The following is a 576,716-nucleotide window of genomic DNA, read 5'->3' as shown; positions in this document are numbered from 1 at the left end:
GATATGTCACGGACTGACCCTAGGACCTTCTGCATGTGAAGCTTTAGAATATCAGGAACAGTTATGATTTACTGAGAAAGGGAGTCAGATTTATTAAGCACCATTGATGCAACTAAAAAAAAAAAGAACAGGAAGATATATGCCAGTATCCACAAAAGTTTAGGCATATATTAAGGGAAAGGATATTGGTTTTATACTGTGAGGTAAGTGGGGGGTGAGAGAGCTCCAAGAGAGAACAGCTTTGAGAGCACTTTGACTGACGCAAGGTCACCCAGCAGCTGCATGCGGAGAAGTGAGGAATCAAACCCGGTTCTCCAGATTATAGAGTCTATCACTCTTAGCCGCTATACCAAACTGGCTCTAGGAAAGGCTTTGACTAGGAATTCTCCCACCAGTCACACTGAAGCAGAAGAAGAAGAGGAGGAAGTGGAGGAGGAGATTGGAACAGAAAGAACAGGAAGATATATGCCAGTATCCACAGCAGTTTAGGCATATATTAAGGAGAAGGAGCAGGATATTTTACCCTACTATTCAGAGTGGCTTACTATCTCCTTTCCCTTCCCCTCCCCACAACAGACACCCTGTGGAGTAGATGGGACTGAGAGAACTCTCCAAGAACTGCTCTTTAACAGAACAGCTCTGAGTTATGACTGACCCAAGGTCACTCCAGCAGCTGCATGTGGAGGATGCAGTTCTCCCAGATGAGTCCATGCACTTAATCATTACACCAAACTAGTTAACCCCTTCCCACAGAGGTACATTCTCCCTCCACAATTTTGTTCCCTTCTTTCTTCTTTCTCTTTAAAAGACTATGTCTTCCACCCTGCCATAGAGATATAATTTGGCTTTTGGTCCAGCCCTGGAACCTGAGGGAAGAATCAGGAAAACCTCTTGGGTTAAAGTGCCCTTCAAATGGCAGCTGAGACAATGTCTTTTATTTAAAAGACAGGGGAAGGTCAGATGTATTCAGGAGTTGTTAACTTCAAGCAGGGGTCATTTTGTAGGAAAAGAAGTGCAGGAGCTCATTAGCATAACTCATTTGCATATGCCACACACCCCTGAAGTGCATCAGAAGGCAGTGCAGTGACTCATGAAAGCTCATACCCTGCTACATATTCTGTTAGTCTTACTGGGCTCATGATCTTTTCTACCGCTACAGACAAACACATCTGCCTATCTTGATTTAAGGCTCTAAAAAAAGGGTGTTCTTGCTCTGTGAATGTGCAGAACTTTAATGCAATTGGCAGCATTAACACATTGAACGTTTTTACACAATTGGATAGTAATCCTAGTCTCCTCCCAGACTTGTCATCATTTGAATAAAGAATGAGCAAATCAGCCAGCCAGTCATTATAAACACTTACTTTTAAAGTTTTGCTATTTGATTGCCATCTATGTCTGCCTTATTTAACAGCCTTATGGGAGAGTTCATTCAACTCCAGCATTTAATTAATTGACCTCAGCATCCATTATTCCGGCACAGAATCACCTCCACTGCCAGAACTACTGTGCAGTCACAAAGTTATTTGGCAGATGTTCATGTTAGATGACAGCAAGGTGATCCAAAATAAAGCTCATAAATCTGAAGCTGTTGAAAGTGTGATGCTTGCATACCGAACATGTTTGGCACAAAGGTCACAGCACTTCTAGTTAGATGTTTGGCATACATTGGGGAGATCCACTTCAAATCCCCACTCAGCCACGCAGCTTATCGGGTGACCTCAGGCTAGTCAGTCTCACTCAACCCAACCTTAATTCATAGAACTATTGTGAGGATAAAATGGAGAATGGAAGAATCCTCAGCTCCTTGGAGAAAGAGTGGGGGGAAATGTGACAGACATTCTGCTTTCTTCATGGGAGTATTCCGCATGGTATCCCCTTAGGCCACCGACTCCTCACCGCTGCTGGTCTTTTTTGCTGTTTTTTTTAAAATCAGTAGCGGAAATGTGAGCCCGCCTAGGTGAGGAGGGCGGGATACAAATGGAATAAAATAAATAAATAAATACAATTTTAAAAAAAACTGGTAAAAGGACCCCCCAGTAGTCAAGGCCAGACACAAGGAAATGGCACTGGATGTGAGTAGAGATATGTGGAAAACTGCATCTTCCTGTCTACACTTTCTCCATATCTGCTTTAGGCAGAATCAGGAAAGAGAGTCAGGAGAACCATGTTTGGCGGGAGCCTCAAAAAGAACCACAGCAATAGGGGGAAGGGGATGTGCAGCAAGTCCTCCACATGAAAAATCATAATGAATTGCTTTGTAGTTGTTTCTCCAAACTACTAGACCTCATGTTACCCCGCGGCCACAATACAATGTGAGTAGTATAGTAAAATTTGTCTGAAAAAGCCTAAAATACCTTCGATGAAACCAGCACCTTGCCACCTAAAAATGTTCTTGTGAGAGTGAATCATACAATCATGAAGTACATAGCCACAGAATACCTCTTCCCAGGTCACTTGAAGCAGTTTGGTGGTCCCAGCCAGCTGGCATTCTCTTGCACACTCAGGAGGGGCAGGGCCGGCCCTATCACTAGTCATGTGTGAATAGTTTATTGTACATGGTCATTGGCCCTTACAATATAAAAGCACATTACGAAAAATACAATATAGAATTTACATTCAGAATGTCAAGCTTAAAAACCAAGTCTTCAGGTTAAAACTGTATGGCGTTTCTAAAATTTCAAGAGTACATTTAAAATAGTTAAATAATATTAACTATGCTGAACTATAGAGCTCTATAGAAGTTACTTCTAAAGTAAAATATTTAGGTGTGGAAATCACAACAAAAATATTGATTTGAACAAAAATAATTATGAGAAGCTTTGGCATAAGATCAATGGAGATTTGATAAAATGGAACAAGTTGAATCTGTCTTTACTGGGCAGAATTTCCGCAATTAAAATGAATGTCTTACCAAGAATAATGTTCCTGTTTCAAACAATTCCAATAGTGAAGGATAATAAACAATTTAGCAGATGGCAAAAGAAAATCTCAGAGTTTGTATGCGCTGGGAAAAAACCAAGAATAAAATGAAAATTTTGATTGATGCAAAAGAAAGGGGAGGTTTCCAGCTTCCTGATTTAAGGCTGTATCATGATGCAGTATGCCTGGTATGGATTAAGGAATGGAAAGAGCAGCACCTTCTGAAATCAACAAGTTCTTTAACAATATCCAGTCTCTTGCCCACAACAGTGTGCAAGCCTTATAGTATGTCTGCCAATCCGGCAGTGCAAATCCACCCCGCTGTTTAGCATCCTGCAATATCTTCAATTTAATTCTGGGTCTCTTATTTTGCCATATAAATTTAGATATCAAACTATTAAATTGATGGGAAAATGTCTGTGGTAGGGTAATAGGAATTATTTGAAATAAAAACAACATTCTCAGTAGGACATTCATTTTTACTGTCGCAGCTCTACCCAATAGTGAAAGTTGAATGTCTTGCCATTTCTCTAGATCAATTTTTATTTCTTTTATCAATTTCTCATAATTATCAGTTTTCAATGTTTTTACCCGTTGTTATATAAATTCCCAAATATGTCACTCTTTTTTCATATCCAAAACCCAATTTATCTTCCAGTTCACTAATTTGGTTTTTTTTTTGTCATTTTTTGTCAGAAATTTAGTTTTTTTATAACTTACTTAAAGATCCGCTACCATACCAAATTGCTTCAAGCTTTCTTTTAATTTATCGATTGATGTTAGTGGATCCTCTAATATAAACACCAGCAAATGCTCGCACTTTGAATGATTCCCCTCTAATTTTTGTTCCTTTTATTTCTTGATCCTCTCGTATTGGATCCTCTTTCATTGGATCAATCAAATATTCAATATTAAAATAAATAGCAGCAGTGAAAGTGGGCATCCCTATCTTGTACCTTGTTCAATCTGTATCGGATCTGTTAGTTCTCCATTAATGTTAATTCTGTTCGGCATAAATAGCTTGAACCAACTGCTTAAAGTATTCCCCACAACCAATATCTTCTAGACATTTCAGGATAAATTCCCAATTAACATTATCAAATGCTTTTTCAGAAAGATGCATGCCATTTTTTTATTTGGGTGTTTTTGGTAAAACTCCAGTATATTCAATACTGTTCTTACATTCTGTCTCATCTGTCTTTTTGGTAGAAAACCAGTTTGGTCTTCACTTATTACACTTGGTAACGAGTCTTTGTGCCAGAAGAGCAGTGAATATCTTATAGTTAGCAGAGATATAGGTCTATAATTCGTGATATATGTAGGGTCAGTTCCTTCTTTGTGTATCAGAGATATCAATGCTTCATTCCATGAAGCAGGTACTTTTGCCGATCGTACTATACCTTCTGTGACTCGTTTGTATGGGAGTAACAGAACCTCTTCAAAGCTTTTTAAGAATTCTGCCAGTAATCTATCCGGCCCAGGTGTCTTATTATTTTTCTGGGTTATTATCATGTCTACAATTTCTTGAATCATTATTGGGCTGTCCAGACTCTTTTGCTGTCCATTAGAGAGTTTCTTCATCTTAACCTGCTTAATATATTCTTCTTGTCGCTTCTCCAATCTTTCTTGTTTCTTGTACAAATTTTGGTAAAAGTTTCTAACAATCTCTTCAATTTGGTTTCTCTTTTGTACATCTTCATTATTTTTATTTTTCAAATCTTTTAGCATCTTTTTTCCCTTTCTTTCTTTAACCTAAAAGCCAACCACCTACTCATTTTGTTGGCATTTAAAAAAATGTTTGGCACATTTTAATTTTTTCTTTAATTCTTCAGTTAGCAATAAATGTTTATTAGGTTTCAAGGGTATTAGGGAATGGGCTGGGGAGAGGGATATAAGGGGAAAAGCTGTTACTCGTTTACATATAAAGCATAGAAAGATCTTACATGCATAAAAGAGAGAAACAAAAAAAATACTAACTGTAAGTTACAAATTGCTTTCTAATTGTCTAACATTAATGTCAATATTTGACAATAATTTCTATGAATTGAGTGACATATAAATCATAAGTTCAAACCAGTGTATCAAGCCATATATAAAAAGGTTTCCAAAGGTTTTTTTGAATCTTTCATAGATCTGCCTTTCAATAAAAGAGATAGTGAGTCCAGTTCTGAAATCTCAAATAGTTTCTCAATTAAGTCTTGTCTTTTTGGCACCTCTTGATGTTTCCAACGTTGCGATATTGAAATCCTTGCTGCTGTGGTGATATGAGCAATCAAGTGCTTTGTTTCCTTTGAATATTCACCTGGAAGGCTATTCAGTAAGAACAGTTCTGGTACAAATTGTATTTGAATTTTCAACACTTTCTGCAATAGTTCATGTACCATTTCCCAGTATTTCTTAACTATATCACACGACCAACACATATGATAAAATGTTCCCACTTGAGAAGTAGATTCCCAACACTTATTAGAGACATTAAGATATATCTTAGATAGTTTTTCTGGATTGATATACCATCTATAAAACATTTTATATACATCTTCTTTAAAAGTAACCGCTCTAGTCAATCTTATTGTAGATTTCCACAATGTTTCTCAAGTTGCCATATCAACGTTATTTTGTGCCCATTTTATCATACAATTTTTTACAATTTATTTTGCATTTTCATCTGCAATAACAGAGAATTTATATTTTTGATCAATTTTTGGTGAGGCCCCAACATTATCTTATCAAACCCATATTGGTCTGTAGCAAAACCCACAAATGTCAGTGAAGCATCTCCTGTTATTCTAATAAATGCATCTATTTGAAATAACAAAGGTTCCTATTATTGGAATCTCAGGGCTTGACAGGGACTTAGAACATTTGTTGCTAGTGCTCAGAGAAAAGTTATAATTAAGCCAATTTAAACCACCAAGAGCCCGTTTACTGATCTCACTGATAACTATTGCTGTTAACTTTTTGTACAGCAATGTTGTTAACCTAGTTGTAGGAAACAGGATAAACAAGAATTTCCTGTTCATATCAACAATGTTCAGGAATTTTCAGCTGAAGGCTAAGAAGGAGAAAATAAGTGAGGGTACAGATGAAAGCTGAAGGCTAAGTAATAGATTCTTTCTTCACCAAAGCACTTTGATTTTACTGCTGAAAGTCATGAAAGATAGGCTATAAGTCTTGAACACCTGCCAACTTGCATAACCTGTTCTATTGTTATAAAAACCCTGGAGCAGAGAGGTGCAACATGTGGCGTATATGTGGCTCCTTTGATATGGCTCATTGGCAGGGCTCTTTTTCTAGCAGGAACTCCTCTGCATATTAGGCCGCGCCCCCTGATGTAGGCAATCCTCCTAGAGCTTACAGTAGGCCCTGGACTAAGAGCCCTCTAAGCTCTTGGGGGATTGGCTACATCAGGGTGCATGGCCTAATATGCAGAGGAGCTCCTGCTAGAAAAAGAGCCTTGCTCATTGGCTACCCAAAGTATGAAAGTCCTTTGTTTTCCCTCACTTCCCTTAGCTACCACTATGTGGCTTACAAAACTGGTATGCTCATCACATGAGCCAAGCCACAGAAAACTAATCTCATTAAAGTATTGCATTAGTCTTTATTTACTGTATATTTATGATTATGCAACACATCTTCTCAAAGCCACATATGGGATGGATAATAATTTGTATTTCAAAGATTTCAGGTTATATTTCAAAGATTTCAGATCTCAATGCACAGCAGCCAAGAAGGTCTGAGCACCTGCTCCAGCTGCAACGCCACTGAGGATGTTCTCCGCAGCTGAGAACGAAACGTCTGGAAGGAAAACTTTCTCCAGTAGAACACGGCACTTGATCCCGAAAGACTCTACAAACCCTAATTTGCATTTCCCTGTTTAAGAACCCCTTTGACCTTAGCATTAAATATAAACCTATGACTCACTTCCATGTGCTTTGTTTGTCTGAAACAGACCCATATACTTATTTGGAGATCTAGCTACATAGCCTCGCAGCATGGCCACGGGTAACAGTTAATGAAGTAAAAAACTATTAAATCAGTTGAGCTCTGGCACGGATCCTCATAATGATATGATATCTCAAGATGATAAAACGCAACATTGACTGCTGGGCCCAAATACTTGCTGCACTCTTTGCTCACATTATTCTGTCGGCCCATATCCCCCCAATTTGGTGAGACTCAGTTGATGTAGTGCCAGTTTGGTGTAGCGGTAAAGAGCGGCAGTCTCTAATCTGGATAACTGGGTTTGATTCCTCACTCCTCCACATGTAGCTGCTGGGTGACCTTGGGTCAGTCACAGTTCTCTCAGAGCTGTCCTCTCAAGAGAAGTTCTCTCAAAGCTCTCTCAGTCCTGCCTATCTCACAGGGTGCCTATTGTGGGGAGAGGAAGGGAAGGAGATTGTAAGCCACTCTGAGACTGAGAGTGAAATGTGGGGTATAAATCCAACTCTCCTCCTCCTCTTCAGATTGGGGCCTTTCAATTAATGTTCCAAGAAAGGAGAAAAATCGAATCCCACCAACTACTGACAAATTAGTCTCCTAAGCATTGTTAGGTCACAAATGTTGCCAGATTAGCATTTTTCCAGCTATGTCAGGTCAGGCAACTGGCTGTCTACCTGTCTTGCTCTAATCTAGCCACAGTAATCTGTATAATGGTCACCTCCAGATTAGACTACTATAATTCGCTCTATATAGGGCCACCCTTGAGACTGACTCAGCAACTCCAACTGGTACAGAATGAGGTGGCATGGGTCTTTACAGGGACCTCATGAACAATACATATTCAGTCTGTGTTGTTGAACTGCAATGGCTTCCAGTAGAGTACTGGATCAGGTTCAAGGTCTTTTTAAGGCCGTTAATGGTCTGAGATCCACATATCTTTGAGACCACCTCACCTGATATATTCCCAGAAGAGCATTGTGCTCAGCAGATAAGACCTTATTAGTGGTCCCTGGCCTAAGACATCCTGCTGTCCTCAACCAGAGCCAAGGTGTTTTCCACTATGGCTCCAACCTGGTGGAACTCTCTGCTGAACAACATCCATGCCTTTGGGATCTTATGCAATTTTACAGGGCCTGTAAGGCAGAAATTTTCCACCAGGTGTCTGGTTAGGGTTGCCAAGTCCAATTCAAGAAATATCTGGGGACTTTGGGGGCAGAGCCAGGAGACTTTGGGGGTGGAGCCAGGAACAAGGGTGTGACAAGCATAATTGAACTCCAAGGGAGTTCTGGCCATCACATTTAAAGGGACAGCACACCTTTTTAAATGCCTTTCTTCCATAGGAAATAATGAAGGATAGGGGCACCATCTTTTGGGTCTCATAGCATTGGACCCCCTGGTCCAATCATTTTGAAACTTGGAGGGTATTTTGGGGAGAGGCACTAGATGCTATACTAAAAATTTGGTGCCTCTACCTCAAAACATAGCCCCCCAGAACCCCCAATACCCGCAGATCAATTCCCCATTATTTCCTATGGGAATTGTTCTCCATAGGGAATAATAGAGTGCCCAGTAGACATTTCCTCCCCCCCCATGCTTTCTAAAGTGGGGAGAGGGCCTCCAAACCAGGGAATCCCCTGCCCCCTCCCTCTCTCTCACACACAAATATTTACCAGGTCTTGTTCCTGCAGAACTTTACTTGATCTGAAAACAAAAGCAAAACAAAGGGAGGGGCCGTTCTCTGAAGCCCTTCCTGTTTCCTGCTTCTTGCTCAGCCTTAAAGGCACATATTTTAAAAACAAACCTGCAGGAGCTCTAAAACTACATGGCTTTAAGATTCCACTTCACAAAAGGAGCCTCCTTTATCCCTGCAGCAATCAAGGTCTTCCAAGGAATGGCTATATCTCAGCTCTTCTATGGTTCTCAGCTCTATATTTTCAAAAAAAGGTGCTCACAGAAAGCAGTACAATCCAAGTTCCTATGAAACATCCTTAGTCCCATGATGTATCCCGAATGCCCTTCTTAGTCTAGAGTCTAGGCTGATTCCCTCAGAGACTCACATTCATCTAGTGGTTAAAACTCATCTTCAGTCTAGTGAGTCTAGTGCCCTTGATCCTTGCTGATAGACACCATTCAACCTGGCAAAGAGAAATTGAGGGGAAACTCCAGGAGCATGGCTCACTGCATCTTGGGTACCGAAAAGCAAAAAACCCCAACAACAATGGGATCATGTCCTCCAATAAGATAGGGCACAGGAATATACAGGAATACCCAGTCATTCTACTGTATGCCAAATGGTTTCAATCAGCAGATTATTTTAGATCCCTTGTGATCTCCAAATATCAGAGAATCTTTACATTTTACATAGCAATTTCCTTTATTGGCATTATAAAACTGTTAGTATAGAAAAGGGTAGGATAAAAGAAAATGCAGAAACAAAACATACACATGTATAAAAGCATATTCCATCTTTCAGTTCCATTCTTAAAAAGTTATGAATTAAATCATTATAAAATAGCTTAGTTTACCATAGTACTACGTATAAGTAGAGCTGCCTGGAGGAACTCTGCCACAGTTTCAGAGAATCTTTACCCTTGCACACTTCAATGATCTTCCTTCAGTCCTCCTGGAAGGCAGATACCATTATGTCCCACTTCCTCAATGACTCTGTCCATGCCATACAGGGCAAGTAGAGTCTATTAAACATGTTCTGTTGCACTGCTCATTCTATAATGACATCTGATCTCTGTATATAGTTCCAATCTTGTCAACTTCACCAGGAAGATCAGGACAATTTTAGAGGGAATTTTTGAATTATATTTTATTATGACATTGATTCTGAATTACAATTTATTACAACTTGACTATAATTTTAACAGCGCATTTACCAAGGACGTTGAAAACTATTAACCTACTTTAACTGGAAATACTATTGGGAATTCTGTCTCCTTTGTCTTTGGTGACACTAAGCCTTTTGTTGTGGGATTACTAATTGTAAGGTTTATAATGGCTACTCGGAAAAAATCATCAGACCCATCTTCAGAAAAGATGGTTACACCTGAACTCCTTCAAAAATTGTTTGACCAAATGTCTGATAAATTTGAAGGGCTTGAAAAGAGAGTCAAGGAGAAATTTGATGAGAAATTTGTAATTATGGATGAAAAGTTTGAAAAAAAGTAAGAGAGTAAAAAAGAGATTAAAAGAGATTTAAAAATTGCTACGGAGAGAGGAGGATCAGTCCCCTCCCTCTCTATCTCTGAGGTCCTCCCTGGGATCTTCAATTGGGGTGCATTCTGGGTAATACCAAAGAGCTAGGCCACCAACCATCAAAGGTAAGAGCAAAGTTAGAGTCCATTGTCACCTTTAAGATAAACAAAGTTTTATTTAATATTCAGCCATAATGCATAGGGTGTGGGGCAAGGGTTGGTTGGCTGTCAGGAAGAGTCAAAATGCACAAGAGCTGGGTGATCAATGAGTATAACTGAGATTGGGGAAAGTCTGGCAATATGAGAGCATGCAAATATACACAATTCAAAATGTAGATGTGAGAGAATGACAGTGCTGGATGGCAGAAGCGAGACCACAGCTCCTTAACATTAAATGGAAATTATTTCCTTGGACATCACATGTGAGTGTGTGCCTTGGTTGCCACTGGCCAGGGAGCACAAAGGCAATCTAGACACCAAAGTAAAAGAGTGGTGAATGCAGGTAAAAGTGGATTAAAATGTTAGACAAGACTGAAAAAGCTGCAAATTTGCATTCAGCACAGGTAATGAAAGGGTTAATGAAATGCCTGAGAACTAAGTTTGAGACCAGTGGCACTTTAAAAACCAATAGAGTCTGATTTCTGGAAAAAATTAAGTACTGAGTAAGTTATTATGCCCACTGAGATAGGAAGATGATATCTCTGTTAAGTCCCGGGGGATCCTGTGTCATGTTTATTTTTGAGGTGACTGATCTCTTGGCTTTGTCAAGAAAGAATGCTTCGTTCTTCAGGTGTGTGCTATGCCAGAACCAAACAAAGAACTAGAATAAGTAGGGTGCAATGGCAGGTTCCAAAGTTACTTGCTTTTAGAAGATGAGTAGAGGTGATGCCACTTATTGCCATGTAAGTTAAAGTTCCCCTTGAGCAGCCTTAACTTCTCAGAAACTTCTTTTAAAGCCCAAGTGCCCTAGTTTCCAAAATGTTCTTCCCAAAGTACAACATCACAGGATTCCCCAAAGATATTTCTTCTGTAGCGCTGTGGCTCAGTATGCAATTCCTTTGCATGTGGGAAGTCCATGTCCCAGGCCTGTAGCTATGGGGGTCCCAGGGGGGCCCAGGACGCTCTATTTAACCCCCCCATCCCTTTGTAGGGCCCCTCTGTTGGACCCAAGGAAAAGGGAGGGGGAGAGAGCGTAAGAGAGAGAACACGCACTAGAGAGAAACAGCAAGAGAGCAGCAGCTAGAAAGAGCAACAGAGAGAGAGAGAGTGACAGCAAGGGGGACAGAAACAGTGAGCGAGTGTGACGGAAAGCAATGGGTTAACCATAAACTGAAGACGCACAGGGCTGCGTCAAGTGACCTGAGGGTGGGGGCAAAGTGATGGGAGCTCTCAGGGAGGGAAAGGGGTAGTTGAGAAAGAGAAACTGCTGAGGCAGTCAGTCAAGTTGATGTCTGACAGAGTGGAGGCCTGTCAGAGAAATCTGTCAGTGGGGACCTGACAGAGACTGAGAGGGTCAGTTCGAGCCTGCCAGAGAGGCTGAGAGGGCAGCTGATCCTGTGAAGGAGCTTGAGGCGGAGACGGGGAAGTCTTCCAGAGACTGCAAGCTCGACAAAACCAGCCAAGAGGGCTGTGTGTGTGTGTGAGTCAGTTAAGACCTGAACGGTCACAAACACCTAGAGACAACTCTGAAGATCTAGTGAGGTGGTTGAGGGAGTGGATGTGGGTCTGAGACACCAAGAGGGCTGAGAGGAGAGACTCCAGTCGAGGTGTGAGACTAGACACATCAATCCCAAGAGGCCAGACTTTGGCTAGAGGTGGAGAGTGAGTTAAAGGGAAACTGTGAACTGTGTAACTGTGAGAGACTCAAGAAAAGATAAAGTGAATGTAAAGCCTGCAACAACTGAACAATGTATTAGCCTGTGTAAATATCTCCCATATCCCCAAGTTAAGAACTTTGTGTTACAATAAATCTGTGGTTTAAGTTAAAGTTCTCAAGAGCCTATATTTTGTGGGAAGAACAAACAAAGCTGCTGTGGTCCCATCAAATAAACAAGTAAAATACCCCGAAGAGACTGAAATAAAGAGGTCCAGTGAGGCCATGAGGCGGGCGCTGCTATAGCGAGCAACAGCAAGAGAAAGCAACAGAGCACACGAGACAGAAATGACAGTAAAGGGGAGAGCGAGAGAGAGTGATGCAGAGAGAGAGAGAGAGAGAGCAACAGCAAGGAGGAGAGAAACAGCGAGAGAGTGGCAGCGAGAGAGAGCGGCAGAGCACGCATGAGAAAAGCAACAGTAAGGGGAAGAGCAAGACAGCGGTAGAGAGAGAGCAAGCAGGCGCGACAGCAAGAGAGGGGGAGAGAGAGAGCAACTGCAAGAGAGGAACAACAAGAGAGAGTGTGTGAGAGAGAAAGCCTGGGGCTAGATCAGAAATGCACAGTCCTCAGGGGAGAAGATACACTGTAAAATAACCCCCTGCCCCACCCCCTCATTCCATGCTTTATTTATTAAGGTGTCAAGCACACAACAGGAAATGTCCCCCTCCTTCCCCCTCTCATTCTAACTCCTCCTTCCTATTGCTGGCAACTCTGATCATCTCCTTCCTTATACATTTACAGAGATCTCGGTCTGAACTGAACCCACTTTCTTTTTAAACTATCAACCAAAGTGTTTTACTACGGCTGGGCGAGAGAGAGATGGGGCCGGGAGGGCTGGCTGCTGGAGGGAAGAAGCAACCAAGCCCCGTGTCCCCCCCAACAAATTTTTTATCTCCTGGGTCCCTCCACCCAATTTTTTCTGGCTATAGGGCTGCCATGCCCCCATCTCTGCTGCTTGGTACTCGTGCGTTCAGTGTGTTGGTTTTGTGCTGCAGTCCCTACAGAAAGCCTCATCCCAATTTTTGAATCCAAAAGATTTTCTAATTTGAACTAATTTGAACATTAGAAGTTGTTTGAACAACTGCCACAATAGCAGTTGTTTTGCTGTTCTCAGCACAGTTGACTTGACTGCTGAGCTTCTCTAGGAGAATCTGACTGCTACCTGGGATAGGTTTTCCCATCATAGATGGTGCCCCTAGAATCGAGCCCCTAGTTCCAATCCTGTTGAAACTTTGGGGTTCTGTGGGAGAGAGGCATCTGAAGGAGCCCTGCAAATTTGGTGCCTCTCCCTCAGACCCCCTCCCCACAGAGTCACTTTCCCCATTCTAATGACAGTGGGAACAGTGACCGATTGCTTCTTTCCCACCATAGGGGGAAAGGGTCAATTTTTGGGTGCCCCTAGAATTGGACCCCCTGGTCCACTCTTTTTAAAACTTGGCGGTTCTGTGGGGAAGAGGCTCCTGCAGCTGCCCTGGAAATTTGGAGCCTCTACTTCAACCCCCCCCTCCAACTGTGATTCATTATACCCTATTTTATCATTGACCAATGGCCCATAGGCAATAATGGAGCCGTATATCCAGGAATAGTCAAATATTTCCCAATTCTGCTATTTGGGGATATTCAGTCCCCAAATATTTTGTCTCTGAATACCCCTGAATCTGAATTTTACCAGATTTTTTTTTTAACACATCCTGAGTCAAAAGTCCCAAGTTACTTAACAGCTGCTCCTTCCCACATGCATCCAATACAAGTTTAAATTTGGCTAAAGAGGGAGGACAGTTGACAAGCCATGAAATAAATGGATAGAAGACATGAGGGGGAGAGTGCCACACACTCTTACTAGCAAAGGCTACTCTTGGCAGGCTTCATTTTAGTATGACTCTTCAGGTTCTGATGTGAGTTTCCCTCAACATTTTGAATCAAAAGAGTCCACTGGGATCTAATTCAAGCATGCCTGAAAAAATGTAGGTACACTGTGTTAATCTGGCATGCTAAATCTCTTTTTTTCTTTATCAATAGCTAAAAAGCAGTTGAACCGAGCTATTAATAAGGGGAAATGCAGTAAATGCAATGTGATTTAAGTGTTCTATTCAAGCATTCCAAGTTTTACTTTGGAATGTTTTACTGGAACATTTGCCCAGAGTGTTTACAAACTTTCCCTTCAGAGGTTTATTTATAGTTAAATCGCCCACGCATTCCTCACTTTTAGATTATGGTCATCTCAAAATAGCAGATTAAAAAAGAATTGAGATGCTCATCTGAGTGTTGTTGAGCTTTGGCTGCGGAAGTTTTAGTTTTCATCTGACTTGCAGGTAGTTTGGTGAATGCACTCCAGTTTTTGGTTTCTAATTGTATTTATTAAGACTCAACTCTTCATCATCCCGCACCACATGCCCTAATACTCATCCACTTGTGCCTTTTTCACAAATAACAAGATCCAGGATTTAGGAGGTTGCTAAAAAAAACTCCAAAGCTGCATAATTTGACTAGCAACAATATACAAATTTTATGAAAACACATTTTTAGGGGTGGAAATTTTTCAGCTGAAAGGATGAGGAAATGTTTATTTTATCCCTGTTTAGATTGCAAGACTGTCTTGTTGAACTCTTGAACTCTACTAAGAACTGAATCTATTAGGAACCGCGTGTGAGCTTCCAAGTCACATTAACGTTTACATAATGTTTTTGCAGTAATGAGTCACATATAGTTTCTCAGTTTAGGGCTAAAGTCTGGGACTCCAATCCTGAGAACTTCCGGTTAAAGGTACCCTGTTTAGGTGCAGCAGCCTGTCAAAAACTGTGAACCCAAGGAGAAAAAAATCGAGACGATCAGGCTGGGGTGCCAGGATCTGAGAGCTTAAAGCTGCCCCATTCAAACCTAGGCTGGCTTCTCTTTGCAGCTCAGTTTAAACCAAGCTGCAAAGAGGAGCCAGCCCCAGCTGAGGGTTTTCCCTGCAGGCTCTGTTGGGAAGACTTGTTTAAACTGGACTGCCCAACAGAGCTGCCTCGTCCTCCATTGTTTCTAATTAGGGGGGGGGGGAGGCATTTTAAGGGATCTGTTGCTCTAAACTCTGGGATTCCAATCCTGAGTTCATCTTAAAGCTGTTTTGCTTGTCAAGAACTGCGCTCTGTAAAATAGTTTCCACAGTCGTTCTCAGCCTCCATCTCTTTAGACCAGGGGTGTCAAATACCCAGCCTGTGGGCCAGATCCGGCCCACCCAAGGCTTTGATCAGGCTCATGGGGCTCTTTTCTCCCCCCTCCTCCCCCTCCTGTCCTTACCCTTTGAAGCTCCCAGGCTCTTACAGCTCCCAGGCTCTTCGAAGCTTCCAGGCTGAGACTCTTTCAGTTTCAGCCTGGGAGCTTCAAAGGCTCTTTGAAGCACCCTTTAAAGCACCCTTTGAAGCTTGCAGACTGAGCCCCAGGTTCTTCCTGCCTTTCTTTGCTGGCTGCTGCAAGAAAAACGTGGGGTGGATTTTAAGATCCATTCCACATTTTCCTTACAGCTTTGTCTGCACTCTGCAATGGTTTCAAATGGAGTGGAGATGGTTACATTTCCAGTTTTCCTATAGCTAGCTGAAACTCATGCTTCCTGGAGTTGTGTCCTTGCAAACAAGGGTTGATGCTTTCAGCCAGCTTATCTCTCCTGAATGGACCTAACCTAGTGAGTACTCTAATGTGGGAACCCACAGCCAAAGGGGGATATTATACTGGAAAGGCTTTGCCAATCTGAGTAGACTGGTGGGGAGAAGTTTACAATGCCATTTCATTGTTTCCACAGAGTCAGAGCCTTGTGCTTTTTCTTGATGTTTTATTTTAAAATAGGGTTGCCAATCCCCAGGTGGGGGCAGGGGATCCCCCGGTTTGGGGCCCTCCCCCGCTTCAGGGTCGTCAGAAAGCGGGGGGGGGGATGTCTGCTGGGAACTGTATTATTCCCTATGGGGATTTATTTCCATAGAAAATCATGGAGAATTGAGCTGCGGGTCTCTGGGTTTCTGGGGGGGGGGCTGTTTTGGGGAGTAGAGGCACCAAATTTTCAGTAAAGTATCTAGTGCCTCTCCCCAAAATACCCCCCAAGTTTCAAAAAAACCCCTTGGTCCAATTCTATGAGCCCCAAAAGAAGGTGCCCCTATCCTTCATTATTTCCTATGGAAGGAAGGCATTGAAAAGGTGTGCCGTCCCTTTAAATGTGATGGCCAGAACTCCCTTTGGAGTTCAATTATGCTTGTCACAGCCTTGATCTTGGCTCCACCCCTAATGTCTCCTGGCTCCACCCCCAAAGTCCCCAGATATTTCTTGAATTGGACTTGGCAACCCTATTTTAAAAATTGCATTGCCAAATCCCACTAGTCCCCACCTTTCCAACTTAAACCATTGGAAGGGTTTTAAGCATGTTTGTATTTTAAGTTTTAAAAAAATCTTTAATTGGGTTTCTCTGTGTCCATTATAAAGTTTATATCTCCTGACATATTTTATGACACTCTTGGCCCAGCCCCACAAAGTCCCATTTGTGTCAGAGCTGGCCCTCCTAACAAATGAGTTTGACACCCCTGCTTTAGACCTTGTGTTAGAAGTCCTGTGTACATATTCAACAGATGCTCAATGTGTACGACACAGACTTTTTAGAGTACGCAGCTAGAATCTTTTTATAGAGATGTTCCTTCATCCTCTCTAAAGCTGGATTCCAAAGCATAGCATCTCTTTTCAGATGACTGGCTTTTTTTGTACAGCTAGCTTCCTTATGTAACTTATTAAGGCCAAGAATTCCCGGAATGCTATCACAGCACTCCTTTTCATCAGAAGACAGGAAAAGACCATTTCATATACTTCCATCCCTCCCGTGGAATCGAAGATAGGCCATATTATACACACACACACACAAACATGTATATATATACACATACATACATACATATACACACACACACAAATATAAGAAGAAGAAGAAGATATTGGATTTATATCCCGCCCTCCACTCCGAAGAGTCTCAGAGCGGCTCACAATCTCCTTTCCCTTCCTCCCCCACAACAGACACCCTGTGAGGTAGATAAAGATATTGGATTTATATCCCGCCCTCCACTCCGAAGAGTCACAGAGCGGCTCACAATCTCCTTTCCCTTCCTCCCCCACAACAGACATCTTGTGAGGTAGATGAAGATATTGGATTTATATCCCACCCTCTACTCCGGAGAGTCTCAGAGCGGCTCACGATCTCCTTTACCTTCCTCCCCCACAACAGACACCCTGTGAGGTGGGTGGGGCTGGAGAGGGCTCTCACAGCAGCTGCCCTTTCAAGGACAACCTCTGCCAGAGCTATGGCTGACCCAAGGCCATTCCAGCAGCTGCAAGTGGAGGAGTGGGGAATCAAACCCGGTTCTCCCAGATAAGAATCCACACACTTAACCACTACACCAAACTGGCTCTCTGAATATATATATACCACTCTGAATATATATACCACTCTGAATGCAATACATTCCACCAAAGGGAAGTGTGTAAATAGCATCTGTTTTATGAATGAGCTATGAGTGTCCCCTGTGTACTATTTGTAGAATTTCCTAAATTCAATAAAACAAATCTGCTTCAGCTGCTGATCTTGCCTTTTAATTTTTTTCTTTGTTCCAGAGACTGATGGAATTCCTGGCTAAGGGCCCAGTCTTGCAGGCACCATGCTTCCTCCCCACCTCCAATCAGACAGCTGGAAAGATTTGCAAGACTCATTCCTCTAAATAGACTGTCCTTTCTGCCAGGGACCCAGTTGGGGCAGTGTGGCTGTAGGAAAGGGCTTGCTTGCCCCCTTGTGGTAAGTTCATAAAATACACACAATAGTAACTCAATAGTGTGCCGCATTTTTTCTAATAACTCATGTGCACCATTACTGGACAAAGACAATCCTGTAAATAGACAAGAGAGAGGAGAATATGACCAATTAAATGCACCATCATTCTCTTTAGTGGTGGTAGACAATTAAGCTTCCCAGCAAATGAAATATATAGTACATTTGGTGAATTTTTGAGCCTCCCTTTCTTTGTCTCACTGTTATATATACATAGTTATTTGAGAGTGGTGACATCTCCTACAGTGAAAGGCACAATGCTGAAGACAGCCCCGTAGCTAGCACCTTTTTGCTCAGGGGGCCCAAGGGGGGGGGCCTGCTATTATATGACTGTGTGGAGCTGTCACACCATGCTAATGCTTATAAATAACCAAAAAAAAAAAAAAAGAAATAATAAATACAAGTGCTATATTGTATAAAAATGATTCAGGGTTGTTATTGTTACAAATAAAAGTGGTTTATTGCACAATAATATTTCAGATTTGTTATAATTTATTACAGTAATAGTCAACTCCAAAGTAAGGTCTGGGTCACCATATATCACAGGGGTGGCCAAAGGGTGGCTCAGGAGCCACATATGGCTCTTTCACACGTATTGTGTGGCTCTCAAAGCCCACAATGCCCCCTTGGCCAACTTGCAGAAGGCATTTCTCTCTTTAAAACACTTCCCCACGTCAACAAAGTTGGCTTTCTTTTTAAAGTTGCTTTCTTTCCACTCCTCTCCCCCAATCTATTTGCCTTACCTTACTCCCTTCTCTCCCTAGCTCCCTGCGGCTCTCAAATATCTGACATTCATGTCTTGTGGCTCTCAAACATATGATGTTTATTGCATGTGGCTCTTATGTTGGCCATCCCTGATATATCATATGCCCCCACATTCTAGGGATTCTCTCCTTCTAGGGGACGTGTGCTGGGTCCTTGTTGAAAGAGCAGTTCTCATGCCTGTTGCTCAAAAACCAAGTGTCCCCAGGACAATCACACAGGCAGAAACCGAACATCACTATGCTCTGGCACCTTTAAGACCAACAAAGTATTATTCAAAGTAGAAACTTTTGTATGCAAACACACTTCCTCAGATACAAACAATCAAATAAAATATCCTCAAGTCTTGCTTGTAAGGAGAAGAGAGGCGGGGGGCAGCTGTTACAGAAAGGCCATACAGAGCCAAGATGCATTGAGCTGAAATAAGCCTGTAAAATCAATGAATGGCAGCAAATTAGCACATAAATGCAACAGGTAACAGGGATGTGAGAATGAAACCGGAGTCATTCCTGCAGAACCCCCAAGCCAAACGAAAGTCATCCCAGGGTACATGTGATAACAGACTCTCAGCATGTACACACTTCTTCACATACTTTGAAACAGATTTCCTAAAATATTACATTTTAATGCTAAATGAGGATTAACACATTTCAGAAACGCTTCAGTTCCTTATACCAAACTGAGTTTCCAGAATGTGAATTAATTCACAAGCACACTGAAAGCACATTGCAACTTTGCATTCTGACTTCTTTCTTTTAAATCGATGATGTCAATGCCACTTATAACCCTGACAATAATTCCAGGGCTCGCCCCAAGGTCTCATTTCTGTCCGATTTGACCCTCATAACAAATGAGTTGGACATCCCTGTTTTAAGTAGTCCTTGTATCCTTTTGTATGTATATAACAAAGTTTTCCATTCAGATTCTGTCTGAACAGACGAGCTTTGACAGTTAAAACCTCAGATTTCCACAACCAAGAAAAATCAATCACTGGACATACCAAGACATGCTTGCTCACCTGTAATTTTTCAGCATTGCATATGCTGTTAAATGCCAACAATTCCTGTCTGATTCAGTAGTAGTAGAAGAAGATATTGCATATCCTGCCCTATACCCTTAATCTCAGAGTCTCAGGGCAGCTCACAATCCCCTTTATTTGACTCCCCCACAACAGAGAACAAAAGAAGCAATTGATCTGGCAAATGTTTACTGTTATGGCTCTGAAGGTGTGAACATGAGCTACTGCTGGAATTGGGAATTGCCAGAGTTCAAACAACGCCTGACATTAGTTTTCACTGAAAACACACACTGTTGCTAATTTCTCAGAGTCCATCCCAAAATTGGGATGAACCAATGGAAGGTTGCCAAGTCATGTGGTGTGTTACCTGTTTATCCAATAATGTATGTTTTGTATAATTTGCTTATCACTAAAAGTTGTCAATCTTGTATTCCTTGGAGAACTATGGGATTTCCTAAGGTCTTGGTGCCTCATGGGCTCATTCTCCCTAGATATATTGGTACTAATAAATCTATTAGTTTTTCCTAGTTGCAGGACTCCACATGTGTTCCTTGACTGGGCCTAGGGACACATCTGACCATGGGTTTGCTAGGGGCAATCTTTGAGAATGCTTCAGTCATAAAGCAGAATAGGTTGTAAACATCCTTCTGTTTTGTCTTGAGCTTTCCCCAAGATTTGCAAACCCCCTAAATACCTGTGTGTTCATCAAGTGTCAGGTTCACTCTCACTGGGCTGCTGTTACCTCTGACAGAATTGATCTTTATTTGGGGGAAATTAGCATCAAAAGGCAGAGCATATAAAGAGCTCCTTGTCTATGGAGGTCCAAGTAGCAAAAGTCCGCCTTTTTCCATCTGGGTGGATACGACAGTTGGCCCCTTTTCTGGAGCACTGCGATGGTTATCCATGGTACAGTCACCTCGAGAATAGACTACTGTAATGCCCTCTACATGGGGCTGCCCTTGACTCTGACTCGGAGACTACAGCTAGTGCAGAATGCTGCAGCACGGTTGTTAATGGGTCTCCTGAGATGGGACCACATTCAACCAGTGCTGAAAGAGCTGCACTGGCTGCCAATTGTGTTCCAAGTTTGTTTCAAAGTGCTGGTATTAACCTTTAAAGCCCTATATGGCTGAGGACCTGTCTATCTAAGGGATCACCTTTCCCCATATGTTCCCCAGAGAGCACTGCGTTCAGGAACTAAAAATCTATTGTCCATCCCCGGAGGCCAGACTGGGCGTTACACGGGCCAGGGCCTTCTCAGTGGCAGCACCAATGCTATGGAATGCACTCCCTGAGGCTATAAGAGCTCTGCGGGATCTCTCCCAATTCCACAGCGCTTGTAAAAGTGGCAGCCTTCTCCCCTAGTCATTATAGGCCTGTTTAAAAAGTTCATTTAAACAGGCCTTTTATGCTACTGGGCAACTTCACCAGAAGGACCACCAACAGATAAACTGTATACTCTGTATAGCACCAATACTTTGTTTTAAATTGTTTTAAATTATAATTGACCGTCTTATTGTTTTATATTTGAAATTGAGATGTTGGTTTTTATATGATTATTAGCCACCCTGAGTCCGTTTGGAATGGGCGGGATATAAATGGAAAGTAAATAAATAAATAAAAGGTGGGGCAAAGCAGGACGTATTATCTGTGTTTACTTAGTCCCAAATAGATCCTCTTATTAGAGCCAATGACCAGGCCAAGTAGTAAAATAAAATGGCTTAAAAGAAAATAATAAAATTCAAACATACAGACACAAATGCAGTGGCTTTCACACAAGATATAGAAACACAGAGAGGAATGGGTGCAGAAGGGAAAGCAGAGATGGGGTAATATTATAACAGATCTTGGAGAATGGTTCAGTCTGAAGATGGATGAAAAGAAGGGAACATGTGGAATCACCAGTGCTTTACATGGGGAGACCTGATATGGACCAAGATTGCTGCTTTGTGAGAGGTCAGCAGAACACAGATCATGGCAAAAATGGGATATATTTATACCAAAACATGTATCCTGAAGGTATGTTAATGTGGAGGGACGAATATGACAAAAAAAGAGGTTGTTTTTCAAGAGATCCTGACAAAAACAAGCTCTACGTTCTCCCAGGTGATAGACAAAAAGAAGGATGTATCTTAATAGGTGTGATGGCAAATTCTATCAGATGCAGCTGGATGGAGCCGCCTAGGTAACAGTTCCTTGATAGCCTGGCCTGAAGAGGAGAATGAAGATCTGGAAGATTTAAAGTGATTACTTGGAGGAGGAATGCACTAGAAATTCAATTGTATGGCAGAAAGGAAATTGGTTATGTTAATGTAGACAAACATTAGAATAGAAGTGCCACACTCAAGGTGATAGCTAGAGGGAGAAAATGTCATTATAGTAACAGAACATGATTCAATCATACCATTGTGCTAGAGGCAAGGTCTTTTTTCTGTGTACCTTGTCCTGACAATAGGTAGCCTCTTAGCCCATTAGAAACTGAGATCTTTGGACTATGGCAATTGCCCATCCTTTGTTTCCCAGAGGAGAGAGAAGAATGGAGGGGGAAGCACAGAGGAATGTTGCAACCAGCTTGTCGCTGTGAACCTGTTTCTCTCTCCGGCATAGAAATGGTTCCTAGCAGACCCATCATTAATGCCAAGCCTGGCATTCCTGAGGGCACTGCTGTGGAGGCTATGGGTCTCTTTTCTGGGTATTGGGGTGTCTCTACCTCATGGGGAAACACCACCCTAGGCTGGAGGGCAGGTGCCCAGGCAATACCACCTGGGTCTGTTCTGCTGAGTTTTGTTTCTGTAGCAAAGCAACTAGTTTCTGGCCTATTAGGCAGTTCTAAAGCCTGATTTTGAGGCCACCATATTAACCCACTTGGCTTGTTTAATCTTGCTTTATTTTGCCCACTTAAATCTTTCTATGTATCTTATGTTATGCCATCAGAGGTCTGAAATTGAAATTGAACCAACTTGCCTTGTGGGCCCAGGTAGTTCTTTCTTTTACAAACTGAGGAATTATTGATATGTCTTGTCCCTGTGTCCCTCTAGCCCAGTGTTTCCCCAACCTTCTTGACGTAGCAGTACCCTTGATCTTGCTCTTCATATCTCACGGTACCCCTTGAGGAAAACACCTAGTTTAAAAAAAAAATTGACTTACTTTCTGTTGGAACTCAGTCCTAAAATGGCTGTCTGACTCCATCTTAGTAATAGTAAATGTTGCTTCTGCAATGTCATGCTGAGTCATGCTGCATCATGGCCCAGCTGTTACCTGTTACTGAGGTAAGGTGGAATGACCTCACCTGAAATTAGGCTTTGTGCTGACTCACAGAGCTGATGCAACCTCTGGTGAGCTTGCATGATTGGTACGTGTACTTAGGGAAGCTCAGTGAGCTTGCTCTGTCTGCCTGTAAGGATTGTGGGTACTGTGAGACTCATTGTCCGGGTGGCAGCAAAAACTGCTGGTGTTGATCCTATGCTACTGTGCTTGGATTGTGCTGTGTATACTTACTGGTGTATACTGTTATCTACTGAAGTGTGTACTGATTACTGTGTATGACCTTGGCCTGGCAACGACTCTGAATATTGGATACTGTCCTGGTAAATATATTCTACCATTGCATACAGTTCTCTCTCTTGTCTATTAATCCTGTGTTTGCCTGTCCCTCTCCTTCAGTGTCTTCTGCTGCGTGCAAAATCTCTAACACTTTCTAGTTACGGGAGAGAGAGATAGTTTATTGCAGTTAGGTTTCTGTTTATTCGTTAATTAATGATGTGAAAATGAATGTAACTTAAACTAATTGAATTAAGACAGAATAGTGTGATATTTTAAAATTCTTCAAAGCACACAACAGATGCAAGTTCCAACAGTAATGTTAAGAAACTGTTCTGAATTAGATTTATAAATGTCCACCAAACATCCCCAAACTGCAGCAGAAAATGTTTCACTGTCAGAACTGACGCTAGCTTGGAATGTGCAACTTGCGAATGTAAGCTTTTGTATGCTAAAAGTACACTTCGTCAGACAACGGTATGGGTTCATTCAAATATGACTGGCAGCAGAAGAAAGCCCATTTTTAACTGAATGCTTCTTCTAGCCAGTGTCGTCTTTACATTCAAAGTTTCAACGTAGTTCTTAAAATCAATAGGAGTAGCAGGTAGGAAAAACAGGTTGACAGTGCAATCCTAAATGGAGTTTCATCCTTCTAAATTCATCGATGCCAGTGGGTTTAGGGTTGTGACTCTGCTTAACACAGTATGGTTAGCCTTTGATTGGGTGCGCTACAACTTTGCAGCCATTCATCCAGGAGTGGCTACTCCAAAATGAGCCTAATTAGAAAACATGTCTGAATACTCTGTGCTATTCTTTCAGATAATTAGAAGTAAACAGGAGCTGAGGAGGTGACCTGCCTGGGAGAGTTGTGCTGCAACTCGTGGGAGGATCTCTTGTCAAGTCTGCTTCAACTCTGGTCAAGCCTGTATGTCATCTTTGGTTCAGGGGAAAGCATTCTGGGTAAAGCCATACCGTATGCCAATGCTGCTAGCTATACTCTTCCCCCCCCTCCTCCCTTCCTGTCTTTTGTTATGTAGTTTTGCTCTGTAATGGGAGTATGTGAAAGAGATAATAGTGCCTTCTCAGACTGGGCAATGGGGGAGAGGCGCCTTGCCCAAGGCCAGCCGGCCTGAGAACGATTTGTAACATCAATGTGTGAATGTGCCCTGCATAGTACCCCCTCCCTAAAGAATTTCTTTGAAGAAACACCTTATATGATTATCCTTACTGTATGTTCCCCAGTCTCTCAATCTCCTAGCTGTTGGGATACAATGATTTCAATAAACTAGAAACTTTTTATCAAATGGTCTCGTTATTGAGTCAGCCGACTTGACATCTCTTCCCACACCTGTGAGGGAGGGGGCCCATTTTACACCAGTTCGGCACTCACCATTTTAAGTGCCCTAGAGAAGAGGGGCAGAGCTCTTACCATCGCCGGTGAGGCCACCCACTTGGTGCCCGCTCTCTGCCTCACCTCCCTGTCCCCTTGACCCACTTATCTCCCAGTAGTCCTGGCTGTGTGCACTTGCCTTGCTCGCTGCCTCCCTCTCTCTCTGTGCAGGTGGGATCGCACCGCACACAGCAGCCTCAAGAGCCTCTGCCCCCAAGGCCTGCCCAGCCAACTTTCCCCTGCATGCCCTTCTCATGGCACAGCATGTTGCTGAACTTGCTGCCATCAACTCAATACTAGGGCTGGCTGCAGCACCCAGCCGTCAGTCCCAGGGACAGAGAAGGAGGAGGAGGAAAGCAGCTGGGTGATCTGCCTGGTGGCTTGGCGAAAAAGAGGCGGAGGCGTCAGGCATCGGCAGCAGTAGCGGCAGGCGACATTTGCTGCTCTGCTCACTGCCTGCCGCTGCTCAGCACAGTGTGTGCAAAAAGGAGGGCACCAAGGAGGTGGGGCCAGGCAGAGCTCCTTGCACGGGCATACAGCAGCCCGTCTCAATCCTGGCTTTTTCTTTCACCTTCTATTTTAGCCAATTCAGTTTTGATTCTCATAATCTCTACCTCTTGTTTAAGACTTCCCCAGCTGTAGTTTCTTTCTCTTCCCCTCGTGCTTCTTTAGGGCGATGCAATTTCTGAAAGGAATTCTGAGGTAATTCCTCCCCCTAAAACTAGTTGTGGGTTTTATTTTCAGGTCCCACACTAGGTCAAATTATGATGATTTTGCCCTCCCTTACAAAATCTTGATTTTCGTTTTTGTATTTCTCTAGCCGTCCCATTTATTTGTATGTATACTGTTAGATCCTCCTAACCCAACCTAGAAATCTTAGGCGAAACTTAAGAGTTTCCATTGCATTGTACCTAGGCAATTTAGGAATATCAACTCAAAAGGTATTTGTCCAGAATTCAGCTGCCAGTAGATGTCAGCAAAGATTAATCTTTACTGGCAAGAAGGCACTTATTTTCTTTGTCTGGTCTTTATTGTAGAAAACAGAAGTAAAAATACAATATAAGTAATACAGAACAAAAATTTCTCCTAGATTTGAAAGGGCAACCTTCTTATTTGTTTTTGAATGGCATCCCTTAAATTTACTTTTAAGAATCTATATCCTTCCTATATTATAAGCAGTGTCTCACACAGAGACACGCACTAGTCAAAACCGCTTAGATCCCCTTGAAAATTACAGCTTCCAATAGAAGTTCATTATGATAACATGAGAGATAAATGACTTTTAACATATGGCATGATGATAAACAGTCAGGGAACAATGAAGTCCTGGTAAGATATTAAGATGAAGGTATAAGCATTCAATGGTTGATATACTGTCAAAGTCTCTAGACTAAAGGAAATCATGAATATTGAATATGGAGTTCTAAGAGATACAACGGAATTTGAGCAGCTAATTATAAAACAATGGATATACGATTTTTTTCAGCTAGAAGCAAGATGAATAAGTGAAAAAATGTATGATGCAGAACCTTAAAGAACAGTTATCTATACAATAATAGGAATCGCTATGGCAACAGGATACCAAATTTACAGTTATAGAATCATAGAGATGGAAGGGATCTTCAGGGTCATCTAGTCCAACCCCCGGCACAATGCAGGAAATTCACAAGTGACCCCTGTTCCATGCCCAGAAGATGGCAAAAAAAAAAAAACCTCCAAGATCCCTGGCAAAACTGGCCTCGAGAAAAATTGCTAACTGACCACAAAATGGAGATCACCGTTTCCCTGAGTGTGTAAGAGAGGACCACAAGAACTGAGCACTGATGCAACCCTTCCTGCCCTCCTCCTGATCTGCTTATGTTCACGGAATCAGCATTACTGTTAGATGGCCATCTAGCCTCTGTTTAAAAACCTCCAAAGGAGGAGAGCCGACCACCTCTCGAGGAAACCTGTTCCCCTGAGGAACTGCTCTGTCAGGAAGTTCTTCCTAATGTTTAGCCAAAAACTCTTTTGATTTAATTTCAACCCGTTGGTTCTGGTCTGCCCTTCTGGGCCACAGAAAACACTCTGCACCACCCTCTGTATGACAGCCCTTCAAGTACTTGATGTTGGTGATCATATCACCTCTCAATAATCTTAATTAATTAGCTCATAGGTCCTGAGAAGTACAGGAAGACTCATGAGTTGGCTCATTACATTCTGTGTGCAGGGCATCAGGGAATCAACCAGACTAGGCCAACACTTCTGTTGAATTCTTACGGACCCAAGTTAGCACAGGATGTGCAAGACTGTTGGAAGCAGGCCCATAGACACAGGGGGGCTCCCAGGGCCCTGCCCCTGACTCATGAGCAAGCCCCCCTGATTTCCTTGCCATACCTTGCCCCCGACTTGCCACTCGGTTTTTTTTGCCACCGCTGCTGCAGCCGTCCCTCACGCCACCTCACTGTGTGCTGCCAGTGGCGACTGCCCTTTAAGTTTGCCACCCTGAGCCAGGTCCTCTCACTTGGTTGCTGCTTCGATGTGCTTCCAGCTGCCCTCTCTCACCCACACCCTGGCCTGAGTGCCCCTTGCACTTGCCCATGCACTCACATGGCCAGCAGCCACACTCTCCCACCCCCACTGAGCCCTCTCTACCACCCCAACTGAGGCTCGCATGCATCCACAGCTGCCGCTGTCGCCAAACCTGCCTTGAGCTGCCAGCCATCTTGTTCCACCCTCACTGAGCCCTCTCCCACTCACCTGTGGCAAGCAGCAAGTAAAGAAAATCTCCCATGTGTCAAGACAGCAGTGCCCCTAGAGGGCCTGGCTGCAAGCCTGAGTGCCAGCAGCGGTGGTGGAAGAGGAGCTAATCCAGTCACACTTGTAGGGCCCCACCCACCGGCTGAAGAATCTCATCTTGTGGTGCAGCAGCCGCTGGAAGCACTTGGCAGACAGCAGAACAGCATGCTGGACAGAAAGAGCCCACCTGGAGGAGCGCAGCGTTGCCTGGGGAAGGGTTAGCAAACTTCCCCATCTGTCCCACACGTGTCTCCAAAGGAGCCATTTTGCACCAGTCTGGGAAGGTGCCACGATCCCACTGCTGCAGGAAGAGCTCTATACTTTACAAGAGACCCTTCCTTTCCTCCTGGGATCTCTTTCCTTTGGTTCCCTGTCAAGCATGAATACTGGACAAAGTCAAAGAGCATGCCAGGTTAGTCCAACAGGGTGAAGCTCTGCACTTCTCTGCTCTGCACTACTCTGTTCGGGTAAGACCTCACCTGGAGTATTGTGTTCAGTTTGGGGCACCACATTTTAAGAAGGATATAGACAAGCTGGAAGGGGTCCAGAGGAGGGTGACGAAGATGGTGTGGGGTCTGGAGACCAAGTCCTATGAGGAAAGGTTGAAAGAGCTGGGCATGTTTAGCCTGGAGAGGAGGTGGCTGAGTTGGAAGGGACCTCTAGGGTCATCTAGTCCAGCCCCCTGCACAAGTTGAAAGTTCTCTATTCTGAAAATGTGGTACTTGCTCTCCTTCTCTGTCTTAATGATCAATTTCTACAAAGAACCAAGGCTGCCTGAAAGCCTCCTTTTGCTCTTGAAAAGCTCATTGCAGCTCTGGAAGAGGGACTAGAGACGTCTAGCACCTTCATTGGACTGCATGTTCCACGACAGGTAAACTGATATGAAAAGCCAAGTTAACTTTATAATAGAGTGGGGGGGGGGATTTCCCTTAGTGCCACACGTCCTGAACAAAAACAGTTCCTGGATGAGAGAAAATGTTAGCCTGATCTAAGTTTGGGTTGGGGCTGTATAAAAAAAAACACATTTCTTATCCCTAAGCTATACTAACCAGCTCATAAAATGAAATTCTGTTTTGAGGCTTTGTGAATACAAGTTTTTTTTCCTAGCCATTGAATCCTGGTCTTTGATGCTGTACAGCAGGGGTCCTCAACCCCCTGGCCGTGGACCGGTACTGGTCTGCGGTCTGTCAGTAACCAGGCCGCCCAGCCTCACCACCCTCCGTGGTCCCGCACAGCCTTGCCACCCTCTGCCTGCGATCTCTCCCCCCCCCCCCCGTGGCGCCTCCTCCTCCTCCCTCTGTTTTTACTATGTTAAGGCTGGGGAAGGAGCCGTGAAGTGTCTTCCAGGCTCTGTAAAGGCTGACTCCCCCCCCCACCCCGATCAGCTGATTGGCAGGGAAACCATGCAAAACCATGGCAGCAGTGGCCAGTGGCCCGCTGAAAAAGCCCTGCTGCCCTTGCCTCCTTCCCACTTCCTTCCCCTGCCCAGAAAGGAAGTGGGAAGGAGGCAAGGGCAGTGTGGCTTTTTCAGCGGGCAGCTGGCTGCTGCTGCCGTGGTTTCATGCGGTTTCGCCACCGATCAACTGATTGGGGGGGGGCGGCCTTACAGAGCCCGGAAGGCACTTCACGGCCCTTCCCCATCCTTAACACTGTAAAAATGAAGGGAGGAAGAGGCACCGTGGGGGGGCAGGGCAACGAGGCTTTGTGGTGTGTGGGGGTGGGCGGTGAGGTCAAATTTGGTGATCCCTGGGGCCAAAAGGTTTGGGGACCACTGCTGTACAGGAAGCATCAGGGTAACCCCTCCCCCACTTAATTAGCAGCCATGTAGTCCAGCAAATAATACAACCCCCAGTATACATCTCACTTACTGTAGAAGGCTGCAGGCGGGGAGGGAATCCAGACACAAATACATTGAATTATTCACCTTGCCTACAAAGCGTAATTGCTTCATCTGTGTTCTAAACTTCAGCCACAGAGTGTGCTGCGTGGGTCTTCAAATCAGTTGGTCCTCTCTTCATTTCAATAAAAAACCCCAGAAGACAGGGGTATGCAGGAAAAAACTGGTCTTGACAGACAATACAGACCCATTTTTGAAGCAGAAACAAACATCACCTCCATGCCCTCGCATGAAGCTACACAAATAGAAGAGGGAAGATCAGAATAATCAAATGAAATCCATTTCTGCAAAGAAACATTTAACCGGACAGGTTTTGTTTTAAATCTAAATGCTCTACTGGGGATTCATTGCCCAAACCCATTCATTTCCCATTTCTCTTTAATGGGAAGGTAGATGAGTTCTGAATAATTAAAAGTGAATCTTTTTCTGTCTGGCAATGTGCCAGCAAAGGAATCAGGATATCGAAGCTTAGCTGAACTCCTGCCTCACCTGCAGCAGGATTTTGAGAGAACCTGGAAATGAGGATGCTGTACTAGCCAGTGAAGGTCTATCAAGGGGAGAGCAACTCTTCCATGCAATTGTGTATTGTAGATTGGAAAGAGGCAATTAAATCAAGAGTATCTAGGACTGTTATCTGGTTCAAGATTTTTGCAGCCCCATTCTACATTCAGAAGTAAGTCCAGATCAATAGGATTTACTCTTAAGTAGCTGTGCCTTATTCAATTAAGTAGCTGACTTTTAAATGAATAAATACAAAAAAAAATTTAGTGTTCACATTATTTTAAAAGGACTTTTTAAAGCAGAAGATAATCTTCTATTTAGAAAACAAAAATGACTACACATTTCTAGAAGAACATGTTTATCAAATTTGACAGAGTGTAATTCACATTCTTTTTCTTAGGAAAGGAAAAGTCCCCTGTGCAAGCGCCAGTCATTTCCGACTCTGGGGTGACGTTGTTTTCACAACATTTTCACGGCAGACTTTTTACGGGGTGGTTTGCCATTGCCTTCCTCAGTCTTTTACACTTTCCCCCCAGCAAGCTGGGTACTCATTTTACTGACCTCGGAAGGATGGAAGGTTGAGTCAACCTTGGGCTGGCTACCTGAATCCAGCTTCCACTGGAATCGAACTCAGGTCGTGAGCAGAGAGTTCAGACCACAGTACTGCTAGTACTGCTGCTTTACCACTCTGCACCATGGGCCCGCTTATTCTTATTCTATGTATTAATAGCCATGTTGGTCAAATCTTTGGAAACTTAAATCTGGTGACTGGAGCAAGACAGATCTTTCTACAAACTTGAAAAGGGCCCTAGGCTTGTAGGAAAATGTGAAATCTTTTTTAAAAAAATGTTTGAAAATGCCAAAAATGGTGAAAGGAGCACCTGTAACAGGCAACCACAGTATTCCAGGCTGGAGTTCTGAGGGGAAAGAGGCAGGGGAAGAGAGCAATGTCCTTTCCAGGCCTAGTTTGGCCTTTGAGGAAGGATTCACTGGGGCCAACCTGATTAGGCTGCCAGCACCAGGTTGGGAAATTGCTGGAGACTTTGTGGTGGAGTCTGAGGAGGACAGGGTTTGGAAGGGGAAGAGGCCTTAACTGTATATAATGCCATTGTCAGAACTGGAAGAACTTCAAGCGAGGCCCAAGACTTTGTTGCAAAAGCATAGGCGTTTATTGAGAACTATAGTGCTGAAGGTACAGGATAACACTGATAACGAAGCTAGCATTGGTTACATTTTATGTGGTTGTAGCAGCAACAATAAAACGATCTTTCACACGGTCAGAGACAACTGTCTGTTTCTCAGGGTCTGTTATCAGCTAGGGAGGATGGAGCCCTGCTGAGTTGTCCTGAGCGGCTGGCTTCAAAGGCCACCTGCAGATGTTGACCAGAGGCTATCTGCCATCCTCCAGTGATCACAGGCTGCTTGGAATGTAGACTATTTTAGTTAGTGGCCTGGCATAAGGCACACTGGGTTAGTATTTGGTTCCAACATGGAGTTAGTTAGGCTAACAGCATACAAGAAAGTTACAAGTTCTGACAGCCATAAGAGTCCAGCTTCCAAAGCAGTCATTTTCTCCAGAGGTAATTCTGGGAGATCTCCAGGTAGGGATGCTAATCCCTGGGTGGGGGCAAGGAATCTCATGGTTTTTTGGGGCATCTGGCTGCCAAGGAGCCCCTACCCCCAAGCCCCACCCTCAAAAGTGACCACTGGGTGGCCACCCCTCTCCTGCCCCTCCTGTGAGATTTAAAGGGCCCATGAATCAGCTGGAGGGCTCTTTAAATAATACAGGAGAGGGAGAGAGGTGATTACTAGCTGCACGCCTGAACTCCAAGTGACAAATAGATTGCCGGATTTCAGGTATGGGCAGCCGTTGCTTTTTGCAAGCAGTATTTAAAGGGCACCTTTAAATGCTGTTTGCAAGAAGGGGTGTGCGCACTTGAACTCCACTGGCAAATTTGCTGCTTAGAGTTCAGGAGTGTGGGGCTGCCAGTCCCCAATGTGATGACATCACTTCTCTGTGATGTCATCACATTGGGGATGTCCCCACCCCCTCCAGGAATGCCTCCCCATGTCCCCACTGGGGAAGAGGCAGGACCTGGCAATTCTGTCTCTAGGTCCTACCTGAATGTTGGTAACCCTGGGCCTGGAAGCAACCTCTGGATAACTTTGTACCTCCCAATTTTGCATTACTCAACTAGGCCTGGCTGCTTGTTACTGATCAACAGCAGCCAATCTATGAAAGCTAGTGTAATATAGCCATTAGAGCTTCAGAATAGAGTCTGGAAGACCCAAGTTCATATCCCCAACTTGTTGTGAAAGGTCACTAGGATATTTTGGATCAGGCCCATACTTTCAGTCAAATTTCACAGGTAGGATTGTCTGTCTCGACTTGGGAAATACCTGGGGACTTTGGAATGGAGCCTGGAGACTTTCCCATCATCTAAAATGCATACATACATACAGCAGTGCAGTTCCCTTGAGTACAGTCTTTATTTCCTCATCCTCTTTTTTGCCTTCAAAGGGTTCCCCAGCAGCTCCACTTCTACTAAATGAAAGTGTATTTTGTCGGGAGCTCAAGTGAGAAGAAGCTGGAGGCTAAATACTCAAATTCTAAAAGATAAAAACTTTCTCCAAGAAGTGAAGATGGAAATGGAATCTTTTTAAAAACAGAACACAACCCAAGATGTGAAGATGCAAGTGGTATGGGACACAGCCAAAGCATATTTAGGGGGCTGGCAATCAGATTTAATGCAAGAAAGAGCCGAAAACTTCACAAAAGTAATGACACAAGCAGAAAAAGCAGAAAACTTTCTTCCTCTTCCTGTGACATGAGAACACCCACTCTTCAGTTCCTTTCCTGCCTTAATAGGGAGAGCAGCTTTGGTTTAGGGCTAAACCTTCACCTCATAATTTTTTTTCTTCCATCTGTCTAAATTCTTTCATGTCTTTCTCTTTGTATGCATATTCAGGCCTCGGATTCAGTGGGAGCTCATAGGAGCACAGCTCCTGAACCTTTTAATTGAATAGTATCTGCAGCTGCATAACAATCCCTGGATGAGCTCCACCACCTATTTTTCTAAAAAATGACCCCTACTGATATTTCCTATTTTTTTCTCATAACTTATACTCTTAAAGTCTCTTATGTTAATTTCTGTTGTCCTCCATCCTTCTTCACTTTCCCTCTCCTTTCCTTAGTGGTTCTCAAAGGATCAGCTTTGCGGTGGCTACTGCCTTAAAAAGTCTAGCTGCGGACCAATGACATGGACCCCCGGGATGACTTTATGGAAGATGACACCTCGCAACTTCACCGGTCATTGGGCCCCAGTGATGACTTTGGCCAGTCCAGGCTCTTTCAACATGGAGGTTTAGGCACTAGTCACATAGAGGGCTCTGAGTTGGGGCAGGTCATGCCCGATGACTCTGAACCAGGGGGAGCAGAAGATGAGGAATTTTTGCCCAGTGAGGAGATTGAGGATGTGAGCGTCCCAGAGCCTTCAGTACATAAGAACATAAGAGAAGCCATGTTGGATCAGACCAGTGACCCATCCCAGTCCAACACTCTGTGTCACACAGTAGCAAAAAAAAAAAAAGTGCCATCAAGAGGTCCACCAGTGGGGCTAGAAGCCCTTCCACTGTGCCCCCCCCCCCAAGCACCAGAATTTAGAGCATCACTGCCCCAGAGAGTTCCAACAATAAGCTTTAGCTAATAGCTCCATATGCTTATCCATTCCCCTCTTGAAGTTGTCTATACTTGTAGCCACCACTACTTCCTCTGGCAGTGAATTCCACATGCTAATCACCCTTTGGGTGAAGAAGTCCTTCCTTTTATCCATTCTAAACCAACTGCTCAGCAATTTCATTGAATGTCCATGAGTTCTCGTATTGTGAGAAAGGAAGAAAAGTACTGTACTTTTTTCTCTACCTTCTCTATCCTATGCATAATCTTGTAAACCTCTATCATGTCACCTGCAGTTGACGTTTCTCCAAGCTAAAGAGCCCCAAGCGTTTTAACCTTTCTTCATAGGGAAAATGTTCCAACCCTTTAATCATTCTAGTTCCCCATTTCCTGCACTTTTTCCAATGCTATAATATCTTTTTTGAGGTGCAGTGACCAGAATTGGACACAGTACTCCAAATGAGGCTGTACCACTGATTTATACAAGGGCATTATGATACTGGCAGATTTGTTTTCAATTCCATTCCTAATAATTCCCAACATGGCGTTGGCCTTTTTTATTGCAATCACACACTGTCTTGACATTTTCAATGAGTTATCTACCATGATCTACCACGTCCCCAAGATCACTCTCTTGGTCAGTCTCTGCCAGTTCACACCCCATCAACTTGTATTTATAGCTAGGATTTTTGGCCCCAATGTGCATTACTTTGCTTCTTCAAGGTGCATTATACTTCTTCAGAGCAGACGATCTCCAATACTTGCTATCTAGAGCCCTAAGCAGCACTGAGCATCCAGGAGACATCAGCTGACATTGAGTCCTCCAGCTCTGATATCAACCCCAGAAACAAAACAGTGGGTGATAGGGAATATTTGCCCCAATGCAGTGTTTTCTCGAAGGTTTTTTCATTCTCTCAGTTTTTGAGCACCAACTAAAAGCTGAGTGGGCCAAGCCTAATGCCAATAATCAGTTTCCTAGTTTTGTTTAAAAACTGTATGATTTATCTGAGTTTGCTAATGAGATGTTGCAGGCCCCACTGGCGGATGCCCCAATTGCCGCCCTGCAGTCCTTTGAACTCCTGTCTGAGGATGACCAGGACCGGATCTACATGTTTTTGAGGGGGGGCAAAATCAAAAAATGGTACCCCCTTATGGGCCATTCTATCTTATGGTCCCATAGAATACAATGGACACCATACTCAATTTGGCGCCCCCCCCTCCGTCGGCGCCTGGGACAAGCACCCCCCCCAGATCTGTCCCTGAGGATGGCTATGGTTCTGTTCATAATAATTGGGACAGAAAGATTGACATGGCTCTTAAGAGAGCACATGAAGCCACAGCCATGGCTATCAAGTCTTGAGCTGCAACTTCACTACTCCAGAGCAACCATAGCTTGGGTCACATGCCTTATTCAGCTGTTACCTCACTCCAACAAGAAATTTCTAGAAGGAACCAATAGGATTCTCAAGGCAGCTGAGTTTTTGGCAGACACCTCCTTGGACATGTTTAGCTTTTGTTCCAGAGCAATATCAACAGCTGCCGTGGCCAGATGAGGGATTTGGCTTCATGTCTGGCAAGCGGATCTACACTCCAAGCATCTTACCCATTCCAAGGTGGAAAGTTATCTCGCAACGCCCTGGATAAGATCCTTGTGGAAACAAAAGATAAGAAAAAAGCCATGTCAAAGACTCTTTGTGGAGTGAATGAGCGGACCTTTCATACCCAGCCATTTTGTTCGTCCAACACACTGGCTAGAAACAGATAAGATTCCAGAAGATCTACCTGTGGTCAGTCTAGACAGTTCTTCTGAAGGAACTTCAACAATTCCAAGTTCTCCAGACAGCCATCTGACAGGTCAGAAAAGTCCGAACATGATGGTAAACCCAACAAGGCATGACTGCAACTCTTCTCCGGTAGGAGGCCGGCTCCTCCTGTTCTATCCAGTGCAGGTAGAATCACAAGCAGAATCCTGGACTTTAGGAATCGTCTGCAAAGGTTATGCATTGGAATTCGAGACACCTCCAGAAAGATTCATTATGTCTCTGATTTTTAAAAAGTTTTATTGGTTTAAACTACTACAAGACAGAAGCATTGCAGAGTATACATAAAAGAAAGGGGAAAGAAAGAAAAAGGGACATACAGAATGGGAAAAACAGAAACCAGAAACCAGTACAAATGTATCAGTTATAATTCCACCTCTCAATATAATACTCTAATCTTTTTACCTACAAGTATAAAAATCTCCATTGAATGCTACCTTCCTTTCTTCTTTTACCAGGACAGGGGAAAAAAGAATAATTCTTTTAGTAAACTAGTAAAGCATTGTACAACTAAACAATTCTTCTTACACACAAATCAGACTGTCTCATCCTCAAATTTTACTAAATTAACTTACAGCTATAACAAGCACAAATTAGATTATTAATTTAGCCAAATCCCTATCATAGAAAGTACACGTATTTTCTTTATTCATAGCAGATTGCATAAAGTACCTCAAATGAAGTCAATTACTTTATCAGTCTCTATCTAAAACATTTCTCCTACAAGCATGTTAAAGCAAATCTACCAAATTACCAAGTTGTTCAAATTCTCCAGCCATTATGCTACCTAGCTTTCCACCATTAATCCCATTTTCTCCCCATTAGCAACAATCTCTCTAAATAGGCAGACTATCAATATTTATCTATTCACCGGGGAGAAAAGAAAGAGAAAGAGAACAAAACATAAAAAAGACCCAAATTCCAAAGTCCTTCTTCCCCAGAGTTAAAAACATTAAAGTTCCTTTAGTTTCTACGTCCAAGTTATATCCAAGGTGGCCCATTTGTCCATAACTTGTTTTCTAGTGTCATCTTATATTCTTTAGTAAGAGTTCCTTGTTCACCAAAGCAGAAAAAAAGATCAAAAATCCAGATTTGACTGTTGAAGAGCAATTTTCCTCTTCTCGACATGGCCCGCCTCCTCAACCACCAAAGAAAGAATTCTTCGCCCTTACCCCTTCTCCAGTTGATCTTTTTAATGGTCTGCATCCAGTGAAGAATTAAAAATGCATCAGACGGGGCCATTTTATTTTCCCTTTGTTTCGCATAATCACAGTTTCCCCTTCTGTTTTCACTGCCACCGATTCACTCTTTTTAATGCAGGGCTCCTGTAGATTTGCCCTTTCATTAGCTGTTAAATCCTCTTCACTCAAATAGTTAGCTGTAAACATGAAGTAATCTTTAAGAAGCTGTGTGAGTGAAATAAAATCCTCCTTTAGATATCTGAAATCTGCACTGATCATTTTTCCATGTGCCATTTCATTAAATGAGGCCATTTTAAAACTCAAATTGTGCATGAACTCAGTCTCTTAAATCAGATTATTTTTCGCTTCTCTCTTGTTTATTCTCTATTTATATAAAACCCTGCCAACTCTTCATACTCCTGTATTTTATGAAACAGCAATGGTGTCACATATAAGGGTTTTTCATTGATAAACATTACATCATCAGCAAACGCTCTGTATTTATAAGAAAAACCTTTCAATTTCAACCCCTCTATTTCTTTATCGTCTTGTATTTGCCTAAGCAAAATCTCTAATGTCATTATAAATATCAATGAAGATAGAGGGCAGCCTTGCCTTGTTCCTTTACCAATTATCATTTTCTCCATCAAATCTGCATTTATACAGAGTCTTGCTTGTTGCTCAGTATATATCTCCTTAACCATTCTTATAAAATCTTCTCCTAATCCCAATTTCTCCATCACTGGAAACATAAAATCCCAATTCAGATTGTCAAAGGCCTTCTCTGCATCTGCAAAAAATAGTGCCACTTCTTTTTCAGGATGCTTCTCATATAATATTCAACAATATCTATAACAGTTCTGATATTATCTTTAATTTGTCTCCTGGGAAGAAATCCTGCTTGTTCCTCTTTGATAAAATTATTCAAATGCTGTTTGAGTTGTTCTGCTAGTATCCTAGCATATATTTTGTAGTCATTGTTAAGTAATGAAATTGGTCTGTAATTTTTTACATTTGTTGTATCTCTATCTTCTTTCAAAGAAATTGTTGCTTCCTTCCATGTATTTGGTATTATCCCGTCAATCCTTATAATATTCATAAACTTCTGAAGTTTCGGTACTAACATCTCTACGAGGACTTTGTTGAATTTTGCTGTAAAACCATCTGGACCTGGTGCCTTTTCCATTTTCATTTAATTTATAGCTGCTTCAACTTCAGTTTTTTCAATTGGTTCATTTAATACCTTTTCCATATTTTCTGTTAAGAGATTTACTTGGATTTTCTGTAAATATGCATCTATTTTTCTTTTCTCCACTTTTTGAGCTTGAAATAACTTAGCATAATATTTATAAAATTCCCTTTTAATTCCTGCTTGGTCAACAATTTCTTTACCTCCCGATACAATTTTGTTCACAAATTTATTTTCCCTTTTTTTCCCATTTGCCAAGCCAGGTATTTTCCAGGCTTATTTGCTCCTTCAAAAGATTTCTGTTGCAGTCTCTTAAGGTTCCATTCTACCTCTTTATTTAACAAATGTCTCAATTGATTCTGCAATATTGTAATTTCCCTTATTATTTTCTTTTTTCCCAGTCTTTTTTAAAGTTCCTTTTCTTTTTTTCCCAATCTCTTTCTGAATGTCCAACATTTGTTTCTCTTTGACTCTCTTATCTTTATTATTCATTGTAATTAAAATACCTCTCATTACTGCTTTGTATGCGTCCCACACAGTTTGGAATTGAATGTCTTCCTTTTCAGTTATTTGGAAAAAAGCTTTAGTTTCCTTTTCTAGAGACACCACTATCTCAGTTTTCTGTAGCAAATCTTCATTTATTCTCCATCTCCTAGTCTTTTTCACACTCTTTCCCGACCACATAATTGGATTGTGATCAGCCCCAACTTTAGGAAGAATCTCTATTTTTTTTGTCATAAATCCAAGATCTTTTGTAGTCCATAACATATCAGTTCTTGAGAAAGAGTTATGCCTAGCTGAAAAAAATGTGTAATCACGCACTTTAGGATTAAATTTCCTCCATATATCTTCCAAGCTTTATTGTTTCACTAAGTCAAAAAATGACTTTGGTAACTTCCCCTCCTTATTTCTTTTCCCTGATCTGTCCAAATCATTAATAAATATTCCATTAAAGTCCTCCATTACCATTATTTGTTCATAAGTCACTTGGTCTAATTGTTTTACAATGTCTTTAAAGAAGGCATACAATCCCAACAACAATGTCCTTTTATCATTCATCATCACTTCCACAGCTAGATATCTTCCTTCATTGTCCTTAAAAATCAATTTTGGATCCAGTTCCTGTTTAACATAAAAAATCACTCCCCTTTTTTCTCCTTAGCCAAGGAAAAAAATTCCTTACCCAATTGTTTGTTCCATAAAAATTTATAATCCAATTGTTTAATATGTACTTCTTGTAAACAGATTATATTACATTTTTGTTTCTTGATCCAGTGAAATGTAGCCTTTCTTTTTTGCAGTGCATTCAGTCCATTTATGTTCCAATATATTAATTTGTAATCCATAATGATTCTTCCTTTATTCTGTATCCCCAAATCCCACATTTTCTTCAAAAAAATCTCCTCAATTCCTGTACATTTGTAATTGTAATCCTCTTTCCTCCATGTTCAAAACTTAGACCTTCAGGCAGTATCCATCTGTATCTCACTTCATTCTCCCGCAGCTTGTCAGTTAATTTTTTGTACAATCTTCTGTCATTTATAACCTTTCTTGGAAGCTCTTTCATGCTTCTTACTCTGCTTCCATCAATTTCCAATGTTTTTTTCAAATTGTTTTCTTAAGATCTTTCCCACCATGTCTCTTGAAATAAATTTTATTACCACATCTCTTGGTAGTTTGTTTTTCTTGGCAAACGATGAATTGACCCTGTATATGTAATCATAAAGATAGCTAGATTCATCAGGTTCTATCTCCAAAAACTCAGCAATAGTTCTTATTCTTTAAATCTTTAAGTCAGCTCCTTCATTCTCAGGTACTCCTCTCAGACGTATCTGATTTTCCATTAAATTACAGTCTTGCAGAACTACTTTCTCCTGCAATTTGTTAATCATGGAATCTTGATCCTTCACCTTATTTTCAACCACATGTACTTTATTTAATGTTGCTTGCGAATCCTTTCTGAGATCCTCAATTTCTTTTTTAATTTCTGTCTTCACCACTTCTGCACTTGTTTCAATATCTTTTTTTAGTTCTTTAATTAATTGCTTCTTATTGTCCATTATTAGATCTTTCATAACTTTGCCTCCATAGCATTCAGTTGGTCTTGTATTTTAGGCATTATGCCTTCCTCAAGTGAACCAGTCCTTGCACTTGTCTGTTTTGGTGCTGGCTTATGATCAGACATTGCTGTTTTCCCACTACCAAAATAGGCTGTTAAGTTGATCTCACCAAATTCAAATTAAGCCATAGGATCATATAGATTAGGAAATGCCCTTTTCAATAACCCCAAAATCGCCGTTCTCAGGGCTTCTTAACTCGAAATATTATTTTTTAAAGTTTTAAAAATGCACAAAATGGCGTGCGTGATTTTTCAGACCCTTCTCTCTTGTTTATTCTTGTTCCACAGCAACTTTAACAAAAGTTATTAAGAGACATTCTTTCAGCTACTGACAGATAAAGGAGACAGAACTTTCTGTATTTCCCTTTTGCATTCAGATCATATTGCAAATTCTTGATAATCTTTGTAATATATGTCCAATTAAAGTCCGGGTCAATTTTATTGTTTATATTCAAGTCAGTTTGAATAATTAAGACTGCTCTTTACGTTCCAAGGCCTTTTGAAGTAATCCTTGAGCTAGTCTATTGATGGTATGTTAAGTCACGCATCGGGGGGTAGGGTTAGACAAAAAAAACACCTACTTGTTAGGCAGAGTTGTCGCTTTAGATGTGGAAAAATATTGCTTTAAAGGATGTACTGGAGAAAAAGAAAGCTGAAGCAATCGGGAGTTCTTCTTTCATTGCTGACTTCAGTGTTCATAGCCACGGAGCTTCAGGAGGCACGATGGGTCTCGGGGACCGTTGCCTTTGGCCCTTTCCTACCCCCCCCCCCCCGTGGAATTCCCATGACAAAGAGAAGGCTCTACAAGCCCCCCCTTTGGGGGTATCACTTCGGTGATACCCCTCCAATGACCAGATTCAGAATTGCTGCAGAGAGCATCTGCAGACAACTCTGAAGCCAAGATGACGGATCCCGGAAGTCCATTATGTCTCTGATATGTTGGAACTCTCTCAGAAGGGACATTATGTCCAAAGCAATCAAACATCTCTTGGACATCCATGCCATCAAACCAGTCCCTCCAGACCAGATAGGCCAGGGGCTCTACTCAATTATTTTCACTTTACCAAAAAAGAATGGACACTGGAGAGCAATTTTAGACCTGAAGTTTCTGAACAAATTTATCCTTCTCAGGCATTTCTGGATGAAAACACTCAAGTCAATCACAGAGGCCATTCAACTGCAAGAGTTTCTGATATCACTGGATCTCACAGAGGCATACCTTCATATTCTGATTCTTCAATCACATATTCTGATTCTTCAATAACATCGCAGGTTTCTTCGTTTCTGTGTGGGTTAATCCCATATTCAGTTCAGGGCCCTACCATTTGGACTATCGACTGCCCCAAGGGTTTTTTTTACCAAGGTGCTCGTAAATGTTGTGGCTCACCTTCGCAAGCAAGGCATTCATCTCCACCCATATCTAAACGACACCCTTATTCAATCTGCATCCAAGGAGAAGGCTCTCTCAGACTCCAGCAAACCATCTTGTGTCTCCAGAATCATGTATTCTTGATCAACATAGACAAAAGCTTGCTTGTCCCATTCCAGAGACTAGAGCAGGGGTGGCCAACGGTAGCTCTCCTGATGTTTTTTGCCTACAACTCCCAGCAGTCCCAGTCATTGGCCATGCTGGCTGGGGCTGATGGGAGTTGTAGGCAAAAAACATCTGGAGAGCTACCGTTGGCCACCCCTGGACTAGAGCATCTAGGGATGATACCAAGAAGAATGCCCTGTTCCGTCCGGAGGACAAGATTCAGAAAACCAAAAACATGGCTCAAGTGATCATCAGGAGTCCATCCACCTCTCATCTTTCACTTGCCAAGATGAAGGGGGTGCTCATTCCCAATCTGGGTGCGGTGCAGTGGGGTCAGCTTCACATGAGTACAATTTTTCCTTCACCCTTATCGGACACGAATCATGGAAAAACAGGACATGCCAATCAAAGTACCTCTCTCAGTTCATGACAACCTCAGTTGGTGGATCAAGGACTGCAATTTCTGCCAGGGAAAATCCTATTTCCACCCTGAAATAGTCCAACTTTTCACAGATGCAAGCCTCTTGGGTTGGGGAGCAACTCTAAATAACCAACCAACCCAAGGTCTATGGTCTCATCCCAAATCCCAACTACCAATCAATGTCTTGGAGTTGAGAGCCATTCGATTGGCCCTTGTCCATTATGCAGATCAGGTGAAGGGGCTGCATGTTCTCCTCTGCACAGATAATGTTACGGCAAAGACCTACCTAAACAATCAAGGTGGGTCCAAATCCTCAGCTCTTTGGAGGGAAGTGGACAGACTGTTTCTTTGGATGGAACCTCACCTGACATCCATCAGGACTGAACACATAAAAGACTCAGACAACGTGCGGGCAGATTGGCTCAGTCGCCAAATCATCTAATCAGGGGAATGGTCTCTGCATAAGAGATTTTTTCTTTAGATAGCGGATCAATTCAGTTTATCATCGATAGATCTGTTCGCAACTCACCTGAATCATCAACTACCCAGATGTCACAAGGTAATTCCATCCTCAGGCAGAAGCTGTGGATGCTCTGACGTGCGAGTGGCCTCCTGGCTTGACAGAGCCAGTTTGGTGTAGTGGTTAAGTGTGCAGACTTTTATCTGGGAGAACCGGGTTTGATTCCCCACTCCTCCACCTTCAGCTGCTAGAATGGCCTTGGGTCAGCCATAGCTCTGGCAGAGGTTGTCCTTGAAAGAGCAGCTGCTGTGAGAGCCCTCTCAGCCCCACCCACCTCACAGGGTGTCTATTGTGGGGGGAGAAGATATAGGATATTGTAAGCTGCTCTGAGTCTCTGATTCAGAGAGAAGGGCGGGGTATAAATCTGCAATTCTTCTTCTTGATGTACGCCTTTCCTCCAATTCCAATTCTTCCAAAGCTGCCACGTCAGATCAAACTGCTGAAGGCCCATGTCATCCTGGTGGCCCCATGGTGGCCTTGACAACCTTGATACAATGCATGGCAGTATCCAATTCACTACATCTTTGGAGAGTCCCCGACATGCTCCTTCAGGGAGCCAGTTTGATGTAGTGGTTAAGTGTGTGAACTGTTATCTGGGAGAACCAGGTTTGATTCCCCAATCCTCCACTTGCAGCTGCTAGAATGGCCTTGGGTCAGTCATAGCTCTCGCAGAGGTCCTTAAAAGGGCAGCTGCTGTAAGAGCCCTCTCCAGCCCCTAGCCCCACCCACCTCACAGGGTGTCTGTTGTGCAGGAGGAAGATAAAGGAGATCGTAAGCCACTCTGAGACTCTGTGATTCGGAGTGGAGGGAGGGATATAAATCCAATATCTTCTTCTTCCCATGTGACATCCTCATCCAGAATAGCTGAAGCTGACTGCATGGCTCTTGAACTGCAGTCGTTCCAGAATATCAGTTACCTCAGAGCTAACTGAAATTAGGGTTTGTAGAATCTCTGATGGACCGAGGGTCTGATTTAGTATAAGGCAGCTTCGTAATGTTCATAATGTAATGTTCATATGTTCATTCTAAATCAGGATTAAATCATTGTTTAGAGTTCCCATTTCTGGACAAGAAATAAACCCCAGTTTATTAAAATTTTTGTCACAACAAACTGTGATTAGAGTAAAAATTCCCAAAATGGGAGATCTTCAGTTGTGGCTCTGCATGCAAGAAGGAGAAGAGAGGGAAGGGACATATAAGGCCAAGGATTGCATTGCTGGACACCTGAAAATGCTTTGGCCAAGTAACCCATCTTGCAAGATTGTTACAAAGATAGACTGCTCTTCTAAGCACTGATCTCTTGATCCCAGCTGTGATCATGACCATGTCAGCATTTGCCACTATCATCCGGTCACAAGAGTGGATTTAATTGGGGCAGCAATTCTGTGACTATACATGGCCTCCTTTAAGATGTGGTTTCCCATCCTGTTTTATAATATTCTTTGTTTCTTTCTAAGGCAAAGCTATTACAAACATGTCAAATAATGAGATTAACCCTCCTCCCCTCCACCTTTGTGTATGTTGCCATATTTATGCTACCTGCAGAGATCCTCTGACAAGTGGAAAGTATTTCTTCATTAATATTTTCCAGTACCCCCTAAGGCTCATCTTTTTGAAGATTTCTACACGAGAGGTTCTTAAGTGTCTTCAATTGAAAAGGAGGAGAAATCCAGCTATTCAGCAACACCAGTTTCCCCAGAGAAGCCGCTAGTATTATTTATCATTTCTTCTAGCTATGATGCAATTAATCCTTTGTGCTCCTGTCTTGGCATTCACTTTGCAAATTATTTCTGTCTTTTTGAATACAAGAAGGCTTGACAATGGGCTCTCAAAGACATTGTCAGAGAGATCATCTGCACATTCCTTTTGTAAGGATTTCTGTAGCCTTCAATACAACCAGTCGATTAAATTGCCAACAGCTCTGTACTGCTATCTACCAAGGGGACTATCAGGGGTCAAGGAGCTGCTAATCCATGCCTGGCAAGAAAAGGAAACAGGATGGGCTAGGCTTCAGCCAGTTTGGTGTGAGAGCCAGTTTGGTGTAGTGGTTAAGTGTGAGGACTCTTATCTGGGAGAACCGGGTTTGATTCCCCACTCCTCCACTTGCACTTGCTGGAATGGCCTTGGGTCAGCCATAGCTCTGGCAGAGGTTGTCCTTGAAAGGGCAGCTGCTGTGAGAGCCCTCTCCAGCCCCACCCACCTCACAGGGTGTCTGTTGTGAGGGGAGAAGACATAGGAGATTGTAAGCCGCTCTGAGTCTCTGATTCAGGGAGAAGGGCGGGATATAAATCTGCAATTCTTCTTCTTCTTCTTCTTCATGTGGCCAACTGCCATTATCAAGCCTGTTTCTAGGAGGCTGAAATCTTTAATGATCATTTAGGAATCTTTTCCCACTTCAGTCAATGCAGATAATTGCCGTTTATAAGTTTTGTTTTTGCTGCTTTAAGTGTCACCACCGTGCTCCTTCCAGCTAGTGTGAGTGATGATGATTCCAACTTGCCTGAACAACAGACCATTCTGTCCCAGCAACAGTCTGGGATGAAAGGCTATTATGAAATGCCGAAGTCAGGGAGTCCAGAAGTCAAGAGCCGAAGTCAGGGAGTCCAAAAGCCAAAGTCAAAGCCGGAGTGGATGCTAGAACATCAGGTAGATGACTAGTTGCTTCCACAAAGCCTCCTCCCAAAGCCCACAGCTATATAGCCCTCTGCTGGCTGTTGCCCATTTGGGCTAATTGCTGGCTCAGAGAGGCAGCCAGGATCCTGCTACAACTCAAGCATCCTTGCCCTTAGAAGGGCCAGAATCCTTTCAAAACTCAGGGCTCAGGGAGCGTCTTGCTTGTGAGCGTGCCGCCCTCCTCCGATCCCTGAGGTCCTGACGAAGGCGGTCACGCACACCCACCCGAGAGGGTGAGGCAGGGGGGCTGGGATCTTCTCCAGCAGGAGGCAGGGGCGCTGGTGCAGGTGGCAGGGGCACAGTTTCCTCTGCAGGCTCCGCTCCTTCTGCAGAGTCCCCAGCACCCATGACAACTTCATTACTGGGAATATCGGGGCTTGACACTTTTCTTCACCTTACACATCTGATCTGAGGCTGAGCTTGAGTGCAGACAGGTATACAAATAGCATGAGGTAACTCTTAGGCTGTGTCAATGAACTTCTGATGATAAAAAAAAACCAGACAAGATTGGTAGGAAGTCTTGCCAGTTATTTTTTTTTAAGCCCCCTTCTGGATTCTGGTGAGATATGTATATTTTTTAAGTCTTTCTGCATGACTGGAAACTCTGCTTTTCAAGGTTTCCAACTGTGTAAAGAGAGCAGCATACTAACTCTTCTGGTCCAATCGTTTTGAAACTTGGGGGGTATTTTGGGGAGAGGCACTAGATGCTATACTAAAAATTTGGTGCCTCTACCTCAAAACCCAGAGCCCCCAATACCCAAGGATCAATTCCCTATTATTCCCTATGGGAATTGTTCTCCATAGGGAATAATAGAGTGCCCAGTAGACATTTCCCTCCCCCCCACGCTTTCTAAAGGGGGGGGCTCCAAACCAGGGAATCCCCTGCCCCCTCCCTCTCTCTCACACACAAATACTTACTAGATCTTCTTCCTGCAGAACTCTACTTGCTTCGAAAACAAAAGCAAAAGAAAGGGAGGGGCCGTTCTCCATGGAAACTATTACTGACCCTTTCCAATGAAGCCCTTCTTGTTTCCTGCGCAGCCTTAAAGGCACACATTTTAAAAACCGTTTGCAGGTTTCTAAACCTGCAGGAGCTCTACAACTACATGATGCCTACATGCATGTTCTCCCCCCCCCCCCCCGCTTCTGGTTTTTTGGAGAGCGGGGGAGGAGGCTGCAAATTTGGGGGTCCCCCACCACGGCAGGGGGGTTGGGAAGCCTAGGCCCAGTTCTTTTAAGGACCTAGCCTAACCCAGTCCTCCCCCTCCAAATTGGAAAGTATATGCCCCTGCCTGCTTGTTATATCTAATTTTGAACTTAGCTGCAAATCCTTAAATTCAGAGACTCAGGTCTTGCACAGACAACGTTTTTTCCTACAAACCTGGGGAAACTGCCATGTTTGCAGAAAAATTTTTAAAAGGGGGATTTAAATCTCCCCCAAACTGGAATATTGTCTGCACTTGCACAGACAACGACTTCACTTGCACTTGCACAGACAACCACTGTTGGGAGGGAGAGATAGATAAGCTATGATCCCTGTGCCACTTCACCCAGCCAAGAGATGGGCAGGATGGGGGAAATCTGAGCTGGAGTCGACTAAATTTGAAATATCTCTCTGAATTTATGAGCCTCCATTCTCTGAAAATCCAAGTAGGCAACTGAAGCTTATAAATGTCCATAAAGCTGAGACAGCGGGATCAGTGGGACCCAAACCCTATGTGATTATAACCTTTGCAATATTGTCACAAATGGATTGGTCATCTGGATTTGAGCCACTAATGATATCTTTGTGCTGCAAAACATTTCTTGCAGATTTCCCCCCAAACACCAGCACTACATCCAAACTTGTTATTGGCCCCATCCAGTGCAGTTTAGGCTTCCCAATCCCCAGGTCCCAGCGGGGGATCACCTGGTTTTACAAGTTTCCCCCGCCCCCCAGCCAGCTAGCTGGCGGGGGAAGCCCCACCCCCACAGCTCTAGATCTCCAGCAGTTTTAGGGAATAATGGGGAATTGATCCGTGGATATCAGGGGCTCTAGGAGGGGCTGTGTTTTGAGGTAGAGGCACCAAATTTTCAGTATAGCATCTAGTGCCTCTTCTCAAAATACCCCCCAAGTTTCAAAAAGATTGGACCAGGGAGTCCAATTCTATGAGCCCCCAAAGAAGGTGCCCCTATCCTTCATTATTTCCTATGGAAGGAAGGCATCTAAAAAGGTGTGCTGTCCCTTTCAATGTGATGGCCAGAACACCCTTGGAGTTCAATGATGCTTGTCACACCCTTGCTCCTGGCTCTGCCCCCAATGTCTTCTGGCTCCACCCCCAAAGTCTCCTGGCTCCATCCCCAAAGTCCCCAGATATTTCTAGAATTGGACTTGGCAACCCTAGTGCAGTTCCGTATTGTAAGGTGTGTCTCACTGATGTCGTTAGAACTAAAGCTGGGCTGGATTGTTGGCACTGCATTTGTAAACCTTGTATGCCCTTCTGTCAATGCAGTATTTTGCAATTGCTCAGTAAGACTCAAAATGAAAGCAAAACAGCTCAAAGAGAAACAAGCATAATTTTTACTCATTCTGAAGACCAAGAGTTCCAAAACAGGCAGGGAACAGACAATGTTATGGGATTACATTTGATTATAGCTGCAAAAGTATCTGTCATTACTGCCATAAAAGTGAGCTCTCTCCTTGGTTGCCATAGCAGCCAGCACCAACTTTCCATGATACAGTAACTAATTTTGTTTAATTGCATTTCTACACACTCCATTTAGACAAATGAGCACAAGTCGCAATTATCCAGATAAGGAGCCTGGATTTGTTAGTGTGAGTAATGACTGTGAATGCCACAAATTTGGGAATGAGGTGCTTGGCTTGAGATGGCCCTATGTGCAAAGAATCCCAAAAAGCAGACCTCTTCAAACTACGTCATGCTTAGATACACAAGATGCCTGTTTATTATAGGCTCTGTTGTTTCATAGATATGTTTTTTTTTTTAAGTTAAAAAAAGATAAAGCAAATGGGAAAAGGAGAAGAAGTGAGAAGTACTACAGATTTAAAATGCTGAAATTTGAAGCAACTCTTGGTTTAGGGACTCCTTGGCTGAATCCAGACCGGAAGTTTAAGCCAGCACAGGGACAGGACCCAGGATCAAAAAAGGACATCCAAACATGCACATCTGCCTGCCACCGCACTCCTGCACTCACCCTGTCCGTAGGCGTCCTAGTCGCACCTCAAAAAGCTACCCCTTCGGAAGCGGTAGCAAATCGGAGGAGTGCCTCCAAGGTGCCTTCCCAGCTGTCTGAACGTCCAGGGAGCACCAGAAACATGGTGATTCAAGTGCCTGAGCACTGTGGATACTCCTCCGAGGTGCTCCAAGGTTGGTACACTGCCACCCCAAGCTGGTGGTCTGGAGTCGGACCCTGCCACTATTGTCTATTTTGACTGGCAGCAGCTCTCTGGGTTCTCACAGGCGAAGGAGGTCTTTCTCAGCATTCACTACTCCTTCAGAGGTAATGGCATGGAACAAATGGGGAGGGGGTCTGCATTGCAAAGTATATCTCTACCAACAGACCACAGTCTTTCTCCTACTGTACAGCATGATAACACAACAGTTCAGTTGTTTCAAGTAGACGAGAGATCTGCCTTTCATTTCTTAGGTAATTGTTAGCAATTGTCCAATAGGCTTTGCTGTCTTTATGCTATTCATCCTCACAACCATCATGTGAAACAAGGTTTTAATGCTGTAATTTTATAGCTGGTGGACCATTTCTTTCTTTCTTTCTTTCTTTCTTTCTTTCTTTCTTTCTTTCTTTCTTTCTTTCTTTCTTTCTTTCTTTCTTTCTTTCTTTCTTTCTTTCTTTCTTTCTTTCTATTTTGAACAAAAATAGGAGGGGGGGGGAGGAAGGGAAGGGGAAAAATGAAAGAAAGGAATATGCTGTTATATTTTTGCATAGTTCATATGCAAGCATTACAAAACCCATATATCGAACAGAAGAAAAACTAGTAACTAAGTCATAGAACAGTTCCTTTTGTGATCTATAAGTAACATCTTAAATCAAATATTGCTCGCTCAAAGTAACTAGCTTCCTTCTACTAATATATATTACAAACAGGATTATATCTGTGCATCAGACCATACATAAAAAGGTTTCCAAAGATTTTTCATCTCTTGTATACTAGTATTTTTCAATAAAGATTAAAGTGTCCAATTCAGCTGTTTCTAGTATTTTTTCAATCAGTTCTGAGTGTTTCCAGTTCTTTGCAATTAAAATCCTTGCTGCAGTGATAATATGTGCCATCAAGTATCTTATTTCCTTTGAATAATATTTTGGAAATATGTTCAATAAAAATACTTTAGGTTTAAATTGAACTTGTGTTCTCAATATTTTTTGCAGTATTTCATGGACCATTTCGCAATATTTGTTTTACAACAGCACAGGACCACCATACATGGTAAAACATTCTCTTTTGGCAATTACATTTCCAACACTTGTTAGATACATTAGAATACATCTTAGACAATTTTTCAGGAGTCATGTACCATCTATAAAGCATTTTATACAAGTTTTCTTTAAAGTTAACAGATCTCATCATTTTTATATTAAACTTCCATAATGCTTCCCAAGCATCCATATCAATATTATGTCCTATATTCTGAGCCCATTTAGTCATACAGTCATACAGTCTGACAATTTCATCTTACATCTTCATTTGCAACAATAAGGAACATATTTTCTTAATCAGTTTCTCGCTTGGCCCAAGTATTATTTTATAAAACCCACTTTGTTCACTAGAAAAACCCACAATATTGTCTTTAGCATATCTAGACTAGAAATATCTAGACTACAATCAATTTGTAGTCTCTCAACCACCAATCCAAACGCTTCCACTGGTGAGACCCATTTTGGAATCTTTTGACACATTTGCGGTTTCAGCCATGACCATGTTGTATAGAGTGATTTTCTTAATAAGCGTCTCCATCTAGTCAGCTTTTGGAAACTGACCAGAAGCATAGGGGACTGGGGAATCATGCCAGACTGTCTGGAAAAATTGAATAAAAAATGAACCAAATTACATGCCTTGAAAAAAAGGCTGATCCGTTTTCATGTTTGGGTGCAGCGGAATTAGATGAACCAGTCCAGAATGAACCACGAATTGGCCATTTTTAGACTAATTGCAATTTGTGAATCGATTCATGCCCATCCTTAGTCTTGAACAAGTGACAGGGAGCTATTAGACATAGTATTCTGTGCTCTGATTCACAACCATGCATTCACATCCCTCAGTCTACATATGCAGAGTGCCGATCCCAATGCCAATAATTGATGACTGTTATTAGTCCAAAGTTCTGAGAACCCTTTCAACATAATTTGACTGCCAATGAAACCCTGAATGTATGCAGCATGGATCTTCAAAAAAGAGCAGCTCATGTCTCAGTAAATCATGACGGCACTGATGCATGGGCTGGAGACCAGTGTCCTATAGTCCATTCAAGTAAGGCACTGGTGAAGGCTGAATCCTGACAAATGATAACATTAACTATTTGGACTAAATGTTTTTAAAGAAAATAATTCCAAAAGGCAAAAATAGGAATAAAAGATGATTTACCAAGGACGGATACTAGAAAACAGATAAATAGGCCATGTACATGCCAACTGGAAAACATTCTTAACTCCTCTTTTCAGTCCCCTTTTCAGTCACATATGTAGTTGCCAACTTCCAGGTGGTAGCTGGAGATCTCCGGGGATTACAATTGATCTCTCAATTAAAGAGATCAGTTCACCTTGAGAAAATGGTCACTTTGGAAGGTAGATGCTACAGCATTATACCCCACTGAAGTCCCTTTCTTCTCCAACCTCCACCCTTCTCAGGCTCCACTCTGCAAATCTTCAGGTATTTTGCAACCCTGAGCTGGCAACCTTAGACAAATACCATATTACCCAAACTGGACCCAAAGAAGGGGAAATTAGCTATTCAAGGTGTTCCAGAAAGGAATACCAGCGTGGATCCTGGTAGTGGTTAGAAAGAAAATGAGAGACTGATTGCAAACACAGATATTTTAATTGTATACAAAATAAAGTAAAAGAAGTAAAAATATAAAGAATTTGCACTAAGCACCTGAGAACTAGTTCTCTAAGTAATCCCACACACACACACACACACACACACACAACACCAGCAAGAGGGTGCACTTAAAACAGCACTAAAATAATTTATTTTTAAATTATGGGTTGATGTTTTTGTTGTTGTTGTTAGTAATAATAATAATAATTATTACCTCTCTTTCCTCTTTGAATTGGTATTAGTGAGCCTAATACAGAAGGTAGCAGAAGGTTTACCTTTTTGGATATTGACTGCTAGAGTGTTAATTCACATGATATGCATTATTCTCAACAAGCTCTATAAGTATTGCTGTATTTTTATCAGTGATTTTTCCCTCCCCCCAGCCACATGCACACTGTGAAGAAAGACTGTCCTTTTCCTAAGAGGCTACAGGGTTGCCAGCTCCAGGTCAGGAAATTCTACATGGCAGAGATCAGCTCCCCTTGAGGTGGGAAGGGGGAGTGAATGCCTTCACTTGGGTGGGTGGGAAGACAGCCAGGTGGGGGGGCACTTGCCCAGAGGCCTTTAGTGGTACTTTTCCAGGTTGCTGGGAAATTCCTAAGGGATCACTACAGGCCTCTGAGGGAAAGGCCTTTCCTCCTGGGGAACCACTGTTGCCAATCTCCAGGTGAGGGCTTGAGATCACTCAGAATTACAACTGCTCTCCAGATACATGGTAGAGATCAGCTCCCCTTGAGGTGGGGGAGGGGTAGTGAACACCTTCACTTGGGTGGGTGGGAAGACAGCCAGGTGGGGGAGGGCACTTGCCCAGAGGCCTTTCGTGGTACCTTCCCAAGTTGGTGGGAAATTCCTGGAGATTCTGTGGTGGAACTTGAGGAGGACATACAAGTTAGGGCTTTAGAGATCTGCCAGACCCAGGTTCTTGCTTTAGAAGCTGACTGGGTGAGTTTGGACCAGGCATAGACTTCCAGCCTAACCTGCCTTTCAGGGTTGTTGTTCAGATCACATGGGGGGAGAGGAGAATGATGCAAACTTTGGCCCCTCCGCTTTAGAAGCTGCAGGGAGGGGGAAGGCAATGGAAAGCTGAAGTCAGAGAGGCAGATAAAGGAAAGGAGATAGAGTTGCCGACTCCAGGTTAGGGGTGGGGCTTGGAAAGGGTGAGGTTTGAGAAGGGATAGGACCTCAGACAGGTACAATGCCATTTCCTTCTGAGGAGGCACTGGAGATCACTCTGATTTACAACTGTTCTCTAGATGGCAGACATTAGCTCCCCTTGAGGTGTGTGTGTGGGGGGGGTAGGGATGGGGCCTAGAGAGGGAGAGGTTTAAGAAGGATAGGACCTCACACAAGTACAATGCCATTTCTTTCTGGGGAGGTATTGGAGATCACTCAGATTTACAACTGTTCTCTAGATGGCAGATATTAGCTCCCCTTGAAGGGGGGGGGAGTCAATGCCTTCACTTGGGTGAATGGGAAGACAGCAAGGGTGGCAGGCACTCACCCAGAGCCTCCTTCTAGAGCCCGTTGTATTTTTCTTCACAGCGGGGCATATTCCTAGTTGGAAATAATGAAGGATAGGGGCACCTTCTTTAGAGGCTCAGAGAATTGGACCCCCTGGTCCAATCCTTTTGAAACTTGGAGGCTATTTTGGGGAGAGGCATCAATGCTATGCTGAAAATTTGGTGCCTCTATCTCAGAAAAACAGCCCCCCCCCGAGCCCCAGACACCCGCAGATCAATTCTCCATTATACCCTGTGGGAATCGGTCTCCATAGGGAATAATGGAGTGCCTGGCATACATTTCCCTTCCTCCCTTGCTTTCTGTGGACCTTGAAGTGGGGGAGGGCCTCCAAACCAGGGAATCCCCTGCCCCCACCTGGGGATTCACAACCCTACTCTGGGGACTGTCATTCCAGTCCCAGAATAATTTATCTGGGCCCAGAGACTTTAATGGAAGATCCTTTCCACATTTTCTTTGCAACTGTCTGTGCTGCAATGTATTTCAGTGTAGTGGAGCTCAAGTAGTTTCACTTCTCAGTGTTTGTATGCTAGCTGAAGCTATTGTTTGCTGGAGTTGTCTCCTTGCAAATAAATGGTTGATGTTTTGAGCCAGCTTGTCTGCTGAATGGATCTGAGCAGGGCTTTTTTTGTAGCAGGAACTCCTTTGCATATTAGGCCACACACCCCTGATGTAGCTGATCCTCCAAGAACTTACAGGGCCCTTAGTACAGGGTCTACTGTAAGTTCCAGGAGGATTGCCTACATCAGGCATGTGTGGCCTAATATGCAAAGGAGTTCCTGCTACAACAAAAGCCCTAGATCTGAGAATGGGTGCCTAAGTGAGTACTCTAACCTGGAAACCCACAGGCAAAGGGGGACATTGCACTGGAGAGCCACCATCACTCTGAGTAGACCTGGGGTGGGGGGAGAGGCTTGCAATGTCCTGCCATTTCTATTTGGATTGCCAAATTCCATTATTCCCCCACCTTTCCATTTTAGGCAGGCATTTTCTAATGGCTAGGGTTGCCAAGTCCAATTTAAGAAATATCTGGGGACTTTGGGGGTGGAGCCAGGAGACTTTGGGGGTGGAGCCAGGAGACATTAGGGGTGGAGCCAAGATCAAGGCTATGACAAGCATAATTGAACTCCAAAGGGAGTTCTGGCCATCACATTTAAAGGGATGGCACACCTTTTCAATGCCTTCCTTCCATAGGAAATAATGAAGGATAGGGGCACCTTCTTTTGGGGCTTATAGAATTGGACCCCCTGGTCCAATCTTTTTGAAACTTGGGGGGTATTTTGGGGAGAGGCACTAAATGCTATACTGAAAATTTGGTGCCTCTAACTTAAAAAACAGCCCCCCCAGAGCCCCAGATACCCGCAGATCAATTGTCCATTATTTTCTATGGGAATAAATCTCCCTAGGGAATAAAAGAGTTCCCAGCAGACATTTCCCTCCCCTCCCCCTGCTTTTTGATGACCCTGAAGCGGGGGGAGGGCCTCCAAACCAGGAGATCCCTCGCCCCCACCTGGGGATTGGCAACCCTACTAATGGCAGGGGGGAAGGTTTGGGAGATGTCAGTTATCAAAGACTTAGGGCGTTTTCGCACTGACCTTAATTGGCAGCGACGCCCCTCTTCACCGCGCAGGATCTGCGCGGATTTCGTACCAATTGCCGCGGAGCACCCGGAAGAGCCGCAAAGTCCCGCTGCTTTTGCGGCACAAACGGAAACTGGTTTTTGGCGGTTTCCATTTGCGCCGCAAAAGCCGCGGGACTTTGCGGCTCTTCCGGGTGCTCCGCGGCAATTGGTGCGAAATCCGCGCAGATTCTGCGCGGTGAAGAGGGGCGTCGCTGCCGATTAAGGTCAGTGCGAAAACGCCCTTAAATAAACCAAATATCACAAGGATTTTAAGCATGTCTATATTTTAATTAATTAAATTAAAATGTATTTCAGTTTTAGAAATATCTTTAATTGTGTTTGTCTGTGTCCTTTATAAAGTTTGCATCTGTGCTACCTGAGATTATATTTTATGGCGCACCTGCCCCAGCCCAACAAAGTCCTATGGATGTCAGATCTGGCCCTCATAACAAATGCATTTGACACCCCTGGAATAACATTTTAAATCTAACTCTTGGTTTTTAGCTGTTCCCTGTAAATGTGTTGATTTACTTTTGCCAGTCCTTCATAGCCTTCTCTTGTATATTAATTGTAGCAATTAGGTAGTTTATTTTTGGCAGTATATTCATCTTTATTGTAGAAATTCTTCCCAGCCATGACAAATTTAACAGACCATCTTTCCAAGTCCTGTTATATATTCCTCCAAACTACACAGGGGTCGTTTCATAGAAAAATAGGTGGTGGAGCTCATCAAGGGATTGTTATGCAGCTGCACCTACTATTCAATGGACAAAGTAGATAGGTGGGGAAGAGGAGGGGGAACCCTCAGGAAGGTTCAGAAGCTGTGTTCCTGTGAGCTTCTGCTGAATTCAAGGCCTGATTGTAGTTATCTTTAAATAATGTGTCATTTTGCCTGGTCAGATTTATTCCCAGATATTTAACCCTGTTTAGCTTCTGAAAACTGACAAGATTGGGCTTGCCTAGGCTATCCAGGCCAGTGCATCTTTCTATTAATTTTGAAGCCCAAGAAGGAATCAAATCTTTTAATTTGTTCTATAACATACTGCAGTGTCTTGTGTAGGTTTAAAATTGTCAGGGTGACATCACTGCCATAGTTTTTCAGCTGAAATTCTTGTCCATCTACTCTCAAGCCTTCAATTTTTTAATCTTGTCTTATTTTGGAGGCAAAAACTTCTATTGCAAGAATAAATAGAAGTGGAGACAGTGGATATCCATGTTCTGTCCCTTTCTCAATTTGAGAAATCCATCTTTTAAAACTCCATTAATTAAATGTTTGTGTTTTGTTTCACATAAATTCCTTGTATTCAGTTTGCAAATCTAAACCCACAGTTTAACTATTGTAACGCTTTTTGTAAAAAAAAAAAAGTCAAAGAAAGATTGTTGAATATTTTTTCAGCATCTAGAAATGTAAATGCTGCTCCCCCCTATTTTTCACAAGCTCCACTGCGTCAATTACAAATCAAACGTTTTCTTTCATATATCTCTTTGGATCAAAGCCTGTCAGATCAGGATGAATTATTATTTTTATTATACATTCTCTTAACCTGTCTGCCACAAAGGAAGCAAAACATTTATAGTCAGCATTCAACAACGAAATAGGTCTGTAAGATTGCTGCAAAGTTGGATCTTTGTCTTCTTTGTGTATTGATGTTATATGTGCCTCCTTCCATAATGGAGGTGATATTTTCTCCTCACATATTGTATTCATCATTTTTTGTAATGGTAGTATTCTCTTCTAAACATGTATAATACATAGCTGTTTACTTGTCTGGGTCTGGTGCTTTATCTTTTTTCAGTTTTTTTAATAGCTTGAGAAATCTCTTGTGTTATGATATTTTGATTCAAAATGTCTCTATTCTTAGCTGTAAACTTTTGAGTGAATATATTTTTAATATACTCCTCTAATCCTTCTTCTGTTAATTTTTCTTTCATGAATACCTGTGAAAAAATAAAATAAATTGCTCATGTATTTTCTCTTCATCTGTCTTTTTAGTTTATCATTCTTCTTTCAGTTTCTTTTCTTAGGCAGTTAGCCAGGTATCACCTACGTGCATACACATTTTCAAAATATTTGTTTTATAAAGCTTAACTTCTGCATTTCTTCAGTTTGAAGCATGTTTAATGGTTTAAATTGTTTTATTTCTTTTAGCATTGTCTTTTAGAATTATTTTTATGCTGTCCTTCCAATATTTGACTTCATTCTGTTATTTACATAATTTGTTATGATCTTTCTTAGGAATGATGGCTGTAAGATTTTCTTTTATGTAGGTTTTGCTCGCCCCCACCCCTACATTGTTGCAATAGGGACATCTTATGTGTTATTCAGTTTGAAAAACTCTTCTTGATCTTTTTTACATATCTTAACTATATCTAATGTCAATAGAAAGTTGTCATTTAATCTCTATTTTTTCTTTTAATTCCATCTCCTTGCCAGTTATTTTTTTTTTAAAAAAAATGTTTTACTCTGTGTATCTTTTGTGTATTCTCCTGAATCCTTTTTTGAATTTCTGTTAGTCCTGTTGTTAAATCTTGTTTTAGGGTCCAATTCTAATTCTTTATTTCCTTCTTAATTCTATCATAAACATTGTCTTCATCTTGTTTAATCTTCTCCTGGATTCTTTCTTCTATTTATGTTATTCTGATTTGGGTTTGGTTCTCAGACTGTTTAATATTAATAACTGTTTGTATTTGTTCAACAAGCATTTTGAAATCTGTTCATAAAATCTGAAAAATCTGGTTCATCTTCCCCCTCACCCTCCTCCTCCTTTGCACATGTTGACATTCTATGTTTCCTCTTGAATCTTCTTTCCTTAAATATTTTGTACAAATCTAATCTATTTATTACATAATTAATATTTTACCATCTAACACACTGTTAATAAGCAGTGATCCAATGCATTAAATTCATAACATTTATAACTATTTTTTTTAAAAAAAAACTTGAATAGGAATATTATAAACTTTTGAGTAGTGATTCAATATGATAATTTGTTATAGTTTCCTTCTTTCTTATTTACCAAAACTTATGTTTTTGAAAAGAGGAGAATACAATATTAAAAAGCATATATGGAAGGTTAGGCTGCATAAAGAATAGTACTGGAAAGGTTAACAGGCAAGCATAATAAGAAAAGTGTTCATGTTAGTCTATTAATATAATTAGTTTTTCAACAACTTAAAATAAGGGGATTAATTTTTTTTAAAGAAGAGGCTTTGTTTTCATCTTCTAAATAGTCTAATTCTTGAATTAATCATTTTCTCGTAATTCTTAATTTTCAACACTGGGTGGTACCAGAGAGCCAGATCCTATTTAACTCAGTAAAATTAAGAAAATGTATTTTCTCAGTTGCAGTTCTTGTTATCATCATTGGGTGGCACCAGAGAACATTAAATGCAAGTGTCATCATTTTAAATCTTTGAAAATCAAAAGTTCTCAAGCCTTTCAGAAGGAGAAAGTTCAATAAGCAATATAAAAACAGAATTTAAAAGAAAACTTTCAAGACATAATCTAAATCCAGTAATCCAGGTGTCCAGCCAGACAAGACTTCATGTAAAGGACATGACTAAACTGTAGTCAGAGGGAAATAAAGCAAGCTGTGTAGATCCTCTTTCACTAAGAAGAGGAAGAGGTCAGTCCATGAATTTTGTATATTGAAAACTGTTTGATCTTTTAAGTTAGCAAAGTTAATTCCTTAATGAGTTTTATTGTTATTTCAATTACAGGAAAATCAACCAGGCCTATAAAATAATATATTCTTTCAATTATTCAATAACTTCACTGATACTTTGATGCCAGTTTTCCCCTCTCAAGACTAGCTGGTTAGCTGTCTGTTTACGGCTTCTACAGTTCATCATTGCTGAGGAGGGGAAAAGAAGAAGAAAAGAGGGAGGAACAGTTCTTTCTTGGTCTAATTTGCTTATAATATTTTGTTTATCGTGTTCTTATAATTAAAAAAATAATAGGAAAATGAAGAAAGTTCTTGAATTGGGACAGCGAAGATTGGAAGGGGAGGTAAAAGCAGCCATCTTTTGGCCTCCCCTGCCCATCTGCTCAGCCTTGTGCTAGCAGCTTCATATCCACAACACTGCTCAGAAGGTTCCTATTTGTGTGTTATTATTGCTGGTAACTTGTGCTCTGTTTTTTTAGCGTGGAATTGAATTTTAAATATCTGGATGTTTAGTTTTTATCTCTAGTTCTCGTCACAATTATGTGACCTATAATCCTCCCTGAGCCTGCCTCACAGGGAGGGCAGGATACAAATAAAATATAATAAAATAAATGATATATGAATGAATGAAAATAAATTTTTAAAAAGGTCTGCTCTGCCTGGCAATTTTGCCTATCATATCCCAAAGTCTTGTTGTCAGAACTGACCTGCACAAGGTTTGGATGAGTCCACCCGTCAAATAGCCTCCTCCTGGAGAGGGGTGGAGTTTAATTATCTTCCTTCTTTGGCATATTACACTGAAACAGCTGCAGTGAGGTAGATACAAAGCACAAAGTACTATCAGCAAGTAGCCATATTCCCAGAAGTTGTCATTTTGAAGTACAGACGTACACTGAATCAAGACTTACCCATGTGAAATGCCAGTGATTTTTAGCTGGTTAACTATTCCACATGCTCTGCTTGGAACCGCTGAAGGAGCTCTTTGTGTAACTTTAATTGTCCTCTGAGAGATTACAAAGCAAATAGCAATTATGTTTTTAAAAGATCTACGCTTCCCCCTCCACCCCCTTGCCTTGCCTGTTGCCAGAGCTTGCAAAATAGCTTGAGCGATACATACTAAAACACAGGAGGACTGAAAGCACACAGTGTGGGTTGAAAAATAATTGTGCCATAGTCAAGATTTGGGCAGCAGTAAGGAAGGACATGACATGCTCTCTAGAGCTTATAGTGTGCCACTGTGCTCTTTCCCCTTTCAAAATAGCCTTCATATTGGAAAGACAGGTCAGGACACAGGTCAGCAGAATGGTACAATATCTTTGAAACGCAGTTCAGTAGCACCAATATTCCCCTTGTGCTTCCCTAGAGATTTTCTCTGGAAAACATGTAGCGGTTGAAGTGGCATGGTTTCATTTCAAATTAGAATGCGTTTCAGTTTTCATCCATTAATTATCCCTAAATACATAGCTGCATAAATTAGACGCTATAAAGCATAAATTAGTTATTCACACTTTGAAATTATTAGTCAGTTATCAATCATTAACAAGAACAATTACTATGATGTTGTGGAATATTTCTGTCTTTGCCTTACTGGGTTACGTCTTCTCTTGCTGCCACTTTCTCCCCATTAGATTTTATTGTTTTTAGCATACCAATTGTAATGCCACACACCATCTCATAAGAGTCCGATCACCACATTTCATTTGGTTGAACTGCGGTGTCTCTATCAGCATGTCCGCTGCTTTTCATATAGTTCTGTTTTTAACTCTTCTGGTTTGTTCAACAATCCCACCCATCATCTGTACTTGCCCCCAACATAGGTACAACATACCGTCATGTTGAAGGTGCAACAGACCTTCAAAAAAGTGTCCACATATTTTTGTTGCAAATCATATAAACATATTATTATCCTACACTAAAACCATCTAATTGAAACCATCAAATTAGTTTGCTGCTAAAATCTCGGTGTTGTTCATCTTACAGTGGTTCCGTGGCGACGGTATTTCTTCTACAATAAATTCCATATTAAGCAAAAGCCAGCTGGAAGAGGGTAGTCTTGCAGGCCTTGCGGAACTGGGTAAGGCTCCGCAAGGCCTACACCTCCTCCGGCAGTTGGTTCCTCCTCCGACAGCTGTAAACGAGAAGGCCCTTTCTCTGGTGACTTTCAGTATGGCCTCCTTTGGCCCGGGGACTGCCAAAAGATTTTGAGAGCCAGATCGCGGTACCCTCTGGGGAATGTATGGGGAGAGACGGTCCCTAAGGTAGGCAGGTCTTTGGCCATATAGGGCTTTAAAGGTGATAACCAGCACCTTGTAACGAATCCGGTACACTATTGGCAGCCAGTGCAGTTCCCGCAGCCTCGGCTGTATGTGCTCCCACCCAGGAACCCCCAACAGCAGCCTGGCTGCCGCTAGCTGCAGTTTCCGAGTTCGGCACAGGGGCACGGGGCAGCCCCAGTCTTGTGAAAACTCACAAATAGAGCCACATGTAATTACTCACACAATTACATGCCTTTCTTACTGCAAGAGAAGAAGAAACCCATCTCCCCATTCTACGTTATCAAGGCCAGAGATGGAGCTGAGAGAAAACTTTCTCTTCCTTCAGCAACTGAATTTCTCCAAAACTGACACTCCACATGTCTGCTTGTCTCTCTCAGGGTTTTCTCCAGATAGGATGTTTATCACTTCAAAAACAAGAGGGTTACACTTCCCCTATTCAGCTGCCCGCAAAGTAGTAAGAAAACTGACCATGGAGAGTTCTTAGGCATGCAAGAGTGGGCTGATCTTAAGAGTAGCACACCCCCTAAGTGTGGCAAGAACACAAAAACTGAAGGCCTGGCTGGTGCTCCTTACTCTTTTCTCAAACATTTGGACAGCAAAGGCAAATGCAGGAAATTAGAGGCATGTGGTATGCTTCCGTTCAATGCTCAAAATGAGATGAGATTCTGTCCCACTGCTTTGCTGTTCTGCCTAAAATGATCCCATGTCTTTCTTTTTTAAAATAGATGGAAGCTATTCCAAGATGAAGCAGGGGATCACCAGTCTTGTGAAAACTCACAACTGGAGCACAAAACTCACAAATTATATGGAGTGCCTTCCAACCATCCATATGTATGGCTGACAGTGGCATCTACAACGACTTTTTATTTAAAAAGTGGGGGAGGGGGATGGCACATAGCTTACATGTAGTTTGGTATTTTGTTTTTCTTTCCTATAGAACAGGGATGGCCAAACCTGCTTAATGTAAGAGCCACATAGAATAATTGTCAGAAGTTTGGGAGCCACAAGACATGAATGTCAGATATTTGAGAGAAGGAAGGAAGGAAGGCAAATAGATGGGAGGGAGGGAGCAGTGGAAAGAAAGCAACTTTAATTTTAAATGCATTCTCCAAGCCACCAGATGACTTGGCTTGGAGAAGGGATTTAACAAGACTTCTCCAAGCTGGCTGGACAGGGTGGTGGGGGCTTCAAGAGCCACACAATATATATGAAAGAGCCACAGTTTGGCCACGCCTGCTATAGAAACTCACAATGAAAGCATCTGTATATCCCTGCGGAATAGAATAGGTTCCTGCTATGTTCCTTATAGCTTGACATTGTTGGGCAAAATGTGGTACAGAGACCTGTTTTCCAAGGACAGCACATGGTGAATGAGACCACACTCGGATGAACGGATGGATATGAACAAGCCTAACTTGATAGAGGTTTACAAGATAATGCATGGGATGGAGAAAGTAGAGAAAGAAGTACTTTTCTCCCTTTCTCACAATACAAGAACTCGTGGGCTTTCAATGAAATTGCTGAGCAGACAGGTTAAAATGGATAAAAGGAAGTACTTCTTCACCCAAAGGGTGGTTAACATGTGGAATTCACTGCCACAGGAGGTGGTGGCGGCCTCAAGCATGGCCACCTTCAAGAGGGGTTTAGATAAAAATATGGAGCAGAGATCCATCAGTGGCTATTAGCCATAAAAAAAAAATTGCCACTGTGTGACACAAAGGTCGTTTTCGCACTCACCTTCCGCCGGCGCGACCCCCCTCTTCACCGCGCAGGATCTGCGTGGATTTCGCACTAAACGCTGCGGAGCAGCCAGAAAAGCCGGAAGCTCCCGTCGCAAAAGCCGCGCAAACGCCAAACTGCTTTTTGGCGGTTTCAGTTTGAGCGGCTTTTGCGCCAGGAGCTTCCGGCTTTTCTGGCTGCTGCGCAGCGTTTAGTGCGAAATCCATGCAGATCCTGCGCGGTGAAGAGGGGGGTCGCGCCGGCGGAAGGTGAGTGCGAAAACGACCAGAGTGTTGGACTGGATGGGGCATTGGCCTGATCTAACATGGCTTCTCTTATGTTCTTATGTTCTTATACAGAGTCAGAAGACCTTTGGTCTAGCAAGGCCAGTATATCTACTCAAATTGACATTGGCTGTCCAGGGTTGCAGATCTTTCATATTACCTACTGCCTGATCATTTTAACTGGAGAGACTAGGGACGGAACCCGAGACCTTCAGCAAGGTAAACAGATGCTCGGTCCCTTAGCCATCTGCAGTTCTCACCAACAGCAGCTTTCGAAGGCCGACAGCTAACACTGTATTTTTTCACACGGTTGCGAGACAGACAAGATCTATTCTATTAGTGGCAGGAGAAGAGGAAGAAATAACATGGGAGAAAAGCATTCCAGAGAAGCTTTGTGCAAAGAAGCACAAAGCAACAGCACAGTCTGATTTGAGAAGAGAAAACTAAGGCGACTTGCAGAAGCTGCTGCAATTGGTTCGAAGAATGGAGAGGATTGAATTTTGGTGTGCAGACAGATGGCAAATCCACAGTTTTCTCATTTCACATTCTTTCTGTTGTTGATAGCAAAATCATGCAAACAGGCACATCAGAAAGTCAATTAAAACATTAGACACATCACCTCATAATATTGTTGTACCATCGGAGCCTTATCCTCTTAGCTACAGACTCAAAAAAACATTTCTTATGCTTTGCAAATGAAGATAAAGCAGCTATTTGGGATGCACGCCATATTCAGGGAGTTCTGGTCAGTATCTGCACACGTACATGTTTTAGTGCAGAGTGTCGTTGATAACCTGCCTTCCAATATTGTGCCAAGGTAGGGTGAGGGGCACGTCAGTTTTCATTAAACGTCATGCGCAAAGATGCCCTAAGAAAACAGAAGAATGCACAGATATCCACTGGTTATCCAACCCTCTTGCTGAACTCTGGAATCATTCAGTTATCCTTCAGTATGAACTTCAAGTGACTGAATTTATGTATTCAAACACCATAAGCCTTTTTAATATGTGTAGCCAGGAAGGCACCCCCAAAGGGACTGGAGATTAGCTGAAGATTCACTATCCCTGGCTCTGTTCTCCTATTTATAACTGCATAGTGTGCCATGTGGGTCACAGAGGAGGCTGGGATAGGAGGCTGGGATAGCAGGTACGCTTGTGGTACTCTCATGAGGGGAACCTATCTGGTGATATGAGAAAATATCAGAGGAACTGACAGACAGCCTTCTAGTACATTGCGTTGGGAGATAATATCTTGAAGTTTGATGTGAGCAATCATAGTTTACGTAATGTAAACCAACAAGAAATGGAATCTCATACTTAACAAAATAGAAAAATCTACTCTTGACACTTAATTTGTTATCTGATTGGGTGAGTCCCTCTCTCTCTCTCACGTCCTTTAGTTTTTGTGCTTTCTGAAGTTATGATTGGTTTATCTTTGTCTTTTAAAGCATTGGTAATTTCTTTCTATGTGTTTTTGTTATAACGAAAATATAAAAACATCTAAACCCACTTTTCATTAAATGTCAAATAAACTGTTGAAAGCATAAAAACAAACCGACAAGGCTTTTGGTCCAAATGAGGGCAGGAGAGGACGATATAAATACTAAAGGCCTACCCAAATGTTTGGAAGAAGGTCAGGGTAAAAATGCACTACACAGAAAGGTGTCAGCATCAGCTATGTCTGTGCATGCAATGGCAGAGTCTACTATTATCATCGGGAGTTGCCAGTACTGTCCAGACTCTGGCACCCAAACGGATTTTGGACCATACTTTGAAATTCAGCTGAATACAAATGAAAAATTTGGTCCTACTGAAGATTTTCCAATGTGGAGTGAAGAGACTCACCTGAACCCAAATGAAAAATTTGCCAGGACAGAGTAAAAAAAAATTGAGGTCCAGGTCACAGCAGTTGCCAAATCAGCCTTTTAAAAATCTTCGGCAGGTCGGCCACTCATGACTTGGCTACAGTGATCCACAGAATGGTCACTTCCAGATTGGACTATTGTAACTCACTCTATGCAGGCCTATCCTTGCGCCTGATCTGGAAGCTGCAGCTAGTGCAAATGCAGCAGCGTGCCTGCTGTCTCTGACACCTTCACAGGAACATATTCAGCTAGTGCTGTATAAGTTGCACTGGCTACTGAGAGAGTTCTGGATCCATTGCAAGGTGTTGGTTTTAACCTTTAAGGCTCTGAGGGGCCAGGGGTCAACATACCTATGGGACTTCCTCTCCCCATATCTGCTGGTAACCCCCAGCCAAAATACATCTGTCTAGCTTCAACTAGGGCCAGGGCTTTTTGACCCTGGCCTCTCCCCATATGAGCCCCAGAGAGCGCTGAGGTCAGCTGGAAAGAACCAGCTGAATATCCCTGGGCCAAGGGAGGCCAGATTGAAGGCCACCCGGGATCGGGCCTTCTCCATTGCAGCTCCACTGCTGTGGAATCAACCCCCAGAAGAGGTGCGGGCCCTACGATGTTTAGATCAATTCCATAGGGCCTGTAAGACCTACCTCTTCAAAATAGCCTTCAACCAATGACAAGCTAAGGAAGTGCCGCTGGATATGTTTTTAGCTACTGAACCTTACTGAAGATTTAATGTTTATAGCACCATAATGTTAATTTTAATATAACTTGTAAATTGTTTTAATGATGACTTTATAAGTATAACTATTGATGTATATTGTATTTTTATGTTGTAAGCCGCCCTGAGCCTGCCCTGGCGGGGAGGGCGGGATATAAATAAAAAGTATTATTATTATTATTATTATTATTATTATTATTATTATTATTATTATTATTATTATTATTATTATTATTATTATTATTATTATTATTATTATTATTATTATTATCTTGGTGGAATGAGCTCCACAGAGAGCTCAGGGCCCCGTGGGATCTTTTACAATTCTGCAGGGCCTGTAAAAGAAGCTATTCCACCAGGCTTTTTGTTGAGGCAGCAGGCGTCCAATACTCTATTGCTCCTCCTTGCTCAGATATGCTGCCAAGCTGTCAGACTGTTTTCCAATTGCCCTTTCATCACACCCCCTCCAGACTAGAAATAGCAGCTCTCCAGCAGCCCTGACCCCACTCAATGCACAGCAGCCAAGAAGGTCTGAGCGCCTGCTCCGGCTGCAACGCCACTGAGGATGTTCTCCGCAGCTGAGAACAAAACGTCTGGAAGGAAAACTTTCTCCAGTAGAACATGGCACTTGAGCCCGAAAGATTCTACAAACAGTTTTCCAACAGTTGCTGGTGGGGAGTTAGTTAACTTGGGAACCCTTGGATCTGGCTATATGACTATCCACAATCCTGACGCAGAATTGGGACAGTATGACTCTCACATTGCCACCTTCATTGTTTTTGCGATTGTAATTGCTGTTTTTAAAGTTTTAATGTGATTATTGTTCTAATTTTGTGCTGTAACCCACTCTGAGCCCATTCGTAGGGAGGGTGAGATAGCAATTAAACAAACAAATAAATAAAGAGTTAAATTCCTGTAGGCAGTGGTTATAATGTGCTTATATCTATAATAGACTCCAGCAGTCACTAGCCCCTGACCTAACTTGCTCAGCTGTTTCCAGCCACTGCCTAACTAAACAGGATTGGGAGCCATTTAAAAAGAACAGTGAAACAAGCAGCAGGTCTGGTCTGCAATAACAGATGCCCTTGGTCACTGATGACTCCCTAAAAAGTCTAAAGGGGCCCTGCACACTCAGGTCCCTCTGATAAACAGGGCACCAAGGCTAAGCAAGGACCCAGGTTCTGCCATAACATGTAAATTGGCGCCTATTAGTGCCATAAGAAACAACAGCAACTTATTTGACATAATGAGGTGATTAAATCAGTGTGAGGAATTCTGCTTGACAAAGCCAGGAGAATGTTGATATGTAAATTATATCTCAAGCAACAGCAAAATTAACAAGCAAAGGAAATGGTGGGGGAGCAGGAGAAGTTCTGAGACATGCATCTAATTTCTAGGAGTCAGTGCACACTCTGCTTGGGAAACTGCAACAAACAAGACAACTATCCTGAGCCTTTCTGCCATATGACTATTTTAACTATAGGTCATCAAATGAGTGTCAAAGAAAGATTACAAAACTACTGGATGGCAAGTGACATTTCTGCGGGACTGTATGGCAGCTCTGCTCCCTAGACCAGGCCTTGCTTAAGGAACTAACATCTACAGCAGAACAGCTTTTCTGAATATGTCAGCAAGGTCTCCTCACTATTATTTCAGAAACACAACAAGGTAGAATTCCTTAGAAATAGCAGTGGGCATGAACGAGCTCATGAACTAAAGTTCATTACAAATTTTGGCTGGTTTGTGGTTTGTGGAGTGATTTCTTTCATGAACTTTGGTGCTAGTTGTGGGGGGCGTCATGGTGACTGAGCTTCTGGCCGGTTGCATCCCTCCTATGCTCCTGCTATTCCTGCGGAAGATTAACAACTATTCCCAGATAACACAGCCAAGTTTGGAAAGAACATCAAAGTCATCAGAAGGACCAGAGCAAAGAAAGGTACTAAAAACCCTCCCTATAGACCTCCTAGAAAGGGTAAAACTGACTTAGAAGAATCTGAAGATTCTGACTTGGCGGCGTCTCTGTTAGAGGAAATGGCAGCGGGAGGGAGTATCCCTCCCCTAAGTGAACAGACTGAGATGCTGCATGCCCTGACAGAGATAAAGAATGAAATTAAGAAAGATATAAGGCCTCTTAGTGGAGAGGTTGGACAATTAAAAAAAGAACTTGGACTTATCAAACAGTGAGTTGAACCAATTAACAAGAAAGTGGATGAACTCACTGCAGCGTTGAAAACAACTGATAAGAAAGTTGAAGCTGCATATCAGATGGCAAAAAAGACAGCAGAGGATTTGAAAGACTTTAAAAATTTTGAGTCCTGGGCCAAAAATAAGATCATACTCCAGGAGTTAAAACTGAGAGAAAGAAAGGCCAAGCTTCGTGGGATATCTTTAAATTTTGGAGAGACAGAAAAGCTTATTACGGCTTTAAATAGATGGCTGAGTCAGATTCTTGTCACAGAAGGAGTAGCAGAGTCTTTCCAAGAGATTGTTACCTCTGCCTTCCGATTAAACATTTCCAAAAAGGCATTTCCAACGTTTCCCCGGACATTGTTGTTGAATTTAAACAACTGCAGATGAAGAACAAACTTTTTAAAATCACCAGGGAAAAATAGGGAAGGTGCCTTGAAGGCACAGTAGTTTTTTATTTCCTGATATCGCAGCTGAAGTAATGAATGAGAGAAACAACAAAGATTCTATGTGATAAAGGAATTCAGTATAGGTGGTTACCACTAGGCCATCTAGTGGTCAATATGGAAAAATCAAACGTTTACTGCATATAATGAGGCATCTGGGAAGGAACTAATTGACAGTGTAATTAAACAAAACTCTAGAAGAGTCTGAATCAGGAAATTATGTTTTCTTAAGGAGAAGTTGAGAGCAATTAATAGGAGAACATGTATATAGTTAGAAGTTAGCTAAAGATATGATAAATGGTAATGGAAAATGGATATTGAATTGTTAAAGCCAATGGATTAGCAAGGAGGTGGTGGGTGTGCCCCCCCCCCCCCCGCAAGACCTCCGACTGTAGAGATTTTTCTGCAGCACCCAGCTTTGGAGGTAACCCTATCCAGCTTTCTTTTGTAGGCACGAGAGAAGATACTTAAAGTTTTTAAAATTAAGTGTGTAAAGATGTAAGTACGTGAAAGAAGAAGTTTTGGAAACAAAAAGAATATAATGAGTAGAACAAGAACAAGGAAAAGTGGTATGGGGATTGGGTGAAAAAGGGTAAAGAAAGGAAATAAGATAAAGAGGAAGGAGTTTATTTGTTGTTAGTATTTAGTTTGATTTGTAAAAGATAATAAGCAAAAAAAACAAAATGTATTTATATGAGGTGTATAAACATGTTGATATATGTACACTTAATAAAATATTAATTTTTAAAAAAAAAAAAAACCTTTGGTGCTAGTTGTGGCCATTTGTGAATGATTACATTTTTCAGACAGACTGTCTCCACTCAGTTAAACTGCTTAAAAAATTAGAGGAGATGGAACAGAGGGGATGGAATTCTCCAGCCTTGGAAACACCAATAGGAGCCCCCCAAAGTTTGCTGGCTGCCTATAACAGAGTTCCCATTCTGCTCTATGGGATCAGATATAGATGGATGGATGGATGGATGGATGGATGGATGGATGGATGGATGGATGGATGGATAGGGGGGGTTCTGGTGACTGCCCCCCTTGCTATATTCCCAGCCACTCACCCAAGTGGAGGCATTCACTCCCCACACCCTTGGTGTCTTCCCACCCACCCAAGGCCGTCATTTTCTGTAGGGGAACTGATCTGACTTCAGCTTCCATCTCCTCCCCATCTCTGCAACCTCTACATAGGAAAAGTACATTCTTTCTCCACAGTGTGGACCAAAGAAGCTTACATTAGTCCCCTTTTGATCTGCACAACAACCCTGTGAGGTAGGTTATGCTGAAAGTCTGTGGCTGAAATCACAATGTTGACCAAAGCAGGAGGGAAGTGACCTCATTAGGGTATAATGACACAGAGTCCAGCCTGCAAAGCAGCCATTTTCTTCAAGAGCCGAAATATACAGACTTTGGTATAAAAATGACTGAAGAAGTAAACACTGAAGAAACAATGCAAATGCAATATCAATTATATGTTTTAAATTTCCATACACACATATAGCCCAATATACTCTTACTACTTATATAATTTTTACATTAACCATCATATACCACCAAGTGCTACATTTCATAATAGCCACAGTCCCAGATTCCAAAGCAGATACTGTCTCTTCAAATCACCATGCAAACTGCTGCGGAGAGGTTTGGTAAATGACACTATCCTTCCTCGATAAATTATATTCACTTCCCATACAGTCAGTGCTTGTGTCGGAGCAATCTGAGGTCAAGGCTTGACTTTAGCAACCGAAGGAACCGATGGAAACTGGAAAACAGGATCTACAGAAGAGAGAGAGGACTCGCCTTTCTCAGAACTAATGGGCGGTTTTGAATGTCTTTCTCAGCTCTTTCAACAAAACCCTCTTTCAACAAAACCCTTCTTCGTGGAGCTATAGTAAAATTAATCCTCCATCAATGCCCAACAACGGTAACAATGTAACACTATTGTAACTAGACATTTCCTTTAAGAGTAACTCACCCACAGAGAATTGTCTGTTAGTTTGGATCAACATGCAGACTTCTTGCTTCTGCACCCAGCTCTTGCCACATGCTAACCTCTTTCCCATTATATGCTAGTCTGGAGAAAGCGCTTAAAGACACATCCACCTTTTATGTTTCTATTTAAAAATCCAGTAACCAAACATGGTTAATCTACCCTATTTGCATGAGGAAAATAAAAATACAATATCATCTTCTATATTCCATTTACAGAGCTAGCGACAAAACATGTTAGAGACCTCTGTCGGATAGCAACCACCAGACAGCAAGACAGGTGGCTAGGTTCTGTTCCCAGGTTTATAAGGAATGCAAAAAGTGAGGCAAACAGGCCAAACTTTTACCTTTTAACAAATTCTAAAGTGACTTTTTAAATGGTTTAAAGCAGGGGTGGTCAACCTTTTGGCTTTCCTGGGCCACATTGAAGGAAGAAAAATTGTTCTGAGCCACACATAAAACACACAAACACTAACAATAGCTGATGATGAGCTAAAAAAGGTCCATGTGTAATTTTCATGATATCCGGCACCACATATAAGCAGAAAAGCTCTTGTGTAATGATCCTAATTATGCACTGCCCCATTTGGAGGGTTTTTGAAAATTACAGAGGACACAGGCCGACACAATTAAATATATTATTTTTTAAACTTAAAATACAAACATGCTTAATACTCTTGCAATATTTTTTTAAAAACAGAAAGGGGGGATAGCGGGGGACTGTAGGAGTTTGCAATGCAATTTTAAAAATAAAACATCAAGAAAAGCACAAGGATCACAGCAGAAACTTTAAAAAAAATGCTCTCTGCCTAGGAAAACATGAAATGGCAAGGCATTGCTTCTCCCTCCTCCTCCCCTGAGTCTACTCAGTTTAACAATGGCTCTCCAGTGAGGTATCCCTCTTTGGCTGTGGGTTCCCGGGTTACAATATTCACTAGGCACTAGTTCTCACTCCATTGAGAACAGACAAAGCTGGCTCAAAGCATCAACGTTTGGTTTGCAATGACACAACTCCAGGAAGCTTCAGCTGGCTATAGGAACGCTGGGAAGTTCCTTTCCATTGAAGCACATAGACAAAGTTGCAAAGAAAACGTGGAGTGGATTTTCTGTTCACCTTTGCTCTGCCCAGAAGCCTGAAAAGAAAATCCATTCCGCATTTTCTTTGCAGCTTTGCTTTTAGATTTAGCCTCTGCAAAGAGAAGGCAGAAGGAGCTGGGAATGTCGTAGGCAGCCTTGGAGCTTCACAGGGTGAGAACAGCAGGGGGGAGAAGAGAGCCCCGCAGGCCTGATTGAAGCCCTGGGCGGGCCATTTTGGCCCACAGGCCATGCATTTGACACCCCTGGCTTAAATGGTAATTTTATTTATTTTATCTTGCAGTCATGACCCTTAAGCTATCGATTATATTATGGGCTCCTACTTGGGTCCTACAATGTAGGTTCTCATTGGGACTTTCTACAATGTATTTCAAGGTTGTTTTAATTGATTGTACTGGTTAATGACTGTAATAAGCATGAACTTGAGTGAGGCTAAGCCCCCAGCAGTGGCCAATCAGGAAGGGAAGGAGGGAAGAGAGGCAGCATCTTGCTATGGAAGGGGCAGGGTCCTTGTTGGTTTCCCTGTCCGGCAGCTGTGCTCCTAATGGCCCACTGGTAGTGGGTCCTTGGGGTTGCCCAGCACAGGGCTGCAGCAGGGCCTTCTGGGCATGGGGTGCTGGCAGTGGCAGCTGCTCCTATGGCAGGGGGCCACGTGCTAGGATAAGCACATTGGGGCTTGTTGGAGGTCCAGGACGAAGAGGAGTGAGGAAGGAGTGGGGTCCTTGTCAGTTTCCCCACCAGGCAGCTGTGCTCCTAGTGGATTCTCGGGGTCCCAATCCTGGAAGGTAATGAGGGGAGCAAGCTTGGGATCCTCCTTCTTCAGCTCCCAGAGACTAGCAGGGCAGGGCCACCCCTTTGCGGTGGAGGGCAAGCCAAGTCCTTGACAAAGGGAATGTGTTCAGAGCAGAGGAAAATTGGGCGAACTGTGATATGGCTCAGAAAGGCGGTCGCAGCAGGGCTAGAAAAATTGCCTCCCCCCAGACAACCAAGATGGGTGGGGGGAGGAAAGGCGGGATAGTGCAGAAAAAGATGGCTAAAGAGGGATTGGATCAAGCCTTGTAAAACTAAGAGGAGTGGAGACAGTGAAGGAAGGGAGGGAGGGAGAGAAGGAAATGCTTGTCCTTCTCTTATAATCCTATAACTTGGCGATGCGGGGGGAGGGGAGGGGAGGGGGGGAGACAGTAAATGAAATTGTGGGCCCAGAAAGTTTCCAAGCAGAAAGAGCTCCTCCACATGATGAGACCCAGTTATTCGCCTGTAGACCCTTCCAGATGTGGAAGGGGCTTTTGGGTGCACAGCTTTGGCTTGGCATAAGGCAGGTATCCCAGATATGTCATTGGTTTGTTTTTTGCTGCAGGGAGGAGGTTGTTGGCAGCCCCCTCATCCCCCAAACAAAAAATTGTGGCCATGTGCCCCACCAAACTTAAAATCCTGGCTATTGACCTGAGCACTAACACACACCCTTCTTATTTTTTACTAGAATCTGTTAGGAGGGGAGAGGGAATCAGTTTGGAGGTAATCTACAGGTCTGATTTTCCTTTTAATTATAGAAGATGATAATTTAAAGGAGTACAAAAGCCAGCTTCCCTCTTACAAACACCAGAAAGGTATTTGTGCTCCACATATTTCTACATTTATGCTTTTCAATTGGTATTTTAGCCTCATATTCTTAACATGAGCTGAAATCTCTCTAGTCTTGTCCTCCACAGCAAACCTTAGAGATCTAATCACCTTGGAATCATCGACTTAGAAAGATAATGTTTGAGACCGGGCCTCCCCTAGGGAGAACTGCTGCAGCCAGCTTCATATTCATAGCAGCTTTGTTCTTCGGGGACTGTTCATCATTTCAGTTTATTTTGCAGTATTTCTCTGGCTCACCTGAACCCTAAAGCAAGGAGGATTGCTTCACCTATTCATTTATTTTTTTGTTCTTCTGTTCCCCATTCCTTCTCCTCATGACACTCCTTTTATTATTTTTCCCTCTCCTATTTCAGCCCAATTCCCTGTGTTTATTATCACTATAGAATAGTGCCTGCTCTATTATATGACCAACACATTCCCCTTGTGTGATGCATTAAAGTCTTTTGCCTGTTTCCATGGCAACAGAGAAGAAAGGATGCACTTTGGCTGGCTAGCATTAGGATCCCTGGGGCAGACAAGTTTTTTTTAGATGAGTTTCCTTTCTCTGATGGGAGAGACTATGCTTCCGCTTCTAAGCACAGGTACTTGGAAATAGACAGATGTAAGCCCCATCGATTTAGGGCAGTTTGTGGGCTGGTACCAATTCAAAGTGCAGGACTGCACATGGAGGAAAGCATGTCTCTATATGTCCCCGTGCTGGACACTTGCGACATTTTGGGACATTAACATATTTGGTAGAAGGAGTTTAGCCATCACCCTGATATGGTAATTTTCTATTCGGGCCTAAATCACCCAAAGCCGATTAGTCTGTAAAACTGTTTCTGGAGTGTTCCATTTGAGATCCACCTTCTTCCCTCTCTACCTCTATGTGAGACAGATGATTAAATTTAAAAATTCCCTGCAAATTGTAGTATGATGACTAGACTACAATAATTCCAGACATCTGATTTTTTTACATACTGCATAGGTTTTTCATTCTGAAACACATTTTTATATATTGAATCAATGTCCCAGCAGCTATCGAAAGTGCTAAGGTACCGGTCCCGTGGCCTGTCAGCAACCCGGCTGCCAGCCTCCCTGCCCTCCCCGCGGTGCCCCACAGCATCCTTCCCCCCCCCCCCCCCCCCGTAGCACCTCCTCCTCCCTCCGTTTGGTAGTTATAGAGCATTTGCACAGGTAAATTCTGGCGCTTTTCCTTCCCACCTTCAAGAAGTTCAAACTTATTCCCATTGATTAGTGTCTTCTCAGTCCAGTCCAAGGTTGTGACAGTTAGGAAGTTATCCGTTTGAGGGCCTAGAAGCCAGTTGCCTTGGTAATGTGATAACATGGCAAGCATGGGTTACACAGGCTACACAGAACCTAAGTTAGCTGCAAAAGCAAAACATTCCCACCCCCCAACAGCACCCCTCTATAACAGACACCAGAAATATAATGCATGTTAAGACAGCATGGCAACTGCATCCATTTAAATGCCTGTTTTCTCCGCTGGAAACAATGGAGGATGAGGCACGTTCTACTGGAACCTATAGGATTGGACCCCCTAGTTCAAACTTTTTGAAATTTTTGGGGGGATTGAGGTGAGGCACCAACAGCTATGCTGCAAATTTGCTGCCGCTATCTCAAAAAACAGCCTCCAGAGCCCCAGATACCCCTGAATCAATTCTCCATTATACCCTCCGGGGACTATTGGCCATAATGGTCCCTAGAGGGTATAATAGAGCTGGATGATGTACTGGCTTCCAGGTTCCAAGTATCAAGTGCCAGAAGTCAAGCAGGCCAGTGTCGTCCAGTTCAAGGTCAGGAGTCCATGAGTCAGGCAAAGCAGAGTCATTCAGTCCAAAGTCAGAAGTCATTCAGTCCAAAGTCAGAAGTCAGACTCAGTTGCTTAGTGTTTATTGTACACATTGCATCCATGCTTAACAGCCTTTTTTGTCTGGTTTTATAGCCTCATGCCTAAGGGTAATGCTTGTCACCAGTTGATCAGAAGCAATTCTGCAACTACTCATCTTTGTTATCAACAAGCAGTTGGTGTTGGGCCAGGAAGCATGCACTTTGTCATTTTGTCTATAGTTCTGTTCTCAGCCTCTGTCTGCAGTGCTCTAAAGATGTAGTTGATACTGGTGTACTGGGAATGGCCAACTGAAATTCACCTGCTGAATTGGGGCTGGAGAATGTTGGTGGCTCTGTATCAGCTGTTGGCTGTGAATCTTGACAAGCTTGAAGCTCATTTGCCATATCCCAGGAGATTTCTTTCCATCCTGTTACTCAAGAGAGAGGAAATTAATTTTGATTTCTTTGCCCTCTATAACCTATAGGTTTGTTCCTCCCTAAGTAATAGGAACTCTAGAATATTAAAGCATGATATTCAAATAAATACTGGCTGCTTTTTAAAAAATCTGCTGGAAAAGCTAGCAAGTCTGTAATCTATTCTGTTTCTTGCCAAAGTCAAGCACTGACTGATAGCAAGGAGTAGCATAGCAATAACACTTCTGGCTTCCCCTCATGTTAAGCCCCTTCACTGCCTGCTTCAGAACTGTGCAGTTGTCATTGCACACAGGTGGCATGCCATGGCTCCGATTCCTCCTCACCTTTATGAGACTGCAATACAGGTTGCAGCTGATTTTTTGTTTTCTTCATCACTGTTGCTGTGACACCACAAGCTAGGCAGCTAGCAGGATTAAATGCCAGTGCATCTTCATTCTCAGGGGGCTTTTTAAAATAATACAGTGGAAATTGTGCACGTATGATCCTTCTTGACAGTGCCTTACAACCAAGTGTTTCAAAAGAATGAATAAATAAGTCATGTAAAAATACAGTGATTCCCCCAAATGTATAGATTTAGGACCATTCTACTAACGCTAGCAAAATAATGACCTTCCATTGAATCTATTTTTGTTCTTTTCAAGATGAACAATACTAGCTGAATCTTTAAAAGTTCTGTTTTTTCTGTTGCAGTTTACTTAATTACTAATGGTACAGATCAGTTTCCGGCTATTACAGTGCTGTTGGATTTGTTTCACTACTGCACACTTGGCTATTACTGTTGCACTGGGCTGTATCATCGTAGCTAATCTGAGTAATGCAGAAATGCAAAATCGCTTCCTCCCCCTCCCCTCAGGAAACCATGCAACAGTCTCAGGAATATGCGACGTGGAAAGGAGAAGCCAGGGGCGGGGGTGTAGGCAGAAATTTCCCGTTAGAAAGTCATCCTAAATCATTGCTTAATTATGTCCAATTGGTCTGGCTTATACTGATTCCATAAAACCATTGGTGTTCCTTCTTCAGCATTAGGTCTTTTGTGCTTTAAGTAGAAGCTGTTCATGAGGAAGACCAGGCCTTTCTTAGGTATAATTCACAGTTTTGCAAAGGGATTGGTAAACTGCAAATGACTAAATTAGCTCTCACATGAACAATTATTAAATATATAAGAGCACTTATGTTGAAAGGTTCATGATTCCAAGCATATAAAAAGGGAGAAGTAAAGGGAGTCCCCTGTGCAAGCACCAGTCATTTCCAACTCTGGGGTGACGTCGCACCACGATGGTTTCACGGCAGACTTTTTACAGGGTGATTTGTGCCATTGCCTTCCCCAGTCATCTACACTTCCCCCCCAGCAAGCTGGGTACTCATTTTACCAACCTCAGAAGGATGGAAGGCTCAGTCAACCTTGAGCTGGCTACCTGAACCCAGCTTCCTCCGGGATCTAAAAGGGAGAAGATCAATCCAATATAACCAGCCCCAACTCAATACAAATAGTCCCATCTGGTTTTTCTGGAATGATACTCGATGCTTTCTTTTTTGCTAGTGCTTAGTATAATCATCATGTACAGAGCTAGTCTATGGACTGTGTGCAACTCTGAGCATGTATTTACCACACTACACATTGATTTAATACTCATTCTATCACCCCAGGAAACTCTGGAAATGTAATTCTTCAAGTAAGGATCTCCAACAGAGAATTCTCAGCAAGTACACCAAACTGAACTTTCCCCAGGCTGTTTGGGGAAAGCTGCAACAAACTCTCATAAAGTTGGTATATACTTGTTTCGTCATGCCCCTGGAGTTTTTTGTGAATGTTCATTCTTACTGGATATGTCTACCTTGAGCTATCTGTATGTGTCAGCGGTGGGCTACAGAGTGAACTACAAGTCATTTATTCTAAAAGCTAACGAAGCTGAGCAAGCACACCACCTATAGAAAAAGTAATCCAGATGTAACTGAAACATTACTATGGGAGGGAAATTATGCCGTCAAATCCATAACAAGATAATATGAATTTGGCACAGAAAGATCAGAGTTGGAAAAAAACTGAATAGCACGGTGTAAATTTCCTGTATGCCATAGACTCAAAACATCCTTTTTCTCTGTTGCCATAGTTGAAATATGGGGACTTTGATAGTGTAGTGTTTGGGTTCTAATTGAGATAATTTCCTCAAGGTGGAAGGATTAAAAATACAGCTAGAGCCCAGGGGCTGGCATGTTTCCACCTGAAAGAAGTAATTAAGAAGTTGGGAATACAAAGTGCTTGACGTGGCTGTCCCTCCAAGCGAGCTAAAAATGGAACTTGATGACTTCTTAAATAATTTAGTGGCGAATAAGTAGCTCATTTCTCCCTGTGGCGGTGATGGCTGGAGGAAAAGCTGGACCATGGGAAGCACTAGCCGCGGGGCCTTAAAATAGCTCTCCTTCACCCAGGAACAATGCTGAAGTCTGAGGAGGTATTTTATTGTATGACACGGGCGTAATTATATCCACATTTGTTGCAAGCATGTGCTGTGAAGCCTGTGTCTCCAGTGAAGGTCTACATGCCCTTGAGGTGCTGGGAAATGGTGGCAGGCTGGGATGCATTATAGTTATGGCTTTAACAGTCTGTAGGACAATGGAAGGATGTTCCTCTCCTAGGGTTAAGAAGGCCAGGATCTATTAGGAAACTCAATTTTTCCCTGTCCAACAGCAAAGACTCCTGTCGAAGAGGGCAGAGGTGGTCTGCCTGTTTTGTCAGCTCCCAGAAAACTAGCATGTTGTTCTGTTTATAGTCATGTTCAGGCATGCCTAGGGACTTTCTACAGATGTTTGGATATATGCATGTACATCTGGGGATGGAGTCAGAAGGTATGATCTTGCTGTCCAAATTGGATGTACTGTACATATAGTATGAATACCTGAGCACAGAGTACAGATGCCGACATTATCACACACTCAAAATGTGTGTATAAAGCTCTTCCCATAGGAAGAAAATAATGGATATTCCATTTTTTGGTATAATACTTGTGTGGGAGGGAAGGAGACAGTGTCTAGCCTGATCTTGTCTGAAGGAGCAGGGAGGGCTGGGCAAGGGGCGGGCCAAGCGTTCTTGCTCGGCCCACCCCTCGCCCAGCCCTCCCATCCCCTTCAAAAGGAGCTGCGGCTTGCATGCTTTTTCGTCCATTCTGATTTGGAACGGAGCAAGAAGCATGGGGGCGGCCACTGCCCAGCCAGCTGAGTCCCTCTGAAGAGGCAGAGGCGCTGGGCAAGGGGAGTAACAAGCAAGAATGCTTGGCCTGCCCCTTGCCCAGCACACTGCCCCCCCCTCAGAGGGGCTCTGCTGCCTGGGAAGTGGCAGCCCGCGTGCTTCATGCTCCATTCCAAGTCAGAATGGAGGAAGAAACATGCAGGTGGCTGCTTCCCAGACAGCTCTGTTGGTGCGAGCAGTAGGCTTCGCAACCTTCCCACCCTGGCGGGGGACCCCAGGATTTACAGCCTCTTCCCCCGCTCTCCAAAAAAACGGAAGCGAGGGGAGGGGGGAAAATGGTGCCAAGGAGCGTGGCGAGCCGCCCCATCTCGGAAGAGCAGCTAAGGTGAAGCTCCGCCTCTGAGGTGAAATCAGAGAAGGGGAGGGTGGAGGGAAGGAAGACATTTAAAAAGGTGTGCCTTCCCTTGAAATGCGATGGCCAAAACTCCTGTTGGGGTTCAGTGATGCTTGTCACACCCTTGCTCCTAGCTCCACCCCAGTGTCTCCTGGCTCCACCCCCAAAATCTCCTGGCTCCACCCCCAAAGTCCCCAGAGATTTCTTGAATTGGACTTGGCAACCTTAGCGAGCAGGGAGGGGGTGCCTGCCCCCGCCCTCCACCCCCACAGTCAGGTGGCACCCCAGACTCGCATGCACCGGCCCTGACTGTGAAGCTATGTGATCAGAAAGCTATTTTATGTCAGTCAGAATGATGTTGTATACATGCTTGCCTACATTACACCCAGGCCTTGGATTCAGTGGGAGCTCACAGGAGCGCAGCTCCTGCGCCTTTCTGAGAGTTCCACCTCATCCTTTTGGGAGTTCCACCTCCTTGTCCAGCTGCATAACAATCCCTGGATGAGCTCCACCATCTATTTTTCTACAAAATAATCCCTGATTAAACCCCCATGCTATGCACACTATACCCTATAATATCAATTATTACCAGAAACTAGAAACTCCTGAAGTAATGGTTTTGGGGGAAACTATGAAGTAAAGAAGGACGATTGTCATAGGAGGTTTGGTTCTAAGACAGATGCTGTCAGGGGACAAGTCATGCCAGCAATTGTGGACCAAATAAGAAGCGGGTTTAGCAAGGATTCCCGCATAGAACAACCTGACCCATTAAAGTTGGGGAGTTTGGGGCCAGGGGGAGTCCAGACAGATCACATGTGTTTTTCATGATCCTTATAATTTTTGCCAATAATGATATGTCACCAAGTTGGTAAAAATCCAAGAGTAGTTGTAAGGACCTGATTGGGTTAGAAGAGAGCTAGTTTGGTGTAGTGGTTAAGTGTGAGGACTCTTATCTGGGAGAACCTGGTTTGATTCCCCACTCCTCCACCTGCTGGAACGGCCTTAGGTCAGCCATAGCTCTGGCAGGGGTTGTCCTTGAAAGGGCAGCTGCTGTGAGAGTCCTCTCCAGCCCCACCCACCTCACAGGGTGTCTGTTGTGGGGGAGGAAGGGAAAGGAGATTGTGAGCCGCTCTGAGACTCTTCGGAGTGGAGGGTGGGATATAAATCCAGTATCTTCATCTACCTCACAGGGTGTCTGTTGTGGGGGAGGAAGGGAAAGGAGATTGTGAGCCGCTCTGAGACTCTTCGGAGTGGAGGGCGGGATATAAATCCAGTATCTTCATCTACCTCACAGGGTGTCTGTTGTGGGGGAGGAAGGGAAAGGAGATTGTGAGCCGCTCTGAGACTCTTCGGAGTGGAGGGTGGGATATAAATCCAGTATCTTCATCTACCTCACAGGGTGTCTGTTGTGGGGGAGGAAGGGAAAGGAGATTGTGAGCCACTCTGAGACTCTTCGGAGTGGAGGGCGGGATATAAATCCAATATCTTCTTCATCTTCTTCTTCTTCAGGAGTGGACAGACAAGCCAAATAGAGTATAAATCAAGGGATACCCAATGAGAAGAAGGCAGAGAGGATCCAAAGCCTCTCTCCTTCACTACCTGTTTTTTTAGGCATCCATCTGAAAGAAGACCCCCATGGAGGGAAGGCCTTTTCCTACCATGTCTTCTCTGGGCCTCCTTTGAATATTTATCACTACTAGTCTCCAGGAGGACTGATGAGATTCATATGCTGCTTGCTTTGTTCTTATGTTGCTTGTTATGCTTCATACTGCATGTTTTATGCTTCTTTTAGCAAAATTACTGCTTTATTTTAGGTTGGGATAATCTAGCTTGAGCTAAACTTCATGTTCTCAATATCGTCAAGAAATTCTGAGATATGTCCTGGAAAGTCTTACTGTGATTAAAAGAGAAAATCCTGTCGAAACTCATGTACTAATAAAATCCCATGAAAGTTGTGAACCTGGTGCCCAATCTCTTTCTTTTCCTGGAAGTGTCATTCCCAGAGAAAGAGCGTTTTTGCACTGAACTTAATTGGGAGCGACGTCCCTCTTCACCGTGCAGCGTCTGCGCAGATTTCGCACTAATTGCTCAGCAGAACCCGGAAGAGCTGCAAAGTCCCGCGGCTTTTGCGTCGCAAAAGTCCCGCGGCTTTTGCGTCGCGGCTTTTGCGTCGCCAAAAACCAGTTTACCATTTGCGACGCTGCGCGGTGAAGAGAAACGTCGCTCCCGATTAAGGTCAGTGCGAAAACGCTCTAAGACTCAAAAGATCTCTATCTCAAACACAGGTTTAGCCTGGAAATGATGCAAGTTATTTAGAATTTAATGAAATCTGCAAGAATAACACAGGTTATATAGAGTTTAATGGAATTTGCTCACAAATAAGTGCATATAAAATTACAACCTCAGGATTCTGTCCAGTCCATTTGTAATCCAGCCTGCGATCCCATGTTATAATGTGTGGTGCTTTCTCCTCTCCCCACACTCTCCACCTATGGAGATACAAAACTAAGACAAAAGAAGCTGTAAACTTGGGGAACACACACTCTGTTGCTGGAAAGCAGCCAGAGCAAAGCCATTGTTCTGGACGTTCATTTGTCGAAAGCTGACCCCACAACACCATGTGGAATGATTTGCAGAGGCAGCAGTCCATGGAAACCCATCACAAGGAAAACACCTGTCACTTACAGCCAGCCTCTGACAGGAAATAATTACCTTTTTGTGTGCATCCAAATGGTTCTGGCATATTGGCAGGGCAGCCTGGCATCAGATGATGCCATCTGGCAGAGAGAGCAAGGTAAATGGCACTAGAGTTTGTTAGCAATACTCTAGTTAATAATTGCTCCAAAGGCTACATTTTAAGAACATAAGAGAAGCCATGTTAGATCAGGCCAATGGCCCATCCAGTCCAACACTCTGTGTCACACAATGGCACACACACGCACACTGTGGCTAATAGCCATTGATGGACCTCTGCTCCATATTTTTATCTAAACCCCTCTTGAAGGTGGCTATGCTTGTGGCCACCACCACCTCCTGTGGCAGTGAATTCCACATGTTAATTACCCTTTGGGTGAAGAAGTACTTCCTTTTATCCGTTTTAACCTGTCTGCTCAGCAATTTCATTGAATGCCCACGAGTTTTTGTATTGTGAGAAAGGGAGAAAAGTACTTCTTTCTCTACTTTCTCCATCCCATGCATTATCTTGTAAACCTCTATCATGTCACCCCGCAGTTGACGTTTCTACAAGCTAAAGAGTCCCAAGCGTTACAACCTTTCTTCATAGGGAAAGTGTTCCAGCCTTTTAATCATTCTAGTTGCCCTTTTCTGGACTTTCTCCAATGCTATAATATCCTTTTTGTGGTGCGGCGACCAGAACTGCACACAGTACTCCAAATGAGACCGCACCATCGATTTATACAGGGACATTATGATACTGGCTGATTTGTTTTCAATTCAATTCCTAATAATTCCCAGGCGTTGGCCTTTTTTATTGCAAACGCACACTGTCTTGACATTTTCAGTGAGTTATCTACCACGACCCCAAGATCTCTCTCTTGGTCAGTCTCTGCCAGTTCACACCCCATCAACTTGTATTTGTAGCTGGGATTCTTGGCCCCAATGTGCATTACTTTGCACTTGGCCACATTGAACCGCATCTGCCACGTTGACGCCCACTCACCCAGCCTCAACAGATCCCTTTGGAGTGCCTCACAATCCTCTCTGGTTCTCACCACCCTGAACAATTTAGTGTCATCCGCAAATTTGGCCACTTCACTGCTCACTCCGAACTCCAAATCATTTATGAACAAGTTAAAGAGCATGGGACCCAGTACTGAGCCCTGTGGCACCCCACTGCTTACCGTCCTCTACTGCGAAGACTGCCCGTTTATACTCACTCTCTGCTTCCTATTACTCAGCCAGTTTTTGATCCACAAGAGGACCTGTCCTTTTACTCCTTGACTCCCAAGCTTTCTGAGGAGCCTTTGATGAGGAAATTTATCAAAAGCTTTCTGGAAGTCAAGGTAAACAACATCTATCAGGTCTCCTTTGTCCACATGTTTGTTCACCCCCTCAAAGAAATGTAACAGGTTAGTGAGGCAAGATCTTCCCTTGCAGAACCCATGCTGAGTCTTCCTCAATAACCCGTGTTCATCAATGTGCCTACTCACTCTGTCCTTGATAATGCTTTCTACCAACTTTCCCGGTATTGAAGTCAGACTGACTGGCCTGTAATTTCCCGGATCTTCTCTGGAACCCTTTTTAAAGATGGGGTGACATTTGCTACCTTCCAGTCCTCAGGAACGGAGGCAGATTTCAAAGAAAGATTACAGATTTTTGTTAGAAGATCCACAAGTTGAACTTTGAGTTCTTTCAGAACTCTCGGATGTATGCCTTCCAGACCTGGTGACTTATTAGTTTTTAATTCGTCCATCAGTTGTAGGACCTCCTCTTTTGTCACCTCAATCTGACTCAGGTCTTTCAACACCCCTTCCAAAATTAGTGGTTCTGGGGCGGGCAAAAAGTTCTCATCTTCCACAGTGAAGACGGAGGCAAAAAATTCATTCAGCTTCTCAGCCATTTCCCTATCCTCCTTCAGTAATCCTTTTACCCCATGGTCATCCAAGGGCCCAACTGCCTCCCTGGCTGGTTTCCTACTTCTAATATATTTGCAGAAATTTTTATTGTTGGTCTTTATGTTTTTTGCAATATGCTCCTCATAGTCCCTTTTTGCCTGCCTGATCACAGTCTTGCATTTGATTTGCCACAGCCTGTGTTCCCTTGTACTAATCTCACTTGTACTGGTTTTCCCCCACTTCAAGGAGTCCTTCTTACCTTTTACAGCTTCCATTACTTTGTTTGTTAACCATGCAGGCCTTTTCTTATGCCTGTTTGTGCCTTTCCTAACTTGTGGTATGTATTTTATCTGAGCTTCTAGGATTATAGTTTTAAATAGTCTCCAGGCTTCCCAAGGGTTTTGACCGTATTTACCTTTCCTTTCAGTTTCCTCCTCACATGCCTCCTCATCTCAGTGAATTTACCCCTTTTAAAGTTAAACGTGGTTGTGGCGGTCTTTTTGGGCAACTCCCTATTTATACAAATGGTGAAATCAATAACATTATGGTCACTGCTCCCAAGCGGCGCAATCACTTTTACATCTCTCACCAAGTCTTGGGCATTACTTAGGACCAGATCCAGGATCGCCCCACTCCTGGTAGGTTCTGAGACCATCTGCTCCATAGCACAGTCATTGAGAGCATCAAGAAACTCAATCTCTTTCTCTCGACCAGAACACATATTGACCCAATCAATCTGCGGGCAGTTAAAATCACCTATTACGACACAGTTTTTACATTGAGCCGCTATCTTTAAGCCTTCCATCATATTATAATCGTCCTCTCTCTTTTGATTTGGTGGGCGATAACAAACTCCCATAGTTAAATTTCCTTTTGGGCCCTCTATTTCAACCCAAAGCATTTCTAAAAGGGAATCTAATACTCTGACCTCAGTCTTACTGGACCGTATATCCTCTCTGACATACAGAGCCACCCCACCTCCAACCCTTCCCTCCCTATCCTTCCGATATAACTTATATCCAGGAATCACCGTGTCCCACTGATTCTCCTCATTCCACCAAGTTTCTGAAATTCCCACAAAGTCTATGTTTTCTCCCAACACTAAAATTCCAATTTACTTCGAACACTTCTAGCATTTGCATACAGACATCTATAATTTCCCAGGCAAGCTAGGCCCGCCACCTTCCTCCTGCCGCCTCGAGACTCTGGCAGACAATCCATACTGTTTGTCACCATCACAGTGGACAACTCTGATCCATTACCTGGTAGAAAAATAGCAGCCAACCCTTCATCTCTTTGAGACGAGTCCTCCCAAACCAGAGACATTTCATCTCCTGTCGGCTTTCCCCCAAGATTTAGTTTAAAAACTGCTCTGCCACCTTTTTGATTTTAAGCGCCAGCAGCCTGGATCCATCCGGGGACAAGTGGAGACTGTCTCTTTTGTACAGCTCCTGCTTGTTCCAGAAAGCATCCCAGTGCCTAACAAACTTAAACCCTTCCTCCTTACACCATCGTCTCATCCACACATTGAGACTTCTAATTTGTGCCTGTCTCTCCTGCCCTGCACGTGGAACAGGTAGGACTTTTGAGAAGGCTACCTTGGAGGTCCTGGCCTTAAGTCTCCCGCCTAGCAGCCTAAATTTTTCCTCCAGGACCTCATGACTGCATTTCCCCACATCGTTGGTGCCAACATGCACCACGGCCACAGGCTTCTCCCCAGCACTGTCTATCAGCCTATCTACTACACGCTAATGTCCGCTACCTTCGCACCAGTCAGGCGCCATACGGTCAGTATGCGGTTTCGCCACCCAGCTGTCTACTTGCCTAAGGATCGAATCACCAACTACCAACCCCCCCCTCCCCCTGCCCAGGGATGGTTCCTTGGCGCGAAAGGATTCCCGCTCACCAACCGAAGAAGAGGTCCCTTCTGAGGGCGCATTCCCCTTATCCTCAGCACGGTGCCCTGTTCTCTCTCAACCCTCACGCTCTCTGGCAGCAACGGGGCTGCTACGTTCAGAGCGGGGCTCATCTAATACACCCCCGAGAGTCTTCCCCAAGTGCCTAACTGACCATCTCTGCTTCTCCAGGGCAGTCACCTCGGCCTCAAGGGTACGAACTCGTTTCCTGAGGACCAGGAGCTCCTTGCATCGACCACACACCCAAGACTTCTGTCCTTTGGGCAGATCCCTGATTTCCTTGTTTTCCATATATATATATATGGAGAACAAGGAAATCAGGGATCTGGGTTCCTGGTCCTTAGGGAGCCCCTAGGCGAAGAGCCACAGGCCAAGAGCCCTTTAGCTCGTGCCCTTCGGCTCGCGCCTTTGGCAAGGTGCAGCTTAAAATGCAAAGAGGGTGAAGCAGAGGCACTCCTAAGCAATCAGCAGCAATCACTCTCAATCACTCTCAATCTCTTTCACCTTTAGCCCACTCAACCAAACAAACAGCAGTTCCCCAGCTATCACAACTCAAAATTTTAGGCAGCCCCACAAACCTCAGAATGAAGTCTTTCAAAACTCAGAAATTCTCAGCAACTTCTCCAGCTGTCTCAGCTATCAGAGCTGCTCTGCTGTGTTTTGCTCCTCTCAGACCTCTATAATTTTGGTACAGTGCGACTCAAAAAGCATCTCTCTTTCTTTCCATCACCTTTTCCAGTAAATGGGAATTGAGGAGCTGGAAAGAAATTGGATCACTAATACTTAACCGAACTGGGAAGAAAAGGTTATAAAAAAGCCCTGGAAGAACCACTGTGATCTAATGGACAAGAGTGTTAGATATCAACAATCACTGGGCTCACATCCCTGCTCAGCTATGTAGCAATCTTCCAGAACTTTGTAAGTATAAAAGTAAAGCTCCTAATAGATTTTTCCATGTGGGAATCATAGGACACGAGTGGTATGTGAAACTTGTCCATTGTCATATTGACTAGTTGAGAGCATCTAGCATGCATTATGCACTACTAAAGGTAACTAGGAGCTGTGTAGGTTTTTAGTAAAACAGGCCTTAAATGTATTTGTGATGTGTTTTCACTTCCAGGGTCCTAATAATCTGAACTTCAGGCTAGTCTCCTATCTGTCCTGTAGATGAGACTTATGGAACTTAATGGCATTCTCCCCCACTATGTTGTACTTCATTTTTATTTGATTTTGGGGTATGGTGTCATGCTGGAAACTTAATATGCTCCTTTGGAGACACTCCTGCAGAAATTTCACTGTATTCATTTTGTATCTTATATTATTGGAGAACAACAGGTTGAGCTACTTATTCTCGTCAGGTGTCTCCCCCGCTCCCACTGTGGTGGGGAGTAAAGAAGAGTTAAGTGATAGCAATGTCGTCCACATGGCAATATCACCCTATTGGTTATGTCAAGCATGGTAAAATTCCATTGGTAATTGATTGTTTTAGGGTCCTCCATAAAGCTGGTCTGTGAAATATCATGGAGGACCAAGGTCTGTTAGCTCTGTTATTCTTTCCCCCTCCCCCTTCTTACTTTATTGCTTGCAAAGTAGAAGTAGAGAGAAATGAAACTAACTTGAGAAAGTGTAATCAGTACCTTCCCATACATTCCTGTTAGGGAGTGTGACACATCTGGGGAAAGCAAGGACGGAGTCCTGATAACGCCATGAGAATGTAGACATTTATGATAGTTTATGTATGAGAGCGCATCCCTCGCCCCCACCTTTTGGAATCCTTTTGAAGTAAGCCTTAAAAGTATTGTATCAATGTATCTTTAGTATCACTCTCAAGAATCTGTTACACTGAAAGTATCGGTCTATCAATAAACGTAGTTTTGTATCAAACTCGACTCGTCATTGAAACCACATGCTTGAAAAGTTAGGGGTGTGAATCAGATATTACTGACCTAATAAACCCACTAATTTTTCCATTATCAGACTGGATTGGTGATATATTGAAAACAAATCAGTCAGTATCATAATGCCCTGCATAAATCGATGGTGCGGTCTCATTTGGAATACTGTGTGCAATTCTGGTCACCGCACCTCAAAAAGGATATTATAGCATTGGAAAAAGTGCAGAAAAGGGCAACTAGAATGATTAAAGGTTTGGAACACTTTCCCTATGAAGAAAGGTTAAAACGCTTGGGGCTCTTTAGCTTGGAGAAACGTTGACTGTGGGGTGACATGATAGAGGTTTACACGATTATGCATGGGATGGAGAAAGTAGAGAAAGAAATACTTTTCTCCCTTTCTCACAATACAAGAACTTGTGAGCATTCAATGAAATTGCTGAGCAGTCAGGTTAAAACGGATAAAAGGAAGTACTTCTTCACCCAAAGGATGATTAACATGTGGAATTCACTGCCACTGGAGGTGGCGGCGGCTACAAGCATAGCCAGCTTGAAGAGGGAATTGGATAAAAATATGGAGCAGAGGTCCATCAGTGGCTATTAGCCACAGTATATATATATGTGTGTGTACATGTGTGTATATGTATGTATGTATGTGTGAGTGTGTGTGTATATACATACACATACACACAAATATATTGGCCACTGTGTGACACAGAGTGTTGGACTGGATGGTCCATTGCCATGATCCAACATGGCTTCTCTTATGTTCTTATGTTCTTATCTGATACAGCTAAAGTTTGATAATTTTCATCTGATAATTATCAGAAAAATCTGAATTTTCTCAGTTCTCTGAAGCTTGTCTGGGAAGAAGAGCATGGAAAAAGATGCAGGCCTTACTTCTGGTCAGGGGATATGGCGGATTGAGACTTCTGTGCTTTCCCAGAGGAATGACATGCAATTAAAATTCAGCTGGCAGATGCTGAAGAAAGTTATTATTGAGACCTGATTTTTTTTCTTAGTAGCTAATTCCATGATTGAGAGAACTATCAGGTTTCCATTATTTTTTGCTGTAATATGGTGTCACTTTGACCCTGATGCCAAAGCAGTATGACCTTTCTCCCCCTTGCAAAGGCTGGAAGCCATTTCCCTTCTTAACTGGGCAAGGATCACTTTTGTTTACTAGAAGTTATTTTCCTTTTTGGCTTGAATGGGGACCCTCCTTGATTCACTCACTGTCTTAGCCTTCTTCTCAGTCCACAGTCTGTGCTTAACTCTCTTCTTCAACTGTAGTTCCCAACTGACATTCTTAACTGACACTTTCAACATGAAGCCCTGTGTACATGATGCTTAATGGGATCATTTCTGTTTCAGTCTTCACCTAGGTACTTTTATGTGTCATTATTTTAGTGAGTAGACTAACAACCTCTGAAGACATTGATCTCAGTAGAGAACATTGTTTCATAGGACAAAATGTTTCTTTTAATAGCATCACAAGACTTACCCAGCAGCCCAATAATCAGGAGGAGCTTGGGGCAGTAAGATCTGATAATCTCCAAATATGGTCAGTTGGAGAGATGATGTTCCTCCTTTTTTCCAAAGTACAGTTTCAGATGCTACCAAGTCATTTGATCAACCCAAACTAGTGAACTTAGCTTAGAGTTTTGTAAGGAAAGTATGTTGATATGTAACTGCATTAAATAACACTGAACAGAGAGGAGAAAACCAGTGCCAGAATTCAATAAGACTTTTGCTTGCATAAAACACTTCTTATTTTGGCTGTGATATAACCAGTGGTGAACTGGATATAACCAGTGGTGAACAAATTTTATTATTATTATTATTATTATTATTATTATTATTATTATTATTATTATTATTATTATTATTATTATTATTATTATTAAATACTACCAATAATTCTGATAGTTCTGTTGTCCACATAGGAAATAGATATTTTCAAATGATGAAGAGAGAACACAGTAATCCTAAATGGCTTTTTAAAAATTCCGCTTTTTAAAAATTGATTGCATTCACACAGTTAGGCAAATCTACCTCAGCCCTGATCTTCCACGCTTCTGCACTTTCCATTGTGGGCTCTTCCCATTCTCCACATCTCTGCTGATCCACTTCAGTCTTGACCTTCTGAACTCTCCGCTCACCCTCTTCTGTTTTCTCAGCCCGAAGAGCCAGCTGAGCTGCCAATCCTCCTTAATAACAACCTCTCACATTTTCCTCTTCTGAAAGAATCTAAGCATTTAATGGCTGGGGAGAGCAGAGAAGTTGCTTCCCCTACCAGCAGAAAAGGTCAGAAGCACACACATTTTCAGAGCAAGGAGTGTTTGCAAGCTGACTGCACTGTACAGTGAGCGATGCCACAAAATAACTCACAGGAATGCATACGGCAACTGGCATTCTGCTAACAGCTTCATCCATCCCTTTGCAAAACTCACAATACACTTTGATACCAGAACAGATTTGCTACCTGACCAGCTTTAAAACAACCAGTGCAGAATAGCCCTGAGCTTAAAAAAAAAATATCAGCACATGGTGATAAATGATTATCAAATGGCACGGTCATTGGAGGGGGTGGTGAGAGTTGGGCTGCTCATCACCGATATGTCACAGGCACTATCCATTAAGTGCCCACGACACCAACACTAACACAATCCAGATAGCACTCACTGCTGTAACTGATGTGCTAACTGGGGTGGAAAAAAGATTGCACTTTCCTAACAACAAAATATTGCCATTTGAGTGCAAGGAAATATATGGTGTCCCCGTAACAGAAGGAAGAAATGCGTCTGGGCAATCTGCTACACATGAATGTGAATTGCAGATCTGCAGTGCAAGAGGCACATTGTTTTGAAAGTTCAAATTTTGCAAAGTTCCATGTCCTTTATTGGTAAGCTGCTCTAAAGGCAACTATGCATATTATCATGAGCTCAAAGAATGTGGATCTGGAATAGATCTTTTCTGCACACATGCAGCAGAATAAGGTAGCAGAATGCTGCCATGGTAGAATGGATTGTAAGGAAAGGATTTCATTGCTCAGAGTTCCCCTGCTTCAAGCATTATTTGTAACTGGGCAGCCAGTAAAGCACATGGAAGGCTGGGGTTGAATTTTTCTTCCTGATGTGATTTTTTTTTAATTTAATTTGTAGGAATTTTTACCTGGAGGACCATTAAGGATTTGACCTTTCCCCCACAGTCTGAAGAGGTACAGCCATTCTGCCACCTCATTTGGCTGCATGTGTAGACTAGGATTTAGTTTACCTCCCTAGCCCTTGCAATAAAGTAGGATAACAGGGCACAATCTATCCACTCATCAGAACCAGATCATATCCAATAATCCAAGGAGGATAATTTCCTCAACTATTGGTATCAACAGCTCAATTAAAAGATGAGGCTTTATTGCAGGGGTGGGGAACGTCCATCCCAAGGGCCGTTTACTGCTCTTGAGATCACTTGGTCCAGCCCTTTATTCCTCTTTCTTCCTCCCATTTCATTTTCCTTTATTCCCCTTTCTTTCCCCCATTTTATTCCCCCCCCTCTCTCTGAAGTCTGACTGGTGGGCATTGTGAAAGGCTGCTGCTGGGGGTATGTGGGTGCCTTTAAAGGGCTGCTGGGAGCAGTTTCAGTTTCCACATGAAGGGTGGGAAGGAGGGGTGGGGGGTGGGAGCCAGCTGCCACCAGTTCAGTTTGTACTTCATTATCCCAGATGGTGTGGCCTAATATGCTAATGAGTGTATGACCTAATATGCTAACATTAGGCAGGGATGTGGTCTAATATGCAAAAAAGTTCCTGCTGGGCTTATTTTACAAAAAAAAGCCCTGGACCTAAGCATTTGCCTAGGGCAGCAGGCCGTGTGTGTGTGTGTGTGTGCCAAATTAGACTCTCCCCACATGACTTCAAACAGAAAAACAATTATTTGCTTTAATTTTGCCAGCCTGACTAGTTCTCCCTCGGCGGAGCAGTTTTTTAAGTTTGTATGGCCCACGAATGATGTTATAAATATCCAAATGGCCCTTGGCAGAAAAAAGGTTCCCCACTCTCCTTTTTTGGATTCCAAATGTCAGGTATGGATCTAGTCCATGACTGGATGGGATATTTCCTGCAAACTCTACAGACACTGCCTTGAGATCTATGGAATAAAGATGGGATAAAAATGTAATAATGAAATCCCCAGTTGCACATGGAATATTCTGTGCGTGAGAAGCGCTAAAGACAGGCAAATCACTTCCCGTGGCCATTGCAGCATGAAAGGAGGCTGCAGCCCTCCTCTCTCTTTGCCATCATCCCAAACCCAGGAGAAGCATATACCAGCCAGAAAATTGTGGAATGTTAGTCCTAATACAGGAAAGGACTGGTGCTTCAAATAACATGTTATTTTGTCTGAAAGTTTGGCAAGCCCAGCAAGTCTCCTGGAGACTTTTAAGCCCCTCTCTTTGAAAATGAATTGAATCTGGAACCCAGACCTAATTTTTCAAAAACTGTAATGTGTCGTTTGACTTTGACTTGCTAGTCTTCTGTGTTGTCCTGTCTTCTAATTAGCCTAAGGACCAAGCACAGTGCTGAAAAGTGAACCTCAAGGATTGTCTACCATGCTAAACAGAACAAAAGTCAGCAGTGCTCCTCATTACCAAAAAGTAATGAAAAACAGGCTAAGAGGAGAGATGCTAGAGGGGCAGTCGAAGGTCTTGGCTACAGACAAGGATTTGATGAGAACACGTTTCCTAGTTTATCTGTCTGGGCAGGTTGGAGTTTCTGAAGTGCATGTAGGTGGCTCCTCATCCATGACACTCTATCACGGCTTTTTTTTTAGCAGTAATTACAAGATTATGCATGGGATGGAGAAAGTTGAGAAATAAGTACTTTTCTCCCTTTCTCACAATACAAGAACTCATGGACATTCGATGAAATTGCTGAGCAGTTGGGTTAAAACAGATAAAAGGAGGTACTTCTTCACCCAAAGGGTGATTAACATGTGGAATTCACTGCCACAGGAGGTGGTGGCGGCTACAAGCATAGCCAGCTTCAAGAGGGGGTTAGATAAAAATATGGAGCAGAGGTCCATCAGTGGCTATTAGCCACAGTGTGTGTGTGTGTGTGTGTGTGTGTATTGGCCACTGTGTGACACAGAGTGTTGGACTGGATGGGCCACTGGCCTGATCCAACAGGGCTTCTCTTATGTGACACAGAGTGTTGGATGGGCCATTGGCCTGATCCAACATGGCTTCTCTTATGTTCTTATGAATGCACAGGAATGCAGTACTGGCTGGCTTGGCATCAGGGAGTGTGGCCTAATATGCAAATGTGTCCCTCCTGGGCTTTTTCTACCTAAAAAGCCCTGTGTGAAACAATGGTGACATCAGGGGGTGTGGCCTAATATGCAAATGAGTCCCTTCATTCTATTGTGCAGTGTGATTTTTCCCTTAAAATAAGACAGTGTCCCTTAAAAATTAGGCAAACTTACCAGACATTTACAAGGAAGAAGGCTTAGTCATTGTTCATATTATCTGAATTAATATTCAAAATGACATAACACAAAACTCAGCTTTCCAGAGTCAGGGTTTATTTTGCATTCTGCAATTGAGGACCTGAAGTCTTCTGAAAAATGAGTAGCCTCTACAAAAATCATTTCCAACCCAGAAATGATGACACATGTGATAGTTATAAAGGCCAAAGGAAGGGATTTTATTATTCTAGATTGCAGGAGTCCTAATTAATATTGGAACATGTCCTCGGCTCAACTATTGACCGGATTGCATAACACAAAGCCAAAGAGAGCTCAGCTTTCCCTAGCCTGCAAGCCACATTCAGACTGCAGCTGACATTGCAGTTCCATGACCTGAAATCCTGCTAATATAATCTCATATATAACTAACAAAGGCTGATTCGAAACCTCAGTAGATGAAATAAATACCTACATTTACCCACTGATTCTAAATTTAGAGGGAGCAGATTTTCCAGGTCTGAACTTCTAGCAGTGCAGGCAGAGCCGGCACGTGGGAGTAGGCCGGGTGGGCGGCTTCTTAGGGCGCCATCCTGCCTGGAAGTGCTGCTGGGCTCTCGCCCATGAGCCAGGTCAGGGCTCTGGTCCCGCGCACCTTGCAAGGCATGCGGGAGGCGACCTCCGGCTCCCCCGCCCCGATCAGCCTCTCTGCGATGCAGGAAGGCTGAGCGGAGGAAGGGGCTTGTGTCCCGTGTGCCTTGCAAGGTGCGCGGGATGCGACCGTCAGCCCCCCCAGCCCCCCATCAGCCTTCCTGCATTGCAACGCAGGAAGCCTGAGTGGGGGATTGGACTTGCATCCCACATGCCTTGCAAGGCTCGCAGGACACAACTGTCAACTCCCCTCACCCCAATCAGGAAGCCTGAGGGGAAGGGGGCTGCTTGATGACGTCACTTTTTGTGACGCCATTGCGCTGTGCACGTGCGTGCTTGTGTGCGCACAAATGATTACTTTCTAAAAGAAGATGGGGGGGCCCGCTGAGCTGGGGTCTGCCTACATAGAGTTTGACCCTTCTAAGCTCAATAACTTCAGTGGGTAAAAGTCAGTTTAGGATTACACAGTAGGTGTGTCTGTGTCTTGGCACCTTTCCTTTTAGAGAGCATCTGATGCATAAACCAAGTGCTCGATTTATTACCTTTTTATCCTTTGTGCCAAGAGGCTCAGGGTGCCCTGTCTCCATCTGAACTATACAGTTTTTCAATAGGGGAGGTTTTGGTAGAAATGGTGACTCGCTCAAGGTCCACCAAGAAGATTCACGGCATGAAGGGATTTAGAAACCAGATCTCTCCAGCCCAAGCCTATCCACTATTAATGTATTGATGGGGAAGTTCTGTGCCATCACTTTGAAATCAAAATGTTTATTGAAAAAAACAGAACCAAGAACTGGCATAAGGAATGGAAAACACTAAAAGTCTTTTATATTTATGATTTCTCAAAGTCAGTTGTAATCCCCACAGCTATAAGCATATAAAAATTGATTCTTTCTTAAAGAGTTGGGAAGCTTCTCTCCTCATCTCAGACAGCAGCCCTATTTATGATAATGATGCTGTTTGTAAAAGGGTTCATTACATCATTCTTCAGGCCAAGCCAAAGGCACCAGGAAGCAGTCATGAATTCAGGTATTCTTCTTTTGGTTATACTCAAGTATTCTTCTTCTGGTCATTAATCTGAATTTTCTTCTAAAAATATCTAATCTACGACTAAGAGGGAAGAAAGAAACTGCAATACCTCCAGTTACTTTTTCTAAAAGAAATGGCAATATGGCTGAAACTTTCCCAGGTTTGTGTTAGCAATGACACAGGAAAGCAGAAACTTTCCCTAAGACAACTTTTTTTGTTGTTGTCGTTTGGTAACTGCATAATGAGACTGGGAGGCAAAACAGTCACCCAGTTTATCAGTTCCAGTGCTATCCTAAACTGAACTATGCCCTCCCAATTCTATTCAAGACTATGGCTTTTAAAAAGTGTAACACTGTTAAGGATTGTGCTGTTAATCTACCTCAGTTGTATTGTAGCAGGAACAATCGGGAAAAAGACCAGGCAGGAACCACACAGGTGAAGCTTGAAGCAGATTTATTAGCACTAATGACCCAATTGGTCTAACAACCAAAAAACTGAGCCTTCCTCAGAGGGTTACATGCACTTATATACTTCCTGTTTTCTGACTTTTGCAGTTAAAGCTGCTGTTCCTTGAAATAAACATCATAAATGCATCCACTTAAATTTGGTTCATGTTTGTGGTGTAGAGTTGCCAAGTCCAATTCAAGAAATATCTGGGGACTTTGGGGGTGGAGCCAGGAGACATTGGGGTGGAGCCAGGAGCAAGGTTGTGACAAGCATAACTGAACTCCAAAGGGAGTGCTGGCCATCACATTTAAAGGGACCTCACACTTTTTAAATGCCTTCCCTCCATTTGGAAATAATGAAAGATAAGGGCACCTTCGTTGGGGGTTTATAGAATTGGACACCTTGATCCAATCTTTTTGAAACTTGGAAGGTATTTTGAAGAGAGGCACTGGGTGCTGTGCTGAAAACTTCATGCCTCTACCTCAAAAAACAGCTCCCCCCCAGAGCCCCAGATATCCGCAGATCAATTCACCATTATACTCTATGGGAATAGGTCTCCACAGGGAATAATGGAGTGCCCAGCAGACTTTTCCCTCCCCCCATCCCCGCTTTCTGATGACCTTGAAATAAGGGGAGAGCCTCCAAGCCGGAGGATACCCTGCCCCCACCTGAGGATTGGCAACCAAAAAAGAATCACCCGGAATATAGGACTGGGGAACAAGCAGAAGCACTGTGCGTAGGAGACTCCTGTAGCAGCATTAACCCTTCAAGAACAACTCAATAAATATTTGATGAAAAAAATCTCTCCAATAGTCACCCGGATTGAATAAATAATACTATTGGAGAATTTTTTACATCAAATATTTATTGAGTTGGTGTTCTTGAAGGGTTAATGCTGCGACAGGAGTCCGCTACGCACGCTTGTTCCCTAGTCCCACCTGAAGACTGGCAACCCTATCGTGGTGCCTTTGTTGGCACTGTTTCTCGATGACCGGATTGTGTTATTATTGTTGCAATAATCTTAACTGTCGTTTGTTCTCATGCTTACACTTTTCCTCCTTGCTCTCCTTGTTTGTGGAGTGCAACTGAAGGCTTCCTGGTACAGATCGATTTCCAATTTGCAGGAATCAGGAAAAAATACATATATCATAACATTGTTTGATTCAACTCACTGCAGCAAAAGCTTAAAAGTACTTCTTGGTATGGTTTAAAAGTTCATTTTTGAGTTCACTCCCCCTGCTCCTTCTAAGAACACGGAGAGGCAGAGAGCTACAAATAGCATAACTATAAAGTATGAGCTGACTATAAAATGTGAGGTTTTGTGTTTGTCTGAATAAAGGCTTACTGGGTAGAATAATGAGGCCTAGAGCAGGTTAATTACAATTAATGTGCCTAATATACCAGAATTGGCTCCTATTGAAACCAATGGGCTTTTACATGTAACAAATGCTGCAATCCTGAGCCATACTTACTAGGAAGTACTTTCCACTTGAACCCAGCAGGAAGCTCAAAGTCCTCTTACATTGCTTTCCATGATACTTGGTTGTGGCTAGCTTTTACAGGGTTGTTGAGAAGGCTAATGGTGTAACACTGTAATCTTATGCACACTTACTAATTTACCACAGTGGGACTGATTTACAATTAAACATCTAAGGGATTGGTCTGGAGGAGCACTTGTGGACCAAAAGAAGCAGAGTAACTGTTATGTATGTGAAGATATCCCTGGACATATTGGGTATTGTGTCCTGAGCTTGAGCCACAACACAATAGATGGAGATGGTCCAAAGATCTGCATCCCGATTGGCTGCATAATTCAAACTGGCCAATTGGGAGGCAGTATTAGAGAATCCTAGGATCTGCCAATGAGAGAGCATTTTCGCACTGACCTTACTCGGGAGCGACGTCCCTCTTCACCGTGCAGCGTCTGCGCGGATTTTGCACTAATTGCTCTGCAGAACCCGGAAGAGCCGCAAAGTCCCGCGGCTTTTGCGTCGCAAATGTAAACTGGGTTTTGGCCAGTTTACATTTGCGACGCAAAAGCCGTGGGACTTTGCGGCTCTTCCGGGTTCTGTGGAGCAATTAGTGCGAAATCCGCGCAGATGCTGCGCGGTGAAGAGGTCAGTGCAAAAACGCCCAAAATGTTTATGGTACAATCACAAGGTGTTTTCTGTTTATTGGGGGCTGGGTTCACCCTCCCCCAACTGTATATATTACCACCAGCTTTGAGTGTTTAGCAGTAGTATGTAGGCACTATGTAGACATGCTGAATCACTAATAAAGAGCTTTAATCACTATGCAAGCGCCTTCTCGTGTATCAAACCCGGTATTTAACAGTAACCATGTTTAGACCTCAAGGAACCTTTTCATATTGGTTCATTGTCAATAGAACTACTACATACTACACAACATCCTGAATAGAACTCAAGGGAGTATTTCATTTGTTTACATTAGATACTGTGGCAGACATGGAAAATATTGTGCAGTGCAGTTGAAAAGGTCAGTGCTGTAGGAATGCACCCACGCAAAAACGAAAAGGTAGATAGGAAACGTGCACTATCTCCATGATACTCTTCCTTTCAGAGAAATCCTAGGAACTGCAGTTTTTCCAGTGTTCTCCCTTGTTGTTGTTGTTCAGTCACACAGTCAATTCTGACTCTTTGCGACCCCATGGACAAAGTCTCGCCAGGCCCTTCTATCTTCCACCATCCTCCGAAGCCCGCTCAAATTTGTTACATCAGTAACGCTGTCCAGCCATCTCATCTTTTGCCGTCCCCTTCTTCTTTTGCCTTCTGTCTTTCCCAGCATCAGGATCTTCTCCAGGGAGTGTTCCCTTCTCATTTGGTGGCCAAAGTATTTGAGCTTCAGCTTCAGCATCTGACCTTCCAGGGAACAGTCTGGGTTGATTTCCCTTAGGACTGACTGACTGGATCTTCTTGCAGTCCAAGGGACTCTCAAGATTCTTCCCTTAACAGATCCCAAATCCCTCTGCCTTGAACTATGGATCCCAGACCTCATTTTGGAGAACCCATTATTAAATCAGTTTGTTCGCAGCATAGGCCATGCCCTTAGATAACATTTGATTTATCTATTTATATAGTATATTATAGTATGGGAAAGAATGTCAGTGATATTTTGGAAGAAGGGATAAAATTATTAAAGCTTTCTGCTTCTCTTAAAACTTTGTTTACATAGCATGAAGCACAGTATCCAGTCTTCCTTCAGAGAAGCTCAAGTATGAGTGAAAATACAACACAATGGGGCTTACTTTTAACGTAGGAAGGTCTGTGCTCACTTTTAATTATTCAAGAGTACACTCCTGAGGAAGCTTCAGCCCCCAAAGCATAGGATCCAAGACAATTGTGTGTAAAGCCAGGAGGACAGTTTCCAAAGCAGCTAATCAGAAACGGAAGGACTGCAAATTAACTATGCAATAATTTTATTTCCATTGCAAATGAAGCCACAAGTTTTTTTTTTAAAAAAAATCTCTAATCAACTGAGTAGTCATTTTTATAAGACTTTTGAAAACCCCCAAGGTCTTTTAACTTCCTTGTCACAAACCAAGTTATTAAGTTTTTCCCTCATAACAGTATTCCTAATATTATTTTGAATCCCACTTCACTACTGTTAGACCAGATGTTTCTGGCTAAAACGCTGTTAGTGTTTTAATGCAGTAATAACTATTAACAACAACAATTTGATTTTTTTCATCAAATGCAAACCTATCAAACTTTGTTCTTTACCAATCATAGAAGGCAGTCTCAATGAAGATGTCCATTGCCAGTTTTTTGGGTTGCTTAGGAACCAAGAGATATGCAGGCAATTCTGTAGATTTGCTCTTTTATTCCGCTTAAATTAGGGAGGAAGGTTTGGGTCCGCCTTCAGTTATCAAGTTGAGAGATTTTCTGATGATCCTTGATTAGACCCTTCTGGGCAGGCAGAAATCTGTACAATGCGCAGAATGCAAAATTTGGTACAATCACAAATGGCCTTGAGGAAACATTTTTGGATTGAGACTGGAAAAGGCTGAAAGACATAAGGTGCTCAAAATCCAGTGTATGCTCTGCTAAAACAAATACTAAGAAAAACATTCTAATAGAGATGTTACCTTCCCCAGCACTAAAATTCAAATGTAAACTGCTTTCTCAGAACATTTTTCTAACCTGTAAAACAAGCATATGAATTTCTGAAATACTATGCATTACTTTTGACTCAGAGCAGCATGCCATCTCTGTGTGGTTATTCCCAAAATGCAATGATTTCTTTAAGCCTGGGATATTTTTGACATTAAATATTGCCAGTGTAGGTTGTAGATAGGAGTACCAACTGCCTAGATAATAAATGCCCTGTCTCTGTAACAGAGGATTAATTGTATGTTATTTACCAGATTATGTTGTTTACCTCCATGCCAATGAAAGCTTTATCTGTCCATTTCCACATATTATAAGCCTATACAAAAGGGACAGGATGTTTTTCTTCAGGTCTGTTGGCAACCCCACCTTTAGAACCTGTTTTGGTCAAGGTATGTCACATGTAAATTTATGGTGAGTGGTTCTAAGATTCCTCCAGCTGGTCCCTTCAGCAGCCATTGATCTAATTTGATCTAATTTGCTGCCAGTATTTGCTAACTAGGACTCATTCAAGGTAAATTGTAACTAACTAGTCCTTTGGTTCTTGACTTTTGCTCTTCTCTGACTTTTGCAATGATTAGGTTAAACATTGACAACAGTTTACTTAAAAACCAGCTAACCAGCTTGTGCTCAGCAATTTACTTTTCTATATGTCTTCTGTAAGAAGTTCACCTTTCAAAGAACAGGGGACCCTAAACAACTTCCTTTGTACCTTAATTCCTCAAGATCTGCTTTGACTGCCATAACAGGGCTTTGGAGGGGTTTTTTTTGTTTTTTTCCAGAACAGATAGTTTATTGAAGTATTTGATCCTGCTTCCATATAACTCAGCCAAATCATAGCATAGCATATATAACATACATCAATTGCTTCTTTCCCCCCTTTTCCTTTTTATTTCTCTCCCCCGCACAAACGACCAGTAATAATATCCTATTTTATATCTATAGCCATCAGCACATCTTTTGGAGTTTAACCAATATATCATTATTGCCCCCCCCCCCCCGGCGCTTTACCCATCTTATATACTCAAACCACCTCTTCTTAACTTCCACAATCTTATCCTCACCTAGTTTTTCCTGTTTTAATATCGTTAATATATCCGACTGTATTCATTCGTATAAATAACCATTCCATAGTCTATAGTCCATTTTGTAGCATCTTTCCAGCCAAACGCTATAACCGCACGGACAGCTAAAATCATAGCTTTAAATAGATCCTGGTAGGATTTATCTATTTTATAGTTCCCCAAAATTCCCATAAATAACACATTCCCCGATAACTCCACTTTAATCTTACATACTTCCTCCACCTTTTACAAGATCTTTTGCCAAAATTTAGTCACCTTAGAACACTCCCACCAAAGATGTGCATAATATCCCCTTTCCTTTTTACAATGCCAACAATTGGGTGTCATTCCCTTGATGATAAAGATAGTTGAGCAGGCGTTCTGTACTATTTCAATATTAATTTCATTTCAATTTCTCCATTTTTATATCACTAATACCTCTCATCTCATTCTCTGATAATGCTACGTCTTTCTCCCATTTTGACTGTATTATACCAATCTTGTAATTTTTATCTTCAATCATCATAATGTATATCTTTCTTGCAATGCCCTTTTAATTATTTTCTTTAATTCCATACAGTGCTTCCATCGGGGTGTCCTCCTCATTTAATATCCCAGAGTTCTTTGTTTCAAAATATGATATAAACTAATAACCCTTAACCAATATTGTCCTCCCACTCTTCCAATACATCTTGCATCAGAATTAAAGTCCCTTGAGCATTATATATATTTTTCACTTTCCATAGGTCCTTTCCCTTTAGCGCCTTCCAAAAAATTACCTCAAAAATTTTAAATTCCTCATTTAATGATGCAAGTGGGGCTCACTTTGATAGTGGAGGCATCCACTTAACCTGCTCCCCCCCATATTTTTAATACCATCTGTCTTGGGCCTATTGTATTCTCAATCTCCTTTTTTAACCTTTGTGTAAATATTCCAAATCTGTCTGCTCCTCTATACTATCTTCCCATCAGACCCATTTATCCTTACTTTTCCCATTCAATTCCATCAACATTTTTATTTGAAAGACTTTATAATATCCTTCCAACTGTGGTATACCCCAACCTAAATCTTCCTTTGACGAATATATCACTTTTCTTGATATTCCAAACCCCCAATTTTTAGTGCCTTATCCCACATTGCTAATTGTTTCTTAGATACTCATTCTGGAAGTACCTGAAACAAATACATCATCTTAGGTATTATAAACATTTTAAGTACCGTACCCTAATCTTCCCTAGTATACTCAAATACTTATTATTCCATTGATTTAAGTTTTTCTGTATCATTTCCATATTATTTTATAATTTATCCCCATCAAATTCTTAACATTTCTTGTTATTATTACTCCCAAATATTTCCGTTTCTTAATTCCTAGTTTCATACCTGTTAACTTTGATATATCTTTTTGTTCCTTTAAATCTGTCTTGCTGAACATTATTTCTGACTTCTTAATATTTGCTCCCAAACCTGAACATGCTTTAAAATCTTCTAAAATTATTACTAATACTTTCATCACTTCTAGAGATTCCCTAAGACCAATAATATATTGTCTGCAAATAAATTCAATTTAATTTCCTCCTTTCCTACCTTATACCCTTGTATTCTAATACTATTTCTAATTCTGTCTGCCAAAGGTTCCATAGTTATAACAAATGACGTCTGGGATAAAGGACAATCTTGCTTAATTCCTCTCTGTATCAATACTTCCCCAGTATGTTCATCATTTATTTTGATCACTGCTCTCCCTTCTCTATAAATTTCTTTCTTTGGCTCCTTCAGAACCAAATTTATGTAACATTTGGAACAAATATTTATGATTTAATGAATCAAATGTCTTATATACATCCAATTTCAAAAGAGCAATCTTATTATTATTATTTCCATGATACAAAGCTTTGTTCGCATTCCTTATAGAGTGATCTATAAACCTTCCTTTCATAAAACCATATTGATCTTCTCCTACTAGACTCGGTAATGGCTTCTCCAATCTATTTGCTAAAACCTTTGCAAAAATTTTATAATCCCGATTTGCCAAGCTTATCAGTCTATATGAATTAGGATCCTTGGATCTCTCTGTTGTTTTACAATTGTAATAATTTCTGTACACCTCCAAGAGTCTGGAGCTTTCCCTTTATTCAAAATTTTATTAAATAACCTTTGTAATTCCAGAACAATCAAATTTCCCACCATTTTATAAAATTCCACTGTAAATCCGTCTAAACCTGGTGATTTCCCATTTTTTAAATTATTTATAACATTTAAGATTTCTTGCTGTGTAATATCCTCAATTCTATCAATTCCTCTTCTTTAACTTTTTTCCTTATAACTTCATCAAATTGTTTATTTTCCTCTACTTTAAATTACCTTTGGTAATATTTAGCAAAAATCTCTCTTATCTGATTATCCTTAAAAACCTTATTTCCCTTTTCATTTTTCATACACCCTATCCTTTGCCTTTCCCTTCTTTTCTTCAAGTAATTTGCCAACCTCTTAATTGTATTTACATTACTTCTTTGATACTCATTTTTCACTAATAAATCTCTTTTTCACATAGAGGTAAGGTCCAGTTCCTTCAGTTCATTTTTCAAATTATTCAACAGTTCCTGAATTTGCCTTTTATATTTCTTTTGTTACTTCCTCTGAATTTCTAACATCTCCTTCAACTTTTGCTCTCTTAAAATATTTATTTTCTTCTTAAACTGAATTTCTTTAGTAACACATATTCCCTTAATAACTGCCTTTACAGCATCCCAAATTATATCTTCATCTGCAGATTGCCTATTTTCCTTAAAATAATACTCCACCTCCTTTAATAAATCCTCCCTATCTTTCTGTTGGAAGAATACTTTAGGGCTAAATCTCCATTGTTTTTTTTTTTTTTTTAATACTTCCAAAGTTTATTTCTATTTCACATTTAACAAAGATAAGATATGTATCCAAGATGTATCCAAACATCATACATAATTCTCATACATATACCTCCAATACATAAACTTCCTATTAAACGAGAAATCGTACAGACAAAAGTATCCTGATGTCTACACGTATGTATGTAACCTGTCTAAATCTTATCCTTATCCTTATTTTTCTAAAATGAGGTGAATGTAGACTCAAACTATAGTCCTTATTATTATACAAATCAACTTTAAATTATCTTACACCATTATATTACTAGTTATATAACTTTCATCTTTACTTTTCTGTAACCAGTTATAAAACTTTCTCCATTTTTCCACTGCGTCCTCTTTGGACATTCCTTTTAACATCTTAGATAGAATATCCATCTCCGCTGCTTGAAAAATTTTATCTATCACTTCCCCTAATTTTGGGCACTCTTTCTGCCTCCAATAAGTAGCATATACGATTCTCGCCGCCGTTAGAACATAAGTTGTCAGGTATTCGTCCTCTTGTGGAATTTCCTTCCTCACCATGGAGAGTAACATAATCTCCGGTTTGAACTGCCAATTTATATCAAGCATTAACTTCACCATCTCATAAATTTGCACCCAAAATCTTTTTGCCCATTTACACGTCCACCACATATGAAAAAATGAACCTGTTTTGATCCCACATTTCCAGCACTTTGGGGAGGAGTCTGAATTAATTTTATTTAATTGTATGGGAGTAATATGCCATCTATGATATAATTTAAAAAAATTTTCTCTGAAATTGATCGGCTTAACAATACTGTAATTCTTTTTCCAGAATGATGACCATGTTTCTAAATCTACATTCTTTGAGAAGTTTTTTGACCATTTCAGCATTACTTCCTTAACTACCTCGTCTTCCAAATTCATCTGCAACATGTAATTGTAGGTTTTTTTTTATTGTTTTCTCAACGTTGTGTACTAAGATTTTATCAAAGTCAAAGTTAGCTCTGCTAAATCCAGTTAGTCTATCCTTGTTAAATTTAGCCACTGTCATAGTCATAATCCACCAATCTATTTTTAGACCTTTCCCCTCCAGTATCTCTTTTCCCTGAATCTTATCTTTTTCATCTAAAAGATCTTGGTATCTGACTACGTTAGAGTAATCCCATAGTTGTGGCTGAATTGAAGCTTCAATAGGTGACAACCATCTTGGTACTCTATTATATATCTTCTTTTTAAGTTTTATCCAAACATTATTAATTCCTTTACGAATCAGATGATTGGTGAAGTATTTTTGCGGTTTTTCAGCATACCATAGATTAAAATGCCAACCCTTCTGAAGGTCAAACCCTTCTAACGTTAATATTCTCTTGGATTCGAGTCTAATCCAGTCTCGTAACCAGCTCACTCCACATGCCAGGTGGTAATTTCCCCAGTCAGGTAAACCTAACCCTCCGTTTTCCTTAACATCTGTTAGTATTTTCCATTTTATTCTCGGTTTTTTGTCTAGCCAAATATAAGCTCTAACCATTTGTTCCAGTTTTACAATGAAAGCTTTCTTAGAAGCAAAATTAACCATTTGAAATAAGAATAGGACCTTAGGTAAAACATACATCTTAACCACCGCTACTCTACCCATAAATGAAAGTTGCAGACTACGCCATTTCTTTAACTTAATTTCTAATTCTTTTAAGAGCGGTTCATAATTAAGCTCATATATCTTACTACATCTGTTACTCAGAATTATTCCTAAATATCTTACTTTTGTCTCCCTTTGAAAGCCTGTTCTTTCCTCTATCAAACGATTATCCGCGATTGAAATATTTTTGGTTATTATCTTTGATTTATTGTAATTTACTTTTAGTCCTGCCACTAACCCATATTGCTTTAACTCCTCCTGTATTTCTTCAATTGACTCTAGAGGATCTTGTACAATTAATACTATATCATCAGCGTACGCGAGCACTTTATATATTTCCTCCCTTATCCGTAAACCTTTTATTTTGGGATTATTTCTTAAGGATTCCAATAGAACTTCTAGTGACAATACGAAAAGGAGTGGGGAAAGTGGACAGCCTTGTCTGGTGCCTTTCTTTAACTTGATTTCTTCAGTTAGTTGTCCATTCACGATTATTTTGGCTCTTTGATCTTTGTAAATAGCCTTGATATTCTCAATAAAATTTTCCCCGAAATCCATCATCTTTAGTTGACAAAATAAAAAATCCCAGTTTAAATTATCGAACGCCTTCTCTGCGTCTAAAAAGAATAGCGCCAGCTGTTTCTTTCCGCTAATCTCATAATATTCTAATACATTTAATATAGTTCTTAAATTATGGCTCATATGACGTTTAGGAAGAAATCCCGTTTGATCTGTATGAATTATTCTATTTAACACCTTCTTTAATCTGTTAGCCAGAATCGCTGAATAAATCTTATAATCTGTATTAAGTAGCGAGATTGGTCTGTAATCCCTTATCTCCTCTGATCCTTGTGTTGTTTTGGGAATAAGCACTATATTCGCTTGTCTCCATGAGTCCATTATCTCTGCTTTGGTCCAAACCTCCTCCAAGACATTTTTAAAGTGATTAATTAATATCTCTTTAAATACAATATAGTATTCCGGCGGAATTCCGTCTGGTCCCGCCGCTTTGCCTTTTTTCAGGTTATGCCACACCTCCTCAATTTCATACATTGCTATAGGCTTATTCAATCCTTCCTTCTGTTCTTGTGTTAATTTTGTCGTTAACTTGTTTGCCAAATAAGCTTCTTGTCTTGTTTCATCCAGTTTTTTTTCCTCATAGAGCTGTGTGTAAAAGTCCATTACTATTTTCTGCATTCCTGATTGAGTATGCACATGATTCCCCGTTCTATCTCTCAATGTTCTAATTATTTTACTATTTTGTTCTTTCCTAATTTTGTACGCAAGCCATCTTCCTGGTTTATTAGCGTTTTCAAAGAAATTCTGTCTGGCAAAACGTATCTTTTTTTCCATTTCATCCAAAAAACATAGATGTATCTCGTGTTGGAGAATTTTTATTTCATTTTTTACTCCTTGTATCCCTGGATTTTCCTTCATTCGCTTTTCTCTGTCTTTAATTGTCTCCATCAGCCCGTTTAATTTCTTATTGTCTTCCCTTTTCTTCTGTGCGTTAAATTTTATAACTAAACCACGGAAAAAGGCCTTACTGGTTTCCCAGACCGTTCTGGCTGACGTATCTTCTCGTGTGTTCCAATAAAAAAAATCTCTCATTTCCTCCTCTATATGTTTTACAAATTTCTTATTATTTATTAACCTAGGATTCATTCTCCAGTTCCATCTTTTTCTTTCCCCCTTAATATTTATTATAAGTGGGCTATGATCTGCCACTGTTCTGGGCTGTATTTCCACCCCTTCAACCTCTTTCATTAATGTAGCTGACGCCCAGCACATATCAATTCGTGACCATGAGGAATGTCTATTCGAATAAAATGTGAAATCCTTCTTGTCTGGATTTAAAGTTCTCCATGTATCCACTAACACATATTCACTTGCTATTTGAAAAAATGTATCAGGGAGAGTTTTACATTTTGTACGTTTTTTTCCCTTCTTTTCTTTTTCAAATCTCTTATCTAATTTGGGGCAAGTCACCGCATTGAAGTCTCCTATTATACACATATTATCTGGCTTATGATTATCCACCATTCTCTGTAGTTCTTTATAAAAGTTCTCCTGTTTGTTATTAGGAGCATAAATATTGACAAGTAAAAATTTCATTTGTCCTTTAGAAACTAGTATTCCTTGAAATCTCGCGTCCACAGCTTCAAAAATCAACTCTGCCTTAATATCCTCTTTCACATATGTTACCAAACCTCTTTTTTTCCTATCTGTTTCTGAAGAAATTATTGCCTTGCCGATCTTCATATTGCAAATCAGAGCTTCGTCCTTTTTCTTTATGTGCGTTTCCTGAAGGCAGATAATATCCGCCTTCATTTTTTTCAGTTGAAGCGAAACTCTTTTCCTTTTCTGGGGTGAATTAAGTCCGTTAACATTTAATGATACTATTTTTAATTGAGAGAACATAGTTGTATTCACCATTCCTGTGCTTCTGCTGATTGTGTTCTTTTTTTTCTTTGTTGTCTAGTCTCTCTTGGTCCTAGGTCACTTCCCGAATAAAGTTCCCCTTCCTCTCGGGCGCTTACACCTCTTCCCAGGCGTTCTAGTTGTGTCGATTTGTTTTCCGAATCCCTAAATTCTCTACTTTCTGTTCCCTTCATTTGGTTTTTGAGAAATTCTTCCATTTTAAGAGTGGAATCTATCCTGTATCTTGTATTCATAATGTTAAAGAGTAGTCCCTCTGGATTCAACCATCTATATGTTATGCCTTTTTCTTGAAGGGTTGTCACTAGCTTTTTGTATTCTCTTCTTTTATTCCTTATCACCCAAGGAACCTCTCGCAAAATCTTTATCTTAGTATCTTTAATTATAATTGGGTGATCGCGAGCAATCATCCAAACCTTTTCTTTAATTCTTTTTCTCACAAATTTAATATGCGTTTCCCTAGGTAAATCGTTTTTTTTTTTGCATAAAGCGAATTAACTCTATATACTTGATCCAGTTCCAACTCGACTTTTTGCTTATTCATATCTAGTATATCAGCTAACGCTTCTGCCACGTTATCAAAAAGACTCTCATTCCTTTCCTCCGGAATATTCATAAGTCTCAAAATATATTCTGCTTTCTCCATCTCTAGTATTGCCAACTTCCTATCTAACTCTGTCTGTTTCGTTTCCACCACCTGAACCCTGGAGTCTATCACTTTCTGGTTATTTTCTATAGATTTCGTAACTTGAAGCAACTCCATAATTTCACTTTTAGTTTCTTTAGATTGTTTTTCTAATCCTGTCAATTTACCGTCTATTCCCTCTATCTGACCACTTATAGTTTTTTGTACTTGACCCAGTGCTTCCATAAAAGATTGTTGTAACTCCTTCAAAGCATCTTGGGATAATATATTCCCCACAGCTTTGGGCTGACCAGGTGAGAATTTAGTTTTAGGGAGTTGTGACATCTTATTAACTATTCACTTCGTCTCTATCAATTATAGGTTAGTGACAGGTAATAAATGAGCGAAGTAGCCGCACTACTGTTAACTACACTATTTCCTCACAAAAATAAAAATACATACGAAAGGAACTAGACCAAGTCAAATCACAACAATATAAATTAGGATAGGCTTACAGTCAGCCACAGGGTTCGCTAGATTCACTTTACATCTACTCTAACATAAATTGGTTCACATCACCATTCATCCCCATTCTATTCATTATTAACGAGTGTTAGCTCAAAATAGAACAAAAACAAAACAATAGACCAAATATAACAAAGTAAAACAAATATGGAAACAAGCAAGATAAAGAATATATTGTCAGTCCCTTTTACTTTTCCCTCCTTTCTCTCCTCTCTTCTTCTTTTCTTCTCTTCTTCTTATCTTCCCTTCTTCTTCTCTTATCTTCCCTTCTCCTTTTCTCTTGTAAGATTCCCTTCAGTGCTCTTCTATAATCCCGTGTAGCTTCCCTTGCTCTTTGTAATAATCATCAATAATCGTCAATCAACATCAGCCCCAAGTCTGATCTCTTTAAAGTCCAGCATCAAGTTCACCTTCTAACCACCAGCAGGGGTCGCTTTCCTTCCTTGTATCTCCTTTTGCCTTCCCTAGGGTTGCAACCTTCTCCTAACACCAGCTTCAGCCTCTTCTTTCACCCCCTCGAAATGAGCGCTGTCTTAACAGAACTAAGGCGCTAATAGGGGCAGGCTCTTAAGCCGTAGAACAGTCACGGAGACCAAAGTAAATAAACAGTCACGAATACCAAAACAAATAAACAGCGAATGTAGAAGCCTTCAGTAGCGGTCTCATCAAAATGACGTCGGAGAGCAACCTTTTAGGCGTCGGCGCTCCACTCTTAGGGCGTCGCCCCACCGTCCCGCTCTTCAACGCTTCACTTCTTATTTCAGATTTTTCCTATCCTCTCAGCGCCTCTCCCCACGCATTCATACAGTCATAACCGGTTCAGCAGGGGGAAATTACCAGCTCAGGAGAACCACCAAAGCCTCTTTCCCTCTTACCCCAGCGTCTACATTCACCCGCTGTCCGGCAGGCTGGAGCTAAGTCGTCTTCAGACGTCGCTGGCTCGGGACGAAGGTAATGAAAGCAACCGCGCCGCGCCGTCGGTCGCCTCTCGGCACCTTTTGTGCATATACTCCTCTACTGGGCATATGCGGGCTTTTTAGCCCCCCTTTTCGCCTTTGTCCGGCTTAGTCTCCGAGAGCTCCTCAGAAACGCCGCCGCCTCGCTCCGCCAGGAACCGGAAACAATCTCCATTGTTTAACTTTCCTTTCCTCATTCATTTCTACCTCTATGGTAATTGGTGCATGATCAGAAATCCATATTGGCCCTGTTTCTACCCTACTAATTTTCATATAATTAGATTCTTTTATTAATATATGGTCTATATAAGAAAACTTTTTATACCTTTTTTGGGGAAAAGTAGGTTGCTTTTCCTTTTGCAAAGAATCATATACCTCTCTAAGTCTCCCATTTTTTAAAAATTCAACTTCTTGTTCTCCGTAATATCAGTATTAAAATCCTCTACTATTAATAATACCCCTTCATAGAAGATTGCAACCTTTGGAAAGTTTGATTCAAAAATTTCTGACCTTTGTTAGGTGCATAAATATTTGCCAACATATATATCTTACCATTAATGCTAAAAAATTTTTTAAACTTTCCTCTCTATCCTTAGAATGTTCCAAAATATTAATATTCAGTCTAGAATGAATTAGAATAGCCACTCCTCTTGCTTTTTTTTGTTCCCCTTGATTCTATTTGCATGCTCCATACTTGAGAGTTTAACAATGGTCTCAAATCCCTTTTGCTTTTATGTATTTCCTGAATGCATAATACGTCTATTCCTAAATCCTTTAACTGTTGAGTCTATAATGTTTAATATCTGAAACCAACTCATTTACATTTAAGGAGAGCAACTTAACCACTCTCCCCATTTCTTGGTTATAGCAACCCCCACCCCCCCTCCAGTGTGCTCTTTGGTCCTTATTTTCCTTTCCCCCCATTTCTCTTATTACCTGGTCAATCCCTCCCCATAGCCTGAAAAACCCCTCCTTGACAGTTTGGAAAGGGATTCCATTTCTCCCTCTCTTTTTGGTCTTAGAAATGAAATCCTGCCTACTCCTATAACCCCTCCCCCCAATATTCATATTCATTTTTCAATTCAACAACCAGTCAGTCAGTCAGTCAGTTTATTGCGGCTCTAAGCCAATCGACAGCAACAACACAACTCATCAATAACAGTACAACACCAAGTTGAAATATAACATAACAATATAAAACTTGTACATCCATCAAAGTGGTAATAAAATTAGCTGACGTAGGCAACACTTAACTAAAAGCATCTTCTTTCAAATACAGACAGCATTAAATTTCTTCCTGTCAAGGTCGGTAACATATAGAAACTTAGCAAGATCCAAAGAAAGTTGATCACTCCCATCCCCTAAGAGGAAGTAAATGGTTTGGGCCTGATTTAAAGATTCAGCTAGCATTAGATGGTTCCGCAAAAGTCTGTACCTTGCCTCTGTATGGAAAAGACAGTTCAGAATAAGGTGGGAAACCGTATCGACCTCCTCCAGGCCGCACGGACAGATCCTGTCTTCTAACGGGATCTTGTGGAAACGGCCCCTCAGTACTGCTGTGTCCAGAATGTTCAGGCGTGCCAAGGACAGCATCCGCCTGATCTTAATTGGCTGTATCTTTTCTAGATACCTGGCACATTTAAGGTCACTTGTAAAAAGGGTTGGAATGTACATCCCCCCAACTTTGGCCAGAGATTGTTTTAACTCCAATTCCAGTAATCGGTCTCTGATAATTTCTTTTGCCCCGTTCTTGAACATGAGGGCTAGGGAATCAATATTCAGATCACATTCCTCTAATTTGGAATTTAATTTCCTCAACCAATTGCTGACAAAATTCAACAACCAACTTTACTCAAACATTATCTTAAGTAACATAAATCCATTATATTCTTAGAAAGCCAGTGCCCACTTGACTTTTAATTCACCATAACATTCCCTCTTCACTTCATAGCATTTTAACTCAGTTCTTATCTTCTTCTTCTTCTTCCTTCTCCAGTCCCTTTTTGGTCCTGAGGAGTGTAGCTTATATTAAACTTTTCAAGCAGTTTCTCCACTTCTGAAGGGGTTTTAGCCCTCATCAATTTTCTATTCTTGAAGATTAAGATAGTTTCTGGATACCCCCAGGAAAATAAAATTCCATTGTTCAACAGTTCCTGAGCATACAGTCTCATCAAGCTTCTCTCTTGTATAGTCTCTGGTGATAAATCAAGATGTGGTATTACCCTCTGTCCTTGAAATTGTAAATCTTTAGTTTTCCTAAGGGTTTTCCAAACTTTATCTTGCAGTTTTTCCTCTTGAGAAAGCAATAATAACATCCCTAGGACTATCTCCAGCTTTAGGTTTCAGTTTTAAGCTTCTATGGTCATGTTCCAAGTCATTTTCCATAATATTTATCCCAAGCTCTTGAAAGCATTCAAATAAAGTCTTTTCAAGTCCTCAAATTGGGATACTTTCTTTTACTCCTGAAAGCCTCAGATTTCTTTGGCATCGATTATCTGATAAAGAGGCAACCTTTATCTAAGTTCTTGTAATGCTTTCTCATTATGTCTCATATTCTCCAGAGCCTTATCAGCAGCTGAGTGGACTGCTTTAATTTAATTTCATTTAATTTCATTTTATTCGATTTATATCCCGCCCTCCCCACCGAGGCAGCTCAGGGCAGCTCACAACATAAAATTCTAACAATAAGATTAATGAATATTAAAATACATTAAATAGTTTACAGCAGTTAAAACAAGAAAACAAGAAAATGATCTATCAATGTGCTATCCTACAACCTTCCTTTGGGGTTTTTCAGGTTATATGTCAGTTATATGCCAACCGGAAGAGGACTGTCTTACAGGCCCTGCGGAACTGCCCAATAGTACCCCCAAGGTCCCGCAGGGCCCTCACCTCTTCCAGTAGCTGGTTCCACCAGCAAGGGGCTGTAATCGAAAAGGCCCTGTCCCTGGTTGACTTCAGACGGGCCTCCTTCGGCCCTGGGATTGTTAGTAGATTTTGAGAACCAGATCTAAGCACTCTCTGGGGAACATGTGAAGAGAGACAGTCCCTAAGGTAGGCAGGTCCTAGTCCATATAGGGCTTTAAAGATAATAACCAGCACCTTGTACCGAACCCGGTATATTATTGGCAGCCAGTGCAGTCCCCGGAGCCCCAGCTGAATGTGCTCCCACCTGGGGAGCCCTAATAAACAGCTGGGCAGCGGCATTCTGCACTAGCTGCAACTTCCGAGTTCGACACAGGGGCAGCCCCATGTAGAGGGCATTACAGTAGTCCAACCTTGAGGAAATAAAATTCTCAAAAAATGTTTAAAAGATCATGAGGGACACCCATGTGTTTGTCCTTCATTTCCCTCTTGAGACTTCTAACACCTCTTTTTCCAGAGAAAAAACCCGGCACAAATAGTATATTGAAATATTGCTGCTAATGAACAATCTCATGACACTGGCAAGGAAGACCGAGATAGCTGAGCAGAGAGGAGGGAGGCACACACAGTCTTGTTATTAGATGAGCACAGGATATGTTGCAGTTGTGATGTCTAAAAAGCCCACAGAATGAGGCTGAGGGGGAGGAAGGCTTTCCCTACTGCCGCACACAAGTTCTTGCACAGAATACAAACTGTCTTGGTGCTTTGTACGTTCTGCTGAATAATTAAATCACAGGAAGTTAATACATTATACTTAAAATTTGAATTGGGGTATTTGCAGTCGCCATTTTATTGAAGCATTAAAGAGAAAAATTGTATTTTGGCTAAGCGTTGTATTAAGTCCCAGACCAAGAGTGGATATGGTTGAGATTCAGAAGCAGGAGTCAACTGGCTGGCTAGACAACCCCAAAGAAAGGCAGAAGAGGGTGTGAAAGAAGTGCATGCCTGTGTCACATTATGCTGATCCATGACAAGTGGCTTTCCATTGAGACTTCCATGAGCTGAATGGTGTGCTCCAATCTCATCATCCACCTCTAAAGCAAGCCAAAACCTAATTCAGCCTCAACTACGGTTGCCAACTCCAGGATGGGAAATTCCTGGAGATTTTGAGAGTTGAGCCTGGGGAGAGCAAGGTTTGGCGTAGGAGCGGGCAGTTTGAATTTGACCCCCTCCTCGCTAAGCCAGAAGGTGCCACCATTTCCCGCCTCCCTGGGGGTGTATTGGGGGATGTTGTATGTGTTTTGAACTGTATTTTTTGAGAGGATGTGCTTTGTACTGTTTGAAAAAGAGGAAAGGTGCTTTTGCAACAGTAAAGATCTCCAGGCGGTGCCTGGAGGAGGCTGGCATCCTCCCTATTATAGAGAAATTAAAAACTTGTGCTTTGTGCTGTCTGGAAAAGAGGCGGGTGCTTTTGCAATGGTAGTGAAAGATCTCCAGATGGTGCCTGGAGGAGGCTGGCATCACCCCCTATTATATAGAGGTTTAAAACTGGGAGTTTTCTGCACAGGAGTTAAAAAGCTCAGAACCAGGAGGTTTGCTGCGTTTAGAACAAACAGAAAAAGCAGGGAAAAAAATATCAGAGGCAAGAAAACAAGCGGTCCCTAGTTCTAAAAATCCTGCAGTCTCTCCTCTTTAAATAGCAGACAGCTCTTTGACAAACTCCCCCTGCTGTCTTTTTCCTCACCTCTTCCCCCCCCCCCCCACACACGCACGCTAGAAACGCAGACAGAGAGAGAAATCACTGAAGAGTCCAGCCAAGGAGTCTTTAAAGCTGCAATTACCTTTGCAAAGCCCCTCCAGCCTGACAGGTTTTTTTGCAAAAAGCACAGAGTTTCTCCTATCTGTTTTAAACCTCTCAAGCGGGGCAGACGGGAAAAAAGAGATTTTGTGCCAGTTGGCAGCTGAGAGTGGTGTGGAGCAAAGAGTGGAGTCAGTTCCTCCCCCTTCTGGCAAATGAACTTTAACCTTTCAGAAGGGTCAGTGGGTGATAGATACACTTGGTCATTCTGGTGAAAAGCTACTCTGCACTATTGAGCTGAGCTGAGGCAAGATATACTTTACCTAATTATTTATTATTTAAAATATATTCAGGTTCTTTATGTGAATTTCTTGTAGGCATAAAATGTCTGCATTTTGCTTTTCAAGCTGATTAAAAGTGTTTTTTTTTCATATTTTGAGGGAAAGTCCAATCCATTGATGTTCACTCGTACTATTTTTAATTTTTCCATTTTGTCCCAACGTTGATGCCATGACTATGCGTTTAAGCATTGTGTTTAAACATTGCTTTGAATTGCTTGGAGATTTTCCGTCAGTTCCTCGATGTAAATCCTCTGCATGCAGTTCTTGAACCAATTGCTTGGCTTGTTCTTCTGCCACAATTATTTTCCTTTGCTTTAGTAAGTATACCTCTATTGCAAATGGTATTTTTCCAGTGGTACTTTATTTTTTTCTCTTGTAAAATCTGTTTCAGAAAGTCAAATTATTTCCTTTTCCTTAATGCACTTGTCGGTAGATCCTGAAAGGTCTGCACTTCTTTTTCTGCTACTTTAAGTGGGCGTTTTCTTTGTTTCTTCCGTACTGCGTCTCTTGTTTTCTTACGAGTAAAACAGACCAATATATCTCAGGGCAGCTTGTGCTTGAGTACAAATCTTGAATTAACTCTAAAAGCAAAGATTTCTAGAATGGCACCAAAGGTCTCGGCTTGGCTTCGCGAACGAAGATTTAAGAAGGGTGCAACAGTCCACGTCTGCTGCAGGCTCGCTGGTGGCTGACAAGACCAATGCGGGACAGGCAGGTCCGGCCACAGTGGCTGCAGGGAAAAGTCTGATTTGGGGTTGGTGCTGTAGCAGTGCGATTCTTCCTCGATCTCCTTTTGTCCTCAAGACCAGCTATGCGTGCGTTCTCAAAGGAAGAGACAGCCTGGTGGATGGTGCGCCTCCATGCTTTGCGATCTGAGGCTAGGTCAGACCACTGGTGATGGTTGATGCGACAGGTGCCAAGGGATTTCTTCAAGGAGTCCTTGTACGTCTTCTTTGGTGCCCCTCTATTTCGATGGCCGGTGGAAAGTTCGCCATACAGAGCAATCTTGGGAAGGCGGTGGTTTTCCATCCTGGAAATATGCCCTGCCCAGCGCAGGGTGGCTAACATCAATTAAAACAACATAAAATAACATTATTACAATAAAATCGCTGATAAGCCAGGTTAACTGCGGCGCAGCGGAGGCAGCTGCATAGCTGGGGCCAACAGGATCAGCAAGATGTCTGGGGGCTTCTGCTTCTAGCCTATGCTTCAGCATTGTACAGCCAGTGTATCCTCCCCCGCTTCTTCATCTTCATTCAACAAATCCACCCCCCACACTCTTGCCTTGGGAGGGGGGGTTATGAGTGTCAGACTTGGAACTTCAAAGTAAACGGACCATCATTTGTATCAAAGTAAATCCATTTATTTGAGAACTCGTGGTCTGGGGTAGAAGCAAGTTGGGATTGATACAGTTGACAGCGGAGCATATCATTTTAACCTCTAACATCAAAAGCTAAACAATAAACTCATTCTCACACATTTGGGAGGCAATTGCCGGTTCCCATACCTTCTTATCTCTTTCCCAAGAAAGGAACCCTGCTGGTCACCTTGGGGCTTGCTATCTTCAAAGGCTCGCTACACTTGTTAGTGCTATGCAAGGAATTCCCTAGGGAGTTAGTGGCTATTGCAAAAGCGTTTGAAATGCAACTTCTTCTTTTTTTTTGATAATTTTATTTATATCCCGCCCTCCCCGCCGGAGCAGGCTCAGGGCGGCTAACAACATCATTCAAATTTCCATTATACAAAAGACAAGGTTACATTTAACATTAAACATTAAACATTAACATTAAAAATTCTGATAAGTTTAAAATTAATTAATTAAATTGATAAAGTGCTAATGCTATTTGTTCTTTTATGATGGCGGTAATCATTAGCAATTTCTTTCTTCGTCAGCGAAGAAGAGGAAGAGGAAGGTCTTGCAGGCCCTGCGGAATTGTTCAAGGTCCCGCAGGGCCCGCATTTCCTCTGGAAGTTGGTTCCATAGGTTCGGGGCTACAGAGGAGAAGGCCCGATTGCGGGTGCATTGCAGCTTCACCTCTCTTGGTCCGGGGGTGGTCAACAAGTTTTTTCCAGCTGACCTCAGTGCTCTCTGGGGTTCATATGGGGAGAGACGGTCCCTAAGTTAGACAGGTCCTCGACCATATAGGGCCTCAGAGCTCTTGCCTCAGAGCTCTTGATCTCAGAGTTCTTGCCTCCTTCAAGATGGAGTCAGTTGGGGCAAGAAGCCTGGGTGATTAAAATACATTTTAAATAGTCAAGTTACAATGTCTGACAATGAGGCTTTTGGGTTTTGGTCATGGCGGATTGAGCTGCTTCTCAGCCAAGGAGCAGACCAGAACCTCTGTTCTGGGCAGAGAAGGTGATTTCAACACCTGCTGCCTACTTCTTCCAGGCAGGGAGAAGGCCAAGATATGCATGTCAAGTTCTGAGGGGATTTACTTTGGCTGATGAGGGATTCCAGTGGGGTTCCTTTTTGGCTTTGAAGAGTCCCCCGAGAAGGACTGCATCTATTGGGTCTCCTTTGTCCACATGTTTGTTCACCCCCTCAAAGAAATGTAACAGGTTAGTGAGGCAAGATCTTCCCTTACAGAAGAAATTTTTATTTCAGTCTGACTTCAATACCGGGAAAGTTGGTAGAAACCATTATCAAGAATAGAATGAGTAGGCACATTGATGAACAAGGGTTATTGAAGAAGACTCAGCATGGGTTCTGTAAGGGAAGATCTTGCCTCGCTAACCTGTTACATTTCTTTGAGGGGGTCAACAAACATGTGGACAAAGGAGACCCAATAGATGTTGTTTACCTTGACTTCCAGAAAGCTTTTGATAAAGTTCTTCATCAAAGGCTCCTTAGAAAGCTCGAGAGTCATGGAGTAAAAGGACAGTTCCTCTTGTGGATCAAAAACTGGCTAATTAATAGGAAGCAGAGAGTGAGTATAAATGGGCAGTCTTCGCAGTAGAGGATGGTAAACAGTGGGGTGCCGCAGGGCTCAGAACTGGGTCCCACGCTCTTTAACTTGTTCATAAATGATTTGGAGTTGGGAGTGAGCAGTGAAGTGGCCAAGTTTGCGGATGACACTAAATTGTTCAGGGTGGTGAGAATCAGAGAGGATTGTGAGGCACTCCAAAGGGATCTGTTGAAGCTGGGTGAGTGGGCGTCAACGTGGCAGATGCGGTTCAATGTGGCCAAGTGCAAAGTAATGCACATTGAGGCCAAGAATCCCAGCTACAAATACAAGTTGATGGGGTGTGAACTGACAGAGACTGACCAAGAGAGAGATCTTGGGGTCGTGGTAGATAACTCACTGAAAAAGTCAAGGCAGTGCGATTGCAATAAAAAAGGCCAATGCCATGCTGGGAATTATTAGGAAGGGAATTGAAAACAAATCAGCCGGTATCATAATGCCCCTGTATAAATCGATAGTGCGGTCTCATTTGGAATACTGTGTGCAATTCTGGTCGCTGCACCTCAAAAAGGATATTATAGCATTGGAAAAAGTCCAGAAAAGGGCAACTAGAATTATTAAAGGGTTGGAACACTTTCCCTATGAAGAAAGGTTAAAACGCTTGGGGCTCTTTAGCTTGGAGAAACGTCGACTGCGGGGTGACATGATAGAGGTTTACAAGATAATGCATGGGATGGAGAAAGTAGAGAAAGAAGTACTTTTCTCCCTTTCTCACAATACACGAACTCATGGGCATTCGATGAAATTGCTGAGCAGTCAGGTTAAAACGGATAAAAGGAAGTACTTCTTCACCCAAAGGGTGATTAACATGTGGAATTCACTGCCACAGGAGGTGGTGGCGGCTACAAGCATAGGCAGCTTCAAGAAAGGGTTAGATAAAAATATGGAGCAGAGGTCCATCAGTGGCTATTAGCCACAGTGTGTATATGTGTGTGTGTGTGTGTGTATATATATATATTTGGTCACTGTGTGACACAGAGTGTTGGACTGGATGGGCCATTGGCCTGATCCAGCATGGCTTCTCTTATGTTCTTATGCCACAGGACCAGTTATCATCTCAACGTCAGGCAGGATTAAACTCAATCTGAAAATCTTGACAAATTGTAACAGCTGCATACATGGTATACCCAGAGGCTGGAGGTTGAGCTCCAGAGTGTGCCTCACTTTGTGATGTGGGCCAAGAGGGTATGATGATGTAGGATGGAGTGTGGGTAAAACAAGTATATGTGAGCACAGGTTCAATGTCCACAAAGTGAGTTCTTGTTCCAGAGAGAGGTTATGGGACTGTAAGCTTTTTCTTGATTCTGAAAGCAGAGAAAGATGAATTACACGGGGTTAATAGGCCATGAATGGGACACACAGGTTTGCATGCAAAATTTTATGAATGAGGTCTCACTTCTGGACAGCCAGAAGAGCAGTCCTCAAGCACCATGGTACATACATACATACCATAGACCTTTATTGGCATTAATACAAAAATACAGTATACTTTAAAACCATCAGTGACACTATAGAATATAATAAAACCTTAAAGAACCAGCAAAAGTTAAATGACATAAAAAAGCAGTAGGCTATGCATGAGTAAAAGCCTCTCTGATTTGGATCGCAACCTGTAAAAAGCCAGCAACGTGAGTAGTGACAAAGTTGTGTTTCCCGTGGAGTAAAAAATGAACCTTGGCATTGTCAGAAAGGTCTTGATGGTCAGAAAGCAGTGCATCTAGATATCTTGCACGTGGACTGCTATAAAAAGGGCAGTCCAAAAGAACATGAGGGACCGATTTGATGACTCCTTGACTACAAGGGCATCGTCTAAGATTGCAGGGGATTCTGTGGTATCTTCCGAAAAGGATGGCCGATGGTAATGCATTAAATCTAGCCAGCATGAATGCTCTTCTTTGGGGAGGATCAGTTAAAAAGAGGAAATAGGGAGCTAAAAGCCCAGGAATCTGGGATAAACCCAGATAGCTTGGGGAGCAGGTTTTCCGAGCTGCCTCAGTTAGACGTTGCAACTGGATATCTACGTTTGATGGATTGAAATACCGCAGAAGCAGAGGATAGATAAAATGCATCCAAGGAAATTCCTATGGATGTGATTTTCTTTTGGATCAGGGTCAACCATTTGGATGCATGATGATCCATCAGCATCAAAAAGGTGAAAGAATTCTGATCAGAATTAAATAAAAGGCGCAGCCAAAACTTAAAGGTCAAAAGCCAGGCGCGAGTTTCCAGCAGCAACAGTCCAGTTTCCATGCAAATTGCAGCATAAGGAACACAGTTGGGTAGTCCCAAAATGTTCCTCAAAAAGAAGGATTGTAGGCCTTCAGTGGTGTGATCAAAGGCACTGATCCATATAGGAGCACCATATAAAAGTTGGGGGCTAGATTTCGCATTGAAAGCTCTTAGGGCCAAAGGGACATATCGGTTCCCTTTCAAATAAAAGAAACGGGCAATAGCCAAGGCACTAGTTCTTGCCACTGTTAGAGCGCACTTGCGATGGGTTGCCCAGCTCCCGTTATAGGAAAAATTAATCCCCAGATATTTGGTACTTTTGACCTGTTCAATAGGGTTTCCCTGGACTGACCATAATTGTTGCTTCCAAGATTTAGAGAAAACTAAAATCTTTGTTTTCCCATAGTTCAGGGTTAACTCGTTGTTGTTGGTAGACGGTAGCCATCCTGGAAACAGCCTCAGGTTGGAGCAGCCACAGCCAGAAACCATCCACCATCTCTCAGACCAGGAACCACCAACATATTCCTCGAGCCTAATGCTCTTCCAGGAGCATACTGATAGAGGTGGTCTTTAAGGTACGTGAGTTCCTGAACACCAAGGACAACAGTCAGAACCAAGACCTTGAACGTGACCCAGTGCTCCACTGGAAGCCAGCTATGTATTGTTTGAAGTAAATCTTCCTTTTGTGTGTTTGTGTCCCATTTCAATAGTCCATCAATTTTAGACACAATCTTAGAGAGTTTCCACATTATAATAGGAAACTCTTTAACAGTCACTGCGGTAGCTCAACCTGTCTCCAGGATGGCTCTATTTTGCCCGTCATTGGCAATGAATGGATGTAGGCTCTAGGCTGTCCCCCTGTACCTAAAAATCCTGCACCAAGGTTAAAAATTGTAGGTTGTTGTGAAAATCAGTGCCAGATGGATGATGATTCCCCATCAAGCATTTTTTTATAATAAGCAGAGCTCCTCTTTGGTGGGGGTGGGGAGAAAAGGGGGAAATGGTGGCAAAAGCCTAAAAGCAAACTTTTGTGGATGATTGCTGGGATGTGAACAGGGGTTACTACTATTCTGTATGATAAAGAAGTAACTTCCCCTCAAAATAGCCAGTATGAAAATTGTGGTTATCTCCTCCTAATAGTTATCTTAGCCTCCTGAATAGAAACAGTTCTTGTCTCAAGGTCTGACAGCAAGTGCCAAAGTCATGTCCATTACAAACCTTTGGTCAATTGCAAAGACCATGATAGCAGGCAGCGTTTCTACGAAGTGATACCTCCATGTTAGCACTGTTTATGAAAGACAAACCACGGGGGATGAGGCACTTACCATAAGTACATGACTGTCAGGCACACACACACACACACGCATGCACTCAAAGCCCTTGTGAAAATCTATTTGCAAATTGAGTGATTTCTCTTGTGCAGAATGTGGATTTCTGGAAGGGCTTTTAATGCCTTCCACAGGGAGCTTGTGAAATTTTGTAGAGGGGGAAATTTTGAATAAAAATAATGTCTTGGAAGATTGAGGATGGGGGAAGAGATGCTTTCCTGTTCTATTTGTATCAATTTGCAAGGTTTTATGCATTGTTTAATTCATTCCTCGGATCTATATATTATTACAGAATTCTTTTTTAAAAAACAAAGAACAACACTGAGTCATGTCATTGCTATTGTTATTCTCAGAATGTTGGCACGGAGGTAAATTTTATATACACATTTCTATAGGGAGAGCTTTTGGTTCTTTTCCTCCCTTCCCCATTCAGTGTAATCATCATGAATGGATGCTTGTAGAACAATCATTGAGGGTGCCTTTGATAAACTGTGCAAGTTGCAGAGACATTCCAAGTGCAGAACTTTCCTTAAGTGCTGGTGATGACCTTGTGCGCTTCATTTGTGAATGGCACTCAGCTCACTTATCGGATGTGTTGCAGGGATACAGCAGGGCTGTAACATCGATCTGTCTGTCTGTCTGTCTGTCCGTCCGCCCGCCCGCCCGTCCGTCCGCCCGCCCGCCCGCATCTACTACTGCAAGCCGAAGTAGAAGGGACAAAAAGGCAGGGTCTTACCAGCAGAATTCCTTGCTGCTTGTCTCTTTTATTATAAAAGTAAAGGAAAATAATAAAAAGCATCTTTGGGGATGCTTAGAATTATGCCAGGGTTATGGCTGACATAATGTTACCCCAGAGTCCAGGGTCTGACCTGGCCTGGAGAGGTTTAGGAGACTGACTGAATTCCAGTCTTCCCACAACCATCCCCTGATGCCAACCAATTCTTTGGGTGTTTTTACATTCAGTTTGATCCAGAGTTTTAGAGTCTTCACATCGCCTGCCACCGTTCCGCTTTAGTTATTTTCCTTTTACATTTGTGGATTTGCTTCGCTCATTTTGCATAGCCAAACTTCTATGTTTCCTGTTGAAAGCATTTCAATTGGTGGGGGGAGGGGTCTCTGATCAGAGGGCAGACGGACTACTCTCGTGTGCTGCCCATTGCTCTCTTGTCCCCCACACCCACCCTGCATGATGATGTCATTTCTGGTGATGTCATCATGCTGTATGCACGTGCAATGAACTCCATCAAGGGAGCTTGCGGCGGGGGGGGGGGGGAGCTCAAGCAGGGGTCTGCTTCAAGCACCGGAACCTCTAGCGCCGGCCCTGGCTGCAGGCAGGGAAACTGTTCTGCCAGCAGCTTCCACCTCTCTCTCTCCCCCTCCTCCCCCCCGTCCCTACATGATTTTCCAGTGCCCAACCCCCCCAAATTTTCTGGCTACACCTCTTTCTCTAAGGCAGCTCACTATACAAGTTGTTTTGCATCATATCCATGTCTTTGCCTGGTGGTTATCTTGTCTGTTTTAGATTGCAAGTCCACAGCATGCTATCAGGTCTGTTTTACACCTTGTACAGTGAGGAGGAGGAGGAGGAGGAGGAGGAGGAGGAGGAGGAGGAGGAGGAGGAGGAGGAGGAGAAGAAGAAGAAGAAGAAGAAGAAGAAGAAGAAGAAGAAGAAGAAGAAGAAGAAGAAGAAGAAGAAGAAGAAGAAGAAGAAGAAGAAGAAGAAGAAGAAGAATTGCAGATTTATACCCAGCCCTTCTCTCTGAATCAGAGATTCAGAGCGGCTTACAATCTCCTATATCTTCTCCCCCCCACAACAGACACCCTGTGAGGTGGGTGGGGCTGGAGAGGGCTCTCACAGCAGCTGCCCTTTCAAGGACAACCTCTGCCAGAGCTATGGCTGACCCAAGGCCATTCCAGAAGGTGCAAGTGGAGGAGTGGGGAATCAAACCCGGTTCTCCCAGATAAGAGTCCGCACACTTAACCACTACACCAAACTGGCCATTAGCCCTTATTTAATAAAACAATAGGAACAATCATTTCAATAATGCTGAGAGAAAGGGACTTCTGGGGAAATGGTGAGAAGGGGAACACTTTTTAAAGGTTCCAGACTTATCTTGGTGTTGGACTTAACACAACAGGGAAGGGAAGTATTTATTACTGTGTCCTTACCTCTCCCCCACAGGGCGGGGGGGGGGGAAGGGGGGGAGAGACTCAACCGACAGGTGAACTGCAGGAGGCCTGATCTATCTAGCTCTGCTGAGTTCTGATTCCAGCAAGGGCAGTGGAGATAAGGTGACTTCTGCCCTTAAGTCACACCAGCTTTTATTATTTTCTCTGTCAATCTGTAAAAAAACACATTTTTGGCTCTCATTTTACTGGACTGCAGACCCAACAGAGGAGATAAGCAGATTGCCAGAAGTGCTTGATTGCAGCTATCGGACATAACATGTCAGGAAAAGGGAGAATTTACTCCTTTATTTATGGCTTTGGGCAGAGCAATCCTGAGCTTACTTGCACTGCAGCGGCTGGCCACCATGCAACCTTGGAACCACTGGTCAGTTCCCTTAGGACCAAGTTACACTGCAGTGAGGGGTGGGGGGAGAGAAGTGTAGCTGGCTGCTTGTGAGGCCATATCCATTGTGATTCCATTGCAGTGTGCCTCGCAGCCTACTGTCCAGGCAGGGGCGGTGTGAGGGGAGGGTCAACAGGGCAGATGCTGTTACACGTGACGGGGGAGGGGAAGGGCAGCTCAGGAGAGCCCCTTTCTCTTCTCCCTTCCCACCTCCTGACCAGATACCCATGCCAATGAAAGGCATGTCAGCATGTTCCCTGCATATCAACATGTTTCATGGGCAACCCCCCTGCAAATACTTTGAGTCTGCCCCCTGCAGTGGCTCCCCCCACACACACACTGACTCAGGGAACCCCCATGACCCAATGCCTCCCCCCCCCAGTGCTACTTGCAGAGATGCCTTTCCCCGTGGGTGCGAGAGGAACCCCTTCCTGGAGCAGACACACAGTTAGGAGCCTTATCCATGCACTCATTCCATAGCAATCTTCCCCTCCTAGGTTGTATCATTCCTCTCTCCTCTATTCCACACTCACAGCAATCCGATGAGATTGGTCAGGCTGAGGGTGTGCATCTGGCCCAAGGCCATCCATCTAGCGTCTTTGTTATAAGTGGGGAATGGACTCTGGGGCTCCCAGGTCCAGCCTCATATTTTAACTGGCACAATAAGTTGGCTTATTCACCCAGGCCACCTCCTGGTGCCTCCCCCTTCATACAGAAGCCTGTGAGGTGAGCAAGCCCTTCCTCTTAGACATTCCCTCAGTAAGCCCATGGGGGAGTGGCGGATGGGGTGGAGAAGGAATGGCTGCCCCAGGGAGGGAGGGGATTGGCCAAGACTGTAGTCAGCCTCCTGAGCTCCTCCAAGGCTAATGGATAGGTATTCAGCAGCACGGGAAGACATTATTTTTGCAATGCGTGGGAGCCTATGGACGATGTCATGTTTTTTGTTGGTGTTTCTTTCCACCTCAGGCAGGGGGCATTCCTAGGCTGAAAGGGCTCAGGGAGCTGACTAATTCTGGCTGCGCCCCAAACACCACTGACAAACATGCTGGCTCAGGGGCCTATGCCCCAGTTGCACTGCCTATCAGCCACCACAGCCTGACACTGACACCCACGAGCAACTGGGAGCCTCAACATGCCTGCACTGATGTAAGTGCCAGCTGCACCAATGAAAGTGAGACTTACACATACATAACTGAGACTTACATCGACGTGGGACAAGTTTGCTCTCAGAGTGCTTTCAGTCCTCCGTAGGGTTCCCAAGTCCAACCCCAGAAATATCTGGGGACTTTGGGGGTGGAGCCAGGAGACTTTGGGGGTGGAGCCAGGAGACACTGGGGTGGAGCTGGGGGGAACATTAAAACCTGGAGTCATTTCCCCCAAACATTTCCCACACGCACAAATCAAAGAATGCCCAGTCTCTTGCCATTGTGCAGGGATCAGAGTGGTTCAGCCATTTAGAATGACGTGGTGGCCATGATGAGGAGCGGGCGACGCCGCTGTACCGCTGCCGCCTCTTCTCTGCTCGCCATGGCTGCTCCTCCGAGATGGGCTCAGCCTGAGGCCATCTCGGAGGTGCAGCCACAGCGAGCGGAGAAGAGGCGGCAGCGGCGCGGCGGCCTCACCCGCTCTGCTCCGCCTCTGGGTTTGGAATCGGAGGGGGGGTGGAGGCGGGCCAGGGGCGTGGCGAGCCACGAGTCCGGGTCCTAGAAGGGCTCGGATTTGCGGCTCGCCATGCTCCTGGCCTGCCTCGCCCTCCCCTGCGCTGCTGCCGCCTCTTGGCTGCTCCTCCAAGATGGGCTCAGCCTGGGCTCATCTCGGAGGAGCAGCTGCGGTGGGCGGGGAGGGGGCGGCAGCAGCGCGGCGGCCTCGCTCGCCATGCTCCCCGGCACCGTTTCCCCCCTCCCCCCACTTCTGTTTTTTGGGGGAGCGGGGGAAGAGGGTGGTAATCCTGGGGTCCCCCGCCAGGGCGGGAGGGTTGGGAAGCCTAGTCCTCCGCCCCTCCCCAGATTGTTCTGTAAATTACAGATATGTAACAAAATATTTATGTGAACTGTGTAAAGACTAATGGCTTAACTGCCTTTGCAAAGTGAAATTATTTGAAGATTTAAGGTGATTTTCCTAATATTGACCAGATATTTAGAGTTAATTCAAGATTTGTACTCAAGCACAAGCTGCCCTGAGATATATTGGGCTGTTTTACTCGTAAGAAAACAAGAGACGCAGTACGGAAGAAACAAAGAAAACGTCCACTTAAAGTAGCAGAAAAAGAAGTGCAGACCTTTCAGGATCTACCGACAAGTGCATTAAGGAAAAGGAAATAATTTGACTTTCTGAAACAGATTTTACAAGAGAAAAAAATAAAGTACCACTGGAAAAATACCATTTGCAATAGAGGCATACTTACTAAAGCAAAGGAAAATAATTGTGGCAGAAGAACAAGCCAAGCAATTGGTTCAAGAACTGCATGCAGAGGATTTACATAGAGGAACTGACGGAAAATCTCCAAGCAATTCAAAGCAATGTTTAAACACAATGTTTAAACGCATAGTCATGGCATCAACATTGGGACAAAATGGAAGAATTAAAAATAGTATGAGTGAACATCAATGGATTGGACTTTCCCTCAAAATATGAAAAAAAAACTTTTAATCAGCTTGAAAAGCAAAATGCAGACATTTTATGCCTACAAGAAATTCACATAAAGAACCTGAATATATTTTAAATAATAAATAATTAGGTAAAGTATATCTTGCCTCAGCTCAGCTCAATAGTGCAGAGTAGCTATTTATATAAGTAACCTCCAAATAGATGTAAGTTTAAGACCAACCAAGTTTTATCGAGAATGTAAGCTTTCATGCACTAAAGCTTCCATTCTCAATAAAGGTTGGTCTTAAAGGAGGTCCTAGACTCCAACTTTGTTCTATTGCTTCAGATCAACACAGCTGCCCGCCCGGATCTTTCCACAATTAGATGTATTAGAAAAACTAAGAGATCCATATGGAAGATATCTAATTTTAAAAATAAGATTTGCAAAAGGCAAGGTAGGAAGAATATATGTGCCATACAATGGTAAGTTAAATTTTTTTGATAACCTTTTCCAAATTATGCTAGAATTTCATGATGATATAATGCTCTTTGGAGACATGTATGGAATACTAGACCCAAAGAAGGATAGTTCAAGGAATTTTAAAGGTGAGAAGTTTCCAAAAAATATGTATTCCAATTTTTGGAAATGTTGAAATTAGAAGACACTTGGAGGACCAAGCACCCAAAGGGTAGAGATATTACATTCCTTTCAGATAAGCATAAAACACATTCAATAATAGGTATGTATTGGATATAAAAAAGCTTAACAATAAAAATTAGACAAAAACAGAGATTCAACCAAAGATATTTGCAAATCATAATCCCATAGAAGTCGTTAGCAATGGAACAGAAAATCAAGATGGAGATTAAATCATGCTCTTCTACTACAAGAAGAGCAAATGTAAAAAAAAAAAAAATCTGTCTTCAGCTATAATTTGGGAAGCAAGTAAAGCTTTTGTTAGAAGAATCTTATTAGCAGATGCTGCCAAGAAGAAATGAGAAAAAATCAGAACAAACCAAGATAATAATAGAAAAAAATCTAGAGATTAGAGCAAGAGTGCACACACACACAAAAACCCAATAAAGACACACTATCAGAGTCAAGTCTTAAACTATTGTGAGTAGGTTGCCATAATGGTTTCTCAAGCTATTATGTCATCTATTTACCCTAAAAATACATTCATTTGAATCAAGGGCTGCGATCACACACATTAAATAAAGCACTTTCATTTGGGGGTGGAGCCTGGAGACTTTGGGGGTGGAGCCTGGAGACATTGGGGGCGGAGCCAGGAACAAGGGTGTGACAAGCATCATTGAACTCCAAAGGGAGTTCTGGCCATCACATTTAAAGGGACGGCACACCTTTTCAATGCCTTCCTTCCATAGGAAATAATGAAGGATAGGGGCACCATCTTTTGGGGCTCATAGAATTGGACCTCCTGGTCCAATGTTTTTGAAACTTGGTGGGTATTTTTGGGAGAGGCACTAGATGCTATACTGAAAATTTGGTGCCTCTAGCCCAAAGAACAGCCCCCCCAGAGCCCCAGATACCCGCAGATCAATTCGCCATGATTTTCTATGGAAATAAATCTCCATAGGGAATAACAGAGTTCCCAGCAGACATTTCCCTCCCCTCCCCCCACTTTCTGACAATCCTGAAGCAGGGGCAGGGCCTCCAAACCGGGGGATCCCCTGCCCCCACCTGGGGATTGGCAACCCTACTTTTACTCCACTTTCAATGCACTTCCCAGCTGGATTTTTTCAGTTCACACAGTACAATCCAGTTGGAACATGCATTGAAAGTGGTAGAAAGGGCATTATTTAGTGTGTGTGATTGTAGCCCAAGGATTGTCCTTTGCATTTGCAAAAATTGTCCTTCATATTGTGTTTTGGTACCTTTTATTTTTTTCCCTTCCCCATTTTCTTTGCTCTGTATTCCCTCAAAAAGTTTAAAATAAAAAAATTATTTGGAACGGCAAGAAATTTAGAATAAGCTTTAAAATATTACAAGATGAGAGGAAGAGAGGACGGCTAGCCGTTTCAACTATAAAATTATATTACCAAGTGGCAGATGTGATTTGGATTGCTGATTGGATTAAAAACCCAGAACAAAGAACAGTAAAACTTGAATCAGTAGACCTAGACAAAGGCTTACACAATGTTTTATAGATAATAAAATCAATTTAAACTATCATAACACAAGAAAGGATTCATATACTTAGAGATGGACTTTTGAGAATATGGTTTACATGCTATAATTCAGGAGTGGCCAACGGTAGCTCTCCAGATGTTTTTTGCTTACAACTCCCATCAGCCCCAGCCAGCATGGCCAATGACTGTGGCTGATGGGAGTTGTATGCAAAAAACATCTAGAGAGCTACCGTTGGCCTCCCCTGCATATTGAGCACTTCAAATTCTCTGCTCATGTCCCCAACAGAAACTTATCATGATAAGAACACGAGAAATAAAAAGGTTTTTTTAAATGAATGGCAGTATGGTAAAATAGGAATAAGGGCCATTGTGAATATAGATACAACAGGCTCTAGAAAGAGCATCTCAGAGCCTTGTTCTCAGGCTGAGAAGGGGGACAGGTCCTTCCTTGTGCTCTCCTTGCTTCCTCATGCGCTTCTTCCCTCAGGAGCATTGTGAGTGTGAGAGAAAGAGCAGGGACTGCCATAGCTTGGCTTCCCTTTCTCACCTTCCAGTGGCCAGAATGTGAGGTGTGAAGGCCACTGGAGTGGATGACAGCTGCTTGTCAAACTGGGCTCTGACTGACAGACTGGCTGGCTGCGTGAAACTTCCCGGTCCTAGCACCTGAAGGAATGGCTGGTTGCATGGGTGTTGGACATGCATCACTCAGCTCAGCAAATGGGTGAGTAGGTGAGTTTTGGCCAGTCCATCTGGAGAATTATATTATAGGGGAAAATAAAGTCCTGGCAAGATATTTGAGATGGATTGCTCAGTAGAACCCAGTGCCATTGTGACAATGCCAACTGATTTTCAAGCACAGAATCACAGTCCAAATGGGGGGTGGGGGTAGAAGCCCTGCAGCGCAATGTACAGTTTCCAGTAAACCAGTGCCATTGTGGCAATACAAGTTGATGTCATGCAAAGAATCACAGCCCAAGCGGGGGAGAGGGGGTTGGAAGCCCAGCAGAACCAGTGTAATATGTAGTGCCCAGCAAACCCAGTTCATAACATTAACAAAGGTTTCCTACTGTACTACTCTTAAATACATTATGTTATCAAGCAGGATAGGGATGAGAAGTGAAAATAAGGGGAGGGGGGCATGGAAAAATTAGGTGAAGAGAGTAGGGTTGCCAAGTCCAATTCCAGAAATATCTGGGGACTTTGGGGGTGGAGCCAGGAGACACTGGGGTGGAGCTAGGAGCAAGGGTGTGACAAGCATAATTGAACTCCAAAGGGAGTTCTGTCCATCACAATTAAAGGGACCTCACAACTTTTTAAATGCCTTCCTTCCCTCCACCCTCCCCTTCTCTGATTTCACCTCAGAGGCGGAGCAGAGCGGGCAACGCCGCTGCACTGCCGCCGCCTCTTCTCCGCTTCACCGTAGCTGCTCCTCCGAGATGGGCTCAGCCTGAGCCCATCTCGGAGGAGCAGCTACGGTGAAGCGGAGAAAAGGCGGCAGCGCAGCGGCGTCGCCTGCTCCGCTCCGCCTCTGAGGTGAAATCAGAGAAGGGGAGGGTGGAGGCAGGCCAGGAGCGTGGCGAGCCGCGAGTCCGGGTCCTAGAAGGACCCAGATTCGCGGCTCACCACGCTCCTGGCCTGCCTCCATCCTCCCCTTCTCTGATTTTACCTCAGAGGTGGAGCGGGCGATGCCGCTACGCTGCTGCCGCCTCTTCTCTGCTTCATCTTAGCTGCTCCTCCGAGATGGGCTCAGCCTGAGCCCATCTCGGAGGAACAGCTACAGTGAAGCGGAGAAGAGGCGGCAGCTGCGCAGCGGCGTCGCCCGCTCCAAGATGGGGTGACTCACCACGCTCCTTGGCGCCGTTTCCCCCCTCCCCCCGCTTCCGGTTTTTCGGGGAGCGGGAGAAGAGGCTGGAAATTCTGGGGTCCCCCGCCAGGGCGGGAGGGTTGGGAAGCCTAGAAGAGAGACAGAAATGAATGAGAAGCTTGTGGAAAAGAGGGGAAGAAATTAAGAGAGGGAAAGGTTGTTTTAACTTGCTGCAACACCCTAAACAAGATCTGGCTGAACTGGGAGGAAGGGAGAAAAAAAATTAGGAAAGCTAGACTATTGGAAAAAATAATCTGCAGGCTGGCAATAACTGTAGCAGTGCCCAGACTTGGTTGTATGATCTGTTAAGCAATGACCTCTTTAGGGCCAGGGATCACCAGCAAATCCTGACCAGAAGAGTGTAATGCCCTTCCAAAGACACAGCAGAGGAGGTGGTTCCATAGATATATCAGTCTCAGATTGCTCAAGGTCTTAAAGATCATAACCCAAACCTTGAATCTGACTTGGCACTCAACTGGAAGCCAATGTAGCTGGAACAACATAGGTTGAATGTGTGCTGTCCATGGTGTTCGCATCAGGACTTGTGCCACTGCATTTAGAACTATGGAGGCCCAGGTTCAAATCCATTTATCCAGCTGTAAAGCTCACTAGGTGACCTTGGGTCAGTCACTCTTTCCCAGCCCTGCCAGTCTCATAGAATTCTTGTTAGGCTAAAAAAGAAGAGAGGAGAATAGTGTAAGCTGCCTGGAGCCCTTTGGACAATGGGCAAGATAAAAATATAATAAATCAATAAGTCTCAAGCAGAGGGCTCAGGAACTATTCCAAAAATTTGTGCATGCAAAGCAGCTGCTATAGAATAGTGCTCTGAGTTTTCCCCTACGGTTTGTGGAGAAGTGATATTCCATATATGAATTATAATCTTTTCAAAACCGGAGTGTTTGGTAACTCTTTCCCAGTTGCTCTTTTTCCTCTTTTCTCTGAACCTCTATGAGAGAAATTAATAAATTGTGCTGAAACAAGTAATATCAGGCTGCAGTCTTGCTGACAGAAATATATGTTAAAGTTAGGCTTCCCAACCCTCCCGCCCTGGCGGGGGACCTCAGGGTTTCCACCCTCTTCCCCCGCTCCCCAAAAAACCGGAAGCGGGGGGAGGGGGAAACGGCGCCGGGGAGCATGGCGAGCCGCCCGATCCAGGAGCAGGCAATGCCGCCGCGCTGCTGCCGCCCCCTCCCCGCCCACCGCAGCTGCTCCTCCAAGATGGGCCCTGGCTGAGCCCATCTCAGAGGAGCAGCCAAGAGGCGGCAGCAGCGCAGGGGAGGGCGAGGCAGGCCAGGAGCATGGCAAGCCGCGAATCCCGGCCCTGCTAGGACCCGGACTTGTGGCTCGCCACGCCCTCGGCCCGCCTCCACCCCCCCTCCGCTTCCACCCCAGAGGCGGAGCGGGCGAGGCCACCGCGCCGCTGCCGCCTCTTCTCCGCTCGCCGTGGCTGCTCCTCCGAGATGGGCTCAGCCTGAGCCCATCTCGGAGGAGCAGCCACGGCAAGCAGAGAAGAGGCGGCAGCTGCGGGGCGGCTCGCTACGCTCCCCGGCGCCGTTTCCCCCTCCCCCCTAGCTTCACCCCAGTGTCTCCTGGCTCCACCCCCAAAGTCTCCTGGCTCCACCCCCAAAGTCCCCAGATATTTCTGGGGTTGGACTTGACAACCCTAGTTAAAGTTGAGGCTATGGATAGAAAAGAGGAAGTGTTAAGGCTGGCTAGATAAAATGCTGAAGTACAAGGGAAAGCTTGAGCTAATCAGCAAAAACAAGTTATGCTTCCATAATTATAACGGACAGGAATCGAACTTGCCACAGAAACCTCAGTTGGGCATTGGTGTCAAGATGGGCCGCATAATGGGCCAGGACTACCAGAGTTCATGCTAAGTGTGCTTGCTTAATGAGATCTTGCATATTATTCAGTAGTCTATGAATATGTAACCTGCTTATTTACATGCACATGGGATGTATGATGAGGGTGGGCTGGGGGTCCATGATTTAGGCGATCATTATTAGAATGTAACTCTTAGTACCTCATCCTATGGGGAACAGAGAGGGAGTGGTCGTCGGGATAGGGAATTATAAATTGATGTACCAAGCCGAGGGAGCCTCAAGCTCATATCCTGTATGCGTATCCCCTTCTGCACAGTAAAGTATTTTATCCTTCTATTCATTGAACAACAGAGTCCGTGTCTTCCGGACACCTAAGGACAAGGGGGAACGCAGAGTGGCTGCAGGACCCCTACAGGGGTTTCTATTGTGGGACCCCTAAATAATTCCCCACACTCTATACCAGGGGTGTCAAACATACAGTCCGTAGGCTGGAACTGGCCCATCCAGGGCTCTTATCCACCCCATGAGCAAGTGGTCATTACCTTTATTGCCAGATAACAGAGGCTATGCATTCTGTCCCTGCATACTGTCCCAGTGCTAATGAGTAATGGGCAGTGGAAGTGGGAGGGGCATCCAAGGCTTCCATTTAGTTGCCTTGACAATTAATGTCTTGGCATCAGGTTGTCTGGCCCACGGACCACTCCCACGGACCAAACAGACTGCCTAATATATATCTCATGGTCCATGGGTGGTCCATTGAAAACATGAATGCTTGGATTGGACAAATGGACCACAAACTGGTCCCCAGTCCGTGATGAAATTAGGTCCATGGTCCAGTCCGTGCACAGATTCAACCAGGGCTGCAACAGGAGCACAATCCTTGCTGACTGAAAAATATGGACATGTCAGGAAACCATCTGGATCTATCACTCTCCTGTAGTGGAGCACCCTAACTGGCTCCCCACAGAATGAGGCTCAGTCTGTCAATCTAAATCTCACCATGTAATTATTGGTCCATGACAAGGGCCGTATGGAAAATCCCTCCCATTACCAAGTCATGTACTATTTTGTCCCCACAGAAAGCGATATCAAGTGTATGTCCCACTCTAGGCAGAGTGACTAGAATGTTCTGGGGCAGCCCCATGCTTGTCGTGGGAGCCATGAAGTCCTGAGCCGCTCCTGTCAGGATTCCACAAAGGAGTAACACAGGACCTTGTAAGTCTGTGGCTACTGGGGTGAATCTTGATAGATGTACCACAAAATAAAATTATGAAGAAAGACAGTGAGAGTGTAATTGTAAACACAAATAGCTTTACTGTATACAAAATAAAATTGAAAGAGTAAACACGTAAAGGCACCTGAGAACAGTTTCCCTAAGCGATCACACACACACACACATGCACACACCAACAAGAGGACACATTTATAAAAGATAGAAGGGAAGAAATTGGGAAGTTTTAGGGAAAGGATATACAGCCTTAAGTATGGGGCTTGAGGTCTGGACAGGGCAGACATAGCTGAGCAGAGCATCTAGGAGGAAAGAGGGAGAAAAGGCCTGCAGAGTGCAGAAGGGGTTCTCAGAAGGGAACCAGAGTGATCTGGACCAGCAGTGATCTGGACCAGAGTTCTGAGGAACCATTTGCTAGGGCATGGGATTTTTCTTTTATGGAAAGAAGATCCCCACAGTCTTCCTTGGACTGAACAGAGACCTCTGGAGTATGTCTGGATATTGAGTGAAATCTCCAGTACTGAAAAGTCTTTTGTTACTGAGAAGTGAGAACAATGTATCTCTGAGCTGAGGGAGACTGCACTTTACTAGTTTTAAATCCCAGCACACCCTTCTTCTTTTTCCCTGGGATTTTCCAATGTCATGGCCTACTCCCACGTGCCAGTCCTGGGTAGTATACTCACAGAATCCTTATTGTGTCCTGACTTCTCAGCATCAGACCCATACAACCAAAATGGGGCTCAGGATAACAGAATAACTGGTGAATGCCTGAGAGGCCAAATAGACCATGCCATCCCCCCCTCATCCACCAAGCTTAGGATGACACTACACTAGGAAGCTAGGGGGGCACATTTGGGAGAGAGCTATTTTCCTCTCTTCAACCACTCAGACAATATTTTGAAGACAGTTGATGTGAATGGCAAAAAGATTGTGAGAATGCAAAGAGGATGGCACAAAAGTTCCTTTATGTCAGATTGCATAAAACTGCATGCTTGTTTGTGTCTGTGTGACTCATAAGTGGATTTATTGAAAGCCGATTGGATTTAATGACACATGCAAAATGTTTGGCTGGACACTGTCAAGACTACAATATTCAACGGCAGCATTTTGATTCTTTGTGCAGATGTGTTGGTGTTTGCTTATTCTTTCACTTGTGTGCAATATGAGCACAATCAAAGCTTCAGTTGCAGCACTCCCATTCATGTTGCTGAGGTTTTGGAAAGAGATCTCACTGGAGTGGACTTTTGTGTCAGCTGAACTTCAGGCTTAATACATCAGAGCTGCTGTTGTGTTGATGGGCTGTTGCCACATTCTTCCTGACTGAGAAACTGTATTGAACAGGTCCTCTGTCTCCTGAGAAAAAATTGATCTGGAGTTTAAAAGGCTTCTCATTAACACACTACAATGAGCGCCGCTGGAGATTTCGGTTTGATCTGATGACAAAGGAAAGCCTCAGATATTGATCTTCAAAAGGACCCTCTCCTCTCCAGTCTTCTTTCATGTGACATCAAAGGAACAATTGCTCTGTTAGTTCTGCTCAATATGTCTGAGAACATCATTTCCATTTATGAAGAAATGTCTTCAGCTCTGCCAAAGGGGGAGGGCCTGGTGCATTAAATACGTTGGTGGTTTTGCAGAAAGCTTTTGTAACTGAGGGAGCCAGAGATTGTGCCACCAAGTGAAATGTTTTAAAAGTATTGCGAAGGCTGGGGAAAACAGGAGAGCACTGCGCAGGAGATGTGTTGTAGGGGCAAGAAGACAACAACTGTGATGACCATAGATTGTGCAGAACAGGAAGAAGCAGGGTTTTGAAGGCAAGAGACTTCAGAGGTGGCTTGCCATTGCCTGCCTCTGCATCGAGATACCGGTATTCCGTGGTAGTCTCCCAAGCAAGAATACTAACGAGCTTTCTCTAGAGCAGGTTGTGTGTTACTAGTTAGCCTGAAGGCATTTCCATCACTAGGAGTTTTGAGCAAAAAATGCCCATCTTTATTTACCTCAGAGTAGTTCATGGGTCTCAGTGAGGCTTGCGCATATGCTGTGCCAAAAAAAGGTCAAAGATAGCTGCCAAATTCTGACACTGTGTTTTGATATCTGTATTAATGCGAACATCTGAAAGACTTTTCTTCTGCTGCTGTTCATGAGGAGGGGCAGCTGAATTGCTGCCTGCGAAAAATCTTCGTGCAAAACGAGATGTCATGTGGAACAGAAGACTGCCGCTATAAACGGCAACCCTGTGGTGAATTCTCCCACAGTTTGGTGAGCCAGTTTGGTGCAGTGGTTAAGTGTGCGGACTCTTATCTGGGAGAACCGGGTTTGATTCCCCACTCCTCCACTTGCACCTGCTGGAATGGCCTTGGGTCAGCCATAGCTCTGGCAGAGGTTGTCCTTGAAAGGGCAGCTGCTGGGAGAGCCCTCTCCAGCCCCACCCACCTCACAGGGTGTCTGTTGTGGGGAAGGAAGGTAAAGGAGATTGTGAGCCGCTCTGAGACTCTTCGGAGTGGAGGGCGGGATATAAATCCAATATCTTCTTCTTCTCCCTTCTGCCCCCCCCCCCCCCACAGCAGGTAGTAGTGAAAATATGTTGCTCTGATGTAATTGCCTTATTTATTTCTCTTCCCCAAGTGTTACTGAATTTCTCATTGTCAAAAGCAATATACATCTGGATGCTAGAGACAACAGTGGAGAACTGTTGCGTCATGTCCCTCTTGGGAGCTTTTAAAGGGTCACTTAGCTGACCATTGTTGAATGCTGGGTTAGTTGCATCCTTCAGACTCGTTCCAGCCATTCCATGTAGTGGGAAAATACCCAGTGAGTCACTCCCCTTAAGGCCTTTTGGCAGCCAGGAGTAAACAGAGCCAGACCCCAACAGCTTTACAAGGACAGCTGAGGCTAATTGGCTCTAATAGCACCCATGATTGGAGTCAGACCAGCATTTGCTTCCTCCTGCGTGTTGGCAGCAGTGTGGGGGCGAGGCAATGGGTGAACCATCTCCATTATTGGTGCCACTGGTCACAGAGGCTGCTCAGCTTGGTTTGCTCTTGTGCCATTGTAATTTGTCAGTGTTCCCCTGGGATCCTTCCAGAGTTGGATTAACAAATAGGCAAACTAGGCTGTTGCCTAGGGGCCCCGCAGTCCTGTGGGGCCTCAGTGTCTCCATTCTCACAGCGCAGGATTTTGCTTGGCAGGAGGAACCTCCAACAAGCCCAGCCACCCTGCCCAACCGCAGAGCCTCACACAGCTCTCCCCCCCCCCCACTCTCCAGGCGCCGCCTCCCAGAACCCGGCAGCCACAGTGACATGGGCATCAGGGCTGCTGGGCAAGGAGGAAGCTTAGGGAGCGGGGACAGCAGTTGCTGTTTGCCTCCTCTCCATTGCACGTGCAGAGGGAGGCAAGTGCAGCAGGAAATGAGCAGAGAGAGGAGCGAGCACCGCACGTGCTGCACCTGTGCTGTTGCCATACATTGTCTCTGCTACCACCAGAATCTTCCTCCTCTGAGGCCTCAGAGCCGCAGCAGAACCTGCTTTGGTTGCTTGGCTAGGAAGAGGTAGGGCTTGGTTGGAGTTGGAGAGCTGCTGCCTTTGCTGAAGGGGGGGGGGGAGGTGGCAAATGGGTGGTGGAAAGCAAGGGAGATCTTGCCACTCTGCAAAAGTGAAACCCTATCCCCCTCGTGAGTAAGGTCCTTTTCACATTAAAGGGGAGTTTGTCATTTATTTTTAAATAGTGCTTGTGCAAACATGTGCTTTTGCAAATCTTGGTGGGTATAGAAATAAAAGGGAGAAACTTAAAGATTTGTGCTTTCTGCCTCAGAAGCCGCTCTCCCCACTTTGGAAAAAGAGAGAGAGATATGCCAATGTTTTTCAGAAGCCCCAGAAACCAAGCAAAACATTTTCACCTTCTCCACTCCCTGTTTGAAACCCCATGCCTGGGTTTCTCAAGCCACCCCTCCTTTCAAATTGCTGAGAAAGAACTCCTAAAAGCCTGTGTCCTGACTGTTTTATTTAAAAGGTTCTGGAGACAGAATTTTTGAAAGGGGGGGGGGCGTTGGTGCTTCCCCCACCCCGCTTCCTCCTTCTCTGCTCCTGGCAGCTGGGGCTTCCTTGTAGGGGTGTGCATTTGGTTCAGCTGAATCAAAGAAACCTCTGAATCACCCCTGATTTGGAAGTATACGGCGCAGTATACTTCTGAATCCATTTTGAAGCCATTATACAGGGAGCCGTATACGGCTCCCAGTATACTTCCGAATCGATATTCGGAAGTATACAGAAGTTCATTGAAAAGGTGAGAAAGGAGCTTCTGCAGCCTCAGCGGAGCTGCTTGTCTCCTTTCCTGCCTTTGGAAGCCTTTTCCTGCCTCTCCTATAGCCTCCTTGGGATCAGGGAGGGGGAGGGGGAGAGGAGCCCCAGCAGCCAATCCAAAGCATGCATTTGCAAAATGCATTGCAAATGCATGCTTTGCAGGGCTGTTGTGTAGCTGATAGTTGGGCTAATCCCTCAGCCACCAGCAACATTGTTGTTCTTTTGTTTACTTGGGTATCCAAGTAAACAGTGTTCTCTAGCCAATCACAGAGCAGTGGTATTTTTTGAAACTGCTCTGTGTAGGGTCAGAGAACCTTTTTAAGGAGTCTGCTTGGCTGGACTCCATTCCATTGCTGCTGTGTTGGTGTTGGTGTGAGAGAGAGATTGTGCTGCGCTGGCCCTTGGCCTCAGCTGCTGCTGCTCTCTCTCAGCCTTGCCTGACCTGCCTGGAGAAGAGAAGACATCTAAGGTAAGACAGTCTTGGGGTTCTTGTTTTTATTTTAGTTAGTAAAAGGACTTGGTGGTGGTGGTGCTTCTTAAGGGGGAGAAGCAGGCTGGTGCTGGGGTGCCCAAGCGGCCAACACCACCCAGCCAGGAGGTCTGTCCCATCGCGACTACCTCCAGAGCTCTCCAGGACAGTTCCGTGACAGGGCAGGGACGCCAGCCATCTCTGCCTGAGATGTTTGGTGGGGGTGGCACCTGTGTGCCAAGAGGGGGAATCAGGTACGGCAGGAGGGTGATCACCTGGAACCTTGCCAGGTCGGTCGCCCATGGGCTTCCATTTTCAGTTGTCGAGAATCCTGGGGTGCTAGGGTTGCTCAAGTACCTGGCGCCCTTGTACAAAGTTCCTGCTAGAACCACCATCAGCAGGACCATTGTGCCATCTATTTTCAGGGCGACCAGATCTGTGGTGAAGGCGCATTTGTCCCGTGCTGCTGGGGAGACTGTTCATTTCACCTCAGATATCTGCAGCTCCCAACATGCGTTTGAGTGGTATCTCTCCCTGACTTTGGGTGAAGAAGTACTTCCTTTTATCATTTCTAACCTGACTGCTCAGCAATTTTATTGAATACCCACGAGTTCTTGTATTGTGAGAAAGGGAGAAAAGTACTTATTTTTCTACCATCTCTATTCCATGCATAATCTTGTAAACCTCTATCATGTCACCCCGCAGTCGACATTTCTCCAAGCTAAAGAGCCCCAAGTGTTTTAAACTTTCTTCATAGGGAAAGTGTTCCAGCCCTTTAATAAACCAGTTGCCCTTCTCTGCACTTTTTCCAATGCTATAATATCTTTTTCGAGGTGCGATGACCAGAATTCTACACAGTACTCCAAATGAGGCCGCACCATCAATTTATACAGGGGCATTATGATACTGGCTGATTTGTTTTCAATTCCCTTCCTAATAATTCCCAGCATGGCATTGGCGCTTTTTATTGCAGTTCCACAGTGTCTCAATATTTTCAGTGAGTTATCTACCACGACCCCAAGATTTCTCTCTTGATCAGTCTCCTCCAGTTCACACCCCATCAACTTGTATTTATAATTAAACTAAATGATTTAGTGTCATCCGCAAACTTAGCTACTTCACTGCTTACTCCCGACGCCAAATCATTAATAAACAAGTTAAAAAGCATTGGGCCCAGTACTGAGCCCTGTGGTACCCCACTGCTTACCACCCTCCACTGAGAAAATTGCCCATTTATACTCACTCTGTTTCCTATTAATTAGCCAGGTTTTGATCCACAAGAGGACCTGTCCTTTTACTCCATGACTCTCAAGCTTACTTAGGAGCCTTTGATGATGAACTTTATCAAAAGCTTTCTGGAAGTCAAGGTAAACATTTATTGGGTCCCCTTTGTCTACATGTTTGTTCACCCCCTCACAAAACTCTAACAGGTTAGTGAGACAAGAGCTTCCCTTACAGAACCCATGCTGAGTCTTCCTCAATAACTTTTCTTCATCAATATGCCTACTAATTCTCTCTTTGATAACGGTTTCCATGAATTTTCCCGATATTGAAGTCAGACTTACTGGCCTGTAAATTCCCAGATCTCCTCTGGAACCCTTTTTAAAGATGAGGGTTAGATTTGCTATCTTCCAGTCCTCAGGGACAGAGGCAGATCTCAAAGAAAGATTACATATTTTTGTCAGGAGATCCACAATTTCACCTACAATGTTTCACGATTGTGACGTATACCTATTACACTTTTATCCCACACTTTCTCCAAAGAGCTCATGGATCTCTCTTCCCCATTTTATCCTCACAACAGTCCTTATGAAGTAAAGCTAAGGAGTTTAAAAAAAAAAATAGAGAAAAAACAGCTTCCAGGTGGTGGTGGGGAACATGATAGAGGTTTATAAAATGATACATGCTTTGGAGAAAATGGAGAGAACTCCCCCCCCCCCTTTCTTGTTACACTAGAACTTGGGGCTACCCCAAGAGTGGTAGGCTCAGGATTCGGGCCCATAGCTATGGTGGGGCCTCTTGGGCTTCTATAAAGAACTTCAGCCCTGACTTCCCATCTGCTTGGCCCCATCCTGGCCAGCATCTCCCTGGAGGATGTGAGGTGCTGCAGTGCACTGAGCCCTTCCTCAAGGGCAGGCCTGCTGTCTCTCTCCTGGCCCTCAGCACCCACAGCCACAATCCATGCAGCAGCCTGCCAGGTGATCTGTTTGAAAAATTTGGCCCAGGCAAGGCCCTATATGGCCGAGGACCTGCCTACCTCAGGGACCGCCTCTCTCCATGTGTTCCCCAGAGAGCACTGCGCTCCAGTTCACAAAATCTCTTGGAAATCCCTGGGCCTAAGGAGGCCAAACTTAAAACGACCAAGGAGCTGGCCTTCTCCATAAAAGCCCCCCCAATGGTGGAATCAGCTGCTGGAGGAGGTGTGGGCCCTGCGGGACCTCAATCAGTTCCGCAGGGCCTGCAAAACTGCCCTCTTCCAAGAAGCCTTTAAGATGTAACCAGAATAAATATTACACTGCCGGATAAATAGAGACTGTAGCACCACTGTATTGTTTTAATTTTTTAAATTAATTTATATTTTTTACTTATATTGTTATTGATTTTATCTGTCATTGTGATATCATGATTTCGTATCATGCTCTGTAAGCTGCCCTGAGCCTGCCTTGGCGGGGAGGGCGGGGTATAAATAAAAATTTACTTACTTACTTACTTACACTTCTGTTGGTGGAGGCTGACCAGGCATGCTGCTTCTGGCTCCGGGCAAGACATCCACTACCTTCCTGGCTCCCGCAGCCCAAATCCCCCTCTTGCCAGCAACCCTGCTGGCCAACCATCCAGGGCATATGTCTTCCTGCCTGAACAGTGACAGAGGTCAGCTCTGTGGTGCTCAGCTTGCAGGGTACATCGCTGCTTGCTTGCCCTGCTGCTACTCCACAGTTGGCTGGCTGGAACTTGGCATGCCCTTCCCTCCAGCCTCCTTTCCTGACAGCAGACAGGCCACGGGGGTGGGAGGCCTCCATGGATGTAGCGGCTCACAAAGAACAGCTGGGGCAAGAGGCCAGCCAGCATGCGTTAAATTATTTTATTTTATCTCCAGAGCAAGGCCATGTCTCAAGCTTTTGGGGGGCCCCATCACTTCCCCCAGTGATTCCTTTACTGAAAATTTCCTGGCTACGGGCTTGCCAGGATAGAAGAAAGAAAATTGTGGGGAGGTAAATAGCAGGACCGAATAGTTAACAACAACAAATAGCAGTATGCATTCATGTCCTGCTGTTTGGCTTCCCTGAAATATCTATTTTGTTAATGCTAGAAACAGGAAATGGGACTAGGTGGAGCTGTGGTTTGATCTCACAGGGCTTTTCTATGATGTCCTTATCTGATTTTATTCGCATAAATTAGCTCTGGTTCATAAAACATGACCGGCTCAGAATTATGATTGCACAGGATTCAAAGAACCTTATCATATCAGCTCATGGTTGAAAAACCTGTGAAGTCCATTTCATTAGAAATAATAGTTAATCAAAACAATTATGTGTGTACACAAAGAGACCGAGCATGGCATCATGGTTAAGAGCGGAGAACTCTAATCTGGAGAAACAGGTTCGATTCCCCACTCCTCCACTTGAAGCCTGCTGAGTGAACTTTGGCCAGTCACTCTCAGAAAGCTCTCAGCCTCACCTACCTCACAAGGTGCCTGTTGTGGGAAGAGGAAGGGAATATGATTATAAGCTGCTTTGAGACTCATTAAGGTAGAGAAAAGTGGGGTATGAAAATCTACACTGCTGCTCCTTATATAAAGTACAGCAATGCCACTTCCAGCACTCTTAAAAATTGTGGCTTGTAAACAAAAAGTTGTAAACAAAGGTTAATAAAATGCCATCATACAGTGCAATACTAGTCTGGAGGGACATTACTGGGATTCGGTTAATCACTTGGTTTACATGATGGGTCTAGATGATGCTCTTGTATGTATATTAGGTCCAGATTCTGGCAGGTTCCTTCTTTTGTCTTTAGAAAAAGATGGCTCTGTTTGAAAGTGACTTTTCAGCCCCAGTAGTGAATTCTCTGAGGGAAGCTTGGTAGATCCATAGTTCAGAAAATCAGCATTTAAGAAGGCTCTCCCTTTACAGTGGTATCTAGAAGTTGACATGTAAAGTTTGTTCAAGGTTTACTTGAACAGGCTCTCCTTTCATGTGATGGTGAAGCATCCAGACTGCCACCACATTTACAAAACTGAATTTGATTGACCAGAGCATTTCTACCATGGAAAATTTTCCATCTGCACCACATGACTTTTTCCACCTCTCCCTCCTACTGTGGTCCAAAATACTGCTCCTGGAAGAGAATTGTGGGTTGCAGAGGGAGGAGAGGCAAGGCCTTCTCCTGACTGATGATTTATCACTCTAGTTTATTTTAAAAGGTACTTTATCTAATTTTGTATCCTGTTTCCAATAACAGCCAGATAGAATCTATATAGGGAATTAGAAGATTTTTATACCGCACTTTTCTCTACCCGAAGGAGTCTCGAGGTGGCTTACAATTGCCTTTCCTCCCTCTCCCCACAACAGACATAATGTGAGGTAGGTGGGGCTGAGAAAGCTCTGAGAGAACTGTAACTGGTCCAAGGTCACCCAGCTGGCATCATGTGAAGGAGTGGGGAATCAAAGCTGGTTCATCAGATTAGAGCCCGCCACTCTTAACCTCTGCACCACACTGACAGAATTATCTGCTATTGCATTCTTCCACTTTTCAAAAGTTCCCAAGCATTTTATTTATTACAAAAACTCCTCCCTGTTTTACAGTGCTGCATACCCTGTTAGATTGCCTATAGCCTCATTCAATATAATAAACAAACCCTTGTGATGATAATAAGGAAGGAAGACCTTGGGTTTAAGAACTTCTCACTTCCCTCGTACATAAACCTCTTGTAAGCAGTACAAAAATTGAAGATACCTTGTTTGAAGCAAAATTTGTCATAAAGTCCAAATTTAGAATTGAATTTGTAGGAATGAAAACAGGCTGTCTTTTTGCCTAATTTGGCCCTCACAATAAACTACAGTTTATTCAACACTAGAAAGTCTTCAACTTCTGCACCACATCTGTGCAGGAAGGAAGATGAAAAGAGAAAAGTGCATGAGTTTCAGGTTGGTGTGTTCTCACCATGAACTGTGTTTTGTTTGTGATATCTGAATGCAGCTTAGAAGAACTCGCATTTCTCTGCCTGCATTTAAATGTCTCTCTTTTATTCCCATACATTCCCAACTACGGTATCTCAGGTCTTTTTGTAAAGGGCACTCTTCCCAAAGAGGTCAGCCAAATATTTTGAAACAGCAGCGATTCAAATAATTCCTCCCAGACCAGTTGTTGAATTTTCTGCTTTAATGTCAACTCCCCACCCCCGCAAAATAAAAATAAATAAATAAATAAGTTTACGGAAGATGAGATCCTAAAGTGATGCTTTGTTCTTCAGAAAGATGTAAATCATGGTTCTCCTGAGTTCCTCCAAGGTCTTCGGTGGTCTTGGATGTAGTAGGAGACATGCCCTAAAAAGTTAAGTAATGTTGAAAGAGGGATAATTCCCCTTTACTTGTAGACAAAACAACCAGTGAAGTCTCATTGACATTCAAGTATTTTCATGAGTCTCCAAAAATGTCCATTTGGGATATTCTCGAGTATTGCAGAAGCTTTATGAAAAAAAGTTCCTTGCTGTACATGGTATGTCACAATAGACGTGTGTTGATAGAATCACAAACAGTCCCGGCAGAGCGCTACTTGCCCTTTCCGGTAGTCACGGCAAGGGCAGAGGCGTTGGTACTTGCTATTGCACCCTGCGCAACTAAATAACAAAGGTTCCTTCTGGAGGTAGCACTCCCGGACATTTTCAGCCACAGCTGGGTGGAGGTGATTCATCTCTGACTCAGTGCTGTCGCAAACAATGTTGAGCCTAGGGGGAAAAGAAAAAGAGAGCTTTGCTGTATGGATCCTAAGATAACGTAAGAACATAAGAGAAGCCATGTTGGATCAGGCCAATGGCTCATCCAGTCCAACACTCTGTGTCACACAGTGGCCCAAAATTTTATATATATACACATACATATATATACACACTGTGGCTAATAGCCACTGATGGACCTCTGCTCCATATTTTTATCTAACCCCCTCTTGAAGCTGGCTATGCTTGTAGCCGCCCCCACCTCCTGTGGCAGTGAATGTCACATGTTAATCACCCTTTGGGTGAAGAAGTACCTCCTTTATCCGTTCTAACCCGACTGCTCAGCAATTTCATTGAATGTCCACGAGTTCTTGTATTGTGAGAAAGGGAACAAAGTACTTCTTTCTCTACTTTCTCCATCCCATGCATAATCTTGTAAACCTCTATCATGTCACCCCACAGTTGCCGTTTCTCCAAGCTAAGGAGCCCCAAGCGTTTTAACCTTTCTTCATAGGGAAAGTGTTCCAAACCTTTAATCATTCTAGTTGCCCTTTCCTGCACTTTTTCCAATGCTATAATATCCTTTTTGAGGTGCGGTGACCAGAATTACACACAGTATTCCAAATGAGACCGCACCATCCTACCATGAAAAGACTGGTGAATGCCATGATAGGTTTCAGTATGACTCTGCAGAAGTCATTTTATTGGAGGCAATATCTGTATCTCCTTAGAGTTAGTTCTAAAAAGCATAATATATGAGAAGGGAAAAGAAGTTTTCCAGCGGCACCTTTAAGACCAACATTTATTCAAGGCATAAGCTTTCGTGTGCACGCACACTTCTTCAGTGAGGAGACTCTAACATTCATTTACAGAACTTGTCTGAGAGCTACCCATTACAATGACGCCATATGATAGGCTGGCTTCCAATAGAATAATATGTTTGTTCAACACTCTGCAGCCACCCTAAATTAAACATATTTGATCCTCAAGTCCACTGAAATCACTGGATTTAGAAGGGTTTGCTCTACTTAGGGTGGTACAGTAACTGTGCTATTTGTTTATTAATATCCTGCCTTTTATCCATCATGAAACTTGTTGGCATACATGGAAGTCCCTAGAAGTCTCTTACTATAGGTTCTTTCCCATTTAATGATGAAGAAGCAGATTGACCTGTAAAACACACGCCTACTTTTCTTTTTCTTTGCTATAGGCTGCGAGAACACATATTCCTCAGGACTCCATGTGTGAACAAAAATATCCCCAGGGCCAGCTCTAATGAAGCAGCCTGAGGCACTTGCTTCACACAGCAGTTTTCTTGGGAGGTGGCATCTTCCTATCCTACCTGCCAAGAGCCTCCTGTTGCCTGTACAAATGACTACCCTCACCTGGGAGCCAGAGGATACAACCTTCTTTCCTCCCTAGGGCTCTTTGAAAATAATACAATAAATTGCTTATTCCAGTTTCCAGACTTTTGTGAGATTCCTTCTGCTGGTGAGGATGCAGTTGTCATTTTTGCTTATCTGTTGTCAGGGAAACCAAAACGGGGCCAAAAACTCACAGCTGGAAGTAATTCATAACAGTTCAGGGTGTTTTGTGGTACACGCTTGACTTGTAGCACCATCTGTAAAGAGTTCTGTGGCATTAAGAAGAATTATGTTCTATAGTGACATGGAGGTGGTAACAGCAATGCAGGTGGGCGGTGGCTGTTATTGCAGTAGCAATCAGGTGGGGACAGTAGCTAATGCCATTGCTGCCTCAGATGGTGAAAGATCTAGAGCCACTGCTATAATAAAAGAACGATGTCCCCAAAAGCTGAACAATTGAAGGGGAGCACTAAAGAGGCTCATTTTCTAGGGCATCATGTGGTTTAGGGCCAGCTCTGAGTATCCATGATAGCAACTCACCAAAATATTAGTGCCAAATTAAATAAATCTGAAAATCTATCCCAAATATCCATCCATCTATCTATGAGAAAAGCAGAAAGTATTTTGTTCTAAAGAGGCCCTAGTTGTACAATAGGCTTGGGGCTTCTATTCCCTAGGCATCTCTCCCCAACAAGCAACCTCAGTGGAAGATGCCCTGCATACATACCTGTAAGTGTTGCTACAGCTTTTCCATCTCTTATTGCTCAGTAAAACTGTCTGGCATCACATTACTAAACTCTGATCTGAACTAGTGATTCTGAACCAGCAATTTCTTTCAAAATGGCTGGATTTTAAGAAGCTAAAGGAGCTTAGCAAATAGAATCAGAGCTCTGGTACTAATGTATCATATAAAAATGTCACTTGGACTCAAATTGCTTGCCTGGTCAGCATGACAGAAATGATAATGTACCCATTTTAATTGTCCAGAGCTATGTATGGAGCTGGGTGGCAGATTTATGTTCTATTAAAATGTCAGTGCCTGTGTGTTCCAAATGTATGCTCACAGACACAGGAATAAAAGAGGAGGAAGGAAGAGGATAGAATAAAGGTTTCTGAAAAATCCAACACCCCTTTCAGCTGCAGAAAGCCATTCACACACGATAGGATTGAAAGGCCTGTCCAAATACGTTTATATTTTTGCTATGCTGTGCACAAAGGATCCTGAACAAATGTCAGAGAGGCATCCGTGAAAGGATTCACTCAGCAAGAATTCAAAAAGATGCAATAAAAGTCAACATCAATTTCCAGGGCTTAAAAGGGACATGGAGCAAAACAGACTTTTAAAGTAGGGGATTTTGCCTAATATTATGGGTTTTCTCTTGAAACAGAAATTAAAAGGTTGGCATTCAATGCAACCACAATCTCAAATAACAAAATGTCCATAAAATGTCCAGCATTCTCAAAGCAAAAAGCAAGTTTTAATCCAAATGTCAAATTTTTCAAGCAAATATCAAGTTTTGCAAAAAAAAAAAAATAATTAGCATTTTTACCTGAATTGTGTCTTAAATTACAGTTTGTGGCACTTTTAGTATTACGTGGCTTATATGTCAAAACACAACATGGCGATTCAGACGGAGGTTAAAAATCAACACCTTATCCCCACAACTTTAAAATACCTTTCCTGGTATTTGACTCTGCTTCAGTACAATTCCAGGTGTGTCTAATTGGAAGTAAGACCCATTGTGTTCCACGGGGCTTCTTTCCAGGTCAATGTGCACAGTACTGCAGCCTTAATAATAAAGAGAACTCACATGGGAATAAGGAAAAGAAATGAAAGGACTGACTTACTGTTGAAACACTTCCTTCTTGTTGATGAACTTGAAAAACTCTGACTCACAGACCAGGCTGTGCTGCTGACAGGTACTTGTGCATGCCTGTCCCGCCTCTGACAGCCACACCTGCATGGAGTTGACTGGGGGCCACGTTGGGAGGCTGCTGCTGGCATTGTGAGCCCACACCAGGTGAGTTGAATTGGGCTGCAGAATAAATGGGCTCGTGGAATTGTTCGTTGTAGATGTGTCTGGTGGAACGGCAACAGCACAGAAATCCTATCAGGGTAGAAAATGATGGTTGCTAGAGAGGCATTTTCAAAAAGGCATTAAAATAGCAAATAGGGAAGTGAAGGCAGACTATGATGGAACTCTGAGAGATTTGTGGTACTGAGGATGACTGTTTTGACATCCTTTTCCCCAGCTGGTAATTACACCTATAGTGTTTCCAACCTGTTTATAACTTGAAGCTATTCTAAATGGGAAGAGCTGACAGGTCTTTTCCAGAAAAGAGTTCTTTCCAGCTGCTAAACATTCATACTGTGATATTTTTTAATGCCAGGTGGCATTTCTTAGATACAGAAAGATTCCATAGGAGCAAGGAGAAGGGATTTCGGTCCTGCCTTCTTCGTCTGAGTCACTACACTCCAACCTACTATACATTTAACAGTAATTATTCAACCCAGCTTAAAGAACATAAGAGAAGCCATGTTGGATCACGCCAACGGCCCATCAAGTCCAACACTCTGTGTCACACAGTGGCAAAAAATTTTATATACACACATACACTGTGGCTAATAGCCACTGATGGACCTGTGCTCCATATATTTATCTAAACCCTTCTTGAAGGTGGCTATACTTGTGGCCACCACCACCTCCTGTGGCAGTGAATTCCACATGTTAATCACCCTTTGGGTGAAGAAGTACTTCCTTTTATCCGTTTTAACCTTTCTGCTCAGCAATTTCATCGAATGCCCACGAGTTCTTGTATTGTGAGAAAGGGAGAAAAGTACTTCTTTCTCTACTTTCTCCATACCATGCATTATCTTGTAAACCTCTATCATGTCACCCCGCAGTCGACGTTTCTCCAAGCTAAAGAGTCCCAAGCGTTTCAACCTTTCTTCATAGGGAAAGTGCTCCAGCCCTTTAATCATTCTAGTTGCCCTTCTCTGGACTTTCTCCAATGCTATAATATCCTTTTTGAGGAGCTTCATTGGTAAGAATTGTGCTACGGGCTGCTTCATGTATGTAAAGCCCTGAAAACTTGTGTGAGCAGCAGCCTCGATGGGATGGGCTGAGACAGTTCAGGTAGATGGCAGTTGCGAAAACTGACAGCTAAGAGAGCTGAAATATTTTTTTTTTCCCTGAGGGAGTGAAGGATTTTTATAGGTGAAGTGTTCCTGAGAACACCTGTACAGCAGCATGAAAGACAACGGGCAGAAGAGGGGCCATTTTCTGGTGTGGGGCTACTTTTCTGGAGTGTTTGTGCTGCTGTGAGGAAACATTGCTTCTCAGAGCTCATAAAGAGGATATACCTCACCCAGACATTCCTGGAGTATGTCAGTTGGAGCCTAGAGATTTACTTCTTCCCTCACCCTCCATCTGGGACCCTTCAATGTATTGTGTGTGTGGACTGAAGGTGGTGGTGGTGATGAGAAACAGGGCTATAAAACTGGGAGTTTTCAACAGACCAATGTTAACTACACACACACACACACTCTAGGAATAAGGCCCATTGTGAAGAATAATGCAATGGGCTCTAGAAAGAGGCTCTGGGCAAGTGCCCCCCACTCAAGTGAAGGCATTCACTCCTCCGCACCTCAAGGGAAGCTGATTTCTGCCATCTGGAGAGTGGTAATTCTGAGTGATTGCCAGTCCTCACCTGGAGATAGGCAACAATAGTTCCCCAGGACGAAATGGCTGATCCCCCCCCCGACATTAACAGTTTATTAAATTAAAATCTACAGTGAACATTAATATAAATTATCTGCCATATAATTCTATCAATCTACTATACCATTAATCCGCAATATACAATAGAAAACTGTCTTCAATTAATCCACATACAATTAATACTTATATGCTAACCAAGAGTCATTTTCTATTCTGAATCTTATATCACCCGTTTCCTCTACACCATTCAGTTCCCCAATTTCATCTTATCCTAATCACCATACTAACAATCCTCCTATCAACCTGTTTACTTTCATGTCTTCTAGATTAAACTCCCTCCACTAACCATCTATTATCATGTTTCTTCTGAGAAGTCAGCTTCACCTAGACTTTAAAAAAAAAGGGAAAACCAAGTGATTGCCTCTCATGCTGGAGCGGAGAGAACTCGGAGGGAGGAGGAAGAGTGCCCTCCCTCCTGTTAGAGAGGTTTTTTGTGGGGAGGCTCCACCCTCTCTCCTCTTGACGCCAAATACTTGAACACAAGCTTAATTTATATATACCCAACTACCTATTTTACATATGTTTAATGCATTTCAAGAACATTAATTATATTACATTATAACAATAAACTAATATTACCTAGAATCCTTTCTATTTAATATTACAAAATTACCCTTATGTCTTTACAACATTTTAAACTTTTAAATTGCACCTTGAATTATTCTTAACAAACTTTCAAGTCTATCTATTTCTCCCTATTGTTTAACGCATGCTTCTAGCAATTGCTTTACAGATAGTTCATCGAAAGCTGTGTCTGTGTTCCCGTCCTGATGCACAATAATATGCCCTAGAGGTAACCAATGAAATTTGACACCATTTTTCCTCAGTTTATCAGCCACTCCACGTAATCTTCACCTTGAAGTGAGGATCTCAGGGGGGGAGATCAGGAAAAAGCTGGACTATAGTATCAGCCAATTGCAAATCTTGTTTTCTCTTGTCATTTGAAGTAATTTATTATTTTGCTGAGTGTCTGTAAATTCCACCAAGATATTCTGGAGTTGCTTCAGAAGGTGCTGTTTTCAGCAGAGGCAGGTGAAAGGTATTTGACATTACCTTTTGATTTGAAGCTGTTAGTCCCAGCAGAGATTTTAGCCAGACATTTAGTGATGTACATAAATCTCCTGGTGAGTAATTCTTTGAAACTCCTCTGATTTCAGCACTACAATCTCTTAATTTTAAATCTTGTTATATGATTTTATTATTTGCCCACATCTCAAAGTCTTTAATTGCTTTCAAGTCCTTTACCATTTTCATTGTTTATTATAGAGCTGCTTTCACATCTGTTGCCTTCATTATCGTAGTGAGTTGTTCAAATTTCTGTTGGAGTGGTTCAGCCTTTTCCTGAAGTCTCTCCACTTCTGTTTTCAAATGTCCAATTTCCCCTTTTATACAGTCAATGCCTTGGCTAAATTCATTTTTCATTTCTGTAAGGACGTGCATTATCATTGTTCGAAAACTTGTATCTGGTCCTGCTCCTCCCAACGCCATTGTCTCTATCTTCGGGGATAGACGGTGGCTCAGTGGTAGAGCATCTGCTTGGGAAGCGGAAGGTCCCAGGTTCAATCCCTGGCATCTCCAAAAAAGGGTCCAGGCAAATAGGTGTGAAAAACCTCAGCTTGAGACCCTGGAGAGCCGCTGCCAGTCTGAGTAGACAATACTGACTTTGATGGACCAAAGGTCTGATTCAGTAGAGGGCAGCTTCATAAGTTCATATTAGGGGAGGGACGGTGGCTCAGTGGCAGAGCATCTGCTTGGTAAGCAGAAGGTCCCAGGTTCAATCCCTGGCATCTCCAAAAAAGTGTCCAGGCAAATAGGTGTGGAAAACCTCAGCTTGAGACCCTGGAGAGCCGCTGCCAGTCTGAGAAGACAATACTGACTTTGATGGACCAAAGTTCTGATTCAGTATAAGGCAGCTTTATATGTTCATATGAGAGTAACTCCAGGACACTAGAAGCCCTCCCGCTGTTGCCCCTCCCCCGCAAGCACCAAGAATACAGAGAGTTCCAATGGCTAATAGCCACTGATGGACCTCTGCTCCATATGTTTATCCAATTCCCTCTTGAGGCAGTCCATGCTTGCAGCCGCCACCACCTCGTGTGGCAGAGAATTCCATGTGTTAATTACCCTTTGAGTGAAGAAGTACTTCCTTTTATCTGTTCTAACCTGACTGCTCAGCAATTTCATTGGATCTCCACAAGTTGTGGATCTCCACAAGTTGTGGAAAAGTACTTCTTTCTCTACTTTCTCCATCCCATGCATAATCTTGTAAACTTCTATCATGTCACCCCTCAGTCAACATTTCTCTAACGAGCCCCAAGTGTTTTTAACCTTGCTTCATAGAAGCCATGCCCTTCTTTGCTTCCCCTTACCCTCCAGCAAACCCTACTTGCAAATGGGGAAGAGACACCAAGATTTCTCCCTTCAGTGCTGTAAAGCAGCTTCTAAAGTGCTGGGGGCTTAGGAAACAGTTCTCCAGAACTCCTGAATATATATTATGAAAGGGAAGGGAGTGCTAGGCAAGGTTTAAGGGGGCCTGGTGTTCAATTCTTTTCACACTGTCAGTGACATTACTGGGAGCATGACAGGCTTCTAAATCTGGAATTGTCCCATTTCTTTTGGAAAACAGCTCATTTTGTTGAGCCCAATTTCAAACTGAGCTTTGGAAGTTTTCACATAATTTTCTCTCAAATATGAGGAGGCCATGTGTCTTTTCCAGCACAGAAATATGCACTGAAAAGGCAGGTTATACCTTCTGTGTCTTTCCATAGTGTTCTCATGAGGAAAGGAATGTTAGATTTTAGTCTTCTCCTTTGACAAGAGGCTGGAGTATCCCTTTGGTTTTTATTCAGTCAATAGTTGCAAAAAGCCCCAGTATTAAGAACGTAGCCCCTATACGATGCACCCAAAGCATTTCATTTTGCCAGTTAGTAAACAAGGAAAAAATGTTGAATAGAAGCCATTAGCATTGACACCCAATCATTCAGAAAGAGATGAAATTAATGTTTCTAGCTGAAACATGCAGAAATGAAAATCCCTACAATAGAATTAATATCTCTTCATTGATCATTTTGAAAAAAAACACATGTATTTCATAAGAATAAATTTTAGATGAAGAGCTGGGCTAGTCTGTGCCATTTGATGAAGTGGGCTCCGGATCATAACAGTTTATGCCACAATAAACCAGTATATGAAAAGCAGCAGGAATCGTTGCTGTTTTATAATACCTTTTTCTTTAACCCTCCCCCTGCCCCTATTATAAGTTCTCTCAAATAAATCCTTGAGGGGATAAATGTGCGGGTTTCCCTCTCACATCAGAACTATCTGCTTCTTCTAAGCCATCAATGAGATTTAATCCACATTAGAAAAGTGTACAGTGACTGTGAAGTTAGCACTGGCTGGGTACCAAGCCCAATTGACCTCTAGGTTGAGACAAAAAGTACTGATCAGAATGTAGATTGATTACCTGGTACTGAATGTAGGCATGAATTCTTTCCAACATCCCTTCAGATGTGTACTCGTAGGGTAGGTAGGGATCAACCTGGAGTAAGAGAAGAGCACTGAATATAATTTCTAGGAGAAGACCATCTCCATCTCCAGGTTTTTTTTTTTTAAAAATTAATAGAAGGAGGAAACAGGAAAAAAGATCTCAACTACTATAGGGTGATAAAATTTTGCAACTGGGAAAGGCAATGAAATCAGCAATTCTGAATGCACTTACTTAGTTTGCAGTCTTTCTCAGTTTTTATAGAATATATAAAGAACTGGGTATATAAGAGAGGGAAGAGATGGATGTAAGAAGCAGGCGCTCTAAAAAGTTCAAAGAGGCCCAAGGTCTCTTCCAGCTTTGCACCCCTAGTCATAATAAAAATAACAATACATGATGTATATACAAACAAATAACAGAATTTGTTAAAACTCCTAAAATTAACAAGTATGTGAATTTGAGTCCTTTTTTGAGCTTCATGCCCAGGCTAATTGGCCTTTCTGAAAAGAAACTTTGCCTTCCCATTCATTCATGCCCAAACTCCTACAAATGCTCCCTTTACAAGCCTAGGGTCTAGCCTTGCAAACACCGCTGGCATACTGCTGGCTTAAATAAAACAACTACTGTTGGAGTCAGTTAAAAATTCTCTCACCAAAATGGAGAAGTAAAAAAATAAAGCCTGCCTTCACCAAGTCACCATGCAATAATACCAAAAGAAAGCGGGGGAGAGAAGGAAGGAAGGAAGGAAGGAAGGAAGGAAGGAAGGAAGGAAGGAAGGAAGGAAGGAAGGAAGGAAGGAAGGAAGGAAGGAAGGAAGGAAGGAAGGAAGGAAGGAAGGAAGGAAGGAAGGAAGGAAGGAAGGAAGGAAGGAAGGAAGGAAGGAAGGAAGGAAGGAAGGAAGGAAGGAAGGAAGGAAGGAAGGAAGGAAGGAAGGAAGGAAGGAAGGCAGCCTGTATGTCTGCTAGTCTCAGCCAGCCAGTCTCTCAAGTTTGTTTTGATGATATAAGAGAGCCTGTGTGGCAGAATTGCTAGTGTGGCAGGACCCCAGAATGAATGCTTTGACAATGCTTTAATAATCTATAAATCATAATCAAGTGTATGACAGTGGAAACGCAAGCTTGACCAAGCAGACACAGAAAGCTCTGTTAGTAATAAACATGCAGAGTTTTAAGAAAAGAGGAACTAACCCCTCTATGGACTAGCTATAGTGAGCATAATTGCATAAACTAACCGCAAGCTGAAGCAAGTAACATCCAGGACAGTCAGCATAGATGTTTGCCATAACGGAAGTAAGATTCATGTTTACCACTGTGGAAAGTCCCTTTTGGGAACTGAGACAACTAAATGTGACTTAGAATATGAAACTGTGGATATGATCATAATAGAGATTGTAATGGAGATTGTGGGACAAATGAATGTGATCAATACAAAGAAGCTGTTGTTGGATAGATGAACGTCATAGAACGGGAAACTCCATTAAGAGGAACTGAGCCGTGTAAACATGGGTTGCAACATGAGGGATGAGAAGGGAAGTGAGAACGTCTGTACTGGACCATGAGAAGGGTACTGAAATGTATACTGTATGGAAATAAAGAAGTATGCCTATATGCCACCCTATGCCACCCTAACTGGCCTATAAAAGCTGTGAGTTTCTTGGGCTCGGGGCTCAGTCTCTCAGCCTCTCCTGAGAGTCTGCAGCCCGTGTACAAGGGCCCGTGCACATGAAATAAAGAAAGCTGTTTTCCTGACTACATCTCTGCTGCCTCCTTGATTGATCCGGCTGAAATTGGTAACGTATAAATAGGGTTTTCCCGCTACACTAGATTATTTACTACAGTATCTTTTAACTTTGGGACTTACAGGAACAGAAGACAGCTGCAAAAGAGAGCAAGCTTTCATATCTGTTTATGCCTGAGAAAGACTATGCTGTAAAACCTCTAAAGATGTCTGATGGAGAGCCTTCAGCTTCAAGTGTTGTGAGTTATCTTCAGCAAAGTGTGACTCTGTCCAGTTCTCCTATGGTTCAAATTCCTATTTTAAATGCCCATAATTATCAAATGCTGACAATGAGAATAAAATGTGCATTGAGAGTACAGAAGTGTGAATATGCTGTATTTGCAGAGAATCCACAGCAAGTGATAGACTTTGCTAATAAAGATGCCAAGTCACAATTGATTATTTTGAATGCAATATGTGACCAAGAAAATCCATTAATAACTGACAGAGAGTGCACAGAGGGTCAACATGCAAAGAGATCTCAGAGTCAGGCCATATTTCTTAGGCAAAAATTTTACAAATTTAGAATGGATGAAGGAGTCCCCATGTCAACTCATTTAAATAAAATGATGGAAGTTGTTTCTGAGTTAAAGAAGGCTGGTTTATTATTGAGAGATGAAGAAGTGATAACAGCAATTCACAACTCATTTCCAAAGAGCTATGAAAATCAGTGCTATGAGCAAGATTAAAACAAGAACTGAAATATGTTTTGGAATTTTTAAAGGAAGAAGAAGTAGAAGAGACATTTCAGGAATATTCAATAGATTGTCTATTTTAAGAGTAAAGCAAGGAAACAGAAAATGGAGAAATTATACATTATTCTTGCAAAAAAGCATGGGCACATTGCAAAAAAAAAAGAAGAGTAAATTTAGAGAAATGCAAAATCAACAGAGAATTAACACCCATTCTACTGGAACAGTTAACTCTAGTGGTCATGGTAGAGGAAATATCAAGATTAATGCTAAATAAATTGCTTATGTTTACTATTGAAGATGATCATTCAACTTCTGAAACTGGATGGAGTCTAGATAGTGGAAACTATTTACATATTTTTTCTCCAAATGAAAAATGTTTTAGAGAATTAGATAACCAGAAAAAAAACAATTCTGTTACAGGCAAATGGACAAGCTTTGAATGTTGAAGGAAGTGGTATGCAATTTAAAAAGTATTAAATATAGAAGGAGAAGAAGTGGTATTAGTGTTAAGGGATTGTGTTTTTGCTCCTGAGGCTAGTAAAAATATATTGTCTACTAAAAGGGTGGTAAAGAATAGCTCTAAAATTATACACAGAAAATAGTTGTAGTGTAATTCATGCTGAATCTGGAGTAGAGATTGTAGCTAAAGAAAACTGATGGTTTTTATTTTCTAAAAGATACTGATGTAGAGAAATCTGAGAGATCTGTATATCTCACAAAGAAACCTTAATGTGAACACAAGAATTATATTTTTGCTTGGCATGTTAATTTTGGACATAGAAATGTGAACAGTGTACAGAAAATTGAAAGAAAGTAATATTAGCATAACTGACTGTAATCAATGCTATTTGAGTGTGAGATATATTGCCCTGTATGGCGAACTCTCCACCGGCCATCGAAATAGAGGGGCACCAAAGAAGAGGTACAAGGACTCCTTGAAGAAATCCCTTAGCACCTGTCACATCAACCATCACCAGTGGTCTGACCTAGCCTCAGATCGCAAAGCATGGAGGCACACCATCCACCAGGCTGTCTCTTCCTTTGAGAACGCACGCATAGCTGGTCTTGAGGACAAAAGGAGATTGAGGAAGAATCGCACTGCTACAGGACCAACCCTAAATCAGACTTTTCCCTGCAGCCGCTGTGGCCGGACCTGCCTGTCCCACATTGGTCTTGTCAGCCACCAGCGAGCCTGCAGCAAACGTGGACTATTGCACCCTTCTTAAATCTTCGTTCGCGAAGCCAAGCCGAGAGAGAGAGAGATGTTTAAAAGCAAAAGCTAAGGCACCAAGTTACAAAAAACATATGACAATAAATGATGAAAAATTGTTAGAGAAAGTTTATTCAGATCTAGTTGGTCCAATGTGTGAATCAGCTGGTGGCAATAAATATTTTTTAACCTTTATGGAAGCTAAAACAAGATAGGTATATGTATACTTAATTAAAAACAAGGACAAACTTTTTGAGAATTTTAAAATTTATGTAGCAAGTGTGAAAAACAAATTTGGCAAAGGTCCACAAATTTTATTTACAGATAGTGAAACTTAATATAGTAGTAATGAATTTAGAGAGTTTATGGAACAAGAAGGTATTGAACATAGAACTACTATATCTTATTCACCTCAGCAGAATGGAGCTGCAGAGTGTCTAAATAGAAGGATTGAAGAGATGGCATGTTCTATGTTGCTGCAGTCTAGATTGTCAGATTTGTGTTGGACAGAAGCAGTGAATATTGCTGTGTATCTGCATAAGCTTGTACCTTCTAAAATATCAGGTAAAACTCCTTTTGAGATGTGGTTTGGTAAGAAACCTGGTTTGAAATATCCAAAAATGTTTAGGTCTAAGGTGTATGCACATATTTCCAAAGAGAAAAAGGGAAAGTTGGAGCCAAGAGCTGAAATTGGTATTCTAATTGGATATGCTATAGGAGGAAAGGGATACAGAATTTTAAATCCCAAAGACTATACAGTTAAATAATGTAATATTATATACATAGATGAGAGTAATGTATTGAGAAATCCAAAACAAGTAGAATGTGCAGTAGAAATTGCAGTAAATATACTACGTAGAAAAAAAAATGTACCTAGCCATTACGATTGGAGAGCAGTTAAAAGGTTAGCAAGATATCTCAAAGGAACTGTTGATATTAAATTGAAAATTTCACCCTGGGAAAGTTCAAGATTAGCAGGATGCTAGTTGGGCAGAGGATATGAATGATCAAAAATCAACTAGTAGATATTTGTTCTTTTATGATAACAGCTTAATAAATTGGACGACTCAGAAACTGATGACGATGATGATGAAGATATTGGATTTATATCCCACCCTCCACTCCGAAGAGTCTCAGAGCGGCTCACAATCTCCTTTACCTTCCTCCCCCCCACAACAGACACTCTGTGAGGTAGATGAAGATATTGGATTTATATCCCGCCCTCCACTCTGAAGAGTCTCAGAGCGGCTCACAATCTCCTTTCCCTTCCTCCCCCTCAACAGACACCCTGTGAGGTAGATGAAGATACTAGATTTATATCCCGCCCTCCACTCCGAAGAGTCTCAGAGCGGCTCACAATCTCCTTTACCTTTCTCCCCCACAACAGACACCCTGTGAGGTGGGTGGGGCTGGAGAGGGCTCTCACAGCAGCTGCCCTTTCAAGGACAACCTCTGCCAGAGCTATGGCTGACCCAAGGCCATGCTAGCAGGTGCAAGTGGAAGAGTGGGGAATCAAACCCGGTTCTCCCAGATAAGAGTCCGCACACTTAACCACTACACCAAACTGAACTATCTGCTCCACCTCAAATGCACAATCATGACCTCAAATCTCTTTTCCTGTAAGAACACCTAGTAATAACAGCTGAACAGCAAAATTTGACATGGGATGAACAGACAGCTATCCACCATCATTAAAAACACTATCATTTTAAGATCAATATAGCACCCGATATTGTTTTATGTTTTTATATATTCTTGTATTTTTATATGTTATATTTACGGTTTATATCAATTAGTAGTTTTTATGTGATGTTTTTACGAAAATGTGCGCTGCCTAGAGCCTGCTTCAGAGGGGAGGGTGGGATATAAGGGAAGGAAGGAAGGAAGGAAGGAAGGAAGGAAGGAAGGAAGGAAGGAAGGAAGGAAGGAAGGAAGGAAGGAAGGAAGAAAGAAAGAAAGAAAGAAAGAAAGAAAGAAAGAAAGAAAGAAAGAAAGAAAGAAAGAAAGAAAGAAAGAAAGAAAGAAAGCTCAGTCCACAGCAAAAGTGGAATGTATTGCATTGGCAAGTGCATGCAGTAAGTTAGAATGGATACTACAATTATTAGAAGATTTTGGGATCAATGAGCCAAAACCAATAACATTATTTGAGAATAATCAGGCATGCATACATATTAGAAAAGGAGGAAGTACCAAATCCAAAAGTAGGACCATTGCCATTAAATATGAACTTGTAAAGGACCTGACACAAAAGGGACTAGAATATTATACAACCAATGAAATGTCAGCTGACATCCTAACAAAACCACTTGTAAAAGAAAAAATTGGATACCTGTAACAAAGGTTAAAGTTGCATAATTGATGTACAGCAGTGCAGTTCCCCTGAATACAATCTAAATTCCCTCATCTCCCAGCAGCTGGCTGCACTTCTACCGCCCCCCCCCCCCCCCCCGCTCTCTCACACACACAAAGCAGTCAAAGTAAACACAGTTTGGAAGCCCACTGTTAGGATTTACAAGTTGGCAGCACAACAGGTAATGTGAAGGTGAAGTGCTGTTCGTTCATTGGTCAGTTTGAGGATGCTATTTGCATCTCTGAGCATTCTTTTTCAGTTGTGAGCCAACTGCTTATCTTTTTCTGTTTTATGCTGTGCCATGCAGTATATTAGTTATCACTCTGTAAAATAGTTCTCCGGTAATGTTTAATTTGTTGTTTTACACAGTGTCGGGTGATTTGTATGATATGTTTCCAAGAATATAAGAATTATCTAACGCACGCACTTTGTGGTCTCACTGGGGTAATTTACTCACCATGGGGGTTAGTGAATGCTCAACCAAGTTCTTCAGACTAACAGAGAGGATCTCTCTAATTTACTGTGCAAACGAGTTCTGGATGGGCTGTAAAACAAATGGAGGGAGGGGGCTCCTTCCTTTTCCCTCCTCACAACAGCCACCTTGTTCTGCAGGCTCGCCCTGCCCCCATTCAGCCTAGCTCCAATGTTTTAAAGGCACACACACCTTCTAAGCCTTCTGAGGAGGAAAGGCAGATGGTGGCTGTGGGGAAGGGGCTTCCCCTTGCCAGCCAGCTGATAGGGGGTGAAAAGGAACCTGCAAAAGCAGGGGAGCCCCCGTTGGGACCTGGGGATTGGCAAGCCTAAGATTCCCTATTACAATTGATTTTCAGAGAACCAATATCAGTTCCACAGAAGAAATCAGTTGCATCAGAGGATAGACCTTATGGAATCATTCCCTGCTGAAGTTCCTGCCCTCCCCAGTCTTCAGCCCCAAAATCTCCAGATATTTCCTAACCTAGAGCTGGAAACTCTGGTGGGGCAGCCTCTTGCTACCTGGAAACTGCACACTTGAAGGAGGTCTTAGAGGGAGAACCAGGAAAGGAAGGAATACTGCTTCTACAGTGTCATTGTTTATTTGAATATTTCTGTTGTGCCTGCTGGAAAAATGGTACTTTTGGTTCTCCTCTCATTGTAGGGGCCCAAAGTCCCTCTTTTACACCATAATTAAAGGTTCAGCAGCCCCATCTTTCTCTGTTCCTGAGTACTATAATATGTATGTTTTGGAGGTTTGTGTCCAGTTGCTCTCTGATAAAAATAAAAAGGGCATCACACACACAAGGATTCCGACTAACACCAAGTCAAATTAACTGGAAGTCGCTTCCAAATAGCAGCTGCAATCTGGATTGCCAGCATAGCGTGGTGACATTCCACACTGTCTCCAAACTTCCCTTTTGAAAACTGCATGGAGACATTCCACATGGCAACAATACACATACTGAACCGCACTTATGTATTCTTCTCAAAGGCTCTCTAAAGAGGCTTCCATATAACATGTAGCTCGGGCTCTGAGCTGATTCACAATGTAAAATCCAAGGAGTCATGGTATAGTATAAAGACAAAGACAAAAAGAACCATTCCTAAAATGGAATGTATTTTTGCACATATTGAGCAAAATAAATCACAAATCTTTAAAGACCAGAAAAAGAATAGAATGATCAAGTCCAAAAAGATTAAGAGACAGAATTGAATAGCGTATGTTCACATTTTATGCTTACAATGACCTAATGTTAGAAATATCAGAAACGTCAGAAATATTAGGAGCGTAAATGTATTTGTATGTAGGCCAGACCAAAATCAAAAGTATATAAGTAATTTGCACTTAACAATGTAAGATCTGTTTAGCAATCTTATAGATAGAAAAATGTTACTGGTTACAATTATTAGGTAATATTGATGGCCTCTTTCACGTATTGATTTTATGCACTTGTCAGCCAAAATATGATTGTTTATGTATAAATGAACCACTGTGGTATTCCAATCTTATCCTACCTTTTTCTATGCATGTTTTTCTGTTTGTTTATATTATATATATATATATATATATATATATATATACACACACACACACACACTAAGAACCATTCTATGCACTACACTCAATGAAACAACCAAAAATAAAATCATATATAATTCATTGGCATCATAAAGATTGCGTGTATCAGTTTCCATACATTAATTTACAATGATTTCCACATAAATTCAAATCTCATTCATCATCAGCTGTAATCAGAAAAAATAGAAGTGTTTCATATATTACTTGGCGCACAATGAAGTGCTTAAACTCTAAACTCTAAAGTTCGTGTAAGTGTGATGATGTCCAGAAGTCCAATAAGTCCAGATGAAGACCCCAGAAATTTATTCTTCATTTTGAACAATATCGTCTAACAATGGACCATACACATCAGAAATATTTGAATGGATGCCAAATGGAGAAATACCAGTGCAATAATTATTTCCACTGATATCTTTGGCTTATGTTCTCATTCATATTACTTTTTTCCCTATCTCTTATTAATGTCCTGGACTCAATCCTTATTCAAGGCTAAAGCTGGGTGAGAAACCCATGCTGGCTCTTAGTGCTCACAGCCGCCTTTTATAAGTGTTCAAGGACTGACCATTGGATTATTTGTTCTAAAACTTTTCCAGGTATAGACATCAAGCTGACAGGTCAGTAATTACCCCAATCCTCCTTTTCCTCCTTCTTGACGACGGGGACAACGTTTGCCCACCTCCAATCTTCTGGCACCTCACCTGTTCTCCAAGAATTCGCAGAAATAACGGCCAAGGGTTCAGAAATTACATCCACAAATTCTTTTTGTACCCTTATATGCAGTTCCTCTGACCCCGAGACTTAGTTTCATATAAAGAAACTAGGTGTTTATGTACTACCCCTACGTTGATCCTATCATAGAATCACAGAATTGGAAGGGACCTCCGGGGTCATCTAGTCCAACCCCTGCGCAATGCAGGAAACTCACAAATATCTATCCCCAAAATTCACAGGATCTTCATTGGTGTAAGATGGCCATCTAGCCTCCTAGGCTTCAACTCCTTTCCCTCATCATGTGTTCTGTTTTTGCCATGTTGAACACAATTTCCCTTGCAAGAGAAGATTGAGGAAAAGTAGGAACTGAGGAGTTCTCTTCATCACCTGTTACAATTTCAGTTTTCTGGCTCTGCAAGGGGCCTACCATGTCCTTGCTCTTTTTCTTACTCGGAACGTAAGAAAAAAAACCCTGGATCAATGAAAGTCCTCTTGAAAGTACCCACTGCATTGCACAGGAGTCATGCTCAAAGGAGAAAGAGATAAGCCAATCCTTCCTCTGTGGGTCTTGTGGAATTACCGCACAATTGCTGATTTTGCATACACACTCTTATGTACAGCAATAAGATGGGAGGTGAAAAGAGTTTAGTAAAATGGGCCTCATAAGAACATAAGAGAAGCCATGTTAGATCAGGCCAATGGCCCATCCAGTCCAACACTCTGGGTCACACAGTGGCAAAAAAAAATTATATATACACACACACTGTGGCTAATAGCCACTGATGGACCTCTGCTCCATATTTTTATCTAAACCCCTCTTGAAGGTGGCTATGCTTGTGGCCGCCACCACCTCCTGTGGCAGTGAATTCCACATGTTAATCACCCTTTGGGTGAAGAAGTACTTCCTTTTATCAATTTTAACCTGTCTGCTCAGCAATTTCATGGAGTGCCCACGAGTTTTTGTATTGTGAGAAAGGGAGAAAAGTACTTCTTTCTCTACTTTCTCCATACCATGCATTATCTTGTAAACCTCTATCATGTCACCCCGCAGTCGACGTTTCTCCAAGCTAAAGAGTCCCAAGCGTTTCAACCTTTCTTCATAGGGAAAGTGCTCCAGCCCTTTAATCATTCTAGTTGCCCTTTTCTGGACTTTCTCCAATGCTATAATATCCCTTTTGAGGTGCGGCGACCAGAACTGCACACAGTACTCCAAATGAGACCGCACCATCGATTTATACAGGGCCTCTAAAACTGCAGTTGGATCCTAACTCCTTTAATGCAACCCAAACATCTCAGCAAGAAGCAACAAGTCAAATCAGCAGAAAAAAACTGAGGAGAAATAAATAGGGTTACCAACATCCAAATGGGGCCTGGGGTTCTTCTGAAATTACAAAAGACTTCTAAACTACACAGAGAGAACTCCTGGAAGAAATGGCAGCTTTGGAGGGCAGACTCAATGGCATCATATGCACACTGAGTGTCCTCCTAAGGCACCACTCTCAAATCTCTAGAAAATCTCCAAGACAGAGTTGGTAACCTTAAATAAATATCAGCAATCAACATGCATCTGTGGTTCAATTCAGGCCGGCAAGAAAGATTTTGGGTCCTGCTTTTTAGGGATTTGTATCAAATGCGACTATGGATTTTGGACAAGGAAGATACATTTGGAGGTGTGCAGAGATAAAATGTAGATATTTCTAGCAGTTCTGAATTATTATGATTTCTGACATTTTACCTTTCTGTTCTGTCTGCTATTTATACATACTCTGCTATCTGCTATATCCTTTATCACTTAAATGAATGGTTATGTTTTAAGAATCAAGAAACCCCATTCTTTTTCATATCGTTTTTCTTTGCTTTTTAAAGTAAGAGTTTTCCAGAGGAGGTGGAGATAATTTAATAGCCAGATCTGAAAAATACATTCCAGTATCAGGGATCCAGATCAGGGGTGTCAAACATACAGACTGAGGACTGGATCAGGTCCCCAGGGGGCTCTTATCAGGCCCACAAAACTCACTGTCATCTGCTTCCTTCTCTCTCTCTTGCTTCCTTCTGCATTACAGCTTGCTCTGCCAGGCTTGCTCAATTGCACAGAAGCTACAGAGCAAAACCTCTATTTTCTTCATTGGCTGACCAGCACATGAAGCAACTTACATAAAAAGGTTTGCAATGCCCAATCATTTTATGTTTTCCCGTGTCTTAGGCTCAAAGCATTGACCATGAGATTTCTGTAATGAATATCAATAAATCAAAAGTAGGTTTGCAACTTACAGACACACATCTGAACAACACCTGAACAGCATACTTAAGATTGCTACAGCACAGACATTGTCTCCAGATTTTGATGTAATAATTCAGAGCAAGTGGCGTCATTTATTGGAAACTGTTAAATAAACAAAATATTGCAAGGGTGCTAATCTTTTAAACATGATTTAAGGGTTTTTTTAAAAAGTGCTTGTCTGCGTGCTTTATAAAATTTATATCTCCACTACCTAGCATTACACTTTATGACACACATGGCCCCATCCCAACAAGGTCACATTTATGTCAGATCTGGCCCTCTTGACAAATAAGTTTGACACCCCTGATCTACATAGTATCAGGTCACTTTTTAAGTTTTGTGCCTTAGTACAACAATGGTCATATTCCCACCCCCCAATTCTGTTATGTAATGACTGAAAACTATAGGATTGTTGTTGTTGTTGTTAATTACTGCTGCTGCTGCTGCAATTCTCACCCATCAAACTTGCCAGATGGTTCAGCTGTCTATGTAAATCTTCTCTGATTGTACAATCTTCACTTGGGCATTTACAAAATGAAGAGAATGAAGAAACTTTTAAAAAATGACCAAAGTATGGCTGCGAACTTTAGCACTGGACTACTGGAACACTGGCATGAAATATCTAGTTATACCCTTCTCATGCACTTATGGACAATACAGGCTCATTTGGAATGGTTCTGCTTAGGGATATTATTCCCATTTAAGTACAAGAAGCTGAATTGGATTACATCTTCTGCAAGTTTGCATCTTTCTCTTCCTTATAGCTCTCTCTATTGTGGGTTTTAGGCTAAAAAAAAAAAAATCACAATTCTGTGTCAGCTCAAATTTCATGCCAAAAAGGGCAATATGTGAAGTAAGCGCATCTACACAGATCTTGTTATTTTGCATAATTTATTCTATTGCTCTAGATCATCATGCTGAAGGAAAGGATCTCTGTGGAGCCCAGGATCTATGTGTTACCTTCCCCTCCCTTCACACATTCTGGTTTCTGGGATTTTAAAAGGGAGAGCCCACATGGTTTGAAGTTATAGCCATGAGAGCTAGGAACTTGGTGTTGTTGTTTTGAGAGAGAGAGAAACACAGATTCTCATGATATTGATCACTGTTGCCATTCCCACTATTGGGGTCTGCACATCCATGCATGCATGAAATCCACAGTCCAGGCTTACAACCCTACAGCCTTCCTATTTCCTTTTAGCTACAGCAATAAACAGCAAGAATTTCTCTTGGTTTATGTCCTGTTTTTGTCCATTGCTTCAGCCATACTTGTGCTGAATGTAGCTCCTTTTTCTTTTTAGAAGAATGTATCACACAGCAGCTCCAAAGAGTTGGTCTACGGGGCAGATACCACTAAGCAACCTTCTGCCATAAACATCTCCGCTGAGAGTTCAGCCAAGCTAGAAACTGCGCCCATTATATCTAATTACAGGGGCAAAGAGTAATGAGTTTTGACATAATGACAGGAGCTGATCCTGACTATGAATTATTGAGCATGCCCTGGTTTGATTTGGAAACTTTCAGACAGCAGCTTGATGGGCACTCCTGTGAGTTCCTTAAATAGATGTGCCTTGCTTGTCATAACCCAGATCGTCTACTTGACTCTCTCAGCAGAGAGAGAACTCTGCATTGTAATGTATAATGTGTCACTTAAAATAGACCTCTATACGACAATTCCTGACTGCAATTCCAATAGAAAAAAATAAGGCAGTTCTGCTTTTGTGGCATTGGTGGTGCTAGTGATGTTGTATTTCTCTGGTTTGGCTGCCAGAAATAGTATCTGCTTTGCTGGATTCTTTTCTAACACATAGCATGAAAAAGTCTGTGGGAGGAAGATCGCTGAAAGTCTCCATTCAAGCACAGGTAGTCACCACTGAAGACTTCAAGAGGCTGATGTGGCATGGGTGGTAGATGCTGTGGATGGCCAACAGAGAGCCGATGTAGGTTAATGAGTCAGCAAGACAGGAGAATCTCCAAAGCCACCAAAGGTGGTTAGATGTAGTGGTTAGAATGTTGGACTAGGACCCGGCCTAGCTGCATTTGAATGCTCTGCTCAGACATGGAAGCCCCCTTGATGACCATGGACCTGTCACAACATCAAACCCTCAGAAGGTTGTTGTTATGAGCATTAAGTGGAGGAGGGTGTGTGTAAAAAGCTGAGTTGTGGCTGGGGGGTGGGGTAGATTGGAGCCTTTTGAAACTCCCCCAAAAGGGAGATAACCAACCATATTATTATCTTAATATAATTCTAGCATACAGTTGGAAGACACATGTTACAATAGACAGTCATGTTGAAACTAAGCTGCTGAGGATCTAGTTGGTGCTTGGACAGGACACCTGCCAGTTTGGTGTAGTGGTTAAGTGTGCGGACTCTTATCTGGGAGAACCAGGTTTGATTTCCCACTCCTCCACTTGCACCTGCTAGCATGGCCTTGGGTCAGCCATAGCTCTGGCAGAGGTTGTCCTTGAAACGGCAGCTGCTGTGAGAGCCCTCTCCAGCCCCACCCACCTCACAGGGTGTCTGTCGTGGGGGAGGAAGATAAAGGAGGTTGTGAGCCGCTCTGAGACTCTTCGGAGTGGAGAGCGGGATATAAATCCAATATCTTCTTCTAAATTGCTTCAGATTCCATAATGGAAGAAAGGTGCAATATTATTTAAAATGACTAAGTTTCTGGAAGTGAGGTGCTCCCATCAAAATATTGGATACAAATAAGATTTCAAATCTTTGAAATCTATCATAATGACTACTCTGGAGCAGGATAACTCAGCATACGTCTTGCCCATCATGAAAAGCTGCACAACTGCTACTGTCACCCTTTTGTTGGGGTAAACTTTATTCAGATCATTTCATGTAGTAATGATCACAACAGCATCATGAGGACTAAACTTCCAACTTACTGATGGCACTGAAATGCTTCCTACAATAGCTTTCATGTGGCAATGCTTTGAAACAACCAAGCCATCATTCAGTCTTTATAGTCATCACACATAGCTACTTTTCGTTGCCTCAAAGATTTTTATTTTAATCCATTCACCTTGGGGACTCGAATAGCTACAGCACACAGCCCTCCAGCTCAATCAGTTAGAATCAGTAAACAGGTTTGGCTTTGACATAAAACTTCACCTCTCAATTATGTTCTGGCTTCCTCCAGGTCCAAGGTCAAAACTTGGCACTGTTAGAATCTTCCACTGAATTACATTTTGGCAACCTGTCTTGAGATCAGCATGTCTATTTGAGCATAATATAAGAGAGAATCTGGCTCCAAATCAAATGTGCTCTTTTTCTCCCGCAGAAGGAAAGACTGTCACTTTTGTGATGGATGATGTTCTGGAAGGGTCTCAAAATACAGAAGCAACCAATAGAAGTTAGGATGTGTCAATTATTTTGGATAAATTGGCACTTCACTGTGGCCTTGCCTACACAATTTGAATTTATTAACATAAGTAAGAAAACAAAGGTAGAATGCGGTAACACACAAGATGGTCTTGGGACCATGGATAGCAGATGGGTTACCAGAAATAGCACAGGGGATGATTAAAGGGATATAGGATGGAAGAAAGTTAAAGAAGAGAGAATGTAACCAGGAAAGTGGTTGCACTAAAGTTGTGGGATGATGTATTCAAAGCCTACAAAGGAGATTTGGGTGGCATCCATTTCTTCTCAATAGAACATAAGAACATAAGAGAACATGAGAGAAGCCATGTTGGATCAGGCCAATGGCCCATCCAGTCCAACACTCTGTCACACAGTGGTCAAAAAAACCCCTCAAGTGCCATCAAGAGGTCCACTAGTGGGGCTAGAAGCCCTTCAGTGGGGCTAAGCCCCCCATCTTTCTTTCTAATATTGCACCTTTTTTCCGTTATGGAATCTGAAGCAATTTAAAGCAGGTCTCCCATCCAAACACCAACTAGATCATCAGCAGCTTAGTTTCAACATGACTGTCTATTGTAACATGTATGCTAGAATTACATTAAGATAATAATATGGTGGTTTATCTCCCTTTTGGGGGAGTTTCAAAAGCACATGAATACAGAGCATCACTGCCCCAGAAAGAGAGTTCCAACAATAAGCTATGGCTAATAGCCACTAATGGACCTCTGCTCCATATGCTTATCCATTCCCCTCTTGAAACTGACTATGCTGGTAGCCGCCACCACCTCCTGTGGAAGTGAATTCCACATGTTAAACACCCTTTAGGTGAAGAAGTACTTCCTTTTATCAGTTCTAACCCAACTGCTCAGAAATTTCATTGAATGTCCATGAATTCTCATATTGTGAGAAAGGGAGAAAAGTACTTCTTTCTCTGCCTTCTCCATCCCATGCATTATCTTGTAAACCTCTATCATGTCACCCCTCAGTCGCCATTTCTCCAAGCCAAAGAGCCCCAAGCATTTTAACCTTTCTTCAGAGGGAAAGTGTTCCATCCCTTTAATTATTCAAGTTGCATTTTTCTGCACTTTTTCCAATGCTATAATATCTTTTTTGAGGTGCAGTGACCAGAATTGTACACAGTACTCCAAATGAGGCCGCACCATCAATTTATACAGGGCATTATTATACTGCTGATTTGTTTTCAATTCCCTTCCTAATAATTCCCAGCATGGCGTTGGCCTTTTTTATTGCAATCTCACACTGTCTAGACATTTTCAGTGAGTTATCTACCTAAGATCTCTCTCTTGGTCAGTCTCTGCCAGTTCACACCCCATCAACTTGTATTTATAGCGAGGATTTTTGGCCCCAATGTGCATTACTTTGCACTTAGCTACATTGAACATCATCTGCCACATTGACATCCACTCACCCAGCCTCAACAGATCCCTTTGGAGTGCCTAACATTCCTCTCTGGTTTTCACCACCCTGAACAATTTAGTGTCATCTGCAAACCTAGCCACTTCACTGCTTACTCCCAACTCCAAATCATTAATGAACAAGTTAAAGAGCATGGGACCCAGTACTGAGCCCTGCACTGCTTACCATCTTCCACTGCGAAAATTGCCCCAAGGGGAAGACTTGCTTCTTGCTCTGCTGTCAGCTAGAAAACAGATGGCAATCTGCTAACAGAAGGCATCAAAAATCACCAGCATGTGTACTACTGTCTTGTACAGACATCTTGTACTGTCTTGTACAGACATCTTAGTCTGTACAAGAGACTAAGATGTAACAAGCTTTGCCTATCTTTGCTTAGTGTAAGATACAGGTTTATCTGTTATAGATGACAGGTGAGTAAAAGCTGGTCAAGGAGAAGAAAGTGGAATGAAGCATGTCAGGATACCCTTCTTAGGATGCATTTGATTTGGCATCCACGCCGCCAGAGCTGCATTTGGACTTTGCGGACTGCTAACAGCATCAAATGCAAGAACCAGGGCAAAGAAACAAATAGGAAGCTCCAGTCAAAATAGGCCCAGGTAACTGTTTAGACCCCAGCCATCCAACTCAAAGAATGCAGATGGCCCAATGCCCTGATGCTAATGGAAGAGATTCACAGAGGCAAGGTCTCTATATCTGTTCAGCATAGGGATCCTGCAGATTCCTGTTATGAAAACTAAAGGCTGCATTGTATACTACTAAATTCCTATGAGGAATCACTTCTGCACAGGAAATTATGTGACTACAAGTGGAGAACTCACATAGATTCGTGGGGCAGAGGGAAATCTCATGTTCCTCTTTCCCTTCCCTAAAAGCCCCCAAAGCCTCTTCTCTTTTCCTGCTTCTTTGTCTTTTTAACATACACCAGCCTTTATCTGTCCCCCCACCCCATTCTTCAGCTTTTCCATCTCTCCCCAGCAGCCTCTCCCTGGGAAAACTGTTAAGTGGTGACATCCACTGGGCCTAATTGTTACCAGAATTAGAGGTCTCCAAATTAATTGGGGGAATTAGCGTAATTGGAGGCAAGTGAGAGGGGGCAACTAGGGGATTTCCACCAATGTCTACGGGGATTGTTCCTCGAGAACTCGCAAATAAACAGATGGCAGTACTACAGGAAAGGTGTTTTATTATAAAAAGAATCAAGAGCAAACATAAATCCAAAGCAGATATGGGGAAACACACTAAGAGGAAAATAAAGGAAAATAATAGTGGGGAAAGTGATTTGGGGAAGGTGATATTTACCGAGTCTTGGAGAAGTGAGGAGGTCCATAGAATGCAGTGAGAGAAATGGCCCCCTTTTCCCAGTGAGAAGGAGGAAAATCCATGGAGACCAGAAGCCACTGTTTAGACTGAGAACATACAAACACAGCACTGGGCAGAGAGTTCCAGTAATAGGAAAGGTTAGCCCAGGAGCAGTCTGACGTTTGTGTGCCCCTAAAACAATACCCTGGTTGGTTTTCAGGGGAGGGGATAAAACAATGGTTTGGGAGAGGCTTAATGGCTCTCCCATGAATGAACAAAGACCTAAGGAAACTCACGATGGGTCTGCCTGAGTGGTGCTAATGTCTTCTTGATGAGATTGCTGTTTGTAAATTAAAAATCTGTGATGATCCTTGAATACAGCATGGGAGAGGTTATCAAGTCGTATGAATAGTCAATTAATGAAGGTGACTGGGCAAGGGGAAGCAGGAGCAGATGTAGATGGAGTGAAGTCCAGGTGAGGGAAGGTGTTCACAGAAAATCCATTGTCGATATGAACCCTCTTTTAGGGTGGGGAGGAGAGCTATTAGCAACCTGAGTAACCTTCCAAATGTTTTTCCCAGGCTTGTTTCTGGTCAGTATCTATTTTGTTTGTTCCAGCTCTATCTTGGTTCTGCTTCCAGGCCAGGCTATAAAGTACACACATGGTTTAGGGGGTGACAGTAAAAGAAGGGCATGTAGTCCCAAACTGCCCTTCCGCAGGAGGGGTCTGGCTGCTAAGTTGCATGATGCCAGCTGCTGGGCTTCAGTTGCATGGTGAGGAATTAGCAAGGCCTCGTGGAGGGGGGCTCCCTTTTCCCTGTAGCCCCCTCCCTACACTATTTTTTCTTTCCTTCTTCCTGGCAACCCTCATTCCCTCACCTTTCAATGCTGTCTTCTTTTTAAAAAAAAATTGGATTTATATCCCGCCCTCTCCACCGAAACAGGTTCAGGGCGGCTAACAACAATAAAAACATGTACTCTCCTTCCCACATACCAACCAACCGACATTTTGTCTCCTTCCACCTTGAACTATATTTATTCACATCATTTATATTAACCTTTCTCTGCATTTCTCTTCTCTTTAATCCTCAAAACAACCGTGAGGTGGGTTAGGCTGAATTTAACACTTCAGGAATCTGACTAAGTAAACTGTGGCTCAGGAAAGCCTATGTCACAATATATTTCTTAATTGTTATGGTTTCACAGACTTTGTTATCTTAGCTGTGGCAGACTTAACATGACTATCTCTCTGGGATTTCTCCATAGGAAGAAGCATTCTCCATAGGTAGGAGCATGCTCAGCCATGCTTGAAGTGGGAGCAAAAAAGGAAGTGGGGTGGTGTGATCTGTTCATCATATTTAAGCTTTATGTCTGCTCTGTACCGTAGACTATTCCCAGTGAGTCTTGCCCAGAGACAACTTCATTTTTCTCAAACACAAAGACTAGGCTTGCCAATCCCCAGGTCCCAGCAGGGGTTCTTCCACTTTCCCAGGCTCCTTTCCGCCCCCAGTCAGCTGGACGGTGGGGGAAGCCCCGCCCCCAAAGCCACCATGTGAATTTCCCCCTCTGGAGGCTCCAGTCTCCGATTGGAAAGGCTTCCTCTTGGGATGGGGGGTCTGTGTTACTTGGAAGAAGTTGGCTGCAACTCGTGAGTAGAGAGGCCAATCCCTCGTTTCAGAGTCTCCAGAAACAGAGGGGGGGGGGACGTCTGCTGAGCACTTCATTATTCCCTATGTGTCACACTGTGTCACACAGTGGCCAAAAAAAAAGGAGGTTCACAAGTGGGGCTAGAAGTCCTTCCACGTTGCCCCCCCTCCAAGCACCAAGAATACAGAGCATCACTGCCCCAGACAGTTCCAACAATATGCTGTGGCTAATAGCCACTGATGGACCTCTGCTCCATATTTTTATCCAAACCCTTTTCTGCACTTTTTAAATTCAAGTTGCCCTTTTCTGCACTTTTTCCAATGCTATAATATCTTTTTTAAGGTGCAGTGACCAGAATTGTACACAGTACTCCAAATGAGACCGCACCATCGATTTATACAGGGGCATTATGATACTGGCTGATTTGTTTTCAATTCCCTTCCTAATAATTCCCAGCATGGCGTTGGCCTTTTTTATTACAATTGCACACTGTCTTGACATTTTCAGTGAGTTATCTACCATGACCCCAAGATCTCTCTCTTGGTCAGTCTCTGCCAGTTCAGTAAGTAGATGTAAGTAAGTAAGTAGAATTGCAGATAACGGAAACTAAGGAGGGTTGCCTGATCAGTATTTGTAAGGGAGACCACTAAGAATACCATGGTCGCTATACAGAGGCATGCAATAGCAAACCACCTCGGAACATCTCTTGCCTTGAAAACCCTACAGCAGAGGCGTCGAACTCATTTGTTATGAGGGATGGATATGAAATAAGTCTCAATTTGTTGGGCCAGGCCATGCATGCCATAAAATGTAATATTAGGTACTGGAGATATAAACTTTATAAAGGTGATTTCAGATGTCAAATGGCAATAGCAGGTGAATAACGATAGCAATGGCAATCCAATGAATTAATTGGATTAGGCGTGATGTGCAGAGGTGGGAGGTGTGGAGATACCAGCATTGGCAATGAGACCGGAAACCTAGGTCTCAATTCCATCCAGGAGTATTCATTTCAGGATGATGCAAAGAATAAATGCACCTGTCTGACAGTAGAAACCACAACATTCAGTTGCTGACCTAAGAGCAGCACTGCTCTTACAAAGGAATTTCAAAGGGAGATTAGAAAGAGAGACTGCTGAATTGCAATGGATAACGAAGCTCCAGACAATGCATCCTCCTGAACTGAATTGAGAGCTAGTTTTCCTGTTACCAATGTGTGCTATTATCATTTCACATCTGAAATCACTCCACTCCCAGATATAAGGACCAATTCAAGTGTTCTAATCCCTAATCCTAATTTTGAAAGAATATACGTAAATCCAGATAGGAACAAAGAAATCTATTAAAAAACCCTTTTCAGAATAAGCCAAAATAATTTTCTCAATGTACATTGTACTTGTCAGAAGAATCCATCCTTCCACCCATCCGCCCTGCCTCCCTCCCTCCAAAGAAGAAGTGTGCTTGCACACAAAAGCCTGTACCTGGAATATTCCTGTTGGTCTTAAATCTGCCATGGGAGTGCAACATTGTTCTCTTTCTCTCTCTTTCCTCTCCCTTTGTCCCCAAAAGAGGAGAAACAAGCAGAAGGGTGGGTGGGTGGGTGAGAGGAGGAGAGAGGGGGCAAAGAGTCAGAGAGAGGGGGAGGCAGAGAAAGAGGCAGAGGCAGGCCGTGTCCCCATGTGTGCGTAAGAGAAAGAGAGAGAGGGAGGGAGGGAGAGAAGAAGAGAGGCAAGAGGAAAGAAACAGGAAGCAAATGGCCATGGAGGAAACTGGGGGGAAAGCAATATATAGTGCAGCTGCAGCAGCAGCCCTGGAAAGGTAACAGAAGAAGGAAGTTGCTTGGGGTACAGATTTGAGCCTTGCACAGGATGGATATGTTCTGCGGGCCACATGTTTGATACCCCTGCCCTACAGGGTTGCTGTAAATTGGCTGCAACCTAATGGCACTTTCCACCACCAGAATGATGACTAATGTCATAAGGGATCTCTGGAACCACCTGGCCCCAGCTATCTCCCAATTCCCAGCCATGTGACTTAAGTCTCATTTGGCAAGAGGCTCTCTGGAAGCTGGCCTTAAATCAACATTAAAAATATAACAACCTAAATTAGGGGTGTCACACATACTGCCCGTGGAATGGAATCAGCCTGTGCAGAGCTCCTATCCATCCCATGAGCAACTGGCTATTGTCTGCTTCCTGCTCCACATCTTTTTTGCCCATCTCTCTCCTCTTCTGCTTCACAAAGAAGAGAAACAAAGTCAAGCCTCCCTTCTCTTGACTCGCTGAATGCTTCTCCCCCTCTTCCTCCTCTTTTGAAATAGAAGGGGGGGGGGAGAGAGAGAGAGAGAGAGAAAGAGAGAGAGGGAGAGAGAGGGATGTATATATGGAGTCCCATGGCAGTTTTAAGACCAAAGTTTTATTTCAGGTATAAGCTTTTGTGTGCAAGCACATTTCTTCAGAGAGAGGGAGAGAGAGAGGGAGGGAGGGAGAGGGAAGGAGCAAAAGAGTCAGAGAGAAAATGAGAAAGAGTGGGACAGAGATAAGGGAGGGGGGAAGACAGGCAGAGTCCCATGGCACCTTTAAGACCAACAAAGTTTTATTTTAGGTATAAGATTTCATGTGCGTGCATACTTCTTCAGAGAGAGGGAGAAAGAGAGGAGGAGTGAAAGAGCTAGAGAGAGATCCTGCGTTCCAGTTCTAACAGATGTGGGGGGAGGTGGGGGGGGGGAAACCTAACAGCATGGCTTGCAATCTTTATTAATGGAAGGGAGCAAGAGTTCAGTAGCACCTTAACAACTAACAAAATTTGTGGCAGGGCATGAGCTTTCATGAGTCACTACTCACTTCTTCAAATACAGCTGGAATGTGAGCACATCTGTCCTTACATCTTAGAGAGTGGAGTGATTTCAGTCACTAAATGACAATAGCAGGCATTGGTAATGAAAGAAAAAATCTAGGTCTCAATTCAGGAGGATACATTGTTTTGAGTGTCATTATCAGTAACAATTCAGCAGTCTTTCTTTCTAATCTCCCTTTGAAATTCTATTATGTATGTGGATTCAAGTGAGAACTGAATCGGGTGTTCCCGCAGGGCTCGTTGGAGCCAAATGACCAGAGCTTGGGGACTTGGGAACAATAGGCAGCAGGATCCAAATTCCTGCTGCCCTGATCTAATCACAAGCCCCCTGCTGGTTGAATGGACCTACAGAACGCTAGTGTGGGAACCCTGACATGTATATAAGGTTGGCCCGTTGGCCCTTTTCCCAAGTCTTCTACTTAGGCCTTACTATGCTGAAATCAATAAAGAGCTTATGATCCACTACCACCTCGCCTCTTCCATGTATGGAATCCACTATATTATAGTGGCGAAGAAGGTGGGATCCTGGTGAGCGGCCCAGACTGGCACCGCAACGTGCATCACTGCCTCAGTTCCAGCACCGCGCTCCGCACCACCGTGGAAGAGATGGCTGCTATGCCAGGACCAATTCCGGCCTTCGACTTGGCCAGGCCTGAAAGATGGGAAACGTGGTTAGAGCAGCTTAAGAACCACATCAAATACAACAAGGTCACGGGTTAGAGGAAGAAGGTGTTGCTCCTCAGCTCCTGCGGAATGGACATCCTGGAGCTGACGCAGGGTCTCATGGCGCCCGTGACCCTCAAGGAGACCACCTTAGACAAGATCACGGCCCTCACAACTCACTTCGCTCTGCAGCCAACAGTCCTGGCACGCCGCCTTGAGTTCTTGGAGCACAACCAGCGACCCAACGAGTCTGTGGCCGAATTCAGCATCGCCCTCCGCTGGTTGTCCATCCGCTGTGAGTTCCCAGACCTGGACGAAGTGCTGAGGGACCGGTTCATCTTTGGTCTGCGGGATGAGAAGCTGCAGAGGAAACTGGTAGGTAACAACGACACCGATCTGGCCAAGACCCTCAAGGAAGCCACGGCCTATGAGAAGACAAGGAAGACATGAGCTTCGACTTCAGCGCATTGAGCTGCTGCTTCATCATCTGAATCCGAGAACTTGAGGGAGGACGATGTGCTTAAGCTCCAGCACGCAGCTTTGAAGCAACCGCCGAAACGGCCTACTGGAAGTGTGCCGCCCATGAGTGTGCCAGCTGCAGGGAGGACCACGAGCATCATTCATGCCGATTTCAAGACAATGTCTGCCACCAGTGTGGAAAGACAGGCCACCTTGCAAGAGTCTGCCATTCCAAGACAAGGCAATCCACCCCGAGAAGTGCCAGCCGGCGAAATGTGGGCAGATACCAAGACACCGCCATGGCGGAAGACCTCCAGTCCATCTACTCCTCGGATGAGCAGGTATGCCAACTTCCCCTGCCTTCCCCTGGGAAGTTGCAAGTGACTATATTCTTAAAGGGCAAACCATGTAAAATGGAAGTGGACTCTGGGGCTGGACAGACTGTAATTTAGTTCCGGACCTTCTGGAAATTATGCCCTGGGGGGAAAGCCCAATTGCAGCCATTCCCGTTCATGGTCCGGGACTACCAAAAGCAGGAGATTGCAGTAAAGGGAGTGGGGTTTCCGAGGGTGAAATATGGTAGCTTCTCAGGGAGACTGCCCCTAATAGTTGTGGAAGGGGACTTGAGCAGTTTGCTGGGCAGAACATGGTTTGGACCCCTTGGAATCCAGGTGACCGGATTAAACCAGGTTCCTACCCGGCTCAGGGACTTCCAGAGCATCTGTGGGGAGTTTCCGGCAGTTTTTGACGAGACCCTGGGGACTTACTCTGGCCCCCCTGTGTCTCTGCAACTAGACCCGAATGTCCAGCCCATAAGGCTGAAGGCCCGGAGTTTTCCCTTCGCCCTGAAATGCAAGATAGAGGAGGAGCTAGACCTCCTGATAGCCCAGGGAGTTCTGGAGCTGGTTACTAACGCCCGCTGAGAGACCCCCATCATCACCCTAGTCAAGCCCGATGGCTGAGTCCGCCTCTTCGCAGACTATAAGTGTTCGATAAATAAGGCGTTACGGAACCACGCCTACCCAGTGCCAGTTGTGAGCCATGTATTAGCTTCCCTAGTGGGGGCCAAAATTTTCGAGAAATTGGATTTGACCCAGGTGTACCAACAGCTGCTGGTGGACGCCGCCACAGCTGAGGCGCAAACAATAGTGATGCATAGAGGCGCCTTCAAGGTCAATTGCCTCCAGTTTGGAGTCTGTGTGGCCCCGGGTATCTTCTGGAATCTAATGGACTCTCTTTTAAAAGGTATCCCGGGGGTCCAGCCATTTTTCGACGATGTGTTAATCACTGCCACCACGGAGGACAAGTTCGCCTCCCGCCTCCGTGTAGTTCTCCAAAGATTCAATGCAGCGGGCCTAAAAGTGAAGAGGGTGAAATGTCTGTTGGGAGTTCCTAAGATTGACTTCCTGGGGATACTCGGTGGATGCGAATGGCATCCAATCCTTGAAGGAAAAGGTGAAAGCCATCTGTGATGCCTCCGCCCCCACCAATAAAGCAAAACTACAGGCTTTCTTAGAACTCCTCAACTTCTACCATGCCTTTGTTCCCCACAAGGCAGCAGTAGCGGAACCCCTCCACTGCTTACTGGACAAACGTGCCCTGTGGGTATGGGGTCGCCGGCAGGCTGCCGCTTTCCAGGCGGTGAAGAACCTCCTCACGTCCAATAGCCTGCTGCCGCATTTTGATGAGCAGCTGCCCGTGGTCTTGGCATGTGATGCGTCTCCTTATGGGGTAGGGGCAGTATTAGCGCAGATGCTGCCGGATGGTCATGAGGTTCCGGTGGCTTATTATTCGAGAACTTTGCAAAAATCTGAGCGCAACTACACGCAAATAGATAAGGAAGAGTTGGCCATTGTTGCTGGTGTTAAGAAATTTCATGATTATTTGTATGGCCTACCCTTCACCATTCTCACAGACCATACACCCCTTCTAGGCTTGTTTGCCCCCAACCGCCAGACACCGCAGATGCTGTCACCCTGTGTTTTAAGGTGGTCCATTTTCTTAGCAGGGTACCAATATGATCTCCAATACCAGCCTGGAAAGGCTATTCAAAATAGTTAGAGGTAGTCTCCGTGGCTTCCACTTCCTCCCAAGCCGCAATCACAGTGCTCCACAGGGTTTTTGCCATCCAGGGCTTCCAGACCTGCTCATCTCGAACAATGGGACAGCCTTCACCTCAGGGGAGTTCCAGGACTTCTGCAGCCGTAATCTAATCCAGCACATTAGGTCAGCCCCTTTCCACCCAGCAACCAATGGCCAAGCGGAAAGGATGGTGTGGTCCACAAAACAGTCACTCCGCTGCATCATCCAAGGGGACTGGGAGGCCTGCCTCACAGCGTTCCTGCTGGCCCAACATGCTTTCCCACGCACAGCCACTGGCCGCTGCCTGGCAGAGCTCCTCATAGGCTGGAGGCTGTTGACGCTCCTAGACTGCATGCACCCCGATTGGGCCCCGGATATGCAAGAAATACCTGATGCGGTCCAAGCACCCAGGGGCTTTGATACAGGGACTTAGTGTATGCCAAGAGCTTTGGGGGGGGGGGCAGCTTGGCTTCCGGCCAGAGTCTCAAGGGTACTGGGGTCTGTAATGTATGAGGTCGCCACAGAGCAGGGGGGTTCACCATGTGGTAACACATCAACCAGTTGAGGTCACATGAGGCGTCTGGGGATAAGTTCGAGGAAGACAGCAGGTCACGGGACTCACCTGCTGTCCCGGTTCGCACAGTTTCCAAGCTGGCAGCCACAGCGATTCCAGCCCCCGCCGTTCTGCCAGAACAGGAGGCAGCCGGAGACCCCGAACCACTGACAGATGTTCCAGCATCACCGACCCCTCCACTCACGGTGCCAGAAGCTACTGCCGCACCGCCACCCTTTCCCGCACCCAGGCAATCAACATGGGAGCACCGCAAGCCTGCATACTTAAGGGACTGGGTGTGTCAGGGCTTGTGAACTAGGAGGGGAGGGATGTTATGTATGTGGACTCAAGTGAGAACTGAATCAGGTGTTCCCGCAGGGCTAGTTGGAGCCAGACGACCAGAGCTTGGGGACTTGGGAACAATAGGCAGCAGGATCCAAATCCCTGCTGCCCTGATTCAATCACGAGCCCCCTGCTGGTTGGAATGGACCAATAGAACACTAGCGCGGGAACCCTGACATGTATATAAGGTTGGCCCGTTGGCCCTTTTCCCCAGTGTTATACTTAGACCTTACTATGCTGAAATCAATAAAGAGCTTATGATTCAGTACCACCTCGCCTCTTCCATGTATGGTGCCCACTATATTATAAATTCCTTTTTTAGAGAACTGCTACTGTCAGGTCAGCAACTGAATGTCCTGGAAGGTTAAAATATCCCCCCACTGTTTTTTTGAATGTTGTGATTTCTAATAGCAGTAGGAGTAACAGTCCAGTAGCACCTCTAAGACTAATAAAACCTGTAGTAAGGTATGAGCTTTCGTGAGTCATTGCTCACTTCTTTAGATTTACTTCCATTTATTCTTTGCATCCTCCTTTACTAAATCTTCTTGGAACAAATTGAGACCTAGGTTTCCTGTCTCACTACCAATGCCGATAACCTCCATGCCTACTACAACTCTATATATCACACCTAATGCAATCAAACCTGCTATTGCCATTTGGCATCTGAAATCACCTTTATAAAGTTTATATATGCGGTACCTTGTGTCACATTTTATGGCACCCACGGCCCAGCCCGACTAAGTGACATTTATTTCAGATCCGGCCCCTCGTGACAAATGAGTTTGACACCTCTGCCCTGTACTGTCCATTTTTAAAAAGTGATATTGAACAAAATGTACTCACAACCTAGATATTAAAAATGTGATTTCTCCATAGGTGCCTGAACTTCCAACAGGGAACACAACCCCACAAGTAATAATTGTTTATTAAACAAAATTGGGGAGGAAAAAATGCCCAACCCAGGGCTTTTTTTGGAGCAGGAATTCTTTTGCATATTAGGCTACACCCCTCCAAGAGCTTACAGTAGGCCCTGTAAGAAAACCCTCCCCTGTAAACTCTTGGAGGATTGGTTACATTAGGGGAGGTGCAGCCTAATATGCAAAGGAGTTCCTTCTCCAAAAAAAGCCCCGGCCCAACCCAAATGTCATCAGCCAAATAAATAGAAAAGAATGCAATTGTGTAACCATAGCCTGGGGGATATTTTAACTAGCTATTTTCACAGCAATGCTTAATATGCCACTCACCCAAGCATAGCTTGAAATATATAATTTTCCATTATATTCCTGTACCTTTGACTTCACTACAGAATACTGGCTGAATTAAATTGCCGGTGTAGGAACTGTTTTTTGAAAATATAAATGCTGAAGTTCAAGTAAATGATCCCATAAAGAAAGCCACCTCCCTACTCCGCCTGTCACTTTTAACCTCAGTAACAGCTATAATTCATCACTGGGATAATACTTCCATTGTCACCGTTTCCTGTGGGCTGCAATTTGACTTTTTTGACTCTCATGCTCTGTAGGTTTCATGCAATTGTTCTGTGTGCTGAGTGTCACGAGATGAAAGTTTGAGCTTTTATTATAATTATTGTGAAGAACCATCATTTGCTGTTGGTCACTGAAACTAAATTTGTGAGGACATAAACCAGCCTGACAGTGATCTGCTAAGTTAAATGCAACCCCCCTAGCTTTTAAGGCAACCCAAAACGGGCTCGATGAAGTTTCTGATTCTTTCGCCTGGCTGGGATTACTGAGATAGGTACTGGGATGATCAGCCTACTAGCGGACTGCACATGGCTAGAAGCAGAGATGGACTGGAAGTTAAAATGGCCCTAGAGTGTGCAAACATGATTGTCTCGTGTGGTGCTGAAATGCAGGCTCACCCATTATCTCCTCTGCTGGCTGAATCAGACCAGCAGAACATAGCCTTTATTTTGTGTTGCTGCAACAATTTTGCAATGCAACAACATACAATAAAGGGTGTTTTTATAGTGTTGTCAGGCCAAGTAAAACCATCAAGTTTCTGGCAATTTCTAGGGAGGCGTAATGTCATTTCCTTGAAAGTAACATAAGGGTGCAGTCAGACGTACTATTAGCGGCGACACAGCTCCGTCTGGCTGACGGATTAAATGTGTTCGTTCAGACATCCACATCTGGCAATCGAGCGTCATCCAGGGTCATCCTGGCTTGCAGGATTAATTTGACAGCACAGAAAGTCCAGCCCTTTTTCAAAACAGCGGCACAAGATCAGCTTTTTCATGTTTGGACAGCTCACGCGCGATACTGCCTCCCACCTTTTTTTAAAAAAATAGCCCCAGCAGACATGAGCATTGCCAGATCATCTGGGAATCTGAGGTGACGCTTCTGCTTCTCCAATCAACACAGGATCGGGGGGGGGGGGAAATGTTATCCCACTATTCAGAACAGGAAAAAAAAATCTTTTTCTTCAATGTGGAGGATTTCCAGATATCATTGTCACTGCCAATTTCTAGGAAAGTAATTTCTGGCAGTTCCTTGGTTTGAATCGGCAACGTTAATTCCGGAAACTTTCCCCCTTCCCCCCTGCCTCTGAAGCAACATTTGATTTCCCAGCTCCAAACAGTTGGGCGCATGTTCAATGGACCCCCCCCCCTCCCAGAAATCACCATCTGATTACGCATGCTCCAAGAAAGGAGCGTGATAGTATTGGATGTCTGATCGCTCAATGACAGAATGAATCACATTCTTGGATGCTCGTCTGAACTGCCCTGCATCGAATCAATATTCAGCGCTTCAGATTTGAGCGCTACACACCCGCTTTTAATGGTACGTGTGACCGCACCCTAGGTTTGCCAATCCCCAGGTGGGAACACAAACAATAAGAGAAATCACATGAATGACAGGCAACCAATGATCCAAATTACTACGCTATATTGTCCATTCTATATAGCAAAATGTTTAATCAATAACAAAGTCTCACATAAACAAGATTCACAGTAGAACAAATGTGTCTTCAAATCCCATGATCAGTAGTCTGCAACAGGATTGTTAACATATAGTTCCTGTTTCATTCACTGTTTTTGTCAGGCTTGGGATAAAAACAAATAACAAAAAACACAGAAGTTAATTTGGTACTCTATTCTTACTGAATTTCCAAGGTACCCAAAGGTCTCCACAATGATTCTTTCACTGGCAAAAAAGCTCAGTCAGGCTTGCAGCAGTTGTTCACAGTAAATTCCAAGCCTGATGAAAGCGGTGAATGAAACAGGAACTATATGTTAACAATCCTGTCGTGGACTACTGTTCCTGGGATTTGAAGACACATTTGTTCTACTGTGAACTTTGTTTATGTGAGACTTTATTTATGTAAATTTATAGTCTGCCCTTTCCCATAATGGGCTTTTTATTGATTAAACATTTTGCTATACAGAATGGATAATATAGCCTAGTAATTTGGATCACATAACCTGAGAGGTTTTTTGGTTGCCTAATACCCAGGTGAGGGCAGGGGATCCCCCAGTTTGGAGGCCCTCCCCCAGCTTCAAGGTCATCAGAAAGTGTGTGGGGGGGGAGGGAAATGTTTGCTGGGCACTCCATTATTCCCTATGGAGACTAATTCCCATAGTGTATAATGGAGAATTGATCTGTGGGTATCTTGGGGTCCAGGGGAGAATAATTTTTGAGGTAGAGGCACTGAACTTTCAGCATAGCATCCAGTGCCTCTCCCCAAAATAACCTCCAAGTTTTTAAAAGAATTGGGCCAGAGGGTCCAATTCTATGAGCCCCAAAAGAAGATGCCCCTATCCTTCATTATTTCCAATGGAGGGAAGACATTTAAAAGGTGTGCGGTCCTTTTGTGATGGCCAGAATTCCCTTTGGAGTTCAATTATGCTTGTCACAACTTTGCTCCTGGCTCCACCCCAATGTCTCCTGGTTCCACCCCCAAAGTTCCCAGATATTTCTTGAATTGGACTTAGCAACCCTAAGGAACATCATGCCAAAGGCCTGATGGCCATGTTTTCCTTCCCTTCCTTTTGTCCAATAAAAGCTCTATGATTCAATGCATTCTGTCAGAGTAGGGAAGATGTAAAAAGCGGCCTCTTGTGATAACAACTGTTAAATGGGCATTCATTCTAAAAAGGATAAAAGCCCTGAGTAGACAAGGTGAGGTCAGATGATCAACAAAGGAGGGGAGAGAATCAAGGGGAAGTATTTCAAAACATTGTGAAGAACAAACTCCTTGAGCATGAAGAACAGAACTATTATAATCTATATTCCTAATCAGGGCTTTTTTTGTAGAAAAAGCCCAGCAAGAACTCCTTTGCATATTAGGCCGCACTCTCTGATCTCACCATTGTTTCACACAAGGCTTTTTTGTAGAAAAAGCCCAGCACAAACTCATCTGCATATTAGGCCACACCCCATGACACCACCATTGTTTCACACAAGGCTTTTTTGTAGAAGAAGCCCAGCATGAACTCATTTGCATATTAGGCCACACCCCTGATCTCACAATTGTTTCACACAGGGCTTTTTTGTAGAAAAAGCCCCGCAGGAACTAATTTGCATATTAGGCCACACCCCATGACACCACCATTGTTTCACACAATGTTTTTATAGAAAAAGCCCAGCATGAACTCATTTGCATATTAGGCCACACCCCTGATGCCAAGCCAGCTGGAACCGTGTTCCTGTGCGTTCCTGCTCAAAAAAGCCCGGTACCTAATTCATCTTTATTTGTAATTGCTGATTCAGCAAGTCCAATTCCTTGATAGATTCAGTGGTAAAGCCTACAGCCACCAGTTTCTTGTCCGTGATCCTAAGCCATGATGATTTATAAGCGTCTTCCTTCAATAAGGCCAGATAGCTATCGATACAGAAAAGTAACTTAAACTCAGACTAAATGCAAATATTTATCCCTTAGCCTCCAGTGATGGCTGTCCAAGTTCAGTATCCATAGAAACACCCAGGGCTTTTTTTGAGCAGGAGCACACAGGAATGCAGGAACGTCTGGCTTGGCATCAGGTGGTATGGCCTAATATGCAACTGAGTTCCGGCTGGGCTTTTTCTATAAAAAATGCCCTGGAAACACCAGCAACACAGAGTGATGTATTTAGTAGCTTTTTAAGGAAGTAAAAAAATGGAAATCCAATAGATTCCGTAACTGCTTTAATTCTTATCACAGGTATAACAGAGGTGCAGCCAATCACAGAATGGAGAGTGGACAAGCAAGACAGGGCCGCTCAGAGCGCCACCTACCATGCTTTGATAAGAATGCTACAGAGATCATTTCAAATATGGGATAATCTCTACCAATGTAGATTCGCAAACAGTGGAAGTAATGTACTTTGGCGTGGGGCAAGCCAGGATGTACAAATTTAGAGAGAACCAGGGGCAAAAGTGGGAGCTTCTGGAATGGAATTTGCCACAGGAGTAAATTGTAAGTGTAAATTGGGCCATAGTGTTCACTGAGCCCTGTGCTCAGCATGAGCTCAGGAACAAGATGCCAATCTGATTTGATTCCAAAAACCTTCTAAACCTTGATGACAGACAGCAGATGAGATCACTAGCAGGAGGGGTGGGGAAGAATATGAAAGCACCCAATATCTAATTACCCATGCTCAGCATGAGCATGGGAAGAGCAGACCCAGATCCCTGGTTCCAGAAAACTTTCACACACACCCATAGCAGAGCAAATCACTAGCAGGAGAGGTGGGAGAGAGAGAAGGCACAATAGCTAAGCCTCTGTGCTAAAATTCAGATTCCACTGCACCCTAGTCCCAAACCCCAACAACAATGGGCAGATCAAGCAAACAGAAAGCATAGCAATGAATCAGCTGTGCTAGCTCTGTGCCTCTCTTTAGCTTCACCAGCCAACAAAGGAAGGGGAGGGGGGAATTCAACTCAATATAGAGCCTCCTGAACACCTAGATCAGAATAGGAACTTTGTTATTGGCAGTCAGCTGTACCTGTTAAGCTTTAGAAGGCTCCTATTGGTGTTTCCAAAGCTGGAGAATTCTACCCCCATTGTAGTTTTGTAAACATTGTAATTGATCAGCACCAGTCTGTCTCTGTTCACAGACTGTCCTAATAATTTGTGAAAATTCATGATGGTGGAGCCTCCATGGACATCACTTTATGGGCCATGGGCCTACCAAAATTCATGACAAATTTTGGTCCATATAGGTTTACGTCCATGCCTAATTTAGAGGTAGGAAAAAAATCTTCAATAGAAGCCAGCATTGAAAAGCATCAACTCAGACACCCAGTCCTTCCTGGACTTTACTGAAGTTTGTTTTTAAATTTCCTGCTGTGTCAAAACACCAGGAGAATCCAACAGCGTAAGCCCATAATAAAGACAGTATTTTTAATATCCCAGTCCTTGGGGAGGGGGGAGAAAGAAAGAAAGAAAGAAAGAAAGAAAGAAAGAAAGAAAGAAAGAAAGAAAGAAAGAAAGAAAGAAAGAAAGAAAGAAAGAAAGAAAGAAAGAAAGAAAGAAAGAAAGAAAGAAAGAAAGAAAGAAAGAAAGAAAGAAAGAAAGAAAGAAAGAAAGAAAGAAAGAAAGAAAGAAAGAAAGAAAGAGTTAAGCAGGTAGTTTATGGAAATTTTCAAAAGGCATTCCAATCTGCTGAAAGCCCCAAAGATATTTTCCAGTATGATGGGGTAAAGGCAGGGAGCCAGCGATTCTCACCATTCGTTTTCAACTCTGGGGTGACATTGCTTTCATGTTTTCATGGAAGACTTTTTACGGGGTGGTTTGCCATTGCCTTCCCCAGTCATCTACACTTTCCCCCCAGCAAGCTGGGTACTCATTTTACCGACCTCAGAAGGATGGAAGGCTGAGTCAACCTGAAGCTGGCTACCTGAACCAGCTTCTGCTGGGATCGTGAAAGAACCATCTTTTATACCTGGGGCAAGCTCAAAACATCTCTGCTTCCCCATTCCCACAATCAGCACCCTTCCTTTTTGCCTGTGGCACAGGTGCTGCACTAATTCTTGTGTCATTGAGACTAGTGGCAAGCATTTGTTTGGGATTTACAATGGGGATAAAGAACAACATGCATGGTTGGAAAAATGGGCTCAATGACATCATCCTCTTTTTGAAGTGTACCCTTGCTGCGTGGGCGGTAAAGAGGTTTCAATGCTGTTGCTTTGTTGTTCTTTGAAAACTGCTGAGTCACTTGAATGCTTCTCAAAGGGAAAAAAAGCCACTGATTGCCCTTTTTGAAACTAACTGAAGGAATTCTGCTGAAGCAGGAGATCTCTAGGGTTGTCAACAGCCTGGAGAAAAGTGCTTCATTTCTTTAATAGAATGTGTAGAAATGGGCAGCTGAAGCTTTTCATGGCACTTTCATGGTAAATAACTGGTTAATTAAACTCCTAATTAAACTGGTAATTAAAGGGATAGGATGCTTTCTCTCCAGGATTTTGGCAACTCTGGAATTGCCCTCCCACAGTCAGATCATTCTTAGGTACTCCACAGTTCTCCTGTGTGTAGTGTGGAGAGCCAGTGTGGTGTAGTGGTTAAGTGTGCGGACTCTTATCTGGGAGAACTGGGTTTGATTCCCCACTCCTCCACTTGCAGCTGCTGGAATGGCCTTGGGTCAGCCATAGCTCTGGCAGAAGTTGTCCTTGAAAGGGCAGCTGCTGTGAGAGCCCTCTCAGCCCCACCCACCTCACAGGGTGTCTGTTGTGGGGGAGGAAGGGAAAGGAGATTGTGAGCCGCTCTGAGACTCTTCGGAGTGGAGGGCGGGATATAAATCCAATATCTTCATCTACCTTACAGGGTGTCTGTTGTGGGGGAGGAAGGGAAAGGTGATTGTGAGCCGCTCTGAGACTCTGTCCTTGAAAGCGCAGCTGCTGTGAGAGCCCTCTCAGCCCCACCCACCTCACAGGGTGTCTGTTGTGGGGAGGAAGGGAAAGGAGATTGTGAGCCGCTCTGAGACTCTTCAGAGTGGAGGGCGGGATATAAATCCAATATCTTCATCTACCTCACAGGGTGTCTGTTGTGGGGGAGGAAGGGAAAGGAGATTGTGAGCCGCTCTGAGACTCTTCGGAGTGGAGGGCAGGATATAAATCCAATATCTTCTTCTTCTTCTCCTCCTCCTCCTCCAATGACAGGGAAACCTTGAACTTGAGTCCTGAGTAGTTTAGACCATAGCAGATGAGGGACACTGGAGCAAGGGATTGGGGAGTCATCTTTTCCCATGGCTGCACTTAAGAACATGCTCCCAGAAGTAAGTACCAGTGAATATAGTACTCACTACTGAGTAGACCTGCTTGGGATTGCTCATTCTGCTGGCCTTCCAAGCCTCCACCAGAGGCAGGAGATCCCCTGCTCCAGGCTCCTGTTCCTCACTGCTGCTGAGAGTGCCAGAGGAAGAATCATAGAGTTGGAAGGGACCTCCAGGGTCATCTAGTCCACCCCATGTAGGGTTGCCTAGTCCAATTCAAGAAATATCTGGGGACTTTGGGGGTGGAGCCAGTAGACATTAGGGGAGGAGCCAAGATCAAGGCTGTGACAAGCATAATTGAACTCCAAAGGGAGTTCTGGCCATCACATTTAAAGGGACGGCACACCTTTTCAATGCCTTCCTTCCATAGGAAATAATGAAGGATAGGGGCTTCTTCTTTTGGGGCTCATAGAATTGGACCCCCTGGTCCAATCTTTTTGAAACTTGGGGGGTATTTTGGGGAGAGGCACTAGATGCTATACTGAAAATTTGGTGCCTCTACCCTAAAAAACAGCCCCCCCAGAGCCCCAGATACCCGCGGATCAATTCTCCATGATTTTCTATGGGAATAAATCTCCGCAGGGAATAATAGTTCCCAGCAGACATTTCCCTCCCCTCCTCCCGCTTTCTGACAGACCCTGAAGCGGGGGGAGGGCCTCCAAACCGGGGGATCCCCTGCCCCCACCTGGGGATTGGCAACCCTAACCCCCTGTACAATGCAGAAAATTCACAACGACCTCCCCCACAACATACAGTGACCCCTGTTCTATGCCCAGAGGATGGCAACCCCCCACCCTCCACAAACCCTTCAGGATCCCTTGTCAAACTGATCTGGAGAAAAATTGCTGCCTGACACCAAAGTGGTGATCGACATTTCTCTGGGTGTATAAGAAAGAGCCATGAGCACTAAGCATGAATGGAACCCTTCCTGCCCTCACTCTCGTGATCTGCCTAAGTTAACAGAATCAGCATTGCTGTCAGATGGCCATCTAGCATCTGCTTAAAAAACTCCAAGAGAAAAAAAGCCCATCACCTCCTGAGGAAGCCTGTTCCACTGAGGAACTGCTCTGTCAGGAAGTTCTTCCTAATATTTAGCTGAAAACTGTTTTGATTGAATTTCAACGCAATGGTTCTGGTCCAACCTTCTGAAGCAACAGAGAACTTCACACCATCCTCTATCTGACACCCCTTCAGATACTTGAAGATACTTATCATATCACCTCTCAGCCGCCTCCCCTCCAGGCTAAATATACTGAGCTCCTTCAGCCTTTCCTCATAGGGCTTGGTCTCCAGACCCCTCATCATCTTTGTTGCACTCCTCTGGACACATTCCAGCTTGTCTATATCCTTCTATCCAAAACCGAACAGAATACTCTATGTGAGGTCTAACCAGAGCAGAGTAAAGCGACACCATCACTTCATGTGATCTGGACACTATACTTCTCTCGACACAGTCCAAAATTGCATTTGCCTTTTTAGCTACCGCATCACACTGTTGACTCATCTTCAGTGTATAGTCCACTAAGACCCCTAGATCCTTTTCACACAAACTACTGCCAAGTCAATGATGCACTGGATTTTTCCTACCTAAATGCAGAATTTTACATTTATCCCCCTTGAAATAAATTTTGTTTTAGCCCAGTTTTCCAGCCTGTCAAGATCATCCTGTATCCTGACTCTGACTTCTAAAAATAAACAAAACATTCACCCATTGGGCTTATGGCATGGCATCACTTCCAGAGAAATCTCAGAAGTGACATTATTCTCTTAAGATTCAGGGAAATTCCTAGGGCTTTATCACAGAGTTTCAGGCAATTCCTAAAGAGGTATGATGTCCCTTCCAGGTTTTCCTTGGAAGGAACAATGTGCTATCACTGATGGCACCCCCACTTCCTTGTCCCCTGATTTACTGCTGGTTGCCAGGCAAACCCCATCTCTCTTTGCTGTAGAAATACTGCCTGGTGGCTGACCGGCTGCCTGCTCTCCTAATCCAGGGATTGGTATGAAGCTGTACCTACTATTCAATGAACAAGGTAGGTGGAGGGAAAGGGGGAACTTCAGAAAGGTCCAGGAGCTGTGCTCCTGTGAGCTCCTGCTGAATCTGTGGCCTGCTTCTCTCCAAGCCATTACAGTAGCAATTACAGCAGGATCTTGTTTCCATCAGTTTGGATTCTGCTAAATGGAAGCTTCTGAAACAGAGTCATTTCTCCTCTCTTTGACTACTTGACTTTCCAAATTCCCTCACATTTGTTTGCTGCCTGGAGAGAGAGAGAAAAATCCTACACTTTTAACAGAGGATTAATTTATTTACTTCCATGCTGTTCCCCATCTCCATATTATGACTCTATTAAAGCAACACGATTGCTGTCAATCAGGCTGCCAACCTCCCGGTGGGGCCTGGAGATAGCCCATAATTATAACTGATCTTTAAACTACAAATATCAGTTCCCACAGGAAAAACGGCTGCTTTGGAGGCTCCTCTATGGCATTATACTAGGGTTGCCAAGTCCAATTCAAGAAATATCTGGGGACTTTGGGGGTGGGGCCAGGAGACTTTGGGGGTGGAGCCAGGAGACATTAGGGGTAGAGCCAAGATCAAGGCTGTGACAAGCATAATTGAACTCCAAAAGGGAGTTCTGGCCATCACATTTAAAGGGACGGCACACCTTTTCAATGCCTTCCTTCCATAGGAAATAATGAAGGATAGGGGCACCTTCTTTTGGGGCTCATAGAATTGGACCCCCTGGTCCAATCGTTTTGAAACTTGGGGGATATTTTGGGGAGAGGCACTAGATGCTGTACTGAAAATTTGGTGCCTCTACCTCAAAAAACAGCCCCCCCCCCAGAGCCCCAGATACTCGCAGATCAATTATCCATGATTTTCTACGGGAATAAATCTCCACAGGGAATAACAGACATTTCCCTCCCCTCCCCCCGCTTTCTGACGACCCTGAAGCGGGGGGAGGGCCTCCAAACCGGGGGATCCCCTGCTCCCACCTGAGGATTGGCAACCCTACATTATACCTCGCTGAAGTCCATCCCTTCCCTAAAGTCCCCAGATTCCACCCCCAAGTTTCCAGGAATTTTCCAATCTGAAGTTGGCAACTCTACTGAGTCAGAATAGTTTTAATGTCTGTGAAAAATTGAAGCAGTTTTTATTGCTTTGTTTATTGTATGTTCTATACTGCTTTACTGTATTGTTCTCTAAATCGTAACTTATTTTTACTGCAGCGTTTGTTGTATCCATTTTCTTCTATATTTTATTGAATTGTATGCTTTATGGTTTTATTGCTTTGTTTTCTAATCATGTGATCTTCCTTGAGTCTTAACAGGCAAAGATGTGGTGCATCCCTTTTACATGCAAATTGCAACAGCTGTCACATGACTTTCACCCTCACTTGAGGCAGATATGAAGGAGTCCCTCACAAAGTGTACAAATGTGTTATTATTGAGTGATAAGCATGGCTGTGCTCCGTTCAAACCAGTCCATTATCTTTTGCCAGTGTATCCCAGTTGTGGGAGTTAAGGAAAAGAAGGAACCAATGCAAATAAGTGATTGGTGGGCATACAGAAAAGATCAATGCAACTCACCCCACATGCTGTATATTCTCAATTACTCAGGAACACTGCAGGCTTATATTACTTAGGGTTGCCAATTGCCTGGAGAAAAGAGTGCACTGTTCCTTTAATAGAGGCTTAATGGGATGTTATTTACCTCTGCCATGAAAAGCGCTAGCTGTCCATTTCCATTCATTTAGCCTCTATTAACAGGGCAAGACATTTTACTCCACACTGTTTGGCAACCCTATTTTTCATGTTCACCCAAAATGCAAGCACACGTGTCATATAGGCATCTTTGCCAGTGCTATGGGACTGTCTACAACTCTTTGCAAAATATTCACTCTAATATAGGGCTTGCCAGAGCATTATGTATGAAACAGGCCTCCGTAGCCTCCAGGCCATCTCTTTTAAAAACCATTCAATTGAGCTGAGTTCCCAGATTCCTGTCAATCTTCTGAATCAGAACCAGGTATTATGAGGACTGTTATTTTGCAGTACATCATCTTCATAACAACAGGGATGCCCATCTTCCACTCAAAGCAAATTGTGAACAAAATGGAAATCAGCACATTCCACCTGACTCTAGGAGAATTGACTTTAATGAGCTGGACAACTTTAAAGGTTTCTGCCAGGGAGGTAAATATTCATGACAGATACATTTTAAAAGTCTATGAGAAACTGCATCACCCAGCAGGTGCCACATTTTTCTGAAAGTCCTTTTCTTTCAACCCCTTCCTTCCTTCCTTCCTTCCTTCCTTCCTTCCTTCCTTCCTTCCTTCCTTCCTTCCTTCCTTCCTTCCTTCCTTCCTTCCTTCCTTCCTTCCCTCCCCCCTCCCTCCCTCTTTCTTTCTCTTTCTTTCTTTCTTTCTTTCTTTCTTTCTTTCTTTCTTTCTTTCTTTCTTTCTTTCTTTCTTTCTTTCTTTCTTTCTTTCTTTCTTTCTTTCTTTCTTTCTCTCTCTCTCTCTCTCTCTCCCCCCCCCCCCCATACTCATATTTAAAAGGGGACACTTGGGGCTCTTCCTGTTGTTGTTGAATGGCTTAATACAAATACTAATGATACCAACGATGAATAATTAAAGTAAAGAAAAGAAATTATGTAAAGCATTTATAGCATTTGCACAGGAGGAACAGCAGGTGGGCAAAGCTAATGTGACTTGATACAGAAGAGGCTCTGTGATACAATCTTTGAAAAATTGTCCAGACACCAAAAGCAATTTTTTTCTGAGAATGAACATATTATCATTGAAGATTGAGGCAGATGTAAGTTTTCTTTCAACACGCAGGTTCCGTATTTACAGAAAAGCCTGCCTCTCAATTAAAATAGCCACGGAAAATCTGGTTCTTCATCTACAACATCTGATAAAATGAATCTTGTGTCATGGCATCATTGTTCTCTCGCCATCAGGGATATGATCAGGGTCAGGAAAATGCAGAAAACTGATGTCCCAACACAAAGTCAATTTTATTTGTTGCAATGGAGGCAGAGCGGTGAACAAGATGCATATAGACCATTTTTAGCACCCAAAAAATATTTATCGTGATGGTTGTGGTTGTTATATTACCAAAGGGTATCTAAATTCAAAGAATGAGTAGCTAAAGAAGGAGGTCAGTTAAGAGACAAAATGGTTTTTAAACAATTAAACCCTGGCGATTCAAAGCACGTTAGGAGAAATAAAAAATGTTATTGTAATGTGATATAGATGAAGAAACCTCGCCACCCCCCTCCCCCCCGTAAACTCTGCCGCAAGTTTTACACAGCGGCAGTTTGGCCTACGCGTCGGACCAATGCTACCTGGCTACTGGCGACTTCCTAGACCGGCGGCGGCTGTGCTGCTCCCAGGCGAGGATTGCGTTCGGCGGCGCTTGGGCCATCCTCTGGCCACTGCTGGCAGTGCCAGTGTTGCTGACACAGCTGCAACCTCGACGAGGCAACCGCTTGGACTGTGCTCGGCTTGGTGGTGCTATAGCCGGCTCCTGCCTAGAGAATTTCGGTGTCTGGGAGGCACGGGGAGGATCCCTGTCCCCTCCGTGCCTGCTGGGCAGCTGATTAACGGGGACTGGACTTGGCCCCAGGATAGAAGGGGTGCCAGCACACGGACCGCACTTTAATATTAATATTATCTTTGCTTATCATCAAGCAATTTAATTATCAGCACTTTCATCCTTAATATTTCACTTCAGTTGTACTTTAATGACTGTCCAGCTAGCTTAACTGTCTTTCTATTGCTAACGATGAGTTTTGAATTATGTTTTAGCTGCTAAATTTAATTGAACCTATTGTATTAGTGGTTGATTAATTGGGGAGAGTAATTGGGGTGAAGAATTAATTTGGGTTGGGATTGTTATTGAATTAATTAGCTATTGGGAAAATTGATAGTTATTGGCTGATTAAGTTGGGGAGTGTAAATTAGTGGGTGTGTGGGTCCAGAATTTAATTGGCTATTAGGTTAAATTGTTTATGTATTAGCTAATTAATTAATGAGACTGAAATTAAGAGGGGTTTTAGAATTAATTAACCATTTAGGGGAGGTTAATTGGCAGGGTTGATAGATTGATTGGGGAGGGTTCTTAGCTGGCAAGGTCAGGGACAGTAGAAATTAGAACTAGAATACAGGGTTGTAGCAGGGCATCCTATATATTGGTTTGAGGCGACTGTGGAGACCAGTGCGGGGAATGACTGGCCTGGGGATTCTAGTACTCCTGGGGAGGGGAAGGTATCATGGTGGGAACAGACATAAATGTAAGGGAAGGCGGCTAAGATGTGAAGGTGCTCCGCCCCCTTCCAGTCTGCGTCCCATCCCAACGATGACAGGTGGTGGGGTCAGGTTGAATCACTCGCCTCCGTCACTGGTGTTATGCAATGCAGGTCCATAAATAATAAGACCTCAGTCCTTCAGGATTTCCTGTGTGAACAGGATATGGACCTGGCATGCGTGACTGAGACCTGGGTACGTGATGGGGAGATGGTAGCCCTCTCCCAAGTAGCCCCCCCAGGGTACTCAGTCTTTCACCAGTCATGGACTAGCGGGCTGGGGGGGAGGACTGGCCCTATTTATATGGGAGGCTTACTCCTTCCGGGCTCTCCCGACTCCAGAGATCAACGGCATTGAATGTGCAGGTCTGAAGTGGGATGTTGGAGAGGGTTTCGTGATCTGGCTGGTGTATCGACCGCCTAACGCACCAGCTAGCGCCTTATCGTCCCTGATGGAGGTTGCAACAGGCTGGGCATTGGAACACCCAAGGCTTTTAATCCTGGGTGACTTCAATGTCCACGCCGATGACGCGAACTCCAATCAGGCGATGGACCTAGTGTCATCCATGGCTACAGTAGGACTCTCTCAATTTGTAACAACACCCACACATCAGGTCGGGCACATGCTGGACTTGATCTTTGCGTTGGGGGTTACAGTGGCCCGAATTACTGCTGATGCAGTGCCATGGTTGGACCACTATGTCCTGAAGACCCGTATGGATGTGCCACCCCTAACCCATTTAGGTGGCGAGCATATTTTAGCTCGCCTGCAGAACCTAATGGACCCAATACGGTTCCAGAGGGAACTGTGGGATTCCTGGCCCCCTGGCGATTCTCTTGATGACCTGGTTGAGTCTTGGCAAAATTGGCTCACCACAGTCATTAACGAGATCGCTCCCTGGCGTCCTCTGTGCCCTCGTTCAAAGATGGCGTCGTGGTATAACACGGAACTGTGGTTGATGAAATGGAGGCTCAGATGGCTAAAGAGGCAGTGGTGGCGTACTCGTGATGAAGCAACCAGAACATCTTATAAGTATATGAGATCCTATGAGATGGCAGTCAAAGCCACAAAGAAAGCTTATTTTGCGGCTAAGATTGCATCTGCAAATTCACGCCCGGCTCAGTTATTTAGTATTATTCGGACCCTTACAAGTCTGCCACAAGGCAGACCAAATCGTAGGGAATTGGACATTGGCTGTGAGGCTTTTGCAACCTTCTTCGCAGATAAGGTCTCATCGCTCCGCTGCGACTTCCCTGCCACAATTGAAACAGTATGCAAGCTCAAGGCTCCATGCCTGTTTTCCGGATCGGCTTTGGACAGTTTTACAACACTCAGCATGGAGGAAGTTGACAGAATCCGCTCCACTGTGTGCCCAACAACATGTGATTTGGACCCTTGCCCATCTTGGTTGATTAAAGCATGCCAGATGGAGCTCTGATATCCTATACGGGATATTGTAAATAGATCCCTCTCTGAGGGGCTTTTCCCAAGGCTCCTCAAAGAGGCAGTAGTCCATTCCCTCTTGAAAAAAACAACTTTAGACCTGGCCGAATTGGCACACTATCAGCTGGTCTCAAATTTACCCTTTTTGGGTAAAATCATTGAGAGGGCAGTAGCGCTGCAGCTACAGAGCTTTCTGGAGGATGCGTCCATCCTAGACCCACACCAGTCCAGCTTTCTCCCAAGTTATGGGATGGAGACAGTGCTGGTCGCCCTGGTAGATGATCTTCAGCGGCATCTGGATCGAGGCGGGTCAGCAGTGCTGATGTTGTTGGACCTGTCAGCAGCATTCGACATGGTAGACCATCAGTTGCTGGTCCACCGCCTTGCCGACGCAGGGATTCAGGGGTTGGCCTTGCAATGGCTCTCCTCTTTTCTCCTCGGTCGGGGACAAAGGGTGGCAATCGGGGGACAATTATCCCAGAGACATCCGCTTAATTGTGGGGTGCCTCAAGGGGCGGTGCTCTCCCCGATGTTGTTCAATATCTATATGCGCCCCCTTGCACAGATTGTCCAGAGATTTGCGCTGGGTTGCCTTCTCAATTGCTGCCCTCCACTGGTGGAACCAACTCCCAGAAGATGTAAGGGCCTTGTGGAACCTTGCCCAGTTCCGCAAGGCCTGTAAAACAGCTCTATTTTGACTTGCCTTTAGATAAACTACAGTATAAGTAGATGCTCAACATCGCTGAATGTAATGGTACCAACACTAGCACCAAAAATTGTTTTAAATTATTTTAAACTGTTTTAAATTGTTAATTGGTAATGATTGTTAATTTTAATTGTTTGCTTACTGTTCTATTGTTTGGGTTTGATTGTTGTTAGCCGCCCTGAGTCTGCTTTGGCGGGGAGGGTGGATATAAATATGAGAAATAAAATATAAGTAAATAGAATCAGAGCAAGTGAAAAACTGTATGGTAAAACTGATGTTAGTTTGTGGAGAAAATATAAGTATGAGCCAGACGGAAAACTTGTAGACAGAGAAATTTTCAGTGGATCCCAAAAGTTTTCTGTTAAATATGTTACCAAATAATATCCCAAGAATCTATAGTGAATTATCTAAGTATATGGTGATAGTGGCAGTAGTATTATTTGCAGCAAATTGGAAGGCAGAAAGATGCCCAGCACGGCCAGCGCATGGGAGTAGGCCAAAGAGATGGCTGCTTCGAGCAAGGCGCCCCCTCTCCCTATGTTCAGGCTCCAAGGAGCACACATGCCACTAGGCCGCTTTTGTGTTCCCCAGGTGTCTACAGACCCAGGGAATGCAAAAGTGGGCGGTACCTATGCAGCGCACTCCTCGATGCCTTGCAGGCTCTGAGGACTGCAGTACGCAGGCGCCGCCCGGGTGCTTTCACATTACAGACCCGGGGAACATGAAGGCGGCTGCCCTCTGCAGTCGCCCCGTCTTCCCAGGCCCTTGGAAGGCTGAGCAGGGTTGGCAGGGCGCCTCCGGAATGAGCGTGCTTGGAGCTTGGCTCTGAGCATCCTTGCTGCTGCCCAAACCCTGCTCAGCTTTCTTAACACCCAGGAAAGATGAGCAGTATCAGGGCGGCAGGGAGTGCACTCAGAGCCTGTACTCACTGCTGCCCTGACCCCACCCAGGCTTCCTGGGTCTCAGGAAGACTGGGCAGGGACAGCAGGAACAGCACCACATTATTCATGCTCGGAGTCTGGCTCGGAGCCTCCGAGCCACGCCCAGTGCAGCCACTCCCATGCTCAGCCCTCCTGGGACCCAGGAAGGCTGAGCAAGGTGGGGGGGCAGTGGTAGCAGCAAGCACGCTCGGAGCCAAGCTCCGAGCAGCCTGCTGCCATGCCTCCCACCCACTGGAAGTAGGGGGTGGGGGCGGAGCTCTGCCTGGGGCAGCAGAACCCCCAGCGCTGGCACTGATGCCCAGATCTGAAGGAATGGAAGGGTAAATTATATAAATATGTGACAATGGCAAAACTGTCAGGCTCTGTTCATTCATTGTGTCATTAACAATTGCTACTAACCCTAGTCGAATATGCAGAGGGATTCTTACTAACCAGGAACGGAGTCAGCTAGGAGGGAGGGGGGAAGAGTAGAGAGCCGTTTCCCAGGACTATCAAAGGTTGCCAAGAGTCTTTGAAGCCACCTGTAGGTGCCAGCTTCTCACCTCCTCTCCGGAGGCTCCAAGGCCAGCGCCTCTGGGCAATGTAACCACCAATGGAAGAGATAAGGGGGAAGCGCTGGGAATGTCTCATATGCAAAAGCAGCCTTTTGTTTTGGGAACTGTGGGGTAGATGTGAATGCTTTGAAGTAGAGAATAAATAGCTATAGATTGAAACAGTCTCTATCAGTTCCAATTTACCTGCTTGCCTGGAGTAACTCTGAAGTATCCAATAAATGCAACTTTGCTTGAACTACTAAGTCTGCGTTCTTGTGAGCTTCAATGAACCCACGCCTGACACTAACATCTTATATACATAATAAATCAGTTTCAGAATTTCAAAGAAAATGGAAAATACTTTTCTATTATTATTTATTTATTTATTTTATGATTTGTATCCCGCCCTTCCCACCAAGGTGGCTTTCATTTTCATTATGTAGCTGAAAGATAAGAACAAATCTAGATCAAGACAGATTAAGAAAATGCAAGAGTCGGGCAGGACATGCTTGCAACAATAAACCATCAAATATGATGCGATGAAAACAATTGGGAAAGACAGAACAAAAACACAAACAAAGATTTAAAAATAAGAATATATTCAAACCATTCTAAATAAGTTTAAGTAACTATGATACAGAAGAAATAGATGATGTGTTTATGTATATGTTTATATTTAACATATGACCTGGATGTTGTACCAGATTGTAGTAGACTGTCATAGTTGATTAACTGTCTATGTATTTATAATTCTATATGATTTAGAGATGGGGGCGTGGCGTCGACGCGAATGGCGGCAGACGCGTGAGGCTTCGGCTCCTGACCCAATCTCCCCGCCCTTCCTCACTGACACAGGTTACCACATCGTGATTTACCTCAGATTATGGGAAAATCGTCCCACAAGAAAAGTAAGCCCGTTTCTGCCAGCGCTCGGCTCCTTGAATCCTTTTTTGAATCAAGCGCCCGATTAAACTGCTCCCTGACAGGATCGGTTGACTCACCCAAAATGGCAGACGAAGCTGTCAGCCAACCTTCCTCCTCAGATCTTCTCACTACTAAAGAGTTTCGCAGCACCCTGAGCTCTTTTCAATCGGACATGCTTGATAATATAACCACCATCCTTAAGCCGATCACAGAACAACTTAGCGCTATGCAGCTCACCCTACAAGAAGCCACAGCTACTGCTAATTCGGCCTTGGAGACAGGCCTCGCTAGCCAAGATGACATCCGCCATCTTCAAGCTCACGAACGCTGGGTCACTGACAAAATCCTGACCTTGGATAACAAAGCACGGGAGCGGCACATCAAACTGCGAGGCTTTGATGAGCATGAGGAAGGATCTTCGGACCTGGCCGGTTTCTTAGCGTCCTGGCTATCAACTGCTCTCCATTTGGAAGACGGCATTGCCCCACACATCATACGTGCTTATCGGTTGGGCTCGGCCTTCTCTCCCCGTTCCCGTGGCTCCCGTGATGTCATTATAGAATTAGCTGATCTCCGTGTCAAAAAGAAGATCTTAGATACTGCCAGAAATCTAAGCGGTCTAGCATTTAAGGACAAGCGGATACTAGCCTTTCCAGACCTCTCTGCAGAAACTCTGCAGAATAGGCACCAGCTTAAACCAATAGCCCAAAAACTGGCTGCAGCAAACATTCGCTACAAGTGGTCGCTATCTGGCAGACTCATTGTCCATCACCAAGGGAAAACCTGGACTATCGAAGACCCCGACGCTGGCTTGTATCTACTGCAAACACTTAACCTAGATGTCCCGATGGAGCTGGATCGCAAGTCACAGAAGCGCAAATGGACCTTTGCATCGCCACCTAAGGATCGCAAAATCTCGGCCCGCACTCCTGAGCTAGCTCGTGATCCAGACCCTATGCAAGTTCTGCAACCAGCGACTTCTTCATAAACCTGTGTCATTCCATCGCCCTTTCTTGAAGAAAGGCATTCTATGCTTCACATTATCGGAGGGAGGGTGGGGGAGAGAGGGCAACATGGGGCCGCACTCTCCAGCTCCCAACAATGGTGGGGATATGTAGTGGTTGGGTACGAGGTCCCCTGTCCCGGGTAGTTCCCAGGGACCCACAGGTTTTCCCTGTTTGTTTGTTTCTAGTTGTACTGTTTAATCTGTTTGGGAATGGGTCTGTTCCCCCACGCTCACCTTTGCGAATTGCCCATTATTGTTATTTGTTTGTGAGGGAAACAGTAAAGGGGGGAGGGGGGGAGGGGGGGAAGCAGATTACATTCGCTGGCACTATCTTTTTTCTGTTGCTAGGCACTCTGGTTACTGTTGGATTTGCTGTTCGGGTAGGCCATCTGCTGGACAACAAGTGAAATTGCAAGTTTTTTTACTGACATGTGTTATATTCTACTGTTTTTCCTCTAGTTTTCTATGGTTGGGCATGACTTTATCGCTATTGGACTGTTTTAGAGATAATTTACCCTTGTCTCTTCGCCTTACAGGCTTGTCTTTTGGGATATGGGACCCTCCGCTTTCAGGCCTGTTACCCTTCTGTTGGTCTGGTCTGATAAATTGGCATAAGACTTCACAACAATTGGGCCCGGCCTCTGTATCTCCATACCTCCTAGTGCTCCATCATACTGTTGCTATGAACGTACTCCTCTTTATCGCATTACATGTATTCCTATGCTCACAGCCCTGCCGAGTTAGTGAAAGGCTTTGCACTATACTCTTTCATTATAGCCTCCGCTTTTTGCCTCCACACTACTTTTTTCTTGTTTTTTGCCCCCAAGGGAGGGCTTTCCACACTATCTGTCCACATAGACTCCAATGGCTCCAGACCTGAAAATTCTCTCGTTAAACTGCCGGGGGCTCAATAGCAAAATTAAATCCAGACGTATTCTTTCAAGTCTAAGAAGGGGGGCTTTAGATATCGTCTTTTTGCAAGAGACCCACTTGAGAAATGATACTAACCTCATGTTCCACTCCCCTTACTTTCCCATAACCTTCACTGCCTCAGGCTCATCTCATGCTCGGGGAGTTGCTATTTTACTTTCACGCTCTCTCCAATTCTCTTGTCAGGCTTCGGGAGGAGATGACCGTGGTAGATATCTATTTGTTAAGGGCAGACTCAATGAAGAACTTATAACCCTAGCCGCCATATATGCACCCAATTCGGGGCAATTAGACTTCACTCGTGAGGTGATGTCTAAATTAAAAGTCTTTCAAGAAGGCCCTTTAATCATCGGTGCTGATCTTAACTTCCTAATGGACACCCAACTGGATAAAAAATCAAACCGCACATCTCTTCACCCCCCTCTTAATCGGCCTTCTTCACCCACGGGCCTGCAAAAAATCATGCTAGACATGGGGCTTACAGATGCCTGGAGATTCCTCCACCAAAATGAGCGGGATTTTACGTACTTTTCATCACAACACCAAACCCACACGCGCATTGATTTCATCTTTCTTTCTAACTCTCTTTGTAATGCCCTTATAGATGCGTCTATTGAACCAAAACTTTGGTCTGATCATGCCCCAGTTCTTTGTTCCCTAAAGCCAATGGAGCAATATGACCGTAGCTTCTCCTGGAGACTAGATAATCACCTTCTGTTGGATAAAGAATTCTCTGGTCAAATCGAATGCGAAATTAAAGAATTTTTTAGACATAATCTTTCTGATGATCTCCCTCTTCAAACGATCTGGGACGCGTGTAAAGCTGTCTTGCGAGGCAAGATCATTGCATTAACTGCTGCGCGAAAGAAAAAAAGACAGTGTCTTATTAACACTCTGACTGCCACAATTAGAGACCTTGAGCTTCAGCATAAGCAGACGTGTAACAAAAAAATCTACCTTCATCTACAAGAAGAAAGGAAACGGCTAGAAGCTTTGGAAACGCAGGGTATCAAACGCAATTTATTATTCACTAAACAGGCTTATTGCTTCAGAGGCCCTAAATTCCAAAGGCTCTTGGCATGGAAAGCCAAGCATCAAGCCGCTAATTTAAATGTAAAGGGTCTTAGAGACCGCAACGGTACTTTATGCACTTCCTCAAAATCCATTTTGAAAGCCTTTAAGCAATTTTACTCCTCCCTATACCAATCCAAAAACCCATCCTCAGAATCGATCTCTACCTTCTTTCAATCTATCAACTCTCTCCCCACGATACTAGAACCTCATAGAAGCTATCTAGACCATCCCATAGATGAACTGGAACTTGCTGAAGCCATTAAATCCTTGCGTACAAATAAATCCCCGGGCCTTGATGGTTTCACCTCTGAATTTTACAAAGCCCATGGCCCCTCACTTTCCCCATATTTATTGTCCCTCTTTAACCATATCCTGGATACTGGCTCTACTCCACAGTCGTGGAACCTTGCCAAGATTATTGTTTTGCACAAGAAGGGAAGGAATGAATTAGACCCTACATCCTACCGACCGATATCCCTCCTGAATACTGACTACAAGCTTTTTGCTAGTATCTTAACTAAACGGATAAATAGCTTTATAGCAAGTTATATCGCTCCAGATCAGTCAGGCTTCATTCCTAATCGTGACCTAACCGACGTCACCCAAAAAACGCTGAATTTAATTCACCACTGCAAATCTAAGGCCATCCGTGATGCCTGCATCTTATCTATAGACATAGAGAAGGCCTTCGACTCGGTCGAGCCTTTGTATCTCCACTCCCTACTTGAGAGAATGAATTTTGGTCCCAAATTTCGTAATCTTATAGACTCCTTCTATCTCTCCCCTTCAGCCCTGCTACGGATTAATAATCTTAACTCTGACATCTTTACATTGTCCAGAGGTACTCGCCAAGGGTGCCCTCTTTCACCTCTCCTATTCGCTCTTGCAATTGAGCCCCTTGCTATTAAAATTAGGGATGACTCTCGAATTTTTGGCATCTCGGTAATGTCTAAAGCTTTTAAGCTAAGCCTCTTCGCAGACGATATAACTCTATACCTTACCAGTCCTTCCTCATCGCTCCCTGCAATCCACTCTCACTTGTCTGATTTTGCTGCAGCTTCTGGCCTCACTATAAATTTTGATAAATCCCTTCTACATCCCATCTCTTTATCCTCTGCTTCTATCGCCTTTATCAGAAAACACTATAGATACAAATGGGTCACAAAATCTTGGAAGCATCTCGGAGTTCACATCCCTCTAAATTTTGATACCCTTTCTTCCATCAACCAGACTGAAATCTCTGACTCTATCAACTCCCTTCTAACCCTCTCTGACAAAAATTTTTTCACTTTATTGGAACGCATTTATCTAGTAAAATCTTTGATCTTACCTAAGATAGTGTTTTATTTACGCGCTGTCCCTTTATGTATCCCGGCCCCTTTGCTACATAAATGGCAGGCTCAAGTGAACGGATTTGTATGGCAACACCGGAAACCAAGGCTCAACTTTGCGTCTTGCAGGCGATCTACGTCGATGGGAGGCTTAGCGGTCCCTGACATCTCCAGATATCATGATGCTATCATCCTCTCTACCTTGATAAAATATTACAGGCCTTCCTATGTGGCGGACTGGAAGCTGATTGAAAATTCTTATCTCAAGACCTCTTCTTTTCAGGAGGAGCTCTGGGGTGTCTCTAGACGAGTTAAATCTTCTCTTTCCTCGAATCCCTTTCTAGCTTCTCTCCTACAAGTTTGGCGCAAACACTGCAATCTGCTAGCCCCTCCAACTTCCCCCTTAGCCACATTTCTCGGCCAACCCTGGTTTACTCCAGGTTTGTATAAAAACTCTTTCTCAAAATGGAGACAATTGCGGCTGACTCGCTTTGTTGATGTCCTCTCCAAGGGGATACTGAAAGATAAAGTGACCTTAGAGGCAAACTCTGAAATTTGACTTCCTTGGTTTGAATACATGCAACTCAGACATTTATTAGATACTCATCTCTTTAGCCCTCCCTTGCGGATTCATCTTGGTGATTTTGAAAAAATTTTGTTTAATGACTCAGCCCCTATTAAAGGTTTGATATCGAAAATTTACAAACTGCTACTTCACTCCATTGACACAAAACCACACTCCTATCAAGGGGCCTGGCACCGAGATCTGGGTACCGAGCTAACCAAAGAGCAGTGGCAGGCTATTTGGAGTTCTTCCATATATAAAACGAAGGCAATGAACGTGCAACTTCAAGCCATTAAAGTTCTCACGCGCTGGTATAAGACCCCGGTGCAATTATCACACTCCTTCTCTACTTCGCCCCTCTGTTTTAAGAACTGCGGCCAGAGAGGCACATTCTTTCACTCCTGGTGGCTCTGCCGCGTCATACAAAGCTTTTGGAGGCTAATTTACCAAGAAGTACATGCCCTCACCTCATACTCCCCACCTTTCACGCCGGAGTACGCTCTCCTGAACCTTGTAGGCACCTCACGCATTCCTGAGCACGCGGAGGAACTAATTTCACATATGTTCGTGGCAGCTAAATTTGCAATTGCCCTGGTTTGGAAGCAACAAACTCCTCCCTCGAGACAGGCATGGTGGCTGAAACTATGGGATTATTTTGTTTTAGATAAGCTCACCTATGACTTAGATCCTCGTCGCTCCTCCCAGACCGCTTCCTCGGACTTCGTGTGTAAATGGCGTCCCTTTATTGATAAAGTCTCAAAAGACAGCAGAAACCCTAATGACTCACACCATGCTATATTAATGTCATGCCAACTACTGTTGTAATTAGTTTTTTAATGGTTAACATTGTATGTATTCACTTCCTCACTATATATTGGTATATGCTATGCATCTGCTGATGTACTACCACCTTTGTACCTTGAACTTTATACCAATAAAGCTTTTATATTTAAAAAAAAAAATTAGAGATTGTAGACAGTAGTTTAGGTTTTGTTTTGAAATGTAAATTTAATAAAAATATAACAATATCTATCATAATGTTCAGTCTAGGTCTTAAACTGCTTGCAGAAGTCACTTATGAAAGGTTATTTATGTATTTTTTTAAAAAAAAGTTACCATACAGATGTTTTTACTCTAAAGATATGTGTTTAACAAAATGTTAGTAGCTGAAATGCCAGTAGCCAGTGTGCCAAATGAAAATCTCTGCAATTAAAAGAGTTGTTTGTATGTCTCTGACGTGGTGTTAATGTACATCTTAAATACACAGCCCTTTTAGCGCTCAGTATCACCTGAGCATCTGAATACCAGAAGTTAGAAAAAATCGAGTGACCTTTTAAAAAATGAAAATTCAGAGGAAATATGCTCAAAATGGTAACATTGATTTCATCTCCAAATCCCATTCCCTAGCTCAATTAGTAATCCCTTATAAATTCAGATGGTTTGACTATGTGTCTTTCCTATAGTCCTTCTGTGATTGTGAGGGTGTGTATGTGGACTTGCAATGAATAATGTTTTGCTATGTTTTTCTTCAGATGCCTTTGAATCCCAGGGGTGGAATTCTAGCAGGATCTCCTTTGCATATTAGGCCACACCCCCTGATGTAGCCAATCCTCCAAGAGCTTACAAAAAAGAGCCTTGTAAGCTCTTGGAGGATTGGCTACATCAGGGGTGTATGGCCTAATATGCAAAGAAGCTCCTGCTAAAATTCCACCCCTGTTGAAACCTACATTCATTTACAAACCTGGCATCTTCCTGCTGAATCCACTCCCTGGAGTGTTTTGCAAAACATAGAAACACAGGCTCAGTTTTCCTGACAAATTGCTTTTCACCAGATTTGGCAAGCAATTACCTTGGTTCTCATGATGGTTTTGATAGCAGCTTCAAACTCCTCAGAATTATTATAGTCTACTGTCCACACTTGGGGTTTCCCTATAAAATCTTGTGCATAAGGATGCTGGGAGGAGACCTAAAAATGAAGAAAGGAGTATTACTAAACATTTTCTGCAGGGGACACCACAAACAAGTTTTTCAGAAAGCACTGAGCACTGAATTTGGGCCAGAAAGGGCAGAAGGAAACTCTAGTGATAATATTTCACAGAAAAAAAAGGCCAGTCCAGATACAACATTTCTAAATTATAGATGAAATATTCCAGTTCCATCTCAATCTCAAAACCAAACTAGTTTTCTATAACATAGACATATGCCCCATCTTCATTCACATATTTATGCACATTTTAAAGTGTATACTAATGCTGAGCATTTTCGTATATGAGAAAAGCAAAATATGAAACTAGTAGCTAGATGCTTCATCTAGCTAGATGCTCATCCATCCTCACAACAACCTGGTTTTGCAGGCTATGTTTCCTGTTTTTATAAGTGGGGAAGAAGAATAGTTGGGTTTATATCCCATTTTTCACTACCCAAAGGAGTTTCAGAACAGTTTATGTGACGGAACGGCCCTGGTTTGCCTACCAGACCCCGTTCCCCTTTTTGGAGGGAGCTATTTCTCCTCCGGCCACTTGGGCTCGCTGCCACCACCTGCTCAGTCTAGGGGTTCGGATTGATAGGAACAGGACTCCCAATCCCCCTCTCCAGCTCTGAGGCCAGGCCTCAAGGCCACCCTGTACTTGGGTATCACAGAGACCACAGCACTTCTTCGGGGAACCCCTGGAGGATTGGCACCTTATCCAACTACATGCTTTCCCCCTTCCCCGGGGCCCCCTTCATAAAGCAGCATGGTCTAAAGCGGTTGGGGATCTATGTGGTACAAAGTTTGACTGCCAGCATTCAAAACAGTAAAAATATTTAATTAGAAGAGAAAAAGAAAAAAACAAAAGCAGTTGCATGTAAAAGTTTAGCACAGCACCTGAACAGCAACCAGAAGGACAAATAAAAGATGGATTTAAACGCATCCTCCCATCCCTGGTCTAAACTTGCCCTGCCTTGTGGATGACTTCCTCGGTCTGACTGCCTGGAGTCCACTCCTCCTCTCCCTCTTGAGAAGGCCTCTCCCACAGTCAGGAGCCCACAGACTGACAACCTCTCTCCTTGAGGGCCAGCCGAGAACTGAACTTTTCCCGCCTCACTCCAATAAAACAAAAGAACTTCCTGCCCCTCTAGGAGGCTTTCCCCCTAGAGTTGATGGTTTAACTCCGGAAGGGAGGAGGGAGTGAAGGGAAGGCTAGGCCACAAAGCCTGCCTAGCAGTTTCATGTTCCCTCCCAATCAAGCACCACCATTAACTAAGATGGCGTTTCTCCACAGTTTACAATCACCTTCCCTTCCTCTCCCCACAACAGACACCCTGTGAGGAAGGTGGAGCTGAGAGAGCTCTGAGAGAACTTTGACTGACCCAGTCACCCAGCTGACTGCATGTGAAGAAGGATCTTAAGCACTACACCACAGCTGTCTAGGAACTGAGTCTTAGAAATAACAGTTTACCCTTGGCCATCCAGACTTTCTATGATTACCCAGATATTTGAGTTCATTCCCGAAAAGAGATTGACGGAGTATAGCTTTACACCTTAGAAATATCCAGGTCAAGACATGAACAAAAGATGCCAAGGTCCATTTCTGAGACCTATGCTGCGCAATTGCAAATCAGACTTGCCTCTCTTGATGTGGGTTTCCCTCTGAAGAATTCATGATTGAGTGAACTGTGGGGTGGGTCAAAACGGGACTGCAGGAAAATACACCCATTGGCGATTGCTTCCAAAGGGGCAGGGCCTTCATAAGGGAAACCAAACCCAATGAAGAGCTGCAGAAGATAAATGGAGACATTTTAGTGATCCTTCATAATCACAGACTTTCATACCATTTACTTCTTTACTATTCCATTCAGTTATTTGCTTTAGGTTGAACAAAACTTGCAAGTGCCGCAAGTGTGTCCCGGAGAAACAACCCTTGCTTGTTGACCATCCTACTATTTGGAGGGATGGAATTTAATGTTGTTCACTAGCGCCAGAAGTAAATGGTCCATCAAGCTTTCCCTTTGCCCTTAAGCCCCGTTCACACTTGTTGGTTGAAAGTCTTGCTGCTAGCCCACTGGTGAACTTCTTCTCGCAGAGAAAGCTACATTCGATAGCCTCTCCTAATCTGCATATATTAGCAGGCGCTAATTAACAATTTGCATAAAATTTTCATGAATACACCAGATGCCAAGATTACAGTTTGTGAATATGTTGGCTGCATCATTTGACAGTTTTCTTATTCAGAGACATTGTTGCCTTCATGTGAAAAGCTTAAATTAGCCTCGGGGGGGGGGGGGAGAATCTCTGTTATATAAAGATTTAGAAATGACGGCACTTGAAAGTAATGAATTGGGGATTCTTGTTTCTTGCGTCCTTCTTTTGTTGGCACCTTTTAGTCATGCATTCAGAACTTTATCTCTGCAACCACGAAGTCTGCAAAATGACTTACATTTTAATATGAAATCTGGGCTTCTCAGGAGACTAAGGGCACCTTTGTTCCTGTTGCTATAGGCGTGTTCTTTCTGCAGGGATTTCCTGTTATGTATAAAGGCACATGGCTACTTGGGTCTTCCCCAGCGGACTATTTTTAGCAATATGCTTCCACATGACAATCCATGGAAAGCTTTCTAGGAAGCAACATGCAGGGATGAATATACCCCAAAGTTACCTATGAAACATGGTTTGTCTGCAGAGGGTAATATTTTGCCTGTTTCAGTGTATCCATTTACTTGCCTTAATAAAGGCTTAAAAATTTCTGTGGGGCTCAGTTAAATCTAAGGGAAATGATAAAAGCCTTTTTCTAACTTGCCTTCATTTACCCCATCCCCTGTTCACATGTGCATTACTTTCACTTAAGACTGCCCTGCAGTTTCTCTATAGCAGGAGTGGCCAACGGTAGCTCTCCAGATGCTTTTTGCCTACAACACCCATCAGCCGCAGCCATTGGCCATGCCGGCTGGGGCTGATGGGAGTTGTAGACAAAAAACATCTGGAGAGCTACCGTTGGCCACCCCTGCTCTGTCGGATTCCTTCATCCAATAGGTTGGATGAGAACTGCAGTCACTCTTCAATTGTGCGGCCAGCTAAAGGTAATAAGTTAAAACATTCAGGGCACTTTGGCATACAGCTAGGATTTCTGTTAGGTGAAGTTCAGTGTCAAACTACAATTCTGGAGCGGGTGGAGTGACGCTGGCTATAATGGCAGCCACGTGAACCATTTGCTCCCCAACCCAACTTCCATGCTTCTATTAAAAAGCATTGCCTGGCTCTTCTACCCATCTTAATAAGATGAAAAAGACTGGGGAAGCAAAGCATCAACACTCCCCCCCAAAAATGGGGACCAGTCACACTTATTTTAAAGGGGGAACAAAGAAAGCCTCCCTGGAAGGTAACATCCCTTCCCCCTGAGAAAATGGCCACAGCTGATGCAGAGATGCAAGGAAAACTCAGAGACGAGGTGAGTGATCAGCTTACCTCACAGACTCTGCATGACTCTCTTCAGGTTTTAGAACAGTCCCTTTTGACAAACTAGCAGACAAAATGGCTAGCCTTTTAAAACCGATCAATGAACAACTGACTGAACTCTCTGCTGCCCTTACCCAGACTGTGCAGACAGCCGAGTCTGCTCTTAACCTGGACTTAGCACTTCAAGATGAGAACCAGCAAATGCAGGGGAAAATGCTATCTCTTGACGCTGCCTCCTGAGTATCTAACTTGAAACTTTGTGGTTTTGCAGAAGGCTTTGAAAATTCCAAAAATCATACTGAATTAATTGGTGACTGGCTAGCCAAGATACTGGACTCTGAGGAAGGCACAATGCCTATACAATACTCAGCATCCCATTGGGGCTCTCCTAATACAGCTGCTAGAAAATTCCCTAGAGACATCTTAATTACTCTACAAGACCTCTGGATCTGCAATGCACTTTTGCAAAAAGCAAGGGAGAAAGGTTTTCTAATGTACTCTGGTGATAAGATAACTGTATATCCTGACTTACCTGCTGATGTCCTACAATTAGGAAATCATTTAATAACACAAAGACTACAGAATGTAAATATTCCTTATAGATAGAATAAGTATTACAAGCTTCAGGTGAGACATAAGGGGAACCTGTTGATGGCACAAGATGCTGACAGTGGCATGAAACTCTTCAAAGCTTTGAAAGTCTCCCTGCTGACTTTCATAAGAAAACTTCTAAACGAAAACTTGCCTTTACCCCTCAGAAATCCAACAGGATCCCAGTTGGATAAGACTTTTGAAAATGTTTCTGAGTTTGATAAAGGCTATTATTTCTTTAAGAAAAGTTTACCAGATCTGCCGGGTAATTTCACATCTCTGTTGTTATGCTGTATAATTGTGACTATAGTTGTTTTAACCTTTTAAAATCATGTACATGAGGCAGGGAAGGAAGGGGAGGAATTTACAAAACTGTTCCATAGTCCCACAGAGAATAGGATACAGAAGTTTAGAATACATTAAACTTAGAGTAGAAGGAATAAAGATATTAAAAATAATAGAGTTGTTTACTAGTGTAGTAAGAAAAGAATCTTTCTTTCTTTCTTTCTTTCTTTCTTTCTTTCTTTCTTTCTTTCTTTCTTTCTTTCTTTCTTTCTTTCTTTCTTTCTTTCTTTCTCTCTCTCTCTCTCTCTCTCTTTCTTTCTTTCTTTCTTTCTTTCTTTCTTTCTTTCTTTCTTTCTTTCTTTCTTTCTTTCTTTCTTTCTTTCGAATGATTTCGCACTCAGCTTACCCCGTGGTCACGTTTCTCTTCTCTGCACAGCATTCGTTGGATTTCCCACTATCTGTGCCGGAGTTACAGGAAGTGTCATGGCTTTTGCACAGCAAATGGAAACTGGTTTTTAGCGGTTTCCATTTGCTGTGTGAAAGCTGCGACACTTCCTGTAACTCCGGCGCAGATAGTGGGAAATCCAATGGACGTTGCGCAGAGAAGAGGAACATGACCGTGGGGTAAGCTGAGTGCAAAATCAGTCTCTTTCTTTCTTTCTTTCTTTCTTTCTTTCTTTCTTTCTTTCTTTCTTTCTTTCTTTCTTTCTTTCTTTCTTTCTTTCTTTCTTTCTTTCTTTCTTTCGACTGATTTCGCACTCAGCTTACCCCGTGGTCATGTTCCTCTTCCTTTTGCTCCCGGCGCAAAAGCCGCTCAAACGTAAACCGCCAAAAAGCAGTTTCCGTTTGCGCGGCTTTTGCGACGGGAGTTTCCGGCTCTTCTGGCTGCTCTGCGGCATTTAGTGCGAAATCCACGCAGATCCTGCGCGATGAAGAGGGGGGTCGCGCCGGCTGAAGGTGAGTACGAAAACGCCCTTAGTGAGCTGCCTGGCTGAGTGGGGGATTTGCATCTCATTCTCCCCAATCCTAAATTCTGACAGCAAAAGAACAAACAGTCAAAAACAACTGGTCTGATTACTATAACTGGCTCATGGGTTCACACAGCAAGCAGACAGACAGACAGGTGCCAGTAGCTCCGTGTGTGTGTGCACAGTACCATCAAGTTACAGCAGCATCAGCAAGGGGCTTGCAAGGTATTTGTGAGCTTCCTACATTGTGCAGGGGGTTGGACTAGATGACCCTGGAGGTCCCTTCTATGATTCTAAGCAGGCAAGTGAGAAGTAGAGGTGGTTTGCTATTCCCTTACTCTGCAGAGCCTTCCTTGGTAGTCTCCCTTCCAAGTACCAATCCTGTTTAGTTTCCAATATCTGATGAGATTGGGGCTATACCATGCTCTCCACCAGTAGCTACCACACTAAACAAAGAAAAACTGCATAAATGGTTCTCAAGGCAAAACCCCAACAAATCCTTCCTCCCTACCTGTTTTGAAACTAAGATTTTTTTGCCTATGATAAACAAATACCTTGGCTTTCCTAAGCAGTTGCTGGAACTCGTGTTGTGGCAGAAGGCCATGATTCTTTACAAAAGCTGGAACTTCAGGTGGACGCTGGGTTTCATAATAAACAGTGCCATGGATCTCCATATACTTGTTAAGAATAGCAAGAAATTTCTCTTTGCCCTGGGAAAGAAAAGAGGGGAAAGGGGGTTCACTGGTTCAGATTCTGAAAGAAGAAAACTTGCGTGCTTTTACAGTTCATCCAAATGTTAACTTTCCCTTACCAATGATTAGAAGCTAACAAATAATTACAGACCCCTGATTCAGACTGTGGAAGACTGGCCAGCATATTGTTTAGAGAATGAGCTGGGAAGTCCCTGGTTCAAATTCTTACCTCAGCAACAAAATTAACAGCACAGCCTTAGGCAAGTCACTAAGTCACTAAAAAGTCTGAGCATCCTGTCTTTAACACTGAGATAATAACATTGGCCTTCCTTACAGGGGTATTAAAAGGAGAAGTGTGAAAATATAGGTGAAGCACTTGAAGCACTGAAAAGAAGCAGTACTTAAATACATATAACACTACTCTTCCCTATAATAGAGACCTGTTATCCTACACTCACAGGAAACTCTGTCCCTCAGAACAAGATCAACATTGATCAAGAAGAAGAAGAAGATATTGGATTTATATCCCGCCCTCCACTCCGAAGAGTCTCAGAGCGGCTCACAATCTCCTTTACCTTCCTCCCCCACAACAGACTCCCTGGGAGGTAGATGAAGAGATTGGATTTATATCCTGCCCTCCACTCCGAAGAGTCTCAGACCGGCTCACAATCTCCTTTACCTTCCTCCCCCACAACAGACACCCTGTGAGGTAGATGAAGTTATTGGATTTATATCCCGCCCTCCACTCCGAAGAGTCTCAGAGCAGCTCACAATCTCCTTTACCTTCCTCCCCCACAACAGACACCCTGTGAGGTAGATGAAGATATTGGATTTATATCCCGCCCTCCACTCCGAAGAGTCTCAAAGCGGCTCACAATCTCCTTTACCTCCCCCCCCCCACAACAGACACCCTGTGAGGTAGATGAAGATATTGGATTTATATCCCGCCCTCCACTCCGAAGAGTCTCAGAGCAGCTCACAATCTCCTTTACCTTCCTCCCCCACAACAGACACCCTGTGAGGTGGGTGGGGCTGGAGAGGGCTCTCACAGCAGCTGCCCTTTCAAGGACAACCTCTGCCAGAGCTCTGGCTGACCCAAGGCCATTCCAGCAGCTGCAGGTGGAGGAGTGGGGAATCAAACCCGGTTCTCCCAGATAAGAGACCGCACACTTAACCACTACACCAAACTGGCTCTCAAAGTAGATGGTAGTTTATTCTGAGAAGAGAGCCTCCTCAGCTGGATCAAAGCATCTTCTCAAGAACAGAATCAGCTGTGGTTAAATTGAATACCATTAATTTTTTCTATGATTATTATGATGAAAGTTCCTAAGCAGTTGCTGGAACTCGTGTGGTGGCAGAAGGCCACGATTCTTTACAAAAGCTGGGACTTCAGGTGGACACTGGGTTTCATAACAAACAGTTCCATGGATCACTGGCTTACTTTTCAGGATGTATCATTTTCCCTTTTTGTCCTTTTTCTGTTATGGCCAATGGCTGACTTTTTAGCTATTTCATCACCAGCCCCCACTTCTCCATCCTTCACTACCATCTTATCTCCCTGAAAATAGCAGGAGGACTTAAGAGGTGCTTTTAAGCAAGGCATTTTCAATTTTTGTTTGTTTGTTAGCAAATCATCAGTTCTAGTCTATGAATGCAATCCCAGAGGTACACTAGCAAGGACTGTATCTCAGTAGTAAAGCATCTGCTTTGTGTGCAGAAGGTCCCAAGTTCAACCTCCAGCACCTCCAATAAAAAAAGGACAGGCTTGGGTAGGCAACAGTGACACTTTGATGGCCCAGTGGTCTAATTCAGTATAAGGAAGCTTCATGTATTCATGTGTGACCCCTTCATAATCTAGGAGTAGTGGGTCTCCCTATTTGTCCACACCTAGGAAAATCAGGGCCCTGGGGAGTCGATACAATTGTTTCTCCTTTCCACAAATGCTCAGATAAATATTTTAAATATATCTAAAAGGAAAGCAGTATTTTGTTGTTTTCCAAAAGTTTTCTTTTAGGGAACGGGGCTTGTATTAGGCTGATTAACTCTGCAGCTCATTTGATGTTACCTTTTAAAAACTGCACATGGCTGGTAAGGACTTCATTATCGCTCTGTCAAATGAACAGGCCTGCAGATCAATATATGTCAAACAATATTTCCAAGCATGGATACCTCTTTGCTGCCTGCATAAATTCCCCTCAAGAGAAGCAAACTTCCCATTGAATTTGGCTGTGGTCAGCATTGTCCTTTACAGAATAACCCCCTCCCTTCTCAGATCTCTCTGCTTTCCACAGTACTGAAAGTACAAAACACAACCCATTAAATTGTGATTGGAGGGCAGAGGCAAAAGTGAAAATCCCAAGCTGGTGTTTATGGAAAAGCCAAGCAATAAAACAAATCTCTTTCCAGCCATAGAGCTTTCAGACACATTCTCCTGATTAATTCTCATGCTCTGAGAGGGTCAGGGCTTTTATGAGGAGAAAGCCCTTGATAACACTTCCCCCCCCCCCCATGCTGTTGGCAGCAGCTGTGTGCTTGAAGTGGCTATAGAACTTATGTCTCTGTGTCCCACTACTAGAGCATCAAACTGAGATGCCACCACTCTCAGAAATCACAGGTGGATGATGATGCATTGAAAATATCTGCAGGTTTCTAATGGTACATTATTTGCAGTTGATAGGGAAAGCCAGTTAAGCATGTGAGCCTGACATTGCCCTCCAATTGCTGGATTGATTTATCAGAGGATGACTGTGAATTAGATTGACTGAACAGTGTAATGGAACGGGGAGGGAGGAACTTCACAGTTTGGCTATGGAGAGTTCATGGTAGAATAGCATTTCCATGTCTGGACTTCACAGAGGTCTCTGACTTGGGTTGCAGAATGGCTACTTAAAGCTCTGAAATTAAGCCCAAGATGACTGCTAAGCCTTATGCTGCAGGAGCATAAGTGATATGATATGGCACACAGGTGCAAACCATCAATGTAGCGCTCCCCATCATGTTGTCTATAAGCTTCATAGCATCCCCTGAAGTATTTCCTGGCACCCACTTGCTTCTTTCCTAAATCAAAAAGCCAGTCTTGACTTTCCTCCATTTCATTGGAGCAGAAGGTGCTTCATAAGAATCCAAGGGGCATTCCCTTTGTGTCTGTGGGGTCATGTCATGTTACTCCTGACATAACCGTGAATACTGCCTTATTCCTGTACTGGGCCAAAAAGACTTGTCAAGACAAGGAACAGTCGTGTTGTTTCATTTAACTGTGATCTTATGTATTTGTGCTCTAATCCTGAGGTTCAGTATTTTAACCTATTCTCTGTTTCTCAACCCATTGTTCTCCTTAACCTGTTTTTATATGCCATTAAAGGTTGATTGATTGATTGATTGATTGATTGATTGGGGTCACTCTTTTGGATACAGCTGCCTTCAGGTTAGGAGGATGCTTGTTTTAGGAACTCTCTCAACATTTTGTGATTGGGACCTAGCCCCATAGCAGCAATTTTGGTGTGGTGTCTACACTGTATTTGCAAAATTCTAAAATTTCCTATGGATTCACCAGGGTGGGGATGCCTGAACACATCAGAGGTGTCAGTACAAAACCTCAAGCAATTTCTGAGCTGGATTAGATATTGCCACATATGCAACTAGGTCTTTGGCATGTCACAGAGTGAGACAAGTCTAAGGCATGGCAGACTGTGCAATCTGTCAGAGGCAGCTATGTTTCTTGGCCTAGCCTGTCCAATGTTGTTGCAGACCACACACAAACAAGGAAGAAATGAATGGAAAGAGCTGTACCAACTCACAAACAAACCCCTTCCATCACATTCTTCATTACATGTAGTAAATGGTTCCTCTCAACACATTTTGGGCATGCAAAGTTCTTCATCTGTCCCTGGCACCTAGCAGGTTCATTGGGAAATGAAACTGTCTTCTCTCCTGTAGCTGTTTCAGATAGTTCTCCCCCCCCCTCCCCATCTGATAAGATGCTGGGCTTTCATTATCTACAATGAAGTCTGCTTAGGGCATTCGAAAGCTTACATGCGGAATAAAACTTAGTTGGTTTTAAAAGTGCGGCTTGACTGCTGCTTTGAATCTGATCACTGTTAGGGCGTTTTCCCACATAGCTTACCTCGGAGCAACGTCCCACTTCACCGCGCAGCGTCTGCGCGGATTTCGCACCAACTGCTCCGCATAACCAGGAAGAGCCGCGGCTTTTGCGTTGCAGATGTAAACCGCTAAAAACCAGTTTACATCTGCGACGCAAAAGCCGCGGCTCTTCCTGGTTATGCGGAGCAGTTGTTGCGAAATCCGCACAGACGCTGCGCGGTGAAGAGGGACGTCGCTCCGAGGTAAGCTATGTGGGAAAACGCTCTTAGTTTACAGGTGACCTTCCATCTGCCAATAAATGGTTTGTGAGCTATTATGCAATTAAAGTTATGTATTTTAACAGTGAAATCAAAAGATGACTGAAAAGTAAAGACAATTGTTCATGGGTGAGGGATATGTATAAGAAAAAATGGAGTATATTTAAAAATAACTACATGGAGTTTATGATTTTTTTTTTAAAAAAAACCCTGTATTTGCATATGTGATATGTCTGCAGTTGACTTTTGTTATGTATGGTATTTGTGTATCTGATTTCCATGTGTCACCTGTTGTGGCATGGATGACATTACTAGTACTAGTAATAAAAAAAACAAATCTGGTTTGTTTGAGTAACAAATGGCAGCATAAAAGTTTCTACAGTAAATTTTATCCTACCTTTTCATCATATAATAATGCAAGTGGAATTCAGTTTTGTCAAAGGAAACAGATATCCAGGTTTGAATAATTAATATGACAATGAAGAATGGCTGTTTCTGTTATAATAAATTGGAAATATACATAGTTTAAAAAAGGTTGCCATTTACAGTACCTGCAACTGGAAATCCCCATCAAGATGCACAAAAGAGAAGAGGAAATGAGAATTAATTCCTGTGTATTAATCATGACCAACTCAAATGCTCTGAGAATGCTCTAGGATGGTAAAATGTATGTTATGACCAGAAGCTCACATGAGCATTATCATTACTTTGGAAGCACTGATAGATAATGCCTTGATAATAAGGCCATTAAAGTAGCTTGGGCTGGTTACAGACGGACGGTTTAAGCTGCCCCAGGAACGGCAAGTGAGCGGATCTAAAAAGTGTGTCCAAATGCACACATCTGCCTGCCATTCCTGTCCCATACTTACCCCATCCTGGGCTGTCTGGGAGCTTCCTCAGAAAGGTACCACTTTCAATATCTGAAGTGGCTCCTAGGCACCTCCCCAGCCATCTGGACAGCTGGGAAGTGCCTGGGGAGCATCAGACGAGCACATGAGTGCTCTGGATGCTCCTCAAGGGCATCTGCAGCCCATCCCTATTCCAGGGGTGGGCTGCACATTGTCTGCACGCTCCCGGGCACTCCTTTTAAATCCAGCTCACTTCTGGGGTGGCTTGATGCCGCCCTGAGCCAGCTGTGTAGTCACAGCCATAGTTGGTAAGCATTCATAACTGCTTTTTGGAAAAAGTTCTCTTTAAATCATAATGGCCTATGACACGGGAGGCCAAACTTGCTTAAGAGCCACAAAGAATAAACGTCAGATGTTTGAGAGCCGTAAGACATGCGCATCAGATGTTTGAGAGTCGCAAAAACAGGACGAAAGGAAGGAAGGAAAATAGATGGGGGAGGGGAGGGAGAGATGGAAAGAAAGCAATGTTAACTTTAAATGCATTCTCCAAGCTGCCAGTTGGCTTGGCTTGGAGAAGTGATTTAAAGCGAAACGTGCCTTCTCCAAGTCAGTCCACGGGGGGTGGGGTCTTCGAGAGCCACACAATATGTGTGAAAGTGCCACATGTGTCAGACATGTAACTTGCTTATAGTAAAGTGAACTCTATAGTAGGATAGCTTGACATTACTAACCCCATATTGTACTCTGGTGTGATCTCTGCTTTACTAACCGTGAGAACAGTAACATGTATCCTTCCCCAGAGCAATCTGTAACCCCAAGGAGAAGAATTTCACACCCGGCCTAGAAACCATCTGGGGCCTTTGAAGTTAGCATATTCAAGGTGACCAGTGAATAGCTTCCTGGGAAGGAGATAAGGGATATGGGAAGCGCCGACTGTCTCTGGGAGTGTGAAAATGCTGTATTGTTTCTTTCCTCTGAAATGCACAAAAAGGCTGGCTTCAGCCTTGAGAGTTATCAAACTCAACTTGGCTCCTTACTAGGCTGTTTGTTCTCAAATAAATGGATTAATTTTGCAACAATATGATCCATCTCTGTTTGAAGTTCCACGTCTTGACAACATGTTTATTTTATTTTATCAAATTTATATCCTGCCCTCCCTTAGCGGACTCAGAGCGGCTCACAACAATTAAAACAAACTTCAAATTTTAAAACCGGATATACAATAAAATCATTTCCATACATTTTACAATCATTGCGTCCAAGATGTACATTGCTATTCTGATTATTCCAGTGTTTTTGATTTCAGTTCAGTGAGATTGCCGGTGCTGTGGAATAACAGCCACCTCCCCCTAACCGTTGAAAGTAAGTTTGAACAATTCTGTCTTACAGGCCCTGCAGAACTGTTGCGGGTCCCGCAGGACCCTGATGTTTTCTGGGAGGGCATTCCACAGAACGGGGGCTATTACCAAGAATGCTCTGGCTCTGTTGATGGATAATGAAGTTTCTTTCGGTCCGGCGATCTTAAGGAGATCCCTAGCCACAGTTTGGTCACCCCTAGTCTATGATAAAGTACGTTATGTGTAGTATGATTACTTGGGTACTTCAAAGGACACCTTCAGGGGCCTAGTCATCCCAGCCTGCCCTTCTGCTTGAAGGACAAGTGCTCTGAAGCACCAAGGAAAAGCATGACTATCTATTGTTATTTGTGGAACTTTCCCTTTCCCTTTCAGCACTTTAGTTTGAAAGCACAAAAGTCTGCGTAAACACAATATATTGGCTAGGATTCAAAGAGATAGTTTAGTGTAGTGGTTAAGTGTGCAGAGTCTTATCTGGGAGAACCGGGTTTTATTCCCCACTCTTCCACTTGCAGCTGCTGGAATGGCCTTGGGTTAGCCAGAGCTTTTACAGAGGTTGTCTCAGCCCTACTCATCTCGCAGGGTGTCTGTTGTGGGGGAAGAAGATAAAGGAGATTGTAAGCCGCTCTGAGACTCCGATTCAGAGAGAAGGGTGGAGTATAAATCTACAGTCTTCTTCTACCTAGATACACACAAGAAGCTACCTAGAACTGTTGATGTTTTGCACTGAATCAGAGACACCCCCCCCATGCCATATCTAATCTTTTTTTTGTAAGCCTCCTCTATATTTTGAAGCGCTTTGCTATGAGGCATTGGGGGCAGGGGGAGCTAGGATCCAATATATACAAGCTCCAATTTTTCTTTGTGTGTGTTTTTGCACAATATTTTTGATATTTTTGTATTCTATATATTGTGCTGCCGCTGTTCTTTTGCATTCCAATTTTTCTTTGGGCACAGAGAGCTACAACCTGGCAACCTTAATCCAGAGGGGAAATTATTGACATCTGTCGTGAAAACCGGCACAGTATCAAGCTGTTATTGGGTTTCAGGTTGGGGATGCATTTTACAACTGAAGCATCTTTTTGTAAGGTCATTCACGTTTGTGGGGCTATAAGTACATTGGACCCATTATTCTATATTGCAAAGAATAATTCAACATAGCGACAGGAAGAGGAGGGGAAAGGTGGCCTGTTAGAGGCTGACAATGTTCACATTCCTTTTCAGTCTAAATAAAAAGCTCTGTGGGAGAAAAGATAGAGAATGGGAACAAATGCCCTATAATACTTTAAAATCAGAAAAAGAACGGAAGAGTTAGTATGTTTAGATGTGGTGTGCAGGGACAGATTGCGGGGGGGGGGGGGGGGGACAGCACTCTGAAAGGGTTCTTGCCTCAGCCTGCCCTGGCCGTGCCTCCCAAAAAGAAGGCGGTAGAGCCTACCCTGCTAGCCTCCAGTAGGAGGCACCCAGCCAAACGGTGCAGGCAGGTGGGGTAGGGCTGGGCAGGTCCCTCCCTGGCTGGGAGGGGTGAGGCAGGGCAGGTACATTTTTTTCCATGGCCAGATTGGATCAGTACATCCCATCCCTCAATGCGGGCACATCCCCATTCATGCCCACAGTGAACCCAGGCCCATCCCTTGCCACGGGAAGAATGGATCAGGCAGGCATAGCCCAAACTTCCAAAAGAGTCACACAGTAGAAGGAACAGGAGAAGAAGCAAAAAGCTCTGTGTAGTTAAACGAAATTCTACCCAGGGAGAGGACTTCAAAAGGGGATAGTGCCAATTTAATGCAACACTTTAGACAGAGGGGATACCCTGGGTGTATTATCCAGGCAGCCAAATCTAGGGCTGACAACATACAAAGGGAAGTACTTTTACAGTATAAAACCAAACGAGAACGTTCTAAAGGTATGGGCCATGTCATTTTCTCCAACAGCCAATGTTGTATGTAAAATCATTAAGAGACATTGGTTCTTGGTGGAAGATATTCCGGGTTGTAAAGAACCACCAGTGGTAGGTTACAAGCAGTCTAAAAATCTCAGGGATGTTCTGGTACATTCAGATCTTATTAAAAACAATAGAAATAGTGATGTGTTGCCAGGAAACTATAAATGTGGATCATGGCTAGCTTGTCAGTTCTGTTTACAAATAAAAGAATTCTCTCATCCCCAAACAGGCACTAAAATTGTGTTAAAACATCATACTACACGTTCTACCAAAAGTGCTATTTATGCCCTGATTTACCCGTGTTCACCGACCTGTATGTATGTCGGGAGTACCATGCGAATGGTAAAGACACGTGTGCTGGAACATGAATCAAGATTTAAAAATTCCATATCTGAAGCTCCCCTCGTTGACCACTACTTGAGATTTGGACATGCTCCTGATTCTTTAAGATTTTTTTGTTCTGGAGAGACTAACGTTTAGTGATACTCAACAGGCAGATGCTAGTAAATTACTCTTGCAGAAGGAAATGTGATGGATTTTTTACCCTGAAAACATTGGAGCCCTTTTATTATTATTATTATTATTATTAGTTTATATTCTGCCCATTCCCCAATGGGGGCTCAGGGCAGAGTACATCAAATATACAATAACAAAACAAACAATCAAAAACAGCTAAAATCATAATAAAATCAGTTACAGCACTGAGCTCAGAATCTAATCAGCACTTTACATACCATATATTATGATGTACATAACATTACATGACGTCACTTCCAGGTCACATGAATAACGATGCTGGATCTCTCTCTTTTTCTGGGTGAATCCTCCCCCAGAGGCCAGCTGATCAGCAGGGGGGAGGTTGGGCCTGGGAGCAGGCGCCGTCTTCCTTCATCAGAGGATCTAGCAATTGTACACCCACCCCTCTCTTTGGGCTGGGTGGCCCTGGTGGGAACTGGCCTCTGGATTGGGGTTTACCTCAGTGGCTGGGTGACCCCCACCAAGTATAAGTCCACCAGAACATTTCCCAGGGACCACAGTGGCCAATCTGTCCTGGTGCTGTGGAGAGGGAGATAAACACAAACCATCCCATATGAAAGGACCACTGCCGCTTATACGGAACAGCAGAAACTTACCGAGGCCTTAAACTGATTTTCTTTGAAATGTAAAGGACATCTTTAACTATCTGAGCTAGATCTGAGTCCAGTAGCACCTTAAAAGAAAAATTAGATTTTCAGGGTATAAGCTTTCAACAGTCAAAGCTCCCTTCATCAGTTATCAGGAGAGTTTTTACTCTCATCAAAACCTGAATTTTTGTTGGTCTCTAAGGTGCTTCTGGACGTCTGAAAAGTCCTGCTTTTCTCCTGCAGACCAAAATGGCTACTCTTCGAAGCCTTAACTATCTGAATGAGACTCTCAAAGCTCCATAGGGATGTTAGATGCTTAAATGGCACACATTTACCTGGAAGTAAGCCCAACAGAATGCAACAAGACTTACAAGAAAACATGTACAGTATTGCAGCTATATGCACTTAACCTTCAGAGAGTTGAGAGTGCGTAGTTGCCTTTGTCACTATGAAAAAGTTACTGTATTTTCACTCCTTATTTTGTTACAACAGAGTGCTCAAGTGAGTATCAGTAGCCCACCTTCCAAATACTGGCTTCTTTCCCATACACCACCGCCATGTTGTTTGCCTTGTTGGATTTAATAAATTGCTTCTCAGTCTTGTTGAGCTCCTCAGACACAAAACCCATGAAGGAATTATCAGGTGTATGAGCTGTGGAGAAATAAATAGCCAGGAGTTTGACTCTTGTTAATGCATTATTGGGGTTCCCCAGAGGTTTCTCTCTGTCCTGAGGAATACAAACTAACCTTTCTCAACAGAATGATTCCACCCAGAGCACTCAGAACGATATTCCAAGAGTTCTCAATACAGCTGCAGTCATTCCTATTAGATTCACTACCATGTCGTTACACAGAAAGTGTGCCACTGTCCTTTCACACATCCTACCAGGATTACAGCACGAATATTCTAATAATTCATAAGTGAACTGCTTTGTGCTTTTTCCAAGTCAGATGCATTAATTTTAGAAATGAGTTCTTTGAGATATTTCACGCCCTCTGCTAGAGTTTGCTTGACTTAATAATGGAATAACTCAGAAATATTTTGAATTTCCCCCTCATTAAACAAAACGGAAACACAGTAGAGGGGATCATGCAAAGCTGGTGTGGCAATTTTTTTTTAAAGCATAGCATTTGTGCTGAGATATGTTTTGTAAAACTGTAACATATTGGCTGAACATTTCCGGTGTGGTACAACTATTTGAATGAGTCAAAATATAATCACAATTCTCTGGAGCCATTTTTAACAGTCCCCTAAATGTTAAAGAAATTGAATTACTTCAGAGCAAGATTGCTTTGGAGAATGTATTCAAGCAATTGTATTGGTTTGCTGCTTATAAATGAAAGAAAACGACATGTGTAAAGTCTACCGTCTTCAAATTTCCAAGTAATGTCCAAATAACTAATTTCTGAATGCTGAGGGGTTCTCCTGCCTTTTCCTCTTTTCTTGGGCTTTCACCATAAGAAAACTAAATAATCGTCTAAAATGGGAACCAGTGAATTTTTAGATTGTTCCCATAGAAGCCATAAACTCCTCCCCTGGGTCTTCTGAGAGTAGGATTGGGGGCCTGCATAGTTCCCAAGATGAGGTTCTGCAAATACAATGTCTAAAATCACAGTATTCGGAAACTGCTGGGAGAACATTTTAGTCTTCTAGGACATACTGCTGCTGATCAAAAAGTTTTCCTTCAAAAGAACCTCAAAGGGAAAATCCACTGTGAAAGTGCTAAATTAGAGCTCCTCAAGATTCCTTGAATAAGGAATGTTTCCTCACTCAGTATAGGTACTAATGTCTCATTGTGATTCACCCTTTACAGATGCTAATTAATGTAGCTGTACCTTTCATATAGGCTGATTTCGCACTGACCTTTTACTGGCGCGACCACCCTCCTCACGCCGGCGGATCTGCAGGGATTTCGCACCAGAAGCGCCGGCGCAGCCAAAAGAGCCGGCAACTTCCGTCGGGAAACCAGCTCAAACGGAAACCGCCAAGAAGCAGGAAAACGTTTGAGCGGGTTTCGCGACGGAAGTAGCCGGCTCTTTTGGCTGCGCCGGCGCTTCTGGTGCGAAATCCCTGCAGATCCGCCGGCGTGAGGAGGGTGGTCGCGCCAGTAAAAGGTCAGTGCGAAAACGCCCATAGTCTCTGCACAGCCCTACTGAATATGTGTCATGTCTCACACTTTCCCACATTTAGATTGTATACTTACCCTACCCTGCCTATCTATCAATAGCTGAGAGTGGTTCTCACCCACTCTGAATGGACTGATTACTCTTTGCCTGGCTCTTGTTTCTCCTTGTAACTTCTCCCTATATTTCCATGCACTTTCTGTTGCTTGAACTCTAAGTATAAATTTAGTTGTTCTGGAAGGATTCCTCATGCATTTGATGAAATCTGCTCTGTCTCATGAAAGTATATGCAGGAATAAATTCTGTTAGCCTTCAAGGTACTACCGGATGCCCATTTAATGAGATGCTGTAGTATACTTTTTTTTTTGAAGCAACAAAGGAGCTGCAACAGCTGTGAATAAAAACACAGGAGACATCAGCAACAGCTGTGCAAGCAAAAACGAAGTCTCCTTCATTGCCAGCGTGTTGCAAATGCCAGTCTTGCTCAAGGGAAAAATTGCTGCGCCAAGAAGCAACAAGGAAGTCACACTGCAGGAATGCTTTCTTCAGCTAGGTAAGAGTTTGGATTTCCAGTGAAACAACAGCACTGAATCCAGTGTCATCCCCTAACTAGGATGAGACTTCTACGGTAATCCTTACTCCATAGAGCAGGGGCCTCTAGTGCACTAAAGCATCCCCGAAGATGCCACATTTCTGGTTGCTATGATCCTCCTAAACCTGTTCTCTCTTTTTAACCTTCAAGAAATCCTCCTGCATTTCACCCTGACCTGCATAGCCCAGGCAAGTCTGATCTTATCAGATCTCAGAAGCTAAGCAGGGCTGACTCTGGCAAGTACTTGGATGCAGGGCTGGATCTACCCATTTTTTGAGCGACGGCAAAACTAAAAAATGGCACGTCCCCCCCCCCCAAAAAAATGGTGGTTGGGTGTGCCTGTTGCCCCACCCCACAAAGCAGCCCCAGTCTTCCACCCCCCAGGCGCCCGCCCATTTTTTCTTTCCCAGGTCATAGTACAGACCCAAAGGAAAAAAGGGGGGCAGCACAAATGCCTCTGGGACGCCCTCGCTTTCTCTCCCTGGGTCCGTGCACACAGACCCAGGGAAGAGAAAGGGTGTGCGTGTTTGCACCGGCCTCGGCTTCGAGGATGGCGCAAACGTCACCGGGATGCCCTCCCTTTCTCTTCCCTGGGTCTGTGCACACAGACCCAGGGAGGAGAAAGGGGCTGGGGCAGGGTTTGCACCATCCTCAGCTTTGAGGATGGGGCAAACACCACCAGGACACCCTTAATTTCTCCTCCCCCAGTCTGTGCACACAAACCGGGGGAGGAGAAAGTGGCGGGGGCAACGTTTGCACCGTCCTGGGCTCTGAGGATAGCACAATCACCACCAGGATGCCCTCACTTTCTCCTTCCCTGGTCTGGGGAGGAGAAATGGGCAGAGGCAGCATTTGCGCCCTCCTCAGCTCTGAGGAAAATGCAAACACCGGGATGCCCTCACTTTCTCCTCCCCAGATCTGTGCACGCAGACCTGGGGAGGGGAAAAACGTGGGTGGAGTGGCCAATTTGGTGCCCCCTGACAGCGCCGGGGCAGGCATCCCCTCTTGCCCCCCTCTAGATCCAGCCCGGCTTGGATGGGAGACCTCCAAGGAATAGCAAGGCCAGGAAGAAGAGGCAGGCATTAGCAAACCTCTGAATGTCCTCCATGCCCCAGAAGGAGTCACCAGAGGCTAGTATAACTTCCCAGCACTGGCACACACACACACACACACACACAAAAGAAAAGAAATCCTGCATTTCTTCTGTGCATTTCTCCAGCTGTTTGTTAACAGTTTTTCCATTCCATCACAGCTACGAATGTTCAACTGTATATATCAAGGGAGGGGGGGGGGGGAATTGGATTTTTAACGTAACAGCCAGTTCAGAAAGTGCCACTTGTTTCACTGCTAATCTAATGCTAAGATTATTTTTACCATAACGCCACATCCTACACTCTTCCTGCTGTCACCTTGTTTCTTGCTGGGTGAGGAATGATTGGTTATCTTGGCAGCTCCCAAAGAGAGATGCTTACATTGAAATATCTCCATGTCAGTGACAAGAATTTTGCCCTGACTATGCCAGAAAGAAGGGGAAATGCTAGGGCAGCCTGAAAACGTTAATTAGCAAAACAGTGGGAGTGGGACAGTAAAGCACAAAAGCTAATTAAAATGACAGGCTCCATTAAGTGGGCTTTTCCTAAGGGCATCATTGTCAAGGTTAAGGTCAGGTTAAAAAAAGTGGGAAAAGGGTGCCATGCGGCCCTGTCTCTGGTATGTTTTCCATTGCAAGGAGGTGACATAGTGCATACTGCACAGGAATTTTTGTTTTGCTTCTTGCCTTCATGGTACCTTTGGGTCTTCTCCATCTTGAAAAACCTTCAGATCTATTCCAAGCATCTTATTCTCTCATCTTTGAAAATGGCACATCCATTAATCCAGATAAACGATTCCGACAACTTGTTCAACCAAATATGGGGAAGAAGGAGCATATCAAGCCACATGCGCAGTGGCCACACAAACTGATCCTTTGACTGGCTACCAGCTCAACAAAAAGATCACCTGGCTGTCTTTAAGGCAAATAATGAAGGAACACATAGGGAAGGGGGGAGATTTATGCGCTTGTGAGGCTATATGTCACATAACACTGTAGCAAAACTTCTCCTCTTACTTTTATCTGGTCTACTTTTACTTTGTTCATTTCCAAGTTATTTCTTCCCTTTACAGTATGTAGGACAGATCTCTGCCTTAACATAAATGTCTTTTTTAAAAAAACATAGAAAAAATGGCAATTTCTTAACCTATCATTATAAAATTAGGAGTGATGACAGCACTACGAGAAGAACATGAAATGTGCTCAGGGTCTTGAAGGAAGAGTAGGTGAATTTCAAATATGTAAATGTGATTGATTTCACTCAGAGGATTTCCCCAGTTTCAGCCACTCAATTAATGAGGAGTGTATGTGGACATGAAATCATTTCCTATCTACACACAAACCATGAACAGCCAATTCTTCAGCAAAAATTTTTTTTAAAGAAAAACACAGGGGAAAGCAATCCTGGCATGACTGTTGGGATAAAAGGGAAGGTACACCTAGTCTATAGTAATAATTTTCTTATTGCCATGGACAAATAAGCTAATATTTCTGGAACATACTATTGGCCCATCACATCAGTCAGTGTCTCTGGGCCTCCCATTGACTGACCTCCCTGCCCTGCCTACTCAGGCCCAGGAATATTGAACAAACTGCCAGAAACAGTCTTCCCTCAGAGACAGCCACATGTCCTCTGTGTCCTCTTTATCAACCAGGCTCAGAAAGGGCTGCAGAGCTACTGTGGCCTCACAAAAGGCCTCTCAGCACACTCAGCTTCTGAAGGCTGAAGAAACAGCCAGTGTTTCCTGCCACCTGGAAAGTGCTAGCCAGAGGCTGTTGTTAGGCAACACAGGGTATTGGTCAGCAAAGGGAGAGGCCTCAAGTGAACAGAATAGCATACAGTCCACCCCCAAAGCAGTGATTTTCTCTAGGATGGAGAGATGTGTTGTCTGCAGTTCAGTTGTGATCCCAGGAGATCTTCAGGCTCCATCTGGATATTGGCTACCCTAAGCCTGGCAGCACCTTGTGAGTGCCTTGATGCTACCAGCCATTTCCTCCCAAGAAACCACTGTTGCCAATCTCTAGGTGAGGGCTGGAGATCAATTAAAATGAGACTTGAGGTGAGTGGGAGAGTGAATGTCTTCATTTAGGCGGAAGCAAGGAAGACAGCAAGGGTGGGGGGCACTCAGCCAGAGGCATTCACCCCTCACCCCAGGATGGTTGCCTGAGAAGGAGATAGGGAAGCCTTACAGGGTTGTTGTGGAGAAGAATGAGGAGAATAATGTTTGGTTTGGTTTCCCCCCCCCCACGGTGAAGAAAGACTGTCCTTTTCCTATGTAGAGGGTTGCCAACTCCAGGTTAGGAAATTCCTGGAAATTTAAGGGATGAGGCCTAGAGAAGGTGGTGTATGAGGAGGGATGGGATCTCAGACAAGTATAATGTGATTTCCTCCTGGGGAACAACTGTTGCCAATCTCCAGGTGAGGGCTGGAGATCACTCAGAATTACAACTGTTCTCCAGATAGCAGAGATCAGCTCCCCTTGAGGTGGGGGGAGAGTGAATGCCCTCACTTGGGTGGGTAGGAAGATAGCAAGGGTGGGAGGGCACTCACTCAGAGGCCTTTAGTGGTACCCTTCCAGGTTGGTGGGAAATCCCTGGAGATTCTGCGGTGGAGTTTGAGGAGGGCATAGGAGTTAGTGCTTCAGAGTGGGTCTGCCAAACCCAGGTTCTTGCTGTGGAAGCTGAATGGGTGATTTCGGACCAGTCACAGACTTCCAGCCTAATCTGCCTCACAGGGTTGTTGTTCATATCAAAGGGGGGGGGGAGAGAAGAGAATGATGTAAACTTCTTTGGTCCCCCTCCCACAATGGAGAAAGACTGTCCTTTTCCTATGTACAGGCTGCCTCATTCATTTATGGAATTCACATTTTTTTTCCTCCAAAAAATCAGGGCAGGGCATATTGTTCTAACCTCATCCATTTTGCCCATTGGTTGGGCTGAGATAAAATGACTGGTGGTGGGGAATGGCCATTGATTCTGATGATTTTAAAGGACATTAGTCAGAGTCATGGAGAACTGGACATGATGGTCGAATGGAATGCTGAAGTTTCGAACAAATGAATATCTGAATTCTACTTGGAGGGAGGAGTAGGAGGCTTCTTTCTCTCATGCCGTAATTGTGAACTCCCCAGAATCGTTGATAGGCATTGCTGGAAATCAGATGTTGGGTGAGGGGGACCTCTGATCTGATCAAGCTGATCTCTTCTTATATGCCTATTGTCAGAACTTGTGCTTTTCATGCTTGCTTAGCTGGGCAATGTTAGCCTAACTGACTCCATCTTGTAAGTTGATACTAACCCTATGTACTCATAGCTAGGCCACTAATCAAAGCGCTTTGCATTTCAAACCAACTGTAACCATGGAAGGAATGACAGATAGCCTCTGGGAGTCGTTTGCAGGTGTCCTTTGAAGACAGCCGCTCAGGACATCACAGCAGGACTCCTTCCTCCCTTTTCTGATAACAGACTCTGGGAACAGACAAGTGTCTCTGGAAGTGTGAGAACCGGCTTTATTGTTTCTGTAACAACCGCATAAAGTTGTAACCACTGCTAACCCCGTTATCAGAGTTATTCTGTGCCTTCATGAACCTAGTTCTCAATAAATACCTATACTTTGTAACGAAGTACTGGGCCTCATTTGAAGTTCTTCAAGTTCTGACACCTATATCCAATCAACACTGTTATGATCACTCCAGGATGAAATGTGCTACAACTACTTACGAAACATTGTCATGAATTGCTTAGCATTCAGGTTCCAATAGCCCCAGTTTGTCCGGTACCCATGCAGTGTGGCATACTCCTCATGATTATAAGCAGGCTCTGTCCCAAAAGTATCAATTACTCGAACGCGGCACCTGTGCCAAGGAAGAAGAGTAGAAAAGCCAGTTAGGTCTTAAGGAAGGCCCAAATGAAAAAACATGAACAATAGATTTATTATCCAGAGGCACAGTACCATACAATGCTCTCATTGTGTGGACTGTGGCTTTAAGAAACATATGAGGGCCCTGGGGTCCCTTACAGGCAGAGATAGATCTTTCACAACAGGGACCAGGGACCATCAACATCAACAATGTCTATGCCATTGTCTAGACTTTGATTTCTTATGCTGTAAAAGCATCCTTCCCACACACCAGTAGCATAGACAGACAAGGGGAAATTAGGAACTGCAAGTGTAAGGAAAAGCAACTCAGCTGCTGACCACTCAAGCACCTTTAGCCAAAGCAAACCTTTATACAACACTAAAACAATGCATGGAGATACATCCATCAGATGCACTTCCGTTGGGATATTATGGGTTGATTCTATGGTCCTGTAAATCAGTTCTTCCTTGACAAATAAGGCAGGCAGAAGATAGTATACAAAATCTTGCATTTTCTTTTTCTTTTTCCTGATCAATGGCAACATTTTATCACATGGATTTGTATGCACAGTAAATTGTATAGTAGGTGATGAATGGCCACATTATTGAAAACATCTGGATGCACTTTCCTGTTCATCCAACTTTCAACTGCTGCCTTTTGTCAAATTTGCTGAATGCATGCAGCATGAAATTGTTATAGTAACTCTGGGTGGAGATGCTAGGACATCAGACTAGCTACTGACCAGCAACACCTATGTTCATGCTAGACAGTCTCTCCAGATGCTTTTCTTCTGGGACAATGTAGATATGTATTTAACTATTGTATAATTTTAATGTCGTTTTAATTATTGTATATTGTATAATGTTTTACTCGAATGTTGTTAGCCGCCCTGAGCCTGCCTAGGAGGGGAGGGCGGGACATAAATAAAATTTAATAATAATAATAATAATGTAGTCTTTCTTATCATTGTACCAATGCTACACATACCATGTGATATTGCCTATTCTTCATAAAAGGAAAACGTGACTACCCCTCTCTGCTGTGGTTGTTGCTTAGTATGGGAAATGCCATTTTTCCTGATAACTTTTTAAAGTTTATAAGAATGCCAATATAATGAAAAAGAATGTCAGTGTGATCTACCTAACATAGTCCCACACCCCTGAATCTGTAGCCAGCATCATAACACCTGCCTATCTACAATATGTTTTACCCTGCCTTTCCTCCAAAAAGCTTATGGTGGCATACATGATTCTCTCCTGCATAATTGGTTGGGTGAGTGAGAGAAACTGGCCCAAAGTCATCTGGTGAGCTTCATGGCTGAATAGAGATTTGAACCTAGATCTGAATGCAACATCTAACCGCTACACTGTACCAGAGCAATATGTAGTGAATAAGTAATATTTAGTTGGTCAGTATATTAATATTAGCAGTATATTAATAATAGCAAAATTGGGAAATTTCTGAATACTTAAAGCTGGGGGCTGGAGCTGTGAATGGGCAAGACAGATCTTTCTACAAAACTGAAAAGGGTTCCAAGTTTGCAGAAATATGAGAACTTTAAACAAAATACATTGGAGTCTTTTTAAAAATCAAAATTCCTGGAGTTTTTTGATGGAGTCTTAGAAGGACAGGGTTTGGGGAGGGGAGAGGTTTCAGCTGGATATAATGCCATATAGTCCACCATCCAAAGAAGCCATTTTCTACAAAGGGACACCTCTGTTGTCTGGAGCCCAGAAGCAAGTATTTGGGGGGGGGGAGGTAAGAAAGAAAGAGCACAATAAAATAGAGGCTCCAGAGCTCTGCTCCTGTGAGCTCCAGCCCAAAATGAGGCCTGGTGCTCTTTGTTTCATAACTCCCCCCCCCCCCCCCCCCAGTACTTGATTCTGGGCTCCATTGTTTAACCCCTCTGTGAGAATTTTGCTGAACTCTAAGATTTGACAAAACTTTCTGATATTTTCCCACACAAAAAAAAACGGGAAACTAACCAAACAGACAGATGGAAATCATCATGCCACTGTGGCCACATGGGAGAAATAATGAGTTGTGTTAATGAGCTCTGGCACCTCTTTTTCTACTAAATGGCCCTACCAGAAATCCTGAAACCAGCTTACAACTTAAACTGGTGGAGGGAGAATGAGAAGCAAAATGTGTATAAAGAAAGCATGGGGATAGCCTTCCCTCATTCACAACCTGGCTGTGGAAAGAAAATTGATTTATAATGAAAGCAATAACTCTGCTTGCTCTTTTTATCACTCATAAAATTGTGCAGGATATCAGGCAGGAGAGGAGAAAGTAATAAATACAAGAACTATCAAGGCTAGATTAAATCACAAAATGTTGCTAGTTGCTGACCTGGCAGGAAGTTATGGCGCTTCTCATTCTCATTACTGAAGAGGAGGCTGCTGTGCCCTGGGCTTATGGCACACCTCTGTCTCCCTTTCTCTGATCTCATGATGTTCACAGAATGCATCTGCAGAGGGCCAATGCATTATTTACACTGGTGCACATGCACGTCAGCCCCTAAGAGTCCTCTGTAGAAAGCCATATTAGTATGATTGTATTTAAGGAAGTGGTACAGAAGATTGCTCTTTTGCCTCCACAGGCATATCTCAGCATGCGGCAGTGGCAACATGGGAACCATTTTCTGGGCAATTACCAGCTGTCAGAGTCATGGAGATAAACAAGATTGGAGAAGATCTGAATCCTCAGGATGTGCTAGAAATCTACTTTGGGCTGACTGTTTCAAGGGGGAAAGTGAGGCTGAGTTTGAGAGAGTTTCAGCTTCAATTCTGTTCAGATTTTTTAAAAATAAGGTTGAATGGTCATCCTTGTAAACATGGGTGGAAGGCCTTTTGCTCCAATCAAAGGCATAAAGTATGAACATATGAAGCTGCCTTCTACTGAATCAGACCTTTGGTCCATCAAAGTCAGTATTGTCTACTCAGACTGGCAGCGGCTCTCCAGGGTCTCCAGCTGAGGTTTTTCACACCTATTTGCCTGGACCCTTTTAGTTGGAGATGCCAGGGTTTGAACCTGGGACCTTCTGCTTCCCAAGCAGATGCTCTACCACTGAGCCACCGTCCCTCCCCTGACCAGCAGTGGCTCTCCAGGATCTCCAGCTGAGGTTTTTCACACCTATTTGCCGGGACCCTTTTAGTTGGAGATGCCGGGGATTGAACCTGGGACCTTCTGCTTCCCAAGCAGATGCTTTACCACTGAGCCACCGTCCCTCCCCAAAAGGAAATCCATTTAAAACTTTGTAATGTCCTTAATACAACATATTTATCTGTTGAGTTTAGGATGGATAGGGTTTATATATGCAAAACTGTGAATAGTTTTTTGGGGGGAGATGCAAGCATATCCTACACTGTGATCCATTGGACAAGTGCCACAGAACTTGGTAATTGGAAGAAGTAAGCAGATGGTTGCTAGAGAAGACATGGAATGGAATCTACTGAAGCCTTTCTTCCAAGGAGCTCTGGGCATGGTTCACACTTCTCCATTTTATCTGAGGTCATCCAATGAGTCTCATGGCCAAGTTCATATTTGAAGCTGATTCTCTACACTTCTAGAGGACCACATTTTGAATCCCCACTGTGCCTTGGAAGCTCGCTGGGTGGCCATGGGCAACTCACTCCTTCTCATCCTAACCTACATCACAGAGTTGTTGTGAGGATAAAATGGAGGAGGGGAAAATGATGATATAAGATGCTTTATGTCTACATCAAGGGCAAAAATTGGATGTAAATAAATAAATCATGACAGGCTTGCCTTTTATTCTGATGCCTTTCCATCAATGAACTTTTATCTTCTGCTCAGCTAGAAAATGTGGCTGGTAATGTGCTCAAATGCCATTGGAACTGGTTGTGTAGTGAGACTCAAATTACTTATCTTTTGCCCATTCATGGAGAAACAGCTTGTGGACAAATGGCTGGAAAGGAAATGTTCAAAGTAATCTCTGTGCCTGCATTGTTCCCTGCAATTTTTCCTGCTGTCAGTCCCAGTCTCAGTGGCTGCTGTCTATTAAAGTTGAGGTATCATGCAGCTGAGCATCACGCGTAGCTTAAGTTGCATAGGATTCTGAAAAGACAATGGGCGTTTTCGCACTCACCTTCAGCCGGCGCGACCCCCCCCCCCCTTCACCGCGCAGGATCTGCGCGGATTTCGCACTAAATGCCGCGGAGCAGCCGGAAGAGCCGGAAGCTCCCGGCGCAAAAGCCGCTCAAACGTAAGCCGCCAAAAAGCAGTTTCCGTTTGCGCGACTTTTGCGACGGGAGTTTCCGGCTCTTCTGGCTGCTCCGCGGCATTTAGTGCGAAATCCGCGCAGATCCTGCGCGGTGAAGAGGGGGGTCGCGCCGGCTGAAGGTGAGTGCGAAAACGCCCAATGAGAATGGCTGGCTGGAATAGCACTGAGGAAGGGCTCCAACACACTGCAATGCTCGAGGAACTATGCTGAGGTCTGTGAAAGCAAGAATCGCTGTACTTTATAGAAAGCAAAGATAGAGAAAAACTGCACATCCCTATCAGTTCTGTCAGTGTCATTTCCACTAGCTGCATTTTACAAAAAAAAAAATGACAGGGGTGGAGAGCCAAGACCCATTCTTCTTACCTGTACTTCTTAAAGGAGAGGCCCATGTGTTGCTTCATTTGTTGCAGCCCATGGTAATCAGTATAAATGAGGTCAAAGGGCAACGGAACTGTCAAGGGGCAATTCCCTCTGCCGGGAGGCACCCCTAAGTTACTGGAAAGAACAATGAGAATATTATGGGCAAAAGAGAGGATCACAGAATGGGACCTCCAGGGTCATCTAGTCCAACCCCCTGCACAATACAGGAAGTTCATAAATATTTCTTCTGCACACGTACATCCTCAGTGACCTCTGCTACATGCCCAGAAGATGGCAAAAAAAACCCCAACAACCCTCCAGGATCCCTGGCCAAACTGGCCTGGAGAAAAATTGCTGACTGACCCCAAAGTGGCATTTAGCATTTCCCTGGGCATGTAAGAAAGGGCCATAAGCACTAAGCAACCTTTCCTGCCCTTCTTCTCGTGATCTGCCTAATTCACAGAATCAGCATTGCTGTCAGATGGCTATCTAGGCTCTGCTTTAAAACTTGCAAAGAAGGAGAGCCCACCACCTCCTGAGGAAGCCTGTTCCACCGCGGAACCGCTCTGTCAGGAAGCTCTTCCTAATATTGAGCCAGAAACTCTTTTATAGTATATATTCTTATATTTTACATTATATTATACCATATATAAGAAAATACTGCTGTGTGGAAACTCCTCGCTGTAGTACAAAAAAAGGGCAGGAGTTTCTGGTTAAATAAAAGACAACAATTTACAATCAAATAGCAGACACGACTTTGGGGCGGGGTGGGGGGAGGGTTGCACAGTGCCCTGCATTGAACTGTGGAACACATTGGCCGTTTTCCCACAGAGCTTACCTCGGAACGATGTCCCTCTTCACCGCGCAGCGTCTGTGCAGATTTCCCACCAACTGCTCTGAGGCTGCTCCGAGGAACCAGGAAGTTCCCAAACTTTTGCGTCGCAAATGGAAACCGCTAAAAACCAGTTTACATCTGCGACGCAAAAGCCGCAGCTCTTTCTGGTTGTGCGCAGCAGTTGGTGGGAAATCTGCGCGGTGAAGAGGGACGTCGCTCCGGAGTAAGGTCAGTGGGAAAACGGCCATTGCCTTGAAATGTTGTGAAGATCAGTGGTATAACTACCAGGGACTAGACAGACTTGTGGAAGAAGGATCTATTAGCAGCCCCGCTACTTCTCTAAAGCCCCATTCACTTATACCATTTGCAGAAACATTTCCCTGTGGCGGGCTTCCAAACCATGCAGGTGACTGTGCATGTACATTGGAAAAACATAGGTAGGACCAATCATATGGGCCCTTTCCATCTAAGCATCACTGATGAGGAGGGATGGTGATGATCATATTCAAGGGTCACACATACCACAGCGACACGGGGTCTTGTCGTGGAGAATTAGCTCTCATATAGCAAATATCTTCAGAATAAGGTTTCAAGGGAGAATATTTCCCCCCCTCAGTTCCAGATATGGAGATACCATCTTGCCAGTGAGTGCATGGCAGACAAAAATGGGATTGAAACCTAGCTTCTAAAGTAACACAATGAGAAACATATAGACATCTGTTCACCGACAGTCCAATGGATTTCTAAAAAATTATATCCCATCAGAAAGAGAACGATTGTGGGAAAGTCAAGGGACTCATCTAGCAAGTGGGTGGATGGATTACAAGAATTTTAGGGCACATCCCATTAGACCTAACCCCAAAGGTTCACAAGTATCCCCTTGCCATTTCTGATCTACACAGTCCAAATATACTTTAAAAAACCTTTTCATTTAACATGTTTTCCAAGTGAATATAGAATAACATATAGGTAACATAACAAACCATAACATTAATTGTGTGGATGTGTTTCTTATAGTAGGAAGATAAACAAATCTGGCATTCCCATTGGCTGTGGTGTGCACTCCATCAGTGATTTGCCCATCAACCACCACTCAAGAGAACTTGCATGCCATTGATTGGGCCCTCTCCTCTCTCCCACCCACTGTTGCCTACCCACTCTCTGTGGCATTTGAAAGAGACAGTAGGCAGCAGTGGTGGAGAAATGGTGAAGAGACAGGGAATGAAGTTGGAAATGTCACTAGGCAGCAAGGCCTGGCCCAGGAGCATTTCCTCAGAGGCTGTGGCAGCTACCACTTTCCTGTCATTCCCTCCCTCAGTGCCCCAGGAAGGAAGAGGATTGGCTTCCTGGGGAAGCTGCTAGCCAGAGGCTGTTGCTAGTCAACCAAGGTTGCTTCTGTCAGTAAAGGGGGAGACCTCACCTGAACAGAGTGCCATAGAATCCACCCTCCAAAGCAGTTATTTTCTCCAGGGGGATAAAGATCTGTTGTCTGGAGTTCAGCTGTGATACCAGGAGATCTTCAGGCTCTACCTGGAGGTTGGCTACCCTAGGTCTGGCTGCTTCCTACTGATTCTGGGAAGGAGATAGAGTTGCCAACTCCAAGTTAGGAAATTCCTAGAGATTTGAGGGGTGAAGCCTGAAGAGGGTGGGGTTTGAGGAGGGCCAGGACCTCAAACAGATACAATGCCATAGACTCCACCCTTCAGACCAGCCACTTCCTCCTGGGGAACCATTGTTGCCAATCCCCAGGTGAGGGGTGGAGATCACTCAGAATTATAATTGCTCTCCAAATGGCAGAGATCAGTTTCCCTGGGGAAAATGGCTGCTTTGCAGGGTGGACTCTGTGTCATTATACTCTGCTGAGGTTGCTTCCCTCCTGCTTTGGCCACACCGTGAAGAAAGAATGTACTTTTCCTAGGCAGAGGCTGCAGGGAGGGGGAGAGGACGTGGAAAGCTGCAATGAGATCAATTCCCCTACAGCAAATGGCCACCTTGAGGTGCATACTCTATGGCATATCATAACACAAGCAAACCAGGCAACCCCCCCCCCCCCCCAAATCACACTATAAGCTCCCACTGATCCTAAATGCCACAAGGCTGAATATGACACAAAAGGTAGCAAAAATACAATGCAAACAAAAGGAATGCTGAGCTTCAGTGTCTGTGTGACTGTCATCATGCCCCCGCACATCCTCCATAATTATTTTCCTTATCTCCATTCTGGGCCTTTTTAAGGGCTTTGAGCCATGGAGACACACAGACACATGAGAGGGGGAAGCCAGCATCTGCTTCAGCTGTGAGGTGTGTGGGAAGATGGCAAGGGGGAGGGGTAGTAAAGGCCAAGAATTAGGGAATGGGTGGGAATACAGCAAGGGTGGGGTTAGTGAATGTCATAGGTGGGGGAGTAGTGGCATGCCAAGGGTGTAGGGGTAGTTGAGAGGAAGAGGTGGTTGGGGAGGGTGGTAGCTGGAGGGGAGGTGAGAGGGTGGGGTGGGTGGGAAGACAGCAAGGGTCGAGGGCAGTCACCACAGCCTTTTTCTAGAGCCCATTGCATTTTTTTTTTCAGTATGGGCCTTATTCCTAGTATTAATATAATACACGAGGTTCTTAACATTTTAAACAACAATAATTAATTTATTCTACTAGTAATTAAGCTAGGTGATAGCAATGGCTATAATATGCCTAATATATATCATAAAATAATGCTGTCAGCCACCAGCGAGCCTGCAGCAAACGTGGACTATTGCACCCTTCTTAAATCTTCGTTCGCGAAGCCAAGCCGAGAGAGAGAGAGAATGCTAAAAGCTATAATTGGCTGGTATTGTCATATCTGTATCATTTCTGTTAGTCACATAGTCTAGAAATGGTAACCATTGCCCTCAAACATCAACTTATAGAGGGGATTCTCCAGAGTTATTAATTGGTCTGATTTTTTTTTCCATAATAAAGTAATTCCAATTTTTTTTTTACCATTGTAGAAGTGTTACTATCCCCCCCCCCCCCCCCATTTAGTCATAATCAAAACTTTGGCTGCAGCAATATAACGAAAGCTTTTCTTATTATCAGAACCTCTGGGTCTTCCCACAGGTTTAAAAGAATTACGCCAGGACACATACGAACAGTATTTCCAGTGATGCGTTTAATTTGAGATAAGATTTTTTTTTCTCCTCAAAGGCTTTAACCATGGGGCATGTCCACCAACCGTGGATGTAAGAATCTCTTTCACCACATTGTTTCCAGCATGTTGGTTGATTTCAGGGATCAATAGGATGTAGTCTTATGGGTGTAGGGTTGCCAAGTCCAATTCAAGAAATATCTGGGAACTTTGGGGGTGGGGCCAGGAGACTTTGGGGGTGGAGCCAGGAGACATTGGGGGCGGAGCCAGGAGCATGGGTGTGACAAGCAGAATTGAACTCCAAGGGAGTTCTGGCCATCACATTTAAAGGGACGGCACACCTTTTAAAATGCCTTCCTTCCATAGAAAATAATGAAGGATAGGGGCACCTTCTTTTGGGGCTTGTAGAATTGGACTCCCTGGTCCAATACTTTTGAAACTTGGGGGGTATTTTGGGAAGAGGCACTAGATGCTATACTGAAAATTTGGCACCTCTACCTCAAAAAACAGCCCCCCCCAGAGCCCCCGATACCCGCGGATCAATTTCCCATCATTCCTTATGGGAATTGTTCATGGAAGTGCATAATGGCTGTGGGGGTGGGGCTTCCCCCGCCGGCCAGCTGGCTGGGGGAGGGGGGAAGCCTGTAAAACCGGAGGATCCCCCGCTGGGACCTGGGGATTGGGAAGCCTATATGGGTGTCATGTACCATCTTTTTAATAATTTGAAAGACTGAAATTTAATATTGATTGCTTTTGATAGAAGAGCTTTTGACATCCCTATTTTTCCCACTGAAGTTCTGATTGATTGATTTCAGTCTACATGCCATTTATTTTGATAGTGTATAGCAAGGGTGTCAAACATGCAGCCCGGGGGCCGAACCAGGCCCCCCGAGGGCTCCTATCAGGGCCCCAAGCAACTGGCTGTCGTCTGCTTCCTTCTTCCTCTCTCTTGCTTCCTTCTGCATCACTGCTTGATTTGCCAGGCTTGTTTAATTGCAGGAGCCAGAGCAAAGCCTCTATTTTCTCCATTGGCTGAGGCTTTTGCCTTGGGGAGGAAGGGTGGAGGGATAGCTTGCTTCAAAGGAAGCTCTGGCTCTTTCCTTTCTTCCCCAGGGACGAGGAGGGGGAGGAGCCTCAGCCAATAGAAGGAAGAAACTTGGCTCAGTAGCTGTGTTGTGCATTTGAGAGAGCCTGGATTGCACAGGAGAGATACAAAGAAAACACTAACAAGTGCTAATGTTTTAAGCATGTTTTATTTTAAGGTTGTTTTTTTAAAAAAAAAAATCTCTGTGTTTTGTGTCCTTTATAAGGTTTATATCTCTGCCACCTGGCATTTTATGACACGCATGGCCTGGCCCAGCAAGGTCTCATTTATGTCACATCTGGCCCTCATGAGTTCGACACCCCTGTAGAGGTTTGTTTTCTGCTATACAAATGAGGGCTTTGAAAAGTCTGGAAATTGTGCCTTGCAATTGCCTGAGTCTTCCTTTATTGTTTACACAAATTCAGTGGTTTCTCTGTTTAAACCTTTTTTAAATCTCTGAGTATTATAATCAAGTGTTGTATCTACAGGTATTGAAACCAAGGAATTTTAATCTAAAAGTCTTTCTTTAAAAGTTTAGTATTTTGGAGTATATGGCCTAGGGTTGCCAAGTCCAATTCAAGAAATAGCTGGGGACTTTGGGGGTGGGGCCAGGAGACTTTGGGGGTGGAGCCAAGATCAAGGCTGTGACAAGCATAACTGAACCCCAAAGGGAGTTCTGGCCATCACATTTAAGGGGACGGCACACTTTTTCAATGCCTTCCTTCCATAGGAAATAATGAAGGATAGGGGCACCTTCTTTTGGGGCTCATAGAATTGGACCCCCTGGTCCAATATTTTTGAAACTTGGAGGGTACTTTGGGGAGAGGCTACTAGATGCTATACTGAAAATTTGGTGCCTCTACCCCAAAACACAGCCCCCCCCAGAGCCCCAGATACCCGTGGATCAATTCTCCATGATTTTCTATGGGAATAATGGGCAATCATGGTGACCTGGGCCTTGATGGAAAGTGAGGCATTCCGGATCACCCCCAGGCTCCTCACCTTCTGGGTCAGCATAAGTGATACACTGTCCAGGGTGGGCAGCCCAATCATAACCCCAACCCCCCCCCCGCCCCCTGGCTCAGGTACAGGACCTTCATTGGGTTGAGTTTCAACTGGCTCTGCTGCAACCAACCAGCCACAATCTCCAAAGCCCTGGTCAAGTTCTCTGGGGCAGAGTCTGTCAGCAGAAGTTCCATTGAAGTAAACTCTGTTCTTTCTGAAATGTTTATTTACTGCCAACTAATCTGAATGCCTGGTAAATCTTTGCTTTACTAACACTAGTGCCATTATAGAATGTGAGGGGGAGGGAAGGAATGGGTGATTGACGTGCCAAAGGCCATTCAGGTCTTTGAAGTGCAAAACGCTCGGCCGCTTCTCAGGCGCCTTCTGGAGCCGAGCAAGGACACCACCCGGAGGAGGATGCAGCTTGCCCATGTTAGAGATAAGCAGGCGTGTGAATTGTTACATGCAGAGACAGACTGTGGTTTTATTACGAGAAATGGTTTAAAGCCCTTTCCCTTTGATGTATGTGAATAAATGCCAATGCCTTAGTCTAATCATTTTCAGTTTCAAAGAATCCATGTAGAGAGTAGCATTGTTGTAATCAATAAATAAAACTTAGTTTTGAACAAAGACAAGTCTGATCATTTTGAAACTTCAATGAACCCTTTGCTGACAGAGTCTAAGCAGCTGTCCAACAGCAGACAGAGCTGGGTGTCATCCGCATATTGGTGACATCCCAGCTCAGTCCTCCAGACCAGCTGCGCATGGGGTGCATATAGATGTTAAACAACACTGGCGAGACGATCTCCCCCTGCAGCATGCACATTCATGCTGAACACCACCCTCTGTCCCCAGCCACAGAGAAAGGAGGAAAACCACCTCCTATGTTGGCAAGGTGTTGGGTCATGAGATCATAATCGACCATGTTGAATGCCTCTGTTAAATCTAACAATATCAGCAGCACCAACTTGCCCCAATCCAGGCGCTCCAGAGGGCATCTGTGAAGGCAACCAGCAATGTCTCCATCCCATGACCAGTGCAGAAACCGGACTGGAAAGGATCAAGGCTAGATGCATCATCCAAGAAAACCTGGAGCTGTTTGGCTATTGCCCTCTTAACTATCTTACCCAGAAACGGAAGATTTGAGATTGAGTGGTAGTTGGCCAGGCCCATTGGGTCCAGAGTTTGTTTCTTTAGGAGCAGACATAATTTAATTCCACTGGGAAAGTCCCAGATGAAAGGGACAAGTTGATAATATTTCCCAGAGGAACCTGAATACCATCCCCAAAGGCCTTCACCAGCCAGAATGGCCATGGGTCAAGGAGGCAAGAGGTTGGCAACTTGGCAAGTGGCCTCACAGATACTTTTTCCAATAAGCAGCAGTTGGCAGAAAATGGTAGCAGCCATTTGATGATTTTGGTAACATATACCTTTTCCATTCAAGTGTATACAGAATATTGTGATCCATGATCTCAAGCATTTCATTTTCAATGGCAGGGGAAATTCATTTGTCGTTTGTACGATTTGACCATTATTCCAGTTGTGGAATATCTTCAGCACGTAACAGCAAGAGCTGTTTCAGGTTTGACTCTTCCTCATAATGGCTATGTATTAAGAACATAAGAGAAGCCATGTTGGATCAGGCCAATGGCCCATCCAGTCCAGCACTCTGTGTCACATAAGAACATAAGAGAAACCATGTTGGATCAGGCCAATGGCCCATCCAGTCCAGCACTCTGTGTCACATTTATTTATTTATTTATTTATTTATTTATTTATTCCGGGATTTATATCCCGCCCTTCCCACGGGTGGCTCAGGGCGGCTTACAACAAACAATAAAACAGTAAAATCGGAATAAATTAGTTACATTTAAAATCGACATTTAAAAACCTAAAAACCTAAAATTAATATTAACTATACAGTATCACAGATATCTAGAGAGCTACATTTGTCCAGTCAGGCGTAGGCTAACCGGAAGAGGGTCGTCTTACAGGCCCTGCGGAACTGAGTAAGATCCCGCAGGGCCCTCACCTCCTCCGGTAGCTGGTTCCACCACATAGGGGCCATTGTAGAAAAGGCCCTGTCTCGAGTTGTCTTGAGATGCACTTCCTTGGGCCCGGGGATGTTAAGGAGATTTTGGGTCCCAGACCTCAGTACTCTCTGGGGGACATGTGGGGAGAGACGGTCCCATAAGAACATAAGAGAAGCCATGTTGGATCAGGCCAATGGCCCATCCAGTCCAGCACTCTGTGTCACATAACAACATAAGAGAAGCCATGTTGGATCAGGCCAATGGCCCATCCAGTCCAGCACTCTGTGTCACATAAGAACATAAGAGAAGCCATGTTGGATCAGGCCAATGGCCCATCCAGTCCAACACTCTGTGTCACATAAGAACATAAGAGAAGCCATGTTGGATCAGGCCAATGGCCCATCCAGTCCAACACTCTGTGTCACATAAGAACATAAGAGAAGCCATGTTGGATCAAGCCAATGGCCCATCCAGTCCAACACTCTGTGTCACACAGTGGCCAAAATTTGTGTGTGTGTGTGTGTGTGTGTGTGTATATATATATATATATATATATATATATATACATACACACACACACACACACACACTGTGGCTAATAGCCACTGATGGACCTCTGCTCCCTATTTTTATCCAAACCCTTTCTTGACGCTGGCTATGCTTGTGGCCGCCACCACCTCCTTGTGGCAGTGAATTCCACATGTTAATCACCCTTTGGGTGAAGAAGGACTTCCTTTTATCCGTTCTAACCTGTCTGCTCAGCACTGCCAGGCAAGTTACCTTAGTGATGATAAAATTGTAAGCAGTGCCTTTCTCGGATTTGTTTTGAGGGAGGGGGGGTGCTGTGGCACCAGGAAGGTGTCAGTTAAGGTGAATTAAATTTAACAGGTGCAGTGGAGGGGAGGGAGCTCCTTACCCCAGCAGCTCCCTCTCTGATCACCTGTGTCTGGCCAGAGAGTTGTGTTAGGAAATCTTGGGCTGGAGGTGATCTATGGAGCCATTCATTGCCAGCCTGGGACCGAGCAATGTAAGGTAGTCCAGGAGAACGGCAGGGCCATCAGGAAGCCAGGCAGGGGGGGTGAGATGCTGAGGGAGCACAGGCAGCTTTGTGGTGGGATGGTAGAGCTGGCTGGTGTGGATTCTGCCTGGCTGCAGCTCCCTCTGCTCTCCTCTGGCCTCGTGCTGCCTGGCAAGAGAGCCACACGATGCGGATGGATGGACAGGGGAGGAAAGACTGAGGCATGACAGATTCAGCCAAGTGAGCCAAGCCCAGAAGAGCTCAAAAGTGAAATTTGCAAACAGGTGATTGAGTTGGGAGAGAGAATTGAAGGGATGGAAGATGCGAGGGAGACAGAAATCAGACAGCCAGACAAAGAGGGAACAGCTAGGAAAGGGAGATCTGCAAAACAGATCTGCAGGGGGAAAGCTCCCGACCCCAGCCTACTTACTTGGAAATTTTATTGCACTCATCAGTGTGGGTATGCAAACTGGAAGGTGCCATTTATTCATTCGAGGGTGCCACCATCCCTGCCCCACTGCTGGCTATGGGCCTGCTTTCTAGCATCTTGCATTCGATTCTGCTGGCCTTCTGAAAACTTTATATACATTTATCTCTGCGTTAACAGAGGCTATAGCTTGGACAGCTGCACTGTGCAAGTTAGAGCTCTGAGCAATGCTTCCCTCCAGCTCGAGAAGCCATCTTGAACAAAAGCTTTACATGCAGCCTTGTCTCTTGATGTGTTTGGAAGAGGAACACTCATGTCATTCGCTGCTAAGCAACAGATGCCTCGATATGCTTTTTCCATTGCGGCATCGTCAGAGAGCCATTCATAGGTTCTTTTCCAAATATCTTGGCACTGTTGTCCTGGCTTTCGCTTCACATTACTACAGGATGCTGTAGGTGCGCAAGAGGAATCTTCAGCATCAGAAAGGACTTTCTAATTACAAATCTATCCACGGTAAATTGAATAGGATGGTAGACTGAAAACAATTGAGAGGAAAATATCAGGATCCTGAAGGAGAAGAAATTACATATAAAAGTAGGAGGGGGTAGCTGTGTGAATCATGGCACCAAATATTTATAACCTGACCCTGAAGGGGACTAAGGCCTGAAATAATACAAAAAAACTACCCACACATTGATTGGGTCAATATGTGTTCAAGTCGGGAGAAAGAGATTGAGTTTCTAGACACTCTCAATGACTGTGCTATGGAACAGATGGTCACAGAACCTATCAGGGGAGAGGTAATCCTGGACTTGGTCCTAAGTTATACCCAAGACCTGGTGAGAGATGTAAAACTGATTACACCGCTTGGGAACAGTGACCATATTGTTGTTGATTTCACCAGGGCTTTTTTGAGCAGGAATGCAGTTCTGGTTGGTTTGGTAGCAGGGTGTGTGGCCTAATATGCAAATAAGTTCCTGCAGGGCTTTTTCTAAAAAAAGCGCCCTGTTTGAAACAATGGTGATGTAAGGGGGTGTGGTTTAATATGCAAATAGGTTCCTGCTGGGGGTTTTCTGCAAAAAAAAGCTCTGGCCATTTGTATAAGTAGGGAGTTGCCCAAAAAGATCAACACAACCACTTTTAACTTTAACAGCAGTAGCTTTCTCTCTGAGATGAGGAGGCATGTGAATAGGAAACTGAAAGGAAAGATAAAAAGGGTCAAACCCTTTGGGGAAGCTTAGAAACTATTTAAAACTACAATCCTAGAAGTTTGGATAAAATATATACCTCAGGTTAGGAAAGGCACAAATAGGCATAGAAAAAGGCCTGCATGGTTAGCAAACAAAGTAATGGAAGCTGTAAAAGGTAAGAAGGATTCCTTTAAGTGTTGGAAAGCTAGTCTGAGTGAGGTTAATAAAAGGGAATACAGGCTGTGGCAAATAAAATGCAAGACTGTGATCAGACAGGCAAAAAGGGACGATGAGAAGCATCTTGCAAAAAACATTAAAATTTCTTCAAATACCTTAGAAATAGGAAACCAGCCAGAGAGGTAGTGGGGTTCTTGGATGACCAAGGGGTAAAAAAATTACTGAAGGATGATAGGGAACCGGCTGAGAAGCTGAATGCATTTTTTGCCTCTGTCTTTACTGTGAAAGATGAGAAGTGCTTGCCCACTCCAGAACTGCTGATATCGGGAGGGGTGTTAAAAGACCTAAGTCAGATTGAGGAGATGAGAAAGGTGGTCCTATGACTGATAGACAATTTAAAAACTGATAAATCGCCAGGCCTGGATGGCATACATCCAAGAGTTCTGAAAGAACTCAAATGTGGATCTCCTGACAAATGTGGATCTCCTGACAAAAATATCTTTCATTAAAATCTGCCTCCATTCCTGAGGAGTAGAAGGTAGCTAATGTTACCTCCATCTTTAAAAAGGGTTCCAGAGGAGATCCAGGAAATTACAAGCCAGTCAGTCTGACATCAATATCAGGAAAGTTGGTGGAAACTGTTACTGAAGAGAGAATTAGTAGTTACATTGATGAACAAAAGCTATTGAGGAAGACTCAGCATGGGTTTTGTAAGGGAAGATCTTGTCTCACTAACCTGTTAGAGTTCTTTGAGGGAGTGAACAAACACGTGGACAAAGGGGACCCAATAGAAGTTGTTTACCCTGACTTCCAGAAAGCTTTTGATAAAGTTCCTCATCAAAGGCTCCAAAGTAAGCTCAATAGTCATAGGGTAAAAGGACAAGTCCTCTCATGGGTCAAAAACTGGCTAATTAATAGGAAACAGAGAGTGAGTATAAATGGGTAATTTTCACAGTTGAGGGTGGTAAGCAGGGCTCAGTACTGGGTCTGATGTTTTTTAACTTGTTCATTAAAGATTTGAAGTTAGGAGTAAGCAGCGAAGTGGCTTAGTTTGTGGATGACACTAAATTGTTAAGGGTGATGAGAACCAGGGAGGATTGTGAGGCTCTCCAAAGAGATCTGTCAAGACTGGGCAAGTGGGTGTCAACGTGGCAAATGAGGTTCAACATGGCCAAGTGCAAAGTGCACTGAAGCCAAAACTCCTAACTATAAATACATGTTGATGGGGTCCAAACTGGTGGAGACTGACCAAGAGAGAAATCTTGGAGCTGCGGTAGATAACTCACTGAAAATGTCAAAACAGTGTGTAACTGCAATAAAAAAGGCCAACACTATGCTGTTATTTGGAAGGGAACTGAAAACAAATCAGCCAGTATCATAATGCCCCTGTATAAATGGATGGTGTGGCCTCATTTGGAGTACTGTGTACAATTTTGGTCCCTACACCACAAAAAAGGTATTATAGCATTGGAAAAAGTGAAGGAAAGGACAACGAGAATGATTAAAGGGTTGGAACACTTTCCCTATGAAGACAGGGGCTCTTTAGCCTGGAGAAACCTCAACTGAGGGGTGACATGATCAGGGTGGAATTCTTTCAGGAGCTCCTTTGCATATTAGGCCACACACTCCTGATGTAGCCAATCCTCCAAGAGCTTACAAGGCTCTTTTTTCAGGGGTGTGTGGCATTATATGCAAAGGAGCTCCTGCTAGAATTCCATCCCTGGACATGATAGAGGTTTACAAGATTATGCATGGGATAAAGAAGGTAGAGAAAGAAGTACTTTTCTCCCTTTCTCACAAAACAAGAACTCAAGGCTTTTTTTGAGCAGGAACGTACAGGAATGCAGTTCCGACTGGTTTGGTGTCAGGTGTGTGGCCTAATATGCAAATAAGTTCCAGCTGGGCTTTTTCTACAAAAAAGCCCTGTGCAAACAATGGTGTCATCGGAGTGTGTGGCCCAATATGCAAATGAGTTCCTGGTGGGCTTTTTCTACAAAAAAAGCCCTGCAATAACTCATGGACACTCAAATTGCTGAGCAGTTGGGCTAGAATGGATAAAAGGAAGTACTTCTTCACCCAAAGAGTGATTAACACATGGAATTCACTGCCACAGGTGGTGGCAGCTACAAGCATAGATGGCTTCAAGAGGGGAATGGACAAACATATGGAGCAGAGGTCCATCTGTGGCTATTAGCCACAGGGTGTAGATGGAATTCTCTGTTTCAGGCAGTGATGCGCTATATTTTTGGTGCTGGGGGGGCAACAGTGGGAGGGCTTCTAGTGTCCTGGCCCCACTAGTGGACCTCCTGATGACACCTTTTTTTTTTTGACCACTGTGTGATGGAATGCTGGACTGAATGGGCCACTGGCCTGATCCAACATGGCTTCTTTTATGTTCTTAAACATACCTAAAAATAAAAAAAAAATCCTGGACACAGTCTGAATATTATGGCCTGTAGACATTATATGTTATATTTAGGTCCTTGACAAGTATGTGCAAATATCTGCTGAGACAGGCTTGCCTGGGTTGTGCAGGTACAGTGTAATTCCTATGGCTTCTAACTATTTTTAATAGCATTTCAAATTTGCCAAAGTGTTTTATAGCATTTTATCCAAACAACCACTATGCAAAGGAAGCCAGAATGAAATAATACTATTATATGTTTGAAACCAGTTCATGTTAGCAGTAGCTGCCTAGGTGGTGAACAATTGTCAATACAGATCTACTTGACCAACTCTTTAGAGTGTAAACATTTTAAAAATAATGCTTAACATGCTTACTGTGGCCATTAATTAGCTCTAAAAAGCAACTGGTTCAGCATGCACTTCAGCAAATGTACAAAATCACAGGCTTGAAGAAGGCACAAAATATCTATCTACCAAACAAATCCCCAAATAGCAATACTTTTGCTGTAGTTTTGAAAGCACTACTGAACTGTTTCCCCCCCACACCCCAATTTCTTCTCTAAGCATTAGCTAGTTGGTTGCCCCTTTGAAACTGCACCACACCATTTTAGGTAACAGCAAAATGAAGAGCATGAATACGTACACAGTGCACATTCCCTGCCAATGTTCTCTCTGGGCTGCACACAGGATGAAAGGACATTTTTAAAAGGCCTCTGATCTAGGGTTGCCAAGTCTCCAGATTCCCGCAGTGGGGGACTCTCTCACACACACAGAGCGCGTGCACGTGGCATGATGATGTCACCTGGAAATGACATCATAAAAATGATGGCGCCCATGTGGGGCTGCTCTAGGCATTTCCGGGAAAACTCTATGGTTTTCCTGGATGCTCTAGCCATTTGGGAGGTTAAAACTCTATGGTACATATGCACCATAGAGTTTTTACCTCCCAAATAGCCAGAGCGTCCGGAAAAACCAAATAGTATTCCTGGAAACGCCTAAGGGGGCCCGCATGGGCGTTGCCATTTTTATTACATCACTTCGCGCCAGCAACGTTAGGGGAGGTTCCCCCCGCCGGCCCAATGTGGGCTGGTGGGAACCTCCTGGGCGGGAGAACCCCCACCCGAACTTGGGGATTGGCAGCCCTACTCTGATCTGCATTCCCCCCTCCTCAATCTTGTTCGTGTAGGTGAGCTTTCTTACTGTTTCAGAGATACAGTACCCAGGCTGCCACTTTAGGAAATGGCCTTTTCTTCAACAGATACTTCCTCACCATTTAACAATGAAATCTAAACTGAAAGAAGAGCTTAGGAGTGGCTGAAGGCCCCCACTTGGGCAGTTGTGGATACTTGGGACAGTTTGAATATTTGGTGATTCCTTTTGGGTTGCAAGGAGCCCTGAGGGGTGTTCATGAACTTAGTCAATGAAGTGGTAAGGAATTTTCTATACAGGGGGGTGGTAGTTTACCTTCTTTATTCAGAAGATCTCCCCTCTCACACATAAAATTAGTGAGGGAAGTCCTAGCCACTCTCTATGAGAATAAACTGTTGAATTGTAAAAATCTGAATTCCACAAGCAAGAACCTTGAGTATTGCATGTCCAGGGAGCCCCCCAAGAGGAGAAGGCAATTATAATCGTTACTTGGTTTTGCAAATTTTTATTGTCCCTTCATAAAAAAAAACTTTGCCCAAGTAGCCCTTCCCCTCACTGACTTGCTAAAAACAAAAGGAAAGGGCCTGGATTGCAAATGGCCAGGAGCCAAATTGAATTAAATTGAAATAAAATTATTTTTATAAATATAAGCAGAACAGAAAACCCATATCACAATTATAACTACATCAAAAGAAAAAGGAAAGAAACATAGTAAACAATGATAATTGTAAACAATAACATTATATGATAATAGCAACCTTTTTTACCATGTCTTCTTGTAATAAAATATTATCATTTAATCTCCATCTTCCCCTTCTGTCTTTGTTTTCTTGTCAAGTTAATACTAATGGATTGTGAACTGCAAAGCATTTGGGTTGTTAAGGTTTTTTAATATTCAACACGACCAATCCTTGAATTAGGGTTTGTAGAATCTTTCGGGCTCAAGTGCCGTGTTCTACTGAAGAAAGTTTTTCTTCCGGACATTTCGTTCTCGGCTGCGGAGAACATCCTCAGTGGCGTTGCAGCCGGAGCAGGCGCTCTGACCTTCTTGGCTGCTGTGTATTGAGTGAGGCCAGGGCTGCTGGAGAGCTGCTATTTCTAGGCTGGAGGGGGTGTGGTGAAAGGGCAATAGGTTTGTGGATGTGCCCATTGTTTGGTGGGGCTTCCTGGAAGGGTAGTGATAAGGAAACTGGCTGTTGAATGTGACCATTGTTCTGTGTTAATTGCTGGGAGGGTTGGAAGGGGTGTGAAGAAAAGGAAGATGGTTGTTGATTGTGCTGATTGTTCTGTGGAATGTACTGGTTGTTCTGTGAATTTCTGCAATTTATAGTCTGTAGGGTGTTATGCAGTGTTAACCATCTTCCTTTTCTCTCCGGCAGCCCTGGCCTCACTCAATGCACAGCAGCCAAGAAGGTCAGAGCGCCTGCTCCGGCTGCAACGCCACTGAGGATGTTCTCCGCAACCGAGAACGAAACGTCTGGAAGAAAAACTTTCTCCAATAGAACACGGCACTTGAGCCTGAAAGATTCTACAAACCCTAATGATGTTACCAGCCGTGAAAACCTGAAATCTTTGACAATCCTTGAATGTTTGGTGTCTGTTAGAAAAGAAAGTATAGTTGTCCCATCTGCTCCTGGCCAGGACTTTCACCACACACACACACATGCCACGATGAAGCCAAGCAACTCTAAATGCCTCCCCCCCCCCAGAGTGGACTGCCGAGGAACCCACCTGTGGAATGGCACCCAAAGAAGGAGGTGAGTCGGCAGGTGAGCTGGGACCCCACAACAACAGCCAGGTGACTGAGAGGAAATACGGCCCCACCACAGAGATGGAGTTGGAGCCATCCCAAAAGGCCACCAGGCCTGACTCTGAATGCAGGCTGAATGGCACCCCATTGCCACATCGCTGCAAAGAGCCGGGGAGGCAGCCCACAGTCAGGAGAATCCTACCCTGCCCCAGGCAGGCAAAACAGCCACAATGCAAGGCAAAGCAGTGCCTCCCAGCAGGAAAAAAGACGCCCTAATGGCTGAGGACAGGCCCAACAGGCATGGCAAGGGGGTGAAGCCAGGAGGGATGGCTGATGGAGGAGGGCTAGGCAGCTTGGAGGGGTATAAAGGAGCAGCCAAGGCAGGGGTCAAGGAGGAGTTGGAGATGGATCAGAGGGGCCAAGAGAAACACACAGAGAAAGAAAATAATCAGAATCCAGATGGGGAAAGAGCCAAGAAGGTTAACAGAACCCAACCTTCCACCCATTCTGAGACCCTGATTGCATCCTCCTGAACAGGCCCATTGCAACAGCCACCAATGGGGGTGCACTGACTGGAGAGGAGGGGTGTGACAATAGTCTCTAGCATTTGGATTTTGGATCTTTCAAGTATTGTCCAGTTGTAATATTTCCATATAATTAAGCACATTTTAGGGAAGTTTGCCTCCTTTGTTTTTTTCTTCCTATCCTTTTTTTTTATATCTTTTACCCCATTCATGTCTCTGAAGATCATCCTGTCTCCTTCTTGAAAATTTAAAGTGGATTGGTAAACATTTTCATAAAATTTTTCTCTTGCAATGTTTGGGGCATATATTGTTGCCAGTGTGCAAATTTTGTCTTCCGAGAGCCTGATTTTCAAACTCATATATCTTCCTTCATAGTTTCTTAATTCTTCTGTAACATTTATTTGGAAATTGTTTCTATAAACCATGACTCCTTTCTTATTATAAATTCTTAATAAACACACAAATACATACTAGCAAACAAGAACAAAGCCCCAAAGAATCGTGGAAATTGTAATATAATACAACAGGAAGGATGGGCAATCCTGTGCTTTAGCTGCCGTTGTAACTGAGTCCCTCATGTGAGTTCGTCAATATTCCCTCACAGATTGCATGGGGGAGGCTCAGCCCCCTTGCCCAAATATGGGGGGAGAGTTTGAGCCACTGAACCTCCCTGGGAGACTGGGGCCCTCAACAAGAGGTGTGTTCTGAACAGGGCAGTGGGGATGTAGATAGATGGAGCAGTAGGTTTTGGGGCATACATGTGAGTTATAGAAAGGTTCCACTGCAAGATCTGCAATGGATAACTTTTTCTATGAGAATGGTAACAGTATCTGTCCGTGAATCAGCTCCCCATAGAGATTTGGGCCCTACTGGATTTACTACCATTCTATAGGGCCTACAAGATGGAGCTATTCCACAAGGCTTTTGGGTGAGGCAAGTGGGCATCCTTACCCTACCGTTTATACCATCCATCTGTCCCCCCCACAATGACTTACCATCTGAATTATTATATTTGGGGCAATATTTATGTTTAAACCACCTGTGTTATATTTTATCTAGCTGTACTTGCTTTGATTGTTATTACTATTTTACTGTTGAATTTTATCCGTTTTTATTATGTCTGTAATCCGCCCTCAGCCCATCATGGAAAAGGGCAGAATATAAATCTACCAAAATAAATAAATAAATAAATAAATAAAATGATGGAAAGCTTTGCTCAAAACACACAGGAACTTACTTCTTGGATACTAAACAGTACATGAGGCATTTTGCTTTTGTGTTGTTGTCTTTTCACAGTACAGGGAGGCAGGCAGGTGAATGCTTAGAAGGTGGAAGCGTAATGACTGAAAACTGATAACAGGGTTTCAGGTGAATAACAGACATGAAAAGCCATGCTGTATTGTATATTTCCCAGCTTTTATTGCTTGCAAAAAGGACATTTTTTGGCAAAGAGATGAAGTTCATTATTTATTTTCTTTCTTCCTTCTGGGGGGAAAAACCCTACTTAGCCCCAGAGACAGCAGATGTGATTCTAGATTGCTCATGAGAAGTCAGGACAGTTATCACTATCAAGGAGCAGTGTAACATTTATCTCTGTGTTTCCAGAAGAGAAAGGCTAATCGGACCACAGCTCCATGACCTGCAAGGCAAAGGATTTCAACCACAGTGGGTTTGTAATACACAGAGGATGACTAACAGAAGGAATCACAGAAGGATATTTGAGCTGCAGTTCCTTTTCTCGATAATAAAGACAAGTTACAACCGTGCTCCTGTCTCAACTGCTGGTGCAGGCTGTATTGTGCCATCAAAATAGTATTTTTAATAACTTATTGTGATTTTATTGTAATAATGTAATTTTATGTTGTTTTAATTGATGTTAGCCACCCTGAGCCAGTCAGGGGAGGGCGGGATATAAATAATAACTAAATAAAATAGTAGCTGCTAACGTGCCAGGGAATGGTCATGGAGATGGAATTTACTGTAGTATCACTTAGTTCACTCCAGTTCTAATTCTTCACATGCAGCAGTGTGGTGTAACAATCACCATGGCCTGTTCTGCATGCTCGGCTTACTCCTGATTTTCTCTGTAATTGATCCACAAGCACTGGATTTGGCTTGTGTATGGCCATTCTGCATGTTTGTTTTTTCTCCAATTTTGGGGGTTTTGTTTGTATTGATTTACTGCTGTTTATTTCTTCTGCATGTGGCAGAAATAACCAGGAGTATCCATTGAGAGTGCAGGATGTCACCACTGACAATTGGTTGTATCACAACACCACTTTTTTCCAGTGCAGGGACTCTAATAATACTGCACAATAATGCTAACAGACCATTCCCTCTATTATATCACATATTCTACCAAGAACATTGAGTCACAAACAATTCATGCCAACCCCATGAAGTTTTCACCTCATGGGATTTTCGAGGCAAAAGATGAGCAGAGGTCATTTGCCATTGCCTTTCTTTGCAGAGCCATCCTTGGTGGGTCTCCCATCCAACTCACCTTGAAATTGCAAAATGCAGTGGCACACCTGCTGACTGGGTGCAAAATGCAGTGGCACAGCTGCTGACTGGCAAATATTTGTGGGCAAACATTCAGCCAGTGCTACACCAGCTGCACTGGCTTGCAGTTGAGTATCAGATCATGTTTAAGGTTATGGTGCTAACCTTTAAAGCCCTATATGGTCAGGCACCAACATACCTGCAGGACTATCTTTCCCAATATGTCCCTTCAGAACAACATCTCCTGGTAGTCCCAAGCCGAAAAGGCATCTGTCTAGTCTTGACTAGAACCAGAGCATTTTCAACTCTGGCTCTGTCCTTGTGGAACATGCTCCCAAGTAAGACCAGGGCCCTGCAGGACTTAGTACATTTCTGCAGGGCCTGAAAAATTGAGTTTTTCTGGCAAGCCTTCGGTTGAAGAGAAGAAGAAGAAGATATTGGATTTATATCCCGCCCTGTACTCTGACTCTCAGAGTCTCAGAGTGGTCACAATCTCCTTTACCTCCTCCCCCCCCCCCCGCAACAGATACCCTGTGAGGTAGGTGGGGCTGATAGAACTCTTAAAACAGCTGCTCTTTCAAGGACAACTCCTACGAGAGCTATGGTTGACCCAAGGCCATTCCAGCAGCTGCAAGTGGAGGAGTGGGGAATCAAACTCAGTTCTCCCAGATAAGAGAGCTCTGGCTGACCCAAGGCCATTCCAGCAGCTGCAAGTGGAGGAGTGGGGAATCAAACTCAGTTCTCCCAGATAAGAGTCCACACACTTAACCACTACACCAAACTGGCTCTGGCTTTATTGGCCTCCCCTGTTCCAAACCCACCTATGCTGTACATGGTACCAACTATGCGATAGGCAACGGTCAAGCCCACCTATCAATATGTGGGCCTTTGGTACACCTTTGCAGTACACCCATGACTCTGCTGGTTTTTAGTGCACCATCTTTGTTAATCAGCTAGTCTCTAGGTTTGACTTTCTGATTTTATGTCAAACTGTTTTTATCTCTTACTAATTACTGTAACCCGTCCTGAGCCCATTTGTGGGGGAGGGTGAGATAGAAATTTAAGTAACAAATATATATATATTTACTTGTCATTTTATGTTTTTGCAAAAAGTCTCAGAACAACCAGCAAATTCCACAGAACAATCAGCACAGTCAACAACCATCTTCCTTATCTTCACACCCCTTCCAACCCTCCCAGCAATTAACACGGAACAATGGTCACATTCAACAGCCAGTTTCCTTATCACTACCCTTCCAGGAAGCCCCACCAAACAATGGGCACATCCACAAACCAATTGCCCTTTCATCACACCCCCTCCAGCCTAGAAATAGCAGCTCTCCAGCAGCCCTGGCCCCACTCAATGCACAGCAGCCAAGAAGGTCAGAGCGCCTGCTCCGGCTGCAACGCCACTGAGGATGTTCTCCGCAGCTGAGAACGAAATGTCTGGAAGGAAAACTTTCTCCAGTAGAACACAGCACTTGATCCCGAAAGATTCTACAAACCCTAATGATGTTACCAGCCGTGAAAACCTGAAATCTTTGATTTTATGTTTTGTTAAGTAGTATTTGACACGTCATTGTGTCTCATAGCATCAGTGCTTCTTTTTCCATCAAAGAGGACCAGTGACTGTTCTGTCCAAAATTTTGATGGAGTTTTTCAGTCCTGGCCTCAACCTGGTGGAATGCTCTGCTGGAAGGTACTAGGGCACCGCGTGATCTTCTTCAATTCTGCAGGGCCTGCAAAGCAGAGATGTTCCACCAGGCTTTTGTTTGAGGACAGCAGCAGTTGTTGGGCTGGCACCCCCTTCTCTGCTCCCGATGCCTCAAAAGCTGAATTGTTGCACACTACGGAGAATGTCATCAGGTTGTAAACTGCTTTTAATTAATTGGATCTACTGATTTTATATGTATTTTATGTTGATGTACATCACCTAGAGCCCGTCATCGGCCAGGATAAAATGATTCACAAATCTAAATAACAATAACAATATATGTGCTGGTTAGCACTTTGATAAATGTAGATCACATACATACACAAAGCAAGGAGCAAACACAAGGATCTTTTGAATTTAGTGGACAGCTGTAGAGTAATCACTTGCAAAATGGTAATTGAAACAGAGCGGGAAAGGTACGCAAAAGGGGCAAGGGAAGTTATTGGGAGCACAATAGTTACGTTTCTCCTAAAAGAAATCAATAGAAGAGCAGCTTAACATTGGCTTATCCAGTTTCAGAGGAGAGCACTGGTTGGTTTGTATCTGTGGACACAGCATTGTGCATTGGGTGAGCATCTATATAGCCTCGTTGGGCTGCGGCAGGGACCTTGGCCTGCAGGGTAAGGTTCAGATCACTTGACGGTGATCAGGAAATGAAGTGAAATGCCCTTCTGCCAACAGTGTGGTAGCATTTGTGAAATCACCAGCAGCCCAGTGATACATCTGGGTGAGAATGATTTGAGGGCCTGCTCCAGCTTTGAGGTAGTGTGCCACCCAAGATGGAGCTGTGGATGTTACAAGTGGAAATCCCAGCACTGATCATTTTCTGCTTGGATTGGCTTCAATGGTGCTCATAGAATGGGGCACGTAATCCTGACAGGGTCGAAATGGAGAGGAAGAAAGTGAACAAGAGGCTGGGCAAGATCATGGAAGCCTTGGTGGGGGACACTGAATTCACCACCCAGACATTTTACTGTGACTGAAAACCCCGTTTAGTCCTGATGGGATTCACTTGTCCCAATGGGGGAATGGATATTTAGCTACATGATGCTTGGGATGGTCTATGCCAGGGGTCCTCAACCTACGGCCCGCGGGCCAGATGCGGCCCGCTGAGGACGTTTATGCGGCCCGCCGGGTTATGGCAAAATCAGACCGGAAGTGACGTTCGACCTAAACTCACGTTAGCAACGCACACTTCTGGCACTGGGCTGAGGCGGCGGAGACAGAGTGTGAGGTGATACCGAGGTGAGGTGAGTTCCCAGGCCAGAGTGTGTGGTGTAGGGAAGGGAGAGAGATGCAGAAGACGGAGAACTGACGGCCCGCGGCCTTGTACAGTAACGGCAGTCCGGCCCTCCAACAGTCTGAGGGACAGTGAACTGGCCCCCTATTTAAAAAGGTTGAGGACCCCTGGTCTATGCACTTGGCTACAGCTGTATAAGCACTGGCAGGAGCCAGGCATGAGGTGCTGCTCTTGTAGCAGTATCCGTGTGGGGATGGATCCATTCTCAGGAAAGCTGGCCTGTGTGCCCAGTTTCCTGAGCATGGGGATCCTCTCAAAGGATCTTGGGATGAGAGTTTCAGTAGGAACACCCAGCCTGGGAGCACTCCCACGGATTACTCTCATGCTCAGGTGGCAGGGGAGACCACTTTGGGGTGGGCTTCCTTGTGAGATCCAGTGACGTCATCCCAAGACTTTCCCCCAATCCCAGCCAGTCGGTTGGGGTGGGCAGGGATTTATCAACTGGCAGGGGGCTAGTGAGCAGGATCCAGTACTCCTTGCTGTGCCAAGGCTTCTTACAGCTGTAACTAATAAAGTTATGGTCAATTTTATCCAAAAAAAATTGTACATGTGCTATTTCAAGCTTATGTTGAAAATGGGGTTAATAGGAAGGAAACAAAGGAACACCTGGCCTTTGGTGCCTGCCTGCCCCCCCCCCCCCGGGGTGCTGGTGCTGTAAAAATTACTGGGAGCGCAACTGGTTTGTTTCTCCTAAATCAAATTAATAGAACATCAGCCTAGTATATAAAGTTGCTTTGTAGATGAATTAGACCAAACTTGCAAAATACACAGCAAAGCACTTTGTCCCTTAAAGATTCTCCTTGGAAATCTGTCAGGGGGGGGGGGGAATGCTTTATTGTTCTTAAGTTGTCCAGTCCAGTCTGTTTACCAAATTCATAGGAATCCACTGCACAGGAATTCACATTGCATGTTTACAGAAGAAAAACGAGGGTGCAGTCTTAAGATGGAATTCCTATATCATAACCATGAGCACCAGTGACAGCCTGCTTTCACAAGCTGTGCTTCTATCAAAAAATCAAAGGCCAGTTCTTCATTTGGTGTAAAATTAGTATTACTTCCATGAATCTCTATTGAACCATACCATCTAGAGATCTGGCCCAGTGAGTCTTCTACAGATGAAATGCTCTGCATTTGCTGGCAGTGTCCATTTATCCCTCTCTTCGGCTAATATGTTCTAACTTAAAGACTGATCTCCCTTTAGCCTGCAACTTCAAATTTTGTTTCTACCAATTCCTTCTTATTTAAGCATTCTCTACCCAGGCTTTCAACTAATTTTCTACTAAACCCAATTTCACTCATGGTTGGAGTGAAATCTTGGTAATTTTTCCTCATCCCATGTACTTTTAATGGTGCTTGAAATTATGCGAATAAAATCGAACACAAATGCTTTCTTCATTGAGAGTTTAACAGATTTGTGGGGGGGGGGGGAATGATATTTGCATCCAGGACTAGTCAGTTCTGAAAACTTTATCTCCTCTCCCCCCCCCCCAAAAAAAAAAAAAGACTTGAATGGAGAAATCAGCTTGTAATTGAATTCCCTTGAATAGTCTTTCTCACAGAAGAGACAAGCCTCTTATGAACCTATCATTAATTAAGATTGTTCAGGAAAATGCTATAACACAAAGTAGATAAGCAGGTGAGAGACTACAAAATAAGGCTAGGTTGGCATTTATTAAACAAGAAACAAAATGAGTGATGGCTGACATTTCGCCTCCCCTTTAATTAAGCCAGTTAAAGGCATCATGTTCACCTACACAACAAAGCCTTGTTTATGGACATCTGTCTCGAACAGCTGCACATCTATCCCAGAATAAATCTGTACACAGCTTTCCTCTTGCTATTTTCCCCTTACAGATAATTTAATCAACCAAGAGACCCATTTTCAATTTTATAAAAGTTTTATTAGTTTTCTAGAAATTAAGGGCAAGTGTAAGAGGGAGTAAGAAATTATAGTTACAAATCTGTCTTAATCTGCATGTAGTATACTTTCATAGAATAACAAGTCAGCATCTAATATAGAATACATAAGTTGCATCTTTCTTAGAATACATAAGTTGTCACCTATTATTATCTCTTAGTTTTAGAACATCAACATTTATATTGTAAGTCTTCTTGTTAAAGGACCTATTCAAGTTGACATTTCCAACAAAGGCAATCTTATAGTGAAAAATACAAGAGAAAGGAGATATAAGCTCACACCAAAGAATCTTAAGAGTCTTGAGTATCTAGCCAAATATAGAATTTCAACCAGTATTTTCTTGCTTCTTCCTTAGATTTCCCAGCCAGCAACTGGGATAAGTTGTCCAGCTCAGCTGTTTCCAAAATTTCCCCCACCAAGTCCATTCTCGTGGGAGTCTCCTGAAGCTTCCATCTCTGTGCTGCTGGCTGCTGTGCAGCAGAATCCTGGCTGCTGTGTTAATATGCGCCAACAAGTGTCTTGTCTCTTTGGAGTAGTCCTCAGGAAATATATTCAATAAAAATAGTTCTGGTTTGAATTGAATCTGTGTCGTCATAATCTTCTGTAATAGTTCATGAACCATTTTCCAATAGTCTTTCACCATCTCACATGTCCACCACATATGATAAAAAGAACCCACCTGTTTAGTACATTTCCAACATTTGTTAGACATATCAGTATACATCTTACACAATTTCTGTGGAGTTATGTACCATCTATAAAATATACAGATTTTCTTTAAAGGTTACTGACTTAGTTAGTTTAATGTTGAGTTTCCAAATCCTCTCCCATTCTTCTAATGTGATGTTATGTCCCAAGTTTTTCGCCCACTGGACCATACAGTCTTTTACTACCTCATCTTGCATCTTCATCTGTAATAAGTATGCATATAGTTTAGAGATTAGCTTTTCTTGAGGACCTAAAAAGATTTTATCAAATGGATATTGCTCTGTGTTGAAGCCTATTATCTTGTCTTTGGCATACCTGGATCCAGCTTGCATTCTCAATCACCAACTCATTTTAACATCCATGTTTTCTAGCTCTCCTCTGGTTTTCAATGGATTATCTTTTTCCAGCAGGCCATCATATCTGTTACTCTGATTAGGTTTTAAAAGGTTTGGAGGAGTGAATGCTTCCACTGGGGATACCCATCTTGGAATTTTCTGGTAAATTCTCGCTTTTAACCATGACCATGTGTGGTACAAAGATTTCCGTAGCCAATGGTTCTTAAAATAAGAATGTCCTTCAAGTCTTTGGTACCATAAATACACATGCCAACCCAAATTAAGATCGTGTCCCTCTAGCAGCAATTCTCTTATCATTCAATAGTATCCAGTCTCTTACCCACAGGAGCATAGAAGCTTTATAATACAATTGCCAATCTGGAAGGCCCATACCTGCTCTCAGTTTAGAGTCTTGCAGTATCTTTAGTTTGATCCTTGGTTTTTTACCTTGCCAAATATATTTAAGAAGAAGAAGAAGATATTGGATTTATATCCCGCCCTCCACTCCGAAGAGTCTCAGAGCGGCTCACAATCTCCTTTACCTTCCTCCCCCACAACAAACACCCTGTGAGGTGGGTGGGGCTGGAGAGGACTCTCACAGCAGCTGCCCTTTCAAGGACAACCTCTGCCTGAGCTGTGGCTGACCCAAGGCCATGCTAGCAGGTGCAAGCGGAGGAGTGGGGAATCAAACCCGGTTCTCCCAGATAAGAGTCCGCACACTTAACCACTACACCAAACTGGCTCTAGAAACCATCTTGTTCAATTCTTGAAAGAACCCACTATTAAAGAGTACTTTAATAGTTTGGAATAAAAATAACAGTCTTGGCAAAATGTTCATCTTTATTGAGGCTATTCTTCCCATTAAGGATAAATTCAGGTCACGCCATTTTTCCAAATCTTTTTAAATTTCTTTGAGTAGTTTATCATAATTGTCCATTTTTAAACTACTGCATTTATTTGAGATGAGTACACCTAAATATTTGATTCTTTTCTCATACAGAAACCCTAATTTTTGTTGAAGAAGTTGGATTTGTTCTATCGTCATATTCTTCGTCTGTAATTTTGTTTTATGATAACTGATCTTCAGTCCTGCCCAATAACCAAATTGGTTGATCTTGTTTATAAGACAGTCAATTGAATCTATTGGCTGTTCTAGTATAAAAACCAGGTCATCCGCAAAGGCTCTTAATTTGTATTGTTCACCTTTTCCCACCGCTCCCTTAATACTTGTATCTTCTCTTATTTGGTTATTCAATATCTCTAAGCACAAGATAAAAAGGAGCGGTGACAGTGGGCAACTTTGTCTTGTACCCTTTTGAATATCAATTGCTTCTGTTAATTCACCATTCACCATCACCCTTGCCCTTTGGAAGGAATATATTTATTCTGTTGCTCTCAAGAAATTTTCACCACATTCCATTGCCTTCAGTTGTTGTAGCATAAACTGCCAACGAACATTATCAAAGGCCTTCTCTGCATCCAGACAGATTAATGCCAATTGTTTCTCTGGGTGACTCTCATAGAATTCCATTATATTACAAACTGGTCTAACATTGTCTTTCAGATATCTTCAAGGAGGAAATCCAGCCTGGTCTTGATGAATTGTGGACTGCAGAACTTTCTTCAGACGTTGTGCCAGTATTGCTGCAAAAATTTTATAGTCCACATTTAAAAGAGAGATTGGCCGATAGTTTTTTATATCTTTCAAATCTGTACCTTCTTTTGGAATTAAGGATATTGTAGCTTCTTGCCATGAAGCTGGTATTTGGGCTTCCACTTGAATCCTTTCAAGGAGACGTTTGAATGGTAACAGTAAGGGCTCCTCATAAGCTTTATAGAACTTCACAGGTAATCCATCTGGACCCGGGGCTTTACCATTCTTTTGAGATGCCATTGCGTCTCCCAGTTCCCTTATTGCTATTGGTTCATTTAAAAATTTTTGTTGTTCTTCTGTAAATTTATTAAGCTTATTTTGGCTAATGTATTCTTCTAAATCTGCCTTTTGAACTTGTCATCATATAAAAATATCCTTGCAAATTAAGAATTAGCATATCATGGGAACAGGTTCTAGTCCAGACCATTGTATGTAGCACCCATTTTCTTTCTGCAGGGAATTATCAAGGTAGGGGATCTTTGAAAAAATGGAATCTCTCATCTGCAGTTTGAAGTGGTGCATTCCTCCTTCAACATAGGCATAGCCATTTCACTGTCAGGTCATTCCACTGTATGCCTAGACCAGACCTTATTGGTCTCTTTAATCATATTATATCTACCAAAATTCCTAGATCCCTCAAGATATTCAGGTCAGATTTCAGCCGCCTGGGTTCAGTTTTGGGATCAACATTGGCTTCTTCTTATTTACCACACACATGGATTTATATATGAAAAAATGCCATAGCCTGTGGTCTCTCCCCTTCGCTACTCTTTTGATGAGAAACTGAATTTACTGGGCACTCTAGTTGCTGGGTACTGGGTGTGAAGTATGCGCGTCATAAGGGATAGCTATATGATGGACTGGGGGAAGGCTATGTGCACCTTGGCCATGCATGGAAGAGTACTGCTGAAAGTAATGTATGAATCAGCTGTCTGTTTATCATTTGCTTCTGTGATGTGCTGAAGACATCAGTTGGGATTGCTCACCTGAGTAATGGGAGAAGAATTTTATTGATTGTATCGTAGTTCTTGTGTCTGTTTAAATGAAGATTGCAGATATAAGTGAACCTTTCTTTCCTAAAGTGTGTTTGAAAGACTTGACACTTTGTGCAATCTAGCATATTCCAAAATCACTCTTTGTGAACCCCTGGGATGAATCATCCCTGGCAAAGTTGGATAACAGGGGTGCATCGTGTGTTGAGTGAAATTCATAAGGGAAGGAAAAAAGACTGAAAAAGTCCTCCAGTTTAAAAGTGGAATTTTAATAGAGACCTTCCTCTGCAGCTGCTTTCTAAACATGCTTGAATCACACTTGTGTCTGCTTTGCTGCTGTAGTTTTACTCCCTTGGGCATGGACCAATTGTAGAAGAAGAAGAAGATATTGGATTTATATCCCGCCCTCCAATCCGAAGAGTCTCAGAGCGGCTCACAATCTCCTTTACCTTCCTCCCCTACAACAGACACCCTGTGAGGTGGGTGGGGCTGGAGAGGGCTCTCACAGCAGCTGCCCTTTCAAGGACAACCTCTGCCAGAGCTATGGCTGACCCAAGGCCATGCCAGCAGGTGCAAGTGGAGGAGTGGGGAATCAAACCCGGTTCTCCCAGATAAGAGTCCGCACACTTAACCACTACACCAAACTGGCTCTCCAGTTGAGGAGATACACAGGTGTCAGACAATGACTGATGACAGAAAAGGATTCTCTGTGCATACAAACTCAGGCAATTGCCCATTTAAACCACAAAGCTATTACATAATGAGGGGCTGGTAATTTTTATGAGTAGAGCTTTCACTCCAAGAAAAAGAACCTAGTTCAGGTACAACATAAGCATATTCCATAGGAAAAAGAAAAAAAATAACAGCACACAAGTTCCTCCTTATTTATGTACCTTCTTCTTTCTGAGAAAATCAAATGCAAAAGCATGGAAGCTAGTCCCTTGAAGAATTTACGACAGCATGTTTATCTGCATCCCTCACGCAAGAGCAATCAATAAATCTAGTCAGCCATGTGTTCCAAGAAACAAAGTTGTCTCTTTAATTAAAGAAAACAGCTCTTATAATCATCCCAACTAGCAACGATTTCATTTAAACAGGCATTTTTACATCTTGCAAATTTACCATGGTGTGTTCATTACCATGGGTTCTGAACAACAGACAGCTGTACCTGCTGTGGGAGAAGCAAGAGCGGTCTGCCGTATATGGATGAAAGAGCCCTGCAGGCCATTGCAGTGCCCTTCTCCAGCCATTCAGCACCAATACCCTGTGGTCAATTCCTCAGTTTGCCAGACAGAAATATATTCTTGGTATTCAAAAGTACCCTAACTACAGTATGGGATACCCTTTGGCTGCATTCAGAAATCATAATGAAACATGGCTTACAAACTGTGGCTTTACTGAGAATCACACCCCCCCCCACACACACACACAGCTGCTAGAAAATAACAACAGAGGGAGACGGACAAATCTCCCTTCAGAGAGAGTTCCAAAGTTTCAGCACCATGACTAAGAAGGCCCTTTCTCAGATTGCCACCCACCCAAACTCAGATGGCAGGGGCACTCAAAGCAGGGCCTCCAAAGATAACCAGAGAGAATGGGTAGAAGACAGCTCTTCAGGTATTGTCAGTCCTAAGCAATACAGGCCTTTAAATGCCAATATCAGCACCTTGAATTGAGCCCAGAAGTAAATCGGGAGCCACTAGCAGGTGCAAGTGCTAGCAGGTGCAAGTGGAAGAGTAGGGAATCAAACCCGGTTCTCCCAGATAACAGTCCGCACACTTAACCACTACAGCAAACTGGCTCTCCAATGAGAATGAGCAAGTATGAGTGAAAAAGTTGGCTGGATCCAACCCCATATTTTGTTTAAAAGCAACCCTTGTAATATCTAGATGCTTATACTTCTCAAAGTAGAGCAGAAATTCTAATATTTCCCCTGTAATGGAACACAAACATCCAGCATACACACACACACTCACCTGCAGCTTGTCTTTCTCTTTGTTTTCCCCCTACACGAAGACCAGTACCTCAAATTCTCTCAGATTCTCTACTTCACTTGATCAGTTCTATCCCACAGCACAATACAAACATATTTGTCTGAGAACAACAAACAGCTGGAGGCAACTGATGTCAAGCATTGTCTATTCCCTCCCCCCACCCGCTCCTTTTGCTTTTACTAACAAATGCAGGAATGCACTCTTTGAAGATAAAACTTCCTGGGACTAATTCCCATGCCAGCGAGGCTGGAACCCAGGAAGCGCTGATCACACGTGAATAGAGATTTGTTTAAAGAATGTAGGATTGTTTATGGAACCTTTGATGTGCCATCTTTAAGTATGCATTTTACTGTTACTCTGTATCAGTTCCAATACCTAGCTCCTCTGAGCCACATGGATTATCAATAAACCAAACTTTGTTTCATAATTCAAGGACTGGTTACTTTGAGATCTAATGCTTGACAATTGCATTTAGAAGGAAATTTGAGGTCTGAGCATTAGCTATTCATAAAGTTATGTACATTTCCACCCACAAGAATTTGGTTATCAATTAAAAAGTAAGACTGAAATGTGATCCCTTGATAAATTAAGAGTAAATAGGTGCAGTTATTCCATTGATACATCTTGAAGTCTTATACGATCCTATGAAAATTCAACACCTTTCATTGGTGTCATTTGGGAGGAATTAATTCATTGAGTGGCACTACATTCAATGACAATAATATTCTATTCTATTCCCTCCATTTTGTTGTATTCTCAGATTCTTTGAAATTAATTTATATTTGAAGCTATCCCCTAAGCAAGTGGTTCACTACACAATCTCAGTCCTAGTGTATACATTACAGATTGAGGGAGTTCCTCACATGCACCTCAGTAATAAAACTTAATTACTCATTAGATTCCACAGACAGGAGATATCCCAAGCTATATTTCCAGTCTTCCTAGGCCACAGAGACAACACTAGAGAGAGTTTGTATGTCTTGCCACGTCATTGCTGTAGACATGCATGTATCTACCCATATCTTATAGTCTTTAAAAATATGCATAACCTAATATATATTTTTTTTCTGAGATGGCATGACATTACCAGACAGGCATCCAAGATTTTCTCATAAAACTAGTCTGACATTGACAATGTGTTACACTTTCTACATTAAATTTTTCCAGATAGTTACACGCAGGTGTGCACAACCCATATAAATAAATTCGAAAGCAGCAATAACTGTCAAGTGCAAATTTCAGAAGTCTGTGCTGTCCATGTAGTGTCTTATGTGGTATTCCTGCTGACAACTTTTTTTGTTAACATTTCTTATGTTATTCATAGATCCAGAATCAGAAGGGGGCCAAAGGTCTCAAAATCCAATCTTCAAACATAGTTTCAGTATTAGAAATCAAACCATCTAGACCAGGGGTGTTAAACATGTGGCCCGGGGGCAGAATCAGGCTCTCAGAGAGCTCCTATCAGGCCCCCAAACAACTGGCTGCCATCTGTTTCCTTCTCCCTCTCTATTGCTTCCTTCTGCATAACAGCTTGCTTTGCGAGGCTTGCTCAATTGCACAGGAGCTACAGAGCAAAGCCTCTGTTTTCTCCATTGGCTGAGGCTCCTCTCTTGGGGAGGAAGGGGAGAGGCAGAGCTTGCTTTGCCAGGCTCTCTCAATTGCACAGCAGAGCTACTGAGCCAAGCTTCTCTTCCTCCTATTGGCCGAGGCTCCTCCCCCTCCTGGTCCCCTGGGGAAGGCAGGAAAGAACCAGAGCTTCCTTTGCCCAGTTCCCTGGATCCTATGGGAGAAATACAAAGAAAGCTCCTTTAAGATCAATGAGTGCTAATGTTTTAAGCATGTTTTAAGGGGTTTTTTTAAACCCTTCGATTGTATTTGTCTGTGTCCTTTATAAAGTTTATGTATCCACTACCTAATCTTGAATAGGTACACACATGGCCCGGCCCGACATGGCTCAGCCCAACAAGGTCTCGTTTATGTCAGATCTGGCCCTCATAACAAATGAGTTCGACACCCCTGCTCTGGACTCCAACGCACTACATGTTACCCTGCAATACCACTATGTAAAGGATGGGCATGAACTGGAAAAATATTATTAATGTCAGCTCATGGTTCATGGCTGAACCACAAACCAAACAATGAACTGAATCAAACTATGAGTTCATTTGTGAACCAGAATGGTTTGTGGTTCATGGCCCTGTATATCCTGTTGAAAGGGACAACAGTCCCTTTCAACAGGGTTTGCAGAAAGTGCAAAAAGCAGCTGAGCAGCAGGGAGCAACGTGCTTTCCCACAGCTTGGAAGATCACCATCTTCAAGTACTTGAAGGGCTGCCATATAGAGGATGGTGTGGAATTGTTTTCTGCGGCCCCAGAAGGTAGGACCAAAACCAATGGATTGAAATTAAATCAAAAGAGTTGCCAGCTCAACATTAGGAAGAACTTCCTGACCGTTAGCGCAATTCCTCAGTGGAACAGGCTTCCTCGGGAGGTGGTGGGCTCTCCTTCCTTGGAGGTTTTTAAACAAAGGCTAGATGGCCATCTGACAGCAATGAAGATCCTATGAATTTAGGGGGAGGTGTTTGTGAATTTCCTGCATTGTGCAGGGGGTTGGACTAGATGACCCAGGAGATCCCTTCCAACTCTATGATTCTATTATTCTTGTGCAGTCCCTTTAAAGTTAGTTTTTAGCTAGTTTTTACACTTTCATTTGCAGATCCTTTAAAATTTAAGGAGACTGCACAAGAAAGTGAAACAGCTGAGCAGCAGATAGTAGGTTGCTCTCTACCACTCAGTTGCTTTTGCAGTTTTTATGGAGAAGAGAAAGTGGGAAGTTATAGGGAGTCCCTTTAAACCCCTGCATTCTGCTCTATCTATCTGCCACAAACCACATTAGAAGTTTGTAGAAGTTTTTTTATGGTAGAATGATCGTGAACTTCAGTTCACGATCCATGTGTGGGGAAAATTCATGATGAATTTTGCTTCATGGTTTGGTTTGTGCCCATTCCTAGTAATATGCTTAGGATAGGCTTTTTGTACACAGATATGGATTTTTTGGTATATATTTCTCTACTTGCCCTTGTCCTCTCCTCCACTAAGAGTCCCTGAAACTCCCTGGGTTCCATAAGCAACAATACAGGAGTAATTTAAAGGACAATTCAAAGACAAAAAACAGCCTGTATTCTGTCAATCAGTTGCCCTTGAAAACAGCAAATCTGCTTGTTGAATGAGAAAAGTTAAAAAGTAGTTTGAGGGTTGGTCTGGGCAGCACTGAAAAGGAAGACTTTACTCAAAAAATGGGGTGTGAATATCAGATTCACATATATGCTCAGCTGTGTTTTGGAGATCTGCCCAGCTGTTGTGGGGTAAAAGAAGCTCTAATATTCATGGCATGAGAAAATGGCCAGTTGTCTTTTTTCCCACTAGCACACACAATAGGTTGATTTGTGGGAATGATTTCAGTGCAGGTACAGTTGAATATGTAAAGTGTTTTAAAATTCTGAAGCTGGATGGCTCTAACTTTCTGGGGAGAAAAACAAACTAAGAACATAAAAAGAAGCATTTTGTCTGCTAAAAATAATTAAAATGCCTTACTCTGAAAGTTTGACGTGTGTGTCTGGGCCACATGTTTCTGTAGGATAATAAACCTAACAAACCGTTGAAAGCACAGACAAACAGCTTCTATAATGAAATGTGTCCTACAGAAAAGAAGGATAGCTAAAGGTTTGCTATGCATTAAATATATTCAATCTTAATAGACAGGCTAATGCCTAGAACAGAACCACTTTTCTGTAACTGTCCCAAAGAAAGCTCCTTTCTAGGAATCACCTGAAACTCTATTGTAAAAGCAGTGTGGTATAATGCCATTACATAATGTCAGAGGTGGCATTCTAGCAGGAGCTCCTTTGCATATTAGGCCACACACCCCTGATGTAGCCAATCCTCCAAGAGCTTACAAAAAAGAGCCTTGTAAGCTCCAGGAGGATTGGCTACATCAGTAGAGTGTGGCCCAATATGCAAAGGAGCTCCTGCTAGAATTTCACCCCTGCATAATGCCAGAGAATCCACTCTCCAAAGCAGCTATTTTTCTCAGGGGATCTGTCACCTGGAGATAGGTTGTGCTTCTGGGGGGTCCCCGGCCCTACTTGGAGGTTGGCAACCGTAGCACAGGCATAGGGAGATTTCTGAAACAATTCCTTTCCTGAAGAAAAAAAAAACTCCACTTCTGAGTTTCTCTCCTCTTGTTTTACCAACAGACACAAATGACAAAGTAACATATGTCATTTTTTTAAAATTATTTACGTGAACAGCGACAGAAGGCAATTTCATTTTGTAAATGTTGATTTTGATGCTTCAGAGTCTGAGACTATACAAAGAGCTGGCTCTGAGGTATAGATAGAAGGCTGAGGAAATGCCTTTCCTTTCTCAGCCTCCTACTCCCTTTCCAGTTCTCATCATCAGAAGCTTCCATTGCAGGCTGACTTTCTCCATCTGAGAAGGCTGGAGAAAGAAGCAGCCAATAGTCAATGCATCTAATTTGCATTTAACCCTGATATTGCTGGGAGAAAGTTCAGAGGGGCTGAAATCAGTAGATTCATTAAAATATTTTATACCCGTTTCTTTGCATGTCTCAGTAACTTACATTGATCAAAATTATAAAGGGAAGAAGAGTTATGTCATTATAACAGCCAGGAATAGGTAGCAATTAACTAGCTGCTGATCAAATACGGAGATAGATAAAGTAGTGGTGTAACACTCCCTCCAGTCAAGTCTGCTGTCCAGCCCTCTGCCATTATGTAACGGCAGTCTTAAAATCCCCAGGCCTTAGAACGGGGAGAGGAGGTGGACGTACTGCCTAGTTCTTCTCTCTACTCAGGGCTCCTGCTCTCATGGTTTTGGAATAAAGTCCATTGCTTCCTTCCCAGCAGGTAGTAAAATGGGCTGGGTTTGGCACCATCTTTTCCCCAGCCTCCCAAATCCCTTACCCCCAACACACAAACCCTGTCCTCTCAGAGAAGGGATGGGCCTCTCTCCTGTCTCTCTCCATGGTGGGTCATGTCCCTGGCCTCCTGCTTGACTTCCAATTTGCTACCCCAAGAAGCCAGCTGGACTGGAACTTCACACCAAATGGCCCATAGCTGCTTCCCAAGGGCCTGCCCTTCCCCAGAGGTTGTTGATGTCACCAGCTCTTCCATCTTCCCACCAGCTGCCTGAACCTCCAGGTGGTGTGGTGCCATCATGGTCTTGGTCATTGCTCCCTCATCCCTACCAGATTGGGCTTGCTGCAGTGAGTGGAGGAACAGCTCCTGTAAACCTCCTCAGTTTAAAAGATCAAATAGTAGGTGATTTCAAAACCCTCTGGGAGAGCAAGTGCCAGCCATCATAGACAATATTGACCTTGATCTGATTCAGTATAAGCATGTGTTCATGTATGTGTTCATCTTCATCACTTGATGACTGCAACATCAAGAGACGGTTTGCATCTGTGACCCAGCTCTTTTACAGTCTCTGACTCTGAGCAATTTGTTCACACTTCTGCTGGATTGGAGATCTTTTGTCCTCCACTGTACAATGTACAATCAGCAGCATCTACTTCTGATGATGAACTCTCTATACAGAGCTCAAATGTGAGCAGCAAAGGAGCCTTATAGTAGTCCTAACTGATTCAGCTTGACATTTGCATTCTCTTTCCTTGGAGCTGCAAATTGCTGCTGATGCTACAACCTTCCTTAGCATGGTTTGTACCAGATAATCATGTACATTTCACCTCCTGGCTGTCAAGATGCATAAAAGAGAAGCTAACAAATGCACTTCGAAATGCAAGGGAACTGAAGGGTGGGGGGAAACATGCACATGCACCTGATTTAAAGACCCGGGAGGAGAACCAAGTTTAGGACTACATTTGCAAGAAATAAACGTTCACTTGCAAGAAATAAATGTTCGCTGATGACCTCTCTATCAGAATCCTATGGAATCCACAACCAAAGAATTCCACATCAAGCTATAATACCAAGCTTCACATAGCTTCATCATAATTTGCTGTGTAAATTAATGCAATTGTGCAAACATGATTAAGTTGCCAAATTTCAGCTCCAAATGCTTATCATGAAACTTTGGGGAGTAAAGCAAAGGTGGGGGAGAGAGATATTTGGAGTTTTGTTTTATCCTGCATGTATTAGATTGTGATTTGTAAGTCACCCTGAGCCATGAGAAAAGACAAGATATAAATATTTAAACATATAAACCACAAAGAGAATACAAGTGGAAAAGAAACCTGAAGGGGCTGGGCTGGATAGGGTGTAGAGCATGAGGCCTTGTTGGTTTTTTCTCTCCAAGGACTGAGTTGCTGATATGCCTCAGTTGAATAAGTTTTTGTCAAGTGAGGGCCCTTCCTTTATGGAAATCACTTCTTGTGGAGGAGTTAGCTCCAGACCATCAATCTTTGAACTGAAGCTGATTTCTTCTCTCAAGTTGTGAGGAGGGAGGCCCTGCGAACTTTCCTTCATGCTGGAGGCCTTCTTCTGAGGAGCTGCAGTTAGACCAGCTTCAACAAGAAAACAGTGCTTCAGGGACACTGACTACTGAACTTTAGTTTGGGGATGGAAAGGAGTTTAGGGGTGGGGAGCACCATACCCTCTGTGCAAAATTGCATTTCCCCTGCTGTAATAAATAGATACTTTGCTTAAGCCAAGGTGCGTGAGTGGGTGAGGCTTTACGAAAGGAGTCCCTAAGCCTTGAACTTGCCTTTATTTCCAACATCCCGGTTACATCAGTGTAGTTGGATGACACACAAACTCCTGACTTAGTATGGAATCCATTCCCTTTTTTGGAGCTTTCAGCAACCTGTTTGGGGAGGTGGAGGGAAGGTGTTTCTGAGAAAGCTCAGAGAGGAATGTGAACAAAGAAAATGTCTCCCCTTCCATTCCTCCTCCCTTCCCATAAATGGGGAGGGATACACAGTGGCAGTAAGGGCTCCTGAGAGGCAGGAGAGGCATCATCCTTAATTAAATAAGAGGCTTGTGACTAAGTTCAGGAGTGTGTTCATGGCCATAGAGCAGGGAATTTGTACTGTCTATTATTCCTCAGTTCAACATGTTCTGGAGCTTCATTTCCAGTTAAAGTGGGACCAACAATACCTTTCCTGTAAGGGTACCAGCTCTAGGCTGGGAAATTCCTGAAGATTTAGGGGATGGAGTCTGGGAAGGGGAGAGGGTGGGGAGGAGAGGGAGAGATCTTCAGCAGGGTATAAGGCCACAGAGCCACCATTAGCAGCCATTTTCTCCAGAAGAACTGATCTCTGCTGCCTGGAAATCCCAGGAGATCTCCAGCTGCCACCTGGAGGCTGGCTCTCCTGTCTATAGAAACGCTCTCCAATGTCAGTCACTTTGTTCCCTTCCTGAAGACATGGATGTTTTTCCTTGCCAAAGACAGGACGGCGAGCAAATGTCAAGCTCCAAGATTCTTAATAATGAAGTCCTTTGTTTTGTTTCAAACAGACTGGTTTCTTTAGGGATTCCAGGTGCTCCAAGGAGCATTGTCCTTGGAAATTCTGAGATACCAGAGGTTACAGGGTTCTATATAGGGTATCATAAACCGTTACAAAAAGGCGCTTCATTCAAACCTAAATTTCAAAGGGTACAGCAGGAGCTACATTTTACACTACAAAAGTGTTCTCACATTCCGTCGCGAACTGATAAGGAGGCTGTGAAATTTAGGGAGTGCACTCTTCATTCATAGCAAGCTTTTCCCAGTAAACATATAAACATTCTTTGCCAGATGGCAAGGTGTACGTCGTTGCTAAGCTGTAAATAATGGAGAAGAACCAAAGTATTGATCTGACATTTGTTCAGCCATCTTATATCAAAATACCTGGGCTTGACAGCAAAGAGGGCTGACTAATGGTGGGAGAGTGGAAGGAGTCAAGCTGGGTTCTGCTTTGGATGGGTCTGGAGGCTTATGCTGTCAAGAACTAGGGCCCTTTTTTTGAGCAGTTCCAGCTGGCTTGATGTCAGGGGGTGTGGCCTGATATGTCAATGAGTTCCTGCTGGGCTTTTCCCACAAAAGCCCTGAACAAAACAATGGTGACATCAGGGGGTGCTTCCTAATATGCAAATGAGTTCCTGTTGGGTTTTTTCTACAAAGAAAGGCCTGGAGGGAACCTTTCTGAACTGAGGAGCAGGGGCGGTATTAATATACCAGTCCTCTAGTTCTGAAACTGTGCAGGTAATGGTATCAGAACATGAAATAAATGATACTAGGAATAATGGGAATGAAGAAATAGAGAACCTGACACAGGATTGCTGTTTTCAGCAGCAGTCCCCACATTGAACATATGAAGCTGCGTTATACTGAATCAGACCCTTGGTCCATCAAAGTCAGTATTGTCTTCTCAGACTGGCAGCGGCTCTCCAGGGTCTCCAGCTGAGGTTTTTCACACCTATTTGCCTGGACCCTTTTTTTGGAGATGCCAGGGATTGAACCTGGGACCTTCTGCTTCCCAAGCAGATGCTCTACCACTGAGCCACCGTCCCTCCCCATTGCTTGTAACACTTCAGCAGGAAGTTCTAAACTTTGTTTTAGAAGACACAAAGCTAGGGATGATGAGGAAGCACAGTATGACTAAATCTGAAACTATTAAATACTAATCTGCACAGTCCTGCTGTGATCCCTGAATGCTTTTTCTTTTTCTTAGCCATAATGGGAGCAATCCCCATTATGTAGCATAATTACTTTCCATAGCTCAGTTTGAGTTATAAGGAGGTCTAAACTGAAAGGAGGGGTGGGTGTTGTCAACATTGTCATAATCAGTGCTCCCTTCTACTTGCGTAATTGTTTTCAAGTATCAAACACGAACAAAAGGAACAAAAGTGTTTGCCTTTCAGAAAGGGTTGCCCAATAGGCATCGTTTGCCCCTACATTCCTGATCAGCTAAATGTCACTTAAGTTACCAGTAGAGGAAACACTGGCTCTCACCCCATAACACCAACAGGTAGCTAAGTTGCACTGTGATATCATCGCTGTTCACTGTGTCACCCCTAATGGGCTGGGATCATTCCACAAGAGGAGAAAAAGAGCACAGAACAAGAAGCATGTTGAGGAAAGCATGGCATACCTAAGAATGATGAACATGAAACTGGAAGGGTTGTGTTGGGAAATATTGCAGGCTCATGAAAGCTGGGCTTTGCTGAATATTCTCCTATTTGCTTTCATGAGCCTGCAATATTTCCCAACACAACCCTTAAGAACATAAGAGAAGCCATATTGGATCAGGCCAATGGCCACAGAGTGTTGGACTGGAGGGGCCACTGGCCTGATCCAACATGGCTTCTCTTATGTTCTTCTGTGACACAGAGTGTTGGACTGGATGGGCCATTGGCCTGATCCAACATGGCTTCTCTTATGTTCTTATGTGACACAGAGTGTTGGACTGGATGGGCCACTGGCCTAATCCAACATGGCTTCTCTTAAGTTCTTCTGTGACACAGAGTGTTGGACTGGATGGGCCACTGGCCTGATCCAACATGGTTTCTCTTATGTTCTTATGTGACACAGAGTGTTGGACTGGATGGGCCACTGGCCTAATCCAACATGGCTTCTCTTAAGTTCTTCTGTGACACAGAGTGTTGGACTGGATGGGCCACTGGCCTGATCCAACATGGCTTCTCTTATGTTCTTATGTGACTCAGAGTGTTGGACTGGATGGGCCATTGGCCTGATCCAACATGGCTTCTCTTATGTTCTTATGTTCTTAAGGGTTTTGTCGGGAAATATTGCAGGCTCATGAAAGCAAATAGGAGAATATTCAGCAAAGCCCTAGCTGGGAGACATCTTCCTCTGTGGTTCTTTGAAAAGTTATTATTACTTGCACAGAGAAAAGGAACAGCTGTGATCCTAGCTGTCAGTAAGTAGTACAGGTTCTCAAATAAAGCTTGCAAATAAATGCTATTAAAATTTCAATTTTATTTGGAACCAATTCATTTAGAAAATTTTTGCATTGGTTCAAAAGGCTCTATTCACAGATTTCCTGCTGGCTGGAAATCAGTTGAAATCCCAGGAGATCTCCAGCTACTACCTGGAGGCAGAAATACTCTCCAATGTCAGTTACTCTGTGACTGACTGGATGGATGCAGGCTGGACAGGAAACAAGGCTGTGCATGAATTTTCCAACAAATGAAAAGTTGGACCTTTAAAAGCCACATTTGTTGGGGGGAACAAAAACAAATAGGGTTTTAGTCGTTTATTGTTGTGGCTATATATACATATGTAACAGGGAGCTGTACAGCTTTTTGGTAGTAGTAAGTTTTACAGGGAAATTGTGTACTGCATGGAAAAGTGCTTCCCCTAAACTGTTCTCTGCTTATTCCACTGAGTGATCTGTTATTTTTATATTATGATCAATTTTGTCTAAAAGCCTATGCGCTATGCGGATTCTTTGAATAAATGAAATGAATTAATAGTATGAGGGTCAGGGCCTTCTCTGTAATGGCCCCGTCCTGGTGGAACCAGCTGCCGGAAGAGGTAAGGGCCCTGCGGGACCTTGTTCAATTCCGCAGGGCCTGTAAGACAGTCCTCTTCCGGCTGGCCTACAACTAGCTAGCACTGAAACTGAAACTGAGTGGAGATGTAAGACCGCCGTATGTCTTGAATGTTTTAAATATAACTATGTGATTGTTTAGATTTTTAGATTTTTAGTAGGTAAACTGTGAATGTCTAATTTTTTATCCATAATTTATATTTTTATGTTAGATTTTACATGTTGTAAGCCGCCCTGAGCCACCTAGTGGGAAGGGCGGGATATAAATCACAAAATAAATAAATAAATAAATAAAAAATAAGAAAGAGATGGATCTAGCACACTGTTTCCATAGGGGCAAGTATTTCCACCTGCAGAATGTGACTTTCTTAGCTCATCCCTCCCACGGCAGCATGAAATTTCCCCTGATTTCCTCGTTGCCTTTCTTTTCTTTATCCATCTTCATATTTCCAAGCGAAGCAACAGGTCATATGTTCAGAACTGGGTTGTATCAGCTAAAGGATGTAATAGATTTGGTATTCTCTAAACTTTGCAGAGGTTTGTACCACAATCCTCATGCAGACCAAAGAATCTCCATTCCTTAATAACCCCCTGCAGGTGCTTATGAAGAAAGGTGCAGGTATGCCTACTCCACGGCTGGGCCAGACCAGCAGTTTAAGCTGACCCAGGGATGGCTCAGAGATGGATTAAAAAAAATCAAGTCCAGACATGCACACCTGCCTCCTGCCTGGCTCCCCTACTCACCCCGTCCTCTGGGGGCTCTGAGGCAGCTCAAAAATTCTTTTGCCACATACCATCCACCTTTCTGGGCATCTAAACGCCAGAGAGTGCAAGCGAGGTGGATTGGTGGTATGAACCTGCCAATCCACTCCAGGCGCTTACCAGTTTAAAAAAAAAACAAACCCAAAAACCTGCTCTTGGCGCATGAGTGCATGGCCACTGAAAATGTAAGGAACAAAAGAAATTCAAATTGCACTAAGGGGATGGTGTGCAACAACCCTCAAACTGTGCTGAAGCATCCCTCATGCGAAATACAGGCACCTTGTGCAGGAGCGTCTGATTGTTCTTTGTCTGCTCCAGTTTGGGCACCAAAGTTTGGGGTGTTTCTGGAGCACCTGAAACTGCCTGTCTGTACCCAGCCCATGGGTTCCTAGGAAGCTTTCCAATAATTACAGGAAATTGAAACAACAGAGGAGTGGTACAAGGGATACTTAATCCTGTACAGCTTCTTGAACTTTTTTCCTTAGCCAAATAAACAAGTATGCATCAAACCTGAAAAATTCCCTGCTAGATTTAGTAGCAGAAGAATAAAGGCGTATGGGGAGGGATTGAGTATGGCAGGGGTGGAATTCTAGCAGGAGCTCCTTTGCATATTAGGCCACACACCCCTGATGTAGCCAATCCTCCAACAGCTTACAAAAAGGAGCCTCGTAAGCTCCAGGAGGATTGACTGCATCAGGGGTGTATGGCCTAATATGCAAAGGAGCTCCTGCTGGAATTCCACCCCTGGAGTATAATATTCCAAATTTCATGTCTCTATGGAATCTAAACATGGTAGCAATAACATGAACCTTAGTTCCCTTTTGTCTGAAAAAGTCTTGATAAAATAATCTTTGCAGGAGAAAAAACTAAACCACAAAACCATGATAAATTATCATCATTTTATGAAGACCCTTGATCTGCATATCAGACATAATTTGCCTCAGAAGAAGAAGAGGAGGAGACTGGATTTATACCCCGCCCTTCACTATTTGAAAGTCTCAGAGCAGCTTACAATTTCCTTTTCCTTCCCCTCCCCACAACAGACACCCTGTGAGGTAGGCGGGGCTGAGAGAGCTCTTCCAAGAACTGCTGTTTGAGCAGAACAGCTCTGCGAGAATTATGACTGACCCAAGGTCACTCCAGGTGTTCCATGGGGGAAGTGGGGAATCAAACCTGGTTCTCCCAGATAAGAGTCCGTGCACTTAACCACTGCACCAAACTGGCTCTATTGATATGGAGTACTCGAAAAGGTTCCTAACCTGTTTCACTTTTCAACTGGCTTTTAACATGAAACCTACCTCTGAAGCTCTTTCAAAGAGACTGTGATTTTCAGGCTGTGGCCCAAGATGAAGAGAACTGCTAAAATATCTGCCCATTGGACCATCTCACCCAGTGGGCCCCCCTTTAACACACGAGGGCTGAAAACATCTCCTGATTCCTCTGTCAAGAAGCCGATATGGATCAAAATCTAGAGAAGAATGAAAAAAGAACATGGTTTTAACACCTCATCAGGTTTTGTTTGCAGCATTTATGGAGTGAGCTGCTGCCTCTGACTCAGTGGATCGGAACCACCCGTGAGCAGAACTAGCAGCATCGTTCCTGGTTTAGGAACTTCATTTTTTAAATAACTGCTAGAGTTAAACCCCACAGAGACTTTAACAGAGGAGACTTTGATTATTCAGAGGTTTGCTTTGATCCTTTTGCTTTTTAATTTGTATTTAAATGATATAGCCCCATGTCTATCTAACTCTAAATTCTTTTCACCATACTTGCGGGGACAGAAAGTATCAGTTCTCCTATACACAGATGACATTGTGCTGGTGTCTTTAACTTGTATTGGGCTAAGGAGGATGTACAAACTGGGTAATTTCTGTAAGGACAAGGCCCTAAAAACATCAACTTTGCTAAGACCAAAGTAATCGGAAGAGACCTCAGAGATTTAAATGGTCAAAAGACGGCAATCTCATTGAACAGTGCAGAACCTTTAAGTATCTTGAGATGAAACCCTCTCATGGAAAGCCCATCTGATGATAACATAAGTGTCAGTCTTGAGAACCACTGGATCCATCTTTAAATTTTAAACCTCAAAAGGAGGAGTTCTAGTTGAACTGGCCTTGAAACTGTTCCAGAAGAAGGCCACCCCTCAGCATAAGGAAGAACGCTGCTGAGCAGAGGAAAGGCTTCTACAAAAGCACACAGCAAAGCAGATGCTCTGTCTTTCTCTGATAAAACTTCACACAATGGCCAATTTGATTCATAAGCAACATATTTGATTTGCATACCCGTTTTTGATCTCTCTGTTTGCCCTCCAGTTTCTCTTCAAGTTTATATGAGGCTTTTAGCCATTGTGTGGTCAAGCGTCGGATCCTTTTCTTCATGAAGATCAAAGACTCTTTCCCACTGCCAATCAGGTCCAGGAGGTAGGAGAGATCTCTCTGAAAAACTGCCTAAGGGGCAGGGGAAGAACCATAGATTTTTGCTGTTAGTGAAAACCTCAATGACCTTCACAAAGAGTACCTGAGCTCTAGGCCACATTTCTTTTACCTTCTCCATTACCTGCCTGGCCCTCTGGAAAAAAGTGGAAGAAACCTCCAGATTTTCAAATACCATATTTTGAATTACTGCATCCAGAGGCAAGGCTCAGAGCAAAGAATCTTATTGCTAATTAACTGAGAGATGGTGGCTACAACAAATTGGTATAACAGCTTTCAACTGGTCCACAATGTTCATATAATATGAAATCAAAAGACATAATCAAATATTTTGCAAAATATGCATTAAATGCCCATGCCCATGCTGACTTCTGGGTCCCAGCTGGTCAAATGAGTCATCATTCCCTTGTGATGCTGGAACTGGAGTCTAACAAGAGACCAGAGGACTTTATTTGCGTTCCTATAGTTGTGCACCTGATGTGAATAGGTTAGAGCTAGGGAGGTATATATGGGTTAGTGGCCAAATTGGTCAGTTTCTACATGGGAGAACAAAATGGACAAACACATGTAGCTGCCGTATACTGAATCTGACCATTGGTACATCAAGGTCAGTATCATCCACTCAGACTGGCAGCAGCTGTCCTGGGTCTCAGGCTGAGGTCTTTCATATCACCTACTGCCTTGTCCTTTTAACTGAAGATGCTCTGGATTGAACCTGTGACCTTCTGCATGCAAAGCAGAGGTTCTTCCACTGAGTCACAATCCCGTCCCAAAGGAATGAATCAAGCACTCAAAATGGAAATACTCAAAAACCAGTGGAGAAACATTTCAACTTCCATGTTCAATAACAGAATTAAAGGATGCAGTTCTTCAGCAAAAAATGTAGGATTGCCAATCTCCAGGTAGGGCCTGAGGAATCTCCTGGAATTACAACTAATCTCCAGACAACAGAGACCAGTTCTCCTGGAGAAACTGGTGCTTTGGAGGGTAGACCCTGTGACATTATACCCAGTTGAGGTCCCTCCTCTCCCCAAATCCTGCCCTTCCCAGGCTAAACACCCCAAATCTCCACGAATTTGCATGGAAAGTATTATGAACATATGAAGCTGCCTTATACTGAATCAGACCTTTGGTCCATCAAAGTCAGTATTGTCTTCTCAGACTGGCAGCGGCTCTCCAGGGTCTCAAGCTGAGGTTTTTCACACCTATTTGCCTGGACCCTTTTTTGGAGATGCCAGGGATTGAACCTGGGATGTTCTGCTTCCCAAGTAGATGCTGTACCACTGAGCCACCGTCCCTCCCCTGCTCTCCAGGGTCTCAAGTTGAGTTTTTTTACGCCTACTTGCCTGGACCCTTTTTGGTTGGAGATGCCGGGGATTGAACCTGGGACCTTCTGCTTCCCAAGCAGATGCTCTACCGCTGAGCCACCATTCCTCCCATCAAAGTCAGTCTTGTCTCCTCAGACTGGCAGCGGCTCTCCAGGGTCTCAAGCTGAGGTTTTTCACACCTCTTTGCCGGGACCCTTTTTTGGAGATGCCGGGGATTGAACCTGGGACCTTCTGCTTCCCAAGCAGATGCTCTACCACTGAGCCACCGTCCCTCCCCTATTGATATGGATTGTTTCCAAGGGATTGTGTTGTTTTTGTCAATGACTATGTACGTTTAAAATCTCAATGAAAAGTTAATAGATATTTTCAGAGACCGCAAAGTGAAGGTTTGCTGCTCAGAAAGCTGCAGCCTGATATAAAAATCTACTGGAATATGACCTCCCAATGGGCTGAATCCTTTATCCCCCAGGAACATCATTTCAGAGGGAATTTTGGGCTGCAGCTGGAATGGCAAGGTGAGAAATCATGCATGGGGAACCCTTCCACCTATGCAAATGCTATGTTGGATCAAAGCCTATGTGTACTCAGTTTAGACTAGACCTCTGAGACCAGTAGGGGATAAGGGAAGTCTTGTTTTTTCTGACCAGCTGAGCACAATTTTCATGTTATCCTTCCCTTCATTATGGAGAAGTAGAATGGGAATGGGCCATGGCTTACTTCAGCTTGGCATGCAGAAGGTCTCAGTTCAATCCCGAACACCTCCAGTTAAAAGGAACAGATAGTAGGTGATGTGAAAGCCCCCAGCCAGAGCCGTAGCCAGAACATTTTAGGTGTGTGGGGGGGCACAGGGAATAAAATTTTAGGTGGAGGAGCCCCCTGCTCTGGCGGCCTCCACTCTCTCTGCTGCCACTGCTTTGGCAGCCCCTGATCTCCCCATTGCTCTGTCGGCCCCAACCCTCCTCTGCAGCACCTCCCCCCTCCTTCCCACCCACTCACCTGGTAAAGCACCAGCTCCCGGGGCTCTTTCAAGGAGGCCCCCCCCCCGCCCACCGATCAGTGAGGAAAATGGTGCTGAGGTCGGCGGCTCCTCTGCCTGCTTTCCAGCGCTCTCAGCACGTTCAGCGCTGGGGCGCCAGCAGCAGGAAGGACCAGCTGGTCCTTCCCGCCGTGGGCGCCCCAGCGCTGAACGTGCTGAGAGTGCCAGAAAGTCAGCAGAGGAACCGCCAGCCTCAGCAAAGCTTTTCCTGCCAATCAGCTGATCGGCGGTGGGGGGGGGCCTTCTTGAAAGAGCCCTGGGAGCCGGTGCTTTACCAGGTGGGTGGGAAGGAGGGGGGAGGTGCTGCAGAGGAGGGCGGGGGCCAACAGAGTGGTGGGGAGATTGGGGGCTGCCAGAGCAGTGGCGGTGGAGAGAGCAGGGGCCGTGAGAGTGGTGGGAAGAGGGGGGATGGGGAGAGCAATGGCGCTGATGGGGAGAGCAGGGTGGGGAGATTGGGGCAGCAAAAGGAGGGACCATGTGGTTGAAAGGGGGTTTGGGTGGAGGGGCCTAGCCCCCTGCCCCCGGTGACTACGGGCCTGCCCCCAGCCCCCTGATCCTGGAGAGTCACTGCTAGTCTGTGTAGACAACACTGACCTTGATGGACCAATGGTCTGCTTCAGTATAAGACAGCTTCATGTGTTTATTAATGTGTAATGGGAGATTTTAAAAGGATCAATCTATCTTCCCCACCTCTGAAGGTTATTACCTGTTGGTCTTTTTGCCATTGGTTTTCTCTGTAATCCATTGCTATCACTGGAGAGCATATAAACCAACTTGGAAGCAAAAACTTTTGACTCTTGGGGAATTAATTTGCCTGGCCTGGCGTGTCAATCTTACCAGCACTCTAGAGGGTGGCTTGGTGGCGGGTGCAGCTCCCGTCTGATTTCGCCAAGGTAGCACAGGGCAAAACCACTCAACTTCACTGAGGTAGATTAGGAACGAGCATTCTGTTCCATCCACACCAAAAAATGCATAGCAGGGGTCAGATGTCCACCTTGCCCTCATCCACTGCAAGTCAAAAGGAGGGTCATCAGGTAAATGTTCAAAAGTCAAATAATCAAAGATACTCCCTGGGAGTTTGAACAGTATCGAGACATCATAAGTTTAACACTTGGATTTAACTTGAGAAGAGATCAAAGAGCGTTTTCGCACTGACCTTAATCGGGAGCGACGTCCCTCTTCACCGCGCAGCGTCTGCGTGGATTTCGCACAAATTGCTCCGCAGAACCCGGAAGAGCCGCAAAGTCCCGCGGCTTTTGCGTCGCAAATGTAACTGGTTTTTGGCCAGTTTACATTTGCGACGCAAAAGCCGAGGGACTTTGCGGCTCTTCCGGGTTCTGCGGAGCAATTAGTGCGAAATCCACGCAGACGCTGCGCGGTGAAGAGGGACGTCGCTCCCGATTAAGGTCAGTGCGAAAACGCTCAAAGTTTTTCCATATTGCATTACTGGCAAATTACGATTCCAGCTGGAAAGAATAACCACAAAGACAGTATTAAAAGAAAAATATGATCCTTATTCAGAGGAAAACATTAAATAATTGCAGTAAAAAGTCCAGTTTTCAGAATGGGGTAGCCAAAAATGTCTCACTACTTGGCCTGAACCAAAGTGTTCAACAGAATTTGTAAAGACTACTTTGATTAACCATAAATATTGATGACATTTTAATGAAATCTGCTGATGGCATTGATCTAAGAGACAAAAATCTCTACAGCTAAGAATCAGAAAGTTATACTGGTTATTATCTCTTGGTAAAGAGCTACTGCAATACAGTTATAGTATAAGGATGGGCAGGATCCAGAAAAATTGTTGTCCATGGAAGTCCAAGGACTGTGGGGTTTACAGTCCCCCTGGAACATGAACCTCCATGCTTAATGGACCAGGTCATGGTCTGTTTTGGTCCAAGTCAAAAGGCAAGCCAGTCAGTAAATGTTCAAAAGTCAAATAATCAAAGATACTCCCTGGGAGTTTGGTCTGTTTGGTTCACAACGCCATGCAGCATTTGTTGTTGTTGTTCAGCTGTACAGCTGAGTCCGACTTTTTGTGACCCCATCAACAAAGTCATGCCAGGCCCTCCTGTCCTCTACTATCCTCCAAAGTCTGCTCAAGTTTGTGTTAGTTACATCAGTAACGCTGTCCAGCCATCTCATCTTTTGCCATCCCCTTCTTCTTTTGCCTTCTGTTTCCCAGCATCAATATCTTCTCCAGTGAATGCTCCCTTTGGTGGCCAAAGTATTTGAGCTTCAGCTTCAGCATCTGACCTTCCAGGGAACAGTCTGCGTTCATTTCCCTTAGGACTGACTGATCTGATCTTCTTGCAGTCCAAGGAACTCTCAAGATTTTTCTCCAGCACCACAACTCAAAAGCATCTATTCTTTTGCGCTCAGCCTTATGGTCCAACTCTCACAGCCATACATTACTACTGGGAATACCATCACTTTGACTATACGGACTTTTGTTGGCAGGGTGATGTCTCTACCTTTTATTATAATGCCTAGGTTCGCCATAGCTGTCCTCCCAAGGAGCAAACGTCTTTTAATTTTATGGCTACAGTCACCATCTGCAGTGATCCTGGAACCTAGAAATGTGAAGTCTGTCACTGCTTCCATGTCTTCCCCTTCTATTTGCCAAGGTGTGATGGGGCCGGATGCCATGATCTTAGTTTTTTTGATGTTGCGTCTCAAGCCTGCTTTTGCCCTCAACAAGAGGTTCTTTAGGTCCTCCTCACTTTCTGCCATTAGAGTGATGTCATCTGCATATCTGAGGTTCTTGATGTTTTTCCCAGCAATCTTAAATCCGACTTGTGCTTCATCCAGGCCAGCATTCTGCATGATGTACATTGCATATAACTTAAATAAGCAAGGTGACAATATACATCCTTGTTGAACCCCCTTTCCTATTCTAAACCAATCAGTTGCTTCATATCCCATTCTGACAGTTGCTTCTTGACCCTTATATAGGTTTCTCAGGAGACATATAGGTTTCTCAGGGCTGGTATTCCCATCTCTTTATGGACTTGCCACAGTTTGTTGTGATCCACACAATCAAAGGCTTTAGTGTAGTCAATGAAGCTGAAATAGACGTTTTTCTGATACTCCCATGCTTTCTCCATAATCCAGCAAATGTTGGAAATTTGATCTCTAGTTCCTCTACCTCTCTGAAACCCAACTTGAACTTCTGGTAGTTCCCGATCTACATATTGCAGAAGTCTAGCTTGTAGGATCTTTAACATGGCCTTGCTGGCATGTGAAATGAGTGCAATGGTGTGATAGTTTGAACATTTCTTGGCATTACTCTTCTTTGGGATTGGAATATAAACTGATCTTTTCCAATCCTGTGGCCACTGTTGCATTTTCCAAATTTGCTGACATAATGTGTGCATCACTTTAACAGCATCATCTTTGAATAGCTTAACTGGGATGCTGTCATCTCCGCTCACTTTGTTGTTAGCAATGCTTTCTAAGGCCCATTTGACTTCACACTCCAGGATGTCTGGCTCGAGGTCAGTGATTTCACTGTCATGGTTGTCCAGGACATTGAGATCCTTCTTGTATAATTCTTCTGTGTATCCTTGCCACCTCTCCCTAATCTATTCTGCTTCTGCTAGGTCCCTACCATTTTTGTCCTTTATCAAGGCCATCTTGGCATGAAACATACCCTTGATTTCTCCAATTTACTTGAAGAGATCTCTTGTCCTTCCCATTCTATTATTTTCCACTATTGCTTTGCATTGTTCCTTCAGGAAGACCTCCTTATCTCTCCTTGCTGTTCTCTGAAAATCTGCATTCAGTTGACTGAATTTTTCCTTTTCACCTTTGCCTTTCGCTTTCCTTCTTTACTATTTGTAAAGCCTCATCAGACAGCCACTTTGCTTTCTTGCATTTCTTTTTCTTTGGGATGGTGCTGACCTCCATCCATAGTTCTTCCGGCACTCTGTCGATCAACTCTAGTTCCTTAAGCCTATTCTTCACCTCCACTGTATATTCATAAGGGATGTGATCAAGATCAAACCTGAATGGCCTAATGGCTTCCCCAGTTTTCTTCAGTTTAAGCCTGAATTTTGCAATGAGTAGCTCATGATCTGAGCCGCAGTCAGCTCCAGGTCTTGTTTTTGCTGACTGTAAGGAGTTTCTCCATCTTTGCAGAATATATAATCAATCTGATTTCTGTGTTGCCCATCAGGTGATGTCCATGTGTAGAGTCACCTTTTAGGTTGTTGGAAGAGGGTGTTTGCTATGACCAGCTTTTAGCCTTTGCCCGGCTTCATTTTGTTCTCCAAGGCCAAACTTGTCAGTTGTTCCGGTTACCTTTTGACTTCCTACTTTGGCATTCCAGTCTCCTATGATGAGGAGGACATCTTTTTTTGGTGTTAATTCTAGAAGGTGTTGTAGACCTTCATAGAAATGGTCCACTTCAGCCTCTTCTGTGTCAGTGGTTGGGGCATAGACAGATTACTGCGATATTGAATGGTTTGCCTTGGATATGAACCGAGATCGTTCTGTCATTTTTGAGATTGTATTCCATTACTGCCTTCCTCACTCTCTTGTTAACTATAAAGGCCACACCATTTCTTCTATGGGACTCTTGCCCACAGTAATAGACATAGTGATCCTCTGAGTTTTTTTTATTTTTATTTATTTTTTTATTTATTTATTCGGGATTTGTATCCCGCCCTTCCCAGGAGTGGCTCAGGGCGGCTTCCAACAATAACAATTTAACAATTTAATATAAACAATTAAATACTTCACATTTAAACATTAAAACCAATACATTTCAATTCATAAAAACAATGCAGCTTAAAACCAATAACATATCATTTTATATAAACAGATGGCAGGCCAGTTACGTCAAGTTCCATCCCGGCTAGGTGTAAGCTAGCCGGAAGAGGGTCGTCTTACAGGCCCTGCGGAATTGAGCCAAGTCCCGCAGGGCCCTCACCTCTTCCGGCAGCTGATTCCACCAAGTGGGGGCCATAACGGAAAAAGCCCTATCTCGAGTGACTTTCAGGCGGGCTTCTTTTGGCCCGGGGATAGAGAGGAGATTTTGTGTTCCTGACCTCAGTGCTCTCTGGGGAACGTATGGGGAGAGACGGTCCCTCAGGTAGGCAGGTCCCAGGCCATATAGGGCTTTAAAGGTAATAACCAGCACCTTGTACCGGACTCGATACATCACTGGAAGCCAGTGCAGAGTCCGAAGACCCGGCCGAATGTGTCCCCACTTTGGGAGACCCAATAACAGCCGGGCCGCGGCATTCTGCACCAGCTGCAGCTTTCGAGTCCGGGACAGGGGCAGCCCCATGTAGAGGGCATTGCAGTAGTCCAACCTCGAGGTGACCGTAGCATGGATCACTGTTGCTAGGTCGTCGCGCTCCAGGAAGGGGGCCAGCTGCCTTGCCCGCCTAAGATGAAAAAATGCGGACTTGGCAGCGGCTGCTATCTGAGCCTCCATCTTTAAGGAAGGCTCCAACAGCACCCCCAAGCTCCTGACTCTGTCCGCCGCCATCAGCGGCGCACCGTCAAAAGCTGGCAGGGGGATCCCCCCCCCCGGGCCGCGGCGACCCAAGCAAAGGACCTCTGTCTTCGTAGGATGGAGTTAAATTCACCCATTCCTGTCCATTTTAGTTCACTGTTTCCCAAGATGTCAATCTTCAGTCTTGCCATCTCTTGTTTGACCACATCCAGGCCATGGTCACATTCACCATTAAATCCATCCCTAACGCGTTGCTATTATACGCCACAGCTTTTTTACAACGAATTTCCTCATCAGACATCCCTCCATCCTTCCGTTCTAAGCCGCGTTGGTCCCGTTGTTGGTTGAACAGAGGTCTCAACCGGACTTTGTTTTAGGAGATGGCATTCCCCACTTGCCCAAGCGCAGTACTGTACAATATCCTGCTTGGCTTTTTTTTTTAAAAAAAGGTGCCAGCAAAGGTAGACGATCTGCCCCCCCCCCCTGGTGGTGTTTAAATGGGAGGGGGGAGCATGGGAACTCTCTTTGCCGTCTCTCCGCCTGGCGTGGAGATGGCAAAGGTGGGTCATCTTCCTCCCCCCCTTTAAACACCCCGCCGGGGTGTTTAAATGGGGGGTGGGCAGCACGGGAACTGTCTTTGCCATCTCTCCACCTGGCATGGAGACGGCAAAGGCGGGTCATCTTCCTCCCCCCCCCATTTAAACACCTTGCCTGGGTGTTTAAATGGTGGGGGGGGGGGAGCAAGGGAACTCTCTTTGCCATCTCTCCGCTGGGATGTACTAAAATGAATGACAAGATTGCCCATAAGAAACGATGGGAGAGCCTGGATTGCCCATTGGATATAATGGGAGGGAAGATTGCCAATAGACTTGCATGGGCTCCATTGAAATACATTGAAGCACAGAAACGGCTGCAACAAAAACTGCCTTTGCCATCTCCCTGCCTGGCGGGGAGACGGCAAAGGCGGGCAATCTGCCTTCCTCCCCATTTAAACACCTCCAAATCCAAGCACAACGCATGCAGGAGAAAGCGGAAAAATTGCACAGGAATGAAAACATCTTTTCTGGACTGGTTTAAAAAATTGATCGTGTTACCAGGCAGAGAAGCAGTTACCAGATTTATCGATCACACAATCGCCGGCGCAATTATATCACTTGGAGTGGGCTCTCACAGGGAAGTGGATGTGCGCTTGCGACGAGTCGGCTATGATGGAGTGTTCAAACATTGAAAGTACGCCCGGGAATCATTGGAAGCATCATGGTCCGGATTTAATGCACTATCAAAAAAGTCCGCGTCCCAGTCGTGGCAGTGCAGGACACAAACGAGCTAACGACCATTGCCAGCTGCTGATGTTTCGACAACCGCATAAAATCCGACATGCATCCAGTTTTCATCCATGCCCATCTCGTCAGTTTATGCGTGTCTGACCTCGGCCCCAGCTTACCTTGATTCATAGATCTTACATTCCATGTTCCAATGCAGTATTGTTCTTTCACCATCAGACACATCCACAGCTGAGCGTCCTTTCGGCTTTGGCCAGCCGCTTCACTCTTTCTGTGATACTTGTACTTGCCCTCCGCTGTTCCCCAGTAGCATATTGGGCACCTTCTGACCTGAGAGGCTCATCTTCCAGCGCCATATCTTTTAGCCTTTTGTTACTGTCCATGGGGTTTTCTTGACAAGGATACTGGAGTGGGTTTCCATTTCCTTCTCCAGTGGATCGCATTTTTTCTGGGATCTCAGCTGTGGCCTGTCCATCTTGGGTGGCCCTGCATGGCATAACCCACAGCCTCACTGAACTGCGCAAGCCCTCTCGCCACGTCAAGGCAGCAATCCATGAGAGAGGCCATGCAGCATACAAAGCCATTTAAAGGGAATGTGTTTCCTTTAAATGGCTTTTGCAAAGCTGCACAGTTCACATGTGAAGGCTCAGCAGCAACTTCACCCACTTCCAGGTGGGTGAAATCACCTCTCAGCCTTCACTCACACTCTGCACAGCTTTGCAAAAGCCATTTAAAGGGAATGCATTCACTTTAAATGGCTTTTGCAAGACCTACCAACATGGACCTTACAAACCCCATGGGAGGGAGGTCCATGTCAGCAAGATGGCACAGACTGAGTTCACAGACCATGAACTGGGCCCTGATCCATGGAAGAATTATGTCTGTGGTCTGGTCCATGCACATCCCTAGTTAGCATTCAAAGAAGACCCCAGTTCAAATGTTACCTCTCTTGTGACCAAATTAGAAGGCCTTTCACAAATCTGCCCCTAATTTGCAATACTTCCTAGGATTATTGTAAAGATCACTCATGTGTGTGAGGTTTTTAACAGAACTGTTTTTGTTGCCTATATTCACAAAGACTAAACATAGTTTGGAACCAGTGGAAAGAGTTCAAATCCTACCTTACTTCTAAAAGGGCCAAGAAAAAAATGTGATTGTACCTATTTGAAAGAAGTAAAAGATGAATTATTTGATATAAACTGGCCATTAAAATGCTGATGGTAAATCAAATAAGTGTTTCTATCTTTGAGGTACTAGTTCTGAAAGGACCTATTATCGAACTTCTTAGAAATGGGAGAAATATTACAATATGTTTTAAATTCAACTTTGTGCATAAATGAAGGACAACACAGAATGATGTATAGGTTTAGCCTTAAGTACTTATTAGAGTATGAAAGTTTGAACCCAGCTGGATACTGACGGCCCCATCCTAAGACACCAATGCTGGAATATCATAGATACTGGAACCATGATCACACCACTAGGGTATTCTCCTCATGAACAGTTAGGGCAGGGGTCCTCAAACTATGGCCCGCGGGCCAGATGCGGCCCGCTGAGGACGTTTATGCGGCCCGCTGGGTTATGGTAAAATCAGACCGGAAGTGATGTTCGACCTAAACTCGCGTTAGCAATGCACACTTCCGGAACTGGGCTGAGGTAGCAGAGACAGAGTGTGAGGCGATACCGAGGTGAGGTGAATTCCCAGGCCGGGGTGTGTGGTGTGGGGAAGGGAGAGAGATAAAGAAGACAGAGAACTGACGGCCCGCGGCCTTGTACAGTAACGGCAGTCCGTCCCTCCAACAGTCTGAGGGACAGTGAACTGGCCCCCTATTTAAAAAGTTTGAGGACCCCTGAGTTAGGGGAATGAAATAATGCCAAGATCCGCAGAGCGCAGAAACAGAACTGGAGTTCCCAGCAGCCCCACTGCAACCCATCAGGTATAGTACAATATATCTTCATGACAGGTAGACAAGGGAAGAAGAACAACAACAAAAGAAACACACTGTAAGGAGGATTGTCATGTGGCCGGTATGAGTTGGGGAAGCCCTGTAGATGCAGGTTTCAGTCCCCTGCTAGGACAGGGTCCCCTTTTGCCAGGCATTCACACATAGTGAAGGCTGTGTCAATCACATTCCCACCATGAATCTGTCCCTCACTTGACGGAGGCCACTCTGAGAGAACGCCCAAGACCTCTGCTGCCACAAGGTCAGACTGAGGGAGGGGTAAGGAGCACCAGGCAAGAGAATGAGTGGCAGCTACAGAACAAAAAAGTGCACCATTATAAGATATTCTAGTCAGCTCCTCAATAGCTCACTAAGCAAGAGTAGCCAGATATAACACAAAAGACAACGGGTTCAGATCCCAGCAAGGGGAATGCTGACCAGACAGCAAACCTTATCTTTCCCCCACGCTGCCAGGAAGCTTGCTAGATGACCTTGGGCCAGTCACATACTCTCAAACTAACTTAGGTCGCATGTATTGTTGTGAGGGTGAAATGAAGGATGGGAGAACAAACTAAACTGCTTGGGATGACCACTGAGATAAAAGCAGGGCATAAATGAAGTAAATAATCAATCTTTTTGAGCAGCAGCAAAACAGGCAAGAGAGGACTAGAACCCACGCCGCATACATTCTGGAACAGTCCTCTGACTTCTCACCCAACCAAACACACAGCTCACATAATACAACACAGGACATTAGGACTCTCCAACAGCCCTGCAGTCACCATCAGCCGCATGTACCATGGAGGACTGCACAATGGATAGGCGCAGGTATCGCATTCTCAGTTTGAATTCCACAAGATGGTCCTGGAAGGAATCTCTGGCACAATTTTTTGTATCACCATACACAATCACATGGGATGGCCGTAAGTGTGGGTTGCCTGCCTCATACTTGAGTCTTTTTGGTTGGCAACTTCCTGGGCACCTTTCCTCTACTCAGGGTGTTCATTATCACCAGCAGCAGCCAGTTTGGTGTAGTGGTTAAGTGTGCGGACTCTTATCTGGGAGAACCGGGTTTGATTCCCCACTCCTCCACTTGCAGCTGCTGGAATGGCCTTGGGTCAGCCATAGCTCTGGCAGAGGTTGTCCTTGAAAGGGCAGCTGCTGGGAGAGCCCTCTCCAGCCGCACCCACCTCACAGGGGTGAGGGAAGAAGACATAGGAGATTGTAAGCCGCTCTGAGTCTCTGATTCAGGGAGAAGGGCGGGATATAAATCCAGTATCTTCATCTACCTCACAGGGTGTCTGTTGTGGGGGAGGAAGGTAAAGGAGATTGCGAGCCACTCTGAGCCTCTTCGGAGTGGAGGGCGGGATATAAATCCAATATCTTCTTCTTCTTCTTCCATGCATCCCCTTCTGCTCCATCACTCCCTGTTGCCCCAACTTATATGGAGTCAAGTGCATACCATGCAATGGCATGATGTGACCCAGAGGAGTAGGCGCCTTCCTTTGCCTCTTGCAAGACCATACCTGTGCTAAACCTGTGGTTGGCATCCTCAGACCTCCTCCAACTACTGAACAGCTGCGATTAGTCATGAATACATTAGCTGCAGACTGTCAGGCAATGTTTATTTTGAAGTAAGCCTCCCAATCCAGTTTGTATGGTGCTTTTTTCCAAACAACTATTCATAGGATCTCAAGCTAAATATATTTTTTCTCTAAGGCAGGATCACCGGCTGGGTTTTGTGTTCACCACAACAGGGTCACCTCACAGATGATATCAGAGATATTAGGAGCACGGACTGTATAACCCATTCATTCCATCAGTTCTGAAAATTATGTGATTGTCATGCAGCTGGAACATGTGTTTAGAAGTCACTCTAGCATATATACACACGGGAGCAGAATTATGTGAGCTGGATGACAAATTGCACGAAGCATTGGGTACTATACATATGGTTCCTCCCCGTTGCCCAACTGCTGGCATGGCATGTGTTCAGACTGCTCATAAAATAGATGGCAGCATTAATCAGCTGCTTGGGAAGACAATGGAAGATGGCTCGAATTTATCTTCACCCTGTCAACAGCTGAGTGAGCTGAGAGGGCTAAACAGGCATGTGAATAATTGGAGCTTCTGCATGCTTGCATGCTCACTTGATTTTTATACAGTACACACAGATGTAGACAGTCCAGCAGTTCAGCTACCTGGGGTGCATCATCTCCTCAGACGCCAAGATCAACAAGGAGATTGACAATAGGCTGGCAAAGGCAAACCGTGCATTTGGCCGACTGCATAAAAGAGTGTGGAGCAACAAGCATCTGAAAAAAGGCACAAAGATCAATGTTTACAAAGCGGTTGTGATGACAACCCTCATCTACGGCTCCGAATCGTGGGTTTTATACCGTCATCACCTGCGACTCCTTGAGCGCTTTCATCAGCGCTGCCTTCGCACCATCCTCAACATCCACTGGAGTGACTTTGTGACCAACACTGAAGTCCTCAAGTGGGCGGAGGTTACAAGCATCGAGGCACTGTTGTTGAAGACGCAGCTGCGCTGGGCAGGGCATATCTCCAGGATGGAAAACCACCGCCTTCCCAAAATTGCCCTGTATGGCGAACTTTCCACCGGCCATCGAAATAGAGGGGCACCAAAGAAGAGGTACAAGGACTCCTTGAAGAAATCCCTTGGTACCTGTTGCATTAACCATCACCAGTGGTCTGTCCTAGCCTCAGATCACAAAGCATGGAGGCACACCATCCACCAGGCTGTCTCTTCCTTTGAGAACGCACGCATAGCTGGTCTTGAGGACAAAAGGAGATTGAGGAAAAATCGTACTGCTACAGCACCAATCCCAAATCAGACTTTTCCCTGCAGCCACTGTGGCCGAACCTGCCTGTCCCGCCTTGGTCTTGGCAGCCACCAGCAAGCCTGCAGCAGACGTGGACTACTGCACCTTTCTTAAATCTTCGTTCGCGAAGTCAAGCCGAGAGAGACACACACAGATGTACATATTCTTTCCCATCCTCACCTCCTATGCATATGCTAGTAAAAATGTCATGTAAGAAATTGCTCTAAAAAGGTCACTGAACCTATTGGTCACCTTTTCCTGAATCTTTTATCTAAAACGCAGAAGGAACTCTGATTTGATCTTCAAGCTTATATTTGGCAAAACGTATCTTTCTTATACTAGTTGCCAGTCACCATTAACTGGAACATTAAGAAAGGAAGAATGTTGAGCTCACCAAATGAAAGCAAGGTGGCACAAAACCAACAGAGGAAGAGCTCAGTACTAACGCTGGTATTATTCCACCCAGAGAGAGAAAGCTAGCCTCCAGAGGCAGAAATTTAGGAAGGTTCTCAGAAGGTGATTCTGCATGCAAAGCAATAACCACAAGCTGCCCCATGGAGATCCATCATCCTCAGTCATTGCTAGTGCTGGCCTCTTCCAAATTTAAGTACACAAATGAAACCACTCAAGGGACAGCACTTGACTCCCAATATGTAAAACACACCAATCATCCAGACAGAAGATCGAATTACTGCTGCCAACAATTAAATTACACTTAAAATTTTAACCCAGCCATGGAAAAAGACAGGAGAAAATGACTGCTATGTAACTGGGACAATCCAAGCAATGTAATGCTTGTGTTTTATTAATCTGACAGTTAATTTCTTTTGTCAAGCAGCAGAATCAATAACATATCGCTTTAAAGAATGTCTGCAATGGAGAGAGGGATGGGTTTCTAAAAAATAATTAATATCACTTCCATTGTAAAGCCAAGCTAGCGTGTGCAGACACAGGGCCAAACGAGATGCGATTGTACCCTCATGTCCACCATGGGGACACTGCCACCATTTCAAAGTGATTTCTAAAATGCTATGAGGGCCCGATCCTAATCAGGCTCATGGCGGGCTGAGGTGCTCTTGTTGCCCTTTCCAGTGCTGAAACAGCTGCTAGGGGTATTTCAACACTTGAAAATACCTACCGCGCCGCAGCATTTTAAAATAACTTTAAAATGGCAATGATGTCCCTGTGGTGGAGACGAATGCTGTTATATCTATCTCGGCCCACATTGTTGCACACAAATACAGAACCCAGACAAATGCCTGCTTTGTGTTCAAATTATGCAGTGTTGTGTGCTATGCAAAATATGTTCTTGGCTTAGAACCAGCATCATATTACGATGCTTGGTTCATTCTCTAGCCCTGCAATAACACTGCAAATTAAAAGAAACCAAGACAATAGATCCATTGGTGCATTCCTTTGGCTGGCTTGCCTATGAATAATTCACACAGAACTAAATGCTACATTAGTCCACTAAGCATGGAAGGCCAGGCAACTGAGTTGATGCTTCACACAAAGAGGGTGAATGTGAGAGTCTGTTTTCATTCTCCAAACCAATCCTTTTAAATTGGAACTAGGAAGTTCTTTCCGATTTCAAAAGTCCATTTAGCAAGAGAAATACAGAATTTACCAATACAAACACAGAGGAGGGGAGGGAACTGGAGTACCACCCAGCTGCTATAAGATCTCACAGATGTCTTTCTTGCAGGCCTTTTCATGCCTGAACCATCTCGTCTTAGTAGTTTGGTTTATTAATGCTACATTTGTGGGAAAGTGTGCGAACGAAGGATTCCTCCAGATGAACAATTTTGCCTGATAAAATACATCATTCGCACTTTTGACATTTTCTAATCACAACATGCATTTTGAATCTTACTTACTCACCTCTACTTTCCCGGAGCAGTCAGGATAGTTTGGGTCCCTGGGCACCTCACACTGGTCTCGCCTGCCTTCCGCTGCTGCTGGATATAAATTTTTAAAAGTAAATTGGTGCAAAATTCACACGGGAAATACGCTTTTGTGCGTTAATTGCAGGAAGGCTAGTTCATACTTTGGATTCTGAGACAAAAAGTACCTTGCCCAGAAGGTCTACTTTCGTTCTTTTTTTTTGAAAAACAGGACATTTTTGTAGATCTCAGATATACAGAAACAGGTGGTAGTCAGGCAGAAAGTTCTGTGTCCCTGCTGTGGGCCCTCCATGGCATCTCGTTACTACTGCGGAAAAGAAGATGCTGGACTAGATGCGCACAGTCTGATTCAGCAGGGTTCTTCTTACGTTCTCATGGGTCGTTTTCCCACTGACCTTACTCCGGAGCGACGTCCCTCTTCACTGCACAGCGTCTGCGCGGATTTCGCACCAACTGCTCCGCAGAACCCGGAAGAGCCGCAAAGTCCCGCGGCTTTTGCGTCGCAAGTGTAAACTGGTTTTTGGCAGTTTCCATTTGCGACGCAAAAGGTCGGAAATTTCCTGGTTCCTCGGAGCAGTTGGTGGGAAATCCGCGCAGACGCTGCGCGGTGAAGAGCGACATTGCTCCGACATAAGCTCAGTGGGAAAACGGCCAGACTTTCACTTCTGTATTAGGGCTGAGCTAAATATTCATGGCCTTTGTGAAGAAAGGCCTCCCCACCCCTTGGGGTTTTAATAGGGTTGCCAAGTCCAATTCAAGAAATATCTGGGGACTTTGGGGGTGGGGCCAGGAGACTTTGGGGGTGGAGCCAGGAGATATTGCGGCGGAGCCAGGAGCAAGGATGTGACAAGCAGAATTGAACTCCAAGGGAGTTCTGGCCATCACATTTAAAGGGACAGCACACCTTTTAAAATGCCTTCCTTCCATAGAAAATAATGAAGGATAGGGTCACCTCCTTTTGGGGCTCGTAGAATTGGACCCCCTGGTCCAATACTTTTGAAACTTGGGGGGGTATTTTGGGGAGAGGCACTAGATGCTATACTGAAAATTTGGCACCTCTACCTCAAAAAACAGCCCCCCCAGAGCCCCCGATACCCGTGGATCAATTCCCCATCATTTTCTATGGGAATTGTTCATGGAGGTGCATAATGGCTGTGTGGGTGGGGCTTCCCCCGCCGGCCAGCTGGCTGGGGGAGGGGGGAAGCCTGTAAAACCAGAGGATCCCCCGCTGGGACCTGGGGATTGGGAAGCCTAGGTTTTAAACTTGTCAGTTTTCCCCCTCCAGCCCCACAGCTAAGAATCACAGGGGGAGGGGCCCCAGGGGGCCACAGGAGGGGGGCCATGGTGGTGAGAGCAAGAAGCTGGAGAGGCTGCAGGCCACTCCTCTCCCTCCCCCCTCCAGTGCGATTTAAATTGCATGTAAGCTCCGATTTCCCTTCTACCTTTCCTGGAGGGCAGCCTGCAGTGATCAACTTCCAATTCCAAAGTTCAAAAGAAGGCTGATTTGTATCTCTGCGCTCCCTCCCCATTCCCCTGCTTTCCTGTGCCCTTCCCCAACCGTGAGCAGCAGGGAACATGTGCAGCTTGTACATGCTGGCTGGGGGAGACGTGTCCTGGCTGCCCTCCTCCCTCCCTCCCCACCCCAAAAGAACTCTAGCTGCCCTTGCAGCCTGTGCAATCTAGGGGCCTCTCCTCTCATCCACCCAAGAACTTACTATTAAGTCTCATGGCAGTGGAAAACAAGGCAGCACATGGAGCCCCCAGCTCTTCATGGTCGGACTAAGGGCTGCTGGGAGCAGGGGGTGAGGCTGGCTGCCCATCTACCCACCCAACTCTGCTCAGAGAGCTTCAGGGGAGAGCTTGCCGGTGCTGCTACCTGCTTTATGTGCTGAGGTGATCGTGGTAAGGGGTCCCGAAGGGGATGGGGGAGGCAAGACTTGGGGAGAGGGCCTATAAAATCCACAAGGCCCTGTGCGCCCCATGGGGCACTACAGGTCTGTCCCCCTCTTCTCTCTGGAAAGACAGGAAGCAGTCAGCATGCAAGTAGCCAACACTCCAGGGGAACCCCAATGCTGCATTTGGTCCCTGTGGTAACCAGGCACTGGGTAGCAGGAAATCTTGAGGCCAAGCCTCAGAACTAGGAGGGGGGATTGAGTGTCCTGTTCTTCTCAGTCAGGACCCCTAAAAGGAACAGGTGGTGACAGTGAATACCCTAGTGGAAGGATGAGGAATAACTCCTTCCAGGAGGTGGCAACCCAAAGAAGGAGCAGGTAGAACAGGATCTGCAAGTCCATCACAGCCTTTGAATTCCATTTCGGAATTTGCACGTTCAGAGATGGAAAGCCTTCATTAAATAGCTCCAGCAATGACACAAAAAATTAAAAGTGTCACTCTGCATCTCGTCCACATCCAGAACAGTAATCATCCCTTAGACACGAGCTGCCTAAAAGCCACCAAAGGTTCTGAGGAACTTGGATGTTTCTGAGCGCAGCTATGCTTAACAGCTTAGCGAAGCATCCAGATCTTTGGTGTATGGGAACTATGCAGTGCTTATCTAACTAAACTCAGCAAAGGCCCCCATTCAGGACCAAACTAGATGTTTTGTTTACTTTTGGGCTTGATACCCCATTGTGGAGGAAGGAAGGGCTCCTTCTAGTATGGTCGTGTTGTAAAGTGCATATCTATGAACATATGAAGCTGCCTTCTACTGAATCAGACCCTCGGCCCATCAAAGTCAGTATTGTCTTCTCAGACTGGCAGCGGCTCTCCAGGGTCTCAAGCTGAGGTTTTTCACACCTATTTGCCTGGACCCTTTTTGGAGATGCCAGGGATTGAACCTGGGACCTTCTGCTTCCCAAGCAGATGCTCTACCACTGAGCCACCGTCCCTCCCCTATGTATTTTGTCTTTCTGTGCAAAGAAAGTATTAAGAGTTTTAATAAAGACACATGTGTACTATTTGTTCATGTCTTGTGGCTCTCAAACATCTGATGTTTTTTCTATGTGGTTCTTACATTAAGTAAATTTGGCAATCCTGTTCTAAAGTCACCATGAGATTAGCCACTTAGCCACATAGCAGGCTACATTAATAAAAAGAAATCTCAGAGAACAGAACATAGTGAGTCCAAAAGGCTTCAGTGTTATATACTAGGAAGATTTATAAAAAATCAGAGATTTCTTGCATAGTGAAACAGGTATCTTAGGGTTGCCAACTTCAAGCTAGGAAATGTCTGGAGATTTTGATTATGGAGCCTGAGGAAGGTGAGGGTTCGGGAGGGGATGGACCTCAATGGGATATAATGCCACCAATGATCTGTTGTAATCCCAGGAGATCTTCAGCCACCCCCTGGAGCTTGGCAACACATGGGTATCTTTGCCTATCTGAAATTACATATATGGTATAGTGGTTGCAGTTTCTTACTGCAAAGATACAAATTACATGATTTTTGTTTCCTTTTAGGTGACGGAAGAATAAGACAGGCAACTGCTTTCTTTCCTTGGGCAGCCTGGTCTATGACGCTGACCAAACCAATTTTTCAGTTGGTATCCATTATTTATACATTGAGAAAGTTAAAAGGGAGAAAACAGCAAGGTTGTAATAAACTATTTATCACATGCTCGGCTTGATTTTTCAAAAAACAAATGACTAAAACCTATGCATTAATTCATATCCTTAATGTTAAATAAAGCATTTGCTACCCCAGTTCATTGGGAACCTGAGCTGTCGATGAAAGAGAAACATTAAAAATTGATACTAGAACAGAAAATGGACAATATATTGTGGACTTCCCTGCACCTCTCTTGGTTAGGGTTGCCAAGTCCAATTCAAGAAATACCTGGGGAGTTTGGGGGTGGAGCCAGGAGACTTTGGGGGTGGAGCCAAGATCAAGGCTGTAACAAGCATCATTGAACTCCAAAGGGAGTTCTGGCCATCACATTTAAAGGGACGGCACACCTTTTCAATGCCTTCCTTCCATAGGAAATAATGAAGGATAGGGGCACCTTCTTTTGGGGCTCATAGAATTGGACCCCCTGGTCCAATCGTTTTGAAACTTGGGGGGTATTTTGGGGAGAGGCACTAGATGCTATATTAAAAATTTGGTGCCTCTACCTCAAAAAACAGCCCCCCTAGAGCCCCAGATACCTGCGGATCAATTCTCCATGATTTTCTATGGGAATAAATCTCCATAGGGAATAACAGAGTTCCCAGCAGACATTACCCTCCCCTCCCCCCGCTTTCTGACAACCCTGAAGCGAGGGGAGGGTCTCCAAACTGGGGGGTCCCCTGCCCCCACCTGGGGATTGGCAACCCTACTCTTCGTATCAGAGAAAGATGGCAAGCAAAAGCTATTTGGAGCACTGAGCCACAGCTGGAAGAAAGATGAGCAAGAACACCAAAGTTTGATACCTGAACGACAGAGCACGAGAGTATAATAGCGAAACCAGTGGCTTTTGCATCTGCCACATTAATCAACATAATGAAATCCATTTGTGGGTGGGATTACACTGGTTATTTGGTGCAGCAGTATCATGGCTTTGGAAAAGCCAGTGGTCTTTGATGTGTACCGAGGCAATCACACAGTCCTCACCCTGCTGCCTGGAGAGGCACAGCCCACACACACGCAAGAGAAGCATTCAGGCTGCTCCTGCATGCATGGGGTGGGTGCATCACATGCCTTGGCCATTCAGGCAGCCAGGAAATGTGCCCTTTGGAGATTTGTTATCAAGAGGTTCCTGGTAGCTATTTAATCTGGTCCCAGCCCATCCTAAAACAAGGTAAGTATGGGCAGGACTTGGGGGCAGATATGCGCATGTGATTGCACACACTAAATCCGGAGGGGAGGCGTGGCTAGGTTGGGCCAAATCTCTCATGCGATCTCACCCTTAGTTTTTGATTCAAGATGGCAAAAGCTTCATATACAGGACAGGATGAAGCTCTTCTTTAAAGCAGGAAAGAAAGAGTAATCTTACTGGAAATGGCACAATCCTGTAGCTTACTAAAATAACATAAAAACAGGAACAAACTGATCCACAAGCAGGTGCATGCAGGGTTAGCAGTTCTTTGGAACACCAGCAGAGACCTGAAACCTCCACCAAATGGGGGAGGGACGGTGGCTCAGTGGTAGAGCATCTGCTTGGTAAGCAGAAGGTCCCAGGTTCAATCCCCGGCATCTCCAACTAAAAAGGGTCCAGGCAAATAGGTGTGAAAAACCTCAGCTTGAGACCCTGGAGAGCCGCTGCCAGTCTGAGTAGACAATACTGACTGTGATGGACCCAAGATCTGATTCAGTAGAAGGCAGCTTCATATGCAGGAGGGACGGTGGCTCAGTGGTAGAGCATCTGCTTGGTAAGCAGAAGGTCCCAGGTTCAATCCCTGGCATCTCCAAAAAAGGCTCCAGGCAAATCGGTGTGAAAAACCTCAGCTTGAGACCCTGGAGAGCCGCTGCCAGTCTGAGTAGACAATACTGACTGTGATGGACCAAGGGTCTGATTCAGTATAAGGCAGCTTCATGTGTTCATGTGTTCCAACCTAATGGAGCAGACATTTTGAATTTAGTTGTAGCAATTAGAGACGGACACGGAACGAACTATGAACTGTGATTCATGCATGAATCAGGCTAGTCAGTGATTCGTTCTGAATTGATCTGGTGACTGCACCATGCCCAAATTGAAAAACAACTGCCTTTTTCCCTTGGTGGTTCATTTTGTTCATTTTTGTGGTTCATTTTCCCAGACAGCCTAGCATTGATTCAATCAATTCTGAGGCAACGCTGGAGGTGGACTTCCCATGGTAGTTGTCCATAGCTTGACTGGCAGCTCTGGGAGGCAATCACAGAGCTCCCATTCTGCTCTATGGGAGCAGACATCCTGACTCCACTACTTCCACTTTGCAACCTGAAGAGAGAAGTGTTAGTTGTTATGAGAGCTGAAGCTCAGCTTCCCTGGGGGCACCTGCTTTGGGGGGCTATAACTTGGACATTCCAAATCTAATCTTCGCCAAACTTGGAGGGTGGGTGAAGAAGAGCCTGCTGGAGACTCCCAGTGAGTTTTACACCTCCTGAACTCAATGAGCCAACAAACCATGAACCAGTTTGGGCAACCATACAAATCACAAAATGAAATGAACCTCCGGTTTGGGCAATCAAACAAACCACAAACCAACATGAACCACATTTTCCCATTATGTGCCCATTCCTAGTAGTGAGTGTTCTATGTAGGCATGCCAGGCCACCAGCCAGTATCCCCAGGGGCTTTAGGGGATGGAGTGATGGGTGGGGATGGTGGCGTGCAACACATGCTACCCATCTGTCCCCAAATCCATATATGTCACAAGCATTTCAGGTATCTGGCTATCCTCCCAAACGCCACAGTACTTACAATGGAGTTTTGGGGAGGGCCAGAACATCGCCTGATGTGTTTACAACTTATCCAGGTTTTCGGGCAAACCTGGGCAAATGGTAAGCCTCCGCATAAGTTGGCAAATGGTAAGCCTAGCTGCATGGTGTTAAAGTTTTTCATTCTGCATACAATCTCCTGGACTATGACATTATTTTACTAAGCAGCAAATATTGTTAAGTAGAATGTAAGAATTTAAATGAATCCTCTTGGAAGAATTAAATGTTGGTTAGGCAGAATTATAGAAAAGGGGGAGAACATATAAAAGTCAGTTAATATTAGGGTTGCCAACAGGTCTGGAGAAAAATGTCCTGTTCCTTTATAGGCTTCATGTGTGGAAATAGCTGCTAAATAACTGCCCATTAAGCCTCTATCAAGGGTTCAGGACATTTTTTTTTTCTCCAGGCATTTGTCTGCACTATTTAGTATGACTCAAGATGGGCCTCCAAAAGGAGGAAGGGAAATCCCTACCCTATGGCAGTCTACACTTCCTCCCTTCTTGTTCCTTCTTGTTTCTTGTTACACTTCCTCCCTCAGCGACATTGTTTCAAGTTCCCTGAGCAACCCAAAATGTCAGTAGAGATCTTATAAGGTCGTTTTTCAAGTTCTCGGTTGGCATTCTTGGCTTCTTAAGCAACCCCAAATGGTACCCAAAGTATCATGAAACAGTCTTGTGAGAGTCTGGCAATTTAAAAGTTTTCCAATATTGTGGCTTCCCTATGGGAATGGGATTTTGTGATTTCCCTGTTGCTGGTGCAGTTGCAGTTAAAGTGCAGCAGCAATGGGGTTTCCGCATGGTTTCCAGTAGTTTTCCTGCCCTTATCCCCTAGAAGTGGCCTTCAGGCCTTTTGCTAGTTTTTTTTTTTTTTTAATCAGTGCTAGGCTACTATCAATGTACTGTTGTAACTAAAGGTGTAGCAGGTTCTCTGAATTCCCAGCTTTCATTTTTAAAGTAACTCTCTAGCCCCTATCCTTGAGAATTTATGCCTTTCCCCTGATATCTACACAAAGCCTAAGACTAGAAACTTACTTTTAGAATTAAAGCTGAAAATTCAGAGAACCTACTACACCTATAGTTACAATTGAGACTCTGTTGGGAGACCCTAGGCAGTGGCGGCTGCCCCCTCCCCTTCTCTGGCTCCGCGCTCCACTCCCACCCCTCTGTGCGCTGAGCACAGCTAGAATCGGCCATACCCTTAGACTGGGCCCACGCCTTGCAGCATTCTCCTCCCTTAGGAGAATTCTGAGAGGCGTGGGCCAAGTCTAAGGGTAGGGCCGATTCTAGCTGTGCTCAGCATGGGGTGGGGGTTGCAGTGGGCTGCAATGGGATAGGAAAGCAGAAGTTGTATTCTGTCATAGGAAAATTTAGTTTGGATTCAACCTATAAAAAGAAATAAGCCATAACAGTGCACACTATAATTATTTTTTTTTAAGTGTTACATGACTCCTCTATGCCGTTATTGGATGAAAGGCCAATTCCTGTGAAAAGAGCTTCTGCCTAACTTTATCCATGATTTTATCTGGATGACTGGATCTTGTGGGAGAGAAAGGATGTGAGAGAAGTCTCACATTGTGTTTTATTTTTGAAAGCGTGAATTAAAGAATTTGCAGCTGCTTAATCATCTGCCTTTAATACCTTAATTGGTTGTATTTAAATAAATCTGTGTAATAACAAAGCATCATCATTCTTTTCAGATAGCTATGGAAGTAAAACACTAAAGTTTGTAAGTTATCTCTATCTGTTAAGGAGGGAAATGAATTCTATTTATTTATTTCTGTTAACTTATAGCCCAGCGTTTCCCATGGGTTCAGGGCGGGTTCCATCACAATAACACAATCAGATCAACAGCAAAAACAATCAAGAAATAAATAATACAGCAATAAAGCAATTAAAACAGATTAAAATTTGAGCTAGTTAAGCCATTAATTCAGAAGTTGAATTTGAGCGGCATAGCATGGTGTGGACGCATCATTTAAGTCAACTGTAATTGGCCTGAGTTAAGCAACAGTGTTGGGAGGCCATTTTAATGATATAATAGGGTAAGGATGTCTGCCTGCCTCAGCCATAGGCCTGGCAGAACAGCTCCGTCTTTCAGGCCCTCTGGAATGGCAACAGATCTGGCAGGGCCCGAACCTCTAGAGGAAGCTAATTCCACCAGGCTGGGGCCAGGCCCAAAAAAGCCCAGGCCCTGGTTGAGGCAAGCCAGACGTCCCTTGGACCAGGAACGGTCAGAAGAAGTTGGCCAGCTGATTGCAATGATCTCCGGGGCTCATATGGGGAGAGACAGTCCTGCAGGTATGCTGGTCCCAGGGCGCGCAAGGCTTCAAACGTCAGTACTAAAACCTTGAAGCGGATCCAGTACTCAATTGGTAGCCAGTGCAAACTGCGCAGCATCGTCCAACCGCTTCCCCGTACAGGCGATTCAGTCGGCAATCGTGCTGCCGCATTCTGCACCAACTGGAGTTTCTGGGTCAGCCTCAGGGGCAAGCCTGCGTAGAGCGAGTTACAGTAGTCCAATCTGGAAGTGACCGTTGCATGGACCGTTGCATGGTCCCGAGGGGCCAGATAGGGTTCTAGTTGCTTGACCTGCCGGAGATGGTAAAAGGCAGAATCTATACTATTGTTTCTTCATTCCTTATCAGAGGAATTATAATTACATGTTTGCCCTTAATTATCATTCAGGTTCAGTTCACAGTCAGACTACGCCTTTTCCCCTTGTATTCTTCTTTTACTTACTTCATTTTTAAAATTTTCTTAATAAACCGAATTCCCCTGAAGAAAGAGACATCTGAAACCTTAAATCTGTAGAGTTTTCTGAATTCTCTGCTTTGAACTTTGAATAATTCAATTGCTTCAACTTCCTAAAGTTTTGTGTGTGTGTGTGTGTGTGTGTGTATGTGTACCACATTCATTTTGGGAGCTTCTTTCTTGCTGTATTAAGCAATTAGGCAAGATGGCATAAATACTTCTATGTAGATTATATGATTATATATTATATTTATTATATGTTACTCTCTATTGTATTTACACGGTCTCAATTGGGTCTTGGCCCAACGGAGGGGCCACAGAGATTGAAGGGGAGGTTGAATGGAGCAGCCTGACCCCCTCGACCACCCGTAGCTACAGGCCTGTCAGGAAGGCTGGTACCATTCTAGCTTCTCATTGTGCTTGCTGCCAAGACTGAAATTAGGGGTTGGCAAGGTGGGGCAGTTGATGATGCTCATATCTCCACCACCACCTGCATATCACCTTGATTGTTTGCTTGCATGGCGACAGAAGCGGTGGCACCACCAAGCCCTGTACCACCAAGCCTTGTCACCACGGCATGCGAAAGCAATTGAGCGGTGGTTTCAGGAAGTGCATGGGGCAGGGCTTAGCAACGCTGTCTCTCCTGCTGCTACATGAAGAAGAAGAAGATATTGGATTTATATCCCGCCCTCCACTCCGAAGAGTCTCAGAGCAGCTCACAATCTCCTTTACCTTCCTCCCCCACAACAGACACCCTGTGAGGTAGATGAAGATATTGGATTTATATCCCACCCTCCACTCCGAAGAGTCTCAGAGCGGCTCACAATCTCCTTTCCCTTCCTCCCCCACAACAGACACCCTGTGAGGTGGGTGGGGCTGGAGAGGGCTCTCACAGCAGCTGCCCTTTCAAGGACAACCTCTGCCAGAGCTATGGCTGACCCAAGGCCATCTCAGCAGGTGCAAGTGGAGGAGTGGGGAATCAAACCCGGCTCTCCCAGATAAGAGTCCGCACACTTAACCACTACACCAAACTGGCTCTCTATGAACAATGAGTGAACGGCTGGCTGAACGGCTCAATGGCAGGAACAGGAATGCAACTTGCTGGTTGAGCAAACAGCTAGGCAGGCAAGCAGACAAGGGTTCTCAGAAAGTAAGGCCTATTGAGTTCAATGAGATTTGCTCCTAAGGGTGTATAAGAAGGCATTGTGAGCAAAGGAAAGGAGCCTGTGGAGCAAGTGAGCAAAGTATGGTGCCTCTTTGGCTCCAGAGGTTCTTTTTTTTTTTCCTGGGGTATGCCACTGCATGCCATTTGGAGAGCAGTATAGGGAGCCCATAAAAGCCCATGGATGCTGCCCAAGGTAAAAACCTGAAACCAGCCCTGCCTGCAGCTTCACAAAAACACATGAACAGCCACTAAACATTGGTGGTGGCGGCAATGAAAGAATGTGACTATAGCCATGTGCTCCAGACCGGACAGCGGCAGCCAATTGATTTTTTAGCTCAGTTGCTTCTGAATAGAAGCAGTCTAACTGAGGGTTGAGAACTCTGCATTTTGACTTTGGTATCTCTAAGCTTCATAACCTTTTTTTTAACTCGCCTGCTGTGCCAGTTCCCAGGTAAACGGGCACACACGAGTGTAGAACCAGAATTATAATTATGACTTGTAAAACTGGATTAGAGGTTATACTTTTAATGATGTAGGATCTAACTGGGCAGTGGGGAGCTGTCAGAGGTATCCAGGAATTCTGTGACAACTGTTCACTTCTATAAAACTTACAAAATCTTAAAAATGAGATGCTTGCTATGAGAAATGCAGAAACCATGGGGATCCTGCCATAGCTAAAAGCACAAATTAAGGAAGCTCAAAACATCCTGCAGCAAGAGAAAGTGAGAGTTGCAGAGAGACAGAACAAAAGAAGTGAGTGTGGAGCTTTAGGATAGGTTAGAGGATCCACGTGGGATCTAAGGCTAGGGCTTTTGCTGGTGTCTGTTGGGGGTTATTTTCTTTAGTAGATTAGCAGGTAACAAACACATCCTTGTTCCATTATTAAAGTGATTTCCTCAGTAGTCCCCTTCTTAGCACATTAACCCAATGGGGAGGGGGGAGTGTTAGTACAGATGTACACGGAGATGTGCTGAGACTAAAAGAATCAATCAGGGCCTTTGCGCTGGCAGGGTGTACACATGATGCCATAGGAACACACTCCTTCCCTGCACAGTGGTGGTGGAATGCTGGCTTAGGAGCTGGCCTTTCAGTTCCGGCAATCAACATTACCACCACTGCTATACAGTACTCTGCTCGCCAAGTGCCCAGGAAACATTAATTCTTCCTTTTTTTAGTAGAGTTGCAGGAGACCAATATGAAAGGGGTTTGGTTTTGGAACACTACCTAATGGGCAGTTTCCTGAAGATGCAATTGTTATTTTTTTTTTTAAAAAAGTGGTAGGATGAATAGTAGTAAGATGAACGGACCTTTCTTGAAGTAATAGAAAACAACAGCCTGAAGGAAGGGGTTTGCAGATGGTACCTGGCCATTCCTTATAACGAAGAATGATCAGTTTTTTCCTCAATAGGAACAAATTGTTAAGAGGTAGTTCCCTATGGGTTATTACAGACTGGCACTTTGGGCTGACTCAGAGACGCCTCAGAAATCGACTAGAAAAACCCTTCCAAACAGCAACATCTGCCACCCATCCTCCAGCCTCTGGAGAGTGGCTCAAAAAGCTACCACTTTGGAAGTGGTAGCAAATGTTCAAGCCATACGCCAGCCGTCGCCTCACTGTCTGGAAGCAGAAGGGCACAAGCGAGGTGCCTTGGCGTGTGAAATTGCCAAACCACTCCAAGCCGCTTCCGGCTTGTTTCCCCCTTAAAAACTGCCTGGAGTGCATGGGTGCTTAACTTTGGGTGGGGGCGGGGGGGAGAGGTCTGGCTTCTGAGGCGCCCTGCCATCTGATTGTGCCAAGTCATCTCCAGGACAGGATAGGGCTGCCTCACTGGGGAGTGTGTGGAGGCCTTGGGATGGCTTGTTTTGAGGTTGCCCGATTCAGGATGCCTCCTATCCATACCAAAATGCCTGTCTGTTATCAGCCAACCTGTACCATTTTGATACACAGGGGCTATGCATATAACAATCTAGGTGACGCAAGCCATGTGGAGAATCCTGTGACCCATCTCAGAGTCATATATATTCTTGGGGACTTGTCTTTAAAAACTATCGGGTCACTTGTCACAGTGCGGTTCAAAGCACTGTGAGCGTAGAGGTGGGGCTTCCACCTTTCCTCACGCCTTGTTTTCCCTGGTGGAAATGGCTAGAGGAGCTGTTTTCCCCTTTCTCATACTCCAAGTGTCTTGGGATCAAGGATACATGAAGCCCTAGGAGGGGGCAAACAGGGCCCTCCATGGCTGTTTCCTCTAGTGTTGTGTATGTGAACTGGAATGTGTATATTTAATGGTGTTCCTGCCTGGCTCATTGGAGCCTGTAGGACTGAGCTTGGGGACTCGGGGAACAATGGACAGTAGGATCCAAATCCCTGCTGTGACTGCTCCAATCACAGGCCGCCTGCTGGTTTGAATGGTCCAACAGCATGCTTGCGTGGGAACATTGAGCGTATATAAGTTGGACCCGTTGGGCCAGTTCTCCAGTCTTAGAGTGCAGCCTTATACTACGCTATACTGCAATAAAGAGCTTCTTCCTTGCACTGAACCCACTATATTATACTGCATTTTAGCCCCCTCTTTGTTCAACCTTTTTCTTAATGACCTAGCTGTGCACTTAACAGATTCAGGCCGTCATAGCTCCAAACTCGGACCAATCCACATCCCTTTATTACTTTATGTGGATGACACTGTGCTTTTATCCTGTTCCAGAGTAGGTCTAAGGTGGTTATTGTCTCGATGTGCAGCTTTTCTCGTGAACAATAAGCTTCAGCTGAACTATAAGAAATCTAAAATTGTAGTCTTCTCCAAGAGAAAAAGCTCCTTTAGCTGGTCCATTGGGGGAAAAGGGTAGAACAACTTAAGCGTTTTAAATATCTAGGCATTAATTTCCAGAATAATGCGTCTTGGTCTGCACATCGTAACTATGCTATGAAAATGGCTAATGTTAGCGTGTCGGCCATAGCATGGTTTTTCTATGGCAGAGGAAATCAATTTATGCCAGCGGCCATAAAGATCTTTAAGTCCAAAGTGATTCCACCATTACTTTATGGTATCCCAATCTGGATCCATGCTTTTGACCAATCCATCAAACTGATCCAATCGAAATTCCTGAGGAAGTCTTAGGCTGGCCGAACTGCGTTCCATATGCAGTAATATGCTTGGAAACTGGCATGTCTCTATTGGCAAATGTGGTGGAACGAGCCCGATTCAGACCCGGTCCTGTCAACTCTCTTTTGAGTTGCCAACTCCTGAAGGGAGCTTATCTTCACCCCACCACTAGGGCACGCTGCCACCACCTGCTCAATTTAGGGGTTCCTGACTGAGAGGAACAGGACTCTCAACCCCCCTTGCCAGTTCTGAGGCCTGGCCTCAAGGTCCTCTGCCAACCCAGCACCTGGTTAACACAGAGACCAAAGTCCTTCTTTGGGAGGATTGGCACCCTTGCCAACTGTATGCCTTCCCTCTTCCCTGCACTCCCCTCCTGCAGTAGTGTGGTCTAAGGCGGTTGGGGAAACTATGTGGTACAGAGGGACTACCTTTTAAAAAGACAAAACATTTATTTAAAGTTTACAGCTATATGCAGGCATTTTAAAATAGTGAACAGAAGAAATAAATCAAACTAGGGAAAAACGCTCCTTCTTTCCCTATTATACCATACTTGCCCTGAGCATACCATCCAGCACAGACAGACTCACCAACCCAACTGACTGAACTCAAAGCCTGACTCAAACTGAAGGCTTCCTGCCAAAAATCACTAATATACAGCCCAGTTCCCGCCCAGGAACTGGTTTTCCCTCCTGCAGCCTTCTGGGAGACCAGCCTGAAAGACTTCCTGTTTCTCTAGGAGGTCTCCTCAGATTTCCAGACAGGAGGGGAGGGGGAAGGAGGAATAGACTAGGCCTCAAAGCCAATCCCCAGGAAGGGGTAGGGGATCCCCTGGTTTGGAGACCCTCCCCCTGCTTCAGGGTAATCAGAAAGCGGGGGGAGGAGAGGGAAATGTCTGCTGGGAACTCTGTTATTCCCTATGGAGATTTATTCCCATAGAAAATCATGGAGAATTGATCTGCGGGTATTCGGGGCTCGGGGGGGGGGGGGGGGTTGGGGTAGAGGCACCAAATTTTCCATATAGCATCTAGTGCCTCTCCTCAAAATACCCCTTCAAGTTTCTATGAGCCCCAAAAGAAGGTGCCCCTATCCTTCATTATTTCCTATGGGAGGAAGGAATTGAAAAGGTGCGCCGTCCCTTTAAATGTGATGGCCAGAACTCCCTTTGGAGTTCAATTATGCTTGTTACAGCCTTGATCTTGGCTCCACCCCCAAAATCCCCAGCTATTTCTTGAATTGGACTTGGCAACCCTGTATATAGTACATGAGAGAAATTTGTAATTATTGTACATGGTTAGGGCCAGCTCTGTCACTAGGCAAACTAGGCGATTGCCTAGGGCACGACCCTTCTGGGGGTGATGAACTGGGTGCCCCCCATGTGACTTGATGATGTTATCAGTGCAGGGGGGGTGCCAGAAGTTAGCCACGCCTAGGCTGCCAGATGGTCTAGGGCCGGTCCTGTACATGGTTATTAGTTTTTATATGTTAATACAGCTTTAAGGGACAGTTTGTATCAAGATATAGTAGTCTCTTATAAATTATTCATGTCGTGAGCCTTATTTATATACATTTCAATAGATAAGGAGGTAGGCAGACCACATTCATGCATTTAGAAAACGTTCCAGAAGCCAAACAGTTTCCAAGTCAGCTTATCTCAGACTATACAAATATACGTATCTGCAGCTCAATAGCGCAATGAGATAAACACAATCCATTTGTGGCGAGGGCAAACTGAGTGGAAGAAAATAAACAGGGATTTAGTGGTACGAGGACCTGCCTACCTTAGGGACCGCCTCTCTCCATATGTTCCCCAGAGAGCACTGAGATCTAGTTCCCAAAACCTTCTACGAATCCCTGGACCAAGGGAGGCCAGACTGAAAACAACGAGGGAGCAGGCCTTCTCTACAATGGCTCCCCAATGGTGGAATCAACTACCAGAGGAGGTGCGAGCCCTGCGAGACCTAAATCAGTTTTGCGGGGCTTGCAAAACCATCCTCTGTCAACTTGCGTTTAAGATGGAACCTGGGTAATGACACCTAGCCATCCTATACATATATCGAACTGTAGCACTTTAATCTGTAGCCTATAATATTTTAATTGTTTATTTAACTTAATTTGAATGTAATTTAACTATATTTTAATTGTCTTTTATAGTAATTATTGTATTTTATTGTAATCATGGTATATACCATGTCCTGTGAGCCACCCTGAGCCCGCCTCGGCAGGGGAGGGCGGGATATAAGAATAAATTTATTATTATTATTATTATTATTATTATTATTAGCCCCATCCGACCCTAAGATCCACAAACCAACATCTCCTGGTAGTCCCTGGCCCCAGGGAAGTCCATCTTGCCTTGACTAGAGGCAGGACCTTTTTGTCCCTGACCCCCACCTGGTGGAATGAGCTTCCATTAGAAATCATGGCCCTGTGGGACCTATTACAGTTCTGCAGGGACTGTAAGACAGGGCTCTTCCATTAGGCCTTTAGTTTGGGGAGGGATGGTGGCTCAGTGGTAGAGCATCTGCTTGGAAAGCAGAAGGTCCCAGGTTCAATCCCCGGCATCTCCAATTCAAAAGGGTCCAGGCAAATAGGTGTGAAAAACCTCAGCTTGAGACCCTGGAGAGCCGCTGCCAGTCTGAGTAGACAATACTGACTTTGACGACCAAGGGTCTGATTCAGTATAAGGCAGCTTCATATGTTCATATTAGGGGAAGGACAGTGGCTCAGTGGTAGAGCATCTGCTCGGGAAGCAGAAGGTCCCAGGTTCAATCCCCGGCATCTCCAAAAAAGGGTCCAGGCAAATAGGTGTGAAAAACCTCAGCTTGAGACCCTGGAGAGCCGCTGCCAGTCTGAGAAGACAATACTGACTTTGATGGACCCAGGGTCTGATTCAGTAGAAGGCAGCTTCATATGTTCATGTTCAGGGTGATCACTTTATAGCTGCCCCCCCCCCAGTGACCCCAGGTTCGAGTGACCACTTGGACCCAATTGTGTAGATACCTGTTGAGACGCTGGTTACTTTTAATGCTGATATTCTGATTATTTCAGATGCGTTCTAATTACTGAATGGTTTTTGTTGTGTGGTTTTATGATGAAACCTGCAATGAGCCTACTTGTGGGGAGAGCAGGGTATAAATGAAATAAAACAAATTTTACAGTTACAGTTCACCCTGTACTTCTTGCATTTCATGGCACCTTGATCCTGTTAGCCCCCTCCTCCAATAGTTCTATATAAAAATTTCGCCTAATGGGACCACTGCATTCTCTCTGAATAACTAGGCACAAAAATATACCGCCTTTTTTTCAAGCAGGAATGCACAGGAACGCAGTTCCGGCTGGCTTGGTGTCAGGGGTGTGGCCTAATATGCAAATGAGTCCCTGCTGGGCTTTTTCTTTTAAAAAAAAGCCCTGCAAAAACATGTGTTAGGAGAAATGTTGGTTAGTCTTTAGGGTGCCACTCAAGTCCTGTTGTTTTTTGTTGCAACAGACACAGCTACCCTCTGGGAATGGAGGGTGCTTAACTTTTCCCTGTCATCACGTTCCCACTCCAAGCTCTCTCCCCCTTTGCCCCAGCACCTTTTTCTCCCACAGAGTTTAAATGTATTTTTATTCAAATGTTTTTCATTTAATGGTTTAAAATCTGTGAGGGAAAAGGAGACAGCGGAGGAACATGGGAAATATCCGGAATAGGGGAAAGAATGTGTGGAGAATGCTCTAAGCATCATCGTGGCTCTCTGTTCCCAATCACAAGCAGCTTCGCCCCATCTGCTGCTATTGTGCATGTTTGCATGTGGTTTACACTTGGGACCTTAGAGGTACATCTAGCCACTTCCTTACATTCATTTTTGAGTAAAGATGCCAGTGAAGCTGCTGCAAATGCAGTTTGCTGGTGGATTTGTGGCTCCGCATCAAGATTTACTGGAATTCATCTTGTCAAACTGCAGTCCTTGAAGGATACATCAAGCAGCATAGAGGGTATGATTGGCTGCTCTTTCGATATGTTTGACCTCAAAACGCAGCAGATTTTCACTTTCCTCATGACAAGACTGTAGTAGTCATATGGGGGAAACTTAAAAATATAGGGCAGCTTGCAGAGAACAAGAAAGACATTGGCTTCTTCTGCACTTTTCCCCCCAAAGCGAAATGTATTTACAACAAAGCCTCTGCTTGCAATAAGAACTAAGTTTTTCACATTGGTGAATTCCAGCACAATCCACTTGCCAAAACCCACCCAGAAAGGGTGGACCATGTGGGGTGTGTTCTTTTAAACTGCATTTCCGTGCTGAAGCATTTCAGTGGTGGAAGGTGGCTGCATTGAAACAAACATTCTCATGACAGGCACCTTCCTCTTTGTGAAAATGTGTGTGTATTTGTCTGGCCTGGTTGATCTGGTATCTCCTCTCTCTGCCTCTCTCTCTCTCTCTCTCTAGCCTGAGAATGTCCCCCTCTTGCTTAACATGAGAGTAGATATACTATTGAAGCCAATGGTGCTACTCTTATGTAAAATCCACCAGATTGTCCCTTGACCCTTTGTACCTTTTTCCCCCAGTCGAGAAAACCCTTCTTCTATTTGCTATATTCTTTTAATGCTTTCAGTTTAAAAATATCAGGGGCCAAATGATTGAGCAAATAAATTACCTTTTGTGCTTCAGAGTTGCTGTTTGAGAGCATACTGCATTTTACACAAGAGTAAATGAGGATACTTTCATGTGAAGAAGGCAGAGCAAACAAGGCTGCTGAAATTCTCAAAGACTTCAGTGCCTGTGCAAAAAAGCCCCCCCCCCAAGCCCTCAGAACAGAGGGAACTCATGAGGGGGAGTCTGAACTGATCGCACCACTAGTACAATAATCAGAACATCCACAAAACCACAAAAGAGCGCTGCAGTCTGAAAAACTCAACTGCCTACTGCACTGTTGGGTAGGATTAGCAGTCAGTTAAGAGACAAACATATTTACAACTAAGTCGATGCTAATGGAGTTAAAGGAGTAGTGTGGCCTATGGGTGTGAAGGGAGTGTTCCCTCCACAAATTTCTTTCAGCAAAGGGCCTTATTGTTTCTCTGTTATACACCTATATTGTGCACACAGAGAATTTCCTCCATGTTTCACAGCTTGGATGATGGACTTTAATACTGCTAAGAATTTCATAATTGTAAATGTTCCAAAGAAGGGTCCCAGCATTCAAACAAGAGGCCAGGAACAATCTCTGTGGAACTCTGGCTAATACCAAGTCCTTCCCTTCATACTCTAACAAAGAGACATTATTATTCCATCTCTTCTGTTTACAAAGCTAACAGCAGTCTTACATTTTCCATTTAATAGGTTGTTGCGTAGAATCTGATCCACCTTCATGGCAATGTCTGAGACATTCTGAGCAATGGCCTGGATCCTCTCCATCAAGCCAACTGCTGGGTGGAACCTGGAAAGTAAGTAAATAAGAGCAAAGCTTTGATTCATTTTTATGATGCATCCAGACTTGTCAGAAAGAGCAAAGGAGCCTCTCTACACTGAAACAACAGTCCTTTGAAATTGCAAAAACCATTGCTAAAGGGCACAGTAATGGCAACCAGAAGAACGCTGGGAGAGACAAACTGATGGATCAGAACTCCCACAGTGTTTCATCAAAATGACCCCTGGCTGCAACAACAGCCATAATTTGGAAGGGCAACAGACCCAGACAAACAGCAGTTTCCTAACAACACACAAATGCACACTGTCCATTCATTGTTCCAGTTTGATAAACGATTGATCTGCATTACTCTTCCAAACTCACCCACCTTAAAAGCAAATCCTATGTCTACCCACCTTGGAGCAAATGGCTATCCTTATAAGGGATGTTTCTCTTCTCAGCCTGTTTTTAAACTCTGCCCCCCAAAGAACAACGTTTTTATTGAATATAAAACAGGATACAAATTAGAACCTTAAATATAACATAAGCACAATAAAAGGGATAAAACCCTATAATACATCCATCAGAATTATCACTAAACTGGAAAAAACAAACAAACAAACAAACAAATAGTTTAATCAAAACATTAGGTAAGGAGCACAGTTCACTACTTATATAAAGTGAATAATCAGAAACACAGAGCAAAATTAATTAATAGTAGTAATCAGAAATATAACTTTTTAAAATAGATATGGTTATTTGGAATAACCTCATTTTCAGCAAGGCAATTAATAACTTTTAAACATTTAAACTTTTAAACATTTTATTGATATTATTAAGTACATAGCAGTCATTTAACATAAAACAACTTAAGCACATTTCAAACAGAGTTCAAACACAATTCAAATGTAACCGAGTAAGAAATAGCCATAATAGTATCAACTACATTGATGCCACAATAATGCATGTCACTTTCCAAATACATATTTAGCATGTAATACAGCTACATACTTGTTTCTAATAATGTTAGATATTTCAGTAGTAGTAAATAGACGCCCCACACATTATTAATGAAGGGGGCGTGGCCAGTGACATCACTTTTGGTGACATCACCGGAAACTGTGTCAACCCCATGCATAATTAATGAAGGGGCGTGGCTAGTGATGTCACATCTAGTGACGTCGCCGGAAACTGTGGCATCAGGGTCATGGCCCCAGTCACGTGACCAGAAACTGCGTCAGCTGGGGGACAGAAGTGACCTATTTTGGGGGCGCCACCATGATGTAGGTACCCCACATAATTAATTAAGTGCCTCCCACCAGGAGGTGGCCTGTCTAGTCCCACCCCGTGACATAGCCCCGCCAATCACCATCTATGCCCGCCATGACGTAGCTACCCCACATATTTAATTAATTAAGCATCTCCTCCAGGAAATGACCTTGCTAACTCACACCACGTGGAATAGCCAGGCCAATCAGCATCTACGTCCACCTCGCTGTGACGTAGTAACCCCGCATATTAATTGAGCAGGCTGGAAATCCCATGTAGCTCCCTCCCCTGCCCCCTTCTCCAGTGCCACCCATTGCAGCGTCATTGAACTTCCACCTGTGGCACCCCACCCCGGAAAATGGGGGCTGCCACTGAGAAGGCCTGAGTGGGCCCATGTGACCCCTCTAACAACACGCCCAGTCACCCCTGGCCTATAGCAAATGGGCCGAGGCCCCCACCAGGTTATTTTAGGAAAGAAGCCATTTGTGCTTGAACACACATGCGCAGGCTCTTGCTGAGAACATGGAAACTCCTGCCAAGTCCCAGGTATTCACCACACCTCCGCCATTGGGGAGGCCTAGCTTCAACAACATTGGCGCTCCTGCCAGGCAGCTGGAATTTGACATCCATTCTGCATCTACTATGTACTTTGGTGGAGTTGTCCCTATGCACTGTACTTACCTGGTCTCCAATGAAGCTGCAGAGATGCCCGAGCACCCCGCAACTCCAAAGGTAAATGGCAGAACAGAAAATACGATGATGCCTGCATGGGGAAGCCAGCATGATGTGTGGACGGTGCTTTCCTGCCACCCTGAAGATGAGATGGAGTTGGGAATGCCCAACCCGCTGTGGTGTATTTACCGGGACCCTACTGAGCAGTTTAAAGATGATGATGAAACTCCAGAGGGGAGTGAAAATGAAGAGGATTTAGACAAATCCATGGAACAGAAGAACATGGTGTCAAACTCACAGGTAATCAGGTAAAGCAGTGTTTGTGAATGGTGTATAATGAAGGCGGGTGATGGACTTTTTCACTGAGCTGTTCTTATTTTATTTTGACAGCTAGATGAGAATTCTATCCAGGCTTTCAGTAATCTTCACATTGGTAACCCTGTTGACATGAATCTATTGTGTGTGTCGTGTTTCTGCACCAAAGTTACCCAGTGCGACAAGAAAAAGAAGAATAAAATAAATAATAAGAGGAAGAGGTAGTTCTGTTACAATAAAGACATTTATTTTATAACCTTGTGTGATCATTTCTGAGTTAAGCGGGCGATGATGGGGGCAGTTGACGAAGAGGAGGTCTTAAGGCACATGTATTATACACCTGGAGAAGCAGGGAGCTTTGGCGGGGTGAGGCCTCTCTTCCAGGCAGACAAAAAGCAGTGTGAAGCTCTCACTCAAAATCATGTTACTAACTGGCTTTCAGAGCAAGATGCTTACACATTGCATAAGCAAGCCCACATCCGCTTTAAGAGAAACAAAACCATGGTTTCTGGTCTCGATGCCCAGTGGCAGGTGGATTTAGTTGATATGCAGAAATGTTCCAAAAATAATGATGGCTATGAGTACATTTTAGCAGTGGTTGACATATTGTTTAAATATGCCTGGGCTTTGGCCTTAAAAGATAAGACAGGGGGAAGGGTGTCAAAAGCCCTTAAGAAAATTTTCAAACAAGGTAGAATACCTGCCAAGCTTCGGACTGATGCAGGTAAAGAGTTTCCAAACCAGTCTGTAAGCAGCGTGTTAAAGCAACACGGAGTCCACCACTTTTACACCGATAATGAAGTCAAAGCAGCTATTGTGGAGCGCTTCAATCGAACATTAAAAACAAAAATGTGGAGGTATTTTACTGCCAACAACACCTTCAGATATATTGACGTGCTGCCGCTGCTTATTAAAAGTTACAACCTCAGCTTTCACAGGACAATCAGAGCTAAGAAACCTTAAAAGAGAGTCACTTCTTTTTTATCTAGATTTAAACTTTTTTGCATTCTTGAGGCACTTTTGAAGGACTCTTTGCCAAACCTTTCTCAGTTTCAAATGCTTGCATTTCCTTTGGTGTGTGTGACGAGGCCATCTGACCTGCCCCGCACCTATCTGCAGGGCTCCCTCATTTGGACATACAGTATAACTTTGTAAAATTCTTTCAGAGCCTTTCCAGAAACCAACAAGGCTGTCTTTTAAAGCATGATTTAAGGATTGCAAGAGCCATCTAGCCCCAAAGAATGAAAGCTTGTGGCTTGGCCGTTAAGTATTTGCACAGCAGCTGTTGTAATGCCAAGCAATTTCAACACACGCTCACATATCTCGCTAAAAGGGGCATCTGTATTGATATTAATGCGGGGCTGACAGCCTCTAACCTGGCTTACACCCCTTTCCCTGCTTTTACACACCGAATCAGTTTGTAAAATAATTTCAGAACCTTTCCAGAAACCCATAAGGCTGCCTTTAAAAGCAGCAATTAAGGGGTTGCAGGAGCTGTCTATACCCAATGATTGAAAACTGTTTGCATGGTCAGCAATTGTTTGCATTCCAGCTGTTGTAGCCACCAGCAATTTTAACATGTACTCACATGTGTCCCTAAAAGATGCATCCACATTAGCACTGTCAATTTTCTGTTTCTTAGAGGGTGGTTCAAAAGCACCCTTTTGTAGGTGTTTATAGTCTGTTTGGTTTGTGTGTTTTCCTTTCACTTTACCACATCCTTTTGATGGGGGCGGGGTGGATGATCCTTTCATGGAAGTCTGCAGCTTGGATTGCTGTGCTGATGTTTTGTGGCCGCGTCCAGATCTCAGTGGGGTGGAGATCACTGTGCTCTGAGAATATCTCTAGTTTGTGACATCTTTAGGAGAGAAGATTGAACGGAAATAAAATACCAGCATGGCCAAGCCTCAGCAAAAATATTATTAACACAGCAGGTCAAAACAGTCATGCAGTTATATATATATATATATATATATATAAAACACACACATACCTTTCAGGGTTCCTTTGTGTTTCATAGCACCCCCTAGCGTTTGCTGACCTGCTATATTTTGCTTAGAGCCCACATCTGCTTCATCAGATTTGAGCCTTTACTCATCTACATTGGAGAGTTATTACATAGGCACAGAGTTAAAAATCATTTCCCCACCATATAAAAATTAAACATTAAGCTTGTTTTTTAAAAATAAAAACCCAAAACAGTGAAGCAAAACTTAACATTTACCAGACAGTGGTTTCAGCTGTCTCTTGGTTTCCAACAGGGATAAGGGAGGAGGGAAATTTTCCTTAGAAGGCCCATCATCATCTTTGTCAGGGGCATGCTGGCCTAATGAAAAAAAAAATAGCTTTTTCAAACAGGTTTTGTAAAAAAGAAGAAGCCCTTAAATTCATTCATAAAAACAGTCTCCACCCTCACACACAAAGGCAAATCAAATATTTACCACATTGTATTTTTGAACGTATCATTTTCCACCATGCTTCACAGTCATGTGGCCTCTTCTGGCCTGCAAATTAAAATGCCAAAAATATTTATTTATTTATTTATTTATTTAAATTTCTATCCCGCCCTCTCCTCAAGTGGACTCAGGGTGGCTAACAACATACATTTTTACAATTTAACCAATAAAAACTACAATTTAAAATTATTTAAAACACTTAAATATTTAAAACATTCCATTGCATTTTTGGTGCTGTATCACTATAATATAATTTAACATAGATATAAATGTGAATGGTGATCATGGTACTCTGTAATAGTGTAAAGTGGCAGCTCTCTCCCAATAGGTTAGGTCTCAAAGGCCTGTCGAAACAGTTCGGTTTTACAGGCCCTGCGGAAAGTAGAAAGATCTCGCAGGGCCCTTATGGCCTCTGGGAGAGTATTCCACAATTCTGGAGCTGCCATCGAGAAGGCCCTAGCTCGCGTCTGCCACAACCTAGCCTCCCTTGGTCCAGGGACGGACAACAGATTTTTTGTCCCTGAACGCAGTGCTCTCCGGGCAACGTGTGGGGAAAGGCTCCCCCAGTGGGAGGACATTCGGCCAGTGCTGAGAGAGCTGCACTGGCTACCTATTGTGTTCTGAGTCCGTTTCAAGGTGTTGGTATTGACCTTTAAAGCCCTCTATGGTCAGGGGCCTTTCTATCTGTGGGAAAGATCCCTTCTACCAGGGATCTGTTGACAATACCCTGTAGTGGCTCACATAACAGCGCCTGGCTAGCTTTTATAAGCCAGGACGGGCACGGATCCAACCCACAGGTCGTAAAGCGCACAGCGAAAAGGATCCTATCGACTTCCTCCAGGCTGAGTGAATTGAAGGTGTCCAGAATTGGACCAGAAGACGCACTCGGTGCCTCAAGCTCTTTCACTGTTTCAATTATGATGGGGAGGTCGCATCGGAGCGACGAGATCTTATCTGCGAAAAAGCTCGCAAAAGCCTCGCAGCCAATTCCCAATTCTCTAACGTTTGGTTTACCTTGCGGTAAAACTGTTAATGATCGAATTATACTAGACAATTGTGCTGGGCGCGAGGTCGCAGACGCAATCCGGGACGCAAAGTAAGCCTTCTTTGTGGCCCGGACTGCCATCTCATAGGTCCGCATAAATGACCTATAAGATGTTCTCGAAGCTTCGTCGCGAGTACGTCGCCATTGTCTCTCTAGTTGTCTCAATCGCTGTTTCATTGATCGCAGCTCCGGGATATACCATGGAGTGGATCGTGAACGGGGATGGAGAGGACGTCGGGTAGCGATCTCGTCAATGCCTGTGGAAAGCTGGCTATTCCAGATCTCCACTAGTTCATCTAACGAGTCACTAGAGGGCCAGGGATCCCGCAAAGCCATTTGAAGCCGCAAGGGGTCCATCTGCCTTCGCGGGTGAGCTAAAACTTGCTCGGCACCTAAACGGGGTAAGGGTGGTGTATCCACATGGGCCCTCAGGATGAGCAATAACATATGGGTAGGTTCATCAGTATGAAGACAGTCTAAAACCACTGCGATGTATCACAGCTGATGATTCATTAACTGGAGGACAGATTTTAAAATGCTAGTGTTCTTAAAAAATGCTGGTAGGTCTTGGAGCGTCTTGCAGTGTCTTTAAGATCTTTAAAGTGCTGGTGCAAGGTGAAAAAAAGTGGCAGGGGAGCAAAAGTGGCAGAGTGCAAAGGTAACAGTCCTTTCAAAGTGCTGGTGTGCAGTGCAAAGTAGCAGTTCTCTTAAAGTACAGATATACAGTATAGCGATGGTAGGCTATTTAGTAAAGTGCTAATACAGGATACCAGAGTAGTAGTTCTCAAGGGCTAGTAGCTCTCTCAGGAGCCTACGGGTTTTCTCTCTATAATGCAGCCACCCCATTTTAAATTATCCACCACCACAAACCCTTCTTATAAAAACAACAGCAAACTGATTTTAAAACTGAGAGTGGAAAGCAAAATATACCTTTGTTTTTTGAAGACTTTTCTTCTGCCATATTTGTTCTTTTCATCCCCATGATTTACAAAAAATATTGAAAAGGACTGATCACAAATAAACCCTTTTACAGTATTAAATTATTATCTCCATTTATGAAGCTTAAAACAAACACCTCAGGGTAAAAAGGTTTCCCTTTAGTGCCCCTCTGTGAGCTGGAAAAGGATATGACTTGTTCCTTAATCTAATCAAGAAAAACTGAAACAGCCCATACTCCCCCCCCCCCCCCCGCCATTCATTTTCAGCCAAAGGAAAGAAATCTGCCTCTTTTTTAAAGGCATATTGTAAAATATATAAAACAAACCTTTGCCACTCAAAAGAGCCACCATAAAGGGTAGCTAAATATCCTTGCAGCTTGCAAACGTCTGTTAAATTAAAAAAACAGTAGTAGATCCCCTCTTCCATTGTAAATAGGGGGAGGGACGGTGGCTCAATGGTAGAGCATCTGCTTGGGAAGCAGAAGGTCCCAGGTTCAATCCCTGGCATCTCCAAAAAAGGGTCCAGGCAAATAGGTGTGGAAAACCTCAGCTTGAGACCCTGGAGAGCCGCTGCCAGTCTGAGAAGACAATACTGACTTTGATGGACCAAGGGTCTGATTCAGTATAAGGCAGCTTCATATGTTCATATGTTCCATCTCATTAAGCATGCTTGGGGCAAACAGGCCATAAACTAGCTGCTTTACAGGCTGTAAAAGGATTCAAACAGACAAAATTTACAGGCAGTATTAATTGCTTATCACTTAGAAAAAAGAGTAGCAGATGGCTTACCTGCAGCTTCAAGATAAAGATGTCTTCTGACCTTCTCCTCTGGCCAAAAAGGATGTGACTCATCCCCTAATCTAATTAAGACCAACTGACCACTATTGTGTGTGAAGGAGCGCTATGGTTGGTTCCCTCTGCCATGTGACTTGCTAATCCAATAGAAATTGTCCATGAATTGTAAAGGTAACCAGGTTCCATCCATGTGAAGGCAAAATCCCCCCCTTCCTTTCTCCTCCCACACAATCTCAGAGAAAAAGCAGCCATGGTTTCAGGAAACACATGGGAAAGAGGGTAAGTAGTTTTTCAGAATACACTGCAATATATATATATATATATTTCAGAATACACTTTATATATATATATATATATATATATATATATATATATATATATATATATATATATATATATATATATATATATATATATATATATATATATAGTGGCTCTCCCTTCCCAAACTTTTTTTTAAAACAGCAGCCAGTAAATATGGGGGCTAACCATTCTAGAAATTTTTAAATGCTGCCAGATTTAATCAGAGTGCAGCCCCCCGCCTCCCTCCCTTGCAACACCCCTTCCCAAACCTTTTTTTAAAACAGCAGCCAGTAAATATGGGGGCTAACCATTCTAGAAATTTTTAAATGCTGCCAGATTTAATCAGAGTGCAGCCCCCCGCCTCCCTCCCTTGCAACCACCAGCCCTTCATTTCATGGGGGCATGCCTGGGCATGTAATAACACTGATTTCTTTAAAATTGCTCCTTTTTATTTACAGGCTTTTCCCATTTACAGACAGTGAAAAAAAGGAGTTGCAGTCTATTTACAAGGTTTATTTCAAAAACAGACAGTAAAAAAACAGCTGCAATCTCTCTTTTATTCACATCACAGAAACGCCATTTTTTCTGGCGCAAAAAAATGAACTAAAATGCTAATCTTTGATATAGCCTTGAATATATTTAACCATTGCACTGTCAGAGTTTTTCAAAATTGTTTCAAGAGTTTTGCGTGAATTTGAGGCATCTCCAACTTTATTTAATAAATCAAATATTTGCTCCCTATTCTCTTGGGTGAAGAGCAGACATTTCAATGAATAGGCAAAAGAGGTCACAACTTGCATTATCAAATGTATTGACATTTCATTAATTACAAATTTCACCTTGTGGTCTATTTGTTCAGACCAAGAAACACATGCGTGAGATTTCTGTCCGCCGATTGAAGCTGGCATCCTTCACAAGAATCATATAAAAATTAATTGATACAATGCATTGTTATTGAATAGACCGCAGCACGAACTAATGCTGACATTGCTGATTTCCGTTTTTGGGGTGGTATACAGGCAGAATCTTCAAAAACTTCCATGTTTAAAAGCTTTCTCATAGCAATGACTCGTTTCCCAGGTGTCATGCCAAATGGAATTTTTTGTGTTCCTGTTAAAAAGACAGCATTTACTTTAGTTTTACAAGCCTTGACAAACCCCCACACCCACCACACAACACTCAACAACTGGGGTCCATACCTGCATGGAGATCTTCGCCTCTGAAGGAATATTCTCCTCTGTGGCTTCAGCCAATTTTAAATCTGGAATTTGTGGCTCAATGCAGGCAGAATACTAGAAAATTAAAAGCAGATTTTTTCAGTTAAAAGCACTATGCAAAGTCTGTTTCCAATAACCTTTTCTACTCCCCCCCACCCCCTTTCCCAAATTACCTGTGCCATAGAGTTCTCACTTGGAATCAGCTCTTGGGAATCAGGAATCTCTTGGAAAACCTGGGTGTTGTAGGGAATAAACTCCTGAGTGTCTGGGAAATCTTCCAGGAGCCCTTGCAAAATTTGAGAAACACCATTTTTAGCAAGCATGTCAGCTGTTGTCTCCTCACTGTCCATACTAACGCGTGTCTCTTCATGAAAACAGGCCCCAGGAAATGAAACTTTGTGGGAACAAATTCTTCACCCTCAAAACTGCTCACATATCTCCTTTTAAAATTTTGTCTCAGCAATGGTGGTGGACTGGAAAGTACCAAGGGTCTGGCAGGAGTTTCCATGTTCTCAGCAAGAGCCTGTGTACGTGTGTTCAAGCACAAATGGCTTCTTTCCTAAAATAACCTGGTGTGGGGGCCTGGTGGGGGTGGGCCCCAGGGCCTGGTAGGGGTGGGCCCCAGCCCATTTGCTATTGGCTAGGGGTGACTGGGTGTGTTGTTAGAGGGGTCACATGGGCCTATTCAGGCCTTCTCAGTGGTGGCCCCCATTTTCCGGGGTGGGGTACCACAGGCGGAAGTTTAATGATGCTGCAGTGGGTGGCCCTGTCTACTACTCTCTCTAGTATACTGGGAGTAGCTTCAGGCCCATGAATTAATTCGGCATTAAGATGCCACAGGCTGAGTCCAGTTATGCAGAAGATGGTGAAAAAGCTCTGAAGATATACTTGAAATTGTGAGTGTAGGGAGTCAGTGTGGTCTCTGAGCAAGCCTTTCTGGGCCTCACTTTGAGCATCAATTATGAAGGGGTTCCATGACGGTTGCCAACTCTGGATTGGAGATTTTAGATATGAATCCTGAAGAGTGCAAGGCCTGGGGAGGAACCTCAGCATGGTACAAAGCCATAGCATCTACCTTCCAAAAGAGCCTTTTTCTCCAGGGGATCTGGTCTCTTTCATCTGATCAGTTGTAAAAGCAGGACATCTCCAGGCCCCAAGTGGGGGTTAGCAACCCTAGGTTCCATCCAGCTTTTTCACTCCTGCCCTTTGCCTGGCCAGTCCCTCTGAGGCATTAGGGGTCTGGCCTGGAAGGCACCCCTGACCCATGTGGGTGGCAAGCCCATTCCCTCCTTCCTTCCCTCCATTGACAAGTCAAAATGCAGTGAGCCCAGTCCTCTTCCTGTTTACATGAATGGTGCCTTGCCATAGCTGTGGAGGGCAAGGATGCAGGCAGCTCCTCACCATGGTGTGAGGAAGTAAGGATGGTGGGTACCCTGTTTCCATTTCCCAGAAGCAAAGGAGGGTAGGCACCATTTTCCTGCCTCTTCCTGTCTGCCTGCAGCATGGGGTTGTGAAGTGGACAGGCACATTTTCTAGCATCCCCCAATGTAGGTGGGAAGGGGACTGAATGCCATCTTCCCACATTCCCCTGCCTTCCCACTATGTGAGGAGGGGTGAGAAAGGCAGGCACAATTTCCCTGGGACTGAGACAGACAGGAGCTTGGTAAGCAGAAGGTCCCAGGTTCAATCCCCGGCATCTCCAACTAAAAAGGGTCCAGGCAAATAGGCATGAAAAACCTCAGCTTGAGACCCTGGAGAGCCACTGCCAGTCAGAGAAGACAATACTGACTTTGATGGACCGAGGGTCTGATTCAGTAGAAGGCAGCTTCATAACTCATTTCCAAAATGAGTTAAAATCATAGTTCAACTGTAATTTTCCTGGGTAAATCACGACTTGTTACTTTCATATTCTTCTCTAACTTCCCTATCTGTAAAACCAGAAACAATAATTGGCTCACTCACCAAGTGGCTTTGAGGCTGAAAGACCTGAGCAATCACAAAAGCACTTTGAGGATTGTATGTTCTGTAAATTATTAGTAATAACAGAGTCCTCCTTGTTCCAGGGAGCAGAAGCTGTAGGTTCTGCCCCTCCTCCTCTCAGCCCTATGTTGGGGCCCGCTTTGTTCTCAGGCACAAAGGAAGCAAAAAAGACAGCAGAGCAGGTTGTGCTTCTATAATTGCACTAATGGGGATAATGCCAGTCAAGATAATCCATTCAGAAACCCTTTCCCTTTACTTAAATGTGTTTAACCATCCTGAGTGCAGAAGGAGCTGACTTTTATTCAGACGTCTTTCAAGTGGCCTCCCATTGCTCTGCACTGGCTGCCTATAGAGTACCGGATCCGTTTCAAGGTGTTAGTTCTGACTTTCAAAGCCTTACGCGACCTGGGACCAACATACCGTCTCTTCCCATATACGCCCCGGAGGTTGCTTCGCTCGGCCTCCCAAGATCTTCTGACCATCCTCGGCCCAAGTGATGCCTGTCTTGCCTCTACCAGGGTCAGGTCTTTCTCGGTCCTGGCCCCAACCTGGTGGAATCAGCTCCCTATGGAGATCCGGGCCCTACCTGGCTTGTTAGCCTTTCGTAGGGCCTGTAAAATGGAGCTGTCCACTAGGTTTTTGGGTGAGGCGGCGGGCATCTATTCACTAGATCGGTTGGCCTCCCCTACTGTACCATCCTACTGCACTGTTTGGCTGCATCGTATTGTTATACCATTTTGGTCCTGCTGAAGTATTCTGTTGGACTGAACATTGTAATAGGTTTTTACTGTTTTGCTGTTTTATTGTTATGTTTTATTGTGATTTTATTATTCATGTTGTGCTCCGCTCTGAGCCCCTATGGGGAATGGGTGGAATATAAATAAATAGAATCATCATCATCATCATCATCATCATCATCATCATCATCATCATCATCCCATTAGGTTAGAGCCAAGGCAGAACCATAGCTGTCCTAAACCAGATGCCTGGAAGAACATCTCTGTCTTGCACACCTTGAGGAACTGTAAAATCTCCTACAGAGCATGAGTGTTATTCAATAGAAAGTTCCACCAGGTTGGAGCCAGGGCAGAGAACTTCCAACCCAGTCTCTCTACCCCAGCCACAGAACCTCCATCTTAGAAGGATTCAGTCTTAGCTGACTCTGTTTTAACCATCCCACCACAGCCTCCAACCCCTCAGCCCAATTTTCTGGGGCAGTATCTGACTGGTCGCCCATCAATAGATAACACTGCGTATCATCAGCATAGTGATGACACCCTAGCCCAAACCTCCACACCAGTTGGACAAGGGGGCGCATGTAGATGTGAAATAAATTTGGGAAGAGGATTGCCCCTTGAGGGACCCCACATATTAAGAGGCATCTGGGCAATACCCTCAGGGAAGTTTTCCTGAAAGTAACAATACACACATCAAAGGGATAGCATCACAGGAGAGAAAGGATGTTCAGTGTCCTAGCCTATTGATCTCTCTGACTCTCTTGTAGTCTCTCTGAAGTCTAAGGCTAAGAGACAGCATAAAGTCCTTCACTTCCAACACCAGTTAGGCTCGATGGAGCCCAGGATGCCTATTTCAGGCTGAGTCAATCACTTCTCTCCCCAGAGCAGTCAAGCCCCCTCTCTAGCACTCAATCATGCCCCTCCACCCTTCAAAAGCTTTAGCCAGAACATCTTATAACTCAGTAAATAAGTTACTTCGCAGTGGAGGACGGTAAGCAGTGGGGTGCTGCAGGGCTCGGTACTGGGTCCCATGCTCTTTAACTTGTTCATAAATGATTTGGAATTGGGAGTGAGCAGTGAAGTGGCCAAGTTTGCGGATGACACTAAATTGTTCAGGGTGGTGAGAACCAGAGAGGATTGTGAGGAACTCCAAAGGGATCTGTTGAGGCTGGGTGAGTGGGCGTCAACGTGGCAGATGCGGTTCAATGTGGCCAAGTGCAAAGTAATGCACATTAGGGCCAAGAATCCCAGCTACAAATACAAGTTGATGGGGTGTGAACTGGCAGAGACTGACCAAGAGAGAGATCTTGGGGTCATGGTAGATAACTCACTGAAAATGTCAAGACAGTGTGCGTTTGCAATAAAAAAGGCCAACGCCATGCTGGGAATTATTAGGAAGGGAATTGAAAACAAATCAGCCAGTATCATAATGCCCCTGTATAAATCGATGGTGCGGTCTCATTTGGAGTACTGTGTGCAGTTCTGGTCGCCGCACCTCAAAAAGGATATTATAGCATTGGAGAAAGTCCAGAGAAGGGCAACTAGAATGATTAAAGGGCTGGAGCACTTTCCCTATGAAGAAAGGTTGAAACGCTTGGGACTCTTTAGCTTGGAGAAACGTCGACTGCGGGGTGACATGATAGAGGTTTACAAGATAATGCATGGGATGGAGAAAGTAGAGAAAGAAGTACTTTTCTCCCTTTCTCACAATACAAGAACTCGTGGGCATTCGATGAAATTGCTGAGCAGACAGGTTAAAACGGATAAAAGGAAGTACTTCTTCACCCTAAGGGTGATTAACATGTGGAATTCACTGCCACAGGAGGTGGTGGCGGCCACAAGTATAGCCACCTTCAAGAAGGGTTTAGATAAAAATATGGAGCACAGTTCCATCAGTGGCTATTAGCCACAGTGTATGTGTGTATATAAAAAATTTTGCCACTGCGTGACACAAAGTGTTGGACTGGATGGGCCGTTGGCCTGATCCAACATGGCTTCTCTTATGTTCTTACACAGCAAATTAACACTGATTGTTGCTGAGCTGCCTGGTGGGCCCTTCGCCATCTCTTCTGAGCCGTCAAGCACTCTCTCCTCCTTCTACACTCTGCTGGCTCAGGGAGGATGGTACAGATGCTGACCTCAGTAGCCTCTTTTCTCCTGGATGAAAAAGCAGCCCGGCTGAGACTGGAAAGCGTTCTCACTTCCTAATGTTTCCCCTGTTGGGTCTGCTGCTGGATCTAGATGTTCAGGTGGGGATTCCACCAGTGTGGGGCCTGGTTCTTCCGATTCCTCCCAAAAGGAAGAGATGACATCTGGCTGGCCCATGACATTTAATCTACTTTGGAACACAATCTACTTTGGAACATAATCAATAACACTAGTGTAGAGCTAAGGAAGTAGAAAATCTCTATTATGTGCCCACAATCCACAAATCAATTCAGTCACAGTACTTGAGTTGAAGTGTAGTGAACTGGATGAAGAGTACTAAGGGGTGTACTTAAAATCATTTCTTCCATGCTGCATATATGGGCTACTGAGATGCACTTTAGATAGTACAATGATGGTATAACACACTTTCTTATATGGATATCGTATCAGTCTCTTTGTAGGCAATGGCAGTTTATGAAGCAGTTCCATTCCTAAGTAATCTGTTTACATGATGAACCTTTAAAAAAAACCATGAAAAACAGACTACACTTTATTCTATTAATTCTGGAAACTGGGTGCCCTAGCTGGGATTTCAGATGCTGCTTACAAGAGAAGGGGAATCATTCACTCCACACACACGCATATACATAGCATGCTCCTTATTTTTCTCTCTCGGCTTTTATTTCTGTAATCAGAATTCTGGAAAGCATTTGCTATCATTCAAATAATAAGGCCCAGAAGCGACAGCAGGAGCCAACTAACTCACATCCAAAGCCTTCCCTCCACCTTCTTTTAGAGAGAGAATGATTTTATAGGTCCTGTGGGATCTAGTTAGGAAACCCGCTGGCTTTGGTAAGCCTTCATCCTCCCTGCTGTGGTTCTCATTGTCATCACATACTTTGTAAGATAAAATATTTAATGCTAAAGCGTGCTTCATGCTGGGTACATACAGAACAAGAGGACCAAATCATAACACATTGGTGTAGATGATGATAAGCTCATGGTTTCCAAAAGTGTCTACAAGGCCCCCTGATCTTGCTGGGCAACTTGATCCTTTTAATGAAAGGTCCTCCATGTGGACCAGCCATCAGGATAAGAAGGCAAGGGGTTTTATCAGGTGAAAACTCTGCAGGTCAGTCTCACACAGCGGTCAAGGCTAGTAGAGGAAGGAGAGCTACATCTTTCTCCCAGCAGCCAGCCAGCCTCTGAAGAAATAATTCTGCTTTTCTAATCATTGGCACAGTTGCCACATGTGGGAATGACTACTAGTAATGCTCCTCTGAATGCAGTTGCTGGAGAGCAAACAGGGGAGGCCTGATACTATCATGCCATGTTTGTGGGCTGCCTAGGGGTCAGCTGGAGACCAGATGTTGGAGGGGAAGGACCTGCAAATTTTGTCACACTAGTGAAACTATTGTTAAGTTATTATCTCCCATCTTGTCTGACCTGTCCAGAGATTGAATTGTGATAACTGAGCCACTGATGACAGTTAATTTCACACAGATGCTTATCAAGTGATAACACTTATCAAATAATGGTTGTGAGCTCACACCACTTGAGTGCCACATTTTCTCTAGTCTAATTTTGCTATAACAGGCTGTACATGCCTACTCTGGCCTGCCCTCCTAGGTTTTTCTTACACTTGGAAAGGCTTTTCTTTCTCTCTCAGGTAGCTCACTACCACCATCTGACTTTTGTAAAGAATTGCCCACTGGGAGGGTCAGGATTCTCAGCTTCCCTTTCATGTTCTGAGGCCTTGCCTCTGTGTCTCTCCCTGCCCAGTGCCTGGTCACTATGGGGACAGTTTACTGCCTTATGCACCCCTGGAGAATTGCCACTTGCCAAATGCCTGCCTTCCCCATGGCCAGAGCTGGCTCGCCCACTAGGCAAACTAGGTGGTTGCCTAGGGTGCTGGCAGGGTGGGGGCACCAAATTCAGTCTTCCCCCCTGGGCGAATGCCTAGTTTGTCCCCCCACACACCTACTCCTCCCTCCCTTCCCCACCCCATGTCTATTTCAATGCAAGAATGGGGTTCTACTGCCATGTTCCCAGCTATCTAAACAGCCGATCAGCTGATTGGTGGGTAAAATCATGCCATGCAGCCACGTTCACTGTCTGTCAGGGTCAGCATCCTGAAAGGGTGGCCCTGCTGCTGCTAACTCCACTCTACTTCCTTCACATCCAGGAAGTTGAGCGGAGTCAAGGACAGCAGGGCTGCCCTTTCAGAATGCTGGCCCTGACAGAAAGTGAGTGTGGCTGCATGATGTGATTTTACCCACTGATCAGCTGATCAGTGCATTTAGATAGCCGGGGGGAGGGTGCATTTAGATAGCCAGGAACGTGGCACTAGAGCCCCATTCAGGCATTGAAATGCACAAGGGTGAGGAAGGGAGGGGGGAGGAGGAGGTGCAGTGGGTAGGGGGGAGTTGGGGGCGCGGAGCCACGGGAGGAGGCACAGGGGACACTGTGGAGGGGGGCGGCAGGCAGCAAGTCTGCCTAGGGCACTATGCGGCATTGGGCCAGTACTGCCCCAGCACTCCTTTTAGAATAGTGTGTCCAAGACAGTGGAGATTTATGTGGTTCTGGTTTAGTCTTGTCCCTGAACTGACATTCACCCGTTTTTATCTCAGGGTTTTGTTTTGTTTTTCATTTCCATATTTAATTGAGGTCACCCCGGTTTCACCCCACAGTTGTTCCGGAGTATATGAATGGGTAACCGGGAAAAAGCGCAAAGGAAAAAATCCGAAAGAAAAAAATCCAAAGAAAAAACCCCATGGACATAAATGCTCACAGGAAAAAAGCCCATGCTGAAAGAAGCCCACATGGAAAAAAAAACCCATAGAAAAATATGTAAAGCACCATAGATGTTTATAATTGTGGATAATAATTAATAATATTTTGTTGTTATTTTAGGATTAAAATAAATCATATTCACATGCAACAAAAAGTGACTATTTTGTTATTTTTATATTGTTATTTTAGGATTAAAATATGTCATATTCACATGCAACAAGAAGTGACCATTTTGTTGTCAATGAATGTCCCACCCAGCCCGGGCAGGGACTGCGCGGAGGAGACTCCCCGGCGCCTGCCAGCCGTTCCAAGCCCTCATCGTCGCCCCAAGAGCCTTCCCCACCTCTCCAAGCCCCCGTGGTGGCCCTCACCTCGACTGACGGGGCGCCAGCAGCCACCCGAGCGGTGCCTCCCAGACGACGAGCCCGACTCCAAGTCCGCGAAGTCTGGCCAGGGCAAGACGCCGGGGAGCAAGAGGGAGAAGCTGAGCCCAGCACCGGGCCAGGAGGAGGAGAGCCGTTCGTCTCGTCGGAGCGCGAGACGCCCCATCGCAGCATGCAGCCGAGGGCTAGGACGCCCGAGGCACGCCCAGTCAGCCCAGCCCTGGCTCGCCTCTCCCGGGCGTCTGGGGCTTTGAAGGGGGGAGGAGCCAGAGAGGGGCAGGACCCGGGAAGGTTGGGTCGGGAAGCATAAAAGGAGGGAGGGAGGAGGTCGCTGAGGAAGCTGGCTGATGCTCAAAGAGGCTGCCTCGCGAGAGAGAGGGACAGGAGCCGCAGCACAGCCAGGAGGGGAACGGGGGCCTGTGGTGAAGTAACCCAGCGCCCACCCCCCTGTTTCTGAGACCTCCGGGGAACGCCCCAGAGTGCCCGGGAGGGGCAACGGCGACGCCGGGAGACCGGGAGGGGTACCGAAGACCCGACAACGAACTTTATTAAGAAGGAAAAACAATAATAACAGAAATTAAACTCTACATTGAAATATATTTAAATAAAATTAAATATTTTAACGTTATTAATTTACATTTTGTCAAACTTTTTAATGTTAATACATTGTGGTACACCCAGTGACCACGACAAAAGACTATTTAACCCTAATAGTAAAAGCAACAATTATTTAACAACAACAATAATAACTCAGATATAATTCTTCATTGCAAATTAGCCAATCTCTTTAAGCAACCAAGTTTATCTTCCACCTGCTCACTTCTGCTGCACAGAAGTGGCAACCATGTCTTTTTCACCTCTAGGCGACCTGCCTGTGCATTAGCCAACGTTAGCTTGTGACAAGCCAGGTCCCTCTGCAGTCCATCGAATAGAGACCACCCACTGGGATGACTGAAATGGAACAAGGCGTTAAGAGCATTTTGAATTCCCTCACAACAGTTTATAGTCTTTGGTAACCATTCCAGAGTTGCATCATGATGATCCATATTCTTATAGGAAACTGAGGATCTCTACCTGTTGCACCTTCAATATATGTCGAAAAGAAGTACATGAGCACTGTGTTGTCGCTGTCTTAATCTGGAAATGTGGCAACAAGCTCATCAAAAACAGTTCTCATCAAAGGCTAATGCAGCAAGAGATTTCAGTGTAATTTTTATGTTCATATTAGTTTCATATTCAGTCTTCAAGCCAACACTGTTGATTTTCCTAATGAGACTGACACAGGTGAAAATAACACCCTTTGACCTCAGCGTGGAGAGGCAATCCTCACTGCATTCATACAAGCCTTCTCAAAATCCAATAAAACCTTTTGAGGAATCAATAGCTCCATTTTTTTTCAAACATTCTATTATAGGTGTCCATGTTCTTTTTTTGAAGTAAAATGTAATACATGGTGGATATGAATTACCCATCTTGGCATGCCATGTGTACAGTTGGTAAAATGTATTTGGCACTTTATCAAAGGTGCCATCTCCATAGATGGTATCTTTGTTTAATTCAAGCATAAGCTCTCTATCACCTAAAACCAGAATTCTGTCTGGATTTTTCCACACCGGAATCGTGAAGTATCAGTTGCCTATACTTTTCAGGAATGTCAAAATGTATGGTTTTTGGGTTAGGCAAATTACTGCCTGCTCTGTGATCGCCTCTCTTTCTTAAATAGCAGAAATAATTAAGGCCTCATAAATCTAAGAAGCTAAGCAGGACTGACTCTGGCAAGTATCTGGAAAGACGAAATCAATAAACATAGTTGGAATTAATTAAAAAATGGTATAAGAAGAAGAAGAAGAAGAAATTGGATTTATATCCCACCCTCCACTCTGAAGAGTCTCAGAGCAGCTCACAATCTCCTTTACCTTCCTCCCCCACAACAGACACCCTGTGAGGTGGGTGGGGCTAAGAGAGCTCTTACAGCAGCTGCCCTTTCAAGGACAACCTCTGCCAGGGCTATGGCTAACCCAAGGCCATTCCAGCAGGTTCAAGTGGAGGAGTGGGGAATCAAACCCGGTTCTCCCAGATAAGAGTCCACACACTTAACCACTACACCAAACTGGCTCAATGGAGAATTGATCCACAGGTATCTGGGACGGATGTTATTTGAGGTAGAGGCACCAAATTCGTAGCATATCATCTGGTGCCTCTCCTACAAACACCCTCCAAGTTTCAAAAGGATTGCACCAGGGGGTCCAATTCTATGAGCCCCAAAGAAGGTGCCCCTATCCATTATTTGCTATGGAGGGAAGGCATTTAAAAGGATTGTGGTCCCTTTAGATGTGATGGCCAGAACTCCCTTTGGAGTTCAATTGTGCTTGTCACAACCTTGCTCCTGGCTCCACCCCCAAAGTCTCCTGGCTCCACCCCCAAAGTTCCCAGCTATTTCTTTAATTGGACTTGGCAACCCTATTCCATGTGAGCTTCCTTCCATGTGGGCTTCTTTCAGTATGGGCTCTGTGTGGGCTTCTTTCTATGTGGGTTTATTTCCATGGGGGCTTTTTTCCTGTAAGCACTTATGTCCGTGGGTTTTTTTCTTTGGGCTTTTTTCCTTTGTACTTTTTTTCTAGAACCGTATGAATGCTGTACTAAGCAGAGATAAATGCAAGGTAAACAGCCACAAGTCGAACTCAGAGAAAACACAGGTTATGAACATATGAAGCTGCCTTATACTGAATCAGACCCTTGGTCCATCAAAGCCAGTATTGTCTTCGCAGACTGGCAGCGGCTCTCCAGGGTCTCAAGCTGAGGATTTTCACCCCTACTTGCCTGGACCCTTTTTGGAGATGCCAGGGATTGAACTAGGGACCTTCTGCTTACCAAGCAGATGCTCTACCACTGAGCCACCGTCCCTCCCCCAAGCAAGGTTGAGGTCCAAGTGCGGAAAAAGTCTAAATGAGGCTTCCTGTCACCCTAGAACAATAAAAGACTAGAAGAATAAAATGCCAGCTTCTCTTTGGAATGCAAAACTGCACAGGATGAAATCAGGTCACTGTTCTAGAAAGCCAGATGAACATTCCTCTAGGAAGAATGCACAGAATGTCCTGTATCAGGACCATCCACATATGGTTAATGCTGACGGGCAACTCCTGCTCTGCAGATACAGGAAGCTGGACTATTTATGCTCTCAAAATCATCAGCATTGAGTATGAAAAGAAACTATGAAAACATATACACTGTAGTTATACTCATCAGGGTCTGGCCGGTATTTGGAAGACAAGGAAGACAAGGGTCGCTACACAGAGGAAGGCAATGGCAAACCACTTCTGAACATCTCTTACCTTGAAAGCCCTCTGGGGTTGCCGTAAGTCAACCGTGATTTGACAGTAAAAATTTAAAGCAGGATGAGGGTGGAATGGTCCAAAATGGGAAGAGAATTAAGCTTTTCCTTCCCCAGCACTGCAGTTGTCATCCAGATTCTTCCCCCACCCTGGTCTAAATTAGAAGCCAGCAGAGTGGTAAAGCTGCAGTTCTGCAGTCTGAGCTCTCTGCTCACGACCTGAGTTCGATCCCGGCGGAAGCTGGGTTCAGTTAGCCCGCTCAAGGTTGACTCAGCCTTCCATCCTTCTGAGGTCAGTAAAACGAGTACTCGGCTTGCTGGGGGAGGGGGGGAAGTGTAGGTGACTACCTTTACATTTTTTTTTAAAGTTCTGATCATAAAATCCCAGCATCACAAGTAGATTGGCTGTAAATTTCTGTACACTAGGCTAACGTTAAAGGCATAGGAGCAGGGTGAGGGGGGGAGAGTGGTGATCTTTGTCATGCATCCACTTGTTTTGTATGTGTACACTGACCTATATCTCAAAGAAAGTGATGACCCCTTACCCTTCATCTATTTAGAAACCTTTGCCTGAACCTAAATAATCTTTTAACATAATTCTAGTTCATTGCCAACTGGCATCTTGCCAGGTTGCCAGTGTTGATAATGAATGATGGGCTCTTTATTGTAGTTCCCAGCCATTCTTCACCTTGTGCTAGCCCTTCAGAAGCTCATGCAGTGCGATGTTGCTGCCTCAGAAAGCTGAGTTTCCATCCAGGCAGCTGTTGCTTCAGATCTAAGTGATCAATTGCACAAGCACTCTGAGGAGCACATTGAGGTCTCCCTTCTTCATGAAGGTGCATTTTAAATCTGAGCCATTATAATTTGATTTGGGATCTGCATTTAAGTCACTGAGCCTTCTGCAGAAATCAATTTTGATAACAAGGCATTGCAGGTATCGCTCTGTTGCAAGTGCTAGATACAGGAAAACAATGTGCCAAAAGGTTCCCTTGAAACTGACACAATTTAATTGCATACCTTTATAAGTGGACATGGGAGGGAAGGCATCATAGTATACCCAGTCTTGTCAGATCTCAGAAGCTAAGCTGTGTTGGTACTTAGAAGGGAGACCACCAAGGAAGATCGCAGAGGAAGGCAATGGGAAACTGCTTCCAGCAATGGCACTGGGGAGCTGACCAAGTCCGACGCCCCAGGCCAGGTGCCCTCGCTATGCCTCGCCTCCTTGGTGAGGGTGAGCTTGACAGTGGCTGCTATGGGGCTTCTGGCCTGAGTGCATACACACATGTGCACCCTGTTGCTCCTGTCCTTGGAAGCACAGATGAAAGGGGTGGAGTGATGGCAAGCATGCGCGCTAAGGCCAGAAGCTCCACAGCTGCTGCCGCTAAGCTCGCTATTTTCCTCAGCTCGGAGGCGAGGCCAGGCAAGAGGGCCAAAACTGGAGCCCTCCCCTCACGGCCACACTTTAGGTGGCCACCTCAGGCTGCCTAATGGACCCACCGGCCCTGACTCTTCTGTTTCTCACTGCTTTGAAGGCCCCTTGCAGGGATTGCCATAAGTCTGCTGTGACTTGACAACACTTAATACACATACAAACACACACACACACACCTGAACGCCAAACGAATTAAAAAGCTTGTCATGAAGCTTGCTTAGCGAACTTGCGTCAGTCACTATATCTTAGCCTAACCTAACTTGCAGGGTGGTTGTAAGGACAAAAGAGAGGTGGAGAAAAGCATACACACTGCCCTGATCTCCTTGGATAAAAGGACAAAAAGGTGACTAGTTCATGGTAATGAGTATTTTGAGGGTTTTTAAGGAATAAATATTATTCATTTTAAATGAGATACAAAAAGGAGGGGGAAACAGGAATAGAAGATAAGAGAAGGGGGGTACGATCATATGTGCAGTTTAATTAGTGTCGTCACTGTTTGCTAGTGGATTTAAACTACACGATCAGATAGCAACATCTGCCTCCCATTCCCCAGTCATCAGGCTTCTGTTCTAATCAAACTGGATTAATTTGTTACCTGGTCCATTCCAATATTTTCCCAGTCATCTGTTTTCACCCCACAGTTTTCGCTGTCTGAACCCTCCAGTCAGTTCTGTTTTATTTCAGCTTCATTATTATGATCAGCGACCAGATCCAACTGACAAAAACTTTATTGGGTATACAGATATTCAAGTTAAGTTGCAGTTAAAATAAAAAATAAGGATAGCAAAAAATGATATAAAAATTACATAATTAAAAGAAAATAAAATATAAAATACATAAAGTTCATAAAGTAACAACTTAGATAACCATATTTAAAATCTGAACCTGGAATCAACAACAATAACAACAACCTTTATTGGCATGACAGAATAGATGTGCACAATCAGCAAGAAAACATATATTGCCCCAACATTTGAAACATTCCTCTCCTCTTAGAAGCACAGCACAGATATTTAGCCACAGTCTCAATAATCTCAGGGTTATGAGAGGACAATGGGAAGAGAGTCTTACCACCATCAGATTGTCCCTCATGATTTCGAAGGATCTAAGTACATGGCACGAATATCACAGTAAAATGTGCAACGCAGGAGAACATGTTCGGTACTTTCTATGTCCCTTGAACCACAACCACAAAATCCGTTGGAATATGGAATTTTCTTAAACCTCCCATACAGCACAGCAGAAGGAAGGACATTAAAGCGAGCGAACATGAAGGCTCTACGAAGGTTAGGGGAAGTCAAGCAAGAAAGATATGTTGCCAAGTGAACCTGGAATCTAAAAATCAAGAACTATATAATAGACCTTGTGATGGTATCTAAGTCAGGGCTCAAAACGGCAGAACTTAAAATTTATTTCGCACTTTGCCTGTGTGCAGAATCTAGCAGCTAGCTTGGTAACAACTAAGATTTCACAAATTAATAATTTATCGAAGCATATCTGGTCTGCCCCTACCATAGGACCATCAGCAAAGGAAATAATTGTCTTAGCTCAATTTTTTTTATAGAGGAGGGCAGCAGAAAAGGACATGTTCCATGGTTTCTACCCCCACTAGAGGGCAGAGTAAAACCCTCTCAGAGTATGTGATCTTCTTATGTCTCCTTTCCAAAATCATGGATGGAATGGCATCACATCTGGCCAATGTAAAAGCCCTCCTCTAAGGAGGGAAATCTAGAATTTTAATAATAATAATAATAATAATAATAATAATAATAATAATAATAATAATAATAACTGAATTCTCTGAATTCAAAAAAACTTTTATTTTATGTCCAACTTTTTCAGCCCAATGGGTTCAACTCTGGATGCATATGTGACTGATGGTAGATTTTTGATTGAGGGAAGTGAGATCTGTATCCCTAGTGGTAGGTGATCACCATTTAAATTGGGGAATACCTGACAACTTTTAACCTGGGGGAGTAGAGAGGTACAGACCATCTTATAATCAATGGTACTAGTTCTATTTGCTACCAAAAAAGTATATTTGCCTGAGTAGTCTCAATAGAAAGCACTATTAAGGATGTAAAACTACCATCTGTGTGACAGTCTAGCTAGACACAGTCCAGTGAAGTTGGCTTTACAGTCATTGGCAACTTTTTATTATTATTATTATTATTATTATTATTATTATTATTATTATTATTATTATTATTATTATTATTATTATTAGTTTATTTATATTCCACCCATTCCCCCGTAGGGGCTCAGGGTGGAGCACAACATAAATAAAAATCACATTAAAGCATATATTAATAAAAGCAATTACAATTATTCCATAAACAAAATAGCTCAGCAGAACAACTTTGATTAGATGGTGCGGCTGGACAGTGCAGAGTCAGATAAGTAGGATATACAGTAGGGAAGGCCAACCAATCTAATGTGCAGATGCCCGCAGCCTCACCTGAAGACCTGGCAGAACAGCTCCATTTTATAGGCCCTATGAAAGGCTAGTAAGGCAGGTAGGGCCCGGATCTCTATAGGAAGCTGATTTCACCAGGCTGGGGCCAGGACTGAGAAGGACCTGGCCCTGGTAGAGGCAAGACGGGCATCTTTTGGGCCAGGGACAGTCAACCTATCCTGGGAGGCCAAACGAAGCAACCTCCGGGGCATATATTGGAAGAGACAGTCGTGCAGGTATGCTGGTCCCAGGCCGCGAAAGGCTTTGAAAGTCAAAACTAACACTTTGAAGCGAATCCAGTACTCTATAGGCAGCCAGTGCAGACCACAGAGTACCAGCCACATGCTCACCTGTATAGGTAATGCAGTCAGCAGGCGGGCTGCCGCATTCTGCACCCGCTGCAGTTTCTGGTTCAGCTTCAAGGGCAAGCCACCATACAACGATTTACAGTAATTAATCTGGAAGTGACCATTGCATGGGTCACTGTGGCCAAGCCTTGGGGGGAGAGATATGGTGCTAGTTGCCTGATCTGCCGTAGATGGTGGAAGGCAGACCTGTGTCAGAAATGTCTCATTGAAGTTATTAATGTCTTATATTTACTAACCCAATGCCTGAATGAAATACTGTGCTACTAACACCTGTGCCCTGCAAGAGGAGGAGGAGGGGTGGGAACGGAGGTGCCAGGGCCCTAGAGGCCAGCACGGTCTTTGAAGTGCAAAAGCGCCAAGCGTGCCTCTCTGGCACCTCCTGAGGAAAGCAAGGACATCACCAGGGGGGAGAGACGAGCAGCCCCTGGCAACAGATAAGCTGGCATGTGAAAGAGTTACTTGCAGGGCCAAATGTATTTTATTATGGGAATTAGTTTAAAGCCCATTCCTTTGAACTGTATGCATAAATGCCAAGATGTGAAGCTACCCGTTATCAGTTTCAATGCTTCTTAGTAGAGAGTAACATTGCTGAAGTCAATAAATGAAACTTAGTTTTGAAACAAAGACAAGTCTGATTATTTTGGAACTTCAATGAAATCTTTGCTGACAACCTGGCAGCTTCCGCGACCTGAGCCTCCATGGAAAGTTAGGCATCCAGGATCACTCCCAAGCTCTTCACCTCTTGGGTTGGTACTAAAACCACGCCATGCATGGGAGGGAGTTGGGTACATAACCCCCCCCCCCCTCCGACTCAGGCACAGGACCTCCATCTTTGATGGATTTAACTTCAGTTGGCTCTGCTGTAGCCATCCTGCTACAGCTCCTAATGCCTCGGACAGGTGTTCAGGGGCAGAAGATGGTCTGCCATCCATCAACAAATAGAGCTGGGTGTCATCAGCATTCTGGTGACAACCCAGCCCAAAACCTCAGGCAATCTGGGCAAGGGGGCGCATATAGATGTTAAATAATATGGGTGAGAGAATAGCTCCCTGCAGCACTCCACATATAAGTGGATGTCGAATGGAGGTTTGCTCACCCAACCTCTCCCTTTGTCCCCATCCCCGGAGAAAGGAGGAAAACCATTGCAAGGCTGTCCCCCATATTCCAGTGATGGCAAGGTAGTGAGTCAATAGATCATAGTCGACCGTGTCAAATGCTGCTGATAGGTCGAGAAGAATCAGCAGCGCCGACCTGCCTTGGTCCAGATGTCTTCTTAGGTCATCTGTGAGGGCGACTAGTACCGTCTCTGTCCCATGGCCCGGGCGGAAACCATATTGGAATGGTCCAGGGCAGATGTTTCATCCAGGAAAGCATGTAGCTGTTCCATCACTGCTTTCTCAACTACCTTTCCCAGAAACGATAAATTCAAAACTTGAGTGTAAGGTAATCCTATAGTCCTATAATCCTGCTCTGCTTCACATAGTAGAGAGTTGTATTTCTTTGCTATATAGTTATCATTAGGATCCATTCTGGTATTTAAAATCACTGGCCAAAAGAATTTGGGCTTCAGGATGTTCGCTTACCAGTTTTGTTATTTACCTATTCCGCTCAGACCAATTTTCCTCAATATTTGACTTTTTGGTTACAGGAGGAAGACATATAGTACATTTATAATAATAAGGCTTCCTTCCTTCCAATTCAATAATAAGGCCATAGCTAAGATGAGTAGGGATTCTTTTAGTGCAAATTACACCTTCAGAGAAGTAGAGACAGATACTCAACTCCCCACCCCCCATCAGTCTCCCTGGACCTTTACCCAGAACCATCCCTTGATTATAAGAGTAAAATCCATCTGGGGTCTCTGCTGTCCGTGTTTCCTGCAATAAAGTTATATCAAAATCACACTGTAAAAAAGGGTATATCTGTATACAAAGAAAGACAGGAAGCCTACCCAGTCACATTCCAGGACAGGATTTCAATGGACTCATTGTAATTTCCATGGTAATGGGGCAAGGGTGGTTAATCAGACATTTCTTTTGTAACTAGACTTGTTGGAGAAAGAGACTCATTTGAATCATTAGACCCCAACTCTAGCATTGCTTGCTCCTGATCTTTTTCAGGGCCCTGTAAGGAGTCCATCTCATTGCTTGCACCTCTGTGGTCTGCAGGAAGGCAACAACCACTGTCCTGACAGTTTGATGTAATAGGCGAGGTAGTTTACATAAAGTTAGTTGGTAATTCTTCACCCTCCATCAGCACATTGTTTGTCACATTTCATCTTTCTTCTCTTATTGGGTTCTCCAGTTGACATGGGAAGGGTGTCTATCTGCTCTTTATTCATAAGTATAAGAGATTTTAAGGATAGTGGGCTAGAGAGAGCAATCATCATTTCCTGTGTTTTTGTAGTAACCTATGGTAGTTCTCTGAATATGACTGTCGCATATTATTAGAAAAGTCCATAAGATCCTCTGTATCATTTTGAGACCTGAAGGTACAGCTCTCTGTTTAGTCTGGGGAAGGACCATTCTTATAGTTTCCCGAAACACTCCTTTTGGTCAAATTTGAAAGGGTTCAAAAAATTTTCCAGCTTTGTTAGCATAAGGGGAATGATAATTTGATTAAACTTTAAAACTAGTCTCCAATTATTTCCTGTATTGGATAATCTTTCGGCTTCCAATAAGTCAATAGCTGCAGGATCAATTTGGAGCAGCATGCTTAGGGAGTTGGATATTCTTTTATTTGTTCAACGGCCATGATTTGTTGAAGTCTGAGCCACTTTCAAAGCAATCTTATTTTTCCCCATGTAAGATCAGTCTCTCTGTCAGCCAGCAATATTAAACATGTCTTTATTCCATGTCTTTATTTCCTTTATGGGTGTAATAAGTGAAATGTGTGGATTTTGCAGGTCAAAACTGGAGAGCCAGTTTGGTGTAGTGGTTAAGTGTGCGGACTCTTATCTGGGAGAACCGGGTTTGATTCCCCACTCCTCCACTTGCACCTGCTGGAATGGCCTTGGGTCAGCCATAGCCCTGGCAGAGGTTGTCCTTGAAAGGGCAGCTGCTGTGAGAGCCCTCTCCAGCCCCACCCACCTCACAGGGTGTTTGTTGTGGGGGAGGAAGGTAAAGGAGATTGTGAGCCGCTCTGAGACTCTTCGGAGTGGAGGGCGGGATATAAATCCAATATCATCTTCTTCTTCATCATCATTTCAATTTCACAACTCTTATCAGACTCATTACTCTTATTTCTCTTATTACTCTTATTATCTCTTATTACTCTTATATTGTGATTACTCTTATCACAACTCATTACTCTTATTTCTAAGGTGGGTTCCCAAATTATCCATGATAATTTTCTCAGTTGGATTTCTAATAAGTTTCAGGATCACATCAAGCTCGTTTGTTATCTTCATAATGTAATAGAAAATCACAATTACTGTCATAGCTGTAAGTAAGCACTGATCACCAATGAGTTTTAAAATATTTTCTTTCAGTCCTTCATCAAGGCCATCCAATGAGAGGGGGATTATCTGTTTATCTGGAAAAGGCATTGGCAGTTTAGGAGGCTGTGTTGTAATCTCCTCATCCGAGGCACCTGCATTTTCAGGAATTTGAGGCAGTGATAACTCTTCTCCTTCTCCTTGGCTCTCAGTTGCCAAAATATCAAACATGTTGCTTATGACTTGAGGGTCTGCAACAGAATCTAAAAAGTCATCTATTTGCAACTGGATGCTTTATAGCCGGAGGAGGAGGGGGGAGAGATGAGTCAGGACCTGAAATATTTCTGTTCCTGTTCCTCATTCCACCATTTATTTTCTTAGTTCTTTCCCATAGGCAATATGATCACTGCCAGAGGCAAAAACCAAAAGTTGTTTTAGTCCCAAGTAAGCTCTTAGTAGCCTGGCAAAAAAAAAAAGCTCAATTTCTCTGGTGAGTCATTAGTAAAATCCTCCTAATTAGCAGTTCAGATGGCATTTCCTTGGGCAATGGCTCCCACTGATTTTTTTTTCTGTGCTTTGCAACACATAAAGTGGGGAAGGAGTTACTTGAAAAGAGATGAGAGGTTTGGGTTTTTTTCAGAGAAGGGAGGGAGGGGGCCATCTGAGAATAATGGCTGTGACTCCAGCTTTGCTCCAAGTTTTTGAATAAAAAGAACACAGGATGAGGCTTCTCTATCTCTCCCCCCTACCTGCTTTGAAATATTTGGAATGTTGCATGTTTCAAATGCACAGTTTCAAAAACACTTCCTCCATGCTGGACTACATATCCCAGCAGCCTCCTCCAGTGATCTCATTCACCATCAGCTGCTGCCATTCTGCTAGGAGTTTGAAGTGCTGCTTTCCACAAGCACTTATGCACATACTCAAAAGACAAACAAGAGGGGGGAAAGTCCACTGCACTCACTCTCTGGCTGCTGTGTATGAACAATCAAGGATGAGGTGAAAGCACATTGAAGCAGGTTAGGTGGGGTAAGTCTGATAAACACTCTGTTACAAAAAAAACCCACTGGATCAATTAGAGGCAGGGCCGCACTGGATCAAACAGCACATCTGATCACACCCGGTGTCTCCCTAATGCTCGCCTAAAATGCAGGATGGGCTACTCTGCTTACTGTTATATTATTATATAAGAAATTTTAATCTAAGCTAATACTGGTTGACACTCTGGTTCCATCTGTCTGAAATAATGGCAGAGAAGTGTTCCCATTGATCTGTGTCTTTCAAGCTCAAATGGGGAGGCTTTGACCACATTTGTTCCCACAGATGGAGGACTCCATATGTCACTTTCCAAAGCTCTACCAGCAATCTTACTCTAGTTGCTATTTCCTTCACATTCCCATCAAAATTATCAGAAGGTGGCATCTTGATCTCTTAGATACTGGGGTAGTATCTAATGTGCATTCAATTGCGGTAGTACTTGGCATAACCAAGCTTGCAGAGAGAACCCAGCTGTGTGCAGACACTGGTGATTTAAGAGGGTTCTACGAAGCCCTGAAGGCAGTATATGGTCCATCATATCAGGCTCAGAGTCCCTTGCATAGTGCAGACGGCCAAGTGCTCCTCACAGACAAGGCATCCATACTGAACCGGTGGTCGGAGTATTTTCAGGTTCTCTTCAGTGCCAACCGCGTAGTTCAAGATTCAGCAATCCACCTCACCCCACTTCAACCGGTGAAAGCAGAGTTGGATGAGATCCCCACCCTAGAAGAGACTGTTAAAGCCATCAAGCAACTGAAAAGTGGCAAGGCAGCGGGAGTTGATGGAATTCCACCAGAGATCTGGAAGCATGGGGGCACAGTACTACATAGCTCACTTCACAAAGTACTTGTCACCTGCTGGGAACAAGGCAAATTACCACAGGACTTTCACGATGCAATCATCATCACCCTATACAAGAACAAAGGGGAAAAGTCAGACTGCTCCAACTACCGGGGGATAACCCTGCTCTCCATCGCAGGCAAAATCCTTGCCAGAATACTCCTGAACAGACTGGTGCCCACCATTGCAGAAGAACTCCTCCCAGAGAGCCAGTGCGGCTTCAGAGCTAACAGGAGCACCACTGACATGGTATTTGTTCTCAGGCAGCTCCAAGAGAAATGCAGGGAACAGAACAAGGCTCTGTATGTGACTTTTGTCGACCTTACCAAAGCTTTCGATACCGTTAGCAGGAAAGGCCTGTGGCAAATCTTGGAACGTTTAGGATGTCCCCCAAGGTTCCTCAGTATGATCATCCAGCTACACGAAGACCAGCGAGGCCAAGTCAGACACTGCAACGACCTCTCGGAGCCCTTCCCAATAGGCACAGGTGTAAAGCAAGGCTGCGTTCTCGCGCCAACTCTCTTTACGATCTTCTTTAGCATGATGCTTCAAAGAGCCGCAGTAGATCTAGATGATGACGATGGTGTATACATTCGCTATCGCACCGATGGCAGCCTGTTCAACCTGAAGCGACTAAAGGCACACTCCAAGACAATGGAAAAACTCATCCGAGAGCTACTGTTTGCTGATGATGCTGCACTCGTCTCCCACTCGGCATCAGCTCTGCAGCATATGACGTCCTGCTTTGCAGAGGCTGCCAAGCTATTCGGCCTAAAAGTTAGTCTGAAGAAGACAGAAGTTCTCCACCAGCCTGCACCCCAGGAAGATTATCACCCTCCCTGCATCACTGTGGGTGAATCAGTTCTGAAGACAGTCCAGCAGTTCAGCTACCTGGGGTGCATCATCTCCTCAGATGCCAAGATCGACAAGGAGATTGACAACAGGCTGGCAAAGGCAAACCGTGCCTTTGGCCGACTGCACAAAAGAGTGTGGAGCAACAAGCATCTGAAAAAAGGCACAAAGATCAATGTTTACAAAGCGGTTGTGATGACAACCCTCATCTACGGCTCCGAATCGTGGGTTTTATACCGTCATCACCTGCGACTCCTTGAGCGCTTTCATCAGCGCTGCCTTCGCACCATCCTCAACATCCACTGGAGTGACTTTGTGACCAACACTGAAGTCCTCAAGAGGGCGGAGGTTACCAGCATCGAGGCACTGCTGTTAAAGACGCAGCTGCGCTGGGCAGGGCATATTTCTAGGATGGAAAACCACCGCCTTCCCAAGATTGCCCTGTATGGTGAACTCTCCACCGGCCATCGAAATAGAGGGGCACCAAAGAAGAGGTACAAGGACTCCTTGAAGAAATCCCTTAGCACCTGTCACATCATCCATCACCAGTGGTCTGACCTAGCCTCAGATCGCAAAGCATGGAGGCACACCATCCACCAGGCTGCCTCTTCCTTTGAGAACGCACGCATAGCTGGTCTTGAGGACAAAAGGAGATTGAGGAAGAATCGCACTGCTACAGGACCAACCCTAAATCAGACTTTTCCCTGCAGCCGCTGTGGCCGGACCTGCCTGTCCCACATTGGTCTTGTCAGCCACCAGCGAGCCTGCAGCAAACGTGGGATATTGCACCCTTCTTAAATCTTCGTTCGCGAAGCCAAGCCGAGAGAGACTTGGCATAATTTGACTAGTACGGTACCATTTTAGTAACCATTGTTCCAGAGAATTTAGCCGTGGGATCACGAGAGTCCTTGTTTTATGAAGCAGAAACTGAAGCCAGAAAATCACTAAGATCAACAGTAATCAAAATGGCAAGCAAAACCAGAAGAAAAGAACAGGAAACACTGGTTAATTGGTTAAAGAAACCAGTGGGTATTTCATGACTACTTTCAGGTCAACCTTACCTAACAACTATATACACGTTGTCCTTGAAATTTGCTCTGCTGTGTTCTGGCATAAATAATTTGATGTCTGATATTTTCCATCTCTGAAAATATTTTTTTCCCCAAAACTGTAACACTACAGGGCATGCGAATATAATTGCTTTGCTGATTACCGTTTCTCCAACTTTTAAATTACTTGTATTACTTATTCTTGCAAGGTGTACCAGAGTCGGATACCATCAATGTTGTAGTTTCAAAGAATTCTCCCTATTGACTATAAATAGTTTTCCTTCTTTGAGTCATCCATAACTTATTCCATATGTTTTGTTCTATTTTCTCCAATATATTTTTTCCGTATTATTTTCAGACCATATAACGTATTTGAATCTATTTCAGGTAAATCAGAATATATTTTGGAGATTATTTCCCTTGAACTGTTCATACTTTGCATTAGGATTTATTCAAATTTCATCATTCTTCTGGTCATAGTTATCCTTACTGCTGGATTTCTAACTAAATAGCATAATTGATGAAGAAGAATCCAATTTGTTAAAGCTCCTTGCAACTTTTCTTTTAGTTGTATTAAAATAAGGGGGATTCCATTTACATAGAAGTTTCTCATTCTGCAAATTCCTTTTTTTCTCAATTAATTCCAGATGTTTCCAATTTGCTCTTAGCTGATTTGTCTCATAATATTTACTTACACTAGGTTGTCCCAATCTCCCTTGATCCAATCTCTTTTGTCTCATGACTTTCATAGATAGTATGCACCTAAGAGTTCTTAAGAAACTTTCCAGAGAGTCTTCAAAATCTTTGTCCATCATCTCCCAAATCTCTTGAAGGGTGGGAGATGTGCCACAAGACTGGAGGAGGGCAGATGTTATCCCAATTTTCAAAAAAGGGAGGAGAGATGACCCAGGAAGCAATAATCCAGTCAGTCTGATCTCTGTTTCAGGGAAAACACTGAAGCAGATTGTAAAGGGATCAATCTGCAAGCACCTAAAGAATAACTTGTGATTTGGAGAAGTCAGCACAGATTTGTCCCCAACAGGTCCTGGCAGACCAACCTCATTTCCTTCTTTGATTGAATGATGAGCTTACTGGATTGAGGGAATGCTGTAGATGTAGAATGCTGTAGATGTAGATGTTATTTACCTGGATTTCAGTAAAGCATATAACAGGGTGCTCTGATATTCTTTGGGTAAACTAGAGGAGTGTGAACTCTAGGATAGTTAGGTGGACTAGTTGGAGAACTGCACTCAGTAGTTGTCAGTGGCATTTCATCTGAATGGGGGGAAGTGTTCAGTGGGGTGCCACAAGGCTCAGTTCCAGGCCTGATATTTTCAATATTTTTATCAATGATCTGGATGTGGGTGTTGAGGGGCTACTTGTTAAATTTGCAGATGATACCAAATTGGGAGGAGCAGCGAACATACCAAAAGTTTTTCAACAATGGAATCAGCTACCTTGGGAGGTGGGGAGTTCCCTCTCACTGGCAGTCTTCAAGAAGCAGCTGGACAAACACTTGTCAGCAATGCTCTAGGCTGATCCTGCATTAAGCAGGGGGTTGGACTAGATGGTCTGTATGGCCTCTACCAACTCTGTGATTCTATGATTTGCTTACCAGTTTTCAAGATTTTCAATGCCTCTTTTAACAAGGTAGCAACTTAAGTTTAACTTTCTCTTTGTATAAATAATTTACAAGGGAATCCCCAACAGTATTTTATCTTGGTCTCCTGTAGTTTTTTGGGGAGGTTTTAAGCTGGTCATCTTCTCCTAAGTGTTTCTGAGCTTAGATACTGCAGAAACATCACTTTCTTTTCCTTATAATTTATGGATGGGAGTTTCCAAACTTGTTTGAGGAAGTGGTCTTTCACTGCCTATTGTGTGAAATATACCACAAGATTTTTCTGTGTTGCGTCTGTTACTCTTGAAGTCACAATTCTATGCGCTCTTTCAAAGACTTATATTTTTTGTTGGGGGGAGGGTCTGGGATCAAGGAGTTAAACCAGTCTGTAACATTTGTTAAATATATGTTTTATTTTCTAATAAATAGAAAAATTAGATATATGCTAAATATCCCCCCAGCCAATATCTAATAATACAAATAGATCCAAAAATCTCCATGTGATGTTATATCAAACATCTTAGTTATTCCCAAAGTGTGAATAACAGGCTTGCCATTTCTGCTAGTAATCTTTTATATACATAACTTGTTAATGTCGCCATTACTGCATATTCAGTTAAATTTTCTTTCAAGTTCTCTATGGTTGGACATTCGTCTGTCTTTCATTTCATAGCAAATATTACTCAGGCTGCTATAAAGTAGATCTAAATAAGTCTAATGAAATTCTTCCTGCGTTGTTCGGTGGGATTCCCAATAACGCTATCTCAGGTTTTATCGGAAATTTGATTTTTTATTATTAATTTCAGCATATATATATTTCCAATATCTCTTCATCTTTGCGCAGGTTCATCACACATGGTAATAAGTGCCATCTGCAGCTTTATATTTCCAAGACCCTTTGTAACCCTTATGCATCTTTGATGGTGGGCTCTGTGGCATTATAGCATGCTGAGGCCTCTCCCTTTCCCAAACTCTGTATTCATCAGATTTCATCACAAAATCTTCAAGAATTTCCCAACCTAGAGCTGGCTTGGCCTTAATGAATCCTCGTTCAAAGGTCAAAATAGGCCTGAAAAGGCCCTGAAGCCTCCCCCTGCCTTTTTACTCACAGAAACTGAAGCCTGGAAGCATGGAATATATTGTGGTTGGCTAGAAATAGCAACTAAGGGAATCTGTTGCTTAATCTGCTGCTTTTATCATGTCCAGATGTTTTTAAAACAACTCAACATAATTTTTTTTTAGATTTCACTTATTTCTTCAAACCTAGGGCCATTTTCAGATTTGTAGAAGGATATGTCTTACCCCCTCTCAAATCCAGTCACTGTTATTTCCAAAGATGTGGGTGATGTCATTATCAGAATATAACTTTTTGGCTAGTCCTAATAAGAAGCCATTGCATTAGTCCTCTTTTTCAAGAGATGTTGGCTTGGTTCTACTGGAATTTCTGCAGAGGAAGGATTTCCAGCTGTGCAGTGCAACTTTCTTGTCTCTTGGGAAGAGGGAAGTGAGAAAATCACACTCAGCAGGTGTAAAACTCTTTTTTCCTTTGTGGAACTGCTCTGGTAGATCCAAGCCATTGTTTGGGATGGAATAATTCTTCAGGAAGTTTCCTAATTTGGCATGAGGGATGAGCACTTCGAGTCATCAGTCAATAAGTGATCAGCCAGTGGGGACATTATCCCTGAAGTGGGGCTGTGGCTCAGTGGGAGAGCATCTTCTTTCCATGAAGAAAGTATGCAGGTCCAATCCCTAGTCTCTCCAGTTAAAAGGATCCATTAGTTGTTGATGTGAAAGACCTCTACTTGAGCTACTGATGAGCAAACAGTACTGACCTTCACAGCCTAATAGTCTGACTCAGGATAAGACAGCTTCATGTGAGTTCTGGTAGCATTGCTATATCAAGGTGCTACTAAAGGCAGATGGGGGGGGGGGGAATGAATAGTTCTGTTGAGATAGACCTTAGCTGTCTTAATTATCACTATCACCACTTATTTTTATCAGGAGGCAGGATACAAAAGAAAGATTTGAAGAAAGAATTAGAGTGAGATTCCTTTCAAGCGATTAGCCAGCTTGGTCTCGGAGCCAGTTTTGTTTTTAGTTTATAGCATAGTAGCAGTAGTAGTAACATTTATTGCAGAGCCATTAGCCATTACAAGTTAAAACAGCTTACAAATTAAAACAATTTATAGCAACCTTTAAAATTTGCACACTTGGTTTTAAAAGTACAAATTGTTTAAAATCTTAAATGTATACACCCACCACAAGAGTTCATAGTCTGTCTCAAACATTATTACTATTATTGTTTTTGTTTATGAGGCGTGATGACCTGTCCCATCCTGGCCAGCCAGGCTCTAGGTGATGTATAACAATGAGTAAAAATAGATCTGGAGCAATGGCCACTCGCTATCAGAGTTTATTATTAGACTCTCAGAGCTGAACTTCCTAGGAGCATATGATAACGCTGGTGAGAGATAAATCCTATCACATCCCTCATCTGAGACCATGCACTAGCGAACAGTGCCAGCTGTCTGGTTCCTTTTTCATCTGGTAGTGTGAGTTTAAGCTGACTTTTTGTAATTCACAGAGGCCACCATCATTTTGCCTTTTTTCCTTCCCTCTTTTTCTTCTCCCCCATCCTTAAACGAATCAGTTTTGTTTTTTTCTTACTTTAATCTATTTTTTATACATATAAAGGATATATTCATGTGTTTAAAAGAACTCTCTATGTAGCGATCTGTTTTACGTTCACTTTTGGGATATAATTGATTTCTCAACATAATTGGACCTTTCAGACTGTATTTGGCATTAGACATTGTTTTCCAAACTAATGAGCACCTAATCAGAAAGACCTTCAGCTGAGAATTCAATATTACTGCTCCAATGCCTGCCTTTTAATTTTGAGAAAGAGGGGGGGGGGGGCATCCCCAGATTTTTCTTGAGAGACATTTGAAATGTTTGAAACTACAATCAGAGTTGTGCTTTTTAAACTATTCATAAATTGGATTATAGTTTATTTTCTTTTGGTTCCACAAAGCTGTTATTGCATTGGTGTCGTAGAGAGGGGGGTATTGATACGGAGGGAGGAATTTACTAGTTTACACTGGTTTATGCTGATTAACAATTTCTGTAAACAGCAATCTGTGCTCTTCACTGCCATCCAGTGGAATTTTTATGCCATCATATTGAAATCATTACATTAATAATCATTTTGGATCATATTTTGGCTTACTACGTATTGGTTTTTTTGGATTACTTTTCTGGGCCATTCAGTGGAATTTATTTTTTTTTAAATAAATATTTTTATGTTTTATTGACTTTAGTACAATTGGCCATTACAGCATATGGATGTTGAAATTACAAATATTCAGTGGAATTTATATGCCATTATACTGAAACCAATAAACAACAAACTGATAAATATTCTGGGACTTATTTTGGCCTATTATACACTGGATTTTTGGAGTGATTTCCAGAGAAGAGATGACGCCTTCTGAAGATCACAAGAAAGACAGAGACTGAAGCTCTGAATAAAATGCAATAAATAGAACACAAGGACTCAATTTTTAAAAATATTACTACCAAATAGCCACTGTGGTATATACATAATAAATAACTAATAAACAGTAACTTTTATTAATAGACTAACTCAACTTCAATACTTTCATTAACTCTATCACATATCCTGGCAATCTTACTATTTTTAATGTTTCTCATTTCTTTTCTTTTAATATAACCTATAGATCAGAATAAATACAAGTTCTTGGTTGATGACTAGCTGAAATATAAACTTCTTGTTGTGAAATATTGACAGTCATATTTTGGTACTGAGTTTTTATATTATAAACTAAAGTTAAAAGTTATAGGCCAATATTAATCACCCTAAATGTTCTTCCTGCACTGAATGCAATTAAATTAATAACTTGAGTTAGTAAGTGAAGGGCAGCCCAATCCTGAGAGTCACTGTGTAGCTGTGCTTGAGTGTAGAACTAATGTAGGGGGCCGTAATCAGCTTCCAAAGGGAAGGGGGAGCACATTATGCCAGGTGGGGAGGGGAAGCACGGGTGGATGAGAGAGAAACCGTTGCCATGGTGATCCCATCCGTGTCCACGCCATTGGCCCACTGCCGAGGCAGGGGTTGGGGAGGGACAGGGTTGCGCAGGACCACAGGATTGGCCAGCCCATTGCATGTGACCGGGAGGGGGGGGTGAAAAGCCTGCGCATGAGAGGCCATCAATTCCTGGACACCCTCTGTCAGAGACTCTGCCAATGGCAGGCAGAGGCATGCGCAGACAAACAGGATGCACAACGTGCAGGAGTTCACTGCCATACACAGCTGCTGGAATGTGTGTATGGGAATGAGCAGACCACCAAGTCCAACAGGCCTCCCCCCCTGTGCCACCCTGACACTTCCCGCTGTGTGCATAAGAACATCATAAGAGAAGCCATGTTAGATCAGGCCAATGGCCCATCCAGTCCAACACTCTGTGTCACACAGTGGCCCAAAAAAATTTATATACACACACACATACACACACACACACACTGTGGCTAATAGCCACTGATGGACCTGTGCTCCATATTTTTATCTAAACCCCTCTTGAATGTGGCTATGCTTGTGGCCGCCGCCACCTCCTGTGGCAGTGAATCCCACATGTTAATCACCCTTTGGGTGAAGAAGTACTTCCTTTTATCCGTTTTAACCTGTCTGCTCAGCAATTTCATCGAATGCCCACGAGTTCTTGTATTGTGAGAAAGGGAGAAAAGTACTTCTTTCTCTACTTTCTCCATCCCATGCATTATCTTGTAAACCTCTATCATGTCACCCCGCAGTCGACGTTTCTCCAAGCTAGTCCCAAGACTCTTGGAACACCTCCCCCAGGGGCTGCAAGACCAAGAATGTCAACACAAGCCAAGAAAAGGACTTCAGAAGAAGCAGCTCATGAAATGCATGAAAAAAAAAATCCTCCACAGAAGTTTTAGATCCTGGGGAATTTTTAGGTATTGCCCAAAGAGTAATTCTGTTGGCATAGTCTGGAAATGTAGTGGTGTAAATGCTGATCTAAGATTGTAAGCTGTAATAGCTACTAAGTATGCAGCTCTTGAGTGATCTTTCTTTATATCTTTGCACCACGGAGCAAATTTCAACTGGACAATTATCAAATGATCTATTATGGCATCCTGATTAAACATCCATTGCCACAAATTGTGGTTGTTCCCTGAAGTATGAAGTGCATCATCCAGGATTGTGTAGCAGGAGATGATGTTAAAATCAGAATGAATTTTATCCTTACTTATTAGCAAACTATAGCAAAGTTTTCTGAGAGCTTCAGTTTGCATCCATATAGTTAAATGAGCATGAGCCCTAGTTAAAGGGAGGCCATGTTCCGTCCTTAATAGAGCCACTGGCAAGATTCGCCTTAGGGGAAAAAATTTGATTACCTCCAAGTTAGAGAGTGTTAGTTCTTTCCACCCCCAAAGTTCAATGCTGTAAAGTATATGCGAGACCACTTTGCTAACAAAAAGTTTGAAAGCTGGATCTATAAGGAAGTCCCCTTCTTGTCATAGAATCTCTGTACCACTCCAATGATCTTGCTTGATGAAGATTTTAAAGAAGCTATGTGGGCATTCTAACTCAGGTTTTTGTTGAATGTTAAACCTAAATATTTATATGTTTTATTCTGTTCTATTGGAGTACCTTGTATATTCCAGGAATACTTTTTTCAAAAGACCACTACTTTGGGTTTTTTGAGTAGTGGATGGTAAGCTTTTCTTTTGCACAGTAGCCTCCCAAAATATCCAAAAGCCTCTTTAATCCAATCCTGGTTAAAGAAATTAGAATCATATCATCTGCATACAATAGAATTTATATATTTTTTGTTGGACAATTGTAGGTGGGATAAATTCAGTGCCAGTTAATCTGAGTACATTTATGTATAAAGAGTACAGGGACTAACTCACAGCTCTGACTCCTTTATATGTTGGTATTTTGCTGGTCATTGAACCTGATGCGTCTACTCTAATTTTGCATATGTGTATGAATGTAGCTCACAGATAAGGAACAGTGTGTAACACTGTGTACAGAAAGGGTATCTTCACTACTCCTCTACTGTACCCCTATTGGGATTAAGATGGTGCTGCAGCGGGTGTTCTGAGTTGAAGCTCCCACATGTTGGATTTATTTAAATTATTGTAATGTTCTATTAGTGCTTCAACTCAAAATGTTAATCTCTGGGGGATTTTATTATTCTATAGGAAGGTGTTGTGTGGTCTTTTAATATATTATTTGTATCTGGAGATGTTGCTATCAACTGACAAGCCAGGGAAACACCAAGGAGGTGCTGGTGTTCTCCTGGTGTTCTCAAAGCCATTTAACATCAAGGCACTAGACATTCAACCACCTGCTTACTCAGTGAACTCATGGATTAAGGCACTCACCTGCCATTTAGGAAACCTGCTGATGTATGTCGGGGTCTGAGATTTATTTGCACGCTTGGGTGTGAGTGGTATTGGCTTGCGTACGGGGAGGGTGGTGGTGGATTTGGCCTGCAAGCCCAGCTCTAGACTTGTGTGGGTACTCTGGAGTTGTTGCGGTGGTCAGCCTAGCTCTGTGGACACCATCTGGAAGGCCGCCTACAACTGGCTGGTGGTCCACTTGGGGGTGTGGAATTCCGACATGGGGTTTCAGTTCTCTAGGGCAGGGGTCCTCAAACTACGGCCCGTGGGCCAGATGCGGCCCGCTGAGGACGTTTATGTGGCCCACCGGGTTATGGCAAAATCAGACCGGAAGTGACGTTCGACCTAAACTCACGTTAGGAACGCACACTTCTGGCACTGGGCTGAGGCGGCGGAGACAGAGTGTGAGGTGATACCGAGGTGAGGTGAGTTCCCAGGCCGGGGTGTGTGGTGTGGGGAAGGGATAGAGATGCAGAAGATGGAGAACTGACGGCCCGCGGCCTTGTACAGTAATGGCAGTCCGGCCCTCCAACAGTCTGAGGGACAGTGAACTGGCCCCCTATTTAAAAAGTTTGAGGACCCCTGCTCTAGGGGCTCCCTGGTTGACTGGCGATGCTGGCAGTTTCATCATCTTTGTTCTCTTGCCTGTCTTGGCTTGTCCATCTATCTGTAACTTGCTTGTGATCTAGCTGCTTTGTCAGTTCATCTATTTTCAGCTGGCCTTGAAGACTTCCAGCAAGGCTAGGTAATCTTCACTTGCCTTTCTCTGGCCCAGGTTCTCGATTGTTGCCATATGGAGTAGGCTGCTGGAAGCCTGAGGTGACATCTTTCTGAGAACGCCTGCAGTCAAGAATATTGGGCCTTGGACTTCAGGCCTAAAAGTGGCCTGGAAACATCAAGGACTTTGAAAATTATTATAAGGCCATGGATGGTTATGCCCTCTGTTAATTTAGCAGCAGTACAGAAAAAAACACCACCTATTCTAAAGATAGTTCATATGCACAATGTACTTTCCTAATAAAATGGTTATATTTAGAATACAACGTGTGTGGCAATACTTAATGGTTTGCAAAATATACAAGACACAAAGAAGCACTTTCCATGAGCCAAAAAAAAAACATAAGCATTTAACCATCCAGTACAAGAGTCCAATATCATCAGCTTGATCAGCTGAAAACAGGTGCCCGGTGTTCTTCCTGTTTCAAAATTAATCTTCTTCTGTTCTTATAACAAGTTGATGTATTGTCAGTGCCTGTGTCATCAAGGACTACAGTCAGCCAAAACAATTAGAGGATACATACAAAAGTTTTCAAGGTCTATGGGTCCAAATTTCAAAGAGGAGAATCACCACTCTACAGTATAACAGAGGAACGCAGCCTTCAAAAGTTTCTTCATAGTTGAAAAAGATTCTGTTAATTTAGGGCTGCAAATGTTAGGTCTTTTTCATTTTAGATACCAGCAGTAATTTGAGGATTTATATTTATTGTTAATTGGTCAGCTAGTTTAATTGCCATTATTTAATCAATTATCTAATCTGTGGGTTGAGTAAGATTTGTACTGGGAGTGGCTGGCTTAAGCTGCAAAGGGAGGGTTAGATATTGTAACGGGTTTTATCGTTAGGTTAGGGTTGGGTGGTGGGGCATCGTGTTGTGCATTATTTGTTATTTAGACCAGGCATTCGGGTGACTGAACATTGGGCGTTTTCGCACAGGGCTTACCCCGGAGCGACGTCCCTCTTTACCGCGCAGCGTCTGCGCGGATTTCGCACCAACTGCTCCGCAGAACCCGGAAGAGCCACGAAGAGCTGCGGCTTTTGCGTCGCAAATGTAAAGTTGGTTTTTGGTGGTTTACATTTGCGACGCAAAAGCCGCGGCACTTCCAGGTTCTGCGGAGCAGTTGGTGCGAAATCCGCACAGACGCTGCGCGGTGAAGAGGGACGTCGCTCCGGGGTGAGCCCTGTGCGAAAATGCCCATTGTTTACTGGGCTGCTCCTGTTTTTGTAATGTTTTTATGATATTATTTTAACTTTGTTGTTTTACTGTTGTAAGCTGCCCTGAGTCCTCTTGCGGGGTAGGGCGGATATAAATCCAAACATTAAATAAAAAAATTAGTGTCTCTGTGTTACAAAACATCTTACTACTGCTCTGTTTGTGCTTGTGAAGTTGGACACAAGCATGTTAATAAGATCTACCAGGGTAGGCCACTAAGGAGTCAGACATCCCAGTAACTGGAAGGGATAGGAGGTATGGCAGTGGGGCAAGAAATTATATTGGAAGGAGATGGAGATATGGCTATGTTCAGCCTCCTTCTAAACTTTGCCCCAAGCTGAGGCATGTTGGTAGCAGTGATAGGGAAGTTTACCCTTCTCTGACACTAATTTCTGCAATGCCAGGCCCATTAAGAATAAGGCTATGGTCCTGCAAAACTATATTGTGGCATAAAAAGTGAACTTAGCATGCAAGACCTGGGTGTGGGAGGGCAAGAAAGTTACCCTGAAACAACTAGCCTCCTCCCCTCAGATTATTGGTCCTCATCACAGACTAAAGGGCACCGGGGGGGTGGGGGCGATGCTTAGCCAAGGGACTTCTTCCTTTAGGCCACTCACCACATCAGAAAATGCTGGCATTGATTGTATGGGCCTGGCATTCAGATGCAGAGGAGAGTTTGGCTATCTAGCTGGTGTACTGAGCACCTAATGCACCAGCAGATACCCAATTGAGCCTGTTAGAGGTGGTATCTGGCTGGGCCTTGGAGTTTCCCAGACTGTTAGTTCTGGGAGACTTTAATATCCATGCTGATGGCCTTGCTTCTTCACAGGCTATGGACCTATTGTCCTTCATGGTTGTGCTGGGACTCCCTCAGTTTGTATCAACCCCCACATATCAAGCAGGCCACATACTGGACTTGATATCTGGGATGGGGATAAATGTGGATCTGGATGCCACTGTGGCAGTGCCTTGGTCAGACCAATATGTCCTGAAGGTTTGTCCGAGTATCCCAACTCCTTGTTTAGGTGGTGAGCTGATTTATGCTCACCCATGGAGACTTATGAATCCAACTGGTTTCTGGAATGCTCTAGAGCAGCTGATGCCCCCTAGTGATTTGTTGGTTGAGCTGGTAGATGACTGGCATTGCTGACTTTCTGAAGCCATAGACAAAATTGTTCCCCGATGCCCTCTTTGTTCGCACCCCAAGTTAGCCCCATGGCATACTATGAAACTATGTGGAATGAAGTGGGAGCTAAGACAGCTAGAGCAAGTGTGGTGGCATACTCATGATGGAGCTGCAAGAGCATCTTATAGGATGTTTATGAAAACTTATGAGATGGTAGTGAAAGTTGCAAAGGAGGAATTCTAGGTGTCTTCCATTGTGTTTGCAAGCTCTCATCCAGCTCCATTAATCATTAACCTCCCTATCACAAGGAAATCATAGTAAGCTTGTAGCTGTGAGGCTTTTGCAAGCAATTTGCAGATAAAATCCTGCCACGCTGCCAAGACTGGGTGGCCATGGTTGATACAATATGTGAACTGGAAGCCCCTTGGCTGTCTTTGGGTTCTATATTGGACCACATCAGTTGACTCTCCCAAGACACCATTGTCAGGATACTGAGTTCTGTGAAACCCACCACTTGCTTCTTTGATCTGTGTATGTAATGGATGGTGAAGACCTGAGGTGACAAGATACGGGTTCCCCTGGAAGACATCAACTTGTCTCTGAGTTCAGGGACCTTTCTGGGGGCTTTGAAGGAGGCAGTGGTGAGACCACCCTTGGAAAAAAAAATATCTCTGGATCCTCTGGACCCAGTCAGCTACTGTCCAGTGTTGAACCTCCTGTTCCTGGGTAAGGTAGTTGAGAGAGCGGTAGCAGAACAGCTCCAGGCTTTCCTGAATGACTCCTCTATAGTGACCCATTCCAATCCAGTTTTCACCCTGACTATGGGATAAAAACAGCTCTAGTCACCCTCGTGGATGACTTCCAGGGACACCTGGACCAAGGCAGGTCAGTGCTGCTGTTGTTATGATCTCATGGCCCACTGCCTCACCGATGTGGAGATACAAGGTGTCACACAGCAGGGGCCTGGGAGGGCCTGCTACTGGCTGCCACCACTCTGGTAAGGGTCTGCATGGGAGGGCCCAGAGCACCCAGCCACCCCTGTCTTCCTTATTAGAAAATACCTCTTAACTGTGACCAAGAAGACATGAGAACCCAGACAATATAACAACAAAAAGAAGTTTATTATTAGTGCTGTAAACAATAAGTGGGTGATAATGATTTAGTGCTATAGTGAACATGGAAACAGTAAAGGTTGGTGCAAATAAACTAGGGTTGCCAAGTCCAATTCAAGAAATATCTGGGGACTTTGGGGGTGGAGCCAGGAGACTTTGGGGGTGGAGCCAGGAGACATTGGGGCGGAGCCAGGAACAAGAGTGTGACAAGCATAATTGAACTCCAAGAGAGTTCTGGCCATCACATTTAAAGGGACAGCACACCTTTTTAAATGTCTTCCTTCCATAGGAAATAATGAAGGATAAGGGCACCTTCTTTTGGGGCTCATAGAATTGGACCCCCTGGTCCAATCGTTTTGAAATTTGGGGGATACTTTGGGGAGAGGCACTAGATACTATATTGAAAATTTGGTGCCTCTACCTCAAAAAACAGCTCCCCCAGAGCCCCCGAAACCTCCAGATCAATTCCCCATTATACCCTATGAGAAGACGTTTCCCTCTCCACCCCCCTCCCCCCCGCCCCCCCCCCTTTCTGGGAAATCTGATGCAGGAGACAGAACTCACTCACCTCCGGAGGTGCAAAGGCACATGGTCCTTTGGGGGCGTGGCTGGGCTCCCCTCCCTTCACCGGCCAGCTGACTGGGGGCGGGAAGCAGCCTGAGAAAACGGAAGAGCTCTGGCTGCTGCGATCGGGGCTGGGTGGGAAGGGCTGCCGTTCTCCCCCTCCCCCCTCCGCTTTCCCTTTTATGGCCAGCGGGAGGAGGAGGCTCCAAATCGGGGGTCTCCAGGCCTAGCGGGGGATTTGGGACCCCTAAAATAAACAGATGCCCTGATGTGCTTAGCTAGACATTCCTTGCTCTAATACCAAAACTCATCACCTCCCTTGGGTGAGGGATCTCTTCCCAGCTGCAAATTCTCTAGACTACAGCATTCCAGAGAGAACCTCCTTGCCTGCAGTCTCTTCAGGAAAGAACACAACCTGTCTGTGCTTGGCCCTTTTATGCTTTCCTCCCAGGTCCCACCCCTCTCTGAGTTTGCTTCCCTCCAAAATTTTGCCACTCAAAAAGAGGGACAGAAGGGATCCTGGGAAATGTAGGCTTTCTGTAATAACTCCTAGGCAGGCTTCTCTGGAGCCTATAAGCCTCACTAGGCCCAGGATCATGACATGAGGGCTACCTTATGGTGGTTTATCACTTTTCTCCATAGTTAGGGACAGAGGGTGGAGACTGGGGAGAGGGTATCACTGGGTGATACCAGATGGCCGGTTTGAGTCAGCTTCAAGCTGTCCCAAAGAGAGCTGGCCGGAAATGGAGCACCCTGGAGCTTCCAGACAGCGTACAGAAAAGGGGCAGGCCGTGGTTGCCCAGGGAGCATCTGGAATGCTCTCCTGTCTCGTCCATGGCTCTCTGGGCGCTCTCCGGGCACCTCCCGGCTTTTGAAAGTGGTGCCTTTTCGAGCCAGCTCCTGGCACACCAGGGATGGGACTGGAACGGCAGGCAGATGTGCACGTGTGGATGCTTTTTTTTGGTCCACCTGCCTCCCATCCCCCGGGCAGCTTTAAACACCCACCTGGTATCACCCACTGTGTTACTTTTTGCTAAGCAGCGTCCCTCGGGGGACAATCCTCTCCACTATGAGAACCAGTTTGATGTAGTGGTTAAGTGTGCAGGCTGTAATCTGGGAGGTTTGATTCCGCACTTCTCCACATGCACCTGCTGAGTGACCTTGGGTCAGTCACAATTCTTGAAAGAGCTTTTCTCTCAAAAGTGGTCCTCACAATTGCTCTCTCAGTTCCACCTATCTCAGAAGGTGTCTGTTGTGAGGAGGAGAAGGGAAAGGAAATTGTAAGCTTCTCTGAGAGAAGGGTGGAGTATAAATCCAATCTCTTCTACTTCTTCTATGTTATTTAACATCTATAAGTGCCCCCTTCCCCAGCTGGACCAGAGATTCAGCCTTGGTTGTCACCAATATGCTGATGATGCCAAGCTGTATCTGCTGATGGCTGACCAACCGGAATCTGCCCCAGAGGTTCTGGACAGGACTGTAGTGGCTATGGCTGGTTGACTGAAGTAGAGTTGGCTAAAATTGAATCCATCAAAGATGTAAGTCCTGTGTCTGGGGATTCAGCTCCCAGCCCTTGGTGGGGCATCATTAATGTCAACACCAACAGCGAGGAGCTTGGGCATGATCTTGGATGACTCACTTTCAATGGAGGCCCAAGTCACGAATGTTGTTAAATCAACTTTTCACCATCGTCATCTGGTTGGACAACTAGTTCCCTACCTCTCTTCTCATAACCTAGCTACAGTGATCCATGCAATGGTCACCTTCAGGCTGGATTACCGGAACCAGCCTGAAGGTGACATTGATCCAGAAACTTCTGCTGGTTCATAATGCGGCTGTGTGTGTCCTTACCGGGACACCCATAAGAACACACATACTGTCAGCTGCATTGGCTTCCAGTTGAGTACCGAATCAAGTTCAAGGTTCTGACATTTTCAAAGCCCAATGAGGTCTGAGACCAACATACCCGCAGGACCATCTCTCACAGTATGTCCCTTGACGAGCATTACACTCGGCAGACCAACAGCAGCTGGTGATCCCAAGCCCCAAAGACATCTGTTTAGCCTTAACTAGGGGTCCCAACTCCCCCGCCCTGGCGGGGGCCCCCAGATATAGAAGCCTCCTCCCCCGCCCTCCCAAAATTCGGAACCGGGGGGGAAATGGCGCCATTTTGGTGCCACTCGCTCTTGGGGCATTTGGAGGCAGGGCGGCCTTTTGCAAAAAGCAATGGCAAAAAAAAAAAAAGTGCCAGGGAGGCCTTGCGAAGAACAACCCACCCCCGCCTGGCGCCCCTTTTGGAACAGCCTTGAGCCTTTGCGCTTCCTTACCTTCCCTTCCCTTCCCCGCTCTGCGATTCTTCTCCCCACCTTTAGAAAGAACTACAACTCCCAGCATGCCTAGCACGGCAGCTTTCCAGGCTTGTAGTTCTCTGGGCCGCTCGCCTCCCATTGGCTTGTGGGGCTGAGCTCCGGACGGGGAGCTATGCTTCCCGCCATGCCCCGCAGCAGGACCCGGGCTTCTGTGAGTCGTCTTCGTTCCCACATGGGGAACAGCTGAGGGAGAAGCGGAAAATGGCTGCAGGCGGCGGGGCGGCTGATGCGGGGCGGGGGGCGAAGGCGAGCGAGCTGGGAGGAGACAGCAGGTAAGAGAGACCCCCCCCCCCCGTCCAGTAGGGAAGGGGCAGTGGGGCTGGATCTCGCCCCCCAGTTGCAAAAGGGGAGAGAGAGAGGGAGGCGTGGGAATGCCAGAGGGTGAACGGGGATTGTGCATGTTGCTGCGCTTCTCCCGTGCCCTTGAGGGCGACGCGTGAAAAAAGCACGTAGGAAGAGTTCAGGGTCCCCAACGGCCCGCCCCAAGCCGGTACACCTGAGCGTGGAGGTGCTACTGCTGATTGGGTTGCCAATCCCCAGGTGTTTAATTATGCTTGTCACAGCCTTGATCTTGGCTCCACCCCTAATGTCTCCTGGCTCCACCCCCAAAGTCTCCTGGCTCCACCCCCAAAGTCCCCAGATATTTCTTGAATTGGACTTGGCAACCCTAGCCTTAACCACGGCTCTGGCCTGATGGAGCACCCTCCCATAGAGATCAGGGCCCTGCAGGATCTGCTTCAGTTCTGCAAGGCCTGTAAAATGGAGATGTTCCACAAGGCCTTTGGTAGCAGGTGTCTAAATTTACATTGGCCTCCTCTGCTCTACCTGCCTCACCTTGCTCCACTGTTTATACTGTCCCATCTGGTATGGTGCTGGCTTTTTCCCACTACCCAGAACTGGGCGCACTTATATGCAGTACGTAATTACTGAGAGTAATGCCAACTGTTCTGGATCACCATCTAGTACTTTATTTATTATTACAAGTTTTTTTTTTATTGTTTTGTCAAATGATGTTGACTGTTGAACTGTGGATTGTTTTAATTCTTGTTATAACCCACCCTGATCCCTGCAGTGCAGGGGAGGCGAGATAAAAGTCCAATCAATAAAGAAATGTATCTAGACAACACAATTAAACATGAAAATAACGGGGAAAGTTGCTCATCAAATACTTAGTGCTTGATACTACACAGTGGCTGCCATGGATTTGTTGAGTTCTTTGAAATAGCTGTCAAATTTTACAGCATCCAAATTCTGGGACAACTGCCAAATTTAGTAAAACTTTATCTGAAGAACACTCCAGGTCCTTTAAAAGATTGGCGGTTCCTCCTTAGCAAACAGTTCTCAAAGAAGCAAGAGCCTCTCTTCCAGTGAGCAGGTGTTGCTATTTGTAGACAGCTGACATGACCCACGCCCCTAGTGGGATCTGACCCAAGGACTTTGAGAATATTATACAAGAATACTCACCATTTTCACTTTGTCAGATCTCAGAAGCTAAGCCCTGGTCACTACTTGGATGGGAGACCACCAAGGAAGTCCAGGGTTGCTACACAGGGATAGGCAAAAGCAACATCACGTATGTTTGTCTCTTGCCTTGAAAGCCCTACAGGGTCTCCATAAGTTTGCTGCAACTTGACAGCACTTTGTACCACTAATACTCCCTACCTATGGTTTCCAAGCTCCAAGTGGGGCATGGAGATCTCCTGTTTTTAGAAATGATCTCCACACTATAGACATCAGTTTCCCTGGAGAAAACGGCTGCTTTGAAGGATGGACTCTATGCCATTGTACCATGCTGAGGTCTGTCCCCTCCCCAAACTCTCCCCTTTCCAGACTCTGCCCCCCAAATATCCAAGTATTTTCCAACCCAGAGCTGGAATTTTCCAACCCTATCCCTTTCCAACACCAGCTTCCAGGATCTTTTGTTTGTAAATCTTGTGTGATGATAGGTGTGTGTGTGTGTTTTAACTCTTTGGAGTAATTGGATTAAGTTGGATAAAGATTCCCTAATGTCTCAGCAACTGAACAATAAGCTCAGGAGGAGACATTTTAGTTAAAGGTCAAATTTTAACTGACAAATAGGATTTAATACTATTTTTTAAAATGTATTAAGTGTAGGCATGAACTGGAGGTTCATGAAGGTTCATGACTCAGCGATTTTCACAAACCACAAACTTCCATTCCACAAACCATTTTGTGTGTTCAAAGTGAGCTCCAAAGGTATTTAAATGCCATCAGAACCCACCAGCAGCCCATGGCCCAACCCAAGTGAACTCCAAGAGTAAAAAGCCTTTGGCACTCACTCTTGGAGACTGGTTCGTCTGGCCTGACCCAGAGGTGGGCTCTAAAGGCATTTAAATTCTGGTTTCAGCATAGTGACCACTGGTTGCATTCCCGATCACTCTTGTGGGCGATGGGCTGACCGTACAACTTTTGGGGTCACCAGAAATAGGTAGACCCAGTAGGACCCCGGTCAGGAAGGTCTCAAGGCAGGGGGAGCAAGAGGAGGGTCAAGCTGGGCCTGTCAGCTCCATTTTGAGCCTCCTGGTATCCCCAAAGCCCAGGTTGTTATGGATGCCTTAATGGCGAAGAAGCTGTAAATGCCGGAGAGGAGGAGAAAGGGTGGCAAGGTTTTTACAACTGAGAAGAGACTTCCAACAAAAGGCAATATACAGACCTAAGTGATTCACCATGTGCTAAAGAATATACAGCGGCTTGGAATTTACGGTCGGGTGATGGAAGGGCAGTGAACTGAGTGTGGCGATGGAGAAGAGAAGTTTGGAACTGATGATGGCAACAGCGGAAATGAATTAAAGGTTCTGCATTTGGTATACTTGGTTAGCAGGCAGATTGCGGTGTGTGGATGGACCTATAGCTGATTATTATCATAAATACAAACTTTCTATTCAATTAATTTTGACTGCATGATTTTTGGGGCTGTAAAAATACTCATATGTGACTGCTGCTTTTGTGCTGCATGGACGGTGTTCTGGAAGGGACAGAATAGCTGAAATCAAAACGCTAAATGAACTGGCTGGCGGGATTCACTACAGAGCGAGCGGATGGAAAGTAGAAGAGCAACAGGAAGAGGAAGAGAGAAGACTTAATGAAAACATTTTGGACTTTAAATGAAAGAAAGAGATAACACGTTAAGGTGGCAGTAATTGGAAGTAGGAGAGGGAGAAAAGAGTAAAAGAGTGTGAGTGTGAGGCAGATTGTGAGGAGGGTGTCATGTGGATTTGTATTTGTATCAATGAGCGATAGGATTAGTATGGTTTGGTGAGGCTGTTGGTGGGGGGGAGGAGGTTGTGTGGTTGATTTTGTGTGAGTGGAAAACTAAATGATTAGGTGTGGTTGGTTGCTTAATAAATATATCTGTGAAGTGGAAAAACTACAGGCAGGGGGATACAGTGAATTGGTAGAACTAGATTTATGATAGTTAGACTGTAAACTGTAGAAGGAACAAGGTGGGAAGAAAGAACAAGGTTGCAAGATTCAAAGTGGCTGATAGCAAGATGTGTTTATTTCTGAAATTAGTAATTATTATATTAATTGTTTATTCAATGGATTATTCATTCAATGGATTAACTAACCAATTTGAATTTGATTATGTATGACAAATTAATGAACTAATGTAGATGAACTGATTGCAAAGGGGTTTATAGGAAATTTGTGTTAAGGTAAGGAAGGGAAGGTGAAAAATTTGTGGGGTAATGACTGGCTAACGACTGGCTATAAGGACATAAGGGGAAGAGGATAGGAGAATAACACACACACACACACACACAAAGGATAAGAAACAGGTTATTGGTCTGTAGGTTAAAATATAATATCTAAAATAATGAATGTTAGACAAGTCAGTAGTACTATTAGACCTCCCCAAATCAATGAGGCCCTTGATATCTCAGAATGTCATTAAAAATTACAAAATAATATGCAAACTTATTTTAGGACAGTATTGAATCAGGTACAGGCGAATCTATTAGAGCAGATGGGTGGGTTGAACTCAAAACTGGATGACATAAAGGAACAAATAATAGGAACTAAAAAAAGAAATTCTGGGCTTAACTCAGTCTGTAAAGTTCCTTGATCCTAAAATGAAGGTTATTAATCAAAAAATGGAGATAGATGAGATAACTCAAGAGACAGAAGAAGAAAGGTTGGTTAGACTTGAGTTGGAACAGGCAGTCTACAAACTGGGACCTCATGAGGTGCTAGAACAAAAACAAGAAAATGCATTACAAACATCAAGGGAAGCACTGGCAGTAATTACAGAAATAGAGCCCTTGAATATAGAGAAATAGATGATGCTCATAGGGTCAGTTCAGCCTATATTAGAAAACACTCATCTCAGCAGGAAGTTCACAGTACCTCTAATACAAGAATATACAAGACGTCAAGCTGGAAAGTTCTAATAGATCAACTATCAAAAACTACCGAGCAACAGATAAAGGTTTTAAGAGAGACTCCATGGCTGGTCAGAAAGAGAAGGCTAAAATTAATTTTAACCTATACAAATGATCTCAATCCTCAAAAAAAAAGGGAAGAGGGAGAGAGAGACTCTCTGGCAAATCTTTTGAGAACAGAACAGAATTCATATGAAGTATGGAATGGGTTACCGTTCTAGGATTTGGAAACATAACTGTAAATAATAGTGTGTAGATTATTTTGGAGAGAGATTCTCTGCCAAATATAATAATAATAATAATAATAATAATAATAATAATAATAATAATAATAATAATAATAATAATAATAATAAATTTTATTTCTATCCCGCCCTCCCCACCTCAGCAGGCTCAGGGCGGCTAACAACATTTTATAAAAACATACAATAATAATAATAAAACCTTTAAGTTTAACAATATAAAACATCAACAATAAACTTAATAACATTAAAAACCAGTTCAATAAATACAGTTATTCTGCGGTATAGTTCTTCAACCGCGTTGGCGGCTCCTTAATTTCTGATCTTCCTATTTTGTGAATAGAACTAACATGAAGCACAGAATGGTCATCGCTTTATGATTGGATATGATTGAATATATGGATTACTTTCGAGCATCATTCTCTAAAGCAGGGGTGGCCAGCGTTAGCTCTCCAGATGTTTTTTGCCTACAACTCCCATCAGCCCCAGCCAGCATGGCCAATGGCTGGGGCTGATGGGAGTTGTAAGCAAAAAACATCTGGAGTGCTACCATTGGCCACCCCTGCTTTAGAGAATGATGCTGGTTAAGAGGTTGGTAAGGTAGCATGTAGTGTGAAGTGGGGTTAAAATAGATATATGGTTGTATATTATTGTTTTGTCTTATATGGAAGCTGCATTCTTCATCCTAATTTATTTTGTTTCTGTTTGTTTGTTTACTTTTGTATTTGATTTTTGGAGAAAATAAAAAACTATTATGAGAAAAAAAATTCCTTAGGAGCTCACTTCTGGTTGGGTACCTCAACCTGAAAGTGAGCTCTGAAGGTTGAGCCATGGGCTGGCCACAGACTCCTACAGCATTTAAGTGCCTTTGGAACTCACTTCTGGTCAGGCTGCCAGACCTGGAAGTAAGCGCCAAAAGTTATTTATTTATTTATGTACATTTATAGTCTGCCCTTTCCCATAAAAGGCTCAGGGCGGATTCCAACAAGCTAAAACATTAAAACCAACAGTAAAACATCAGAATAGTTAAAACAATTAAACCAATAGATTAAAATTAATTATTTAAGGCATGGATGCTATGAGCACATGAGACAAAAAGATGTCATCAGTATTGGCCCCAATTGAAATGGCAATCATTGCTGGGAGGCCAGTTAGATGGTATAATAGGATGAGGACGTCCGCTTGTCTCAACCATAGACCTGGCAGAGCAGCTCCATTTTACAGGCCCTCCGGAATTGTAACAAATCCGGAAGGGCCCGAATCTCTATAGGGAGCTGATTCCATCAGGTTGGGGCCAAGGCCGAAAAAGCCGTGGCCCAGGTCCAGGCAAGCCAGATGTCCTTTGGGCCAAGGATGGTCAGAAGATGTTGGCTGGCTGATTGCAATGATCTCCAGGGCTCATATGGGGAGAGATGGTCCCGCAGATATACTGGTCCCAGGCCACGCAAGGCTTTAAACCTTGAAGCAGATCCGGTAATTGGTAGCCAGTGCAGGTGGCACAGCATCGGCCGACTGCTTGCCCGTAAAGGCAATTCAGTTAGCAATCATGCCGCTGCATTCTGCACCAGCTGGAGTTTCCGGATCAGTCTCAAGGGCAAGCCTGCATAGAGTGAGTTACAGTAGTCCAACCTGGGAGTGACTGTTGCATGGATCACTGTAGCTAAATCCCGAGGATCCAGATAAGGTGCTAGTTGTTTGACCTGCTGAAGATGGTGAAAAGCAGATTGTGCAACAGCTGTGTCCTGGGTCTCCTAGAGAGGGTGGCATCCAGTATCACACCCAGACTCCTCATCTTCTGAGCGGGCACAAGAGGTGCGCCATCCAGGGTGGGGAGCCAGACGCCCTCGACTCACGTACAGGACCTCCATCTTAGTTGGATTAAGCTTCAGCCAGCTCAGTTGTAGCCAACCGGCCACTGCTTCCAGTGCCCTGGTCAGATGATCTGGGGCAGAGTCTGACTGGCCATCCATCATCAGATAGAGCTGGGTGTCATCTGCATACTGGTGACAACCTAGCCTAAAACCTCCGGCAATCTGGGCAAGGTGCTGCATGTAGATGTTAAACATAATTGGCGAGAGAATAGCTCCCTGCAGTACACCACATTCTAGCGGATAACGCAGGGAGGTCTGCTCACCAATTGCCACCCTTTGTCCCCGATCATGGTTACTCATGAAGGTTCATGGGTGGATTGCGGGTTTTCCTGAACCCCTAGTTTGTGAACCATCAGCCAGCCTAATTCATCATGAATTTTGGTTTGTGCTGTGGTTTGTGCTCCTCCGTACTATGCAAGCTTCATTTATTTAGGATTTTTCTTTTGTTATCTGCTATTTAGGGCAAATGCAGCAAAACCAGTATTTTCTGCAAACTCACTTGTTCTGTGCCTTAATAAGACACCTCTTTTGTCTCTCTAGCACCGCACTAAATGCCCCATTTATGAGTCACAGCTTTTGCTCCTGAATTCCAAAGAGGTGATTTTGTGTTTCTCTTTTCTGAAAGCAGATTGACTGCAAAATGCAGTGCAAAATAAATTAAATACATTTTTTAAATAATGCCAGATGAACATTTATTCCATTGACAAGGGCTTCCATCCAAAGGAAAGGGAGGAACAGGGAGAGCAGTTGACTTAATACACAGCTAATCAGTTATATGCTACCAGCTTAATCAAAGCATAACTTCAAAGCCATCTACAGCTGCATTAAAGAGGAAATTGGCTTCCAACTCTTTCAAAGCAGACTTGGTCTATTAAACTGGAATTAAGCTACAAAGCAAAGGTTTATTATGTGCTTTGCTTCTTATTGGGACTTAGTGGTGCATCTGCCCATTGAAAAAAGCAATGGTCAGCCAAAATTGCTCAGTTTTACTCATGGAGGGAAAAGAAAATAATTGGGAAGAAGCACCACCATGGATTTAGACTGTATAGTTTGTGATAATAGATAGCACCTTCAGAATTCCTCTAGGGAGTGGGATTGAATGCAGTAATTCAGTTCTCTGCAGGTTTTTTTTCTTCTAGTTTTGTGTGTTCCAGCTGAACTGCATTTAACCTATAAACAGCTGTTTAAATTATACTGACATCTAATATATGCTGAATATTCAGTTTTGGCATCTGAAGTCATCTGACATTTGGGGGCCACTTGGATTCCATGAGGGTGCTCTAATAGATCCTCAAGACATTAAAAAGAACACACGGTGAGCACTTCTTATGCAGTCCAGATAACAAGGATTGCCAGGCTCCAGGTGGTCAACAAGAGAACAGTGGTGGCACAGTGGAAAATCCAAAGTACTCCAGGTGGTGACTGGAGATCTCCAGGAATTACAACCCGTCTCCAGGTTACAGACATCAGTTGGCCTAGAGAAAATGGCTGCTTTGAAAGGTGGACTGTATGGCATTATACCCCACTGAAGTCCCTCCCTCTCCCCCAAAACGGTAGCAACTTCCCAACCTAGTTCTAGCTACCTTACAGAGAACAGATAACTCAGTTTCCTAGGAATGGGAGCAGGGAAGCACCATCTCAGGGGTAAAGGATGGAATCAGCTGCCTCCTCTTATGAAAAGGGGCAGCTCATAGAGCCACCACCACCAATAGTCCCTTAGTTTCCAGATCACCTCAGAGCGCTAGCCAGAAAACCCATGTAGTTACTGAGAATCATTAGCTAAACCCTAGGAATGGCTGAGTGTAACTAAATACAGTCCCAAGATAGACATCATAACTATTTCCTTTATAAAATTTAACTGCTTTTCACTCTGTTTTCCAGTGCCAGGGAATCTGGAGATGTGGCTTCTCTGTGTCTATAGATAGTAGTAGCCAACTGCAGCTTTCAATTGAATATACTAGTGAAGTTCAGGTTCTGTGTGATGCTCAGCTTTTGCTATTCCTATGAGTGCAGTAATACATTTTCCCAGTCTCCTTTCCACCTCTGTTCTGCTTGTCTCTAGCTAGGTAATTAATCAATAAGGGACTTTTTTGCTGTCTCCAGTGCAAAATCCCTTCCATTGGCATACATTTTATATCATGCAGCATCTGATAGTCTATACGTAATATACAATTCACTCTTACCTATGCACTGTTATTTACAAGCACTACATATGTATTTATGCAGGAAAGTAGATAAATGCTCCTCTCAGTCATAAAAAGAAGCTTTAAAAGAATAGAGTAGAAAATTTCACCAGCAATGGAAAGCAAGAATAAGTCAACTTTGAGTTAGGCCAATCATCCATTAAACATCTGTTTTCCTTAGAGGGCTACTAAATGACCCCTGAAGACCCACAAGCAGGGTATGGAGACAAAGTCTCACCCAGTTTTCTGAAAATGGAAATTCCCCAGCCATCATGGTTAATTAGGAGGATACACAATTATGGGTGTCCTAATCACCTTGGGGGACCATGGGGATGGGAAATGTGTGTGATTTAACTTTATATGGTGTTTAGGTTGGGTCTATGTAGCATGGGATGTGGCATGTGTCAGGGCTCAGTGGGAATCATGTTCTACAGGCCAGTGATAACTCTCAGTAGCCTTATGACTAATAGCCATTAATGGATCTATCTTCTATGAATTTAATGCTTTTTAGAAGCCATCATATCTAGGAACCATCCGACTAGGTATCTGTGGTATTCAGTCAAAAAATTGCAGATCTCTGCTGTAGCAGTATTGGTCTATCAAAGATTTCAGGTTTTCACGGCTAGTAACATCATTAGGGTTTGTAGAATCTTTCGGGCTCAAGTGCCGTGTTCTACTGGAGAAAGTTTTCCTTCCAGACGTTTCGTTCTCAGCCCGAAAGATTCTACAAATCCTAATGTATTGTTCTAACTTCTATTAGTCACACTTCAGGTTAGTTCTGGGGTTTCATCAGGGTGAAACTCAAAATGCAATTAAAACCTACAAAACCGGTTTGACCAGAGATCCAGGCAAGAGAGACAAAAATGAAGGACAGCACCGGCTCAACAATACCACCACCAAGTCTTTGAAAACTTATTGGGCTCCAATCTTGAATAAGTCAGTTCTACATACGTTGGTTGTACCTAAACTCCAATGAATTCTACAAGACCAGTTAGTCATCATGACAGGTTTCACTCATTTCAATAATATAACACAATCCGTTTCCCCTGGATCGCAAAACCATGGTCTGTGAACAGCCTCAGTAAGCAACTATATTTGAGTACAAATAATATTTAGATGTTAACGAATGAGAACACAAAGAGAAATGGTTTCTCTTGATTAAGCAACTGTGGTATTAATTGCTTTGGATATCAGCTTTGTTCCATGGCAATGCCCCCTGAACTACTGCACAGTCATTGGAAATTAACCATTCACCTTAAGAACTAGATCAAGTTGAAATTAAATTAACGCTCCACATTTTAAAATGAACAGCCAATAAGTCTTACAAATTAACTGACATTTTGATGGTATTTCCAATCTCATTATTTTAAATGCAATCTTTTACATGATAGTTTATTATTCATTCTTTTATGACACTTCCATTTCCCATCCACATCTAGACACTGTGGGTGTTTTCGCACTCACCTTCAGCCGGCGCCGCGACCCTCTTGACGACGGAGGATCTGTGCTGATTTCCCACACGAAGCGCTGGAGCAACCAGAAGAGCCGCCAATTTCCGGCGCGAAGCCCGCTCAAACGTAAATCGCCAAGAAGCAGGAAAACGCTTGAGCGGGCTTCGCGCCGGAAATTGGCGGCTCTTCTGGTTGCTCCTGCGCTTCGTGTGGGAAATCAGCACAGATCCTCCGTCGTCAAGAGGGTCGCGGCGCCGGCTGAAGGTGAGTGCGAAAACACCCTGTGAGGTGATACCCAAAGCTATCCACACTGTCTACAGCTGAGCCCTATGTCAGATTCCCTGGATCAGGGTTTCCCAAACTTTTCTTTCCCATGGCCCGGTTATTTTTACACTTCTCCTTTGTGGCCCACTAAAATTTGGGGGTGGAGCCAGGAGCCAGGAATTATGTCATTTCCTGTGGTGTCAAGGACCAAGTGATGTCACTTCCAGGGCACACTGAACCAAAACTCCACTTTTTCCTGTGATGTCACTTCCAGGGCACTCCCCCAACCTGCCTCTTCTTCAGAAGTAAATTCATTTTCAGAAAAATCTCTCTGAAACTCATGCTGAGCCAAAATGGGGGTGCAAAGTGGGCGGTCCTCTCTTTTCACCCTTACACCTGCATGCACCTATCTGTTTGTGTATTCTTCTCCAGCTTGCAAACACTCCTAATGCCCATGTTCAATTGCCTGCACCACCTACACATCCCTTCCTCAACAGCACTAGCCAGTGTATGCAGTCGGGAGTGCTGTTGCCATTGCCATCAGGAATGCCAGCACTATGTACCACCCACACTGGGCCCTGGCAGTTGCTCTACCTCAAAATATGCTGACACATTTAGTAGGCCCTTCCTTCAGCTGCTGATACTGGAACCCTGCCTCAAGCTACAACCAAGCTTGCTTGGTTTCAAGAAAATCTTTTGGCAGCTATTTTTCATACTTTTCTTTGGTTGAATTTTACTGCAATTGATGAATTAATTTCAAGTTATATGAAATTCATACAAGCTTTTCTGCAGTTATCCCCAAAAGGATATTTATGAGGGGCTTGCAGCTTTTTACTGGCTGTGTTTCCCATGCCTTTAAAAGCAACCTGTTGTGCAGATACTTAGCCAGTGAACTACTTTCATCCTTTTTAATATCTACAGGAGGAGTTTAATTTTGGTGTCAGACAGCTGTTAAAATCAGGACCAGTAAAATGGTGCCAAGTTCATAGTACGATCCCTTCCAGTGCTGTTGATATATACTGCAGTAATCTCCAATAATCTCTTTATGCCCCACACCTCTTACTCTCACTTACTCACACAGAAATCTCATAGAAGGCCACTTGGCTACAACTGGGGGTGCCAACTTTTCATTGGTAGAGCTCCTATGTCCGCAACAACAGTATGATGAACAGAAAAGTTTCATCCGCTAAAAAAGGAAGGAAGGAAGGAAGGAAGGAAGGAAGGAAGGAAGGAAGGAAGGAAGGAAGGAAGGAAGGAAGGAAGGAAGGAAATTGATAGGGAAAGGGGGAAGGGGCAAGAAAGGAAGTTTAATTTTAAATGCAAACACTGGGAGAGGGGGAGAAGGAAGGAGAGGCAGCCCAGCTCCTCTCTGCACAACACAGAGATGAGGCAGGGCTAGTTTCGCGGGGGGCGGGGCTAGCTTTGGCTTTTCTTGTGTCCTGGTAATGAGGCTTCCGTGGCCCGGTAACAGGTCACGACCCTGCAAATGGGAAACACTGCCCTGGATGAACCTTTTTATTGGATCTTAGAAGCAAAGAATGCCCTGTCCATGCTTATTATGATATCAAAGGTAGATACAACACATGGGGAAATGATACATTCTATCACTTGGTTTAATAACAAAATAGTATTTCCAGCCTGCATCTGGAGAAATGGACTTGGCCATTAATGTTACTAATTTCATAAACATATTGTGTGGATGCACCTCCTATCTAGTCATTCTGTTCCTCCACCTTCCCTACCTATTGTAAGTAATACTGAAGTCTCACTTGCTAAGCAGTTGAGAGAGGAGGGTGAGAAGGAACAAATGAGTCCAGTGGCAGTTCAAAACAGTTCAAGACAGCCTTAGCCCACTATACCTGCTGCCACCCTATCTCAAGCCAGGGTTAACAAAATGATGGCTACATTCATGTGAGGGGAAGGAATCTCATGAGAGTTACAGAGCATGTGCGGCTTGTCGTGCTAGTTATAAAATGTCTTGGGGGAGAAGGGGAACATTAGTACCTTTGGTTTCCTGGCAAAAGTGGTAGGGTCCAAGGTCAGTGTGGTGCAAAGGAAGGCTGTCACTCCCCAAATCTGCCACTCGAGGGGATCTTCCCACCTCTCTCATGGATTAACTAGCCCCAAATAAGCAGGAAATAGAGCAGCTGCAGTTTTCCACTGTATCATTAAAACCGAAATTTATTTGCAACAGGGAACAGGTTCATGCATTCCACATATAGAACAGCTATGGAATGAGGATCCTCAGTTAGTGAATCTTGGATCCACATTTCAGTCCCACCAGTACTACTGACCTGTCTATTGGAAAATGCATCTCTTCCACTTTCCGGAAGTCTGTGCTGTTCTCCAGCCTGGCTAGCACATCCATCCTCTTCACCATCATCTCCAGCATATCACTCATTTTTCTCAGCACCCCTCTGGACTCGAGCGCACCCATCACTGCGGCCACATGAAAAGGCAAAAGAAATAGGAAGAAAAGTACATTCTACAGTGGTGCTCAGTAGACAGCAGAGATCTATTCAAAAAGACTAGCAGACGGGGAAGAAGATTGCTCATTATTCTGGAAAGGATAGAAGGCAGCAATGTTACAGTACAGGAACAGTGGGAAGTCACCCTGTCCAGTGGAGGGGGTTCAAAAGTGACCCACCACTCCTTGCTAATTCAGTTTTATCATTGCCAATAATGCCAATGATTCAGTGTTCCTTAGCATTTAGGCATGTAAGCAGTTTTCATTGCTTAATACGTTGCACTAAGATTTACATATGGCTGGAAATCTGGCATAACAAGGCCATTATAGCAGTGGTAACTCTGCGATAAATGTGTTGCTACCTCAGTCACTGACCAATGCATTGGGATAAAGGGGATTTTAAACCCTCCTGGTTTTGCCAGGAAACCTCAGCCTATTTTTAGCCCCACCTCAAGATTAAGCAGACTTTAACTTGTGCGTCTTTCAAAATGAATCTTATTATGTAATTTTTGTTTTCCTGGGGGAGGGTAATGCTAGTTCTAGCTTTGGGACTGAAAACTGAACTCCAATTTCAGAGCATCTTTTTTGATGGTAAAGTTTGAGCAAGGATCAGATGCAAAGGAGGACAGTGCTTCCTGTACTTACTTATTTCTTTTATTATATTTCTATTCCACCCTCCCTCACATGCAGGCTCAGGGAAATTCACATCAAATTTGATCAGATAAAACATTTTAAAGCAATTACACTGTATCAACAGTGGTCAGTAATCAGTTAAAACCCCATAATTCAATACAAGATGGCAAAAAATAAATCACAGAAGTTCCCTGTAAAGAACCGGTCAGGGTCAGCTTGGGAGGGTGACCACTAAGAATATTTCCCTGTCACCTTCCCTCAGTACCTCAGGCACCCACACAGCAATCCTGTCAGAAGTATAACAAATAGGCACCAAACATTTTTAAATTTCAAAAACCACAAAATAATATTTATTGGTTCACAAAAGGCAAGGAAGAGGGATAAAATAATATGTATTAATTATATTAAAAACAAATTAGTTGGCAGGCAGGTGGTTGGCAAAATAATCAATCACTAAACACCAGAGGTTTGTCAGGCTGAGATATTACTATAATTATAAGCAGGCAGGCTTTAAAACTATACAAAAACTTTGGATAGGCAGGCAGTGCCTTCTTGGCACTAGGAACACTGTGCAGAGTTGATGGTCTAGCCCTATTCTCAGGCTTGATATATCATAAAAATAATAAACTGACATTCACTCTTTTCCACACACACTGAGGACTCCTGACTTGTGCCAGATAACTTTTCCCTCACAGACATACACACTAGCATACAGGATTCACACCTTTGAGAGTTAATTTTCAGCCCCTCACTCCTGTGTGACCCAACAAGCTAGATTCCTAGTCTGAATCTTGGGATTCCCTTCTACCCACTAGAATCCAGTCCTCCTTTCAGAGTGTTTGCATGTTCTCAGTTTAAACTTGGAGTCTGCCCTGTTGTGCTGACAAAACCCCACAGAGAGTTTTGCCTCACAGAAGGTGCCTGGCTGTGTCCCCCTTCTGACCAGAAACTCTCTCCCTGACAAAAGGTTTTATTTACTTCTGTCTCCCAAGGAACTCAGCCCCACTGGCTGTTCTCAGCTCCTTGTCCAGTTGCTTCACACAACAACTCTTCAGTTTCAGTACTCAGTCTCTACTCCACTGTTCAGTATACAAGCTCCAACTCCAAAACTAAACTCTGAGGCGTTTTCTCTTCTGCAAGCCTCTTCAATTCACTACATTTCAGTTACCATGGCTGCGTTCCAGCCAATCACTGCAAGGTGTCTCCAACTACTCAGGCTAACTGCCTGAGTCCATTACATTCCCAAATGCCACTATGTGTATGCCCTGATAGAACAGGTAATTGGGATTGGCACCAACGTATTAGTAAGTTGGAATGAGGAGGGCAGATGGAGCAGGGGAGGCCAATGTAGCTGAACCTCCACTGCCTCAACCAAAGGACTGGTGGAACAACTCTGTTTTGCGGGCCCTGTGGAACTGTAATAACTGGGCCCAGAGCTAGGGCTGAAAAGGCCCTGGTCCTGGTTGAGGCTAGGCAGATGTCTTTAGGGCTGGGGACCACAAGGAGAAGCTGTTCAAAAGAGTGCACTTGGGGGCACATGAGGAGAATCAGTCCTGCAGATATGACAGTCCCAGATTACATAAGGCTCTGAAGGCTAATACCATAACCTTGAACCTGATCTGGTACTCAACTCGCAGCCAATGCAGCTAGCAAAGCACCGGCTGAATGTGCCTCAAACAGGAAAGCTCGTTGGTGTCAAAAAAGTCACACTCACTTCTCAAAGAAAGCTTTTACCTAGTTGAGAAAAAAATAGGAGTCTGGAAAGGCAGCTGGCCAAGGGACCTGGGTAGAAGCAAGGAGTCTCATAAACCAGGTGAAACTGGGGTAATTCTCATGGTGTATAGTGATTGCCTGGAAGTCCAGACTAAGGGAGTCTTAGGAACAATAAGAGATATTAACAGAAGAAGTGGAATAACATTGTGTGTTCTCAGAGCCACAAATAAAGTTACTGCATAAGCTATACCAGTATAATATCTGCCTAGAGTAAATTAAAGTGAAGCACCTTGAACCAAAACTAAAGTCTGTCCTGTGTATATATTCCAATCCCACCTGTGTTTGTGTGAATAAATATCTATGCTGTTTGCTTTTCAAAAGCTGTGCTGCCTGAATTTCTGAGAATGTATGAACTAAAGAAATCAACTCCCACGGAAACAGTGTCAGCCCAAAAAGGGTATAAGCCAATCTGAAGGAATGTACATTACCAACCCATTTTAAAATAAAGCGTTTCTATTTTGACAGTGAGCTACCACAAAGATAGTTTTGTTTATTATAGCAGTACAACTGAAAGGAAAAAGAGGATGTCACTGTAAAAAGGTAGTCAGTCAGAAAATTAGACAAAGACTGACCAAGTCTTTAATCAGGAAACAGTCTACATCATATTGGCAGTCCCTCTTATCCCCATGTTGGCGAGACGGTGGGTCATAAGGTCATAATCGATCATGCCAAATGCTGCTGTCAAATCAAGCAGCAACAGTAGAGCTGACCCACCCCAATCCAAGTGTCTCCAGAGGTCATCTGTGAGGACAACCAGTGCCATCTCCATCCCATAACCCATGTGAAAGCCAGACTGGAATTGGTCTGAGGGCTGAGGAGGTCTGAGGGCATCCAGGGAAGCCTGGAGTTGCCCCACTACCACTCTCTCAACTTCCTAACCCAGGAATGGAAGGTTCGACACTGGGCAGTAGTTGGCTGGATCCGTAGGATCTAAAGATGGTTTTTTCAAGAGTGCATCCTTCAAAAACTATGGGAAAGTCCCTGAGCTCAGGGACAAGTTGATAATGTCTCCCAGGGAGACTCATATTCCATCACCAACAGTTTTCACCAGCCATGAGGGGCACAGGTCAAGGAGGCAAGCAGTGGGCTTCACAGCTGCCAGGGTCCTGTTGACCTCATCCTGGGAGAGTTTCCTGCGTTGGTCCAGCCAAGTGGCCTCCAGTTCACAAACTGTGTCAACAGTGGCCAACATATCTTGGCAGAGAAACAAGATTTTATCTGCGAAATAGTTTGCAAAAGCTCCATAGCTAATTGTCAATTTGCTATCCTTTTGGTTTTCCTACGGAAACTGAAGACTGGGTTATCCTAAATAATTGAGCTGGGTGCAAGTTCGTGGATGCAATAGAAGATGCATGGAATTCTTTCATAGTGACTGTCACTGTCATCTCATAAGTCCTCATGAACGCCCTATAAGATGCTCTTGTGGCTTTGTCATGAGTATGTCACCAAGCTCGTTCTAGTCGTCTTAGGTCCTGTTTCATCCTCCATAACTCTGAGAGCAAAGAGGGTGTCAGGGAACAATCTTGTTGATGGCTTCAGAGAGTCAGCTGTGCCAGTCCTTTAGACAACTGTGCCAACCCTGCCACCTGAATTTTGGCAGTTCCAAACTTCTCATGCAAGGAAAAATTGGTTAGGGCAGAATTAAAAGTAGCTCTTAACAGATTGCAGCCACAGGGCAGTACGTAATCCATACCCATAAGGGCCTATTGTAGGATTATCTGAAGATGCTAAAAGTAATCTACCTCTCTTCTTTTCTGCTGGTGATGCACAGAATATGTTATTATAGAGTCAGAGGGTAGAGAGCTGATTCCAATTGCATAACAATTTTTTAAAAAGACATCTTGTTCATTCCACTTATCTTCTTCATTTGCCTCCTATGGACTCCTTAAAAAAGGAACATCCCGTTTTCATTTACAAAGCAGGAGGAGATTAGTGGACAAGAGAAGCAATCTAAGGCTTTGAAGGTACACCCTTATGCAATGCATGTTTTGTAATTGCTAATCACAGAACCATAACCCGGACCTGTATTTTGAGGGACAGTATCATTCAAAATCAAGGGAACAGGCTCTCTCAGCTGGATTCAAGGCCCACAGCTTGACAGTTTTTACAACATGCACATACATGTTAAGGCTCAAGTATTTGTGGGAGCTACATGGAGCATGCATATTACTCCCATTCCGAAGATACTCAGTTGACAGCCAATTTATTACTGAGCTCAGTTTAAGATATTGGCTATAACATACCTGGTCTTGGACCCTCTTATTTGCAGGACTGCCTCTCTCCCTATGCTCCACCATCTCAAATCCACTCAACAGAGAATGTTTTCGCACTGACCTTAATCGGGAGTGACATCCCTCTTCACCGCGCAGCGTCTGCGCGGATTTCACACTAATTGCTCCGCAGAACCCGGAAGAGCCACAAAGTCCCGCGGCTTTTGCATCGCAAATGTAAACTGGTTTTGTGCGGAGCAATTAGTGCGAAATCCGCGCAGACGCTGCGCGGTGAAGAGGGACATCGCTCCCGATTAAGGTCAGTGCGAAAATGCTCAGAGTCTTTTGCAGGTGCCAGTTGCAAAATCAACAACTGCTTGCGTACATGCTTTATTATGGCTTCCACCTTGTGGAATGGCCTGCCTGAGGAGGTCATGAAAGTTCCCATTCTCCTAGCCTTCCACAAACTATATTCAAGAGAGTTTTTCTGTGAAGGTAATAGGGCTACACCGTACAAGATAGCTCACAAACATACAAGAGAGTCAATCCGGTGCAGTGGTTAAGTGTGTGGATTTTAATCTGGGAGAACGAGGTTTGATTCCCTACTCTTCCACAAGCACCTGCTGAGTGATCTTGGGTCAGTCACAGTTCTTGAAAAAGCTGTCCTCTCAAGCGCAGTCCTCCAAATTGCTCTCTCGGCTCCACCTACCTCACAAGGTGTCTGTTATGGGAAACGGAAGGGAAAGGAGATTGTAAACCACTCTGAGACTGAGTGAAGGGTGGGGTATAATTCCAATCTTCTCCTCCGCCTCCTCTTCTTCGATACGTGATAGAGACTTGTGTTCTACAGTGCTATGTATAGCTCATTGTAGGTAGAATCCTATTATGTAATTTCTGCACTGCTTAATGTGTCATGCCAATTCATGCTATGCTTTAGTTCTTCCTGGTGGTTCCAGACTTTAATAATAATAATAATAATAATAATAATAATAATAATAATAATAATAATAATAATAATAATAATAATAATAATAATAATAATAATAATAATAATAATAATTTTTATTTGTACCCCTCCCCGCCGAGGCAGGCTCAGGGCAGCTCACAGACATGGAAGTACCATGATTACAGTAAATACATTATACGATAAAATACAATAAAATACATTAAATTAATTAATTAATTAATTAAAACCACTACAGTTAAGGTGCTATAATGCAAGACAGCATACATCAGATGGCTAGGTGTCACTTCAGGATTCAATCCTGTAGGCCATTTGAAAAAGGATAGTTTTGCAGGCCCTGCGGAACTGATTATAGTCCCGCAGGGCTCGAACCTCCGCTCGAACCGAACTTCTAATATCTGAATGCATTTAGCTCTACTTCTGAATCTTTAAGAGCAGCCAGGCATGCAGAAATTGAACAGGCAGTCTCTCCACCTCATTTTCTAACTCTGCCCAGAAAAGGATCAACCTGTTTTATTTCTGCATTTGAAACTGCTCTCCAAGGTACAGAAGCAGAGGATAGCAAAGCCAGGGGACGCTGAATAACTTCCAGTTCTCATCAAACTCTGACTCACCCTGTGAATGCATAAACATTTTCAGAGGAGGGTTTCAGGAAAACCAATTGCATAAACATCACACAGGCTTCTGGAGGCCTTGTTCATACATCAGTTTTTGATTCTTGCCTCCAGCTATTCTAAAGGTTCAGGAACAGGAATGGCAGCGAACACAACACAATTCAGTAGTGAATAGAATACAGTTCACTGAGAACTGCAGTTTAAATTAGATATTAGACAAAGAGGTTGAAGAGGGGGAAAAAAAGGAAAATGGATAAATTCGTGAACAACATACATACGCAACAACAGGAAAGTTATACAGTACCAAACCGCCTGTGCTCTGTTCACAAATATACTTAAAGATATTAATTATTTATACTTTGAACATTTGATTTGGGGCAAAAGTATAGAGTGCAGAAAGAATCCACATGACTTTGTTTTGGCCTGAAACAATTCAAGAACCACTGGAATACAATGACTACCCTTGGTATGTAGAAACTTAATTGTACTATGGGCAGATTTGTTGACATCTGCTACATCATTGTGCTGTACAGGCACCAGATAGAACTTTCAGATGTGATACTATGACAAGGGGGGATTTTGAATCCTGACTGCTGCTGCCAATTATGAGATGGGCATGACTGATTTAACCAGCACTCCACTAAATTAAATTACCCTGTCACTATTTCTGTTTAAAAAATTTACTCCTCAGAAAATGGCACAGTAGGCAAAGGTAATGATTAAACAAAAGTTGGTTTATTAAAACAAACTGGCAGGGAAGGGGATTAATATGTACATAGTGTTTGAGCTTTAGCAGATAGAAACAGACATTTAAAACTACACACACTTCTGAGGTGATTGACTACGCATGATACAGTTTCCCTGAAAGTTGCTTCACTTTTCCTAAAGATTTCTAGCATCTTTCTGGTCCAACTTTTGTCAACTGAACTATGTTTCTAGTTAATGTTTCCACTTCACAATTTCGCACAAACGAGTGCCCTATGCTTTGTCCCCATGGGTGTAAGACCAAGGTCTCTGTGATAGACCTTCTCCTGGTGGCACAATCATTACTATCTGCCCATTCAGACTAGTAACCTGGGTAACTGACTTTTTCAACTGCATAACTGCCACTCTCCTTTGACAGTTCAAAGCAGTACACCAATGAGAGTGAGTTCTATCAGCTGTCACTTAGCATGCATATTGCTGCTGTTCATCACAGACACAAACAACTGTTACTTCAGGTGGCATGAGCCACTTAATATGGCTCTACTTGATAGCCCATAGTGTCAGTAAGGCAGGAGGGCCTACTTTGCCTCCATGGAAACATTGAGAAGGTTGGAGTAATACACTGGGGGCACCTATGTGGTTGGGCATGGCCATGGGCTTATCGTTGTTGGTTCATTCGAGTTTTTGGAAAAGGAGGACAGTATCAACTGCTCTGGGTTTTCCTGTGCAGTTCTTTTTGACTACTGCCTTCTTCTTTCAGGGAATTGGAAAATTGGGTTGAAATTGCAGACTTTATCACTTTGTGTGCCTTATAAGCAGAGTTTCCCAAACTTCCTCCCCCCCCCCCCCGTGGTCCGGTTATTTTTACACTTCTCCTTTGTGGCCCACTAAAATTTGGGGGTGGAGCCAGGAGACTGAAGAAGCGATGCCGCCCTTGTCCCATGCCCAGGAAGGAAGTAAAGAGGAGGCAAGGGCAGGGCCACTTCTTCAGCAGGTTGCCATCCACTGCTACAAAGGTTTTTCCTGCCGAGATCAGCGTGGGGTAATGAAGTTACTATTGTCTATGAACTTACTATTGTCTATGAACTTAACTCCCAAACTGGGAGAGCCAGTTTGGTGTAGTGGTTAAGTGTGCGGACTCTTATCTGGGAGAACCGGGTTTGATTCCCCACTCCTCCACTTGCACCTGCTGGAATGGCCTTGGGTCAGCCATAGCTCTGGCAGAGGTTGTCCTTGAAAGGGCAGCTGCTATGAGAGCCCTCTCCAGCCCCACCCACCTCACAGGGTGTCTGTTGTGGGGGAGGAAGGTAAAGGAGTTTGTGAGCCGCTCTGAGACGGAGTGGAGGGCGGGATATAAATCCAATATCTTCTTCTTCTTCTTCTTCTAAATCTACATTCTGGAGTTTACAGTTAAACTGTTATTATTGGGGGGGAGGCGGGAACTAAAAATAATTTTTCTTTAATATAGTTAATTGCTCTCACTTTTAGCCCTCCATAAGGAGCACTAGTTTCGTGATAGGGAGACCTGAAGGTTTTCTCCCTAGTTTCTTCCTGGTAAGGAAGTTGGTTGAAACTACACCCTAGTTTAGGGTCTTAGAATTAATTTGTATTTTTTAATAAGTTTCCTTTTCCTTTCTAGTCTTCTTTTGTAAAAAAATGAAAAATCTTGGAAAAATTAAGATGGTATTCTAAATTCCAATCCAGTCTTGCACGTTATCTTGTAAAATCCAGATCCTTAACTCACAATGTCCAAAAACCTCAAAGTTATTACTTGGAACTGCAGAAGTCTAAAAAATCCGATAAAACGTACCTGCATTTTCAATGCTTTAGTGAAGGAACGCCCAAATATAGTTTGCCTCCAAGAAACACATGTCAAAAAGAAGACTTTTCCCTTATTACACACTAACTGGTTTAACCAAATCATTCAAGCTACTGGTTCCTCGAAGACAAGAGGAGTAGCAATACTTTTTTCCAAATCTACACCTTTCATCTCCCAGGATACAAAAATAGATCCCAGAGGTCAATATGTTTTTGTAAAAGGAATGCTGAATAACACCCCTCTAACTATTGCTTCTATTTATTCTCCCAATAGTGGCCAGTTGCAATTCTTGAAAGAGACCTTAGCAGCTCTGATGAACTTCAGACAAGGAGAAGTCATAATAGGTGGAGATTTCAACTATGTAGTTGATCCATCCCTTGACAAGTCAATCCGAAGTAAGGTAAATCCTCAAGCCCACAAAACAACAGGGCTTAAAAACCTTTTACACTCGTTTACTTGGTGGACATCTGGAGAGCGTTAAATCCTAAACTACATCCTAAAGATTATACTTATTTTTCTCAAGTGCATAAAACCTATTCCAGAATTGACTATGTGTTAACCTCCCCAGCTTTATTGAATTCTGTAAGGAATATTATCATAGGCTCTAGAATAATTTCAGACCACTCGTGGATGATAGGGGAATTGGCCATCCAAGAAAATGACAACAAAGGCCCTAGTTGGTCCCTTAATAAGCTTTTGTCATCTAAGGAACCCCTTTGTGATGACATAAATAAAAACATTCAAGATTACTTCATGCATAATAGTGACTGTGGGGTAGCTCAGAATATGGTTTGGGATGCCTTTAAATCCGTGCTCAGAGGCCATCTTATTTCATTGGCAGCAGCCTGCCAAAAAAACAAAACGAAAACTATATTGGAACTGAAAACTAAAATTCAGGAGCTAGAGCAGAGACACATCAAATTCGGAGGAAAGAAAACACAGAAAAAACTAAACTTAGAAAGAAATAAATTAGCACTTATCGAAACTTCTGATATTCAGAAAAAACTGTTATACTTGACAGAAGTATGTAACAAAAACTACTAAATCTCTCCGAATATTAAAATATAGAATTCAGCAAAAACAGGTTAACTCATTAATCCAGACTATTGGTTCTCCACAAGGTAATACATATTCTTCTTCAAAAGAAATATCAAAAGTTTTTTTTTATTATTACTCTTCGTTATATAATTCTTCCTTAGATGATAACCTAAACCCAATGGATTATTTGAAATCCACCAAATTTGAAACATCTCTTTCTAAAAATGACATGGAATTCATGGAAAAACCCTTTACCGAATCTGAACTATCTGAAGCATTGGCTTCAATAAAAAATAATAAAGCGACGGGGAAGGATGGTTTCCCTATTGAGTTCTATAAAAAAATTAAAACTAATTTGATAGGCCCCCTATCAAAAACCTGTAACTTTGTTATGGAGAATGGTATACTCCCAGACTCTTGAAGGGACTCTAGAATGATAGTGATACATAAAGAAGGGAAAGACAAGTTGGATCCAAAGTCATATAGACCTATTTCCATCCTGAACCACGATTTTAAAAAATTTTCAACGGTTTTGGCTAGGAGATTCAATAGAATAGTTAGTTCCTATGTTCACACGGACCAAGCTGGTTTTATACCAGGCCACACTATTACGGATAATATCAGAAGAACTCTTAATTTAATTCACTATAGTAGAGCTTCTCACACACACTCCTTAATTCTTTCCCTAGATGCGGAAAAAGCATTTGACATGCTGGAAATAAGATACCTCAAGGCATTTCTGAAATACATGGGCTTTGGTCCAAATTTTTTGAATTCTATTGCAGCCATTTATAATTCACCCAGAGCCCAATTAAATATTAGCAACTACAGATCAGGTGACTTAATTTTATCAAGAGGGACGAGACAGGGATGTCCTCTCTCACCTATATTATTTGCTCTATCACTAGAACCCCTAGCCCATGTAGTTCGCTTTGATCCAGAAATTGAAGGTCTGAAAGTTAATGTAGTCACTCACAAAATCTGTCTTTTTGCGGATGATACGGTTTTTTATCTAGGAAACCCTATGACTTCCTTGAGCAAATTAATGCTAACTATTAGAAATTTTAGTATTTATCCTGGTTTCAAAATAAATATGGCCAAATCTGAACTATATCCTATTTGTATCTCTCCCGATGTCCACCAACAACTTACTAGCACTTTTCCATTTAAATGGGTATCAAACACATGGCGACACCTGGGAATTCAGATTCCTTTAAATTTGTCTAAACTATTTGACGCTAACTACAAACAGATTTTTAAAGCTGCCAATCTTGACTTAACATCATAGCTCAGGCTAAATTTTAATCTGCTAGAAAAAATTGATTTACTTAAAACTTTTATCCTACCTAAATTTCTTTTCCTCTTTCAAAACCTTCCTATCCCAATTCCTGACAAGGAAATGAAATTGTGGCAAAGCAACTTTACATCTTTCCTGTGGCAGAATAAAAGACCTAGAATTTCTTATCAAACACTTTCCAGACCAACCTCTCAGGGGGTTCTAGGAGCTCCAATTTTAATAAAGTACTACTTAGCAGCCCAGCTTAGGAATATACTTCTTTATGCCAAGAAAGAGAATCATAAAGCATGGGTCCAAATAGAGGCAGCCAGTATCCTTCCAGCTCGACTAAATGAATTCCTATGGAACATCAAATCTGACAGGAAAAAAGCCTATACAAACAACCCCTTCTTACAATTTACTCTGGGACAAACACCTCAGGTGTCTAATGCAGCCTTCTTCACCAATCATGACCTTTCTGGGTCAACCATGGTTTCCCCCAGGCCATTCTTTTTTTAATTTTAAATTATGGAGGCAAAATAATATTTCCAGACTTACAGATATCAGTTCATTGGGCCGTTTATGTTCATTTAAACAATTGGAATCCAAGTTCAAAATCAAATTACCCTGGTATGAATACCATCAAGTATACGATACCCTAAATAAAACAATCCCTGTGATACCAGTAACAAATCAATCAAATAGGTTTGAGAAACTTATCAAAGAAGAAAACCTAAACATGAGAGGGGCAACTTCTATAATATATAGTTTTTTTAAATCATAAGGAGTGGACACATGAAACTTCTCAGCAGAATACATGGCATAAGGTTTGTGCCCAACAATTTACAGAAGAACAGTGGTCCAGAATATGGACATCACCACTGTTTAAATCTAAATCTATATTTTTAAAATTGCAACGCTATAAGATGGTCTCCTGCTGGTATCTAACTCCAGCTTCTCTTCATAGGGCAAAATTGAGTTCAAACCCTCTGCGTTGGAAGGGTTGTGGGGAAACTGGAATGTTTTTGCACTGCTGGTGGTCATGTCCAAAGATCCAAACCTTTTGGAACTCTATAACAGAAGAGCCAGTTGGTGTAGTGGTTAAGTGTGCGGACTCTTATCTGGGAGAACTGGGTTTGATTCCCCACTTTTCCACTTGCACCTGCTAGCATGGCCTTGGGTCAACCATAGCTCTGGCAGAGGTTGTCCTTGAAAGGGCAGCTGCTGTGAGAGCCCTCTCCAGCCCCACCCACCTCACAGGGTGTCTGTTGTGGGGGAGGAAGGGAAAGGAGATTGTGAGCCACTCTGAGACACTTCGGAGTGGAGGGCGGGATATAAATCCAATATCTTCTATCTTCTTCTTCTTCTAGAAAAGGTAGCGGTTATAACAAATGATTCCATCCCTTTTCCCCCAGAATCCATCCTTCTAAATTTATGGAAATACAACAAATTCACTCCTCTTAAAGCGGAGCTTATCTCCCTTTTACTGCTGGCAGGTAAAATCCTATTAGCCAAACACTGGAAATCGGTAACAATTCCCTCTCTAACTTTGTGGTATCAAAAAATATGGGACATTGTGATTCAGGACAAAATTGCTTCACAAATTTTATTAAATTAAAACCCTAAGTCTGGTGATAGATTTTTGGAAAAATGGCGTATTTTTTTTTTGAACACGTCAATGAAAAATCTTCAAAGAAAAATAGAATACCAAAAAAAATACTTGGGACTTTATCTTTTATTAAGGTACAAAGTGTTATGGTGTCTTCATATTCCTGATGCCTGCTAGTATGCAGTTGGATTGTAATTTTTATTTATAATTTTTTTTGAATTGCTTTTTGTATAACTCAAATATGATTTTCAATTGGTTTTTTAAGTCATTTAATAATATCTGTATGTTAACAAAACTGTAGTTCTTGTTAAAAAAAATAAAAATTTTAAGTTATAGAAAACAAACAAACAGACATTATATTTTTCATGATCATTATGGTATATTAGCTGGAATATGGAAGTTCCATCTAGTTACCATGCTAATAGCTACTGACAAGTCCATCCTCTCTAAATTCTTTCCCCAAGTGTTGCTGCAACTACTGTTCCTAGTTTACAATATCCTCATTCCTAAGGTATCTCATTTCTGTTTTCATACATTTCCTGTAGATAGCCTAGCCCCAGATATATGGCACTTTAAATCTCACCCATTCTTTCTTATCCTCCAAGGCAACAATGACCTTATGATGTCATCATTGGTCCAAGATGGAACAATTCCCAGTCCTTCAGGTCATCAGTAATACATGTCTTCCTGGCTCTGTTCTAGTTCTAACTTCTTGCTAACACTTTAATATGGTGGGGTCAAAGCAACTGCATACTGTCAGAACAGGATTCTGCCATAATGCAGTAACGTAACCAAGTTCTGCCTGAGTTTGGTTTCAGAAACTCAAGTAACAAACATCATACAGCAAACTAAAGCTTTATTGAAGAAATTTAAGAAAAAAAAGTTTCAAAAGCAAGGCATACAGTCCTGTGCCAGTAAAATGCACAAAAAAGCAAACTAGCTACCTCTCATTGGAGTTTTAGCACAATGCAGTTGGTTCTGGAAGCAAAGAGTCCTTGAACATAATACAGATGTCTTCTTGGCAGCATGAAGGTATGGACAGGAAAGAAGAAGAAGACGACATTGGATTTATATTCCAAGCGCCCTCCACTCAAGACTCTCAGAGCGGCTCACAATCTCCTTTATCTTCCTCCCCCACAATAAACACCCTGTGAGGTGGGTGGGGCTGAGAGAGCTCTCCCAGAAGCTGCCCTTTCAAGGACAACTCCTATGAGAGCCATGGCTGACCCAAGGCCATTTCAGCAGCTGAAAGTGGAGGAGTTGGGAATCAAACCCGGTTCTCCCAGATGAGAGTCCGCACACTTAACCACTACACCAAACTGGCTAAGGGTAAAGGCTTAAAGGTCATACCGTTTCTTTGTTGAAGAAGTGACAGCTTGCTAAGTCTAGTTATGGTAAATACTAAATACTGCTGAAAAAATAGTTTACTCCACGTACCCTAGGGGGAGCTGTGGTCCATTCTCTAAAGTTTAGGGTTTATCAAATGTTTTCTCTTGCAGTTCAGCCTACCTCGTTTTTCTCTCTGCTGTATGTTAGTATATGTCAGGGGTGGCCAAAGGTAGCTCTCCGGATTTTTTTTTGCCTACAACTCCCATCAGCCCCAGCCAGCATGGCCAATGGCTGGGGCTGATGGGAGTTGTAGGCAAAAATCATCTGAGAGCTACCATTGGCCACTCCTGGTATATGTTATTGCTTGTACTTTGAAAGCCTTTGTGTTGTATCAGTGGCCTGCAGTCAGTCATTGTCTTTTTACAAAAATCTTCTTCAGCTAGAACAGACTAGAAAATTATCTTAAGTTTCTGTCTGTCTTGACACATACTGATATGCACAGACAGAAATGTGCAAGACGAGCATGAGGCATTCACATGAGAACAGGGGAGAAAGACTACAATAGCTGAGATATCAAGCAAAGGATAAGTAGGGCTGCCAGATAGAGCAGACAAGGGGCTCTCAGTCCTTTAATAATCCTTCCTGGGGTCCTTTTTTCATATGCTAGGATTGCCATGGATGGATCCCCTGCTGCAGCCTATTCTAATGGATGTCACATTAAATATGAGGGAATATTTTATGGTTTCAATAGCTGCTTGACAAGAGCTTTTCATCAGGTACAGCTTCTCCTGGTCCGAGTGCTGCTGCAGCAGAAGCTATGCCTGCTGAAATTTTCCCTACTAAAAGTTTAAGTATCCTTACACACATGCATTGATTTTGGCCCTTCCATGTGCTCTTTTTGTAGCACATATCTAAATCACTGCATGCACAATTAAGAGTACCAGCAGCCAGTGGCCACAGCTCTCTATAGCATGGACCTATATTAGAAGATTTGGCTCTTCCATGAATATCATGCACAGTGGTGATGAAAGTAGACTACACCGATGCAACAATGCTCTCATTCAAGACAAGCACAGGTGCTCCACCGCTATCTGGGAGCTTGCGTTAGGGCTGGGTTCCCCAATGAGGTACCAAGGGCACTATGGCAGCCACCAGTGATGGGAGCCCTGATATGAACATGTGCTGAGTTCCAGCACGAGTAGCCAATATGACTGGAAGCGCAACATTCCATGAGCTATTTGCAGGCTGGAAGGATGACCAAGTCATTTAGTAATTCACGCAAGCGCTTTGAATTTCTTACTGTGCCACAGCATTCAACCAACCATGATGTGACGATTTACAATCTCGTAGAAATACAATTTGTTACATTTTGTATAAAACTTGTTCTCTGTTCTGCCCTCTTGAGAGCAGTTGATTTACCCGGAGGAAACTGCTCTCCCTTTATTGCAATAAAAGCTACTTTGTTCTTCAGTGATCCTGTCTCTGTGTGTACTGGACAACCACACCTAGAGAAATCACCCTTGACATGCAACACTAATAACTTTTCCTCTTGCCAGCTTTTCAGAAAGTGGGTAATTCTAAGGTAGGGCTTGTTGTAGGCTAACCTCATTATTATTATTTTTTTAATATCCAAGGACCTGCCTACCTTAGGGACCGTCTCTCCCCGTATGAACCCCAGAGAGCACTGAGGTCAGCAGGGAAGAACCTGCTGACTATTCCCGGGCCAAAAGAAGTAAAGCTACAGAGTACCCGCACTCAGGCTTTCTCTGCTGTAGCTCCATGCCTATGGAACCAGCTTCCGGAGGATATGCGGACCCTGCGGGACTTTGAACAGTTCCGTAGGGCATGCAAGACCATCCTTTTCCGAATGGCCTTCACCGACCAAGAGAAAGACTGCTGAGCAAGCTTACCATCTGTATAATAGCACCAACATATTAGTTAATGTTATTGTTTTTAGAATTTTAATAGAGTTTTAATTAAATTGTTGTATTTTATTGTTAAATATTGTACAATGTAAATTATTGACTTGTGTTGTTAGCCGCCCTGAGCCTGCCTCGGCGGGGAGGGCGGGATACAAATAAAAATTGATTGATTGAATTGATTGATTTTCCCCATAAACACGCACGGTGGATAAAATGAAAGGGGTTTTATTACATTTCTTTCTATCCCTCTTTTACAATTCTTTTGCAAAGTGAAGAGGAAGGCATTGCTTTTGGCTCCATCTCCTGCAGCAGGCATTTTGGACTGGCACTTTTCCACCCCCTCTCAAAATCCCAAAGGTGCCTGCAGGCTCAAAAGGTTAGAGGCCCCTGCTCTATGGTCAAAAAAACAACTAGAGTTCTTCCAAAAACATGCAATAAGGGAAGCACACAGTCTTGCTTTGGAAGCAGTTTTTCATTTGCTGCCAGTGCTGGTCATATAATATATTTCATGGCTATTTCAGTAGCAACTTTGAGCTGACCCTCATCCATCTTGCTGCCCCACAGAGCATCCATGGCTGGTATTATTGCAGAGTGCTTTGGTCAGCAAACAGCTCTAATCCCACCTGCTGGCCTCTCTCTGTGCACTCATAAGGAGCCAGACTGAAACGGATCTCCTGTTTTCAGAACAGCCAATTTTTATAGGCGCAAGAAAACCTGTCCTTCCTCATTCTGCTTTTTTGAACATTTCTCCTCTGGTTCTTTGAACGATATTTTCTTTGAGCAGTATTTTCTTTGAACAATATTTTCCCTGCACAGCTGAGCTAAAAATAAGCTCTGGTTTACACACTGTTATAGCACCAATAAGAATAGGATTTATTGCCACTTTCCAGAAGTTCTAATATGACTTTTGAAGCAAAAAAAAAATCCCCAAACAGATACAGATAATAATTAGGGAAATTTGGCTGTGGAAATTGACTAATGAATTAATTATTGTACATATTAATGGGATCAAATTAGGATTTTTAAGTATGGATTGTAAAGTGGATCCGGACTAGCTGGTGCATTTATTTCGAGGAGGGAAGATAGTGATTGTCAGGGGTTGGTGGGGAGTGAGTACAGGAGGGAAATGGGCAGAGATATAGAAGGCCCACGTTTTGGCCCACCAGTAAATGCTAGCTGGGGAGGCCATGTTAGGGTCAGGGATATCGGTCATTAAGGAGCAAGGAAGGTATGGTGGTGGGCATAGAGTGCGAAGACAGGGAAAGGGCCAGAGATATGGAAATGCTCGGACCCTTTCCCACCTACGTCCCATCCCGAGGCATGTTGGTTGTGGGGCTAGGAAGACCTCCATCTCCGACACTGGTGTTGATTAATGCCAGGTCCATCAATAATAAGATCACTACTCTGCGAGATTTTCTCATGGAGCAGCAGGTGGACCTGGCATGTATGACGGAGACCTGGGTGCGAGAAGGCGACACTGTTGGCTTGAACCAGTTTACCCCGCCTGGGTTCTTTGTCCTCCACCAGTCTCGGACAAATGGGCAGGGGGGGGGGAGAGTTGCTTGTTTGTCCGGGATTCTTTTTCTTTCAGGGCGCTTCCTGCCCCAGACATCGCTGGCATTGAGTGTGTCAGCCTAGTGTGGGAAGTTGAGGAGAGTTTGGCAATCTGGGTGGTGTACTGACCACCTACTGCACCATCAAAAGCCTGCCTGCCTGCCCTGCTGGATGCTGTATCCCCCTGGACACTGGACTTCCCCAGGCTATTAGTTCTGGGGGACTTCAACGTCCATGTTGATGACACAGCATCTCAGCAGGCACAGGACCTGGTGTTGTCCGTTGAGACACTAGGACTCAGCCAATTTGTATCGGCTCCCACACATCAGGCCGGTCACACGCTGGATTTGATCTTTGGGGCAGGTATATTACTAGATCTGGTGATGGCAGAGCCAGTTCCATGGTCAGATCATTATGCCGTGAAAGCCCGGTTAGACCCAAAATTCCCCTCCTGTTTAGACAGTGAGCGGATTTATGCTCGCCTTCAGAGCCAAATGGACACAGAGTGGTTTCAGGAGGCTCTGCGGGATCCGATGCTCCCTGGCAGGTCATTGAAGGAGTTAGTGGAGGACTGGTACTCCTGGTTCTCCACTGCCATTGATGACATCGCTCCCCGGCGACCTCTTCATTGTTGCACCAAAGCTGCCCTTTGGTATACCATGGAGCTGCTGAGGATGAAACAGCAACTTAGACGGCTAGAGCGAGTGTGGCGACGTGCTCGTGACAAAGAGTCAAGAACCTCTATGAAGGTCTATGAAGGGGCTATGAAGTCCGCTAAGAAAGAGTTCTATCCGTCCTCCATAGAGTCTGCCAAGTCGCACCCAGCCCAACTATTTAGAATAATTCAGTCAAAATGGCAGAGAATTGGATATTGGCTCTGAGGCCGTTGCGACATATTTCACAGGTAAAATCCTGACTCTCTGCCAGGACCTACCTGCCACGATTGATACAGTATGCAAGCTGGAAGCCCCTTGGCCGTCTTCTGGTCCTATATTGGACTGTTTCAGCAGGCTGTTGCCGGAGGATGCGGACAGGACCCTGGCTGCAGTGAAGCCTACCACTTCCTTCCTGGATCCTGTCCATCCTGGCTGGTGAAAGCCTGCCGGGATGGTATCAAGGACTCTCTGGGTGATATGGTCAACTTGTCCCTTTCAACAGGGATCTTCCCAGAGAAATTGAAGGAGGCAATGGTTCGTCCGCTTTTGAAAATACCATCATTAGACCCTGGGGTCTTGGCCAACTACCACCCAGTTTTGAATTTACCATTTCTGAGTAAGGTAATTGAGAAAGTGGTGGCAGAGTAGTTACAGGTTTTCCTGGATGAGACATCCACCTTGGACCCATTCCAGTCTGGGGCTGTGGGATGGAGACTGTCCTAGTTGCTCTCACAGATGACCTAAGACGGTATCTGGATCAAGGTGGGTCAGCGCTGCTGATACTTCTTGATCTGTCAGCAGCATTTGACACGGTTGATTACAACCTTATGACTCACTGCCTCACTGTTGCCGGAGTTTGAGGGGTGGCCTTACAATGGTTTTCCTCCTTTCCCTGGGGACGGAGACAAAGGGTGGTGCTTGGCGAGCAGACGTCCTTGCATCATCCACTTATATGGATTCTCTCGCCGATATTATTTAACATCTATATGCGCCCCCTTGCCCAGATTGCCCAAGGTTTGGGGGCTGGGTTGCCACCAGTAAGCTGATGACACCCAGCTTTTTCTGTTGATGAGTGGCTGGCCTGTTGCTGCCCCTTACCAGTTGTCTGAGGCATTGGGAGCCATGGCTGGGTGGTTACAACAGAACCGGCTGAAGCTGAATCCAGCTAAGATGGAGGTCCTGTACCTGAGTCAGGGTGGGGTGGATATGGGCATTCAGCTCCCAGCTTTGGATGGTGCCACATTGGTGCCAGCCCAACAGGTGAAGAGCTTGGGAGTGACCTTGGATGCCTCCCTTTCCATGGAGGCCCAGATCACGATGGTTGCCAGGTCTACCTTTTGTTATCTTCAGCAGAGCAGGCAGCTAGCACCATATCTATCCCCCCCAGGACCTGGCTAAAGTGATCCATGCAATGATCACTTCCAGACTAGACTACTGTAACTCACTCTACGCTGGCTTACCCTTGAGATTGATCCGGAAACTGCAGCGGGTGAAGAATGCGGCGACTCACCTGCTGACTGCACCATCTTTACGGGTGGGCATTCGGCTGGCGCTCCGCAGTCTGCACTGGCTGCCCATTGAGTACCAGATCCACTTCAAGGTTTTAGTTCTAATATTTAAAGCCTTATGCAGCCTGGGGCCAACATACCTGTGGGACCGTCTCCTTCCATATATGCCCAGGAGGTCGTTATATTCGGCTTTCCAACATCTGTTGGCCATCCCCAGCCCAAGAGATGCCCACCTTGCCTCAACTAGGGCCAGGGATATTTTAGTCCTGGCCCCGACCTGGTGAAATCAGTTCCCTACAGAGATCCAGGCCCTACCTGGCTTATTAGCCTTCTGTAGGGCCCATGAAACGGAGCTGTTCCACCAGGCTTTTAGTTGAGGCTGCAGGCGTCTATTCTTGATCTGGTTGGCCTCCCCTATCAGTACTGTCACCTGTGCTATGGCCAGGCTGGGCAATATGTGATGATACAGTAAACTTCTCTGAGTGCTGTTGAATTGCTTGTTTTTAAAATGTTTTAATTATATTTTATTGTTTTATCATATGTGGTACTCCATCCTGAGCCCTACAGGGAATGGGTGGAATAGAAATATACTAAATAAATAAATAATACCCTAATGCACAGATTGAATTTAACAAAGTTTGCCTATTGGTGGCTCTTGCCCCTTGCAAAATTGTTCTCTTTTATCGATTTGCATGGCTCCATCCCTGACTCTTGGCTTGATTCTATAATTATCCCAATATACAAAAAGGGGGGGGTTGGAGTTACCAGAAAATTTCCGCCCCATTAGTTTATTATCTATAGTGGGCAAATTGTATGCAAAACATTTAGAACGCCGATTAACTGACTGGATGCGCCTAGGCAACATCATAGGTCCTGAACAGATTGGCTTCTCCAAAGGCAAATCTGCTATGGATCACTGCTGCACTCTGGCCTTCCTTGCTGAAAAATATATGCATACCGGGTCAAAAAAATTATACGCTGCCTTCATCGATTTGAAGGGTGCTTTTGATTCAATAGATAGAGCCCAACTATGGATCAAGCTAGGTTACCTGGGAATGGACCCTCGTTTGCTGTTTCTCTTGAGGAAACTTCATTCTAATACCTTTTGCCAAGTGAAATTTTCTTCTAGCGGTGATTTGACTAGTAAAATCCCAGTGTTAAAGGGGGTTAAACAAGGTTGTGTGCTGGCCCCGCATCTTTTTAATTTATTTTTAACTGACCTGGCACAATTTTTGAACCCTATTAACGGTCATCCGCCTAAACTTGCAGGTCGAGCGGTCCCCTTATTACTTTATGCCGATGACACTACCATCCTCTCTTGTACAAGAGTGGGCCTGCAAAGGTATCTGAATGCCTTTTATGACTACTGTAATTGTAATTCACTTTCTATCAATTATACCAAATCTAAAGTAGTTGTCTTTTCAAATTGCTGGCGCCCACAGAGATGGTTTATTGGCAATTCAACAATCGAGCAAACAAAAAATTTTAAATTCTTGGGGATCACTTTTAACCACAAGTTAAGCTGGGTTTCACATCGTAACAACACCGTCAACTTGACTAAATGTTCAGCTGCTCAAATTAAACAGTTTTTCTTTGCAAGGGGCAACCAATTAGTTCCAGCAGCTATTAAAGTGTTCAAAGCCAAAACGCTTGCCCAAATCCTCTATGGTATCCCTATATGGATCTCAGCTTTTACCAGGAAAGTGGAGGGCCTTCGCACCATCCTCAACATCCACTGGAGTGACTTTGTGACCAGCACTGAAGTCCTCAAGCGGGCGGAGGTTACCAGCATCGAGGCACTGCTGCTGAAGACGCAGCTGCGCTGGGCAGGGCATATTTCTAGGATGGAAAACCACCGCCTTCCCAAGATTGCCCTGTATGGCGAACTCTCCACCGGCCATCGAAATAGAGGGGCACCAAAGAAGAGGTACAAGGACTCCTTGAAGAAATCCCTTGGCACCTGTCGCATCAACCATCACCAGTGGTCTGACCTAGCCTCAGATCGCAAAGCATGGAGGCACACCATCCACCAGGCTGTCTCTTCCTTTGAGAACGCACGCATAGCTGGTCTTGAGGACAAAAGGAGATTGAGGAAGAATCGCACTGCTACAGCACCAACCCCAAATCAGACTTTTCCCTGCAGCCGCTGAGGTCGGACCTGCCTGTCCCTCATTGGTCTTGTCAGCCACCAGCGAGCCTGCAGCAGACGTGGACTATTGCACCCTTCTTAAATCTTCGTTCGCGAAGCCAAGCCGAGAGAGAGAGGGAGGGCATTCAAGCCTCATTCTTTAGACAAATTCTTGGTTTGCCAAAATGTGTGTCCTACTTTGCTCTCTGCTCTGAAGTGGGTCAGTCTTTGGTGGAGACAAAAGCCTGGATTGCAGTGTTTAAATTCTGGCTCAAAATTCATTTTAGAACAGATCCCAACAGTCTTCTTGATTGTATAAAAAGAGACCCATATATTTCATCCTGGACAGCAGTGCTTCTGTCTAAACTGAATCAATTGGGGTTAGAGGTAGATGATTTTTCTACCTCTGATGAGTCATATATCTTCAGATGTATTAAACTGAGACTGTGGGAATCGGAGGAAACAAAATTACGGCCAACTGACCCTTATATTTGCTCTCCAGCTTCCTTAGGTCTCTATGCTTTTTGTGGCAAAATGCCCAATTATCTATCAGACCTAACCACTCCAAGTCATCGCAAGGCATTTATGTTGGCTAGACTAAATGCGTTTCCCTCCAAAGTTTTACAAGGGAGATATCAGCGAGTCCCTTTAGCCGGCAGACTTTGCTCCTGTGGAGCGAATACTCCTGACTCAATCCAGCACATATTGCTTGATTGTTCTTTTTACCATAACCTCCGTAAAGATTTATTTGGCAAGCTTTCTTTTTCTCCAGATTTGTCTATTCTGCCACCCTGTTATTATTTATTGAGTGATACTGAGGGGGTGGTTAGTGAGGCTGTGGCAAAATTTCTGGCTGACATCCTTCAATTTAATTCTGACCATGTTTGAATGCATCTGTAAGCTCGGTTTTATTTTGATTTTATCTCCAATGTTTAAATTTTTATATTCTGTGTATTTTTATCTGAATCTATTATGCCTTTAAAGGTTTGGTATGGAATTTAACATTGGTTTTCATATGATGTCACAAAAAAAACCCCTCTAAATGGATTTCCAAATTGGAATAACAGCAGTGTGGAAAATCTTCCAGAGTGACAGCTTGCCTACCCCATTCCTGTCCTTCCTCTGCATTATATAGCTGCAGGGGGATGCTGGCTGTGCTCTAGCAAAGCAAAGTGATGTCCAGGATGCCTGAGGAGCACTTAGTATAAACTATGTTCCATAGAACTCAAAATCCACTACAAAGCACTGGGTAGACATGTGGCAGACATGTGATGATTCCTTGGCAAACAAGTCAAAGTGGAAATGTTTTTTCTGTCGTTTGAAAGTCATTAAAACATTTTACCAAGAATACTGTCATGAAAAAGTTTCCTAACATGTACTGGATTATTACAAATGCATGCATGTTCATGCAAATCAAAGAGTTGAAAGAAGTTATTCTAATCCTGATTGTTAAAAACAACTTTCACATTTGCATAATATTATCTATAGCATTTATGGCTCACCCTTCACAACCCAGCTCTGATGTCAAGGCCTCTGTAATACTGCATACCTTCCAGTACTCCCTGTCAAGCATGATATTTCTAGTATTGCTTTAATATGCATTTGGTGTTCATACTTTACCCCCCCCCCTTAACTATTCCCCGTTTCTGAATAAAGATTTCTTTTCAAAGCTTCCCCCACCTGTGGACTCTCAAGGATGCAGGATATGCAAGTAATTTCCATACTGTAAAGTAGAAGTACCTCCCCCGAGTTCCCATACATATCAGCAAGCCAGGAATGTGTGGGAACCGAGAGATGTTGTAGTATCCAAATGGCTAGTTGATAGTATGCTTTGAACCTTCTATGCAATTCACATCTATATGTTATGTTTTGAAGCTATCTGAACTTTGTCTCTGAAGTAGCCTTTAAGATGCTTTGCTATGTAACTTACTGTATCACTTCCAAGGTATCGTTCCTTGGGCAAGTATTGGATTATCAATAAAGCAAGCCTTTGATTTAAACAATAGCTTGATTATTTGAAATACTGATGCTTGACACTCCCTTAAAATCTCATCCTGACAATAATAAGCCTATTGCAAGATTTTGCCAGCAAAACCAGTTGCCTTTATATATCAATGTTTTATGGATTATCACCATTAGAATGTTTGTGAAGGTTCTATTACAGTGGTTTCCCTAACAGAGCAAACCTATACAGAGTTCGTCCAGTCTAAATCCTTCAAGTGCCCTAAGACATTCATGGAATGTAATTCTGCATGGGATTGCACAGTCAGCCAGGCAGGACATACACATAAGTAGTAAGCAGAAGCTGAACTCGACAGAGCTGTGGAACATGCAATATTGAAAATGGAGATGTTTTGATTGCACACTTCAGCATACATGCAGCATTGTAGACTGTGGTAGTATACCTGGATATCCCTACATGATATAGCCAGTGTTTCTAAATTCAGTGCTTTGTGCATATGGACATCCAGTATTTTTTCTTGATTTTAGCAAATAAATAGACAAAATGGGAGTGTGGTTTTCATCATGTAAAGAGGCTGAAGTACAAGGAGACATGGCTCAAAATGGAAGCTCCAGTCATTACTGGAGGTTATTTTTCCCCTGCAGGAAGCCATCTCTCCTTTGCATCTGATTAGTCCAGTTCTACTTGGGAGAAAAAAGCCATCTTCATAGGGTTGAAAAAGACTCACCTGCCATCGTGACAACATTGTTTTGACAGACCAGTCATATAAATGTGTCTTGCCTTCTTGCATGATATGTTCTACAGATACTTTAAGCAAAGTAGTATGTCAAAAGGGAAACTGAGAACACCTCAGATGGCATCTGATGCAATAGGGGTTGTGCTCTCCAGTTTCCTCAGTTGCCCATCACTCATCTCTGTCCACTTATCTTTGACCACTGATCTGACTGCCCTCTTAATTTGCTGACAATTTACGACCGGTATTCTGACAGCAGTGTATGGACAAACTAAAAATAGCCAGTCCTCATTCTTTAGTCTTCATGCCTTCTATCAGTTTGGTCCCTCCTTGACTATTTACACAGACTATTAGCACATCTCTGTAATCCTGAATTGTTCTTGGTAAGAAACTGCCACACTGAGTACTTTTAACTACAATGCTGGTCTGTCAGAGGGTATAAAAATACGCACAAGCGACAAATTCACTTCTATAACTTATTACATTTTTTTATTAATCTACCAATAAATTCAGTGTGGAGCGTGCAGCTCTTTCCTCCTCCATTTTGGTCTAGTATGCATGTACTGCTTACTGCAGAGAATCCAAGCAGTCAAGCCTTTAAGCTTGACTTTAGGTTCTGTGCCTACTATACACACCATTCTTTTCCCCCCTCCAGTGTATTTATTCTGCAGCTACCAAAAAAAAACAACACATTTTTTTCTTAATTGGGGAGGGTTGAATGGCAGAAGGTCCAGAGTAGGCAGAACAACCTTGATGTGGGTGGGAAAGTGACCTTCAAGGGGTAGCAAAGGGGTTGGGGGAAGGGGGAGAAGGGAATCGGTATGCTTTGGAACTACCTTTGGCTCAAAGGTTGGGGGGAAAGGGGCAAAGGAAATCTGTATGCCTTTGAGCTATCTTTGGCTCAGAAGTGAAACAAGAGAAAAATCAGCAAAAAACCACTCTCAGAAAACCTGGGGAAAACAGTAACCAGGAAGTGGAGTGAGCGCTGAAAGTGGGAAAATGAATGCAAAATGAACAAGAAATCCCAATGGACATGCACAGTGAAAGCAAGGCAGAACGGCCATGCATAATAGGCCTTTATCTTTAGAACAACTCTGTGAGGTAGGTTAGATTGGAAAAGATGGATTAGCCCCAGGATACCCAGTGACTTTGCATTAGGCTTCCCAACCCTCCCACCCTGGCGGGGGACCCCAGGATTTCCACCCTCTTCCCCCGCTCCCCACAAAAACGGAAGCGGGGGGAGGGGGAAACAGCGCCGGGGAGCATGGCGAGCCCCCGCACCGCACCACTGCCGCCCCCTCCCCGCCCACCACAGCTGTTCCTCCGAGATGAGCCCAGGCTGAGCACATCTCGGAGGAGCAGCCAAGAGCAGTGCAGGCAAAACCAGAGAAGGGGAGGGCGAGGCAGGCCAGGAGCATGGCGAGCCGCGAAATTCGCGGCTAGCCACGCCCCCGGCCCGCCTCCACCCCCCCTCCGATTCCACCCCAGAGGCGGAGCGGGCGAGGCCGCCGCACCGCTGCCGCCTCTTCTCCGCTCACCGTGGCTGCTCCTCCGAGATGAGCCCATCTCGGAGGAGCAGCCACGGCGAGCGGAGAAGAGGCGGCAGCGGCGCAGCAGCCTTGCCCGCTCCGAGACGGGGCGGCTCGCCACGCTCCCCGGCGCCGTTTCCCTCCCCTCCCCCCTAGCTCCACCCCAGTGTCTCCTGGCTTCACCCCCAAAGTCCCCAGATATTTCTGGGGTTGGACTTGGCAACCCTACTTTGCATGGCAAGGCAGAGATCTCAACCTTCCCCAGACCTATTCCAACATTATAACTTGTATACCATACCAACTTCAGACCTTCTCTTCTTCTCATTTGGGCTTTTTTTAACTACTGAGAATTAATTCTATATGTGCGTATCCTTAAAAGCCACCTCAAGCAGGTCTGTGGGGAGGCAGCATTTAAATTCCCTAAATATATAAATGGGGCTTTTAGATATTCCTAAAATGCATCTGTAATGTTCCTCCAAATCTTTTAAGATTTACCAGGACAACTAGCCAGTATCTACCTTGCGCAGCTTCCTAAACAATATGATCTTTTTATTCAAACTGGCTTTTAATTGCCACAAATATGAAAGGGTATTTAAAATATCTAACGTACTTATATTTAAAAGTCTTATTACTGCTGCTCTTGAGGTTTTCTTGGTTTGATCTGCTTTTACTGATTGTATTCTGGGGTGTGTTTATAAACATTCCATCCAGGGCTTTTTGTTTGTTGTTTGTAGCAGGAACTCCTTTGCACATGAGGCTACACACCTCTGATGTAGCCAATCCTCCAAGAGCTTACAGGGCTCTTAGTACAGGGCCTACTGTAAGCTGCAGCAGGATTGGCTACATCAGGGTGAGAAGGTAAAAGGACTAAAGGAAATTGTTTTATTTTGTGATATAAGGCACCTGGACATACGTGACAAGATGCAAGCATAGTTAATTAGTCATGCAGTAGGGAGAATCGTTTGAGCCGCCAATAAAAAGGAGGGCATACCGCCAGTAGATAAAAGCTTACATCCTTTGCTCAAGAACAAAGAAACAGGATTTAATGAGAGCCAAAACAAGGAAAGTGAAAATTAAAGTTTCAGGACCGTAAAAGAGCCAAAACATCCTTAGGGGAAGGGGGAAACACGGCGATCGCGCGTGATAGAGTGTACGCGGATAGGATGAATAGATTGTGAGCCTGTGAGCCAATTGGTTCACAGAGACAGAGAAGGCGGGGCGAGGGAGGCTTAAATTGAGCTGTGTTGCATCACAGAGTTCAGAGGATTTTGGGGTGATTTTTGCCCTGGCTTTCCCACGCTTTGCAAACCGTAAAATAAACTGCTTTGCTTCTCTGATCCCACGTTTGGAATTTCTTTCTTTTCTGGTCGTAACAAGGGGCGTGTATCCTAATATGCAAAAGAGTTCCTGCTACAAAAAACAGCCCCGAAAAGAGCCTCCTTTGGGAGTTTCAGGAGGGTAGCTGTGTTGGTCTACAGCAGAAGAGATAGGTTTGAGGCCAGTATCTGAAGACGGGAGCTTTGGCTCTTAAAAGGTTATAACATGGAAATCTTGTTGGTCTCTAAAGTACTGCTAGACTGGAATCTGGCTCTTCCCCAGGGAATCAATGTGATATAGTAGAATGCCAGACCACAACTGGGGAAATCCAAGTTCAAGCTTCCATTCTGCAATGATGCTCTCTAGGTGACCTTAGGCTAATCACTGTTTCTCAGCCTAGCCTATCTCACAAGGTTGTATGAAAATAAAATGGGGGAAGCATACTGTGTATGCATGCTGAGATTCTTGGAAAATGGGCAGGACACAAATCTAATAAATGAATTAACAAGTGGTATAAAATTGGCAATCACTCTGCATAACTGCAACATTCTTTGCAAAGATCATATGTAGGGTTCCCAAGTCCAATTCAAGAAATATCTGGGGACTTTGGGGGTGGAGCCAGGAGACTTTGGGGGTGGAGCCAAGAGACATTAGGGGTGCAGCCAAGATCAAGGCTGTGACAAGCATAATTGAACTCCAAAGGGAGTTCTGGCCATCACATTTAAAGGGACGGCACACCTTTTCGATGCCTTCCTTCCATAGGAAATAATGAAGGATAGGGGCACCTTCTTTTGGGGCTCATAGAATTGGACCCCCTGGTCCAATCTTTTTGAAACTTGGGGGGTATTTAGGGGAGAGGCACTATATTCTATACTGAAAATTTGGTGCCTCAACCCCAAAAAACAGCCCCCCCCCAGAGCCCCAGATACCCGTGGATCAATTCTCCATGATTTTCTATGGGAATAAATCTCCATAGGGAATAATAGAGTTCCCAGAAGACATTTCCCTCCCCTCCCCTGCTTTCTGACGACCCTGAAGCGGGGGGAGGACCTCCAAACCAGGGGATCCCCTGCCCCCACCTGGGGATTGGCAACCCTAATCATATGTAAGGTGTCCATGCAGACATATTTCTCCTAACACTGCAGAATCCCACTAATGTTTGAATGTTAACGCCAAGGCACAAATATGATAAGGAGAAAGAAGACAAGGAGCACAAGCAGGACAAAGAGAAGACTAGCCCCAGTTAAGAGCAATCCCCTTTTGAAAGAATATGTAGGATCTGAACATCTCCTAAAGTACTTTGCATGCTTATGATTAAAATGGCTTTGAAGCATATAGCAAAGGTCCACAACAACAGAAATCAACCTCCATCTGTGAAGCTGTTGTTCAAGAAAACAAAGGAGGAGGAGAAGGGCTATACTTGGACAACCTCACTGTGAGCAAGCCTGGAATCTACCCAGTTAGTAGCTTCATGGGTGGGGAGCTGAGGAATGTCATATGCCCCATCCATTGATTTCTACCAAAGAGAAAGTGTTCATGCTGACCAAACTCTGCTTGTTTGTTTTTCTTTATTAACTTTGCAATGATTACCTCTCCAAATTAGGTGTTATTTTAGAAGATTTCCCCACCTGTAAACCTCTGGGTTATCAGTGGTCTGAATGACAGTCATAGCTAGACCTGTTGTGCCAATTTGGGTAAGGGGATAGCCATTTGCTATTTCATACAGTGTGTGTGTGTGTGTATGTGTAATATATATTAGTACCTAATCTGTTTTCGGTGATGTGATGTGCTTATGGATTCTGTTTAATTTGTCATTGGTGACTGTTTTACATTCCTGTGGACTTTTTGACTGCTGGCTCTGATGGCAATACAAGTAAAAATCACATACCACAAAGAATCACTCTCATTCATCAATAAGGGAATGATAAAGGAAGCTCTTCTCCAGACACAGGGGCACTTCCCTATGGATTTACCCGTATTTTTCGCTCCATAAAATGCACCTGACCATAAGACGTACCTTCTTCCCAGCCCCCAAGTCTCCCCCCCCCCATCCCCGGGACTCCTACTCCCGAGGAAGCACAGGGTTCCCGCAGCCCCGTGTCAGCCTCCGCTTATTATTTTTCCCACAGACTGGTGGCGGCGCACAACCCGAGCCGGACCCCCTCAGCGCTCTTGGCCCCACCTCACGGAGGGGAGGGGCGCGCGCAGATTGGACCCTCCCGCCCACCGTCACGTGCTCGCCCTTGGCCACACCCCTTTTTTGCAGTATTCACTCCATAAGACGCATACACTTCCCCCCACACACTTTTTTTGGGGGGGGGGGAGTGCATCTTATGGAGCGAAAAATACGGTATATACATTCATGATCTATATGCTTTCATAGCAAAAGTTCAGGTTTTCTACTGATCCACACAAGAATGGTTTTGCTGTCTGCTGGTATGGAATGCATTACTGGTGTGTGCTCTTCCTTTAACACTGTCAAATGGTCTGGAAGTCCAGTTGAACCTGGGCATTCCCACATTGGGCTTAAACATCTACTGAAAATATTAAATTGGCATTTCAAAATAACAAATAACACATCGTTCCATAGCCTAAAGCTCAAGCCACCCTGATAATCTATTAAAATCACAACACAATATAAATAGGAACTGGGATCAAAAGAGGTGATTCAGAGCAACTGAGCTTCAAAATATAAGCCTTTTTACAGAGATTGTCACCCTATAATCATTGTATGCTGCATCCAAAGGAAACCATAGCTACAATTGCAGAAACATGTGAAACTGCATTACAATATGCAAATAAGCCTAATCAGATCTTCTCATCAGGAATCTAACACCACCATCATTCCAAAACTGTCAGCTTTCATTTAAAGACAAACAAACATTGTATTTGCTTTTGCACTCCCCCCCCCCTCCCTTGATGTAGAAGCAATTTTTAAAGGCAATGCTATTTAAGGAAGAGAAGGGGAAGGCAGAGAGTGGGATCCATTGAACATGTTAGAGGATAGAAGCAGAACACATGCTTGGCAGGATGGGTGAAAGAGCAAGGTGAGCAGGGCCAGACAAAACAAGATGCTCCATAAGACATTTAGGCAGGAGAGGTGTACTTTCACAACACCAATCTGCAATCGTGGACTGGTCAACTGCTCAACTTGCCCAAATAGCTTTGTCAGCTAGAGGCAGAGATTATTTGCTGTCTCTTGGTTGAATCTTTCTAAATTTAGGACCTTCAGATCTAAGTAGAGCTGCTTTGCATAGGAACCAAGAAAGAACGTGCATATTTGAAGAGAGAAAAATGTTCATGCCCTCAGAGGTTTTAGAACTTCACTGGCAGCAATTTTATATTCCTTCAACTATATGGAGAAAACAGATCGACCTGTTTAGCTACTGTGATAAAGCAGGGAGGCAGCATGAATCAAAGAGCTCTGCTGTGGGGCCTTTATAGCAGGAACATCGATTCACACCTGTAAATGTCTGTGAATCAATTCACAGGCCTGCTTTTAAAAATGGCATTGCACAACAGCTATAGATGCTCCATTAATCCATGGCTGAGCATCACTGAAATGTATCAGGAGTGAATCAGCTCCTTTGCAAATGAAACAAACCTCTGAATGATGCTGTTATGTGGATTTTGCCCCATCTATCCAGCTAATCAGTCCAATGCCCTTTTCTTACCTTCCGAGAGGATCAGTGCAAATAGTTTATTCTTGCTCTGATGTGATGACTCTTGTGTTGCTTCCTACATGGGGAGCATTGCCATTCTCAGTCCAGCATTCATTAACCCTGTGTTAGCTCTGGCCTCCCTCTCTCACCGTTACAGACTATAGTTCTCTGGCTCTGATGCAAGACACACATGAACTTTCCGTTACAATGGACACTATTAACTTAAAACTCATGCCTACTGCGCTATGGACATTCAGTCTCACTGGACTATAAGCATTTGGCCTTTGTGCCAGCCCCAATATGGACATTTACCCTGTATGGACTATGCAGCAGTGTTTCCAGTCATGTTCCATCCAGCTTTCTGCCTGTGTCTGTTATTATATGACTGTTTGTGCTTGCCCAGCAAGGAGGACTCCAGACTGTGCTTCCCAGACCAGCTGCTCAGCCCTGCAGATAGCAACTGAACTCCTGTCATCCAAGAAGACAGTGCCAGAAGCAGCCCTGATAGAAGCCATGTTCCTGAGATGTCTCCCAAAAGACAACACTCACTTCTGCAAACTGCATGCAGAAGAGATGTCCACACCCAGGGCTTTTTTTGAGCAGGAACGCACAGGAACCAGTTCCGGCGGGCTTGGTATCAGGGGGTGTGGCCTAATATGCAAGTAAGTCCATGCTGGGCTTTTTTCTAAATAAAAGCCCTGGATGAAACAATGGTGATGTCAGGGGTGTGCCCTAACATGCAAATGAGTTCCTGCTGGGCTTTTACTACAAAAAAAGCCCTGTCCACACCATGTACTGCATTCCAGAGACCAGGCATACTTTGGAGATGTAAATGCCCATTAATCCTTTTCTTCAAACTTCTGGGAGCCATCTCCAGGCTGATGTCATGCACCATATGACACCAGCTCAGGACACGAATTTGGCTATAAGAAGGTCAGGTTTTTGGCTGGTCAGGTGTGTTTCTGATGGTACCCCTACCTTGCTGTCCAAGCCACCCCCAATTACCTGATAAGAATTATTTGTGAGTGATGCTGGTTGTTTCTTGTTTCCCCTTCCTTATCATCTTCACTAGAGAATTGTCTTTCTGCATCTTCGAGAGGTAAAGTATCACTCTGTATGTTTTCCCTTATATGTTTCCCTATCCAATTTCCTTACCTGTTTTTTCTAGGACTGTGTAATTGTTGTTGATTTGTTTTCTTGTGTGCTTGAATAATTTTTCTAATAAAAAGCCATTTTTAATATATCAATCTCCTCGTTATTCAGAGGGCTCCTGGGTGGACTGACTCCTGTATACACAGTTTATTGACCCCGCTTAGTTTGCCATCTTTGCCCACTTAAATAATTCCCCCATATTTCATTTGAGGGCAATTTGGCTAACACTTGGCCATTAAAATGGCCCGCCTGACTAGACAGAAGGACAAGCGTACACTCAGTTGTATGGAAAAACCAACTCTAGTCCTCTTGGTGGTGGTCATGAGGAGAACTCATCTTGTACAAGCACTTAGGGCTAATTCGCGCATTTATCTGATCGTAGAGCCTCTCTGTGCAATGAAGCAATGAGTGCATGCACTCCCACAAGACTGGATTCACCACAGCATTTCCACAGACAAAAGGCATTTTTCTACTTGCAGAATGTGACTTTCTTGCCACCCCCTTCTACTGTAGCCCGAAATGCTACACACACCCCACGCTACTACTGAAGAACTGCTCAAGAACACTTTGAGCAACATGTGTGAAAATGTCCTTATAAACACAGAAGAATAGAAAGTGACAAGACTTGCTCCTTTTTAAGACTTGCACTCTTCATTCTAATGAAACTAAATTATCATTGTGTTAAAATGTGTTTGTTTGTTTGTTGCACATATACCCCACAGGGGAGGGACAGTGGCTCAGTGGTAGAGCATCTGCTTGGGAAGCAGAAGGTCCCAGGTTCAATCCCTGGCATCTCCAAAAAAGGGTCCAAGCAAATAGGTGTGAAAAACCTCAGCTTGAGACCCTGGAGAGCCGCTGCCAGTCTGAGAAGACAATACTAACTTTGATGGACCAAGGGTCTGATTCAGTATAAGGCAGCTTCATATGTCCATATGTCAAATGTCCATATGTCCACCCTATCCCACAGTGGGCTCAGGCAGCATACAGCATGAATCAAATGTAATAAATATACAAATACAATAAAAACAGTTAAATAAAACAGGGAAGCTAAGAAACATACACTACTCCAGAGGAGTCTATATGCCTCCTGTTAGATGTTCGCAAGGTAGTAGGCATCTGTAAGCATATTATGTACAGGGGAGGCCAAGACAGTGGAAATATCCACTGCCTCAACCAAAGGCCTGGCAGAACAACTTCATTTTGGAACTGTAGCAAGTCCCACAGGGCCCTAACCTCGAGTGGGAGTGTGTGCCAACTTTTCTGCCCTGGCTGGGGTAGGGTTGCCAAGTCCAATTCAAGAAATATCGGGGGACTTTGGAGGTGGAGCCAGGAGACTTTGGGGGTGGAGCCAGGAGACATTAGGGGTGGAGCCAAGATCAAGGCTGTGACAAGCATCACTGAACTCCAAAGGGAGTTCTGGCCATCACATTTAAAGGAATGGCACACCTTTTCGATGCCTTCCTTCCATAGGAAATAATGAAGGATAGGGGCACCTTCTTTTGGGGCTCATAGAATTGGACCCCCTGGTCCAATCGTTTTGAAACTTAAGGGGTATTTTGGGGAGAGGCACCAGATGCTATACTGAAAATGTGGTGCCTCTACCCCAAAAAACAGCCCTCCCAGGGCCCCAGATACCCGCAGATCAATTCTCCACGATTTTCTATGGGAATAAATCTCCACAGGGAATAATAGAGTTCCCAGCAGACATTTCCATCCCCCCCCCCCGCTTTCTGATGACCCTTAAGCCGGGGGAGGGCCTCCAAACCAGGGGATCCCCTGCCCCCACCTGGAGATTGGCAACCCTAGGCTGGGGCTAAGTGGACATCTTTCAGGCCAGGGACTAGGTAATACATATTGGTTTGTGAAGCAGCCTGATCTCAATTGGAAGCAGGTTCCACCTTTTCTTCCCTGGCCCTGGTTGAAGCTAAGTAGACATCTTTCGAGACAGGGCCTACCAGTAGATGTTGGTTTGCAGAGCAAATTAAAACCTAGCATAACAAAAAAAAAAATGTAGATGGGGATCGGTGCTCAGTGACTAGCAGTTTCAATGAGAATGGGCTTTATTTACAAAGGCCTGGTGAAACAAAAATATTTGTTGCTTATCTCCAGAAACAGCAAATTCTACATAAACACCATGAAATAGGTAAGATGGCAAGATGCTATAAATATCCTTTTTAAATATACATGTTAATTGAGATTTGGCTAAATAAAATTTAAACTGAGACCCAAAGTGTTATTTTCTTCTATTATTACAATTAATGTCTGCGTGACTCAAATACTCAAGAAGCTAAATACATCCGCAACTCAATGACACATCCAAAACAAAGCAAATGTCAGCAAAATCCAATTAATAGCCAAGACAGGAATCTGATAATATCCCATTTCAGTCTCTGATCTTCTTCAGTCTTGGGCTTGGGTCAGTTACCGATTAGGTCTACAATAAACCATATGACATATCATGCCAAAATATATGACCAAAATATTGAATACAACCATACATAACAAAACTTATGTAAGATTAAGTTACCCTCTGACGTTGGAGTTGAGTAATGCCAGGTCCATTAATAATAAGATCTCAGTCCTATGGGACTTTCTGCTGGAGCAGAATGTGGACCTGGCCTGTGTGTCCAAGACCTGGGTGCAAGATGGGGAGATAGTAGCTCTCTCCCAATTGGCTCCCTCTGGGTTCTTGGTCTTTCACCAGTCATGGACTAGCAGGCGTGGGGATGGGTGGCCCTATTCATCCAGGAGGCTTACTCCTTCTGGACTCTCCCATCACCATAGAGTGTGCCAGCATGGTGTGGGACATCACAGAGAGTTTGGCTGTCTCGCTGGTGTACCAACCATCTAGTGCACCAGCCAGTGCCCTACCATCCCTGATGGTGGCCATAGCAGGCTGGGTGTTAGAACACCCCAGACTTTTGTCTTGGATAACTTCAACATCCATGGTGATGATGTGAACTCCACTCGGGCAGTGGACCTAGTGTCATCCATGGCAGCACTAGGACTCTCCCAACATGTAACATTCACCAGGCTGGACACACGCTGGATCTGATCTTTGAGGCAGGGGTTACAGTGGACCAAATCACTGCATGTGCAGTGCCATGGTCGGACCACTATGCCCCAAAGGCCCGTATGAATGTCCCATCTCTCAACCCTGTTTAGGCGGTGAGCATATTTTAGCTCGCCCGTGGAGCCAAATGGACCCAATGCAGTTCCAGCTGACTCTACAGGATCCTTGGGCCCATTAGATGAGCTAACAGAGAGTTAGCATAGTCAACTCAATGAGATCACTCCCCAGCACCCTCTGCACCCCTGGTCAAAGCTAGCACTGTGGTATACCCTGGAGCTACACCTTATGAAACAAAGGCTCAGACAGAGGCAGTTGTGGCGCGCTTGTGACAAAGTGACAAGAACATCTTATAGGTCTTTTATGAGAACCTATGAGGTGGCAATGAAGGCCGCTAAGAAGGTGTATCACATGGCCAATTACCAGAATCTTGCCCAATAAAAAAAAATGGACTCCCAATCATTGTCTTCATAAGTGGGAGATTGTAACAGGAATGGAAAATGAGTGGAATGGGAGACCAGCCCCTCATAAACCTATGTAATCCCAGAGCCTCTGACGTCCTGAGCATAGGGATACTGCAGTTTAGGGGGTCAGCGAAAAGGACCTTTTGAGGAATAAAATGTTGTATCATTGCAAGGCAATGAGGTTCTCAAGGGAAACTGTAGAACCCTTCTGTCCCACAGTTTATCATGTGACATCACAAGATCACCATACATTCTGGAATGACAATATTAACAAAATTCCAAAATAATACAAAGCCATTAGGTACAACAAGAAAGGTACCTTCCAGAGTAACTTTTTAAAGTTAGGGTTATCTTTTGCCATAATTAGCACACACCCCAACACAGTCCCTAATGTGGCAACTCTCTCAATTATTGCACAGATTGGCATTGAAACGATTCTCCATCACCATGACCTCTGGCAAGCCCTCCTCCTGTAAACTTTGGCTCTCCTTTTCTCTCTTCCCCATCCACTTACAGTGGTTATTCTTGCTTCAAGCTTACCTGTCTCAGCCGCCCATCATGTACCCCTCCCCTTCAACTACTGGCTTCTTAATGCACATAATTCCAGATTACACATAGAGGAGAAATGTTCAGTGTGAAGACCCTCTGTTCCTTCTGAGTTTTAAAAGCATGTGTGTGTGTGGGGGGGGGAGGTTGTTTCTCTCTGGAAGTGTCAGAGAGCCACTTCAATGGCTTGCTAGATTACTTTCTATACATATGCTAATAGCCCTGGTAGGAAAATCAAATAAGGAATCTGGTGCTAGGAATAGGCTTCCCAACACCCCCCCCCCCGCCCTGGCGGGGGACCCCCGAAATTGCATCCTCCTCCCCCGCTCTCAAAAAATCTGGGGGCGGGGGGGGGGAGATAGAGAGAACATACCTTTAGGCATCGTGTTGTAGAGCTTCTGATCCATTTTAAAATGTGTCCCTTTAAGGCTGCACAGGAAACAGGAAGGGCTTCATGGGAAAGTAACAGTTTCCATGGAGAACGGCCCCTCCCTTTCTTTTCCTGTGCTGCCTTGCTTTCGTTTTCCCAGCAAGCACATTCTGCTGGAAGAAGACCAAGTACGGTAAGTGTTTGTGTGTGTGTGTGAGAGAGAGGGAGGGGGCAGGGAGGGGGGATTCCCTGGTATGGAGGCCCTCCCCCCTTTAGAAATGTTAAATTTAAATGTTTTATGGTTAATTCAAAGTTTTATATTATTATTGTATTTGTATGAAATGTTGTTAGCCGCCCTGAGCCTGCCTCGGCGGGGAGGGCGGGATACAAATAAAATTTTACTTACTTACTTACTTACTAGGCACTCTATTATTTCCTATGGAGAACGATTCCCATAGGGAATAATAGGGAATTGATCCGTGGGTATTGGGGGCTCTGGGGGGGCTATTTTTTGAGGTAGAGGCACCAGATTTTCAGTATAGCATCTAGTGCCTCTCCCCAAAATACCCCCCAAGTTTCAAAACGATTGGACCAGAGGGTCCCATTGTATGAGCCCCAAAAGATGGTGCCCCTATCCTTAATTATTTCCTATGGAAGAAAGGCATTTAAAAAGGCGTGCTGTCCCTTTAAATGTGATGGCCAGAACTCCCTTGGAGTTCAATTATGCTTATCACATCCTTGTTCCTGGCTCCACCCCCAAAGTCTCCTGGCTCCACCCCCAAAGTCCCCAGATTTTTCTTTAATTGGACTTGGCAACCCTAGCTAGGAAGTTTCCAGGCAATTCCTGGAGATTTCCCAGAATGCCTTCCAGGAGGGATTCACCTGCAACCTGAGTGGACCAGGTCAGGGGGGTGGAGGGAACGATTTGAAGTGGATGGAAACAGGAGGTTAAGAAAACTCCCATGCAAGGAGAAGTTGCTCTCTTTTCTTTGAGATGCTGAGCTGGACAGACCAAATGCACAAAGTGCATTTCTCCAAGCTTGTGTATATCTGGCTCAGAGCTACATTGGACAAGGGCTCCCAGGTACATATACACAGATATTTACAAAAGTATATCCTGGTAATTCCGTCCTCTGGCTGTGGGGTTTGACTGGGATTACAGAGATCAGTCTATCTACTAGGTCCTGTCTTTCAGGCTCAGTCTATGTGTCTCCAGGACCAGGCTTTTTGGTGCTCTCGATGAGGCAGGGGGTCACTCTGTGGCTTGTCCTCCCTCCACCCACAGCACCAGGCAAAGGGGCAAAGGGAGGGAGGCTGAGTCAGCAGGCCAGAGGCTCGGCTCAGCTCCAGCCCAGAACCACCACCACCACCAACACCCCCAGCTAGAAGCCTTATACTAGGACCAGCCACAACAAACACAAAGCAGCATTGGCAAGAAGTCTTAGAACAAAGAAGCCTTAGAACAAAATTGTGTTTGCCTTGCCTTTGAAGTGCCACAAGACTCCCATGTTGTTTTGTGCATCAAGCTCACCCTGCACCCCTCCGGGAGACAAAAGCAAGCCAGCCTCAAAAGTTCTTCAGAATTCTTCAGCAGCTTTGGATCGCCAATGTGGCCATCTGCCACCTCGGGGGCACCCACCAGCATGCCTCCCCAACTCACCTGATGCTCACTCACGCTCGCTATGGCTGTTTCCTTTTCTCCTTTCATCCCCTCCCAGGCGGGATCGAGGCCCATCCACCCCCCACTTCCTGGTGGGGCAGCCTGACCCTCACTTCTGCCACTGCTGCTGTTGCCTCTCCCCCCACGCGGTCTCCCTGGCTGCTCTCTCCACTGACTGTGTCACTGCAGCAGGCTTCATAGCAGAAGAGTCACTGGCTGGGCTATTTGTGGGGTGGAAGAGTCACCGGGAGGGGGGGCAGGGAAGAGGAGGAAGAAGGCGATGAAGAGACCCAGGTCAGATGCACTCTTGCACAACGCAAAACTGGGGCCAGAACGGCCCCTGGTAAAACACGCGGCTCAGCAGCGAGGGTGGATGTGCACGCCGCATGCAGGAGTCCAAGGCAGGCCTGCAGGAGCACCCCTGCCACCAGGTGGCGCTCCAGGCAGTCTCTGACCTCTGACTTGGTAGTGCCGGCCCTGTGCGTCTCTGTTCGTGTGACTTTTCCTATGAGAACAGACATGTCTTTCTGCAAAAGTTTAAAGGGTTTCAAAAAGTTGTATAAATGATTCGTGCATTTTGGCAATTTAAGGCATGCTGAATATTCACATGTTCCATTCCTGGAATCTTAATGAAAAAGTCTAGACCAGTATTTGTACAAAATAACTAAAGGTAAGCATACCTGGTGGACGCTAAATTGCAGGACCCCCATTAAGCTATGCCATAACTGTGTATTTGAAACAGTCCCCCATGTACCCAAGTAACATCTACTGATAATGAGTCGGATACTATATCCATACACACAAAGATCATGGATCTTTACCATGATCTCCTTCCCCCAGTCTTCCTTACAACCCTAAGGAAGCTGATTCCAGTGGTTGTAGAACCTGCAAGGAGGAGGAAATTGCCTCGTCTTCCACAAGACCAGCTCTGCTGACACAAGGAACAAGATGATGAACTCAGCCCCTTCCTCTTCCTCAATGCAGCCCTCTGACCCATGTGGTTCTTATGACCCCAGGAATCAAATTTTGCAGGTCCAGAAGAAACTGCAGGGGAAAGGAGAATGTGGGCAAGATCCATAACCATCAGTGCTTTTTTTGCTGATGAATCATAGGATCCAACCCAGTATGTATTGTATTTGGCACTATGGGAGTAATGACCCTACCCTTAAACCACTGGTGATTTAACTTCTGTCAAAAATGGTAATCTGTATATCAGGGATGGCCAACGGTAGCTCTCCAGATGTTTTTTTGCCTACAACTCCCATCAGCCCCAGCCAGCATGACCAATGGCTGGGGCTGATGGGAGTTGTAGGCAAAAAAAATATCTGGAGAGCTAACGTTGGCCATCCCTGCTGTATATAACCAGGAAGTATCGGAGCAATATTGATTCATTGCAATTGCTTATCTATCAGTATCTTTTCAAGGGAAAGACAAATCCCTGCATCCTCTGATGATTCTCATTGTTAAGACAGGAGAAGAAACTTGCATGTATTCAAACAGAATCCAGGATTCTACTTATCTGCCCCATTTTTTTTAAAAAAAGTAAGATAGCAGCACTCAGCCAGATATGGAAGTTCATCAAGATCCTTTCTTATCGTTGCCCTTTATGCTTCCTGTTTTGGTGTCCTTCACTTGCTTCAGGTGCATGCACTTTGTTTCCCAGTTCTCTCCACTGGTTGCTTGTTTGGCAAATATCAAGGCTGCTGTAGAAGCTACTGACACAGCTTGTGCTGCTGGATATGCATGCTCCACTGCCTCCAGATCATCTGGCACCCTGCTGTGGAACCTGTTGGGCATGAAGCAATCACCCATCTGCCAAGCCAGGGAAGTGAAAAGTGGACACTGCCAAGGCCTTACAAAGAAGGTTGCCTCTTCAGCACTACTCTGATGTTTGGTAGCTTCTCTCCCTGTTCAGACAAGTGCTTTCTTAGCCAAGTGCTTCTCAAAGCTGTCCAAATGCATTAGCCATATTGCAAGCCAATAAATTTAAAAATCCACCAACAGAAAGCTCAATACAATTAAAATTGTTTATTAAAAGGTTGGACTGCAGATAGAATATAGACTCTACAGAAAAGAGAAATCCTACATGGAGAAGTTCTTTGCATTTGCTTTTCAGGAACTCTCTCGATATCTATCAAGGTGAAGAGATTTCATTTCACTCCCATTCCCAACCACCTCCTCAATTCTATATGAAGCATTTTCTCTTTCAAGCCAGGTAAATTGGCAGGCAAAAGTTCAAGAAACTACTGTGATGCACCAGCACTGCACCTTCTATTTCTTCTAATACAGTCTTTCATATCTGGAAAGGCTCTGAGTTCAAAAAAAGGCAAGGCTACAGTAGAACTAGATGGGGCTCACCATCCTTTCACCAAAACCTTGTGGCAGCTGTTTTAACTGTGGCAACAGCCGTATATTACATTACATGTGGCTCTTCTCAAAGCTCAAAAGCTGACAATACAATCCTAAACAGAGTCAAGCCCTTCTGACTTGAAAAGGTGTTGAGCATTGCACTGTAACTGATCCACCAAATAGTGCAGCATAGACATTTCTGCTCAGGTCATACTGGGTGAACTCCTAATTCTCTAATCCTAGCATGGCACTGTGCATAACATAACATAACATAAGGAATACTGGTAGCGAGCCTTCAAATCAAGTAATTCAACCATCTTTTGCATGTCATAGGCCAGTCAACTGAATCATTCATTGCTCCACTGCTGTGCTGAAGGCTCTGTAATGAGCTTCATCAGAGGTTTCTCCGTGACCTAGGTTCATGGTAGACTAGGGTTGCCAAGTCCAATTTAAGCAATATCTGGGGACTTTGGGGGTGGAGCCAGGAGACTTTGGGGGTGGAGCCAGGAGACATTGGGGTGGAGCCAAGATCAAGGCTGTGACAAGCATAATTAAACTCCAAAGGGAGTTCTGGCCATCACATTTAAAGGGACAGCACACCTTTTCAGTGCCTTCCTTCCATAGAAAGTAATGAAGGATAGAGGCACCTTCTTTTGGGGCTCATAGAATTGGACCCCCTTGTCCAATCGTTTTGGGGAGAGGCACTAGATACTGTACTGAAAATTTGGTGCCTCTACCCCAAAAAACCGCCCCCCCCCCAGAGCCCCAGATACCCGTGGATCAATTCTCCATTGTTTTCTATGGGAATAAACCTCCATAGGGAATAACAGAGTTCCCAGCAGACATTTCCCTCCCCTCCCCCCTGCTTTCTGACGACCCTGAAGCGGGGGGAGGGCCTCCAAACCGGGGGATCCCCTGCCCCCACCTGGGGATTGGCAACCCTATGGTAGACAACGTAGATGCGTTCGCTTGATGTAGTGCAGGGGTCTCCAATCTTTTTGAGCCTGTGGGCACCTTTGGAATTCTGACGCAGATGGTGGGTGCAGCCACATAATGGCTGCTGCAGGAGGTATAACTAACCACATAGAGGTATAACTAACCACACTATAACTCTAATAGTAAGTCTTCAACATTTCAGGCAGAAGCACCCTGACCTGGGTGGCCCAGGCAAGCCCAATCTCATCAGATCTCATAAGCTATCCAAGTACTGATCATAGCAAGTACTTGGATAGGAGACCTCCAAAGGAATACCAGGGCTGGGACTCAGAGGTAGGCAATAAGAAGTACATCTGGTGCCCATTCCCCAGATGTACTCACCCTGTCATATGACGAGTTGGATGTGGAGTAGACAGCCACCTAGGAAAGTCCAGTGCTTACGGATGTCTGCTCATTCATCCCACATTTCCTGACATCTGAACCCCCTTGTTGCAAAGCCAAGCCATTTGGGAAGTCTGAACCTTCCCTTCCATTCCCACCTCCTTTGGGAGGAAGGGCGGGGTGTTTTTGTTTTATCAGGTAGCTATGAGCACATAAACGTCAATCACCATGGCCAAGTAGTCAGTCTGAATGGAGAGTCCCCACTGGAGTTGTTTTCAAATGACAAATTCCCCCCAAAACACCTCTGTCCTGTTTCTGTCAGAGTTGCTGTTGTAGAGCATCCAATGAATGGAAAGGAAAGGTCCCCTGTGGAAGCAGCAGTCATTTTGGACTCTGGGGTGACGTTGCTTTCACAACGTTTTCATGACAGACTTTCTACGGGGTGGTTTGCCATTGCCTTCCCCAGTCTTTTACACTTTCCCCCCAGCAAGCTCAGAAGGATGGAAGGCTGAGCCAACCTCGAGCCGGCTACCTGAAAACCCAGCTTCTGCTGGGGATCGAACTCAGGTCATGAGCAGAGAGTTCAGACCACAGTACTGCAGTACGGCTGCTTTACCACTCTGCACCACAGGGCCAATCCAATGAATGACACAAGGGTAAATGCACAGAAATCAATGGGACTACTCTCATGAAAATCTGCACTTTACCCCCCCCCCCCCATTTGAAGGGAAGTAGGCTGAGAGGGGTCAGAGTATTTGGCTGAGGGATTGTAGAGCTGTCAAAATGGAGCCAGTCAGCCCGAGCTTCAGGTACATGCTTTTGTGCATGCGGAGGGGAAGGATTACGCAACAATCTGAAAGATCAACTATAGGGTGAGTGTGCAGTGCAGCTGGTTCAGGATGGGATGTCTGGTCAAAACTTCCTGCAACTATTAAAACCACTGCAAGCGGCCAGATTGCTTCAAGCCTCCAGTGTGTATAGCCCTACTCTTTCCTACTGCTACAGACAGACTAACACGGCTACCCATCTTGATCATTCTGAAATAGCACAATATAACAAGAGCTGTACCATATGATTTTGCTATTGATGAAACTTTTACATTGTTCTCTCTCCTCCATTTAATCCTCACAACAACCTTAGGAGAGTGGTGTAGGCAGAGTTATAATGGGCCTAAGGCAGAGGCGGCCAAACTTGCTTAACGTAAGAGCCACATAGAAAAAAAAAGATGTTTGAGAGCTACAAGATATAAACATCAGATGTTTGAGGGAGGGAGGGAGGGAGGGAGGGAGGGAGAAAGAAAGAAAGAAAGAAAGAAAGAAAGAAAGAAAGAAAGAAAGAAAGAAAGAAAGAAAGAAAGAAAGAAAGAAAGAAAGAAAGAAAGAAAGAAAGAAAGAAAGAAAGAAAGAAAGAGAGGGAGGGAGGGAGGGAGGGAGGGAGGGAGGGAGGAAGGAAGGAAGGAAGGAAGGAAGGAAGGAAGGAAGGAAGGAAGGAAGGAAGGAAGGAAGGAAGGAAGGAAGGAAGGAAGGAAGGAAGGAAGGAAGGAAGGAAGGAAATCAAATTGATGGGGAAAAGGGGAAGGGGCAAGAAAGGAAGTTTAACTTTAACTTTAAATGCATTCTCCAAGCTGCTGGCTGGCTTGGCTTTGAGAAGTGATTTAAAAAGACCACTGTCTTCTCCAAGCTGGCTGACGGGGGGGGGGGGGCTTCAAAAGCCACACAACATGTGTGAAAGAACCACATGTGGCTCCCAAGCCACAGTTCAACCACCCCTGGCCTAATATTACCCAATGGGCTTCCACAGCACAGTAGGGGATTTAAAACTAGTCATCCCAGGACCTGGTTCAGCACTCGAACACTACCCCATGCCAGCCTTCTACATTATCAGACCTTCAAGAAGAGACTATATGCCTCACTTATGTACTCTGTGCAGTACCTCGTACTAGCACATGGTTGGTTGCTGCTAAAACAGATGATTAGCTGGGCTTTATTTTCTTGAATGTTGGTGCTAAGTGGAGGAATACTGGGACATATTTTCCGAGATGATTATAAAAACATCCATGCAGTAGAACAAATTGCTAATTTCTCCAAACTGTGCAACCATTTTCTGAGCAGCAGCTGAAATGATCACCAGCGACACAAATCCATCCCTTCCAGCCCTGTTTTGATGCAGGAGTTTAAAGCTCCCAAAATGGCTGTTTTGTTTCAGAAATTTCTTTCCAGTCAATCACAGAATCTCAGCAAGAGTTTTATTTTTTTGAATGAAAAGGCATAACAACAATAATTTTGAAAAGCATAGAAGGTCTATTAACACCATTCCAGATCTTGGTCTATTTGCTGTTAATAAGTTGATGGAAATACTTTTTGACTTCTTTATGAGGTACAGAAATTCAATTAATTGATTTAATCATTCTTATGGAAATCTGTTGCTTATGAGAATAGTGAATTGCCCCGGGCCAGTTTTTCCTTTCCTATTGCTTGGTGTTAAAAGTACTCCCAGACTTAAAACATTGCAGAATTCAGGAGCTACAGATTGAAAGGTATGTGATGGGGGGGGGGGCAAAAAAGAGAGAGAATGGATTAGCCCTGAGCTCATGACTCTTCTGCTCATTCAATCAATGCACAGCAAGCATGAGATAGTGCTGCTCCCCCCTCCCTATACTCATCAGCCCATCAGCACTGTGCCAACGTAAGAAGAAAGTGTGCATGTATATTAGGGTTGCCAAGTCCAATTCAAGAAATATCTGGGGACTTTGGGGGCGGAGCCAGGAGACTTTGGGGGTGGAGCCAGGAGACATTGGGGGTGGAGCCAGGAACAAGGGTGTGACAAGCATAATTGAACTCCAAGGGAGTTCTGGCCATCACATTTAAAGGGGCAGCACACCTTTTCAAATGCCTTTGTTCCATAGGAAATAATGAAGGATAGGGGCACCATATTTTGGGGCTCATAGAATTGGACCCCCTGGTCCAATCGTTTTGAAACTTGGGGGGTATTTTGGGGAGAGGCACTAGATGCTATACTAAAAATTTGGTGCCTCTACCTCAAAAAATAGCCCCCCCCAGAGCCCCCAATATCCGCTGATCAATTCCCCATTATTCCCTAAGGGAATCGTTCTCCATAGGGAATAATAGAGTGCCCAGTAGATATTTCCCTCCCCTCTCACACTTTCTAAAGCGGGGGGGGGGAGGGCCTCCAAACCAGGGAATCTCCTGCCCCCTCCCTCTCTCACACACACAAATACTTACTGGGTCTTGTTCCTGCAGAACTTTACTCGCTCTGAAAACGAAAGCAAAAGAAAGGGAGGGGCTGTTCTCTGAGGAAACTGTTACTGACCCTTTCCCATGAAGCCCTTCCTGTTTCCTGCTTCCTGCTCAGCCTTAAAGGCACACATTTTAAAAACTGTTTGCAGGTTTCTAAACCTGCAGGAGCTCTAAATCTACAGAATGACTGTGGGGGCGGGGCTTCCCCCGCCGGCCAGCTGGCTGGGGGCGGGGAGAAGCCTGTCAAAACGGGGGATCCCCCGCTGGGACCTGGGGATTGGGAAGCCTATATGTTCCCTCGTCCCCAGTGATTGGGGATGCTGCTTTCAGAATGCTCCTGATCATTGTGAGGGAGCATATGTGCACACACTTTTTCCGTGCATGGGCAGTGGGCAACACAGGGCACAATGTTGATGAGCTAGCAAGTGCATGACCACTCTCTCTGCACATTGACTCAATGTGAAGTGGGATCACATGCTCAGAGCTACTGTGAGATGGTAGGAAACAGTACAGAATAGCATTCAGATGTTCTGCAGGAACAATTCCCACCACTATCTGCCAGTTAGATAGATCCAAGTGGGCACCAGTGTTGGTCTGAAGTAGTAGAACAAAACAGGAATCGATGGCACCTTTAAGACCAACTTAGTTTTATTCAGAACGTAGCCAGCACTGAATAGAAGCTATGTTAATAAATTGAACTTTTTGTCTTAACAAAAATTGAACTTTTTGTCTTAACAAAAATTGAACTTTTTGTCTTAACAAAAACTGAACTTTTTGTCTTAACTTTGCAGGCCTTGCTTTGAGTGCATTCAGATGACCAACTAGAAGAGAACGATGAAGCTGATTTTGGTGACAGTTTAAATGCCCCAACAAGTAGCAAGATTGCAGTTCATTTGGGAAATCTGTAAAACCACTATCGAGACAGGAAGTAGTGCAACACCTCAATTATGTGTAGGAAGTGGGTGAACCTCAACTGTCCTTTCTGGAAACTATCTGCCCTCACCAACGCTTTCACATTCCAAGGTCAGGATTCAGTCCAAAAAGCCTCAAAATACCTCCCCAAAACACACACACTGTGGTAGCCATGTCAGGTCTGGATCACAGATTCCAACCTATCAGTTCACAGTATGTCTCATTCCAGCACCATCTCTTCTTTGATTTTAGTAACCTTCAGGAAGATTTCTTTCTAGTGCAAACTACAAGACAAGGGGAGGGATGGTGGCTCAGTGGTAGAGCATCTGCTTGGGAAGCAGAAGGTCCCAGGTTCAACCCCTGGCATCTCCAACTAAAAGGGTCCACGCAAATAGGCGTGAAAAACCTCAGCTGGAGACCCTGGAGAGACACTGCTGGTCAAGGGAGGGACAGTGGCTCAGTGGTAGAGCATCTGCTTGGGAAGCAGAAGGTCCCAGGTTCAATCCCCAGCATCTCCAAAAAAGGGTCCAGGCAAAGAGGTGTGAAAAGCCTCAGCTTGAGACCCTGGAGAGCCGCTGCTGGTCAGGGGAGGGACAGTGGCTCAGTGGTAGAGCATCTGCTTGGTAAGCAGAAGGTCTCAGGTTCAATCCCCGGCATCTCCAACTAAAAAGGGTCCAGGTAATAGGTATGAAAAACCTCAGCTTGAGACCCTGGAGAGCCGCTGCCAGTCTGAGAAGACAATACTGGCTCCGATGGACCAAAGATCTGATTCAGTATAAGGCAGCTTCATATGTTCATAAGATCCAAAGGGCCATGCAAAAAGATACTTATCAACTTGCTCTTCACGTCAGCCCAAGCTATTCTTGGAGAACAGCCAGATTACTGGGTGATATCCAATAGAACTGTGATGCTTAATGGTAAAAAATGCACTTTGCCCAATGTGCCAAGGTACTTTAGGTATGTTCTCACAGGACTGGTTGGATCCTAGCCTTAAGTCTTTGTAGTTAGCCTTCCTAAATGATGCCAGTGTAGTACAGCAGTTAGAGTGTCAAACTAGATCTGAGGAGACTCAGGCTCAAATCCCTGCTCTGCTGCCAAGCTTACTAGGTGACAGCTCATCATATACTTCATAGGATTGTTGCTGATCTAAGGACAAAATGAGGACAGGGATAGGTTGCCAACTGCATGGAGGAAATTGTCCTGTGCATTTAACAGAGGCATGATGGGATATTTTTTACCAGTGTTATTTCCCTCCATGCCATGAAAAGCTCCTTTTGCCCATTTCTACACTTCTATTAAAGGGACAGATATTTCTCCAGACCTGTTGACAACCTTAGGGAGAGCATGTGTGTCGCCATGAGCTCTTTGCAAGAAGAGTGGGATAGAAATGAAACGCCGATTATTGTCTGCTTCTCTCACCTGTATTTGTCCAAGAACAAAACCTGACATTTCCTCGCCCCCTCACCATTCAGGACTTGAGTTCATATTTCATCATAAGCTGCCTAAGCGAGCAAACTACCCCACCCCACCCCCATCGCCACAGACACAAAACCCATCCCTGGAACAGAAGATGGGAGTTGTTCCAAAGCCAGCAGTAGCACAACATTGCGTTTTGAGTTTGCAAAGAAAAAGACGGATGTCATCTCCACTTGGAAACGTGGGGGGAGAGAGGGATCCAGTGAAGCAGAATGCAATTATCTGAGCTGAAATTCTGACCTGCCTGCTGAGAAAAATCTGCAGCGAAATGGCTTTTGTATTGAAATTTTGCTGGCGCATCAGTTTAGGACGCTTGGATTAATACCCTCACTAGCTCAATTGGATTTTTTTTTTTTTTTAGTGACTGCAAAACAGACCTGCTCTCCTGTGTGAATCCAGAATCTATATACTCTTGCTTCCTTATGTAAGCATGCTGCAATTTTTACTCTGTTATGGACAACAAAATTAGATAGTATTGATAATTAATTACCTTGCACAAACTCAGGTGATCAGAGTTGGATTACCTGGGTACACTAAAGTGTGGGGCTTCGCAACTGTGAGCCTCTTGTCAAGAAGAGAGATGGCTACCGCTGCTTCAATCGACCTGAGTTTTAAAGATCAGCATTTTTCGTTGTTCCCAGGTCAAAAGGATCACAACTTGGAATATCAAAGCAACCTGTTGTCATCATCACCATCATCGTCACCACCACCACCACATTGGGCCGGTGAGAGGAACCTCCCCCAACATTGCTGGCGCAATGACTCTATGGCACCATAGAGTTTTCCTTCCCAAGTTGCTAAAACATCTGGGGAAATCATAAGAGTTTCCCCAGAAATGCCTAGAGCGGCCAGCGCACGGTGCTGCCGGCACAATAACATCACTTCTGGGTGACATCAACAACGGGGGCTGCAGGGGACTTGGCAACCCTACGCCACCACCACCATCATCATTAGGGCTTTTTGTGTAGCAGAAACTCCTTTGCATGTTAGGCCAGACCCCTCGATGTAGCCAATCCTCCAGGAGCTTACAGTAGGCCCTGTAATAAGAGCCTTGTAAGTTCTTGGAGGATTGGCTACATGAGGGGTGTGTGGCCTAATATGCAAAGGCGTTCCTGCTACAAAAAGAGCCCTGGATTCTTCTTCTTCATCATCATCATCTCAATTAGTAGAAGAAGAAGATATTATTTATACCCTGTCCTTCACTCTGAATCTCAGAGTCTCAGAGCAGCTTACAATCTTCTTTACCTTCCTTCCCCACAACAGACACCCTGTGAGGTGGATGGGGCTGAGAGAGAATGGGTGACCCAAGGCAGCTGCAAGTGGAGGTGTGGGGAATCAAACCCGGTTCTCCCAGATAAGAGTCCACACACTTAACCACTACACCAAACTGGCTCTCAGTTTGATGGGAACGGGGAGCCCTGCACTTCCTCAAGAATTATCTTTTGGATCGCAGTCTTGATTGGCTTACCTCAGTCAGGAGGTCAGCAATTAGTTTTCCTATCTGGGAGGAAAAAAGGATTACAACATGTGAAGCAATACACAAGGAGCTGAGTAACAAGTCACACGTTACTAGCCTGGCCTAATATTACTATGGGATGGTAAGAGCCAACTTACATCTCACTTTTGCTTCTTTACTGATGCTGATTAGAATTTATTTATTTATTACTTTAAATTTCTATCCCGCCCTCTCCGCAGGCGGACTCAAGGCAGCTAACGACATTCATTTTTACAAATTAAAACCAATAAAAAAGCTACAGTTTAAAATTATTTAAAAACATTTCATTTCATGGTGCTGTATCACTACAATATAATATAAGTGGTGATCATATGGTACTCTATAATGATGTAGGGTGGCAGCTCTCTCCTGGTTAGATCTCAAAGGCCTGTTGAAACAGTTCGGTCTTACAGGCCCTGCGGAAAGTAGAGAGATCCCGCAGGGCCCTTATGGCCTCCGGGAGAGCATTCCACAATTCTGGTGCTGCCACCGAGAAGGCCCTAGCTCGCATCAGCTGCAACCTAGCCTCCTTTGGTCCAGGGATGAAGAATAGGTTTAAGGAACTAGAGTTGATAGACAGAGTGCCTGAAGAACTATGGACAGAGGTTCGTGACATTGTACAGAAGGCAGCAATCATCACCATCCCAAAGAAAAAGAAATGCAAGAAAGCAAAGTGGCTGTCTGATGAGGCTTTACAAATAGCTGAGGAAAGAAGGAAAGCAAAAAGCAAAGGTGAAAAGGAAAAATTCACCCAACTGAATGCAGATTTTCAGAGAACAGCAAGGAGAGATAAGGAGGCTTTCCTGAAGGAACAATGCAAAGCAATAGAGGAAAATAATAGAATGGGAAGGACAAGAGATCTCTTCAAGAAAATTGGAGAAATCAAGGGAACATTTCGTGCAAAGATGGCCATGATAAAGGACAAAAATGGCAGAGATCTAACAGAAGCAGACGAGATCAGGAAGAGGTGGCAAGAATACACAGAAGAACTATAAAAGAAGAATCTCAATGTCCTGGACAACCTTGAGCCAGACACCCTGGAGTGTGAAGTCAAATGGGCTTTAGAAAGCATTACTAACAACAAAGCGAGCAGAGATGATGGTATCCCAGTTGAGCTATTCAAAGTTTTAAAAGATGATGCTGTTAAAGTGATGCACACATTATGTCAACAAATTTGGAAAACAGAACAGTGCCTGCAGGATTGGAAAAGGTCAGTTTATATTCCAATCCCAAAGAAGGGTAATGCCAAGGAATGTTCAAACTATCGCACCATTGCACTCATTTCACATGCCAGCAAGGTCATGTTAAAGATCCTACAACCTAGGCTTCAGCAGTATGTAGATCGTGAACTACCAGAAGTTCAAGCTGGGTTTCGGAAAGGTAGAGGAACTAGAGATCAAATTGCCAACATTCAATGGATTATGGAGAAAGCACAGGAGTATCAGAAAAAGTCTATTTCTGCTTCACTGACTATGCTAAAGCCTTTGAGTGTGTGGATCACAACAAACTGTGGCAAGTCCTTAAAGAGATGGTAGTATCAGACCACCTCATGTCTCCTGAGAAACCTGTATATGGGTCAAGAAGCAACTGTCAGAACGGGATATGGAACAACTGATTGAAATCTGCCTCCGTTTCTGTGGATTGGAAGGTAGCAAATATCACCCCCACCTTTAAAAAGGGTTCCAGAGGAGATCCGGGAAATTACAGGCCAGTCAGTCTGACTTCAATACCGGGAAAGTTGGTAGAAACCATTATCAAGGACAGAATGAGTAGGCACATTGATGAACACGAGTTATTGAGGAAGACTAAGCATGGGTTCTGTAAGGGAAGATCTTGCCTCACTAACCTGTTACATTTCTTTGAGGGGGTGAACAAACTTGTGGACAAAGAAGACCCAATAGATATTGTTTACCTTGACTTCCACAAAGCTTTTGATAAAGTTCCTCATCAAAGGCTCCTTAGTAAGCTTGAGAGTCATGGAGTAAAAGGACAGGTCCTCTTGTGAATCAAAAACTGGCTAATTAATAGGAAGCAGAGAGTGAGTATAAATGGGCAGTCTTCGCAGTGGAGGATGGTAAGCAGTGGGGTGCCACAGGGCTCAGTACTGGGTCCCATGCTCTTTAATTTGTTCATAAATGATTTGGAATTGGGAGTGAGAAGTGAAGTGGCCAAGTTTGCAGATGACACTAAATTGTTCAAGGTGGTGAGAACCAGAGAGGATTGTGAGGCACTCCAAAGGGACCTGTTGAGGCTGGGTGAGTTGGCGTCAACGTGGCAGAAGAGGCTCAATGTGGCCAAGTGCAAAGTAATGCGCACATTGGGGCCAAAAATCCCAGCTACAAATACAAGTTGATGGGGTATGAACTGGCAGAGACTGGCCAAGAGAGAGATCTTGGGGTCGTGGTAGATAACTCACTGAAAATGTCAAGACAGTGTGCGATTGCAATAAAAAAGGCCAATGCCATGCTGGGAATTATTAGGAAGGGAACTGAAAACAAATCAGCCAGTATCATAATGCCCCTGTATAAATCGATGGTGCGGTCTCATTTGGAATACTGTGTACAATTCTGGTCACTGCACCTCAAAAAGAATATTATAGCATTGGAGAAAGTCCAAAAAGGGCAACTAGAATGATTAAAGGGTTGGAACACCTTCCCTATGAAGAAAGGTTAAAATGCTTGGGGCTCTTTAGCTTGGAGAAGCGTCGACTGCAGGGTGACATGATAGAGGTTTACAAGATTATGCATTGGATGGAGAAAGTAGACAAAGAAGTACTTTTCTCCCTTTCTCGCAATACAAGAACTCGTGGGCATTCAATGAAATTGCTGAGCAGTCAGGTTAAAACAGATAAAAGGAAGTACTTCTTCACCGAAAGGGTGATTAACATGTGGAATTCACTGCCACAGGAGGTGGTGGTGGCTACAAGCATACTCAGCTTCAAGAGGTGGTTAGATAAAAATATAGAGCAGAGGTTCATCAGTGGCTATTAGCCACAGTGTGTGTGTGTGTATGTGTGTGTGTGTGTGTGTGTGTGTATATATATATATATATATATATATATATATATATATATATATATATATATATATATATATATATATATATAATTTTTTTGGCCACTGTGTGACACAGAGTGTTGGACTGGATGGGCCATTGGCCTGATCCAACATGGCTTCTCTTATGTTATGTTCTTATGATTGGTTTAGAATAGCAAAAGGAGTTCGACAAGGATGTATATTGTCACCCTGCTTATTTAATTTATATGCAGAGTACATCATGCGGAATGCTGGCCTGGATGAAGCACAAGCCGGAATTAACAACCTCAGATATGCAGATGACACTACTCTCATGGCAGAAAGTGAGGAGGACCTAAAGAACCTCTCGTTGAGGGTGAAAGAGGAGAGCACAAAAGTAGGCTTGAAACTCAACATCAAAAAAAACTAAGATCATGGCATCTGGCCCCATCAAACCTTGGCAAATAGAAGGGGAAGACATGGAAGTAGTGATAGACTTCACATTTCTGGGATCCAAGATCACTGCAGATGGTGACTGTAGCCATGAAATTAAAAGACGTTTGCTCCTTGGGAGGACAGCTATGGCAAACCTGGGCAGTATAATAAAAAGTAGAGATATCACCCTGCCAACAAAAGTCCATATAGTCAAAGTGATGGTATTCCCAGTAGTAATGTATGGCTGTGAGAGCTGGACCATAAGGAAGGCCAAGCGCAGAAGAATAGATGCTTTTGTGATGTCGTGCTGGAGAAGAATCTTGAGAATCCATTGGACTGCAAGAAAATCAAATCAGTCAGTACTAAGGGAAATCAACCCAGACGGTTCACTGGAAGGTCAGATGCTGAAACTGAAGCTCAAATACTTTGGCCACCAAATGAGAAGGGAGCACTCCCTGGAGATGATCCTGATGCTAGGAAAGACAGAAGGCAAGAGAAGAAGAGGACGGCAAAAGATGAGATGGCTGGACAGCGTTACTGATGTAGCAAACATGAATTTGAGCAGACTTCGGAGGATGGTGGAAGACCGGAGGGCCTGGTGTGACTTTGTGCATGGGGTCATGAAGAGTCGGACTCAACTGTGCGACTGAACAACAACAATGTATGTATGTATGTATATGCAGTTTATGGACTCATTCTGTTACCGTCTGGCCCTGCAGATGACAACGGATCAAAGTAAATCAGCATAGACCCACTGAAATTAATAGGAACTGTGCTGAACACCAGTGCAAAATCTGGTACTTGACTCAAGTACTAAGAGATCCTATGGGGGCTGAACTTAAAGACACTAGGATTCACCAGTTTTAACTGATAAAATTTTGTACAATTTATTTATCTCTACAAGAAGCTGGCTTCTGAGAATGTCAAGCAATTTTGCAGTCACACTGCTTATAAAGCTAAAGCCTTCTTTTAAAAAAATGGACCACTGAAGCTGCTTTTCATGTCTGCTCTTTCCCCAGTTCTTTCATCAGCTCCCCCTTCATGCTTACACAAGTACATCTGGGGTTCTTCTGGAAAAACACCTAAGAAAGAACAATAAAATGAAGCCACTGGCTGCTTCATCTCTTGGTTTCTCTGCATTTTTAAAGGTATAGACTATAGAGCAAATCTGCAGATTAAATGTGACATCACTGGAATGGATGCTGTGAGACAGTCTTTGATATAGCATAAAACTGTTGTTATTTGCACCAGCCATATATGTATTGCCAACTAGTTCCTAGCACACTTCTGGATAATGTTGCAAGAAAGAGACTCTGTTCCCAGCAGTTCATGGTGCTGGAATGAGAGACTCAGCATGCCTGGACACTGGAAGGAGCTGCATTCCTCTTAAGTGTGTCCAGGGGTGGAATTCTAGCAGGAGCTCCTTGGTACATTAGGCCACACGCCCCCGATGTAGCCAATCCTCCAAGAGCTTACAAAAAAAGAGCCTTGAAAGCTCCTGGAGGATTGGCTACATCAGGGGTGTGTGGCCTAATATGCAAAGAAGCTCCTGCTAGAATTCCACCCCTGAGTGTGTCTAGGTGTTATCTCCTTGAATGGGATGCCTCTATTTGTCAACCTGGAAGGTGACCTCTGCCTCCTCCTCTCTCTTTCTTTGTCGTCTTGTCTCTATTCGCATGGCTGTCCATGGTGACACATGTCTCTGCAAGTCTCTCCTGTAGAGACAGTGCCCTCATACTCCCACAAACATGATACCAGATAAGATGACCATTTGTGATAGGCGTCAGACACTGGAAAGTTACCATGATATAGTATGGTGCTGGGTTTAAACTGTGATGAACTGCTTAGCTTAACTGACTCCATTTTCTAACATATGTTACTAACCCCAAGTAGAAATCTTGCATATCAAAGTAGAAGTAAAGTTGCTACTAACACTGGTGTGAATTCCTGTTCCTGATACTAACAAAGGCAACATCCCTTTGAAGATAAAATGCCTCAGGGAAGGCCGGTTGGGCCGTCCCTGTGAGAATGGGAACCACAACAAGTTAAGAGAAAACAACCGTGTGAAATGTATCACTCCATGGTGGGAATGTAGATTTGTTTAGAAACCTTTGATGTACAACTCATTAAAATATCTATGCTCCTAGGGAAAAGTATCAGTTCCAATCTTGCTGCGCTCCGAAACGATGAACTATCAAATAAAGTCTTAACATTGCAACAAATGGAGTCTGCTTAAATTGAAGTTCCATCGTCTGACAATAGGGAAAGTACACTTCAGATTAGGCTTCTTTCTCTTTTTTTGATTGCAGCCTGAATGTGAACAGGATCTATTTGAATAAATACAAATTTAACTTTTTTGCAATACACTTCTTGAGAGATTTATTTACTGTACTCAGTATCACACTTCTATGATTGGGCAAACCCTGCTATATTAACCAAATATCCCAATACATGGATTGTGATACAGCAATTATACAAGAATGACAAGAGTATCATATGTCAACACTATTGACAGATGTTACTCATTAGGGAAAGAAGAAAAGTTAATCATTTAAACTCAAAGAATGGCAGCTGCTTTGCTCCTACACAAAGTGATCAACTTATCAGGCAAAGAGTGGAATGAGCAATTTGCGTAAAACCAAAAGAACCAGGTGTCCAGGACCTGCTCTCTCTTTGGCTGAAAAACTAGGGGATGCAGGTGCAAGGCATGAATTCACAGATTATTGAACAAGCACAGATGCTGGAGAGTGTTCCTCAATTAAACTCTCCTCTTCAGTTTTGAAGGCTAGTGCTGTTCTGAAAAGTGACTATGGAAATCCAGCCTCCTTTTTACTCTGCCAAAACTACTTTCTGGATGCACTGAACAACATCTGCTAACTCCAAAGACAGCTTTTCAATTATTCGTGCTCCAGGCCATCTAAAGAGAGGGAATTAAACTTTATGCTGCTTCATGTGCAACTGCTAACCCAGACTTCAAAATCTGAATCACCCTGTAACAAATAACACAGCTCTATTCAACCCACCCTGCCTTCTGTTATTGTTAGCACCTGACAGTAGCCAACCTTTCAGTTTATAAATGTTCCTGGGGAAAGTTCTGTCAAAACTATGACCAATTATATTGAAGATGTAGATGCACAGCTAGTAAAAGAGCTCTCCCATCATGTGTTCAGGCATTAAGAAGCATTTTGTGCCCTGAAGCCTCACTGGTTCTCCGAAGTCCTTAAAACCACAGATATCAGAGAAGAGGATACAACAGTGTTGCCAGCCTCAAAGTGGGGGCTGAAGATCCCCTGGAATTACAACTGATACATAGATTGAGTATTTATTTATTTATTACGTTTATTCCACCCCTCCTGGAGAAAATGGCTGCTTTGGAAGGCAGAATTTATGGCACTAGAACCTACTGAGGTCCCCCCCATCACTAAAACCCACTTTCCCATGCTCCGCCCTCAAATCTTTAGATCTTTCCAAACCTGGAGTTGGCAATCTTAAACCACAACAACTGATTAGATCGCACTGATGAACATCTGGCAAGAGAGGACAGCAGCACAGGTCAGAAAAAGAACAACTCGTTGGCACTCCTTTGTTGTACTTTTGCGTAAGTCTTCTCAAGAGAATTACATTTTCAGCCATAATTAAGGACAACTTCCCACAACAGCAGGAGGATTATCTACCATTGCAACGATTTGTGGCCGTTCACTTGCTATAAAGGTCTAACCGTTTCCTAGAAGGACCTGCAGCAGGTGTCCTCAGTGTTGCGGTGGTTTGCACTATGAAACGGATTTGATTTATTTGATTTTTAGCCCACTCTTCCCGTGAACGGGCTCAGGGCAGGCTACAACATAGTCATAACAATAAAAACACATATAAACGAGATTAAAACTATCCATATTAAAAACCGCAATCTAATATACAAAGATGGTGACCACAAAATAACTCATGTACAATCCAGTGAAACATAACTTATCAGGAACTCTTGAGGGGCCAAGTCCACATGGAGCTCAGTTACAGAGAGAGTGACGGGAGGGGGCTGAAGAATAGATGGAAAGATGACGCCCTGGCAGAAGGGCTCCATCTTGCGGGCCCCGTGGAAACTAATTCCTTTCCAGAGGAGAAGCTATGGTAATCTTAAAACAAACAGAAGTCTTATGATGATAAAATGTTATTCCTATACAAACTTTTGTGGACTAGAGCACACTCCTTTAGATACAGTGAGTGGGTTCTCACTTTGCCTAATATTTATAGAGAAGAACAGGGCTTTTTTGGTAGAAAAAGCCCAGCAGGAACTCATTTGCATATTAGCCCCCCCCTGATGTCACCCTTGTTTTGCACAGGGTTTTTTGCAGGAAAAGCCCAGCAGGAACTCATTTGCATATTAGGTCACACCCCCCTATATTCTTGTGCGTTCCTGCTCAAAAAAAGCCCTGGAGAAGAAACAAACCAACAACAGGATTAAAGAGCCATGGAAGTAAAGTAATTAAATACAATTCAGCCCTAATCAAATCAAGAGATCGCCCACAAGTTAACACCTGAAATGGGTGGGACTCCTCTCAAGATCATATTTCTTAAGCACAACTGGCCCAGAGAATTTATTAATTTCATTTATAACCTGCCTTTTTAACTAATGTGGACCCAAAGTGGCTTACATCACTCACCTCTCCTTCCTTTTGTCCTTACAATAACCCTGTGAGGTAGATTAGGCTGAGCGTGTGTGAGTGGCCCAACGTGACCCAGCAAGCTTCCATAGCAGAGTAAGGATTCAAACTCGGTCTCCTAGACTCCTAGTCTGACACATTAACCATTACACCACGCTGACTCAAAACATGCCAATGCATGTCCAAAGGATCCATATGGAAGAAGGTTATCTAGGAGAAAGACTGGGTATAGGACACAGGGATCTGAAGGCCAATACCAGCACCTTAAACATACCCTAGAATGGAAGTTGTCAAGGAACCAACACACTGTTCATTAATGGTGTAACAATGCCAGACAGAAGTCTGGCTGCATTGTTCTGCATGAGCTGTCCATGACATGTTTAAAGGCAGCCCCACATATAGTGCATTGAAGCAGTCTAATTTACAAATCCTCAAGGCATGGATGAGGGTGGGGAGGACTCAAGTCTTCCAGAAAAAGTCAAAGTTAATAGTGTCCAGCAGGAAATTCCCTAGCCCCAGTCTCCTGTCCTTGAGAAACTTAGCATGGGGGGGGGGGGCTGCCATCTCTAGTGACACTCTAGGAATTTCCCCTAGTCCCTATGGTCTTTACCATAAAGATTAGAGAGAAATCCTAAAGTGCCATGTGGAAGTGACATCTCAATGCCCCCCCCCCCCGCCTACAATTCCATCTTCCCCATGCACCTGCACCCAAATCTCCCAATATTTGGCCAGCAGTACTGGGACCCCCATACGCACCCAACAGTGCTCCTTTGCTTTGAATGGGTACATAACGGTGGGTGAGAGAGAGTGGGTGAAACAAAACAAAAACAAAGCAAGCAGAAGTATGTATGTGTGTGCTGGAAAGCAGAAGTATATATGTGTGTTTCATCTTCTAAATTGATGCTTGTCATACTGTTCTTTAGGGCATAGGAGTGCTAAAAGAAAAGAATTCTGAAACTGTATTTTATAACGTCACATAGCTCATCCTCTGTAACTTAGCATTCTATATGTGTCTGCTGCTGAAGCAAATCATGCTTCTGATTTCAGCCTTGTTCCAGCAGTTTGGGATTTGTTTACGTGATGCAAATCTCAGTGCATACACACAAACACATAAACTAGCCCTGGGTCATGTGTAAAAACAGACATCACCCCCAAGCACTTGCTTTCCTCAAAGGATCCTGTCAAAAGAATCCACCTTCCTATAAGGAAGGGAGATATCTGTCTAAACATAGAGGAATGGTTTCCAGCTTAAAGGCTGAGCTTGATTAAATCCAGAATAGACTGCCATTCACTCACCATTCCCTTCCAACATCTGCCTGAAAAAGCTGCAAGGAACGACAGCTTGTGCTGCATTTAGTCTTATGCTCTTTTCTCTCAAGCCTTTAGGAATTGAGTACATGAAAAGACTAAGATTGCTTATACCAATCAAGCTAATAATTGCATCCAATTTAAAATGCCACCATCATCCCTCTCAGCCACTTCCTTCCATGCAGCAACTATTTGGGTTTTAACAGGTAGCTCGTTTGCATGGATCGACTAAACCTCAACTCCTCCCTCATTGATTTCTTTCTCATGTCTGCCAGTTTGTGCTCTTTATTTATTTATAAAGGCTGTGTTTCTTCGTTGCACTGTGGAGCTAACCAGCACATCCTGAAACAGGCGGTATTGGTAAGACAGCTAGCAAGAAAGTGTCCCACAGTTAAGGTTGCCAGATCCTTCTCAATCACACAGTTCCTAAGAAACATAGGGATGAAAATACATAGAGAAACATATAAGGGAAAGACATACAGGGCTTATACTTACCCTATCTTGAAGACTGCAAAAATAATGGTCCAATAGTGAAAACAATAAAGGGAGGTGGAGCAAGAGATGACCAGCATCAATCACCATAATAGGTAATTGGGGATGGCTCAGGTACAGGGGAACATTCAGGTAATTGGGGATGGCTCAGACAGCAAAGTGGGGGGGACACATCTGAGTGGTCAAGCACATGGCTTTTTATACCCTAATTCCTATCCCCAGGCAGTGACATCAGGTGACCCATGGCATAGCTGTCAGCCGATTGGTAACACTGCAACATGTAGTACCTGATGTCATGGAGAGGGAGGCTCCCAGACATGTTTGGAAAAGGAATTAAGAGTGTTGATGAACTTAACTTACTCAAGCAAAACACCTGATGGAAGAATAGTGGGCCAAACCACAACCTATGGTGACACCAGAGCTAAACACAATGGGGACGGTCTCCGTGGCTGGAACTGGCATTTGTCCTGCCTGAAGTTGTACTGTGTACGTAACTTCTTTGGTGGTCTGGCAAGAACAGTGTTTTGTTCAGGTGAGAAAACGAAATTCACAAGTCCATGGTTCACCTGGACTTCCCCCATTTGCATCTCCAAGACATATCCTGAGTACACGGGGCTCCTGCTCGGCTCTCATGGTGTCCAGAGAGGCTTGCTGTTGTTGTTTCATGATGTCACAGGAAAATGGCTCCTGCAGAGAGACTGTGTAATGGCTCCCATGTAAAACAATTTTTATTATTCAGCAACATTAATCGATTACTATCCAAAAATAAAGATCAAAATATTGCATCATATTTCCCATCTCCCTCCCCCCTTTCTGTGGCTTCCCCGGTGCATTCTACTTAAAATATAAAAAGAATAAAAGATAATATTAACCTTTTCTTAAAAAACCCTATTTTTAAAAAAGAACTTATAACTATAATAAAATACAAATAAGAGCAAAGTTACTTACTACTATTATTATCTACCTTAATTAATAATCCATTTATAGTATTATTATACTTAATTCTTAACATTTGCCTATCTTAATTATAGTCCATTGGTCCCAAACCTTATAAATGAAAAAAACATTATATACTTTCTTTAATTCCACTATAACTATAATATATCCTTATTATGTATGTTCTTAAATCCATTCCATCTTTTTCAGGCACCCCTCTCAACCGTTTCTGATTCTCCATTAATTTGCAATCTTGCAGTACTGCTTTTTCCTGCATTTTTTTAATAGTAGAATCCACTGTATTAATTCTTGTATCATGGTCTGTCACTTTATCTCCAACATCTTGAATTCTTTTGGATATTGCTTTAACTTCTTTAGTGAGAACTTCTATATCCTTTTTAAATTCTTTCTTACATTCACTTACAGATTCTTTAATCACCTTCACCAGTCTTGCCTCCATGGCATCCATTTGTTCTTTTTTTTCCAGATTTTTTAACTTCTTCTAGTGTTTTGGCTCTTGTCTGTATCTGTTTCCCTGGCTTTTGAGCTGACATTACTGCCTTCCCATTATAAATATAGGCACCAAAGTTGATGTCACCAAAGTTCTTTAAAACTGTACAGTCTTACAAGTCCAAAATCGCCATCCTCCTAAGCTCCAAAGCCAAGATATTAATTTTTAAAATTTTGTAATTTCCAAATAATGGCCGCCGATGTTTCTCTATGATTGTAATCCTAGAGAGGCTTAGGAGGCTTACCTTTTTCCCTTCTCTTAATGGCCACCACTTCCCTTTCTTGCCACAAAGTCTCGTTCTCTATGGTAAAGAAGTCTCATGATATTTCTATGATGTCACTTCCTGTGACATCTTGTTCTGCAGTCCTCTTCTAGTTTCGGAGGGGGTAGCTGACCAAAGGCATGCATATTCAATTTCAATTTCCCCTTTTTTGCCGTTACTTTAATCTTCTCAGTTCCAATATTCCCCCTCCTCCTCCTTCTTTGTTTTAGTGTCTTATATTAGTATCCAGCCTTTTATTTTTCTTCCAAATAAATCTTAATTTAGTCCCGGAGCAGTAGATAAAGATCTTTTACCTTTTAACAATGTGATCCTTCAAAAAGCACCATTCAGATTCCCTTAGATGTTAATTAGTCCCAAAGAAGCTTTGGCTCATGATGAATTTAAGTCGATTTAATAACTCCAGATATCCTCTGTAGATGTTGGAATGCAATTCTTCTCCGGAGACTCTTCAAAACCAAAAAGAAACCCCACTGGGATTCCTCATTAGCCAAAGTAAATCTCCTCAGAATTTAATAAGCATGTCTTAGCCACCTTCTTGCCTAGAAGATGTGGACAGCAGGCATTAAAACACCTTCTCTGCCCAGAACAGAGGGTCTGGTCTGCTCCTCACTGAGAAGAAGGTCAATCCTCCATGAATCCAAAACCGGAAGCCTGTAATGGCTTCCATTGACAGGAATGCAGTTGGGATCTGCATGGCTGAGCAGTTCAGGAGAGAAGTGTGGAGTCCTTCTTGGCAGTGTAGACACAAATAGGCACAAGCAAGGAGCTGGCTGGCAACTGACAAAGAACACTGCTGCATGATTCACAGAGTAAAAGTCCAAATGGAAGCTGGCACGAATGCCAAATGCTTAAAGTTAAACAGGATTCATTGCCTACCGACAGTAGGCAAGTGGGTATTTGGTATTAATGTCCATATACCCAATGTTCTTATACCCAATGTTTTCTGCTTACCACTGAGTGTTCATAGAAGGAGTTCGTCTGTGCTCACGCAATATAAATATATACTGTAAATTCATAACAATAAGAGTCCTGTATCCTTGACACTAAGCCAGAGTAAACTCAGTCCATAAATGGTGAAAAAAGGGGGTGTATGTCCAGGGAGTCTGGCGCCAAGGTGAACATAGTCCATTAAAGATGAACGAGGGGGCTCATGCTTACATGAGCTAGTGTACTGTATTCTGAGCAAGCTTAAGAGCCAGTTTGGTGTAGTAGTTAAGTGTGCGGACTCTTATCTGGGAGAACCAGGTTTGATTCCCCACTCCTCCACTTGCATCTGCTGGAATGGCCTTGGGTCAGCCATAGCTCTGGCAGAGGTTGTCCTTGAACGGGCAGCTGCTGGGAGAGCCCTCTCCAGCCCCACCCACCTCACAGGGTGTCTGTTGTGGGGGAGGAAGAGAAAGGAGATTGTGAGCTGCTCTGAGACTCTTCGGAGTGGAGGGCAGGATATAAATCCAATATCTTCATCTACATCACAGGGTGTCTGTTGTGGGGGAGGAAGGTAAAGGAGATTGTGAGACACTCTGAGACTCTTCGGAGTGGAGGGCGGGATATAAATCCAATATCTTCATCTACCTCACAGGGTGTCTGTTGTGGGGGAGGAAGGGAAAGGAGATTGTGGGACGATCTGAGACTCTTCGGAGTGGAGCGTGGGATATAAATCCAATATCTTCATCTACCTCACAGGGTGTCTGTTGTGGGGGAGGAAGGTAAAGGAGATTTGAGCCGATCTGAGACTCTTCGGAGTGGAGGGCGGGATATAAATCCAATATCTTCTTCTTCTTCTTCTTAAACATAGAAATAATCTGGGTTTTAAAAAAAAAATTCTGCCTTTTTTTCAAATAAACTCCCAAAGACAGTAGCTTAGGTAGATGTGCCAAGCCCTACACCCTGTGTCTTTTTTTCCCCAGCATGAAAAAAAATTCTAGGAAGTTTACAAGAAAGGCCATACCCACTCGAAGACCATTTGTCTACCTGAACCTAAATGTAAATCCCCCGTGTCAGAGCAGTCCCCTTGTCTACAACCTGAGTAGTATGCCAGTGCTGTGTAGCAATACAGGAGCAAGCTGTCAAGAAAGAAGCCCCTGTGTTCCAAAACAATAGCCTTTGGTACTCTCTTCATTTCTCTTGTGAAGCATTGAAAAGACAGATTCCATCTTGTTTGGAAACTGGACCAGCTGGCTAGTTGCCAGTCCAGGCTTCAAAATGTGTTTAGATGTAGGAGTGAAAGTAAAGAAGCTTGCAGACATAAGAACATAAGAAAAGCCCTGTGGGATCAGGCCAATGGCCCATCCAGTCCAACATTCTGTGTCACAAAGTGGCCAAAAAACCCCCAAGTGCCATCAGGAGGTTCACAAGTGGGGCTAGAAGTAGGATTGCCAAGTAAAATTCAAGAAATATCTGAGGACTTTGGGGGTGGAGCCAGGAGACATTGGGGGTGGAGCCATAAGCAAAGTTGTGACAAGCACAATTGAACTCCAAAGGAAGTTCTGGCCATCACATCTAAGGGGACCACATACCTTTTTAATGCCTTCCCTACATTAGAAATAATGAAGGATAGGGGCACCTTCTTTTGGACCCCCTGATCCAATCTTTTTGAAACTTGGAGGAGGTTTTGAAGAGACTCATCAGATGCTACGCTGAAAATGTGGTACCTCTACCTCAAAAAACCACCCTCCAGAGCCCCAGATATCCCGGAATTAATTCTCCATTATACCCTATGGTCCAGCAGCTATCCCCCCCCCTTCCGTTTCTAATGTCCCTGAAGCTCCAGAGGGCTTCCAAACTGGGGATCCCCTGTCCCCACCTGGGAATTGGCACCTGAATTTTCAAGTTTTTCACAGTAATACAGGGCAACCAAAGGTTCAAGTTTATCTTCACACTATGCAAACAATCTCTGCAAGGATTGTGCAACAAACGGAGGGACTGGGATGCTTTCACATCCATGTTGTTCTGCCTCCTCCCCCCACTCCCCTTCAGCCTTAAAGACACAGACACACCATCCAAAGAGGAAGGCTTTCTCAAGTAGAGACTGAAGCCTTCGGAGGGGGAAAGGCACATGATGGCTGTGGGGGCGGGGCTTCTCCCCACTGGCCAGCTGACTGGGGGCGAGAAGGAGCCTGGGAAAGCAGGAGAACCCCCCACTGGAACCTGGGGATTGGCAAGCCTAGCTAGAAGCCCTTCCACTTTGCCTCCCCCCCCAACCACCAAGAATACTGAGCATCACTGCCTCAGATAGTTCCAATAAAATGCTGTGGCTAATAGTCACTGATGGACCTCTGCTCCATATTTTTATCCAATCCCCTCTTGAAGCTGGCTATGCTTGTAGCTGCCACCACCTCCTATGGCAGTGAATTCCACATGCTAATCACCCTCTGGGTGAAGAAGTACTTCCTTTTATCCATTCTAACCCGACTGCTCAGCAATTTCATTGAATGCCCATGAGTTCTTGTATTGCGAGAAAGGGAGAAAAGTACTTATTTCTCCATCCCATGTATAATCTTGTAAACCTCTAGTGAGAAACCACTTCTCTTCTAGACAACTGCTGTCCTTAGGGGTCAGCTTTTTGCTATTGTTTCTTGGCTGCAGCCCAGCAACAAAATGAACGATAACTCCCATTAGAGATTTGTCAATTTATTTTGTGGGTTGCTGAGCCTTGGCTGATGGACACTGGAAACCAGTGAGATTCCCCCCCCCCCCTTTTAGGGAGGGCTTTCACATCACAACTGGAAATGTTTTCATCTTACTGAGCTGTAAATAAATTTAACTGCTTCATGCCCTGTGGGCTCAGGTCCACTGATTCATTTCATAACAAGAAAGTTCACAGTTGAAGTGGAGGAATAACTATTGAATATTTCTAAAATTATAAAATGAGTTAATCACCCTTAGGAATTTTTTATAACTAATGATAACCCAGCAAAACCCCCAAGAAAGCCAGCCTTCATAGAATTCAGTTTTTTTAAAGAGCTCCAGCTTCTACTAGAGTGGTAGCCCCCAAGAAGATCTTCATTTCATTTAATCTAGGCCCTATGATTTTGTTGTTCAGTCGCACAGTCGAGTCCGACTCTTTGCGATCCGCAGACCAAGTCACGCCGGACCCTCCTGTCTTCCACCATCCTCCGAAGTCTGCTCAAATTCATGTTAATTACATCAGTAACACTGTCCAGCCATCTCATCTTTTGCCGTCCCCTTCTTCTTTTGCCTTCTGTCTTTCCCAGCATCAGGATCTTCTCCAGTGACTGCTCCCTTCTCGTTTGGTGGCCAAAGTATTTGAGATTCAGTTTCAGCATCTGATCTTTCAGGGAACAGTCAGAGGCCCTATGATAACTGTCACTAATTTCTGCAACAAAAAGCCAGATCCAGTGACCAAATCCTATTACAGAAATTGGCTTTACTAATGTAATTCTGCCCAATAACCATTCACAGACATTGGTCAAAGCTCTTTCATCAGTAAAATCAAGCAAAGGAACCATTCAGGACATCATCCATTGCTCCAGGAATCCTCCCTGGGGCATACAGAGATATGCAGCACTCCAAGCCAGCTTTAGTTTGGTTCACACTGTGCCATCATGTGAGTGCTCTGCACATTATAGGGCACAGTGCAAAGCCTTATGCGCACACATCACACACAGTCACAAGGCTGATGCCCTGAGGAAAAGTACATCCTGTTTGCTAATGAGCTGAAGTTGGAGGCTATTTATAACTCACCTAGAGAGTTTTCAACAGTCATATCACTTAGGAATTAATGGAGATAGATAGGCTAGAAAGAAAAGGTGGAAGATAGATGATAGATGATAGAGGTGGGGAATTAAAATGATTGCTTTAATTCCTTATCAGAAAGTTGGGAAGGACATAATTATATTTTGTACTAAATATTGGGAGAACCATTTTCATTCCAGAAAAGTCATGTTAATTTTTTTTCCATTTTAATAAGTATTGAGACAATATTCCCAATTTAGTGAAAATGGCAATAATGCCCTTTCTAAAGGAAACTGTGTTATTTTAGATGCGCCTCCCCACTTTGGAGGCAGCAGGAGCAGGAAAGGAGAGCAGGAGACGAAACACATGCCAGCCCTCAGCCAGGTTAGTGTAGCGGTTAAGTGTGCGGACTCTTATCTGGGAGACCTGGGTTTGATTCCCCACTCCTCCACTTGCACCTGCTGGAATGGCCTTGGGTCAGCGATTGCTCTGGCAGAGGTTGTCCTTGAAAGGGCAGCTGCTGTGAGAGTCCTCTCAGCCCCACCCACCTCACAGGGTGTCTGTTGTGGGGGGAGAACCGGGTTTGATTCCCCACTCCTCCACTTGCACCTGCTAGCATGGCCTTGGGTCAGCCATAGCTCTGGCAGAAGTTGTCCTTGAAAGGGCAGCTGCTGTGAGAGTCCTCTCAGCCCCACCCACCTCACAGGGTGTCTGTTGTGGGGGAGGAAGATAAAGGAGATTGTGAGCCGCTCTGAGACTATGAGATTCGGAGTGGAGGGTGGGATATAAATCCAATATCTTCTTCCTGTTGGCCTTCTAAACCTCCAGACTCAGGAGAACAGAACTTCCATAATGGCCCTATAAAATGTAAAGGGCTAGTGTGCTGCAGATCACTGGGGAATCTCTGCTCTGTAGCTAGTTCTTCACTAATTCCTCCTCCTTCTATCCTACTTGACTAACCAAAGAAGAGGAGAACAGCAGCAACAGGCTCTAAAAATCTATGGTGGCCATTTTCTAACAAGCTTGCATAGAACATCAGTTTCGACTCCTCAAGCGATGGAGCAATGAGAAGGCAGTGATGGCTTTCTATTGGAGGAAGAGACCCTGCTTACAGCAGGAGCAAGGGAGACCTCTGATCAAGTAGGCAACAACCTCAGCAAGCTTGCCCCAGCAGCTGAGCCAACCTTCTGGGAGCCACAAGGGCACACAAAAAAAGCACTGTTTACAGAAGACGGTGGCAAAGCCTTCAGACCACTCTAGCTTCCTGACTATGAGCAGCAGCCATTTTCCACACCCAAGTGTGGAAGAGACCCCTCTGACTCCACAAACTATCTGGGTGATGCGGGAGCCAGTGGGAACAGATGGCAAATGCTGATTCTAGTCTCCACCAAGCTGACAGCCAATCTTGAGGAAACCATGTCCGGCCATCAGGACAGTAACGTGTTCAACTTGGGTCCTTCAATTTCCTTCTGAAATTCTTTTTACTAAGACAATCATGAGGGATGAAATCAAGAGTTTTTTTTAACCAGGGGAGCCTTAGATCTGACAGACCCCTATCCAGTTGCCCCTCCTTACCTTTCCCTCAAGACAAGAGATCTCAGGAAGAGTTTCATTAGCTAAAGAAGGTTTTAAATGGCTAACCAAGGAAACACAAAATGACTCTGTTAACAGGAAAAGAGGGAGAGATAACCCACTTTGGGTACCTGATCCCTCCTCAGAGAGTGACACTGGTGACAGGAAAGAGGGAAAATTCCTCTCAGACAAGGAAGAAGAAATAGCAGTCTCAGAAATCTGAGGAATACCAACACTTCTATAAGTACTTCTTCAGCCAAAGGGTGATTAACATGTGGAATTCACTGCCACAGGAGGTGGTGGCGCCTACAAGCATAGCCAGCTTCAAGAGGAGATCGGATAAAAATATGAAGCAGAGGTCCATCAGTGGCTATTAGCAACAGTGTGTGTGTGTGTATTGGCCACTGTGTGATACAGAGTGTTGGACTGGATGGGCCACTGGCCTGATCCAACATGGCTTCTCTTATGTTCTTACGTACTTTTTGTCAAAGACCCTATCAGCACTAGACTTACAGGAAACTCCAGGGGGAGAGGATCAGGTTCCCAGTGTACCTGATTTAAAATGCAGACAAAAGAGAAATAAAGAATTCTTTCTCAGGATATGCACAAATTAAAAGGTCTTTCCTTTCCCAGAATATTTCAAGAAACAGTTGAAAACTGAATGGACAAAACCCATGGCTAACTGGCAGTTCTCGGGTTTCATTTTTTTAAAAAAACATACATATTGCCATTTTATGGTAATGAGTTCTTACAGGTACCCTGGTTGATGCTCCAGTCACCACCTTACAGTCTTCAGGGCAGGGCTTTGTTTGTAACAGGAACTCCTTTGCATATTAGGCCACACATCCCTGATGTAGCCAATCCTCCAAGAGCTTAGAGTAGGCCCTGTACTAAGAGCCCTGCTACAAAAAAAGCCCTGCTTCATGGCCATTGTCAGAAGACAGTGAGGGTCTTCTGGCCTGGACAAGAGGGCTGGTTTTGCACAAAAGAAGCACATGAGGCCACAGCTACGGCAATTAGAGCCTCCACCACAGTTTCCATTGTATCCAAAACTGCCACAGTCTGGACTTGAAAAGTGATGCAATTTATTCGAGACAACAATCGCTGACTGAATGAAGGAGCCAATAAACCAGGGGTGTCAAAACTGCAGCCTGTGTGCTGCACTCAGCCCACCCTGGGCTTTAATCGGGCCTGTGGCTCTTTTCTCCCCCCCCCTCCTCCCCCTCCTGTCCTCACCCTTTGACGCTCCAAGGCAGCCAAAGTTCCCAACTCCTTCTGCCTTGTCTTTGCCGACTTCAGCAGGAAGCTCTTCTGAGTTTGCAAAGCTGCAAAGAAAATGTGGAATGGATTTTCCATTAAGGTCTCTGCAGAGAGACTACTCTGGGAGCCCAAAGACATTAATGGAAAATTCATTTAGCGTTTTCCTTGAACTTTGTCTGTGCAGCAATGTATTTCAATGGAGTGAAGCTCATTTCACTTTCCAGCATTTGTATGGCCAGCTGAATCTGTTCTTGCTGGAGTTGTATCCTGCAATTAAAGGTATGATGCTTTGAGCCCCCTTGTCTCTGCTGAATGGACCTGAAAATTGGTGCCTAGTGAGTATTGTGACTTGGGAGCCCACAGCCAAAGGGGGATATTACACTGGAGAGCCAATCTGAGTAGCCCTGGGGTGGGGAGGAGAAGTCTGCAATGCCCAGCCATTTCATGTTTTCCTAGGCTCAGAGCATTTATATTTTTAGTTTCTGCTGTCATCTTTGTGTTTTTCTTGATGCTTTATTTTTAAAATTGATTTGCACTGGCAAATCCCCCACTTCCAATTTAAACAAATTTAAACAATTTAAACAAAATATTGCAAGAGTTGTAAGCATATTTGTATTTTTAAGTTAAAAAAAAATCTTTAATTGTATTTGTCCGTAACCTTTATAAAGTTTGTATCTCTGCTACCTAGCATTACATTTTATGACATGCATAGCCCAGCCTCACAAAGTCCCATTTATGTCAGATACGGCCCATGTAATAAATGAGTTTGACATTCCTCCAATAGACTTCTCAAAGCCATGTCATTCACAGCAAATGCAACCTTGGACTCACTAATCTTTTCATCAAGAGCAATGGCTTCAGCAGCAGCCATAAGAACATTACGGCTGTGTATATGGCAGGCAGATCACCATTCAAAGGCTATAATATCTGCCTACCCTTTCCTTCAAGGTCGGGGACAAAGGGTGGCGATTGGGGGACAGTTGTCTCAGAGACACCCGCTTAACTGCAGTATGCCTCAGGGGAGCAGTGCTTTCCCTGATGCTGTTTAACATCTATATGCGCCCCCTTGCCCATATTGCCTGGAGGTATGGACTGGGTTGCCATCAGTATGCGGATGACACCCAGATCTATCTACTGATGGACGGCTGGTCTGACTGCATCCCAGAAAATCTGGACCTGGCACTGCAAGCCATGGCAGGATGGCTCAGGCTGAGTTGACAGAAGCTGAATCCGAATCCGATGAAGACAGAGGTCCTTTGCCTAAGTCACAGTGGTCCAAGCAGGGATATTCCCCTACTGGTTTTTGATGGTGCGCCACTTACAATGGTACCCAGGGCCAGAAGCTTGGGGGTGCTACTGGTGCTACTGCCAAATCCGCCTTTTACCATCTCAGGCGACATTTGGTTTCCTTCTTCGAGCATGGCGACAAGGCAACTGCAATCAATGCTACGGTCACCTAGAGATTGGACTACTGTAATGCCCTCTACATGGGGCTGCCCTTGTCCCAAACCTGGAAACAACAGCTGGTGTAGAATGCGACAGCCAGGCTATTATTGGTTTTCTCCATGCGGGAGCACATACAGCCAGGGCTGCGAGAGCTGCACTAGCTGCCAGTGGTATACCAGATTTGCTACAACGTGCTGGTTATTAAAGCCCTATATGGCTGAGGACCTGCCTACATTAGGCACCATCTCTCCCCACATGTTCCCCAGAGGGGAACGCAAAATTTACTATTGATCCCCGGGCTGAGGGAGGCAAGACTGAAAACAACTTGGGAAAGAGCTGTCTCAATCGCTGCTTCCCATTGGTGGAACCAACTTCCTGAGGAGGTCAGAGCTTTGCAGGACCTTGCCCAGTTCCACAAGACCTGCAAGACAATATTATTTCAGTTAGCTTTCAACTGAAATTGCCGACATATTAGCTCTAAAGGATGCCTAAGACTACTGAACGCCATCTGTAACTAAATGTTAATTAGCACCAAATTGTTTATATCGTTTTAACTGTTTTAATTTAATGTTTAATTTAACTGTTTCATTGTGACTTTACTGTGTATTGTGAGCTTCCCTGAGCTTGCTTCGGTAGGGAGGGTGGGATACAAATCAAATAAACTAAACTAAACTACCCATCCCAGGAGGACATATTGTGTGATGATGATGCAATCAATAGAATCAATAGAATCCTAGTAAAGACTAGGAATAAGGAAAAGGCTCTTCCCAGAACCCTGGGAAGACACGACGACAGAAGACCTTTATGAAATGTTTCTTTTTGTGCCCAACATATAATCTCTAGATTAAAATAAGAAGGCAGAAGATCCGACTGGAATCAATCAAGACAGTCATTCAGTAGAGGAAACTTCAATACCAGGTTCAACAAACAAAAAAACCCACCAGATCAGATAGAGGGGACAGAGACTGGGAAATCTCTAAAGCATGACTTGCTATCAGCTCTGGTGGGGATGAAAGATGTCCAATCTACTTCAGAGATGTCTGGATCAATTTCAATGGCAAAAGATCCAATGGGCTGTGGATTTAGTCACCAATGGTCACACTACAGAATTCCACAACTACACACTGTTCACAGAAACATGCATATGCACTAAACCCATTCCATCTTCCACCCTGGTCATAGAATTGAGACTGTCCTGGTCGCTCTAATGGACAACCTCCAAATACAGCTGGATCAAGGCAGGTCGGCTCTGCTATCATTGTTGGATTTTACAGCAGTGTTCAACACAGTTGACTACAGTCTGTTGACTCACTGTCTTGCCGATGTGGGGATACTTGGGGTGGCCTTGCAATAGCTTTCCTCCTTTCTCCACGGTTGGGGACAGAGGGTGCTGCAAAGGGAGGATGTGTCCACCAAATTCCCCCTGTTGTGTGGGGTCTCACAAGGAGCACTCCTCTCCCCAATGCTGTTCAATGTCTATATACGCCCCCTTGCCCAGCTGGTATGGAGCTTTGGGCTGCAATTTCATCAATATGCAGATGACACCCAGCTCTATTTGCTGTTGGGTGACCAGTCAGCCACAGTCTTGTCATCCCTGGCTGAGGGTTTGGAAGCCTTGGTGGGTTGGCTAAGGAAGCACAAGTCCTTGACAGGGCACTATTAACACCAGGGCCAACTGTCAAGAGTTTGAGAGTGACATTGGACATCTCTCCCTCAGTGGAGGCCCAGGTCACACATATTGCCAACGTGGAATTTTTTCATCTTTGCCAAGCCCAGCAACTAGCTCCCCTCCTATCCTGCTCAGACCTGGCCACAGTAATCCATGTGATAATCACCTCCAGATTACACTACTGTAATTTGCTCTACACTGGCTTGCCCTTGGGTCTGACTCAGAAGCTCTAACACAGCGGTGTCAAACACCCAGCCCGTGGGCCAGAACCGGCCCGCCCAGGGCTGTGATCAGGCCCACAAGACTCTTTTCTCCCCCCTCCTCCCTTTCTTGTTCTTACCCTTTGAAACTCCCAGGAGTCTGCGTTGCTTTCAGTTCGCAGGCTCTTTGAAGCTCTAAGGCACAGTCTCTTTCAGCCTGGGAACTTCAAAGGCTCTTTGAAGCTCCCTTTGAACCTCTCTGGCTGAGTCTCAGTTTCTCAGTTCTTCCTGCCTTTCTTTGCTGGCTGCTGCAAGGAAAACGTGGGGTGGATTTTAAGGTCCATTTCACATTTTACTTGCAGCTTTGTCTTTGCTCTGCAATGGTTTCAAATGGAGTGGAGATGGTTACATTTTCAAAGTTCCTACAGCGAGCTGAAACTCATGCTTCCTGGAGTTTTAGCCATGCAAACAAAAGTTTGATGCTTTCAGCCAGTTTATGGACCTAATCTAGTGAGTACTCTAATGTGGGAACCCACAGCCGAAGTGGGATATTATACTGGAAAGCCATTGTCAATCTGGGTAGACTCGGGGGTAGGGGAGAAGCTTACAATGCCATTTCATTGTTTCCACAGAGTCAATACTTGAAGATGGTGATTGTATCACCTCTCAGCCGCCTCCTTTCCAGGCTAAACAGGCCCAACTCCTTCAACCTTTTCTCACAGGACTTGGTTTCCAGACCCCTCACCATCTTTGTCACCCTCTGGACCTGTTCCAGCTTGTCTCTATCCTTTTTAAAATGTGGTGCCCAAAACTAAACACAATACTCCAGGTGAGGTCTTACCAGAGCAGAGTAAAGAGATACCATCACTTCACGTGATCTGGACACTATACTTCTGTTAATAAAGCCCAATATTGCATTTGCCTTTTTAGCTACTGCATCACACTGTTGATTCATGTTCAGTGTATGGTCTGCTAAGACCCCTAGATCCTCTTTTTGAACATTTTCCAAAATTTGATCCTCTTGCTGAAATTTGCCTTTTCTCCTCTTGATATCTCCCTTCGTTTTGCTGAAAGTGGTACGATCACCACTTTGTCACTTCCTCCTGTACAAGCTTTAGTCAATGTTAATTTCCATTTCAGTTTTATAACTACGCAGGCTGTCTCCATTTTGATTTTCTTCCAGACCTTTCTCAATGGATCTTTAGCTTTTTTTCTCAGCTTGACAGATATCACTGGGGACTCTTTAGTACTCTGTTCATGTAGATTTTCATTTTCACTGTATTTCAAAATAAAAGTCTCCGTCTGTTGTTGCATCAATTCTGCTAAACAACCAAGTTCCTGATTTAAGGAGGTTATGTTAATCATAATATCACATTCTTTCGTTTGAACTGCCATTTCTCCCACAGAAAAAACTCAGTCTGTTAATCAAAGTTAGAGAATAGTTCAAAGACTCAGTTAACCTGTTTCCTTCAGCTTCAAATTTTCCTCCTGCATTTCAATTGTAACCATTTAAGTCCTAATTAAGCATCACATACATTTCTCTTGTAAGCATATCCCGTTTTTGTTCAGACCATGTTGTAACCAGAAGGTGATCTCCTTGACACATTTATTTATAAACCAAATCAGTTCAAATATCTTTGCTCAGTCCAGTTTAAATTGTTGAAAGTTTTCCAATTTGTTCCTTGCTTTCTGAAGCCTTCCTTGCGGAGAAAGGGGGGGGGATTCCCTCCTCTTCACCTTTCTTTTAGAACAGTTCCAAGTGTTATTATGTTAAAAGATCCATTAACCAGTATTGTTAGAAAGCTGGCTTACTTTCATGGTAGAATTTCAGTGATTTAAGGTAGAAGAATGATGCATCAGAAGCTTATTGAAAGAGAAAAGCAGTCAGGCAATCACCTCTTGCTTCCATCATGACGTTCTTAGCGACAGGAGCACCGGAGGAGACAGGAAGAACAGGGAACAACTACTGTTGTTTCTCTGGGTCCTGTAAAGTTCCTTGCTGACAGGAGCCCCCCCCCCCAGGCCCCCTTTGGGATGCTACGGCTGTAGCACACCTCCTACCGCCTGATTTGGGGGGAGTCATTGGGGCCAAGCTCCTCCAACCACCTCTGAGCTCGAGGCGCTGAAACCACTCTTTCCTCTTTTCCCCCTTCTTAAAGATGGGGACAACATTTGCCCACCTCCAATCTTCTGGTGTCTCACCTGTTCTCCAAGAATTCTCAAAAATAATGGCCAGAGGCTCAGAAATTACATCTACAAGCTCTTTTAGTACTCTTGGATGCAGTTCTTCTGGCCATGAGGACTTGGTTTCATTTAAAGAAATGAGGTGTTTATGTACTACCCCTATGCTGATCCTAGGTTGGAACTCCATCCTCATTATATGTTCTGTTTTTGCCATGTTGAGGACTGTTTCCCTCAGAAGAGAAGACTAAGGAAAAGTAGGAATTGAGCAATTCTGCCCTCTCTTTATCACCTGTCACAATTTCACTTTCCTGCCCTCGCAATGGGTCTACCATGTCCTTGGTCTTTTTTTTTTTACTCTGAACATAAGAAAAGAACCCTTTTTTTTGTTTTTAGCATCTTTGGCCAGCCTAAGTTCATACTTAGCTTTAGCTTTCCTAACTCTTTCTCTACAAGCACTGGTGATTTGTTTATATTCATCCTTGGTTATAAGGCCATCCTTCCATTTGCTAAATGAGTCTTGAGAGTTGTTTCTTTAGAGAGTTGGTTATGGAGCCACCTCAGCTTCTTTAGGCTTCTTCCATTTTTTCTTCTCATAGAATCTTCTGTGATAGCGCTTTCAGTATTTCGCTTTTAAGAAACTCCCACCCCTCTTGAACCCTCTTCTCAAGTATTTGTAACAATGGGATTTTACCCAGCATAGTTCTAAGTTTGTCGAAGTTTGCTTTTCTGAAGTCCAACCGATATGTCTGGCTACATACAGTTTCCCCCTTCCCTAAGACTGTAAATTCCAAAATCACATGGTCATTACTGCCCAGGGTGCTTGTCCACAGGATCCTGAGAAACTTTCTTCAAGCTTCATGGAGGCTGGGGAAGTAGCCTTTGTTCCAATGGTTCAGAGTCAGTATCCGTGGGAAGATCCTGAAACCGATTGCTGAGCAGCAGAGGCTCAGAACAACTCCTGATTTTCCTGCTCCGTTGGGTTACATTTTTCCATGAACCCTTCTCCTGTGTTAGGTTCCCTTCCAGTTGCTGAGACACCGCTTCCTCTTCCTTCTGTTGCCCTTTCAAGAGCGCTTCATGGGTTCTATCAAGAAAATCCTCACCTTCCTTTATACACTGTAGTGTGGACAATCGTGCCACCAATCCCCGTATCTTCTCCTCCAACAGGGCTACTAATTTACACTTGCTGCAAGTGTAATTGCTGCTACTCTCAGGTAGAAATACAAACATCCCACAGACATTACAAGTCACTGCCTCGGCTCCCTCACCAGCCATGCTGCTGCAATCCATTTCAAAATTCGCTCTCTTTATCTTGACTTCCCTGTAAATTCCACTACTAACTGCCAGTTGAGACTACTTCCGAGGAACTACCTCCCTCCCTACAGAACCCTTAGGCTAGACCCCCAGGCTAAAAGCCACAGGCCAAGAGCCCTTTGGCTCTCGTCCTTCAACTCACGCTTGGCTCCACCTCTGCCTGGCTCCACCTCTGATGCTTAAAGCAAGCGCTGGGATCGCTCCCTCCACCCTCCAATCCCAGCGCTTGCTTTAAACATCACAGCTGAAGCCAGGCACACAGGCAAGGAGGAAGCACACTGCCCTCTCCACAGCCGGCGCTCGCGAAGCGCTGGGTTTGCGGTGGGGCCACGTGGAGCAATCCCAGCGCTTGCCTGAAGAAGATGGAGCCAGGCAGGCAGGCGCGGGGAAAGCGCCGGATCGGAGGCAGAGGCAGCGGATCGCCCCCCAGGAGGAAGGTGCGTCCTATCCTCCAGAGTGCCTTATGGTGCGAAAAATACGGTAAATGGTGGGAATTACCCACCAAGATGTCTTCTTTTCCTTAGAGGAGAAGGACCCTTCATTATATATATCCAATGGTCCATTCTGGAAGTCATTCATTCTTGAGGTCGCCATAAGTCAGAGGAGACTTGATGGCATTTAACACACATACACACATCCTGAGTCCATAGTTGCCCTTGCATGAGTTGCAAGAAGACCTCAAGCCTGTGTGAACAATGGGAGCTTGAATGTATATCACACACATGTCAAGCATTCTCTAAAACCACTGTGCAGAGCTGTGCCTCAAGAGGAGCATAAGCGGAACAAGCTCTGTGTCTTTTATGTCACTGAAAAAGCACCTTTAACCCACATTGTAAAAGCATCCGTGGACTGAAACCTCATAATAAAGGAGCCCTTCATACATTCTATAGATAAATCCCAGTGTTTTCACACTGCACTGCCCCACCCCCTGTCTGCAGTGACTGAAGGGGAGAGGTACATATGCATGCACCCACAGGTCAAAATGCATTCGCAGAACTGTGATCAGTGAAAGTTCCAAGCATCTCTTTGCACAAGTATTACAGAAAAGGCTGTCAGAATTTATACACTTTTGTTCCTCAGTAATGTGTAAAGAAGCAGCACTAATTTTCGAAAGGACTTAATATGACCCTAGTGAAGCTAGTGAGCAGCCAGGAATGGAAAGCTCATAAATCATAGAAATCACAGCCAATGAATTCCCTAAAATATTAAAATCAACATTTTTTTTTAAATCCAGTGGATATTTGGAATGACTGCAATCCCTGCTCTTGAAACTCTTCCAGATGGCCAGAGTATTGATTTTTTTAAAAAAATTCTAAATAAAAATGAGAGCCTGAAACAGCTTCCCCTAAAAACAGCACACATACACACACAAAATGCAGAGACAAGCAAGATAGTTTTCCTTTCAAACAGCAGTAGAAGCTACGATCTCTTAGAAGCAAAATTCTCCCCAAAAAGACTTCCAGTGCTTTCCTATTAGGGTGCTGTGCAATAAATGCAAAATTGCAGCTTAGCAGTGGTCAGGACCCAAGCATCAAGGTAATTCTATTGTAGAGATTCTGCATTTTTACATTGCAGAAATCTCAGTGTTTTGTCACTGGAAAACTGCAGTCTTCCACCTAAATATATCTCTTAGGATTTGGAATGTAGTTGTCAGCTTGTGTTCATTGAAGTAAACTGTGCTATTTGAAATGTTTATTTACTGCCGACTAACCATGTAAATTTTTGCCTTACTAACACCAGTGCCATTGCAGAATGTGAGGGGGGAGGAAGGAGGGTGATTGAGGTGCCAAAGGCCAGCAAGGTCTTTGAAGTGCAAAACATCCAGCCGCTTCTCAGGCGCCTGCTGGAGCCGAGCAAGGACACCATCGGGAGGAAGATACAGTCTGCCTATGTGGGAGATAAGGAGCGTGTGAAATGGTTACTTTCAACAGACAGACTGTGGTTTTATTATGAGAAGTGATTTAAATCCCCGAATGCTTTGATGTATGCCCATAAATGCCAATGCCTTTGCCTCATTCGTTATCAGTTTCAATGAACCTGTGTAGAGAGTAGCATTGTTGTAATCAATAAATGAAACTTAGTTTTGAAGACAAGTCTATTCATTTTGAAACTTCAATGAACCCTTTGCCGACAGTAGCGTGGGTCATGGCCCTCTAGTGGATAGTGCTTGTCATATGAATGATAACAAGAAGCCTAACCTGCACTGTCATCATTAAAGCTTTATATTATTCCTGTGATAAAGGCTGGGCATTCCCCATCTCTATTACACCAGGAGAAAGACTCAGATAGCTCAAATTTAAGTCCTGCACAGAAACTTACATGCGGTGCATAGAGGTTGGTATCACACCCACTAGTTCCACCCCCCCAACTACTGATCATCTTTTGTACACAAAGCTGTGTGCACATCCAAGCTGGCCTTCTGTTTGCAATCTATAGCCAGCAAAAATACAGAGTGTAAAACTGAGAGAGTCTGCTTCCATGGGTACAGCTGGCATGCATGTAGTCCCTGTGAAAAAAGGTTAATCAATGCATGGAGCAGAGCCACCATTCTCCAGGTGGTGGCCGGAAATCTCCTGCAAGGACAAATTGTCTCTAGAGTACAAATATCAGTTCCCCTGGAGAAAAGGGCTGCTTTAGACTGTGGGGTCTATGGAATTATACCCTGCTGAAGCCCCTCCGCTCCTCAAACTCTGCCCTCAATAGGCTCCACCCCCAAATCTCCAGGTATTTTGCAACCCAGAGCTGGTAACCCTTGCATGATGTAATCAAACTTCTTTATGTATTGATCATCCCCGTGTTTAGTCATCTGTACAGAATGATAATATTACCAGAAAAAGCAGACCTCCCCACTCTTCCACATGAAACTGCTGGAGTGACCTTGGGTCAGTCATAACTCTGTCAGAGCTCTCTCAGCCCCACCAACTTCACAGAGCATCTGTTGTGAGTAGGGGAAAGGAAAGGAGAATGTAAACTGCTCTGCGACTACAAGTGAAGAGCGGTGTATAAATCCAATCTCTTCTTCTTTTTTCCTTTACAGCAGATGTTTCAAACTGTGTTCCAAAAAACTTTTAAGTTCCTTAGAAGCTTACCAGGTATTCCATAATTGAGGACTGAAGGACAGGATTCACTGAATGTTACTTATCATAACCACAGAAGATTGACAATTATATTCTTGGGCACACATACTGTTCACGTGAGATGACAGGAACATACCGTAGAACACTTTTTTGGTCCACTGTCCTTTGCAGCACACAACGATCTCCTGGCAGCAGGGACTGTTCAGGTTATTTTTGCCACTGAAAGCAGGTACTGTACAGCACCTTGGCCCTGGGATGGCAAGTCTGAGAAGCAACAGCAGACATTGACTATGTCTATCACTTCCTGCCACACCACCAACGGCTGGAGGCTGCCAGTAGCACAATGTATAGGGTTGCCAAGTCCAATTTAAGAAATATCTGGGGACTTTGGGGGTGGAGCCAGGAGACTTTGGGGGTGGAGCCAAGATCAAGGCTGTGGCAAGCATAATTGAACTCCAAAGGGAGTTCTGGCCATCACATTGAAAGGGACCGCACATCTTCCTTCCACAGGAAATAATGAAGGATAGGGGCACCTTCTTTTGGGGCTCATATAATTGGACCCCCTGGTCCAATCGTTTTGAAACTTGGGGGATACTTTGGGGAGAGGCACTAGATGCTGTACTGAAAATTTGGTGCCTCTACCTCAAAAAACAGCTCCCCCAGAGCCCCAGATACCTGCAGATCAATTCTCCATGATTCTCTACGGGAATAAATCTCCCTAGGGAATAACAGAGTTCCCAGCAGACATTTCCCTCCCCTCCCCCCGCTTTCTGATGACCCTGAAGCGGGGGGAGGGCCTCTAAACCAGGGGATCCCCTGCCCCCACCTGGGGATTGGCAACCTTAACAATGTAAGAAGCATAATGGGCATAAACTGTACCCATCCCTTCCTCCCACAGTGTCGTAAGGCTGTGGTAGTGCCCTTGCCAGGGCTGGTGCCAGGCTTTTTGTGCCCTAGGCAAGGCTACCTACCTGCCCCCCCTGCAATTTTAAAAAACAGAAGAAATGTACCAAGTGCCCATACAAAGCCCCATACCAGTCAGTACCAGAGGGTGGCCTGCACAGCTGCCAAGTGCTCCCCAGTGCCCCTACTTTTAGCACACTTCATCAGACAAAAGGATGAAAGATGGAAGCCTGCATCCTGAATAAAACTTTGTTTGTCTTAAAGGTGCTCCTGGACTACAACTTTGTTCCATTGCTTCAGAGACCAACAGGGCTGCCCGCCTGGATATGTCTCCTTGGAGGAAGCGAGTCCCATGCGATTAAACCTGGATGCAAGAAATTTGCAAAGAGCAATCCTAAACATGTCTCCTCTGACTACTAAGTCTACTCAATGAGGTTTACTCCCAGGAAAGCAGCCTGGCCTGCAGGGGCTTTTCCTGGGGCTTCTTCTCCACTACGCAGACCCAATCTTTGTGTGGGGACTGACGCAGGTGAACTCCCATACCTGGGAGAGGACGTTCTCCTGGTTGTCTGCCTAGGGTTGCCATTCCTCAGGTGGGGGCAGGGAAACTCCCCCCACTTCAGGGTCATCAGAAAGCGGGGGGGAGGGGAGGGGAATGTCTGCTGGGAACTCTGTTATTCCCTGTAGAGATTTATTCCCATAGAAAATCATGGAGAATTGATCCTTGGGTATCTGAGGTAGAGTTGCCAAGTCCAATTAAAGAAAAGCCAGGAGACTTTGGGGGTGGAGCCAGGAGACATTGGGGTGGAGCCAGGAACAAGGATGTGACAAGCATAATTGAACTCCAAGGGAGTTCTGGCCATCACATTTAAAGGGACAGCACGCCTTTTTAAATGCCTTTCTTCCATAAGAAATAATTAAGGATAGGGGCACCATCTTTTGGGGCTCATGGAATTGGACCCTCTGGTCCAATATTTTTGAAACTTGGGGGGTATTTTGGGGAGAGGCACTAGCTGCTATACTAAAAATCTGGTGCCTCTACCTCAAAAATACCCCCCCAGAGCCCCCAATACCCATGGATCAATTCCCTATTATTCTCTATGGGAATCGTTCTCCATAGAGAATAATAGAGTGCCCAGTAGACATTTCCCTCCCCCCCTTTAGAAAGCGTGGGGCCTCCATACCAGGGAATCCCCCCTCCCTGCCCCCTCACTCTCTCTCTCTCTCTCTCTCTCACACACACACAAACACTTACCGTACTTGGTCTTCTTCCAGCAGAATTTGCTCGCTGTGAAAACGAAAGCAAGCTGCACAGGAAAAGAAAGGGAGGGGCTGTTCCTGTTTCCTGTGCAGCCTTAAAGGGACACATTTTAAAAACGTATCCCAAGCTGTAAAACAACATGATGCCTACAGGTATGTTCTCTCTCCCCTTGCCCCCAGATTTTTTAAGAGCGGGGGAGGAGGCTGAAAATTCGGGGGTCCCCCGCCAGGGCGGGAGGGTTGGGAAGCCTAATCTGAGGCTCTGGGGGGGGGGGGGTTGGGGTAGAGGCACCATATTTTCAGTATAGCATCTAGTGCCTCTCCCCAAAATAAATCTCCATAGGGAATAATAGAGTTCCCAGCAGACATTTCCCTCCCCTCCCCCCGCTTTCTGATGACCCTGAAGCCAGGGGAGGGTCTCCAAACCAGAGGATCCCCTGCCCCCACCTGGGGATTGGCAACCCTACATCCAGACATGCATCAATGACTTCTTGGCATTACTTTTGTTCTAGTCCACAACTAGAAATCTGCATCTGGGACTGTTTTGAACCACTACAATTGAATATTTATGTCTAGTGGACCTGAGGACAATTTCAGGTTCTCAAGGGAACCTTCTAATCCTTGATATTGGCATTTTGTCTGTATTATAACATAGACGTAATTATGGTGTTTGTACCTATTATAAACTGAAGCCAGAACATTTCTTCTTCAAAAACAGTGATTTATTCAGCTCTCTCACACACAGAACAGTGCAATAATATCCCCACTTATATAGACTCCTGACACTGCCTCCAGCCAATCATCTTTTAATAATTATATACAATGTTACAAAAGTCAGCCAATTTGAATGTTCATTTAAGGCCCAATCAGGACAGTTCTCTCCTAAACAATCTCTTTCCTGATTGGGCAAAGCTTAGGGTTTGTAGGAGCCTAGCTGAAGACTCAAGCTCTGGCAAGACAGAGTTCAATATACAACAGTACCTTTAAATTTTAAGCACCCGTGAGTGCTTCCTGGTTGCCTGAGTAGTTACCGCCAGCTCTGTCTATGTGTGTTGTGCATACATTTTAGTGCTTTCTAAATATAAGAACATAAGAACATAAGAGAAGCCATGTTAGATCAGGCCAATGGCCCATCCAGTCCAACATTCTGTGTCACACAGTGGCCAAATATATATATATATATATATACACACACATACACACTGTGGCTAATAGCCACTGATGGACCTCTGCTCCATATTTTTATCTAACCCCCTCTTGAAGGTGGCCATGCTTGTGGCTGCCACCACCTCCTGTGGCAGTGAATTCCACATGTTAATCACCCTTTGGGTGAAGAAGTACTTCCTTTTATCCGTTTTAACCTGTCTGCTCAGCAATTTCATCGAATGCCCACGAGTTCTCGTATTGTGAGAAAGGGAGAAAAGTACTTCTTTCTCTACTTTCTCCATCCCATGCATTATCTTGTAAACCTCTATCATGTCACCCCTCAGTCGACATTTCTCCAAGCTAAAGAGCCCTAAGCGTTTCAACCTTTCTTCATAGGGAAGGTGTTCCAGCCCTTTAATCATTCTAGTTGCCCTTTTCTGAACTTTCTCCAATGCTATAATATCCTTTTTGAGGTGCGGCGACCAGAACTGCACACAGTACTCCAAATGAGACCGCACCATCGATTTATACAGGGGCATTATGATACTGGCTGATTTGTTTTCAATTCCCTTCCTAATAATTCCCAGCATGGCGTTGGCCTTTTTTATTGCAAACGCACACTGCCTTGACATTTTCAGTGAATTATCTACCACAACCCCAAGATCTCTCTCTTGGTCAGTCTCTGCCAGTTCACACCCCATCAACTTGTATTTGTAGCTGGGATTCTTGGCCCCAATGTGCATTACTTTGCACTTGGCCACATTGAACCGCATCTGCCACGTTGACGCCCACTCACCCAGCCTCAACAGATCCCTTTGGAGTGCCTCACAATCCTCTCTGGTTCTCACCACCCTGAACAATTTAGTGTCATCCGCAAATTTGGCCACTTCACTGCTCACTCCCAACTCTAAATCATTTATGAACAAGTTAAAGAGGATGGGACCCAGTACCGAGCCCTGCGGCACCCCACTGCTTACCGTCTTCCACTGCGAAGATTGCCCATTTATACTCACTCTCTGCTTCCTATTACTCAGCCAGTTTTTGATCCACAAGAGGACCTGTCCTTTTACTCCATGACTCTCAAGCTTTCTAAGGAGCCTTTGATGAGGAATTTTATCAAAAGCTTTCTGGAAGTCAAGGTAAACAACATCTATCGGGTCTCCTTTGTCCACAAGTTTGTTTACCCCCTCAAAGAAATGTAACAGGTTAGTGAGGCAAGATCTTCCCTTACAGAACCCATGCTGAGTCTTCCTCAATAACCTGTGTTCATCAATGTGCCTACTCATTCTGTCCTTGATAATGGTTTCTACCAACTTTCCCGGTATTGAAGTCAGACTGAAACAACATGATGCCTACAGGTATGTATGCAGTTGATTAAATATATTGTGTATTTTAAAAGCGACAGTTGTTCCCCTGTGGATTTTCTTTATATTGGTATTTCCCAGTTGTGAATGGGGAATCCCCCAAATTTGGGGGGCTTCTGTCCACTGTCAGCCAGCTGGCCGGAGGAAATCCCACCTCCAAACAGAAACATTGCCAGAAATAATTGCAATGTGCTGATGTCACCAGAAGGTTTTGGACAAAACTCCATTATTTGAGACTCATTTTACCATAGAGTTTTGCCCCCAAACCAGAGCATTGCCATGTGATGTCCCTGACATGCTGACATCACTTCCAGGTGATGTCAGCACATCGCAGCTCTTCACCCCACTTCCAGAAAGTTCCCTCCCAGCCCCACTGGCATGGCATTCATTGGCAACCTAGTCAGCTCTGCTGAGTTTCCAAGATTTGACGAGATCGGACTTGCCTGGGCTATCTAGGTAAGGACACTTCCCCCATTTTCAAAGAGCTGAAAATGAGAGAGATCCCAGTCTCCCAAGACATTTCTAGTTTGGGCCCTTAAAAAGGTGCTCAGATGGAAAATCCACAAATTTATGTTCTTTGAAAGGCAAAACAATCCTATTTGAAAACAAGGACTTATCATTAGTGTGTGTATTAGAAGTGAGGGTTAGGATGAAATATCGCTCAGAGCATTGAATTCTTATCCTGCTTGGAGCTTTTATTACTGTAAAAAAGTATCTAATGCTTAGTACTTTTTTAAGAGGTATTTTAACAGAGAGACAAATTATCTGTCTCTGGTTGAATCCAACCTTTACTATGTTCACAAGGAAAGTCTACATTTTGTATGCCCTATTTAGCATGAAATAATGAATTTTGCTCACACAAGACAGTCAACATTGTCTAAGTACAATAATAATGCTGTTTAGCATCCAGCAGCTGATTTGCATTAAGTAGCTGATCAGCAAAAATGCTGTATGAAGCATGGGCTCATGGAAAAAATTTATTCAAGCAATTACTTTAGTCCCGATGCAAAGGAGGACTCTTGTACTTATAGAACTGAGCATTTTGTTAGGTGAAGCAAGTCCTGTAAGAGAATCTGAATATAAAAAAATTTCTCTCTTCTACCAAACTATTCAAAGTACAGGAGCCATTTCTCCCTTCCATTGCATACATCTTCAACTGAGGCATCCTAATGTTCTGTTCTTTCTTACTCTTTCATTCTAATATTTAAAGCACATAGGACATTTTCAACTTTCATTATGAGTCAGTGCTTAAAATTCCAACTCTTTGTTTTAAGGCCTACTGTGCTTATAGTGTCAAGGGGTCTCAGGGTGCCAGGAAAATGGAAGGTAAATTCATGTGAAAATTGAACACCTATTTTGTTGTTTCATTCCTCTAAGAACTGAGGAAGAATTATGTCATTAAGGTAGTTTCTTAAGCCAACAGTCCTCAATCTTTTAGAGTTTATGGATGCTTCTGGAATTCTGAGGCAAGGTGGTGGATTCAACCACAAAATGGCTGCCATAGGAGCTGGAGCCAAGCAGAAAATGGCTGCTGCTAGAGGCAGAGCCACACATACACACTCAGAGGAAGTCCAAGTGCAGAAAAAATAGGAGCGATTTTAAATACACCAGAAAAGAGGAGAGAGAGAGAGTAAAAACAACACTGTTAAAGCAGCTGCTGACAAAGCAATCTATATATCCATGTAGGGTTGCCAAGTCCAATTCAAGAAACATCTGGGGACTTTGGGGGTGGAGCCAGGAGACTTTGGGGGTGGAGCCAGGAGACATTGGGGGTGGAGCCAGGAACAAGGGTGTGACAAGCATAATTGAACTCCAAGGGAGTTCTGGCCATCACATTTAAAGGGACAGCACACCTTTTTAAATGTCTTCCTTCCATAGGAAATAATGAAGGATAGGGGCACCTTCTTTTGGGGCTCATAGAATTGGACCCCCTGGTTCAATCATTTTGAAACTTGGGGGGGGGTACTTTGGGGAGAGGCACCAGATACTATACTGAAAATTTGGTGCCGCTACCTCAAAAAACAGCTCTCCCAGAGCCCCCGAAACCTCCAGATCAATTCCCCATTATACCCTATGAGAATTGATCTCCACATAGGGAATAATGAAGCGCTCAGCAGACGTTCCTCCCCTCCCCCCGCCCCCATTTTCTGGCAACTCTGAAGTGAGGGCTTGGCCTCTCTACTCAGGAGTTGCAGCCAACTTCTTCCAGGTAACACAGACACCCCATCCCAAGAAGAAGCCTTTCCAATTGGAGACTGGAGCCTCCAGAGGGGGAAAAATCACATGGTGGCTTCCCCCCGCCGGCCAGCTGACTGGGGGCGGGAAGGAGACTGGGAAAGCGGAAGAACCCCCGCTGGGACCTGGGGACAGGAGCATAGCAGGCTTGGCAGTGTGTCTGGAGCTCTACTGGGCCCACAGACAGTAAATTCAACCCTTCCTCACAGTAGTCCACTGACAGTGACAGTGGGGGTGATTAAAGCTAAAAGGAGAAGGGATCCCTTCTATAAGTACTATGTGTACCCACTTCTGTTATTTGAATCTGCACTAGGGTTCCAGGTCCAACTCAGAAAATATCTGAGGTCTTTGGAGGTGGAACTAAAAGACTTTCCCATTCCCTAAAATAAATAAAAATACAGCAGTGCAGTTCCTCTGAATATAGTCTTCATTTCCTTGTCCCAACAGCAGCTGCACTCCCACTAAATGACATTGAACACACACTCACAAAGCAGCCAAAAATAAGGAGTTTGCAAGCACACTCTTTTGCGGTCTCACTGGGGCAAATGGGAGTTGCTGAATGTAACCATCTGCTGTATTTCAGCCAACTTCCTCAGACGAAGAGGAAGACAAAAGGAGAGCAGCCTAGGGGTGGAATCATCCTCCATCCCATAATCAGCTTCTAATTAACTATTTTACTATACACATAACTTCTGAAATGAATGCAAAATAAACAGAGGGGCTGTGCTCGCATCTCTTCCTTTCTCGTATGCTTCACACACTCACCGTGAAGAGCCACGTGGTCCTGCCTGTTCATTCCACCCACACAGCATTCCTCCTGCTGAGATTTAAAGGCACAGACAGAGTCCAAAACACAAACTGTTTGCAAGCTTCTTTTAAGCTTATGCAGATTTAAAAATCCCTGGTTCTGCAGGCTGCTCCCTGCTGCCAGAACCAGCGATCCCCAACCGGGATCTTGGGGCTGACAAGCCTAATATGTACAGTCAATCAAATCTCCAGTGGTCAATCTGAATCCATGCTGGACAACAACCTCACCCTGGTCCCACCCATTTTTTAAAACACTTGTTGGGGGGGCAGATAAGGTATTTTGTACCACAGCACCCACAGGCACCAAGCTGCCACTATCTTAAGCAATAGTGCAGATTTTCAACTACTTGACCCGAGCTACTTTGTATGATAGATTAAGGAATAGGCTAGGCTAGGTTGAGTCAAAGAAAGATGTCTCAATTTACCATAATTTCAGATTCCAGTAGGGTTGCCAAGTCCAATTAAAGAAAAATCTGGGGACTTTGGGGGCGGAGCCAGGAGACTTTGGGGGTGGAGCCAGGAGACATTGGGGGTGGAGCCAGGAACAAGGATGTGACAAGCATAATTGAAGTCCAAGGGAGTTCTGGCCATCACATTTAAAGGGACAGCACACCTTTTTAAATGCCTTTATTCCATAGGAAATAATTAAGGATAGGGGCACCATCTTTTGGGTCTCATAGAATTGGACCCCCTGGTCCAATCGTTTTGAAACTTGGGGGGTATTTTGGGGAGAGGTACTAGATGCTGTACTGAAAATCTGGTGCCTCTGCCTCAAAAAATAGCCCCCCCAGAGCCCCCAATACCCACGGATCAATTCCCCATTATACCCTATGAGAATTGATCTCCACATAGGGAATAATGAAGCGCTCAGCAGACGTTCCTCCCTTCCCCCCGCCCCCATTTTCTGGCAACTCTGACGTGAGGGCTTGGCCTCTCTACTCAGGAGTTGCAGCCAACTTCTTCCAGGTAACTTCTTCCCTATTATTCCCTATGGGAATCGTTCTCCATAGGGAATAATAGAGTGCCCAGTAGACATTTCCCTCCCCCGCCCCACACTTTCTAAAGGGGGGGAGGGCCTCCAAACCAGGGGATCCCCTGCCCCCTCCCTCTCTCTCACACACAAATACTTACTAGATCTTCTTCCGGAGAACTCTACTTGCTGTGAAAACGAAAGGAAAAAAAGGGAGGGTCTGTTCTCCGAAGCCCTTCCTGTTTCCTGCTTCCTGCCCAGCCTTAAAGGGGCACACATTTTACAAACGACTCAGGAGCTCTACAACAATATGAAGCCTACACGTATGTTCTCCCCCCACCCCCACCCCCGCTTCCCAATTTTTAAAGAGCAGGAGATGAGGCTGTGAACCCAGGAGTCCCCCGCCTAGATTCCAGAAAGAGAGGAACAGGCATACTGACAGATAGTGTTTGGAAATAGAAGTGTTTGGAAATAGAAGTGTTTGGAAATAGAAGTGAAAGCCTGTTGGGTGGGAAAACAACAGCAATGAACACAGATTAGATCCAACCATACCACTAGGTCAAATCAGGGGCTTTGTTTCAGGAAGCAGCTGTAAAAAATGACGTTTCTGCTGATACAGTTTAGATTGTCTTCCTTGGGCATCAAAACATTCTAATCTGGAGTTTCCCATTCACAGGGTCGTGACCTGGCACAGTCCATGGAAGCCTCAATACCAGGTTGAAATAAAAGCCAAAGCTAGCCCCGCCCCCAGCAAAGCATGAGCTCTGCTTTGCTTGCTTGCTTCCCCTTCTCTCTGTTGTGCAGAGAAAAGCTAGCCTTGAAGACTAACACAGGCTGCAAAGCCTGAGATCTGTTTGGCTTCCTTCCTTCCCCCATCTCTGTGTTGTGCAGAGAAAAGCTAGCCTTGAAGACTGCCCTGTGTGGGTGGTACGCAGTGCTGGCATTCCTGATGGCAATGGCAACAGCACTCCCAACTGCATACACTGGCCAGTGCTGTTTAGGAAGGGGTGTGTAGGTGGTGCAGGCAATTGAACATGGGCATTAGGAGTGTTTGCAAGCTGGAGAAGACCATACAAAGAGATTAGGGCTGCCAACCCCCAGGTCCGGGAGGGGAATCTCCCACCTGGGAGGTTCTCAACCCGCCGGCCCACATTTCCTTTCTCTTTCTTGGGTTGGCAGGGGGGAACCTGGAACCTGGAAGTGACACCATCAAAATGGCAGCACCCATGCGGGGGCCGCTCTAGGCATTTCTGGGAAAACTCTATGGTTTTCCCGGATGCTCTAGCCATTTGGGAGGTTAAAACTCTATGGTACGTGTGAGGGTGGAAAGAGAGGACCCTGGGAATATATGAAAAAGTTGCAGACTGCCCACTTTCCACCCCCATTTTTGCTTAGCATGAGTTTTGGAGAGATTTTTCTGAAAACATCGTTACTTCAGAAGAAGAGGCAGGTTTGGGGGAGTGCCCTGGAAGTGATATCACAGGAAGAGGCGGAGTTTTGGTTCAGTGTGCCCTTGGCCCTTGACCTGGAGGTGACACCACAGGAAATGACATAATTCCTGGCTCCTGGCTCCAACCCCAAAGTCTCCTGGCTCCACCCCCAAATTTTAGTGGGCCATGAAGGAGAAGTGTAAAAATAACCGGGCCATGGGAAAAAAAGTTTGGGAAACTCTGTCTCCATCTCTGAAAAAAAGCAAGATTACCATTTCCAAAGCTTACGTTTCCAAAAATTAGTGAGAAACCACTGCTATGGTTAGAGATATTGCTGTAGATTGCTTAAGCCATGGAATATCAATTTATTTCTTAAATGCTCCTTTGGAGGCTTATTAGGAATGGCAGGAAACCTGCATCCATTGCTATTTTATGCCCATGTTGTGTGGTCTTTTGACTATCAATCATTCTTTGTTTAGTTTTCTCCCCTGCATTCTGAATGAATTACATCATTAAGACAATTTAGGTCATTTGCTAGAAGATCAGATTCTGACCTGCTCAGACCTTTGAGGAAATCAGAAGTGAACTGGTAGACTTGTGTCAGTTTGCAAGCAGCACTGTGTAAATCAGAATCATCCCCCTGGCTTTTTGAAAGCACTCCGCACTTAGTCTCCTGTTCTGTAACCACACTTTGTATCCGCATGTGGTTCTGAAAGGCACACAACATCAGAAATATTTCACAGCAGAATTTAAACACTGTGATTCAATGACTGACTGCTCTGTAGGTGCTCAGATAAAACAGTGATTAAAGGTTTGTAACGCCTCCTCTAGAACACTCTTACAGCAGCGCTTGACACGATCGATCACAATTAAGGTCGCCAAGTACAATTCAAGAAATATCTGGGGACTCTGGGGGTGGAGTCAGGAGACTTCGGGGGTGGAGCCAGAAGCAAGGGTGTGTCAAGTATGATTAAACTCCAAGTGAGTTCTGTCCATCACACTGAAAGGGACTGCACACCTTTTAAATGTCTTCCTTCCATTGGAAATAATGAAGGATAGGGGAGCTCACAGAATTGGACCCCTCTGGTCCAATCCTTTTGAAACTTGGCGGGTACTTTGGGGAGAGGCCCAGGATACTGTGCTGAAAATTTGGTGCCTCTATCTCAAAAAACAGCTTCCCAGAGCCCCAGATACCCACAGCTCAATTCTCCATTATACTCTTGGGCAGGGTCCCCAACCACCGGTCTGTGGACCAGTACTTGTCCACGGACTGTCTGGAACCGGTCCACGAAGCCTGCCCCCCCCCCCGTGGCACTGTGCAGCCTTGTCGCCCCCATCTGTCCTCGCGCGCCTCCACCACCACTCTCCGTTTTAAGGCAGAAGAAAGGGTGGTGAAGCGCCGCCTTCCCCGTCTCCTTAAGGGCTGACCCCACCCTCCCTGCGCCGATCTCGGTGGGAAAAACCTTTGTAGCAGCAGATGGCAACCTGCTGAAGAAGCGGCCCTGCCCTTGCCTCGTCTCCACTTCCTTCCTGGGCGTGGGAAGGAAGTGGGGTGGAGACAAGGGCGGCACCGCTTCTTCAGCAGGTTGCCATCTGCTGCTACAAAGGTTTTTCCCACCGAGATCAGTGGGGAGGTGGTCAGCCCTTAAGGGGCCAGGGAAGGCTGCGCTTCACCATTCTTTCTTCTGCCTTAAAACGGTAGAAACGGAGGGTGGTGGAGGAGGCGCCACGACGAGAAACGGGGCAGGAAGACTGCACAGCCGCGGAGGGGGTGGCGGTGAGGCTGCACGGCTGCCAGGGGGGTGGCGGGGAGGCTGCGCAGTCACGGGGGGGTGGCGGGGAGGCTGCATGGTGCCGTGGAGGGGTGGGGCCAAATTTGGTGCCCCCACCTTGCCAGCCCTGGGGCCACGGTGAGTGGGCTGGCCCTGGTGCCGGTCCCTGGCTCCACAAAGGTTGGGGACCACTGCTGTAGGGGAATCAGTCTCCATAGGGAATAATGGAGTGCCCAGCAGACATCCCCCCCCAATTTTTCTTATGCATTTTTTTTTTACCATTATACATACCCTGAGCCCTGTTTTTTACAGGGGAGCATGGTCTAAAATTAATTTAATGAAAAAATAAATAGAAAACCAAGTAATAAGACCAAGCAATAAATCTAGAATTCCTGGAGCACAAAAAAAAGCTGCAAAATTAGAAGCTGCTCAGGCAATCCCAACAAGCTTTTCAGGAGGAGGAGATTGGATTTACATCCCAACCTTTACTACCTGAAGGAATCTCAACGCTGCTTACATTCTCCTTTTCCTTCCCCTCCCCAAATAGGCACCCTGTGAGATAGGTGGAGGTGAGACAGCTCTCCCACAACTGCTCTTGAGCAGAACTTGTGACTGACTCAGAGTCACATGAGCAGGTGCATGCGGAGGAGTGGAGAATCAAACTTAGTTCTCCCAGTTAGGAGTCTGTGCACTTAACCACTACATTAAAGTGGCTTTCCATTTAAATCTAAAAAGCCTGGAAGAATTTGGCTTTTTCTGTCTTCTGGTCCCAAACCATGCTTTAAGTGTGAACAGGAATGGTTTTTTTGCAGGGGGGGGGGGAGGGAGGAGTGGGGCTTTTGGACAGGTAGAGAGTTACAGCAGGCTGACATCTCTCACATTGCCGGAGGACACAACACAGCTATTTACTGACTAGGAGGGCTCTCCAGCAGTGGCGTAGGGAGGGGGTGGCGGATCGCCCCAGGTCTGCGGGGTCTGGGGGGCCCCTTGGGGGCCCCTCAGAAGCCGGCTGCACTCGCTGCCTTCCCCGACCGCGCGCGGGGCCGGGCGGCGGCGGCGGCCGGTAAGCAGCGGAGAGGCCAAGGGGCCCCTCAGAAGCCGGCTGCACTCGCTGCCTTCCCCGACCGCGCGCGGGGCCGGGCGGCGGCCGGGAAGCAGCGGAAAGGCCAAGCGGCCCCTCAGAAGCCGGCTGCACTCGCCGCCTTCCCCGACCGTGCGCGGGGCCGGGCGGCGGCGGCCCCTCAGAAGCCGGCTGCACTCGCCGCCTTCCCCGACCGCGCGCGGGGCCGGGCGGCGGCGGCGGCCGGGAAGCAGCGGAGAGGCCAAGGGGCCCCTCAGAAGCCGGCTGCACTCGCCGCCTTCCCCAACCGCGCGCGGGGCCGGGCGGCGGCGGCCGGGAAGCAGCGGAGAGGCCAAGGGGCCCCTCAGAAGCCGGCTGCACTCGCCGCCTTCCCCGACCGCGCGCGGGGCCGGGCGGCGGCGGCGGCCGGGAAGCAGCGGAGAGGCCAAGGGGCCCCTCAGAAGCCGGCTGCACTCGCCGCCTTCCCCGACCGCGCGCGGGGCCGGGCGGCGGCAGCGGCCGGGAAGCAGCGGAGAGGCCAAGGGGCCCCTCAGAAGCCGGCTGCACTCGCCGCCTTCCCCGACCGCGCGCGGGGCCGGGCGGCGGCGGCGGCCGGGAAGCAGCGGAGAGGCCAAGGGGCCCCTCAGAAGCCGGCTGCACTCGCCGCCTTCCCCGACCGCGCGCGGGGCCGGGCGGCGGCGGCGGCCGGGAAGCAGCGGAGAGGCCAAGGGGCCCCTCAGAAGCCGGCTGCACTCGCCGCCTTCCCCGACCGCGCGCGGGGCCGGGCGGCGGCGGCCGGGAAGCAGCGGAGAGGCCAAGGGGCCCCTCAGAAGCCGGCTGCACTCGCCGCCTTCCCCGACCGCGCGCGGGGCCGGGCGGCGGCGGCCGGGAAGCAGCGGAGAGGCCAAGGGGCCCCTCAGAAGCCGGCTGCACTCGCCGCCTTCCCCGACCGCGCGCGGGGCCGGGCGGCGGCGGCTGGGAAGCAGCGGAGAGGCCAAGCGGCCCCTCAGAAGCCGGCTGCACTCGCCGCCTTCCCCGACCGCGCGCGGGGCCGGGCGGCGGCCGGGAAGCAGCGGAGAGGCCAAGGGGCCCCTCAGAAGCCGGCTGCACTCGCCGCCTTCCCCGACCGCGCGCGGGGCCGGGCGGCGGCGGCGGCCGGGAAGCAGCGGAGAGGCCAAGGGGCCCCTCAGAAGCCGGCTGCACTCGCCGCCTTCCCCGACCGCGCGCGGGGCCGGGCGGCGGCGGCCGGGAAGCAGCGGAGAGGCCAAGGGGCCCCTCAGAAGCCGGCTGCACTCGCCGCCTTCCCCGACCGCGCGCGGGGCCGGGCGGCGGCGGCTGGGAAGCAGCGGAGAGGCCAAGCGGCCCCTCAGAAGCCGGCTGCACTCGCCGCCTTCCCCGACCGCGCGCGGGGCCGGGCGGCGGCCGGGAAGCAGCGGAGAGGCCAAGGGGCCCCTCAGAAGCCGGCTGCACTCGCCGCCTTCCCCGACCGCGCGCGGGGGCCGGGCGGCGGCGGCGGCCGGGAAGCAGCGGAGAGGCCAAGGGGCCCCTCAGAAGCCGGCTGCACTCGCCGCCTTCCCCGACCGCGCGCGGGGCCGGGCGGCGGCGGCCGGGAAGCAGCGGAGAGGCCAAGGGGCCCCTCAGAAGCCGGCTGCACTCGCCGCCTTCCCCGACCGCGCGCGGGGCCGGGCGGCGGCGGCCGGGAAGCAGCGGAGAGGCCAAGGGGCCCCTCAGAAGCCGGCTGCACTCGCCGCCTTCCCCGACCGCGCGCGGGGCCGGGCGGCGGCGGCCGGGAAGCAGCGGAGAGGCCAAGGGGCCCCTCAGAAGCCGGCTGCACTCGCCGCCTTCCCCGACCGCGCGCGGGGCCGGGCGGCGGCGGCTGGGAAGCAGCGGAGAGGCCAAGCGGCCCCTCAGAAGCCGGCTGCACTCGCCGCCTTCCCCGACCGCGCGCGGGGCCGGGCGGCGGCCGGGAAGCAGCGGAGAGGCCAAGCGGCCCCTCAGAAGCCGGCGAGCGGCGCCGCCTTCCCCGCCCGCGCGCGGGGCCCGGCGGCGGCGGAGGCGGGGAAGCGGCGGAGAGGCCGGCGCAGGTCACTGGAGGGCCTCCAGCGACCAGCGCCGTCCTCTCCGACGCCTCCCCGGCCTCTCCGCCTCGTCGTGGGGCCAGCTGTGGGCCTGCTTCAGCAGAACTGACAAACTCCTGCCTGGCTCCAAATGCCAGACATCCCATTGCCTGGTTCAGCAGGGCCTGCATCAACTCACTCCGAATGGATGCTGCCCCGCATGGCAGCTTAGAGGTGAGGAAGGGGTTCTTCCAGGGCTGGGAAGGGGTTGATGCGTGGGAGCTTGCCAAGCCCTTCAATACAAGCAGCTGCCATCTGATTGCACATTGTGAGGGGAGGATTAGCAAGGGGTCCATGTGGGCAGGGGCTTCCATCTCTGGGTGGATGTTGTGGGGTGCATGTAAACATAGGATCCTTCTTCCCTTGCAGATGCCTGAAACAGGCTGGAAAGGCATGATTCAGGTATTAATTCATCTTGGAAATACTGAATGCACATCCCTTCTCACCAGTTCAGCTCACTATCTGCTTGCTTGTTGAAGCAGGGAGTTGATCTAGTGCCAGGCAGTTCAGCCATTCAAGAGCATCTCAAGACTACTGGCCAGGCAAGTTTTTGCATATTCAAACAGCACAGGGCAATTGGCAACATTTCACACATCTTGAAGGGCGGGGCTTTTTTGTAGCAGGATCTCCTTTGCATCTTAGGCCACACACCCCTGCTGTAGCCAATCCTCCAAGAGCTTTCAGGGCTCTTCATGCAGGGCCTAACTGAAAGCTCTTGGAGGATTGGCTGCATCGGGTGGGGGTGGGAGGTGGCCTAATATTCAAAGGAGTTCTTGCTGCAATAAAAGCCCTGCTGATAGGAATCCTGCCTCCCCCTGAAAGATCTGCGATCTCTGCTGGCTGCTCAACAGCTGCTCTTAAAAATGAACACAGAGGAAATTGGTCGGTCAGTCAGTGATTATAACTAAATGCTGTTTAAAGAAAAAAAGTCTAAACAGTTTGTGTTCATTTAAGCGTATGTTATCATGGAGATTTTTGTGCATGTACAAGTTTGCCTCTCATTATGGGAGTTGAAGAATCATCTGCACGTGATTTGTCTGGAGAAGCCTCAGTTTCAACGTCTGGGCAAATGCCAAAGCAGCTTGACAGGAGTAATCAGCAACTGCGGAACCTACCTGGTCTCTTCCCCTGCTCAATCTCTTCATCCCTAGCCCTGGGATGGGGACAGAGAATTTCACTTGAGAGTATCCAGGGAACCAACTCCTAAATTGGTGCAACTGGAAGAGTTTGGTGAGCCATGATCGCTGGAGCTCGGTGGGTCAATCTCTGATGTCTCCTGGCTGCATTATGACTCTGGTAAGTGAGTGGAGAAGTTTCCTGTCCCAGAAGAGGGGAGCAGACTATCTCCAGAGGAAATGTCTCTGTTACATCCGAGGGGCCTGCAGCTGAAATCAAGCCTCCGGGGTGCCGTGCGGCACGCTGAAGCAGCCTGTCGGTCACTTCCGGGTTCCTGTCCTGCATCTCGACCTGTGTTATTAGTGACAGGCTGCTTCGGTGGGCCGCTGCGCCGCCCCCCTGGGTCCCACAACGATGGGACCGATGCCACAGGGACGGGCTCGAAACACTCTATAACCCCTCAAAAGAACAGCAGTCTAGCTCGCTTCCCCCAAGCCCTGCCGCCATAAGCCTCAAGGGGGCTCATTTTGCGGCATCTCCCGGCGGGAGGGTGGCACCCGCACAGGACACATATCAAATGAAAGAGGGGGCGTAGGGCTATCAGAAACAGCCGGCGGAGGGAGTCGGGAGCCCACCCCACTGGGGGATCCACACCCCGAAAGTGATGAAGGTGGCGCAGATAGAGCCAACAGAGCAAACAGGACAAAATAAATAGGCTGCATTATGCAGCACAGTTGAGAAAGTGCCTTACCCCATATACTGATGAAGTATATACAGGATTTGAGAACAAAATTGTTTCCGGCGGTGATATTTGGGGGATTTTTGGGGACGTCACAGGAAGTGCTGTGAAGTCACTTCCTGCTTCCGGCAGGTGGCGCGGGGGAAATGATGTCACACGAAGTGATGTCACTTCCCGTTTCCGGCAGGTTGCACGGGGGAAATGATGTCACAGGAAGTGACGTCACTTCCTGTTTCCGGTGGCGTGCACACACGTAGGGGGGCCCACATAAATCTTGGGCCCCGGGCCCCCAAAGCCCTAGCTACGCCCCTGCTCTCCAGTCAGCAAAATCTCCCCGACATCAAGGAGGATTCAAGAGATGAGTCAAATGTGCCTCATTAAGTTGCTTGTTGGCATTTTTCTGCTGAAGCAGAGGCTTTGCAGTTACTGCCAAAGTCTGAACAACTCTAAGGTCTAGGTTTACAACTAGCTCCTGGCTGTGTCTGGAAACCTGATAAGGGTTAAAGGTTGACCTACTCGGCTTCTTCAAGATTTATGGACATAATTATTTATAGCCAAACAAAGGTCTTATTTAAGATGAAAAGAGGCATCTCCCTGCTAATATGTCCTCTCATATGGACATATCGAAATAATAACTGTAGCAACATTTTAATCAAGAAATTGGCAAGACTAATGAATGAGGATTATTTTCCCATTTTAAATGTTTGCTTTTATTTTTGATAAAAGTACTCATGCCTGAATGTCTTTTATTCCTTCTTAGCTGTGAAGAGAAATCTGCCATGTGACTGTTTTTATATTTATGCTAGGGGATTGTTTGGTTTGTACCTATATATAATAAAAAAAGACTATGGGACACTTAGAGATTCTATTACCTTGGTTGCCATGGTGAAATTGTTTTTTGTCCAAAAAGTGAAAGTAATTGTCTTGGAAACACACTAAAGTATTTGCTTTCATTTTGTTCTGAGCTTTTTTGCTATGGTGAAAGGATGCTAACTTCTGACAGTCAAAAGTCAATGTATATATCTTGAAAATGCTCTCTCTTTATGTTATCTCTTTACATTTTAGACCTAACATTATAATAAGCACCAGAAAAAAACCTGATAGAAAGGGTTCTTCAGATCAATCTGTTACTTCAGATATGATGCAAAACTAATTAAACAAATGGGAATTAGAATAGGCAGCAAAACAGAGGATCTTGGAAATAAATTTGAAGCCTCTGAAAAACAAATGGATGAAAGTTTGCGAAAATTAAAACAAGAAATGAAAGATGAAATGAAAAAGCCTGAAGGAGCAATGAGCCATATTACTCACGAAGTTAAACAGATCAATGATAAAGTGGTAGTTGTAGATAATATAAGAGATTAATAGAGAACGTGAGAGGCATTTAAATTTATTTAGCCCTTATGGACTTGAGAGAGAAGGAACATTGTTTGAGGCTAAGAGGTATCCAAGAAGAAAGTGATGAACAAATCAGAGAGAGGATTATACTACTTTTGGCCAATTTTTTACAAAGGGAAGAGGAAGACATAGAATCAGAAATTGATAAAGCATACAGAATTAATTCTAGATTTGCTGCAAGAAATGTCCTGAGGGATTACAAATGTTTATCTTGGAAGGTAAATACTGAAAAAAACCTGGATAAAATAAAATGAGAAGAGAGGGAAAGTACTAGGGAATAGATCTATTTCTCAACAAATTAATTTGTTCATCTGATGCGGGAATAAATTCCATGCTAAATCAGTCAGTTCTCACTTATACTCCGAATGAAACTTTGTTGGTCTTAAAGATGTCACTGAACTCCAACTTAGTTCTTACATCTGTTTATTAATTCTTTTATCATCTGTATGCTACTTGCTCCTATTTACAGGTCCTAACTGCTTTAATCCAATCTGAGCTATACTTATAGCTCAGTTACGCATCTTGACTTTAATTAGCACTTCCTGGCAACTAATCCCCCTCCCCTCTATCTATATGTAATGGTCGAGGAAGTGTTGTTTCAATGTAACTGGAAAAGTGTGCATGCACACAAAAGCTTTGTTCGTCTTAAAGGTGCCGCTAGATTCAAACTCTGTTCTGGAATAAATTTTGTTAGTCTTTAAGGAGCCATTAGACTATTTTATTTTGCTGTTGCAGACTAACATGAATAACCCATCTGGTGTTCTGTTGTTATCTACAGCACTGTGGTTGAATACATCTGCTTTCTGTGAATGACAAGAGAACATGAGAATGACTGAAGGAAATTAAGCCATGCAAAGGAAACTGTCATGAAGTAAACATATAGACAAAGAAGCTTGTGTTCTGTCACCACCAAATGTGGTGAAAAATAGGCTAAACTCCATCATGAATGGTGGCTCATTACAGACCAGCACTTTGGGCCGACTCAGACGCCTCTGAAGTCGGCCCCAAAAATCCCTGCAGACAGCAACATCTACTGGGCGTCCCCATGCCGCACTCACCCCATCCTTCAGGCTGCTGCGCCCGGCTCAAAAAGCTACCACTTTGGAACTGATAGCAAATTTTTGGACCAACTGACAGGCACCTCAACATCGGCTGGAAGGGGAAGGGCGCGCGGGAGGTGACTTGGTGGTCTGGACCTGCCAAGCCGCCCCAAGCTGATCCATTTTTTTTTTTAATGCAACCAATTAGAGTGCTAATGCACTTCTGCATGCCAACGCTTTCCCCCCAAGGGAAAAAACAGGGAATCCAGCTTCTTGGGCACCTTTCCGTGTGGAGGTGCCCAGCTGCCTCACAGACCAGACGGGGCCGCTTCGGTGGGGACAGTCTGGAGACTCTGGGAAAGCTTTTTTTGAGCCGTCCCAATTTGGAACACCTCCCAGCTGCCCCAGAATGCCCGTCTGTTCTCAGCCGTAATGTCATCATTATAAGAAATAGGGAAAAGGCATTATGGCCATGATCCAACATCAAGAATTATTGGGAATTACTTTTTAAATATATTAAAGACATGACACTATATGAAATACCTCAATTGACACTTTTTGACGGGCTAAGATGTTTATGTCTACCCCTACACTGTATCCTCTTGCCATGAACTAACCAGACAATGCATATCAGTAACCCTGAACACTTTTGTAACTGATGAGTGAAACTGTCTGCATTCCAATCTGAACTATATAATTGCTGCTTTGCTTTGCTTTCGCTTTTGGCTAGTGGACGCATCCCCAAAATGTTACCTCAGAACCTTGTTAGCATGGCAACCAAGGTCGCGCTGGAGGAGATCAGGAGAGCCAGTAGATAGAGCACCCGAACTGAAGGGGGGGAGGAAGAGGGGTGTAGAAAGCCCGCCAAATGTACTCGCTATTTTTGCCGTGCTTTGCTTGAATTGTTAACTGCCCATTGAGGGTATATAGGTGGTGCCTGCAGGCTGGGACTCTAGTTTCAGCAACTTCTTGTATTGCCTTAAGATGCTGGGAATAAATGTCTGAAGTTATCCTTTGCGTGTTCCTTGACTCTGGGGTCTGACATATTGCTGAAACTCCATTATCCTGGGCTGCCTGACCATGGCTGATGAGCAGGATCAAACCACAGGAACAACCACGGCCACTCCAAGCCCAAGCTGGAGGTGCCTAAGGTGACTCCATCCATGGTCACCGTCAGGAGAAAAGAGTGGGGAGTATTGATTTCCGGGAGAGTATTATCGAAGATCTACATAGCGATGCTCCCTCCCGGTTCCGCACCTCGGGCCTGCAATGATTCTCCTGGCCATGGGGGTTTCAAGGAGAGGATGATAGCCTGGACCACTCACTGAGGAGTGGGTTCAGGGACAGTTCGACCGAGTGGGTGCAAGAAGCACTCAGCACGCAGAGCCGGCAGCTACGAGATGAGATGCTAGCCATGAATGCATATTTGGTGCAGGAGATGCAAGGTCTCAGTCGCCAATTACAGGACATCGCCACACAAGGGGCAGGGGGGCCACCTTGCCAGCTACCACTGGCGGATTTACCTGGGCCACTTCATAATAGGAACTTGGGGGGGGAGAAAAAAGGGTGTAGAAAGCCCGCCAAATGTACCCGCTATTTTTGCTGCACTTTGCTTGAATTGGTAACGGCCCACCGAGGGTATATAGGTGGTGCCTGTAAGCTGGGACCCCAGTTTCAGCAACTTCTTGTATTGCCTTAAGATGCTGGGAATAAATGTCTGAAGATATCCTCTGCGTGTTCCTTGACTCTGGGGTCTGACAGTTTAATGGGTATTGATTTAAAGACTGGAAAATAAAAGATCTATTTGAAACTATAACAGCAATTATCTCAAAACTGGGCAAGTCAGAACCACCGTCTTGTTACTAAAGAGTATGTGGTATAGGTTTAATTATAAAATTAACAAGAAGACCTTAAATCAGAGAAAGATTTTATCAATTTATTTATTAGAACCTGGATGTTGTTTATTATTGGAATGAAAAATACAAGATGAACTCTTGAGCCTGCCTTATAGCGAATCAGACCACTGGTCCATCAAGGTCACTGTTATGTACTCAGACTGGCACTGAATCTGAGGTCAAGGTCTTCCATATCACCTATTATGATTCCTTTAACTGGATATGGGACCTGAGACTAGGGTTGCCAAGTCCAATTCAAGAAATATCTGGGGATTTTGGGGGTGGAGCCAGGAGACTTTGGAGATGGGGCCAGGAGTCATTGGGGGTGGAGTCATGACCAAGGTTGGAACAAGTACAATTGAACTCCAAAGGGAGTTATGGCCATCACAATGAAAGGGACTGCACACCTTTTCAATGCCTTCCCTCCATTAGAAAGGACACCTTTTTGAGGGCTCATAGAATTGGCCCCCCTGGTCCAATCCTTTTAAAACTTGGAGGGCATCAGATGCTATGCTGCAAATTTGGTGCCTCTACCTCAAAGAACTTCCCCCCCCCCCAGAGCCCCAGATACCCGCAGATCAATTCCCCATTATTCCCTATGGGAATTGTTCTCCATAGAGAATAATAGAGTAGAGTGCCCAGTAGACATTTCCCTCTCCCCGCCTCTTTCTAAAGTGGGGGGAGGGCCTCCAAACTGGGGAATCCCCTGCCCCCTCCCTCTCTCTCTCTCTCACACACACACACACACTTACTGGGTCTGGTTCCTCCACAACTTTACTTGCGCAGAAAATGAAAGCAAAACAAACAGAGGGTCTGTGCCCTGATGAAACTGCTGCTGACCCTTCCCCATGAAGCACTTCCTGTTTCCTGCTCAACTTAAAGGAACGCATTTTTAAAATGGACCTGTTTGCAGGTTTCTAAACCTGCCAGAGCTCTAGAGGTACATGGTGACTGTGGGGGTGGGGGCAGGGGGAAGCCTGTAAAATCGGGGGATCCCCCACTGGAACTTGGGGATTGGGAAGCCTACCTGAGACCTTCTGCATGTCAAGCATATGTTCTACCACTGAGCTATGGTCTCTGTAGAACTTAGGGTTGCCAGATCCCCCTGGCCACCGGCAGGGGATGGGAGGGGGGGGTAGGGTTACCACATCCAGGTTGGGAAACTCCTGAAAATATAGGGATGGAATCTGGGAAGGACAGGATCCCCTGTGGGTTAAAATGCCAACAGAATCCACCCTCCATAGCATCCATTTTCTCCAGGGGACTGATCTCTGTAGTCTGGAGAAGAGCTGTAATTCCAGGGGATCCCAGAAACAGCCCTGACAACCTTGTTAAGACAACTACAGTTATCAAGATTTTAAAGAAGAAAATGCACTAATATGTCCTGTAGAATTCTAATCAGCTGAATTTTTAATTCAAAAATGAAAAGAGAGCCAGCCAGTCATTTGGGAAGCATTTTTAGCTGATAAGTTTTTCCAGGGAGTTGCTATCTTGCTCAGTACTTGTAATGCATCCAGTTACGGCAGTAAAACTACTCTGCTTCTGTTTTGTGTGTACAGCTTGTACTGGCTGACCATGTCCTTCTCACACAAGCACTTGAAGAGCTGATATTTAACAATGACTAGGAAAGTAATCATACTACATTAATGCTAAATCATTAGTGCATTCTGGATGAGCCTCCTGCTTGGCAGCCCGTCTACATAATAATCAGAGGCCTACCAATTCCCCCTGAACTTAAAAGATAACGTACACAGAAACTCCACCATGACTCCCTATCACCAGCACCCACCACCTCCCTATCTATTTTCCTTCCTTCCTTCCTTGCAGCTCTCAGACATCTGATGTTTATTCTATGTGGCTCTTACATTAAGCAAGTTTGGGTACCCCTGTACTAGAGGCTCATTTGCTTACAACTGGGAAAAGTCAATGGGACTCTGCATTGGAGACTGGAAATGTTACTGGACAACTGATCTTCCTTCAGCAGAGGTTTTGAATATTTTCCTGCCTGATTTGATTATATTTTTGAGATGAATTTGCCAAACACTAGAACACCATCACGGTTTCTTCCTCAGTGGATCAGACCCATGAAAGAATCAGAGCTTTTGGGAACTGGAGACGGGTTCCGCTTCTGAAATTGTCTTTTGGGTCCCAGAATATGATTTAATTGATAGCCATGCAAGCAACACTGAAAACTGTTAAAATACAGTTAATGCACTTTATCATACCACTGATTATTCTAAATCACAACTAGTAACTATTTGCTTTTTTTTTGCAAATATATTGTTACCACTTTAGATACCAGAGAACTGCTATATAATGCAAGATCTGGGGAACCAACGGACAAAGCACTCTATTTGGGCTAGAAACACAACAAGAATCTGCAGGTAGTTACAGGTAACAACATATGAAGCCAGGTCAAGAAGCAAGCAGCCAAACCCTTCAGTCATTTATCTTTTCCTCAACCACCAGCTTCAGTGGTTGTGCTGAAGAATAACCATAAAACATTTTGCACACTGAAGTACTAAAACCACCAAGATAAGAATTTAGAGGACTGTGCCATAGCAAACATAGATGGCTACCAAGTTGGCAAGCGTAGTAAAATGAAACAAAAAGTTACCTTCATTTCTGATGGTGAATGGAGAGTCTCCCAGTCTTTTGGATGAAAACTGACCTCCCAGCGACGTCATTAAGAAGCAAAGAGTGAAAAATCCAATTCCCACCACAAATAACCTATACATGGAAATAAAAAGAGGAGACACCATCAAGTATACGTTGTTGTAAGTATTGGTCTCCTGTTGCTACATTGTTCTTCAGCTGATATAATGCCATTTTTCTGCATTGTACCTATACTATGTATCATGTCTAACATGCTGTGCTCACTGAGATTTCTGTAATCTTGGTCCCAGTACATTGCTTATTAAATGTCTATTCATATTTATTGTATTGCCTTACACTGTGTAATTTGCTGAGTGTCAGTGAGAAAGGCAGACGATAAACATAGAAAATAAAACAGCTATACAACAGACCTGACCTGGATAGCCCAGGCTAGTCTGATTTTGTCAGATCTCAGAAACTAAACAGGGTCAGTCCTGTTACCCCAAGGGGAGGTCTCCCAATTATTTGGGTGAATTTAGCTCTTAGAGAGGCCTTTTTCTTAAGAAATCTCCACCTAAGTTTAAGGGGACTTTTCCATTACAGAAACTCTCAGAAATAAATTAGACTGTAGCTTAACCAAGAAAGGTTCTTTTTATCGAAAGAGGAAATAATAAAACAGAGAAATAAACGTATACTGAAAAACACACACACACGCTAATGGAAATACAGGGAAAGTGGGAATATAGAAAGGGTTGGGGGGGGGGGAATTATAGTTACCAAACTAGAAGAGGCAAGTTCCACAGAGAATATAATGAAATGGCCAGCACTATGGGAGTGAGGTATGGTACTGAACACATGTGCACACAGTGGGGCTGTGTATCTAATTATAGGGCAAAATGCTACCTGACGGCATAGTGATGTGATTGCCCCCTCAAATGATACCTGATGAGATTAAGTAAAAGTAAAACAATGTGATGGGGAAAGGCTGAACAGCATTCCCAGGAATGGACAAAGACCTGGGGAAGCTCGTGGTATTTTGCATATTTGTAGCTAATGGGGCTGTCCGGTGTAAACTGACCTTGGGCAGTTCCGCAGGGCCTGTAAGACAGTCCTCTTCCGGTTGGCAAACAACTGATCAGTACTTGAAAATTTCGAATAGAAGGCTGTAGTATGGTACTTTGGTAAATGGCTTTGTTTTACTGTTTTACTGTTTTTTATTTATTTATTTATTTTATTCCGTAACTTATATCCCGCCCTTCCCACAAGTGGCTCAGGGCGGCTTACAACAAACAATAAAACAATAAAATTGGAACAAAGTTATTACATTTAAAATCAAACATTTAAAAACCTAAAAACCTTAAAATTTTTACATTGAAGCTATACAGTATAATCACAAAAATCTAGAAAGCTACATTTGTCCGGTCAGGCGTAGGCTAACCGGAAGAGGGTCGTCTTACAGGCCCTGCAGAAGTGAGTAAGATCCCGCAGGGCCCTCACCTCTTCCGGTAGCTGGTTCCACCACATAGGGGCCATTGTGGAAAAGGCCCTGTCTCTAGTTGTTTTGAGACGCACTTCCTTGGGCCCGGAGATGGTGAGCAGATTTTGAGTCCCAGACCTCAGTACTCTCTGGGGAACGTGTGGGGAGAGATGGTCCCTCAGGTAGGCAGGTCCCAGGCCATATAGGGCTTTAAAGGTAATGACCAGCACCTTGTACCGGACTCGGTATATTATTGGAAGCCAGTGCAGAGGCCGAAGACCCGGCCGGTTTACTGGTTTATTGTTTAAATGTTGTAAATTGATGTATTTTAAAACTTCATCCTATGTTAGAACTTTTGTGTTGTGAGCCGCCCTGAGCCGCTTTGGTGGGAAGGGCGGGATATAAACTAAATAAAATGAAAATGAAATGAATGAAAGTGTTAATGTTATGCCAATGAGATTATTGAATAAAACTAAAGGTGCTAATGTTTCTCTGATGACCCTTGGGCACAGAATCGGAGAGGCTATTGGGTTATTTGAATAGTCTATTAATTACCAGAGAAGACATTACCAGGTGCAATGAGATCATGTCAGGGTAGGGATTGTTTCTCCTGAGAAGCCCATTGTGGAAATTAAGTATCTCTTTTTAGGTGGGGAGAGAGTTTCACAGGCTAGTCTCTGACCAGGGTCCATTTTGTTTGTTCCAGCTCCATCTTGGTTCCATTTCTGGCCAAGCTGTGTGGTACACAAATATGATTTTTTTTTGGGGGGGGCGAGATGTTAAAAAGGGAGGCATTCTCTACAAACTGCCCTTTTGCAAGTGGGGTCTATGTACTAATAGTCCTGGTTAGTAGTTGGGTGGGAGACCTCCAAGGTCATAACACAGAGGCAGGCAATGACAAATGACCTCTGAATGTTTCTTGCCTTGAAAACCGCATGGGATCATTATAAATCAACCAAGACTTGATGGCACTTTTCATCAGATGCAACATACAGTGGAATTTCTTTTATCCTATGTTTCCATTAAGAGCTGCTTTCATGGAGCTTTCCAAAAAATGGGTGTTACATATAAATTCAACATGCATCCACCATGCTTCCATATGATAGGGAGGGGAATATTCCAAATGCAAGGTATGTCTCTTGTCAATGCAATTACAAGGCTTGGGAGATTTCTTCAGACAGGATGAAATGAGTGCATGGAGATGGGACAGCGATCATGACAGTAGACCTCATCCTGACCTCATTATATTCTCGTACCTACGGCTTTGTGATCATGTACTCAGCATGTACACATGGGGATACAGCATTCTGCAGGATTCATGAGTGTAGAGTAGATCATCTATACATGTACAACTGTAACCTCTTTATACCTTCCAATTAATGTGAGGTGAGGAGTAGAGCCTGTTGCACTGATCCTACATCTACACCCATTCCACCTTGATAGTGGCCTAAAAAGGACTATCAGGTGGTGCATTGAATGGTTCTTTACAGAACCACAGGTGTGTGTGTGTTTACATGCTAGGTAATTAAATTAGCTTTAGGTAATGACTATGAAATACATTTGTTGATACACTAAATAAGAAATGACAAAGCCATCCAACGTCACAGTTTCTTATTCATTGATAAGCAAATGGGCTGTGAGCTTGATAGGAGTAAAGACTGTGTCAGCTGGAAGAAGCAGAGCACTTCCCTCAGTCAAATAACTATATTTGTATTTAGAAATGAATGCTTTTATGCCGCAAACCTTCCAAGTCAAAGCCACTAGAACGTTCTCCTTGTACTAGCACTCCTGGAAAGAATATCACCATTTCTGCATAATTGCCATTTATTTCTGGAATGTTTTAGCCCCTCCAAACCAATAAACAGGATATACTGTGGACTTTAAATCAGCCTAACACTAATAAAAGATTCCATTGGGAAACAGCTCTGGCTTCAATTTTGAGATGCTTCCCAGTTGGCAGGAGCTCCACAGTTGTGGAAATCACCAAGAATTCCAGTATTAATGCTGCTTGGCCAAGTCCAAAGGTTTGCCATTCCCTGCTAATCAGAAAAGGTGCTATTCCCCTCTTGACCTTTCTGTGGTCAAAGAGACTTCTATTCCATGAACACTCCCAAGTTGTTTACTACAGTAAGTCCCAAAACTAGAGGCGAGGGGAATTCTGATTCAAGATCTCACAAGATAAGCATAAATTAGAAGACTAGCAAAAAGTGTGAAAGCTAGGAAAAGGAGGGAAATCCTTAACCCATTAAGGTCCTATCATTGAGGCGGGGGCGGGGGGCTGTTCTGAGAAAGGCTCAAATTCAGACATTTGACATGGGGGGGGGAGGATTCCCATTTGGCACACTGCAACCTAAGAAAGCGGAAGTGAGACAATATGGGAGGGGGTCTTCATATTGATGAGACTCTGTTCACCAGGTCTAAATAAAGGGAGGGGGTATTTGATTTTAAACAAAATGGATTATTGTTTAACTTGCTTTGCAGAATGATCCATTGTAGAGATTATGCGCTACATCATAGCTCGTTCATAATCAAGTACATAAATAATGATGTTCTCACCACCACTGTACTCATTTGCCCAGGGCTTTTTTGTATAAAAAGCCCAGCAGGAACTCATTTGCATATTAAACCATACCCCGCACTCGCACCAAACTAGCTGGAATTGCATTCCTGTGCATTCCTGCTGGAAAAAAAAAACCCCTGCATTTGCCCCAGCCAATAAATTTTTTTTGATGTGGTTCATTTCAACCACTTCTGCATTACAGTGCACTACAAGGCAGAACAGTCATAATGTTGCAAATTATCTCTTTGCACAGAAACTCCCTGAAACGGCACCTCTCTTTTCTCTGATTTCTTCTTAGGGGTGCCAGGTCCTTGGCTCTCGAAAGTAATAATAATAATAATAATAATAATAATAATATAATAATAACAACAACAACAACAACAACATTTTGTTTATATCCCGCCCTCCCCGCCGAAGCAGGCTCAGGGCGGCTAACAGCATTTCATACAATAAGTTATATAATGGGTATTAAAAACAACATTAATCTTAAAACATTCTAGTTGAGTTAAAAATCAACATTTCTGGTGCTATTCTATCAGCAAATATGATGGCGAAGTCACTTTAGGCGAATCCATCGATCGTTCAATCGGCAAAGGCCATCTTAAAAAGGATGGTCTTGCAGGCCCTGCGGAACTGTTCAAGGCTCCTCAGGGCCCGCACTTCTTCCGGGAGCTGGTTCCAAAGGTGTGGGGCTGCAATAGAGAAGGCCCGTGTACGAGTATTTTGGAGTTTTGCCTCCTTTGGCCTGGGGATAGTCAGCTGGTTCTTCCCCGCTGACCTAAGAGTGCTCTCTGGGGTTCATATGGGGAGAGACGGTCCCTCAGGTAGGCAGGTCCTCAGCCATATAGGGGGTAGGGGGTGAAGGGCAATGTTACCATAGAGTTTTGCCCAAAATGCCAGAGCATTGCAATGCAACATCCCCAGCAAACAATGATGTAATTTGTTATGTATGTGGATTAATGTTGCTATTAACCAGGTTCCTTCTTGCCTCATTGGAGCCTTTTAGGTCTGAGCTTGGGGATTCGGGAACAATGGTCAGTAGGATCAAAATCCCTGCTCCAATCACATGCCCCCTGCTGCTTTAAATGGCCCAATGGCGTCCTAATGTGGGAACCTTGAACTATATACAGTTGGCCCCGTTAGCCCAGTAAAGCTGTCTTCTAGTTCAGCCGCTTGTTGTTTACTCACACAGTCGAGTCCAACTCTTTGTGACCCCATGGACAAAATCACACCAGGCCCTCCTGTCTTCCACCATCCTCCGAAGTCTGCTCAAATTCGTGTTTGTTGTATCAGTAACGCTGCCAAGCCATCTCATCTTTTGCCGTCCACTCCTTTTGCCTTCTGTCTTTCCCAGCATCAGGGTCTTCTTCAGTGAGTGCTCCCTTCTCATTTGGTGGCCAAAGTATTTGAGCTTCATCTTCAGCATCTGACCTTCCAGGAAACAGTCGGGGTTGATTTTCCTTAGGACTGACTGATTTGATCTTCTTGCAGTCCAAGAGACTCTCAAGATTCTTCTCCAGCACCACATCTCAAAAGCATCTATTCTTCTGCACTCAGCCTTCCTTATGATCCAGCTCTCACAACCATACATCAGTACTGGGAATACCATCGCTTTGACTATACAGACTTTTGTTGGCAGGGTGATGTTTCTACTTTTTATTATACTACCTAGGTTCGCCATAGCTGTCCTCCCAAGCAGCAAATGTCTTTTAATTTCATGGCTACAGTCGCCATCTGCAGTGATCCTGGAACCCAGAAATGTGAAGTCTGTCACTACTTCCATGTCACTACTTCTTATTAACCCAATAAGGTCCTATCATTGATGTGAGGGGGGGGGGGCTATTTGCCAAGGTGTGATGGGGCCAGAAACATGATCTTAGTTTTTTTTATGTTGAGTTTCAAGCCTACTTTTGTGCTCTCCTCTTTCACCCTCAGCAAGAGGTTCTTTGGGTCCTCCTCACTTTCTGCCATTAAAGTGGTGTCATCTGCATATCTGAGGTTGTTGATGTTTTTTCCGGCAACCTTAATTCTGGCTTGAGCTTCATCCAGGCCAGCATTCTGCATGATGTACTCTGCATATAAATTAAATAAGCAGGGTGACGATATACATCCTTGTCGAACTCCTTTTCTTATTCTAAACCAATCAGTTGTTCCATATCCCATTCTGACCGTTGCTTCTTGACCCTCATACAGCTTTCTCAGGAGACATGTGAGGTGGTTTGGTACTCCCATCTCTTTAAGGACTTGCCACAGTTTGTTGTGATCCACACAATCAAAGGCTTTAACGTAGTCAATAAAGCAGAAATAGACGTTTTTCTGATACTCCCGTGCTTTCTCCATAATCCAGCGAATGTTGGCAATTTGATCTCTAGTTCCTCTACCTCTCCGAAACCCATCTTGAACTTCTGGTAGTTCCCGATCGACATACTGCTGAAGCCTAGCTTGCAGGATCTTTAACATGACCTTGCTGGCATATGAAATGAGTGCAATGGTGTGATAGTTTGAACATTCCTTGGCATTACCCTTCTTTGGGATTGGAATATAAACTGACCTTTTCCAATCCTGTGGCCACTGTTGTGTTTTCCAAATTTGTTGACATAATGTGTGCATCATTTTATCAGCATCATCTTTTAGGACTTTGAATAGCTCAATTGGGATACTGTCATCTCTGATTGCTTTGTTGTTAGTAATGCTTTCTAAGGCTCATTTAACTTCACACGCCAGGATGTCTGGCTCAGGGTCAGCAATTTCACTATCATGGTTGTCAAGGACATTGAGATCTTCTTGTATCATTCTTCTGTATATTCTTGCCACCTCTTCCTTATCTCTTCTGCTTCTGTTAGGTCCCTACCGTTTTTGTCCTTTATCATGGCCATCTTTGCATGAAACGTTCCCTTGATTTCTCCAATTTTCTCGAAGAGATCTTTTGTCCTTCCCATTCTATTATTTTCCTCTATTGTTCCTTCAGGAAGGCTTCCTTATCTCTCCTTGCTGTTCTCTGCATTCAGTTGGGTGAATTTTTACTTTTCACCTTTTCCTTTCGCTTTCCTTCTTTCTTCAGCTATTTGTAAAGCCTCATCAGACAGCAACTTTGCTTTCTCCAGGGTCTCAAGCTGAGGTTTTTCACACCTATTTGCCTGGTTTGGTTTCTTGCATGATGGGCCCAAAACACAGTAGCCAGCCAGCAATGGCCTCCATTAGCATGGGTGTCTCTTTAAAATGTAGTGGGGCCTAATGCTGGGTGGCAAACTGGGCATCCGTGTAATACCCAGAAGCTATCGTTACATTAGGGCTGCCAAGTCCAATTCAAGAAATATCTGGGGACTTTGGGGGTGGAGCAAGGAGACATTGGGGGTGGAGCCAGGAACAAGGGTGTGACAAGCATAATTGAACTCCAAGGGAGTTCTGGCCATCACATTTAAAGGGACAGCACACCTTTTTAAATGCCTTTCTTCCATAGGAAATAATGAAGGATAGGGGCACCATCTTTTGGGGCTCATAGAATTGGACCCCCTAGTCCAATCCTTTTGAAACTTGGGAGGGTATTTTGGGGAGAGGCACTAGATGCTATACAGAAAATTTGGCACCTCTACCTCAAAAAACAGCCCCCCCCCCCAGAGCCCTCGATACCCGCAGATCAATTCCCCATCATTCCCTATGGGAATCGTTCATGGAGGTTCATGATGGCTCTGGGGGCGGGGCTTCCCCTGCCGGCCAGCTGGCTGGGGGAGGGGGGAAGCCTGTAAAACCGGGGGATCCCCTGCTGGGACCTGGGGATTGGGAAGCCTACGTTACATACACCAATAACCAACATGCATCTGGCAACTGCAGCTTCACTGGGGCTGAGAGAAGTCTGGGATCAGTGCTGGGGGGAGGGGAGGGGAGGGGAGGCATCTGCTCCTGCAGCATGCCCAAGCTACATGACCTGTGTTGACTTGGATCTTAGTGTTTGATGCTTGTGCAGGGGTCATCTTCTTCTCTGGGCAGCAACTGGCATAATGCCCAGTTCCCCTACAGTACAAGCAGAGATTCAGGGCATGGCGTCTGCTCTTTTCGTCCACTGACAAGTGAGGCCAAGCAGCTCTCAGCTGCATGGGCTCTCCATCTGCCTCTGTCAACCTCCCAGGGCCAAAGGAAACAGCTGGAGCAAGGGAAGGTTGCTGAAATTCCAGCTGGGGACGGGCTGCTTTCTGTGCCTGTTTCCAGCCTTCCAACCTTCCATCAATCTGGAGGGCTGCAGGCTGCTCCATGCTGCCCACCTCATTGAGTATCTCTTCTGACGGCCCTTCAAGGTCCTGGATTATCAGGGCAGTTTCATTCCAGCCCACATCTAAAGCTAGCAGCTGGAACTCCATGGTGTAAGTGGCAACCATTCCCTTCCCTTGTTTGAGGCACCTTACTTCAGCTAGCATTCTTCTCAGCCTTCAGGGGATTGGCAAATGCCACACATACAGGTTACAAAGTCAGTTGAATTATTCTGCAAGCAGCAAGGAAATGGCCCTTTAGCAGCCTGTCCCTTTGAGAGGCTCATGAGGAAGCAAACTTTTGTTCTGTCATTGGGAAAATCCCAGGCACGAAGTTCTATGTATAATTTACACTGAGCAAGGAAGGCAGAAAATTCCTCCACATCCCCCCAAACTTGTCCAGTGAATTCAGGGGGCATTTTCCGGTGGGGGGCTGCCTGTTGCTGTTGAAATGCAGCCAAGGGTTGGGTGAGCTGTGTTACATGATGTGCCTGAAGCACCTGGTTCTGAGAAACCAGATCAACAGGGCTGCCAGCTCCATCCATCCCACTGCTGAAAGGATGTTAATAAGGATGGAAACAAACTATCCTGCTGGCCAGTGCCCTCCATGCAGGCACACAGGTGCAGTTTCTAGGCATCTGAGTTTGAAGAGCATTTTGAGGGCCAGGAATCAAAATACAGTTTCAAAGTTCAGACAGAGGGTAAACAACACTCACAGCTTCAAGTCCAAAGGGCAATCCGAGAACAAGGATCCAAAGGTACAGGCCAGGGTCCAGGATGGAGAGGACAATCCAAAGCAGAGGCAGAAGTGTCAGTAGTTAACAGACAAGTTTGCTCCCATACAGCCACTCTCTTCTCTGATGCTTTTAAGCACCAAGCTGCTCAGAAGGTTGTAGTGAGTCAGGCACCTGCCAGCTACCTCAGTCCTGTTCCTGTAAGCACTCCTCCTGACTGTTGGTGCTGGGCCAGTGCTGTGCTGCCAGGCGGGCACTGTACTGTCTGTCTTGAAGGTCTCTCCTAATATTCCTCCTGCAATGTTCCAGAGGCTCTGATGATGGGGGGGGGGTATGAACTGACCAGCAGCTGACCCTCTGTTGCCAGCTTAGGGCTGCCAGTGTATTGATTCCTGACTGAGGATCTATATCTGGCCCGTCCTTAGGGTTGCCAAGTCCAATTAAAGAAAAATCTGGGGACTTTGGGGGCAGAGCCAGGAGACTTTGGGGGTGGAGCCAGGAACAAGGATGTGACAAGCATAATTGAACTCCAAGGGAGTTCTGGCCATCACATTTAAAGGGACAGCACACCTTTTTAAATGCCTTTCTTCCATAGGAAATAATTAAGGATAGGGGCACCATCTTTTGGGGCTCATAGAATTGGACCCTCTGGTCCAATCATTTTGAATCTTGGAGGGTATTTTGGGGAGAGGCACTAGATGCTATACTAAAAAATTGGTGCCTCTACCTCAAAAAATAGCACCCCCCAGAGCCCCCAATACCCACAGATCAATTCCCTATTATTCGCTATGGGAATCATTCTCCATAGGGAATAATAAAGTGCCCAGTAGACATTTCCCTCCCCCCCACGCTTTCTAAAGGGGGGGGCCTCCAAACCAGGGAATCCCCTGCCCCCTCCCTCTCTCTCACACACAAATACTTACTAGATTTTCTTCCTGCAGAACTTTGCTTGCTGTGAAAACGAAAGCAAAAGAAAGGGAGGGGCCGTTCTCCATGGAAATTGTTACTGACCCTTTCCAATGAAGCCCTTCCTGTTTCCTGCACAGCCTTAAAGGGACACACATTTTACAAATGGATCAGGAGCTCTACAACAACATGATGCCTACACCTATGTTCTCTCCCCCTCCACCCCCCCGCTTCCAGATTTTTGGAGAGCGGGGGAGGAAGCTTCAAGTTCGAGGGTCCCCCGCCAGGGCGGGGGGGTTGGGAAGCCTACCCGTCCTCCTGCAATGCCTCTGCCTCTGGCTGTGGGTTGGGGTCAGGTCTGTTGGCTGTCTCTTCCTCACAGGAGTCTTCAGTGTTCCTTTGCTCTGCTGGGCTTGGCTGGTTCATGACAAATCCACTGTGGGGCAGAGTAACTTGATTTTCCTTATAGGGAATCTTTCACCATGAAAAAGGTGATGAAACAATTCACTTCATTATAAAACAATGCCAAAATTAGATCTTTGTTAAAAGACAGGTACATCTGCCATATCGAGTATTTCAACAATGGTGTGGATAAGACTGGAAGACCAGACTAAGGTCCAGGCTCAGGAAATGATGCAGCTAAGAATGCCCTTAACATCCTTCAGTATGGCTCATCTTTCTCTTTCCACTTCCATAAGTGCTGTTGGTTTTCCAAAAATGTGTGAATTGGAAAATTTTCCAGTTCAAATTTAAATATGTAACTTAAATGACATTAGAAAAAGGTAAATAATGTTAGCAAAAGAAGGCTAATACATCATGTACAAGCCTAGACCATGTACAAGCACTATGGTTTGTCTATTTGTTATATCCCACATCTAGTCCATCTAGCATGGTTGATTTGCAGCACAGCAGTCCCGACAACTATAGATAAACAGACTATATTTACATACGCGGGTTGGAAAATTTGCCACAGAGATATACAGCTTTGGGAAATCTGTCCCACGTCACTTCCATGTAGAAATACCTCATTGTTACACATGATTATTCCCAGCTTCCTTTAAAGCATTGTATAAACTCATCAATCACATGTAAGAGAAACAAAAGCCATTTTTACCTTCTTCATTTGATCTATAGTATATGTGAGACAACACAAGCTGCCTCATGATGCACTACTAGTGAAAAGGAAGTACCGTACTGCCATACATCAGCAATCTATGAACCCTGTGCTAATTACACAGAAAATGGCCCAGAAAAAGCCAAAATAACTCTCTGAACTATACACAAAGCTTGGCATTGTAAGTAAGTAAGTAAGTAAGTAAAATTTTATTTGTATCCCGCCCTCCCCCGCCGAAGCAGGCTCAGGGCGGCTAACAACATTTAAAAGTGAACAATACAATAATAAGACATTAAAATCACATTAAAACCAATCAATAATTAATTAAAACATTTCTAAATCTAACACTATTAAATCTGGCAGTAAACATTATTGTTTGACGCTATGTCTGTCAGATGGTGTAATGGTGGTGGATCCCTAAAGCAGACCATTTTGGCGTTTCCTTTGTTGTACGCCTATAATTCAGTCATTGATAAACGCCTGTTTGAAGAGGGTGGTCTTGCAGGCCCTGCGGAACTGGTCTAAGTTCCGCAGGGCCCGCACTTCCTCTGTGTCTTGGCAAAGTGTCTTTATGTACCACTGCTGAATTGCAGTAGTTTTACTAGTTTTGTACCATTTGGGATTATGTTTAAATACATCATACTGAAACGGCTTTCCGTCAGCAAGATGACTGGTAAATTCTAGACTAGAGTTTAGTTTGAAGCTTTAGTTTTACTGTCTTTATTCAGTAGGGTTGCCAAGTCCAATTCAGAAAATATTTGGGGACTTTGGGGGTGGAGCCAGGAGACTTTGGGGATAGAGCCAGGAGACTTTGGGGCGGAGCCAGACTTTCCCATCCTCAAAATAAATACATAAAAACACAGCAGACTGAATAGTCATCATTTCCTCATCCCCCAATAGCTGCAATTCTAGTAAATGAAAGTGTAAACACAAAAAGCAGCCAAAATGCACAGTTTGCAAGCTCACATTTTTGTGCTCTCACTGGGGCTTTACTCACAGGAACTGCTGTTCTTCAGGCTAACACTGACAAATAAAAAGAGAGAGGTGGAGTTTTCCTCCATCAAATAAACAGGCTCCTGTACAAAGACTCTGAAAACAATGCAAAACAAGCACAGAGACAGACACACACTCTTTCTGGCTCCCCTACAAAGACTTCTGAAAAGTACAGGAGCTACGCTGTGTGCGCTCTCTCTCCCCCCCACCCCTCTCTCTCTCACACATACTCTCTTACTTGCTCTGAAACGAAAGCAAAACAAATGGAGGGGCTCTGCTGCTGACCCTTCCCCATGAAGTACTTCCTGCTCTTATTTAAAGATGCAGACACACATTTTTAAACAGGACGTTTTCGCAGGTTTCTAAACCTGCCAGACTGCTAGTGGTACTGATGACTGTGGGGGCAGGGCTTCCTCCCGCCGGCCAGCTGGCTGGGAGTGGGATGGAGCCTATAAAACCGGGGGATTCCCCTGCTGGGACCTGGGGATTGGGAAGCATATTATTCAGAGAATTTCTATGCTGCTATAAGAACATAAGAGAAGCCATGTTGGATCAGGCCAGTGGCCCATCCAGTCCAACACTCTGTGTCACATAAGAGAAGCCATGTTGGATCAGGCCAATGGTCCATCCAGTCCAACACTCTGCGTCACATAAGAATATAAGAGAAGCCCTGTTGGATCAGACCAATGGCTCATCCACTCCACCACTCTGGTCACATAAGAACATAAGAGAAGCCCTGTTAGATCAGGCCAGTGGCCCCTCCAGTCCAACACTCTGTGTCACATAAGAACATAAGAGAATCCATGTTGGATCAGGCCAATGGTCCATCCAGTCCAACACTCTGTGCCACATAAAAATATAAGAGAAGCCCTGTTGCATCAGACCAATGGCTCATCCACTCCACCACTCTGGTCACATAAGAACATAAGAGAAGCCCTGTTAGATCAGGCCAGTGGCCCATCCAGTCCAACACTCTGTGTCACATAAGAACATAAGAGAAGCCATGTTGGATCAGGCCAATGGTCCATCCAGTCCAACACTCTGCGTCACATAAGAACATAAGAGAAGCCCTGTTGCATCAGACCAATGGCTCATCCACTCCACCACTCTGGTCACATAAGAACATAAGAGAAGCCCTGTTAGATCAGGCCAGTGGCCCCTCCAGTCCAACACTCTGTGTCACATAAGAACATAAGAGAAGCCCTGTTGGATCAGGCCAGTGGCCCCTCCAGTCCAACACTCTGTGTCACATAAGAACATAAGAGAAACCATGTTGGATCAGGCCAGTGGCCCCTCCAGTCCAACACTCTGAGTCACAGAAGAACATAAGAGAAGCCCTGTTGGATCAGGCCAGTGGCCCCTCCAGTCCAACACGCTGTGTCACATAAGAACATAAGAGAAGCCATGTTGGATCAGGCCAATGGTCCATGCAGTCCAACACGCTGTGTCACACAGTGGCCAAAAAAAGAGAGAACCTATTCAAGGCATCCTACATGTTTGCCTCATCATTACATCATTACCTGATTTCTGTTTTTTGTTGATCAGTCTCTTTTGATGTTTCAGTTTAGGTTTCTGGCCTGTGTTTCCTGGATTAGAATGGCCACTCAGCAATTCCAGACCAAGAGCTCGTAGGGTATAGTTAGAATGAACTGAGCTTGAGAAGAGATACTTCCAAAACTTGACTCACCACAGAACTCATTAGTGATCTTGGACCAGTCATTCTCAGCTGACCTCATGGAATCATGAAGATACAGTGGAGGAGAGGAGAGGAAAACCATATGCACCACTTCAAAGTCTTAGAAGGAAGGGTGGAATAAAATGGCCTATCAAATGCAGAATTACGTGAAAGAGAATTGTAGCAAAGGATCTTATAATTCATGGAAGGCATTAGAGGAGGATTAATTTTTTTAATGCTCTGCATGACCTGTATGTTTAATATATTAATGGTAATATATACTATACAATTCTTCATTATTAGATTTACAGAGCAATCCAGATGAGCCGGTACGTGGGTGCAGGAAGGGTTTGCGCCGACATACAACTAGTGCCACCCCAGCAGAGGGGAGGTATGTGGGCGGGGGGCCGCCCAAGCGGCACCCCACATGAGGGCTGCGCCCGAGCTTGGGCGGAAGTGAGGCCGAGCACGGCGTTCAGGCGGAGGGGGTGGGGGTGCGGCAAGGCTTAGGTGACTTCCTGAGCAGTTTGGCCCATGACATGTCCCCCCCCAAGAGGCTCAACTTTACGCCTGCAAAAATGGCGGCATGCCCCATAGGCACTCGTTGAAACCAAAAACAAAGGTCGCTGCTGCGGAAGCTCAGAAACCCTTTAGGGAGCAGCGTGATTGCCTCACCAATCCTCTCGCGCCTCAGGCTGATGAGCCCCCTCCCCATCACCCAATCGCGGTCTCCCCCCCTCCTAGAAATACTTCCGCTCTGGCCTCGCACAACTCAGTTGTTTGGGAAAGGAGCGTGTGGCGGGAAGGTCTGCCGGCAAGCTCCCGGTCATACAGACTTAGAGTGAGGGACAGGCAGGCACGTTGGTGATGGGTTTTGCACCTCGCGGTTGCTTTGACAGTATCTTTGACTTGCGAGGGCTAACTGCTCTTGTTTCCAGGTCTCCACAGGTTCTGGGCTCCAGGAGGCTCTGCATGCGAGAACTGTCGCCCATGGCTGCGTAAGTTCCACTGTCCGTCCCCCCCCCCGCCTCCCCCTCCCCTCGCTCTCAGCCGCTCAGTGTGCGAGCGTCTCTGGCACTTGAAGCAGGCAGTTGGCATTTGCTGACCCCACTCCCCTGTGCTGCTGCCTGCTCCCTTCCCTTGGTCTGCCCTCTGCCACGTTCCCAACCCCTGGCAGAGCACAGGGCATGTGTGTGTGGCAGCTGCCCCATTGCGGGGAGGTGGGTCAGAGACTGTCCCTTTAAGAGAGCGCCCAGCTGAAACGCAGCCCGCTATTCCAGCCGCCGCCCCTGCAGGTGCTCTTGATCTCTGTCTCTGTTTTGCAGGTGGGACTCCAACACAGAGGCTTCTGCATGTGCCGCTCCATCGCCCCCTCACTCCCTCAGTTGCTTCTGCCCGCTGCTCGAAGTGGAGCCCCACCCATGGTGAGACTGCCCAGCACGCACCAGGGAACCTTTCACACTCTGTTCCCGAAAAATAAAGTCTGAGCTGTGCCCTCTGTTGTTTCTGCTTGGCATATGCTGCATGTTCCCGGGGCAAACCCCCCCCTCTGTCAGTGGCCTCTCCAAGGGAGTGCCTGGGAGGGTGGGCAGACTTGGTTCTTGGGGCGGGATTGGGCTATGAGCCGCCACGCTGCCCCCCACGTGGCTGGACAGGGGAGGGGGGCTGCCTCCCCTCAGCCTGCCCAGGCTGATGGCCTACCCGACTGCACAGGGCTGCTGTGCGCTGAGCACTTGGGAGGGGGGGTTGCTGAAGTGGATGCATGCCCAGTGGCTTGCACTCTGAGTTCTGCGGCCCCCAGGGGAGGTATTCCTTGCACATAGTGGGGGGCAGCAGCAGGGCAACACCGGGGGGAGGGCTCCAGGTGGTGGTGGTGGTGTCTTTCGGACTTGGTCTGGCTGCTCCCAGACCCACATTCCAGCCACTGTCTAGGACAGGGAACTCCTGCACTCGGCACTTCCTGCTTCTCCGCGCATGCCCCTGGCCGCCAGCTAGCCATTGGCAGAGTCTCTGACAGCGGGAGGGAGTGGGGGAATTGACGACCTCTCAGTCATGGGCTTTCAGTCATGTGCAACGGGCTGGCCAATCCCACGGTCCCATGCAAGCCTGCGCCTCCCCCACCCCCGCCTCAGCAGCGGGCCAATGGCGTGCGCCTGGGCGGACTCACCATGGTGACGGGTTCTCTCTCGCTCATTGGGCCCCTCTCCCTTCTCTCAGCGCGGCATACCATCTCCCCTTTGGAAGCCAACGAGCGGCGCCACAGATCCGCCCACGTCCGAGTGGCCACCCCCCACGTATGTCTGGATTGGGCTGCCCGTCTGAATACAGTTTGGCAGTCTCTTTGATGCTTAAAATTTACAGATCAAAACTCAGCAATTACTGGGGTAGCTAATGAATGTTATAAAAGCTGTAAGTAATAACACATCTGATGAAGAAGGCTCTGGCTCATGGAAGCCAATGCTAGAATCCATTCTGTCAGCCTCCATAGCGCTCCTGAAGTCTCTTTTTATGAAAGCTGGAGAGTCCCCACACATCCCCATCCAATGCTTTGCACCAGCTGCTCAGGAGGACTTTCAGCCAAGTATGGTTTTAATTTGGCCCTCGGCTGTTTTCAAGCATTACAGAAATGGTTGTACATAAACTGCTTGAGCTTATAGGAAAAACAGGTATGCGTTACAAGAATTTCCTGTACTACATTTCTGTTCCGGCTCATAGGAGTGCAAGCATTTTCTAATATTTAATAGCAAGTGCTGAGAAGGTTCATATATGTTTTCCATTGTGGGATTCCTGATACATGCAGAGCAAAGAGAAACGGAATGCACTGACACAACCACATCCGCAACTGTACACTATATGCACACACACTTGTCTTTATATGCAACTGTACATATACGCCGGCGTGGCGTAGTGGGGAAAAGCGGTGGTTTCGGATCTGGCGTGATCAACCGGGTTCGAATCCCCGTCTCCCACTCCACGAAACCTGCTGGGTGACCACGGGCCAGTCACGTTCTCTCAGCCCCACCTACCTCACAGGGTGCTTGTTGTGGGGAGAGGAGGGGGAGGTGGTTGTGACCCGCTTTGAGGCTCCTATCGGCGGCGAAAGGCGGGAAACAAGCGCCGACCCTTCTTCTAAAAAAGTGTCTGTGAGCCGCCCTGAGCCCGCCATCGGCAGGGGAGGGCGGGATATAAAAATAAATTTATCTTATCTTATCTTATCTTACATGTGTAAATATAATGGGAAAATCAGCCCCCAGTTAGCTTAAACCATGTCAACATTTTAGCTGGCCAAATGAACCAGGTTTTACATCAGCCAGTCCCCAATCCTGCCATCCATCAATTCATCATGAAATATCTGGTTCTGCTATTCTATTAAGCATCAGTCAACATAAGACAAAAAGGCAGCTCTCATTGATGGCTGCACATAGATCCTGACACAACCGGCACAGTTAGTGAATGGCTACTTCACTAACAGCCTCTGCCAGGTTTTTAGCATCCATCCCCACCCCCGCCGCTATCTTTGGGCTCATCATTCAGTCACATCTTCCCACATACTTTAGCAAGATCAGGGTTGGCACATTGTTTAGAAGTCCACCAGAAATTGCTTAAATGAACCTTTCCCACATTTCTACCGTAAGTATCCTCAGCAGTAAGCCGCAAACAATCACAGTTCCCTGGTCATTTTACCAGTAGGATATGTGTTTTCATACCATTCTCATTTAAAAACATCTTGCAACCGTTTGATACAGCGAAAGGGGCTTGTCCGGTGCTCTGACGACTGTACCCATAGGATGCTTTTATTTTCAAACACTTGCCACTACTTTTGCATTTTTTCATTATTAGGAGTTAGGGGTCGCCAGGCATGATCCTCACACTGGCAGAAGGATTTGGATGGGCGGTCCAGGAGTGGGTGGGGATGTCCCCCAGTGCATCACATGGAAGGGACATCATTGTGATGGTGACATTGGGGATGATGCTCTGCTTTTTGGCCAAAGCCTGTGGTTAAAATTGGGCTGCCCGAAAAGCAGAGCATCATCACACGATGCCGCTGACATAAGGATGTCACTTCTGTGTGATGTCATCACGTTGAGGGCGTTGCTATGTGATGCTGCTGTTTAGGTTGGGGCTCCCCCCCCCCTCCGGCCAACTGCCAGGCAGCCTGCGAAAGCCCCTGTTGGGAAATGCATGTTAAATTCAGAGGCTTGGGAGGGCAATAATTGGAGGCGAGGTTTAAGCTTATCAAAAGAAATCAAGTTTACCAGAAAACATCAGGATAGGGTACTTGGGATAAAACAGAAAAACAATTTAGCTTACCAGCTAGTCTAACTATGTCTGACCTACATGGCTACATCCTTTGTCTCACTGTTCGTCTCCCCAAAAAAGCATTTCGCCGGGAAGAAGAGCAGTTCAGCTTGCATACAAGATCAAAGCATTTCACACCTAACATCCTTTCTGACCAATGTCGTGATCGCATCGTTCGCGGGTAAAAGAAGAACCAGCCCACAATTGGGTTTAGGTCACAATACATCACTTCCTCTATCAGGTAAACAAACAGTTAACTCTATAATGGCTGGAATGTACATAGCTTGTATTCCAACAGCCCCCAAAACAGGGGATTCCCCACCTGGTTTGGGGGTCTGAGAACCCTAGTAGGAATATCCATCAGAACCTTAGGTGTATGTTTGAAAAATATACTGCATGCAAAATCCCTCCCCTAAAACACAAACACACACACACAAATAATGGAGTGATAGATAGACCCAGCTTTGCCTGGAGCCTCACTCTCACTCTTCTACCTATCTAACACATTACAACACCTCCGAGGAGCTCGGGGAAGCCTACTCTTCTTTCAGTTCTGACAACAGCTAGTAAGGCTGAAAGGAGGAGACTGATTCAAGGTCACTCAAGAACTTTAACAGCTGAATGGGGATTTGACCCTGGATCTCCTACATCACACTTTCTGTCAAAAGGAACATTGCCTGAAATTACAGTTGGCAACCCCCAGGTGGGACCTGGAAATCTCCCAGAATTACATCTGATCTCCAGACTATAGGTATCAGTTCCCCTGGAGAAAATGACTGTTGCACCCTCCCCAGGCTCTGCCCCCAAATTTCCAGGAATTTCTCAATTGGCAGCCCTACCCTAAGCATTTGTGCTTGTGTATCTACTGGCTATTTCCTATGAAGACAAACACTGGCACTCAAAACTCCTTGTACCATAGAGTTTCCCCTCCCAAATTGCTAGGGCATCCGGGAAAACCATAGAGTTTTCCCAGAAACGCCTAGAGTGGCCAGCGTGCAACATCACCGGTGTGATGACGGCACTCACGGGTGATGTCATTGTGCTGGTGACATCAGGGGAGGTTCCCCCCACTGGCCCAGTGTGGGCTGGTGGATTGGGAAGCTCTCAGGCGGGAGAACCCCTACCCAAACCGGGGGCTTGGCAACCCTAAAACTCCTAGAAAGGTAGACTTTCAAATAGACATTCCTTCCTTAACCCAACAGTAGTGAACACTGACTATGAATTGAGGGAAAGTAACTTTGTGCATTTCCAGAATGCTACTGTAGTGTATTATGGTTGAAGCTGCAAACTTATAGTATACCTGACCTTGATCACTTTTACTTAGCTTCAATACTGAGGTCCATATGCCCTGGCAGGGGCCCCAGTACAGAAGGGAGAAAGGTCAAGGTACCATTATGAACACCTGAAGCTGTCTCATTCTGCAACAGACTTTGTGGCATACTTATGTAAGTGCTGTCTGCTGTGACTAGAAACAGCTTTTTGAGCCCCAGGTTTTTCCTATCGCCTGCCATCTGATCTTTTAAAAAGGAGACTGAACTTGGGACCTTCTGCATGCAAAGGAAATGCTCTACCAATGAGCCATAGCCTCACTCTGACCATTAACAAATCTTCTGCGCAGCAACACATCCCAGCCTTAAGCACATTTATTCGTAATTAAGTCACACTGAACTTAGTGAAACCTATTCCTGGGGAAGAAAAATGACAAAGATAAGGATGCTGGGTGTCCTTATTCCTCCATCACTGGGTAATACTACCCAGTATGCCTTCATCTTGGAAACTATTTGCATCCAGCATGCACCATCTCTACTAATACAATTTAGTCTGTAGAATATTCTGCTTTTCATTTTAAGATGACCAGCCCTAGACTATGGACTTTGCCACTATGCCTTGAAACAACTAATCTTTCATCCCCAGCTTGATACCTCACGAATATATCTAATTTTCAATGTGGCCACATCGATTCATGCCTAAACTCAGAGGACAGGGGCCATGATCAGTCACGACAGATCTTTCTAACAACCTGAGTAAGAAAAGTCCCAGGTTTGCAGAAAAATCTGAAATCTAAAAACAAAACAAACAAACAAAAACCAATGGTTTGGTTAAAATCACTCAAAATGATAGAAGCAGCACCTATGATTTTAAGAAACAAATGTCCTCAATGGCTATTGTTAGTATTGCCAACCTTCCAGGCTTGGTTTCTGATAATAAATGGAAGGGCCCTTTTCAGGACTACTTTGTCCTTCCAGCTTCTGGGTGATTTGCTACCCTGCAACTTCCATGACTCATCCTAGCCTGGTTGCTTGCTACTGCTCAACAGCAGCCACTTTATGAAAGCTGATGTAGTGTAGTGGTTAGAGTTTCAGGTTAGGATCCGTGAGACCCTGTTTCGAATCCTACTTTGCCATGGAAGCTCAGTGGTGACTTTGGGCCAATCACACACTCGCAATCTAACTTGTCACAGGATAAAAAATGGAGGCAAGGAGAATGATGTGAGCTGCTTTGGCTCCCCATTATGGAGAAAGGTAGGGTATACATGAAGTAAATAATAAATACAGCTGAACATGGGAGGCAGATAAAAGTTTGGTTGGTGGATGGGTGGAAAGGAGAAAAAGGAAATAGGGAACCAGGGCTTTTTTGTAGCAGGAATTCCTTTGCATATTAGGCTGCACCCCTCTGATGTAGCCAATCCTCCTGGAGCTTACAGTAGGCCCTGTACTAAGAGCCCTGTGAGCTCTTGGAGGATTGGCTACATCAGGTGTGTGTGGCCTAATATACAAAGGAGTTTCTGCTACAAAAAAGCCCTGCAGGGAACCATGAAAACATGTGGGCCTCCAGATGGAGGAAAAGAAGTAGTGTGGGGAGAGGAAAACAGGGGAAAGTGAGGTGCCCCTGCAAGTCCTTGAGAGTTCCCACCATACAACTGAGCCCAGCCAAGCAGTCTAGAGAGGGGCTGCCTGAGGGAAGGAAGGCCTAAAATCTTAAGACAGGAAGCATATAAAAGTAGGCTGGCTATCGGGTGGAAAGGAGAGAAGCAGGAAAAAAGGGACAGGTTGTGGGAGTTTTCAGGGAAGGGAAAGACTGTAAGGTTACCATATCTTGAAAAGCAAAAAAGAGGACATTATTTCCCAACTGACTACTTCAAACAACTATCTCTATGTCAAATCTCATTTTAAATACCCCTGTTATTTAAGATGAAGCTTGCCTCCACTGGGGGAATTATAGGGAAAAACAGGCTTAGCCTCCTATCCCCCCAGAAAGGCCATTTTCATCAGGTTTTTTTTTTCCTAACAAGAGTGCAGAAACACACAAAAAAGAAGACACGTTCTCTAAAAAGAGGACATCTGGTAACCCTAGAAAGAGGGAAGTGGAGGAAGGGAAAATAAGATGCTCCTCACAAGCCTTGTGCGTCCTCCATTGGTGCATTATATAATAGCAAACATCCAACCTGATGAGTTCTACTGAAAGCCAGAACACGGTTTTGCAATGTACACTGTTCAGTTGATCTAATAAGGAAGCACATCATATTTGTTCCTGGAATTTGCCTGAAAACCAACACAGCTACTGGCTTATTTTGCCAGTAGCCTGCTGTTTCAGACTGGATATATGCTTTTTTAATCCACAAACCCAACTGTCACTAGCATGGAAGGCCACTGTGCTGCACAACCAATGGGCTAACTTTAGACCTTTTGTTTACCTACTTTCTGTTTTCCTCACCTGGTGTATTCCAAGCTTCATTGAAATAATACTAGCTGAGTCTGCTGGACACTACCATTCTCTGCACAGCCGCCTGATCTGAAATAGCTACGGCATAGCTCCATCTTAAAAAGAACATCCAGCCTCTAATGGAATGTCATGGAGCAGGATAGTATTTCTTTAGCAGTAGGTAGGCACAGTAACATCTCAAGCTGTCACCTCCATCATGTCCCATGCCTAGCCTGGATTTTGGGAGCTCAATCCTAGGAATTTACTTCCACCTGCCATGATGTGTTGGTCTGCCATTGAGCGGGAATTTCAGACATGACATATTATACTGACAAATCGCTCCCCTCTATAGCCAAACTTCTGATTGAAGGTAAAAACCCCAAATCCTAAATTCAGGTTCCTACCATATGCTTCAAAGTCCGCTTGGAAAGCATCAAGCAGTTTACCTCGATGTTGTGCTTTCTTTTGGCTTTCGCTCTTAGTTCCTGGGATCATTTCAATTTCTTACCCCTTAAACAGTACAAACCAAAAAGACATTTCTTCCAATAAGTTGGCAATTAAACGTCAAAACTTCTTACGTCGTTTTAAAAGAAAAGAAACATCAGAAGAGGACGGAAGGGCCCCAGGATGACAGTAAGTCCCCAAACAAAGACCACCTATGCCATCAACGTTCTGCTCATGATCAACAGAATACAACTTCAGAACCTTTACAGATGACATAGTGAGAAACACTGGAAACACCTGACTTGAACGGAGACACTCACAACGAATGGAAGGCTTCAAAGGCTGTAGCTCTCTGCTTAGTACTGCACTATGAAAGGTAAGGCATTCTGTTTTGCAACGACAGGTGTAGATCTGGAACAACCACTAAGACAATTTATACCAATAACTCGAAGACGCACCAGGCAGAATTTTAAGGACGTTGTTAAACCCCGCCACCCGGCCGATACAAATCGCTACAAGAATGAGGTTAGCTCCAAGGCACCAGGAAGCTAATCCCAGCAAATGTCAGCATAAATGAGCAAGCCCTAGAACTGGATGCCACGCAGCCCTGCACCCCACCCCATCAAGCTCAAGGCCAACTCGTTCCCCTTACAGCCACGCAGAGCTAACCTCCAGTTAGCCAACCAAACAGTGGGCAGCATACGGTTCGGAAAGCAGTGCCCCCCCCCAACCCTTCCAAGCAGCCCAGGGGGGGGGGGGCAGGAAGATTTAGAAAAGAGCTTTTACCTAAAAGGCCTCAAGGTGACGAGACATCTCCTGATCATTATTTTCCCATCTGGATTCACTGTAATCATTGTTCAGACTTTTTTTAAAGGGGGGGAAAAGCAGACCTGTGAGCCATCCAGCTGCTATTGTCATGGAGAGCTCCCGGGCAGAGGCTTTGGGGAGGCTGTGTGCAGAACAGGAGTGCAGAAGAAGAGCCCCAAGAAATCCACATGCAGAGAAGGAGACGGTATCTTGGTCTCTCCTCCTCGGTGTTGCTGTTTTTTTTTTTTCTCCTAACAGATCCCCTCCTTCCGAGGGAAGCGCTCGGAGCGCTCACACCCCTGCAGAGGTGGGCTAGATGGGAGCGACTGGTCCCATTTGGAGTCACATTTTGGGAGCAGCTTGTCCAAAACGCAGCATCCCTGCCTTCTCCGGGAATCACAGCCGCCGCTGCCCAAGTGGGAGGCGCCCAGCCGCCCAGCCGCTTCTGCACATCACAGCCGGCCTGCTCTCCGGGTCTCCCGAAGCCCCCAATCCTTGCACCGCTCCTGGATCCTTTGCCCCTCGCCGAGCTTTCAGCACCGCCAGGCAGCAGCTGCCGTGTCCAGCGAGAGCTTCCTACAGGCCCCGCTCGCAGCTGAAGAGGCCGTAGGGGAAAGCGGCCGCTCCATCGCAGGTCCGGCAGCCGGCCCGGATCGTCCCGGCCACACGAAGCGTGCCGTTTGAATCTCGCGACCGGGCTGCCGAGGAAGGCTGCAGGGCTCCCGGGCAAAGCGGCAACGGCGCGAAATTGGGAACGGCGTGCCATCTAGCGGTCGCTTTGGGGATCGTCCAGTCCAACGGGCAGACCTCAGGCCTCGCCTTCGCGGGCCTGTTTGCAGGAGAGGCCGCCTAGACGAGCAGTGCATACCGAGGGGAGGGGTTTTGCATCCCTTCGCGCAGCAGCCCCCCCCCCCCACCCACCCACCCATCCCCAGACTGAGCTATGGATCTGGAGATGTAGCCAGCGCACTGCAGGCCTTGATCCCCAGGAGACTGTGTTTCTGTCATGGGCTCTGCCTTTGAAAATGCTTGGAAACTTCACCTGGTCCAAAATGCACTGGCGGCCCGGGCTTTAAATGAGAGCTGATCTGAGAGAGCACCTCGCATCTCAGATGTGACATCGGTGATAGAAGCTGAAAGCGGGTTAACCCTTAGTGGTCTGAACAGCGGCCCTATCTGGTGAAACGTGTTTCCGAGTAAGCTCTTGAAAGCGCCTTTATCTGGATAAAGATTTTTACACAAGCATGGCCACCTTCAAGAGGGGTTTAGATAAAAATATGGAGCAGAGGTCCATCAGTGGCTATTAGCCACAGTGTGTGTGTATGTATGTGTATATATATATAAAAAAAAATTGGCCACTGTGTGACACAGAGTGTTGGACTGGATGGACCACTGGCCTGATCCAACATGGCTTCTCTTAGGTTCTTATGAGACACAGAGTGTTGGACTGGATGGGCCATTGGCCTGATCCAACATGGCTTCTCTTATGTGACACAGAGTGTTGGACTGGATGGGCCATTGGCCTGATCCAGCGTGGCTTCTCTTAGGTTCTTATGTGACACAGAGTGCTGGATTGGATGGGCCACTGGCCTGATCCAACGTGGTTTCTCTTATGTTCTTATGTGACACAGAGTGTTGGACTGGATGGGCCATTGGCCTGATCCAACATGGCTTCTCTTATGTTCTTACGTTACATAGTTGCCTCAGCTTGTGGCCTTCTCTCACTCTGGTGGGGCTCAAGTGAAGAGTGATTGCTCTTGTTTTCTGCCTGGGTCCTCCCAGGAACTGCAGCATAACCGGTCTCCCGTTCTCCCTCCTTCACCACTCTTTTCCTATATCAGCAGCAGATGGAAGAAGATGTTTCTTGGGTGGTAAGGCTATTTTTAAAAAAGCAGAAATGCACAGGAACGCAGTTCTGGCTGGCTTGGCATCAGGGTGTGTGGCCTAATATACAAATAAGTTCCTGCTTAGTTTTCTACAAAAAGCCCTGTGAGAAACAATGCTGATGCCAGGGGGTGTGGCCTAGTATGCAAATGAGTCCCTGTTGGGCTTTTTCTACCCCCCCCCAAAAAAAAGCCCTGGTGGTAGACTTCTCAGTATTCCAAAATAATGAAACTACTATGGGGGAGGGGTTACAGTTCTCCATGGCTTTTTTTGTAGTCAAAGACCAGCAGGAACTCATTTGCATATTAGGCCACACACCCTGCCAAAACCACTGTTTCGCACTGGGCTTTTTTGTGGGAAAAGCCCAGCAGGAACTCATTTGCATATTAGCCACACCCCCTGAGACCAAGCCAGCCAGAACTGTGTTCCTGTGCTTTCCTGCTCAAAAAAAGCCCTGAAGTTCTCTATATTAGACAGTTGGGGGAACAATTGTGTCTTCTTGTTTTCCAGTTCCAGACTCTGTTGTCCTAAAAGTTATAAGCGAGAGAGACGAGACTGTGGTATTGTTACCACCCCCTGCAGGATTTACAATTTAATTTCATCCCCTTCCTTTCCCTCCATTTGGTTTTATGGACCCAAGGAAGGTGCTGCAATCAGATTAATGGCGTCGACAACTGGCCTCGAATAATGTGGTTGGGTCCTTAAAACACCAAATGATGGTTTGGATCCCAGGCCCCTTTCTTGCATATGGTCTCTTCTTCCACCTCTTGAGCTCTTTGGGTAAAACTTTTGTTATGAATATTGCCACCTGAGCCTTGCGGCAGTGGAGCTCTGGGGCTTCTCTGTGACTTTGCTTTTTTGTGACGCGCCATCCAGGAGGCTAGTAGAGTCCATTTGCTGCAAGTGGTCCCTCCTCCTCCTTAAGTGCATTGATTAAAATTTGACTATTCAGGAAAGAATTTGGAAAATATTGCTGTTTGTGCTTTAAAAGAAATCGTTTAATATTTCATTTTGGTGGGTTTTTTTTAAATGAAATGTAGACTTGAAAGCCACTTTGAGCTTGCTTAGAGGGCTGGTGGGATACAAATTGTAGAATAAATAAATATAGAATAAGATGAAGCCTGCCCCCTAGCTCTGGGAAATTGTTTATATTGAAAAATTTGGAAACATTCTCTTAGGTCTGGTGTATACAGCCCTATAAACATCAAGGGCAAATGAATTCCACTAATGTAATTTGATTGCTTTGAACACATCCCCAGGCAGCATTAGCTAAGTTATTTCCCCTATTTATCTTGCAGAGATTAAATTATTTTAGTGGTAATAAAGCAAGTTGATGGTGGATGCACACAACTGAATCCTCTACATGCATTCCCCCTGCTGGTCCCCTCTAATATCCACTTGAGTGATCTTCATTTTGCAGACATTTTCCTCAGATCGAATAGCTAAAACTTAGGGTAGTTCTTGTACAGAGAGCTCATGTGGTGTATTGTCCAAAACTGGCTGGACCAGGGGCTTAGCCAGAAAATTTTGGGAGGTGGAGCACTGGGAAATCGGGGGGGGGGGGGGAGGGAGAAGAGGAGAAACCTCCCCCTGTGCCTCTCTGAGTGCCAGAGAGGCGTGGTTTTATTGAGTATTCTTCCTGAATTCTCAGAGCAGCAATGCTCATCAGGACTTGTGGAGCATGGGTGTTGAATTAGGAGGCGTGGCCCCATGCTGCCCCTCTATAGCTTGGCCCTGGACGAGACTAGAGCAAGCAATGAGAAATCATAAAGAGGAAGTAGGAAAAAGAACAGAGCAAGTGTGAGAAGTAAGTAGGCTTCCCAGTCCCCAGGTCCCAGCAGGGGATCCCCTGGTTTTACAGACTTCCCCCCCTCCCCCAGCCAGCTGGCCGGCAGGGGAAGCTCCACCCCCTTAGCCATTATGCACCTCCAGGAACGATTCCCATAGGGAATGATGGGGAATTGATCCACGGGTGTCAGGGGCTCTGGGGGGGCTGTTTTTTGAGGTAGAGGTGCCAAATTTTCAGTACAGCATCTAGTGCCTCTCCCCAAAATACCCCCCAAGTTTCAAAAAGATTGGACCGGGGGTCCAATTCTATGAGCCCCAAAAGAAGGTGCCCCTATCCTTCATTATTTTCTATGGAAGGAAGGCATTCTAAAAGGTGTGCTGCCCCTTTAAATGTGAGGGCCAGAACTCCCTTGGAGTTCAATTATGCTTGTCACACCCTTGCTCCTGACTCCGCCCCCAATGTCTCCTGGCTCCACCCCCAAAGTCTCCTGGCTCCACCCCCAAAGTCCCCAGATATTTCTTGAATTGGACTTGGCAACCCTACAAGTAAGACAGATTCCCCAGTTAGCTAGAATTGTTAACACTACCATAATCTCAATCACGGACAAGTTCAAGTTCCCAATTAGATTTTATTTTGATACAAAATCAGCTCCGGAGAGTCAGCAATAATAAAAAAGGAGAATACGTGCCGTGTGACAAGCACCAAACAATGAGTGCAGATTAAGAGGGGGGACAGAGAAGAAAATACCCTTCTCTTACAGAAAGGCAAAGCGATTGAGACTCAGTCAGTCACTTGCATATCCCACATGCCTGTAGGCAGAATTTGGGAACTGTATTAGTTCTCTCCTGGGAAGAGCGTGCGAGAAGGAGAGAGACGTAAAGTTGTTTAGATTTTCCCCAGTACAGTTGACAGAACTGGAACAATATACCGATGTTGGATGTCATTATAGAATGGCAATACAGCAGAACATGTTCAATAGGCTCTCCTTTCCCTGTATGATACAGACAAAGCCATTGAGGCAGTGGGACATCATGTTACCTGCCTTCCAGGAAGGCTGAAGGTACAACATTAAACTCTGCCAGGGTAAAAGTTCTCCAATACTGATCTTTTTTAAAAATTAAAGGATCCATGTATCACATATGGTGGCAGTGTGACCATGCTAAAAAGTATTGGGCTTTGATTAACACATGGAACAAAAAAATCCTCAGAATTAACTTGCCCCATACACCAGAATTGTATCTCTTAGGTATTTGTAGAAATAATCTTCCTAAGACCACCAGTAAAGTATTATTGCATATAGTCACCATAGCAAGAATTCTTTATGCTAAATATTGGAAGACATCAACAATACCAAACAGGGAAGAATTTATTGCAAAATTATTAGAAGCCGCAGAGATGGATATGTTGACCACAAGATTACAAGAGGGTAATATGCAAAAATGTAAAGAGACATGGAATCCAGTTTATTTATGGGTGAAAGATAAAGGTGTAAAATTGGAGTAATAGAGATGGTAAATTGTCAGACCCCGAATGTTCCTTGTAGGATTGGGGAATTTGGATGTAATTTGCTTATGTTGATTGCTATGTTGTTATTTTGTATTGTTGTTGTCTTGTTTTTTTTTCTTTGTAAACAAAACCAGTTAAAACTTTAAAAAAAAAAGTTCTCCTATACTTGGAGGCCTATTACGTATGCACCACTTACTGCAGAGAATCTAAGCAGTCAAGCCTTTAAGCTTGATTTCAGATTCTGTGCCTGCTGTACACACCATTCTTTCTCCCCCCCCCCCCCATGGTGTATTTATTCTGCAGCTACAAAAAAACACACCAGTTTTTCTTCATTAGGATGGGAGAGGGCAGCCCAGCCCGGTTCACTGTGCCTGAGCAGTTCTGCACTGCCTTCTTCTACCAACTCGTTCAACTGAGTGGCAGCTGGGCCAGCAGCTACCCACAGACACACCTCTGCACTGCCTTCTTACGCCAGCCGGTTTTTTGTGAAAATGGAAAAAAGACTTCGCTACATCTAGTTATGTGTCCTTATTTCAGAATGCACAAACCGTGTCCTTTTAATTGCGGGCACAAAGTGACAATCTGCCTTGACCTCTGAATGCAGAAACCCGGACGAACTGGGATACCAAACTGCCGTTCAGAGTGCAGCCATGCCGTCTCCACCCTGTTTGCCAATCTGTTCTCACTGGAATTACACTGCTTGACTAAAACCTGAATCTCATGGAGCTCTGCCTATCAAATTGCCACAAGAGTTTAATCACAGAGAATAAACAAGGGTTGCTCCAGCAATCTATCGTGCTTATTAAGGTTTTTGCTTATGTTTACCAGCAAAGGCTCCCTTCTTCCTGATTTTAAACTAGAAAAACTCGCAGAGCTGCTAATCTAGTCTGCATAAACAGGCTGCGTAGAGATGAATGGTTTACATAACACAGACTATGGAAGAAAGATACAGGTATCCAGTATGAAGTAAATGGATGCTGAAATATGTGATTCTGCCACCAACAGTTCTGTACTGCAGCTGAAGGGTGATGGGAGAAAGACACAAGACCACTTACTTGACAATAAAATGGCCACAGCCTTTATTAAGTATCGGGTGTCCTGCCTGTACGGCTGTGAGAGTTGGACCATAAGGAAGGCCGAGCACAGAAGAATAGATGCTTTTGAGATGTGCTGCTGGAGAAGAATCTTGAGAGTCCCTTGGACTGCAAGAGGATCAAATCAGTCAGTCCTGAGGGAAATCAACCCTGACTGTTCCCTGGAAGGTCAGATGCTGAAGCTGAAGCTCAAGCTCAAATACTTTGGCCACCAAATGAGAAGGAAGCACTCCCTGGAGAAGACCCTGATGCTGGGAAAGACAGAAGGCAAAAGAAGGAGGAGACGGCAAAAGATGAGATGGCTGGACAGCGTTACTGATGTAACAAATACGAATTTGAGCAGACTTCGGAGGATGATGGAAGACAGGAGGGCCTGGCGTGACTTTGTCCATGGGGTCGCAAGGAGTCGGACTCGACTGTGCGACTGAACAAGAACAAGACCTGCCTGTTGGTCAGTAACACAACCCCTCATCCCAGTCTGCTTGCCAGGGGAGCACTGCAGGATGGCAAGTCCACAGATTGCACCTGGACGTCCTCCATCGCTGTGTGGTCCCCATGCCATCTGAGAGCTGGAGCTAGATGCCAGCCCCCAAGTTCAGCTTTAATGCAAACAGCTCCAAGACCACTTACGGAGGTCCCCACGCCACGGGAGGCAAGTCTGCTGGCTCAGCCTCCCACAACTTGGATCCAGACAGATGCCTCAAACCACCCCCCAAAAGGCTGTTACAAATCATACACATAATCCACATACCAAAATGCTTGCTACACCTAAAGTATGGGGGAGGGAGTGGAGCTCCTCTGAACAAAGGAGGGCAGGCCGGAGTCAACCACACCAGCTCCAACCCTGCCCTCCACTCATCAGCCCTAGGTATCTGATTGGCCACCTGAGCCATGACAGAGCTAAAAAGCACATCCCCCAGCCTGCCGAACATCACTAGGTTAAATCTTCCCTTTCTTTTGTTCTCCAGCCCCATGGCTGAAAAGGCAGCCTCGGGTACGTCTAGGACTGTTGCTTCACAGAAACAACTGAGCAAGGAACTGATTGAGAACAATAAAGACTGGCTGTTTTTTAGAAATGTTTGTTACTTTTCTTGCCCCACATTTCAGCCTCCATATGGAAGGTACTTTCTTTTGAATGCTCACCACATGTGCATTTATCTGCTTGCTTATCCATAATGTGTGTGTCTGTCTATTTACTTCATTTATACCCCGCTTTTCTCAAACAGACTTACAACATGTGGAAGACACCTGCCTTTCTGAGTAGACAATACTGACGGTGATGGGGCCAATGGGCTGGTTCAGTATAAGGCAGCTTCATGTCTTTGCCTCTACCATGCTAGCCTCACAGCAACCCTGCGAGGTAAGTGAGGTGGAGAGTGTGTGACTGGTCCAACCAGCTTCCGGTTTTGCAGATCCTAATCTGACACTCTAACCACTATACCACACTGGCTCTCACGCTTATTTACTCATGTACACCTCTTTTACTCTTTGCAGTTACCATACAATTGTACTTCTGAACTGTAATAATGGATACTACTCTATACCGTTTCTGCTGTGGCCTACATGTTCATCACACACATGTTTGCTTTCTTTATGAACATCCCTGTGTCAAGTCGGCAATTCAATAACGAGTCGTTGTTGAAACTAACTAGTTTATTGATACTGTTGTTCACGGCTAAGTTGATATTGAAAGACTAAAGATCATAGAGTAGAATGCAATCATATAAGGTACACTTCAAAGGGATTCTTTAGGGAGGGGTACTATGCAGGGCACATTCACACATTGATGTTACCATTTCGTTCTCAGGCCCGCTTTGGCCTTGAGCGTCTCTGGCTGCAGCCTCCCCCGGTGCCGGGCCTGAGAAGGCTCAGATAAAAAGTTCACATATTCCCATTTCAAAGCAATACTACATAACAAAGAAAAGGAGGGGGGGTAGGGAGAGCTCGAGCTAGCAGCAATGGAATACAGTTTGGCTTTACCCAGGATGCTTCTCTCCTGAGCCAATGTTAGGCATAGACTTGACCAGAGTTTTATACAGACTTGACACCCTGGCTATTTCCATTACCATCACTGTGGAATAAGAATAAACTGCTTTCATCTGTGCCACAGAAGCAAATGAAAACATGTTACTGTAGAGCCCAAAATATTTACTTACTGAGAGCTGTGACCTTGCGGAGGGATGTAACAAGGAATGTGTTCACAGAGGTTGTTGGCAAGCTCTTTTGGGAAAGCTCTCTTTAGGTTTCATGTGCATAAATCTCCTCGCACTGGGAGCTAGGAAGGGTGGTGAATGCCACCTCGTCCAATCCAGAATACTTCCTGCTGAGGAAGCAGTTGGAAGAAAGAATAAATCATGCATCTTTAAACATGAGCAATCTCAGCCATACCTGCTCTTCCTGTCCTGAACAGCTCTTTTTATGACCGTAAGGCTGCTAGATGGTTCTGCTAGTGAGGCAATCATATCTTTTAAAAAGCTTAGAGGGAGAAAATTATTTTCCTCTGCTCACTAGACTGACTGAATACAACTGGGGACAGCTAATAGACCGGATGAAACTGTATACAACCCCGGACAGCTGGTAGACCAGAAAGGCACTCCACCTGCACTGTTAACTCCTCTGGCCCCTACTACCTGACAGCTCCTAATCCATATCGTCAAAGCTGCAGAATGATTGGACTGTGTTCAATCCCTGTTCCTATGATGGTAAGAATGAGCGGTGGAAGGTGCAAAGTTAAGGAGACATTTGGAGTCTTCTAATTTGTTCCAAACTATCTCTTGACTTAACAAGAGCCTCTGCTTCACTAGAAAAGCAGAGTTCCATAGCTGAGATGAAGTTAGGCCATAGAGACAGAGCATGTTAGGAGCCTAGGTTAGGTTAGAAGCCTTGATATTGTATGATGTCTGGATTTGAAACCTGCATATGCTTTGGGCCACTGTTACAAAGGTTACAGCCAAAGCAAAGGAAATGGCCTGCCTAGATTTCCATGGCACAGAGACAGGAAAGTGGACAGAGACTTGAAAGCCGGGAATTCAGAGAACCTGCTTAAATTATCACTAAAACACTAAAGTGTTACATTGATGTTTTAGGGCTGTTTTTTTAAAAAAAAAACTGAAATCACATATTTTGGAAAGAAGAGGGAGTGGTTTGATGATAATGACAGTCCAGTCATTGAAAAGTGGGGCAAAGAAACCCAATAGAAACATTATGGACTAGAGAAAAGTTGACTCAAAATTGACTTCCAGACAATCATTGGAGTAAAGAAGTCGTAGGGAGGGAAGACGGTATGGTATAGTCTAATCTCATACAATGTTGGAAACTAGGCAGAGTCAGTATTTGGAAGGGAGATCACCAAGGAAGAAGCTGCAAAGGAAGGCAATGGCCAACCACCTACCTCCTCACTTGCCTTGTGACTTGACAACACTTTGCACACAAACACACACACACACAAGTAGTCTCAAAAGAGCTGGGGGGAAAACCTGTAAGGGGAACAAAAATGTAAAGTGAAAACTAAAGGCACAAGAATCCATGTGGTTATCAGGAGATAAACTGAAGCCCATGGTTATGGCTAAGTCCCCCCCCCCCCGCAGAAGTATGTTGTCAAATTATAACGCATCACCCAGATAGTCTCTGCAGTGGCAGGAGGGCTTCATCCTCTGAGCAAACACAATTTCTACTTCCTCCACTCCCTCTGGCTTCAGCAGAGGCACTTGGGACCTGCAGTGAGGGGGTCCTTAGCTTGAACAGGGTCCAGGGTAGTTTACAAAAAGGATCGAGAGAAACGTTTTTTCAAGTTCGTACAGCCAGTGAGAGATGTCTATGGATAGGCTTTCCTTTTAACAAGAGAGAACAAAGAATTTCATTTCAGAGTCTCAATATGGAAGAGAGTGGATTACTATCATTATCTTTGGATGACAAGCATACAATTGACGTCTTCCAAGAAAAGATGCTGTGCTCACTAACTTATCTATAGAGGCCAGAATGAGCAGCCCGCTTCCAGTTCTGGGTCACTTTTTCTCTCCCGCCTGCACACATACATGGCTAAAGACTGTTAGACCCTTGACATTCAAGGCCCAAATTAGCATCTGCTTAATTCTAACATTCAAAACTGGCTGCTCTGAAAGACAAAATGAATTATTTCAGTCTGTAACTGCCTTATCACCAAGGCTTCACAAGTTTCACTTTCAATATTTTCAGCCTCGTCTAGACATAAAGAGAGCCAGTTTGGAGTAGTGGTTAAGTGTGCGGACTCTTATCTGGGAGAACCGGGTTTGATTCCCCACTCCTCCACTTGCACCTGCTGGCATGGCCTTGGGTCAGCCATAACTCTGGCAGAGTTGTCCTTGAAAGGGCAGCTGCTGTGAGAGCCCTCTCCAGCCCCACCCACCTCACAGGATGTCTGTTGTGGGGGGGGGGGGAGGTAAAGGAGATTGTGAGCCACTCTGAGACTCTTCAGATTGGAGGGTGGGATATAAAGCCAATACTTCATCTACCTCACAGGGTGTCTGTTGTGGGGGGGGGGGAGGTAAAGGAGATGGTGAGCCACTCTGAGACTCTTCGGAGTGGAGGGCGGGATATAAATCCAATATCTTCATCTACCTCACAGGGTGTCTGTTGTGGGTGGGGGGAGGTAAAGGAGATGGTGAGCCGCTCTGAGACTCTTCAGAGTGGAGGACGGGATATACATCCAATATCTTCTTCTTCTTCTTCTAAAAGAAATGATTATGAAAGATACTGAAGCTAAAACAATCCACTATTTCCTCATTCCTGACAATTAACCGTTAGTGAGTATCTGCCTTCTGCTTATGTTTGACCGCAGCCAGGGCTTTTTGTGTAGAAAAAAACCAGCAAGAACTCATTTGCATTTTAGGCTATACCCCCTAATGTCACCATTGTTCCACTCAGGGCTTTTGTGTAGGAAAAGCCAAGCAGGGACTCATTTGCATATTAGGCCACACCACACCTGGCACCAAGCCAGCCGAAACTGCATTCTTGTGCGTTCCTGCTGGGGGGAGGAGCCCCGATCACGGCATATGAGTTACAGATCAGATGTGTGGGCATTTCCGTGCATGAGACTTAAAACATTTCTTACCACTATTCGTTTCTGTCATTAGTCAGGATGCTCATTTGTATTACAAATGCCTCTCCTGTTACCTCCTCTCCAGCATGAACAATAATGATTCAATGAGAGAGGCTCGAGGGATTAAACATGACATAGCCGTGCAATGCCATCAGGTGGCGCTGTTCTTGATTGTGAGGAGAATTCTTTCTCAGGGCAGTGATTGGGACAGTGCACCCCTGCCAGTTTGCCAGGACCTCTCGTCAGCTTTCAGTATCTTCAACCGCAGCCTTCTTCTGGAGACACTGGCTAGGTTGAGCGTGAGAGTGCCATGCTTCTCTTATTTGATTTCTGAAGATGATGTCCAGGAACTGCTGCTCTTGTTCTTTGTGCTATTTAACATCTGCAACAACTGAGAGATATTGTTCAGGATTTAAAGCAAATATCTCACCAATACGCAAATTAAAACCAGCTCTCTTTCTCCCAAATAGCTAAGTTGGGTGGGTTTGTAGAAGTTCTGAACTAATGACACTACCGCACCAGCACTAAGAGCACCATGACCACCAATGATTAGTTTTTGCAATTTATTGATTTTAGAAGATATGAAGAAGCAGATATTGGATTTATATCCCGCCCTCCACTCTGGAGAGTCTCAGAGCGGCTCACAATCTCCTTTACCTTCCTTCCCCACAAAAGACACCCTGTGAGGTGGGTGGGGCTGGAGAGAGCTCTCACAGCAGCTGCCCTTTCAAGGACAACCTCTGCCAGAGCTATGGCTGACCCAAGGCCATTCCAGCAGGTGCAAGTGGAGGAGTGGGGAATCAAACCCGGTTCTCCCAGATAAGAGTCCACACACTTAACCACTACACTAAACTGGCTCTCCACACTAAACTGGCTCTCTTTTATTTGATGCTATTGTTTTAATGTTTTATATCTTGTTGTTTTATTGGTTGCTAGCCGCCAGAGCCCCCTCCTGGGGAGGGCGGGATATAAATAAAATGAAATTAAAAATGCCTGGAGAGGGTAATGGGATGGATGGGCGTCAGTAACCTGAAGCTCAGTCTGAGGTGCTGTTGGTTGTGTTATTACGATGTGCTTCACATGAAGCCGCCTTTGAAAACTATCTGGTTCAAAATGTGGCAGGCATATTTTTATTGGGGACAGTATCATCTCTACACTGGAAGTTCTGAAATGGCTGCCTGTTTGTTTCCAGGAATGATTCAAGATGCTTTTTTTTTTAACCTTTAAAACTGCAAAGGGCCGGTATCCAGGGCACTTGATAATTTCTTCTGTCCGAGCCTTCCTCTCTGTGCCCCCTGTGTCTGCAGAAGTCAGTCAGGTAGCAACCAGAGAGAGGACTTTTTCCAGTGGTAACGCCTTTAGAATACATTACCCCTTGAGGCCTCTTTATTGACCCTTAGGCCTCAGGATAATATATTTCTCTCGATCCAGACTTTTAACCATAGGAATCCATCTCCTTAAATTGTTTTTAATGATCTGCTTCTAGGCAGCGGCGTCACTAGGGCGGGGCCAAGGGGGCCATCAGCCCTCCCCCAGAGCATTCTCATTGGCCCCAGGCACTGACCCAAGACCCCCCCCCCCAACAGGAAGGGGCTGGCCCTGGGACTAGAACGCTGCTGCTGTGTGTGGGCTGGCCGGGATTCTGAAACCGGGGCCGCGCTGCCGCCAGCTCAGCTAAAAGCATGTGGGTGAGTGGGGGAAACTTAAATGCTGCAAAACTGGTATCTTGGATTACGGGGGCTGGTCATGTGACCAGAGGGTGGATGAGGGAGGGGCCATGTGAAGTGGGCGGGGTTGTGTGCGGAGGGGGTGACGCAGCCCTCCAAAAGGGGTGATGCCCAATGGGGGGGGGGTGACTTGAATCAGTTACACCCCAGGGTGCAACCCACCCTAGTGACGCCTCTGCTTCTAGGTAGTGGTCCGTTCATAGATATCCTTTAAGGCTACTTAATGCTGTTTTTATGGCTCATTTTACTATTGAGAATATTGTGGCTTTTGCTTCCATGGTTTTATTGTTTTGTTTTAGCTGCTTCAAGCTGGTTACTGGAGAGGAACTATAGAAATGGTCTAAATTGACAAATGACTAAACAAATGAACATGTGGAAAATCCCTTATGTCTGCATGATCTGGTGCAAGTTGTGATACCATGCAAGGTGCTCTGGCAGAGGGGCTCCATTCCTTTTAAATGGGTCTGGGATATTTCTGGGTCAGTACCCTGGAGAGGCTCTATTCTGATCTGTTCAGCCAAAGCTCATTGAACAACAAATGATCCTTTCAAGCAGAATGCAGGCCGCAGCTATGAAATCCAGTAGGGGAGCTGGGTTAGCTTATTGCATCGAAAAATGAAAGAAGAAGATATTGGATTTATATCCTGCCCTATACTCTGAATCTCAGTAATCACAGAAGCAAAAAAGTCATTGAGCTTCTCTGCCATCTCCCCATCTTTCTTTAGCAATTCCTTTATTCCTTTGTCATCACAGGGCCCCACCGCTTCTCTGGCTGGTTTCTTGCTCCAAATATATTTTAAAAAAACGTTTATTGCTTGTCTTGATGCTTTTATCAACCCACTTCTCAAAATGTCATTTTGCATGCCTAATTATTGACTTACATTTCTTTTACCAGAGCCTGTGGTCTCTCCTATTCAATACACTGGGGCACACCTTCCACTTTTTAAAAGAAGCCTCTTTACTTTTTATGGCTTCCTTGACTTGTGTTGCTAACCACACAGGCCTTCTTTTAGGCTTAGCAGTGCCTTGCTTCACCTGTGGAATACATTCTATTTGGGCTTCCGTTATTGCGGTTTTAAATAGCTTCCAGGCATCCTCTAGAGATTTGACTCACTTGTGTTTCCCCTTCAGCTTCCTTTTTACTATTCCCCTCGTTTTTGTAGAGTTTCCTTTTTTGAAATCAAATGTGACAGTTTGGGGCTTGCCATTGGCCTTAGGGGTAACTTTCCATTGACCCGAATGCTGAACCTAATAGCATTTTCCCCAATTGGTGTAACAACCTCTACATCTCTCACCAGGTCTTTAGACCCACTGGGAACCAACCTGGGAAGCCGAGAGCGGTGGGGCAAGGGGAGGGGGCACCCAGAGGCACTCCAGAGACAAGGTAGCACCCAGGCGGCTACCCACTTCGCGCACTTCCGTGTGCCAGCCATGCTCAAAGGCCTGTAGTGACACCTTAGGAATTTCCAACCAACCTTGAAAGGTATCACTAAAGGCCTCGGGGTGAGTGCCTCCCCAGCTTTGCTGTCTTCCTACCCACCCAAGTGAAGGCCACCTCAACGGGAGCGGATCTCTGCCATCTGCAGAGCAGTTATAATTCTGAGTGCTCTCCACTGGAGACTGGCAACAGTGGTTCCCCAGCAGGAGAGACCTCTCCCTCAGAGTCCATTCTATCCCCATACCAAACCTTTAATGGCATAAAAGATTCAGATAAAAATACACAGAATATAAAAATTTAAACATTGGAGATAAAATCAAAATAAAACCGAGCTTACAGATGCATTCAAACATGGTCAGAATTAAATTGAAGGATGTCAGCCAGAAATTTTGCCACAGCCTCACTAACCACCCCCTCAGTATCACTCAATAAATAATAACAGGGTGGCAGAATAGACAAATCTGGGGGAAAAGAAAGACTGCCAAATAAATCTTTACGGAGGTTATGGTATAAAGAACAATCAAGCAATATATGCTGGATTGAGTCAGGGGTATTTGCTCCACAGGAGCAAAGTCTGTCGGCTAAAGGGACTCGCTGATATCTCCCTTGTAAAACTTTGGAGGGAAACGCGTTTAGTCTAGCCAACATAAATGCCCTGCGATGACTTGGAGTGGTTAGGTCTGATAGATAATTGGGCATTTTGCCACAAAAAGCATAAAGACCTAAGGAAGCTGGAGAGCAAATATAAGGGTCAGTTGGCCGTAATTTCGTTTCCTCCGATTCCCATAGTTTCAGTTTAATACATCTGAAGATATATGACTCATCAGCAGTAGAAAAATCATCTACCTCTAACCCCAATTGATTGAGTTTAGACAGAAGCACTGCTGTCCAGGATGAAATATATGGGTCTCTTTTCATACAATCAAGAAGGCTGTTGGGATCTGTTCTAAAATGAATTTTGAGCCAGAATTTAAACACTGCAATCCAGTCCATTCTATCATATGAGCCCACTGTAGCCTAATTTGAATAGAGAGAGTGAAGAGTATTTGCAGGTGGAAAGGGGGCAGCCTGTTTATCTGCTGCTGTAACTTGCTGTGAATGAACATTCCTTTTGAGTCAGTTGAAGAGAAGGAACTGCTACTGAGAATACGCCTACCTCTCTAGACTTCAGAACCTAATATTCTTCAGCCCCAGCCTTCTTTCTCTTTAACTGCTACCGTTGGCTTCACTGTTTGTTTCACAGCAGGGTTGTTTGGAGGGTGGGGATGGACTGTCCTGGACTTCCTACAACAGGCCCTGAGGAGAGGCAGTAGTGATCAGTGAGCCCCCAGGAGAATCTGTCAGCCAGGGCCGACCTGCCTACTAGGCAAATTAGGCATTTGCCTAGGGCGCCGGCAGGGTGGGGGGCACTGAATTTGGCCTTCCCCCCTCCCCCTAGGCAAATGCCTCCTTTGCCTGCACTCCGCAGTGTCTCCTCCTCCCTCCCCCACCATTTCAATGCCCAGGAAGGGGCAGTGGAGCACTGCATTTCCCGGGCTCTTTAAAGCCCCCCTGTCGATCAGCTGATCGGCAGGTAAAAAACTTGTGTGCCGGCCCTTTGGTGTGATCACAATCAGTGTGGGGTTGAGGGAGCAGCAGCAGCAGGAAGGACGAGCGAGCCGCAGAAAGAGCCGCAGCTGCCGCTGCCTCCCCGTCTTCCTTCCTGGATTGTGGGGAAGTGGCGGGGGGGAGGAGGTAGCGGAGGCGGCCACAGGCCCCACAGTTGCTTCTGTGACTCTTAAAAATCTCCTTTTACCTCCTCAGGCTTCTGCAGGGGTAGACCAAATCACAGATAAGCCATTTATCAATGCCTGCTATTAACCGTAAGATCAACAGTTTGCAGAAGACAAAACCCACTTGCCAACACCCAGCCCAAAGGATTTTCTTGGCATCTTCTGGGAAACTGCCTTCAGCTCTGTGCTTGATCACTCTGCCCAAGGCCTGGCAACATTCCCCTTAATTAAGAGCTGTCATTGGAACCTACAATAAATTTTTCTAGAAAGCTGTGGATGTACAGTCACGTTTCCTCTTCATTGCACCACCTGACAAAACATAATCTAAATTAATTACCACTTCACCGCCTGTTTAATTTGATAGATATAAAACCCAAGTAGGGTAATAAAGTGATCCATCATCTCCTGTTAAACTCAGAAGGCAAAGCAATGGCCTTGAAAAACAATACTTTGCAAATTGTATATATTATTGTTGTAACAATTTAGGCAGCGGCAGCACTTTAGCCATCTTCTTCATTCTGTGGCTCCCAAAAAAGAAGCAAGGGACCGTCTAAGGGAAGAAGAGGTGGCGGTCTTGTTGTCTGACATGCCTTCTCCACTCAGCAGGGGTGTAAACATTATCAAGGGTGGGGTTACAGACAGAGAGATTGACATAGTTTAGTGGTAGGGGCGTGCAATTTTCTTGGTATTTTTGGTTCTTTGGTATTTTGGACCCCAAAAAATTTCAGGATTCCCCAAAAAATTCCAGATCCCACTGCCAGGATCTAGAAATTTTCATAAATTTCAGAAATCTTTCAAAATTTCTGAATAGATCCAAGGAGGGGAAAAAATGAGGGGGAAAACAGCAGCAGCAAAGCCATACAGCTGAGAGAGGGAAGAGGATTGCTCCCACCTCTAAGCTGTTTTTGGGGCTTTCTTCTGAGTCCTTTTAAACAGGGTGCATTTAAAGGGACTGCACATGAGAGTCTGGAAAACAGCTGAGCTGGTGGGGAGTGGTCTCCCTGCCAGCTCATCCTTGGACTTTCTTGGGCAATCCCTTTAAATGGGGCTGCCCAAGAGAACCCAAAACTGAGCTGGCAGCTATTTTGGGCTGTCTTTTGCAGCCGCTTTAAACACACCTATCTAAAGGGACTGAACAAGAGAACCCAAACAATTGAGCTGGCAAGGAGACTGCTCCCCAACAGCTCAGCTGTTTTTGGGGCTGTCTTCAGCAGTCCCTTTAAACACACCTATCTAAAGGGACTGCACAAGAGAACCCAAAATAGCTGAGCTGGCAAGGAGACTGATCCCCACCAGCTCAGCTGTTTTGGGGGCTGTCTTCTGCAGTCCCTTTAAGCACACCCTGTACATTGCCCTGAGCCCTGTTTCACAGAGGAGGGCAGTCTAGAAATTTAATTTAATAAATAAATAAGACAAACAAGGTGATGGAGCATTTTTTACATGATGACTGCAGAAGAAACCCAAAAAAACAGCTGAGCGGCTGGAGCAATCTGCTCCCACCTCTCAGCTGGTTTTTGGGCTTTACCAATCTTCCTGGTATTCCCCAAATCCATCTGGGATTTGGGAGGGGGGAATTTTTTTCTAGTTTTCCCCAAAAAATCCCAAATACCTTTGGGATACCAAAATACAGGCCTCATTTTGGGCAGGAGCTCACAGGAGTGGAGTTCCGGAACCTCTAGATTTTATTGTGCTTGTTCTTTCTTAACCCACCCCCCAAATACTTGCTTCGGGGCTCCATTGTTCAAGCCCCCTGTGAGAATTTGCTGAACTCTAAGATTTGACAAGCTTGCTAATATTTTTTTCCCCACCAAAAAATGGGGTAATAACAAAAACATATAAAGCAGACCGATGGAATTCTCCATCATACTACTGTGGCCATATAGGAGAAAGTAATTTAAAAAGTCTGATGGGAGCAAGGTTTTCTTATGACAATTATAATTCAAAAAGGCATTTTAAGGTAGATGCTGAGCTGATAGAATTTAGTACACCCGGTGAGGCCAGGGGTGTGCGGCATAGGCAAATGAATTGTGCTAATGAGCTCCAGCACCTCTTTTTCTATGAAATGACCCTTGCCAAAATACAGGATATCCCAATATATTTTCAGCTTGAGTAGATCTGAATGTACACCTCTATTTGCCCCAGAGAGCACTGAGGTCAGTAGGGAAAAACAGGCTGACCATCCCTGGGCCAAAAGAAGTTAAACTTCGAAATACCCGCACACGGGCCTTTTCTGCCGCGGCCCCATAACTTTGGAATCAGCTCCCAGAGGAGGTGCGGGCCCTGTGGAGCCTTGATCAGTTCCGCAGGGCCTGCAAGACTACCCTCTTTAAGTTAGCATTTATGAACAGCTGAACTATAAGTGTACAACACGCTAAAATGGTCGGGCTCAGGGATCTGCTATTGACATGCCAACCGACAGAGATAGCGTCAAACAATACGGTTACCGCCAGATGTACTGTTAGATTTAGAATTGTTCTAATTAAGTATTGATTGGTTTAATGTTTTAATGTTAATTCAAAGTTTTTATTACTGTACTATTTATTTTTGAATGCTGTTAGCCGCCCTGAGCCTGCTGTGGCGGGGGAGGGCGGGATACAAATAAAATTTTACTTACTTACTTACTATTTGGTGGCAGCACAGCTTCTAACTGCAAAACAGGAAAACAGTACTGCAAATCAGCTTAGGTTTTTCAAACGCCTTCCATTGTTAGTCGCTTTGATTGTACAGCACACCTTTAACAGCAAAAGCAGCAGTATGCCGCGGCTGTTGACGATGCCATCCCCTGTCTGGGGCTTAGCCCTTGATCAGTCAAGCCTCCTAAATCCTATAAAGCTTTCAACAGCATGGGCAAAAATCCCTTCCTCATCTCGACGAATCTCTCCTTCTCCATTACATTTATAATCAAATGAGAGCAACTTTCAAGCTGCAACACAACCGACCGTTCTCAGCCTGAAACAATCAGATTCCAACGGATGTCCCAGGATTATCTTAAAAACCCAACATTTTCCAGTGTGTTCAGAGTGTAAGCTTTCCTTTGGGGAAAATAGGCAAATGAACATGACAAATAGATAATGCAAGAAAGACTCAGTCTTTTCTTTGGAGGGCCTTTTTCTTTTAGTAGAAGCAAATGTTTTTTTTTCCAGTGAAGCTAGCATTTCGTGCATCCCTTCACAATACATCAAAGGAAAGCTGTAATGAAGTCAGTAACACCAAGAGAGCCAGCATAAATGCAGTGAAGCCCTACAAAACTTTTGATCCACCATGCAGAATGTGGCCCACCGGCTGTGTATGGTAGTCTAACACACTAAATAATAGGGTTGCCGAGTCCAATTTAAGAAATATCTGGGGACTTTGGGGGTGGAGCCAGGAGACTTTGGGGGCGGAGCCAGGAGACATTGGGGGGCGGAGCCAAGAGCAAGGGTGTGACAAGCATAATTGAACTTCAAGGGAGTTCTGGCCATCACATTTAAAGGGACTGCACAAATTTTTAAATACATTCCTTCCATAAGAAATAATGAAGGATAGGGGCGCCTTCTTTTGGGGCTCATAGAATTGGACCCACTGGTCCAAACTTTTTGAAATTTGGTAGGTATTTTGGGGGGAGGCACTAGATGCTATACTGAAAATTTGGTGCCTCTATCTCAAAAAACAGCCCCCCCCCGAGCCCCCGAGCCCCGCGGTTCAATTCCCCATCATTCCCTATGGGAATCGTTCATAGAGGTGCATGATGGCTCTGGGGGCGGGGCTTCCCCCGCTGGCCAGCTGGCTGGGGGAGGGGGGAAGCCTGTAAAACCGGGGGATCCCCCTCTGGGACCTGGGGATTGGGAAGCCTACTAAATAACCTTCCACTGTGCCGTTTGCCTCAGTCTGCAAAAGCAAGGATGTAGATGGCCAGTGGGCTGCATTAGGCTTTGTGGGTCACAAGTTCTTCAAACCTGGTATAGTGGCTGGCATGTCTCAGTAGGAGTGGGAAGACATTTTAGGTTGCCACTTTGTTCCAAAGATCACTGAGTGACCTTGGGCAGCCACTCTTTCCAGCCTAACCCACTCCGCAGGGCTGTTGTTAGGAAAATATGGGGGGAAAGGAATCCATGTAAGCCACCCAGGGCTCCATAGAGGAAGGGTAGAATAAAAATGAAAAAAAAAACCCACAAATGAGTCATGGGTTTAAAAATTATGAACGCACCATCACATACATGCACCATTGAAGTAAATCAGCAGTAGCAATCAACAGTAAAACAGATCGCAGTCCTGTAAACAGCAACAATTAGAAATCATAAGAATGGTAGCGCATCTGGGGAAAATGGCATCAAGCAAATATCCCATAAATCCAATAGACGCTCATTTAGTTTTCAAAAGCCAAAGATTATCCAATTAAGATCTCAACAGATAGTCAGGAGACAGAAAAATACCACCTTTGTTTCTGTGCATCAGCTGTGGTCCTCAAATTGCTGCTTCCCAGCTGTTCCTCCACTTAAGGTGGCCCATCTAGCAACCAGAGTCTGCACCTTTTCTGGCATCACTCTAACTTTGTGGGATAGGCTCCCTAAAGAGGTGATGAGGGTGTTATCTGTAGAAGCTTCAGAAGATGCTGCAAGGCTGTGCTGTTTACCAGGCTTTCAGTGGGGTATTAAGTTTGGGGGAGGCGGTTATTTAGGGTTTTATTTTGTTATTTATTTATTTTATTTTATTTTATTTTTGTAGGCTTCTATTCCACCCATTCCCATAGATGGGCTCAGGGCAGATCACAACATAGATTAAATAACGGTTTAAAATCCTACTTGTTAAAAGACCAAAAACAGTATAAGAAAACCAAGAAACAATAAAATACGCCATGTTATGAAGTTATGGTTTGAAAACTGCCTGAACCCACAAAGTAAGGCATTAAATCCATCTATCTTATTCACATTCAATAAATAAACAGTGCTTCTTGTGATACTAGCATTTTAAGGCTAACAGTATCCTCTCAAGGGAAATTTTACCCAAACAATTGCTCTAACCCAGGCAAGGATTAGAGACTTTATAATGATTATCCCCAATGAGGGTATCTTTTTTGGGGAGGGGGGCAGGGGGGGGAGCATCCACCTGTTTTTTCCCACAAAGCATCACTTTCTCTAAGAACCAGTCCTATCTTTCCTCCACTTTGTTGGAGCAACAACTGCTTTATAAGAGCCCAGGTGGCATCATCTTGAACCTATGAAGCTGCCTTCTACTGAATCAGACCCTCGGTCCATCAAAGTCAGTATTGTCTACTCAGACTGGCAGCGGCTCTCCAGGGTCTCAAGCTGAGGTTTTTCACACCTCTTTGCCGGGACCCTTTTTTGGAGATGCTGAGGATTGAACCTGGGGCCTTCTGCTTACCAAGCAGATGCTCTGCCACTGAGCCACCGTCCCTCCCTTTGTGTCTGCAGGAAACACCCTCTTAGAAACCACTACTTCCATCACAGGAGAATGCCTGGCTTGAAACCTCATCGCAATCTATAGAACTTTCCGGCGTTCTGTGATTGGATGAAAGCCCTATGGTAGCCATTTTATGATCAGTCTAAACTTCTCCATCATGGCATTCATTTTGTTGTGAATCCCAATACCTGTTATAAAAATTCCAGAATGCATTTCTTCACATAAGCTGATAGTTTCAGTCTCACTGTCAGGCCATCGGAGTTCTAGAAGCAAACACAGTGTGCAATCTTTTGGCATGATGCCATGCTGCAGTGAACAAACCATCCCCATTTGGTTGCCAGAGTTCCTGGTCTGAAACTCCCTGGCGCCTTACTCACAAGCAGTGATATGATTACAGCTTTCCTCACTTATAATGAATTGATATATCACAGCATATTAGGCTGTGGGAAATTTTAATGAAACCATGTGCAAGAGAATTGGAAAACTCCAGAAAATTAAATCACATTAGGGCCTCTGTTCTGGCTAGGATTCTTTTCCTCAGAGATCTCAGCATACTTTCCATCATCATTCACACTGAAAATTGAAAGCCCGAAGATCCAGCCTGAATAATTTCTTACTAAACTAGAGAGCCAGCATGGTGTAGTGGTTAAGAGCAGCCAACTCTAATCTGGAGAACCGGGTTTGATTTTCCACTCATCCACATGAAGTCTGCTGGGTGAAGTTGGGCCAGTTACAGTTCACTCAGAACTCTCTCAGGCCCACCTACCTCACTGGGTGCCTGTTGGGGAACAGAAAGGAAGGTGATTGTAGGCCTTGCTGGGGTAGACAAAAAGCAGGGTATGAAAACCAGCTCTTCTAAACCAGGGGTGGCCAACGGTAGCTCTCCAGATGTTTTTTTGCCTACAACTCCCATCAGCCCCAGCTAGCATGGCCAATGGCTGGGGCTGATGGGAGTTGTAGGCAAAAAAAACATCTGGAGAGCTACCATTGGCCACCCCTGTTCTAAACCACGCAAAATAACAATCAACGTACTTTCACCTGCAATCACTCATAAATAGAAATCTGGTGACCTCTGTTTTGAAGTTGTCTTTAACCTTCCTACAATACAGTTCAGCACGGTTATTGGGCTTTGAGAGTAAGATCATTCAACAACAAGCCTGGAAATCAAGAACATTCCTCACTGAAGTTGCCTCCATGTTGTTTACGCATATCTTTATGTTCTAGTAGAACAGCGTATCATTGGCTTATGACCCAGGTTACAAAACTCAAATGTATTGCTTTTTCCAAAAGCAAATAGAAAAGGCAGGTAACCACACACATTGCATTCTGCAACCCTCTTCCAGACGAGATTTACTGGTCCTTCCCAGAACACATAATAGAGAAGCACAACACAACAATACGCAGTAAGACAGTGGCTATTTTTCTGAGAAATGTCTCTCTACGATGTTGCCCATGAGAAAGGAAATGGAATTGGATTGTATTATAGGAACAAGGCACAAAGTACATCCTAGCCTTTGATTTCAGCAGCCCCCCTCACTCCCTTGCTATGCTTTACTGCTGTTGCCCTAAAGAGAGCTGCTATTTATCTATGTGAACGGTTTCAACTTGGCGCCTTCGATAAAAGATTCCGTGCTAATTGCATGACACCAGGCAGCATCCGTCACCATGGCTGAAATGTGGTCTTCTTCCTGTCTTGTCATTTACATCGTCATAAATCAAAGTGGACTTCATGACTACAAGGATCTGCTTTTGATATCTGATTTACACAGCCACATTTTAGACTAAAAATTCAATCAAGGTGGTTTACTTTGCCCATCCAAATTGAATGGCTGTGTGGTGAAGCTGCTGTCGGAGCACAACACCCCCAATGCAAATTCCCAATTTAATGCACTGCCATAAACAACCTTTCAGAAGTGGCTGAATTAATTGACCCTCCATCATCAGCTGAAGAAGGCAAGCCTCCGGTACACAAATCACTTAAACTCGGATGCTCATACTTTAACCGCTTCTCTCTATTGGTATTAATGGAATTAAAGTCACATGAAATTTTGGACAAATAGGAATAATTGTATTTCAGCATTTTCAAATGTTGATTTTAAAGTTCTGCTTTGCAGGACAAATACTGGATGTGTTTCAAGAAGGCTTAAGGTGGCAACAATGTGTATTGGTTTTGCCACAATTAGTATTTTACACTGACCTTCTCTTACTCTCTCTAGAGCACAGTTCTCACAACTATGCTGTTAGTGCAACTGTGTGCTTGGCAAAGGATCTTTTGCTCTTCATTCCCAGCTGATCCTGAGCTTCATTCACGTGGCTGCTCAACTGCCACAGTTTACCGCTCCTTTAAGACCAACCAAGTTTTATTCAGAATGTAAGCTTTCATGTGCTCTCTAAGCACACTTCATCAAACGAGGGGAGCAGGTATATTTGATCCCCTCGTCTGATGAAGTGTGCTTAGAGAGAACACAAAAGCTTACGTTCTGAATAAAACTTGGTTGGTCTTAAAGGCGCAACTTGACTCCTGCTTTGTTCAACTGCTTCAGACTAACACGGCCGCCCACTTAGTTCACTGCTCCATTACTCTCAGTGGGATGATAGTCTATATCTGGCATAAACCCAGCTAACCCTTCCCCTGTTTTCCAGTGTCCCAGCTGTGTGAGGAAAAAGCCCCCTACTTCTCATACATATGGACATCGTGATCACCAGTATGGTTGCCAGGGTGCCTGGAGTTTTGACTCTCACACATCTGCTCCAAGAAGTGGACTTTGCTTACAGTTTCTAAGGCTTATGTGGATACTATAAGCCTCAGCTTTGCAGCAGCATTCTACAAATGAGCTGCCAGCTACTCCTTGTGTGCCCAGTCTTGGCCACTGCAGTGGCAGAAGCCACACCACCATGAACTGTACAGGCAAGCAGTTTCTAGCCTGTTTTCCATGAACCAAGGGCTAACACCACTCGTAGCCATCTTCCTGCCAGACTGGACTTCATTCCTTCATAGTGGAAGGCTCACGTACACACCCTGTGTCACCCTTGGCTCGCAAGCAACCCATCTGCCCCATGAATGGATTAACAGCTCAACTAATGTTCCTGATTGCCGGGCAATACCCTAAACAATAACTCCTGCCCAGAAGATGATGAGAAAAGAGGAAGAACTTCTCCTTCATCAACCAAGTCTTTTGTCTTACCCGGGTGATACCTAGGTCAATATTTGATTCCCTATTGTCACCTTCCCAGATAAGCCCACTTAACCTTAAGTATTCAGCCATTCCCATTCTCACCCCAGTCTAACACCTTGGAGCCGCCTTAGGCCATATTGCAACTTGGAAATTTCCAGGTTCACAGGACTAAGGTGAAGTTCATTGGTTAAAGCTGACACCCAATTGGATGTCACCAAAGGACTCACCATTGGCTCTGCTAATGTCCAGCCTTCATGGTCATCACAGAGCCTCCCATCTCTCCTCCCCGTCACCTCCCATCCCCTAAGGGGCCTAAGGGAGCCTATTTAACCTCTGACCCAACTCCACTCATGTGTGCTTCTATCAGCAACCCATATTCCGCTGCATAGATCCATCCCCGATTCCTGATCAGTTTCGGGTCCTCCCCCATTCCCTCAACTGTCGCCACCGGAGCCTTCCTTGAAGTCTGCGAGAGGTAAATATTACCCTGTCTGTCTACCCTTATATGTTCCCCTATCAATCTATCTGTGTTTCTTAGGCCTGTGTGGATGTGTGATTGTATTGTATTTTTATCTTGTGTGGAAGAACTATTATTCTAAATAAATCACAATTGGTTTTATTAAATTAGAGTCCTTTTATTGAGCATTACCCTCTGGATGGTTGAGCCTGGTATATATTGGTAAAAAGATTCCTAGTGAGCCAGGTGCCCACCTAACTAATTCCCCAACCTCGTTTTGAGGGCATTTTGGCTAACAGCTGGAGAATGTATGAGCTATTGTTTTTGCTTAAATATGCATTTGTTACTTATTTGCCCTATGGGATTCAAAATCTGCCCTTGGGGTAGCATTTCAATCATTGCATTCTCCTACTTCTCAGACCACAATATTGAAGAAGAAAAGTTGGTTTTTATACCTTGCTTTTCTCTATCCTAAGGAGTCTCAAAGTGGCTTACAGTCAGCTTCCCTTCCTCTCCCCACAACAGGCGCCGTATGAGGTAGCTGGGGCTGAGAGAGTTCAGAGAGAACTGTGGCATGGTCACCTAGTAGGCTTTGTGTGGAATAGTGGGGAATCAAACACAGTTCTCCAGATTAGAATCTGCCGCTCTTAACCGTTACAGCTTGCTGGGATATGATACATGCTATGCAGATATGGAAGATCCAAGGGAGGATGGCCCAATGTATTTAGTGGTAAAAAGCCACTGCAAGCATAGGGGCTTATTTGGATCAGGTGGAGAGGGAATATGTCTGTAGCACCATTGGTAGCCAGATGCAACTCATCTGCCAATACTATTTTAATAATTTATGAATTAATATCTAAAAGTAAACTTGCTGGCCCCTATATACAGGACCTTTTTTTGAGCAGGAATGCAGTTCCAGCTGTCTCAGTGTCAGGGTGTGTGGCCTAATATGCAAATGAGTTCCTGCTGTGCTTTTTCTACAAAAAGCCCTGCGTGAAACAATAGAGATGTCAAAGGGTGTGGCCTAATATGCAAATGAGTTCCTGCTGCACTTTTTTGACAAAAAGCCCTGCGTGAAACAATAGTTATGTCAAAGGGTGTGGCCTAATATGCAAATGAGTTCCTGCTGCACTTTTCCTACAAAAAAGCCCTGTGTGAAACAATAGTGATGTCAAAGGGTGTGGCCTAATATGCAAATGAGTTCCTGCTGCACTTTTTCTACAAAAAAAGCCCTGCCTGTATATATAACTTCTCAGATACGTGGGAAAATATGAGTTGGTATATCAAGGCAAAGAAAAAGAGGGCTTGTCGAATTCTGTCTTCATGAGGATTGAAAATGCTCCAGGAGGGCTGGAAAGGTATTTTGTTCTGAGTCCCCACTGGAGAAAAAAGTAGTATAAAAAGTGATGTAAATACTAAAGAACACAAAAAGGGTTTTGGAGAAATAATTTCAGGTTTCTTTCTGTTAACCCAACACAAATAAAAGATTACGTTCTGAACACCGAACATTAATAAATGATTAAAGGAGACCTAAAGATGATAATACTTAGGTACATTCAGGTGGGTAGCCAAGTTGATCTGAAGCAAAAGAACAAAGTTTGAATCCAGTGGCTCCTATAAGATCAACAGAGTTTAATTCTGGGTCTAGGAATGCCCACACAAAAGCTTAGGTAGGTGAACCCTGTCTGAACTTCACCCAGGCCTTGAAGCAGTACTTTCTTGAGTGATACGGCAGAGGTGTCAGTCTCTGAAAAATCCTAAGAACAGCCCTCCCCACAAAAAACCCAAACAAACCTGGGGATGCCTGAGAAATCAGAGTAAGGGACAGATGTTGACAAGAGAACACAGGAGCAAAGCTGGACATCAGTTGTTACTTATGAGTGATTACCTTATTTTATTAGAGGAACACTGTGTACCCTTTCACTACAGGAGGACTTTTTAAAAATAATAAATTTTATTGAAAGATGGAGCTGGAATATAACCAGATTAACATAGAGAACAGTACTCACAAAAATATACAGAACAGGTGCAGTATTTCCGTTTAGACTATCAGAAACCAAATGTAGTTGGACAACTGATGTTGAGAAAGACAAAAACGAGGGTGAAGGAAACAGCAGTCACGGAAACCATTAACACAGGATCAGTTTCAAGGTGCTGTTTTTGACCTTTAAGGACCTTAGTGGTCAGGGACCCACATACCACCAAGACTGCCTCTCTCAGAATGAAGTAAGAACCACCTGGTGGCTCCCAGCCCAAGAGAGATCTGGCTTTCCTCAACAAGGGCCAGGGCTTTCTCAGCCCTAGCCCCTAACTGCTGGAACTCTGTGCCTTGTGGGATTTGTTACCTTTCTGCAAGGTAGGCTTCCCAATCCCCAGGTCCCAGCAGGGGATCCCCCGGTTTAACAGGCTTCCCCCCTCCCCCAGCCAGCTGGCCAGCAGGGGAAGCCCCTCCCCCACAGCCATTATGCACCTCCATGAACGATTCCCATAGGGAATGATGGGAATTGATCTGTGGGTATCGGGGGCTCTGAGGGGGCTGTTTTTTGAGCTAGAGGTGCCAAATTTTCAGTATAGCATCTAGTGCCTCTCCCCAAAATACCCCCTAAGTTTCAAAAGGATTGGACCAGGGGGTCCAATTCTATGAGCCCCAAAAGAAGGTGCCCCTATCCTTCATTATTTTCTATGGAAGGAAGACATTTTAAAAGGTGTGCTGTCCCTTTAAATGTGATGGCCAGAACTCCCCTGGAGTTCAATTATGCTTGTCACACCCTTTCTCCTGGCTCCACCCCCAATGTCTCCTGGCTCCACCCCCAAAGTCCCCAGATATTTCTTGAATTGGACTTGGCAACCCTACTGCAAGGCAGGTAAGGCAGAGATGTTCTACTAGGCATTCAGTTGAGTATAGCAATGGTACAGCATGTAATCTGGCATACCTTCCATTCTCTGTAAATCCACCCCCAAGAGGCCTGTGAAGCTTGACTCTCTCTTTTTGCCATTGTGTAATGGGCTCAATTATCAGCGTATGTGTAGTGTATTTAAATGTTTAATTTTAATTTAAACCTTTAGCTGTTTATTTGCATGCTTCTTCTGTTGTAAGCTACCCTGAGCTCTGCTTGCAGGGAGGGTGGCCTAAAAATATAATGAAATAAATAGTAAATATGATGTAAAGTCGACACTACACGGATACAGTGTTCAACTGGAAGCTAGTGCAGCTCGCGCAGCACAGATTGAATTTATGCCATCTGAGGGGTCCCTGTAAGGACCTGCACAGCCACATTCTGGATCAATTGGAGCTTCTGGGTCAGCGTCAAGGGCAGGCCTGCACAGAGTGAGTTACAATAGTCTATCCTGGAGGTATCTGTTGCATGGATTACCATAGCTATGTCAGAGCAAGACATGTAGGGGGCCGATTGTCTGACCTGACACAGTTGGAGAAACACCAGCCTGGCAACCTTCACAACCTGAGCCTCCATTGATAAAGAGGCACCTGGAGTCATACTCAGACTCCTGATGGATGATGACAGTATTAAGGGCACTCTGTCAAGAGCTGGGAGTTGGCAACTCTCCCACCTCCCACCAGCCGCAGAACCTCCATCTTACCAGGATCCAGTTTCAGCTGACTCTGCTTTAACCACCCTACCACGGCAGCTTCCAAACCCTCAGCTAAATTTACAGGAATGGAGTCTGATCAGACACTCATCAACCCCAGCCTGAAACTCCACAGCAGCTGGGCAAGGGGGGTGCATAGAGATGATAAATAATGTCAGGGAGAGAAGTGCTCCTTGGAGAACCCCACATACTACTGGGTGCCTCAAAGACACTGTATCTCCCAGGGCCATCCTCAAGGCCGGCCCCTCCACTAGGCAAATTAGGCATTTGCCTAGGGTGCCATCCCTGGGGGGGCCAAATTGCAGAGGCTTTCCCTGCCACCTTTTCCTGCTCATCCTCTGCTCTCTTGCTTCCCTGCCGCCTTTCCCCTGCTTGCCCCCCACTCTCTTGCTTCTCCACAGCCTTTCTCCTGCTCACCCCCAGCTCTCTTGCTTTCCCACCGCCTTTCACCTGCTCACCCCCGGCTCTTTCGCTTCCCTGCCACCTTTCTCCTGCTCACCACCGACTCTCTCGCTTCCCCGCTGCCTTTCTCCTGCTTGCCACCAGCTCTCTTGCTTCCCCACCACCTTTCACCTGCTAACCCCTAGCTCTCTCGCTTCCCCGCCGCCTTTCTCCAGCTCGCCACCGGCTCTCTCACTTCCCCGCCACCTTTCTCCTGCTTGCCATCGGCTCTCTCGCTTCCCTGCTGCCTTTCCCCTGCTCACCAACGCCTCTCTCGCTTTCTCACTGCCTTTCGTCTGCTCGCTCGGGTTCTCTCACTTTTCTGCCACCTTTTTCCTGCTCACCTGGGCTCTCTTACTTCCCTGCCCCCTCCTCTTCTTTCCTGCTGCCCCCCTCTGCTTTCTCCCCAGCATGTTGTTTCCCTCCCAGCTTTCCCCTCATCCTGTCTTCCTTCTCTCCTTCCTGCTTTCAGTCACCCCCCCTGGGCTTTCTCCCGGGCACATTGCTTTCCTCCCAGCCTTCCCCCCACCTTCCTTCTCTCCTTCCTTGCTTTCTGTCTCTCCCCCAATTTTCTTCTGGGCACGGTGTTTCCCCTCATTTCAGCCTGTCAATCCTCAAAGCTGTTGCTGTGAAAAAATTCTTTCATTCTGGGAGTGATTTTTCCAGGGGTTGGAAGTAGGTGCAGCCAAGGGAACTGTGCGGAACGTAGGAAAACTCTCTCTACCTTTTACACATGGATACTGCAAATGTTGCATTTTATTATTTGTATATTATCACTATACATTGTATAATACCCAACACTGATAAAGGGCAAGGAAGAATGGTGTTCAGCTGGGCTACTTCATCTTCACATGTAGTTCCATGGACATGAAAAAATAATCTTTTATTGATCCTTGAAATTATAATTCCCATTTTACTATTAGATTTTCTATTCTGGATTTCATAGCAGTTTAGCAAATAACAATAAGCTGATGCAGAGGACTGGAAAATGTCAAGACCGTGTGCGTTTGCAATAAAAAAGGCCAACGCCATGCTGGGAATTATTAGGAAGGGAATTAAAAACAAATCAGCCAGTATCATAATGCCCCTGTATAAATTGATGGTGCGGTCTCATTTGGAGTACTGTGTGCAGTTCTGGTCGCCGCACCTCAAAAAGGATATTATAGCATTGGAGAAAGTTCAGAAAAGGGCAACTAGAATGATTAAAGGGCTGGAACACTTTCCCTATGAAGAAAGGTTGAAACGCTTAGGGCTCTTTAGCTTGGAGAAACGTCGACTGAGGGGTGACATGATAGAGGTTTACAAGATAATGCATGGGATGGAGAAAGTAGAGAAAGAAGTACTTTTCTCCCTTTCTCACAATACAAGAACTCGTGGGCATTCGATGAAATTGCTGAGCAGACAGGTTAAAACGGATAAAAGGAAGTACTTCTTCACCCAAAGGGTGATTAACATGTGGAATTCACTGCCACAGGAGGTGGTGGCGGCCACAAGCATGGCCACCTTCAAGAGGGGGTTAGATAAAAATATGGAGCACAGGTCCATCAGTGGCTATTAGCCACAGTGTGTGTGTGTGTGTGTGTGTGTGTATTTGGCTGCTGTGTGACACAGAATGTTGGACTGGATGGGCCATTGGCCTGATCTAACATGGCTTCTCTTATGTTCTTATGGTCAATTTTCTTAATCAATAACAGTTTTCTTGTTATATGTGTGGGTTTAGGTTGTTTTTTTTTAAAGCCATACATTTGGTGTGGCTTGGAGTCTGCGGTTTGGTGTTATTTCTGTTGGGCTCACCAATTCTGTTTGCATTTGAAGCAGGGATGCCAGCCTCCAGGTGGAACCCGGGGATCCCATAGAATTACGGTTCATTCGCGCTCTGCAGAATTCAGTTCCCCTGCATCTTAACAAAGGATGGAGAAAGCATGCTCTTTCCCTCTAAGGGACTATTACCAATAAGTAAAACTTATTTTACTTGTCACCAATAAGTAGAAATTTTGGAAGATAAGCGAGATGCTGGCCATTGATACTGCAAGGAGGTCCTTGTGGGTTTCTCTTTCCTTAAAGGCTTTTTGAAGCTGGGCTTTGGAAGGGGTCCTCTTTGGAAATTTGGAGAGATCAATTCCCAAGGGGTGAATTCCTCAGCCCCTGCACTGGTTGTTCTTTGCACAGCATAGGATGTGTTTGAGAGAGATTGGGGTACAGTGTTTATTATGCCTTTATGTAGCTATAAATAGAAGCTCCATTTATGATGTCTCAAGTGCCTAGAGCGTGCTTTGTTCCTGATAACAGCTCATTTCTGTTAGCAGAAGTTCTGTTTAACCCTTTAAAGAATAATAGCAGTTATAAGGATCTTTTGGTAAATGAAACATGTCCGCAGCAGGCGATGAAGCAGAAGTATGAGCCTTGGAGAAGAAGCCTGGGCACCTTCTCTTATTCTCTCTTCCCTCCTCCAAAAGCAGATGGTCAGCTCAGACTTAGATTAAAGTGCCCAACTGAGATGCTGAATAAAGTCTTCCCTCCAAACTTTGTTATTTCAAGCAGGTCTCCCATCCAAATACTTGCCAGAGTTGGCCCTGCTCAGCTTCCAAGATCTGACAAGATCAGGCTTGCCTGGGTTATCTAGGTCAGGGAGCAGTTTCAAGTTTTGCACTTTTCATTTGTCCCACGATTCATCTGTTTTTAAAAATTGGTTATCAGTGGGGGGGGGGCACCAGCAGTTAGCCTTGCCTAGCTGCCCCCCCCCCCGCAGCCTCACTCTCCCTGCGGTGCCTCCTCTCCCCCCCCCGCCCCCCATTTTCACCATTTTAAGGCTGGGGAAGGGAAGGAGGTAAGGGCAGCGTCACTCGCTGCTGCAGCAGCAGTTTTCCCTTGCCATCAGCTGATTGGCGGGAGATGATCAGCCTGGGAGTCGCTTCACAGCCCCTTCCCTGGCCTTAAACTGGTGAAAACCGGGGGGGGGGGGCGGGGAGAGAAGGAGGCAGCAAGGTTGAACAGGGGGGCAAAGGAGAGAGGAGGTTGAATTGGGTGCCCCCACCCTGCCGGTTCTGGGGCCATGGTCAGCAGGCTGGCCCTGGGGCCGGTCCCCGGTTCCAAAAAGGTTGGGGACCACTGGATTAGGCAACAAGAACCCATTATTATTATTGATAGTTGGAGGTCTCTCAGAGCGATCGTTCCAAATTGACATCTGAGGCAGTGAAAGTAGATCCTTGATGCATGGCTTGTATGTTGCTGGAGGCAGACCACCAAAATCTTATGTTGGCTTCATGCAATCTTGAGGAGATGGGTTCAAGGAGGTGACACTTATTAAGTGCTTCAGACACAAGATCGGGAAGGAGTAGGACTCAGATGTCTTTGTAAGGTAAGAAGCCGTTCACTCTAGCATCTTGTAATATCTTCCATTTCATTTTATCATCTAAGAACTCCACCAAAATATCTCTTGGCCTTTTGAAATGTGGATGGTACATAGGACCCAATCTGTATGCCTTAAGAATGGCTGGGGCCACTACTTCTAAGTTAAGAACTGAAGCTAAGCAGGTGGCCAGGAAAACTATGGAATCTGTAGAATTCTTCCTTCTGGAATGTCCCTAAATTTCAGACAACAATAGTGGAGAGCAGGGCTTTTTTTTTGTAGAAAAAGCCCAGCAGGAACTCATTTGTATTAGGCCACACCCCCGATGCCAAGCCAGCCAGAACTGCATTCCTGTGAGATAGATCAAGGTGGGCAGCCATGTTTGTCTGAAGCAGTAGAACTAAGCCAAGTAGTGTCAAGTAGTGTCTTTAAGACCAACAAAGTTTTATTCAGAATGTAAGGTTTCGTGTGCTCTAAGCACACTTCATCAGACAGTAGGATGGAATGGCAAGCAGTCCTAAATATAGAGAAAGTCGGCAGTGAATCAGCATGCAGAATCATAGAAATGTCCCTTAGCAGATTAAATGAATCAAGAAGCCGGGCCTAGCGACTGCCAGCCTGTCTCCACTGGGATAAAAAAACAAAAACAGTAATAAATGTCAGAATAGCAGACTGATGTCCATTAAGTATCCTGCAATAAATGAGAGTCTGCTCTGGATTAAAAGGAGGGCATAAGGTACTCAGAGGCTTAATTTAAACATGTAATGTACATATAAAAACATCATTCTAGTTTGCCATTTTAAAAAATCCTGTGTGCTCCTGCTCAACAAAAAACCTGGTGGAGAGCATTTTCCAGTTGTAAAATTTTGTCCCTCACCCTGCGGACTCTTATCTGGGAGAACCGGGTTTGATTCCCCACTCCTTCACTTGCAGCTGCTGGAATGGCCTTGGGTCAGCCATAGCTCTGGCAGAGGTTGTCCTTGAAAGGGCAGCTGCTGTGAGAGTCCTCTCAGCCCCACCCACCTCCCAGGGTGTCTGTTGTGGGGGAGGAAGGTAAAGGAGATTGTAGGCCGCTCTGAGGTTCTGTCCTTGAAAGGGCAGCTGCTGTGAAAGCCCTCTCAGCCCCACCCACCTCACAGAGTGTCTGTTGTGGGGGAGGAACGGAAAGGAGATTGTAGGCCGCTCTGAGGCTCTGTCCTTGAAAGGGCAGCTGCTGTGAAAGCCCTCTCAGCCCCACCCACCTCACAGGGTGTCTGTTGTGGGGGAGGAAGGGAAAGGAGATTGTGAGCCACTCTGAGACTCTTGAGTGGAGGGCGGAATATAAAGCCAATGTCGTCTTCTTCTGTTGCTGAACAAACTATTACTCTGTGCTCCAGGGGGACAGAAGAAAGCCTTTCCAACATGTTAAAGGAAGATGGCTCTTGAGAAGGTTTCTTTACGAGTAAGAGAGTAAAGTCCCTCCTGTGGACTTTAGAGGATTGAATTTGCAGTTTAAGGGGAGAAAATGGTTAGGCAGCGGGTATGCTTTGTAAGTCCTTTATATAGCTCTCCCTGATCAATGTCAACTTACCCTTGAGATTTCCCAAACTATCAATTATATCACTTTATTCCACAGCTGGTAAGGCACAGAAGGATTGCATTAAATTAGAATGAGCCTTGTTCATAGGATCATCCTTCAATAAAATTTATGGTACTAAAGAGTTCATAGGTTCAGAGACGGAATCTTTTTGTAACTGAATCACTGCTGTCAGAGTCTTCCTTAGCAACTGCTGATGTCTCTGGGGAATGCTAACAACTCTTTTTCCTTTGGGGAGAGGCCCAGGAACAGGAGGTTCTAAGGCCCTTGGTGATGCCCTGCCAGGCTCCAGTGAGCTGGCAGGATGGATTTGGTGCTTGGGGATGAGGGGCTGTGGTACACATGGGGTGGAGGACTTCTTTCCCCTACAATGAGCACCCTTTGCACCCACTTTCACCCGCATGGCACACAAAAGTGTTTACCAGGAGGGGTAAAAAGGTAAAGGTAGTCCCCTGTGCAAGCACCAGTCGTTTCTGACTTTGGGGTGATGTTGCTTTCACAACGTTTTCACGGCACACTTTTTATAGGGTGGTTTGCCATTGCCTTCCCCAGTCATCTACACTTTCCCCCCAGCAAGCTGGGTACTCATTTTACCAACCTTGGCAGGATGGAAGCCTGAGTCAACCTGGAGCCGGCTGCCTCACCCAGCTTCCAATGGTATCGAACTCAGGCCGTGAGCAGAGGACTCCAACTGCAGTACTGCAGCTTTACCACTCTGTGCCAGGAGGGGTGGGAGGGTATAAATGTGGGGCCTCAACCAAGACACTCAGTGTGAGCAGAGAGATAAGAACATAAGAGAAGCCATGATGGATCAGGCCAATGGCCCATCCAGTCCAACACTCTGTGTCACACAGTGGCCAATATACGTGTGTGTGTGTATACATATATATATACATATATATATATATATATACACACACACACACACACACACATATATATATATAAACACACAAACACACACACACACACACACTGTGGCTAATAGCCACTGATGGACCTCTGCTCCATATTTTTATCCAATCCTCTCTTGAAGCTTGCTATGCTTGTAACCGCCATCACCTCCCGTGGCAGTGAATTCCACATGTTAATCACCCTTTGGGTGAAGAAGTACTTCCTTTTATCCGTTTCAACTTGACTGCTCAGCAATTTTATTGAATGCTCAAGAGTTCTTGTATTGTGCGAAAGGGAGAAAAGTACTTCTTTCTCTACTTTCTTCATCCCATGCATAATCTTGTAAACCTCTATCATGTCACCCTGCAGTTGATGTTTCTCCAAGCTAAAGAGCCCCAAGCGTTTTAAGCTTTCTTCATAGGGAAAGTGTTCCAAACCTTTAATCATTCTAGTTGCCCTTTTCTGTACTTTTTCCAATACTATAATATCCTTTTTGAGGTGCGGTGAACAGAATTGTACACAGTATTCCAAATGAGACTGCACCATCGATTTATACAGGGGCATTATGATACTGGCTGATTTGTTTTCAATTCCCTTCCTAATAATTCCCAGCATGGCGTTGGCCGTTTTTATTGCAATCGCACACTGTCTTGACATTTTCAGTGAGTTATCTACCACGACCCCAAGATGTCTCTCTTGGTCGGTCTCTGCCAGTTCACACCCCATCAACTTGTATTTGTAGCTGGGATTCTTGGCCACAATGTGCATTACTTTGCACTTGGCCACATTGAACCTCATCTACCACGTTGACGCCCACTCACCCAGCCTCAACAGATCCCTTTGGAGTGCTTCACAATCCTCTCACCACACTGAACAATTTAGTATCATCTGCAAACTTGGCCACTTCACTGCTTACTCCCAACTCCAGATCATTAATGAACAAGTTAAAGAGCAAGGAACCCAGCACTGAGCCCTGAGGCACCCCACTGCTTACCGTTCTCCACTATGAAGTCTGCCCATTTATACTCACTCTTTGCTTCCTATTAATTAGCCAGGTTTTGATCCACAAGAGGACCTGTCCTTTTACTCCATGACTCTCGAGCTTCCTAAGGAGCCTTTGATGAGGAACTTTATCAAAAGCTTTCTGGAAGTCAAGGTAAACAACATCTATTGGGTCCCCTTTGTACACATGTTTGTTCACCCCCTCAAAGAACTGTAACAGGTTAGTGAGGCAAGATCTTTCCTTACAGAACCCATGCTGAGTATCCTCAATAACTTATGTTCATCAATGTGCCTACTCATTCTGTCCTTGATAATGCTTTCTACCAACTTTCCCGGTATTGAAGTCAGACTGACTGGCCTGTAATTCCCCGGATTTCCTCTGGAACCATTTTTAAAGATGGGGGTGACATTTGCTACCTTCCAGTCCTCAGGAACGGAAGCAGATTTCAATGAAAGATTACATATTTTTGTCAGGAGATCCACAAGTTCAACTTTGAGTTCTTTCAGAACTCTTGGATGTATGCCATCTGGACCTGGTGACTTATTAATTTTTAATTTGTCAATCAGTTGTAGGATCTCCTCCCTTGTCACCTCAATTTACTCAGGTCTTTCAGCACCCCTTCCAAAATTAGTGGTTCTAGAGCGGGGAAATACTTCTCATCTTCCACAGTGAAGACTGAGGCAAAAAATGCATTCAGCTTCTCAGCCATTTCCCTATCCTCCTTCAATAATCCTTTTACCTCTTGGTCATCCAAGGGCCCCACTGCCTCCCTGGCTGGTTTCCTGCTTCTAATATATTTGAAGAAATTTTTATTGTTGGTCTTTCTGTTTTTTGCAATATGCTTCTCATAGTCCCTTTTTGCCTGCCTGATCGCAATCTTGCATTTGATTTGCCACAGCCTGTGTTCCCTTTTATTAATCTCACTTGGACTAGCTTTCCACCGCTTAAAGGAGTCCTTCTTACCTTTTACATCTTCCATTACTTTGTTTGTTAACTATGCAGGCCTTTTCTTATACCTGTTTGTGCCTTTCCTAACTTGTGGTATATATTTTATCTGAGCTTCTAGGATTGTAGTTTTAAATAGACTCCAAGCTTCCCCAAGGGTTTTGACTGTATTTACCTTTCCTTTCAGTTTCCTCATCACATGTTTCCTCATCTCAGAGAATTTACCCCTTTTAAAGTTAAACGTGGTTGTGCTGGTCTTTTAGGCAACTCCCTATTTATACAAATGGTGAAATCAATAACGTTATGGTCACTGCTCCCAAGTGGTGCGATCACTTTTACATCTCTCACCAAGTCTTGGGCATTACTTAGGACCAAATCCAGGATTGCCCCACCCTGGTAGGTTCTGTGACCATCTGCTCCATAGCACAGTCATTGAGAGCATCTGGAAACTCAATGTCTTTCTCTCGACCTGAACACATATTGACCCAATCAATCTGCAGGTAGTTAAAATCACCTATTATGACACAGTTTTTACGTTTAGCCGCTATCTTTAATCCTTCCATCATATTACAAATATCCTCTATTTTTTGATTTGGTGGGCAATAACAAACTCCCATAGTTAAATTTCCTTTTGGTCCTCTATTTTGACCCAAAGCATTTCTAGAAGGGAATCTAATTCTTTGACCTAAGTCTTACTGGACTGTATACCCTCTCTGACATACAGAGCCACCCCACCTCCAACCCTTCCCTCCCTATTCTTCTGATATAACTTATATCCAGGAAACACCGTGTCCCACTGATTCTCCACATTCCACCAAGTTTCTGAAATTCCCACAATGTCTATGTTTTCCCCCAACACTAAACATTCCAACTCACCAATTTTACTTTGAACACTTCTAGTATTTGTATACAAACATCTATAATTTCCCAGGCAAGTTAGGCTCACAACCTTCCTCCTGCTGCCTCGAGACTTTGGCAGACACTCCATTCTGTTTGTCACCATCTCAGTGGAGAACTCTGATCCATTACCCGGTAGAAAAGTAACAGCTAACCCTTCATCTCTTTGAGATGAGTCCTTCCGAACCAGAGACATTTCATCTCCTGTCAGCTTTCCACCAAGATTTAGTTTAAAAACTGCTCTGCCACCTTTTTGATTTTAAGCGCTAGCAGCTTGGTTCCATCTGGGGACAAGTGGAGACCATCTCTTTGTACAGCTCCCACTTGTTCCAGAAAACATCCCAGTGCCTAACAAACTTAAACCCTTCCTCCCTACACCATCGTCTCATCCACACATTGAGACTTCTAATTTGTGCCTGTCTCTCCAGCCCTGCATGTGGAACAGGTAGCACTTCTGAGAAGGCTACCTTGGAGGTCCTGGCCTTAAGTCTCCTGCCTAGCAGCCTAATTTATTCCTCCAGGACCTCACGACTGCATTTCCCCACATCGTTGGTGCCAACATGCATCATGACCACTGGCTCCTCCCCAGCACTGTCTATCAGCCTATCTACAACACGCATAATGTCCGCTACCTTCACATCAGGCAGGCAAGTCACCATATGGTCAGTACACAGTTTTGTCTACTTGCACAGTACACAGCTGTCTACTTGCCTAAGGATCGAATTACCAAGACCTCTCCCCCCCTCTCCCTGCCCAGGGATGGTTCCTTGGTGCGAAAGGATACCCGCTCACCAACTGAAGAAGAGGTTCCTTCTGAGGGTGCATTCCCCTTATCCTCAGCATGGTGCCCTGTTCCCTCTCAACCCTCATGCGCCCTGGCAGCAATGGGGCTGCCACGTTCAGAGTGGGGCTCATCTAATACATCCCCGAGAGTCTTCTCCGAGTGCCTGTCTCTGCTTCTCCAGGTCAGTCACCTCGGCCTCAAGGGTATGAACTTGTTTCCTGAGTACCAGGAGCTCCTTGCATCAAGCACGCACCCAAGACTTCTGTCCTGTGGGCAGATAGTCATACATGTGACACTCAGTGCTAAACACTGGAAAGCGCCCACCCTCCTGCTGGCATTCTACCTTCATGATAGCTTTTTTAAAATATACAGTCCCCTTTTAAATCCTGTTTGTTTATGTGGCTCTCCTTCTGGAGGGTCTACTTACCTTATTGGGAACATAAGGAAAATAGGGATCTGGGTTCCTTGTCCTTACACAGCCCCCAGGCCAAGAGCCACAGACCAAGAGCCCTTTAGCTCTCGCCCTTCGGCTCGCGCCAAAGGCTCTCGCTTCTGGCAAGGCGCAGCTTAATAATGCAAAGAGGGTGGGGCCTCAGACTGCCCCAGGAACACAGCCACTCCTAATCAATCAGCAACAATCACCTTCAGCCCACTCAAACCAAACAAACAGCAGTTCCCCAGCAACCACAAACTCAGAATTTTCAGCAATCACACAGTCACACAAACTCAGAAATTCTCAGCAACTCTCCCAGCTGTTTAGAAAGCCAAACCTCACCCTTATTGCACTTATCTGCTCTCTCTCAGAGCTCTCTGAAATGTGCTCAGCCTCTGGCAAGGCGCAGCTTAAAGAGCAAAATGGGAACTCTGTTATTGGCAGCTGTCTGTTAAGCTTTGAAGGGCCCCTATTGATGTTTCCAAGGCTGCAGAATTCCAATGCCACTCCTCCATTGTTTTGAAGTTTGTGTAAACATTTTGATTGAGTGGGCACAATCTGTCTGGAAATGTATCTGTTCACAAACTTCCATGAATTGCTTGAAAGCAAACCATGAACTTCAGTTTCTGATCTGATTTGTGCCCATCCCTACTGAGGAGAGCTTGTAGCAGTTCTAGGAGCTGGTGTGGCAGGAGTTGTCATACTTACCACTGCTCCACACTTTCTCGTTGCACGGATTGCTTGTAAGGTTCCAGAACATTCAGAGAATACTAGAAGCGGATCCTGAGACCGTTTTATGGATCTCCACATCTGAATTACCTCTGAAATGTCCCGTTGGCAGCTAGGGTTTGATCCTGGGTGGCTAGTGGTGTGGCGTGTCATCTTCTGTAGAAGTAGGGGCTAATTATCATCATCTAGACCTCTGATGGCTTTGATAGGTGGTTCCTTGTAGATCCAGTGTCATTACTCCAGTGGACTGTATAGTAAGTGGCCATATTTCATATCACAAAATGAGTTTATAAACTTCCAAATAGACTCTGACAATCATCCTAAGAACATAAGAGAAGCCATGTTAGATCAGGCCAATGGCCCATCCAGTCCAACACTCTGTGTCACAAAAGAACATAAGAGAAGCCATGTTGGATCAGGCCAGTGGCCTCTCCAGTCCACCACTCTGTGTCACATAAGAACATAAGAGAAGCCCTGTTGCATCAGGCCAGTGGCCCATCCAGTCCAACACTCTGTGTCACATAAGAACATAAGAGAAGCCCTGTTGGATCAGGCCAATGGCCCATCCAGTCCAACACTCTGTGTCACATAAGAACATAAGAGAAGCCATGTTGGATCAGGCCAGTGGCCTCTCCAGTCCACCACTCTGTGTCACAAAAGAACATAAGAGAAGCCCTGTTGGATCAGGCCAGTGGCCTCTCCAGTCCAACACTCTGTGTCACAAAAGAACATAAGAGAAGCCATGTTGGATCAGGCCAGTGGCCTCTCCAGTCCAACACTCTGTGTCACAAAAGAACATAAGAGAAGCCATGTTGGATCAGGCCAGTGGCCCATCCAGTCCAACACTCTGTGTCACACACTGGCAAAAAAAAATTATATATATATATATATATATATATATATATACACACACACACACACACACACACACACACACACACTGTGACTAATAGCCACTGATGGACCTCTGCTCCATATTTTTATCTAAACCCCTCTTGAAGGTGGCCATGCTTGTGGCCGCCACCACCTCCTGTGGCAGTGAATTCCACATGTTAATCACCCTTTGGGTGAAGAAGTACCTCCTTTTATCCGTTTTAACCTGTCCGCTCAGCAATTTCATCGAATGCCCACGAGTTCTTGTATTGTGAGAAAGGGAGAAAAGTACTTCTTTCTCTACTTTCTCCATCCCATGCATTATCTTGTAAACCTCTGTCATGTCACCCCGCAGTCGACGTTTCTCCAAGCTTAGGAGTCCCAAGAGTTTCAACCTTTCTTCATAGGGAAAATGTTCCAGCCCTTTAATCATTCTAGTTGCCCTTTTCTGGACTTTCTCCAATGCTATAATATCCTTTTTGAGGCGCAGCAACCAGAACTGCACACAGTACTCCAAATGAGACCGCACCATCGATTTATACAGGGGCATTACGATACTGATTTGTTTTCAGTTCCCTTCCTAATAATTCCCAGCATGGCGTTGGCCTTTTTTATTGCAAACGCACACTGTCTTGACATTTTCAGTGAGTTATCTACCATGACCCCAAGATCTCTCTCTTGGTCAGTGTCTGCCAGTTCACACCCCATCAACTTGTATTTGTAGCTGGGGTGTGCATTACTTTGCACTTGGCCACATCCTAATCCTGACATGAAATGAAATGCAGGTGTGGGCTGGGATTTCAAGCAGATGGGGTGGATGGTATTGCTAATAGACTTCTGTACAGCAACTCTGGCAGATGGCATGCCACACATTTTAACAACCAAGTCTTATCTAGTCTTTTTAGCTTGCTCTAACTATTCTTGGCATCTTGCTACAGATGGCCAACCCTCCTTTAAATGTATGATATAAAAATAATTTCTCCCAATAATGTCTAGGAGACAGAAATATGATCAGTTCTCAGGAATCACCGTATGGAAAAAAGCCAAGGCTCATGTAGGCCCAGTCTTTTGGGCATATATCAGGAGGCTCCTCTACTCATTAACCATCTTCTATAAATTAACAGCGCGGGGTTTGCATATATTATGCCAAGCAAAGAGGGAGGGAATTCCATTGTTTTTGGCAACATGACCCTTTCTCAGGTTGCCACCCATCTAGCCTCAGACAGCAGGAGCACCTGAAGCAGGGCATCTCATGAGGACTATAGTGCTTGCATAGGTTTATATCAGGGGTCCTCAACCTTTTTAAATAGGGGGCCAGTTCACTGTCCCTCAGACTGTTGGAGGGCCGGACTGCCGTTACTGTACAAGGCCGCGGGCCGTCAGTTCTCCGTCTTCTGCATCTCTCTCCCTTCCCCACACCACACACCCCGGCCTGGGAACTCACCTCACCTCGGTATCGCCTCACACTCTGTCTCCGCCGCCTCAGCCCAGTGCCGGAAGCATGCGTTGCTAACGCGAGTTTAGGTCGAACGTCACTTCCGGTCTGATTTTGCCATAACCCGGCGGGCCGCATAAACGTCCTCAGCGGGCCGCATCTGGCCCGCGGGCCGTAGGTTGAGGACCCCTGGTTTATATGGTAGTAGACACTCCTTAGGGTATGCTAGCCCCAAACCACGTAAAGCGTTACAGGTCAATATCAGGAGCCTGAATTGAGCCCAGAAACAATTTGGAAGACTGTGTAGATGGACCAATACTTAGATTCGTATGATTCCCCTGACCCACATCAGTCAGCATCCTGACTTCAGCATTCCGCGTCAAATGAAAGTTCTGGCACTTTCCTTCTAGAATAATGTGGCATTAAGATAGTTAAGTTTACTTTCTAAACTTTTTAAGTTAAATTTTAAGTTAAATTTATTTCATAGGAATCAATCCTTCATTCTATGTAACACCTACAAGAGCTCATTTAAAATGGGAAATGATTGAAATTGGGTGGAAAGCACCATAAAAAGAGTATTGGAATTTCACAAATACTAAGTAAAAATTCAGGAGTAATTTCCACGAACATTGAGGTCCAGAGTAATTCATTTAAGCTCATTCCACTGTTGAAGATGTAAAAAATCGAAACGGAGATAATAAATCCTGGCGTCTTCGTCTGGAACAGACCTTGAGCTGAACCACTGTGTGGCATCTTTATTCATAATTGCCTAGTGACGGGTTGCTGTTTAAATTTGATCTTTACCGTCACGCCAGTATTTTTTGTTTTAATGCTGAGAAACAACCCAGAATCAACCAGGATTAAGCACGGTGGCTATTTATTTATTCAATTTCTAGCCCACTCTCCGTGCGCCTGACACTCAGAGCAGGCTACAAAGAACTAATTAACTAATTAACATAAGCAGAGCATAAAAACATAACACAGTTGTTAAAACCTACAATAGGGTTGCCAAGTCCAATTCAAGAAATATCTGGGGACTTTGGGGGTGGAGCCAGGAGACATTAGGGGTGGAGCCAAGATCAAGGCTGTGACAAGCATCATTGAACTCCAAAGGGAGTTCTGGCCATCACATTTCAAGGGACGGCACACCTTTTCAATTCCTTCCTTCCATAGGAAATCATGAAGGATAGGGGCACCTTCTTTTGGGGCTCATAGAATTCGACTCCCTGGTCCAATTGTTTTGAAACTTGGGGGGTACTTTGGGGAGAGGCACTAGATGCTATACTGAAAATTTGGTGCCTCTACCCCAAAACGCAGCCCCCCCAGAGCCCCAGATACCCGCAGATCAATTCTCCATGATTTTCTATGGGAATAAATCTCCATAGGGAATAACAGAGTTCCCAGCAGACATTTCCTTCCCCTCCCCCCGCTTTCTGACGACCCTGAAGCGGGGGGAGGGCCTCCAAACCGGGTGATCCCCTGCCCCCACCTGGGGATTGGCAACCCTAACCTACAAACATCTTGATTAATACTACAATAGATGGCGATCTGTAGCCCAGTTGACAAGTCACAGCCAGCGTTCCCTCTAAGCTGAGTTAGTGTGAGCTAGCTCACAGATTTTTAGCCTCCAGCTCACACATTTTTGTCTTGGCTCAGGAAGGATGACCCCAGAGCACAATGATTTATGCTGTCGCTCACAACTTTAATACCAGCGGCTCACAAAGTAGAATTTTTGCTCACAAGACTCTGCAGCTTAGAGGGAACAGTTTGTGCTGTAGATGAACAGCACATGCAAGACAGTCAGCCACAGTAGATGGAACAGGACAGGGGAGGTCAGTGTAGATGGCTTACAGCCACTTCAAACATAGGCCTGACAGAACATCCCCATCTTACAGGTCCTATGGAATTGCATTAAGTCCCACAGGGCCCTAATCACATTTGGGAGAGTGTTCCACCAGGCAAGTGCCACAGCAGAAAAGGCTCTGGTTAAAGCCTTGCAGACTTCTTTTGAGCTGGGGATCACCAGTAGATGTTGATCTGAAGAGTGTAGGGCAGGGTTGTCAAATGTGTTGCCCACAGACCCGTAGCTACAAGGGGGCTTGTGGGGGCACGCCCCCCCCCCGACTTCTAGGTGGGGCCCCTTGACTCAGGACCTCTGCTGCATCCTTCTCCATCCCCCAGCCATTAAAATCACACTGGAGAGGCAGCAGGAAGAGCCACCAGCCTCCCCGCACTATTTAAAGGGCCCACCGATCAGCTGGTCGGCAGGGCCTTTAAATTGCATGTGGAGGAGGCTGGCGTCTGCTCCTGCCACAGCTCCAGCAGGACTGGCCAGGGCAAAGGTGAGAGAAGCCAACCACAAGGCATGCTGGGGCTCTCAATTTGCCATTCTGCCTCCGCCACGTACCATCCCGGAGCTGAGCAGGACCTGCTGTGGTCACCCCCGCTGAAGATCAGTTGCAAATGGGGAAGATCTCCAGGCCCCAGCTGGAGGCTGGCAAGCAAGCCCCTCCCACCCAGTGGCGACTTCCTGAACCTGCTGCTGCTCTGCCCTGCTGACAGCTTACATAAGAACATAAGAGAAGCCATGTTGGATCAGGCCAATGGCCCATCCAGTCCAACACTCTGTGTCACACAGTGGCCAAAAAATTTATACATACACACACACTGTGGCTAATAGCCACTGATGGACCTCTGCTCCATATTTTTATCTAAACCCCTCTTGAAGGTGGCTATGCTTGTGGCCGCCACCACCTCCTGTGGCAGTGAATTCCACATGTTAATCACCCTTTGGGTGAAGAAGTACCTCCTTTTATCCATTCTAACATGGCTGCTCAGCAATTTCATCGAATGTCCACAAGTTCTTGTATTGTGAGAAAGGGAGAAAAGTACTTCTTTCTCTACTTTCTCCATCCCATGCATTATCTTGTAAACCTCTATCATGTCACCCCGCAGTCGATGTTTCTCCAAGCTAAAGAGCCCTAAGCGTTTCAACCTTTCTTCATAGGGAAAATGTTCCAGCCCTTTAATCATTCTAGTTGCCCTTTCTGGACTTTCTCCAATGCTATAATATCCTTTTTGAGGTGCGGCGACCAGAACTGCACACAGTACTCCAAATGAGACCGCACCATTGATTTATACAGGGGCATTATGATACTGGCTGATTTGTTTTCAATTCCCTTCCTAATAATTCCCCTTTCAGTTCACGTTTGGCAAGATTGTTATTGAAATGGAAACAGAGTATCTTGTTTTTCCTGGACTTGGCATGAGCTACCATTGACGGTAGTAGTCAGCAAAATTTCGAGGTCCCTAGTCAATATTTCCTCAGACCTTTCCATTGATTTGTGCCTTACTACAATCACCATAGCATTGGCATAAGCAAACTTCCTGGATAGCATCTCAGGAACATCAAATATATATGTAGATTGAAAAGGACTGGAGCGAGAAGTGAGCCCTGGGGTAAACTGATATTCAGTTTCTTCTGCTTGCTAATTGACAGACCCATAATAACTTGAAAGTTCTATCACTCAGCTTGTTGTTTAAGAGTTGGAAGAATGTTCTGTAGGGGAAAACTTGTAAGACCTTGTACAGCAGACCATCCCTCCAGACTGTGTCATAAGCGGCAGTTAGATCTACAAAAAACTTCTGATGTCTTAAGGCACTTCTGATACCATGCCTCACGGAAAGTTGTTAAATTGAGAACCTGATCTTTACAACCATGAGGAGGTCTAAATCCTGCTTGGTCTATAGAGACGTGTTTATTAATGCTTTTTCTGATTCTGTTCAGTATTAAGGGGTGCAATCACATGAGCAATTTGGCCTGACATAGCCAGCCCCACCCCCCCGGTCATCTTTATCTCATGCTAGAACAACTCCCACATGAATTAAATAGCCACAGGGAAATTCCAGCAGCTACCTTGGTGAAGCACTTCCATGGCGGGTTTTCAGGCATGTGATTGGTTGGGCACACCATGGAAACGCATGAGAAGTGTGATCATTCCACTTCATTTCTGGGCATGTTCTTTCCTCCCCACCCCCCTCAACGCCACTCCAGTGTGCACTTCAGTGCCCCCTAGGGTTGCCAAGTCCAATTCAAGAAATATCTGGGGACTTTGGGGGTGGAGCCAGGAGATGTTAGGGGTGGAGCCAAGGTCAAGGCTGTGACAAGCATAATTGAACTCCAAAGGGAGTTCTGGCCCTCACATTTAAAGGGACGGCACACCTTTTCAATTCCTTCCTTCCATAGGAAATCATGAAGGATAGGGGCACCTTCTTTTGGGGCTCATAGAATTGGACCCCCTGGTCCAATCTTTTTGAAACTTGGAAGGTATTTTGGGGAGCGGCACTAGATGCTATACTGAAAATGTGGTGCCTCTACCCCAAAAAACAGCCCTCCTCAGAGCCCCAGATACCCGCAGATCAATTCTCCATGATTTTCTATGGGAATAAATCTCCATAGGGAATAACAGAGTTCCCAGCAGACATTTCCCTCCCCCCACCCTCGCTTTCTGATGGCCCTGAAGCAGGGGGAGGGTCTCCAAACCGGGGGATCCCCTGCCCCCACCTGGGGATTGGCAACCCTAGTGCCCCCACAGAATGTGGCCGGAGCTTGTGTGTGCTTGTCTGCTTCTGTCCCTACACAGCAGGAATTTTTTTTTGGGGGGGGGGGGATTGTTTGTTTTAATCAGTTTATAATTTTATTACATTGTCTGGTTTGTTGAACTTATTTTTGAATTGTATCTGGGTGATCCTGGTCTGCGCTTTTCTGCTGCTTTTGGGCCTCTGGTATCCTGCAGCTCTGGTTCTTTGGCACATGCCTTCTTCCTGTGTCCTGAGTGCCTACCTGCTCTAGTTGTTGTGGGGTAGGTTTCCAATTCTGGTCTCCGCATCTCTACTGCTTTGGGCCCCTGGCCTGCACTTTTCTGCTGCTTTCGGCCTCTGGTATAGGGTTGCCAAGTCCAATCCAAGAAATATCTGGGGACTTCGGGGGTGGAGCCGGGAGACTTTGGGGTGGAGCCAGAAGACCTTGGGGGCGGAGCCAAGGTGTGACAAGCATAATTGAACTCCAAGGAAGTTCTGGCCATTACATTTAAAGGGACAGCACACCTTTTTAAATGCCTTCCTTCCTTCCTTAGGAAATAATGAAGGATGGGGCACCTTCTTTTGGGGCTCATAGAATTGGACCCCCTGGTCCAATCGTTTTGACACTTGGGGGTATTTTGGGAAGAGGCACTAGATGCTATACTGAAAATTTGGTGCCTCTGCCTCAAAAAACAGCCCCCCAGAGCCCCCGATACCTCCAGATCAATTCCCCATTATACCCTATGAGAATCGATCTCCACATAGGGAATAATGAAGTGCCCCATAGACATTTCCCTCCCCACTCCCCCTCCCAGAATTGCACAGAGTACTCCAAATGAGACCACACCATCGATTTATACAGGGGCATTATGATACTGGCTGATTTAGTTTCAATTCCCTTCCTAATAATTCCCAGCATGGCGTTGGCCTTTTTTATTGCAATCGCACACTGTCTTGACATTTTCAGTGTGTTATCTACCACGACCCCAAGATCTCTCTCTTGGTCAGTCTCTGCCAGTTCACACCCCATCAACTTGTATTTGTAGCTGGAATTTTTGGCCCCAATGTGCGCATTACTTTGCACTTGGCCACATTGAACCTCATCTGCCACGTTGACGCCCACTCACCCAGCCTCAACAGATCCCTTAGGAGTGCCTCACAATCCTCTCTGGTTCTCACCACCCTGAACAATTTAGTGTCATCTGCAAACTTGGCCACTTCACTGCTTACTCCCAACTCCAGATCATTAATGAACAAGTTAAAGAGCATGGGAACCAGTACTGAGCCCTGTAGAACCCCACTGCTTACCGTCTTCCACTGTGAAGACTGCCCATTTATACTCATTCTCTGCTTCCTATTATTTAGCCAGTTTTTGATCCACAAGAGGACTTGTCCTTTTATTCCATGACTCTCGAGCTTACTAAGGAGCCTTTGATGAGGAACTTTATCAAAAGCTTTCTGGAAGTCAAGGTAAACAACAGCAATTGGGTCCCCTTTGTCCACATGTTTGTTCACCCCCTCAAAGAAATGTAACAGGTTAGTGAGGCAAGATCTTCCCTTACAGAACCCATGCTGAGTCTTCCTCAATAACCCGTGTTCATCAATGTGCCTACTCATTCTATCCTTGATAATGGTTTCTACCAACTTTCCCGCTTTTGAAGTCAGACTAACTGGCCTGTAATTTCCCAGATCTCCTCTGGAACCTTTTTTAAAGATGGGGGTGACATTTACTACCTTCCAGTCCTCAGAAACGGAGGCAGATTTCAATGAAAGATTACATATTTTTGTCAGGAGTTAAACAAGTTCAACTTTGAGTTCTTTCAGAACTCTTGGATGTATGCCATCCGGATCTGGTGACTTATTAGCTTTTAAATCGTCAATCAGTTGTAGGACCTACTCTCTTGTCACTTCAATGTGACTTAGGTCTTTCAGCACCCCTTCCAAAATTAGTGGTTCTGGAGCAGGCAAACACTTTTCATCTTCCACAGTGAAGACGGAGGCAAAAAATGCATTCAGCTTCTCAGCCATTTCCCTATCCTCCTTCAGTAATCATTTGACCCCTTGGTCATCCAAGGGCCCCACTGCCTCCCTGGCTGGTTTCCTGCTTCTAATATATTTGAAGAAATTTTTGTTGTTGGCCTTTATGTTTTTTGCAATATGCTCCTCAGTCCCTTTTTGCCTGCCTGATCACAGTCTTGCATTTGATTTGCCGCACCCTGTGTTCCCTTTTATTAATCTCACTTGGACTAGCTTTCCACCGCTTAAAGGAGTCCTTCTTACCTTTTACAGCTTCTATTACTTTGTTTGTTAACCATGCAGGCCTTCTGTTATACCTGTTTGTGCCTTTCCTAACTTGTGGTATATATTTTATCTGAGCTTCTAGGATTGCAGTTTTAAATAGCCTCCAAGCTTCCCCAAGGGTTTTGACTGTATTTACCTTCCCTTTCAGTTTCCTCTTCACATGCCTCCTCATCTCAGAGAATTTACCGCTTTTAAAGTTAAACGTGGTTGTGCTGGTCTTTTGGGGCAACTCCCTATTTATACAAATGGTGAAATCAATAACATTATGGTCACTGCTCCCAAGTGGTGCGATCACTTTTACATCTCTCACCAAGTCTTGGGCATTACTTAGGACCAAATCCAGGATCGCCCCACCTTTGGTAGGTTCTGTGACCATCTGCTCCATAGCACAGTCATTGAGAGCATCTAGAAACTCAATGTCTTTCTCTCAACCTGAACACATATTGACCCAATCAATCTGCGGGTAGTTAAAATCACCTATTACGACACAGTTTTTACATTTAGTCGCTATCTTTAATTCTTCCATCATATTATAATCTTCCTCTATCTTTTGATTTGGTGGGCGATAACAAACTCCCATAGTTAAAATTCCTTTTGGGCCCTCTATTTCAACCCAAAGCATTTCTAGAAAGGAATCTAATTCTTTGACCTCAGTCCTACTGGACGGTATACCCTCTCTGACATACAGAGCCACCCCATCTCCAACCCTTCCCTCCCTATCCTTCCAATATAACTTATATCCAAGAATCACCGTGTCCCACTAATTCTCCTCATTATACCAAGTTTCTGAGATTCCTACAATGTCTGTGTTTTCCCCCAACACTAAACATTCTAACTCACCAATTTTACTTTGAACACTTCTAGCATTTGTATACAAACATCTATAATTTCCCAGGCTAGTTAGGCTCGCAACCTTCCTCCTGCTGCCTCGAGACTTTGGCAGGCAACCCATACTGTTTGTTACCATCTCAGTGGACAACTCTGATCCATTACCCGGTAGAAAAGTAACAGCTAACCCTTCATCTCCTTGAGATGAGTCCTCCCAAACCAGAGACATTTCATCTCCTGTCGGCTTTCCCCCAAGATTTAGTTTAAAAACTGCTCTGCCACCTTTTTGATTTTAAGCACCAGAAGCTTGGTTCCATCTGGGGACAAGTGGAGACCGTCTCTTTTGTAAAGCTCCCGCTTGTTCCAGAAAGCATCCCAGCGCCTAACAAACTTAAACCCTTCCTCCCTACACCATCGTCTCATCCACACATTGAGACTTCTAATTTGTGCCTGTCTCTCCAGCCCTGCGCGTGGAACAGGTAGCACTTCTGAGAAGGCTACCTCTGAGGTCCCGGCCTTAAATCTCCCACCTAGCAGCCTAAATTTTTCCTCCAGGACCTCACAACTGCATTTCCCCACATCGTTGGTGCCAACATGCACCACGACCACTGGCTCCTCCCCAGCACTGTCTGTCAGCCTATCTAAAACACACGTAATGTCTGCTACCTTTGCACCAGGCAAGCAAGTCACCATACGGTCATACGGTTTTGCCACCCAGCTGTCTACTTGCCTAAGGATTGAATCACCAACTACCAAGACCCCCCCCCCTCCCTGCCCAGGGACGGTTCCTTGGCGTGAAAGGATACTCGCTCACCAACTGAAGAAGAGGTCCCTTCTGAGGGCACATTCCCCTTATCTTCAGCCTGGTGCCCTGTTCCCTCTTGACCCTCATGCTCCCTGGCATCAACGGGGCTGCCACGTTCAGAGCGGGGCTCATCTAACACATCCCCGAGAGTCTTCTCCGAGTGCCTAACTGACTGTCTCTGCTTCTCCAGGTCAGTCACCTCAACCTCAAGGGTACGAACTCATTCCCTGAGGACCAGGAGCTCCTGATCGAGCACACACCCAAGACTTCTGTCCTGTGGGCAGATAGTCATACATGTGACACAGTGCAAAACACTGGAAAGCCCCCACCCCGCTATATTATAAATGGCCATGCTGGATTGGAGATATAACACTTTCTTTCTGGAAAAGTGTGACTTCCTAGGCTATGGAGAGCATTGTGGGGGGGGGGGCACTTTAACAGTACCTTTCCAAAGAGTGTTACATCCTTCTAAGCCCATTGATTTCAGATTATTTAGAAGGGTGTAATTCTGTTTTAAGATTGCACTACCAGTTGGTCAGTTTATCTGAGCCTTTGCCTAGTAGTTCAACACTTGGGGAGGAGTGTTTAATAAACTAGTCTGTGGCCTTTTAAAATTTGAAACAGCATGATCCAGTACTACTTGTGAATAGTTACAGTGCAAAAGTGCAAAATGAAAAGGTAATTTTACCTTTGTTGTTTCGTGTATATTGATTGCGATGTACTTTTAAAAAAAAAAACCCTTTGTTTCTACTGCTACCTTTTTCAGGAGAGGTCATTTAAAATTCAGGATCATCTGCTTTTTTTGGAGTTTGATCACGGCAGAAGCTGGGTTCAGGTAGCCGGCTTGAGGTTGACTCAGCCTTCCATCCTTCCGAGGTCGGTAAAATGAGTCCCAGCTTGCTGGGGGGAAAGTGTAGAAGACCGGGGAAGGCAATGGCAAACCACCCCGTAAAAAGTCTGCCATGAAAACGTTGTGAAAGCAGCATCACCCTAGAGTTGGAAACAATTGGTGCTTGCACAGGGACTACCTTTACCTTTTAATCTTACATTAGATTTGCATTCATTCCAAATAAATATGGTGCTTGCTGTGAGGATCTTCCCAGTCACAGTAGCCCTGAGTATCTGTCAGTGACACGGAAATGTTCTGATCAAGGTCTATGAGGCACACCATTTCTATGCTTATAAACACATCATGGCCGCACGGAAGCAGCAATCTACATGGGTAAAGTGACTTATAGATATACAGCCCTTATATATATAGTCCATGAACAGAAATTAAGTTGTGGTTTCCACAGGGACAGATGAGGCATCACAGAGTAAGAAGCCCACGAGGGCACCCACAACCTCCATGACAGCTACTACAGCCATCTCCGGAAAGCTTTTTAATCTTCTATCAGTGCTCCCTACCCAGTGCCCACTAGTTAATCCTCCCTTCCTCCAGAGCTTCTGGGCTGCTTCTTGGACTCAGAATTGAGGAGGGAGCAAAGATCCAGCAACTTTTTTGTTCTTTTTTCTGTTGCTCAAGAAGAAGCTAGAATTGCCTGAGGAAGTTCATCCGAGCTGAAAGAGGTGCATATGAATGAGGACCCCTGTGGTGAGAAGCCTCAGGCAGTAGTGCTAAGAAAAGGCTGGGAAAGGGCACTCTGCTGGGGCGGCCGGCACTGAACTTGCAGATCGCACCGGGAAGCTGGCGTAGATACTGCCGACTTCGGAGTGGCTTTTCCAGCCGAGCATGTGATCATGGGGGGGCACCTCGCAAGAGCCCCAGGAGCCCGCTCTTTACTCTTTCACCCAGTGGGTGGCTAGGAAGGAGGGAGGGGGAAGTGCCGTGTGGAGGGGGGCCTCCAGAGCCTCAAGGAGAAAGTGGTGGTGGAGAGAGTGGGGCCACCAGAGGGGGGACCCCTCCATCAAAAAAAAATTTCCATGGGCCCCCCAACCGAAATATTCTGGCCACCGGCCTGCTCCTATGTGACCTGGGACCAACTCTTTCAATCTGATTCCCTTGGACCTGTTTCAGTTTTACCACTAGCTCACAAACCTTTACTACCAAATGAAATTTCTGTACTTCATATAGACCCATTTTCTCTGTGGCTTTTTGATCTATCCCAGCTCAGGCTCAAAGTGAAAGCTATGAAAATAAAGCCATGCATCATCATTTAGAGGACACCATATATTTTCATTTCATGTCATGATTATTCCGTTCTGCTTCCTCAGTTTTTGCTTGGCTAACATGCCCCTGTATCACCACTTCACGCTACTCAGGTTTTGTTTTGCAGCTGGTCAGTGGTGAAGATGAAGCTATATAATAAATTCTCCAGCTTCTTTCTCCACCCTCCTCTTTTCCCCAGGAAGATAAGGATACATTCTCTGTCAGAGCAAATGTTTTACAGATATGCACCCTCCCTCACTCAACACCAATTACTTATTCATGTTTATTAAATGCAAGCAGACATGCCTGTAGCTAGGAAATTTTAATAGGGGGGCACTGGGGAAAGTGGTAGAGGCCCTGGGGCCCAAAACGATGTTACAAAATGACATCACAAAAATCCAAAATAAAATAAAAATGCCTAATCTAGCAGCCTCTGCAGGAAGCAGCCGCACTCTCTTCTCCCCAGCATCTCCCCAGAGGGTCTTCCTTCCCCCACTCTGGGCATGTGTTTTATCTCCCTACCCACCCAGGCAATGCCTGCCACAGTGTCCCGCACCCAGCCTTATGCTGCTGTTCTGGACAGTCTAGTGCACCATGACTCGGTTGTGTCCCACGTTGCCTTTGAGCATGAAGGAGGTACTGAGCAAGGCAGGCACCCCCACAGGCTACCCTCACCCCCTGCCATTGGGCTCCCCCAGCCCAGGGGGCACACCGCCCAGGAGGCATCAAGCACCCAGCCCCCAGCCCAGCAGCAACCATTGAGCAGCAAGGATGTGTACTCCACTCACCTGGGGAACTACCAGCACCATGCTCAGCCTCCTTTTCTCTGCCGTTGCCACTGTCGGGCAGGGATGCGTGGCCAGCTAAGGTGGGAAAGGCTGAGCTGGAGACGGGAGCTGGCACTGCAGGGGAACAACGTGCAGCAGCTCCAGTGCCACAGTGCAACTGCTGGGCACTTGCTCCTGTGCCACCCCACCCAGGAGAAGGAACTGCTGACAGGCACTTGAGGAAGCCCCATGACTGGGAGGGTGGGATGGAGGGGGGCCCACTGTTCAGCTCCCTTGCAGTGGAGTGCAGCCCTTCTTCGCCTGTTCCAGCCTTGTACTGTGGCGGTGCCCCAAGTCTGGGGAATGGCTTCATACAATGCATCCCAGGTTGAAAGTGACGGGGCCAGGTCCCTTGCATTCATATTAAAGGGACGGGACCAGGACCCTGGAGGCTCCATCATAGCTATGGGACTGCAAGTAGGGCATTGTGAGTGAATTCCCTTCAGGCAAAGAGACTGATTTCTGAAGATACAGATTCAGCTTCTGGCAAAACAACTAGGAAATTGAGCTGAAGCAAACCCAGGCATTCCTGGCCCTCTATTATATGACCAGTCCAATATTATATTTATTTGGTACCATGCCCCTGCCACGAATGGCAGATTTTCCTATTGGCATTGTCCGAACATACCATGTCAGCAAATACCATCTTCAGCTCCTCCAGAAACCTATTGCAATTTTAGAACAAAGGACAGGCTGAGGAGGAGTGAGGTAGACCATTTTGCCACCTACCCCTTGAGCAGTCCTAGGATGAACCCTACCTTTATTCGGTCTTTGGGGAAATCGTGTGGATGTAGCCCAATATGGAGCTGGCACTGAGCCAGGAACAAGGTAAACTCCGCAGTGTTCCCTGAGAATTTCTCCAGGGGGCTTGCTGGACGTTCTGGACGTGGAGCCATTGGCAGGGGGGCTGGAGTTGCTGTGGAAGCAAGGCCAATGCGTTGGCCAATTTTGTTAACCTGCTCCTGAGCCACCAGAACTGCTGCAGCCTCAGCCTCCATCCTCATGTGGTGGAAGCAATGTGTCACATTCAGGGCTAAGCCTGGTGCTGTTGCTCTACCCAGGGGTTCCAGGATACACAAATGCAAGGACAACAAATACAGAAAGACACAGGAGCAAGGTCTACAAACCAATTCAGAGTTTGGCATCTGAAGGTTCAATCCAGGGATCAGAGTAGCAGGGTTGAGGGTCCAGTTGAGGGTCCAGTTTCAAGGCTTGGGGAAAGGTGCAGGATAAACAGGTTTCTTACCTGTAACTGATGATCTTCGAGTGGTCATCTGTGCAGTCACACACATGGGTTATCCGCCAGGATCGAACCCGACCTCGGAGAATTCAAAGCAATCTTAGAGCATTAATTTTGGCGCGCACTTCCTCTTGTCCTGGGGAGGAGGCATCCACTGCGCATGCCTAGAACGAGAGGGAGGCACTCCACCACCCAGTTTCTTCCAGCCGCTGTATAGGAGGAAAATTTTAGAATTAAGAACAAGAAACCAGCAGCGGGGAAGGTTGGGCGGGCGTGTGTGACTGCACAGATGACCACTCGAAGATCATCAGTTACAGGTAAGAAACCTGTTTATCTTCATCGTGGTCTCTGTGCAGTCCCACACATGGGTGACTGGCAAGCTAATCTGTCCGGAGGCGGGTGCTGGGTCTGTAACCAAAGGGCAAAGGTTAGTTATGCATATGATAAACAATAGTGTACTTACAGCGTAGACGACTGGAGACATCAGTCAAAAATGGACCATAGTACAGCCTGCCCGAAGGACGCGTCACACCGAGCCCGGATGTCTAAAGCGTAGTGTGAGGCAAACGTAGATGGAGATGACCAGACCGCAGCGGCATAGATGTCTTCCATCGGAACGCCCTTACAGAAGGCTTATGAAGTGGCAACGGCTCTAGTGGAATGAGCTCATAAATGTTCAGGTATAGGCTGTTCAACCAGTCGATAGCATAATGTAATAGCAGCCACAATCCATTTTGAAAATCTCTGTGTTGAGATTTTATTGCCTTGGTTGTGGGTTGCATATGCTACAAAGAGTCTACTGTCGTTTAGAAATGGACGTGTCCGCTCAATGTAAAAAGCAAGGGCCCTATGCACGTCCAGATTGTGTAGGGTCCTCTGACCAGCGTCGGCAGGGCTTTGAAAAAAGGCAGGTAATGTAGACGGTTTTCCTAGATGAAATGATGAGACTACCTTGGGTAGAAAAGAAAGGTCAGGCCGAAAAACAACTCTATCATGATGAAAAATAGTATATGGAGGATCTGCTCTGAAAGCACATATGTCGCTGGCTCTTCTGCCAGAAGTAAGCGCTACTAGCAAAGCTGTCTTCCAGGACAGGAGATGCATAGGAATGGATGCCATGGGCTCAAAAGGTGGCTTCATTAGTTGGCTCAGCACAAGAGACAGGCTCCAGGTGGGATGAAACTGACGGATTGGGGTATGGAGGTGAAGGATCCCCTTCAGGAAGGCTTTAGTAGCGTAATGGAAGAAAACAGTGCACCCTTCGATGTGTGGATGGAATGCAGAGATGGCCACTAAGTGGACCCTCAGAGAAGAGTATGACAGTCTTGAGTTAGAGAGGGACAGTGTGTAGGTCAGGATCTGAGCTATAGTGAAGAGTTCAGGCTTGAAGTTGTGTAGAACAGCGTAAGTCGAAAAACGTTTCCATTTTAAAGAATAAGATTTTCTGGTGGCAGGTTTTTTTTGCATCGAGTAAGACATGATGAACATCCGACAGAAAATTCAGAAACTGATTTTCCAGGCAGTCAATCTTAAAAATCCCGGATTGTGGTGCAAAACCTTGCCTTCTTGTTGGGAGATCAAGTCCTAAACTTGAGGAAGTCGGAGGAACGTGCTGTTCGAGAGGAGGAGGAGAGTGGTGAACCAGGGTTGACGGGGCCACCACGGTGTAATCAGGATACAATTGGTCTGATCTAACTTTATTTTTTGCAATGCTCTCGTGATGAGAGGAATTGGTGGAAATAGATAATGCAGTGTCCCGGATCACCGATGGAGTAAGGCGTTCCCTGCAGATAGCGGGGATGGAGGACCCCGAGTGTAGAAGTGCGAACACTAGGCATTGTCTGGAGATGCAAAGACATCTATTTTCGGAACTCCAAAATTTTTGAAAACTGTGTACAGGTAACGACGGTTGAGAGCCCATTCGTGGTCATTGACTAGATGACGACTTAGCGTGTCCGCTTCAACATTTTGGACTCCTTGCAGATGCACAGCTGTCAGGAAAATGCCGTGAATGATACTCCAGTGCCACAGGGATAGGGCTCGTTTGCACAATCGAACAGAGGCTGTGCCTCCCTGCTGATTAATGTAGAAAACAGTGGCTACATTGTCGGAGGTGACCTGAATGTGACGACTGTGAAGAGATGGCAGAAAGGACCTCAGAGCTCTGTGGACCACTAGAAGCTCTAGGCAATTGATGTGGAGGGATTTCTCGTAATCCGTCCACTGTTCCTGAACTGTCAACATTCCCAAGTGGGCTCCCCATCCCCTTGGGGAGCCCACTTGGCACTTGGAGGCATCAGTCGTGACAGTCACAGATGGTGGTGTTCGTATGAACGGCATTCCTGCCAGAAAATGACGATCCACCATCCACCATTCTAGAGATGGAATAATGTGGGATGGGACCATAAGTAGAGTCATTTGGTGTTGCTGGTGTGGACGAAATGTCCCGACGAACCACAGTTGGAGAGGGCACATATGAAGTCTTGCAAAGCAGAGGACGGAGGTGGTGGCCGCCATGAGACCTAACATTCGTTGGAAGATGAAGGCTGTTTGGGTATGGTGCGTGATTATGGTATTGGCCAAGGATTGGATATAATGCACTCTGTCTGCTAGGAGGTAAGCCTTGTGTGATGTCATTGACAGATGTGGCCCTATAAATTGTATGTTCTGTGTGAGATTCAGGTTGGATTTTTAAATATTGACCTGAAGACCTAGCGCAGACAGGAGGGACAGAGTGGACGAAATGTCCTTCTGAAGTTGTTCTTTGGTTTGAGCTACTACCAGCCAATCGTCTATATAAGGGTAAATGGAGATTTTTTTTGTTGCCGGAGTACAGCTGCCACCACCGCCATACATTTCATGAAGACTCTCAGTGCTGTCAAAAGACCGAAGGGGAGAGCGCGGAACTGATAGTGTTGATCTCCGATAGCAAACCTGAGGAATCTTCTGTGATGGTGATTGATGGTGAGGTGGAAGTAGGTATCTTGTAGGTCTATTAACGCCATCCAGGCCTGCTCTGGAATCAGTGGTAGGATAGATTGCAGAGTAATCATGTGGAATTTTTTGTAGTGAATATGGAGATTGAGTTCTCGAAGATCCAGTATAGGGCACTGCCCTCCATTCCTGCCCACTTCGGTTACGTAAAGACCCTGTTTTCCATTGCAGCCTTTTGCGTTGAGATCCGGGTGGGTCGAGGTGGCACCCTCGTGGTCCGGAGCCCAAGCCCTTCTTGGTGAAGGGGCAGAAGCACCACGAAGTCAAGGAAATCCTGGACTCTAAGATCCAAAGGGGGGTGCTTTACTACTTAGTGCGCTGGTGCTATTTCCCGCCCAGCTGCAACGAATGGGTTAAAGCCTCTGATCTAAATGCTCCGCAACTGCTTAAGCAATTTTACCTACTGCACCCAGACAAACCCCAAGCAAGAGCTTAGGGGGGGCAGTATGTCAGGCTCTGTTCATTTACACTATTGCTAAACGCTGTTTACTAACCATATTGATCAATGCCTAGAAACGCTCACTAACACAGGGGCTGGGGTAGTAAAGAGGGAGGGGGGAAGTAGAGAGTAGCTCCCCAGGAATATCAAAGGTTGCCAAGGTCTCTTTGAAGTAGAAAGTATGTGCCAGATTCTCACCTCCTCCTCAGAGGCAGCAAGGACATTGCCTCCGGGAAATTTAACCACCAACTGAAAAGATAAGGGGGGAACGTTGGGAAAACTCTCACATGCAAAAGCAGCCTTTTGTTTTGGGAAATGAGGGGTAGAAGCAATTGCTTTGATGTAGAATGTTAAATACCAATGATTTGAACTGATCTCCATCAGTTCCAATGCCTACCAAGCTGGAGTAACTCTGAAGTATCCAATAAATGCAACTTTGTTTTAAAATACTAAGTCTGCTTACTTGTGAGCTTCAATGAACCCCTGCCTGACATTTCCTCTTTGGAACCAGAAAATAACGGGAGTAGAATCTCATGTGATGGAACTGCGGTGGAACTGGTTCTATAGCTCCCTTGTCCAGCAAGGTGGCGATTTCTGTTTGTAGAGGAGGAGAGGGGGCTGTAGGTATGAACCTGTGGAGTTTCAGGGGCGAATCGAACTCTATGATGTAGCCCCTGTGGATGATCGCCAGGACCCATGAATCCGATGTTACTGATTGAGAGGAGAGTCAAAGAGAGGAGTTAAAGAGACTGCTTTGGAGCCGGTGTTGTCTTTTTTGAGGTTTGTGGACATGCTCTTTGTTGAAATGGTTGTTTTTCCAGAGGAGCCTTACGTTTCCAGAATTCAGCTTGTCGAGGCGATCGGGAATGCTTATAGTATGACGGTTTCCAGGTTCTCTGCCGATTGGGTTGGGATTGCTGTTGAATAACTCCTAATCTTTAGCCCTTTTCCTACTGTCATCAACAGTGGTTAGAAGATCATCTGTGGTGGCATTAAAGAGACCCTGGCCGTTGAAGGGTAAGTCTTCTATCTTGAATTTGATGTCAGGTTGCAGTGACAAGGACCTGAGCCAGGCATGACGAGCAATCGATGTAGCCATAGTCCTAGATGAGCGTGCCACAGCATGACGCACTCTATTAATTTGCTGCTTACTGACGCGAGAGAGCTCCTGAAGGATGTGCAAAGCCTGCTTCTATGCTGCATCCAGTAGGGAGGGGACCAAGGTGGTAAGTTGGGAGGTCAGATTGAAAGTATATGCCGAAAAGTAGGCGAAATAATTGTGAATTTTGGGAGTAGCAATGGTAAGTGAGTAGATCTTTCTTCCTAAAGTGTCCAATTTCTTCCCTTCCTTTTCAGGTGGAACTGGGTGGCATGTTTGTTTGGATTTTGAAGATGAATGCACGATCATGGAATTTGGTGCCGGATGATTAAAGAGAAATTTTGATTCAGGAGCATGAATTTTGTAGAGGGATTAAATTCATTTAGACGTCAGTGGAACTGAAGTGGGCTTATCCCATGCCTCTTTCAAGGCTTCCAAATGGACTAGAAGCATAGGAAGAAAAGAGCCTGCCAGCAGGTCTGCATGTACTAAGTCGTGGACTACATCCGACACTCTAAGTGCGTCAGTAGTCAGTTTAATATTAAGTGTATTTGCCATGTTGGATAGTAAATCTAAATAAAATTTAGAACCTTCTGAGGGTGAGAGGTCAGCAGGCTTGATGATGTCAGAGGCTGGTGGAGCTGAGGCCGTTGAACGGGAGGAATCTGAATGTTCAGCTTCAGATTCTTCCTGAGTTTCAATGGGCATATCAATGGACTTGGTAGGTATTGATATCTGTTTCGTCAGCAGGGAAGGTTGTTCCATCTGTTGTTTAGGAGAGACCGAACACACCGAAGTCGATCTAGTTGGAGACAATGGTTTTGATACCATAGTGTAATGCCTTGGGTGTCGATAGGGACTTTCACGGGGTTGGTAAGAAACGTCCTCACAGTACCGTAGACGATCCTCACGGTATGCGTGCTCTCGATGTGTAGGATGATAAAGCACTTCACGGTACCAAGAGTCGTCATGGTACCAGAGGTCCTCACGGTGTTGAGGGTCTTCATGGTACCGATACCGATGTGAATCCGAGAAAGGTGACCTATAATATCGTCGATACCTGCGAGGAGATAATGATCTGGAACGCGATGGGCTATAATAGTAATAGCGTTCCCTGTGATGACTTGGAGATCTTTCGGCTAGGACTCGAGTGGATGGCTTTCTTGGTGTCGAAGGTTCTCTTAAGAGTGGAGATGCAGGTGTCACTGTCTGCTGTTTGCTAGGCGTCTGTTGTCTGCTAGGTATCGAAACTTCCCGAAAGGAGTGTGTTCCAAGAAGATTAGCTCGCTGACTTCGGTGTGGATTCTGGAGGTTCGGTGTCAAGAATATTCTCTGGCAATGACCCATGGAGTGATGGAGACCAAGAATGAATATGAACGACCTCAAGAGGTACGGTATCGATGGGCACCAAGACCTCCGATGAAGTCGGTGCCGTCTGTATCGAAGTCCAAGTGCAGACAGTCGGGTGCGGTGCAGAAGTCATGGTTGGAGACCTCGAATCCGAGGACCTATGGCCCGTCTTCAATTTGGTTTTCGGTGATGTCGAACCCGAGGGATCTTTAGAAGTTGATTCTGTGCGATGTTTCTTTCTAGAATCATCAGGCTTCTTGGAGTGTTTCCCAGACTTAAGCTTGCTGGGAACCGAGGCCACGGAAGCTGCCAGTCGAGCCACTTCCTTTTGAGTAGATAGGAAAGATGGCGAGATTTGGGATCCCGAAGTATGGGACATAGTAGGGCGCAGCGACGACTCCAACAGGTGACTTCTGAGTCTAGCTGCGCAGTTTTTTCTTGCCTGCTTTCCAAATTGACTACAATGCAGGCAAGTGTCTGTACGATGGGCCTCACCCAGACAAAAAAGGCATAAAGAATGTCCATCTGTGGATGGGATTTTTGAGCCGCACCGAACACACTTCTTAAAAGTGATTTTGTTGTCTTTCCCTTCCATCCGCCCAGGAGGGGGGGGGGGAAGGGAAGGGATGAAGGGTAGAAAAAAGGGGTAGAAAGATATGAAAGAGTAGAAAGAGATGAAAACCAAGTTCTGGTCATCTTTGAAAAAAATGGCTGAAATATCTTCTCTTGGACGTGGGTGGGCAGGTTCACAATAGGTGCCAAGTGCACATGTCTACTCCACAAGTACACCATGCCAGAATGATTGCAGGTTTTATATTAGAACAAAGTAGGGCCTTTCCAGACCTCTGCAGGAACAAAAAACTAACAGCTAACAACCAGCATAGGAAAATTAAACTAAACTACAGCACATACTTTTCTTGGCCCTAAGGAACTAGGGAAAATAACTATACAGTTCAATAAGAGACCATCACCAAATTCACAACTTCCCATCCCATGATAGAACACTAACAAACTTTTATTCCTTTTATGGACTGGAGACCACTTAAGAACATAAGAGAAGCCATGTTGGATCAGGCCAATGGCCCATCCAGTCCAACACTCTGTGTCACACAGTGGCCAAAACATTTATATATATACATATATATATATATACATATATACATATATATATATATATATATATATATATATACACACATACATATATATATATACACACATACATATATATATATATACACATACATATATATATATATATATACATATATATATATATATATATATATATATATACATATATATATACATATATATATATATATATATATATATATATATATATATATGTATGTATATGTATATATATGTATGTATATATATATATATATATATATATATATATATATATATATATATATATATATATATATATATATATATATATATATATATATATATATCTTCAATATCTTTTATATACACATTGTGGCTAATAGCCACTGATGGGCCTCTGCTCCATATTTTTATCTAACCTCCTCTTGAAGCTGGCTATGCTTGTAACTGCCACCACCTCCTGTGGCATTGAATTCCACATGTTAATCACCCTTTGGGTGAAGAAGTACCTCCTTTTATCCGTTCTAACCCGACTGCTCAGCAATTTCATTGAATGCCCACAAGTTCTTGTATTGTGAGAAAGGGAGAAAAGTACTTCTTTCTCTACCTTCTCCATCCCATGCATAATCTTGTAAACCTCTATCATGTCACCCCGCAGTCGACGTTTCTCCAATCTAAAGAGCCCCAAGCATTTTAACCTTTCTTCATAGGGAAAGTGTTCCAAACCTTTAATCATTCTAGTTGCCCTTTTCTGCACCTTTTCCAATGCTATGATATCCTTTTTTGAGGTGCGGTGACCAGAATTGCACAGAGTATTCCAAATGAGACCGCACCATCGATTTATAAAGGTGCATTATGATACTGGCTGAGGCAATGAGCAGATCCTTATTATATAGTCAAGACACCTGTTGTTTTTCTTGCAACAGACTATCATCATCACTACCTATGGAATTAAAGCCAGGATAGAAAAACATATCTTGAATAAGTCTCAAGAAATGTCCTAACAAATCTAATATGCTCAATTTTCACCAAATGTTGAGGTCCCACTTCTGAAAAGTAGAGTTTGACATTGGGCCAAACGTTCAGCTCAGGTCCTGATAACGTCTTGTTTGTCATATTTTATCCCTTAAAGTTTAAAAAAAAAAAAACCCTTCAAAGATCTTGGACATTTCTGTTTTTGTGGAAAGAACTTCTTTTCATGTCTTGGGGGAAATTGCTTTGAACTTTATTAATTTTTATTATTATTGCATTATTACTTTGTATAAGGGCTGCATAGAAAATAACCCCATTTCAACCCATTCAAGAGTGAAATTAAGTTGAACAACAAAGCAATTTCTATTAGCAGAAGGAGAGAGAAGGAGGAAGACCAAATTAGGGATGAACAGAGAATTCACAAAGGCAGAGAAGTGTGTCAGGCGATAGTGAAAATAAGAAATAAAAATAACTTCTGAAGCACCAGCAATACAATTGTACTGAGTTATGTATCTCAGGGTTACTGTGTTCCCCTTCAATAACATGCAAATACTTGATAGCTCAATGTTTGGAGTCACTCCTAACAGGGGGGGATGATTTTCAAGCTAGCTTATTACAGTACATTCTATATGGGGTTGCTTTGAAGACTGTTCACAAACTTCCGTTAATACAAAAAAGCTGCAGAAAGATGGTGTGAATTATCCTCTCTATAATAAAAGCCCTGTGGGGTGGCCAAATGCAGGGGTGTCCATCATCCATTGGCCCATCAACTGCCATTCAAGGTCTGTTGCATCCCATTGGCTGAGGACTGAGGCAGACAGAGGGAAGAGGGAAACTGCCACAGAAAGCCTTCCCTCAATTGGTTGAGGGCTCCCCCCCCCTCTTCTGAGAAACCAAACAGCCAGAGAGACATAGACAAAAAAAAATGGCTTCCCTTGGCACCAGAACAATTATACTTTATTCTAGATACAGGAGGGGGAGGAGGAGAGAATATGGCATCATGTGTTTAACATTGGGCCACTGGGGAAACTGTTCCCTCAGTGCTTGTTGCTAGTCAACCAACTTGGATCTGTCAGTAAAAGGCAGGGGAAAGAGGCCCTTTCAAGGCCTATTTTGGCCTTTGAAGGAGAGCTTATTGGGGTCACTCCTGACTATGGTTGCCAGTTCCAGGTTGAAAAATTCCTGGAGATTTTATGGTGGAGTCTACAAAATCCACATTTTGGGGTGGGAGAGGCCCCAACTGGGAACTCACCCTCCAAAGCAGTTATTTTCTCCAGGAAAAGAGAGATCTGTTGTCTGGAGTTCAGTTGTGATACCAGGAAATTTTCAGGCTCCACCTGGAGGTTGACTACCATAGGCCTGGCAGCATCCTCTGGGTGACTTGATACCTAACTGATATGACTTAACTAGGCCTGGCTACTTGCTCCTCTATGACAGCCAGTGTGATTTAGCTGTTGCCAACTCCAGCATGGGAAATTCCTGGAGATTTGAGGGGTGGAGCCTGAAGAGGGTGGGTTTGAGCAGGGGTGGGACCTCAGACAGGTACAATGCCATAAACTCTACCCTCTAAACCAGCCATTTACTCCTGGGGAACCACTGTTGCTAATCTCCGAGTGAGGGCTGGAGATCACTCAGAATTACAACTGCTCTCCAGATGACAGATCAGCTCCCCTGGAAGTGGCGGGGGTGGAGGAGTGAATGGCTACACTTTATTGATCAAGAAGACAGCAAGGGGGGGGGGACACTCACCCAGAGCCTCTTTCTAGAGCCCATTGTATTTTTCTTCACAACAGGCCTTATTCCCAGTATATTCCACCAGTTTCAAGAGCTCCAAAATGGCTGCTAATTCATTTCCAAGCCCAGCTGAAAACTACTGGTTGTTGCTTCTGAAGCCCTAAGCAGCCTGGGATCAGGCTTGTTGAAGGACAATTATCTCAGCTTTCATAAAAACCTTCCTGTCAGCTTCCTGTCAGCTTTAGAAGCCCCAGGTCTGCATGCCTTCATGGATTGGTAAGCAACCAAGAGCATTTGGGAAGCTCATTTATAAATATCTCCTTCCCACACACAGAAATTCATCTGGCTCCAAGTGTTGAGCTTTGGTGCACAGGTAAAAGCAGTCTTTTGGGTGTTTTCCCCTTGGATTTTATTATACTCATTCTTTTAAATGTCCCAGTGATTAATTTCTGCCCCATGATTTTATTGCAGCTCTCTGGTTCCTTTTATTGATCCTATACATCTGTAAATTCCCCTTGAGGTCTTACGGGGGGCAGGGGGACTAAGCATGGACTTAGTAACATTTCTCTTGTAAAAAAATCTTGCACCAAATCTTCAAACTATATTTTGAATCTGAGAGTTTATAGATATTTGAAGATTCTGCAGGGGCACTATGTGGAAGGATATTCTTTGTAGGTACTTATCACCCCAGGCATCTCCAGAAGACGGCATCTTGTTCAGGGAGCTTGAACAACATCAGGGCTGTGGTTTTCACAGCTGCACGGGAGTAATCTTTGTGGAAGCTTGTTCAGGATAATGCTTAAATGATCTAAGCGTAAACGTAGGAGGAATTATTATTGCTGCTGCTGTTGTTATGTTAGATTTATCTTCTGCCCATTCTGCAAAGACTCAAGGTGGCTAATGATATAAAATAAACAGAGGCAACATTAGTAAACAGTATCAAAACCATAGCAACAAAACAATCAAATAAAATCACAATGGTGCTACCACATCTATTTAGAACATAAGAACATAAGAGAAGCCATGCTGGATCAGGCCAACGGCCCATCAAGTCCAACACTCTGTGTCACACAGTGGCAAAAAATTTTATATACACACATACACTGTGGCTAATAGCCACTGATGGACCTGTGCTCCATATTTTTATCTAAACCCTTCTTGAAGATGGCTATACTTCTTGAAGATGGCTATTTCTTATAGGCAGAATCATATAGTATGGCCATCGAATCCAAGGCAGTTGGTATTAATACAAGATAATTCCAGGTGGGATGGCAGCCTCTCCCATTTAGATGTCATCTGCCATCCGGAACAATTCAGTCTTGCAGGCCCTGTGGAACTGTGATGAGTCACACAGGGCCCTGATGGCTTCTGGGAGGTTGTTCCAGATTATCAGGGCTGCCACAGAGAAGCTCTGGCTCTGGTGGAATTTAGCCTAGCCTCTTTTACCCCAGGGACAACCAGAAGATTTTGAGAACTTGATCTAAGTGCTCTCTGGGGAACATGTGGGGCAAGGCGGTCCACAGATAGGTAGGTCCTAGGCCATATAGGGCTTTGAAAGACATGGGTCTTTCCCCCAGAACTGACACTCTTTGTTTTATTGGCAGAACTGATGTACACCCATGCATGACAAAAATATATCCCACAGGCAACTGGTTGCTCCTTTATACTGCCTGCACATTCAAGCAGCAGTAAGATGATGGCTGCAGCAAAAGTTTCTTCAAAGACCTGTCCCTGTACTGGTATTACATGTTGCCTGTTATTGCCCAGTAACTTGGACTGTTATAAATATATTGTGATGGTGTTTGCCTGGCAGTTAAATCAACATTCATCAAGGGAATTTTGATGCATGGTGTCAAGAAACTGTAATGCATCTAAGTGTTTGTGTCAGTCAATGTCTTTGTCTACGTAAGTATACCAGGATTTGCACCAGCATATAGTTGAGCTAACAGGCACTTAGCTAATTAAAAGTTAAAGGTAATCTGTCACACCTGTGGAGTCAGACCAAAGTGACCGGGAGATCATTTTGATCTAGCCTTGACAATTCAACATCTAAATCCAAGGCTAGATGACAGCTCCCTAATTAGATCACGTCAGCGATTGGGTAGCCAATTGACCAGCCAGAATATATTCAGACCAGGTGCCCAGCAACATTCATCAAGACATCAGAAGATATCATCACGACAGAAGAATCAGATCAAGGAAGATGAGCTGTCTCCTGGTATTGTGGGCCTAACATGAGAGTGTCTGTGAGTAAGCATAAGTAATTAACTAAAGTAGGCTGCACAGTCCAATGTGGAGGAAAGTTGTTTTGTGTTCCTCTGCGCACATTCTGTTTATTTTACTTGGTTTTTATATCCCCTTTTATGTTCCCTTGTCTGTAAATAAATTTGTGGGGAGGGACGGTGGCTCAGTGGTAGAGCATCTGCTTGGGAAGCAGAAGGTCCCAGGTTCAATCCCCGGCATCTCCAAAAAAGGGTCCAGGCAAATAGGTGTGAAAAACCTCAGCTTGAGACCCTGGAGAGCTGCTGCCAGTCTGAGAAGACAATACTGACTTTGATGGACCAAGAGAGGTCTGATTCAGTATAAGGCAGCTTCATATGTTCACATGTTCAATTGTATATATTTTCCATAAGTTTTGTTCCTTTATTCTGTAGACCTGGGACCTGACAACACACTTGACCATAAGAACCTATTTAGATATTGTTTTAAATTCTCCAAAGTTATTTTATTTTATTTTCTCCCTTCCTTCCTTTTAGCAGGCATCATAGGCCATGGCATATACTCCCTGGGCCTGGATGTCTGTTTTGACATGTTAGCAGCTGGGTGTTTAATAACAATAGCTGTGATTCTCGATACATGGTATAAACCATCTTTCTTCATACCATCTTTCTTTTGGCAGTTGTTTGACCTTTTCCTTCAAGCGACAAAAAAACTGGAGATTGGAGAAAAGAACCAGCATCCGCGTCATATTTAACGCTGGCTGACGTTGTGCAAGTTCATATCTGGTACAGAGAAACTGCAAAAACAATTTGGAATACTGCCACCTTATTAATGATTATGACAAGGTATTTCTTCACTGCTTCTTAAATCACATCCCCCACCCCACTTCTGCTGATTGCAAGTTTTCTTAATGATCAAAGACAGTGCAACAATGGAAAGTGGGGAAAGATCAATTCTCCTACAACCAGTAGAGCAAAACTTTGGCAGGATAGCTACTGGCTTACATTATACTGTGCTCTGGCCCCAACACCTCATCTTGTCTTCAATTTATTTTATTCTGCCATTGCTTGATCAAGTTAAACTGTATCCTTTAGTCTCATGTTGATAGCATCTAGAGCTAGGATGCTGGAAAGGACCTTGTAGGCCTTATCAGGTCATTTGGCCCTCCTTAGACAGTCTTTCCACAATCCACATACCATAGTCCAGTGATGGCGAACCTTTTAGAGACCAAGTGCCCAAACTGCAACCCAAAACCAACTTATTTATCACAAAGTCCCAACACGGCAATTTAACCTGAATACTGAGGTTTTCGTTTAGAAAAAAACAACTCATCGTGAAATTAACAAACTGAAAGAACACTTGGTCAGGATAGCATTTGCTTAGGAAACCAACAAAAGAGTGACATGTCAGAATGGGAGAATTATGGCGAGAGTGTCATAAGGCAATAAATGGAGGCAGTTCATTGCTCTGTTGCTTGCAAGTCTGCGTTAAACTGAAAACATGCCTTTCCCAGAGGTGTTTCTATCCACCTGATTTGCTTTTGAACATGTAACATACATTATAAACATCATTCTAGTTTGCCATTAGGAAAAAAGAATACATTAAAATATAGTGTGTTTAGTAGGAGCTGGTGGTTAGGGTGTTCAAATTAGATCTGGGAGGTCCTGATTCATATGCCCACTCTGCCCTGGCAGCTTGCTGGGAAACCTTGGACCAGTAATATATTCTAAGTTAACCCACCTCATAGGTTTGTTGTGAGGATAAAAGAGAAGGGGAGGGTGTGTCAGACCACTTCAGTGTCCTTTTGGAGGAGGAAGGCAGGGGATACATGATGTTAGTTAATAAATTAAGTTGATGAAAGGAGTCCACTGATTTATATGGCTAAATCTGAGTCCAGCAGCACCTAAGAGAACAAGATTTTTGAGAGTCAAAGCTTCTTTTATCTAATCGAGGGAGCTCTAATGCTGGAAAGCTTGTGCCCCCTCCCCCAAATCTTGTTGGTCTTTAAGGTGCTCCTGGGCTTGAAACTAGTTGTTCTACTATGGACCAGCACAGCTATCCTTGGAAACTTCAGGGATATTCTGAATTGTATTAACTAGGAAGTCTGATGTGAGAAAGGTGGGCCAGTTTGGTGTAGAGGTTAAGTGCATGGACTTATCTGGGAGAACCGGGTTTGATTTCCCACTCCTGCACTTTCAGCGGCTGGAATGGCCTTGGGTCAGCCATAGTTACCACAGAGCTGTCCTTGAAAGAGCAGCTTCTGGAAGAGCTTCTCTCAGCCCCACCTACGTCACAGGGCGTCTGTTGTGGGGGAGGAAGATAAAAAAGATTGTGAGCTGCTCTGAGACCCTGCGATTCAGAGTGAAGGGTGGGATATAAATCCAATATCATCTTCTTTCTTTAAACTAAAACTGCAATCCTGTGCATATGTAGAGAGTAAGTGCCACAGTGCTCACTGTAGATTACTTCCGAGAAACCATTGAGAGCAAGCCCAATGAGGAAAGGTTAAGGGACTTGGGGATATTCAGTCTGGAGAAGAGGAGATTGAGGGAGGAGACATGATTGCTCTTTTGAAAGAAGGGCTGCCACTTAGAGGAGGGCAGGGAGCTGTTCCTGCTGGCAGCAGAGGAGAGGACTGGCATAGGAAAACCTTTTTAACAGTAAGCGTTGTTCAACAGTGCAATCGACCCCCCTCACTGGCAGTCGCTAAGCAGCGGCTGGACAAGCACTTGTCAGGGAAGTTCTGAGAAACCAGAACAGCAGTGCAACAGTTCAAAAACAGCTTATGAACAATTTGCCTTATGGTCCCTGTAGCTTGAAAGAGCTCTGCTCAGATACTATCAGAAGCATCATATTTGAAAGCAAGGAAGCCTGCAGTTCCGCCCTTTTCACTTCTAAACCAGAGGTAACCCTGGTTTAGAAGTGAAAAGGGCGGAACTGCAGGCCCTTTTCTGTTTCTGCCAGATTAGTGGGATCCAACATTTCCTGTAATAAACCCACATCCCTTCCAAAAAATGTGCTTGATTCAAGGTCCTGATTTCTCCTCCCCCGCCTCATCCCCACACACCCATGCTCTCTTCTTCCCTTCGGCTTGGACCATGCCATAACAGTTTTGAAATATGAAATGCAACCAGGTCTTGGCCACATGAAAACATGAAGCTGCCTTATACCCATCTCTCTAGTGCAGGGGTGGCCAAACTGTGGCTCGAGAGCCACATGGCTCTTTCACACACATTGTGTGGCTCTTGACGCCCCCACCAGAGAAGGCATTTGTCTCTTTAAACCACTTCTTCAAGCCAAGCCAGCCAGTGGCTTGGAGTATGCATTTAAAGTTCAAGTTGCTTTCTTTCCACCTCTCTCTCTCTCCCCCTCCCCACCTATTTTCCTTCCTTCCTTCTCTCAGACACCTGATATTCATGTCTGGTGGCTCTCACACATCTGACATTAATTCTATGTGGCTCTTATGTTAAGCAAGTTTGGCCACCCCTGTCCTAGTGAGTCCCATCTAACCTCCTCCCTAAAACTGCCGAACACCTACAAAGAATTTTCCTCTGTGTGTTGTGCTTGGGGGCTGCATTGTGGTTGCACCCACCCACCCCCTGTCAGAATTTCAAAGGTGCCCATGAGCTCAAAAAGGTTGGAGTGCCCTGTTGTCTCTCTGAAGGAGGCCCAGTTAGGGTTGCCAGGTTTGGGTTGGAAAATACCTGGAGATTTGGGGGATGGAGCCTGAGTTTGGGGAGAGGAGGAGCTTCAATGAGATATGACTCCAGAGCCTCGTGCATGGGGGGGGGGGACGAGGGAGCATGTGTGCCCACAGAGAGGGCTCCGAGTGCCGCCTCTGGCACCTGTGCCATAGGTTCGCCACCAATGCCATAGTCAGTTCCAGAGCAGGGCTGTGGATGCAACCTTTCTCGCCCCCTCCCACAATGCAGCCCAAATCCCCACATACTGTTTCAGGGAGCTCTCTGTCTCCCTGGAGCAGCATTGAGGAGGTGCCTTTTGAGCTGCAGTAGAAGCGGAGATGCTATGTGGATGAAAATTAGGGTCACCAAATCCAGCTTGGATTATAATGCCATAAAGTTCACCCTGCAAACAAGTCATTTCCTCCTGAGGAACTGATCTCTGTTTTCTGTAAAGCAGTTATAGTTCCAGGAGATCTCATAGAGGTTGGCAACCATAATGGAAATCCTTCTTTCTTTGCAAAAGCTCTGTTAGGATCCAAGTAATGAAGGATGTAATACATAATACATAATTGTGTTTTTGGGAAACTAGGACCGAAGCTGAAATGGTGTCAAAGTACACATTCTGCAATTTCATTTTGTCTTCTTGTCCTGGTTTTCATTTATTGTCCCTGTATTCTCCAGAGTTGCTCTTTGATTCAGTCCTATGAAAAGAGCAGTACTGAAACTGCTTTCAAGAAAATGTCCTACAGTGCAATTCAAAACAAATTCACACCTAAGTCTATTCATGTGTGTGTTTTCAAGCCAATATACTAGAGCAGTGTTTCCCAAAGAGGGTGATATTGCCCCCTGGGGGGCGCTGGAATGATCCAGGGGGGCGGTAGTAACCTTGGGTGCAATTGGGGGGCGATGAATAAAAATAAGGGGGCAGTGAAAGAATAAAGGAAGAAGAGGAGAGGAGAGGGTGGGAGGTGTCAAAACATCACATTTCTGGGAGGGGTCCAGAATTAGAAATTTAGAGAAAAATTCCAATTAACAAAAATAGAGGGTTCCTTTTAGTCTGCTACTTAGTGCGATTTCACCCAATTAGATTAGTAATGAGGACCAGAACTCCTTCCAATTAAAATATAAGAAGGATGCAGTTTATTTACAAGACAGACAAACAAGAAAGACAGAAACAAAAAACCTTACTAGTCTATCCTAGCCAATACTTGCTATAGCTAGCAGCTTCTCAAGGTTGCTTGCAGTTTCTCTCTCAGCAATACAGTTCAAGTCAGGACAGTGGAAGCACTGAGGCAATTACACAATTTTCTCTGAAGAGTTTCAACCTTGTAGCTTGCTCCTCACAAGGTTTTCTGCAGCGCGTCAAGTTTCTTACAGTCCTCTGGTTACCAGGTGGTTGCTTCTGTTGATTTCAGCCAACCACAATGCCCCAGACACAGAGACCGATTTCCCACTCATCTTATGCGGCTCTCAAACTCCTCAGTGGGGCTTCCCTCCGATTTCACACTTTTTGCCCCAGGGCTGCAGCTAGCGTCCGCTTTTTCGTGCCACAAACTGGGTTTTAAAGGATTCTGTTTGCAGTGCGAAAAAGCCAAAGCTAGCTGCAGCCCCAGGGCAGATAGTATGAAATCAGAGGGAAGCCCCGCTGAGAAGAGGAGCTTGGGAGCAGCGTAAGACAAGTGGGAAATGTCAGAGTGTCTTCTCAGGGTTGCCACTAAAATTTTTCATTTCCTTGACTTTCCCTGACCAACATTTGTCAATTTCCCTGACCACCATTCAAATATAACCACAAGTTAAAAAATGAATAGGTTGTGTTGCATTAATGCAAGGCTTAATGAAATGTTTTACTCTACAACTACACAAGTCTCAACTGCAAAAATATTTGTCAAAGTAAAAGATTTAATATCAGCTTCTTTCAACATTAACTGCAGCAACATCTGTTTTGCAATTGCACCAAAAATTACACCAAGATGCAAACTCCAACTCAAGTAAACTCTGAATGCTAACAAGTAGAAACTTTCCAAGCTGGGAAAGTTTCACTTTCTGGTTCCTGAAAGTGTAATGAGCAGATCAGCAAGAAAGGAGGTGGAGTTTCTGCAATCTAGAGAAGCAGACAATCCTCATTTGCAACCTTTATGCATGGGAGAAGTCAGGAAAGAGGGTGAGAGAGCTGGTACTCTGTAAACTCCAGCAGGAACAATCACATTCGCAAAATTTACTTTGCCTGGTGCAGAGTAGAAAGTGCTAGTTGTCTGAAATCCAACAGTGGCAGAAGGAAGCTGAGGGTGGAGCTGAGAAAAAGGTGGAACTGGGAAACGGCATCATTAAGTTTTACTTGTATTCTGCTACTTCTCTATTCCAGTTGCCTTGCAGCAGCAGGTCAAAAATCCACTGCTTGAATACATTTTAATCACAATTTTCCTGACTTTCCCTGACCAATTTCCATTTCCCTGACTTTCTAGAAAGTGGCAATCCTGCTTCTGCAAGGCCAGCACATGTGAGTAGGTGGGTAAGCGACCGCCTAGGGTGCCACCCTGCCAGGGGGTGCTGCTGGGCACCCCCTTACTCCCCCTTCCCTTGTGGCACGATTGCGCCAGCCAGCAGACAAGTCAAGAGCCCCAGGTCGTGCTGCCGCACTGCCGCTTTTCTTTGCAAGGCAAACATTGCCTGTGCTTGTCAGAGGCTTCCAAGGAACAAAGCTATTTTTTTTAAAGTATGTGCTGTGCCTGATTCCAAAAAAGAGTGCCACAATGAATTATATAAATGCTGTTGAAAGACCTGACGTCCCTGAATTTTTCATTTAAGCCAATGACTGTTATCACTGCTGTGTGCAGTCTGTATGCTAGAGGTGTCAAACCTACACCCCACAGGACAGAACCAGCCCATCCAGGGTTTTAATCAGGCTCACGGCTCTCTTCTCTCTCCCCACCCTTCCTTGCTTGTCCTTAGAAGAAGATGAAGAAGACTGCAGATTTATACCCTCTCTGAATCAGAGACTCAGAGCGGCTTACAATTTCCTATATCTTCTCCCCTCACAACAGACACCCTGTGAGGTGGGTGGGGCTGAGAGGGCTATCACAGCAGCTGCCCTTTCAAGGACAACCTCTGCCAGAGCTATGGCTGACCCAAGGCCATTCCAGCAGCTGCAAGCGGAGGAGTGGGGAATCAAACCCAGTTCTCTCAGATAAGAGTCTGCACTCTTAACCACTACACCAAACTGGCTTTTCCAAGCTCTTACCCTTCCAAGCTCAAGCTGCAGTTGCTGCTGAGCACAGGAAGCAGAGGGCAGGACAGTTGAACTTCCAGCTCCTTTGCAATGCAAAAAAGTTGTAAAGAAACATAGAATGGATTTTCCATTCCCAAACTAGTCTATCTGTCCCTATCTGCATTTTCTTTACAAGTTTTTTTTGTTGTTGTTGTTCTGCAATGTATTTCAGTGGAGCCCATGCAAGTCAATTTGGATTTTTGGTACCTATTATTTCCAAAGGCTCTTCAAGCCTCTCCCATCTCAAACTACCCTGTAAAAAAAAACCTGAGACCCTGCCTGGAGAGGCACTGGCACTGTGAGTAGATGTTGTGTGTGAGGGGGTGAAGTTTGCAATGCCCAGCCATTTCATGTTTTCCTAAGCTCAGAGCGTTTTATATATTTTTAGTTTATGTTTTTAGTTTCTGCTGTGATCCTTGTGCTTTTTCTTGATGTTTTCTTCTTTAAAAAATCATTGCCATGTCCCACTATTCTCCCACCTCTCCATTTTAGGCAGTAGAGTTGCCTGGTCCTTTATGGCCACCAGCAGGAGATGGGGGCATAGGGTTGCCAAATCCAGATTGGGAAACTCCTGGAGATTCAGAGATGAAGCTTGGGGAAGACAGGGTCTTCAGTGGGTACAATGCCATACAGTCCATCCTCCAAAGCATCCATTTTCTCCAGGAGAACTGACCTCTGTAATCTAGAGATGAGCTGTAATTCCTGAGGATCCCCAGGTCTCATGTGGAAGATTGCATCCTTATCAGGCAGGCATCTTTTAAGGACCTGAGAGGGGAAGGTTTGGGAGGTGTCAGATAGCAGGCTGTTAAGCATAATATTGCGAGAGTGATACTGTTTGTATTTTAAGTTTAAAATAATATCTTTAATTGTGTTTGTCTATGTCCTTTATAAAGTTTATATCTTCTCTACCGGGCATTACATTTTATACATACATGGCTCAGCCTGACAAAGTCCAATTTATGTCAGATCTATCACTCATGAGTTTAACACCTCCTGCTCTTTGAAATTCTGTCGGTGTATGGCCTGGCGTGACTTTGTCCACGGGGTTGCAAAGAGTCGGACTCGACTGCGCAACTGAACGACAACATGGCAGCAACAGAAAACTGCATCCAGGAGGAAAGGATGTGCTGCTGGTCTGTGTAGAAAGTAACCATGCCAGTGCTAGCCCTTCTGGAGAAATTATCCCTGAACAGAAGCCAGTTTGCCCTTGTCAGGTTTAGCATTCTCAAAAGAGGAGGCCCTGATCCACAAATGTGATTTGCAGGGGCAGCCGCACTACTGACAAAATGGCTGAATTTGTGCCCCTCTCTCTCAGGTGCACAGAGTTCATGTGAGAATAGAATGAGATAAGGACGCCATGTAATAAATAAATGAGAAGGATAATTCATACACCAGAATGCTGTTTTCTTCCAGGGAGAGGTTGTGTCTTGGGTGTGCAATACAATTTTTCCTAGCTGACAGTGAAATGATGAAGGGAAGCTGCACTTGCTGGGGTTTTGCCTCTTGTGTGAAGGCTGGAGGAGGAGTAATTTTAAAGGCTGGAGAAGTAGCAATTCAGTCTCACCTGAGGAAACGTCAATTGTAATTCACCCTAAACATGAGAGTCAGCAAGTTATAGTGATAAGAGTATCAGACTAGAGTCTGGGAGGCCCAGGCTTGAACTCCCCAGGGGTGCTTGCTGGGTGACCTTGGACCCGTCACGTGCTCTCAGCCTAGCCTACTTGACAGAGTTGTTGTGAGGATAAAACAGAGGAGAGGAGAATGGTGTAATCTGTTTTGGGTCTCCACTGAGGAGAAAAGTGGCATATAAATGAAGTAGATAAGTAAGTAAATAATGCAGTCTTTAAAGTTTAATTGAATGTAGGACAGAGCTTCCTGCCATATTACCGAGTCCCGGCACTCTCCATATCAACATTTTCCATTTCATTTAAAAGAAAAGAAAATATTCCAGAGTTAAATATTGTAAGTGTTTGGCCTACTCTGCAGAATGCTAGCAAAAACACTGAAACAAGGTTTAAGAGGTGGTAAAGAACAGAATAATTTAGTAACTCATTTTCTATCCAGTAATTATTTCTTTAAAAATGGAATTTACTGAAAAATACCTCGTTTTTTTTTTCCATTAGCATTACCGAACAAAGTGCTTGTATAATTAGTAAACATTTGGCATGCCGGCAAATAGGTTTTTAATTACACTGAAAGGACATTGTCAAGGTGTTTTAAATAATTTTTAACATAATTTCTTTGATGGGCTGCTCCTGAAGAACTCTGCAGGAACCAGTTCCCTGGGGTGGGAGAGAAAAGGAATCCTATCACACTCTCCCTCCCACCTTCTAACATCTAGCCAACAGTGTACTAAGTTCTTCCTCCTTTCCAGTACCAAAACGATTCTCCAGCTCTGCCTAGACTATTGAGGAGAGGCACTACTGGAGATATCTGTTTGTTTTGTTTTATTTATTTTGAGTTCCATCAGAGATTGAACAATTAAAAACAAGGTTAAAATTACAACATAAAACAGCTAAAATATAGACTTAAAAGCTCTGCCTCAACAGGTATGACCAATATCCCGTCTCAGCTGTGGAGTCTTGTGAGCAAAAATTCTACTCTGTGAGCTACTGGCATTCCTGAAGAGCTCTGCAGGAACCAGTTTTTCTCTCCCACTCCAGCAGTGTGAGCTACTGTATAAATTAGTTCACTCTGGGGCCATCCGTTCTGCATAAAGACAAAAAATGTGTGAGCGAGAGGCTAAATTGTGAGCTAGCTCACACTAACTTACCGTAGAGGGAACACTGGCTACAACCCATAAGTTCAGAGGTTCATCAGATCCCAAGGTTGCCAGAGATCTGATGCCTCAACTGAAGGCCTGGTGGAATAAGTTTCCCTTAGCGATCAGGCCCTGCTGCAGTTCCACAGGACCTACAAAACAGAGCCAAAAAAGCCCTGGCCCTAGTCAAGGAAAGTCATATGTCTCTGGGGCTGGGGACTACCAGAAGATGTTGAGTTGCTGATCTTAAAAACCTATGGGACACATATGAGGAGAGGCAATCCCAAAGATCATACTCTAGTGTTGCCAAAGGGCACTGCTGGCCCTGGGGTGTATGGTGCCCCAGGCAGGCTCCCTGCCCAGCACACACACACCCCGCCATGCTCCGTCTCGTGCTCACCCCCCCCCTCAGCCACCACTGCCCTCCTCCTCCTCCCCACTTGCTGCGACAACACTGGACCCTGCCTGTCTGCCTTCCCCCCCCCCCAACTGCTGCTACCACCAGCCTCCGCCCTTCCCTTCTGCCACTCTTCCTCACCCCAGCTCGTTGAAACGATGCTGGGCCCTACTGACGAGGCAGCCACACGTTTTTTGAAGGTAGTGCTGCAGAAGGCTTCGCTCCCCCTCACTTCCAGTTCCAGAAAGGAGGGGAGGAGAAACCTCCTTCTGTGCTGCCTTTAAAAATCGTGCGGATGCCTCACCGGTAGGGTCCAGCATTGTCGCAGCGAGCTGGGGTGGGGAAGAGTGAGGGAAGGGAAGGGCAGGGGCTGGCGGCAGTGGGAAGGCAGGCAGCAAACTAGGTGGTTGTCTTGGGCACCAGGAGAGGGGGAGCCCAATTCGGTGCCCCCCCTTCCCAGCACCCTAGGCAACTGCCTAGTTTGCCTAGTGGGCAAGCCGGCCCTGCCAAAGGGTAATCTATAGTAGCACTGAGCTCAGATCAATGTTCAGGGTCAACTGATAGTGCTGGGCAGATGATATTTAGAGATGATCTAGGATTTTGAAAAAGTGAACTGTCTACTATAGGGTTTAGTTGGGGAGTTCCCCAGATGCTTTAATTACTGAACCAGGTGGCCTCACTTTACAGATAGACATAAATAATCAATCATGAAAGAACAACATTTTAATAAGAAACCATGTGCTTTAATTAACCTCTCTTAACCATTTGCACTAATAGTCCATAACTTCCTCAAGCACACATTTCCTGAAGGGGATCAGGGCCGGATGAACAATTAGGCAATGTAGGATCTGGCCTATGAGCTCCCACACCTTTAGGAGCCCTGGGCTGGCTTCCCCCCTCCTTGCAGCCCTCCCAGCCTGCACACGCAGCCAGCAACTGAGCCACTCTTTGCCCAGCTTGCCTGGTGCAGCCTCCTGCTGACACCATCGCCAAGTTTGCCTCTCTCTTCCTTTCCCCTGCAGTTTTGTCAAAGAGGCTTTTGGGAAAGTGCCTACAGGCCACAGCGGGGGCCACAGGTGGTGGGGAGGGCGCTCCAACTCTGAGATAATTGGCAAGGGCCCCTGAGATTTTGACTGCCTAGGGGCCTCCACAGGGTTTAATCCGGCACTGAAGGGGTTGCAGGAGCCCACATCTGGATAGACATAGGATGCATTCACACTACATTAAGTAATGCATTTTGCAACTGGACTTTTATTGTATAAGAAGAGCAGAAATCCAGTTGCAAAATACATTATTTAGTGTAGTGTGAACGCACCCAAAGTACTTGCTAACTGGTTATGACTCATGCCAATCTGGCAGAATTGACCACTCTGGATGTCAAGATATTCTTTGCTTTTCTTCTTTTTAAAAATTGTTATAAATCAAATGTTATACTTTTTTATTTTTACAAATGCTATTGCAAAGATAATCAAAGCTCCACTACCATTATATCATCAAAAGTACAATTTTATCTTGAAATTCTATCTAGAACATAATTAAAGCAGAAAGTGCCCAAACAGGATTACACAGGAACGCAGTACCGGTTGGCTTGGCATCGGGGTGTGTGGCCTAATATGAAAATTAGTTGCTGCTGGGCATTTTATACCAAAAAAGCCCTGTGTGAAACAATGGTGATGTCAGGGGGTGTGGCCTAATATGCAAATGAGTTCCTGCTGGGATTTTTCTACTAAAAAAGCCCTGTCAAGAAGACAACACTAATGACTACTGAAGAATCACACAACTTTCCAAATTCAAATAAAACTTTATTTTGACACAAGATCAGGTCCAAGAATCAGCAAATAATAAAAAAGGAGGAACGCATGCAATGTGACAAACACTAAACAATGAACACAAATTAAGAGGAGGGACAAAGAAAGTAAATACCCTCCTTCAACATATAAACAAAATGACTGGGACTCAGTCATCTGTTCGCGTATCCAACACACCTTCAGGCAAATTTTGGCAGCTTTGTAAATTGCCTCCTGGGAGGAGTTAGCAAAAAGGAGAGAGACACAAAGTTGTTCAGATCTTCCCGGTATAATTGAAAGAATTGGAGCAATATACTGACATCAGATGTCACTGTAGAATGACCAATGCAGCAGAACATGTTTGATGGACTCTGCTTTCCGAGTATGACATAGGCAAAGCCATTGAGAGAGAGGGACATAATGGTATCTGCCTTCCAGAAGGGCTGAAGGGAGACCATTAAAGCATGCCAGGATTGTCAGACTTGGAACTTCAAAGTAAAACGGACCATCATTTGTAGCAAAGTTAATCCATTTATTTGAGAACTAGTGGTCTGGGATAGGAACGAGTTGAGATTGATACAATTCAAGGCAAAGCATACTATTTTAACCTCTAACATCAAAAGCTAAACAATAAACCCATTCTCACACTTTCTGAAAGCAATTGCCGGCTCCCATACCTCCTTATCTCTTTCCCAAGGAAGGAACCCTGCTGGTTACCTTGAGGCTCACAATCTTCAAAGTCTTACTGTGTTTGTTAGTGCTATGCAAGGAATTTCTCACTGTGGTTAGTAACTGTTACAAAAGTGTTTGAAATGCAAACTCTCAGTCATGGGGTTAGTAGAGCCTATTCAAAATGGAGTTAGTTAGGGTAAGGAAACATGAACAGATTGAGGCACATTTAAACAGGTAAGTTCCAGAGTCTGACAAGGATAAAAATTATCTGACATTTGGAGATCTCAAGGGATCTAAAATAATCTAATGGCGGAAAACATTTAGCGAGTTGCAGAATAACTGGCTATTTCTCTATCTGAGCCCTGTCTGGTGGTAGGGCATGATCACAGAACCACTGTTTAATTGTTGATTTTGTTTTTTTTATACCCAAGATGCAGTAAAACTTTGGGGGAAAGGCTGAGCTCCTGGAATTTTCCCCCAACTGGCTGTCAGCAAAGATCAAGAGTACTAAACCCACCACATTGAAGATAAGTTTTAAACCAGGGGTGTCAAACATGTGGCCTGGGGGCCAAATCAGGCCCTCAGAAGGCTCCTATCAGGACCCCGAGCAACTGGCTGTCATCTGCATAGGAGAGATACAAAGAAAGCACCTTTAAGACCATGCTAATGTTTTAAGCATGTTTTAAGTTTTTTCAAAAAAATCTTTGTGTTTGTCAGTATCCTTTATAAAGTTTATATCTCTGCTATCTAATCTTAAATAGGTATGCACATGGCCTGGCCCAACAAGGTTTCATTTATGTCAGATCTGGCCCTCATAGCAAATAATAATAATAATAATAATAATAATAATATTTTATTTTTATATCCCGCCCTCCCCGCCAGGCGGGCTCAGGGCGGCTAACAGACATGGGGTTTGACAGTCCTGTTTTAAACAATAGGTGGATGCAAGAAGCTACATATGTGCCTCCAGGGCTTTTTTTTTAACAGGAACGCACAGGAATGCAGTTCCAGCTGGCTCAGTGTCAGGGGGTGTGGCCTAACATGCAAATGAGTCCCTGCTGGGTTTTCCCGCAAAAAAGCCCTGTGTGAAACAATGGTGCCATCAGGGGGTGTGGCCTAATATGCAAATGAGTTCCTGCTGGGCTTTTTCTGCAACAAAAGCCCTGTGAGCCTCTAAGGAGATCAGCCCAAGCCTGTAGTTGGAGAAGGGCACTTGGAATAAATTCAGGACTCCAAAGGCTGTTTGTAGGAACTTAGATAGTACCACTTCTAGTATGCACCTTTCTTTATAAATACAGAGCCAGGAACCCTAAAAAAGTTGGGTGACAATCTTTTCTTGTGAAACCTTGATTACTGTAGGGATAAAGGAGTCCCCTTTTGTGAAGTAGAATCTTACTGTGGTGGAGGTCACTCTGTGCAGTCCCTGTAGCATGCAGCGCCTGAGCTCTCCAGTGTCCAAATGACTGAAAGACTATGCCAAGACATTTAAGGATTTTTGTTTGTTTGGTGTTGTGGCCTCTATTTACCATCTATGGTTTCAATTTTTTATTTTTGCCAAAAAGGTGGAGTTTCAGTTTTTGGTAGTTTATTGCAAACTGTTCCGTTTTATAGTATGCAGTGAAGGCATGAAGTGCTCTCCTAAGGCCCACTTGTGAATGGGATAAGACAGTATTATCTGCATATAGTAAGTCAGGGTTATAATTTTATTGGCAAGCATTGGAAAATAGACGCTTGAATGTCTTAGTGTTGCACCAAGGAGTTGCTGTAGAAGTTAAAAATGAGAAGGCCCAGGATGCAACACTGCTTGACTCCTTTGTCAAGTGGGATCTTACTGGAGAGATGGTCTGGAGAACTGCATCTTACTTTTAGGAAATTTCCTTCATGTGGTGAGCAGATACATAACTTCAAGACTGACAATGAAAAATCTGTAATTGTTGAAGATGTTCTATTCCTTGGCTCAATCATCAACAGAAAGGGAGAGTGCAACCAAGAAATCAGAAGGAGACTGAGAATGGTAAGGGCAGCCATGAAGGAGCTAGAAAAGATCCTTAAGTGTATGGATGTGCTGCTGGTGACCAAGAGCAAGTCAATTAATACCATAGCATTCCCCATTACTCTTACTATGAAGAAAGCTGACAGGAAGAAAGTTGGTTAATTTAAAATGTGGAGTTGGAGGAGTGCTTTATGGAGGGCTTTTTCTTTTCTTTTTTTGTAGAAAAAGCCCAGCAGTAACTCATTACATAAGAACATAAGAGAAGCCATTAGTATATAGCATTGAAAGCAATGAGGATTGCACATTACATTGAAAAGATGCTCTGATTTGCCTCCCCCGGGCACATCTCCCTTAGCATTCAGAAATCCCATGATCCCAAGCTCCTAGCTTGATAGATATCACCCTCTCTCTCCTGCAGCTGAGATACTTGAGAGTGAAGGGTTCATCCTGTACACTCTCAGTGAAGGCAGAAGATCTGCACAACCTGATTAGGGGCCAAGCATAACCCAATACGCTCTCTCATGGGATGCCTTGTCTTGATCTCCACTGAATCTGAATGCTTAATGGTAATGTGTGCTCTTCACGTGATGGAACATTGACTCCATTTCCCTGAAAGTCCTTGCTTCTCTGGTTTGCTCAAGCAGTCATCTCTTCAAGCTTAGATGTCCAGTGTGTTCCAGAGAAGCACAGCGATGCTCTTTCCCCCCTTCTGTATTTTCAACACCTTGTCTCAGTCAGCAGACAGGCAAAGTTATTTGCATGGGAAAATGCGTTTAGCTGATATTCAGAATGTGGCTGTTATCTTGGTGTCTCCGTGTGATATTTAAATGTTTTCCTTTCATCTCCGTGAAGTACCAGATTGTTTTTATTTTTAAAAGTCAGTTTTATAGCGAGGGGTTTTTGTTCCAAAAGGATGTGATGGAGTTTGAATTCAGATCGTTAATATTAGCAGCAACAGAATCCAAGCCTTTCCAATAGCAGGTGGCTTGCTCAGATACAAAGCTACAATCATTGTTATACCTAACTGTGCGATGACTCTCCCATACTGTATCTGAGGGCCCCTTAGAGAAGAGGATTTGTTTCTAGTAGTACGTTTTCAGACACATTGTCATTTCAAATTATTTAAAAGAAGCCGATTAGGAGGTTCATGGCCCCTTGTGACAGAGGCCATTACTGCTCTTCATGCACTCTCTAGGCTTGCCAAGCTTCCTGCTACTGCTGTGACTGTCTCCATTACCTGCTGCCTCCCAAGCAGTGGCATGAGAAAAATAAAGAAAACACACGCACACACACCACCAGCCTCTATGCTGTACATAGGTGCTGGTTGCACCTGGAAATGACAATGAGCAGCTCTAGGAATCACTGGAAACTCATGGAGTTTCTGGATTGTACCAGGAAGTGACATACTGTTAAAATGTTACTGCCAAAATGACCACATTCTCTCCAGTTTCAGGTCCTCTGGATTCAATATTCAGTTGAAAGCAGAGCTTTTATTTTTTGGAGCAGGAATGCAGTTCCAGCTGGTTTGGCGTCAGGGGGTGTGGCCTAATATGCAAATGAGCTGCTGGTGGACTTTTTGCACCACA

The 576,716-nt window shown here is 44.4% G+C and overlaps 1 protein-coding gene across 1 annotated transcript; it reads right to left on the bottom strand.

The window, feature by feature from the left end:
- Positions 1 to 141,810: 141,810 nt before the first annotated feature.
- Positions 141,811 to 493,707, bottom strand: MGAT5B (alpha-1,6-mannosylglycoprotein 6-beta-N-acetylglucosaminyltransferase B). The gene is made up of 17 exons (XM_060252886.1): positions 493,609 to 493,707; positions 470,697 to 470,809; positions 368,594 to 368,738; positions 308,721 to 308,833; positions 289,983 to 290,059; positions 277,400 to 277,570; positions 274,049 to 274,213; positions 273,065 to 273,234; positions 230,645 to 230,776; positions 225,896 to 226,029; positions 218,892 to 219,022; positions 208,604 to 208,759; positions 204,381 to 204,527; positions 202,621 to 202,737; positions 150,988 to 151,062; positions 145,591 to 145,850; positions 141,811 to 142,390 (listed from the first exon to the last, which is right to left on the bottom strand). Exons 1-17 carry the CDS (start codon positions 493,674 to 493,676, stop codon positions 142,192 to 142,194), a joined length of 2,373 nt encoding a protein of 790 aa, XP_060108869.1. The 5' UTR covers positions 493,677 to 493,707; the 3' UTR covers positions 141,811 to 142,191.
- Positions 493,708 to 576,716: the final 83,009 nt, after the last annotated feature.

This window comes from Heteronotia binoei, chromosome 13, assembly GCF_032191835.1.
Source record: "Heteronotia binoei isolate CCM8104 ecotype False Entrance Well chromosome 13, APGP_CSIRO_Hbin_v1, whole genome shotgun sequence".
Taxonomy (NCBI): Eukaryota; Metazoa; Chordata; class Lepidosauria; order Squamata; family Gekkonidae; genus Heteronotia; species Heteronotia binoei.
This window is presented reverse-complemented; position numbering and strand designations above follow the sequence as displayed.

Coding starts and splice junctions, on each gene's coding strand:
- MGAT5B (XM_060252886.1), bottom strand. CDS start 493,676: ATGATTACAGTGAATCCAGATGGGAAAATAATGATCAGGAGATGTCTC. Junction 308,834..368,593: donor ATGCATTTTCCAATAGACAG/GTCAGTAGTACT, acceptor CTTACTTTCCAG/GTTCCACCCAGCAGTTGGCT. Junction 219,023..225,895: donor GCAATTCATGACAATGTTTC/GTAAGTAGTTGT, acceptor ATTTCTCCACAG/CTCATACACCTGATAATTCC.